At 48.0% G+C, this 417,984-nt stretch overlaps 2 protein-coding genes across 10 annotated transcripts; both read right to left on the bottom strand.

Annotated features, from left to right (window-relative positions):
* Positions 1-61,662: 61,662 nt before the first annotated feature.
* On the bottom strand, positions 61,663-200,561 carry dcun1d4 (DCN1, defective in cullin neddylation 1, domain containing 4 (S. cerevisiae)). 7 transcript variants are annotated; one of them, XM_072496746.1, is made up of 11 exons: positions 200,460-200,561; positions 179,299-179,369; positions 154,867-154,906; positions 137,040-137,157; positions 132,053-132,147; positions 121,743-121,813; positions 118,835-118,926; positions 117,033-117,141; positions 88,609-88,713; positions 87,449-87,551; positions 61,663-65,736 (listed from the first exon to the last, which is right to left on the bottom strand). In XM_072496746.1, the coding sequence occupies exons 1-11, from the start codon at positions 200,476-200,478 to the stop codon at positions 65,681-65,683; spliced, it is 879 nt and encodes a 292-aa protein (XP_072352847.1). In that variant the 5' UTR covers positions 200,479-200,561; the 3' UTR covers positions 61,663-65,680. The 7 variants fall into 7 exon arrangements, with proteins under 7 accessions (XP_072352847.1, XP_072352845.1, XP_072352846.1 ...); XM_072496744.1 differs by lacking the exon at positions 200,460-200,561 and adding an exon at positions 200,369-200,453; XM_072496745.1 differs by lacking the exon at positions 200,460-200,561 and adding an exon at positions 199,573-199,808.
* Positions 200,562-207,517: 6,956 nt separating this feature from the next.
* Positions 207,518-417,656, bottom strand: LOC140408893 (PGAP2-interacting protein-like). 3 transcript variants are annotated; one of them, XM_072496741.1, is made up of 16 exons: positions 417,495-417,656; positions 374,890-375,081; positions 346,248-346,368; positions 344,228-344,382; positions 334,598-334,805; positions 329,691-329,776; positions 317,658-317,912; positions 268,416-268,532; positions 261,303-261,382; positions 257,189-257,297; positions 255,090-255,225; positions 236,004-236,153; positions 232,401-232,545; positions 231,691-231,752; positions 220,929-221,084; positions 207,518-210,326 (listed from the first exon to the last, which is right to left on the bottom strand). In XM_072496741.1, the coding sequence occupies exons 1-16, from the start codon at positions 417,535-417,537 to the stop codon at positions 210,218-210,220; spliced, it is 2,124 nt and encodes a 707-aa protein (XP_072352842.1). In that variant the 5' UTR covers positions 417,538-417,656; the 3' UTR covers positions 207,518-210,217. The 3 variants fall into 3 exon arrangements, with proteins under 3 accessions (XP_072352842.1, XP_072352843.1, XP_072352844.1); XM_072496742.1 differs by having other exon boundaries at positions 257,189-257,294; XM_072496743.1 differs by lacking the exon at positions 236,004-236,153.
* Positions 417,657-417,984: the final 328 nt, after the last annotated feature.

The raw sequence follows: 417,984 nt of genomic DNA, 5'->3' as shown, positions 1-417,984 counted from the left end.
GGGGGGCTCATTCCTGGGCACTTACGCCTGGCACCCATCCTTGCACTGTGCCGGAGTTGCTCTGGGAGGTCCACTCACCAGATGCACACCTTCAGAGACCAGCCGTGATTCCTGCCATTCTGCGACACAACGCCATGGATGCATTGTCTGATGGTGTGGGGTAGTTTTGGCATTTGGGCCTGATAATCATATGTTAATTTATTAGAATGATGTTCCTGTCATGCTGACATAAACACAACTTTGTTGCCATTAGCACAGGGCTAAAGAGCTGGCTTTTAAAGCAGACCAAGGCAGGCCAGCAGCACGGTTCAATTCCCGTACCAGCCTCCCCGAACAGGTGCTGGAATGTGGCGACTCGGGGCTTTTCACAGTAACTTCATTTGAAGCCTACTTGTGACAATAAGCGATTTTCATTTCAGATTTGACTGGGAGAAGAAAATCCCAGCCTAATTTAAATTGTGTGCGTCTGCAGTCCCACATTACCAGAGGCTGCTTTCCGTTTTGATGGGGAGAGCTGACTAATCGTGATTTAACCTGAGGGTCACCACTGTTGCTAACTTTCCGGTTGGTTCAATTGCTCTGTTTTATTACCTTTGCTCTCGAGTCGCCAGGTATCTTTATGATACCGCCACGAGGTTCAAGTCCAAGTAATGATCAATAACTCAATACACCGATTAGTAAGATTCAAATCAAAGCACATTTATTATACACCGTAATCGCTACTCATGCACAAATTCTACGTCTAAGCTACTTCTACAACTAACAGGCCTATACTTAACTTCGGACTGGCCCACCGGGTCAGGGGAACAAATGGCTTCATTCTGGATCACAACGTCTTCACCTTCGACAACAAGTTCTTCAACCAGACGCACGGAACAGCCATGGGGACCAGATTCGCACCCCAATACGCCAACATCTTCATGCACAAGTTTGAACAGGACCTACTCACCGCACAGGACCTTCAACCGATGTTATACACCAGATACATCAATGACATTTTTTTCCTTTGGACCCACGGCGAAGAATCACTGAAACGACTACACGATGACATTAATAAGTTCCATCCAACCATCAGACTCACCATGGACTACTCTCCAAAATCAGTTGCATTCTTGGACACACTCGTCTCCATCAAGGACGGTCACCTCAGCACTTCGCTTTACCGCAAACCCACGGATAACCTCATGATGCTCCACTTCTCCAGCTTCCACCCTAAACACATTAAAGAAGCCATCCCCTATGGACAAGCGCTCCGTATACACAGGATCTGCTCAAGACGAGGAGGAGCGTAACAGACATCTGCAGACGTTGAAAGATGCCCTCGTACGAACGGGATATGGCACTCGACTCATCGATCGACAGTTCCAACGTGCCACAGCGAAAAACCGGACCGACCTCCTCAGAAGACAAACATGGGACACAACCGACAGAATACCCTTCGTCGTCCAGTACTTCCCCGGAGCGGAGAAACTACGTCATCTTCTTCACAGCCTTCAACACGTCATTGATGACGATGAACATCTTGCCAAGGTCATCCCCACACCCCCACTATTTGCCTTCAAACAACCGCGCAACCTCAAACGAACCATTGTGTGCAGCAAACTACCCAGTCTTCAGAACAGTGACCACGACACCACACAACCCTGTCATGGCAATCTCTGCAAGACGTGCCAGAACATCGACATGGATACCACGATTACACGTGAGAACACCATCCACCAGGTACGCAGTACATACTCGTGCGACTCGGCCAACGTTGTCTACCTCATACGCTGCAGGAAAGGATGTCCCGAAGCGTGGTACATTGGCGAGACCATGCAGACGCTGCGACAACGAATGAACGGACATCGCGCAACAATCACCAGGCAGGAATGTTCCCTTCCAGTCGGGGAACACTTCAGCAGTCAAGGGCATTCAGCCTCTGATCTCCGGGTAATCGTTCTCCAAGGCGGCCTTCAGGACCCGCGACAACGCAGAATCGCCGAGCAGAAACTTATAGCCAAGTTCTGCACACATGAGTGCGGCCTCAACCGGGACCTGGGATTCATGTCACATTACATTCATCCCTCACCATCTGGCCTGCGAAATCCTACCAACTGTCCTGGCTTGAGACAATTCACACCTCTTTAACCTGGGGTTACCCCATCTCTGGATCTGTAAAGATTTAATCACCTGCTAATGCTCGCATTCCTAGCATTGTTTGGCATCTTTGAATTTGTCTATATATGTGTTTCTGGAACAGACCTCTTCATTCACCTGAGGAAGGAGCAGCGCTCCGAAAGCTAGTGACATCGAAACAAACCTGTTGGACTTTAACCTGGTGTTGTAAGACTTCGTACTTTATAAAGTAATGCACCAAACACTTCATCCAAACCAGGATCCTTTTATTGTGTCTCGTGTGGTAAGATGGCAATCTGATGCAGAGCACGTTATCATGGAGTCTTGCTCCTCCTCTGGAACTTATAACTAGCACTGACTAATTACCTGTACATCTTATTATCCTCTCAATCTTCCCCCGATGGACTTCTGGTGACGGCCATAATAATAATCGCTTATTGTCTCAAGTAGGCTTCAATGAAGTTACTGTGAAAAGCCCCTAGTCGCCAGATTACGGCGCCTGTTCGGGGAGGCCGGTACGGGAATTGAACCCGCACTGCTAGTCTTGTTCTGCATTACAAGCCAGCTGTTTAGCCCACTGTGCTAAACCAGCCCCTGGTGTGAGTGGTCGCACATTTTGCAGCTCCAGCGGTTTTGTTGGTCCTTTTCCCTGATTAACGGGCGGATGTTTTAACAAAAAAAGGTGCAGGGGTGGTGGAGGAAGATTATAATCAGTGAGGGTTAAGATGTTAGCCGCCATGGGAGGGTGCTGCCAGGCTAGCTGAGCGTGCAAGTTCACGGGAGCACAGTGGAGGGTGAGCAGGCAATTAGTGTGTTAATGGGGGTTGGGATTGTTGTTTTGTTTGGGGGGGTCCTGCTGATAGGGATGGGGCTTTTGAAGTATGATAGGAGGGGGGTTGATGATAATGGACATCCCAGGGTGGGCCTGGAAGGTTGCGTGACCCGGGCTGGGGGGGATGGGGGGGGGGGGGGTGATGGGATGTGCCCCCACCAGGCTAATCACATGGAATGTGTGAGGGCTGAATGGGCCGGTCAAGAGATCCCGCGTGTTCGCGCATTTGAGGAGCTTAAATGCGGATGTGGCATTCTTTCAGGAAACACACCTGAAGATCGGGGATCAGACCAGGCTAAGGAAAGGGTGGGTGGGTCAGGTCTTTCACTCAGGATTAGATTTGAAGAAGCGGGGGGTGGCGGTCCTAATAAATAAGTGGGTAGCGTTTGAGGTGGGGAATATAGTAGCAGACTCAGGGGGAAGGTTCGTTATGGTGAGTGGGAAATTAGAGGGGATGCCGGTGGTCCTGGTGAACATTTATGCCCCAAATTGGGACAATGTCGAATTCATGAGGCGGGTGCTGGGGGAGATCCCAGATCTGGGCTCTCACCGGCTGATAATGGGGGGGGGATTTTAACACGGTTATTCAGCCAAAATTGGATCGGTCGAGTCCGAGGTCGGCGAGGGTATTGGCGGTGGTGAGGGAATTGAAAGGGTTTATGGAGCGTACGAGAGGAGTGGACCCGTGGAAGTTTGGAAGGCCGAGGGTGAAGGGATTTTCATTCTTCTCCCATGTACACAGGGTGTACTCCCGGATCGACTATTTTGTGATGGATAGGACTTTGTTGGTGGGGGTGGTCGGTTCGGAGTACTCAGCGATTGTGGTTTCGGACCACGTGCCGCATTGGGTGGACTTGCAGGTGGACCGGGGGTGGGTGGTGGGAGGGGGGGCAGCCACTGTATTGGAGGTCAGATGTGGGATTATTAGCGGATGAGGGGGTTTGTGAGTGGGTGAGGGCTACTATTCGGGGGCAAGTGGAGATGAATGACGGGGAGGTTACGGCCGCCACACTATGGGAGGTGCTGAAAACAGTGGTGAGGGAGGAGTTTATATCAATACGGGCGCATAGAGACAAGATGGACCGGGTGAAGATGAGGTTAGTGGACAAGATCCTGCAGTTTGATGGGAGGTATTCGGAGGCTGGGTTGTTGAGGGAGCGGCAGAAACCTCAGATGGAGCTTGGACTGATATCTACGGGTAAGGCGGTGGGGCAGCTGAGGAGGCCCAGGGGGCAGTCTGAGTATGGGGAAAAGGCGCGTAGGATGTTGCCAAACCAACAATTGAGGAAGCAGGAGGCGTCGAGGAAGATTGGAAAGGTGAAGGATAGGAGGGGTAAATCGGTCTTGGACCCAGTGGGGGTGAATGGGGTGTTTGTGGATTTTTGTAAGATATTGTATGAGTCGGAAACCTCGGCCGGGGTGGAGGGAATGAGGCGGCTCTTTGATGGGTTGGAATTCCCCAAGGTGGAGGAGGACCTGGTGGAGGGGCTGGGAATGCCCATTGGATTGGTGGAGGTGATGGAGGGCATGGGTGTGATGCAGGCAGGGAAGGCCTTACTGGTGCAATTTTCTAAAACTTTTTCGGGGGACCTGGGACCCCTGCTGGTAAGGGCATTGAATGATGCAAAGGAGAGGGAGGAGCTCCCCGCCCCCCACATTGTCGCTGGCCTCAATTTTCTTAATTTTAAAGAGAGATAAGGATCCGGAGCAGTGTGGGTCCTACCGGCCAATTTCATTGGTGAATGTGGATGCCAAGTTGCATAGGGGTGATAGGGGAAGACCAGACAAGAGTCGTAAAGCGGAGGCATCTGTTGGCCAATATTAGGTGTTTGTTGAACGTTATAATGATGCCCCCGGAGGGACGAAATGTGGAGCTGGCGGTCGCTATGGATGCAGAGAAGGCCTTTCATCGGGTGGAATGGGATTACCTGTGGGAGGTGCTGGGGCGGTTTGGGTTCGGGCAGGGGTTTGTGGACTGTGTCCCGTTGTTACCGGGCGCCGGCAGCGAGTGTGCGGAGTGAGTTTGGGGTATTTTAGGTTGCATTGTGGGATGAGGCAGGGATGCCCACTCTCCCCACTGCCTCTTGCCTTGGCGATAGAGCCACTGGCAATGGTGCTTAGAGTGTCAAGGAGTTGGCAGGGGATAGTACGGGGGTGGTGGAGCATAGAGTCTACCTGTATGCGGATGATCTATTGCTTTATATATCACATCCACTGGAAGGGATTGGCGGGATTATGGGCATACTGGAGGAATTTGGCCATTCACTGTGTACAAATTAAACATGGGGAAGAGTGAGGTTTTCCCAATCCAGGTGAGGGGGCAGGAGAGGAGGCTGTGTGAGTTGCTGTTTAAAGGTAGTGGGGCAAGTTTCAGGTTTCTGGGCATCCAGGTGGTGCGGGGTGGGAACAATTACACAAGTTAAATCAGGCCCGGTTGGTGGAGCAAATGAAAGGGTATTTTAGAAGGTGGGATGTGCTCCCATTTTTGTTGGCGGGATGGGTGCAATTGTTGAAGATGACAGTTCTCACACGGTTCTTATTTGTGTTCCAGAACTTCCCGATCTTTATTCCAAAGGCTTTTTTAGGAGGGTTAATGATTTGGGGGTTTGTGTGGGTGGGTAAAGTCCGACGAGTAAAGAAGGTGCTGCTAGAGCGCGGATGAGGGGGTGTGGAGGGGTGGGGGGTGGAGGGTGGGGGGGGAGCTGCCGGCCGGCTCAGCCAAACTTGATAAATTATTACTGGGCAGCAAATATAGCCATGGTAACAAAGTGGGTAGTGGGGTAGGGTTGGTATGGGAGTGGATGGAGGCATGGAGCCGAAGGACCCGAGCTTGGAGGCACTGTTGACGGTGCCGTTCTCGCTGGCCAAGTGCTCCACAGGTCCGATGGTGGCGGCGGCCCTGAGGGTGTGGGGACAGTGGTGGCAGCACCTGACGCTGGAGGAGGTCTCAGTTTGGGCACCAGACCCATTTGAGTATTGCCCTCTATAATTGTTTCTCCGGCACCCAAATGTATATCTACCACCCCAGTCTCCCCCCTCCCCCCCCCCCCCCCCCCCCCCCAAACAGATGTCTACTTATGTGTTGTAAATAATATTGCCAATTGTACAGAGTTGCTGCTGTTGAGCTGGTGCATAATACCCTACCAGTTACTTTATTTTATTTTTTATTTCTTTTTTATTATTTTTTTTGGTATGTTTGTGTGTGCCCTTCTCTTCTATATATGTGTACATAACGGTAAATATACTTTGTTCAAAAACCCAATAAAAAACATTTATATAAAAAAAGATAAAGAGGGCTTAGGAAAAGTTGTTTCCTTAGGCAGAAAACCAGAGGACAGTGATTTTAGGTGATAGCCAAAAAAATGGAGACGTGGTCTGGAATGCGCTGCCTGAGAGGGTGGTGGAGGCATTCTATCATGGCTTTCGAAAGGGAATTTGATAAGCACCCAAACAAAAATAAATTGCAGGACTTGGGGAAAGGGCAGTCGAGTGGGACTAGCTGAGTTTATCTTGCAGAAAGCCGGTATGGACGTGACTGGCCGAGTGGCATCAACATGGTACTGTAATCATTCTGTCATCTCAGTTTTAAAGTTAACAATCGATCTGGCAACAATTGCCATTTGCGGAAGAGTTTGCTGCTATCATCGTTCGCAAGCAGAAGCATTTCTGAATTTCACTCCTGCAAAATCTGGTTCTAATCTGTTGACTGTGCACTTTAAGGTTTGAACTTCTCCAACAATGATTTTAAACCAGCCACTTTCATGGGCAAATCCGACGATTTGAGAACTGACTTTGGTTTATGTGGCCACCATGGTTTGGCTTGTTGTCCTTCACTTGTGTTGTCTTCTGCCTCGTTGAGGTTCGACTGAAGTAGTCAGTATTTAGCTTTCCTTGAAATTATTTATTTAGAACTATTTACATCCAAGACCTCGTGGTAAGTACATTATTGTCTGGCCACACAAATGTTTTGCGACTTGTTCCCGTGGGGTCTCTTGGTCATCTGACCCTGATGTCACACTTACATCATCATTATCTAATTAATATAACTATTAACCCTATATTCTGCAGACTTTTATTTGTATTATTGCCAAGAAAAAATATATAATTTATTGATGAAGGACAACACTCAAAACAATAAATGAAGTAATAAGATCTTGTTGAAGAAGTTACAGGAGCAATCAATGTCAGCTGATAAATATCTGCCACCAATATGTACACAGGAAATGTCTGGGTGTTAAGCTGCTGTGGAGGATTGTTGCTATGATGCTAATTGGTCAGCAAGGACTTCTGTGCAAATTGTGTAGCAAACATAGAACTGCAAAGGAAAACGTGCATGGAATGTACTTCTGTGACCTTAATTTATGCATACTACTCAGTAACTGTGTTACATGTGATTTATGGGCTTCAGGAGTAATTCGCATTTCAAGATTATGAACAACTAAACCCTTGCCAGGCTTTTGTTGGTCACAATTCACACTCATTCCTAAAATGCTATAGAAATTATTTACAAAGGTTCCCATGGAAACAGTCTGTTCAACCCAACCAGTCAATATTGGTATTTGCCCTCTACATTTGCAGTAATCCTGAGTGAGGGTGAGCAAAAGAACATAAGAACTAGGAGCAGGAGTAGGCCATCTGGCCCCTCGAGCCTGCTCCGTCATTCAATAAGATCATGGCTGATCTTTTTGTGGACTCAGCTCCACTTACCTGCCCGCTCACCGTAGCCTTTTATTTCTTTACTGTATTATGGGCCGGGGTTTAGAGAACCCCAAAGTGTATCATGGAGGTCACCTGACCCACAACTTTTAATAGATTGTGGTATGGGGAGCACACGGCCCACTCTACAGATGTGGTACAGCAGAAATGGAAAAGTAATTTTTAAAGCAAAACAATGTTTAGTCTATGAACTCAAGTTAACCTTTTTGAAACATACAGTGAACATCTTAGCAACCATCAATTCAAATACAACCCCCAAAGAATACAACACTAAGTAATCCTTAATAACTTCCCAAACAACATCCAGAAGATAGAAGAAACACCTTCTCACAGAAGCACATCAGGTTTACATTCACTCCTGAAAACATTTATAATTCTGAATTCACCAAATGATCAAGAGATAGTCTTTTCATGGCAAAGAGATCAACAGTACACCTGCTCTGTCTGGCTTCAGCTCCAACACTGAAAACGAAACTAAAACACACCCTGCAGCAAACAGCCTAAAACAAAAGTAAAAAGCTGACAGACAGCCCAGCTCCACCCACTCTCTGACATCACTGTAGTAGTAAAAACCCATTTATAAACACCCATTTCTTAAAGGTACTCTCACATGACACCTCCCCCCCAAGAAAAAAAACCCATCAACTTCAAGATGGTTTCATTTTTCACCTTTTCACTATCCTTTAAGAAATGCACACAGTAAATATACTTTTTCATTTCAAAAAACAACACACGCAAACAGGTATAATAATATAGTCCATTTTTGTTCTTCTTCCTCCAACTGAAATCCTTCTCGATTGACAGTCTCTTTGAACAAGAAGGTCTCTGCACGATCCATCCATTTCTCTATGCCTTGGCATTTCTCTTTAAAGTCAGATACTTTAGTTCAATCTGATCACAGAGTCCCTTGTAATTCTCCAACACGTGATCATTGGTGAGCACAGCTTTCAGGCAGTGAAATGCCTGTTGAAAGTCCGCTGTCCACTGAAATTTTTGACGTGTCTTCCGCAAGTCCATCAGTGGAACAACTACGCTACAAAAAGTTTGCACAAATGGTCGATCAGATCCACTCATGCCAAGAAATCGCATTATTTCCCTTCATCTTGAGGGTATCGGAAACTCCTCAATAACTGTTGGTTTCACATCCCATGTGACCATTCGACCCTGCCCGATTGTATGGCCAAGGAAAGTGACTTGGGCTTTTCCAAATTCACTTTTGGCTAGGTTTATCACCAGACCCGCCTCCTGAAGTCGATCGAATAACTCCATCAGATGTTTTAAATGTTCTTTCCATGTCTGGCTGAAAATTATCAGCTCGTCGGTGTATACCGCACAATTGGGCAATCCTGAAACAATTTTGTTAGTTAACCGTTGAAATGTGGCCGGGGCGTTTTCATGCCAAATGGCATAACTTTGAATTGGTATATACCATCTTGAGTCACAAAAGCTGAAATCTCCTTCGCTCTTTCCGATAAAGGTACCTGCCAGTAACCTTTAAGTAAATCCAGTTTGGAAATAAAAGCTGATTGTCCCACTTTCTCAATGCAATCCTCCAAACGTGGGGTAGGATAAGAGTCCGTTCTTGTAACTGCATTAACCTTTCCATAGTCCACACACAACCATTGGGTACCGTCTGGTTTTGGTACCATCACTATGGGTGAGCTCCATTGGCTGCAACCCACTTCAATTATGCCATTTCTAAGCATACTCTCAATCTCTTTGTTAACTTGTGCCAATTTTAAAGGGTCAAGTCTGTGTGGATGTTGTTTGATTGGAGCAGCCTTTCCCACATCTACATCATGTATAGCCATTTTAGTACTCCCCAATTTATCTCCACAAACTTGCCCATGTGATATCAATAACTCTTTCAGGTCAGTCCGTTTTTCCTCTGGAAGGTAACTCAACAATTTATCCCAATTTTTAAGAACATCCTCGTTTTCCAATTTAATTTGACGTATGTCAAATTCCAGGTCATCTGGATTTGGTTCGTCACTTTGAGTTAGAATCATTAAAACCTCCTCCTTTTTCTCTCCTTCCCTTTCAAAATACCTGTTAAGCATATTCACATGACACACTCGGTGAGTCTTCCTTCTATCTGGTGTTTTTATCACACAATTCACCTCACTTAATTTACTTTCAATCTGATAAGGTCCACAAAACCTTGCTTTTAAAGGTTCACCTCCCACTGGTAACAACACTAAAACTTTATCCCCACTGGCAAAACTACGAACTTTGGATTTCTTGTCCGCTACCCGTTTCATCACATTTTGTGCAACTTTTAAATGTTGTCCAGCCAATTCACCTGCTCTATTTAATCATTCCCTAAAATTTGACACGTAATCCAATAATGTAAGTTCTGATTTCTCATTCACCAATTTTTCCTTAATCAATTTAAGTGGTCCTCTTACCTCATCACCAAAAATTAAGTTCAAAAGGACTGAATTTGGTTGACTCATTAGGTGCATCCTTAATTGCAAACAGTACGAATGGAATTCCTTAATCCCAATCCTCTGGATAATCTTGACAATAAGCCCTCACCATTGTCTTTAATGTCTGATGCCACCTTTCTAATGCTCCCTGCGATTCTGGACGATACGCAGTTGATTTAAATTGTTTTATTCCGATTGTATTTCTGTGGGTAGTCCATATCTAGTAAAGAATTTAAGTAACTCCTCCACAATCTTTTTAGCTGTAATATTACGTACTGGAATGGCCTCTGGAAACCTAGTAGACACATCCATTATCGTCAAAAGATATTGATTCCCACTTTTCGTTTTAGGAAGCGGTCCTACGCAATCAATTAGGACCCTTGTAAAAGGTTCCTCAAATGCTGGAATGGGTATTAAGGGCACTGGTTTTATCACTGCTTGAGGTTTCCCTATCACTTGACATGTGTGACATGATTGACAAAATTTTACAACATCTTTATGTAGTCCAGGCCAATAAAAATGGTTCTGGATTTTAGCTTGAGTTTTCCTTATTCCCAAATGACCTCCCACTGGTACCTCATGTGCAACTCGCAAAATCTCCTTTCTATACCAGCAGAGGGCAGTAGAGCGGAGCTGCTGATTGGCTGTTGCAAGGGAAATTTGCATACCTCCGTTGTGGTCACCCTAACTTGAAGGTGTTCCTGAGCTAGAGACCCTAGTTGTTCAGTAAAGACAAGCATCCAGCAGAGGGCAGTAGAGCGGAGCTGCTGATTGGCTGTTGCAAGGGAAATTTGCATACCTCCGTTGTGGTCACCCTAACTTGAAGGTGTGTCTGAGCTAGAGACCCTAGCTGTTCAAGTGAAGACAAGCATCCAGCAGAGGGCAGTAGAGCGGAGATGCTGATTGGCTGTTGCAAGGGAAATTTGCATGCCTCCGTTGTGGTCACCCTAACTTGAAGGTGTGTCTGAGCTAGAGACCCTAACTGTTCGAGTGAAGACAAGCATCCAGAAGAGGGCAGTAGAGTGGAGCTGCTGATTGGCTGTTGCAAGGGAAATTTGCATACCGCCGTTGTGGTCACCCTAACTTGAAGGTGTACCTGAGCTAGAGACCCTAGCTTTTCGAGTGAAGACAAGCATCCAGCAGAGGGCAGTAGAGCGGAGCTGCTGATTGGCTGTTGCAAGGGAAATTTGCATACCTCTGTTTTCACCCTAACTTGAAGGTGGTTTGTGGAGGAGCTGTTGTCAAGTGAGACTTAAACCCAATTTCGGCGGGAGAACAGCTGGTGAGTCAGTTGCAGCTGGAGCAGTGCGGAAGTGGTTGCTGGGAGGTAAGTCTGTCCTTTAAAAGCACTTATCTTTGCAGGGGCAGGCCAGTCGATTTCGGCGTGAGAACAGCTGGTGAGTCAGTTTCAGCGGGAGCAGTGCGGAAGTGGTTGCTGGGAGGTAAGTCTGTCCTTTAAAAGCACTTGTCTTTGCAGGGGCAGGCCAGTCGATTTCGGCGTGAGAACAGCTGGTGAGTCAGTTTCAGCGGGAGCAGTGCGGAAGTGGTTGCTGGGAGGTAAGTCTGTCCTTTAAAAGCACTTGTCTTTGCAGGGGCAGGCCAGTCGATTTCGGCGTGAGAACAGCTGGTGAGTCAGTTTCAGCGGGAGCAGTGCGGAAGTTGTTGCTGGGAGGTAAGTCTGTCCTTTAAAAGCACTTGTCTTTGCAGGGGCAGGCCAGTCGATTTCGGCGTGAGAACAGCTGGTGAGTCAGTTTCAGCGGGAGCAGTGCGGAAGTGGTTGCTGGGAGGTAAGTCTGTCCTTTAAAAGCACTTGTCTTTGCAGGGGCAGGCCAGTCGATTTCGGCGGGAGAACAGCTGGTGAGTCAGTTTCAGCGGGAGCAGTGCGGAAGTGGTTGCTGGGAGGTAAGTCTGTCCTTTAAAAGCACTTGTCTTTGCAGGGGCAGGCCAGTCGATTTCGGCGGGAGAACAGCTGGTGAGTCAGTTTCAGCGGGAGCAATGCGGAAGTGGTTGCTGGGAGGTAAGTCTGTCCTTTAAAAGCACTTGTCTTTGCAGGGGCAGGCCAGTCGATTTTGGCGTGAGAACAGCTGGTGAGTCAGTTTCAGCGGGAGCAGTGCGGAAGTGGCTGCTGGGAGGTAAGTCTGTCCTTTAAAAGCACTTGTCTTTGCAGGGGCAGGCCAGTCGATTTCGGCGGGAGAACAGCTGGTGAGTCAGTTTCAGCTGGAGCAGTGCGGAAGTGGTTGCTGGGAGGTAAGACTGTCCTTTAAAAGCACTTGTCTTTGCATGGGCAGGCCAGTCGATTTCGGCGGGAGAACAGCTGGTGAGTCAGTTTCAGCGGGAGCAGTGCGGAAGTGGTTGATGGGAGGTACGTCTGTCCTTTAAAAGCACTTGTCTTTGCAGGGGCAGGCCAGTCGATTTCGGCGGGAGAACAGCTGGTGAGTCAGTTTCAGCGGGAGCAGTGCGGAAGTGGTTGCTGGGAGGTAAGTCTGTCCTTTAAAAGCACTTGTCTTTGCATGGGCAGGCCAGTCGATTTCGGCGGGAGAACAGCTGGTGAGTCAGTTTCAGCGGGAGCAGTGCGGAAGTGGTTGCTGGGAGGCAAGTCTGTCCTTTAAAAGCACTTGTCTTTGCAGGGGCAGGCCAGTCGATTTCGGCGGGAGAACAGCTGGTGAGTCAGTTTCAGCGGGAGCAATGCGGAAGTGGTTGCTGGGAGGTAAGTCTGTCCTTTAAAAGCACTTGTCTTTGCAGGGGCAGGCCAGTCGACTTCGGCGTGAGAACAGCTGGTGAGTCAGTTTCAGCGGGAGCAGTGCGGAAGTGGCTGCTGGGAGGTAAATCTGTCCTTTAAAAGCACTTGTCTTTGCAGGGGCAGGCCAGTCGATTTCGGCGTGAGAACAGCTGGTGAGTCAGTTTCAGCGGGAGCAGTGCGGAAGTGGTTGCTGGGAGGTAAGTCTGTCCTTTAAAAGCACTTGTCTTTGCATGGGCAGGCCAGTCGATTTCGGCGGGAGAACAGCTGGTGAGTCAGTTTCAGCGGGAGCAGTGCGGAAGTGGTTGATGGGAGGTACGTCTGTCCTTTAAAAGCACTTGTCTTTGCAGGGACAGGCCAGTCGATTTTGGCGGGAGTGGAGCTGGCTGGTTAGTCAATTTCAGCAGGAGCTGAGAATTATTTATTTATTTATTTATTTATTTTAAATTAGTGTTTTAGGCGGAAACAGGAAGTCGACCCGCGGACGTCTGGGAAGACCCTCACCAATAAATTCTGGTGGAGAGGAAACCCGAGACACTACACGTGTAGTGTCTCCCACCCGCCCTCCTCCTCTAACCTAATAATAAAACCCATTGGTCTGAGGTAAGTACCATATTTTATTATATTATTATTATTTTTTTATAAAAAATTTAATTTAGTTGTTAGCCAGATCTTGGTAGAAAGTTAGTGGAATGGCAGGGAAGGGAGTGCAATGTTCCTCCTGCAGGATGTTTGAGGTGAGGGATGCAGTTAGTGTCCCTGCTGATTTTACCTGCAGGAAGTGCTGCCATCTCCAGCTCCTCCAAGACCGAGTTAGGGAACTGGAGCTGGAGTTGGAAGAACTTCGGATCATTCGGGAGGCAGAAGGGGTCATAGATAGCAGCTTCAGGGAATTAGTTACACCAAAGATTGGAGATAGGTGGGTAACTGTAAGAGGGACTGGGAAAAAGCAGTCAGTGCAGGGATCCCCTGCGATCGTTCCCCTGAGAAACAAGTATACCGCTTTGGATACTTGTGGGGGGGGCGACTTACCAGGGGTAAGCCATGGGGTACGGGCCTCTGGCACGGAGTCTGTCCCTGTTGCCCAGAAGGGAAGGGGGGAGAGGAGCAGAGCATTAGTAATTGGGGACTCTATAGTCAGGAGCACAGATAGGAGATTTTGTGGGAGCGTGAGAGACTCACGTTTGGTATGTTGCCTCCCAGGTGCAAGGGTACGTGATGTCTCGGATCGTGTTTTCCGGGTCCTTAGGGGGGAGGGGGAGCAGCCCCAAGTCGTAGTCCACATTGGCACTAACGACATAGGTAGGAAAGGGGCAGGCAGGCTTTCAGGGAGCTAGGATGGAAGCTCAGAACTAGAACAAATAGAGTTGTTATCTCTGGGTTGTTGCCCGTGCCACGTGATAGTGAGATGAGGAATAGGGAGAGAGAGCATTTAAACACGTGGCTACAGGGATGGTGCAGGCGGGAGGGATTCAGATTTCTGGATAACTGGGGCTCTTTCTAGGGCAGGTGGGACCTCTACAGACAGGATGGTCTACATCTGAACCTGAGGGGCACAAATATCCTGGGGGGGAGATTTGTTAGTGCTCTTTGGGGGGGTTTAAACTAATGCAGCAGGGGCATGGGAACCTGGATTGTAGTTTTAGGGTAAGGGAGAATGAGAGTATAGAGGTCAGGAGCACAGATTTGACGTCGCAGGAGGGGGCCAGTGTTCAGGTAGGTGGTTTGAAGTGTGTCTACCTCAATGCCAGGAGTGTACGAAACAAGGTATGGGAACTGGCAGCATGGGTTGGTACCTGGGACTTCGATGTTGTGGCCATTTCGGAGACATGGATAGAGCAGGGACAGGAATGGATGTTGCAGGTTCCGGGGTTTAGGTGTTTTAGTAAGCTCAGAGAAGGAGGCAAAAGAGGGGGAGGTGTGGCGCTGCTAGTCAAGAGCAGTATTACGGTGGCGGAGAGGATGCTAGATGGGGACTCTTCATCCGAGGTAGTATGGGCTGAAGTTAGAAACAGGAAAGGAGTGGTCACCCTGTTGGGAGTTTTTTATAGGCCTCCTAATAGTTCTAAGGATGTAGAGGAAAGGATGGCGAAGATGATTCTGGATAAGAGCGAAAGTAACAGGGTAGTTATTATGGGAGACTTTAACTTTCCAAATATTGACTGGAAAAGATATAGTTCGAGTACAATAGATGAGTCGTTTTTTGTACAGTGTGTGCAGGAGGGTTTCCTGAAACAATATGTTGACAGGCCAACAAGAGGCGAGGCCACGTTGGATTTGGTTTTGGGTAATGAACCAGGCCAGGTGTTGGATTTGGAGGTAGGAGAGCACTTTGGGGACAGTGACCACAATTCGGTGACGTTTACGTTAATGATGGAAAGGGATAAGTATACACCGCAGGGCAAGAGTTATAGCTGGGGGAAGGGCAATTATGATGCCATTAGACGATACTTGGGGGGTGATAAGGTGGAGAAGTAGGCTGCAAGTGTTGGGCACACTGGATAAGTGGGGCTTGTTCAAGGATCAGCTACTGCGTGTTCTTGATAAGTATGTACCGGTCAGACAGGGAGGAAGGCGTCGAGCGAGGGAACCGTGGTTTACCAAGGAAGTGGAATCTCTTGTTAAGAGGAAGAAGGAGGCCTATGTGAAGATGAGGTGTGAAGTTTCGGTTGGGGCGATGGATAGTTACAAGGTAGCGAGGAAGGATCTAAAGAGAGAGCTAAGACGAGCAAGGAGGGGACATGAGAAGTATTTGGCAGGAAGGATCAAGGAAAACCCAAAAGCTTTCTATAGGTATGTCAGGAATAAGCGAATGACTAGGGAAAGAGTAGGACCAGTCAAGGACAGGGATGGGAAATTGTGTGTGGAGTCTGAAGAGATAGGCGAGATACTAAATGAATATTTTTCGTCAGTATTCACTCAGGAAAAAGATAATGTTGTGGAGGAGAATGCTGAGCCCCAGGCTAATAGAATAGATGGCATTGAGGTACGTAGGGAAGAGGTGTTGGCAATTCTGGACAGGCTGAAAATAGATAAGTCCCCGGGACCTGATGGGATTTATCCTAGGATTCTCTGGGAGGCCAGGGACGAGATTGCTGGACCTTTGGCTTTGAATTTTATGTCATCATTGGCTACAGGAATAGTGCCAGAGGACTGGAGGACAGCAAATGTGGTCCCTTTGTTCAAAAAGGGGAGCAGAGACAACCCCGGCAACTATAGACCGGTGAGCCTCACGTCTGTAGTGGGTAAAGTCTTGGTGGGGATTATAAGAGACAAGATTTATAATCATCTAGATAGGAATAATATGATCAGGGATAGTCAGCATGGCTTTGTGAAGGGTAGGTCATGCCTCACAAACCTTATTGAGTTATTTGAGAAGGTGACTGAACAGGTAGACGAGGGTAGAGCAGTTGATGTGGTGTATATGGATTTCAGCAAAGCGTTTGATAAGGTTCCCCACGGTAGGCTATTGCAAAAAATACGGAGGCTGGGGATTGAGGGTGATTTAGAGATGTAGATCAGAAATTGGCTAGCTGAAAGAAGACAGAGGGTGGTGGTTGATGGGAAATGTTCAGAATGGAGTACAGTCACAAGTGGAGTACCACAAGGATCTGTTCTGGGGCCGTTGCTGTTTGTCATTTTTATCAATGACCTAGAGGAAGGCGCAGAAGGGTGGGTGAGTAAATTTGCAGACGATACTAAAGTCGGTGGTGTTGTTGATAGTGTGGAAGGATGTAGCAGGTTACAGAGGGATATAGATAAGCTGCAGAGCTGGGCTGAGAGGTGGCAAATGGAGTTTAATGTAGAGAAGTGTGAGGTGATTCACTTTGGAAGGAATAACAGGAATGCGGAATATTTGGCTAATGGTAAAGTTCTTGAAAGTGTGGATGAGCAGAGGGATCTAGGTGTCCATGTACATAGATCCCTGAAAGTTGCCACCCAGGTTGATAGGGTTGTGAAGAAGGCCTATGGAGTGTTGGCCTTTATTGGTAGAGGGATTGAGTTCCGGAGTCGGGAGGTCATGTTGCAGCTGTACAGAACTCTGGTACGGCCGCATTTGGAGTATTGCGTACAGTTCTGGTCACCGCATCATAGGAAGGACGTGGAGGTTTTGGAGCGGGTGCAGAGGAGATTTACCAGGATGTTGCCTGGTATGGAGGGAAAATCTTATGAGGAAAGGCTGATGGACTTGAGGTTGTTTTCGTTGGAGAGAAGAAGGTTAAGAGGAGACTTAATAGAGGCATACAAAATGATCAGGGGGTTGGATAGGGTGGACAGTGAGAGCCTTCTCCCGCGGATGGATATGGCTGGCACGAGGGGACATAACTTTAAACTGAGGGGTAATAGATATAGGACAGAGGTCAGAGGTAGGTTCTTTACGCAAAGAGTAGTGAGGCCGTGGAATGCCCTACCTGCTACAGTAGTGAACTCGCCAACATTGAGGGCATTTAAAAGTTTATTGGATAAACATATGGATGATAATGGCATAGTGTAGGTTAGATGGCTTTTGTTTTGGTGCAACATCGTGGGCCGAAGGGCCTGTACTGCGCTGTATTGTTCTATGTTCTATGTAAACCCGAAACACTTCTTCAGTGTTTCCCTCCCTACCCCCTCCTCTAACCAAAAAAAACCAACCGCTGTAAAGATCAAGAGGAAGGCTCGAGGTCAGGTAGAAGTAGAAAGAAGTTGAACCGTGATGCCACAGCCTGCATGTAAGGGATTGGCTGGTGACTGGTAAGTAGTATTTCTTTTTTTCCCTCAGGTGTTATCGTGCGGGGCGCAGAGGTTGCTGAGTGAAAGCTTGCTGAGAAGGGGAGTGAATAGCAGGTAAGCTCTTTCTTTCTTTTTCTTTTTTTTGTCTAGAGGGGATGGCAGGGAAGGTAGTGCAATGTTCCTCCTGCAGAATGTTTGCGGTGAGGCACGCTGACAGTGTCCCTGATGATTTCATCTGTGGGAAGTGCACCCATCTCCAGCTCCTCAGAAACCGCGTTAGGCAACTGGAGCTGGATGAACTTCGGATCATTCGGGAGGCAGAGGTGGTCATAGATAGAAGCTTCAGGGATGTAGTTACTCCGAAGAATAAAGATAGATGGGTGACAGTGAGAGGGGCTGGGAGGAAGCAGTCAGTACAGGGATCCCCTGTGGTCATTCCCCTTAGTAACAAGTATACTGCTTTGGATACTGTTGGGGGGAACGACTTACCAGGGGTAAGCCATGGGGTGCAGGTCTCTGGCACAGAGTCTGTCCATGTTGCTCAGAAGGGAAGGGGGGAGAGGAGTAGAGCATTAGTCATTGGAGACTCCATAGTTAGGGGGAAAGATAGGAGATTCTGTGGGAACGAGAGAGACTCGCGGTTGGTGTGTTGCCTCCCAGGTGCCAGGGTGCGTGATGTCTCGGATCGTGTTTTCGGGATCCTTCAGGGGGAGGGGGAGCAGCTCCAAGTCATGGTCCACATAGGTACCAACGACATAGGTAGGAATAGGGATGTAAGGCAGAAATTCAGGGAGCTAGGGTGGAAACTTAGATCTAGGACAAACAGAGTTATTATCTCTGGGTTGTTACCCGTGCCACGTGATAGCGAGACGAGGAATAGGGAAAGAGAGGAGTTGAACGCGTGGCTACAGGGATGGTGCAGGAGGGAGGGTTTCAGATTTCTGGATAATTGGGGCTCATTCTGGGGTCGGTGGGACCTCTACAAACGGGATGGTCTACACCTGGACCTGAGGGGTACCAATATCCTGGGGGGGAAATTTGCTAATGCTCTTCGGGAGGGTTTAAACTAGTTCAGCAGGGGCTTGAATTGTAGCTCCAGTATACAGGAGGTTGAGAGTAGTGAGGTCATGAGTAAGGTTTTAAAGTTGCAGGAGTGTACCGGCAGGCAGGAAGGTGGTTTAACGTGTGTCTTCTTCAATGCCAGGAGCATCCGGAATAAGGTGGGTGAACTTGTGGCATGGTTTGGTACCTGGGACTTCGATGTTGTGGCCATTTCGGAGACATGGATAGAGCAGGGACAGGAATAGTTGTTGCAGGTGCCAGGGTTTAGATATTTCAGTAAGCTCAGGGAAGGTGGTAAAAGAGGGGGGGGGGGTGGCATTGTTAGTCAAGGACAGTATTACGGTGGCAGAAAGGACGGTTGATGAGGAATCGTCGATTGAGGTAGTATGGGCTGAGGTTAGAAACAGGAAAGGAGAGGTCACCCTGTTAGGGGTTTTCTATAGGCCTCCGAAAAGTTCCAGAGATGTAGAGGAAAGGATTGCAAAGATGATTCTGGATAGGAGCGAAAGCAACAGGGTAGTTTTTACGGGGGACTTTAACTTTCCAAACATTGACTGGAAACGCTATAGTTCGAGTACTTTAGATGGGTCCGTTTTTGTCCAATGTGTGCAGGAGGGTTTCCTGACACAGTATGTAGATAGGCCAACGAGAGGCGAGGCTGTATTGGATTTGGTACTGGGTAATGAACCAGGACAGGTGTTAGATTTGGAGGTAGGTGAGCACTTTGGTGATAGTGACCACAATTCGTTTACTTTAGTGATGGAAAGGGATAGGTATATACCGCAGGGCAAGAGTTATATCTGGGGGAAAGGCAATTATGATGCGATGAGGCAAGACTTAGGATGGAGAGGAAAACTGCAGGGGATGGGCACAATGGAAATGTGGAGCTTGTTCAACGAACAGCTACTGCATGTCCTTGATAAGTATGTACCTGTCAGGCAGGGAGGAAGTGGTCGAGCAAGGGAACCGTGGTTTACTAAGGCAGTCGAAACACTTGTCACGAGGAAGAAGGAGGCTTATGTAAAGATGAGACATGAAGGTTCAGTTAGGGCGCTCGAGAGTTACAAGTTAGCTAGGAAGGACCTAAAGAGAGAGCTAAGAGCCAGGAGGGGACATGAGAAGTCTTTGGAAGGTAGGATCAAGGATAACCCTAAAGCTTTCTATAGATATGTCAGGAATAAAAGACATAAGAGTAGGGCCAGTCAAGGACAGTCGTGGGAAGTTGTGCTTGGAGTCCGAGGAGATAGGAGAGGTGCTAAATGAATATTTTTTGTCAGTATTCACACAGGAAAAAGACAACGTTGTCGAGGAGAATACTGAGATTCAGGCTACTAGCCTAGAAGGGCCTGAGGTTCATAAGGAGGAGGTGTTAACAATTCTGGAAAGGGTGAAAATAGATAAGTCCCCTGGGCCGGATGGGATTTATCCTAGGATTCTCTGGGAAGCTAGGGAAGAGATTGCTGAGCCTTTGGCTTTGATCTTTAAGTCATCTTATCTCTGGGTTGTTATCTCTGGGTATAGTGCCAGAAGGAATAGTGGAGGATAGCAAATGCTGTCCCCTTGTTCAAGAAGGGGAGTAGAGACAACCCCGGTAACTATAGACCAGTGAGCCTTACTTCTGTTGTGGGCAAAATCATGGAAAGGTTTATACGAGATAGGGCGTATAATCATCTGGAAAGGAATAATTTGATTAGACATAGTCAACACGGTTTCGTGAAGGGTAGGTCGTGCCTCACAAACCTTATTGAGTTCTTTGAGAAGGTGACCAAACAGGTGGATGAGGGTAAAGCAGTTGATGTGGTGCATATGGATTTCAGTAAAGCATTTGATAAGGTTCCCCACGGTAGGCTACTGCAGAAAATACGGAAGCATGGGATTCAGGGGGATTTAGCAGTTTGGATCAGAAATTGACTAGCTGGAAGAAGACAAAGGGTGGTGGTTGATGGGAAGTGTTCAGACTGGAGTCCAGTTACTAGTGGTGTACCACAAGGATCTGTTTTAGGGCCACTGCTGTTTGTCATTTTTATAAATGACCTGGAGGAGGGCGTAGAAGGATCGGTGAGTAAATTTGCAGATGATACTAAAGTCGGTGGAGTTGTGGACAGTGCGGAAGGATGTTACAAGTTACAGAGGGACATAGATAAGCTGCAGCGCTGGGCTGAGAGGTGGCAAATGTAGTTTAATGCAGAAAAGTGTGAGATGATTCATTTTGGAAGGAATAACAGGAGGACAGAGTACTGGGCTAATGGTAAGATTCTTGGCAGTGTGGATGAGCAGAGAGATCTCGGTGTCCATGTACATAGATCCCTGAAAGTTGCCACTCAGGTTGAGAGGGTTGTTAAGAAGGCGTATGGTGTGTTAGCTTTTATTGGTAGAGGGATTGAGTTTCGGAGCCATGAGATCATGTTGCAGCTGTACAAAACTCTGGTGCGGCCGCATTTGGAGTATTGCATGCAATTCTGGTCGCCGCATTATAGGAAGGATGTGGAAGCATTGGAAAGGGTGCAGAGGAGATTTACCAGAATGTTGCCTGGTATGGAGGGAAGATCTTATGAGGAAAGGCTGAGGGACTTGAGGCTGTTTTCGTTAGAGAGAAGAAGGTTAAGAGGTGACTTAATTGAGGCATACAAGATGATCAGAGGATTGGATAGGGTGGACAGTGAGAGCCTTTTTCCTCGGATGGTGATGTCTAGCACGAGGGGACATAGCTTTAAATTGAGGGGAGATAGATATAGGACAGATGTCAGAGGTAGGTTCTTTACTCAGAGAGTAGTAAGGGTGTGGAATGCCCTGCCTGCAACAGTAGTGGACTCGCCAACACTAAGGGTATTCAAATGGTCATTGGATAGACATATGGATGATAAGGGGATAGTGTAGATGGGCTTTAGAGTGGTTTCACAGGTCGGCGCAACATCGAGGGCCGAAGGGCCTGTACTGTGCTGTAATGTTCTATGTTCTATACCCTATCGGCAATACTACTTGATGAACCTCTCCCCACTTTTCATCCGCCTGCATATGTAAAGGTCTCCATTTTCTCATCAAGCCATTACTTTTACGGTAATAACACTCTGGTATACACTCAGATTCCTCTTCCGTGTATGCTTTCTGATACATCCGTTGTATTTCTACATCTTTCTGTTGTAACTCTGCCAATTTTCCTGAACTAAAAATATCTGCCTCATACTCCATCCGTTCTTTTCCAACCATCTGATCAAAAATCGTTTCTGATAATTGCACTTCACCTTTATCTTCACTCTCTGATTTCTTCTCTTGTCTTAACTTGTGCCTTTGCGACCTTGTTACTACACAATCTGGAAAAATCCCAGGATATTCGTCCTTCAACACTTCAGTTGTCTGATTTTCCACTGGCTTATCAACCACAGTAGGCATCACTCCCTCCTGTGATCCAGCTATATCATTACCCAAGATAAACTGTATTCCTGGACACGATAGTTTCTCTTTTACTCCTACTACCACTTCACCACTCTTCACTGGACTTTCCAACCTTACCTTATATAATTGAACACTACTCTTCTCACCCTGAATTCCACATATTACCACCTTTTCTGGCAACATTCTTCCCAAACTACATAACTCCTCATCTCTTACCATTAAGGATTGACTAGTTCCCGTATCTCTTAAAATTGTGACTTCTTTACCTGCTCCTCCTGATACACATGAGTAAACTTTACCCACAAGTAAATTCTTTAAAGAGATCTGGCACCTTCTTATCAATCACCTCTTGATCAGGCTGTACAATCTTTTGCACCTCCTTCGCTTCACTTGGGCTTTCCTTTACCACTCTAACAAACCCCACTGTCTTATCCTGTTTTGCCACATCAGCCTTCCCAGTGCTTTTCTATAACCACCAGCACTGTGACTTTACATGGCCTAGTTTATTACAGTGAAAACATTTGAAACTTTTCATTTCTCTTCCACCCTCCTGGATTTCTTTTTTAATCTGAGGTACACTCTCCTTATTATCTCCCATCAGATCACCTTTACCTTTACCACTTGAGTATTTCTCATTTCCCCAGTTTCTATTCCTCGCAGGCTGAAACTGATGTTGGAAACCAAGCTTTGATTTATGCTGCTGCTAATCTCGCAGTTTTAACCCTCCGTTCTTCCACATGAGTTCTCACTACATCAGGAATTGAATTTTTAAACTCCTCCAAAAGTACAATTTCTCTTAGAGCTTCATACGTTTGGTCTATTTTCAAAGCCCTTATCCACCTATCAAAATTACTCTGTTTGAGCCTTTCAAACTCCATGTATGTTTGACCAAATTCTTTCCTTAAATTTCTAAACCTTTGTCTGTAAGCTTCAGCCTCTAGTTCATATGCACCTAAGATGGATTTCTTCACCTCTCATACGTCCCAGATACATCCTCCGGTAGTGATGCAAACACTTCACTAGCTCTACCTACCTAGGCCAATTCAGCAGAGCCTAGTCTTGTTACCTTTGACCCCTTTGCCACTTGACCACTGTCAAGCTTGTGTGGTACCTGGTGTGCATGGGCACCCAACTTTAGAAGAACTCACGCACAGGCATCTTCACTACTCAAAATGAAGTTCGGTACCTGGAACATCAGGACCCTCATGGACAACATCAACAATGACAAACCAGAACAACATAGTGCTATTGTTGCCCGGGTGCTCAGGTGTTTTGCCATTGACATCACCACCTTAGACCTGACGGGGAGGGAAAAGCCAGCTCAAGGAACAAGATGGTGGTTACACCTTCTTCTGGAAAGTAAACCAGAAGATCGCTGCCTCCGCGAGATTGGCTTTTCCATTAAAATCAAACTAGTTGGCTGTCTCAGAGATTCCCCTTGTGGAATAACAAACGCCTTATTACCCTTCAGTTCACCCTCACCCAGAAACAGTGTACTACAGTTCTCATCGCGCACGCCCCAATACTGGAAGCTCCACATGAGTCCAAGGAGGAATTTTACACAAGCCTTGAACTATCCTTGGCCCAAATCCCAACCAGCGACAAGTTGGTCCTTCATGGCAACTTCAATGCAAGAGTTGGAAAGGACAAAGACCTCTGGGAAGGTGCAATCAGCAAAGGGGGGGGGGGGGGGGGGGGGGCGGTGTAAAATAATCCTACACCAACAGTACGCTGCTCCTGACAAAATGCCTAGAACACAACCTTGTCATAACCAACACCTTGTTCCATCACAGAGACAGGTACAAGGCCTCACTCCAAGCACTGGCACCTCCATCATTGTCCAAGTGAGGGACTGCAAGGATGTGCCTATCAGCCATGCCATGACAGAAACGGACGACTGCTGGATGGACCACCGTCTAACTCAAATGTGTGATCAACATCAATCTATCCCCGCAGCAGCGAGAACAGAAACAATGCCGCAGGAAAATCAATGTTGAGGCACTCAAAGACCCTGATAAGGGCTCCCTTTTCCGCCAGCACCTCACTGCCAACCTGATGACTACCAGTGACCCAGAGACGCATAGTCAGAGTGCCTGGTCTGCCCTCAAGGCCTACATAATCAGAGCTGCGGAGAGTTGCTTGGTGTCTTGACTTGGATACACCAAGACTGGTTCGATGAGAACGATCATGAGATCCAGGAGCTGAGAAGTCCAAAGTGCAAGGTTTTTCTGAACCTGAAAGAGCAATCTGCTAGAGAGCAAGAAAGCTGCTTTACACACGGCTGAAGGTTGAGGTCCAGCAAAAAAACCATGACCTAAAGAACAGATGGTAGGTGGAGAAAGCACATATCTGTAGCACAGTGGTTTGCACTGCTGCTTCACAGCGCCAGGGACCCCGGTTCAATCCCCGGTTTGGGTCACTGTCTGTGTGGAGTTTCCTCCGGGTGCTCCGGTTTCCTCCCACAAGTCCCGAAAGACGTGCTGTTAGGTAATTTGGACATTCTGAATTCTCCCTCTGATACCCGAACAGGCTCTGGAATGTGGTGACTAAGGGCTTTTCACAGTAACTTCATTGCAGTGTTAATGTAAGCCTACTTGTGACAATAAAGATTCTTATTATCCTGCATTGGTACAGTGTTTTATTCGAGAGAAGAACATGTTAGGGATATTCTGGTGCCTCTGGTGTTGCTTGAGATGGGGGAGGGTGTTATGGTGCATCCCTGAATGTCGCGCAAAAATCCAATCTTACCTTTTTTCTGGTGGTCTTCGCAATGGCAGTAATTAATTTGAAACTTTTGGCATGATAGGGAGATATTAGGAACTTGGGTCTCGAAATGGGGTCCAAGATGTAGCAGGCAATTTAGGGGTTAAAAAGACCGAGGGAGAAGACTGCTAGCAGCAGAGTTAGAGGGATACACCCACAGCCTGAATTATTTTGTCCCATTCAGTCTTAACCTCGTTAATGGGAATACACAGGATGCCCCCATTCAGCCAGGATGATCCACTCAAGATCCATTGTCATTCGGGACAACATTGTTTGACCAGCCAATAGCTCATCACATAATCAAATTACGTATTTGTCCATCAATGAAAGGTTAATTGCATATGAATGGCATAGCCCGGGGGCAGGATTCTCCGTCCGCCGACGCCTAAATTGGGAAAGACAATTAGGCGGAGAATCGATTCTGACACCGAAATCGTGGCAGGCGCTGGATTCACGACAAATCGCAATCCTCCAGGGCCTCGACAGCAGCGTCAATGCGTTCCACTCCGCACATACATTTGCCTATCATTAGCAGGCCTGACCCGATATTTTCTGACCGTGATTCTCTGCCTCCACTGGGGGGAATTCCTGACGGCGAGGTTCACTTTCGCTTTCAAAAATTGAGAATCAAGCGCCATGGCTGATGAGGGAGACAGAAGAGGTAGGACATGGAGAGACATGACCATGGGCTGTCGGTCCTGACACTGGCCTGATGAGGGGGGACCACGGGCCAAGGGGTAGAGGCGACCCCCCCACTGGAACTGTGGAGGCATTCAGGCACAGACCACCATTGTTATGGCCTGCAAGGCACCCCACTGACCACCCACCTTGGCCCCTGGTTCTGCATAATACCACTGGCCCTTTGGGTGCCCCCACCCCACACCCCAGCCCCCACCCCTGCACCCCAAACCTCCACCATACCACCCCCCCCCAACCAGCCATCACCTGCTGGCAGGACATCACGTGGTCCGCTCAAGGGCAAAGCCCACAGTAGCCCCTGCAAGGGAGTGCCAGGCAGGGGCCGGGGAGAATACTGCTGGCGTAGGCAGCATCAGCCAACGGTACCCTTCGCAGCAGGGATGGGCACCAATGCGGTCAGGGGTGCGGGAATTGAGGCGGGGGAAATGTGGGGGCAGAGTCCGCAGTGCCAATCAGGGCCACCATGTAGCCCATTGGACCTGGTTGGGCTTGAGGAGGGGTTTGCATCATGCTAACATGTCGGCCTCTCACCCCCTGCAGACAATGGATATTGGAATTCAACCAGGAATGGTGGCCTTCCTGCTGGTCGTCGCAGCCCTGGGTGATGCCCTGTGGCTGTACGAGCCGGAGGTGCTCGGGGAGGAGGAAGCTGCAGCAGTGGAGCCTGCCCCAAAGGAACAGGAGGCAGCCAATGAGGATGGAGAGCCAGCTGCCCAAAAAGTCGAGGAGGGTGATGAGGTGCAAAGGAGGCGCCACATGAGGCCGCGTGTGTACCAACAGTGCTTGTCATTCGGGGACCTACCGGACCGGGCATGCCATTGAAGACTCCGGCTGAGTAGGCGGACAGTGCAACATATCTGCCGGATCATGGCGTACCTGGCTCCGCCGGGGGGGGGGGGGGGCCATTGGCTCCCGGTGGCCGTCAATGTGATGATTGCCCAGAACGTTTTTGCCACGGGGTCCTTCCAGGCGCTGAATGGGAATCTCCCAGATCTCGGTGCACAGGAGCATCTGCGCCGACTCAGAGGCCCTATATGCACAGTTGGCACAATACATCCATTTCAATGTGGACTGAGTCCACCAGGATGCCAGGGCAGTGGGGTTTGCCACAATGACCAAGGTGCCCCGGGTTCAGGGGGAGATCGACGGGATGCAAGTCGCCCTATGAGCACTGCAGATGACAGAGCACTCTACACAAACCGAAAGGGGTTCCAACCTGCAGCTGGCGTGTATACCCGGACAACATGCACGACGCCTTCATCCTGGCACACTCGACGGTTTCTGGACCTCTTCGAGGCGCATCCCCAGCTGGGGGGGCTGGCTCCTGAGTGACAGGGTTATCCGCTGCGGCCGTGGCTGATAACGCCTATCCGAAGGCCACAGACCGATGCCGAGACCCGCTACAACGATGCCCATGCAATGTCAGGGCCGTGATCGAGCGGTGCTTCGGCCTCCTGAAGATGCGGTTCAGGTGGCTGGACCGTTCTGGAGGGGCCCTCCAGTATAGCGCTATGATGGTCACCCGCATCGTGGTGGCTGCTGTGTCCTCCACATCATCACGCAGCAGAGGGTGATGTGCTGGAGGAGGAGGATGCAAGGAAGGGCGAAGATGGACAGGACATGGGACCGGGGCAGGAATGGGAGGCCGCACAATGTGTGCACCAGGGCCAACATGCAAAAACACACAAACACACACACACCCCGGCCACACCCCTACTCCCCTGCCTGCAACCCGCTCCATGATTCATACCCACTGCACTATAGGGTCTGAGCCCCCCCCCCCCTCCATATGGCCTGCCCAGACCAGCCCACCCCTCGCACCTTTCTGACAGAGTGCCGAGGCAAGTTGTAACATTGTGCACAAGTATTTAATGTGAAAACATATATACAGATTTGTGCCCTCGCCCCTAAACTGCTCCGCGCCAACTTAACTGGTGTCTAATTTTCTGGCCTTTAGGGCCCTAACGCTATGTCTAGGTGGATCCCCAGATGATACATCAGATGTGGAGGCGGCCTGCTGTGATTCTCGCCCTGCGACCTTGGTCCCCTGTGATGCAGTCTTTGGGTCCAGTTGCTGCACGGGTTTCCCAGATGTCATGGTGCTGCCCTGTTCTGCCAGCTGGCCATGTGATGCACCAGGGAAAGGAGAGGTCAGGAGTCCGAGGCGCTGCGGTGCTCCGGCACCACCTTGCGGGAGTCACCGGCATGGGCCCCATTACCTCCTCCTCCCTCAGGGTGCCCAGGGGTGTGAGTGGAGCTAACCCCTGAGGTTCCTCCAGCGCCTGCCGCTGCCAGTCCTTAAGGCCTACACATGCCTTGGCCAGGAGCGGCATGCTCCTGGCCATGGAGCAAGGGAGTGGACCACCTCCATGTCCTACCTCCTCTCTCTCCCTCATCAGCCATGACGCCAGTTTCACGACTTTTAAAAACACGTGAACCGAATTCAGAATGTCGAACTCACCTGACAGCATGTCTTTCAGGACTTGTGGGAGGAAACCGGAGCACCCGGAGGAAACCCATGCAACCATTCTACCATCAATTCACTGCAAGACGATGAGAACGAGTGAACAGAGGCTTTATTCACCAAGAACTTGCCTGCCTGTGAGTTCAGTAACAATGAGCGGCGCCCGCAGGTGGCCAGGTCTATATACAGCCCCGGGGGGGGGGGGGGGGGGGGGGGGGGGGGGGAGCCAGAGGTGGAGCCCGCTGGGACTCCTGTACAATACATGGTGGTAGATGGTATTACCAGTTCCTGGCCATAGGCCACAGTACTAAACAGACAGTTTATACTATGGTGAATACATTCACCCCCTGTTAAAAAAATGAAGTCCAGCGGGGGTGAAGTGGGGTCATCATACGTTCAGTCTGCCTGGAGGCCAGATTTTTCTTTTGGACCTCCTCAGCTCTGGCGGTGCGGCGGATACGGGCGTTGCAGTTGATGACTCCGAGAGCGTGTTGTCTTGAGCTTCGGTCCGGTGTGTCGGCGTCGGTTGAGGGGAGGGGATAGGCAGGGGGGTGGTGGATGGTGGCAGTGTAGGCGACAGTGACAGAACAGGAGCCCCAGGGGGGGGCGCAAGGAGCGTGGGGAGGTGGCGGTAGGCGGCGGCGGGGGGGGGCGCGTTGCCCGGAGAACCAGTGGGCGCCAGGTCCCGTAGGGAGACCGTATCTTGCCATCCACCTTGGTGCACGACGTAGGCATATCAGGGGTTGGCGTGCAGCAGCTGGACCCTCTCGACCAGGGGGTGGGTCTTATGGCTCCTCCAAATGCTTCCGGAGAAGGACAGGTCCCGGAGTTGTCAGCCAGGATGGAAGCGAGACCCCGGAGACGGACCTCCTAGGGAAAACAAACACATGGTCGTGAGGGGTCTCATTCGTGGCTGTGCAGAGGAGTGATCTAATGGAGTGGAGCGCGTCGGTGAGGACCTCCTGCCAGCGGGGAATCAGGAGACTTCTAGACCGGAGGGCAAGACGAATGGCCTTCCATACCGAAACGTTCTCCCTCTCCACCTGCCCGTTTCTCTGCGGGTTGTAGCTCGTAGTCCTGCTCGAGGCGATGCCCTTACTGAGCAAGTACTGACGCAGCTCATCGCTCATGAAAGAGGTGCCCCGATCACTGTGGATGTACACAGGGAAACCGAACAGGGTGAAGATGCTGTGCAGTGCCTTTATAACAGTGGCCGAGGTCATGTCGGGACATGGGATAGTGAAGGGGAAGCGGGAGTACTCGTCAATGACGGTCAGGAAGTATATATTGTGGTTGGTGGAAAGGAGGGGCCCTTTGAAGTCAATACTGAGGCGCTCAAAGGGCCGGGAGGCCTTTACCAGGCGAGCCTTGTCTGGCCGATAGAAGTGCGGTTTGCACTCTGCACAGACGTAGCAGTCCCTGGTCATGGCCCTGACCTCCTCGGTGAAGTAGGGCAGATTGCGGGCCTTAATAAAGTGGGTAAGCCGGGTGACCCCCGGGTGACAGAGGTCATCGTGGATAGCCCGAAGTCGGTCATCTTGCGCGCTGGCACATGTGCCGCGGGACAGGGCATCTGAGGGCTCGTTGAGCTCCTCAGGACGATACTTGATATCGTAATTGTAGGTGGAGAGTTCGATCCTCCACCTCAAGATTTTGTCATTTTTAATTTTGCCCCGTTGTGCGTTGTCGAACATAAAGGCTACCGACCGTCGGTCGGTGACGAGGGTGAACCTCCTACTGGCTAGGTAGTGCCTCCAATGCCGCACAGCTTCCACGATGGCTTGAGCTTCCTTCTCGACAGAGGAGTGTCGGATCTCGGAGGCGTTGAGGGTTCGTGAAAAGAAGGCTACTGGCCTGCCCGCCTGGTTGAGGGTGGCGGCCAGGGTGACATCTGATGCATCGCGTGCATTGCGGCCTTAGTGATATCGGCCTTGATGCGGCTGAAGGCCGTGTGGGACTCAGTCGTCAGGGGGAATATCGTGGCTTTAATAAGTGGGTGGGCTTTGTCCGCATAGCTGGGGACCCACTGGGCATAGCAGGAGAATAGCCCCAGGCAGTGTTTGAGGCCCTTGAGGCTGTGGGGAAGGGTAAGTTCCATGAGGGGGCGCATACGGGCGGGGTCGGGCCCTAGGACTCCGTTTTCCACGACATAACCGAAGATAGCTATCCGGGTTCTGCTGAAAACGCACTTTTCCTTGTTATATGTGAGGTTGAGGGATTGGGCGGTTTGGAGGAACCTCTGAAGGTTGGCGTCGTGGTCCTGCTGATCATGGCCGCAGATGGTGACATTGTCCAAGTACGGGTATGTAGCCCGCAGCCCGTACTGGTCCACCATTCGGTCCATCGTCCTCTGGAAGACCGAGACCCCATTACAGACGCCGAAAGGAACCCTGAGGAAGTGGAAGAGTCGGCCGGCTGCTTCAAAAGCAGTGTAGTGGCGATCTTCCGAGCGGATCGGGAGCTGGTGGTAGGCTGACTTCAGTTCTACCGTGGAGAAAACCTGGTATCCCGGATCTGCACCGAATGGGATCCGGTGGCAAGGGAGATTGTCTGGGTCGCGGGGTAGATGTGGAGGGAGTAGCGCTTTACCGTGTCGGGTGGACGAAGCTCTCTGTGCTCCCGGAGTTGAAAAGTCAGGGGGTCTCGTGGCCGTTGACCTGGACAACCATCATTGAATTTTTCAGGTGCTTTGGGTGCGACTGGTCGAGGGTGACGGCGCTGAGCTGCGGGTATTCTGCGTGGTCGGAGGTATTGGAGTCACAGGATGGCGGCCCCCACGAGTCGCACGTGTTGGGTTGAGTTGAATATGGTGACCAAGATGGCTGCCCCCATCGGTCGCACGTGTCGGTTGGTTTTGAAGATGGCCGCCCCCATGAGTCGCACGTGTCAGGCTGTGTGAAAGATGGCGCCCCCGAGTTGCACGACGCGTCTGAAGGGGCGTTCCCGGCCGACACGCAGCCACATTGTGGGGTCTGTGGGCCTGTGAGTCCGTGGATCGGGCCTGGTAAGCTTTTGACTTCGGGCTTCGGATCGGGTCAGACAGACTCTGGCAAAATGTCCCTTTTTGCCGCAGTCGCTGCATGTTGCGGTGTGGGCTGGGCAATGCTGCCGGGGGTGTAGGCCCTGACCGCAGAAGTAGCAAGACGGTCCCCCGGGCTGAACGGGCAGCCGCGCGGCTCAGGCCTGGGACGTAGTCGGGTCTGGCGAAGGCCGCGTCGGTGGTGCCCACGAGAGGTTCGCTGGGTCTGCGGGGAACGCACTGAGGCTCTGGTAGGCCACCTCTAATTAGGTGGCTAGTTTTACCGTGTCCTGCAGGTCCGAGGCCCCGTTTTCCAGCAGTCGCTGCCTGACGTAGTTAGACCGGACCCCAGCCACGTAGGTGTCCCGGATCTGCAGCTTCATGTGCTCCACGGCCGTCACATCCTGGTAGTTGCAGTTTCTGGCGAGTAGAGTCAGGTTCTCCAGGTACTCGTCCAGCGATTCCCCGGCGCGTTGACGGCGGGTAGTGAGAACGTGCCGCGTGAACACCTCGTTTACGGGCTTCACGAAAAGCTCCTTCAGCGTCGCGACGTGTCGGCTTTCTCAATCATCACGGAGATTCAATGGCTCACCCGGGCGTGGAGAAGGCGCAGCTTGAGGGCGTCGGAGGGAGGCGTTACAGAGGAGTCGGGGTAGGCCTCGAAACAGCGGAGTCAGTGGGAGAAGATCTCCTTAGCTTCTGTTGCTCGTGCGTCGAGGTCGAGTTTATCAGGCTTTAGAGCGACTTCCATAGTGATGTCTTCGGTTAATAAATTGTTGTACCATCAATTCACTGCAGGATGATGAGAACGAGTGAACAGAGGCTTTATTAACCGAGAACTTGCCTGCCTGTGAGTTCAGTAACATTGAGTGCCGCCCACAGGTGGCCAGGTCTATATACAGCCCCTGGGGGGGGCGGAGCCAGAGGCGGAGCCCACCGGGGCTCCTGTACAATACATGGTGGTAGATCGTATTACTATTTCCTGGTCATAGACCACAGTACTATACAGACAGGGTAGATTGTATTACCATTTCCTGGCCATAGGCCACAGTACTAAACAGACAGTTTATACTATGGTGAATACATTCACCACACACGCAGACACAGGGAGAACGTGCAGACTCTGCCCAGACAGTGAACCAAGCCGGGAATCGAACCTGGGACCCTGGCACTGTGAAGCAACAGTACTAATCAACAACAGATTATCACACATACACACACATAGAATTTCTACAGTACAGAAGAAGGCCATTTGGCCCATTGAGTCTGCACTGACCATCCAAAAGAGCACCATACCTAGGCCCACAACCCTCCCTATCCCAGTAACCCCACCTAGCCCTTTGGACAATAAGGGACAATTTATCATGGCCAATCAACTTAAATCTGTGCATCTTGGACTGTGGGGGAAAAACAGAGCACACGGAGGAAACCCACACAGATACGGGGAGAACGTGCAAACTCCACACAGTCACCCAAGGTTGGGATATGAACCCGGCTCCCTGGTTCTGTGAAGCAGCAATGTGCCACCGTGCTGCCCTAAAGCCCAACTCTTTACCCTCTATGGACTTAACGAAGGCCAAGGCACTAAGTCAGATCATTGAAAGATTTAACGGAGTCGTCAGATATCACTTTCAAGGTGCAGGATAATGCAGATCACAATTCATTCCAGCTGTTGAGTTACCTCGAACTTTATCGAAGCCTCGACGATTTAGCTGCGTCGTTACCGAAAAGTCCTGGAAAAGGAAACCCTCGCCCCTTCATGGAGCCAGGTTCTGCCACACCTCACCGCCTCCAAGACCTTCTGGAGATCTTTAAAATTGTGGAAGCGAATGATTATAGACCTGGGACGTTGATTGTGTCCCTCGGCCTCTAAGACATGATACAGTGTGCCCTTTCCAACTTGAAATGCCCAGCCTTCACATTTAGCTGAAAGAAGCATGGCAGCCATCTCTCAAATAACCTAACAGGACCCTTACCCTCCACTAGTTCTGGCAGACCGACGACCAGGATATTCTTTCTCCAGTCTCAGTCTTCCAAATCTTCCAGCACTTTTCTCATGTCACGTAGCAGGATTGAATACGAGCTTCAGCTGAGAAAGCAACTGTGGTAGTACCAAGTATTGCGGTACCTAAGAGGCTGATGACCATTGGTTAGACCCAGGAGTTTACCATTGGCTGTTGTTACGTAGCCCCGCCCTGACAGGCGGAGTATAAGAACCGGTGCCGTCCCAGCAGCCTTCACTTTCTGTACCGAAGCTGCTGGGGAACAGTTCTAGCAGATTAAAGCCTTCAGTTATGAAATCACTTTGTCTTGAGTATAATTGATCGCGCATCAATTTAATCTACTAAACTTAAGCTGGAAGGATGGATCTCCGAATCAAACCGGAGTGCCTTCAACTCAGCCCCCACGCGGAGAACACGGCTGCAATATTTAAACACTGGCTGGCGTGCTTTAAAGGCTACCTCAAGACGGCCGGAGGCACCCCCTCAGGAGAACAGAAAATGCATCTCCTGCGCTCAAGGGTCAGCCCTGGGATCTACACCCTTATCGAGGAGGCGGAGAACTATGATGCCGCGATCGAACTGTTAGAAGGACATTATATCCGCCCTGTAAATCGGGTCTACGCACGTTACCTGCTTGCGACTAGACGGCAAAGCCCCGGGGAATCGTTGGAAGATTTCTACCGGCCGCTACTGGTGCTGGGCCGAAACTGTGGCTGCCCGCAAGTATCGGGGAGCGAGCACACGGAACCTTTAATCAGGGATGCTTTCATAGCAGGTATGAGCTCCTCAGATATCCGTCAAAGACTCCTAGAAAAGGGCACCCTGGGACTTAGAGAGGCACAGGCCCTGGCAGGGTCCATGGTCGTTGCCTACAAAAACGCGCAGTCCTATGCGCCCGACCAGGCGGCGGCCCCCTGGGCTGCGAGGCACCCCGCAGCGGCAGCCCCACAAACCTTCTCCCTGACCCCGCAGACCTGCGCTACGAGACGGCCCGCTAATGCCGCCGGGCCCCGTTGTTTCTTCTGTGGGCAGGCGAATCATCCCCGCCCACGCTGCCCGGCCGCACCGCCGCCTGCAAAGGGTGCGGCAAGAATGGCCACTTTGCGGGGGTCTGCCAGGCCCGCGCCGTGGCCGCGGTCTCCAGTGACTCCGGACTGCCGCAGCAATCCCCTCTTCAGGCCCAGACCGGCCAGCGCTCACCGCCACCCTCTATCCTAGGGTCACGTGCGACCCACGGGCGTGGCCATCTTGCCCCCCGGACACCACACTGGTCGGGTGGGCGCCACCATCTTGTCCATCGCCGCCGCCATCTTGTTCATCCCCGGACACCATGTGCGACCCATGGGTGACGCCATCTTGGCTGGGGCCCCAGGCCCCCAGCACGGCCGACTACACGCTGCCCGATCAGAACTCGCAATTGCTTCATCTGGCCTCGGTGACACTGGACCAAAGTCGACTCCGGACACTCGCAAAGCTACAACGACGGTCTTCATCAACGGCCACGAGACGTCTTGCCTGATTGACTCTGGGAGCACGGAAAGCTTTGTTCACCCCGACACGGTAAGGCGCTGTTCCCTTGTAACCCACCCTGTAAACCAAAGGATCTTCCTGGCCTCCGGGTCACACTCGGTGGAGATAAAGGGGTTCTGCCTAGCGAACCTCACTGTCCAAGGCAGGAAATTCAACAATTTCCGCCTGTATGTCCTGCCGCACCTCTGCGCGGCTACCATCCTGGGGCTGGACTTCCAATGCCATTTGCAAAGCCTGACCTTTAAATTCGGCGACCCTATACCTCCCCTTACTGTCTGCGGCCTCGCGACCCTTAAAGTCGACCCGCCTTCCCTGTTTGCGAACCTCACCCCGGATTGCAAACCCGTCGCCACCAGGAGCAGGCGGTACAGTGCCCAGGACCGGACCTTCATCAGGTCAGAGGTCCAAAGGCTGCTGGGGGAAGGGGTCATCGAAGCGAGCAACAGTCCCTGGAAATCTCAAGTAGTGGTGGTAAAGACCGGGGAGAAGCATAGGATGGTCATTGACTACATCCAGACCATCAACAGGTTTACGCAGCTGGACGCGTACCCTCTCGGGATATAGCTGACCTGGTAAACAGGGTCGCACAAGACAAGGTTTTCTCCACGGTGGATCTCAAGTCCGCCTACCACCAGCTACCCCTCCGTAATAGTGACCGCAAGTACACTGCCTTTGAAGCAGATAGGCGGCTCTATCAATTTTTAACAGTTCCCTTTGGTGTCACTAATGGGGTCTCGGTCTTCCAGCGAGAGATGGACCGAATGGTTGACCGGTATGGCTTTCGCGCAACGTTCCCGTATCTGGATAACGTTACCATCTGCGGCCATGACCAGCAGGACCACGACACCAACCTCGGCAAATTCCTCCAGACCGCGAAAATCCTTAACCTGACATACAATAAGGATAAATGCGTGTTTAGCACCGACCGTCTAGCCATCCTCGGCTACGTAGTGCGAAATGGAGTTATAGGCCCCGACCCTGAACGCATGCGCCCCCTTATGGAGTTCCCCCTCCCTCACTGCCCCAAGGCCCTAAAGCGCTGCCTCGGGTTTTTCAGCTATTACGCACAGTGGGTCCCTAACTAAGCCCGACCCTAATCCAGTCCACAACCTTCCCCCTGTCGACGTAGGCCCGCCAGGCCTTCAGCCGCATCAAAGCAGACATTGCTAAGGCCACGATGCGCACCATCGACGAGTCCCTCTCCTTCCAGGTCGAGAGCGATGCGTCCGACGTCGCCCTGGCAGCCACCCTCAACCAAGCGGGCAGGCCCGTGGCTTTCTTTTCCCGTACCCTCCATGCTTCCGAAATTCGCCATTCCTCGGTCGAAAAAGAGGCACAAGCCATAGTAGAAGCTGTGCGACATTGGAGGCATTACCTGGCCGGCAGGAGATTCACTCTCCTCACGGACCAACGGTCGGTTGCCTTCATGTTCGATAATGCACAGCGGGGCAAGATTAAAAACGACAAGATCTTGCGGTGGAGGATATAACTCTCCACCTTCAACTACGAGATCTTGTACCATCCGGGGAAGCTAAACGAGCCTCCTGATGCCCTGTCCCGCGGCACTTGTGCCACTGCACAAGTGGACCGCCTCCGAGCCCTCCACGAGGACCTCTGCCACCCAGGGGTCACTCGTTTCTTCCACTTCATCAAGACCCGCAACCTGCCCTACTCCATCGAGGAGGTCAGGACAGTCACCAGGGACTGCCAAATCGGCGCGGAGTGCAAACCACACTTCTACCGGCCAGAGAGGGCACACCTGATAAAGGCTTCCCGTCCCTTTGAACGCCTCAGCATGGACTTCAAAGGCCCCCTCCCCTCCACCGACCGCAACACGTATTTCCTGAACGTGATTGACGAGTACTCCCGGTTCCCATTCGCCATCCCCTGCCCAGACATGACCGCAACCGCCGTCATCAAGGCCCTCCAGGATATCTTTACACTGTTCGGTTTCCCCGCATATATACACAGTGACAGGGGGCCCTCCTTTATGAGCGTCCTTGAACTGCGTCAATTCCTGCTCAGCAAGGGCATCGCCTCGAGCAGGACGACCAATTAGAACCCCCGGGGAAACGGACAGGTGGAGAGGGAGAACGGAACGGTCTGGAAGACTGTTCTACTGGCCCTACGGTCTAGGAATCTCCCAGTCTCCCGATGGCAAGAAGTCCTCCCGGTGGCCCTCCACGCCATCCGGTCGCTGCTCTGTACAACCACAAATCAGACACCTCATGAACGTCTCCTTGTTTTCCCCAGGAAGTCCTCCTCCGGGACCTCACTCCCAACCTGGCTAGCGACACCCGGACCCATCCTGCTTCGGAAGCACGTGCGGGCGCACAAGTCGGACCCGTTGGTCGAGAGGGTCCACCTGCTGCACGCTAACCCCCAGTACGCCTACGTGGCATTCCCCGACGGCCGGCAAGATGCAGTCTCCCTTCGGGATCTGGCGCCCGCCGGAACCCCAAGCGCACCCGAACCATTACCCGCCCCCCCCCCCCCCCCCCACCCCCCACCCCCCCACAGCAGTGGGAGGTATCAGTACTCTCGCCGCTCCTGCCTAGGCCCGCCCACCCACCGACGCCCCCTACAGGTGCCCCCCCCGTGTCAACCGTTTGCCCCAACAGCACCGCCTAGGGGTGACGAAGCTGCCAGGGAGGCCAAAACCACGCTCCCGGAGTCGCAACCACCGGGACCCCCACCAGAATCACCACCGAAGCCCAGACGCTCCAGAAGGACGACCAGGCCACCCGATCGACTGCTTGCTTCGCTGTGACTTTAACTGTGAACGAACACTTTGTAAATATCCTCGACAGCACGGTACCTCCATACCTGATCATACCATGTTAAAGGCGACTGTTACCACTGGCCACCACCCCCGCCGGACTCTTTTTTAACAGGGAGTGAATGTGGTAGTACCAGGTATTGCAGTACCTAAGAGGCTGATGACCATTGGTTAGACCCAGGAGTTTACCGTTGGCTGTTGTTACGTAGCTCCGCCCTGCCAGGCGGAGTATAAGAAACGGTGCCGTCCCAGCAGCCTTCACTCTCTGTATCTGCTGGGGAATAAGTTCTAGTAGATTAAAGCCTTCAGTTATGAAATCACTTCGTCTTGAGTGTAATTGATCGCGCATCAGCAACACCTTCAACATTCAGGATTCTTTCCTCTGTATCATCAAGGCTCTTTTTAGTATTCGGCAGCACAGGCTCTTAAACACTCAAATTCTGCATCAACAAGCTAAGTCTACCACTCGGATATAACGCCTGCAGTCACCATTTTCTTTTTTTAAAAAATATATTTATTCAAATTTTTCAACAAGTTTTCAACAAAACCCCCCACCCAACAAAAAGAAAGAAACAAGAACACAACAATCAGACATTATACATTGGATTTCCCCCACATGCAATAACCCCCATATAACATTTAAAAACACAAATAGGGAAAAATCCCTCACCTTCACCCAAACGCCACCCCAAAAGAACCCCCCCCTCCCTCCACCCCCCCCCCCCCTTGGGCTGCTGCTGCTGCTGACCTCCTCCTAATGCTCCGCGATATAGTCTAGGGACAGTTGCCACCGCCTGAGGAACCCCTGCGCAGACCCTCGTAAGGCAAACTTTATCCTCTCCAGCTTGATGAACCCTGCCATGTCATTGATCCAAGCTTCCACACTAGGGGGCTTCGCATGTTTCCATAGTAGCAAAATCCTCCGTCGGGCTACCAGGGACGCAAAGGCCAGAATACCGGCCTCTTTCGCCTCCTGCACTCCCGGCTCGTCCGATACCCCAAATAAGGCCAATCCCAACTTGGCTTGACCCGGGCGTTCACCACCTGGGACATAGTCCTCGCAGAACCCCTCTGTAGCGCACAATGACTTACGAGAGAGACGAGAAGTGATGAAGTCGATTCAGGCTTTATTAAGCGAGACTTGTCCCCAGCAGTTCAGCAACAGAATGAAGCGGCGGGGAGAAGCTCGGGTTCTTATACTCCACCTTCAGGGCGGAGCAAGGAGTCAGCAGCCAACCAGGACCCGGGATCTGTCAGCCAATAGCATCACGGCTTCACAGTCCCACATGACCCCTAATACATACCACCACATTCACCCCTTGTTAAAAAGGAACCCGGCGGGGTGGTGGTTCGCATGGTGGTAGGGGTTTACAAGGCTGGCCCTGGAAGGAAAATTTCAGACATGTTACTACAGTTTTAGCCCTACACTGGGCTATCTACAAAGTTTGTGAAACTATTTACAATATTCGCAAGAGAATTTTTTTTTTTCCAATACAACAACATTCTTGGTGTCACGCCGATGCCACGAGTCGAGCGGGCGGTCTGGTCTTCCTCGTCGATCGCCTCAGCCCCGGTGGTGGTGCAGGTGCTTGTTCAGGCGTTGTCGTCTCCGGGAGCGTCTCGGTGTTTGTTCCTGTTTCACTCCTGGGCGGGCACGGGAGGAGGACCGATCCTCCCGGGAAGGGGGCGGTTGCGGGGTGCGCCGGTGGTATGGAGGGGATGATCGGTGTCAGGGGGGTGTGTGTGTTGCCGGCGGGCGCCAGGTCTCGCAGGGAGACCGTGTCCTGTCGGCCGTCGGGGTACGCCACGTAGGTGTACTGCGGGTTCGCGTGGAGAAGGTGAACCCTCTCGACCAACGGGTCCGATTTGTGCGCCCGCACATGTTTCCGGAGCAAGATGGGTCCTGGGGCCGCCAGCCAGGTCGGCAGCGACGTTCCGGAGGAGGACTGGGGAAGGCAAGGAGGCGCTCATGAGGCGTTTGGTTAGTGGTGGTACACAGCAGTGACCGGATGGAGTGGAGAGCATCCGGGAGGACCTCCTGCCACCGTGAAACTGGGAGATCCCTGGACCGTAGGGCCAGTAGGACGGTCTTCCAGACCGTGCCGTTCTCCCTCTCTACTTGCCCGTTCCTCCGGGGATTGTAGCTGGTCGTCCTGCTCGAGGCTATGCCCTTGCTGAGCAGGAACTGGCGCAGCTCGTCACTCATGAAGGAGGACCCCCTGTCGGTATGGATATACGCGGGGCAACCGAACAGTGTGAATATGGTGCCAAGGGCTTTAATGACTGTGGCCGCTGTCATGTCGGGGCAGGGGATGCGAAGGGGAAACGAGAGTACTCGTCCACCACGTTCAGGAAGTATGCGTTGCGGTCAGTGGAGGGGAGGGGCCCTTTGAAATCCAAACTGAGGCGTTCAAAGGGGCGGGAAGCCTTGATCAGGTGCGCTCTATCCGGCCTGAAAAAGTGCGGTTTGCACTCTGCGCAGATGTGGCAGTTCCTGGTGACTGTACGGACCTCCTCCACAGAGTAGGGGAGGTTGCGGGACTTTATGAAATGGTAGAATCGAGTGACCCCCGGGTGGCAGAGGTCCTCGTGGAGGGCTTGGAGACGGTTTATTTGTGCGTTGGCACATGTGCCGCGGGATAGGGCATCGGACGGCTCGTTCAGCTTTCTGGGACGGTACAAGATCTCATAGTTGAAGGTGGAGAGCTCGATCCTCCACCTTAAGATCTTGTCATTTTTAATTTTGCCCCGCTGTGCATTATCGAACATGAAGGCTACCGACCGTTGGTCGGTGAGGAGAGTGAATCTCCTGCCGGCCAGGTAATGTCTCCAATGTCGCACAGCTTCCACTATGGCTTGGGCTTCCTTTTCCACTGAGGAGTGGCGGATTTCTGAGGCATGGAGGGTCCGGGAGAAAAAGGCCACGGGTCTGCCCGCTTGGTTAAGGGTGGCCGCCAGAGCTACGTCGGATGCGTCGCTCTCGACCTGGAAGGGGAGGGACTCGTCGATGGCGCGCATCGTGGCCTTTGCGATATCCGCTTTGATGCGGCTGAAGGCCTGGCGAGCCTCTGTCGACAGGGGGAAGGTAGTGGTCTGTATTAGCGGGCGGGCCTTGTCTGCGTACTGGGGGACCCACTGGGCGTAATATGAAAAGAAACCCAGGCAGTGTTTCAGGGCTTTGGAGCAGTGGGGGAGGGGAAATTCCATAAGGGGGCGCATGCGTTCGGGGTCGGGGCCTATTATCCCATTGCGCACTACGTATCCCAGGATGGCCAACCGGTTTGTGCTAAAAACGCACTTTTCCTCGTTGTATGTGAGGTTCAGGGCGTTAGCGGTCTGGAGGAATTTTTGGAGGTTGGCGTCGTGGTCCTGCTGATCGTGGCCGCAGATGGTTACGTTGTCGAGATACGGGAACGTGGCCTGCAACCCGTGCTGGTCAACCATTCGGTCCATCTCCCGTTGGAAGACCGAGACCCCGTTTGTGACACCAAATGGGACCCTTAGGAAGTGGTATAGACGCCCGTCTGCCTCGAAGGCTGTGTACTTGCAGTCACCTGGGCGGATGGGGAGCTGGTGTAGGCGGACTTGAGGTCCACGGTGGAGAAAACCTTATACTGGGCAATCCGATTTACCATGTCGGATATGCGGGGGAGAGGGTACGCATCTAGCTGTGTGTACCTGTTGATGGTCTGGCTATAGTCTATGACCATCCTTTGCTTCTCCACGGTCTTTACTACTACCACCTGGGCTCTCCAGGGACTATTGCTGGCTTGGATTATGCCTTCCTTCAGCAACCGCTGGACTTCAGACCGAATAAATATCCGGTCCTGGGCGCTGTACCGTCTGCTCCTAGTGGCGACGGGTTTGCAATCCGGGGTGAGGTTTGCAAACAAGGATGGCGGTTCAACCTTGAGAGTTGCGAGGCCGCAGATAGTGAGTGGGGGTATTGGGCCGCTGAATTGAAATGTTAGGCTCTGCAGGTTACACTGGAAATCAGCAGCCAACCAGGACCCGGGATCTGTCAGCCAATAGCATCACGGCTTCACAGTCCCACATGACCCCTAATACATACCACCACACCCTCCAAAACCCATCCAGCGCCGAGCACGACCACAACATATGGATGTGATTTGCCGGGCTCCCCGAGCACCTCCCACATCTGCCCTCCACCCCAAAGAACCCACTCAACCTCGCCCCTGTCATATGCGCTCTGTGAGTAACTTTGAACTGTATTAGGCTGAGCCTGGCGCAAGAGGAGGAAGAATTAACCCTAATCAGGGCATCAGCCCACAGACCCTCATCTATCTCCTCCCCAAGCTCCTCCTCCCACTTGCCCTTTAACTCCTCCACCGAGGCCTCCTCCTCTTCCTGCAGCTCCTGATAAATCGCTGAAACCTTGCCTTCTCCAACCCATACACCCAAAATCACCCTGTCCTGAATCCCACGTGCCGGAAGCAGCGGGAATTCCCTCACCTGCTGCCTCACAAACGCCCTCACTTGCATGTACCTGAAAGCATTTCCCGGGGGTAGTCCAAACTTCTCCTCCAGCGCCCCTAGGCTCGCAAACGTCCCATCGATGAACAGGTCTCCCATTCTTCTAATCCCTGCCCAATGCCAGCTCCGAAACTCCCCATCCATTCTTCCCGGGGCGAACCGATGATTTTCCCGAATCGGGGACCAAACCGAGGCTCCCACCTCGCCCCTGTGTCACCTCCACTGCCCCCAGATCTTCAGCGTCACCGCCACCACCGGACTCGTGGTGTACCTTGTCGGCGAGAGCGGCAGCGGTGCCGTCACCAGCGCCCTCAGGCTCGTGCCCACACAGGACGCCATCTCTAGCCTCTTCCACATCGCCCCCTCTCCCTCCATTACCCACTTACGGATCATCACCACATTGGCTGCCCAATAATAGCCATACAAATTCGGCAGCGCCAGCCCCCCCCTGTCCCTGCTACGCTCCATAAACACTCTCTTCACCCTCGGGGTCTTATTCGCCCACACAAATCCCATGATGCTCCTGCTTACCCGTTTGAAAAAGGCCTTGGGGATCATAATGGGAAGGCACTGGAACACAAAGAGAAACCTCGGGAGGACCGTCATTTTAACCGACTGCACCCTACCCCCTAGTGAGAGTGGCAGCATATCCCATCTTTTAAAATCCTCCTCCATCTGCTCCACCAACCGCGTCAAATTGAGCTTGTGCAGGGCCTCCCAACTCCTAGCTACTTGGATCCCTAGGTACCGAAAGCTCCTTCTCGCCCTCTTCAACGCTAGCTCGTCTATCCCCCTTGCCTGGCCCCCTGGATGCACCACAAAGAGCTCACTCTTCCCTACGTTGAGTTTATACCCCGAACAGTCCCCAAACTCCCTAAGGATCTGCATGACCTCTGCCATCCCCTCCACTGGATCCACCACATACAACAACAGGTCATCGGCATACAACGACACCCGGTGTTCCTCTCCTCCCCCCCCGGACCAGTCCCCTCCATTTCCTGGACTCCCTCAGTGCCATGGCCAGCGGCTCAATTGCCAGTGCAAACAACAAGGCGGATAAGGGGCACCCCTGCCTCGTCCCCCGGTACAGCCGAAAGTACTCCGACCTCCGCCGGTTCGTAGCCACACTTGCCACTGGGGCTCTACATAGCAGCCTGACCCAACTGATGAACCCCTCCCCGAACCCAAACCTCCGCAACACTTCCCAAAGATACTACCACTCCACTCCACGGCCATAGCTGCCACTACCTCCGCTTCCCCCTCCACCGAGGGCATCATAATCACATTGAGGACGCTCCGCACATTTGTGTTTAGCTGCCTGCCCTTTACAAATCCCCTCTGGTCCTCATGAATCACCCCCGGGACACAGTCCTCAATTCTCGTAGCCAGCACCTTCGCCAGCAACTTAGCGTCAACATTGAGGAGCGAGATCGGTCTATACGACACACATTGCAATGGATCCTTGTCCCGCTTCAAGATCAAAGAAATCAGCGTCCTGGACATTGTCGGGGGCAAGGTCCCCCTTCCCTCACCTTATTAAAAGTCCTCACTAGCAACGGGCCCAGCAGGTCCACGTATTTCCTGTAGAATTCAACCGGGAACCCATCCGGCCCCGGGGCCTTCCCTGCCTGCATGCTCCCCAATCGTTTAACCAGCTCCTCCAGCCCAATCGGCACCCACAAACCAGCCACCTCCTCCTCCTCTACCCTCGGGAACCTCAGCTGATCTAGGAATCGTCGCATCCCCTCCTCCCCCGCTGGGAGCTCAGACCTGTACAGATCCCCATAGAAGTCCCTAAATACCTCGTTTATTCTCACCGCACTCTGCACCGTATTCCCCCGCTATCCTTAACTTCACCAATCTCCCTCGCTGCATCCCTCTTACGAAGCTGATGTGCCAGCATCCGACTTGCCTTCTCCCCATACTCATACGTCGCCCCCTGCGCTTTCCTCCACTGTGCCTCTGCTTTCCCTGTGGTCAACAGGTCGAACTCCGTCTGGAGGTTCCATCGCTCCCTAAGTAGCCCCTCCTTGGGGGCCTCTGCAAACATCCTGTCCACCCTTAAAATCTCCCCCACCAACCTCTCCCTCTCCCTCCCCTCTCTCTTCTCCCTGTGGGCCCTAATGGAGATTAGCTCTCCCCTGACCACCGCCTTCAATGCCTCCCAGACTACCCCCACCTGCACCGCCCCATTGTCGTTGGCCTCCAAATATCTTTCAATACACCCCCGCACCCGCCCGCAACCCCCCTCATCCGGCAACAGTCCCACATCGAGGCGCCACAGCGGGCGCTGGTCCCTCTCCTCCCCCAACTCCAGCTCCACCCAATGCGGGGCGTGGTCCGAGATGGCTATGGCCGAATATTCTGTTCCCTGCACTTTCGGGATTAGCGCCCTACTCAAAATGAAAAAATCTATCCGGGAGTAGGCTCTATGGTCGTGGGAAAAGATGGAAAATTCCCTGGCCAGCGGCCTGGCAAACCTCCATGGATCCACACCCCCCATCTGGTCCATAAACCCCCTGAGCACCTTGGCCGCAGCCGGCCTCTTACCCGTCCTGGACCTAGAACGGTCCAGTGCTGGGTCCAGCACCGTGTTGAAGTCCCCCCCCCCCCCCCCCCCCCCCCGCCCATTAGCAAGCTTCCTACCTCCATATCCGGAATCCGACCCAGCATGCTTTCATAAATCCGGCATCATTCCAATTTGGGGCATATACGTTCACCAGTACCACCCGCACCCCCTGCAACCTACCACTCACCATCACATATCGACCTCCATTATCCACTATCATATTCAGTGCCTCGAACGACACCCGCTTCCCCACCAGTATTGCCACCCCTCTGTTCTTCGCATCCAGCCCTGAATGAAAGACCTGCCCTCCCCATCCCGTTCTCAGCCTGACCTGATCTGCCACCTTCAGATGTGTCTCCTGGAGCATAACCACGTCTGCCTTCAGTCCCTTTAAGTGCGCGAACACCCAGGCCCTCTTGACCGGCCCGTTCAGGCCCCTCGCATTCCAAGTTATCAGCCGGATCGGGGGGCTACTCGCTCCCCGCCCCCCCCCCCCCCCCCCGCCGACTAGCCATCTCCTTTTATCGGCCAGCCACGTGCCGGCGCCTCCCGCACCCTCCAGTCCCCCAGGCGGCGGACCCCCGCCCCGACTTCCTCTCCTACTTCCAGCTCCCCTTTGGCCAATGCAGCAGTTCCCCCCCTCCTCCCTCCCCCCGCTAGATCTTCATCTAGCCATTTTGCTCCCCCCATGACACTCCCGTAAGTCAGCTGACTCCTGCTGACCCTGGCCTCTCCCGCCATTCCATCGACCCCCCCGTGTGAGAATCCCCCCACCCCTTGGCAGTCAGTGTGCGCTCCTCTCCAGCAGCGCCCTTCCGCCCCCCGGCCCCGCCACCATCCTTCCCTAACGCGGGAAAAAGTCCGCGCTTTCCTGAGCCAGCCCCGCCCCCTCTGCCGCGGCTCCTTTTTGCGGCCTTACCCCAACTGCCCATCCCCAGGCCTCCACCCCCCTCTTCCTCCGTGGGGCCCTGCCCCTCCAACACTGACGCCCGCACTCTCCCACAGCCCCCACATCAAATCCATTAACCCATCCCCACCCAGCACTCAAACAAAAAGAACATTCCCCAAACGCGGTAAACACAGTAAACATCCCCCACGACAAACCCACAATTTGAGTCCAACTTTTCAGTCTGTATAAAGTTCCATGCCTCATCGGGCGTTTCAAAATAGTCGTGCCGATCTTGGAACGTGACCCACAATCGCGCTGGCTGCAGCATCCCGAACTTCACCCCCTTCCGATGGAGCACCGCCGTAGCCCGATTGAAACCAGCCCTCTTCCTAGCCACCTCCGCACTCCAGTCCTGGTAAATTCGGATCTCCATGTTCTCCCACCTGCTGCTCCGCTCTTTTTTGGCCCATCTCAGGACACACTCTCTGTCCATAAAGCGGTGGAACCTCACCACTACAGTCCTTGGCGGCTCGTTGGCTTTGGGTCTCCTTGCCAGGACTCGATGAGCCCCATCCAGCTCCAGGGGCCTCGGGAAAGCTCCCGCGCCCATCAGCGAATTGAGCACCGTGCTTATATATGCCCCGGCATCGACCCCTCCACTCCTTCAGGGAGACCCAGAATCCGAAGATTCTTCCTCCTCGACCTATTCTTCACATCCTCTAATCTTTCCGCCCACCTCTTGTGCAGCGCCTCGTGCGCCTCCACCTTCACCGCCAGCCCCAAGATCTCGTCCTCGTTCTCCGAAGCTTTTTGCCGCACCTCCCGGATCGCCGCCCCTTGGGCCTTCTGGGTCTCCACAAGCTTCTCAATCGCCGCCTTCATTGGCGCCAGCATTTCTGTCCTCAGCTCCTCAAAGCAGCGTTTAAAGAAACTCCTGCCCCTGCGACCACTGCGTCCACGCTGCTTGGTCTCCACCCGCCGCCATCTTGCTTTTCCTCCCTCGTACTTTTTGCTGCACCAGGATCACTTTTGTAACCGCTCCACTCCTGGTCCAATCCATATAATGTTGGGGGACCCTGCTGTCACCTTCCCACACTGGAAGCCGTCGAACAATTGCCGTTGGGGCCCCTCTGAAGAGCCCAAAAGTCCGTTCCCAGTGGGAGCTGCTGAACGTGCGACCTACCTAGGCATAGCCGCAACTGGAAGTCCTCGCAGTCACCATTTTCCGCAGTAAGTCGAGAGACTGCTTGAGGACCAAGTCGCCATATTGAAAAGGCGGCTCCACCACTGTCGAATCCAAATGTGCCCTTTTATCGCCAGATTTCTTCGCGTTTTTCAGCATTTTCTCTTCAATATTTAACCAAAAAAGTCTTCCAGGGACATATCACCAAATATTAACTCCCAGATTAGGAGAATTTGTGTCAGGCAAACAGCATGAAAGATAAATTATAAAGTGAGTGGCACCAGAGCAGGTGAAAAAGCTGCTATTCCCGTGACTGCATCACTTGGTCCCCCGAGAACTGATTCATATGACTTTACAATTAAGTCATACTCGACTCAGAGGGACTTCCTAAGAAGAGTCTGTAGCGCACAAAGACTCCATGAGACGAAAAGAGTGAAGTCGATGAGGCTTTATTAAGCGTGTCTGTTCCCCAGCAGCCCGATAGTAAACTGGCCTGCGGGGGAAGGCACCGGCTTCTTATACTTCGCCTTCAGGGCGGAGTATGAGGTCAACGGCCAACCAGGACCCGGGATCTGTCAGCCAATGACATTAGGGCTTCCAGTCCCACATGACCCCCAATACATACTACCACAGAGTCCTCAGTGATTGCTCTCTGTTCCTATATCCTTTTCTTCAATCACCTATTCAATCTATTTTTGTATGTTTCCAAGTCTCTGCTTCATTCATTAAATCATATAGTGCATTCCACAGCCTCGCAACCGAGAGAAATATTTTTCCTGTTCTCTGTCCTAACTTTCTGAATATGGTCAGATATTTTAAATTGAATTTATCATCTAAACTCTTCAATCGCTGGAAATTTTCTGTTTCTTAAATTACGTTTCATAGCACCTACCATTGAGAAACATTTATCAAGGGACAGGTGGCTGCCTTGGTTCTGTGGTTGTATTCTTACCCGGGTCAGAAGATCATGGATTCAAGTCTCACCTTGGTGAGACCTGAGCACATGATCCAGATTGGCACTTCAGTTCAGCACTGAGAGAGAAAGGTGCCATCCTTCTTATGACTGACCTTTCAGGTGGCTGCAAAAGATCCCATGACCCGATACCAAGAGAGTTTCTTCCAATGTCCTGGCCAAAACTGTTCCTCAACCAACATCTAAAATAGATCACCCAGTCATTATCTCATTGATATTTGTTGGACCTTACTGCACACAAATTGGTGCTGCATTTCCAACAACAGCACCTCACCTCAATTTCTCAACGACTTGCAATTCTTAATAATTCTCTATTACAATTCTTTCTAAAATTGGCAAGATGTTTCCAGACTACAGCAGGTAATGGGCCACTACCCTACAGAACAACAATCATAGGGCAGCATGGTGGCGCAGTGAGTTAGCCCTGCAGCCTCACGGCGCCGAGGTCCCAGGTTCCATCCCGGCTCTGGGTCACTGTCCGTGTGGAGTTTGCACATTCTCCCCGTGTTTGCGTGGGTTTCGCCCCCACAACCCAAAGATGTGCAGGCTCGGTGGATTGGCCACGCTAAATTGCCCCTTAATTGGAAAAAATGAATTGGGCACTCTGATACGCAATCAATACGCTTGAGTCCACTTGGAGTCATATCGATTCAGCTTTAATCAGATTGAACTGTACTCAGCAGCGAAGTTACAGAAGTGAAGGCTGCTGGGACGGCATTGGTTCTTATACCCCGCCTCTCAGGGCGGGTATATGTACATTGCCCAATGGTAGACCCCGCGGTCTAGCCAATGGTTATTCCTCTCTCTGGCACCGCAATACCTGGTATTACCACACACACTAAATTTATTTTTTTTAAAAGAAGAAAAAAAAAGAACAACAATCATCACTGAACATACAAATGCTTTTGTGTAGCTGCGAGCTTAAACAGGTGTGCCTATAACTTTTTTTGAATAATCGTCCTTAGAGGCGGCAGGGTGGCACAGTGGTTAGCACTGCTGCCTCACAGCGGCAGGGACCCGGGTTCAATTCTGGCCTTGGGTCACTGTCTGCGTGGAGTTTGCATGTTCTCCCAGTGTTTGCGTGGGTTTCCTCCGGGTACTCCGGTTTCCTCCCACAGTCCAAGAATGTACAGGTTAGATGGATTGGCCATGCTAAATTGCCCCTTAGTGTCCAAGGATGTGCAGGTTAGCTCTTTCAGAGGGTCGGTGCGGACTCGATGCCCTTCTGCACTGCAGGAATTCTTTTTTTAAATAGAGTACCCAATTCTTTTCTTTTCCAATTAAGGGACAATTTAGTGTGTCCAATCTACCTACCCTTGCACATCTTTGGGTTGTGGGGGTGAGACCCACGCAGACACGAGGAGAATATCCACAAGGACAGTGACCCGGGACCGGGATCGAACCCGGGCCCTTGGTACCATGAGACAGTAGTGCTAACCGCTGTGCCACCGTGCCACGCTGCACTGTAGGAATTCTATGGTTCTGTAATTTCTTTTACTGATTTCCGATTCTTATCACCTTCAATAATGGTAGTTCCTACTACTGTCAATTTACAACTCAAGGTTAAGTTGGTTTCAATTCTCCCAAAAACCTGCAGTTCTCATAGCTGTCACTTTCTCCCATTTTCTGTAAAATGTGCTGTTATTATGCCCTATGCACACGTATGTCAATTCTTAACGCACTTTAAAGGATGCAGTGAGGTTGTCCTCCGTTATTTCCACCATATGCTTTGTGATGCTACTACCAAGCAGATCTTCCCCATCCCTCTCCTTTTAACCCTCGAAGAAAACTGTTCCCTTTGTGATACTCTGGTCGATGTTTCAATTACCCCTCATCACCTTCTCCCCTTCCCTTGGCACCTTTCCATGCATGTGCAGGATCTGCAACACAAGTGTTGCACCACACCACCCAGGGCCCTAAACATTCCTTCCAAGTAAAGGTATGACTCTTATTTCTTTCAATTCTGTAATATTGTACTCACTGCTCATGACATGGTCTTGATATTCATGAAACCTAATGAAGATTGGGTTGATCGCTTTCCAGAACACTTCGTTCAATCCTCAAACAGAATCCCAAATTCCCAGTGGCCAGTGATTTTAATTTTCTGCCTTACTCCCACTCTGACATTTGACTCCTGCGTTGTTCCACGTGTGAAACAGCTATGTTTTTGCAAACCTACTGCCTAATTCTTTTCGGTCTGGTTGTTCGAACGTAAATGGATGTTTGCAGTTTGTAAAAGAGGAATATGACTTCCGGTTGCGGCTATGCGGAGCTAAGTCGCACATTTGGCAGCTCCCGCAAAAACGGACCTTTGGGCTCTTTTCAGGGCCCCCAACGGCACTTTTTCTATGTCTCCCGGTGTGGGAAGGAGATTATAACAGCTCCCCGACAGTATATGGCTTTTACCAGGAGCGGGGCGACTAAAAAGGTGGTGGTGGACCCGAAGAAGGTGCGAGGGAAGAAGAACAAAATGGCGGCGGGCGGAGACCAGGCAGCGTGGATGCAGTGGGCGGCGGAGCAGCAAAAGCGGACCCGCTAGAGCCGATGAAGGCTTCTACTGATAAGCTGCTGGAGACACAGACGGCCCAGGGGGTGGCGATCCGCGAGGCTCAACAAAAGATCTCTGACAACGAGGACGAGATCTTAGGCCTGGCGGTAAAGGTGGAGGCGCACGAGGCGCTCCACAAGAAATGGCAGGAGTGGTTCGAGGAGATGGAGAATCTGTCGAGGCGGAAGAATCTGCGGATTCTGGGCCTCCCGGAGGGGCTGGAGGGGCCGGACGTAGGGGCCTATGTGGTCACCATGTTGAACTCGCTGATGGGAGCGGGGTCCTTCCAGGGGCCCCTGGAGCTGGAAAGGGCCCATAGAGTGCTGGCGAGGAGGCCCAAGGCTAACGAGCCTCCGTGGGCGGTGCTGGTGAGGTTCCATCGGTTTGTCGATCGGGAGTGTGCTCAGGTGGGCCAAGAAGGAGAGGAGCAGGTGGGAGAACGCGGAGGTTCGAATATACCAGGACTGGAGTGCGGAGGTGGCGAAGAGGAGGGCCGGGTACAATCGAGCGAAGGCCGTGCTGCACAAGAAGGGGGTGAAGTTTGGCATGTTGCAGCCGGCGCGACTGTGGGTCACCTACAAGGACCGGCACCATTATTTTGAGTCTCCGGAGGAGGCATGGGCCTTTGTTCAGACCGAGAAGTTGGACAGAGATTGAGGGTTGGGATGGGCGTTTTCGGACTGCGGTTGATATGTAATTTTTTTTTTTTGGAGGGGGTGGGGGGGGGGGGACCTTTGCTCCTGGTTTCTTTTTCTCTGTGTTTTCCTCTTTCGGGTCGGTGAGGGTGGTTGGGGCGGGTTGGGCACTGATTTGGTTGGGTTGGTCGGCGGGGGGGGGGCTCTTGGAGGGGGGTTGGTAAACTGAACAGGGGTGGTGGACGGCGGTGAGATGGGGGCCCCGCGGGGGGAGGGGGAAGCCCGAGTTGGGGGTGAGGAGACTGGGCCTGTAAAAGGAGCTGCGTCAGAGGTGGTGGGGCCGGGTAGGTGGAAAGCGCGGGCTTTTTCCCACGCTGAAGACTGGAGGGGGAGGGGCCAGGGCAGGGAAACGAGGGTTGTTTCCCACGCTTAGAATGGAAGGGGGGAGGGGGAGAGCCTATGGATGGGGAACGGGAGAGGAGTGTGTGTCACACAATGGGAGGAGTCGAAGGAGAGGCGGGAGTGGCCGGGGTCAGCAGGAGTCAGCTGACTTGCGGAAGTGCAATGCGGGGAGTAAATCAGCTAGGATGGGTCCTAGCCGGGGGTGGGTGGGTGGGGGGGGGGGGGGGGGGGGGGGCGGGGGGGGCGGGGGTGTCGAGACGGGGGTATGCCGCTGTGGGGAACGGGCCGGGTGTGGGTTGCGGGCGCGTGGCTGGCCGAGGAGGGGTCATGGCTAGTCGGCGGGGGAGGGGGGGGCGGGTAGCCCCCCTGATCCGGCTGATAACCTGGAATGTAAGGGGACTGAATGGCCCGGTTAAGCCGGCCCGCGTGTTTGCGCACCTGAAGGGGCTCAAGGTGGATGTGGTTATGCCCCAGGAGACACACCTGAAGGTGGCAGACCAGGTAAGATTGAGGAAAGGGTGGGTAGGTCAGGTGTTTCACTCGGGGCTGGATGCCAAAAATCGAGGGGTGACGATCTTGGTGGGAAAGAAGGTGTCATTCGAGGAGTCGAGCATTGTGCAGACAAAGGGCGGTAGGTACATAATGGTAAGTGGTAAGTTGCAGGGAGAGAGGGTGGTGCTGGTCAATGTGTATGCCCTGAACTGGACCGATGCGGGTTTTATGCGGCGCATGTTGGGTCGGATCCCGGACTTGGAAGTGGGGGGCCTGATAATGGGGGGAGACTTTAACACGGTGCTGGATCCGGCACTGGATCGCTCCAGGGTCTAGGACGGGTAGGAGGCCAGCGGCGGCTAGAGTGCTGAGAGGGTTTATGGACCAGATGGGAGGGATGGAACCTTGGAAATTTGCAAGGCCGGGGGGCTAGGGAATTTTCATTCTTCTCACATGTCCATAAGGCTTATTCCCGAATCGACTTTTTCATTTTGAGTAGGGCGCTGATAGCGAGAGTAGAGGATACTGAGTATTCGGCAATAGCCATTTCGGACCACGCCCCGCATTGGGGTGGACTTGGAGATGGGGGAGGAGAGGGACCAGCGCCCGCTGTGGCGCTTGGAGGTGGGGGCTGTTGGCGGACGAGGAGGTGAGCGAGCGGGTCGGAGGAAGTATAGAGAGGTACTTGGAGAGCAACGACAATGGGGAGGTCTGAGTGGGGGGTGGTATGGGAGGCGCTGAAGGCGGTGGTGAGGGGAGAGCTGATCTCCATTCGGGCCCACAAGGAGCGGAGGGAGGCGGGGGGGGGGGAGAGGGAGAGGCTGGTGGGGGAGATGGTGAGGGTGGACAGGAGGTATGCGGAGGTGCAGCCACCAGGCCGAATTCGACCTGGTGACCACCAGGAAGGCGGAGGTGCAGTGGAGGAAGACCCAGGGGGCGATTTACGAGTATGGAGAAAAGGCAAGCCGGATGCTGGCGCATCAGCTTCGGAAGCGGGACGCAGCTAGGGAGATCGGGGGAGTTAAGGACAGGGGAGGGAGCGTGGTGCGGAGTGGGGTTGGCATCAATGGGGTCTTCAGGGACTTTTACGAGGAATTGTACCGATCTGAGCCCCCACGGGAGGAGGGAGGGATGGGCCGCTTCCGGGACCAATTGAGGTTTCCAAAGGTGGAAGAGGGACTGGTGGCGGGGATTGGGGTCCCCGATTGAGCTGGAGGAGCTGACCAAAGGGATAGGGAGCATGCAGGTGGGGAAGGCACCAGGGCCGGACGGTTTCCCGGTCGAGTTCTATAAAAAATTTATGGACCTGTTGGGCCCGTTGCTAGTCAGGACCTTCAATGAGGCAAGGGAGGGGGGGGGCTTTGCCCCCGACGATGTCCTGGGCACTGATCTCCTTAGATCCTGAAACGGGACAAGGATCCCCTGCAGTGTGGGTCTTACAGACCGATTTTGTTGCTGAATATAGATGCCAAGGTGCTGGCGAAGGTCTTAGCCACGAGGATTGAGGATTGTGTGTCGCAGATCATCCATGAAGACCAGACGGGGTTTGTGAAGGGGAGGCAGTTGAACGCGAATGTGCGGAGGCTTTTGAACGTTATCATGATGCCGGCGAGGGAGGGGAGGCGGAGATAGTGGTGGCGATGGACGCTGAGAAAGCCTTTGATAGGGTAGAGTGGGGGGTACCTGTGGGAGGTGCTGAAGAGGTTTGGGTTTGGGGAGGAGTTTGTCAGGTGGGTTAGGCTGTTGTATGAGGTCCCGATGGCGAGTGTGGCCACAAACAGGAGGTCCGAATACTTTCAATTGCACCGAGGGATGAGGCAGGGAGTCCCCTGTCCCCCCTGCTCTTTGCTCTGGCGATTGAACCCCTGGCTATGGCACTGAGGGAGTCAGGGAACTGGAGGGGGGTTGGTGCGGGGTGGGGAGGAGCATAGGGTATCGCTCTATGCGGACGACCTGCTGCTGTATGTGGCGGACCTGGTGGGGGGGAATGCCGGAGATAATGAGGATTCTTAGGGAATTCGGGGACTTTTCGGGGTACAAGCTCAACATGGGGAAGAGTGAGCTGTTCGTGGTTCACCCAGGGGACCAGGAGAGGGGGATTGGCGAGCTCCCACTAAAAAGGGCGGAGAGGAGCTTCAGGTATTTGGGGGGTCCAGGTGGCCAGGAGCTGGGGGACCCTGCATAGGCTTAATTTTACAAGGCTGGTGGAGCAAATGGAGGAGGAGTTCAAGAGGTGGGACGCGTTGCCGCTGTCCTTGGTGGGTAGGGTGCAGTCAATCAAAATGACAGTGCTCCTAAGGTTTTTGTTCCTGTTCCAGTGCCTCCCCGTGTTTATCCCGAAGGCTTTTTTTAGGCGGGTTAACAGGAGCATAATGAGGTTTGTGTGGGCGCGAGGGACTCCAAGGGTGAGAAAGGTGTTCCTGGAGCGGACTAGAGATAGGGGGGGGATTGGCGCTGCCCAATCTCTGTGGGTACTACTGGGCCGCCAATGCGATGGTGGTGCGCAAGGGGGGGCTGCATGGAAGAGGCTGGAGACAGCGTCTTGTATGGGTACGAGTCTGGGGGCGCTGGCAACGGCGCCGCTGCCGCTCCCTCCAGGGAGGTATACCACTGGCCCCGGTGGCGGCGGGCTGCCCTCAAAATTTGGGGGCAGTGGAGGCGGCATAGGGGGGAGGTTGGGGTCTCGGAGTGGACCCCAATACAGGGGGAACCACCGGTTCGCCCCAGGGAGAACAGATGGAGGGTTTTCGGGGGTGGCACAGGGCAGGGATACGAAAGTTGGGTGACCTGTTTGTGGACGGGAAGTTCACGAGCCTGGGTGAGCTGGAGGAGAAATACTTACCAGGTGATGCAGGAGGAGGAGGGAGGCCTCGGTGGTGGAGGTGAAAGGTAAGTGGGAGGAGGAGTTGGGAGAGGAGATTAAGGAAGGGACGTGGGCAGGTGCCCTAGGGAGGGTGAACTCTTCCTCATCGTGCGCGAGGCTCAGCCTCATACAGTTTAAGGTGCTGCACAGGGCACACATGACCGGGACAAGGATGAGCCGGTTCTTTGGGGGTGAGGACAGGTGTGTGTTAGGTGCTCAGGGAGCCCAGCAAATCACACCCATATGTTCTGGGCATGCCCAGCTCTGGAGGAATTTTGGAAGGGCGTAGCGAGACGGTGTCGAGGGTTGTATGATCCAGGGTCAAACCGGGCTGGGGGCTCGCAATATTTGGGGTGGCAGAGGAGCCGGGAGTGCAGGAGGCGGGGTTCATTAAATTGGAGAGGGTGAAATTCGCCTTGAGAGTGTCGGTACAAGGGTTCTTTAGGCGGTGGCAACCGTTCTTAGACTTCCTGGCAGAACGATAGACATTGGGCAATGGCAGCAGCAACTCGGGGGGGGGGGGGGGGGGGGGCGGTGGTTTACTTTATTTTTGTTTTTGTTATTTACACTGAAGGGTCTGAGTGGGTGTATATACCTGTTGTGTTAAGTCGGGGGTGTTAATGTTAATTTATTATTTATGTACGGGGGGGGGGTATGGAGGGTTGCTTTTCTAGACTGTGTTTTGTACTTAACCCTGTTGGGTTCAGTTTTCATTTTGTTATTGATATTTTATGAAAACCTTAATTTAAAAAAAAATTATTTAAAAAAAAGTAAAAGTGGAATATAAATGACCACTTGAGGGCAGCATTTTGTATATTCTTTCACAGGATGGGTGCGTCACTAGCTAGGCCAGCATTTAATAATAATATAATAATTGTTTATTGTCACAAGTACACTTCAATGAAGTTCCTGTGAAAATCCCTAGTCGCCACATTCCGGCGCCTGTTCGGGGAGGCCAGTACGGGATTGAACCCGCGCTGCTGGCATTGTTCTGCATTACAAGCCAGCTGTTTAGCCCATTGTGCTAAACCAGCCCCTATTTATTACCTGTCCCTAATTGCCGAGAGGTGATGATCGGGAGTTGCCTTCTTGAACCTCTGCAGTCCATGGGGTGTAGATACACCCACCGTGCTGTTAGGAAGTTCCAGTATTTTGACCCAGTGATAGTGAAGCATCTTAATTTTTAATATTAGGTTACTAATGCTAACAAAAATATTGTTTAGTTACACCACTTGTCAGGAAATTCATATCTTCACAAACTTTTTTTCTTTTAAAAGTTGGAAGGACATTATGCGATTTAGATACTTGGATTTTTTTTACAAAATGGTCATAAAGTTCCCCTTTGGACTGGAAGCAAGCGTATGTTTTCAAAGAAATCATCAACATGGTACTTGATGGGGGAAAGAGTTGTTTGCCCGCTTGCACTGCAGTGATTTTAATTGATAGAAAATTGAAGGTTTAAAGGCAAAGGCGAGCGATTTCCTGGAAATCACTTGACTGAAGAGCTGAGTTTTGAACTTGGCTTTTTGAATTCAGTTGAGAATGAACTGTGAAAGTAAAAAGCTGCCCAGCTCGCATTCTCCTTGACTGGCCTGAAATAAAGTGGTTATCAGTATTTGTTTTTTTAAAATCTTCTAATTCTCCACATTTTCATTATACAAACAACAAAAGAAACAACCACAAAAACGGCCCCCGTCAATATAGTCTGATACATTGACTTGTACATTCCAAAAATAAGTTAAAAAACAGAAAAACAAACCAAACTCCTCCCCCTTGTGTTCAATGGCAACAAGTTCCTGAAAGTGTATGATAGACAAATCCCATGAATTGGAGAATGTCTCCTCCGCCCCCTCCTTAGCTCAAATTTCACCTCCTCCAGGGTCAAGAATTCCAGCAGGTTCCCCCCGCCATACTGAGGTATAGGGCGGAGAAGCTGACCGCCACCCGAGGAGGACTCCTCTTCGAGCAATCAGCGAGGTGAAGGCTAAAACATCTACCCCGCACCCGCCTGCAGCTCGGGCCGTTCTGACACCCCAGAAATGACCTCTGGGGGACCCAGTTCCAAATCCACATGAACACCCCGAGATGATGTTAAATACCTCCTCCAATACCTTTCTAGCTTCGGGCAGGACCAAAACATATGGACATGGTTTGCGGGGCCCCCTCCCACACTGCTCGCAGGCGTCCTCCACCCCCTCAAACAGCCAGCTCATCTTTGCCTTTGTCAGATGCGCCCTATACAAGGAAAGTAGAAAAGAGCTCAAGCAAAGAGTTAGGGGGGGGGCAAAAAGGGGTCACGAAATGTCCTTTGCAGAGAGGATTAAGGAGAATCCCAAGCATTTCATCCGTATATTAGGAACAAGAGGGTAGCGACAGAAAGAGTTGGTCCACTCAGGACAAAGGAGGGAAATTATATGTCGAACCAAAGGAAGGTGAGATCCTTAATGAGTCTGTTGCATCGCTATTCACATAGGGAGAGAGAGACACTTTGATTGGTGGTGTCTCAGAGGGATGTGTAAACACTTTAGAACAAGTCGTTATTATGAGGCAGGAAATGTTAGGTGTGTTCAAAAGCATTAATTCCCAGGGCCAGATGGCATCTATCCCAGATTACTGAGGGAGATAAGAGATGAAATCGTTGGGCCTCTAACAGAAATCTTTATTTCCTCATTGGCCACAGGTGAGGTCCCAGAGGATTAGAGGATAGCCAATGTTGTCCCGTTATTTAAGAAGGGTAGCAAGGATAACCTGGGTAATTATAGGCCAGTGAGCCTTAAGTCAGTGACAGTGAAATTGTTGGAAAAGATTCTCAGAGATAGGATCTATGCACATTTGGAAGTGAATGGTCGTTTTAGCAACAGGCAGCATAGTTTTGTACGAGGGAGGTCATGTCTCACTAATTTAATTGTGTTTTTTGAAGAGGTGACAAAAATGACTGACGAGGGAAGGGCTGTGGATGTTGTCTACATCGACTTTAGTAAAGCATTCAACAAGGTCCCTCATGGCATGCAAAAGATTAAATTACATGGAGTCAGGGGTGAACTAGCTAGATGGATTCAGAACTGGATTGGCCATAGAAGACAGAGTAGCAGTGGAAGGGTGTTCCGCACGAATCAATACAGAGGCCTCTGCTGTTTGTAATGTATATAAATGACTTGGAAGAAAACATAGCGGGTCTGATTAGCAAGTTTGCGAATTATACTAAGATTGCAGGAGTTGCGGATCGTGATCAAGATTGTCAGAGAATACAGCAGGATATAGATTGGTGCAAAATTGGCAGAGAAATGGCAGATGGAATTCAACCTGGACAAATGCAAGGTGATGCATTTTGGTAGATCCAATTCGGGTGGGAGCTATAAAATAAATGGCAGAACCATCAGCATAGACACACAGAAATCTGAGCGTGCAGGTCCACAGATCCTTAAAAGTGGCAGCACAGGTGGAAATGGTGGTAAAGAAAGCAAATGCTTGCCTTCATCGGACGGGGTATCGAGTACAAAAGATCGCAAATTATGTTAAAGTTATATAGAACATTGGTTAGGCTACATTTGGAATACTGTGTCCAATTCTGGTCACCACAGTACCAGAAGGACGTGGAGGCTTTGGAGAGAGCACAGAAAAGGTTTACCAGGATGTTGCCTGGTAGGGAGGGTATTAGCTATGAGGAGAGATTGAATAAACTGGATTGTTCTCCCTAAAAACATGGAGACTGAGGGGCGACCTGATAGAAGTTTCTAAAATTATGAGGGGATTAGTTAGGGTGAACAGTTGGAAGCTTTTTCCCAGGGCGGAAATGACAATTACAAGAGGGCACAAGTTCAAGGTGAGGGGGGATAGGTTCAGTGGAGATAAGTTTTTTTACACCTTGGTGGTGGCCTGGAATGTACTGCCAAGTGAGGTGGCTGAGGCAGATACGTTAGAGACCTTTAAGACTTATCTGGATAGACACATGAATGGGGTATAGAAGGATACAGGCAGTTGGTCTAGATAGGACACGTGATCAGCACAGGCTTGGAGGGCCGAAGGGCCTGTTCTTGTGCTATTTTGCTCTTTGTATACATGACCTTCAGCTGTATCAGTTCCAGCCTCGTGCATGAGGTTGACGTATTCACCCTTCGTAGCACCTCACACCAAAGACCGTCTTCCATTACCTCCCCAACACTTCTTCCCACATAGCCTTAATCCCTTCCATGACAACCCTATCCTCCACCTAAATCTTCCCGTAAATCGCAGACACCACTCCCTTCTCCAACCCCCCTGCCGTTAGTACCTCCTCCAACAAGGGGGCCGGTGCTATCGTGATTCTCAGAAACTCCTTCCCTACAAAATCTCAGAGTTGCAGGTACCTCAACCCTTCCTCTGGCGTCAATCCGTACTTCTCTCCCAACTCCTCCAACCTCGCAAATGTCCCTCCCAGGAACAGACCTTTTATTACCTTGAACTCCCTCTCCTCCCATCTCCGAAACCTCCCGTCTAACCTATGATTCCCCCTAATCGGCATTTCCCCTGGCCCACCACCCAACTTAAAGTGCTGCCTCAGATGCATCCAAATCTTAAGCGTTGCCACCACCTCACCTATTGAGGTGAACTAGTTGCTATGCTGCAACAAAGCCTCCTTCAGCTTCTCTTCTTGCTCCCCACACCTCGGCCGATGTCTTCAACACCGCCACATTCACCAGGGCAATCGCCTCCCCCCCCAATACCTTCATTGCTGCCATCATTTCTTTCCTCATCATCTCCATGTGTTTGGCAAACTGCTTCTAAAAATCCCCGGCTATCTCCTCGGTGACCTTCTCCACTGTGACGAGCATGGCCCCACCCAGCGACCCAGACTCCCGCCATCCTTCCTGCTGCCGGGCTGACCCACTCGCTCGACGGCGAACCTTCGCTTACATAGAATCATCATAGAATCCCTACAGTGCAAACTCCACACAAGGCCCAAGGCCAGAATTGAACCCAGGTTCCAAGAGCTGTGAGGCAGCAGTGCTGACCACCGTGCTGCCCCCTTCTTCCAGACAGCTTTTTTCTGCTTTTGCGACATCCCCCTCCTTCCTCGTGTCTTCTTGCGCCTGTTCATCCCAAACCTGCTTGAGACTGGGCATTGAATTCTGAAAAACAGCCTCGAGCAGGAACTACCAAACGTGCGACTTCCACCTACATGCTGCCACCGGAAGTTGGTTATCAGTATTCAGATTGGAATCCACATCTCAGTGGAACTTGTCTGTCTGAGAAATGGGAGGCTGAGGCTAGGATTGATCCAACAATATTTTGCTCCATGCCAAAGCTCTGTTGGCAAGAACCTCCAGACAACTACTGGGACTAGCAATTGTTCACGAGGGAGCTCCAGATGGAGAGCATTGCAGCGCTCCACACTTTATCCTTATTTTAAATATAGAGTCTGTTCTTCAATCATCCAGCTTTGCAGAGGTGCTTTCTGTTTGTGTGTGTATATAAGGACGCATGTACACGTGCTGGGGTATTTACAAAGAGATAGGTAGTTACAGTTTCAGATTACAATTTGTGTTAACCGTTCTTGCAACTTCTTGTCAAAAACAAGTTTTGTTTTATAATAAATCAATCATCCCGAGTTTATCAAAAGAAACCCGTTTAAAGTTTCTCATTCTGGGTCTAATGGTAGTGAAGGTAGATAAATGCCCATTTCGTGATTGAATTAAAATCTTAACTAATGGTGCGACCTGCGGAGTAGGGCTAGCACCCCCCACCCAAACACAAAAACTCTGGTTGTAACACTTCAGTCAATTAGTTTAGACCCTTTCCTTCACAAGAGATGGGCAGAATCTTACCATAAAATGGCAACGTGTCACTTCTGGTAAGAGAAATGATGTGAATCCCACCAATTTCTCATGGAATTTTGAGCCTCTTAAATGTTTTCCCCCCTCCACGTGAATTTGATGGCCTCTCATGGATTTGCTTGCCCCCAGGGAGACTTGATCACTGGGGAGCTGCATTTAAACCACCTCCCCAGCACATTTCTCCTGGCCATTCCCAACCCTCCCACTCCTTGCTCTAGAGTGGATGACCTCACACGTCTGCATCCTCACAGGGCACCTCAAAGAAGCAACCGCCCCCCCCCCCCATCATGATTTATAATGGAGTAAGTGATGACAGACTTCACCATGAGGCTTTGCATGGAGGTTCATGTCAGTATATCGTGTATGATGTAAACTCTTGTATGAGCATTGGGGTTCAATGCTTGGGACTCCATCTAATTGATTCAATGCTTAGGACTCCAGCAGTGAACTTTAGCGCTGCATTTTACACTGGCACAATTGACTTTGTCAAGAAGGGTGAAATAGCATATCAAGCAAATGATTGCCTCTTGTGATCGATGAAGCACAGCTGATTACAGTGAAACATGCAATTAGCTGGGCAAGCACACGGCCGGGGGCACCTTCAATCTCCCACTTCACAGCCCTACATACTTATTCCGAAGACAAACTTCCTAGAATTGATATTCACCCGACCGTAACACCTTGGTCCTCATGTTCTGCCTGTGTGTGGTTTTACTCAGTACAGTTGTGCTTCCCTAAATGAGAATCTTCACTTGTCATGAGCCAGGGATGCAACCCATTCGAGAACCCCCACTCTGCCCTTGCAGTCTGGTTTCTTGTGGGACCTCACCCAGGAACCTCCGTATTCACCTCGTCCCACCCACGTTTCAGCTTGCACACAGGGTGGGCACTTCCTCAGTGGTGATTTGGCCACAAGCCTGGCAAGGAGGACACCGGAAACGATGCCTGTGTGCCAGCTTTCAGACCCTCTTAAAGCAAGTGGCGCCCCGAAGTGAATGGAAGATAAGGCCTCCTTGCAAACACTCCCCCCCCCCCCCCCGAGATTAGGTGACTGAACCCCCCAGCCCCGAGCTGAACTTATGTCCCCCCCCCCCATTTCCTCTCTGGTGCACCCTGAGCAGTGAAGAGCCTGGAGAACCATGGCTGCCAGAGCGCTCACCTCCGATACCCCACTTGGAAGAGTCAGTCAGGTTTATGCTTTTGTAGACCTGTTAGAAATGACGGCAGTATGACGCCACGCCAGTGCCTGCCTGGTGAATATTCACTAATGTCATGTTAACGTATCAAAATGAGGTTCCCGGGCTCCTGCAGCACAATTTGCACTACTCCACCAGAAAGGGGAGGGGGAGGTGAAAATTCCAAAACCTGATCATGCCGGAGTGTTTTTCGATTTGCTCCAGATTTTGAGCCCGCACCAAGTTTTTTACGGGCGGTGAGTGCAGGCTCAAAATCTCCCTGGTCATTTTAAACAGGGTTTGTGGTTGGTGTTAGTGTTGGTGTTGGCATGTATGAAATTAAAAACTAAAATGAAAAAAATTAAAACATTTTTCATTTAGCCATTATTTAATAACACTAAGGCAATACAGATACTGTGCTCTAACAAAATGAAAAACCAGCTTAACATTTGAAACAAATGCACCCAGCTAACAAGTCATTTTTACAACTGAAGTAAGGAAGACTTTATAATTACAAAACATTCAAGAATGGGAGCACCACTTATTTGAAAAGCTGTTGCGCACTTATATTGTGAACCAGACAGCAGAGACAACTTTTTGTATTTGATTATTCTGAACTAGTTGCCACTCATTCATCATGCCAAAGAACTGAATCCCAAAAGATATACCTACAGCAGAAAAAAACCTGCTGAAACAGAATCATCGAGAGCCAAAAAAGAAAAAAATATTTTTGTGGTGCTGCCTAAAATTTTTTTTTTTTTTTTAAATCAAAAACAAAAATCGCAAAGCAGTAACTGGTTTTCAAATTTTTTATGTCTAATAGCTTAGTCATCATTTGAAAATTACTGCCCTTTAAAACAAAACAGATGCATCAATCTAGAAGTGTGTCTTTGGGAGCCAAAGAGCATGTTCTGGTCTATTCTGGGTGTGCAGAAGATTTACTACAGATGATATTCTATTAAACTGTAAGCGAAAACTATATTTATCTACACAATAATGTAGACATTACTCAAATAATTATTAAGCAGTTACATTTAATTTCTGAATAAATTATGTCAAGTATCAGGCAATTTATAATTGTGCAGATTACTGAAATAGGGACACTGACACTGTAGGAAACCATTCATCTGTGAAGACTTAGTTCATGGGTTCTTCTCATTTATAAAATTAATGAATCTTCCTTTGCACATACCCATGAAGTGAGAGTTTACACAGGGTTTACTGCACCTAATAATAATTGTTATTAGTGTCACAAGTAGACTTACATTAACACTGCAATGAAGTTACTGTGAAAATCCCCATGTTGCCACATTCCGGCACCTGTTCAGGTACATTGAGGGAGAATTCAGAATGTCCAATTCACCTAACAAGCACGTCTTTCAGGAGGAAACCAGAGCGCCCGGAGGAAACCCATGCAGGCACATGCAGACTCTGCACAGACAGTGACCCAAGCGGGAATCGAACCCAGGTCCCTGGTGCAGTGAAGCAACAGTTCTAACCACTGTGCTACCACACCTGGATAGATATAAACATAATATCCAATTTGGCTAACTGATTTTAAAAAAAGCTTTTGAATGTTTTGGACTGAAGGGCATTTTGGTTAAAAATAAAATGAACAAAATACCATGATGTAATGATATGGTTCCTGGAGGACATTAGCTGTAAGGGGCTTCCAAGTCTGTAATGGATGAAAATGGATAAAACACAAGCTATCCAATATCCTTGACAAAAAGTGCTACAGAGGCAGGGTATTATCTTTTAACACAGGTACTCATCATTGTGCAAACATTTCAACAGGCAACTTCAAGCTATAAAATGAAAAAATGTCACCTCAATTTGCCAAAGCATATTATAAAGTCAGGTTAAATCAAAGTACAAAACGTAACTGCAGCATAAGCGAACAGGAAACCTTCCATATATAAATGTATACACCACTCCAATGTTCATTCCAACAATTCATTTTTGTCTAAATAATGCTACTTTCTGGCATTTCTAACAGGAACAGCAGAGAATAGATGCAAAATAAGTTAATTAAGTAAATTTTAAAGGAAAAGTCTTGATTAGCTAATTGGGCCCATTCAAGCAGATTTTTGGGCCCATACAGGCAGATTTTAGAATGAGCTTATGGGATTGATTTTAGTTACCCTTCAGCATACTCTACACCAGTTCATTGACAAATTAAAATGTGACAATAACTCCATGAAGTTCCGTCACATTATAAGCAACATTAAACAGATTGTGAATTATTGTTTGAAAATCTAGTTCAGTAAAATGAACATTGACAATGGAGTTGGGTGTTATACACCATCTAAAGTACAAAAACATATGCAAAATTAATCTTTACTGTGGTTGGAAAAGAGGGAGGTAAAGGCAAAATCTTTAATTCTCCACCCTATATAATCAGGTGCTTAAAACTGATTTAGAAATGAAAAGCTTTGTGGAAATGCAAAGGACAGAACTTGTGTGCTTATGAATTTACTAGTGACCTTACATACAGATAGAAATGTAACAGTTTTACCAACTTTTTAAAATTAAAGTGATGAAACTTCATTTTCCATTATGCGCTTTTGGGAGCGAACAAACAGAAGTGACAATTATGCATGAGACTGGCTTCCATTAAAGACCGTATTTCAATAAGCATGATTCCGTCAGTTTCAAACACACAAAAGAACACAATAAAAAAACAAAGACTGGAAAGATTTTTCATGACAGCTATGAAAAACTGTCTTCACATGATTTTGAAATCATCACCATGTTCAATCAGATTAGCAAGAGCTGACTTGCAAGTGTATTAAAAGCTCAGCAATATAATGCACTGCCTGTATTGCAGACTTTTAAAATAATGGAAGGTAGTTAACAATATTATCATGTTTATAAGGCCAGACTGAAAATAAATGTACTGCAACACTAAAATGGCCCTACCTATAAATTGTGTTCTAGCAAGATACCATTTCTAAGTGTTAACATGGAAAGTTTATTTTGGAACTGTTGCTCCTTATACATATTAACCTCAAATAATACTTGCTTTATTGGTCTAATTGCTTTCCAATATCGTTAAAGATATTTTATGTTGATAGTAACCTTAAGTTAAATAATTTTCTACCCCTCCTATACTGTGCTACATTTCACTAAAAGTTCTCATCACTTCCCAGATCAATGGAAAATTGTAAATTATGTTAATAAAAACCAGATACTGTGGCATATAATAAACTCTATTGGTATGGGAAAGATCCAATTTAAGAAGTGACCATATTTTATTACTTGTCTGTGTACAGGTAGGCAATAACTGTGGTCTTTGGCAGAAGTTGTCCAAGGCAACAGAAAATGCAACACTTGAAAATCCACTTGCTTAGATGTACAGACTTTCACTTGCTGACATGATCAAAAGGTAGCTTTAATGCATTGTCATATTATGATACAGGTTACATTGATCTCAATCCAACGTCTAAATCAAAGTCAAACCAGCAGTTACATTAGTGCTGTTGACCTGTAACACCAGATTTTAAAAAAAGTCTGATTCAGCACTTATCAGTAAGTGGTACTAAGGGGAGAACAAAATCATACACATGATTCGAAACACATACCTGAATACTAGTTGGTCTGTACACTTGACATTCAAATATTCTAACAACTTTAAAACGTGCAAACTTGGTAACATTATCAAGCTATGTGCCCACTGAAAGGGCAACTTAATGTTTGCAACTAGTTACACAAAGCAAAACACAAAAAAATAGCAGCCTAGCTCATTAGCCAGGAAGTACAAGGCAAAATTAGGGTTAAACAACCCAAATGGTGCATTTGTCATTTCAACAGATCACAGCTAGGTGCAGTGAATCAAACCAATGTTGTACCATGGCCCAACATTTAGACTTTCAAAAAAAAAAAAACTAATTTTGAGTTTAATCAGTTAAGTTGTACAGAACAGTTCTACTTGCATACATACATTGGATAATATTAAGAAATCTTTTCAACAAATATTCATCTAAGACTTTTAACCATTTAATACAATTTTCATTGAAATTCACAATCCCTCTGGCAAACAGAGCTTTCTGCATGAAACAGTTTACAACACAGAATTCACAATGTCAACAGCAAGATATCACATTGTGGTCTGTGGTACCATAATTGTCTCCTATTGAAAAATGCAAAGCAGGCTCAGAAGAAAGTTTGATACCAGATTTAGGTGTTTGTAGCACAGTGCTTGTAGATATTTAATGCTTTCTGCAACTCAAATTTGTTTTTTGGGGGGGGGGGGGGGGGGGGGGAAAGAGTTGGGGAGGGGGAGAGGGGGCACCAAAACAAATACGCATTCCAAATCTGTTTTCCTAGGTCTTTGTATGGCTAATGTTGAATATGGATGTTGGGCTGTTGTTTCAGAACAAAAGTGCTAGGACATCTGTCGGTCTTTAAACCATTCCACAAATTCATCCAATAAGACTGGCCCTGAAAGAAAGCAATTAGATTAGAATTTATTGTAACCAGTACTTCAGAACAATGTTGATTGCAACACACTAAATTCATATTGTGCAGCTTTAAAACACCTGCAATCTTCTTTATCTTTGGTGAACTTTCACAAACGGTTTTATAAACATCTGACAAGGTAAACAGCAAACTTATATACAGCACTGGTTTGAACCCATCTGGAATATAGCCTACAATTCTGGTCACTACGTTTACATGGGGTTTGGGCATCCTGAGGGCAACTAAACAGATTGCAGGATGTAGGCAACAGAGCTTCAGGGAGTGATTACAAAGGATTCTCAGGGGCTGGCAAATTGGACCTCAAGTAGTGTTTTCTAGTCTTTTGTGTTCGTAGATTTTTATTTTTTGAAACAGTTTTTGACATAGTGCATCTACCCAAATTGTGGGATTAGAGAACTGTAAAAAAACCTGGTTTATTTATAGTAATAATCTTTATTGTCACAAGTAGGCTTACATTAGCACTGCAATGAAGTTACTGTGAAAATCCTCTAGTCGCCACATTCCAGCGCCTGTTCGGGTACACGGGAGGGAGAATTCAGAATGTCCAATTCACCTAACAAGCATGACTTTCGAGACTTGTGGGAGGAAACCAGAGCACCCGGAGGAAACCCACGCAGACACAGGGAGAACGTGCAGACTCCGCACAGACAGAGACCCAAGCCGGGAATCGAACCTGGGACCCTGGCTCTGTGAAGCAACAGTGCTAACCACTGTGCTACTGTACCGCCCAATTTGGGCTGCAAATCATTCAGTCAGCTTGCAATGCTTATTAGATGCTACGGCCTTCCAACAATAGATTCCCTGTAGAGTAACCATTTGTTTAGAAATTCAAAACTCTCAAAAAAGATAGCAAATGAAGATGAAGCCCTTCTCTCATATTTATTCAAGTTCACGCGGAATAAATACTAAAACAGAAAATGCTGGTAAAAGCTCAGCAGGTTAGGCAGTATCTATGTTGAGAGAAACAGTTAACATTTCAGGTCTGTGACCTTTAATCAGAACTGGGAAAAGTTAGAGATGCGATAGGTTTTCAGCAGCGTGGGTGGGACAAAGACAAAGCAAAATCTGTGTTAGGGCGTCGGGAGAAATTGTACAACAAAAAAAGGTTAGCCCTCTCGGGCCAAAAGGAATGATGAATGGGGCAGGGAAAAAAAAGAAACAAAAGATGTGCCTAAATCAGCAGTGCTGTTAACTGAAAGAAAAAAATCTGAAAACAAATGGGGCAGCCTATGGTCTGAAATTGTTGAACTCAATGTTGAGTCCAGAGGCTGTAAAGTGCCTAATGGAAAGATACCACGCTGTTCCTGAAGTTTCCACTGAGCCTCACTGTAACAGTGTAGTAGACCGAGGATACGTGAAGGGCGGCTCGCGAGTAATGAGACGGCTGTTGAATGTAGCGATGAATCCGTCGCGGAGAAGGCGTGGAGTGGTGGGGGTTGCCGTTGCCGAATCTACTTCATTATTATTGGGCGGCAAAGGTGGATACGGTGCGGCGATGGTGGGAAGGAGAGGGGGGTAGAGTGCGTTAGGATGGAGGAGGAATCTTGTAAGTGGTCCAGTTTGAGGGCTATGGTGACGGCAGCTTTGCCAATAGCTCCGAGTAGGTATTCAGGGAGTCCGATGGTGCAATCCACGGTGTAGATATCACCTGAGGTGGCATTTTAGGGTGGAAGGGATGTCGGTGTTAACGCCGCTGTGCGAGAATCATGGGCTTGAGCCGGGAAGGGGGGGGGGGGGGGGGAGAGAATGGATAGTGTATACAGGTGGTGGAGGGAAGTGGGGCTGGTCAAGGCGTGGATCCAATATTTGGAGGAAGGGTTCGCCAGCCTGGAAGAACTAAGGGAGAGGGTAGTGCTGCCAAGGGGGAGCGAGTTCAGGTATCTGCAGGTTACGGACTTTGCACAAAAGTTCTGGAGGGAGTTCCCTAGGTTGCCGGGATACACCCTGCTGGAGTGACTGCTGCTTCCGGATGTGGAAGGGGAGGGAAGAATTGGGGATATATACAAGTGGCTGGGGGAGCAGGGAGGCGAGCGGTAAGGAGAAACGGGAAAGGGAATTGGGACGGGAGATCAATTGGGGAGTATGGAGTGAGGCACTGCGTCGGGTAAACGGGACCTTCTCCAGTGCAAGGATGAGCCTGCACAGTTTAAGATGGTGCACAGGGTGCATACGAGTCGGGCGAGAATGAGAGGGTTCTTCCAGGGGGTAGCAGATGAGTCTGAGAGGTGTGGGCGGGGGGCAGCGAATCACACGCACATGTTTTGGGGTTGCGAAAAATTGGGAAGATTCTAGGCGGGTGTTTGCGCAGTCTGAGCCAGCAAAGTGGTGGAGATGGAGGACCCGGACCCATTGGTGGCGATATTTGGGGTTTCAGAGAAGCCGGAGCTCATGGAGTGGAGGAAGGCTGATGTCGTGGCCTTTGCCTCTCTGATTGCACGGCAGCGAATTTTACTGGAGAGGGGTCGGCATCGGCACCGGTGGTTGGATGACCTATACGACTACCTGTTGTCGGAGAAGATAAAGTATGAGTTAAGGGACTCTGCAGAGGGGTTTGAGAAAAGGTGGGGGTTGTTTGTGACCATGTTTGAGGAGCTGTTCGTCGCAGAGGGTAGAAGAAGAGGATGAAAAAGGGGGAAAAAAATTGCTGGGAAGTATGTTTCCCGGGGTGTTTATTTGTTGTAACCTGTTTCGATATATGTTTGTAATGAAATACATTTTTTTTTTTTAAAAAAAGGAAGGCAAGGGTCGAGTTGCAGAGGGAGGAGCCGAGTCCTAGGTTTTGGAGTTTAGATAGGAGCTTGACTGGGATTATGGTGTTGAAGTCGGAGCTGTAGTCAAGGAATAGGAATCTAATGTAGGTGTCCTTGTTGTCGAGATGCTCCAGGGATGAGTGTAGGGCCAGGGAGATAGCATCTGCTGTGGACTGGTTGTGGCAGGAGGCGAATTGCAGTGAATCAAGGGGCAATCTGGAAGGTTGGAGTTGATGTGTTTCATGACTAACCTCTTGAAGCACTTCATAATAATAGATGCAAGGGCCAACGGTCAGTAGTCATTGAGGCACGTTGCCTGTTTCTTCTTTGGCACCGGTATGAAGTGGTCTTCTTGAAGCAGATGGGAACCTCGGAATACAGTAGGGAGGTTAAAGGTTGGTCCGTGCAGGATCTGAGTGCACGACCAGGGACTCCGTCAGGACCCGTTGCTTTCCGTGGGTTCACTTTCGAGAAGGCCGATCTAACTTCTGAGACTGTGACGGTAGAAATGGGTGTGTCCGAGGCTATTGGGGCAGGTGACATTGATTTGTTGGCCTCCTGCTCAAAACAAGCATAGAAAGCATTGAGTTTATCAGGGAGGGGTGCTCTGTTACTGGAGATTCTATTCAGCTTTGCCTTGTAGCCCGTTATATTGTTTAAGCCTTGCCAGAACCGATGAGAGCTTTTGTCGTTCGTCTGGGACTCTAGCTGAGTCTTGTGTTTTCTCTCGGTGACCCTGCTGGCTTTGCAGAGACTGAACTTCTACACCTGAATTGTCACAGCACATTAAAACCACGCCAAAAATCTTTTGAGGTTGTCGGCATTCTGGAGTAGTGTGTCGGAGGAGTATCCAGTGCTGAGTAAAACATGCATTCTGTTGCTAATGCCCTTCATGACGACCTATATGTGCGAGAGATTTTCCATTCTCATAAAGATGGCACAAAGGAACCGGCTGAAGTCTGCACCTGACATGTACATTGCACTCTCCTGTGAACCCGATTGGAGTGAGATCGTGAGGACCAAGCACTCGCATATTAAAGGCAAGTGAAAGTGGCCTCTGTCACGAACGTCAGCCAGTGTGGGGAGTGGGGAGAGGGAGAGCTGCCGGATACGATGGTACAGATATCTATTTCTCAAATTCCGAGGGGTGTGTGCCCTTGTGGACTTGAGGACCAGACGGGGTTCATGAAGGGACAGCAGCTCTCTGGTAATATTGGAAGGCTATTGACTGTGGTTATGACACCCTCAGGGGGGGCGGGTGCCTGAGGGGATTGTATTGATGGATGCGGAGAAGGCCTTTGACTGGGTAGGGTGGAATGGTGGATTGGATTTGGATTTGTCACGTGCACTGGGGTACAATGAAAAGTATTGGTCTGCGTACAGTCCAGACAGATCATTCCATACATTAAAAAACATAGGACATACGATAGATACACATGTAAATACATAGACACAGACATCGGGCGAAGCATACAGAATGTAGTACTACTCATGTAGAGAAGATGTGTGAAGAGATCAGATCTCAGATCAGTCCATAAGAGGGTCGTTTAAGAGTCTGGTAACAGCGGGGAAGAAGCTGTTTTTGAACCTGTTAGCGTGTTCTCAGACTTTTGTATCTCCTGTCCGATGGAAGAGGTTGGAAGAGAGAATAACCCAGGTGGGAGGGGTTTTTGATTATGCTGCCAGCTTTCCCCAGGCAGCGAGAGGTGTAGACAGAGTCAATGGATGGGTCGTGGGTCCTGAAGTATAAAATATGGGTGTTTACCCGGAGAGGTGATTTCCAGACATGTTAAGTCCTGTATACTACTTGAAACACCAGGTAGATTTCCCCATTCATGATGCCGAATTGTTAAACAAATATGGTATTCATCACTATATAATCTACTATCCATACTCTTTTCAGATCAAAGGACTTGAAGTTAGTTGGTTGATATATTTTAATCGACATCTCAAGTGCCACGTGTAATAAGTTAATGATCTCTCGAGGTCATAACAGACGTTAAATTAACACCCTATCTGTCCACTCAGGTGGATGTAATAAAAAAATCCATAGCACTATTTTAAAGAAGATCAGAGGAGTTCTTACTTGTGATCTGACCAATATTTCTCTCAACCCACATCTCGGAACCAGATGCTCTGGTTACCATCATATTACTGTTGTGGAACTTGCCATGTGTAAATTGGCTGCCTTGTTTTCTACAACAGTAATAACCCAACATACTTCATTGTTTATAAAGTGCCCTGATGTCATGAAGTCTCATCAGTTCCACCAAAGAGCTGTTGATGCAGCAGGCATGTGGTCTGAATAAGGAACAGCCTAAACAGACGCTCGGTCTTTCACAATCATTCCTGATATTGTTCAAATGTTCTGCTTGGTATTTAAAGATTGTCTGTCAATTCCACCAACCATCCATCACTTGCTATTAAAAAGACAATTGTAGTAGTTGATGGTATAGCTCCCATGTGCCACATAATTCCGCAAAGAAAAATACAAAATGTCATAGGTTGTATCAAAGTCTAAAGAGTGAACAGCTAGACTGTGCGGCGATGACCAGCTAAGTCGCACGTTTCGGCAGCTCCCGGTGGAACGGACTTTTGGGCTCTTGATAGGAGCCCCAACGGCAATTTTAACGGCTAAAAACACTGTGCGGTAAACCAGAAGGGAATCCCCCCTGGACACGGATGGAAAAAGGAGAGGAAAGTGGCCGGATTGCGGTGGATCCTCTAGAGCAGCGGCCAGGAAGGCAAGCACAAAGCAAGATGGCGTCGGAAGGTGGCAGTTTAATATGGGGCCCTGACCAACAAGAGTTCCTGCGGCGCTGCGTGGAAGAACTTAAAAAGGAGATGAAGAAGGAGCTGTTGGCCCCGATATTACAGGCGATTGAAGGGCTAAAGGAGGAGCAAAAGACCCAGGAGCAGGAGCTTCGGGTCGTGAAGGCAAAGGCTGCTGAGAATGAGGACGAAATACAGGGCCTGGTGGTGAAGACAGAGATGCACGAGGCACAACACAAAAGGTGTGTGGAAAGGCTGGAGGTGCTGGAGAATAATGCGAGGAGGAAGAATTTAAGGATTCTTGGTCTTCCCGAAGGTGCAGGCGGGGCGGACATCGGGGCATATGTGAGCACGATGCTTCACTCGTTAATGGGATCGGAGGCCCCGACGGGCCCGTTGGAGGTGGAGGGAGCTTATCGGGTTATGGCGCGAAGACCGAGGGCTGGAGAAATTCCTCGAGCCATAGTGGTGAGATTTCTCCGATATAAGGACAGAGAGATGGTCCTCAGATGGGCAAAGAAAACCCGGAGCAGTAGGTGGGAGAACGCGGTGATCCGCGTATATCAAGATTGGAGTGCGGAGGTGGCGAGAATGAGGGCAAGCTTTAATCGGGCCAAGGCGGTGCTGCACAAAAGGAAGGTTAAATTTGGAATGCTGCAGCCGGCAAGACTGTGGGTCACACATCAAGGGAAACACCACTACTTTGAAACGGCAGAAGAGGCGTGGACATTTATTGTCGAGGAGAAACTGAAATAAGCGGGCTAGAAAAAGAACGTTTGGGACAAAGTGGTGGGGTGATTACGTGGGGTGAAGGGAGGGGAAATGGGGGAAGAGATGATTTCCCAAGTTGTTAATCCTGCGACCCTGTAACTTTTCTCTCTTCCCCATGTCATGGGGGAGGGAGGATGGGGAGCTGGGGGCGCTGGCCATTGGGGGCGGGGCCAAATGGGAAGCGCGGGCTTTGTTCCCGCGCTATGGTAATCATGGCGGGAACAGGGAAGCAGGAAGGAGGGGGCCTCGCACAGTGGGGGCCAAGGTCACGGGGGGGAAGCCGAGGTCGGCCAGAGTTTGCTGACTTCTGGGAGAAACATGGGGGGTGCAATTACGCTAGAAAGGGATCTAGCGGGGGGGGTTGGGGTTAACTGGGTTGCTGCTGCTGGGGAGAAGGGGGAGCTGGTATGGGGTGGGGTGGTCGGGGCGGGAGGGCACCGTTGGGGGGAGATATGGCTACGTGGGAACCGGGAGAGGAGGTGGATTGAAAAAGGAGATGGCTAGTCGACAAGGGGGGGGTTAAAGAGCCCCCCAACCCGGCTGATCACGTGGAATGTGAGAGGGCTGAACGGGCCGGTTAAGAGGGCACGGGTACGCGCACACCTAAAGAAACTTAAGGCAGATGTGGTTATGCTGCAGGAGACGCATCTGAAACTGATAGACCAGGTCAGACTTCGCAAAGGATGGGTGGGGCAGGTGTTTCATTCGGGGCTAGACGCAAAAAACAGGGGGGTGGCTATATTAGTGGGGAAGCAGGTAATGTTTGAAGCAAAGACCATAGTGGCGGATAGTGGGGGCAGATACGTGATGGTGAGTGGCAGATTGCAAGGGGAGGCGGTGGTTTTAGTGAACGTATATGCCCCGAACTGGGATGATGCCAATTTTGAGGCCTATGTTGGGAGGCATCCCGGACCTAGAGGCGGGAAAGTTGGTAATGGGTGGAGATTTTAATACGGTGCTGGACCCAGGGCTGGACAGATCGAGGTCCAGGACCGGAAGGTGGCCGGCTGCAGCTAGGGTGTTCAAGGACTTTATGGAGCAGATGGGAGGAGTAGACCCCTGGAGATTTAGTAGACCTAGGAGTAAGGAGTTTTCGTTTTTCTCCTATGTCCACAAGTCTATTCACGGATAGACTTTTTTGTTTTGGGAAAGGCACTGATCCCGAAGGTGACGGGGACGGAGTACACGGCTATAGCTATTTCGGACTACGCTCCACATTGGGTGGACCTGGAGATAGGGGAGGAAAAAGAACAGCACCCACCCTGGAGAATGGGCATGGGATTATTGGCAGATGAGGGGGGTGTTTAAGAGTGAGGGGGTGTATTGAAAGGTACTTGGAACTCAATGACAATGGGAGGTTCAGGTGGGAGTGGGCTGGGAGGCGTTGAAGGCTGTGGTTAGAGGGGAGCTGATATCTATCAGGGCATATAAAGAAAAGCAGGAGGGTAGGGAAAGGGAGCGGTTGTTGAAAGAACTTTTGAGGGTGGACAGACAATATGCGGAGGCACCGGAAGAGGGACTGTACAGGGAAAGGCGAAGGCTACATGTAGAATTTGACTTGTTGACTACGGGTAATGCAGAGGCACAATGGAGGAAGGCACAGGGTGTACAGTACGAATATGGGGAGAAGGCGAGCAGGTTGCTGGACCACCAACTGAGGAAAAGGGGAGCAGCGAGGGAGATGGGGGGGGGTGAGAGATGAGGAGGGAGAGATGGAGCGGGGAGCGGAGAGAGTGAATGGAGTGTTCGAGGCATTTTATGAAAGATTATATGAAGCTCAGCCCCCGGAAGGGAAGGAGAGAATGATGTGCTTTCTAGATCAGCTGGAATTTCCTAAGGTGGAGGAGCAGGAGAGGGCGGGACTGGGAGCACAGATTGCGATGGAGGAAGTAGTGAAAGGGATTGGAAGCATGCAGGCGGGGAAGGCCCCGGGACCAGACGGATTCCCAGTGGAATTCTATAGGAAATATATGAACTTGCTGGCCCCGCTACTGATGAGAACCTTTAATGAGGCTAGGGAAAGGGGGCAGCTGCCCCCGACTATGTCAGAGGCAACGATATCGCTCCTCCTAAAGAAGGAAAAAGAAGGTGGTTCATGAGGACCAAACTGGGTTTGTGAAGGGGAGACAGCTGAACACAAATATACGGAGGCTGCTAGGGGTAATTCCCACCAGAGGGGGAAGCGGAGATAGTGGTGGCGATGGATGCCGAGAAAGCACTTGATAGAGTGGAGTGGGATTATTTGTGGGAGGTGCTGAGGAGATTTGGCTTTGGAGATGGGTATATCAGATGGGTACAGTTGCTGTATAGGGCCCCGATGGCGAGCGTGGTCACGAATGGATGGGGGTCTGATTATTTTCGGCTCCATAGAGGGACAAGGCAGGGATGTCCTCTGTCCCCGTTATTGTTTGCACTGGCGATTGAGCCCCTGGCCATAGCATTGAGGGGTTCCAGGAAGTGGAGGGGAGTACTCAGGGGAGGAGAAGAACACCGGGTATCTCTGTATGCGGATGATTTGTTGTTGTATGTGGCGGACCCGGCGGAGGGGATGCCAGAGATAATGTGGATACTTGGGGAGTTTGGGGATTTTTCAGGGTATAAATTGAACATGGGGAAAAGTGAGTTGTTCGTGGTGCATCCAGAGGAGCAGAGCAGGGAAATAGAGGATTTACCGTTGAGGAAGGTAACAAGGGGCTTCCGGTACTTGGGGATCCAGATAGCCAAGAATTGGGGTACATTACACAGGCTTAATTTAACACGGTTGGTGGAACAGATGAAAGAGGACTTTAAGAGATGGGACATGGTGTCCCTGTCACTGGCAGGTAGGGTGCAGGCGGTTAAAGTGGTGGTCCTCCCGAGATTCCTTTTCGTGTTTCAGTGCCTCCCGGTGGTGGTCACGAAGGCTTTTTTCAAGAGAATCGAGAAGAGTATTATGAGTTGTGTGGGGGCCGGGAAGACCCCGAGAGTGAGGAGGGGATTTTTGCAGCGTAGTAGGGGCAGGGGGGGGTTGGCACTACCGAGCCTAAACGACTATTACTGGGCCGCCAATGTTTCAATGGTGTGTAAGTTGATGGGAGAAGGGGAGGGAGCGGCGTGGAAGAGATTGGAGAGGGCGTCCTGCAGGGGGACTAGCCTACAAGCAATGGTGACGGCACCGTTGCCGTTCTCATCGAAGAAATACACCACAAGCCCGGTGGTGGTGGCTACATTGAAAATTTGGGGGCAATGGAGACGGCATCGGGGAAAGACGGGAGCCTCGGTGCGGTCCCCGATAAGAAATAACCATAGGTTTGTTCCAAGGAGAATGGATGGGGGATTTGGAGCATGGCAAAGAGCTGGGGTAGTACAATTGAGAGATCTGTTCGTAGATGGGACGTTTGCGAATCTGGGTGCGCTGACGGAAAAATATGGGTTGCCCCAAGGGAATGCATTTCAGTATATGCAACTGAGGGCTTTCGCGAGGCAACAGGTGAGGGAATTCCCGCAGCTCCCAACGCAGGAGGTGCAGGATAGAGTGATCTCAGAGACATGGGTGGGGGATGGTAAGGTGTTGGACATATATAGGGAAATGAAGGACGAGGGGGAGATCAAGGTAGATGAGCTGAAAGGGAAATGGGAAGAAGAGCTGGGGGAGGAGATTGAGGAGGGGCTGTGGGCTGACGCCCTACGTAGGGTAAACTCATCGTCCTCGTGTGCCAGGCTAAGCCTGATACAATTCAAGGTTCCACACGGCGCATATGACTGGAGCACGGCTCAGTAAATTTTTTGGGGTAGAGGATAGGTGTGGGAGATGCTTGAGAAGCCCAGCGAATCACACCCACATGTTCTGGTCATGCCCGGCACTACAGGGGTTCTGGGTGGGGGTGGCAAGGGTGCTTTCGAAGGTGGTGGGGGTCCGGGTCGAACCAAGCTGGGGGTTGGCTATATTTGGGGTTGCAGAAGAGCCGGGAGTGCAGGAGGCGAGAGAGGCTGATGTTTTGGCCTTTGCGTCCCTAGTAGCCCGGCGCAGGATATTGTTAATGTGGAAGGAAGCCAAACCCCCGGGTGTGGAGACCTGGATAAACGACATGGCAGGGTTTATAAAGTTAGAACGGATCAAGTTCGTATTAAGGGGTTCGGCTCAAGGGTTCACCAGGCGGTGGCAACCGTTTGTTGACTACCTCACAGAAAGATAAGGGAATGGAAAAGAAGAAGACAACAGCAGCAACCCAGGGGGGAGGGGGAGGGGAGGGGGAACCGGACGGACTCTCAGGGATGTCATTGTATATGTATAGACACTTGTTATAGGTAATGTATATTGGATTGTTGGATTGTATCTTTGGAGAGTAACTATTTTTGACAAGGCAGTTGCCACTTGGTTTTTTTTGTTTTGTTTATATATTTATTTATTTGTTTAAAATCGGCCACGGTTATTTATATTGCTTTGTTGTTGCTCAAAAGAAAAACTATGTACTGTTATGTTTGGCCACAAAATTTTGAATAAAATATATTTTTAAAAAAGAGAGAACAGCTACTGTCATAGCACAGCAACTTATGTTTTATTTTCAATAAGAGATATACTGTGTGCTTCAGTGACTGTAATTCTCTACTTAGTAAGCATATTACTTGTGGACAAGATGGAATCATAGAATGCTTACAGCACATAGAAGGCGGTTTGGCCCATCATGTCCATGTCAGTTGTCTACAAGAGTAACTCAGCTGGTACTAGGGCTTCGCCCTCATAAGGTGCTGACCCAATTCCCTTTTGAAAGCCACAACTGAATTTGGCCCCACCAAACATCAGGAGGTGCACTTCAGATCCTCACAACTCAAATAATAAAATGATTCTCATGTCATTGTAGTTTCTTTCGTTATTCACTTTATATCACAGTCCTCTGGTTCTTGGCCTTTCTGCTTCATCTAGATGCCTCGTGATTTGGATCATCGCTATCAAATTTTCTCCCAACCATCTCGTCCCCAAGAAGAAACCCAGCTTCTCCAATCTAGCGACAAATCTGAAATTCTTCATAGGTGAAATGATTCTTCCTATCCCCTCTCTAAACCCTTCATGTCTTTCCTGAGGTGTGGTGCCCAGAACTGGACACAATACTGAAGAGGGCAGGTGAGCCAATATTTCCTGAAGCTTCATAACTTTTGTACTTCATACCTTTTATTTATGAAGCTCAGTTTGCCTTTTTTTAAGTGACTTTCTGACACTGCCCTTCAACATTTGTGCACATATGCTCCACGCCTCTGTTCCTGCACCCTGGAGTTTATACCGCCTCTCCTCATTCTTCCTACCAAATGTATCCTTCTACTTAAGCAGAGAATTGGGATGGAGAATGACTTGCTTCCACCCTGGTTTGATAGGTTCCAGGGTGACTGATAAGGTTCCAGGGTGACTGATAAGTCTGTAGACTTTTCCATATGGGGCAGGTGTGCTTGACAGATGGGATTGGGCGTTTGTGTGCTCCCTCGCTCTCCCTGTGCTTGAACAAAGAAAGAACAAAGAAAATTACAGCACAGGAACAGGCCCTTTGGCCCTCCCAGCCTGCGGCGATTCAGATCCTTTATCTAAACCAGTCTTCTATTTTCCAAGGATCTACTTCCCTCTGTTCCACGCCCGTTCATATACCTGTCTAGATGCATCTTAAATGATGCTATCATGCCCACCTCTACCACCTCCGCTGGCAAAGCGTTCCAGGCACCCACCACCCTCTGCGTAAAACACTTTCCGTGCACATCTCCCTTCAACTTTCCCCCTCTCACCTTGAAATCGTGACCCCTTGTAATTGACACCCCCACTCTTGGAAAAAGCTTGTTGCTATCCACCCTGTCCATACCTCTCAGAATTTTGTAGACCTCAATCAGGTCCCCCCTCAACCTCCGTCTTTCCAACAAAAACAATCCTAATCTACTCAACCTTTCTTCACAGCTAGCACTCTCCATACCAGGCAACATCCTGATGAACCTCCTCTGCACCCTCTCTAAAGCATCCACATCCTTCTGGTAATGTGGCGACCAGAACTGCACGCAGTATTCCAAATGTGGCTGAACCAAAGTCCTATACAACTGTAACAAGACCTGCCGACTCTTGTACTCAATACCCCTTCCAATGAAGGCAAGCAGGCTGTATGCCTTCTTGACCACTCTATCGACCTGCGTTGCCACCTTCAGGGTACAATGGACCTGAACTCCCAGATCTCTCTGTACATCAATTTTCCCCAGGACTCTTCCATTGACCGTATAGTCCGCTCTCTTGAATTAGATCTTCCAAAATGCATCACCTCGCATTTGCTTGGATTGAACTCCATCTGCCATTTCTCTGCCCAACTCTCCAATCCATCTATATTTTGCTGTATTCTCGGACAGTCCTTCTCGCTATCTGCAACTCCACCAATATTAGTGTCATCTGCAAACTTGCTAATCAGACCACCTATACCTTCGTCCAGATCATTTATGTATAATCACAAACAACAGTGGTCCGAGCACGGATCCCTGTGGAACACCACTAGTCACCTTTCTACATTTTGAGACACTCCCTTCCACCACTACTCTCTGTCTCCTGTTGCCCAGCCACTTCTTTATTCATCTAGCTAGTACACCCTGAACCCCATACGACTTCACTTTTTCCATCAACCGGCCATGGGAAACGTTATCAAACGCCTTACTGAATTCCATGTATATGACATCTACAGCCCTTCCTTCATCAATTAACTTTGTCACTTCCTCAAAGAATTCTATTAGGTTTGTAAGACATGACCTTCCCTGCACAAAACCATGCTGCCCATCATTTCTTCCAAATGTGAATAGATCCTATCCCTCAGTATCTTCTCCAACAGTTTGCCTACCACTGACATCAAGCTCACAGGTCTATAATTCCCTGGATTATCCCTGCTACCCTTCTTAAACAAAGGGACAACATTAGCTATTCTCCAGTCCTCCGGGACCTCACCCGTGCTCAACGATGCTGCAAAAATATCTGTTAAGGCCCCAGCTATTTCGTCCCTCGCTTCCCTCAGTAACCTGGGATAGAGCACATCCGGACCTGGGGACTTGTCCACCTTAATGCCTTTTAGAATACCCCAAACTTCCCCTTTCCTTATGCCGACTTGACCTAGAGTATTTAAACATCCATCCCTAGCCTCAACATCCGTCATGTCCCTTTCCTTGGTGAATACTGATGCAAAGTACTCATTAAGAATCTCGCCCATTTCCTCTTGACTCCACGCATAAATTCCCTCTTTTGTCTTTGAGTGGGCCAATCCTTTCTCTAGTTACCCTCTTGCTCCTTATATACGAATAAAAGGCTTTCGTATTTTCCTTAACCCTGTTAGCCAAAGATATTTCATGACCCCTTTTAGCCCTCTTTATTGCGCGTTTGAGATTTGTCCTACTTTCCCGATATTCCTCCAAAGCTTCATCAGTTTTAAGTCGCCTAGATCTTATGTATGCTTCCTTTTTCATCTTAGCTAGTCTCACAATTCCACCCGTCATCCATGGTTCCCTAATCTTGCCATTTCTATCCCTCATTTTCACAGGGACATGTCTGTCCTGCACTCTAATCAACCTTTCCTTAAAAGACTCCCACATTTCAAATGTGGATTTACCCTTAAACAGCTGCTCCCAATCCACATTCCCTAGCTCCTGCCGAATTTTGTTATACTTGGCCTTTCCCCAATTTAGCACTCTTCCTTTAGGACCACTCTCGTCTTTGTCCATGAGTATTCTAAAACTTACGGAATTGTGATCGCTATTCCCAAAGTAATCACCGACTGAAACTTCAACCACCTGGCCGGGATCATTCCCCAATACCATGTCCAGCATGGCCCCTTCCAGAGTTGGACTATTTACAAAATGCTCTAAAAAACTCTCCTGGATGCTCCTTACAAATTCTGCTCCATCTACGGCTCCAATACTACGCAAGTCCCATTCGATGTTGGGGAGGTTATAATCTCCCATCACAACCACCCTATTGCTCCTACATTTTTCTATAATCTGTCTACATATTTGTACCTCTACTTCACGCTCGCTTTTGGGAGGCCTGTAGTAAAGTCCCAACAATGTTACTGCAAACTTCCTATTTCTTAGCTCGTCCCATATTGCCTCAGTGCTCGAATCCTCCATCGTGCCCTCCTTAATTACAGCTGTGATATCATCTCTGACCAGTAATCCAACTCCTCCACCCCTTTTACCTCCCTCTCTATCCCTCCTGAGGCATCTATAACCTGGGATGTTTAGTTGCCAGTCTTGCCCTTCCCTCAACCAAGTCTCAGTAATACCAATAACATCATTTTCCCAGGTACTAATCCAAGTCCTAAGTTCATCTGCCTTACCCGCTACACTTCTCGCATTGAAACAAATGCACCTCAGACCACATATACCGTTGCGTTCACCATCTCTTCCCTGTCTACTCTTCCCCTTAGTCACATTGAGCTTATTATCTGGTACCTTACTGGCTTTAGTTGCTGCCTCTTTACTGACCTCTAACATCCTCATCTGGGTTCCCACCCCCCTGCCACATTAGTTTAAAACCTCCCCAACATTGTCAGCAAAAGCACCCCCCAGGACATTGGTTCCAGTCCTGCCCAGGTGTAGACCATCCGATTTGTAATGGTCCCATTGCCCCCAGAACCGGTTCCAATGTCCCAAAAATCTGAACCCCTCCCTCCTGCACCATCTCTCAAGCCACATATCCATTCTGACTATTCTTGAATTTCTACTCTGACTGTCTTGTGGCATTGGTAGCAATCCTGAGATTAGTACCTTTGAGGTCCGACTTTTTAAACTTATCTCCTAACTTCTGATTGTAGGACCTCATCCCGTTTTTTACCTATATCGTTGGTGCCTATATGCACGACAACTGGCTGTTCACCCTCCCCCTTCAGTATGTCCTGCAGCCGATCTGAGACATCCCTGACCCGGGAGGCAACATACCATTCGGGAATCTCGTTTTCGACCACAGAAACGCCTGTCTACTCCCCTTACAATTGAATCCCGTGACTATAGCCCTGCCAGTCTTTTTCCCGCCCTTCTGTGCAGCAGAGCCAGCCACGGTGCCATGAGCCTGGCTACTACTGCCTTCTCCTGGTGAGTCATCTCCCCCAACAGTATCCAAAACGGTATACCTGTTTTGGAGGGAGATGACCGCAGGGGACACCTGCAGTGCCTTCCTGCTCTTTCTCGGTCTTCCAACTTGTTTGATGCTTTCCCAAAGAAACCCTCTCAAAGCAGGCTCCAGGGGCCTAATGGCCTTCTTCTGCTCTTATTTTGTATGTTTGTTCTCCGTTTTGGAGTGCCTGGATTGTGACTGACTATGAATCGGGGGGTAGGTTTGATCTCTTCAGGGATATTTTGCAGGCATCCAAAAAGCGTCTGAAAACAATCTGTTCACCAGTACCCGATTTCCTATTACTCAGTCAATTTTGAATCCATGTTGCCACTGTCCCTTTTATAGAAACACGCAGGAGTAGGCCCTTCAGGCCTTCGAGCCTGTTCCGCTATTCAATATGACCATGGCTGTCCCTTGATCCCAATGCCATATTCTTGATTTCGCCCATGCCCTTTGAGGCCATTAAAATCTAAAACATTATCTATCTCTTGAAAACATTGTGACTTGGCCTCCACAGTCTTTTGTGATAGAGAATTCCACAGGTTCACTACCCATTGAGTGAAGACATCTTTCCTCATCTCAGTCCGAAATGGTCTACCTCAACCAGAGAAACCATCCTCCCTGCACCTGGTCTGTCCAGCCGTGAGAATTTTATACATTTCAATCATATCTCCTCTCATTTTTCTAAACAGACACAGCCAAACCAATCTCTCCTGCCAAGCCCAGTATCAGCCTCGTGAATCTCCTCTGCATTCCCTCTTTGGCAAGTATATGCTTTCTTAGATAGGGAGATCAAAACTGCACGCAATGCTCCAGGTATGGTCTCATCAAGGCCCTGTATAACTGCAGTAAGACATCCCTACTTCTGAACTCAAATCTTCATGTAATGAAGGCCAACATGCCATTTGCCTTTATTTCATGAGCTTCAACTCTGCTAGATAGTCGATTATGCAGAACTTTGCAAATTACTTTTGTAAGCATCCCACAACACTGCATTACTCTAATAAAACCTCTCAGATATTTCATCAAAAGAATCAATCAACACAATTTGGCGATAACAAATCCAAGCTATCTTTAATTCACGAATCCACCTTTGTCCAAGTGACTGTTAATTTTGTCCCAGATTATTATTTCTAAAAGCTTTCCCATCACCAAAGGTAAACCAACTCACCTGCAGTTATTGTATTTATCCTTGCACCCTTTTTTGAATAGGATGTAACATTTGCAATTCTCCAACCCTTTGGCACCACTCCTGCATTTGAAGAGGATCAGAAAATTATGGCCAGTGCCGTCATAATTTCCTCCCTTACTTCCATCAGTGTCCTCAAATGAGAACTATCCGGTTGCTTGTAATATCAGCCGGACATCTGTCATGCTCACACTTGTTTTCCTTTACTGTACTCTGTTACCCAGGGAGTTTGGCTTTGTTCGCCCTACCTTTCCCCTTCATGGAAATGTACCCAGACAGTATCCAAATAATCTCCTTTTTAAAAGGTAGCCTATTGTTCAGTTAATATTTTACCTGGCAATTTTTCATTCCAATTTTCCTGGGACAGAATCTATTTGCATCCTATGAAATTAGCCTTCCACAAATAAAGCATTTTCAATCTGGATTGGCCTTTGTCCTTTTCCATGGTCTCATAAAGTTTAGGTTAACAATGTCCCCTATTGACATTTGATCCACTTGACACACCTCATTCCTCAGACCTTGATCCAACAATGTTGTGTTCCTCTATGGGCCAGAAACATCGATCAAGAAACTTTTTCGGAACACAAAAACACTTCCGCCTTGCTGCCTTTTACATGATTACTATCCCGGTCTATATTAAGATAATTGAAGGCCGAGGACTTCCGGTGACGGCGGGCGGGAGACGGCCGCACAATGGAGGGCTCCCGGTCGGTAACGGCATTTTCGGGGCTTTAAGCCCGGTCCCAGGGTCCGCGGAGGCGGCAGAAGAAGGCACAGTGAAGACACAGGAGGGAAAAAGGAACAAAGAAAAATGTCGAGGGTGAGCAAGAAAATGGCCGGAAAAAAAACAGCTGGAGGTCTGTCGGGGAGTGGAAAACTCACCGCGGGGTCACCAGGAAAAATGGAGGCTGGAGCACCAGGGAAGGCCGCACTGCTTACGGCTGAAGAAATACCTACGGTGATGGCTGCGGAGTTTGAAAAGCAGTTGGCGCAGATTGCGAAATGCATGGAGACGGTGAGGAAGGAGATGAGGGAGGTTTTGAGTGTGCTGGTGGAGGAGGCGGTTTCCCCGGTGAGGACGGAGGTGGCGAGCGCAGTGGCGGAGGTGGGAGAGCAAGGGGAGGCGCTGAAGGAAGTGGAGGAGACGTTATTGCAGCACGGTGATCAACTTGCCTCGATGGGGAAAGAGATGCGGAAGGTGATGGATACTAACAAGGATCTGCGAGGAAAAATGGAAGACCTGGAAAACAGATCCAGGCGGCAGAATTTGAGGATTGTGCGGCTGCTCGAAGGAGTTGAAGGACCGAAGCCGACTGAGTACTTTGCCGCGATGCTGGCAAATTATTGGGGGAGGGGGAGGATCCCTCCCGATAGGAACTGGATCGGGCTCATCAGTCATGGAGGCCTATACCAAAGGCGAGTGAGCCGCCAAGGGCAGTGACTCTGTGCTTCCGTAGGTACAGGGTGAAGGAGAAGGTCCTGAGCTGGGCCAAGCAGAAGCGGGTGGTGCAGTGGGCTGGAGCACGTGTATACCAGGACTTTACGGTGGAGCTGGCAAGGAGGCGGGCTGCCTTCAACCGGGTGAAGAGGGCACTGTACATTAGCAAGGTGCGGTGCGGCATTGTATATCCAGCGAAGCTGAGGGTGACTTACAAGCTCAGGGACTTTTATTTTGGAACGGCGGAAGCAGCGGAGGAGTTTGCGAAAGCAGAAGGACTGTGGCAGAACTGACAAATTGAGGAATGGCCATGTGCCGATGTAACCTCATGACTGTATTTTCTTCTTTTTTGTATCACTGCGCGCAGGTGTAGAGATTAAAGGAGCCAATGTGGTATATATTTGGACAAGGGAAGGGACGGGACTTTCACTCGAAATGAGAGTTCTTTGGGGTGTAGGTGGATATGCGGGGTTTGTGTGCCAAAAGGGGATCTTTGGCCTTTCCTAGGGCCGGGCAAGTGGGAAAGGGACCCGGGCGGGGGCCTCCACGCTGGCCGGTTTAAACCGGCCAGTGAACAGGTGTGAGGTGGGGGGAGGGGCTGCGGCCATCGGAGCCTGGCAGAACAGGGTCCGAGTGGTCTAGCCAGGGTGGAAAGTACCGAGGTTGGGAGGAGGAGTTTTACAAGAGGCAGTGGACAGGAGGAGCTGGAGACCTGCGGTGGTGTGGGGGGGGGGGGGGGGGGGGGGGGGGGGGGGGGGGGAGAGAGAGAGAGAGAGAGAGAGAGAGAGAGAGAGAGAGAGAGAGAGAGGAGAGAGAGCTGTGTAAAATTAAGGGTGAAGGAATCAGTGATTCCTTTTTGCCATTTGTTTATGTAAACATGCGGGTTGAGGTTTGGGAGTTGGTGGGTAGATGGGATCGTTGTTATTATGGGGACTGACATATCTTGCTGATTATTGTTTATTGTTGATGGATGTAAATGTGGGAGAAAACGTGAAAAAGGAGAATTAAAAAAATCAAATTAAAAAAAAAAAGATAATTGAAGGATGCATTATCTATACTTTATAGTTTTTATACTCATCTTTAATTTCCCTACAACTTTTCTCCTAGTGTCTTTTCCACTAATTGGTGGCCTATAATCTAACCAAACAGATTCTGTCCTTGACCTTCCTCTCTCATCCACTGTCTCCAGCATTGGAATGTTCTCCTAAAATCATCAAAAGTGCCACCATCCACCTTTCTTTCCATTTCTATCTTTTTTGTATACCTTACATCCAGGAATACTTGGTACCGTGTTCTATTCTATTTTCTATCATCATGGCATCATGTTCCCACCTGGAGGTTTTCTGCACCTGTAGCTCACTAACTTTATTTACTGTGTTTTGACAAGTGCACCTACAAATTTGGAGCCACAATTGACAGCTGACTAAGCAGTACAAAAGCTTTAATTTTGAGTGTTGAGAACTCTTTATATAATTTTAAGATCATAAGACATAGGAGCGGAAGTAAGGCCATTCGGCCCATCGAGTCCACACCATCATTCAATCATGGCTGATTTCAACTCCATTTACCCGCGCTCTCTCCATAGCCCTTAATTCCTCGAGAAATCAAGAATATATCAACTTCTGTCTTAAAGACACTCAACGTCCCACCTCCTCCGCCCTCTGTGGCAATGAATTCCACAGACCCACCACTCTCTGGCTGAAGAAATTTCTCCTCATCTCTGTTCTAAAGTGACTCCCTTTTATTCTAAGGCTGTGCCCCCGGGTCCTAGTCTCCCCTGCTAATGGAAACAACTTCCCTACGTCCATCCTATCTAAGCCATTCATTATCTTGTAAGTTTCTATTAGATCTCCCCTCAACCTCCTAAACTCCAATGAATATAATCCCAGGATCCTCAGACGTTCATCGTATGTTAGGCCTACCATTCCTGGGATCATCCGTGTGAATCTCCGCTGGACCCGCTCCAGTGCCAGTATGTCCTTCCTGAGGTGTGGAGCCCAAAATTGCTCACAGTATTCTAAATGGGGCCTAACTAATGCTTTATAAAGCTTCAGAAGCACATCCCTGCTTTTATATTCCAAGCCTCTTGAGATAAATGACAACATTGCATTTGCTTTCTTAATTACGGACTCAACCTGCAAGTTTACCTTTAGAGAATCCTGGACTAGGACTCCCAAGTCCCTTTGCACTTCAGCATGATGAATTTTGTCACCGTTTAGAAAATAGTCCATGCCTCTATTCTTTTTTCCAAAGTGCAAGACCTCACACTTGCCCACGTTGAATTTCATCAGCCATTTCTTGGACCACTCTCCTAAACTGTCTAAATCTTTCTGCAGCCTCCCCACCTCCTCCATACTACCCAGATCCTCAGTTACCCAAAGGTTTATCTCTTGAATTTCCCAGTGGGCGGCATGGTGGCTCAGTGGTTAACACTGCTGCTTCCCAGCGCCGAGGACCTGGGTTCGATCCCTGCCCCGGGTCACTGTCTCACAGCCCCCACGCAATGTAAAAAATATGTGCAGGGTAGATGGATTGGCCACGCTAGGTTGCCCCTTAAATTGGGAAATTTAAAAAAAATACAAAATTAAAGGCTAGAGTAACATCAGCCTTTAAAAAAAAAAAAAAATTCCCCAGAAGGGTAAGGAGTTTTAGTTCAGATGGGCAGCATGGAAGCTTGTAAGGCTGAAGGGCCTGTTCCTGCGCTGTAATTTTCTTTGTTCTTTTAAATAGGTGAAATGGTATTGAAATACCTACAGTACAAGTATTATTGTATAACAATTATCAATACATCTCTCTCTCAATGTCTGGAAGATTTTCAGAAGTGTCTGACGTTCTGTGGAAGGTTCTCATAAGAGAAACATAAATCAGGAATAGAACCCCACTAGAGTTTGGAATGAACTAGGTCGTTATGGCGATCATTCCATCTGGTGTGTGGCATGGATTAATTGCCAAATGGTATTCAAAGCCAATTTCAAGCGCTCAATTTAGTAAAACAGCATAGAGTGCTCATCTGCGAAGACAACCTCTCCAGTACTCATCACTGGAATAAAAACAAACGGCTGGCAGGATAGAGAAAATAGTTGAAACTAGTGGTAGACCATTATGCGTTCATGCTAGTTAAAATAACAACACTGAGATGTAAAAGAAAGCAAGAGCATTTTCAGGTAGTGAGTTTTCTGTCTCTTTCCAGGTTGATACGAAATGTTCCAAGTTAAAAAACACATAATAAAACAGGACTTCCTAACTATTCCATCAGGACGATAGTGTATTCCAACTCCAAGATAGTACTAGCTCCAGGGCACTTATTATCTTTAATTATCTCTTTTAGAATTGAAGTTTTATATTGCTTTATTTCGAGATAAAGCTTTGGTGAACTACACGATGTGGTGTGGAATGCTGGTTTCCACCTGCAATCCAATCATATCACATTCTCGATCTCCATTTTACTACTATGAGGAGAGGCAAAGAAATTGGCTTGGTGCTTCCTGGGGGAAAGGGAACGTGTTAGGAAAAGTCATCACTGATTACTCTGTACACCTGCCAGCATCTGATGTCAGAACATCTTTTTTCAGCTGTTTGTCATTTCCTCAACCATGGATGCGAAAGGGGAAAAGACAAGGAGAAAACAAGGACAGTTAAAGAGATCCAAGTAATTTACTTACAAGCCCCATCTTCATCATAGTTGCTAAGATCAAGGTTAATTGTTCTGCTAAATTCGAGCACATTGCACCACTGGTCCTTGTTGATCACTTTATACTTTGATTGCTATGTGGAACATAACATTTAAAGATGCCATAGCATTATTTCACATGTCTTTATGATGCAGAAAAACAAACTGATTCTACTTTGCTAATATTGTGGCAAAATAAACAAGCTAGCATATTTTTCACCGTTCATATTTTCTAATAGCACCTAAATTAAGTGGTGTACTTCAGTGGAAGTGCAACAAGAAGATGCCATGGTGTTACAAAATGAACTGAAAACAGTTTTTGAGGTTTAAGCCAGGAATTCTAAAGCTATATAAAACCCATCATTGTGGGTGGTCCAAATGATTTTAAACATGGAATTGCTTGACATTGGCATGCAACATTACGGAGACATCAGCACAAATCATTGTGTTTTGATGTAGGAATATTACTCCAGTAGAAACGGGTGACTGATCACAGATGTGCCCAAGGTGACAGTTTTAGCCACATTACATTTAGTAGAAACGGCCTTAGTATACTTACATAATATACATATGAAGCACATTTCCCTGTATATTTAACATGTAAATTGAGAAATGAAGGAAATAAAATAATCACAATCAAAAACACTCATGCTCTCCCTGCTTTACTTCATTATTTTACCAACAAATGCACAAAAATGATAAGCATGCATATGCAGTAGGAATATCAGTATTAATGTCACATACCTAATGACAGTCTCTATAACTCATTTTTATTTACTCATCAGAAATACAATTAACCACATCTTGATTCCCAGTTGTGGCTAGTGGCCAACATATTGGGCAATGTTGACGTAGAAATACCACTTAAATGCATTTGCGAAATACATGGGGGAAGAAAAAGTAGAGGCGATATGGTAAGAAAGAAGCAGAGTTTTGATACTATGCAGTCAAATCTCTTGGTAAATGCTCAAAGTGGCTGGTCTCAAACAAAAAGGTCAGCCATTTGAGCAAGTTTACTGGGGTTGTTAGCAATTGCAATCTTCAGGAGAGGAGAATACGGAGGAAGGGTGAAATTTTATACATTTAATTTAATAACTTAACAATAATAGTGGCATAATTATTTACAACTCAAAGAAGTTCACATTTTAATACCTCAAGGAACTGATGGAAGGATGGAAAGAGTGGCCAGGTTTTTCCTAGAAGTAGTCCAAGCATGCATTTAGCAGTGCTAATCTCCAAACTGCGCTGGTCCTTTTCCTGTTGAGGGAAAATATAAACAGGAAGAAATATAAAGAAGTGCAGAAGAGTGCAAGTCAATCAGTCATTTAATTTTTAAAAAGGTGTCTGGCAATATTTAAGCACTGCCATATTAATGGGCTGTTTTAATACTTGCATTATTATATATGCACATTGTACTTGTTTAAAGTGCAGGTTTTGTGGCACAATATAATTTCTCTCTAAATGTTGCCCCAAAGTTAACTCATTTAGCTCCCAGACTTAGACCCATTCCTTAGGAGCAGGCAACATCATAGGCTGCCTTTGTAGTGCACTTCAATTATATCAACGGTCAATTATGCATTGGTGCTATCTGAATGAATTCCTCCCCCCAGTTTTAAAACTGTAGCCATCCAAGATTACCATCTGCAAAGGACCTTGGGAATTATGGCCAACCCAGGGCTCAGACAGATACAGAGCTTATGTGTATCTGAAACATAGGTAACCAGGCCTGACGAAACCCCCATTTCAATGGCCCATTTTCCCAGGACAATAGAACTCAAATCAAGCAACCGGTACAGCCACAGACTGATCGGCACCACACCCCTTACTCAGAAAACACAACTGCCAAGGTCAATGACCTCTAAGGACCCGCCCAGCTACCGAGGCATCCGCCCTTTATTGGCCGAAATCGAAGAGTGATCAGAACCCTGTCGAACTATTGGGTCCAAGGTTAAGGGCCGCCCCACCAGAGTCGCCAATAATGTTGCCCATTTCCATCCCAACAGCGTCGCCAATGCTGTTGCTAATATTAATGATAATGTTGGTGAACCACAAGCTTTCCCTTATATCGATCAAATGACCACACAACCAGTTAGTTAGTTCTAAAGATGGTTTATTTACATACACAAGAGTTACCTCGACATGCAAACACAATATCTACTACGAGTAAAACTACACCTATCAGCTACAATAACCTATACTTAACTTCAGGGTGACCGGCACTGTGCAAATGGATAAGGCCTTTCAGCCTGCGAACGGCACTTGCTTGCAGTCTTTTGGGCAGTACATTACTCTGCGTACATCACAGGCCTCAACCCAGTAACGATCTTGACCGAGCACACCCCCACGCAACTATTACTAGACGGTAGATTAAAGGACGGTTCAGTCAGCCAAATCAGAGCAGCTCGCTGGACACTACTGTTACAAGGCAGGGGCATTACGGTAAAACGCACCAAGACCCACACATTTCTGGCCAATAATCTCCAATAAGCAGGGACGCCCACTAGAAGAGATCTCTTTAAAATTGCCCGGCCACCTAGGTTCACAAACAGCAGAACTCGTAGCAATAGCCTATGTAGTTCAGCACCCCGACTCTTTTCCAACCCCCGCAGACATACACTCGGACAGCCTGTATGTGTGCAATTTAACAAAATTCCTGCCCCTGTGGGAATCTCGAGGTTTTGTTTCAGCCGATGGAAAACCGACTACCCTCTGCCCCGTTGTTAAAGCACATTCTCAAGACAGCCTCACATCGCACATGCGGTATTATTAAAGTAAGAAGCCATTATCGCTCATCCCCAACCGGTAATGTAAAGGCAGACGCCTTAGCCAAAGCAGGATCACGCCATGGTCACTTCTGGCAGCCACCAGAAAGCGAACCGATACACTCAGTCCAGGTTTCCCAGACCAATATCCCAAGCCCAAAAAGCAGACAACACCCGCAAACAGGTTTTAGACGGCAACTTCCCAGCCCCCTATGATAAATGGAAGGACGCACTGACTGCACAGGACGGCATAGTTTTAAAAAACAGAATTTATATGGTCCCCACACAGGACAGAAACCAGCTCATTTACCAACTTCATGACGGGCACGGACATCAGGGGATAGACAGTACCATTGCCCATTTAAGACCCTTGTGTTGGTGGCCCATTGTAACCCATTAAGTTGAGAATTGCCTTATCTGTGCACAGAACAATCCTGAACGTTATAGATTGGAGAGTTGGGCGGAGAAATAGCAGATGGAGTTCAATCCGGGCAAATGCAAGGTGATGCATTTTGGAAGATCCAATTCAAGAGCGAACTATACGGTAAATGAAAAAGCCCTGGGGAAAATTGATGTACAGAGAGATCTGGGTGTTCAGGTCCATTGTACCCTTAACGTGGCTGTGCAGATCGATAAGAGTGGTCAAGAAGGCATACGGCATGCTTTCCTTCATCGGAAGGGGTATTGAGTACAAGAGTTAGCAGGTCATGTTACAGTTGTATAACTTTGGTTCGGCCACATTTGGAACACTGCGCACAGTTCTGGTCACATTACCAGAAGGATGTGGATGCTTTGGAGAAGGTGCAGAGGAGGTTCACCAGGTTGTTGCCTGGTATGGAGGGCGCTAGCTATGAAGAGAGGTTGAGTAGATTAGGATTATTTTCATTAGAAAGACGGAGGTTGAGGGGGACACCTCATCGAGGCCTATGAAATCATAAGAGGTATAGACAGGGTGGATAGCAAGAAGCTTTTTCCCCCAGAGTGGGGGACTCAAATACTAGGGGTCACGAGTTCAAGGTGAGAGGGGAAAAGTTTAAGGGAGATATGCGTGGAAAGTTCTTTAAGCAGTGGGTGGTGGGTGCCTGGAACGCATTGCCGGCGGAGGTGGTAGAAGCGGGCACGATAGCGTCATTTAAGATGTATCTAGACAGATACATGAATGGGCAGAGAGATACAGATCCTTAGACAATAGGCGACAGTTTTAGATAGAGGATCTGGATCGGCGCAGGGCCGAAGGGCCTGTTCCGGTGCTGTAATTTCTCTTTGTTCTTTGTTCCTCAAAGAAAGGACAATTATGTCACATCCGGCCTGTTAATGGCCCTTGAACAAATTTGCAACTTGACTACATTGGCCCCCTTCTAGAAATGGTTTCAAGTACATGCTCGTTGTAATTGACACCTTTACTAAATAGAAACATTTCCCTCACGGACAAACACAGCAAAGGCCACCGCTAAGATTTTGACCCAACAGATATTCACACGCTGGGGTCACCCCCGCAGCATTGAGTCAGACCAAGGTCCCACTTCACCGGCAGAGTCATGCAAAATGTTTTAACAATTTTTGGGATCAGGCAGAAATTCCATATAGCATATCACCCGCAATCCAGTGGCATTGTTGAGAGAATGAATCGAACTTTAAAAGCGACCATTAGGAAGATGGTGCAACAGAACAATACCATGTGGGATACGGTCCTCCCATTTGCTCTCATGTTTATTCAGATCACCGTTTCCAGTTCAACAGGTTTCACCCCCCACACTCATGACCGGACGGCCCATGAAGGGTATTGAATATTTATTAGGCCTTGATCTGGCAAGCCCTACAGTAACCGCCCTCACCCATGAAAAAGCAGTCCAACAGTTTAGAGATAACATTAAAGCGGCACAACTCGCTACAGCTGTCCGATTAGGCACTAGAAGGAAGCAGAGTAAAGCCTGCTTTGACAAAACCATCCACCACGTGGTGTACACAGTCGGTCAGCAAGTAATGGTTTCAGTTTACAACCCCAGTTCTTTCCTCTCCCCCAAATTTGCAGGACCTACTCCATTTCCGACAAAGTGAGCCCCTCCGTGTACAAGATAATGTACCCCAACGGTAAAACTGGTTGGTTCCACATCAACCAACTCAAAGTCTACGGATCACAATGTAGCCACTCCGACCACATCTCTCTGGCGATAGGAGACGATTACACCCTGCCCATCGACAACCTAGTCCAACCCCTACGCCAACCCTACCCCAGTCATGCCAGCATTTATCCCTTGTCCACACCCACAGACCCTAACTTGTCTCCACTCATAGGTACAGACTTTCACCTTGAACTTGACTCCGATGACAGCGAGCGCCTCTCGGATTTGATTACTATTCCTGAACACTGGCGCGATTTCTCTGCCCCCAGTCACCCCAGCCCCTGGAACCACAATTTAGATATCTTTGACCCCTATATGCCCTCCCCCAGTCTCGGCCACAGCCCGACTACATTAACTTGCCCTCCACTGCCACCGCCCCTACGCCTCACGACAAACAAGCCACTCTTTGGCACCGCAACAACTCTTGCAGACTAGAAAGGCATGACGATTCGGACCATCCGACGGCCTACGCAGCCATGGCACAGAAACGGCAGACACGAGTCTGGCAACCAGGAGATGGTGATGATTCAGATATGGAGTCTCGTTTCGGTAATGCTTTTACAACACTGTTTGGTACAGAACCCTGAGGTGTCCAGATGATGAGAAAGAGACACCACCTAAGTATTAAGGTGTCCAAGTTCTGATGGAGCCTGCCCACCTTTTTCCTACGACATGGTTTTAATTCATGTCGCCTGAAGTGGGTAATAACCTGTCCACACCAATGAGTTGAGTCAAGTCCATTTATTGGCAAAAGCTTTTGGGAGAAGAGCCAGCACTCCGCAGTGCTCGCAGTCACCTTCTCGATTTCACAGTGGCAGTTCCCCTTTATTATACATGTTCCTCATTAGCTTGAAGGGGTTACATACATGATCAATTAGGTCCCCTAGCAACAATTAGCTTCCAATTACATTCCTCTGAAAACATTTGATAACTGATGTCCACAACTCCTTGTTTTCAGTTACAAGAATAGCAGGTATCTCAACAGTAAAGTTTGTTGCACTTTTGTATCAGAACTTTGCAGAATTTTTCAATCACATTATTGCAAGCTGCATCAGATCTTTGCAGAATCCCAATTACATTATTGCAAGCATAATTAAAACAGAGAGACCCTTAATTTTAACTTCTCCATGTACAATTTTTATCTTAACACGCCCGACACAAATTTACTCTTCTGATTCGAGGGTACGATGCTCTATGACAGTTAAAGGCACAAGTTGTCGGAAAACAGATCACTGTTCTCCCAGTCTTTGTGCCCAGTTTCCACATGACTACAAACTCTTACCGTCCACTCAGATAACCCAGGTAGGGAGTAACGGCACTAATCCCCGCCCTACCTGAGGACCCCAAATGCATCCAGTCAGTTAAGCTCGGGTAGTGGAGTAACGCCACTGACCCCCGCCCTACCCGGGGATTCCACCCATTCTTATCCTGCAGTGGCCCACATGTACCTCATGTTCCCACCACTTCATACACTCTGGAATGTTCTCTACACTGTCTTTGGCAGGCCTTAGTTTCACCTTCTCTGCTCTCCCTTTGGTTGTGGTTTAAAGAATGCATTTTGCCACGTTCCGTATGCTCACCCCTTCTTTCCTTTACCTTCCGCGACCCCCTGGTCGCTCCCCACCTGCTATTTACGGATGACACAATTGGGTGCTATATAGGCTGCTACACACGAACTACCTCTGAACCTTGGGCCGAAACTCTATAAAACTGGCCACCCTGAAATTCGGCTGCTTGAGATAAGCCTCAAGCTCCCGTGGTTGTGATTTAAGAAAAGACTGGTCGAAGAAACTGTCATCCCATTCCCCGCATCGACCACAAGCTGCAAGAGTCTCTGTACATAATTTTTTAAAAAAAATTTTTTTTTTTTTTTTGCTTTTCTTGTCTCTCCAAAATGGTATTTCGGAAAAAAAATCAGGGAGTCACACATGGTGACAATCATAACTGGTAATTGGAGTAAGGAGAGAAAGGCTAATAAAATGAGATATCAACCAAAGATAATAACAGATGCTATGCTTGCACCCCCAGGATTACACGGAAAACAGAAAACACAGGATGAAGCAAGGACTGCTGACATCGCTGGACTTCTGCAACTGCGCGCACAACGGGCTCATGTTACAAACCCCACACCAGCCCCGAACACTACCACCCAACAAACCACCACCAGCCCGGACACTACATCACACATAAAGACAGACATCGAAACCCCCACTTGGTGTGAAAATATTGCCAAATGGAACCCCCTTTCATACACAGTCGAGGCCCTTCTAGTAATTGCAATAATCTGCAGTGTCATTCAGACACTTCGACTCCGTAAATGGTGAGAAAAAGTCTCCCGCTCCCCGATATATAGTCCGAGCCCCCTTTGGAATTCAACAAAATTAAATTCATGTACCAATTGCTGCTAAGAATAAACCATGTACCTCTTTAACTTTATTAGGATTAAGTAGAAATGTGATGCTGCTGTTTTAAATTTTGTACTGTACATAAGTTCTTCGATATTCACCAGCAGCATGAGAGTAGCTTAGATAGTGTTAGCTAGAGGTCAACTGTGCGGATAAATTAAATGTTTTATAGTGACCTAAATTATAGTAACAGTCAGAGATGAATTAATTTATGAATGTATTAACGGAATATTAGGTAAATGTCCCAAACCATAAGATAGAGTAGTACCTTGCCTTGACTAAGGGTGACCGGTCCACCAAGGATGAACAGAGATCGATAGTGTGATCCACCACGCTTCACGTTCAGGATCAAGAGGACAGGATGTAGCCATCTAAGATGGCCACCTGCAAAGGACCATGGGAATTATGGCCAACCCAGAACTCAGATAGATACAGAGCCTATGTGTATCTGAAACACAGGTAACCAGGCCTGATTGAATCCCCCGCTCGTTTGCATTTCAATGGCCCATTTTCCCAGGACAATAGAACTCCAATCAAGCAACCGGTACAGCCACAGACTGATCGGCACCACCCCCTTACTCAGAAAGCACAACTGCCAAGGTCAATGACCGATAAGGACCCACCCAGCGAACGAGGCACCCGCGCCTTTATTGGCCGAAATCGAAGACAATGATCAGAGCCCTGTCGAACTATTGGGTCCAAGGTTAAGGACTGCCCCAAAGAGCCCAAAATCCCAGAGGGATAAAAGAGGACACAGCCATGTGTTCTGTCTCTTTTGGATCCGGCCTGTGCCAAACCAATTGTAGCAGGAACAGCCAGCCAAGTACAAGACCAATGATCGCTACCTGACGGTTGAGCCCAGCAGACAGAGCCACTTTCTTCGAACCAGCCAAGTGAAATCCAGATAAAGGCCTTATCCATTTGCACAGTGCCGGTCGCCCTGAAGTTAAGTATAGGTTATTGTAGCTGATAGGTGTAATTTAACTTGGACTAGATATTGTGTTTGCATGTCAAGGTAACTCTTGTGTATGTAAATAAACCACCTTTTGAACTAACTAACTGGTTGTGTGGTAATTTGATCGATATAAGGGAAGGCCTGTGGTTCACCAACATTATCATTAATATTAGCAACAGTATTGGCAACGTTGTTGGGATCGAAAAGGGCAACAAAACCTACTAACAAGATACAATACATGGACATTTTTAAAATTAGCAATGAAATTTAGTCTGAAATAATGTATTTTATGTCTAAAGATGATTTGAAAGAGGCGCTGAAATACATTGTGGTAAAATGGCCAACAGCCTGAATTTTAGGCCCGATACAGAATTGGACATTTTAAATTAAGAATTGGACATTTTAAATCAAACGACAGTCAGAACTGCAGACAGGTCTGATGGGAATTCGAACAGCCAAGCTCGAATGCGCTGGGACAGAAACAGACAGCCGGAGCAATCTGGGCCTGCCCTGTAAAGAAGACATCGGAAGATAAATCGGTCCCACTCAAATGAATTGATTATTGTGGATTGCCCACATTAAGATAGACTTTCTGGCACCTAGATTTCCCGCCACTATCAAAAATGGGATACGGTTACGTACGGACAATGCGACTGAAGATGGACCCCTGGGATTAGGTTCCTTGGTGTCCTGCAGACTTCCAATCAGCAACCTCATTGACTGTTGCGACCCCTATTGGTTTAGGGCCTGAGAAGCTTCTGGTTGGGGGCGAAGAGGGGTTTAGGGAAGAGGCATCCAGAGACCCTCCCCAGCGAAGATGATGCAGAAGACAGAAGGAAGCAGCTTGCAAGACCCATCTTCGCAGACAAATGCCCTGAGATGACCGAGACTCAGAGGATTGGACCTGCAGCTTGATCCAGCTCATTGGTAGTATTAAGAATCTTAAGTAAAGGAATAACTGTTTCATTGTGTTTGAAAATAAACTTGGGTTCAATTGTGAACTTGTGACTGTCCTTTGTTCATCTCGCAAATAAGGGTACCTGGGTAAAATGTTTTAATAATAAACTGGTCGAAGTGTCTGAATTTCACAGACAACATCCTATGCATTGCAGAGGAAACCAGCACATAGCCGTAGAGGAGGCTCAGTGTGCCAGCGGTGAATTTATTAAGTTGTTTCTTATCAAGCCACTAATAATTTGTCACACTCTGTTGATAAGAGAATAATTCGTCAGTTGAAACTTTCCAGTGAAATTTTACATTTGGAATACCCAAGATCTTTTATTGGCAGGTATTATTTCCAAAAATGGTCACCGTATGTACAGCAAGGATAAGTCAAATATTCCAGGATAAGATGTATCCCCCGCAGTATTCCTTTATTAAAATCACTAATCTGGGATTGTGCCCAATTCTGGAACTGTGGCAGCAGCATGTGAAGTCAACTCTAGTTTAATTTCTGTTTCCTGGGTTTCAAACTTCATTGCTATCCTGGGGTCCCTTTTGGTTGAGGAAGGGATCTCCTGATCCTGGCAGCCTTGGCTGCTGGAGGGTCAGATTGCCTAGGAGATCCCAATTAAATAGTGAGGAGGTAGGTAGAGCTTAATGTCCTTCAGCACTCCCTCATGTGCTGCAGTTACTAATGTTTGAAGCACCGAAGGAGTGGTTAGCAGCTCATGTATCCGATATACTGCTAGAGTGAGGTGTGATCCTCTCATTTCAGCTTTACTTTATCCCATTCTCCCCAGCTGCTGAGTAGTCACCTACTCTTAGTTGGGTGTTGAGTACTTTGTTCATAATTCACATCCAATGCTTGCAACTCAACAAAAGCTACCCTCTTGTACGGTCAGTGTATCAGTGGTGGGCAACCTGTGGCTGCTGTATGTGACCCATACAGGCTCTGAGCGAGGCCCATTGAGTCTTGCCCACGGTGTAGATGGGCAGAGGAAACGTGCCACCACTGAGTTCATTCCAGGTCCGTGATCGTGTTGCTATGAGGATCCCGCCAGGATGTGCTACTAAGAGGTTCCTGCCAGGATTGCCCTCTTACTGATGACGCCAGGATCGCGATGCTGCAGTTCCTGCGATTAGCACACTGGGCTAAATAGCTGGCTTTTAAAGCAGACCAAGGCAGGCCAGCAGCACGGTTCAATTCCCGTACCAGCCTCCCCAACAGGCGCCGGAATGTGGCGACTAGGGGCTTTTCACAGTAACTTCATTGAAGCCTACTTGTGACAATAAGCGATTTTCATTTTTCATTTCATTTCAAAATGTCCAGCGCATTCAGAGTACGCAAGCGCAGGGAGACAGTGTTCAGTGCCAGAGCACGTGGGGGAGGTTGTGCTTCTTGCTACTGATTTTGTTAGCTGTAATCTACTTTGCTCCTGACTAATGGTTCGATTTTTGTTGAAGTGGCATGGTGAGGAAGGAGAATCAAGAGTAAAATCAAGAAATGCAGAGGACGAACTAGCCAAAAAGAGAAAAAGAATCAGCGATGAGTGCAGAATGGTAGAAGAGAGCTGGTTATTTTGTTACTCAACAGCAATAGAGACCACTGTGCTTAATTTGCAATGAGGTAATAGCAGTTAAAAAAAAATACAATGTAAACAGGCATTATGAAACATACCGTCCCTCTTACAGGACAAAATTTCCAGTAGGTTCTGCCTAACATGCTAGATAGCTTTCAAATCTGAAGGAAACGATGAAAGCACAGAGACAGGTATTTAGACAAGTATTAAATGAGAATGATGCAGTGACTTATGGCTAGCTTTCCCCAATGCTTGGTTACTTGCAAAAAATGAAAAGCCATCTCAGATGGCGAATTAGTGAAAGATTGCATAATTGATTCTGCAGATGTTTTATTTGCTGGATTTAAAAACCAAGAGGAAATTATTAAACGTGTTAAATGTCTGCAACTCAGCAGGCACTGTGAGTCGCAGAGTGCAAGAAATTGCTGATCTGGCAGAACGGCTTTTCAGATCTGTACGTTCAAGTGAGGCTGAACTGTTGAATTGATAATCGCTTATGAGAAGCGATTGCACATTGCCTAGTCCTAATCGAAGAAAATTTGTGGAGGAGACAAATCCTACCAGAAGTTACATTAATAATGTAAGTGCAAGCGCAAATATTACATTTGCTTTTGCCATTTGAAGTTGTATTAATACATGAATATTTATTTAAGCATCTTCTGTAACTGGTTATCAAATATTTGGCATGTATCAAATGTATTTAATCTTATTCATAGGATTGTGGATAATGTAAGTGCTGTATTTAACTCATGCAACCCACAGACATGATGGAGGGCCACTCACGCGGCCCATTCACTAGTCTAGATTGTCCATAACTGGTGTAAATGGACTTGGTGCATTGAATAATATCTGCAGTTCATAACAAGTGTGCCCATGGTTTCAAGGTGCAGTTTGTATTTATTATAATGCAAGTTATTTGGGAATGACAATAAGTTTCCGCTTTCTGCAGATAAGAGTTTTTGAAATGCCCATTTGTAGAGGTTTACTGTATTAAAAAACCCACAGAATGCACATTTATAGGGAAATGTTACCCGACAAGAATTTCAAAACTGTAAAGGAGCATTTAAAACTAGCGTATGAAAAAACAAAGTGGCAATTATCTTTTTCAAAGACTGCTGCAGTGGGCAAATGATAAAGCTATCTTTTTTCCTGAGCTTTCTTCCGGTGCCACAGTAACTGGTATTATGAATGGTGAGTTGCAGTGGGCAAATACCCACCATTGAAAATAAAAAGCACTGCTCTGGACTTCCGGTGGTGGTATGCAGAGGGAAGATGGCTCCTGCCAGGCTACTGCATTTTTAGCCCTTTTCATTCCGTTTCTGGGGGTACTTTTGTTTAAATTCCCACCTGATCAAGGGTATAAGGTGCCTACATAAGGGAAATGTCCAAAGGGCCAGGGCAAAGAAAGTAGAAAGAAATCAGTTGACGGAGGAGACTTCTCAGGGCTCGTCAGTGAAGAAAATGGCGGAGGCCAGTGCTGCTGTTGCGACTCCTTCCATCCAATAACGGCCAAGATGCTTACCGGCATCTTGGCGGCTGAATTTGAGAAGCAAGGGCAGTCGATAGAAGAAACCTTGGCTCCCATTCGGTCGGCATTGGAGAAGGCCCAACGAGTTGGCGTCAGCACATGGCACGGCGATAAAGCGAGTGGAGGCGACTCTTACAAATGGGAAGGCCACACCACCGGGATGTATAAAGACTTTGGCGCTAGGTGGCAAGGTGGTGCAGTGGTTAGCACTGCTGCCTCACAGTGCCGAGGACCTGGGTTCGATCCCGGCCCCGGGTAACTGTCTATATGGAATTTGCACGTTCTCCCAGTGTCTGCGTGGGTCTCACCCCCATAACCCAAAGATGTGCAGGGTAGGTGGATTAGCCAAGCTAAATTGCCCCTTAATTAGAAAAAAATTGGGTGCTTATAAAATAATAAAATAAAGACGTTGGCGTGCAGCTGGCAAGGAAACAGGCGGGGTAAATAAAGCCAAGGCCGCCCTGTATAAGAGTGGAGCTCGATTTGGGGTGGTGTACGCGGCGCAGCTCAGAGTGACTTTGAGTCAATAGACTTTTTTTGCTGGACCGGAGGATGTGGAGACTTTCGTAAAAAAAAAAACATGGGCTGGGTGAGAGTTTATTGAGGTTTATGTGAGGTATGTGGATGTTGGGGGTGGGTATGTGGTTGTGGGGAGTTGTTAGGATTTCTTGTACATGTTTGCATTTCTTTGTTCTTGGGTAGGATGGCGGTTTTGAAGGTTTTATTTGGGTGGGGGGGGGGGGCTCAATGTTATGGGGCGTTTTATTCTGTGATATAATTATGGGAAATGTCTGGTTCCCTGTAGGAGTACCTTGTAATGGGTTTTGCTCTACTTCGAGTGGTTTTTTTTTTAAATAGTCATTATTTTTCTTCACTCTGGGCAGGGACCGCCTCGCTAGCTAAAGTGTTAACTAGCTAACGGGAGTGGAGCAGTTGGGGTAGCTGCAGCTCATTATTGTAGTTTAAATTTGGATAATGAGCTTAGTGTTTTTGTTTTTGTGGAGTTAGTAGAAGTAGAATTTAGGGTTTTTTGTTTGCCACACTTGTGTGTATGCACATTTGTTTGGGGGCGAGGAGGTGGGGGTGCAGTCTGCTGACGATGGCTACAGATCTTTTTGTTTTGTCTTGCTGGTGGAATTGGTGGCCATCTTGGGTAGGCCTGGTTCCTGTACTCTCGAAGCAGTTGCTGGATGATCTATTTTGGTGGAAATGGCTGACTCTGGATCGAGGCTGAGTGGGAGGCCCCCAATTCGGTTGGTCACCTGAAACGCAAGGGGGTTGAATGGTCCAGTGAAAAGGTGGAGGCTCGGCGTGGACCCCATTACGGGGGAACCACCGGTTCGCCCCAGGAAGAACAGGTGGAGGGTTTTCGGGGTGGCACAGGGCAGGGATACGAAAGTTGGGGGACCTGTTTGTGGACGGGAAGTTCGCGAGCTTGGGTGAGCTGGAGGAGAAATACGGGCTCCCCCCGGGGAACACCTTCAGGTACTTACAGGTAAGGGCGTTTGCCAGACGGCAGGTGATGGAATTCCCACAGCTACTGCCACACACAGTACAGGACAGGATGCTCTCGGGGGGGGGGGGGGGGGGAAGAGAGAAAGAGTGGGGAAGATCTCGGAAACTTACCAGGTGATGCAGGAGGAGGAGGCGGCCTCGGTGGTGGAGTTGAAAGGTAAGTGGGAGGAGGAGTTGGGAGAGGAGATTAAGGAAGGGACGTGGGCAGATGCCCTAGGGAGGGTGAACTCTTCCTCTTCATGCGCGGGGCTCAGCCTCATACAGTTTAAGGTGCTGCACAGGGCACACCTGACCGGGACAAGGATGAGCAGGTTCTTTGGGGGTGAGGACAGGTGTGTTAGGTGCTCAGGGAGTCCAGCAAATCACACCCATATGTTCTGGGCATGCCCAGCGCTGGAGGAATTTTGGAAGGGCGTAGCGAGGACGGCGTCGAGGAAGGTAGGATCCAGGGTCAAACCGGGCTGGGGGCTCGCAATATTTGGGGTGGCAGAGGAGCCGGGAGTGCAGGAGGCGAAAGAGGCCGGAATTCTGGCCTTTGCGTCCCTGGTAGCCCGGCGAAGGATTCTCCTTCAGTGGAAAGATACGAGGCCCCCAAGCGTGGAATCCTGGATCAGCGATATGGCAGGGTTCATTAAATTGGAGAGGGTGAAATTCGCCTTGAGAGGGTCGGTACAAGGGTTCTTTAGGCGGTGGCAACCGTTGTTAGACTTTCTGGCAGAGCGATAGACATTGGGCAATGGCAGCAGCAGCTCAGGGGTGGGGGGGGGGGGGGGGTTTACTTTATTTGTGTTTATGTTATTTACACTGGAAGGGTCTGAGGGGGTGTATACACCTGTTGTCTTAAGTCGGGGTGTTAATGTTAATTTATTATTTAGGTACGGGGGTAAAGAGGGGTTTGGGGGGTTGCTTTTTTAGATTGTGTTTTGTACTTAACCCTGTTGGGTTCTTTTTTCTTTCTCATTTTGTTATTGATATTTTATGAAAACCTTTATAAAAATTATTTAAAAAAAAAGAAAAGGTTGAGGCTGCAGTTTGGTTTCCATCCCAAAGAACAAAGAACGAAGACAAGTACAGCACAGGAACAGGCCCTTCGGCCCTCCAAGCCCGTGCCGACCATGCTGCCCGACTAAACTACAATCTACACTTCCTGGGTCCGTATCCCTCTATTCCCATCCTATTCATGTATTTGTCAAGATGCCCCTTAAATGTCACTATCGTCCCTGCTTCCACCACCTCCTTCGGCATCGAGTTCCAGGCACCCACTACCCTGTGTATATTAAAAAAAAAAAAAAAAAAAAAAAAAAAAAAAAAAAAAAAAAAAAAAAAACTTGCCTTGCACATCTACTCTAAACCTTGCCCCTCGCACCTTAAACCTATGCCCCCGAGTAATTGACCCCTCTACCCTGGCAAAAAGCCTCTGACTATCCACTCTGTCTATGCCCCTCATAAGTTTGTAGACCTCTATCAGGTCGCCCCTCAACCTCCATCGTTCCAGTGAGAACAAACCGAGTTTATTCAACCGCTCCTTTGAGCTAATGCCCTCCATACCAGGCAACATTCTGGTAAATCTCGTCTGCACCCTCTCTAAAGCCTCCACATCCTTCTGGTAGTGTGGCGACCAGAATTGAACACTATACTCCAAGTGTGGCCTAACTAAGGTTCTATACAGCTGCAACATGACTTGCCAATTCTTATACTCAATGCCCCGGCCAATGAAGGCAAGCATGCCGTATGCCTTCTTGACTACCTTCTCCATCTGTGTTGCCCCTTTCAGTGACCTGTGGACCTGTACACCGAGATCTCTCTGACTTTCAATACTCTGGAGGGTTCTACCATTCACTGTATATTTCGTACCTGCATTAGACCTTCCAAAATGCATTACCTCACATTTGTCCGGATTAAACTCCATCTGCCATCTCTCCGCCCAAGTCTCCAAATAATCTAAATCCTGCTGTATCCCTCTGACAGTCCTCATCGCTATCTGCAATTCCACCAACCTTTGTGTCGTCTGCAAACTTACTAATCAGACCAGTTACATTTTCCTCCAAATCATTTATATATACTACAAACAGCAACGGTCCCAGCACTGATCCCTGTGGAACACCACTGGTCACAGCCCTCCAATTAGAAAAGCATCCTTCCATTGCTACTCTCTGCCTTCTAATGACCAAGCCAGTTCTGTATCCACCTTGCCAGCTCACCCTTGATCCCATGTGACTTCACCTTTTGTACTAGTCTACCATGAGGGACCTTGTCAAAGGCCTTACTGAAGTCCATACAGACAACATCCACTGCCCTACCTGCATCATTCATCTTAGTGACCTCTTCGAAAAACTCCATCAAGTTAGTGAGAAAAGACCTCCCCTTCACAAAACCATGCTGCCTCTCACTAATACGTCCATTTGCTTCCAAATGGGAGTAGATCCTGTCTCGAAGAATTCTCTCCAGTAATTTCCCTACCACGGACGTAAGGCTCACCGGCCTGTAGTTCCCTGGATTATCCTTGCTACCCTTCTTAAACAGAGGAACAACATTGGCTATTCACCAGTCCTCCGGGACATCACCTGAAGACAGTGAGGATCCAAAGATTTCTGGCAAGGCTCAGAAATTTCCTCTCTAGCTTCCTTCAGTATTCTGGGGTAGATCCCATCAAGCCCTGGGGACTTATCTACCGTAATATTTTTCAAGACGCCCAACACCTCGTTTTTTTGGATCACAATGTGACCCAGGCTATCTACACACCCTTCTCCAGGCTCCACCAATTCCTTCTCTTTGGTGAATACTAATGCAAAGTATTCATTTAGTACCTCGCCCATTTCCTCTGGCTCCGCACATAGATTTCCTTGCCTATCCTTCAGTGGGCCAACCCTTTCCCTGGCTATCCTCTTGCTTTTTATGTACGTGTAAAAAGCCTAGGGATTTTCCTTAACCCTATTTGCCAATGGCTTTTCGTGACCCCTTCTAGCCCTCCTGACTCCTTGCTTAAGTTCCTTCCTACTTTCCTTATATTCCACACAGGCTTCGTCTGTTCCCAGCCTTTTAGCCCTGACAAATGCCTCCTTTTTCTTTTTGACGAGGCCTACAATATCTCTCGTTATCCAAGGTTCCTGAAAATTGCCGTATTTATCCTTCTTCCTCACAGGAACATGCCGGTCCTGAATTCCTTTCAACTGACACTTGAAAGCCTCCCACATGTCAGATGTTGATTTATTCTCAAACATCTGTCTCCAAACTAGGTTCTTCAGTTCCCGCCTAATATTGTTATAATTAGCCGTCCCCCAATTTTGCACATTCACCCTAGGACCACTCTTATCCTTGTCCACCAGCACTTTAAAACTTACTGAATTGTGGTCACTGTTACCGAAATGCTCCCCTACTGAAACTTCTACCACTTGGCCGGGCTCATTCCCCAATACCAGGTCCAGTACAGCCCCTTCCCTAGTTGGACTGTCTACATATTGTTTTAAGAAGCCCTCCTGGATGCTCCTTACAAACTCTGCCCCGTCTAAGCCCCTGGCACTAAGTGAGTCCCAGTCAATATTGGGGAAGTTGAAGTCTCCCATCACAACAACCCTGTTGTTTTTACTCTTTTCCAAAATCTGTCTACCTATCTGCTCCTCTATCTCCCGCTGGCTGTTGGGAGGCCTGTAGTAAACCCCCAACATTGTGACTGCACCCTTCTTATTCCTGATCTCTACCCATATAGCCTCACTGCCCTCTGAGGTGTCCTCCCGTAGTACAGCTGTGATATTCTCCCTAACCAGTAGCGCAACTCCGCCACCCCTTTCACATCCCCCTCTATCCCGCCTGAAACATCTAAATCCTGGAACGTTTAGCTGCCAATCCATGGCATCAACATCATAGTTCCAAGTACTAATCCAAGCTCTAAGTTCATCTGCCTTACCCGTAATACTTCTTGCATTAAAACGTATGAACTTCAGGCCACCAGACCCCCTAGGTTCAGCAACTTCACCCTGTCTGCTCTGCCTCAGAGCCATACTGGCCCTATTCCCTAGTTCTCCCTCAATGCTCTCACCTTCTGACCTATTGCTCCTGTGCCCACCCCCCCTGCCATCCTAGTTTAAACCCTCCCGTCTAAAGTTAATGCGGCTTTCCAAACATTCTGTAGGGATCTCTATAGATGAACCTCTGGTGGAGGCTTTGGCCATGGAGGAGTTTTTGGATGGGTTATCCTTCCCATTGGTGGAGATGGAGAGCCAGGAGGAGTTGAAATCCCTATTGGGCCCTGAGGAAATTATGGAATTCACTGGGTTACCTCCTGCAGGATGTTTGAGGTGAGGGATGCAGTTAGTGTCCCTGCTGATTTTACCTGCAGTAAGTGCTGCCATCTCCAGCTCCTCCAAGACCGAGTTAGGGAACTGGAGCTGGAGTTGGAAGAACTTCGGATCATTCGGGAGGCAGAAGGGGTCATAGATAGCAGCTTCAGGGAATTAGTTACACCAAAGATTGGAGATAGGTGGATAACTGTAAGAGGGACTGGGAAAAAGCAGTCAGTGCAGGGATCCCCCGCGGTCGTTCCCCTGAGAAACAAGTATACCGCTTTGGATACTTGTGGGGGGGGGGGGGGGGGGGGGGGGGGGGGGAAGACTTACCAGGGGTAAGCCATGGGGTACGGGCCTCTGGCACGGAGTCTGTCCCTGTTGCTCAGAAGGGAAGGGGGGAGAGGAGCAGAGCATTAGTAATTGGGGACTCTATAGTCAGGGGCACAGATAGGAGATTTTGTGGGAGCGAGAGAGACTCACGTTTGGTATGTTGCCTCCCAGGTGCAAGGGTACGTGATGTCTCGGATCGTGTTTTCCGGGTCCTTAGGGGGGAGGGGGAGCAGCCCCAAGTCGTGGTCCACATTGGCACTAACGACATAGGTAGGAAAGGGGACAAGGATGTCAGGCAGGCTTTCAGGGAGCTAGGATGGAAGCTCAGAACTAGAACAAACAGTTGTTATCTCTGGGTTGTTGCCCGTGCCACGTGATAGTGAGATGAGGAATAGGGAGAGAGAGCATTTAAACACGTGGCTCCAGGGATGGTGCAGGCGGGAGGGATTCAGATTTTTGGATAACTGGGGCTCTTTCTGGGGAAGGTGGGACCTCTACAGACAGGATGGTCTACACCTGAACCTGAGGGGCACAAATATCCTGGGGGGGAGATTTGTTAGTGCTCTTTGGGGGGGGTTAAACTAATGCAGCAGGGGCATGGGAACCTGGATTGTAGTTTTAGGGTAAGGGAGAATGAGAGTATAGAGGTCAGGAGCACAGATTTGACGTCGCAGGAGGGGGCCAGTGTTCAGGGAGGTGGTTTGAAGTGTGTCGACTTCAATGCCAGGAGTATACGAAACAAGGTAGGGGAACTGGCAGCATGGGTTGGTACCTGGGACTTTGATGTTGTGGCCATTTCGGAGACATGGATAGAGCAGGGACAGGAATGGATGTTGCAGGTTCCGGGGTTTAGGTGTTTTAGTAAGCTCAGAGAAGGAGGCAAAAGAGGGGGAGGTGTGGTGCTGCTAGTCAAGAGCAGTATTACGGTGGCGGAGAGGATGCTAGATGGGGACTCTTCTTCCGAGGTAGTATGGGCTGAAGTTAGAAACAGGAAAGGAGAGGTCACCCTGTTGGGAGTTTTTTTATAGGCCTCCTAATAGTTCTAGGGATGTAGAGGAAAGGATGGCGAAGATGATTCTGGATATGAGCGAAAGTAACAGGGTAGTTATTATGGGAGACTTTAACTTTCCAAATATTGACTGGAAAAGATATAGTTTGAGTACAATAGATGGGTCGTTTTTTGTACAGTGTGTGCAGGAGGGTTTCCTGAAACAATATGTCGACAGGCCAACAAGAGGCGAGGCCACGTTGGATTTGGTTTTGGGTAATGAACCAGGCCAGGTGTTGGATTTGGAGGTAGGAGAGCACTTTGGGGACAGTGACCACAATTCGGTGACGTTTACGTTAATGATGGAAAGGGATAAGTATACACCGCAGGGCAAGAGTTATAGCTGGGGGAAGGGCAATTATGATGCCATTAGACGTGACTTGGGGGGGAATAAGGTGGAGAAGTAGGCTGCAAGTGTTGGGCACACTGGATAAGTGGGGCTTGTTCAAGGATCAGCTACTGCATGTTCTTGACAAGTATGTACCGGTCAGACAGGGAGGAAGGCGTAGAGCGAGGGAACCGTGGTTTACCAAGGAAGTGGAATCTCTTGTTAAGAGGAAGAAGGAGGCCTATGTGAAGATGAAGTGTGAAGTTTCAGTTGGGGCGATGGATAGTTACAATGTAGCGAGGAAGGATCTAAAGAGAGAGCTAAGACGAGCAAGGAGGGGACATGAGAAATATTTGGCAGGAAGGATCAAGGAAAACCCAAAAGCTTTCTATAGGTATGTCAGGAATAAGCGAATGACTAGGGAAAGAGTAGGACCAGTCAAGGACAGGGATGGGAAATTGTGTGTGGAGTCTGAAGAGATAGGAGAGATACTAAATGAATATTTTTTGTCAGTATTCACTCAGGAAAAAGATAATGTTGTGGAGGAGAATGCTGAGCCCCAGGCTAATAGAATAGATGGCATTGAGGTACGTAGGGAAGAGGTGTTGGCAATTCTGGACAGGCTGAAAATAGATAAGTCCCCGGGACTTGATGGGATTTATCCTAGGATTCTCTGGGAGGCCAGGGAAGAGATTGCTGGACCTTTGGCTTTGATTTTTATGTCATCATTGGCTACAGGAATAGTGCCAGAGGACTGGAGGACAGCAAATGTGGTCCCTTTGTTCAAAAAGGGGAGCAGAGACAACCCCGGCAACTATAGACCGGTGAGCCTCACGTCTGTCGTGGGTAAAGTCATGGAGGGGATTATAAGAGACAAGATTTATAATCATCTAGATAGGAATAATATGACCAGGGATAGTCAGCATGGCTTTGTGAAGGGTAGGTCATGCCTCACAAACCTATTGAGTTCTTTGAGAAGGTGACTGAACAGGTAGACGAGGTTAGAGCAGTTGATGTGGTGTATATGGATTTCAGCAAAGCGTTTGATAAGGTTCCCCACGGTAGGCTATTGCAAAAAATACGGAGGCTGGGGATTGAGGGTGATTTAGAGATGTGGATCAGAAATTGGCTAGCTGAAAGAAGACAGAGGGTGATGGTTGATGGGAAATGTTCAGAATGGAGTACAGTCACAAGTGGAGTACCACAAGGATCTGTTCTGGGGCCGTTGCTGTTTGTCATTTTTATCAATGACCTAGAGGAAGGCGCAGAAGGGTGGGTGAGTAAATTTGCAGACGATACTAAAGTCGGTGGTGTTGTCGATAGTGTGGAAGGATGTAGCAGGTTACAGAGGGATATAGATAAGCTGCAGAGCTGGGCTGAGAGGTGGCAAATGGAGTTTAATGTAGAGAAGGGTGAGGTGATTCACTTTGGAAGGAATAACAGGAATGCGGAATATTTGGCTAATGGTAAAGTTCTTGAAAGTGTGGATGAGCAGAGGGATCTAGGTGTCCATGTACATAGATCCCTGAAAGTTGCCACCCAGGTTGATAGGGTTGTGAAGAAGGCCTATGGAGTGTTGGCCTTTATTGGTAGAGGGATTGAGTTCCGGAGTCGGGAGGTCATGTTGCAGCTGTACAGAACTCTGGTACGGCCGCATTTGGAGTATTGCGTACCGTTCTGGTCACCGCATTATAGGAAGGACGTGGAGGCTTTGGAGCGGGTGCAGAGGAGATTTACCAGGATGTTGCCTGGTATGGAGGGAAAATCTTATGAGGAAAGGCTGATGGACTTGAGGTTGTTTTCGTTGGAGAGAAGAAGGTTAAGAGGAGACTTAATAGAGGCATACAAAATGATCAGGGGGTTGGATAGGGTGGACAGTGAGAGCCTTCTCCCGCGGATGGATATGGCTGGCACGAGGGGACATAACTTTAAACTGAGGGGTAATAGATATAGGACAGAGGTCAGAGGTAGGTTCTTTACGCAAAGAGTAGTGAGGCCGTGGAATGCCCTACCTGCTACAGTAGTGAACTCGCCAACATTGAGGGCATTTAAAAGTTTATTGGATAAACATATGGATGAGAATGGCATAGTGTAGGTTAGATGGCTTTTGTTTCGGTGCAACATCGTGGGCCGAAGGGCCTGTACTGCGCTGTATCGTTCTATGTTCTATGTTCTAATGCAAACGGGTAAAGCTCTCGGCCCTGATGGATTCTCCGATTTTTACAAGACGTTTGCAGGTCAGTTGATCCTGTTAATACTGAACATGTTCAATGACTCCTTGCCCTGGGGTTCATTGACCATCACACTAGCACAGGCTTCTTATTTCTCTGATCCTGAAGTACAAGGATCCTATGGAATGTGGGTCATTTCGACCCATTTTGCTTTTGAATGCAGACGTTAAATTCTCAAAGATGCTTGCACTGTGGTTGGAGCTCTGCCTTTCACAGGTGATCGCGGAAGACCAGACAGGCTTCGTTAAGGTTCGGCAATTGTCAGCCAATATACGTCGGCCTCTCTTGTGCCCTAACCAGAGGGGATTGTGTCCACGGACAACAAAAAAGTGTTCGATAGAGTGGAGTGGGGAACATATGCACATGTTCTCTTTGTGATCCTTGGGAGTGTTAGTTTTGGGCAAAAGTTCATTTCTTGGATTTGTTTGCTGTCTAGGTTAGAGACTGTTAAGAGCCTGCACTAATGCTTTGAGGTTGGCATATTTTCCATTGAATAGAGGTCCGAGACAGTCCACTGTCTCCACTACTTTTTGCTTTAGCAATTGAACCACTGGCCATAGCATTAAGATCAACTATAATGGAAGGGGATATATCAGGGAGGGACCATAGGGTGTCTTTCCACGCAGATGATCTGTTTCTTTATATCATGGACCCAGTTGCCACTATGGATGAGATAACAAAGCTACACAGGAGTTTTGGCTCCTTCTCTGGGTACAAGTTGAAATTGGTGCTTTAGTGACTGCCTCGAACCCGGTGGTGTCCACCCGGAGAATCTGGAAGTAGTTCAGATAGCATTTTAAATTTAGCTCCATGTCATTGTTGGCCCCTATCTGCAGTAATCATTTCTTGGTGCCAGCGAGCTTGGACTCGACATTTAGGACATGGGAGGGGCAGGGTCTGGAGTGGTTTGGGGACTTGTTCATGGAGGGGCAGCACGTAGCATTGTGGATAGCACAATTGCTTCACAGCTCCAGGGTCCCAGGTTCGATTCCGGCTTGGGTCACTGTCTGTGCGGAGTCTGCACATCCTCCCAGTGTGTGTGTGGGTTTCCTCCGGGTGCTCCGGTTTCCTCCCACAGTCCAAAGATATGCAGGTTAGGTGGATTGGCCATGATAAATTGGCCTTAGTGTTGGGTGGGGTTACTGGGTTATGGGGATAGGGTGGAGGTGTTGACCTTGGGTAGGGTGCTCTTTCCAAGAGCCAGTGCAGACTCGATGGGCCGAATGGCCTCCTTCTACACTGTAAATTCTATGAGGGAAGGTTTGGCAGTTTTGAGGAGCTATCGGAAAAATTTCAACTCCCTGGGGCCAATTTGTTTAGATACCTCTGGATTCGTGATTTTTTTTTTTTTTTTTTTTTTTGCAGACTATTCCTTTTCCCCCCTGGCACCACTGCCCTTCCTGGTTTGGGGGGGGGATTTCAGTTATTTATGGTCATATCATAACAGCAGAGCCGGCTCCGTTGGATGAGGTGAAGAGAAAATGGGAAGGTGAATTGCGTCCTACTGTGAATGAGATGTGGCGGGAGTCTCTTCGTAGGGCCAACTCCACATCAACCTGCGCTCAGTTTAGTTGATCCAGTTCAAGGTGGTGCATATGGCTCATCTGTCCAAGGGAGTGGATGACAGGTGTGAGCGGTGTTCTCGAGGGCCAGCTAATCATACACACACATTCTGGTCGTGTCCCAAGTTGTTAAGCTTTTGTGTCTCTTTCTTAACACCATGTCAGAAATTCTTAATGTCGAACTGGAGCCTTGTCCGTTGGTGCTCATTTTCGGAGTCTTGGACTCGCTGGTGGTGCAGACGGGGTGAAGGCGGATGCCCTCGCCTTTGCCTCCTTAATAGCCCGGAAGGGAGTTCTGCTTGGGTGGAGGTCTCTTACTCCGCTCAGTGCCTGGTTGGGCGACCTCATGGAGTTTCTATATTTGGAGACGGTCAAATACACCGTTTGGGGATGGGTAGAAGGGTTCTACCTAGGAGCAGCCATTCATTTCCTTTTTTAACGAGTTAGTCATGGTCGGTGGTTACCGGATGTTTTTAGTTTAATGTGGGGGAGAGATAGGATTGAATGGGTTCTTGATTGTGCTCTTTTAACACTGTAACTTGCAACATCTGTTTTGTATTACATGCTGAGGGAGGGTGGAGCTCCCGAGGGGAAGCAAATTTTGATATTTACAAGTAAGGGACGTTGTACAGAAGCGTGGAAAGGGTTTCCCAGGCTGCCAAGGTTTGCCCTATTAAAGTATGCTTCCGGATGTGGAAGCATCTATATCGGGGACATGTATGGGTGACTGGGGGGGGGGGAATGCAGGTGGTGAGGATCAAGGAGAAATGAGAGGAAGAGCTGGGGGTGAAGGAGATAGGTTGGGGAGTGAAGAACTGCTTAGGGTGAATTGGACCTCCTCGTATGCGAGGAGGATCTTGATACAGTTTAAGGTGGTACATGGTGCAAATGACTCTGATTGCACGGTGGAGAATTTTACTAGATGGCAGTCGGCAACGCTGCCGGTGATGGCTGCCTGGCTAGGGGATCTATACAATTTTCTCCGGTTGGAGAAAATCAAGTATGAACTGAGGGGTTCAGCGGAGGGCTTTGAGGCACAGTGGGGACTGTTTGTGGCCACGTTGGAGGAGCTGTTCGTAACGGGGGGAGGGAGGGGAGGCACGGGCTGAAAAAGGGGAAACATTTGTACAGACTGTAAAATTGTAAATTGGGGAGTGTGTTCCTGGATTATTTATGTTTTGTAACTGTTTGAATAAGTTTGGAATAAAATTTTTAAAAATTTAAAACTCGGTTTCTCTCCCCACAGGTGCTGCCAGACCTGCTGAGTTCATTCCGGCTTTTTTTGTTTTTAATTCGACCTTTGAAAATGCTGTGTTGCCTAAATTTGCCTTGGTCAATTTACTTGTCCTTTAGAAATGGGGATGCTAATACCTCTAGTCATTCTATTTTAATGGCAATGTTAAAAATACAAACCATATCAGTTTCTTCTGGGCGTATTTGGTTTATACTATAGGATTTATTGAGCCTTACCACCAAAAATCTGGTAAAAAATGATTTACTCGCTGTAATATTTTGGACTTCTCAAGTAGTTTGATGGTCAGTTTAACTATTGCCAAGAAATGTTGGTCATGGTCTCAACAGCAGTAAATAGATCAAGCATAGCACTGAAACGGCACAGCCTGTCAACAATGTTCCTCTGATTCTCAAAGGTATACTTATTGTCTCAGGTGCTGGTCTGTAATAAACATCAGAATTCTGGGATTAAGCAGATTTAACTCCACTCTACAGTTTTACAAATTGTCTGCATCACCTACTTAAATAGGATGCAATGTTAGGATACCAGATCCCAACATTTGTTAAGGCGCCAAACAAGAATCCCGAACAATTTATTTCAATTTGCAAAACTGTGAAGAAAGGATACTGCACCCCAGGAGTTTTGACTCTGACCAATAGTTAACTTTTATGTTAGAACAAACTTTAATTTAAACACAAAATTAACCACATTAACGTCAAAGAAATAGCATTACAATTAAAAGTTAAGCAGTTCTTAAATAGAAGCAAAACCATGAACTATCTACACCTGCCACTAATTCCAATTGACCAACCCTATACTGTTCAAATGCCACTTAAAAATAAAGTTCACAAAACAGGTTATTTGCTTTTGGAGAGGGTTCCTTTCAAGAGCAGGTTCACGGCACTTCTGCTCAACCCAACAGTATTAGGCAAAACTGCTATTCAAACTTAAATTCCTATAACAGACTGCAAAACTACCAAGAGACCAGATCCTCCCATTAATCCCACTAAGTATCCCACTAAGTTCCATGACCTGCTTAGCTAGGACTAAACACTACTTCCCCCCGCCCCCACAAATAAATTATCTACATTCCAGGGAATCTCCAGAAATTAAAATACAATTCCATTAGTCCTTTATTCGTAACCAAGTGGTTAAAATCAATAATTACCTCACCCTTTTATGACTCCTTAATTACAGCTTTAGCAGACACAGTCTGGGTAACTTAACCCAGGTTATTTAATAATATCAATGCAACAAATATATACCTTAACCCAGGCATTTAAAAACATTACTGGAATATATATCAAGTAGAATATTTAACAATTTCTACATTCATCACAGCAGTCAATAACATTTGCAAACGGTAGGTACAAGTTGAGATCAGAGGTTCCCGCTTCAAGAAGACCACCATCATACCGGTAAGAAGAACCAGGCAACGTGCCTCAACGACTACCATCCAGTGGCTTTGACATCTATCATTCTGAAGTGCTTCGAGAGGTTGGCCATGAGACACATCAACTCCATGCTCCCAGAATTCCTTGATCACTGCAATTCGCATACTGCTGCAACAGGTCCACAGCAGACGCCATCACCCTGGCCCTACACTCAACCCTGGAGCATCTCGACAACAAGGACTCCTACATCAGACTCCTATTTATTGACTTCAGCTCCACCTTCAATACCATAATCCCAGCCAAGCTCATATCAAAACTCCAAACCTCGGACTTGGCTCCTCCCTCTGCAACTGGATACTCGACTTCCTGACCCATAGACCACAATCAGTAAGGATAAACAACACCTCCCCCACGATAGTCCTCAATACCGGGACACCTCAAGGCTGCGAACTTAGCCCTCTACTATACTCCCTATACACATACAAGGCGGTGTGGCAAGACTTGGCTCCAACTCCATCTGCAGGTTTGCTGATGACATGACCATAATGGGTCGGATCTCGAACAACAATGAGTCGGAGTACAGGAAGGAGATAGAGAACCTAGTGACAAATATCTCCCACAACATCAGCAAAACTAAGGAGCTGGTCATTGACTTCAGGACGCAAAGTATCGTACATGCCCCTATCTACATCAATGGTGGAGATGGTTGACAGGTTCAAATTCCTAGGTGTGCACATCACCAATGATCTGTCCTGGTCCACCCATGTCGATGCTACGACCAAGAAAGCACAACAGTGCCGATACTTCTCAGGAAACTAAGGAAATCCGGCATGTCCACATTGACTCTTACCAATTTTTACAGATGCACCATAGAAAGCAATTGCTCGGCCCAAGACCATAAGAAACTGCAGAGTCGTGAACACAGCTCAGTCCACAACGTGAAACTGCCTCCCATCCATTGACTCAGTCTACACCTCCCGCTGCCTTGGGAAAGCGGGCAGCATAATCAAAGACCCCTCCCACCTGGGTAATTCACTCTTCCAACCTCTTCCATCAGGCACGAGATACAAAAGTCTGAGAACACGCATTAACAGGTTCAAAAGCAGTTTCTTCTCCCCTGTTACCAGACTCCTGAATGAGCCTCTTATGGACTGAACTGATCTCTCCAATCATCTTCTCTCCTTAGTACTACACTGCATATGCTTCACCCGGTGTCTGTGTCTCTGTATTTACACTGTGTATCTATCGTATGTCCTATTTTTTTTTCATGTATGGAATGATGTCTGGACTGTATGCAGAACAATACTTTTCACGGTATCTCGGTACACGTGACAATAAACGCAAATCCTATCCAATCTTATGTCATATTACTGAAGTTTACATGATCAGACCTCCAGGATTACACTAAACCAGAATTGGCAACCCTGTCCCGGAAAGGTCAGAAATAACATGGGATCAGTTATTACACTGCACGAGTATCAACATTAAGCATTGGGGAGGGGGAAATGGGAGGGCAAGATCTTTAGGCAATTTAGAGACGTTTGCAGCAGTAATAATTGTGGATTAAGCTAAACGAAGATGAGACAAATTTGTGGTTAAATGGGGCTGTAGTTTTCAGGACGCTGAGATCACACTATTGATTTTAACAGGTGGGGGCTTAGTTACAACAATTAGCTATGCAACCATTTTGGCCAGGGAAAGGACAGATCAGAACAAGAAGTGTCAGATAATGAGGGAGTGCATAACCAGCAGCTGAAGTGACTGATGCAATAATTTCTTCAGACTTTTACGCTGTACATCAGGTTCTGCAATCTTGATGTCTTATTACAACAGTGAATATCTCAGCAAAGTTCTGGGCCAGTTTCTTTTAAAAAATGAGTTTGTCTAAATTTACCCATGTTTTTGGAGTCATTTCCCCCCACTCATTAGTGTTTAAAAGAACGGTGAGACAAAAATAAATCAGCAAAAAAAAAAAAAAATTTATGTTTATATAACAAAACTGACCAACACCCTGAAATAACTGATCAATTCAAAAAATATGGACTGAATTTGTCTGTTCGCCAACTCAATTGCTTTGAGAAATAAATTTATTTTTCTGACAGCAAAGTCTAAGCTGTCACTTTCAATAAAGAGAGTGGAAAGATAACAAGAAAGACCAGAGTTAAACAACAAAAACACTCAGGAGTGGGTTTGGCAAAGAGAAACAGGGAAAGAAATTTTCCTCATTTTGAGAAATTCTGCTGCTGAGAATTCCTGCCAATATTTCCTCTTGGTGTACCTAGCCTATACTCTCCTCTTATAGTTCAGCAAGTATGAAAATAAGAGGGCAGCACGGTGGCGCAGTGGGTTAGCCCTGCTGCCTCATGACGTCGAGGTACCAGGTTCGATCCCGGCTCTGGGTCACTGTCTGTGTGGAGTTTGCACATTCTCCCCGTGTTTGCATGGGTTTCGCCCCCACAACCCAAAGATATGCAGGCTAGGTGGATTGGCCATGCTAAATTGCCCCTTAATTGGAAAAAATGGATTGGGTACTCTAAAAAAAATTTTTTTAAGTATGAAAATAAGCTGCACAAATCGCTGATGTGAATTTATATTCTAGCATAATGATGCGGAACTCAGTCTGCTCACGTACTCTATCACAAATTGTAGAGAGTACAAAGTTCTCAATTCTAAATTTTTAATCTGTTATTGTGTTTTTATCTCTGGATTAGTTAGCTTCTTACCCTAGAAGAAACCTTGCTGGAAGCAATGGTCTTTTGTTGAAAACACAATTATTTATATTGTATTTACAAAGGTTAAGACAGGCCCAGACATTGCTAGAACTACTCTCCAATATACTTCACACTCATCATCCTACAGTGACTGACATCACTGGGATATAGCTGCTTACGCACATGCTCAGTAGCTATTATTAGAGTTAACCCTTAATTCGACATCTCCCCATCACCACTTCCCATAAACTGATATCCTCATGCATATTTACAGTGTGGATCCAACTATAACTTAAGTTGCGGGGAGGGGGGAAACTTTTATTCTACATTTAATGTATTAAATAGGTACAGGAACTTCAGAACTACTGAAATTAAAATAAAATGATTGTCATTTTAAATGCATCACTCATATCTTAAAACTATTTGAATGCACATTTCAGATGGGGAAGGCAGTTTTAGTGGCTTGGTAAGGCATTCAAATAAACAAAGTACATATAGCTCTTTTATTTTTCGGAGACAACAGAGTAGGCTATTTTCTTTTTGAAAAACAGAAATGTCTGTTAGTCATGGCCGATGGCAAAAGCTTTGGCACTTCGGTTGGCTTTACATTTTAAAGTTTTTTTTATATACAAGAGAATCACTTACCCGTGCAAAATCAAAGGCGTATCTGTATACAAGTTTAAAATTTGTGGGCTCATTCAACAATGATCTCAAGTAATCTAGTGAATTTCTCAGTTTCTCTGTTGTGTCACATCTAAAATTGAAAATATAAATAAAATTGAAAAATAATCTTCTACTTTAATTGGAACTTCGAAAACCATATTAAATTTCCAGATCAAACGACTAACGTATTTATGTTTGGTGAGCGATGAAGGGTGGCACAATGGCCTAGTGGTTAGCACTTCTGGCTCACAGCACCAAGGACCTGGGTTCAATTCCAAACTCGGGTGACTGTGTGGAGTTTGCACGTTCTCTCTGTACTGCGTGGGTTTCCTCCGGGTGCTCCAGTTTCCCCTCAGTCCAAAGATGTGCGGTTTAGGTGGATTAGCCATGCTAAATTGCCCCCAACTGTCCAAAAGTGAGGTGGGGCTACAGGTATAGGTTGGGGGATTGAGCCGAGGTAAGGTGCTCTTTCGGAGGTTTGGTGCAGACTCGATGGGTAAAATGGCCTTCTTCTGCACTGTAAGGAGTCTATGAATCTATGATGTGGTGGAAAGGGCAAGGTGATTCAGGATGACATCGTGCCACTGACATCCTCCCCACCCCGCCAAGAGGTGGGGTAGGGAGAGGGGAAGATGCCAAGATTGAGTCGGGGCAAGAGGAAGGACCATTTCTGCTGGTTGGGACATTCAAAACTATTGGGCACTTCTTATTTAAGCCATACTAAAAGAGTGAACTTAGGAAACTCTCCTACGTGCGGTGGCAGTACGTTTTCAACGCTCTCCCACCAATGGCAATCAATTGCGAATTTTAAATTGGAGATTCAGAGATTTTAGTTAACTAAAGATATTAAAGGATATTGGGCAAAGGTTGGTAAATAGGAATTAAGTTGCAGGTCAGTCATGAACTCACTGAATGGCAGAACAGGCCCAAGGAGCTAAATAGCCAGCTCCTATGTTTGGAGAATGTTTACAAACATTGTGCTGACTTTTCATAAGGGATTTAATGGCTAGAGAATTTAACTCTTCTCAGTTTAGGCAGCCAATATTGGTAACAAGTGCTCTTAGGTCAAGTATCCAGGTTCAAAGAATAGTTTGCTCAATTTCAGCAACATGCTTCAGCTGCAGACGGGCACTGTCTTTCCCTCATTTCCCACACAGCCATCCTTTAGTTTCGGAATGAGGTTGCCAATTACAGCTGGATTAGGGCTAATTTTGTGTTGTAAGCCAATCAATACCCACTAGAAATTGAATGAGATGCTGCCCAAACATATCTCGGATTTGACCCTTCCAACTCGAGAATCTAGCAATGTAGCAAACATGATAAATTTAAACAGTCTTATTTGTGTTACATTTTTTTATTTTTAAAAGAATATAGTGCCCAATTCTTTTTTTTCCCCAATAAAGGGGTAATTTAGCATGGCCAATCCAACTACCCTGCACATCTTTGGGTTGTGGGGGTGAGGCCCACGCAGTCATGGGGAGAATGCAAACTCCACACGCACAGTGACCCAGGACTGGCATCGAACCCGGGTCCTCAGCACAGTGAGGCAGCAGTGCTAAACACTGTGCCACCCTTTAATTTTTTTCTTAATGCAGCAACTCAACATGAAAAGATACTCCAAAGAGGTGCAGTTGAATTTTATGCAATCTTAAAATTTAACCACATGTATAGCCATTAAAGCATTAAACACTTATCAATCTTAACCAATGACATAAAGCATAACCTTAAAGTTAACTGGCAACTATGTAAAAATAAAAGTAAATTAATCCAGAAGCATTTCATACTGTAATAAGGTCATTCCCTTCAACCATTCTTGTAGAGTGAAATAACCCATACTCTGGGCATCCAGCTTCCAGGCTAGCACCAACATCACCACCTAAAATAAGTACAAGAGATCAATAGTGGTGTAAGAGTACAGATTCTTGTTTTAAAATGGCTGCTCTGCAATCAGAATCCCAAGAATTATTTAATAACTTTATTATTTAAATGAAGTTTGGTATCCACTTCAGGTATCAGATATTACAATAACTATGAGATCATTTACATGCAGTAGCATAGCCCAAGTCATTAGCTGAAGAGAAAATATATCCCTTTAAGGTATTTTGCAATCAATCCTTCTATTCCTTTCATTTATCACCATACAATGAACAAGCATTTTCTGAATTAATGGTTTTATAAATGCAGAAAGTTCTGAACTTCCAACAAGAGCACTTCTAATAGTGTTGCATTCTAATTGAATCCACTTTCAAAAAGATGGAAAAATCTAAGTATCATGTTGATTGAGATTTGAGTGCTATCTATTAGTTGGGGAATTTGTAGACACTTTAGTATAGTATTAGAGAAAATAAAAGGACAATGTCAATCCACTGTGTTCTGATAATAGTTCTGCGTTGGTCTCACCCGCACAACCCAACGATGTGCAGGGTAGTTGGATTGGCCAAGCTAAATTGCCCCTTAATTTTTGCAGGAATATTTTAATCTAAAAGGTCAGGAGCTGTTATCTTGGTATACGTTTCTCAGGATGAAGGAATGTGTCCAGGAAAAAGACCAATTAAAATTTCACTAGCAAGAGAAATTCTAAAAATCAATACTTTTTTAAAAAATAAACATTTTATTGATTTTTTTTTGGCATTGTAACAGCAGCAATATAAACAACGTAGAACATAGAACAATACAGCGCAGTACAGGCCCTTCGGCCCACGATGTTGCACCGAAACAAAAGCCATCTAACCTACACTATAGAACATAGAACAATACAGCGCAGTACAGGCCCTATGTACATGAGAATATAAACACAGTGCAAATACCACCTCCCTCCCCAACATGTCCCACCATTAATTAACCTTCTAATCTACACAAACCTACCCCTCACCCCTCCTCTGCTGACGATTAATTTTCCACGAAGAAGTCGATGAGTGGTTGCCACCTCCAGGCGAACCCTAACAGTGACCCTCTCAAGGCTAAATTGATTTTCTCCGAACAGAGAATGCTAGCCATGTCCGATAGCCAGGTCTCCGACTTCGGGGGCTTTGAGTCCCTCCAAGCTAATAGTATCCGTCTCCGGGCTACCAGGGAAGCAAAGGCCAGAACGTCTGCCTCTTTCTCCTCCTGGATTCCCGGATCTTGCGACACCCTGAAAATTGCCACCTCTGGACTCATTGTCACCATCGTTTTTAATACCTTGGACATGACGTCCGCAAACCCCTGCCAAAATCCCCTAAGCTTTGGACATGCCCAGAACATGTGGACATGGTTCGCTGGTCCTCCCGCACATTTTGCACACCTGTCTTCCACCCCAAAGAATCTGCTCATCCGGGCCACTGTCATGTGAGCCCAGTGAACAACCTTGAATTGAATCAGGCTGAGCCTGGCAGAGGTTGCGGTCCCGTTGACCCTACTCAACACGTCCGCCCAAAGGCCCTCCTCTATCTCTCCCCCCCCAGGTCCTCCTCCCACATTTGCTTCAGCTCATCAGTCTGCATCTCCTCTGACCCCATAAGTTCCTTGTAAATGTCAGAGACGCTCCCCTCTCCTACCCATCCTCTGGAAACTACCCTGTCCTGAATCCCCCTTAGCGGCAGGGGTGGGAAGGTTGATACCTGTCTACGCAGAAAGTCCCGCACCTGCAGATATCTAAATTTGTTCCCCTTCACCAATGCAAACTTCTCCTCCACAAAGACAAACATAATAACTATCTGCTACTATATATAGGGACTGTTTTAATTGCTACAATATTTGTGCCAGGTATATTTCGGGTGTATCCACCTAAAGATGCAGCTTTCCTGCAGACGATTTATCCTAATTTGAACAATTGATCGGCAAGGACACCTTTTGTTAGCCGCACCGGAAGACAATGGTGTAGTAGTAATGGCATTGGCTGAATAATCCAGAAGCCCAGAATGATGCTCTTGGAACGGATTAAAATCCTACCATGGCAGCAAATTTAATTAACAAAATCTGGAATTGAAAGCCAGTCTAAGTAATGATGACCATGAAACTATCAACCATTGTCATAAAAACCCATCTGGTTCAGTAATGTCCTTCACAGAATAATACAGTACAGAAGAGGCCCTTTGACCCATTGAGTCTGCATCGATGCATGAAAAACACCTCACCAGCCTGCCTAATCGGAACGTCATACCATTCATTGAATACTTCCTTGTCACATTACTCCTTCCTTTCCTTCAGGGAAGGAAATGTGCCGTCCGTACATGGTCTGGTCTACATGTGACTCCAGGCCCACAGCAATGTGGCTGGCTCTTAACTATCCTCTTAAATAGCCCAGCAAGCCACTCAGTTCAAGGGCACCTGGAATGGGCAACAAATGCTGGTCTTGCCAGCAATGCCCACACTGCATGAAATAACAAATTAATTTTATAGCCAGTCAGGAGAAACAAGACCCATGTCCAGATCACAGTGGAGACATTTTCACTTTCGCAGAGCAGATTTGTAACTATTTGCATGAACTGTTTTGCCTTCGAGACAGGTACAGTATCAGTCGTACATCTAATGCCATAGATTGTGGCCATCGGAAGTTCCCGTTTTGCCTAAAGTGCTGAAAAGTGATTGCGAAAACACAGTTCCATCCATCTCCTGAGATCACAAAGATGGAAAGTGCTAAAATATACACACATACATGCAAGTATGCCCACAAAAATAATTTTAGATGCCCCCCCCCCCTCAAGCACTTACATTTTCAGGTTCAACTCCAATGTCTTCACAGAATTTCTCCATGTCTTCAGGGCCTATAACATCATCACTACCTGCAACATAGCAAAGTACTTAGATATTTTGATGAGCAAAATACTGCAATGCTGGAATCTGAAACAAGAAGAGGATGTTGGAAAAACTCAGCAGGTCTGGCAGCAACTGCAAAGAGAGAAAGCAGAGTTAATGTTTCAAGTTCTTTTGGCTCGTCATCAGAACTGAAGGGAGGGAATGTGTTAGATATTGAAGTGTAGTTGTGGGAGATTGCAACAAAAATTAGCAAATTTAAAAACAAAAAGACAGATAGCCTGGTGTGGGAGAGGGAGGCAGGGTTTGCATCGAGACAATACCTGTATGGGATATTTTTATTTAAAAAAAAAAAGGTGTTTAAGATGGAGGAGAAAGCTCACAATCTAAAGCTGTCAAACTCAACATAGAGTCCTGAGGGTTGCAACATACCCAATTGGAAGATGAGTTGCTGCTTCTCCAGCTTGCACGGGACATCACTGGAGCATTGCAACAAGCCAAGGATGGACATGTGGACCATTTGGATTTAGTAACAAAAGGACAAAGAATGTTATCGAAGACTAGTGTTAGACGAGTGATTGCTGGGCCAAAATTACACTTGGCTATATACATGACATTTTTCAGAAACTTACTATTTTTACAAGGCCAGGAGTTTTTGACTTAAACAAATAGGTGCATTGCAGATGCATATGTTGTGAGCGTGTCCAGTGTGTTACGATATCATTAAACATGTGATTTGGTCACAGTGTCCGTCTCGAAGTCTGTTAGATATTGAGAGGAACTTGTAAAGTGAAAAAGCTTTTGCAACAAAATACAGCAGAGACCATGATGATGAACAAAATAAGGTAGTTCCCAATTACATACTGGGATAAAAACATAAGAAATAGGAGGAGTAGGCCATTATTCTGAACTTCATTATTCTAAACTTCATGAGAATTGGCCCAACCTACTCAGCCTTTCCTCATAAGGTAACCCTTTCATCCCAGGAACCAGCCAAGTAAATCTTCTCTGAACTGCCTCCATTGCAAATATGTCTCCCCTTAAGGTGACCAAAACTGTACAGAGTACTCTCGGTATGGTCTCACCAATACCCTGTATAGCTGTAGCAATAATTTTCTATTTTTATACTCCATCCCCATTGCAAAAGGCCAATATAAATAATAATCGCTTATTGTCACATTCCATTTGCCTTCCTGAATTCTGACTTTGTGATTCATGTACAAGGATACCCAGGTTCCTCTGTACTGCAGCATTCTGCAGTTAATCTCCAATTAAATATTACTGATTTTCTATTCTTCTAACCAGAAATGGACAACCCACAAAATACTTCATCTGCCAAATTTCTGCCCACTCACGTAACCTATTTAATTTCCTTTGCAGACTCTTTGTAGCCTCCTCATAACTTGCTTTTTCACATTCTTCATATCGTCAGCAAATATGGTTACAATGTAGTTGGTTCCTTCATCCAAGTCATTAATATCGATCATAAATAATTCAGGCCCCAGCATTGATCTCTGTGGCATTCAACTAGTTAGTTTACCAAAAACATTGGTACATTCTTAGGTCATACATTGAGACAGATGTTTGTATGGATTGATGGACGAAAATAATCAGTCGAAATTACTATGCTCACAAAATCTTACGTTCAAATCTTGCGTTCAAGGATTGCTGTTACCATCCATCTGCATGGTAATTTAATCCCATGCCAGTGACTAATATAGCTTCCACCCAGTGTCGGAAGGCTTGTGCAAAGTCTAAAGCGGGAAAACCTGATCTAGGGAGTGCTGATGATAGCGGTTTAACCGACCACACAGCACAAGCATGCCTAACAGATATGCCAAATGCTCTAATTGCCAAAAGAATGGTCATATTGCATTGCTTGCTGAGCAAAGGCCAAAGCAGGAGAGAGAGAGAACTGATGAGTTGTAAAGGAACATAGCAACAGTACAAGGGTAAAATCCACAATCTTGGGTCAATTCAAAGCCATCAAGCAAAGGAGATATGGGTGTACAGCAGCAATCACTCAGCTGTCAGATTTTTGTTCAAGTGGCAACAAATCAACAGCACATCAACACGTGCACTGATATGGTGACAGATTGTTCGGTTGTAAGTTGTTCGTCCTTCTGAGGCAAAGACGATAATGCTGATCATCTGGAGTTTTTAGTAGGGTCGTCCGGTGGGTATATAAGTGACTACCCAGGCAAAACTGTGCCTAGAAGGTTCTGCTGCAAATGGGGCAGGATACAACGGATGATTGCATTTTGGATGTGGGTGGAGATTTCCTCACTTGCTTTAGAAGGAGGCCGCACCAGTTTTTATTTGATTGTCAGGTGCAATGATTCTGGGCGAACTTCTCTCAACTCAAGAGTCCGAAGCGATTTTGTCAAGGGCAAGGCAGCTGTCGTCAAATGTCCGACGGCTGTTGAATATGGTGCTTTCTTCGGCAGAAGGAAGGGAGCTGAAGGTGGTGGTGGCATCAGATGTGAAGAAGGCGTTTGAGTGGAGTTACCGGTTTGTGGTGCTGGAGAAGTTTGGGATTGGGCCGAAGTTTGTGGCATGGGTGAAATTGTTATACAACCATGTGTACGGACGAATGATATGAAATCGGGGTACTTTTCACTATTTTGGGGAACGAGGCAGGGATGCCCCATGTCCCCCTTCTGTTTGCGTTGGTGATCGAGCCCTTGGCCATTGCTCTGGGGGGTTCAGACTTATGGAAGAGGATAGTGATGAGGGGGTGGAACATTAGATGTCTCAGAATCTACGGTGCAGAAGAGGCCATTCGGCCCATCGAGTCTACACTGGCCCTTGGAAAGAGCACCCTACTTAAACCCACACTTCCACCCTATCCTCATAACCCCATCTAACCTTTTCGGACACGAAGGGCAATTTAGCCAATCCATCTAATCTGCACATCTTTGGACTGGGAGGAAACCAGAGCTCCCGGAGGAAACCCACGCAGACACGGGGAGAGCGTGCAGACTCCGCACAGACAGTGACCCAAGCTGGGAATCGAAACTGGGACCCTGGAACTGTGAAGCACAGTGCTAATCACCGTGGTACCATGCCGCCTTTACGCAAACGATCTGCTGTTGTACATCTCGGACGCAAGCTCGTTGGGGAGTGATAAAATGGGGTTGCTGCGGAAACTTGAGGCTTTTTCGGGGTACAAGTTAAATTTAGGGAAAAGCAAATATTTTGTGCCATCTTCTCCAGGCTCAGGGGCGGGAGTGGGAGGGTTGAAATTCTGGGTAGCGGCAACTCATTTTAGGTAGTTGGGGGTGCAAGTGGCGGGGTACTGGGCACGTCTTCGCAAGCTTAATTTCACAAGGCTAGTGGGGAGAGTGAGGAAGGACTTGGGATAGTCTCCCCTTGTTGCTGGCAGGCCGGGTGCAGGCAGCAAAAATTCTTGTTTCTGTTCCAGTGCCTACCGGTCTTTTTGGCAAAGTCATTCTTTAGCGGGGTGGACAGGTTGGTCTCATTGTTTGTATGGGCAGGGAAGGTGGCCAGCATAAGGAAAGCAGCGCTCCATAGGGGGCGGCAGTCTGGAGGGTTGGCCCTTCCAAAATTGTTATCCTATTATTGGGCGGCGAATGCGGAGAAGGTGCGGGGCTAGAGTAGAGAGACGGAGACTTTATGGGTGGAGATGGGGGCTGGTTCTTGCAAAGGGCCAGGGTTGCGGGCGCTGGCAACAGGCTCCAGGGAAGTACTCAGGCAGTCCTGTGGTGGTCGTCACGCTGAAGATTTGGAGGCAATTCCGACATCACTAAGTTGAGGGCAGGCTCGAGGATGATGCCGACAAGAGGGGGCCATGGGTTTGAGCCAGGGTGGATGAATGTGAGGTTCTGAGGATGGGAGGAGAGAGGGGTGAAAGAGATGAAGGGTCTGTTTTCGGGGGTGGGGTTCGCAAGCTAGGAGGAGTTGGGGGTGAAGTTTGGGCTCCAGCGTGAGGAGGGCTTCAAGTACATGCAGATGTGGAACTTCGCAAGAAAGATCTTCCCGAGCTTTCCAGCAGCACCATCCTGCTCGAGGTGGCGCTGTCAGTGGTTAGGGTGGGGTGGGGGTGGGTCATTTCAACGATTTACGGTAAGATCGTGGAGGAGAATAAAGTGTCCATGGAAGGATTAAGGCCAAGTGGGAGGAAGAGTTGCCGATGGTGTTAGGAGAAGGATTATGGTGCAAAGTGCTGTGAAGGGTCAATGCCTCAATTAAAAATGGTGTACAGGGTACACTTAACAAAGGTGATGATGAGCTGGCTGTTTGAGGGGGCGGAGGATAGCTGTGAGCGGTGTGGGAAGGGCCCAGCCAATCATGTCCATATGTTCTGGTCCTACCCGAAGTTGGACACATTTTGGGGGTCGTTTGGGAGTACAATGTCCGAGGTTCTGCTCGCGGATTTGGAGTCGGGTCCCATGGAGGTCATATTTGGGGTGTCAGACCTGCCAGGTTTAGGGCCAAATGTCTTAGCCTTTACCTCGTTGATCGCTCGTAGGCGGGTCCTGTTGTGGTGGAGGTCAGCTTCTCCCACCGTGCCTTAGTGTGGCGGGGGATCTAATGGAGTTCCTGTATTTGGAGAAGGTGAAATTTGTTCGGAGGGGCAGGTAAGGGAATCCACAAGCGATGGGGTTTGTTTGTCTTATACTTTGGGGAGCTGGTTACCATCAAGGGAGGAGGGGGACATAGTTTGGTGTGGCATTGGGGCTGTGTTTATTTGTTGTTAAAATGTTGACTATTTGAATAAAAATATATATTTTTAAAGTCCTCAGCGAAGCTTTCAGAGTGTTCTTGCAGCACTTCCTTTGGCTGCCATGAAAGCACACTTCCTAGAAGTTTTACTTTGATAACAGAGTGTCAGGCATTCTGGCTTCCTGACCAGCTCAGATCCTACCATCCGATCTTCAGCTCTGAAGCAGCTCAAGTGAAACTGGTTGAGCTTCTTGGCATGATGCTGATACACAGTCCAAATCTCCAATGCTTAGAGCAGGATGAACAGGACTATTGCTCTAGTTTCGTGGGCAGACTTGCTCCACTTCATTCCCTGTCTGATGTTAAAGTCTGCTGAAGGCTACATTGGCAATACATACATGTGACTCTTCATCAATATAGCCATGATGTGGAGATGCCAGCGTTGGACTGAGGTGGGCACAGAAAGGAGTCTTACAACACCAGGTTAAAGTCCAACAGGTTTGTTTCGAATCAATAGCTTTCAGAGTGCAGCTCCTTCCTCGGGTGAATCACCTGGAGGAAGGAGCTACGCTCCGAAAGCTAGTGATTCAAAACAAACATGTTGGACTTTAACCTGGTGTTGTAAGACTTCTTACTGTTCATCAATATAGCCAGATTAAGAGAGTGTGCTGCCGTGATAAATGAACCTATCCATTGCTGACAGTCTCTGGTCATGAATCGAAAGAATAGACTCAAGATGGGGCTTTACTGGAGCAGTCTGGTGCATTATTTCAGTTTTCTTTATGATCATATGGTTGAAGTTGTTGCATGCATCAGAGAACACTACGCTGCATGTCCAGCTCTGAACCAGCAGCTAGTGCACAGTCATCAGCAAAAGAGTTCATCACAATGTTTGCCCTTGGAGATCTTGGTCTTTGCCAGAGGTGACTTGAGATTTAGCAGCCTCCCATTGATGCAATATCTAATTTTAATGCCAAAATCACCATGAAAGACATCAGGCAACATGGCAGAGAACAAAATGGTGACGAGGATTGGAGCAAGCACACAACCTTATTTAACTCCATTACTGACTGGGAATGAGTCAGAAGACTCATCATCATCCAGGTAATGGACACGCATGTTGTCATGGAACTGTTGAATCAGGGGCAGAGACACACAAGAGAGCCAATTCAGTGACTTACCGAAAGCACAGTTCAATTGAAAGCTTAATCTGGAGAGGTGTTAGAAACTTGTGGACAGATGAGTGGAATGTCGAGTGGAATGTCGAATACAAGGACAGATGCCTCATGTTACCCATTGTTATAGCAAGATATATGTCAACAAACCAATGCTAATGGGTAAGGATTGGTTTTGCAAAGGCTGGAAGCATGCTTTTCAAGTTAAGACAGACAAGAAGCTACGGAGTCATAGAATTCCTACAGTGCAGAAGGAGGCCATTCAGCCCACTGAGACTGCACACCGACCCTTTAAAAGAGCATCCTACCTGAGCCCACTCCCCCACCCGATCCCCGTAACCCTACCTATCCGTTGGACACAAAGGTGCATTTTAGCATGGCCAATCTATCTAACCTGCACATCTTTGGACTGTGGGAGGAAACCAGAGCACTTGGAGGAAACACACACAGACACGGGGAGAACGTACAATCTTCATACAGACAGTCACCCAAGGTCGGAATCGAACCCGGGTTCCTGATGCTGTGAGACAGCAGTGCTAACCACTGTGTCACCGTGCAGCCTGTGAATAGCTGTAGCAACATTTTTGAAGACACACGACGGTAACATTGGAGTAAAAGTGCACGAATCAGGCCCGATGCTAAACGAGTATATTGCCTGCTCTCATAGCCCAGGTTGAGGCGGAACAAGTAGCTGAAGAAAAAGGGTGTACTAATAAAAACAGATCACACAATTGGGGTTGCCCACGTTTTGTGCCCAAGTCAGAAGAAAAGTACATACAAAGTCATAATCAACCAAACAGCCAATGACGACCACTGGCCTCCAAAGATGTGTACACAAAGTTACCAGAATTTACAAAATTTGGACAAAAATTGTGATCGAGCAATCCCAATTGTGTGATCCGTTTTCACTAGTACACCATTTCCCTTTAACTTCTTAAACACAATCATGAAGTTATAATCCTAAATGAAGCTGTCAAATGAGACCAGGTTGGGTGATCGTTATGTAGAAAACTGTTCAGACCAAAGCATGACCCCAAATTTCCAGTGGCCAACCACTTAAGATTCTCTATCCTGCTCTTACACATCTGTCCCCAGCCTAAAGCAATGTTCCAATCAAGTTCATCTTCAGGCAGCAGAAAGCACAGTCAGCTTTTTGCTGTTCAAAAAGCACGCTGGGTTTGAAGGCAAAAAATCAACAGTGACGTCAAAGGAAAGCGGTAAGCTGATTGATGGGTGAGTAACCGATATTAGGGACTGAGTAACTGATATTAGGGACTGTGTTTAAATTGCGGAAACTAAAATAACTGAAAAAGATAATAGCTAGGGAACCAAGTTTGGAGGATGAAAACGGAAGCAGGAAATCAAAAAAGCTGATTGGGTGAGTATATTTATATATTCTACAATAACAAGGAGCAGTGAAGAAGGGCCCTAGTTAATATTAGTTCATACTTGTTAATATTATTTTATATTAAAAGGATAAATTTAATTTAAAGAGCAAGACATGTCAGCAGAGCTCCAAACCATGATCTGCTCTTTCTGCTCCATGTAAGCAACCAGGAACACTTCCAGTTCTCAGGACCGTGTGTGCAGGAAGTGTCTCCAGCTGCAGCACCTGGAAGCACGAGTTTCAGAGCTGGAGCAGCAGCTGGGAACACTGTGGAGCACCCGTGAGGCAGAGTGTATCGTGGATAGCACATATAGAGAGGTGTCGCACTGCACGCTCAGACTCCACAGGCAAGAAGGAAATGGGTGACCATCAGGCAAAGCAAGAGAGCTAAGCAGGGAGTGCAGGAATTTCCTGTTGCCATTCCCTGCAAAACTTAGATACCGCTTTGGATACTGTTGAGTTGAATGACCTCTCAGGGGAAAGCCAAACACCCAAACTCGTGACACTTACAGGCTTCCCAATCCTCTGGCTTCCCACTAATGTTCGCCACTTTGTATGCTTTTGCTTTTATGGTTTCCCCGACTTCACTCGTCCGCCATGGATACCTCGTCCTCCCCGTAGCCGGTTCCCTCCTCCACTGCTATTCCACTGTCTTCCCTGCTGGTCTCCCCTTCCAATCAACTCTGGACAGCACCTCCATCATGTCTTTGCAATTACTTTTATTCAATTATAATACTGTTATATCGGATTCCAACTTCTTTCTTTCAAACTGCAGGGTAAATTCTATCATATTGTGCTCACTGCCCCCTCAGGGTTCGTTCATCTCAAATTCCCTAATCAAGCCTGACTCATTACACATCACCAAATCCAGAATTGCCTGTTCCCTAGTGAGCTCTACTACAAGCTTCTCCAAAAAACTATCACACATTCCATAAATTCCTTTTCTTGGGATCCGCTACCAACCTGATTTTCCCAGTCCCCCTGCATATAATATAATAATCGCTTATTGCCCCAGGTAGGCTGCAATGAAGTTACTGTGAAAGGCCCTTGGTTGCCACATTCCGCCACCTATTCGGGGAGGCCGGTACGGGAATTGAACCCGCGCTGCTGGCCTTGTTCTGCATTAGAAGCCAGCTGTTTAGCCCACTGTGCTAAACCAGCCCAGCATATTGAAGTCCCTCATGATTATTGTAATATTGCCTTTCTTATAGACCTTTTCCATCCCCCGATTTATTTTCTGCCCCACATTGACTACTGCGCGGGGACTTGTACATAACTCCCATCAGGGTCTTTTTTCCTTTGCGATTCCTCAACTTTACCCTCACAGATTCTATATCGCTTCTTTCTATCAATTTAATTTAATTCCTTCCTAACAATGCAACCCTGCCCATCCGCCTGTCCTTTTGATCAAACACGTATCCTTGGATATTTAGATCCCAGCCCTGATCCCCTTGCAGCCACGTCTCTGTGATACCACATTGTACCAGCCAGTTTCAATGTGCATAATAAGCTCATTTACCTTGTTTCGTATGCTGCGCGGATTTAGATAAAACACCCTCAGTCCTACATTGACCGCACCCCTTCTCATATTTGTCCCCTTTCTTGCTCTAAATCGGTGATCTCTAACACCGAGATGGACAAGGGCAGCAGATACATGGGAATATCATCACCTGCAAGTTCCCTTCCAAGCCACACACCATCCTGAGTTCCCCTTCAAGCCGCACACCATCCTGACTTCCCTTCCAAGCCACACACCATCCTGACTTGGAACTATAATCGTACCTCCTTCATTGTTGCGGAGTCAAAATGCTGGAACTCCCTCTTAACAATATTATGGGTGTACCTACGCCACACGGGCTGCAGAGATCCACTACCATCTTCTCAATCCCATGAAATAATTTTGAAAAACACACCAAGGAACTTTTAGGGCAGTGGTTCTCAAACGTTTTTGGTTGAAGGATCCTCTCCAAATGGATCAGCATTCACAAACTCCAATCTATATCATAGTAAGAAGTCTGACAACACCAGGTTAAAGTCTAACAGGTGTGTTTCGAATCACTAGCTTTTGGAGCACAGCTCCTTCATCATAATACTGTTCAATACTCCCAATGGAAAATTGCTGCATGAAAATGCCTTTTTTAAAAAAAAAATTAGTTTAGCAATTTCACCGATATGAAAGTGATGAACAGTAGTGATAAAGCATAAATGTGACTTCAGTAATATTCTAGTGCATGCCAACTGGGCTGCTTTTAACATGGTTAAATATTGCTTGTTAATTACAAACCCAAGCAATTCGCAGATCACATAAAATACAAATAGCTCTTGGCCAAATCAGTAGTAATGGGTCACACCATAGTTAAATGTTTAACGGGCTCAAAGCAGAACATATTTCAATTTTAAAAACAATAGCTTCCTTCACACCAATTCTATTTGAGTAGCACTCTTAGGAATCTTTAGACATTTGTGCAAAAGCAGCCCAGTTTCTCAATGTTATTTAACTAAGCAAGGAACTGACATTACTGCAACATGGTAGAAGGTTCAATAAAGAAAAAACGGACAGCTTTTTTCACAAATACAAGAATCAGACCAATAGAGATTAGCAAAACATCATTCAGCATTATAATTGCACTTGCTCACTGCTCAAGTCGAAATGAAATGCACCCTAGTATCACAGCAGTAATTGGCCTCCAACCTCCTCACCCTTCCCACAAAAACATGAGACTCACCAGTAAAAATCATAGCAGCCAAGGCACCCATGACGGTGAAGGCAGCAGGATATTTGAGAGCTTTGAGAGTGGACATCTCGTCAGTTATTAGTGTGGGACTAACACCAACTACCATTAATTTATAAAATCCTTCCCTTACCCACATGTGTTTTCTCTCTCACCTGCTAGAAATTATTTATTGGAAATCCTGGAAAGTCTCCAGGGACCTTCAGGAATCCATGAACTCCAATTTGAGAAGCATCATCTTAGGGGTATGTCCATGAGCTAGTATTGAAGTTGAGCATTTAAACACACCTGCATATTCATAGAACCATTCTAAGCATCGCTTGGTGGAGAACCCTTCCTCTTCAGGCTTCATCCTATTTGAGTCTTGCTTCTTGTACATGGTTCTGTAGAAAAGACAATATGAAAGATTGGACTAAATATATTGCTAAAACAAGAGACATGCCATCAACGATTTCGGTCTTGCACTCATCAATACAAAAGCAAGAATGTCAAATTTCAAAGGCAGCAACAATTCATACTGTATGAGAAACAGGTGCAGATTAGATAGCGTTGACTCAGACTGGTTACTGCATTGCCATGGAGAATGTCCCCCAAGCTTTTGTTTAAATCAAAAAGGCGCAATATCGGGACATGTTCCTTTCACCTGCATATCTATATGTAGCTTCTAGCAAGATAAAGGGAGCCACACCGCGAGCCAGATAATCTTAAATGTGTTGTTAGTGTGAAAATGCAATGTAAACAGTTTATATTATCTGATACTACTTACCTGACTTTCCACAGTAACCATAACATTTGGAATTATATGCCTTTAAATTTGATAGGTTTTCAGAGCATGAATCATGCTTCACTACCAAGGACAAAGCTATCTGTCGAAGACTCAGGAACCATTATCCAACTAGGATAATACCTCTGCAATAGAGAGAGTCAATAGATACTAAACTCCAAAAAAAAATGGCCCCAGAAGCACCATCCTAAGGGAAACGTAATACAAAAATGAGGAAAAGCCATTTGGCCTAACATTTCAACAACCAATGTTTGCCCATTGTGCTATCCAATTTATTTACTTGACAGAATTTAAATTTGATCATGTAGTGGTCTTCAGGCCCTACATAAACTTTAACCTTTGTCTGGTCAATTTCCTAATTAACTCTAGACTATACTACCTTTATTGACTCTCTACAAATCATCCAAAAGTCCGTTGCAACATATTCCTATGGCACGGTCCCCGTTTATCACTATTATTCCAGCATCCACACCATGAACCCCACTTCTTCTGACACTAACTATTTTTTGTGCCTCTTCCCACCAATCTTCAGTGGTAGACCTTTCAGCTGCCTTGGTCCCACACTGTAAACGTTTGTCCTAAACTGCTCCAAGAAGATATCCCTCAAAATCATCAAACGCATCCTGAAAACATACCTCTTCAACCATGCCTTGTTATACCATATCTGCTGGAATTCCTCACGTTGTTTTTCACACCTCTGAAGCATATTCACATATTTCTATGATTCTTTATTGTAGCAATATACAAGGAGTTGCGGCTCTTATTCTTCTTTGTGTTAGAGACCACATGAGAAGTGCTGAAGAGGTAATCTTGATAACGTTGCTGCAGTGAATTGTGTAGATAGTACATACTGTCACCAATGTACCGATGTTAGTGGGAGTGCCCAGTAGCAGGGGCACCAATCCAATGAACTGCTCCATCCTGGACGCTTCCAAGCTTCTTCTTCTTGATCATTGTTGCAGTTGTACCTATATAGGGGAGAGGCAAGTCTTGCATCACACTCCTGACTTGTGCCTTGCAGATGGTTGAAAAGCTTTGAAGGGTCAGATAGCCAATTATAAAAAGGTAGCAAATGCATCTTTAAATTTATAATTTTGTTGAAGTTTACTAAACCAACCTAAGCCAGCGGAAGTTATATAGAAGTCCAATGTAAAATGGAAATGTCTAAAAGTACTAGATTGTTATACTTATCATCAGTGCAATGTATTCAGAGCTGAAGCAAGTGATAAAGACAAGAAGGTAAATGCAAGTGGAAAACCTAATATTTTGTTTCTGTAGATTAAGCACTGTAGTCCTTAACCCTTTGGAACGGAGGCACCAAGTGGCATCCCCATTGCATATCATTCACTCATTCTTCAGCTTGGATCAATCAAGTCATTCACTCTTCAATCAGTATTCATAAGTCTGTAGAAAAATATGAAAGCAAATGTTCTTGGTCATATGAAATCCTACAATCTGCCTTGTCAAACAGTGAATAAAGGATTGCACCATAGGGCATCAAGAACTACATCTTGATGTTGTGAAACTGCTGGCTGAAATTGAATGCCTGCACAGGTTTGTACGCAAGAATTAAGTCCTGCTTTATAAACAAAACATTCTGATGGGAATTTCTAGGTACTTGACCATCGTACCCAAAGGTAGCCCATAAAGTAATGAGGACTCAAACGGCAAGTGCATGTACAAAATGCAAATATGAAACTTTTCAGTCAGACTGTAGAAAGCCGCAAGGGCTTGTCCTAAGTATTCAATGCTGGTTTACAACGCACACCTGTTGAAGTGATCCTTCATTCAAAATTGGTCTGTAATGACCATTATCCAAATCAAAGAACACTCAAAACCACAATGTATAGGATATAATTAACTTTAAAATAAAAAAAAGAACTGAAGTATCTTGAATGGATGACAAGTTATTAGCTGGAAGTCCAGACTTCAGCTTTCAGTTGGTTCTGTTAATGGCACAAAAGCAAGAGATGACCAAAATGGATGATTTATTTCCTCAAGCTTTGATGGTGTTTTCAGACAAGACTCGGGTAAATTTGATGGTGGTGCCAAAGGCAGTATCTTCAGCATAAGCCCTCATCATCAATTGTTCCAAATAAAAACAAGCAATGACACATAGGAGGAACAAAAATATTTAACAGGAAAATAATTGTTAGAGCCAACAAGCCTGTCCATTTGATAGAAGTTGACTCACCGAGTTATCACTCAATCATTTCCTGGAAATGCATCCAACTTCCTGGAATGTATTTACACATCTGCTTCAACATCTTCCCTGGCACCTTATGCTATAGCCCTATTAATATTTATGTTAAAAAGCTCCAACCAAGTTCCACAATGTTTGATAGATCCTTTCTTGTTTGAATAAAAAGTGAATCTTTTGAAATGTTTAGGACTAATGAAAGAGAATAAAATTACCACAATCTAGCAAAAGGATAAATGAGCGTTCAATGTGTTCTACCGATGACCAGTGAAAATAATTTTCCATCCCAGAATATGCAAAATACAGAGTTGCTTTTCCACAAAGAAAAATCAGTACACAATTGACTGTTACCAATCAGGACAATTTAAAACAGAATAATTTCCATTAAGTAAGGCTTTCTTTAAGAGAAAATTTAAATTGCAATTAAAAAAAAAAAGACTTCTGTAGTCCATAAAGGAGAAGTTAGTATACTTCTGCTTTAGTTTAAGGCGAGGCATTCTTATGCTTTAACCCAGTCTTCCACTTCTTCATTTGAGTAGCAAATGCATGTTCTCTTTTGAGGAAAAAAGAAACACTCAAAGCATAATAACTGATTATTCAGATACGTCTTGCATTGTTTGCTTCTATACTTCAATACATTCTTGAATTGTAATATAGGATCAATCACCCCACGAGACTGTAACATGAAGAAATGTGTCTTCTGGGGTTAACTGGGTGCTCACATCACCCTGATGTAATTGAAGCAACCTATTTAGCTTCAATTCTTTCCACTTGCCTCTACTGTCCAGTTTATTTGTTGGCAGACGCAATTCTTTGCTTTATATGTTTCAGAGTGGAAAAACATTTAACTGCCATCTCTCCATGATTTATGACAAAGCAGGGAAATTATTTTCATGCAACTGGAAAGATTTGAATTAGAGCAAGATTGTAAGATATTGTATCTCGATCAGAATCAACCAATAAAGCTAATATGACTAATTTAAATTTATAGGACCGAGTGACAAAATTTAAGGAGCATGAGGGAAAGATATTTTCTGAGTGACTTTCCTCCCACCCCCACCAATAATTATCAATTTTTGAGAAGACTCATGGGCGAAATTCTCCCAAAAAATGACAGAGGGCTGGATTTTACGGCCGCGCTCGCCGCAAGATCGCCCCGGACAGGACGGGGACCACCTAAAGGTTCGTTGACCTCGGGTGGGAATTTCTGGTCACCAGGCAGGCACGCCCCAAGTGCCATTTTGGGCAGGAATCACAGGGTGATTGCCACTGGGCGTATGGGCACGATCCAGATCGCAATGCACCCACCAAATTGTTTTTTGGAGCTGGGGAGATTCTCGCTTGAAAAATACATCACTTTTTCTGGAGTGGGGAACTAAAGACGCCGGCAAGACCAGCTCCTGAGAGATGCCCAGATCTCAAACTTAAGTTGAAGGTGCCCCACAACCTCCATCCATGGACATCATGATGCCCCACAGGCAGCACCCCCTACCCTCAACCCCTGGAAGGGCAGCCTTCACCCCCCACCCCATCCCATACACTAAATGTCTGCGTCACCACACTGTCACACCATACAGGCATACCCAGCCTCACCCCATCCAACCTCGTCTGCATTAGAGCATTGCCAATTTCCCTCCCAAGTGAGTATTCCCTGCTAAGGAATCGCTGGGGGTTCTCCCCACCCTATCGGCACCCGCCGTCCCGGCCTTCAGCCACACCGATGCAACCACTTCTGGTCTCTCCCTTACCCTACATAACCCCTCTTCATGTCTCCCCCATTTATTTCCGCCCATTTAAAACCTCCCCCACCGATGGCTTTCATGGCCATGGTCCTCTCAAGTCCCACTACTTGCCTACACTGCCAGCATGGCATGTTGGCACTGCCCCGCCCTGTCCCCAACCACCCGGGGCACCAATGGCCTCCAAGCCCCCTGGCCTGGTTTTCGCACCTCGTCTCCATCGATGGAGGCCGGCCTCATGCTGCACCGGTGAATCCCGGGAGCCGAGAAACTCCCGGGCTGCACATGTTTAAATGAATTTTAAGACTCACTTAAATATGCTGATCTGGATAACTCCCACCAGATTGCGCCAGGCACCACAGGTCTGGAGCACAGTGATCGGTTCAGTGTCCGCCGTGAACCAATTTATCTCTCATTATTCATCGGGATTAGCGGGATTGGCGCCGGGCGCAACATGAACAGAGAATTGCGGTCTAAAGGTTTGACAACTATTTTATACAGATTTGTTGGGGTCATTAAGCTTTCATTCTTTCCACAAAAGTAAAAACATACCCATCATGCCTGCTTTTTTTAGCCGTCAGATCATCTGCTACTGTAGGTCTCCTCTTTTTCCTGGGTGGCATTCCCTTGCTACAGCAGTCGGAGGGGCAACTGCAAGACCGAAGATTTCCTGCACAATAGAAATTATGAATACAAATAGCCATCATGCATTCATACATACCCATATTTAAAGAATTTGATACCACCAAGAGTAACAATTTACACAGGGAATAATTTACCCAATTAGTTAATTTCAAAAAAGTGATTCTTCCATACATATGCTTCACAACATTGCAAGGTAGAAGGTTGAACACTCAAGATGGAATGTAATTTCAGGCCTTTTTCGGTGAGATAACAGCATGTATTAAATAGTTAAATTTTCTTATGGCATCAGTTTGAATTAATGGCAACTTACAGCAAGGTGCAATTGCAAAAGGAGGAAACACTTTGCATTCATTAGTGTATTTCACAACCTCAGGACATCTCAAAGTGCTTTACAACTGTTATTACGTAGTTTTGAGTTGAAGTCACCGTTGTGATGCAGGGAATCACAGCAGCCAAATTGCACAAGGTCCCAGAAACAGCAGTGAAATCAGAGAATGATATGGCACTGGAGGCCATTTGGCCATCTTGCCTGTGCTGGAAATACACAAATGGATAATCTGTTTTAGTGACATTGGTTGACGGATAAATAATGACTTGAGAGTTGGACTCTGCTTTTTTTTGGACCTTTTGCAGCCACCCGAGAGGACAATCAGAATCCCAGTTTAACACCTCAACTAAAATAAAACCACACTCCCGTACGTAGTGTTGGGTGGGGTTACTGGGTTATGGGGATAGGGTGGAGGTGTGGGCTTGGGTAGGGTGCTCTTTCCAAGAGCCGGTGCAGACTCGACGGGCCGAATGGCCTCCTTCTGCACTGTAAATTCTATGACAGCATCAATTTGTCAGACTAGATATGTGCTTAAGTCTCCGGACTGAGATTTGAACCCGCAACCTTCTGTTTCAGGTATGGACATTGAATTTAAAACAGTGATTAAAATATTATTAGGCAAGGGTAAATAGAGTTGATGCACAGCTCAGTCCTGATCTAACTGATTGAAAAACAGGCTTTAATAGGGAAATGGCCTACTCCTCTTTCTTCGTAATTGTACAGAGCAACAAATTAATTTTCAAACATCAAACTTCTTGCACAAGTAGATGCAACTCTTGCACACACTTGGGGATGGACTTTCTGCGTCTGTGCTTACCAGCACATGATTTTCTACCCACTTTCCTGAACAAGTGTAAAATTGCATTTGGAAATGAATGTTCTCACCGTCTACTTTCAAATAGAACTTTTCTTAGGATTCATTCTTAGGTTTTGCTGGCAAGGCCACAGTTATTCCTCAAGTCTAGTGGCCCTGGTGGTGTACCTTCTCCATGACTGTGGTAATGGTGCTAGGTAGGGAATTGCAGAATTTTGATTCAACAATCGTGTCCTTGTAACTGGAAGGAGCGCTTGGAAGTTATGGGGATTCCATGATGTACTTATACCTCCAGATATCTGTTTCTGCATCTCTGAGAATTGCACCCTTCATTTCCTTTTGCATCTACTCGTTATTCTTATCAAAATGTACCGCTGCATTAATTTTAATTGCCATGCACCAGCATATGTCATCTTGAAGTTTATCAATCTCACAATACTTCCAGGTTTTGTGTCACCTACAAATTTTGAAATTGTGCCCTACAAGTCTAGGTTATTAGTCCTTCCAGCCCTTGCGGAGCCCCACTGTACATCTTCCTCCAATACGAAAAACAATTGTTCACCATTGCAGGGTGATGTTTCCCACTCATCCAACTTCATATCGATGCTGCCGATTTTATTTAATAAATTTCATTTATTATGTGGCACTTTATCGGACACCTTTCCGAAGTCCATATTCATGAATCAACCACATTACCCTCATCAAAAGATTCAATCAAATTAGTGATACATGATTTCCTTTGTAAATCCATGCTGGAACTCCTTATTTCATCTACACTTGTCTAAGTGACTTAATTTTGCCCTGGATTATTATTTCTTAATTTTTTTCCACCACGGAGGTTAAACTGACTGGCCTGTAATTGCTGTGTTTATCATTACACCCTTTTTTGAACAAGCAAATAAAACTTGCAATTCTCCAGCTCTTTGCCACCAACCCTATACCCAAGGACCGGAAGATAATGATCAATGCCGCCATAATTTCATCATCTTTAGATGCACCCAATCCAGCTATCAACTTTAAGTACAATCAGCCTTTCTAATACATCTAATCTGCTTTATCAACATTTAGCCCATCCAGTGTCTCAACTACCTCTTCTTTCACTGACTTCAGAAACATCACGTTCCTTGAAAAGGCAAATTTAAAGTGCTCATTTAATGCCTCAGCCAGGCCTGTGCCTGTGTGCAGTGACCCCCCTTTTGGTCCCCAATCAGCCCCACCCCTCTTTTTGCCACTCCTTTTACTATTTATTTGCCTACAGCAGATCTTTGGATTCCCTTGATGTTAGCTGCCAGTTTCTTCTCAAATTTTCTCATTTCCTTTCTCACTTTCCCTCTGAACATTCTACATTCCGCCTAGTTGCCACTTGTATGGTCAAGCGGACATATGTCATGTTCACCATTTTTTGTTTCATCCTACTTTGTCTTTTTTCTTAGCCAGGGGGCTTTGTCTTTGGTTTTCCTACCTTGTCCCTTTGTAAGACCATTATTCCCGCTATCTCCGCTTTAATAGCCATCCATTACAGTTTTACCTGCAATCTTACCTGGGACAGGTCTGCTCTCAAACCTCCAAAATTAGCCTTTCCCTTGAAAAATATTTTTACTCCGGACTGCTCCTTGTCCTTTTTCGTAACTAACTTAGACCTCATGATACTTTGGTCAATGAGTCTTAAATATTCTCCGACGGGCACTTGTTCCACTTGACCCAGCTCATTTTTTAGAAGCAGATCCAGCAATGCCTGCTTCCACAATGGGCTGAACTTCAGAAACTTTTCATCCCCACTCTGCACTTTATCCTAATACAAGCGGAGGTGGTAATGACGCCCCTCATTATTACTGCTTTATATTTTTTTGCATCCCTCTTTACTTTCCCTGTAAATTTACTCCTCTATCTTTCCCCACTAGTTGGTTGCCGAGAGAATAAATTTTTGACAAGGTACCTCATGGTAGACTGGGACAAAAGGTGAAGTCACATGGGATCAGTGGAGAGCTGGCAAGTTGGATACAGAACTCGCTTAGGCACAGAAGACAGAGGGTAGCAGTAGAAGGGTGCTTTTCTGAAATGGAAGGCTGTGACTAGCGGCGTTCCACAGGGATCAGATCTGGGGCCTTTGTTGTTCGTGGTGTATACAAATGATTTGGAAGAAAATGTAGCTGGTCTGATTAGTAAGTTTGCAGACAACACAAAAATTGGAGAGTTGCAGATAGTGAAAAGGACTGTCAGAAGATATAGCAGGATGTAAACTGGTTGGAGTCTCGGGCAGAGAAATGGCAGATGGAGTTTAGACCATAAGACATAGGAGCAGAATTAGGCCACTTGGCCCATCGAGTCTGCTCTGCCATTCAATCATGGCTGATATTTTCTCATCCCCATTCTCCTGCCTTCTCCCCATAACCCCTGATCCCCTTATTAATCAAGAACCTATCTATCTCTGTCTTAAAGACACTCAGTGAATTGGCCTCCACAGCCTTCTGCGGCAAAATGCTCAACAGATTCACCACCCTCTGGCTGAAGAAATTCCTCCTCATCTCTGTTTTAATCTGGGCAAATGCAAGGTAATGCACTTTGGAAGGTCCAACGCATGTAGGAATTACCCAATAAATGGTAGAACTCTTGCGAGTACTGACAGGCAGAGGTCTGGGCATGCATGTCCACCAATCACGAAAAGTGGCAACACATGTGGATAAGGTGGTCAAGAAGCATACGGCATGCTGGCCTTCATTGGTTGGGGCATTGAATATTAAAATTGTCAATGTTGCAGCTGTACAGGACCTTAGATAGGCCTCATTTGGAATATTGTGTACAATTCTGATCGCCAAACTACCAGAAGGATGTGGATGCTTTGGAGAGGGTACAGAAGCCATTTACTACGATGTTGCCTGGTATGGAGGGCATTAACTATGAGAGGTTAGATAAGCACGGTCTGTTTTCACGGTCTGGAATGACGGAGGTTGAAAGGTGACCCAATAGAGGTCTCCAAGATGATGAGTGGAATGGACAGAGTGGATAGTCAGGTGCTCTTTCCAAGGGTAGGAGAGTCAAGTACTAGGGGACATAGGTTTAAAGTGCGTGGGGAAAAGTTTAGAACAGATGTGCGAGGCAAGTTTTGTTTTTAATAGAACGTGGTAAATCTATGGGACGCGCTGTCTGGGGAGGTGGTGTGAGCAGGTACGATAGTGGCATTTAAGGGACGAGACAAATATATGAATAGGGTGGGAATGGAAGTATACGGACTCCGGAAGTGCAAACGTATTTAGTTTAGGCAGGTACCATGGTCAGCGCAGGCTTGGAGGGCCGAAGGGCTGTATTGTTCTTTTATCTCTAACCAAATGATATGGCTGTGTATCCTTCTCCGTGATTGAAGTCAGAGGGTTCAGTGTTGGGAGTCAAAACAAGTATGGTAATTTGTTGTAGTACATCCTGTAAATCAAACATTTACAACCAGTGTGCCAGTGGTACAGCGGCAGGATAGAGTGCAGTGATGGGAGATCCAATCAAGTGGACTCAAGAGGATTATGGAAACAGGAGCAGGCCATTTTGAACTGTCATTCAATGAGGTTCTAACTCCTATATTCCCATCTTTCCCCTTCCCCAATATCTTTAATAGATATTTATTGTCCAATCTCAGATTTAAAATTAATTAATTTAGCATCAACTGCTGTTTGTGGAACAGAGTTCCAAATTTCAAGCACACTTTGCACATCAAAGTGTTTCCTTACTACTTTTAAAAAGTCTGGTTCTAAACTTTCTTGACTGTGCACCTAGGTTGCACAACTATCACTATATCTGTTGCTGTTAATATTTTGAAAAGGGGTAATCACCCCTTAACTTTCTAAATTCCAGGAATACAACCCAGACATTCTCCGACCCCCCGCTGGGTCGGAGAATCACCGGGGGCGGCGTGAATCCCGCCCCTGCCGGTTGCCGGAGTCTCCGGCACCGGATATTCGGCGGGGGCGGGAATCGCGCCAGTTGGCGGGTCCCCCTGCTCGATTCTCCGGCCCGGATGGGCCGAAGTCCCGCCGATAAATTGCCTGTCCCGCCGGCGTAAATTAAATCACCTACCTTACCGGCGGAACAAGGCGGCACGGGCGGGCTCCGGGGTCCTGGGGGGGCGCGCGGGGCGATCAGGCCCCGGGGGGTGCCCCCACGGTGGCCTGGCCCGCGATCGGGGCCCACCGATCCGCGGGCGGGCCTGTGTCTTGGGGGCACTCTTTCCCTTCCGCCTCCGCCATGGTCTCCACCATGGCGGAGGTGGAAGAGACTCCCTCCACTGCGCATGCGTGGGAAACTGTCAGCGGCCGCTGACGCTCCCGCGCATGCGACGCCTGGAGATGTCATTTCCGCACCAGCTGACAGGGCAACAAAGGCCGTTTCCACCAGCTGGCGGGGCGGAAATTCCTCCGGCGTCGGCCTAGCCCCTCAATGTTGGGGCTCGGCCCCCAAAGATGCGGAGCATTCCGCACCTTTGGGGCGGCGCGATGCCCGTCTGATTGGCGCCGTTTTGGGCGCCAGTCGGCGGACATCGCGCCGTTTCCGGAGAATTTCGCCCCAGGTTTGTAACCTCTCTTTATATTTTAACTTTTGGAGTCCACGTTGCACTCCCTCTAAGGACAATCTATCCTTCCTAAGCTGTGGTACCTACCTTTGTGTCATTTTACGGTGAGCAGACTCATCTCATTGAAGTTCGGGTCCCTAAATCTAGATATGTAATAATTATTTCACATTGAACTCAATCACATTATGATCACCATTTGACAATGTTCATGTACCATCAGACAGTTAACTAAATCTGGCTCAATGATAAATCTGCCTACTTGTTGGCTCCAGGATATATTGCTGCAGGAAGCTAGTGAACACATGAGACAGTCAAACTTCGGACAGATGTTGGGCTGCTTGTCCCAATCTATATGTTAAGTTAAAATTCCCCATTGAAATTTCTTTGCCTTTACTTGACTCTTATCTAATCTTTGCGTATCCATCATCCAGGAGGTCCATGAACAATTATGATAACAGTCTTAAACTCCTTTTCCCCATTTTTTATATCTATCCATGACGTTTCCAATGCTTGCATTAACTCTCATTTATGGCCTTTCTCATTTTAGAAGTGATCTTTATCCATAATCACCAAGGCTATTTCTCACATTTTTCCTTTCTTTCCCCCAAATTATATCCTAGTATAATTGACTCCCAGTCCAAACCATTTTGCAGCGATGTCTCTGTGATGGTTATCATGTCTTGCCTTCAAAGTTTAAATTGCACCTACAATGGATTCAATTTTTTCCTTACTGCCAGGAAGAATAGTGATGTGAAAATATCAGGTAAACCCAATATATTGGAATGTTTTCTGCTGGTTATATATTTTTAATTAACTATTGGAAAATATAAGCTACTTAAAGGCAGGGACATTTTAGTTGTGAGAATGGAACTAATACTTTTATGTTGATGAGCTTAGCAACACTGCAAACAGATGTTTACCCAAGGCAAAGATTTGAATAGGGTGTTCGAGGTGCAAAGGAGGAAACAAGGTGTGAACTTTGCATTTACATTCTAAAAGTTAGACTCACAAAATAATGATAAGTAAGTCTGACTTCTGAAGAAATTGGTTCAGATAAGTTAAGATTTAAAGAGAAAAATTGTATATCAGAAGCATTCAATCGTTGTGAGGGGAGCTGTTTTGAGACCTCGGCCAACAGCAGGAATAGCTGTTTTAACTCCAAGAAAGCTGTGCCTGTGAAGAAAGCCTACCTTGAAAACAAGTTGTTTTGTTCTCCCTCCGAAGCATCACCCAAAGAAAGGTAACTGCCTGATGTGGTAACTGATACAGGACGTTTGGCGAGAAGGTAGAGAAATACAAGTGTTTGGAACTGGGTAAAGTTAGTGATACGGTGTAGTCATTGTTTCAGTTCAGCATACTTCTAGTTGACTTTATTGTTGTTTATTTTATTGTTTAATAAACATTTTATTATTTTTTAAAATGATCACAAAACCACTGGGACACCAGGTGGGATTCTCCTTTTGGGAGACTAGTTTTACGATCCCTTGCGGCCGTAAAGTGGGATGCAATTCAGCATTCCAGACCATGCAAATATATGCAGGGAATACGGTTTTCGGGCCATCATCTTGAGTGGTCGGCCCGTGGCCGGTCACCGCTCAGCCCCCTCCCCCTCCATTGGCCCAGCCAACCCCCCCCCCCAACTCAGACAACAGGCCCCCCCCCCAGCTCCAAGTACGGGGATGACCCGACGACCCCCCACCACCAAGGGACCCCTGTAATAGGGTTGACCAGCCCCCAGGGACCCTGCAATAGGGGGACCCCCACAAGGACATGCTGCTTAAAAGGAAGCCCCTCCACATACCAGAAACCCCCTCAGAAAAGGGACGCCCGTCAGGGAGCTATAGAGTAGTCCAGACAGGGACAGTGGAAAGCATCATAGCTGTAATACTTACCTTTCAGCTCCAGGTGTCCATTCCTCAAAGGAGAGCAGCTGTGCCTGCGTCTGGTTCCCACTTATCCACTATCTGCAAGCCATTAATAGCTTTCCAATAGCGGTCTGTGATTGACAGCTTGTAAAAAAACATCTGCAGCTTTAAGCTATTCATATCCTTTCATGCTTCAGTGGTCTAAGTGGAAAAACCCCAATGTTTGTAAACATTGACCACATCAAAGAGGGGGATCTGCAGTGAAACCACAGACTTGAGTGATTGGAATGCACTTATATCCCCCTTGGCCCACTGTGAAGTCCACCATGTACGTCAGTTTCACAATTGCTGATCTGCGCCCGATTTCCGGCCGCAGGGACTGGAGGATCACGCGAGGCCTTAGGGTGCCAAGCCCGCTAAATTCTTACAAATGGGTCATTAAGACCTATTTGCATTTACTTACATCCCCTGCAAGCACACATCGTGGACCTCGTTGTCGTCAGCCAGCAAAGGGGGGGGGGGGGGGGGCATCGCGGCCGGGCGCCGATTCAGATTTCCCCCATGACGCTCGATCTCCGTCCCATCGAGGCATCCTGGGACGGAGAGCTCTGTCCATCATTCTTGAGATTTCAACTCTTTCCTCAAAAAATTGCAATATACAGTTGAGGGCAGTTGAGTAACCCAACGTTTACCATCAGCCATGCCCTTAACATTTACACACCAAGGGCACGATCATCATGCGTAACGAGGCCGGTGAATAGCAGGAGGTGCCAAAAACGAAATCCGCGCTGGGCGGCAAACAGTTTTCGATGCAACCAGCCCATTCCCGTAGGCGAAATCGGGATCTTGCCGTTGTTTGGCGAGAAACCAATTATCACCACTTAAGTCCCATTTCCATACAAGCAACGTGAGTGTACCCCATATCCAACGGCCTCCCATCACTCAGCGGCGTCCCCAGCAAGTGGTCACGCTGGAGTAGATTAGTGCTCCTTTTGAAAAACGTGTACCTGGCGGAAGGGCTTCTGTGGGGAGCCGAGGAGGTGAGTACCAATCTTTGCTCACAGGCAAAGAGCCCGGTTGTGTTGGGCTTGCCATCCCAGTGCTCGGCAGGGGGCGGAAAACCCTCCGCAGGGGTGAGCTGCCATGGGGGGGGGGGGGGGGGGGGGGGTCGCACCATCATTCCAGCCCCTGGATACCAACCCCAATCCTTGTCCTGCCCATCTGCCCCACCGATTACTGAGGACTCTGGCTGCGGGCCGAAGGCTGATAGGGAATTGACAATAGTGGGTAAGTGAGCACTTGACAAATGCCAAGTGGATTCCTTTGGTAGGTGGGCATGTAGCATGTGGGAGTCATTGCCGAGCATTCCAATCGCACCTTGATGACTGGACACTGTCTGGACACTGCGGGAGGCAGCACCATACAAGCAGCAGCCAACATCCGAACAACCAGGGGATGTCCACAGACGGAGGATGGGTGAGGGCCACAGGAGGTGGGGTTGCCTGGAGAGATGGGTAAAGGGTCCGGGGATCAGCCCGAATTGCGGAAGAAAGTGACAGAGGCATCATAATGGTTGTGCAAGAAGTTGTTTAATGTGCTGGACAATACCCCATTCCTGATAATGCTGCCCCCCCCCAATCCCCCCCTCCCCTACCTACACCCCCCAACCCCTCCCCCGGTAACCTCAGGTGATCGTCCACGTGCTTGGCCCTCCTAGCTCTATCACAACGTCTTGGTGTTTCCCCAGGATGCACATCTGAGGTGGAGGCAGCCAGCATGTCCCGTGGCCCTCAATGCCCCTGGCGGGTGTCCTCTGGAGCCAGGGACCCCAACTTACTTGTCGGTGGCACATGCACAGCCTTGCCGCCCTGCCCCGTGTGCTGCCTGCGAGACGCGGCCTCATCAGAGGGGTGGAAGTTGGGGGGGGGGGGGCGGTGACCACCGCTGCAACTCCATGGCACGGGTCCAACCTGGCACCCAGGCCCCCTCCTCCTGATCGGTGCCCATAGGCCCCTGGTGTTCACCTTGGTAATGAGGGGCAGCTGGTTTGAGCCCCGGCTGCCCCTGCAACATCTGGCTCTGCCAAACGTGGAGGTTCCCCATGGTCCGCACCATGGTGTCAACACACTCAGCGATGCTCCTCCATGAGTGGCACATGCTCTGCAGTGCCTCAGCCATGCCCACCTGCGACTGGGATGAGCCATTCCCATCTGAGAGTGAGACATGTCCCGCAGAACCTCATCAAGGTAGCCTGGTACAGGGTGACATCCCCCAGTGAGTCAGACATTCTGTCGAGACCCTCAGCCATGGCTGCCACCAACTGCGCGACGCCTTGGACACCTTCACATGATGCCAACGTCGTGCACCAGGCTTTCGAGTGCGTTCGCCACCCTAGCAGTGTTGGCCTTGGTGCCATTCATTGCCGGCGCCATCTCCTGCTCCCTTGCCTCTGGGACTCCTCCAAGTGGCTATGAAGTTGCTGGAGTGACGCTGACATTTCATCTGAATGTCCCGGCCACTCCCTATCGTCTCCATAAGCTCTGGGTAACCCACTTCCAGAGATTCAGTATCAGGCTGGGATCCAGATGGATCCTGGGACCCATCAGCACTCCGACTGCGGTCTCGCCTGGGGGGTTCTTGCCTCCACCTGATGTACACCATCAGCAGTGTGGTGCTCACCAGATTGTGTCCCAGGAGACTGACCGCTAACATGTCCCACCAAGATCTGTGTATCTGTGCTGGTGGAGGGTGGGGAATGACGGCTGTGCCGCAACCACAACGGCACCCTCGAAGCTCTCCTCCAAGGCATTCTCCTCAGAGTCAGGAGGGGGGCCAGCCAGGATGGGCTGTCGCCATTGGCTGGAGGACCTGCAGGAGAATGGACATGTGGTCAGTGGGAGGGATGGGTCAGTCAGTAAGGCAATACTACTCACGTTTGACAGGTCGCCCGGGTGGAGCCCGTCTATTATGGGAGAGCTTTTCCTGAGGAGACACAGAGAGAGCATCGTTAGCCACATGCGTGGTTCAGTGGTGGGAGACAGGGTGTGAAGGCAGGGTTGGGGGTCACTTGGGAGACTTGGGAGTGGGTGGATGCTCCCTTGGGGGGGGGAGGGGGGTGGTGTCTAATCACACGTGTTGCCCGGTGTAGGTTGTTGACCTTCCTGCACTGCGGCCAGTTCTCTTGGACACACTGTTGGAACTAATGGCTGCCACCATCTCATCCCAAGCAGAACTGGCTGACTTGTGGCTCACCCTCCGGGTTCCCTAGGGGAACAGGACATCCCTCCTGGCCTCCACTGCGTCCAGGAGCCTCTCTAGGTCAGCGTCCCTGAATCTTGGGGCCGGTCTCCTCGCCGCCATTATTGCGAGCTGGCTGGGATTGTCTGAGCAAGTGCAGTTTAAGTGCTGCTCAACCTTGTTCACAGAAGGGCTGGTGAGCACGATCCCGGCGAATCAGCTGGCGAGGCATTATTTGCGGCGAGAAGCCCGCGAGTCCTCTTTAAGTGGATCAATTAACGTTGAATTGAGTTCCCGGTTTCGCTGGATCGAGCACCTGGAAACACGCGGCAATTCCCGCTCGCTACAACACTTGGAAATACTTCCGGAGAATCGCGTCCCAAGTGTTTGCATAGTGTGCTTATTTGGGCCACACACCCTAACCTAATCTTCTCCTCTAATGTTCTATTTACATGTTTATTATTTCACCCTCCTGGTTTAGTTACCGTAAATATCTTAGCTTTCCATTTACAAGTAAAGACTAAAGCATAATTTGACTGTTTCTCTCTTTTGTTTGTTTCTTTCCTACCATTTAATAATAATCTTTATTATTGTCACAAGTAGGCTTACATTAACACTGCAATGAAGTTACTGTGAAAAGCCTCTCTACCTGAATCCGCCACATCATTTATCAGTTTAAAGTTCTCGTGCCCAACCTACTTTTGTTTTTACTATGATCCTGGCCCCAGCCTGGTTCAGATGTAACCTGTCCCAATGGTAGTTTCTTTCTGTTCCAGTATGGTGACAATGTTCTACAAAATGGAACACATCTTTCCCACACCATAACTTCAGGTCCTTTCTCCTTCAAAAAAAAACACTCTAGTTTCTGGCACTTTCCACACAGAACCTCTTGGATACCCTTTTGTATGTTCTTGTTCTCAACATGAATCACAACGACTGAACCCTCTCCCTTCATTATCCTTTCAACCTAATTCACATTGGTATGAGGTAGGAAACACACTGTTGCACTCTCGGTCCCACTTAGAAAGTTGGATATATAAATATAAGCGTATATGAATAGTTGTTTGATAGTACAGAACTTCGAGAATTGCTGAAAAAAGACATTCTGACAAAGCTTTTCGTCTTGCACTCATCAGAACAATCACAAGAATACCAATGTCAGGGGAAACAACAACTTTATACTGTATAAGAGTGCTGATTGATTGGTAATTGGGTGATGCCATGGAGAATGCATCAGCTCATGGTGACTGACAGTTAACGGTCAAGCATTGTTGAAAATCTAAACTAGGCAGCTAGACTTTGATTGGTCACGGTATTGCCCTGAAGAATGAACAGTGAATGGCTGTCATTTATTCTGTTTAGCTGAGAAACTGAACTCGGTTTCTCTCGCCACACGAGAAGGTTGGTGTTCTGGTGAGTCATATACTTAAGCCACTGGAGGGGCGTTTAAACTAAATAGTGTGGGCATGGGATTAAGTGTGGGAAGGCATGGCCAATTAAAGAGAGAACACAAGGCAAGAGAGAAAGGTAGTAAAAGGAGACAGATAATCAGAGCACTGTAGGAAGGGAAAGTGTACACAAAGAGTGCACCAGCAGTAGAGATTGCAAATGGTAAAACGACAGAATTGAAGGCTCTGTATCTGAATGTGCAATGCATTCAGAAAAACAAAATTATTCCTATTCGAGCTGTTAATTCATATGTATGATCTGATAGCCATTATATATACATGGTAAGAAGATGGAAAAGGCTGGGATCTGAATATTTAAGGGAACATGACAAGAAGCGTAACTCAAGTAATTAAGGAAGCAAGGGTACAATACAGTAAGAAGTCTTACAACACCAGGTTAAAGTCTAACAAGTTTGTTTCAAATTGTTGGGCTTTAACCTGGTGTTGTAAGACTTCTTACTGTGCTCACCCCAGTCCAATGCCGGCATCTCCACATCATGGGTACAATAGAGAGAGATAACCTTAGTTATCAAAGATCAAAATGGAAGAATCAGTTTGGGTAGAGATGAGAAATACTAAAGGCAAAAAAAAAAAAATCACTTGTGGGAGTGGTTTATAGACCCTCTAACAGTAACCACACTGTAGGATGGTGTATCCAGGAAGAATTACTAGGTGCTTGAGAGAAAGGTTATTTTAATCTACATACAAATTGAGCGAATCAGATTGGCAAAGGTAGCCTGGAAGAGGAGTTCATAGAACATTTTCAGGACAATGTTTTAAAGCAGCACATGCTGGAGCCAACCAAAGAGCAGGCTATTCTGGATCTGTAGATGTGGAACGAGACAGGATTAATTACTGACCTCATAGCAAAGATGAACCTAGGTAGCAGTGATCATAACCTGTGTGAATTTCATATTCAGTTTGAGGGAGAAGGATGTGTCTAAGCCTCGTGCTTTGAGCTTAAATAAGGGCAATTATGGAGGTATGAAACCAGGGCTGGCGAAAGAGAACTGGGAAACTAGGTTAAGGGATAAGTCAACATAGATGGAGTAGCAAACATTTAAGGAGATATTTTGTGACAATCAACAAAGATGCATTTCAGTGCTATGATCCCAGTTGATGTAGCAGGATGGGAAGATTCAAGATTGGAACCCTGGCTCATAACTTTTACTTTTTAAAAAAAAATAAAACGTGTAGGAACAGAGTCAAGGGACCACTAATTAGTTTTAGCAACAAGAAAAAAATATATATATTAAACATGAAATGGTGGATTGTTACACAATACATTTTTACTCCCACCATAGTTTAACAATTACACACGGATTTGAAGATTAACACAGATTATAAAATACACCTTAAGCTACAACGGTCTCATTACCACATAAAGTAAGACACACTTCTCTCTCGGAACCCAAGTGAATGTCTGTGGATTTTGCCTCAAATCCCCCCCAGATGATTCTTAGACCACGAACCACCTTGTCTCACTGAACTCTGGCTTCCAACAGAGTTATTTTAAATTCCGCTGTCAAAAGTTACACTTTCAATCTTCTTTTAATTTATGCTCTCCCCTCTGCTGCTTCTATCAAGATTTCGCTTTCAGGTTTTACAGCTCTCCCTTCAGGTATCCTTTGTCTTAAAGGCTTTTACACAAACTGTGAGGTCCAGCTACCAATTTCCACATTTATTTCAAATAATGTCCCCCAAACTGCAGTAATTTCTCACAAACGTTAGCACTACTGCAGATACCTTTCTGGTCTGTTCTGGTTCCCAGTTTCCTCTGTTCCGTTAACTCAAGACTTCTTGGAAACTTCTCTAGTTTCCTTAACTAGCTGGATTCTCCCGCCCCGCCTGCCGCAAGAACGCCACGGGCGAGACACCGACATTGGAAAGATCCATTGGCCTCAAGCGGGCTTTCCCGATCGCTGGGCGAACGCAGCAGGAGAATCCAGCCCTAGGTTTCTGACATCTATTTTCTGAACTATCGCTCCATTACGATATATCGGGGCACTTAGAAAATCTCAGTGCAATTAAGCAGAGTCATCATGTTTTTGCGCAAGGGAAATAAGTGTTTAACTAATTTATTAGAGTTCTTTGAAGAAGTGCCAAACAACGTGGACAATGGGGAACTTGTGCATGTGCTGTTCTTGCATCTCTAGAAGGTATTTGACAAGATATCACACCAAACGTTACTAGACAAAATAAGAGCCCTTAGCATGGACAGAGGATTGATCAGCTAACCGAAAACAGTAGGCATCAATGGGTCATTTTCAGTTTGGCAAGATATAATGAACAGAGTGCCACAGGGGATCAATGCTGTGGCCTCAAAACTATTTTGACGACTTGATGGCATCAAATGTGTAATTGAGAAATTTGATAACACATGGATAGGTAGGAAAGTAAGTTGTGAAGAGGATGTAAGGAGTCGGCAAATAAACATAGATAAAGCAAGTGGGAAAAAATTTGGCAGATGAAGTATAATATGGGAAAATGTAAACTTTAATACTTTATCAGGCAAAATTTAAAAAAACAGCATATTATCTAAATGGAGAGAGAATGCAGAACTCAAAGGTACAGAGGAATCCGGGTGTCCTGGTACATGAGTTAGGATAGGTTAGTATGCAGGTACATCAGCGATTAGGAAGGCAAATAGAATGCTGTCGTTTATGGCAAAGGAAATGGAATATGAAAGGATGTTTTGCTATACTGTATACAATACGGTGTACAGTTCTAGTCTCCTTATTTAAGAAAGAAAATAATTACATTAGAAACTGTTCAGACAAGGTTCATTCAAATTATTCTAGAGATGAGGGGGGTTACCCTATCAGAAAACGGTGGACAGATTCAAGATAGGTTGCATGGGTTACTCTTATTATTGGAGGATCTGAAAAAGGGGGAGCTACAATAATACACTTACACTTACAACTTTAAGCCTAAAAGCGTGAAGACTGAAGGATAGTGACTATGAATGGAAAATTAACTGAAAGATTGAATGGGTAACACACAAGTCAGGGGGCGGAAGAATGGGGTAGGGAAGTACTGAGTGAGGTGACCCGAAGAATCAAAATTCAGATCTGATTGCTGTTTCTAATTTACATCAATGTCTTATATTCAAAAACTCAATGCAAAGTGATCAGATTTACAGCTGTAACCAAACTTGAAGGGGGGAAATCAAAGAGACAGAACTTACAGAATGTGCTGAACGACATACCAAACAATGGCAAGTAACATTTAGTGCAGGCAGAAGTAAAGTACATAGGAAGGAAAAATGTACTCCATAAATGCTAGAGATAAGAATGAGGTTGAAAGACTCAGGGGTCTTAACACTCAATTAGGTAAAACATTTAGACAGCAATTGACAAAGCCATTAGAATTTTGTATCCTTCTATTCCCTTCTTCCTCATGCGATTGCCTCCCCATAAAACATTTATGCCATAACTATTTTGTGGTTGTTCCATTTTTGCCACACTTCAGGTAGAAAATTTATCCTGAATTCCTGATCACATTAATTAATAGTTAAATTTATGATCTCTAGTTTTGGATTCCCCGAGTGAAAACATTTTCTCTATGTCTACCCAATGAAGTCATTCCATAACCTTAAAGATCTCAAGTCGGTCACCCTCAGTGTTGTTCTAGAAACAATTCCCAGCCTGTTCATCCTTTTCCAGTGTTCTCAGATCTACCAACTTGGTGAATTTTTTCCCACCTTCTCCAGTGCCCCATGTCCCTGTTATAGCAAGGAGACAAGAACTGTTGTTGTTTTCCAAGTGGTCTTACCAAGGGTCGATGCAAGTTCAACAACTTCTTTAATATAATCACTCTGGAAATGAACATCAGTGCTTGTAAACTAGCCCGATTTACCTGTATCATCATTTTTAGAAATGTGTGCACTCTTACCCCTAGATCCCTTTGGTCCTGCAGTCAACTTAAAACTCATTATCCACACAGAATGTTGCTTTCCATACTTCTTTCTACCAAAATACATCAATTCAAAACTATCTATACTGAAATTAACTTGCCAATTGCATGCCCATTCTGAAAGTTTATTAACGTTGTCTTGTATTTTGCCACATTCCTCCTCAACGTTAGATCCCAAATTTAGCATCATCCACAAATTTAGAAATAGAAATTAAATTTCCATGTCTAAATATTTGAAGTAAATTGCGAACAGTGGTCCTAGCACCAATTTCTGTGGAACAACGTCTTGAACATTTTGTCAAAAGGGTAGCTACTTTTAATTGCTACTCTTGGTATTCTACTTGCAGCCCAATTAAAGCTGATCCAATACTTGCCCACTGATCCCACACGCTCAAGGTTGCATTTTATTTACTTGTTTTTCTTTGTGATGTTCAACATCAACTAAGTGGGGGCACAGTAGCTAACAATCAGCAGAAGATGGTGGTGTCCTGGAATCTCCATTGACATCGGACATCATTTTTGATTCATTCTGTGGGTTGTCGGCATTGCTGGCTAGCATTTATTGCTCATCCCTCGCTGCCTGGCACCGTTCACATGCCGCCGTGGGGACATAGCCTCAAAATCGGAGAATCCAGCCCATGGTGTCCGATGTCAATGCCCAGGAACACACTTATCTTATCAAGTATAATAATAATAATTTTAATTGTCACAAGTAGGCTTACATTAACAATGCAATGAAGTTACTGTGAAAAGCCCCTAGTTGCCACATTCCGGTCCTGTTCGGGTACGGAGGGAGTATTCAGAATGTCTAAATTACCTAACAGCACGTCCCACAAGTCCCAAAAGACATGCTGTCAGCTAATTTGGACATTCAGAATTCTCCCTCTGTATACCCGAACAGGCACCGGAATTATCAATGTATTCATGATCACTCTCTGGTGGGTTCATCATATCAATGAAACAAAATGTCCCCTCATTCCTCTTTGAAAATTAAACATTAATGGAAGTTTTAATTGCACATTCCATTAGCCAAAAAAAAGTACCCCAAGGCAATCACATACATGCACTAATTTTCCTTTATTTAGATGGCATCCAGGACCTACATTCAAATTGTATGTTACTTTCCAGCATTCAAAGATAAGATTTTCGCAAACTGCATTTCATCGATCATGGCAAGACAGAGGTCACGGTAACTATACAAATATCTCCATGTGTGCGCAGCAATGTGCATGTCTCACAAATTTTCAAAAGCAGTTATCATTGGAGTTAATAAAAACAGAAAATGCTGGGAAAACCCAGCAGGTCTGGCAGCATCTGTGGAGAGGGAATCAAAAATTAACATCGAGTCAGTATGACTTCTTGAGCTTGGAATTTTCCCAGAAGTTCCTGTTTTTATTTCAGATTTCCAGTATCCACAGTATTTTGCTTTTATCATTGGAGTTATCCCATTCAAAGATAGTGATTCATAGCTGTCAAGCTACCTAAGCAAGTTCAAACATCTGTCTGGATGCAGGAAAACTATATTTTCACAGTGACTATCCCATTGGCTTACAGAAAAGATCACATACATACCCGATTGCTGGTCGTCTTGGCCAACGTCCTCTGTCAAATTCTGCAATAAAGGGAAAAGAAAAGCAAGTTATGGAAATCTTCTCAGATTTATAGCAATGCATCTTGGAATACAATCCACCATGCACACAACACAATTTAATCTTAACTTTAAAGCAGAGGTTCCAAAACCTAATTTTGCTGAGGAACTCCTCAGCCTTTGGAGATTCCGGACTCTGAAATCAGTAAATTGCTGGCTTATCTCAGGGTAAATGGAACACCTCAATTTGAAAAAAAATATTTTTAAATTGTGAAATGGCAGCAATTCAGGCAAGAATCTGGAAAGATAGCAAAGATCAACATCTGCTTCAAATAATTAGAATTCAAACATCCTATGCAGTGCGAAGATAGCTCCAGAATACAACTCTAGCGGCTATGCAAACTGCAGTGGTGGCACTTCTTTAGATCAGCCCATCACCCATTACCACCCTACTCTCCTAATTGAGATCCTCTACGTTATAACAACCAGGAACTAATCTAATTGTAATACAAATTATTTTCTAAATTTTAAATTATATTACACGGATTATAAAGTTCATGAAAGAGGAGTTCCTTTAAGGGGGGATTTCCATATCCCCGCGGCGTGTTTCTGTGAGATTTCCCATTGAATCCACTAAACGTCGCCAGGAAACCCATAGCAGGGGTTCGGCATCTGCAGGACTGGAAAATTCCGCTGGCAAAACAACTGGAAAATCCCCCCAAAAGTGCTTATTTTTAAAAGTTTCCTGAATAAACGAGCAATCTTGACAAACCGTTCACTTGAATGCTCCATGCTCAAGATGCACACAGATCCATGAAGGTGCTCTCCTCCACATTTGTAGTTACAATGTATTAAATGCTGCAATAATCATTGTTAGTTTTTTTTTTTAAGTGTGCACTGATGGGCACTTAATGTGACCAAGAAGCCTTTTCAAAATTACCATGCATTTGGTTGACTGATCAATACCCTAGAAATTATTTTAGGCCGATTTAGAGCCCATCAATTTGAGCCAACTGCAACTGCTGCAGAACAGGAAGGGAGCAAGAGTTGGCTGGTAATGATCCTCAAGATTTCTATGGAGCCAGAAGGAGCGGCAGTGCACATGCTGGTTTCATACAAGGCAAGTTAAAAATGTATCTTTTTGTTGGCAGTCCCTTTCAGGACCACTGGTTAAGCTGTAATAAGATGAAGAAAACCTGAGTACACTAGAATCAGAGAGGGCTCCTTAAATGTAGGTTGGGTCCCTCATTAGTATACACAATGTGCTCAACGCTTGTTTAATGCAACCTGTGACAACTGAATACCATCCATGACAATACAATACTAGACATATTTTAGGGACTCAAAGCACTAAACACAAGTTCCACGAAATTAGATGTTTGACCCCAGTTTCATGCCAAAAACACATGATTTCTGTGGTAGTGTTATAGAAGGAAGGGGTGTTCATAAGATATACTTCAAAATGGTTTCAAATTTTCAATTTTCTGTATGTTAAAGTTGAGGCATCTTTTTGAATCTTTTGTGGAGGGACTAATTTAATGTCACATTCCTGGTAACACAGTGCTCCCTCAGTTCTGCACAGAAACATCAGCCTTGATTGTGCGCTCAAATGGAGGAATGATTTGTAAAGATTAATGTAGTTAATAATTCATTAATTCCATAGTAATTAATACCATACCGTGTAGCCACATAAACATGAATGGTGTACAATCTTAATAAAGTAACAGCTGGATGAAGAATTTCCTCTGAAAGTCTGTCAGGAGGTCTAGTTAGCGAAGTATCAAATAGACCAGTGTTCTTCAAACTCGGGGGTGCGACCCGCGGGCGGGTGTCGGGAGGGTCGCGGAGCCGTCTTTCGTGGCGCTCCCGATCGCGCAAATCCCCGCGCAGCAGCCGGCTTTTAATAACGCCGGCTGTAAGCGGCCTTTAAAATGGCCGGGAACATGTAAATAAAATTCGGCCGATTTGCGCGTCGCACGATCATCGGCGCACATGCACAAAACTATGCTCATGCGCGCCGATGATCAGGCGGGCATGCGCAGTGCAGCCGCTTTTTTTTTTTTTTTTAAACGGTCGCAGCTTTCTGTTTTACAAGTTTGGGTTTTTAAAAATTCATTTTATTTGTTTAATTTTTTTTTTCATTTATTTTATTCTTTTTTTTTTACAAGTTCGGGGAGGTTTTATTTAATAAAATTTTACGGGGAAAAATGCAGAACTTTAGACAGATGGAGACTCCATACTTTCCGACACTGGAAGGCTTCACCTTCATCCAACAGGTTCCATTGGAGGAGCATGTACGAGGGCCAAAGGGACCCAAAACCATTTCCTCCATTTTTATCAGCAGCAAACAAGGTAAGAGAAAATGGTGGGTCGCGCAAGTCGGCCGGCCTGGGTCGCGAAGGTCAGCCGGCTGGTAAAAATGGGTCCCCGGAACAAAAGTTTGAAGAACACTGAAATAGACTACACCTGGAGACCTTGGCTAAAACTCATTTTCCTAGGTAATAATTTTCATGGATCTTAAGTTTTGGCAATTGTTTAATTTGTCTAATCATGGCTAGGTGTCAAGCTTGTCTTAGTGATGGTGCTCTCACCCGATGAGGCGTAATTCTACAACCCTGTGACTCAGGCAATATAAAATTTTAAAGTTAATTAGCAACTTGTTGGAAAAAATTTCACATATACACTGAGCAACTTAAATTTACAATTTCTCAGCGTACCCAATACAATTACTCTAGTCTTCTATACTCTGCCATGGTTACATTACAAGACACTGGAGCCCTGGCCCTAAGCCTACTGGGAAATATGGCTAAGTTAAAAGAGACACTATAGCCTGATGGGTATTCATAAAGGCACCAGCAAATCCTGATGGTTAAAAAGGCTAACTCTGCACAAGCATAAGCAGCATAAAACAGTGGGAGTCTGCAGTTAAGAACAGGATGTGCAGTCAGGGAGTGAGCACAGGATTGGACAGCAGCTGTTGCTAGGCCTTGGACAGGTAGTGATCAAACACAGACCTCGGTGTGCCGTGTTCCTGAAAAGAAATATGACCAGGGTGAGTCACTACTCTTTAAACATTTGTGACCAGAAAAGATTTTGATGATTAGTGCTGCCCTCTGAGCACATGACTAGAAGAACGAGGTCAGCAAGATTCGCATAAGGAGAGACAAAGAGATTGTATCAGCGGAACATGAATGATGGGCAATCTTAATAAAGTAGTAGCTGGATGAAAAGTAAATTTCCTCCAAAAGTCTGCAGAACATCACAGAAGAAAGAAGCCTCGAACCTCCAGCTTGCAGATGGGTTCCGATTCCCACGTGTGCCTGGCCAAATTAAATTGGGCAGTGACATCATCCACAAGTCCACTATTAGCAAGTATTAACAGTTTAACCTATGCTTGAAATTTGTAGTGGTAACAAAGGAAGGTAGAATCGATGTGTTTTCGATGCAGTGCATGATAGAACCTCTTTTGATTTAGTTATAAGCATTGGGGTATTATATTGTTTTCAGTAAAGAAGTGATTTGATTCAAAGTTAAAGTTGCGTCAAATCAATTGACTGGATCAAGGTTCTTGGTCAACAACACGGTCACTTTTCTTGTTAGTTTTCTTCCAAACTGCAGTATATGCCACAGATCAAGAAAAAAAAATGCATATTCATTCAAGCACTTAGCTGCAAATCATATTGATAGAAAATCTGAGACACGGCAAAATTCGAGCTCCTGCAACACAAACGTCAAACATAGAACGATGCAGCGCAGTACAGGCCCTTCGGCCCACGATGTTGCACCGAAACAAAAGCCATCTAACCTATACTATGCCATTATCATCCATATGCTTATCCAATAAACTTTTAAATGCCCTCAATGTTGGTGAGTTCACTACTGTTGCAGGTAGGGCATTCCACGGCCTCGCCACTATTTGCGTAAAGAACCTACCTCTGACCTCTGTCTTATATCTATTACCCCTCAGTTTAAAGCTATGTCCCCTCGTGCCAACCATTTCCATCCGCAGGAGAAGGCTCTCACTGTCCACCCTATCTAACCCCCTGCTCATTTTGTATGCCTCTATTAAGTCTCCTCTTAACCTTCTTCTCTCCAACGAAAACAACCTCAAGTCCATCAGCCTTTCCTCATAAGATTTTCCCTCCATACCAGGCAACATCCTGGTAAATCTCCTCTGCACCCGCTCCAAAGCCTCCACGTCCTTCCTATAATGCGGTGACCAGAACTGTACGCAATACTCCAAATGCGGCCGAACCAGAGTTCTGTACAGCTGCAACATGACCTCCTGACTCTGGAACTCAATCCCTCTACCAATAAAGGCCAACACTCCATAGGCCTTCTTCACAACCCTATCAACCTGGGTGGCAACTTTCTCTTCCTCTTAACAAGAGATTCCACTTCTTTGGTAAACCACGGTTCCCTCGCTCTACGCCTTCCTCCCTGCCTGACCGGTACGTACTTATCAAGAACACGCAGTAGCTGATCCTTGAACAAGCTCCACTTATCCAGTGTGCCCAACACTTGCAGCCTACTTCTCCAACCTATCCCCCCCCCCCCCAAAGTCACGTCTAATGGCATCATAATTGCCCTTCCCTCAGCTATAACTCTTGCCCTGCGGTGTATATTTATCCCTTTCCATCACTAACGTAAACGTCACCGAATTGTGGTCACTGTCCCCAAAGTGCTCTCCTACCTCCAAATCCAACACCTGGCCTGGTTCATTACCCAAAACCAAATCCAACGTGGCCTCGCCTCTTGTTGGCCTGTCAACATATTGTGTCAGGAAACCCTCCTGCACACACTGTACAAAAAACGACCCATCTAATGTACTCGAACTATATCTTTTCCAATCAATATTTGGAAAATTAAAGTCTCCCATAATAACTACCCTGTTACTTTCGCTCTTATCCAGGATCATCCTCGCCATCCTTTCCTCTACATCCCTAGAACTATTTGGAGGCCTATAGAAAACTCCCAACAGGGTGACCTCTCCTTTCCTGTTTCTAACCTCAGCCCATACTACCTCGGAAGAAGAGTCCCCATCTAGCATCCTCTCCGCCACCGCAATACTGCTCTTGACTAGCAGCGCCACACCTTGAACTCTGAAAGATTTAAGATGAGACAAGAAGATTGATTGCCAGCTCACCAAGCCGGACAGAATTTTGAAAGACTAAATCTTGATCAGCTAATCCAAAGCAGATGGCTCTGATAGCCAATTATGCAGGAATGGACAGTCAAGTGTAGTAATTAAAATTAGGTGTTAGCAGATTGGTTGACTCACAGAGAGAGAAAACCAATATTGGGCAGATAATTACAATGGAGAATAAATGGTTTCATGGTCTTGGAGAGGTGGCCGTGTAGTGGTTATGTCACTAGACTAACAATGCTCTGGAGACATGGGCTCAAATACCACCCAACAGCTGGTGGGATTTGAATTTAATTAATAAATCTGGAATATAAAGGGTTGTTAAAATCCATCTAGTTCACGAATAACCTTCAAGGAAAGAAATCTGCCTTCCTTACCCAGTCTGGCCTATATGCAATTCCAAATCCACAGCAATGCGGCTGACTCTTAACTGCCCTCTGAAATGACCTAACAAGTAAGTTACCCAAACAGGTGCCGGAATGTGACGACTAGGGGCTTTTCACAGTAGCTTCACTGCAGTGTTAATGTAATGTTACTTGTGACAATATAGGCAATTAGGGATGGGCAGCAATTGCTGGCTTTATCAGCGACGCCTGCATTCCATGAAAGAATAAGTTAAAAACAGGATACACAGCATAGAAACAAGCTCTTATGCTCCACTCGAGATGCTTCCATCATTTTTCATCTTGCTCTCCCAGCATACTGCAAATTGTATCCGGATTTGATTTAGCTAAAAGTAATCTGCAACGATGCTTTGAAAGAAGTTATAATTTCTAACGGCCTCACTACCGATCTGCTGAAATTCTCAGACCAGACAGGTTTCCTCTGAAATTCAGACATATACTGTGCATGTGCCAGTTTAAGAATTTTCAAAACATATGGCTGCATACAGCATTGGTCAAAGACTGTTCTGAGCTTCCCTTTTGAAAGGATATATCATCAAGTCATCTTGACAAATTGGAAGTAAAATCCAACAATAACGGTAATATTATTGGACGAGCAATCTAGAGGCCAAAACTAATGCTCCAAAGACATGATCCCAACATGACAGCTGGAGGAATTTGAATTAAATACATCTGGAATAAGTCTTCCGGTGGTGGCTATGCTATGCGCAGTCCCACATGCAGTGGCTCATGTTAGGGCGCTTTGTTTTTGTTCCTTTTTGCACAGTTTATAGGTGATGTTGGGGATGAAATTTGAGTAGCTCGATGGGATAAGGTCCCCAGATTAAAGTAATGCCCAACAAATATAATACAAGGCAGCAGTCGGGCAAAGAATCACCATCTGACTCAGAAGGCCCTCGCGCCTCGTTGGGGGAGAAAATGGCGGAGGCCCCTGCTGTGGCTTTGGCCTCTCGGTGGACGGCCGAGATGCTGGCAAGTTTCTTAGAAGAGGAATTAAAAACGTAGCAGCAGGCGGTCTCGGAGGACCTTGATAAGGCAATAGATGGGGCTCTAGCCCCCATCCGTGTGGCCTTGGAGAAGACAGATCGAAAAGGTAAAGAAGCAAGGTGCAGTGATACAAGGGTGGAGGTGGCACACTCGGACCAGAATGACCGGATTGTTTCCCTGAAGGCGGAGGTGGCGTGGAGACCCAGGGGAACCAGATGGTCCATAGCCGTAAACTCTGTGGGGGTTGCACCGGCTCCTCCATAAAGGTCCATAGTGACACCCCATTGGCCAACTAGCACGAGGGAACCCTCGTTCTTTTCGCCTGGGGACAGCATAATCTGTGCGGGGTCCAGAGGCGTATACCATACAGGAGACCACCGCTTGCACGCGAAGCGACGAGGTAGAATCACCGCGGCATTGGGAATCGATGTGTTCTCTGCTACAGGCTGAATGTTCATATTGGAGTCGGATTTGAATGAGTCCAGGTCTGGAATCTCCGCATCTTGGATCTTGACAGTTGCCAGTGCCAGAGGTAACAGCGTCAGTTGCGGCAGCAGAACACGTGGGACTGGAGTGTCCAGAATCTGGCCCTGCACTTTGGGAACGCGGCTATGGAGGTGGTGCACGTGTCAGTTGGACTCCCGGCCTTGTGCCCACATTTGTAGGATACATCGGCTGGCGTGATCCCTGTTGTGGCATGCGGCGCGTTCCATTAGCAGAACAAGAAACATGACAATCGAGTCTCCAAGATCCCTTGTTTGAATATTTGGACAGCTTGTTCGGCAAATTCATTTAAGGCCGGGTGGTACGGGCGTATGTAGCGAATCCCGTTGGTGATCACGAAGAGACAAATACCGTGCTTGTGAAGGCCGCCCTGTTGTTCAAGACCAACACCTTAGGGATGCATTGCGTGAGAATCTAGCGCAATCATTCAATGGTAGCTCCTTAGCGGTGCATACCTGCAATTGGTGTACCTCCATCCACCTGGGGTGAAGTGGGCATCCACAACGATGGGAAACACCACCCCCGGGAAAGGACCCACAAAGTCAACATGCAGACGGGACCAGGGCCGACCCAGCCATTCCCATGGATGAAGTGATGCTGCCTGGAGCAACTTCTTATGCTCTTGTCGAGGCACACAACGCTGGCCCAACCACTCAATATCCGCATCAAACCGGGCCACCAAACGTAGCTGCGGGCCAGCATTTTCATCTTTTGACACCTTTGGGTGTCCTTTGTGGAAGTCCTGCAGGAGAGGGCCGCGCCCGCATTCTGGAACCACCACACGTGTTCCCTACAGGAAACGCTGTCCGCGATGCTTATTCCTGGATTTTGGAAGTATAGGCCTTCAAATCGTCTGGCAAAACCCAGTGCTGGGCTCCATACTGAATGACATGGCACACGCAGGATTATGGAGGGGCCGCCTGGGTCCAACCTGGGATGAGAGATGTGAGTGGCAAGGAATCCATGAAATGGAGGGTGACGACGACTTGTCGGCCACTGCTGACATCAGCGGCCTGGTGCGGAAGGGGAGGCAGCTTTTTGAAATGCATCCACGTGGAGAATCTTCGCCTCTGAATGTTGTTCCAGCGTGTACTCATATGAAGTGGGGGTGGGGAGATGAACAGGCCCAATACGGGATTATGGTCTGCGAATAACGTAAACATATGCACGATGCAGGGGCAGCACGGTGGTGCAGTGATTAACACTGCTGCCTCACGCCACTGAGGACCCGGGTTTGATCCCAGCCTCTTGAGTTTGCACATTCTCCCATGTCTGCGTGGGTTTCACCCCCACAACCCAAAGATGTGCAAGGTAGGTGGATTTGCCACGCTAAATTGCCCCTTCATTGGGAAAAAAAGAATTGTGTACTCTAAATGGATTAAAAAAAAAAGGCGTATGCTCGTTGACTAACTGGTGAAATTTCTTTACCCCAAAAGGCGATGACCAAACTCTCCTTCTCGATCTATGCACAGTTTCTCTCCGCATCAGCGAGCGTCCTGGATGCGAATATGATGGAGCACGCCGAACTGTTGTCCATACGGTGGGAGAGGAGGCCCCAACTCCGTGAGGTGATGTGTCGCACATCAGAATGAGCTGTTGGATGGGTCAACAACTTGGTAGGCCGAAAGGTGCCATTTCAAGTCAGAGAAAGTCGTGGCCTGGCCTATTCCCATGGTCGGCCCTTCTTCAAGTCGGTGGAAGGGGGCTAACAGGGTAGCCTGGTTCGGGATACACTTCCCTGAATAGTTCACGGAGCCCAAGCAGGAATGGAGTTCCGTTGGCCCTATGGCACAGGGGCCTGTCAGATGGCCCGCACCTCGTCTTCATCAGGGCGTGCGCAATGGCAGACCACGCGGTAACCCAGATATATGACCTCGGCTGCGTTGAACACGCATTTCTCCTATTGAAGGTGGATGCTGGCTCCCTCGAAACGCCGCAGGACTTTGGCCTGGTTCTGTAAATGCTCCTGGTCGGAGGAGCCCGTCATCAGGACATCGTCCAGGTATACTGCCACTCGGGGCAAATCCCACAGGATGTTCTCCTTTACTCTCTAGAAGATTGCCGAAAGGCAACCGGGCATATTTGTATAATCCTTGGTGCCTATTTATAGTCACGAAGCGTTGCGAGCCAGGGCCCAAGACCAGCTGGAGGTATGTGTGGCTCATCTCCATCTTCGTAAAGGTTTAACCAACGGATTTTGCATATAAATCCTAACGCGAGCGACTCAGTAATGGTCCAGACGAGAGACACGGTTCACGGTCATCTTGTAATCGCCGCACAGGCGTACGGGGCCATCAGGCGTCTCACGGGTACGACCAGGGTTGTTCCAATCGGGCATCCGGTCGATGCGGGCACATGCAGTGGCAGACCTGCTGCAATCCAGATGGAGGTGCCACAGCCACTAGCATCCCAGCAAACTCAGCCCTGTAGCCATCTAAAATGGCCGCCAACAAAGAATGATGGGAAATGTGGTCAGGCCTGGGACGCAGACAAGCTGCAACTCGTATATTTGCAAATGCCAGTCCAGGCAGACAGGAATTCACACCTGCAAATGGGCCATTAGAAGGCGATTAAAGAAAAAAGCTCTTGCTCGAAGCCCTCCCACGATTGGCCAGAGTGCCCACCCCAAAAGTGATGTAGCAGCCCCTGATTGGATGTGATCAATCAGAGGGTGGAGCCCTGAGGAATTGATTGACAGTGACCCAGAAACTGCCCACAAAAGGGGCGGGGAAAAATCAAGCTGTGCAAGGCAGTGCGGCCATGATTTTTGTCTCAGTTGGACCGGTTCTACATCTGACCCCCGCCCGACCGCAGCACCGCCTGTCTCGGCGGCCTACTGCTGCCAGCCCATACAAGACATCCGATTGGGGGCAGCAGCGCGGTGATTCTCCGGGCAACTGTAGCGGTGGCCAGTGTCCCTCCAATCATGGCTCCATCATTGGGGGCCATTTCTTTGGGTTGCGGCAAAGCCGAAAGTCGGTGGGTTGGGCAGCCTGGATTCAGGACCGTCCGCTGCAGATCCAGGTGGGTTCCGGCTATACGTTTTTGTTGTTGTGGTGGTATGTATTAGGGGTAATACGGTACACCATGTGTCGACAGGATATTGGTGGAGGGATGCCAGGTCCTGATAGGATCTGCCACCTACTGGACTCCACCCAGAAATGCCAGTATAAGAACCCAGTTTTTCCCTCCATTTCCCTCAGCAGCTGCATTCTGTAACCACGCTGCTGGGGATAAAGTTTTGCTTAATAAAGCCTTCAATTGACATTACCTCAACCTGCCTCGCGTCACATTGACGGTGCTACAGTTGTGTTGCCCTGTCGTGGATTCCACAGACCAACGGTCTCTTGGGGTTTAATTCAACTTGGCGTCAAACTTACATGATTTATTCAGTTTGCACAAACGGGCCAAGTAGTTAGTCGATTCACCCTGGGCGGCTGTATAAAACCAGAACTGGCGAATAATTGGATGGGGTTAAAGCGGCCCCCTACAAGAGCTAAGATGGCAAAAGACCGCGTACCCAGCACATCCGGGTGGGTCAAACTTTTTATGATACTGTAGGTTGGTCCACCAAAAGCCATGAGTAGTATTATTGTTTGCCATTCATCTCCAATTATTGCATTTGTCCAAAACAAATACTGCATGCGTTCAATGTACTGCCCCCAATCAGTACATTTATTGGGGGCAATCTGTATCGGCATCATACGGCCCTGAAGTGTTCCGGTTACACAGCACTTGGCGCAGACGGCAACTCCACTTACCCTCGTTGCCATTGTAGAATCTACACAGAGCGAATACATGTGGAATGGTAGGCTGGATGCCATAATACTGGTTTATTCTCTAAATACAATAATTCTCCATTCCTGAAGGGATCTCCCTCTTTAACCTGCACCCAAGTCGGGGTTTTTATACTATGATGGCTCCCCTCGTTAAAGGGGAATACCGCCCCGATACTGGGGAAGTTTGTATTCCGTGGAGATCACGGGGAACTGGATGGCCCACAGCCCATGACCTCTGTGGGGGCTGTAGCAGTGTCCTTTTCAACTGCTAAAATATTGGCGGACCCAGGCGGGAGGTATGCAATCTTCAGTGGGTCGTTGGCAGGCACACCAGATTGACTTCTTTATTGTGGGTATGTCTCTCCTTCCTGGGGTGAAAGAGTACTTAATGGGCTATCGTTATCTCAGATCACGCTCTGCATTTTGTGGCAGTTATCGGCCAACCTACAGCAATCATTAAACATCGTTCTGTCCCCATTCCAATGCCTGAGCCAGAGGTGATTATTTCAATGGATGCTGAAAAGGTGTTTGATAGGGTTGAGCGGGTGGTACCCATTTGAAATTCTTGGAAGATTTGGCTTTGGGCCAAAATTTATACAATGGATTCAGCTTTTGAACAGGGCCCCCGCTGCAAGTGTGCATACGAATGCAGAGTTCAGCTGGTTTCCAATTGAACAGGGGTAACAAGGCAGGTTTATCCATCGTCTCCACTTTTGTTTGCCTTGGCAAGCTAGCCATTACGTCGAGATCAGGTGGGGGGGGGGGGGGGGGGGGGCGGCGCTGGAGGGAGAATGGAATGTCTTTATATGCAAATGATCTGCTTCTGTATATCACGGACCCACACTCCAATGCAGGGGAGATAATGAAGTTACTTAGACGTTTTGGCTCCTTCTCAGGGTACAAGCTGAATCTGGACAAAAGTGAATACTTTCCGGTGAATCCCCCTGGGAGGGGAGCTGATCTGGAGAAATTGTTGTTTTTGCCTGGCCAGGACTTGGGGATCCGGGTGGCCTACGATTGGGCCTCACTCCACAAATTCTTTGCTAGTCTGGTGAATGGAGTTCAGGCCGATTTGAAAAGGTGGAACATCCTCCCTCTGACCTTGGCAGGCAGGGTGCAAATTGTGAAGATGAACATCAAGAGGTTTCTGTTTTTATTTCAGCATCTTTCTCCCCAAATCTTTTTTGGTACGGTCAATAAAATGGTATCCTTCCCGATTTGGGCAGGCAAGACCCCAAGGATTCGTAGGATGTGGCTTGGGACTACCTAATTTCTTATTTTGTTATTGGGCTGCAAATATTGAAAAGATGCAGGGATGGCTTATAGATCCAGATTCTGTATGGGGACAGATGGAGGCAGGCTCGTGCAGAGGCTAGATTACGAGGGCCCTGGTCACACCCTCCTCCATTTTCCTCTGCAAAATTTACCTTCAGTTCGGTAGTGGTAGCCACTTTGAGGATTTGGAGGCAGTTTGGCAGCATTTCAAGCTGGGTTCCAGGTCAATATTGGCCCCTATTTGCAGGAGCCATTGGTATGTGCCGTCTGGCTTGGACTTGTCATTCAGGGCTTGTGGGAGGGAGGGGCTGTGGAGGTGTGGGGAAATGTTGATTGAAGGGAGGTTAGTCGGTATAGAGGAGTTATTGGAGAAGTTCCACTCCCGAGAATTAATGTATTTGGGTACTTGCGGTTTATGATTTTTTTTGCTCAGAAGATTCCTTCATTTCCCCTGGCACTGTTGCCCTCGCTTTTGGACAGGGTCCCGTCTCTGGCCGAGCTGGGTGAGGAGAGGATTTCAGATATCTATGGCCGGATCCTGTTGCCAGAACAGGCTTTGTTGGAGTCAGTAAAAAGAAAGTATGAGGGTGAACTGGGTCTGGTTTTTGACGAGGGTGTGGGTGTGGTGAGGCTCTTCATAGGGTCAACTCTACCTCCTCTTGTGCTAGGCTCAGCCTGATCCAGTTCAAAGTTATGCAAAGGGGGCACATTCAGATGAATGGTTTCTTCTCGGAGGTGGAGGATAGGTGTGAAAGTTGTGCTAGGGGACCGGCAATTCATACACACATGTTCTGGTCTTATCTGAGGAACTCTTTGCCGCAGAAGGTTGTGGAGGCCAAATCACGGAGTGTCTTTAAGACAGAGATAGATAGATTCTTGATTAATAAGGAGATCAGGGATTATGGGGAGAAGGCAGGAGAATGGGGATGAGACAAATATCAGCCATGATTGAATGGCGGAGCAGACTCGATGGGCCGAGTGGCCTAAGTCTGCTCCTATGTCTTATGATCTTGCCCTAAATTTGAAAGCTACTGTGTCTCCTTTTCAGCACCATGTTGGGGATTCTGGGAGTCAGAGCCATGCCCGTTGATGGCTATTTCTGTGTATCGGACTCGCCGGAGTTGCAGATTGGGGGGGGGGGGATGTCCTTGCCTTCACCTCGTTAATAGCCTGGAGGCGAATTCTGCTCGGGTGGAGGTCCCTGGTACCGCCCAGAACCAGATTGCTAAATTTATTGATGACACAAAAATAGGTAGGAGAGTAAATTGTGAAGCGGATGTAAAGAGGCTACAAAGAGAATGAGTGGCAAATCTCTGTCAAATGGAGTATACTGTAGGCAAATGAGAAATTGTCCATTTTGGCAGGAAGAATAAAACAGAAGCTCATTATCTAAATGGTGAGAAGTTACAAAGCTTTGAGGTGCAGAGGGATCTAGATGCCCTCGTGCATGAATCACAAATGGCTAGTATAAAAGGTACTGCAAGTAATTAAGAAAGTTAGAAGAATGTTATTATTTAATTGTATGGGGAACCGATTACAAAAGATTACAGTATGCTTCAGTTGCACAGGGGATTGCTGAGACCACATCTGGAGTACTGTGTACAGTTTTGGTCTCTTTATTTAAGGAAAGATGTAAATGTACTAGAAGCAGGTTTACTAAACTAATACGAGGAATGGGTGGGCTGTCTTATGAGGCAAGGTTGGAGAGGTTAAGTCTGTATCCAATAGAGTTCATAAGAGCAAGAGGTGACTTGATCGAAACCTTTATGATCCCGAGGAGTATTGGCACGGTAGATACAGAATGTGCGTTTCTTTTTGTGGGAGGATCTAGAACTAGAATCATAGAATCCCCGCAGTGCAGAAGGAAATCATTCAGCTCATTGAGCCTGACCGACCCTCCGAACGAACACCCTACCAAAGCCCATCCCCCACCCTATCCTTGTAACCCCATATAACCTTTTGGACATGAGGAAATTTAGCATGACCAATCCACCTAACCTGCACATCTCTGGACTGTGGGAGGAAACCAAAGCACCCGTAGGAAACCCATGCATACACGGGGAGAACTTACAAGCTCCACACAGACAGACAGTCATCCGAGGCTGGAGTTGAAACCGGGTCCCTGGCACTGTGAGGTGGCAGTGCTAACCATTGTGCCACCATAGGGGTCATTGTTTAAAAATAAGGGGCCACTCATTTAAGACCGAGATGTTTTCTCTCAGAGGTTCGTAAGTCTCTAGAACTCTCTTCCTTAAAAGACACTGGAAGCAGAGTCTTTGTCTATTTTTAAGGCATAGCTGGATAGATTCTTGATTAACAAGGGGTTAAAAGATTATCGGGGGTAGCAGGAATGTGGGGTTGAAGTTACATTCAGATCACCCATGATCTTATTGATTGGCAAAGCAGGCTCAAGGGGCCAACGCTTGCTCCCAATTCTTTTGTTTGTATGTAAGGCAGCATTCGACCAAGTGCGCCATCAAAGAGGTCTAGGAAAGTTGAAGTCAATGGGTATCAGCGGAAAAATTCTCCACTGGCAGCAGTTTACCTACAACAAAGGAAAATGGTTGTGGTTGTTGGGATCCAAGCATCTCAATCCCAGAATATTACTTCGACAGTACTTCAAGAGCATCCTAGGCCCAACCATTTATAGCTGCTTCATCAATGACCTTCCCTCCACCACAAGGTCAGAAATGGGGATGTTCACTGATGATTGCACAATGTTCAGCATCAATTGTGACTCCTCAGATACTGAAACAATTGTGCTTGCATGCGGCAAGGCTTGGACAACATTCAGGCTTGGGCCTGAATTGTCGCTTAACAGCCAGGCAATTACCATCTCCCACAAGAGAGACCCCAACCATTTCTTCCTGACATTATAAATCACCAAATCCCCCACCATCAACATTGAGGAACACCACTGACCAGAAATGTAGCCAGCTCAGCCAGTGGCTACAAGAGCAGGTCAGAAGTTGGAAATTCTGCACTGATTAACTCAATTCCTGACTGCCCAAACAAAGCCTGTCCATCACCTACAAGGCACTGGTTAAGAGTGTAATGGAATACTCAAACATCAAGCTCAATATAGTCAGGACAAAAAACAGCCTGAAGAATTACCAATTCATTCACCACCTTAAACATCGACTCCCTTCACCAGTGGTACAAAATGCAGCAGTATATACTATCCACGAGATGCAATGCAGCAGCTTGCCACAGGTCCTTCAATAGCAGCTTACTTAGCTGCAAGCTCCACCATCCTGAATAACAAGGACGGAAAATGCACGGAAATTTCACCACCTGTAAGTAACAAACCACCCTGACTTGGAAATACATCACCGTTCCATCACTGTTGCTGGATCAGAGTCCTGGAAGTTGTTCTTGAACAGCACTGGTATATATCTACACCACAAGAACAGCACTGGTGTGTATCTACACCACAAGAACAACACTGGTGTGTATCTACACCACAAGAACAGCACTGGTATGTATCTACACCACAAGAACAACACTGGTATGTATCTACACCACAAGAACAGCACTGGTATGTATCTACACCACAAGAACAGCACTGGTATGTATCTACACCACAAGAACAGCACTGGTGTGTATCTACACCACAAGAACAACACGGGTGTGTATCTACACCACAAGAACAGCACTGGTGTGTATCTACACCACAAGAACAGCACTGGTATGTATCTACACCACAAGAACAACACTGGTGTGTATCTACACCACAAGAATAGCACTGGTGTGTATCTACACCACAAGAACAGCACTGGTATGTATCTACACCACAAGAACAACACTGGTATGTATCTACACCACAAGAACAACACTGGTATGTATCTACACCACAAGAACAACACTGGTATGTATCTACACCACAAGAACAGCACTGGTGTGTATCTACACCACAAGAACTGCAACAGTTCAAGGCAGCAGCTCACAACCACCTAGCCTCGCCAGTGCCCATAATCCATGAATGAGATGAGTAAGTGACTCTGGAGTGTGGATTATAAAGTGAGATGGCTCTTTCATTTCACTGCATCAACTCAAAATGAATAAAGGGGAGTGAAAACAAGTCTGATTCCATGGATACTGGATTAGTAAAGTCATCCAGGTAGACAACACTGGGAGTCCAGAAGCTCAAGTCACCTTTACCTTCATGGTTAAAAGTAATTGAGGGTGGTATTTTCAGACAGAGGATTGGTCAAAACCTGCAGAACGCACATTTACCAAATAAAAACATTCACCAAGATGAGAAATCTTCCCTCTGGAGCCGTGTACCTTTATATCTAAGTGAAAAAGGCAAAAAGTATTTTGTCCTTCCCTGTAGCATGCTTCACCCCCAAAATATAAAACATCCACCAGTTTATGATTGGGGGAAGAAAGGAAAGCAATTTAAATATAATTCTTGTCATGTGAGAGTACCTTTAAGAAATGGGTGTTTATTACTGCAGTGATGTCAGAGAGTGGGTGGAGCTGGGCTGTGTCAGCTTTTTACTTTTGTTTTAGGCTGTTTACTGCAGGGTGTGTTTTAGTTTAGTTTTTCAGAGCTGGATAGCTGCAGTCACAGCTAGAAGGGGTATTAGTCTCTCTCTCTCTCTGTAATCTAAAGACTGTAAATCGATCCTTTGGTGATTTAAAACTAGTAACTGCTCTCAGTAGTGACTTTAATCTGATGTGCTTCTGTTTAAAGTTTTTTTTAAAAGTCTTATGCACGTTAAAAGGATTATTTAGTGTTGTGTTCTTTGGGGGTTGTATTTGAATTAATGGTTCACTGTATGTTTTAAAAAGGTTAACTGGAGTTCATAGAATAAACATGGGGCAGCACGGTAGCATTGTGGATAGCACAATTGCTTCACAGCTCCAGGGTCCCAGGTTCGATTCCGGCTTGGGTCACTGTCTGTACGGAGTCTGCACATCCTCCCCGTGTGTGCGTGGGTTTCCTCCGGATGCTCCGGTTTCCTCCCACAGTCCAAAGATGTGCAAGTTAGGTGGATTGGCCATGATAAATTGCCCTTCGTGTCCAAAATTGCCCTTAGTGTTGGGTGAGGTTACTGGGTTATGGGGATAGGGTGGAGGTGTTGACCTTGGGTAGGGTGCTCTTTCCAAGAGCTGGTGCAGACTTGATGGGCCGAATGGCCTCCTTCCGCACTGTAAATTCTATGATAATCTATGATGTTTTGCTTTAAAAAATACTTTTCCGTTTCTGCTGTACCACACCTGTAGAGTGGGCTGTGTGCCCCCCATACCACAATCTATTAAAAGTTGTGGGTCAGGTGAACTCCATGATACACTTTGGGGTTCTCTAAACCCCGGCCCATAACATCCTAAAGGAACATGGGAAACAGGGAAGATGTCATTCAGCAACACAAGTATATTCCATTATTCAATCAGATCAGGGCTGCTCTACACCTCAAGTCTATTTAGTTACCTTTGTTTGAACTTAGGTCAAAATAACAGAAAAGCTGAATTGTTTTAAAAATGGGAAACGTCATGTTGATGTTCAAAGAGACTGGGTATGCTTGTACAAGGAATGCAAAAAGTTATCATACAGGTACAGTGAGCATTTAGGAAGGAGGCAAACTGCATTTCGGCCTTTATTTGCAAGGGGATTGGAGTACATAAACAAAGAATTCTTGCAGGAATTGTACAGGATTTGGTGAGACCACATCTGAAGTACTGCATGTAGTTTTGATCTCTACATTTAAGATATAATTGCACTGGAGATGGTACAGCGTTAACTACTTTGTTCCCCAAGATGAAAGGGCTGTCCTATGATGGGAGGATGAGTAAATTGGGGCTATGTTCTCTGGAGTTCAAAAGAATGAGGGGCGATCTCATTGAATCATAGAATTTACAGTGCAGAAGGAGGCCATTCGGTCCTTCGAGTCTGCACCAGCCCTTGGAAAGAGCACCCTAAGCCCACGCCTCCAACCAATCATCGTAACCCAGTAACCCCACCTAACCTTCTGGACACTAAGGGCAATTTAGCATAGCCAATCCACCTAACCCACACTCTTTGGACTGTGGGAGGAAACTGGTGCACCCAAGAAAACCCACGCAGATACGGGGAGAAAGTGTAAACTCCACAACAGTCATCTGAGGCCGGAATTGAACCCGGGTCCCTGGAGCTGTGATGCGGCAGTGCTAACCACTGTGCCACCGTGTCTGAAGGACTTGATGGGGTAAATGCTGAGATTCTTCTTTCCATTGGTCGGGTCAGGGTACTGTCTCAGGATAAAGATTTAGGACTGAAATGAGGAGAAGTTACTTCAACCAAAGAGTTGTGAATCTTTAGAATTCTCCATCCCAGAAACTTTGGATATTGCAGCTTTAAATACCTTTAAAGCTGGTACAGACTGATTTTTGGTCTCTCAGGGAATCAAGGTATATGGGGAATGGGCAGCAAAGTGGTTTTGAGGCCCAAGATCAGCCTTGGAATTATTGAATGGCATAGCAGGCTCATCCTGCTCCTGTTTCATGTGTTCTTGCTCCCTATCCCTGGATACTCATGTCTAACAAAATGTTATTAATCAGAGTCTCATAACCTCAATTGACCCAGCAACCGTTGCCTGTTGGAAACAGTTCCAGATTTTCACTTCACTGTGTTTGAAAACATGCTTTCCAAATTCATTCCTAAGATGACCTCATTCTAATATTCAGATTTGGTCTCTTGTTCTGGACTTGCTGAGAGTTTCAGTCTCTCTGCATTTCCGTTAGTGAATCTCAATGAAATGAAATGAATGAAAATCGCTTATTGTCACAAGTAGGCTTCAAATGAAGTTACTGTGAAAAGCCCCTAGTCGCCACATTCCGGCGCCTGTTCGGTGAGGCTGGTACGGGAATTGAACCGTGCTGCTGGCCTGCCTTGGTCTGCTTTAAAAGCCAGCGATTTAGCCCAGTGTGCTAAACCAGACTGCAGAACAGCATGAGTGAGTCAGAGGGGCAAATGAATTATCCAATTTACTTTCTACAGGAATTATCCAAGTTTAATCTGTGCAATTTGCTTCAGTAATGGTTGTGGTGCTCTTTGTCTTTGCAATCCTACAAGAAGCAACAAAGAAACAGTACAATCTGTGGACAAGCTCACACAATTCATTCTGATAGAAAGAGAATGAAAAATTTAACTAAAGTATTAGTACAGGTTGAAAATCCCTTATCCGAAATGCTTGGGGCCAAGTGTGTATTGGATTTTGGAATTTTTCAGATTTTGTAATATACTGTGCATATGCAGCGTGCGTTGGGAACTGCGCATCGCCCAGGAGTCTTGTGGGATTTCCCCCTCGAGGCATCACGTCTATGTTCGGAAAAAAGTGCAGATTTTGGAATACCTTGGTTTTTGGAATTTCGGATAAGGGATGCTTAACCTGTACTAGGATGTTAGCAAGCACCTCAAACATGTGCAGTATAAATTTATTAATTCCCCGCTGGGTCACTGTCTGTGCGGAGTCTGCACGTTCTCCCCATGTCTGTGTGGGTTTCCTCCGGGTGCTCCGGTTTCCACCCACAGTCCAAAGACGTGCAGGTTAGGTGGACTGGCCATGATAAATTGCCCTTCGTGACCAAAAAGGTTAGGAGGGGTTATTGGGTTACGGGGATAGGGTGGAAGTGAGGGCTTAAGTGGGTCGGTGCAGACCCGGTGGGCCAAATGGCCTCCTTCTGCACTGTATCTAAGTTCTATGCTCTAAGTGTACAAATGACATTTCAAAATAAATAAAAATGAGAGGCTTTACATGTGTTCTGGATTTTTCCTTATGGGTGCAGTTTCATTTTGTTCTTGATTGGAGGCAGGTGGGTTTTGGGTACATGGGGCCGAGTTACAAAGGATGGGGTAGGGAGGAGGACCCGGGCAGGGGTCATCACGCCAGCAAACGTAGGCTGGCTAATGAATGGGAGTGTGGTGGAGGAAGGGGCCGCGGTTGTTGGAGCCTGCTCAGGCAGGCTTCGATGTACCTGGGGAGTGTGCATGGTGGGGGTGGGGGGGGGGGTTTGATACGGAGTGTGGCATTTACAAAAGGAAGTGGATGGGAGAGATTCTGGGAGGGGGAAGGGGTTGATGGTAACAAAAGGACGTGGCAGGTCCGGCCGGATGGGCGCTGAAGAGAGCAAGTGTTTTTGCACTTTTGAAGAATTTAAAAGCCGATGTGGTGATGCTGCAGGAGATCCATCCGAGGGTGAAGGATCAGGTGAGGCTTAGGAGGGCGTGGGTGAGCCAGGTGTTTCATTCGGAGTTTGATAATAGGGTTCAGGGGAGGGGAGGAAATGACGATTTTGGTGGGTAGCGGGTGAGGTTTCAGATGGAGAAGGTGGTGATGGAATCAGGGAGCGAGAGAGAGGGAGAGAGAACGGGAACATTAGTTTTTCTCCCAGGTACACAAGGTGTTTTCTAGGTTTTACTTTTTTGTGCTGGGAAATGTGCTGTCGGCTGGAGTTGAGAGAGCAGAGTATTCGGCAATTGTAATCTCAGAACACTCCTCATTGGATGGACGTAGTGTTGGAGAAGGGGGCAGCCCTAGAAGTCGGGGTGGAGGATGGATGTGTGGTTGTTGGCGGATTGGAACTTCTGTGATAAGGTAAGGAAAGTGATGGAGGAGTATATGGGGTTTAATTGCAGAGGAGGTCTCGCTGTCTGTGCTTTTGAAGGCTCTGAAGACGGTGGTGAGGAGGGGAGGTAATCTCGTTTAAGGCCAAGGTGGATAGGGAGTAGACGGAGGAACGCCAACGACTGGTAGTAGAGAATTTGGAGGCAGATGCGAGGTATGTGGGGGACCTGGGGCTTCTGACAAATAGGAGTGAGTTGCAGGCGAGGTTTGATCTATTCAGAATCAGAGAACACAGTGCAGAAGAGACCCTTCAGCCCATCGAATCTGCACTGACGCACAAAAGGCCCTGACCTGCTGACCTAATCGCACTTGCCAGCACTTGGCCCATAGCCTGGAATGTTATGGTATGCCAAGAACTCATCCAGGTACTATTTAAAGGATGAGGCATCCCGTCTCTACTACCCTACCAGGCAGTGCATTCCAGACTGTCACCACTCTCAGGGTAAAAAGGTTTTTCCTCAAATCCCCCCTAAACCTCCCACCCCTCACTTTGAACGTGTCCCCTCGTAACTGACCACCCTGTCCATTTCCCACAATCTTGTACACCTCAATTAGGTCACCCCTCAGTCTTCTCTGCTCCAGAGAAAACAACCCATCCAAGTTCACTTTATAACTTAAATGTTCAAGCCCAGGCAACATTTAACTCTCCACAGGGAGAGCAATGCGTCAGTTGTGAAGGGCGAGGGGGGCTGTCTAGGAGTATGGGGAGAAGGCAGGGTGTATGTTGGCAGGTCGGCTTTGTAGGGTGGCCGTGGTGAGGGAGATAGTTCGAGCGCGGGACAAAACGAGGGAGTTGATGGTGGCTCCGGAACAGATTAATAAAGGCGTTTGAGGAGTTTTATGGGGACTTGTACAAATTGGAGCCACCAGGATTGGCAGGAGATGAGGGAGTTACTGGGTGGAATGAGTGCCCGAGGTTGGGTGAGGTGGAGAAAGCAGGGTTGGAGGAGTCGATGGAGGTGGAGGAGGCAATTGGGAGGATGCAGGCAGGGAAGATGGCAGGGCCAGATGGGTTCCCGGTCAAATAAGGTTTAAGGACAGGCTGGCGCCGTTGATGGTGGGAATGTTCGAAAATGTGATGGACAGGGGTGTCTTGCCGCAAACAATGGGCCAGGCCTCCATCTTGTTGTTGCTTAAGAAGGATAAGTATCCGGTGGGGTCTGGGTCATACCGGCCCATATCTCTGCTAATGTAGACGCCCAAGATATTGGCAAACGTGCTGGGGTGCTAAGGCGTGTCTTTCGAAGGTGACTGGGGAGGATCAGATGTGGTTTGTAAAAGGCAGACAGTTATCCTTGAACACGAGGAGGTTGTTGAATGTGGTCCTTTCTCTGGCAGAGGGAAGGGAGACAGATGGTGGTGGTGTTAGATGCGGAGAAGGCATTTGATCGGACGGAGTGCAGTTATTTGATGGCGCGTTGGAGAAATTTGGGATTGGGCCAACGTTTGTTGCGTGGGTACAGCTGTTGTATAAAGAGCCGATGGCGAGCATGCATGCAAATGTTATGAATTCAGGGCACTCTGCGTTGCACTGGAGTACGAGACAGGGACTTTATGGTCTCCTCTCCAGGAGTAGGGGGGGCTGCCATTTCACAGCGTCCCACTTTAGGTATTTGGGGGTGCAGGTGGCCCATGACTGGGTAGGTCTCCGGAAGTTCAATTTCACTAGCTTGGTGGGAGTGCGAAGGCCAACTTGTTGAGGTGGGACAATCTCCCTCTGACGTGGCGGGTCGGGTACAGACAGTAAACATGGACTTGTTTCTGGGAGTGTGATTTGCAAGCCTGAGGAGCTGGGCGAGAGGTACGGGTGGACGCGAAGCAAAGGTTTCAGGTATATGTAGTTAAGGGACTTTGGGAGGAACCCAACCATTCTGATAGCGCCTGCCTCCTCGTTGCTGGAGGCGGTGCTGTCAGCTTTGGGTGGGGGGCTCATCTCGGCGATTTACAGGAAGATTCTGGAGGAGGGACTGTGGTGTGAGGTGCTGTGGAGGATAAATGCCTCAGTTTCGTGTTCGAGGCTGGAGATGATACAGCTGAAGTTAGTGTACAGGGCGCACCGTACAAAGTCTAGGATGAGCCGGCTGTTTGAAGGGGTGGAGGATGTGTGAGAGCGATGTGGGATGGGCCCTTGAACCATGTGTATGTATGTTTTGGTCCTGTCTGAAGCTGGAACGGTTTTGGAGGACAGTGTTCAGCACCATTTTGGGGGTTCTACATGTGGATGTGGAGCCCGGTCCCCAAGAAGCCACATTCTGGGCATCAGACTGGCCAGAGCTGCAGGTTGATGGCGGGGGGAGATATTGTAGGGTAAAAATTAGCGTATAGGAGAAAGCTAGTTAGAAATATAAAGATAGATAGTAAGAATTTTTAGAGATACTTCAATAAAAGTCAATAAAGTGAGCATTGATCCTATCGAAAGTGAGTCTGGGGAATTAATAATGGAAAACCAGGAGATGACAGGTTAATTAAACAAGTATTTTACATCGGTCTTTACTAAAGAGGATGCAAGTAACACCCCAGTAATAGCTTAAACCAGAAATTGGAGGGAGAGAGGGATTCAGGAGAATTACAATCACCAGGGAAGTAGTACTTAGCAAACAGTTGGAGCTGCAGGCTGACAAATCCCCAGACCATGATAGACTTCATCCTCGGGTCTTAAAAGAAGTGACACACGAGATAGGATGCCTTGGTTTTAATATTCCAGAATTCCCTATATTCGGGAAGGGTGCCATTAGATGGGAAAAATAGCAAATGGGGTGGGAGATAGAAAGCAGGAAACTACAGGCCTGTTAGCTTAACATCAGTCATAGGAAAAATGTTGGAAGCTATTAAAAGATGTTACGGCAGGGCAGTTAGAAAAAAATCAACGCAGAGTTAACATAGTTTTGTGAAAGGAAAATCATGTTTAATCATTTTAATGGATTTTTTCTTTTAAAAGGAGTCACATGTGCTGTGGATAATGGGGAACCAACCAGTGGATGTATGGTATTTAGATTTCCAGAAGGCATTTGACAAGGTTTTGCATCAAAGGTTATGGAAAATTAGCTCATGGTGTAGGGGGCAACATGTTGGCATGGGATAGAAGATTGGCTGGCAACAGGAAAGAGGCTAGCCATAAATAGGTATTTTCCTGGTTGACAAGTTGTAATAAGTGGCGTGCGAAAAGAATCAGTGGTGGGCCCTAAACATTTTACAATTTATATATGACTTGGATGAACGGTTCAAAGTTATGATTGCTAAATTTGCCGATGATACAAAGATAGGAAAGATAGTTGTGAAGACGTAAGAGGCTACAAAGGGGGCATAAATAGGTTAAGAGAGTGGGAAAAGATCTGGCATATGGATTATAATGTGGGCAGATGAGAAATTGTCCATTTTGGCAGGAAGAATAAATAAAACATATTATGCAAATAGTGAGAAATTGCAGAGCTCCAGATTCAATGGGATTTTCATTGTGAATCCTCATACGTGAATCATAAAAGGCTAGTCTGTTTTACAAGCAACTCAAACCAGTCATTTGTCAATCTTTAAATCATTACACTAAACCCATGCTTTTGAAGATACACAATCAGAGCAGAATGACTCTACAACGTTGTCGTCATCATTTGTACTTAAGCTGGTCTTTCTGAAGCTGGATTTATCCAACCGGTGAAGAACTCTTTTGCACCCAATTACTCTGCATTGCTGAGTATTAATAAAAAAATTAAGTTACCAGTTTGTTTAAGGTGTGGTAAATCTTGTGAATATTAGCCAGTGTAGACAGGTGAGAAGTTAGTGGAAAATCTAGGAAAAAGGGAAAAAAGATTCAAGTTAACATTGAAAGGCAAGTGATAAATTAACATTGTAAATAGCAGTGCCAAAGTTCCACTACATTCTTTCACCTTTTTTAATGAAAAACATAATACTTAAATCCACTGTGGCTATTAACAAATGTGCGTGAAAACTTCTCTCCATCTATTATTCCTAATAATTCAAAATAATTGTTGAAAAACAAATCAATTTATCCAAATCCAGCAGTTTCAATAAAATAACAAAGAAGACTAACTAATAAACTATTCAGAATCAACACAAGCAAAATACGTGGATGCTGGAGTCTGAAACAAGAACAGGGAAGCTGGAAAATCTTAGCAGGTCTGTTAGCATCTATCAGCAAAGAAACAATTAATATTTCGACTCATGGACCATTTGTCAGAAATGAAATGAAAATCACTTGTCACAAGTAGGCTTCAAACGAAGTTACTGTGAAAAGCCCCTAGTCGCCACATTCCGGCACCTGTTCGGGGAGGCTGGTACGGGAATTGAACCGTGCTGCTGGCCTGCCTTGGTCTGCTTTCAAAGCCAGCGATTTAGCCCTGTGCTAAACAGCCCCTTGGAAGGAGGAAGAATATGTCAGAGCAAAAGTAACTACAACAAAAAGTAGCAATCTTAAGAACAAATGACAGATGACCTGGTGTGGGAGGATAAGGGATGTTTTGCACTGAAGCAATACATGCATGGAATATTTTTTTTTTTTTAAAAAGAGAAAGGCGAGGGTGGTTTAAGATGGAGGTGAAAGGTAAAATCTAAAGTTGCTGAACTCAATGTCGTGTCCTGAGGGCTGCAACGTGTCCAACCAGAAGATGAGATGCTGCTCCTCCAGCTTGCGTCGGGCTTCACTGGAGCTTTGCAGCAGGCCAAGGATGGACATGTGAGAATGAGAGGAAGATGTATAGTTAAAAATTGTTTGGTCTTTAAGGCTACAATTTTTTGTTGTGGGTTCTTTTGCTCTAACATTCTCCCTCCTTTCAAATTTCATGATTTGAAATGTTAACTCTGTTTCTATTCAAAATAAAAAATGGACATGTTACATTAAGTTAAATAACACAAATGACTGTTAAATGAATTATCTTTTAGAACTGTGTTACAAAAATACGCTGATCTTCTTCATTTCCATTATTCTCTGATAAACTCCAACTCTCTTCAGAAAACAATCCAGTTAGAATGGTTTGATTCCATTAAAGAACAATTCACTCACACAAACTAGCTTCAATTAAAAAGTGGCCTTATGTCCATTGTCACTGCTTTTTTAATCTAGAAAATACACTAGCCAATTTTCACACAGCAAGATTCAACAAACATCAATGTGATATAAATAAGATAATAATGTTTTTCCATGCTGTTGGATGAGGGATAAAGATTGACAAGGATATCAAGAATTCCCTGTTCCTCTTTAAAATAGTGCCATGAGATCGTTGATATCAAACGTAGAGCACAGACCCGGCCTTGGTTGAACATTTCATAGGAGGGAAAGCATCTGATACCGCAACGCTCCCTCAATACTAAAATGAGTATCACTCTTAGTTCTAGACTGAAGTATCTGGAGTTAGACTTGAACCCACATCCTTCGGACTTAGGGGAAGCATGCTACCACTCAGCTATAGCTGACGCCATAAGTGGAAGATACAAGAATGTACCAAACCCTGCTGTACACCAGTTTCCACACAACAAAAACTGGCAGTAGCATTACTGCAAATCTCTTGCATTGTATAAAGAAAGATTGTGTTTATTTGTACAACACTCAGGGTAGCACTTCCTGCATATGCACTGATGCAGTGTCAATGTGTCAGAAACTGACTGTTTAAAGTGAGAGGAGCTTTTAAGTGCAGCTATTTCTGTCACTGAATTACGCAATTTTTGTTTGCAAATGCTGTTTTAGATCAGTCTCCCATACCAGAAAATCAGTTAATGGAAAACAATTGCAACTACTCAAGAGCGCAACCATTTTACAATCCAGTTTCTTGCTGTGGCAAATATAATAATTATTTTAGCAATATTTAAAACAAAATTAAGGTGAAACAAATAAAAATTCATCGGCCATTGCGTTGTTTGAGATCATGACCCTGGGATTTAAATGGCTCCATTAACTACCAACTACCTGGACGGCTGTGTAGGAACTCCATCCACTCCTTGAACAAGTTAATATGTTGGAAAGATATCAGTTTCACAACTGACTTGCCTTGAGGAGGCTGCAATAAAATAATTCAGACATATTTAGAATTAAAATATTTCACTGAGGGGAGGCAATGGCGTAGTAGTACTATCGCTGGACTAGTAATCCAGAGACCAGAGTCATGCTCTGGGGACCTGGGTTCGAATCCCGCGTTGGGAGATGGTGAAATTTGAATTCAATAAAAATCTGGAATTAAAAGTCTAAAAGATGACCACAAAATATTGTTGGTTGACATAAATGCCCTCAGGGATGGCCCAGCCAGCGATGCCAACCTCCCATGAACAAATTAAAAAAACATGCTCCTGCATCAACCAGAAGAGTATCGGGAACATTGTGCATGCTTTGCACAGCGCGAGTTTGCAAGTGTTTGGTGACTTTTCATTCTGTGCCAGGACTTGCGGGATTTTTAACAAAATGCTATGAATAAATTTTTTAAATCTCCCAGTCTTTCTTCACTCCACCCATGCTTAAGCGTCATCTTAGAATTTAGCACCTCTGAATCTCACATATGCTCTTCCAGCATAATAAAAACTTTACAACCTATTGGAATGAGATGGTTCCAGTGCTTCAATTTCCTCAAACTGACTTCATTTACTGAACATCTCTCAAGGAGCATTCCCATCAATGCCTTATGAACTCAGTCCTGCTACAGCAGTTCATATTCAAATTCGTTACACAAGTTTTCAAATAAAATATCACTAAAGCTAATGAAAAACTGAGAAAAGCATGGAATTTCAATTTGAGCTAATTTTGAAGGAAGAAATAAGCATTCAGAATTACATATTTGGAGTTTATCATTGATTAAATAAAGAAATATGAAAATTTGTGGTGGAGGAATGTCAAAGTTTTTGACAAGGTCCCACATAGAAGACTGATCAAGAAGGTAAGAGCCTGTGCGATCTAGGGAAATTTGGCAAATTGTTTCCAGAATTGGTTTAGTGGCAGGAGGTCGAAGGTTGTTTTTGTGACTGGAAGCCCGTGTCCAGTGGGACCTCAGGGACCGGTGCTGGTCCCCTGCTGTTTATAGTGTACATTAATTATCTGGACAGGAACATGGGAGGTGTAACAGGTGGACAGGCAAATATAGCAGAAAAAGTGCCAACGAAAGGACATCTTGCGAGCCCGGAGCAGAAACGTGACAGAGGTATGTTGGGGCATGCCGTGGTTCATCACTTTACTGACTCTGTAGAAGAAAAGGGCTCTCGGAGCATGAAAGAAGAAAAAAGGAAAGCATTATAACCCAGAAACCACCGTTACAGAAGGAGGACGCTGAGCTCGGAAAAGAAGAACAACCATTGCAGAAGGAGAGCACTGAGCTCAGAACTCAGAGAAGAAGAACAACCAATGCGAAAAGAGACCCGGAGCTCAGAGAAAAAGGTATCCTTATCGAGTGACTGAAGCCTGGCCAGCTCCCTCACCTGTGCAGGTAATACCTAGATATCAACAGTGAGTTTGAGTCATCTCTGAACTATATTCTCAGAAATCAAGATTAATGTACAGTTTTTAAAAAATATAAATTTAGAGTACCCAATTAATTTTTTTCCAATTAAGGGGCAATTTAGCATGGCCAATCCACCTACCCTGCACATCTTTGGGTTGTGGGGGCGAAACCCACGCAAACATGGGGAGAATGTGCCAACTCCACACGGACAGTGACCCAGAGCCAGGGTCAAAGCTGGGACCTCGGCGCCTTGAGGCAGCAGTTCTAACCACTGCACCACCATGCTGCCCTTTGAATAATGTAAAGTTGTATTAAATTCAGGTGGCTTTGTTGCGTCTACCTCAGGCAATCAAGTAGGGTCTTGGTCACCCGAAATATGATCAGTAAGTTTGCATGAAAACCGATGTGCTAAATAGCACGGAGGAAAGCCTTAAATTAAAGGACAATACAGATGGGCTGGTCACATTGGAGACAGTGGCAAATGGAATTTAACCTTGAAAAGTGAGAGGTGCTACATTTGGGAGGGCCAAGGCAAAGGAATACACAATGAACTGTTAGACGCTTGGAAGTATAGGGGGCAGAGCCACCTTGAGGTATATACCTTGAGGGTCCAAAGATCCATGAAGGCAGCAAGACAGGTAGATAAAGTGGTTAAGAAGGCATTTGAGATACCTGCCGTTATTAGTTGATGATATGGAGATGCCGGCGTTGGACTGGGGTGAGCACAGTAAGAAGTTTTACAACACCAGGTTAAAGTCCAACAGGTTTGTTTCAAATCACTAGGTTTCGGAGCACTGCTACTTCCTCACCTGAACAGATCCAGAGTTGGGCGAAAGGCGCGAGAGGGTACAAGTGGAAAGGACATTCCATCTGCTTGTACCAAAACATTGGGGCACACCTGGCCAAGCGTCTGGCTGAATACAACAGTGCCAAAGCCACCCTGTACAAAAGCATGCTCTACCCTGCCAAGCAATTTGTTATGCACCAGGCGACGGAATACTACTTCGGCACCCTGGAGAAAAAGCCAACAAGATTGTCCAAAAGAATAATCTAGTCAAACAGGGATAGAAGACAATGGCCAGGGGAGTGTGGGGTACACTACATAGACCTGTGGTTGGAGGAAGTGAAGGGCCCAATGACCCCCCATGGAAGCTGGATGCTGATAAGGAATTCTGTATCAAAATATTCTACGCCATCGACTATTATGTATCCTGCAACCAGAACAGGGAGGTCTCACCCACCATGGTCGGGGAGGCACTGAAGGCGTGATCAGGGGAAAAATCATAGCCTAGGGACAGGAAGGAAAGGGCTGTCAAACAGCCCTAACCGGAAGTGGATCGGCAGTACTCCACGGCCCCAACCGTGGAATTGCTGGTGGAATTGAAAACGGTTGCCTGCTCTCCACACGGAAAGCAGTCCACCAGCTCCGCCAGGCACGGGGTCCTTTTACGAACATGGAGACAAGGCCAGCTGCATGCTGGTTCACCAGTTGAGAAAACAGGCAGCCGGAAAGAGATAGTGCAAGTTAGGGACAGAAGCGGTAGGGTGGTAGCGACCTGAACAAGGTCAACAAGGCCTAAACTGGTTCCGAAGGACATGGAACCAGTTTAGGTGCCACTTCAACTTGGCGAAATGCCCATTGGGGCCCCCATCTGCAACAATCAGAGGTTTACACCAGCGAGGATATATGCCGCATTTGGGACGTGGAGGGAGGACAGAGACACTGACAGTAGAAGACATGTATGTGGACGACAGACTGGCGACCCTAGGGGAACTCAAAGGCTTCCAAACTCCCAAAAGAAAATGAGCTTAGGTACCCGCAGCTGCAGGATTTTCTCCACAAGGAGACAAAAAAGCTCCTCCAGAGACCTGGACACACATTTCTGGACACAGTGCTAGCCTGGTTAGGAGATGACAAGTGTGCCGACATCTACAGACGGCTTCTCGAAAATGTCAGGACCCCACTGGATGAGATCAGACGGAAATGGGGGGAGGTAATGGGCATGGCGATAGGGGGAGGACTCTGGATCGAGGCACGGCACAGAGTCATTGCCACCCCCTCCTGCACCGCTAAGCACGATGCAGCTCAAGGTAGTACACAGAGCGTACCTTAGCAAGACACATATGAGCGGGTTCTTCCCAGAGGTGGAGGATACATGCAACGGTGTCAGTGGGGTCCAGTCAACCGCACCCACATGTTCTGGTCCTGCCCCAGGCGTGGAGTTCTGAACAGCTTCTTCGAGGCTATGTCCAGGGTGGTGGGGGTTGAGATAGTAATCTTTATTAGTGCCACAAGTAAGCTTACATTAACACTGCAATGAAGTTACTGTGAAAATCCCCCAGTCGTCACACAACGGCGCCTGTTTGGATACACAGAGGGATAGTTCAGAATGCCCAATTCACCTAACAAGCACATCTTTCAGGACTTGTGGGAGGAAACCAGAGCACCCGGATGGAGTCGTGCCCATTCTGTGGCGGTCTTCGGGGTGTCAGAACACCCAGAGCTCTGGATAGGGAGGGGGGCAGTCGCCCTGGCCTTTGCCTCACAGATCACCAGGCGGAGACTTCTGCGAGGTTGGAAGTTGGCAGCGCCACCCAGGGCCACGGAATGGCTCTCAAATCTGACCAAATTCCTGAGGTTGGAAAAGGCAGTGAACCAGACAAACAAACCAACCCACCAGAGGAGAGAATGGATAAAGCTGGGTGCAACTCCTTCGCCTAAGCGGTAGGAGCCCCAGTAAGAACCCATATAAATACTGGAAAAATTTTACACTACCGCAAAAATGTAAAATAGTATTGATACCACAGTTCTGGTGACAGCGAGGGGCTCATGTGTTGTCATATCTATTTTGTTACTTAACATTACCATTTTTGCTGTATTGTCATTTATAGTCAAAACTCTGTTTTTCTAATTTCAAATGCCAATAAAAATATTAAAGAATGGGAAGGCATTTGATGGCAGACATAGACACGATGAGCTCAGGGCACTTGCTAGAAGGTGGTGGCCAGAAAGAGTTAACTTACAAGGTAAGCAATTTTCTCTGGTCTCATATGCTATCCGAAGTAACATTCGAGCCAACACTAGAAGTAGTGGTTGGCACAAAGAAATCAACCCTTTCATACCCAGCTTTAGCAGTGGAAATGTGTTGGGTTTAATGAAAGGTGAAAAAAGAAAAGTGAAAGTTGCAAACATCAAAAAGACAGACTGTAGCTGTTGGTTAGATTTAATCATGAAGTCTGCAAAGAATTGTTAAAATGTTAATTGTGATGAAAATGCAATGATTCAAACACTATTACAAAAGCACTAGAAGAGGACTTAATGCTTTACGGAGGAAGTTGATGCAGATACAATGGAATAATCAGCAAAAATGAGAGGTCACATACCAAGCAGGAATTATGGGGAAGAAGACAAGGTATTTGGTTTAATGCAATAGAAAATATAGTACAATGGGAAGGGGAGAACTAGAAAACTAAATAATGGTTTAGACATTTACAACACCATTTAGGAGATTCCAAGGGCAGTCAGTAGCATAGTGGGATTCCTGTCAGACTAGTAATCCAGAGGCCCAGGCTAATATGCTGGGGACATGGGTTTGAATCACCATGGCAAGTGGTGGAATTTAAATTCAATTCATAAATCTGGAATATAAAGCTAGTCTCAGTAACGGTGACCATGAAACAATCATCGTATATTATAAAATCCCACCTGAACTAATGTCCTTTAGGGTGGGAAATCTGCCATCCTCACCTGGTCTGGTTTAAATGTGACTCCAGGTCCACAGCAATGCAGCTGACGCTTAATCTGCCCTCTGAAATAACCTCACAAGGCCACTCAGTTCAAAAGCAAGTAGGGATGGATAACACAAAACTGGCCTTGCCAGCAATGCCCAAACCCCATGCAAAAAAACCTGACCGTTATTTCACCATAACGTGTTTGGAGATTAGTGCTGCAAAAGTACATGGTAGACAGTGGAACAGCCATATTGTTGATCATAGAAATTGCGAGATGAAAACAGACCATGGTCCATCCAGTTCACAGTCTGCCATCTTGGTAGTCACTTGGGCTGGGGTGAGTGGGGTCTGGCGGGCATTCACAACGAGAGGCCAGTATCACCATCATGAAGCCACCAATGCAATTTATGAATCCCAGGAAGAGAGGTACGATGGGAAGAGGAGGGTGGGCAGGAGAAGTCAGTGTACTTGTATGGCCTAGGCCAATTCAGCAGAGCCTAGTCTTGTTACCTTTGACCCCTTTGCCACTGTCAAGCTTGTGTGGTACCTGGTGTGCATGGGCACCCAACTTTAGAAGAACTCACGCACAGGCATCTTCACTACTCAAAATGAAGTTTGGTACCTGGAACATCAGGACCCTCATGGACAACATCAACAATGACAAACCAGAACAACATAGTGCTATTGTTGCCCGGGTGCTCAGGTGTTTTGCCATTGACATCACCACCTTAGACCTGACGGGGAGGGAAAAGCCAGCTCAAGGAACAAGATGGTGGTTACACCTTCTTCTGGAAAGTAAACCAGAAGATCGCTGCCTCCGCGAGATTGGCTTTTCCATTAAAATCAAACTAGTTGGCTGTCTCAGAGATTCCCCTTGTGGAATAACAAAGCCTTATTACCCTTCAGTTCACCCTCACCCAGAAACAGTGTACTACAGTTCTCATCGCGCACGCCCCAATACTGGAAGCTTATGGGCGGCACAGTAAAATTGTTAGCATTGTTGCTTCACAGCCCAGGGACCCGGTTTTGATTCCCGGCTTGGGTCATTGTCTCTGCGGAGTCTGCACGTTGTCCACGTGTCTACGGGTGTTTCCTCCGGGTGCTCCGGTTTCCTCCCACAAGTCCTGAAAGACATGCTTATAAGGTGAATTGGACATTCCGGATTTTCCCTCTGTGTATCCGAACAGGTTCCGGAATGTGGCCACTAAGGGATTTTCACAGTAGCTTCATTGCAGTGTTAATGTAAGCCTACTTGTGACATTAATAAAGATCATTTACTATTACACATGAGTCCATGGAGGAATTTTACACAAGCCTTGGCCCAAATCCCAACCAGCGACAAGATGGTCCTTCATGGCAACTTCAATGCAAGAGTTGGAAAGGACAAAGACCTCTGGGAAGGTGCAATCAGCAAGGGGGGGGGGGTAAGAAAATCCTACACCAACAGTACGCTGCTCCTGACAAAATGCCTAGAACACAACCTTGTCATAACCAACACCTTGTTCCATCACAGAGACAAGTACAAGGCCTCACTCCAAGCACTGGCACCTCCATCATTGTCCAAGTGAGGGACTGCAAGGATGTGCCTATCAGCCATGCCATGACAGAAACGGACGACTGCTGGATGGACCACCGTCTAACTCAAATGTGTGATCAACATCAATCTATCCCCGCAGCAGCGAGAACAGAAACAATGCCGCAGGAAAATCAATGTTGAGGCACTCAAAGACCCTGATAAGGGCTCCCTTTTCCGCCAGCACCTCACTGCCAACCTGATGACTACCAGTGACCCAGAGACGCATAGTCAGAGTGCCTGGTCTGCCCTCAAGGCCTACATAATCAGAGCTGCGGAGAGTTGCTTGGTGTCTTGACTTGGATACACCAAGACTGGTTCGATGAGAACGATCATGAGATCCAGGAGCTGCTAAGCCGCAAGTGCAATTTTTTCTGAACCTGTAAAAGCAAGCCAAGTTGAGAGCAAAAAAGTTGCTCTACAGAAGGTTCAGCAAAAAACACACAATCTGCAGAACAGATGGTGGATGGAGAAAGTGCAGGAGATCCACCAGCTAGTTAACAACCATGACACATAAAGCTTCTTTAGCACAGACATGACGACCTACAGCCCAAGCACCCAAGGCCCCACCCCACAGCTAGCCAAGAACAAACGGAGAAGGGCATATCAAGAACGGAGCAGTTAGCGCCCGCTGGAAGACCACTTCGAAGACCTCCTTAACAAACACGAGTGGCCTGCAGCATGCAATCCACCAGCATCTCAGCAAAACCCCAACCAGGTACGAAGTTGAAAAGGGCATCTGACGACTAAAGAACAAGGCATCAAGAGCAGATGGAATCCTTGGCGAAGCTCTAAAACATGGTAGAGAAGTATGATTGGCGCAAACACATGGTCTCAGTTCCCTAAAGTAATAAGAGAACATGCCAGGGGATCTCAAAAAAGCTGTAAACATGACCATTTTCAAGGTGGTGACAAATCTGATTGGTGTAATTACAAAGGAATTTCCCTGCTGTCGCCCACCGGGAAAGTCATCACAAGAGTCCTCCTCAATCACCTTCTCCCTTTGGCTGAAGAGCTCCTCCCAGAGTCGCAATGTGGATTCTGCCCACCAAGGGGCACAATGGACATGATCGGCACCATGCAGCAACTACAAGAGAAATGCAGGGAACAGCACCAAACCTTGTTGGCCTTCTTTGACCTCACAAAGGCCTTTGACACTCATCTGTGAGGGATTATGGAGGGTCCTGCTCAGTTTCAGCTGTCCCAAAAATTTGTCACCGTCCTCTGCCTGCTCCATGATGACAAGCAAGCCATGATCCTGACCAATGGGTCCACCATAGACTCAATTCACTTTCAGACTGGGGTCAAGCAAGGCTGTGTCATTGCGCCAATGCTCTCCGCGATCTTCCTTGCTGCAATGCTCCAACTCACCCTCAGCAAGCTTCCCGCTGGAGTGGAGCTAAACTGCAGAACAAATGGAAATCTGTTCAACCTCCGCCACATGCAGGTCAGATCCAAGGTCATCCATGCTCTGTCACTGAACTATAGCATGCAAATGATGCTTGCGTCGACACACACTCGGAGGCGGAGCTCCAGGCCATCGTCAACATTTTCACCAAGGCATACAGGGGCATAGGCCTTCAACTTATTACAATCTCAAACCAGACCCCAAGAGTTGCTAGGATACCGGACCAAAACACCAATGCTTTATTTTAATTTTGCAAGACTGTGAAGCAAAGGATATGTTGCTCCAGGAGCGATTGTACAAATAAATAAGGATATGGTACATTAAAACAAACATTATTACGAACACAGTATTAAAATCTTTAACATGACACCAGAAAATAGCTTACAATTACCCCTTAAACAATATTACTCAACACAGTGAATACAATACCCTTAACTGCTATCTTTATTCCCACTTCAACAACAAAATAAACCATCTCAGCTCTCAACACACCTTAAATACCAATCGCACAGAGGAAATATTTGCTTCAGAGTATTCTTGAGAAAGAGATCTCTTCACACTGCTTTACAGAACAGATTCGACTCCGGCCTGAACCCCTGTAGAAAATCTAGCTGAATATCTTCAAAATCTGTTTTCAACTGGCTTGTTTCAGTCTTCCTTGCCCTCAGACAAGTGTGCATTGCTTTTAAATACAGTTAATCTCTTTCAAAACTTAGTGAGAGCAGAACTGTTTCAGTGTGCACACCTTCCGCCAGATCAGAACTGAAACTGAAAAATGCTTCCACAAAAAACCTGTTGCCTTAGCTCCACCCAGCAATTACATCATTTCACAAGCTGAAAACTAATAAACTCCCCAGCGAGATCCCTTAATCAAATCAAAACTGCATTTGCCCATGGTTTTATGATGGTTAATTGCACCTCAGCCACCCAAAAGCTTTGTTGTCTTTCAAAACAAGATCCATTTAAAAACACGAACCCAGGCTTTTAACTCTGACTTCACCAATACTTATAATAATACAATATATCTAAAATCCTACATTCATCAGACACTAAACATCTATAAGACAAAGGTCCTCTCCCAACCTGCTTCCACCACACAGTACGATTCCCCATTTATCAACATCTATGACGAGGCCTTGGTCATTGACCATACCTCGGGAGACTTGTGAACGAAGGCAGATATCGACGTTGAGGTGCAACATCACCTTCAATGTGCTAGCGCAGTCTTTGCTTGCCTGAGGAAGAGAGTGTTTGAAGAGCAGGATCTCACCCGGCAGCAAGCTCATGGTCTAAAGAGCAGTAGTGATACCAGCCCTCCTATCTTGCTCAGAGATGTGAACCATGTATAGCGGGCAACTCAAAATCCTGGAGAAGTACCACCAGCACTACCTCCACAAGATCCGGCAAATCCATTGACAGGATAGGCACATCAAAGGCAATGTTCTCGCTCAATCCAACATCCCTAGCATCGAAGCATTGACCTTACTCAATCAGCTCCATTGGGTGGGCCACATAATCCGCATTTTTGACATGAGACTCCTGAAACAAGTGCTGTGCTTGGAGCTTCAACATGGCAAGCAAGCCCCAGGAAAGCAGAGTAAATGCTTCAAGAACACTCTCAAAGCCTCCTGGAAAATATGCACCATCCTCACTGGCACCTGGGATTTCCTGACCCAAGACCATCTGAAGTGGAAGAAAAGCATCAGAGAAGGATTGAACACCCAGAGTTTCATCACCGAGTCGAACTGAAGCCAAGCATCAGCAGTGAAAGAAGCATGTGTCAATCTGGGCACCCCACCCTCCGGCCCCTCCAAAGACAGTCTGATCCACCTGTGACAGAGGACTATGGTCGTATATTGGACACCTCAGTCACCCGAGAACTCATTTTAGTGTGCAAGCAAGTTATCCTCGAAGAATGGAATTGTTGACTAATCATAACAATTAATCCATATGGGGCTCAAACAACAACAAAAAAATTATGCCAGGATTAGGTCAGAACTTTAAATTTTTCCAATAAAGTGATAATTTAGCATGGCCTAAACCCTACCCGGCACATCTTTGGGGTGTGGGGGAGGGTCCCACACAGACACGGAGAGAATGTGCAAACTCCATATGGACAGTGTCCTGGGGCTGGGATTGCACCCGGGTCCTCGGCGTTGTGAGTCAGCAGTGCTAACCATTGCGCCACAGTGCCCCCAGGTCAGAATTTTTAAGTTAATGGGTAATTAAAATTACCACCAGCTGGACTTCCGATGGTGGCCATGGTGTGACCGGTTGCACACAGGGTGGCTCCTGGGTATAGGTGTTGGTTTTGGAACTCTCTGCTCATTTAATGAATGATTTGTTTGGTGACAAATTGAGAGTGGGGAGAGTGGTGGGTTTCCGACTCCCCCTCCGTGGGAAATGACGACAGGGTGCCAGACCTGGCAGAAGTCGGTGAAAGTCATAGCTCAGGAGTTGGAAGCGCCTCGTGGCACAGCAGTATTGGGAAAGATGGCCGCCATCGATAGCCACATTGCAGATGGAGCAGTTTATGAGTTTCATTCAAGATGGATTTCGACAACAGCGAAAGGAGATGCAGGGAGATTGGTCGAGAGCGATTGAGGATGCAGTATCACCTCTTCACGAGTCTTTGGATCAAGTGGAGAAGTGTCTGGAGGCACGGGGTGTGATGATAAAAGTGGAGAAGACGATCTCAGACCAGAGTAATTGAATCGATTCTCTGGAGGCAGAGATGTCCATGCAGGGGGAAATGTGCAAACTGCTACGGAGAGGGTAAACGACCAGATCAGTCCATGGGGCAGAATTTGTGCATAGTGGGTCTGCCGGAGGGAGTGGGAGTGGAGTGTGATGAAGATGTGCGAGACGTTGATGGAGGAGAAGGTATTTCAGAGGGCCCCCGAAGTGGATCGGGCCTTACTGGTCCTCTAGCCAGAAGCCGAGGGTGGGGACCTGCTCCAGGCTGTAATTGTGCGAATGCACGAATTTCAAGATAAAGAAAAGATTCTGAGGTGGACCAAGGTAACTGCAGCTCAGAGGGGAATGGGGTCCAGATATATCAGGATATTGAGGTTGACCAGCCCAAGCAGCAGGTGGAATTTAACAGGGCCAAAGAGCCATTTACTGGAGCAACGTTCAGTTTGGGGTGTTGTACCCTGCCAAGGTGTGGGTAACGTTTAAGGGCAAGGAACATTATTTTCAGATGCCAGAAGAGGCAAATGACTTTTTGTATGCGTCACAAGTTTTCAGGTGTATATTTTATTGCATTTGAAATATGTTATTGATTTCTGTTTGTATGTGTGATGTTGATTATGGGTATTTCCTTGTGCTGATGGGTTGTTGGTTTATCCTACCTTGGTAGGTGTGCAGGGCGGTGGGGAGCGCGATGGTTTGATGGGGTGGGTGGGTGGAGTACGTAGGGTGGGAGAGGTGAGCGGATGGGTGTTGGAGGTCAGGTCCTTTGTTTGGGTCTCCAGGTAGAAGTCACCATGCTAACAAGATATGCTCGTAAATGGCAGCAGTGTGAGGGTAGGGGATGCAGTGGGTAGTCAGTGTGGGGGGGGAGGAGGAATTGGGTTAGTGGCACAGCTGTTTTTCAAGTTGGACTCAAGGGAAGATGATGGGGCAACCATTTTATGTGGGCTCAAATGGGCTGGAGAACAGATCGTTGAGTGGACCTTAGATTATGGGGTGATGGCGGACCTTAGTAGGGGGGTTCGAAAGCCCCCAGTGAGAGTGGTAACCTGAAATGTCCAAGGGCTAAACAGGCCAGTTAATAGGTCAAGGGTATTTATGCATTTAAAAAGTCTAAAGGCAGATGCGGTTTTCCTGCAAGAAACGCACTTACGGATAAAGGACCAGATGTGGTTGGGAGGGGGTGGGTTCAGCAAACGTTCCACACCACTCAGTGTTTGACTCGAAGTCAAGGGAGGTCGCGACCCGGTTTAGTAAAAAAGTGGCATTTGTAGTGTTGAGAGAGGCACGAGACCCGTGGAGTAGGTTTGTAATGGTAATTGGGGTGCTGGCGGGGACGCCGGTGATTCTGGGGAGGGGAGGGCGGATTTTAAATGTGTGCTGAACCCCAGGGTGGACAGATTGAGGCTTGAATCGATGGTTAGGACAGGGATGGCAAAGGAGAGAGGGTTTTTTATGGAATAGATGGGGGGTGGGATATGACTCACGGAGGCTTCGGCACCACGGGGAGAGGGAGTACTGCTTCTCCCAAGTTAGAGTATACTCCCGAATAGACTTCTTTGTGATGGGAAAGGTGGTGCTGGCAGGGATGGTGGGAGCAGAGTATGCAGGCATAGTCATTTCAGACCACGCACCGCACTATGTGGATGTAAGGGTTGAGGCCGGGCAGGCACAGAGACTGGGGTGGAGATTCGATTCAGGGTCACTGGCAGATAAAGAGTATTGCGATAAAGTGCGATTGGCCAGAAAGATCTTTGTGGAACTTAATCAGAACGGGAAGGTCTCTGCGGCCACATTCTGAGAGGCATTGAAGGCGGTGGTCCAGTGCAGGTGATTCTGTTTAAGGCCCATAGGGATACGTTAGAGAGGGAGGAGAAGTGGAGAATGCTGGAGGGTATTTTGGTGGTGGACCGCAGATATTCGGCGACCAGTGTAGCCACCTGGGTTGGCCAATTCCTGACGTAAAATGGAGAACAGCAAAGGCTGAAGGGAAATTCAGCCAACACAGGCAAAAACTAGCAGGTGCAAGTTTACTGTGTTATAGACTCTGCAAAAGCCCAGACAGCATCGATACCAGCAACCATCGGCATAATAATGTAGCAGCCATCTACATATTAATGAGCGATCCCCGGGAACAATCGAAACATTCTAAGGTAAACAAAGCCAAGCCAGACTCCTCGGCGCCAGCAGGAGCCAACACAAAAGAGGTTAACGGACACCTAAAGACCGCCCATCGATCAGGGAACCGCTCCAGTATTGGAGAAATCGAACCAAGCGATTGGGACGAAGTCCAATCACTTGAAACCAGGTACGGGGTCCGCCCCGAAAGGCAGGAAGCCCCTAGGGACTATAAAGTAAAGCCCCCAAGTTCAAATCGTCCTTCTTGACAGGGTCACTCAACAACCCCCGAGAGTGACCTGTCCAGCTGCCTCAAAGAACGTAAGTCTTAAGTCAACGCTCGCTATGAGATAGGCGCTCCTAGCTACCAGTCCATACCAACTTTTGAATCCCGCAGACTCAGAACCCGAATGAAAGGCCATTTGTTCCCCTGACCTGGTGGGCCAGTCCGAAGCTAAGTATAGGCCTGTTAGTTGTAGAAATAGCCTAGAAAGTAGAATTTTTGCATGAGTAGCGATTTACTGTGTATAATAAATGTGGTTTGATTTGAATCTTGCTAATTGGTGTATTGAGTTATTGATCATTACTTAAACTTGAACCTCATGGCGGTATCATAAAGATACCTGGCGACTCTAGAGCAAAGGTTATAAAACAGAGCCAATTGAACCAACCAAAAGTTAGCAACACCACATCCAGGGGGCTTTTGGCGCCGGCACCAGAACGAATTAATGCAGCTCTTTGAGACCTTTTATTTGGGATATAGCTCTTGAGCCGGGAGGGGGGGCAGCAGATGTGTGTGTTCCCAGAGGTGGGGAGGAGAAGCGGCAAGCATTGTAGGAGCCACTGGGGTTGCAGGAGAGGGGTGGGGTGGGGTCGATACAGTCGGGGAAGGCGCCTGGGACTGGATGGCTTCCCTGTCAAATTTTATTAAATGTTCTTGGGGGAATTGGCCCCACACCTCCCGAGTACGTTCAATGAGGCACTGGAGAGGGGGGAATTGCCGGGTACATTGGCACAGGACTCTATTTGTTTGATTCCAAAGAAAGAGAAGGAGCCACTGGAATGAGAATCAAACAGACCCATTTCATTGTTAAATATGGACGTGAAGATACTGGCCAAGTTGTTGGCAAGGCAATTGGAGGGTGTGTGCCAGTGGTATCAGAAGATAAGATGGGGCTTGTGAAGGGCCGGCAGCTGTCAAGCAACATTAGGAGGTTACTGAATGTGGTCATGACCCCGTCAGGTAGTAGGGTGCCAGAGGTGAGTGTCAAATGAGGTGGAGATGGTCTTTGACAAGAGTTGAGTGGCGATATTTGTTTGAGACCTTGAGGAGGTTTGGGTTGAGGTTTGTGGGTGAGTGTGAATGAATAGATGGATTCTAAGTACTTTAGGTTACAAAGGGAAATGAGGCAAGGATGCCCTTTGTCACCATTATTGATGCATTGGCAATACAGCCTTTGGCGATTGCACTCCAGGTATCAGAGGACTAGCTGGGATTGTGAGGGGGGTAAGGATAGGGTGTCGTTGTATCCAGATGACCTATTGCAGTGGTTAGCACTGTTGCTTCACAGCACCAGGGTCCCAGGTTCGATTCCCATTTGGGTCACTGTCTGTACGGAATCTGCACATCTCTCCCTGGGTTTCCTCCGGGTTCGTCCCACAAGTTCCAAAAGATGTGCTTGATAGGTGAATTGGACATTCGGAATTCTCCCTCCCTGTGGCGACTAGGGGATTTTCACAGTAACTTCATTGCAGTGTTAATGTAAGCCTACTTGTGACAATAATAAAAGGAAGTTACTGAACGTGGTCATGACCCCGTCATGTGATTGCTGCCTCACGGCACCGAGGTCCCAGGTTCGATCCCGGCTCTGGGTCACTGTCCGTGTGGAGTTTGCACATTTCCCCCTGTTTGCGTGGGTCTCGCCCCCACAACCCAAAGATGTGCAGGGTGCTAAATTGCCCCTTAAAATTGGAAAACATGAATTGGGCACGCATTATTTATTTTATTTTTTTTAAATAAAATAAAATGGTAGATTATTAGATTATATGTGGAGACCTGCTGGAGAGCATGGAAAGAATTATGAACTAGTTAGAAAAATTTGGGGCCTTCTCTGGGTACAAGTTGAATGTGGGAAAGAGTGAGGTCTTCCAGTTAAATGACTTGGGGAGAGTATGAATCTGGGGGTGTTGCATTTAGGGTTGCTACGGTTAGGTTCCTGTATCTGGGGATTCAGGTTGCATATGATTGGGTAACTGCACAGGTGGAACTTAACGGGAGTGGTGGAAGGGGTTAAGGGGAATTTGAGGAGATGGGACGCCTTGCCATTTGGCAGGATGGGTGCCAGACATTATGATGAACATGTTGCCTAGGTTCTTGTTTATCCTCCAGTCTCTCTCCCTAAAGCTTTTATTCAGAGGGTGGACGGATTGATCTCAGAGTTTGTGTGGGTGGGCAAGACAGCAAGGGACAGTAGGGTCCTTTTACAGAGGAAGAGGCGAGTGGGGAGGTTAGTGCTCCCAAACCTGCTGCACTATTACTGGGCATCTAATGTGGAGAAGGTGACACAATGGTGCGCGGTCGGGTGGTGGGGCGGAATGGATGCTGGAGGAGGAAGACTGCTTTAAGGGGTCGGGTTTAAGGGCTGTGAGAATGGTCCCGCTCCCTTTTGCCCCAGGGAAATACACTAACAGCCCGGTGGCGGTGTCATCGATAAAATCTCAAATCAGTTGGGGCAGGTGTCAGAAATGGCCCCGCTGCGCAGGAATCATAGATTTGTGCCCAGACGGATGGATGCAATATACGAGAGGTGGCTGAGGGCAGGGGTATGGCGAGTGAGGGGTCTATTTCTAGGAGAATGGTTTGTAGATTTGGCAGAAGTCAGGAGAAGTTTGAGTTACCAAAAGGGAGCATTTTAGGTGCTTATTTCAGGATGATGCGTGGAAGGAGCTGCCTGCGTTCCCGAGGATACTGCTTTATGCATCACTGGAAAAGCTGTTACTTCCAGATGAGTGGGGGGAAATATGCGAAACTGGAGGGCTTTTGGGAAATTTTGTATAACCTAACCTTGTTTGAGTTTGGAATAAAATATATTTATTCAAAAATTACCATCAACTTCCATTACAAAATAAAGCACCAATGAAATAACAACAATTCTACTCGGGACCTATCCTCCAACAAATTTCAAAAGTCCTACATCATTTCATTGTACTCATGTTGATACAACAATTGAAACAACTTTGGCAGAGATAGTACAAGGAAACAACTTTTTAAAAAGATAATATATTTGGAAAAAGAATCAGTTAACTTTTAATACTGTAGTAAGAAGAAAGCTTCAAAGAATCCACACAGAGTAGCGCATTTCCTATAGTTTCATGACTTAAAAGTAGTTACCTTGCTATGGAAACAGTGACAGAAATAAGGATGATAAATCACAGAAGCGTCACTGCTGTGCAAAAAAACAAATACCTTTCAGTGAATTGGTCTGCTTTCAGTCTTCAGTTTACCAACCAACTGCTCAAGCTTTACTCTTGAGTTCAGGAAATCATTAAGATCTCTTAACTGGCTTACTGCATTATAATTCACCGAGTTCACCATTATTTCATAAATGAACTGTAAAACAATAGATTATTTAATTCAGGGTACCTTATCCAGAATTTCAAAAATGAATCATGTTATTGTTACATCATTGTAATCCTCAAAAGGAAATTTTTAACCCTGTGTTAAAAGCAAAACAATGATGCTACATTTATCTTGTCAGATTACATTTTTTTAAATAATAAAGCACTAATTTATGTCAAATCAAGCTACTAATCCGGGTAGAGTTATTTTTTCTTCTACTTAGGCCTTGTACAGTCACATCTAAAAAATGCCTTGTACAGTCACATCTAAAAAATGGAAATTTAAGTCACTACTATCAGGTTGGACGTAGGAACTGTCTTAAAATATATGAGTAATACTGCAGAACATGCTGAGAGTACACTCGGTTCCATCTTACTGCCCTGTCTAACCTGCACTTCCTATCTCAAAGTTTCACACTCCATATCTATTATACACATTGTTGTAAATACATACGAAAGTCAGTACACACAAAAAGAAACAAGTTTCCCACCCTGTCCAGTCTAGGTAACAGATCAAACACGGAGGCCTAAATGTGACATCATAACGTTTTTGGGACTGGAAAGAGTATTCTCATAGGTTACTTGTCTCATATGCATAAGATGTTATGTCTCAATTGTTTTAAATTTTCAAAACTTTACATTCGAACTTCTTGAACACTGATGATCGGAGGACCTTGCAATGTTTCCTTCAATTTACTTTCTATTCACCAAATCCCTCAAAAAACAATTTGTTTTTAACTAAAATACAGAACTCATCTATTTGCATTGAGTCAGAAGTTGATTCATCTTCATAAAATTCTGAACAGTAAGAAGTCTTACAGCACCAGATTAAAGTCCCAACAGGTTTGTTTTGAATCACTAGCTTTCGGAGCACTGCTCCTTCCTCGGGTGAATGATTCATCTGAGGAAGGCGCAGTGCTCCGAATGATTCACCTGAGGAAGGAGTAGTGCTCCGAAAAGCTAGTGATTCGAAACAAACCTGTTGGACTTTAACCTGGTGTTGAATGAGTTCTTACTGTGCTCACCCCAGTCCAACGCCGGCATCTCCACATCATAAAATTCTGAGGCATTGAAAAGAAATAAAGAATTACAATTATATTCATTGCTACTGTAGTGATTAAGTATCAGGACTCCAATTTAGCACAAAAGATTGTACTGTATTCTTACAGTACAGACAAACATGCAACCTAGCTCAAACAATTAGTGAATGTTCAACTTTGCTCCTAGTGAAAGCTGGTTGAGCCAACCAAGTCAAATCCAACAAGGCTGCACAACACCAATAAGAATCATTTTCAATCAGGGTGGGTCCAACTGAATTGATATTGCTCTTTTAAACCACATGACAAATTTCTACAAATAAACGGAACTAGAACATTTGTTGTCAGATGTTAATCGCAGAAGAAATCAACTGACCTGACCGCAGAATTATCACCATATCTTGCATAGCCAAGCCAGTGGGTGAATATGCCAATGGCGGACAGTGTAATTTAAAATAAGTCGCATTCAAAAAAAAAGCAAATATGTCTTTAAAGTACAAGCAATTTGCGAAGAAAAATATAGATTGATTTTAATGACTGACACGGTGGCTGACCAAAGATGACGACGGCCCGGAGAGAGCAGAGTATTGAGGGCCAGTCTACCAATCAGAGTTGGGAAGGAGCTGTGCTCCTGACTGAGCTTTCAAAACACTTCCCCAGGTTACAGCGCGCAAGGAGGTCTGGGGATTGCAGTTCCCTTGTGACGGCACCAGCCACGTCATCGCAGAACGTGTCGTCACAGAACTACAATTCCCAGAACACATCACGAACGTCGCGCATGCGCGCTGACGTATACCTCCTCTTTCCCCGCCCGCCTGCCCCTGACATCCTGAAATAAATGCAACCCAGTCAGCTTCTCAGCAGAGTTAACAAGGTTTTCCGCACTGGGTGGGGAGGGGAGGGGAGGCACACTCATCGCCGCAAAGCAAACCAATGCCGCCACCTTGGCTAAATGTATCACCGCAATTAATCACTGTACCATTCCTCACCTTCAACCGACAGCCCACCAGCAAGGAGATAACAAAACACAATCTGTCCAGGGGCTTTTCTAAGGGAGACACGGGAGAAACTGCGTCACCTCTTTTCTGCCAGGCACGAAACATCTCGATTCAATAGAAACTGGGAAAAGAGAATACCCAGCACCGAATGTAAACAAAAACAAATGAGCTTACGTGCCCGTTCACTAGCTGACATTGGGAAGGCAGAGCCGTGTGTGTGCACCATCAGGACAGCATTGGCCGGTACCGAGCCTTAGATACTTACTGACTGCATCCGCGTGCATTTTCAATGCGGGGATGGTTCAGAACGCGTTGGACAACCGCTCCGCTAGTGCCGGTAGCCAGCCAGTAACAACGGAAGTCCCGCCTCCGCCCCGTGCCCATTGGCTATCCAGCCCGTCCGCCGTACGCAATTCCCAAGACGGCGTCCGATTGGCTGCCGCTGAAAGGGCGGCCTGATGGTCAGAGCGCGGCTCCTCCCTCACACGGGGGCGGTTGCGCGCGCGAGGGAACGCTCATGCCTCAATTCAGCCTCGATTGCCGGGCCTTGCGGTGTGCGCTTTTGAAGCAAAGCGGCTCGCACTCTTCATTTCTGATATATGGGTGGTGTCGGCTTGTTATTTTTACCCCCGGCTATCTTTTACTATTTTTCTAATGAAGCTGCCACCTCGTCGTTGCAGTAAATAATAGGAATGGGCTCCTATCCGAGCAACAGTTAGAATGTAGGTCAAGGGGCCTGTTGTACTGGGGGGAACTAGTTTATCTGGATTGTGCAGTTGAGGTCATGGCTATGGTTACACTTTTCAATAAATCTGAATTTGGATTTACTCCAACTCAGCAATGATTTGTCGAGTTCCATTGATGGGACCATTAATCACTCTAGTTCAAAAAAAAAGTGAGGTATTTTGATTCTTGGATTTAGATTTATTGTCACTTGTTCTGTGTACAGACCAAGCAGATTGTTCCATACATGGGAAACAAAGGACATATGACGAATACACAATGTAAATACATTACACATGGACATCGGGTGAAGCATACGGAGTATAGTGCAACAACAGTAGAGAAGATATGTGGAGAGATCAGTTCAGTCCATAAGAGGATCATTCAGGAGTCTGGTAACAGCTGGAAAGAAGCTGTTTTTGAACCTTAGACTGTGCTCTCAGACGTTTGTATCTTCTGCCCGATGGAAGCGGTTGGATGAGAGAATAACCCGAATGTTAGGGGTCTTTGATTGTGCTGCCTGCTTTCCCAAGGCAGCGGGAGGTGTAGACAGAATTATAGAATCCCTACTGTGCAGAAAGAGGCCATTTGGCCCATCGAGTCTGCACTGACCCTCTGAAAGACCAGCCCAACCGAAGACCTATCCCCCACCCTATCCTTGTAACCCCACCTAAGGACAATTTAGCATATTCAATCCACCTAACCTGCACATCTTTGGACTATGGGAGGAAACCAATGCAGACACGGGGAAAATGTGCAACCACCACACAGTTGCCCGAGGTTGGAATCAAAGCTGGGTCCCTGCTGTGTGAGGCAGCAGTGGTAGCCACCGTGCCGCTCCAATGTCAATGGATGGCAGGCGGTTTCGCGTGATGGACTGGGCTGTGTTCACGACTCTCTATTTCCTATAGTCTTGGGCTGAGCAGTTGCCGTACCAGGCTGGGATGCAGCCAAATAGGATGCTTTCTACGGTGCATCTGTAAAAATTGGTAAGAGTAAATGTGGACATGCTAAATTTTCTTTGTTTCCTGAGGAAGTATAGGTCTGTTGTGCTTTCTTAGTCATAGCTTCGACGTGGGTGGACTGGGACAAATTGTTAGTGGTGTGTATACCTAGGAATTTGAAGCTGACAACCATCTCCATCTTGGCACCATTGATGCAGACAGGGGTGTGTACGACACTGCACTTCCTGAAGTCGATGGCCAGCTCCTTAGATTTTCTGACATTGAGATAAATATTGTTGTCATTGCACCTTGCCACTAGGTTCTCTATCTCCCTCCTGTACTCTGAATCATCGTTGTTTGAGATCTGACCCACTACGGGTGTGTCATCAGCTAACTTGGAGATGGCGTTGGAGCTGAATTTTGCCACACAGTCGTGTGTGTATAAGGAGTACAGTGGGGGGGCTACGTACGCAGCCTTGCAGGGCCCTGGTATTGAGGACTCGTGGAGGAGGTGTCGTTGTTTACCCTTACTGATTGTTGGTCTATGGGTCAGGAAGTTGATCCAGTTGCAGAGGGAGAAGCGAGTCCTAGGTTTTGGAGTTTGGATATGAGCTTGGCTCGGATTATGGTGTTGAAGGCGGAGTTGTAGTCAATGAATAGGTGTCTGATGTAGGAGTCCTTGTTGTTGAGATGCTCCAGGGATGAGTGAAGGGCCAGGAAGATAGTGTCTGCTGTGGACCGATTGTAGCGGTATGCAAATTGCAGTGGATCAAGGCATTCTAGAAGCATGGAGTTGGTGCGTCTCATGGCCAAACTCTCGAAGCACTTTATAATGATAGGTGTCAAGGCCACCGGATGGTAGTCGTTGAGGCACGTTGCCTGGTTCTTCCTTGGCACTGGTATGATAATGTCTTCTTGAAGGAGATGAGAACCTCGGAGCGGAGTAGGGAGAGGTTGAAGATGCCTGCGAACACACCCGTCAGTTGGTCCGCGCAGGATCTGAGTGGACGACCAGGAACTCCGTCACAACCCATTGCTTTCCATGGATTCACTTTCAAGAAGGTTGCTCTGACTTCTGGTGCTGTGGTGGTAGGTTTGGGTGTGTCGAGGCTGTTCGGGCCATTGACAACGGTGTGTTGGTTTACTGCTCGAAACGGACATATAATGATTGAGTTCATCGGGGAGGGGTGCTCTGTTGTCAGAGATTGAACCCGACTTTGCTTTGTAGCCCATTATATTGTTTAAGGCTTGCCACGACTGACAAAAGTCTGTGTCATTAATCTGTGACTTTAGCTTAGTCAAGTATTGTCTTTTGGCTTCCCTGGTGGCTTTGCGGAGGTCGTACCTAGATTTCTTGTAGAGGTCAGGGTCGCCTGTCTTGGAACTCCTCAATCCTGGACTTCAATAGGGAGTGGATCTCCCGGATAAAGCATGGTTTCCAGTTGGAAAACGCACGTGCTACCTTCTTTGTCACACAATCAGCGATACACTTACTGATGAAGTCTGTGACGGTGGTGGCATACTCACCTAGGTTTCCTTCTGAGTTCTTGAATATGGACCAGTCCACTGACTCCAAGCAGTCGCATAGGAGATCTTCCGTTGCCTCGAACCAGCATTGCATGACCTTCTTAACCGGATTCTCCCATTTAAGTTTCCGCTTGTATGTCGGGAGAAGGAGCACCGTCTTCTGGTCAGATTTTCTGTTCTTTTAAAATATACATGGGTTTAATTTGCTCAGATCGATTTTCAAACTAGCTCATGATTGCCACTCAGCCTTGTTTAACACCCCAATATGTTTATAAGATTAGAAGGGAGATTAGTGGGCAAGCACGGTGGCGCAGTGGGTTAGCCCTGCTGCTTCACGGCACCGAGGTCCCAGGTTCGATCCCGGCTCTGGGTCACTGACCGTGTGGAATTTGCACATTCTCCCGTGTTTGCATGGGTTTCGCCCCCACAACCCAAAGATGTGCAGGGTAGGTGGATTGAAAACGCTAAATTGCTCCTTAATTGGAAAAAATGAATTGGGTACTCTAACTGTATTTTTTTTAAAAGAAGGGAGATTAGGGGAAAAGAATTCGCCCGGAGGGTGGTAAAGGTCTGGAATTCTCTGCCTGAAAGGGTAGTAGAGGCAAAAACCCTCAACACATTTAAAGGGTGGCTGGATATGCACCTCAAAGGTGTAATCTGCATGGCTACAGACCAAATGCTGGAAAGTGGGTTAGGCTGAGTGGCTTGTTTTATTTAATTGGCACAGACAAGGGGCGCAATTCTCCCTCGGGAGACTAAGTGCCGACGCCGGAGTGAAAACCGGAATGTTTCACTCCGGCGTCGGCGGCCGTTCCCAGCCCCCTATTCTCCCGCCCCCGGGGGGCTAGGAACGGCGCTGCGTAATTTACGCGCGGCGTGTAAAAACGGCGCCGCGTAAATGACGTCATGCGCGGTTGCCAGCCCCGCAAGAAGATTTTGGATGGATCTTGCGGGGCAGCGGAAGAAGGTCCTCCTTCAGAGAGGCCGGCCCACCGATCGCAGGCCAGACCCCTTTTGAGTCCGTCCGTTCCCCCCCCCCCCCAGCGTTCCCACCGGCAGCGACCAGGTGTGGACGGAGCCGGTGGGAACCCGTCGTATTGGGCAGGCCGCTCAACCCATCCGGGCTGGAGAATCGCCCCTCGCCCGTTACAAACAGCGAGCGACGATTCTCCGAGCGGCCAGCTGTGAATCTCGCCGCGCCGGTTTTGGGGGGGGAGAATCGCGTGCGGATGCCGGGACGGCGTGGTGAGACTCGCGTGGTGCCCCGGCGATTCTCCCACCCGTCGTGAGGGGGGGGGAATTCCGCCCAAGATGTGCTGTTAACCTTTTATGACTCTGTGTAACTATATATGCATGTAGCATGATAAAGTATCTAATTATTTTGCCTAATGAGCTGCACATTAATTTAAACTGAAATTGTTAAGTCAGTTTCCATTTAGAAATATAATATGGGCTGTTTCTTTGTACCCTCCTGTACTAAGCACCCTCATCATTTTTTAAGATTACTGCAATATGTTTAATATTTAACATTGCAAACGTTTTCATTCCAGTGTTATACCCAAAACTGTAAGCACTTAATCAAACTTATGTTATGCATATTGTATTCCTTCAGTAGCATGATGCATTTGATCTAGCCCTGGTGACTTCCACTTTAAGTACAGCCAGCCATTCTAATATTTCCTCTTTATGAGCTTTTAGCCCATCCAGTGTCTCAACTACCACCTTTCACTGGCTGGCAGCATTTTCTTTGATAAAGACAGATATACTGTACACATTTGTCCTTTAATTCTTTCATGAGTTGTGAGTGTCAATAGCAAGGCCAGCATTTGTTGCTTATCCCTAATTGTCCTTGAGAAGGTGATGCCGAACCATAGGTACACCCACAGTACTGGTAGGAAGGGAGTTGCATGTTATTGACATGGCATCAGTGAAGGAGCGATGATATAGTTACAAGTCAGGACTTTGGTTCTACCAGGGCCACTCAGCTCCTGGATTTATTACAGCCTTGGTTCAAACTTGGACAAAAGAGCTGAACAAAAGAGGTGAGGTGAGAGTGACTGCCCTTGACACCAAGACAGCATTTGACCAAATTTGGCATCAAGGAGCTCTAGCAAAACTGGAATCAAAGGGAACCAGGGGGAAAACTCTGCTGGTTGGAGGCGTACCTGGCACAAAAAGGAAAATGGCTGTGGTTGTTGGAGGTCAAGCATCTCAATTACAGGACATTGCAGCAGAGAAGTGTCCTCGGCTCAAGGATCGTCAGCTGCTTCGTCATTCCTTTCATCATATTCGTGACTCCTCAGATATTGAAGCAGTCCATATCCAAATGCAGCAATATCTGGACAATATCCAGGCTTGTGCTGACAAAACGCAAGTAACATTCCCACCAAACAAGTGCCAGGCAATGACCATCTCCAACAAGAGAGAATTTAACCATCACCCTTTGACATTCAATGGCATTAACATTGCTGAATCCCCCACTATCAACATCCTGGGGGTTCTTCTTTTTCGGTAATCACTCACTACCGAGTATGATTGTCCACCGAAGAAACTCCGTGTAAGGGTTAAGGCGACTAGGGACTTTTCACAATAACTTCATTGAAGCCTACTTGTGACAATAAGTGATTATTATTATTATGGGTTCTGTGAGTCCTTGCGTGGCTGATGAGCCCGATCCTAGAGCTACATCTTCGACTGCACACTTGGCTGGTGTTTCCAGGTGGTGGGATTAGTCTTTGGATTCGATCGCTGGTATTCCTTTCTCAGGCTCCTTTTCCGGCCCTTCTTTTGCCGTCGGGTGTTCTCAAAGAATTGTGTCCCTTCAATCACAAGGTTTCTCCAAGTAGGTCTCTTCTGAACAACAGTCTCCCAGGCATTGACGTCTATGTTGCATTTCTGGAGATAAGCCTTCAGGATGTCTTTGATGCTCCTCTTGTTTGGGAGCCTTCCTTGAGCTGGGCAAAGAAATTTGCTTTGGTAGTCGGGACTCTGCCATCCTAAGCACATGGTCGGCTAAGCGGAGTTGGGTTCGGATGATCATAGTCTCCTTGCTGGTGCTCTTGGCTTCAAGGACGCTGATGTTAGTACTCCCAGCTAATGTAGAGTATCAGTCTTGGACAGCGTTGATGATACTTCTCCACAGACCTGAGGTGGCGTCTGTATGTAGTCCATGTTTCTGAGCAGTATAGAAGGATGACTGCCTCAGCACAGATGTCATGGTCAGACCATTGACCAGAAACTGAACTGGAATAGACATATAAATACTGTAGTTACAAAAGCAGGTCAAAAGCTAAAAAGTCTTGAGCAGGGGGACTCATCTCCTGACTCGATGCCTGTCCATCCTCTACAAGGCACAAGTCAGGAGTGTGATGGAATACTTTCCACTTGCCTGAATGAGTGCAGCTCCAACAACACTCAAGAAGCTTGACATCATCCAGGACAAAGCAGTTGGCTTCATTGACACCCCATCTACAAACATTCACCCCTCCGCCACAGCGCACAGTGGCAGCAGTGTGTACCACCTACAACATGCGCTGTAGGAACTCACCAAGGCTCCTTGGACAACACCTACCAAACCCAAAATTGCTGCCAACTAGATGGAGAAGGATATCAGACTCATGGGGACCTCAATTCCTGCTAGTTCCCTTCCAAGCTATTCACAATCCTGACTTGGAAATATATTACCGTCCTTTACTTGCTGAGTCAAAACCCTCAAATTTCTTCCCTAACAGTACCGTGGATGCACCGACACCACAGTTCAGAAAGGCAACTCACTATGATCTTCTCAGGACAATTTAGAATGGACAGTAAATGCTGGCTTAGCCAGCGACATCCACATCCCGGAAAGAAAACAAATTAAAATGGGGGGAATTGTATGCAAAATTGATATAATAACTTGAGATAAAATCAGGGACAGAAAATACAAGAAAGATTAAATTGAAAATTGTGGAATGAACTTTCATAAAGATAGCCAGCTAACTGTTCCATTATCTGACTGTCTGTGACCAATAATGCTGCTTAATTTTTAAAGACAAAAACAATATGCAGTTTTGTAAAAGAAAGAAGTAGATTATGTATTTTGGAACATAGAGCAAATGTATATGTTTCAATGGAACGCATGTTGGTAACATAAAATTCAAATAGTTTTATTAAAGGACATAACAGATTTTTAGAAATTCAGTACACAGTGTAATACATTTCGTACCCCTCTTAGACTACCAACATTAATCCAATTCCCTGCTTTTCCCCATTAACTTTTAATATTTTTCTTTATTCAATAGTCTCTTAAATGTCACAATTGACTTTGTTTCAGTTGCCACTTACATGAATGGATCCCATATTTTAATATCACACTGCTTTAAAAAAATAAACATTTGATCTTGTTTGATTCTGGTGCTAACTGACTCTACACCCCTTATTACCAGTTCACTGGTCAATGGAACACATTTTTCACTATTTGCCTTCAAAGTTTGGAACATCTTCTACTCCAGTGAATTCTTACTTCCTTTACTGAAACTGAGCCATCCCTTCAGTGGCATAATGCCTCATGAAACTCCAATGCACCTTTTTTGTGGTTTGCAAATGAGGTTTGCTTCAGCTGTGACTAAGTAATCTCTTGTATTCTTTGAATACAATGTTTCTTTGAATAAAACTACCAATCCCTTGGGGCCCTTTTTCTACCTACAGTCATGCTTTTTAAAGGCCAGTGTGTCCACTGATTAGATCTCCATTTTTCTATCATTCAAATGAATATTAAATTTCTTCCGTTATTTTCTCAAATTTACTACTTTTAGTTATAACAGAATTCCATACTTGTTTGAAAAGAACTAGTTTATGATTATGTTAAGCATAACATGCAGAAAAAATCTTTTCCTACAATCTGTTTTGCTGTTAGAAGTGAAATAATTGTTTCATTCGCAGTAATGGACCTCACATTCTGACAGATGTTTGCTATTTATAAAACCTCCTAATCTAATTTTATTTGGGTATTAACTCAGACATAATACCCCTTTACTACCAATTCAGTGATCAATGACACTATGCTTTTTCATTTGAATTTTACAAATGTTTTTTTTATAAATATCCCATCCAATCTTTGAGAGCCTAAACAAAGTGCAACATAGGTGCTATGTTGTAGTGAGAGGTTTCTCCAATGAAGTAAAGAAACCATCAGCAATACATCATAAATAAAACTTGAGGTAAATCCATCAGAGTTGAAGTAGGGCTATTTTAGGGTTTTGGGAAGAAAAGATAAGTCTTTAAAAAAATATTATTACATTTATTTTCTTCTGTATTCCTGGATTATTTGCATAACATCCTTAACCAAAAGGTCAGACACACAACCTATTCCTAACCTAACTGTTTTAAACTAGTTATTGAATCTGGAATAGCATTGTCAGATGTCTGGAAATAAGATTGTCTGCTCAATGGCAGTAACTTCCTTGGAATGGCAGTAACTTCCTTGGAATGGCAGTAACTTCCTTGGAATGGCAATTAGCAGTGGATTGCCACTCTGTGGCGGCTTCCCTGTGCCTAAAATGAAAAGCGCCTCACTTTCTTGATTCGGGCCGGGTAGAACTGAAGAAGCGAAGTGTGTCCCCGGTTCCAGCGGCGAAGTGCAAAAGGAGCAGAGTGAAGGAGGACACGCCCACCTTTTACAACATAAATTGCTGTAAAGCAGGGGAGTTTACTGGCCCATTGAACAGGAGATGGTAAGTTCTACGGTAAGTGAATGAGATGTGGGGGTCAGGGATGTTGCAGGTGTGGACAGTGGGGTCTGGGGAGGGGGGTGTTCGTTCAGACAGTGGGGGCTCGGGCCGGTCAGGTCGGTAGGGGTCAGGTTGAAAGGGTGGGGATAAGGGAATTCCATGCTAGTGGGTGGGAATGTCATGCGGGGTGGGTTGGTCCCTTGGTGATGCGGGGGGTGTACCGTGCTTGGCTCAGTCTGGGTGTTTTAAAATAGTACTCGGAAGTTAGTGGTGCTTTTTTAAAATCTAAATTTTTCAGAGTAACTATTAGTGTAAAACTGAAAGAACCATCTCCAGTATTTATCATTTTCTTTCCCCTTCAGCTACAGGAGACAGGCTTGCTCAATGAACAGTAGGTATCACTGGCCTACTTCTGCTCCTATTTCATATGTTTGTATTAAGCAAGTTGAAGTAATTTTTTTCCAGGCCAGCCCAAATCCTGCCTTTCCCCAATGTATTCACTTCCACCCAGATTGTAAGGGTGGCACGATCAGGAGCAGGTACTCTTGATGTAGTGATAATTAATATTTCTGGATTAGTTTCAATATTATTCATAATTAACTAAGATTCATTTCGGCAATAACTTTGCATTATATAAAGCATTTATTTCAGATGAAATATGAATATTAGGTTAGAATGAATTTTGCTTTTAGTAAGATGAATAGACTGCCAAAAAAAATTAACCATGTAAATTAGTACCAAAAAGTTGGTTGAGTATCTCATTAGGATCAAGTTTTACGGTTATAAGAATAAATATCAAGTTGAATATGGAACATAGTTTTTAAATTATTGGGATCCTAAGAAAGTCCTGTCAAGAAACAGAAACAGTGAAAACCCAATATAGATTGTAAGGTGATCTATGTTTTGTGAAGTTTTGCTCAATTTTGTAATAGATGGGGCAGAGTCTATGATAAAACTGAATAACCTTTTTTGGTTACGTGCTTTTTATGATCTTGCCATCAAACAATACCATCTTTAATCAACAGTAATACAACTATCCTTAAATGCAGGAATACTCCAGATGTGTTCCAAATAGGATGTCTATGTATAACATCAGCATGTTATTATTAGTGCAATCACATCTATATTAACAATTTTTCTTTTTTATTATACTGAAGGAAGTACTTTGGTGTGTTCATGTGGAAGTGGTGAATGTGTTCACTGTTGTGTCCAATCATAAATGATCCAAATCTAGGAATCAATAATAGTATTAATTTAATACAGTGTCTCAGAAAACAATAATAATCTTTATTAGTGTCTCAAGTAGGCTTACATTAACACTACAATGAAGTTACTGTGAAAATCCCCTATTCGCCGCACTCGGGCGCCTGTTCGGGTATACTGAGGGAGAATTCAGAATGTCCAAATCACCTAACAAGCACGTCTTTCAAGAAACATTGCAGAAAGGACATCCTAAATTCTTGCACAGTAAATTTGAAGTGCAACCACTGACTGACATGGCAAGCGACTTGCACACAGAAAAGTCTCAAAAGCAGCAAAGACATAAATTACCAGCTAATATGTTTGTTTTATTTTATATTTTTGTTTATGAATGCTACTTCTGATGAATTGCATACCTGTACACTCAGATCCCACTGCTCCTCAACCCACTTAAACACTTTACTACCAAGGATTAAGTTGCCTCCATTATCTTCGATTTAAATATACCAATCTACACTTCATACTGAAGTTCATTAGCTCATTTGTCAATTAGACCTTTCTGCAAATGTATTGCTGTCGTCTTGTATTTCGTCATAGTCCTCTGCATTAACGAGTCCTCCACAAATCTTAAAACTTGTTCCAATTCCCAAGTCTGAATCAATTATGTAAATTGTGAACAACAATGGGTCCAGATCAATTCACCATTTTCCACCTTTTTCCAGACATGGCAGGCAGCAAGCAGTTTCAGGCAAAACAAGGTAGGCAGCAAGGAAGCTTCAGGTTCCAGGCAAGGTGGGCAACAAAACAGTTTCAAGCTCCAGGTAGGTAGCAAGGCAGGTTTAGGCTCAATAATACAACATACTTCCACAGGCCTCACTTCAATTTTTCTCTGTCGACCAGATTCTAGACCCTTACATGGTCACAACCGATGAAATGCACCCATCTACTAGCCTGAACCCCACTGCCTTGGGGTGGCCGCTTCTTGTAACATAAAATCCAGGAAACTCTCCGCCTCCCTGATGCCTGCCATAACTTGAACTGCCCCTCATGCTTAATGCCTCAGCTCAAGCAGCTGGAGACACTGGACTGGTTACAACACAGGGGGAGGTCATTGGCCCGTCGTGTCTGTGCCGGCTCTGCAATAGTAAATCGGAGTTCTGCTCTACTGCCTTTTTCCTGTAGCCCTTCACATTTCTTTCTCCAGATAATTAATTACCCTTTTAAAAATCACAGTTGAATTTGCCTCCACCTCTCTGTTGTACATCAGTTGTGCGTTCCAGGTTCTAGCGACATGCTGCATAAATAAGCTTTTATTTATGTCATCTTTGCTTCTTTTGCTATTCACCTCAAATCAATGTTAGCTGGTTCTCAGCACTTCCACCAGCGTGAACAGTTTCTCCCTATTTACTCTGTCAAAACCCCGCATGATTTTAAATACCTCTATTAAATCTCTCAACCATCTCTTTGGAGATCAGCCCCAGATTTTCTAATCTACCTACCTAACGGGAGTCCTTCATGCCTGGAACCATTCTTGTACATTTTTTCTGCAGCCCCTCTAAAGCTTTTATATCCTTCTTAAAGTGTGGTGCCCAGAGTTAGACACAGTACTCCAGTTGAGGCTTAACCAAAATGTTTACAAAGGTTGACCTTAATTCCTTGCTTAACTTGCCCTGCCACCTTGAACAATTTTTCTCCCAGAATCCTGTCTCATCCATCGACTCCACAAACCAAGATCCTCTGTCTTCTAAGACATAATATGTATGGTTTTAAATAAGTTTCTGTAGAGCCTTTTCAGAGGCAGTAATCTTGTTTTTGTAAGGAGCCCAGACCTATTAGAAATTGAATGAGCCACACATGAGGTTTCTAAACTAAGTCGATCTATATTTGTTTATAAAAGCAAATTATTGCGAATGCTAGAATCTGAAACAAAAACAGAAAATACTCGAAAATCGCAGGCCTGACAGCATCTGTGGAGAGAGAAGGGAGCTAGCGTTTCGAATCTGGATGCCCCTTTGTCAAAGATTTGTTTATGTTTGGCGGAGGGAGGACTTTTAAATATCAACAAAGTAAAAAAAGTAACAAAAAGAGCAACAGTAAATTATGAATGAAAACTAGCACAAAATATAAAATGGATAGAGAAAGCTTCTATAAGCTTATAAAAAGGAAGAGTAGCTAAAGTGAATGTTGATCCCTTGGAGGATGAGACTGGGGAGTTAATAGTGGGGAATACAGAAATAGTGGAGACGCTGAATCGATATTTTGCCTCAGTTTTCACAGTGAAGTACACTAGTACCATCCCAATAGTAACAGGTAATGCAGAAGCCCTCGGCCCCAACTATTTACAATATATATTAATGACTTAGAAGCTGATTTAGCACAGTGGGCTAAATAGCTGGTTTGTAATGCAGAACAATGCCAGCAGCGCGGGTTCAATTCCCATACCGGTCTCCCCAAACAGGCGCCGGAATGTGGCGACTAGGGGCTTTTCACAGTAACTACATTGAAGCCTACTCGTGACAATAAACAATTATTATTATTATTAGGGATGGAAGGTACTATAGCCAGATTTGCAGATGACACTAAATAGGTGGCATAGTAAGTTGCACTGGGGAAATAAGACATTTACAAATGGATGTAGATAGGTGAGGTGAGTGGGCCAAAATGTTGCAGATGGAGTTTAACGTGGATAAGTGTGAGGTAATCCACTTTGGTTGGAAAGATGGAAAGGCAATTTACTATCTAAATGGAGAGAAACTTCAAAGTGCTTCACTGGAGAGAGATCTGGGTGGCCTTGTACAGGAAATTAGTATGCAGGTATAACAGGTAAAAAGAAGGTAAATTGAATTTTGGCCTTTATTGCCAAAGGAATAGAGTATAAAAGTAGAGTAGTGCTGCTGCAACTGTACAAGGCACTGGTAAGACCACGCCTGGAGTACTGTGTACAGTTTTGGTCCCCTTATTTAAGGAGGGATGTAGTTGCATTCGAGGCAGTTCAGAGGAGGTTCATGAGATTAGTTTCGGCCTGTACTCTCTCGAGTTTAGAATAATGCCCCTCTTGAGGGGAAATCTCGAATGAGAAGTCATTTTAGGATAATGGGTAGCAGATTTAAAACAGATGAGAAGAAATTACTTCTCTCAAAAGAGAATCTGTGGAATTCACTACCCCAAAATGTGCTGGATGCCAGGACATTGAGTAAATTTAAGGAGGAGATTGACAGATTTTTAATCGTGATAAAGGGTTATGGAGAACTGGCAGGAAAGTGGAGTTGAGGCCGAGAGAAGATCAGCCATGATCGTATTGAATGGCAGAGCGGATGCAAGGGGTTGAATTGCATACTCTTGCTCCTAGTTCTTATGTTAATGCAGTTTTTATACCAAATCACTAATTTTAATTATGAAATGGTGGAGTTAGCATGTTTCCACAGTGCACATCCACCCTGTGCTATGTCATACACGAGGCCCTCATTGAAATTCTAAAGTCTGATTATGTAAATTTAGGCCTAACTACACTTTAACCACAACCAGCAAGGATGGCAAGTACAGCTGGACTTGCCAGAGAATCCCAGCAGTGAGGAACAGCAGACCCAGAACAGGTTGGATATTTTTATTTTTCAAAGACGTCCTTCGTGGAATAGAAGGTGGGCTATGAGCAGGAATTTTCTCCTGGATTCAACAAACCGTAAATGCCTCCTGGCCCAAGTTTTCTGTGTATCGCCAACTGCCTATCAATTTGATTGTGTTGATGCTGGCATATTGAGGGAGTCTGACCATATTTATTTAAATGGGGCCTGGAAATTAAAATTGACCAGGCTTCACATTAGCAATTCCGTTTGACACTTGACCCGTCAGCCTATGCTCCGTGCTTTCCCCGAGTTAATTTAGGAAATTGATGAGTGAAACAATTTTAATGAGTTTTCAAACATCACATTTATGATCCTTCTTACGTAAATCTTGTAATTGTTAAGGCTGAAAATAAAATCTAAAGTTTCACTGGCAGAACACAAGGGATACAAAATACATGTGTCCAGTGTATTTATTGATCACAGAAATAATTTAGCCAAGTCTATTAAAAGTTAGTGAGATGACTGAGCAAGGGAAACAAGCAAAAAAATCTAATCCTAAAACATTCCAATGGAGAAAACAAACTGCCTTATTGTGGTAGTCACCACTGATGTATATATTAGGTGATTTGTGGTAAGGCCCTGTACTACAGGTACGGGGGTAGTTCCCTGCCTGCTGGCTCCGCCCAGTAGGTGGAGTATAAATATGTGTGCTCCCCATACAGCAGCCATTTCGCCAGCTGCTGTAGGAGGCCACACATCTTAGTGTAATAAAGCCTCAGTTGCATTCAACTCTCGTCTTTGTGTTATTGATCGTGCATCAATTTATTACACTAAAGTTTTTCAGAAGATGGACCTCTGCATCAAGCCGGGTCGCCTGCAGCTGGACCTGCAATCGGGCAACGCCAAAAAGGACTTTGAACACTGGCTAGCCTGTTTCGAAGCTTACATCAGGTCTGCACCAGACCCAATTCCAGAAGCTCAGAAGATTCAGATCCTCTACACGCGATTGAGCTCTAGCGTCTTTCCTCTTATCCAGGACGCGCCGAACTACGACAAAGCCATGGCGCTACTGAAAGAAAACTACACTCAGCGGACTAACATGCTTTACGCCAGACACATCCTCTCCACGCGCAGTCAACTCCCTGGTGAGTCAGTAGAAAACTTCTGGCGTGCTCTAATTCCCCTAGTCGGAGACTGACTGTCAGGCCGTCACGGCCACGGAACACTCAAACTTGCTTATGAGGGACGCTTTTGTTACGGGAATAGGGTCAGATTACATCCGCCAACGTCTTTTAGAAGGGGCCACGCTCGACCTCGCGGCAACCAAAAAGCTTGCGCTCTCGCTGACGGTCGCCTCGCGCAACATCCAGGCCTACACCCCCGGCCGCACGGCCCACCCCTTCTACGCATTGTGGACTCCGCAGACGGCCGCCCCATCTGGGCCCCTCAGCAAACTCCACGCCTGTGCCGCACGGCAGCCAACCAACCCCAGGGGCTTCAAATGTTACTTCTGCCCGGCCTGGAGCGCCCTTTGTAAGGCCTGTGGCAAGAAAGGGCACTTTGCGGCGGTGTGCCAGGCCCGTTCAGTCGCCGCTATTGTTCCGACCCCCCCCCCCCCCCCCCCCCCCCCGTACAGCCAGTGGGCGCCGCCATCTTCCCCTCCGGACCACGCACGGCCAGTGGGCGCCGCCATCTTCCACTCCTCGGACCACGTTCAACCCGTGGGCGCCGCCATCTTGTTCAACCCCCACCGCGTACGGCCCGTGGGCGCCGCCATCTTGTCCTCCCCAGGAACATCAAGTGCCGCCATCTTGTCTCCCCCACAGCACGCGTGCGGCTCGTGGGCGCTGGCATCTTACCAGGACCCGGGCACCCCATTGTCTGCCGCCATCGACGATCAGCTGCTTCTCGCCTCGGTCACAATTGACCAGTCTCGCCCACGCAACCTAGCAACTGCCTCTACAAACGTGAAAATCGATGAGCACGAGATCTCCTGCCTGCTGGACTCTGGGAGCACTGAGAGCTTCATTCCTCCCGGTACGGTACGGCTGCGCTCCCTTGCGGTACACCCCGCCAATCAGAGAATCTCCATGACCTCCGGGTCCCACTCCGTGGCGATCCGGGGATACTGCATAGCCACTCTCACTGTCCAGTGCGTGGGGTTTACCGGCTTCCGCCTCTACATCCTCCCCAACCTCTGCGCTGCCTTGCTACTCGGCCTGGACTTCCAGTGCAACCTCCAGAGCCCAATATTGAAATTCGGCGGGCCCCTACCACCCCTTAATGTGTGCGGTCTCGCGACCCTAAAGGTCGACCCACCTTCCCTATTTGCAAACTTAACCCCAGATTGCAAATCCGTCGCCACCAGGAGCAGACGGTACAGTGCCCAGGACAGGACCTTCATCAGGTCCCAAGTCCAGCGACTGCTTCGGGAAGGCATCACCGAGGCCAGCAACAGCCCCTGGAGAGCCCAAGTGGTAGTGGTGAAAACTGGGGAGAAGCACAGAATGGTCGTGGACTACAGCCAGACCATCAATAGGTACACGCAGCTCGACGCATACCCCCTCCCACTCATATTTGATATGGTCAATCACATTGCACAGAACCGGGTCTTCTCAACTGCGGACCTTAAATCCTCCTACCACCAGCTCCCCATCCGTAAGGCGGACCGCCCATACACTGCCTTCGAGGCAGATGGCCACCTTTACCACTTTCTCAGGGTTCCTTTCGGCGTCACCAACGGGGTCTCGGTTTTCCAACGGGAAATGGACCGAATGGTACGGGCTGCGGGCCACTTTCCCGTACCTTGACAATGTCACCATCTGCGGCCACGATCAGCAGGACCATGACGCCAAACGTGCCAAATTTCTCCGCACCGCCACTCTCCTCAACCTCACTTACAACAAGGAGAAGTGTGTGTTCAGCACAAACCGCTTAGCCATCTTCGGCTATGTGGTCCAGAACGGAGTTCTGGGGCCCAATCCTGACCCCAGGCGCCCCCTCATAGAACTCCCTCTCTCCCACTGCCCCAAGGCCCTCAAACGTTGCCTGGGGTTCTTTTCTTACTACGCCCAGTGGGTCCCAAATTATGCGGACAAGGCCCGCCCACTCATCCAATCCACTCTTTTTCCCCTAACGGCCGAGGCTCATCAGGCCTTCAACCGTATTAAGGCCGACATCGCCAAAGCCGCGATGCACGCAGTCGACGAGATGCTCCCCTTCTAAGTCGAGAGAAATGCATCAGACGTCGCTCTGGCAGCCACCCTCAACCACGCAGGCAGGCCTGTGGCATTCTTTTCACAAACCCTTCATGTCTCCGAAATTCGGCACTCCTCCATCGAAAAAGAGGCCAAAGCCATCGTTGAAGTTGTGCGGCATTGGAGGCATTACCTGGCTGGCAGGAGATTCACTCTCCTCACTGACCAGAGTCGGTAGCTTTCATGTTTAACAACACACAACGGGGCAAGATCAAAAACGATAAAATCTTGAGGTGGAGGCTCGAGCTCTCCACCTACAACTATGAGATTTTGTATCACCCCGGTAAGCTCAACGAGCCCCCCGATGCCCTATCCCGAGGTACATGTGCCAGGGCACAGGTGGACTGACTCTGGACTCTGCACGACAACCTTTGTCACCCGGGAGTCACACATTTGTACCACTTCATCAAGGCCCGCAATCTGCCCTACTCCGTCGAGGACGTCTGGGCAATCACCAGAGACTGCCAGGTCTGTGCAGAGTGCAAACCGCACTTCTACCAGCCAGACCGTGCGCGCCTGGTGAAGGCATCCTGCCCCTTTGAATGCCTCAGCATGGAGTTCAAAGGGCCCCTCCCCTCCACCGACCGTAACACGTACTTCCTCAGTGGTCGATGAGTACTCCAGATTCCCCTTCGCCATCCCATGCCCTGATATGACGTCTGCCACCGTCATCAAAGCCTTCAACACCATCTTCGCTCTGTTCGGCTTCCCCGCCTACATCCACAGCGACAGGGGATCCTCATTCATGAGCGATGAGGTGCGTCAGTTCGAGCAGGACGACCAGCTATAACCCCCGGGGAAACGGGCAGGTGGAGAGGGAGAATGGGACGGTCTGGAGGGCCATCCAGCTGGCCCTACGGTCCAGAAATCTCCCGGTCTCCCGCTGGCAGCGGGTCCTCCCCGACGCACTGCACTTCATTCGGTCGCTCCTATGCACTGCGACTAATGACACACCCCATGAACGTCTCTTTGCCTTCCCCAGGAAGTCCACCTCCGGGGTGTCGCTCCCGACTTGGCTTGCAGCTCCAGGACCCGTACTCCTCCGTAAGCACGTATGACTCCACAAGGCGGACCCGTTGGTTGAAAGGGTACAGCTACTCCACGCCAACCCGCAGTACGCCTACGTAGCGTACCCCGACGGCTGCCAAGATACTGTCTCCCTCAGGGACCTGGCACCAGCTGGTTCCACACACACACACACCCCTCCGACCCAGCGCCACCCTCCCCTTCCCCGGGGCAGCCCCCGCCCCAGGACAATCCGTCCTCCCCCTGCCCACGCCCGAGGATGACGAGGATTTCGGCATGCTCCCGGAGTCACCGAGGACCAGACCGACACCGGAATCGCCGCCACCACTGCGGCACTCCCAACGCCAGATCAAGGCTCCGGACCGACTGAACCTGTAACTTGATTGGGACTCCATTTTTTTCTCTGTAGTTAAAACATGTACTTGTATATAGTTCTCCACCACCCCCGCCGGACTCAATTTTAACAGGGGGTGAATGTGGCAGTCAACACTGATGTATATATTAGGTGATTTGTGGTAAAGCCCTGTACTACAGGTACGGGGGTAGTTCCCTGCCTGCTGGCTCAGCCCGTAGGCAGAGTATAAATATGTGTGCTCCCCATACAGCAGCCATTTCGCCAGCTGCCGTAGGAGGCCACACGTCTTAGTGTAATAAAGCCTCCGTTGCATTCAACTCTCTTTGTGTAATTGATCGTGCATCACATATTTAGAAAAAAGATTTCCCATTGTACAGATGGATGTTTTAAAAAATGTTTTTGGAGAATATTATGTTATTCTGTAAAGTGTGTGGGTAATGATTTAATTAAGTTGGGGGAAGGTTAACGGAGACAGCTTGTCTGGGAGAATTAGATGAAAAGGAATAAAGGTGCCAAATACATGCATTTGTATTGAAGCCAGGGTCAAGTGAATTTAAAAGTCAATAAGTAGTTTAAAGTTTAGCCTTAGGAGATAGGGGCTTACTTTTTCAGCTGTCAAATTTAATGGGGATTGAGGCTTTTGCAACTTGCAACAGGTTCATAAGTAAGCAAGGGAAGGCTATTCAATTTTACTTGACCCAAAAGGAGAGGCAATAGGAAAAACATGAAAGATTTTGAATTTTGGAAAAGTTAAGTTCAATGGGGCACTGAGGACAATGGAATCGAAGATGAAAGGGGAAAAAGGATATTTATAGAAAGATGTTGAGCTGATTTGGGCTGGCTGTGTGGGGGAAAAACTCCTGGGAACAGCTCTGTGCGAAATTTGAAACAGCCATCCAGTGAAGCCAGAAAAGTCTTGGGTTTCAGAAAGCAGTCTTGTTTCTCAGTATTCTTGGATTTCCACAACAGAGCAGAAGACAATGAAAAGCTGTATGGTACAGCTGTACTAAAGTAACAGCAGATTTGCTTTGGATAATATTACTGGATTTAAACATCAATAAGGGACTGTTGCCTGGAAGGCAGTTACTTGTGGGTCTGGTGAAGTGCGTTTCTTTCGGGGTACATTTTGTAAGATTTTAACTGTGTAATTGTAATCTTGCATTTTGTTCATACATCTTTTACTATTTAAAATCCCCAAAGTGTTACTGTAATTCTTTGCTGATATCGGTAGTTTTCTTCTCGTTTTCAGAATACAAAAAAAAGCTTGTGGTCCATAAACCAAGTTGCCCCCTGGGATTTGGTTTGCTCAACAACTAACATCTGCTGTGGTCATAATGACTGGCTATGAAAATTAATCGGAGCAAGTATTCAATATTAGGTATTACTACACAGATATTAAGGTACCAGTTTTCCTGCCCTTATTGGACTGGAACAGTGCACCCAAAGCATACTAATCTTCCACAACCTAGAAGCATTTATCGCGGTGAATTTATCATGAGACATGTAATTTTTAAATAAACTTAAACCTCATTCATGATTTCATGATAGAACTCTCAAATCTCATTATTTTTTTCACATGATGCATTTGGCCTGGCACCCCTCTAGAACATAGAAAAGTACAGCCCAGGAACAGGCCCTTCTGCCCTCCAAGCCTGTGCCGATCATGATGCCCTAACTAAAAAAAAAACCTTCTGCCCTTGCTCGGTCTGTATCTCTCTATTTCCTCCCTATTCATGAACCCATCCAGATGCCTCTTAAATGACTACCACATCCTCTGGCAGCACGTTCCAGGCACCTACCACTCTCTGCGTGAAAAACTTCCCCACACATCTCCCTTAAACTTTCCCCCTCTCACCTTGAACCTGTGCCCCATTGTAACTTCTCTCCCCCCCCCCCCCCCCCCTTGGAAAAAGCCTCTGATTATCCATCCTGTGTATGCCTCTCATAATTTTGTAGACCTCTATCAGGTCTCCCCTCAGTCTCCGTCTTTCCAGTAAAAACAATCCTAGTTTATTCAACTTCTCCTCATAGCCAACACCCTCAAGACTAGGCAACATCCTGGTGAACCTTCTTTACACTCTCTCCAAAGTTTCCATGTCCTTCTGATAGTTTGGTGACCAGAACTGCACGCAGTACTCCAAGTGCGGCCTAACCAAGGTTTATATAGCTGCAAAATGATTTCCCAACTCCTGTACTCAATAACCCAGCTGATAGGCAACCTGGCGAAATCTCTCCTCACCACGCTCCCTCGTTCATTCCTGTTCCATCTCTTACCCTACTGGGGAATTTAAACAAATAAAATTAAGCACATGGAGGGAGGGCAACTGGCTGAATGAAGATCCAATTATATTACACAATCAAATATTCCTCTTCTTTCTCTGCAAACCTCTCCCAATGTGCTAACCACAATGCAATATTCCCTGCTACTAACCTGGGGTTAAAGTGAATTTCTTCAGGCACATTTGTAGGATCAGTTTCAATTTCATCATTGTCTTCATAATGATTTTGATCATCAGGAATCCGAAACTTCGCCAACTGGACTTCTGTATCACTCAGACCACCATGAGAAATGCGGGCGTAGCCCAACCTAAGGTAACGGTAAATATTTTCTAGTGAGTTAATCAGGAATATTTGTGCATTGTTGCACAGGTATCTTGACAGACAAATTAAGTTAAAATAACAAGTGTAGTAGGGACTTTTTCTTAAAAAGAAGTTAATACCCAGTGTGTGCTGCTTTAGCTGGATGATAGTTAGGATGATAGACAGGGGCAGCACGGTAGCCTTGTGGATAGCACAATTGCTTCACAGCTCCAGGGTCCCAGGTTCGATTCCAGCTTGGGTCACTGTCTGTGCGGAGTCTGCACATCCTCCCCGTGTGTGCGTGGGTTTCCTCCGGGTGCTCCGGTTTCCTCCCACAGTCCAAAGATGTGCAGGTTAGGTGGATTGGCCATGATAAATTGCCCTTAGTGTCCAAAATTGCCCTTAGTGTTGGGTGGGGTTACTGGGTTATGGGGATAGGGTGGAGGTGTTAACCTTGGGTAGGGTGCTCTTTCCAAGAGCCGGTGCAGACTCGATGGGCCGAATGGCCTCCTTCTGCACTGTAAATTCTATGATATCTATGATAGTGTAATTGAATGCTTTAATTAGCCTCAAGTCAGGGAAAAATCTCCCATCTTTTGGCTAAAAAAATAACGCATAAACTTGGATACACTGGTGGCAGATTCAGATCATGGATCTGATCTTGGGCTCAGATTGGACTTTTCTGGAGCAGGCTGGTCAGCTATCACCAGAAAGTAAGCTAACAACTAATTTACCACTCTAAAGACATCACTAAGTTATATATATCTTGGATGCCAGGACAGGCAACAGGCATCCAGTCAACCCACACCTATCAGAAGTCAACTAGCCACCCATTCATCAGCTTATGTTTCGATATTCTACCAGTCTCTAAATGTCACTTGTTTTCCAGCAGCCAGAATAAGGGGAAAGAGCTCCAGTTCTCCAAATTATGGGAGCAAGGCAGTAGAATCATTAAGGGAGCCAAGACAGAGAGAAACTTGGCAGGAGTAGACTAAGGTAAACTGAGAATGAGTGCATGTACTGAATGCAGTTGCAGGCACTGGCCACTGTGTGTCATTGTGGAGCAACCCGAAGCTTGAGCTTTTAGTGATTAGCCATGCTGGAATAGTTAAAGCGCAGTGTAGGAGTTTCTGCAGTTCATGATGGCCCAGCAGAAATACAGTTCAAAGAATTTTTAACAATGCAGATCTCAAAATCAATGAGTCGGAGAAACAATTGGAGATATTTCATGCTCAGACTGGGGGAAAAAGTATTTTGATTTGATTTATTATTGTCACATGTATTAGTATACAGTGAAAAGTATTGTTTCTTGCATGCTGTACAAACAATGCATACCGTACATAGGGGAGGAAGGAGAGACTGCAGAATGTAATGTTACAGTCATAACTAGGGTGTAGAGTAAAGATCAACTTATTACCATGTAGGTCCATTCAAAAGTCTGATGGCAGCAGGGAAGAAGGTGTTCTTGAATCGGCTGGTACGTGACCTCAAACTTTTGTATATTTTTCCTGACGGAAGAAGGTGGAAGAGATAATGTCCGGGGTGCATGGGCCCTTGCTGGCAGCCTTTCTAAGGTCAACCCACGGAAAGCCACTGGCCCGGACGGGCACTTAGGTCTTGCGCGGAAGAAGGTGGAAGAGATAATGTCCAGGGTGCATGCTGCCCATGCTGGCAGCCTTTATAAGACAGCTGGAGTTGTAGACAGAGTCGATGGATGGGAGGCTGATTTGCGTGATGGATTGGGCTACATTTACGACCTTTTGTGGTTTTCTGTGGTCTTGGGCAGAGCAGGATCTATACCAAGCTGTGATACAACCAGAAAGAATGCTTTCTATGGTGCATCTGTAAAAATTGGTGAGAGTCGTAGCTGACATGCCAAATTTCCTTAGTCTTCTGAGAAAGTAGAGTCGTTGGTGGTCTTTCTTAACTATAGTGTCAGCATGGGGGGACCAGGACAGGCTGTTGGTGATCTGGACACCTAAAAACTTGAAGCTCTCGACCCTTTCTATTTTTTCCCATTGATGTAGACAGGGGGTTGTTCTCCACTAGCTTCCTGAAGTCGATGACAATCTCCTTCGTTTTGTTGACATTGAGGGAGAGAATATTGTCGTTGCACCAGTTCACCAGATTCTCTATCTCATTCCTGTACTCTGTCTCATCAGTGTTTAAAATCCGACCCACTACGGTGGTGTCATCAGCAAATTTGAAAATTGAGTTGGAAGAGAATTTGGCCACACAGTCATAGGTGTATAAGGAGTACCGTAGGAGTCTGAGGACACAACCTTGTGGGGCACCGGTGTTGAGGATGATTGTGTAGGAGGTGTGGTTGCCTATCCTTACTGATTGTGGCCTGTGGGTTAGGAAGTTCAGGATCCAGTCACAGAGGGAGGAGCCGAGGCCCAGGCTACGGAGTTTGGAGATGATTTTCGTAGGAAAAATGGTGTTGAAGGCTGAACTGTAGTCAATAGATAGGAGTCTGACATAGGTGTCTTTGTTATCTAGATGTTCCAGGGATGAGTGCAGGGCCAGGGAGATGTGGACCTGTGGCACCGGTAGACGAACTGTAATGGATCAAGGCAATCCGGGAGGCTGGAGTTGATTTGTGCCATGACTAACCTTTCGAAGCACTTCATAATGATGGATGCCAAAGCCACTGGACGATAGTCATTGAGGCACGCTGCTTGACTTTTCTTTGGTACAGGGATTATGGTTGTCTTCTTGAAGCATATAGGGACCTCAGATTGTTGTAAAGAGACGTTGATTTCTGCGAATACCCCTGCCAACTGATCCGCGCAAGACCTAAGTGCCCATCCGGGCCAGTGGCTTTCAGTGGGTTGACCTTCGAGAAGGCTGCTCTGACATCTGCAATGGTGATCTCTGATACAAGTTCATCCGAAGCTTCTGGGTGGAGGGCGTGCTCTCGTTGACCTCTTGCTCAAAGTGGGCATAGAATGCGTTGAGCTCATCAGGGAGGGGTGCGTTAGAGCCGGCGATTTTACATGCCTTAATCTTGTAGCCCGTTATGTCTTGCAGACCTTGCCATAGTTGACAGGAGTCCTCGTGACTAGTCTGGGACTCGGTACTGTCCGGTACTGTCTTTTGACATCTTTGATGGATCTCCTTAGATCATAGGGGCTGGTTTAGCACAGGGCTAAATAGCTGGCTTTTAAGGCAGGCCAGCAGCGCGGGTTCAATTCCCTTACCAGCCTCCCCGAACAGGCGCCGAAATGTGGCGACTAGGGGCTTTTCACAGTAACTTCATTTGAAGCCTACTTGTGACAATAAGAGATTTTCATTTCATTTTTTCATTTTCATATCTGGCTTTCTTGTGTAGGTCAGGGTCGCCTGACTTGAACGCCTCAGACCTAGACTTTAACAAACTGAATATCCCTGTTCATCCAGGGTTTCCTGTTGGGAAACACATGGATTTGTGGACTGTAAGATAGAAAAGAATAGGATGACAGCTGAGGAAGAGATATGTTGACCATCTTCTGGGAAAGAAGAAAATCTCCTGGATGAAATGCAACAAACTCTTTCGTTTCCAATTGGTTTATTATTATAGATGTGGAAAAAGGGAAAGAAGGGAGGGAAACACTACAGTAGAGAGGCAGCAAGGGTTTAAAAAAGTAAATAATAACTTTAGGGGATTCATCTTTAGATTGACACCAGAAGCCACTCCTTCTATGTTGTGTGATTCTAAGTTACGAAGGTAACTGATAAAGTTGGTATAATTAAGATGTCATCTGCATAGAGGAGAATTTTGTGTTCCATACCCCATGAATGTAGAGATTAGTTCATAATGGTTCTATGCATAGGGAAATCAGAAAGGGGGGATAAGTGGTATCCTTGACTGCATGGCTACTTGTTGAAGAGTGGAGAGATCATAGCCACTCACGCATACAAAGACAAACAGTTGTAGTAGAAAATATGCCTACCATTTGATTTGCTCAAGCAAGACCATAGGAAGCTGCACTCTTTACATCATTTAATTCATAATGGCTCTTCTGTTCCCCCACCACCACACTACTCACTAATGCAGCAAATTAAAAAGAAAATAATTGAAATTGATTTGCTGTTGAAGTCTCCTGATCTACCTTCATGTAATAACCCACGCGGACAACCCAACTGATCTCCACAGGGCTTGTTGAATACGAGCTCCCTCATGGAATACAAGATCCCCCGCTGAGGGGTGGAGGTCTAACAGCGTGGCTCGTTAAAACCCACTGATAAAAGCCTGCCAGGAAGGAAACCAGCATCTTCGGATGGTCCTGGCTGGGGCCAGATGTATTCCCCACTGCTATGTGGCTTTGCTTTGGCTTGTCGAATAAACCTTACTGTTTGTATCCTTCTCGGAACTCCTGTGATTGTAATATTGGCGACGAGGAAAAACTGAACTACAGGCGGCAATTCTGGATGTCCAGACCACGGCTGAATCTCGCTGCAGAGAACAGTCAGGACTGATTAAAAATGCCGCTCCTCAGGAGGCTCAATGTTTTTGACACAAGTATATCAGACTGGCCCAGTACGCTGAGCGAATGAGTACATTTTTATGGAAAATGCCATTATAGAGGATGACCGGCAGAAAGTAATACACCGGACTGCCTGTAGGGCCCTACCTTTAGCATCATCAAAAGCCTGACTGACCCTGCAGCACCAGATTCCAAAACATTTGATGAACTGGTGGTACTTGTGGCGGACCACTATAACCCTGAATGATTGGTAATTGTCCAAAGGTACAATACTGCCAGATAAGCCCTGAAGGAGTCAGTCACAGAATTTTTGTTGCGCCTTCGCAAGCCGGCCGAGCAGTGCGATTATGGGCCATCCCTTCTGAAGATGCCTTGGGAGTAGAATCAAAAACATACATCCCGACGTAAGTTGCTGGCTGAACCATCTTCGGACTTGAAAAGGGCCATAGAGATATCACTCGTGTAAAAACACGGAGAAGGGAGTGCAAGAGCTCCAGGGCTCGCTAGAGATGGAGGTGAGTGTTGGACACCCTCCATTCAGGCGATCAATGCCCCCTAAGAGTAGGGTCTCTGGGACCCAGCCACTGCCCGAGCACCGTCAGGGCCAGACCAGTTGGCTGAGGGCCTTGACAGCCTGGCGAAAGGTCTCCCCTGAACCCCAGGAGGAGGACTCCCACAGTGGTGCTGCACCTGTGGTCAGAGGTACCGTGAGGACCAGGGACACCAAAGCCGCAAACAAGCGAGTCACCCTAGTCGGGAGACACGCCCAGCTAGATCCAGGACATTACATGTGGTGCAGCCCGACAATCAGGCAGCTAAACTGTACTGCTGAACCAAGAATAGCCCCCAGCAAAGTCACCATCCAGGTTGAAATGGATATTGACAATGGGGCTGCTGACTCGGTCATAGGACAGCAGAAGTATGAAAAAATCTGGACAGGAATCCAATGCCTGGACCTGAGGGCCACTGAGGTGCATTTGGCAGGAATGTTGGCCATTGCGGTGTGGTAACCTAACAGGGCCTAGTTTTGAGGCTGATTTAAAACTGGGTATCCTAAATTAAAGAACTGGACACCTTAAATTAAACTGCAGCGCACTCCAGCGGACTGCCTACTGGGAATTCGGATTTGGCCAAGTTCGAATATACAAACTCAGGCAGGCTGTCTGGACCTGCCCAGTCAATCGCCCATCAAGAGATCATCGCACCCTATTGATATGCACCGGTCTATCGTCTGTAGTCCAAATTGAGCCAGACTCCTGGGCGTCCAGAGTTCCCGCCATTACCTTATTTGGTAAGGCGGTATCTGAAGACCACACCATCGGAGATGGACACCTGGGGCCGGTTCAGGTGTCCTATCAACAGATCATCAACCGGACTATTGGGTGCTCACACCCCCTCACAAGGCCTCATTGGCAGAAAGTCAGAGGGAATGGCAAAAGGGCGTGAAGGGAGTGGGGATAAAAAATAGGCACCCAAGGCACATCAGCAGCGAAGACTCGACATTGGAGGTGACCTTGACCATCCGAAGACCAACCAGGAAGGAAGGAAGAAGCTGCCAGTGAGACCCACCTTTGTGATGACGGACCAGAGGGACTCGAGAATCAGACCCACAGTTCAATCCAGCCATCTTTGCGGTAGTATAACCAAATTTTGGGTATTTCTGATATCTTATATTTTGGAGTATCGTCTGCCTCTGTGAGACGTCAGAGGGTCATGGTAAGCATCCTCCAAGGGCTTCCATGGGTGGCAGTTTACTTGGATGATGTCCTGATCACTAGAGCTACCGAAAGGAGCACCTGAACAACTTAGAAGTCCTCCGCCGGTTCTCTGAGGCAGGCGTACGCCTTAAAAGGGGCAAGTGAGTTTTTGACACCAAAGTGGTCACATACCTAGGATACCGGGTTGGCAAGGACAGCTTGCACTCGATATTGGAGAAGGTATGGGCCATCAAACAGGCTCCCAAGCCTGAGAATGACTATGATCATCCCTCAGACTCTCACATTATTACAGCAAATTCATCCCGAACTTGGCAACCATCCTAACACCGCTACATGCACTCCTTAAAAACACCAAACCTGGACATGGAGAGCGCTACAAGAGGCATTTGGCAAGGTGAAGCAAAACCGTCGTCCTCCATGGCTTCTGATGCACTACAACCCTTCCAGGCCACTTTTGATCACATGAGATGCCTCCCTATATGGCATTGGGGCAGTTATGTCCCACCGGATGGATGACAGGACAGAGAGGCCAATAGCCTACACTTTGAGGCCTAGGGCCGATGCATAGCTTACATATGGTCAGATGAAGAAGGAAGGGCTGGCCGTCACCTTTGCAGCCAAGAAGTTTCACTAATGCGTTTATGGGCGACACTTTACGCTCATAACAGACCAAAAGCTGTTGTTTGGCCTGTTCAAGGTGGACAGGGCAATTCCGCCAATAGCATTGGGTTCTACTATTGGTGGCATTTGATATGTATTCAAGTATCGACCGGGCGCGCAAACTGTGAACACGGATGCTTTGAACCGACTCCCATTGCCGACGCACCCCCTGTCTCCACCAGTGGCAGACGATGTCATATTGGCCTTAGATTTTATGGACACCTTGCCAGTCACAGACTCAGATTCGTGAGCGGATGCAAAAGGACCCAACCTTAATGAATTTACACCATATCGTCCTGCAGTGAAGATGCCTGAGGAGCTGCGGGTTTTCAGGACTAAGCAACAAGAGTTTAGTGTGAAGGATGGCATTCTCCTTTGAGGAGCCTGGGGTCTAGTCTCGAGAAAAGGCAGAAAGACTCTATTGCAGGACCTGCGCAATGGACACCCAGGAGTGTCTGACCCTGAGACATCCTCGATGAAGATGCTTGCCAGGAGCTACGTATGATGGCCAGGACTTTATGCATCAATGCACCCGTGTGTCAGGAGCATCAAAAGCTCCCATCAGCAGCACCCCTTCACCCTGGGGTGGCCAGGCTGATCCTAGGTACGGCTGCATGCTGACTTCGCCGGACCTTTTCGAGGCTCGATGTTCCTGCTAATAGTGGATACCCACTCAAAATGGTTGGACATCTATCAAATGCCATCCACCACTTCAAGGGCTACCATCAAGAAGTTGTGCCTTTTGTTCAGTATTGGTGGGAAAGTGGAGAGGAGACAGGATCTCCAGAAACAATACCACAGCAGATGGATGCAGGACAGATGCTATCGGCCAGGGGACATCGTATATGACTGGAACTTCAGAGATGGTACCCGGCGGACACCAGGCACCATAGTGAAAAGGACTGGATCGGGGCCGTACATGGTGAAAACACGGGAGCGGATAGTGTGAAAGCACATGGACCACCTTAAATGCAGGGAGCCCATACCAGGACCGACCCCGCTGATTGAGTCAGCCCTCCATTCCTCCTGCTCATCACCATAGGCCAAGGGGCAACAGTCCCCAGAGGCCAGGACACAGAGATGCACAAGGTGGATGTCTCAGGGTCAGACATGGAGACACAAGCATCCATAGTCACTGACGACAGTTCGATCATGGAGAAGCAGCGCTCCCAAATTCGTTACATGACCACCCCCCAACCCAGCCCCACAACCGCTGGAAGTGCAACCAGGGGCGAAGCAAAGAAGGAGGCCTCCTCCACCCTCTACAACAGAGGTGCTTGCGGACTTCATTGGGGGAGGGGGGGGGGGAGATATAATAATCCCCATGAGACCCACGGGGACGACCCGATTGATCTCCCCATGGGGCTCGCAGAATATGAGATCCCCCGCTGAGGCGCAGAGGTCTGGTTAACAACGGGGCTGGTTAAAACCCACCGATAAAGCTGACCAGGAAGGAAACTGTTATCTTCGGATGGTCCTGGCTGGGACTCTATGTACTCCCTGTCACTGTGCGGCTTTGCTTTGGCTTGTTGAATAAACCATACTGTTTGAATCCTTCTCGGCACTCCTGCAATTGTAATACTCCACCAGCCACTTGCATGGATCTAACACACACTTTTATTTGGATAGGAAGTAGATTTGGAATTTCCTTGAGCTTCTCCTAATCCATCATTGTAATTTAATTGGAAATATGGTGGGGGGTAAGAAAACTATTCCTTTTTTTTAAATTTGGAATACCCAATTATTTTTTTCCAATTAAGGGACAGTTTAACATTGCCAATCCACCTACTCTGCACATCTTTGGGTTGTGGGGGTGAGACCCACGCAGACACGGGGAGAATGTGCAAACTCCTCACCACAGTGACCCGAGGCCGGGATTACACCCGGATCCTCGGCACCGTGAGGCAGTAGTGCTAACCACTGCACTTCCGTGCCACCCTCAAAGAAAGCTATTCCTGTTGCACTTCTGCCAAAGTTAGAAAGCAAAGCAGGCGTCTCTCTGAGTAACTTACAGACCCAATAGGAATAAATGTGAACAGTGTGCCGATTTTACTATTTGTTCCCTTCTTTGCAATTTCACAGACACTTCATGCAAATAGAACTTGTGATGGAGCAAAACATTACTTTGGGAAAGTATGGGGAAAATACTTCAACAGTATCCTTACATGTACAGCAAACAAACTTTGTTATCACAGAATTCTAACTCATTGCTAACATAAATAATTTATGTCTTAAACATTTGTTAAAATAAATTCTGAATGAAGCTTTAATCCATTTTCATGAAATGTTTTAGTCCTGGTTTTGAAACGTTCAAGGTTGTATTTTGCCATTTTGTTGTTGGTCACTGCACATTTCTCCTACATGGAAATGCAGCTGCAAACAGATTGTAAGACTGACACACATGACATATGCAACAGACACACTGTTCTCCGGGTAGATTGTTGGACAAAGATTTTTTTTAAATTATGCCTACAACTAACAAATACTTAATAATAAAGCTAGCAACTACAGGCCAGTCAGTTTCACTTCAGTGGTAGGGAAACTTCTGGAAATTATAGTCTGGGGACAGAATCAATAGTCACTTAGACAAGTGCAGGATAATTAAGAAAAGCCAGCATGGATTCATCAAGGGAAAATCATGTTTGACTAATTTGCTGGAGTTTTTGAGGAGGTAACAGAGAAAGTTGATGGGGGCAATGCTGTTGATGTGATGTATGGAATAAAAGGGAAAGTTGGCGCTTGGTAGGAACTTAGCTGACAATAAACAGCCATTTGGTTGTTTTTCAAATTGGAGGGAGGTTTGTTCTGGAGTTCCCCAGGGTCAATGTTAAAATCCTTGTCAACTGTGATGAGGATAATCTTGAATTTGAAAAGGACATAGACATGTTGGTGGAATGAACAGATAAGTGGCAGGTGAAGTTCAATGCAGAGAAGTGTGAGGTCATTAATTTTGGAAGGAACAAGAAGGAGAGAAAGTATAAAATAAAATGAGAAATTCTAAAGGAGGTGCAGGATTAGAGGGACCTCTGTGTATCTGTACATAAGTAATTGAAGGTGGCAGGGCAGGTTAAGAGAGCAGTTAATAAAGCATAGAGTATCTTAGGCTTTATTAATAGGGCATTAAGTGCGAGAGTAAGGAAGCCATGTTGAACTTGTATAAAATACTAGTTAGGTCTCAGCTGGAGCACTGCATCCAGTTTTGGGCGCCATACTTGAGGAAGAATGTGAAAGCAGTGGAGACCTTATAGAGGAGATTCACATGGATAATTCTAGGGATAAAGAACTCAAACCATGAGGATAGATTGGAGAGGTTAGGATTGTTTTCCTTGGAGAAAATAAGGCTGAGAGGAGACTTGATAGAGGTATTCAAGATCTTGAGAGGTCGGGACAGAGCAAATCGTGAGAAACTGTTCCGACTTGACAGCATGAAGAACTAGAGGGCACAGAAGTGATGCAAGGAAAAAACTTTCACCCAAAGGGTGTTTGGAGTCTGGAACAAACTTCCAGAGAGGGTGATGGAGACAAATTCGATCAAGGTATTCAATTGCTAACTGAAAAGAAAGAATGTGCAAGGTTAGGGGGATAAGGCAGGAGAGTGAGACTGGGTAAAATGCTCTTTGAGATCCAAGTGCAGACTCAATGGGCCATATGGGTTCCTGCCATTTGTGAAGATTCTGTGAGATTACAGATTCATGAGCAAAGTGCTTATTCTTCATTCTTATCAAAAAACATGTCACAACATTGAGGCCAAAATATTGCAACTAACCTTATTAGTCCACGGTACATGATGTATTCACACCATCTATTTGGATCAGTGTGATCTATATCCTAAAAGAAATAGAGTAAACATGGAAAATGTCTTTGGAAAGGTGTTTGACATAATGAAGCTAGAAACAGTTCATTTTATTTTACCCTGGTTTTGTTCAAAGTTCTGTTAATTTTAATAAACTGTTTACTGGCTCTTTGGCCACTGAGTAGTGGCTCCATTTTCACCACAATCTACTGATTCACAATCTCATCAAATGCACTTTTTAGATGTCTCTGATGTCTTGCAAGAATTTAATTCTATACTATACACAAGGGTGAGAGTTGCTGAATACAAAAAAGTCTGACATGTTTATTACCATCAAGACTGTAAACTAATGCATGTGTATAAAATCAGCAAAGCAACCTCAGCATTTCAGCATAGTTAATGCATGTAATACCAGATGAAGTCTATGCTAACAATCCTTGCTGGATTATGTATGTGCGAAGCAATGACCATGGCAGCACTTTGCAAACTATTTTCCAATCCATTTTAAGTTACCACCACCTTTTCAAGGGCAATTGGGGATGACAACAAATGCTGGCCTTGCCAGGAATGTCCACATCCCATGAAAGAAGTGGAGACTTCAGTGTCACGATTAAAATTAAAACGTTAGTACATAATATTAAGAGTAATTTTTACACCGTTCACTTTCATGGATGTGCACTTACCTTTAAATTTCCAATTTTTCTAATCTGTATATAGTCTCTGGAGCCAGGTGCAGAAGTAATGTAACCCAGAAATACCAGAGGCTGTGGGATTTCCTTCAGTAAGTTGGAAATGTACTGTGCCTGCAACTTCCTGTCTAAATCATCCCTGACAAAAGCAAATAAGTTGAGGAAATCTTGTAATACAATAACAATTGAAATGTTGAAATCTGCAAAATTACTAGTTTTTGAAGTCTTTATAGATAAACAATAGTTAGTGATCCTGCTGTTCTACTACAAAGTGCATGTTTGCATCAAAGGTGAGTACAAGGTTAGGATTGGCTGTGATGGCCCCATGACTGAATCATTTGCTGACATCCATCGTTTAGTCTCAAATATAAGAGCATAAGAAAGAGGAATAGAAGTAGGTCATTTGGCCTCTTAAGCCTGCTCCATCATTTAATAAGATCATGGCTGATCCAATTATGGCCTTAACTCCATTTTCCTGCCTGTTCCCCGTAACCCTTGACACCCTAGTCAATCAAAAATCTGACTAACTCAGCCTTGAATCTATTCAGTGACCCAGTTTCTACTGTGCACTGCAGAAGAGAATTCCAAAACACTAACAACCCTCAGAGAGTAAATTCTTTTTCATCTCCGTCTTAAATGGCTGGATTCTCCGCTGTCGAGATTCTCCCTTTCGCTGGTAGCCTGGGGGTTTCCCGACGGCGTGGGAAATCTGGTGCGGCAGGATAATCCCCCCGCCAGTTATTTTAAAACTGTGCTGCCAAATCTAGATTTTCCCCCATGAAAGGAAACATCCTCTTAGTATCTACCCATTTCAGCCCCCTTAGAATCTTGTTTCCAAAAAAATCACCTCCCATTCTTCTAAACTCCAATGGGTATAGGCCCAACTTGTTCAAATTTTCCTCCGAAGACGAACTCCTCATCCCAGGAATCAGACGAGTGAACCTTCTCTGAGCTGCTTCCAAAGAAAGTATATCCCTCCTTAAGTAAGGTAACTTTTACACAGTACTCTACATATGGTTTCACCAATGACCTGTACAGTTGTAAAAAGACTTCCCTACTATATACTCCATCTCAGTCACAATAAAGGGCAGTATTCCAATTGCCTTCTTAATCTTACTTTACCTGCAATCTGATATTTTGTGATACATGTCCAAGGACACCAGGCCCCTCTGCACTGTGGCATTCGGTAATCTCTCTCCACTTAAATGATGTACTACTTTTCTATTCTTCTTGCCATAGTGGATAACCTCTCGTTTTTCCACATTATACTCCACCTGCCAAATTTCTGCCCACTTACTTAACCTATCTATATCTTTTTGCAGGCTCTTTGTATCATCCTCCTAATTTGCTTTCTTACATACCTTCATATCATCAGAAAATGGCTACAATAACGTCAGTCCCTTCATCCAAGTCAATAATACAAATCTTAAATAATTGAGCTCTCATCGCTGATCCCTGTGGCACTCTGCTGCCTCATTTTCCATCCTGAAAATGACCTTTTCATTCAAACTCTTTGTTTCCTGTAGTTGGCCGGTCCTGCTAATACATATCCCCAATACCACAAAGTATTATCTTCTGTAGTAACCTTTTACGTTGCACCTTATCGACTGTCTTTTGGAAATCTAGATACACTACATTTATTGGTTTCCCCTTTATCCACACTGCTTGTTACTTCCATTAGAACTCTAATAAATTTATCAAACACGATGTTCCTTTCTCAAAACCATGTTGATAGTTTTGTGATTTTCTAAATGTCCTGCTACTACCGCTTAATAATGGATTCGTGCATTTTCCCACTGATGGCCATTAAACTAACTGGCCTGTAAATTCCTGCTTTCTGTCACCCTCATTCTTGAACAGAGGTTTAAAATCGCCTAGAATCTATGGAATTTTAGACGATTACAACTTATGCATCCAATATCTCTGCTGCCACTTTTTTTTTCAACCCTCAAATGGGGCCATCAGGTTCAGTGAATTTGGCAATCTTAAGTTCCATTAATTTTCCCAACATTTTTTCCCTACTGATGGTGTTTATTTTAAGTTCCTCCTTCCCTTTTGCTTCTTGATTTTCTTCTATTCTTGGGATACTTTTTGTTTTCATAGAATTTACAGTGCAGAAGGTGGCCATTCGGCCCATTGAGTCTGCACTGGCTCTTGGAAAGAGCACCCCACTTAAGCCCACACCTCCACACTATCCCAGTAATCCACCTAACCTTTTGGACACAAAGGGGCAATGTAGCATGGCCAATCCACCTAACCTGAACATCTTTGGATATGGGAGGAAACCGGAGCACCCGGAGGAAACCCACGCAGACACAGGTGGAAAGTGCAAACTCCATACAGACAGTCACCCGAGGCCGGAATTGAACCCGGGACCCTGGAGCTGTGTCTTCTACTATGAAGATGGATACAAAATACTTGTTCAAAGTCCCTGCCATTTCCATGTTTCCCCTTATTAATTCCCGTCTCACCCTCAAAACAACCTATGCTCATTTTAGCTAGTATTTTTCTTTTTATATTTTATATTTGTAGACTTTTGCTGTCTGTTTTTATATTAATTGCTATTTTTCTCTCCGACTCAAACTTCTTCATCTTTATTTTTTTAAATCATCCATTGCTGGTTTATAAAACTTTCCCAATCTTCTGGCTTACCATGAATCTTCACAGCACTGTATGTCTTTTTTTTCAATTTGATACCACCCTTCACTTGGTTAGATAGCCACGAATAGTGACTTCTGGTAGAGTCTTTCTTCCTCAATGGAATACATCTTTTTTGAGGATTATGAAATAACTCTTTATATGTCTGCCACTGTTTTTCTATTTAACCTATTTACCCAATCCATTTTAGCCAAATCTGCTTTCATACCCTTGTAATTACCTTTATTTAAGTTTTCAACACTAGTTATGGACCCAAATTCCTCATTCTCAAACTGAATGTGAAATTCCATCAGGTTATGATCGTTTTTGTCTGCAGGATTCTTTACTATGAGATATTTAATTAATCCTGTCTCATTACACATTATCATGGCCAAAATAGTCTGTTGCCTGCTAGGTCCTGGAATATATTGTTCGTCGAAACTGTCCTGAATGTACTCTATGAACTCATTCTCCGTGCCTTTGCCAATTTGATTTCACAATCAATGTGGAAGATTAACATCAGCTACGATTACTGCAATATCTTTCTTGCAAGTCCCCATCATTTCTTGATGCACACTCTGTCCGACTGTGCTGTTACAGATAGGAGGCCTAGGTACTATTCCCACCAGTGACTTCTTTCCTTTGCTTTTTCCTATCTCCACTCCACGTCTGAGCCAAGATCATTTCTCATTATTGTTCTGATATGACCAGAGCTACCACACCTTTTCTTTTCCCCGTCCACTGGAATGTCAAACATAATTGAATATTCAGATCCCAGCCTTGGTCACCTTGAAACCATTTATCTGTAATTGCCATTATATGATACTCATTTCTATTTGTGCTATCTCTTCATCCATTTTTTCCAAATTCAAATGAGCCTATAGCAATGCTGTTATGTACAGAAAGATATAAAGGGAGGCGAACATTTAAATTGTTAAATCAATGAGAACATTCACTTACTCCTCATTGCCAAAATGAGCAACAACTAAGTCCACGAGATTTCCTGAAATGTTCACAGTCATTGAAATGGCAGGAGCAAGCTCTCCTTGTGGGGATGGAAGAAGATGATGCATGGATCGAACTATAGGGTACCGCGACAAAATCATTGTCCTAAACACCAAAAATACATAAGATTTCAGGTTAGGTAGGCAGTTGTACATTCATTTTAATAAGAACTTTTATTATAATTTGAGTCGATGTTTTAACTGAACGGGAAGATCCCAGAATGGAACCCTGGTCAAAAAAACATATCTTACTTTTTAAAAGTAAAATATGGACAAACAATGTCACGGGAGTGCTAATTAGTTTTGACAACAAGACAAAAATAATTATTAAACATGAAAAAATTGGATTATAATACAATACTCTTTTACTCACCCCTTTGTTTGACAATTACACACCGGTTATAGGATTAACACGGATACAAAGTACACCTTAATGTACATTGGTCTCATTAACACAAAGTCCCTTTTAGGCACGCAAGATGGCTGTGGGCACTCTCCACTCAACCCCAAGTGGCTGTCTCCTCAAAATCACCCTCGATGATTGACACATGAGAGTTGCCAAATTCCACTCCCAAAAACACACAAAGAACAAAGAAAGGTACAGCACAGGAACAGGTCCTTCGGCCCTCCAAGCCTGTGCCGACCATGCTGCCCATCTAAACTAAAATCTTCTGCACTTCCGGGGTCCGTATCCCTCTATTCCCATCCTATTCATGTATTTGTCAAGATGTCCCGTAAACGTCACTATCGTCCCTGCTTCCACCACCTCCTCCGGCAGCAAGCTCCAGGCACCCACTACCCTCTGTGTAAAAACACTTGCCTCATACATCTCTAAACCTTGCCATACTCATAAACTGCCCCCTTCGCTTTCCTGAGCTGCGCCTCCGCCTTTCCCGTGGACAGTAGGTCAAACTCCGCCTGTAATTTCTGGCGCTCGTTCAACAGCTCCCCCTCTGGGGCCTCCGCGTACCTCCTATCTACCCTGAATATCTCTCCCACCAGTCTCTCCCTCTCCGCCCTCTCCTCTCTATGGGACCTAATGGAGATTAACTCTCCCTAATGACCGCCTTCAGAGCCTCCCAAACCACTGCCATCGTCACCTCTCCTGTGTCATTCGCTCCCCATAATTCTCAATACTCCTCCTTATCCGCCCGCACACCTCTTCGTCCGCCTGCAGCCCCACATCAGTCGCCAGAGAGGGCGCTGACCCCGTTCCGCCCCCAGACGCAGGTCCACCCAGTGCAGGGCATGGTCCGAGACCGCAATGGCCAAGTATTCTACCCCCTCCACCCTCGGGATTAACGCAAATAGACTTCATGGACATGGGAGAAAAAGGAAAACTCCTTCGACCTTGGCCGTGTAAACCTCCAGGCGTCCACTCCCCCCATCTGGCCCATGAACTCCCACAAGGCCCTGGCCGCCGCCGGCCTCTTTCCCGTTCTGGACTTGGAACGATCCAAGCTCGGATCCAAGACTGTATTAAAGTCCCCTCCCATAATCAGGTGACTTGTCTCCAAGTCTGGGATCCTACCCAACACACGCCTCATTAAGTCCACATCGTCCCAGTTCGGGGCATATACATTCACTAACACCACCCGGGCCCCCAGCAGCTTGCCACTCACCATTATATACCTGCCCCCCTTATCCGCCACGATGCTCCCCGCCTCAAATGCCACTCGTTTACTGACCAAAATAGCCACTCCTCTGGTCTTTGAGTCTAACCCAGAGTGAAACACCTGTCCCACCCACTCTTTCCTTAGCCTCGATGGTCCGGGAGCTTTAAGTGCATCTCTTGCAACATGGCCACGTCCGCCATCAACCCCTTCAAATGCGAGAACACGCAGGACCGCTTGACCGGCCTATTCAGACCCCTCACGTTCCACGTGATCAGCCTGGTCGGGGGGGGAGGGGGGGGGGGTAACCACCCCCCATTCTGCGACTAGCCATCTCCCTTTTTCGGCCAACCGCGTGCTCCCGCCTCCCTCCTCCAGCTCTCCCCCCGGCGGCCCCCTCGCCCGACTCTCCATCCATACCCCTCACCTGGCTCCCCTTCAGTCAGCAAAGCAGCACCCCATCCCGCCCCCCCATACAACAGTCCCTTAGTTCAGGTCCAGCTTCTCCTGCCTGATGAACGACCACGCCTCGTTTGGGGTATCAAAATAGTGATGCCTGTCCTGGTATGTTACCCACAGTCTCGCAGGGTGCAGCAGCCCAAACTTCACCCCTTTACCGTGGAGGACCACCTTCACTCGGTTAAAACCTGCACGCCTCCTCGCCAGCTCAGCTCCCAGGTCCTGGTAAATTCGGATCTCGCCATTCTCCCACTTACTGCTCCGCTCTTTCTTCGGCCACCGCAGGACTCGCTCCCGGTCTGCCAAGCGCTGAAACCGTATCGCCATCGCCCTCGGTGGCTCATTTACCCTCGGATTTCTGGCGAGAACCCTGTGGGCCCCATCCAGCTCCAAAGGCCGCGGGAAGGTCCCCGCGCCCATCAGCGTCCCCAACATTGTGGCCACGTACATGCTCGCGTCCACCCCCTCCGCTCCTTCAGGAAGGCCCAGGATCCGCAGATTGTGGCTCCGAGATCTGCACTCAAGGTCATCCAGACTCTCCTGCCATCTCTTATGGAGCGCCTCATGCGCCTCCCCTTTCACCGCCAGGCCCAGGACCTCGTCCTCGTTCTCCGCCACCTTCCTCCTCACCTCCTTGATCTCCTTATCCTGCACCTTCTGGGTCACCACAATTCTCTCCATGGAGGCCAGCATCTCCGTTTTCAGCTCCATGAAGCAGTTTTTAAGGAACTCCTGCTGTTCTCTGGCCCATTGGGCCCACACCTCCCGATCCTCTCCGGCCGCCATTTTGTCCTCCCGGACCTTCTTGACCTTCTTCCCCAGGGTCTGCCGGCTCCACTCCTGGTCCTCTCCATCCACCAGCGGGGGGGGGGGGGGGGGGGGTCTCTCCCACGTCTGTTCCCATGCCGGTCCCTCCTGTTAACTGCCACCACCGCTCCTTTTAGCGGCCCGAAACACCGATCCCGGCGGGAGCTGCCGTTTGCGTGATCTAGCAGGTCATGGCCGCTACCGGAAGTCTTCTGCACCCTCTCTAAAGCCTCCACATCCTTCTGGTAGTGTGGCGACCAGAATTGAACAATATACTCCAAGTGTGGCCTAGCCAAGGTTCTATACAGCTGCAACATTACTTGCCAATTTTTATACTCAACGCCCCAGCCAATGTAGACAAGCATGCCGTATACCTTCTTGACTACTTTCTCCACCTGTGTTGCCCCTTTCAGTGGCCTGTGGACCTGTACACCTAGATCTCTCTGACTGTCAATACTCTTGAGGGTTCTACCATTCACTGTATATTCCCTACCTTCCAAAATGCATTACCTCACATTTGTCCGGATTACACTCCATCTGCCATCTCTCCACCCAAGTCTCCAAATGATCTAAATCCTACTGTATCCTCTGACAGTCCTCATCGCTATCCGCAATTCCACCAACCTTTGTGTCGTCTGCAAACTTACTAATCAGACCAGTTACAATTTCCTCCAAATCATTTATATATACTACGAACAGCAAAGGTCCCAGCACTGATCCCTGCGGAACACCACTTGTCACAGCTCTCCAATCAGAAAAACAACCTTCCATTGCTACTCTCTGCCTTCTATGACCTACCCAGTTCTCTATCCAGTAGATCAGGAGAGACAGTAAGGAGAAATCCCCCTCCAGTGTATGGAGAATTGGACCAGAAGTGGCCGTGTGAGACGACAAAGTCCTAAGGGAGACGCAAGCAGAGCTGGTAACACGGGACAGCATGGCGGAGGGCAAGGGAAGTGGGGGGAACGGCACGGTGGTCGACGGAGCAGCTGGTGACATTTTTCGAGGATTGCTTCGCCAAGCTGTAGGAGGACACGCTGGACCCGATTAAGGCTTCGATTGATCAAGTGGTTCAAAATCAGGAAACCCACGGGAGAGCGATTCAGGAGGTCGAACAAAGGTTGTCCAAGCATGAGGAGTATATAACCGTGCTGGAAAGCAAGGTGGGGATGATGAATGGCCGCCAGAAAAGAATGCAGGAGAAGCTGGAGGACCTGGAGAATAGGTCCAGGAGGCAGAACCTCAGAATTGTTGGGCCTCCCTGAAGGCAGTGAGGGATCGGATACGAGGGCCTATGTGACGGACATGTTGGAGAAGTTGATGGGGGCTGGGGCGTTCCCTCTGCCCCTGGAATTGGACAGAACGCAAAGAGCTCTCACGAGGAAGCCCAGAGCGAACGAACCGCCGAGGGCCATGGTGGTACGTTTTCACCGTTTTATGGACAAGGAACACATTTTGCGGTGGGCCAAGAAAGAACGGAGCAGCAAGTGGGAGAACTGAGTTGTGCATTTATCAGGACCTGGGAGCGGATTTGGCCAAGAGTTCAATCGGGCAAAAACTACCCTCTTTAAGAAGGGGTGAAGTTCGGGATGCTGTACCCAGCCCGCCTGTGGGTCACACATGAGGAACAGGACTTCTACTTTGAAACGCCCGACGAAGTCTGGACCTTTATTAAAGAAATGAAGCTGGAGGCGAATTAAAAGACACTTAATTCTTGGAGAAGTACTGTGGCAGCGATTTGTGGTGCTGGATTGTAAAAATGTAAGTAGCTCTATGTGAAATAATAGGCTGTGTGGATGGTTAAAGGTTGATCTGTCTTGCAGGGACCTTGTTAGAGGGGGGATGGGCTTTGAATTTAGTTCTGTTTTTTGGGTGACGATTTTTCTAAAGTGATTGTTTCTTCCCTGGTTTTTTTTCCTGTTGTTTGTTTACTGGGGAATGTGATGCTTTTAAAATGTTTATTCATGTGTGGGGAGAGAGGAGAGTACAATCGGGAAACAGACTGGTGCCAGGGGCGGGAGCTATCGAGTCAGCATGGGTCAGCTGACTCTCGGAAGGGCAGTGGGGGGTGGACGGGTTAAGCTGGAGCTTCTCTTGGGGGATTGGGTTTTTAGTGCTGTTGCTAGGGGGGGTGGGAGGGGGGCAGCTGCTTTGCTGGCAGGAGAGGAACTGTTACGAGAGGACAAATGGGAGGTCGGGAACGGCGACAGCCCGAGTGGGGACTCGAGGAAGTGGAGGGCGCGAGCTAGAGGCTGGCCTAAAAAGGGTGATGGCTAGTCGGCGGGCGGTGGGGGGAGGGGGTTTGAAAGCCACTCGCCACCCGTCCAGGCTGATCACATGGAACATGGGAGGACTGAATGGGCCGGTCAAGAGGGCTTGCGTGTTTGCGCATTTGAGGGAACTGAAGGCGGACGTGGCAATGCTACAAGGGACACACCTAAAGGTTACAGACCAGACGAGATTGAGGAAGGGATGTTAGCCAAGTGTTCCACTCAGCACTGGACTCAAAGACCAGGGGGGTAGCGACCTTGATCAGCAAACGAGTGGCATTCGAGGCAGGGAGAATTATGTCAGACAAGGGGGGTAGGTACATAATGGTGAATGGGAAGCTGGAGGGGGTGCGAGTGGTACTTGTGAACATATATGCTCCGAATTGGGACGACGTGGAATTTATGAGGCGGGTGTTAGGTAAGATCCCAGACTTAGAATCACATAACCTGATCATGGGAGGGGACTTCAACACAGTCATTGATCCGGAATTGGACCAATCAAAATCTAGTACATGGAGGAGTCCGGCTGAGGCAAAGGAATTGAAGGGTTTTATGGAACAGATGGGGGGTGTAGACCCATGGAGGTTTGCACAGCCGAGGACAAAGGAGTTTTCCTTTTTTTTACATGTCCACAAGGTATATTCTTGCATCGGCTTTTTTGTTCTGCGCAGCGCGCTAATACCGAAGGTGGTGGATACTGAGTACTCAGCAATTGTAGTGTCAGATCATGCCCCGCACTGGGTGGATCTACGGGTTAGTGTGGAGAGAGGGCAGCGCCCGCCGTGGAGACTGGATGTGGGGTTGCTAGCGGACGAGGCGGTCTGTGGTCGGGTTAACAAGTCCACCCAGAACTACCTGGAAACAAACGATACGGGGAAGGTCACTGCAGCGACCGTCTGGGAAGCTTTGAAGGCAGTTGTCAGAGGGGAATTAATCTCGATACGGGCCCACGGAGAAAAGGTGGAAGGGGCTGAGAGGGATAGATTAGTGGAGGAGATACTCCAGGTGGACAGGAGGTACTCAGAGGCCCCGGATGCGGGGCTATTGAGGGAGCGGCGGAGGTTACAGGTGGAGTTTGGACTGTTGACCACAGGGAAAGCAGTGGAACAGTTGAGGAAGGCAAGGGGGACGGTCTATGAGTATGGGGAAAAGGCAAGCAGAATGTTGGCGCACCAGCTCAGGAAAAGAGAGGCGACCAGGGAGATAGGGAGAGTAAGGAGTAGAGACGGTAATACTGTCCTTGACCCAGTGGGGGTGAACGAGGTGTTTAAGGACTTTTATAGTAAATTATATGAGTCAGAACCCCCAGCTGGGGTGGAGGGGATGAGGCAATTTCTGGATAAGTTGAGGTTCCCGAGGCTGGAGGAGGACCTGGTGGAGGGGCTGGGAGCCTCAATTGAGATTGAGGACATAATCAAGGGGCTGGAGGGCATGCAGTCGGGCAAGGCCCCGGGGCATAATGGCTACCCGGTGGAATTCTATAAGAAGTTTTCAGAGATATTGAGCCCACTGCTGGTGAGGACATTTAACAAAGCAAGAGAGAAGGGAGTCCTCTCCCCAACAATGTCGCAGGTCTCGATTTCATTGATCTTGAAAGGGGAGAAGGATCTGGAGCAATGCGGGTCATACAGGCTGATTTCTCTACTGAATGTACCGCCTTGGCCTTGTTGAAACCTGCCCGCCATTTTGCCAATCCGGAAGTTATTTCCCTCCCAGTCGCAGCTACGCTTCTCCCTGGCCCACCGCAGAATTTTCTCTTTCTCCACAAATTTATGGAGTCTCACAATCACCGCTCGTGGCGGCTCCCCAGCTCTAGGCTTTTGCCTCCGAGACCTATGTGCTCGATCCACTTCAGGTGCCTTATCCAGCACCCCAGTCCCGCCAGCATCCTCGAAACGTACCTCGTGGCACTCATACCTTCCACTCCTTCAGGCAGGCCCACTATTCGCAGGTTCTGCCTCCTCGAGCATTCTCCTGCTCCTCCACCTTTGCCCTCAGCATTTTACAAAGGTCTCCTAGGAGCCCCACTTCCGCCTCCAGAGCCACCACTCGATCGCTGTGGTCTGAGATCTCTCCTTCAATCTCCCGAATCTGTGACCCTTGCTCCTCCAAACACCTCTCCATCTGCTCCAAAGTACTATTCAGGGTTGCCACAGCTTCTGCAATGGCCTTTGCATGATCCTCATGCATTTCTTTCCTCTGTTTATGGAATTCCTCCTTGATAAAAGTAATCAGTTCCGGTATCTGGGGCCTTACAGCTTGCCCCTCCCCCGCCCGCATGCTGGAAGAGACTGTCTGTGAAGCACAAGACTGTTTCAACTTTCCAGCCAAACCTCTCACTGTTTTCTACCGGGTCCAGTGATCAGAAGACATACCATTCCAGGGGTAAACTACTCCTCTAACATTCACCTACCCCTTTTCATCAAAATTCCACCCGGATCTGGGTAAAAAGAGCCCTTTTCTGTGACTCTGAACAGGAACAGCTCTTTATGTGACCAATCACTCCATAGTCTCAAGCGGAAGTCCCCACACCTTTAGGATTTAATTGTGACTGCTGTGCAAACTGCTCAAAATTGCTTTAACTCTTGATTCCCAGACTATTAAAATTGCATTAGGCATTTGTTTTACCTTTGAAGGCTGCTGTCCCATTTTAAATCTCATTACTGCAATTGTCTCTTTAACTCAGAATCCTTGGTTTACTCTTCCTTGAATTCTCTGTTCACTTAATTCCAAACATCTTGGACACCTCTTCATTTCTCGAGTTTCACTTACTAGCTGCTCTTCAGATCTCTGCACTTGTTTTCTTAACCAGTACTCCATGGTATGGCTTTTCTTCTGGCAAAGCTGAGAGAGATGTTCCCTCTCCAGCCTTCTAAACAACTACTTTTAGCAGAGCTGTGAGAGGTGCCATCTCTCTCGTTATATAACTTCAACTGCCCACATATTATGCTGAAACTAAAACTTAAATGTTTCTCTACCTTACAAGACCCCAGTTGCTAGCAACACCCCATACCTCTGCTGGCCTATTTATTTTCTCTTCACACTGTAGCCCTCTCTAAGCACAATAGAAACACAGATGGAACTTAACCAACCCCTATATATACAAGCACCTTTGTCCAGCATGAATCTAACTATAGGGTTCACCCTTTAAAGCACCCAAACATTAAAGTAAACACCCTTGAAACTATACCTTATTTCAAGTGTTTGCCAATAAAAATATAAATCCCTTAAACTACCTTTGTTTTCCTAACACATTGTTAACCTTAGAATTATTATTATTTGAACTTGATGCAAATGTTGCCATTGCACCGGATATAAGAATCACAGCATTGGGCAGTTTCAAGAACGCTAACATCTTTGAAAATTGCAATGGAAAGAAACCAATTCAGATTGCAGAAATGTGAAATAAGCAAGACAATGCTGGAAAAGTATAGTAAACCTCTCAGTATTGTGTGAACCACATGAGGTGGGCTAAAAATGGGCTCCCCTGGGTTACTACTCCAGGGCTGGTCGTAATAGGATTTAGTTGTGAATTTAATGAGGATGTGCTCTGCCAGTACTGCAGGAGTCCTCTCTGTTCACTTTCAGATTATAAACAATTAATCAGACATGTTTTCTGAATTTAAATTAAAACACAAGATTGGTTTATTGACCCTACTTCCCAAATTCAAAAAGAGATAAGTCTCCCCCCCCTCTCCCCCCCCCCCAATCCATATGTCACACACATTCCCTGGACCCACACACACTCCCTAGGCTCCACACACGCACTAGTATAGATGGTTGGGTGGAATGCAAGTTGTATATTCTGCTGGCTAGCAGTACCTCAGTGTTTTCATAAGTTTACAGTTTACTGAGCATTTTTATAAACTCCAGCCAGGATAGGAGAATTGAAGACTCTGAAATTTAAAAAAACACATCCTCGTAACAGTATTACAAAAGATAGTGATTCAAGCGTGATTCTTGGCTATGAACCCTTTCTCAGAGCTGGAAAAGAAAAGTATTGTAACCTTCAGGATTGCTTAAAACAGGGGACAGAGAGAACAACAGATAAAGACCAAAATTGAGGGATGCTAATTGCTATGATAAAGAGACAGCCAATAATACATCTGAGAAAAGGTCCAGGAAAGAGAAAAGGTGAGTAAAACAGCTTCAAAACATAAAATGAAAAATGAGGAGTGTGAAGGAAGAAGCTGGCAGGAAAATCCAGAAGTCAGAGTTCCCATGCATGTTGTTAAAATTATGACATCACCGAAAAGTCCTGTGTCTGGAAGTGAGCTGCGGCAGAACGAGGTAGGTCATCCTCCCCAACAAGGCAGGTTGGGGAGAGGAGTGGAGACTTCAGGGCTTGGTGAATTGGGGAGACAGGAGAGGAGGCTTCAGGGATTCCAGGAAGAGAAATCAGACACTGGCGGTGGTACGCTGGAGGCCTCGTGGGGGAAATGAGAATGGTTGGTCCAATCATAGAGTTGTAAATAATTTGTATCTATCTGGCTTGTTCTACCTTTTCACAATTGTAGAACTTCTATTAAATCACCCTGTAATCTCAGCTGCCAATGGTATGGGAAATGTTGAAGGCAGTAGTGAGGGGTGAGGTTATTTTATTTAAAGCGCAGGTGGATAGGGAGGTGAGGGAGGAATGGCAGTGGGTGATAGAGGAGATTTGGGAAGTAGATGGGAGGTGTAAGGAGGATCGGGATCCAAGTCTTTTGGTGAGGAGAAAGGAGTTACAGGCGAGGTACGACTTTCTGTCTACGGGGAAGGCGGGTTGGCAGCTGAGAAGGGCAAAGGGGGATCGTTTATGAGCATGGGGAGAAGGCATGCAAGTAGTGGCGAGGGAGATAGTGCGGGTCAGAGATGGGACGGGTGAGCTGGTGGTGGTGCCAGAACAGGTGAATGAGGTTTTTGAAGAGTTTTATAGAGACCTGTATAGGTCAGAGCCGTCGGAAGATGCGTCGGATATGAGGGAGTGTTTGAGGCGGTTGGAGTTCCCAGAGGAGGAGAGGGCGGAATTGGAGGTTGCTTAAAAAGGATAAGGATCCAGTGGAGTGTGGGTCATATGGGCCCATACCTCTGTTGAAGGTGGATGCCAAGATACTGACGAACGTGTTGACGTTGAGGTTAGAGGAATGCCTTCTGAAGGTGATTGAGGAGGATCAGACGGGGTTCGTTAAGAGTAGGCAGTTGTCGTTGAATGTGCAGCAATTGCTGAATGTGGTGCTTTCTCCGGCAGAAGGAAGGGAGTTGGAGATGGTGGTGGCATTCGATGCAGAGAAGGCATTTGATCAGGTGGCGTGGAGCTACCTATTTGAAGTTTTGGACTGGGTCTAAGTTTGTGGCATGGGTGAATTTGTTGTATAAGGATCCAATGGCGTGTGTGCGAATGAATGATTTGAATGCAGGGTACATTCCGCTGCATTATGGAACGAGGCAGGGATGCCCCATGACCCCCCTTCTGTTTGCGTCGCTGGCGATAGAGCCTTTGGTCATTGTGCTGAGCTGCTCAGATTTATGGAAGGAGATAATGAGGGGGGCGGAGGGGTGGGTGTGTGGTGGAGTGCAGGGTGTCTCTATACGCGGATGATCTGCTGTTAAATATTTCGGACCCAAGCTCTTCGGTGGGGGACATAATGGGTCTGCTTAAGGGGTTTGAGGCGTTTTCGGGATACAAGTTGAATTTGGAGAAGAGCAAGTATTTTATGGTGTCTTCCAGGGGTGGGGGTTGGAGTGGGGGGAAGTTGCGATTGCCATTTCGGGTGGCAACAACCCATTTCAGGTATTTGGGGGTGAAGGTGGCCTGGGATTGGATGTGACTTCGTAAGCTGAACTTTGAGTCTGGTTGGGAGGGTGAAAGCAAATTTATTGAGGTGGGACAGTCTTCCCTGTCGCCGGCAGGTCAGGTGCAGGCAGTTAAGATGAACATTTTGCCGTGGTTTCTATTCTTATTTCAGTGGGACTGTGTTGTGAGGTGCTGTGGAGGGTGACTACCTCAGCCTCATGTCCGAGGCTGGGGTTGATACAATGGTGCGTCTTTGACGCTGTTTGAGGGGTAGAGGATGCACAAAGTTGGAGACATTTTGGGGATAGTTTTTCAGCACCATGTCAGTGATCCTGCATGTGTGTTTGGAGCCGGGTCGCTGGAGGGCCATATTCGGGGTGTCTGACCTAGAGTTGCAGGGAGCAGGAGCAATGTTTTATCCTTCAGCTCGTTGATCGCACGCAGACGGGTTCTGTTGGAGTGGAGGTCAACTTCTCCACCCTGTGCCTCGGCGTGGCTGGGGGATCTAATGGAGTTCTTTAATCTTGAGTTGTGAAATTTGCCCTAAGGGGGGCAAGTGAGGGGTTCCACAAGAGATGTTTGTTTATTTTGCATTTCGGAGCTAGTCACTGTTAACTGTTGCGGGGGGGGGTGCAGGGTTTATTGTATTTGGGTGTAATATTTTTGTTTTGTTTTGTAAAATGTTAAAATGCTAAAAATTTGAATAAAAATACTTTTCACAAAAAGAAAACTGCTGCACCTTTTCTCTGTCTTCCTTTGTATTAGTATTTCCTCATCCCAGACAGTGAATTTGCTCAGTTTTATCTTTATTGCCGCAATATTCTTCCTAAAGTGTAGGGTTCAAAAATGCACATAATACTCCAACTGTGATCTTACTGCAACTTTCTATAAATTCATCATTATATTTTAAGTTTTATGTTCTGTACGTCTTTCCATAAAACCCAGGATTCCATCAGTTTTTAATGCCTTACCAACTTTCGCTACTGATTTTAATCTCATTAACCTGAACTTTCAAATCCTTCTGTTCCTCCATATCACCCAGCCTTACTTTGTTCGAAGTATAGTTGTTACTTTTTTTAAAACCACAATGTACAATCAATAATAAATGGCTTGGAGACTGAGGTTGAGAGGCACCAAGAGAAACAGGGGGTGCAATTTAATGGATAGGTTTCTAAGTGTGGTAGTGAGCATTAACTGCTGCGAGCTTCCCGACGAGCCGTCACCGGTATCAAACATAAATTGGACCACTTAACAAGGCCCCACGAGCTGATTCGCCAGGATCATGTCCACCAGCTCTGTGTTAACATGGGAGAGCAGCATTTAAACCGCACCTGCAGAGCAAACCCCACACAGCTCGTAGCCATGCTACCGAGGAGACCAGCCCCACGATTCGGGGATGCTGACCTGGTCAGATTGTTGGACGCAGTCGAGATCAGACGGGCTGCCCTGTTCCCCCGAGGGGCTCAGAGCATCATCCACAGGGCAGCCAGTGCTGCCTGGAAGTGGCAATGCCATCAGCTCAGGTAGCGTCAACAGGAGGACCGACACCCAGTGCAGTAAGATCAAAGACCTCCATCGGGCCGCACGGGTGGGTTGGCACAGGCCCCTGACCCCCCCCCCCCCAATGAGCATGAGCCTGGAACCCCCCCCCCCACCCAGCACCATGCCGTGGCCCGGGCCACTCATGTCCAGCAGTGCCGCCCACACTGCCCCCCAATTCCACCCAACCCTGCGATGAATGTGTGTATGGCTCACAGTGCCCACTCTGTGTTCCCGCAGGAGGAAAAACAAAGAACAAAGAAAACTACAGAACAGGAACAGGCCCTTCGGCCGTCCAAGCCTGCGCCACCCATGCTGCCTGTCTAACCTAAAACCTTTTACACTTCTAGGGCCGGTATCCCTCTATTCCCATGCTATTCATGGATTTGTCAAGACGCATCTGAAACATCACTATCGTACCTACTTCCATTACCTCTTCCGGCAGCGAGTTCCAGGCACCCACTACCCACTGTGTAAAAAAAACATCCCTCACACATCTCCTCTAAATTTTGTCCCTCGCATCTTAAATCTATGTTCCCTATTAATTGACTCTTCCACCCTGGGAAAATGCTTCTGACTATTCACTCTGTCCATCCCCCTCATAATTTAGTAGACTTCTATCAGGTTGCCCCTCGTCGTTCCAGTGACTTAATTCAACCGCTCCTCAGAGTTAATGCCCTCCATGCCAGGCAACATCCTGGTAAATCCTGTACCCTCTCTAAAGCCTCCACGTCCTTCTGGTAGTGTGGCGACCAGAATTGAACACTATACTCCTGTGGCCTAACTAAAGTTCTATAAAGCTGCAACATGACTTGCCAATTTTTATACTCAATGCCCCGGTTGATGAAGGCAAGCATGCCTTCTTGACTACCTTCTCCACCTGTGTTGCCACTTTCAGTGACCTGTGGACCTGTACACCCAGGTCCCTCTGCCTGTCAATACTCTTAAGGGTTCTACCATTCACTGTATATTGCCCACCGGTTGGCCAACAACAGACGGGAGAGGGCCCAGACAGGCGGAGGGGCACCGGACATCAGAGTCCTCACCCCCTACTAGGAATGGGCCCTGGGGGTCGCGAGGGTGGCCAAGGATAGATCTGTCACCGACATAGAGGTTGGTGTACGGCGCAGAGGTGAGAATACACTGGGCCCCACTCAGATGACCTGTCACATCACATGAGTTGTTAATGCCATACAAAGTGACCCATCCCTCCCACTGACCACATGTTCATTCTCCTGCAGGATCTCCATTCGATAGTGTAGGTCCATCCGTGTAGGCCCCTCCCCCCGCCTCCCATGAGAACACCTCCGAGGGGACCACCATATTCGCGGCGCCACTGCTAGCCCCACTCTCCACCAGCACAGATACAAACATCTTGGTGGGGGATAGGAGTGGACAGGCTTCTGGGGCATATTCTGGTGAGCACCACACAGTTACTGATGCACATTAGGTGGAGGCAGGAACGCCCAGGCGAGCCAGCAGTGGGAGGTCTGCTGGATCCCAGGACCCAGCTAGTTCCCAGTCAGATGCTGAGCCTCTGGACCAGTTTACCCGGAGCTGATGCAGTTGATAGGGTGCGACTGTGAGATTCAGAGGAGGATGTCAGCTACACTCCAGGATTGGAGAAGTCCCAGAGGCGACGGGAGCAGGAGATGGTGCCGGCAATGCTTGGCACCGAGGCCAACACTGCTAGGGTGGCGGCCGCAGTGGAGAGCCTTGTGCATAACGTCAGCAGCATGAGTGGTGGTATCAAAACCATAGCTCAGTCAGTGATGGCCATAGCTGCGTGCTTCAACACCATGTCCCAGTGGTTGGGGATGTGTCCTAGTCCCGGGAGGTCACACCCCCTTACAGAACCCCTCCCCCACCCTTACCAGGACCCCCCCCCCCCCCCTCACCCCCCAACCTCCCAGAGGCCCCTACTTACCCACCTCCAGACTCGTTTCATGGGCATGGCTCCCCTCGGGCCCTTGGTTGGCAGTGACATCTGGGGGCACTCGGCAGGTACCCACATTCCAGGGAGATGGCCAGAGGGCCACCCTATCCTGGCACTGACTGCACAGCCTGAGAGACCTAGCGGCTGACATTCCACCTTGTCCACATTTCTGTGAACCAGTACAGAACAGCCCGGCTGAGGACTCCTTGGGGAGGCCGGTAGATGCCGGGAGGCCAATAGATCCAGGTAAGTAGGCCTTAGTGTGTGTAAGACGTACTTAAGAGAGCGCAGCTTGTTCACATCCATTGTGGGCGGGATCCTGATCTCAACGTCCTCGCAAGTTCTGGGTGAATCCCGCAAGGCGTACTGGCTGCCGGGAGAGACGGGCTGATTACAGCGTGTATGTGTGGTCGGTGTGTGGTGGTCTCCACTGAATTTTCAGTGTCTTGGGAATTTGAAGCCTGAAACTTCATTCGTCAGCAACTATCCCACGTTTTGTTCTATTCCTATTTAGATGCACTCTACTTTCCACCTTCCCTGGATTGGGGAAAGCAGTGCTCCACATTCAGGTAGGTTACTTACCTTGGGAATTGAATTCATTTTATTTTAAGGCTACATGGTTTGTTGCACAATCCTAAGTGAAAATGCTTCCTCTGGGACTATGAATATAATTTTGTGCGATTTGAAATCCTCAGTAGAAAATTCAAATTGTATCTGACTTGTCGCACATTAAACTCAAAGATGTCAAGCTGGCTTTTAGGGAACCTTGGTGCGTTGTTGCTATAGATCAGATGCGCTGATAATATTTGCTGTTCTGGGCCAAGGTCCATGAACTGGTGTTGTTCTGGATGAAGTAAAGGACTGGTGAGTACCCCGCCTCCCATGAGAACACCTCGGAGGGGAGCTCGGAAAACACCACTCTATTTGCAGCACAGCTGTCTTCCCCATCCTCCACCAGTGCAGAGACACACACCTTGGTGGGCGACAGTAATGGTCAGGCTTCTGGGGCACATTCTGGTGAGCACCACACAGTTGCTGATACACATCAGGTGGAGGCAGTAATGCCCAGGCGAGACAGCAGTTGGAGGTTTGCTTGATCCCAGGACTAAGTGGGTCCCAGTCAGACGCTGAGCCTCTGGACCAGGTTTACCTGGAACTGATGCAGACGCTAGGGTGCAGGCGAGATTCAACGGGGGATGTCAGCAAGACTGCAGCAAGTCCATATCCGATTGGAGGAGTCCCAGAGGCTACGAGCACAGGAGTTGGCGCCGACAATGCGTGGCACTGAGGTCAACACTGTGAAGGTAGCAGTGGGGAGTCTGGTGCACGACATTGGCAGCACGTGGAGGTGTCCAATGCGTAGATCAGTCAGTGACAGCCATGGCTGAGTGCCTCGACAGCATGTCCCAGTCGCTGGGGAACGTGACCCAGTACCAGGTGGACCTTGATGAGGTGCTGCGGGCAATGTCCCAGTCTCAGCAGGGCATTGCCGAGGCCCTCCAGAGCACGTCCTGGTCACTAGGGGAGGTCTCCCAGTCTCATGGACATGTAGGTCCTGGATGACTCTTCCACCCCTGCCTCCCCGACCACCACATTCAAAGCGGGTTATCATCACCCTTTGCCCTCAACAGTGACCCGCTGACAGTGCCGACACACTCCCATCACCCTGGTGTGCAATTATACAGACCCTGTCAGGTTGGGACAGGGTTGGTGGTGGGGGGGGGGGGTGAGAGACTGACAATCAGCAGTCCCCCATCCCGGGACCATTCATTCCCCCATTGCTCCCCCCACTCCCAATTTCCCCATTGCTCCCCCTCCCCCCATTGCACCCCTTTCCCCATTGCTCACCCTTCCCCCATTGCTCACTCCCCCACATTCCCCCATTACACCCTTCCTCCCCCCCGCCCCCTTCCCCTGCCATCTGACACACCCTGACCATGAACCCCCGTCCACAGCAGGCCCCTCCTCACTGGACCCCACACACTGTACCCCAGACACCCGCATGTAACGTTACCTGGACAGGTCACTGGTCCCCTCCCGGTGCACATGGCCACCCTCTGGTTGCTGAAATGTCTCCAGTGCTGGGGCCCAGCCCCTGGGTTCACATGTTGGCTGCTTGGTGCATGATGTTGCTTCCTGTAGTGTTCAGGCACAGTGTCCAGGTGTCACGGTCCAATTTTGATTCTAGGGAATAACTCCCACATGCTACATAGTGCGCCTACCCACGAGGATCCACTTGGGAGGTGTGAAGTGCCCACTTAACTATGATTTCCAGTTCCCAATTAGCAATAGCTTGACTGTGCGGCCAAAGGCCTCTGCGATCAGTGGGATTTATGGGTGGTCGTAGGAGCTGGCAGGCTGGGGCTTGGTTTGCCCCAGGAATGGTAACACATGATCCAGGGGTGGCATGGCGGACCCCCAGGCACTGAGCAACCCCTCCCCCATCCCCTACCCCATCAAACCGAGTCCATGGGCGGCCACCCCCCCCATTCTGCAAATCCCCCACCCTTGGCGGTCCACCCCGGCCGAAGCTGGCCCCCCGGGGGCTCATCCTCCGAGCACCAGGGCAGCAAGCTTGTGCCCCTGGGCCCAATGCTCGGGAGCGAAGATGGCTACTCACCTCCTCAGGTTCCCGCAGCAACTCTTCCACCAGCTTAATGTTTTTAAAAAGATGTACTAATTGGCACCCACGTGACAACTTGCTGGGGAGGCAGTTAAATCATGGGAGGCCATTAGATAGGGGGTAGCTCCTGTTAATTGCATGGAGATTGGCCTTAAGTGATGATTATTGGTTTCTCGCCGTGCTATGGCAGGATCCTGATTTCTGCAATGGGGTCGGGCCAGTTAGATCACAAACAGATCGGCGCCAGGCACAGTTCTCAATTTTGGCCTCTCCTGCGATGTGACAGCCTTGTCACATTCTCATTTGAGTGCAACGCGGCTTGTGCCCTCTGTGCTTTATCACTTTTTTTGTTTTTGTGGTAGCTGGTTAATTTTCACTATTGGAAAATAGTTTCGGAAACACGCGTACAATGAGCAATGGGGTGGCTGGAAAATTAAATTTGGAACTGATTAAGTAGCAATTTAATTATTTTTGATAATTCTGAAGTTTATAGTAGCAAATTCTAGGAGCCAGCTTGACATGGGCATAGTTATGTGCACACTTTGACAGATCATTGTATTGCTTGTCTTTACTGACATGGAGCACTTATATTCATTCAAAATCTAATAAATGTTAAAAAGTTTCCCTACTTCTGCTGGGGATTATAATGAATCCTGTCTGTAATGTGCAACATAGTCTGCTGAATATAATTATAGTTAGGGGGAATAATGACCCAGAATTTGCCTTGTTTGTTAAGATTTTTATTTATTTCTGTTTAGCTGAAAAATGTTTGCACTGTAAATAGCTGGAAGTGAGAATTGATAACTAGACCACTGGGGAATTTGAGATCTTGATGAATGATGGAGTCAACACATCCATCTCCTCAATCAATTAAATGTAAGGCGGGAGAAGGTAACAAAAAAAGAACGGGGAGAGAAATGGGGTGAATGTGTGTTCAATTAAATACAAAATGAGAAATAAACAGAGGGGAAAATTATTGAATTAGGAGAGGAACAAGGGATAAAAGGAAAAATAAATAAATTAATTAAAATGTTACATTTTAAAAATCTTGGGGAACAATTTACTACCTGCTGAAATAAGTTTCCAAAGTTTTAATTGTCTGCTTTCAGGGCCTCAGAGGTTGAGTAACATAACAGGAATATAAATAATTAAATACCAGCCCTAACATTCTTGTCAGGTATTATTTGTTTTCAGCGCGCAAATGAAGTAATTCTTGAAACTCTTGGTGTTGATGGTGGCAAGATCCCATGTTTGTAAGGTTCTAACTGTCCCGCAATTTGTGCTGACTTGCAATTCATTGCATATTCCTCCTTCATCACAAATTGTTGGGTCATTTTTTTTTACATACTTCTAATAGCATGCAGATTTAACTCACATTATTTTACCAACAAATTACAATTATTGTAATTGCCTTTTAATCTCCGCAGAAAAAGTGGTAAATTCTATTCAACTCAGTATGACTTTTCACAGCTAAATTGAAAATATTGCATCATTTGCTAAATTTAACAGTAATCCACCTTTTGCCTGTCAAAATAAGCACCATTTTGGGGCAGCTCGGTGGCGCAGTGGGTTAGCCCTGTTGTCTCATGGCGCCGAGATCCCAGGTTCGATCCCGGCTCTGGGTCACTGTCCATGTGGAGTTTGCACATTCTCCCCGTGTTTGCAATCCACCTACCCATAACCCAAAGATGTGCAGGGTAGGTGGATTGGCCACGCTAAATTACCCCTTAATTGGAAAAAATGAATTGGGTACTCTAAATTTATTTTTTTTAAATAAGCACCGTTTTGACTGTAATGGTCATTGGCGATAATAAAAGTCTGGGAAAATTCAGCAGTAATTCGAAATATTACCAAATCAAAATCTGAAAAATAAGTAAAATACCACTACCAGTGGTACTAGATGAAAATCTATCCACTGTAACAGAAGCCTGGGATCACTCAATCATTTACCTCAGTGTGAGATTATAAATTCAGATGCTAACTAGCAAATTGCGTATGGAGTTGTCATTGTAGACTTACCCCCAGGTGTGATCTTTCGTGCTTGGACCAAAATCCGTGTAAAGACCTAATTTCTCTCCCAGCCACATGGTGAGATCGTTATTTCCCAGGTATGGCTTAGAGGCATCACTTTCCAAAATCGTGATTAAATCAGCACCTATCAATAGCAAAGTGCAGTCATCAGGGTTACAGGCTCTACTGTTTAAAACCGACAAATGGAACAACCTTGTAGGCAAAAAGGTACTAAAGTCTTCCTTAATTGACTTCAAGGCAACCAAGTCTTCAAGTCAATGAATTTGGTTTCATTAAAAGCCCATGTATAACTCTGTAACTCACTCATCAGATGTTGATATCACATGTTGTTAACACCATTTAAAGGTAGCCTCTTAAAACATGGCAGGCCACCTTTGCAGAAGATGACTGGTGGTGAGAGTAAGGGAATGTTGAAAGTATCCTTCTCAGGACATGGGCTGCAATGCTGAAAAAAAAGTTCAATTACCTCACAAGTTAAGCCTCCTAACTCACTGGGTGGAATTTAATGCCCCCCCCCGGTAGGAAGAGAGGCTCTGTAGAGCATGTCACTTTCTTGACTCCCTCCAATCAAGTCCAGGGCAAGGAAGGTAAAGGACTGCCTTCCCACCCTTAGGCCAATTAAGACCTTCAAGCATCCAATTAAGGACCAAACAGACCTTATTCTGTCATTACTACTACGCACCTATGGCAAGTGCTGCCTTGCAGGAAGAGTCCCCCTTCTGTCCCTCTGACTCCCCCAGCCCCTTTTCCAGACACTGCCTGACTGGCTAACTGGCCTCAACACACACCTGTTCCTCAGGGCCTCCATGCCTGCTCCTTGTCCTGGGCCTTTTGCAGTGCCAGCAGTGGCCACTGCTCCTGGTGATGTTGCTGGATTTGAAGAGTTGTCAGCCTCTGATTGGCTGACAGCTCCTTGAGGTGGGATCCTCCTCCTTGAAGGCCTTGGGAATACCGATGGCAGGCAGGTAAGTGCTTGATTGGAATTTAATCCCATCGGATCTCTTCAGGAATGGCCATGGAGGGGTTACCACTGGCTCTCTGGCCATGGGCAGTGCCACTGTTGCAGCCATTAAATTCAGCCCATTATCGCTCATTGTTCTCTGCTTGGCTCTACACTGCCCGTAGCCCAGTAATCAAAACCCTCTCCTCAACCATTCCCATCAGTCTCCTCTAATTCCTGCACCACACCACATCCTTCTATTACAGCACTCTGCTGCTACTGTCCTTACTCTCCTCACACTTCTGTAATTTTTCACATACCGGCACACTATTCTAGCCTGATACATATCCTAAAAACATCGGACTACTCTACCAGTGACACACTCCCTGCTTTCTTGCAAGATAACAAGGAATGGGAGACCACAGAGGATGGACACTGTTCATGAATGTGCGGACACCACTGGAGGAACAATTTACAGGTGTGGGAAAATTAGGAGTGTAACATCTGTAAAGGCTGGAATGAAGTCCTGTTGGGTTCCCTCCATACAGGTTTGATACACAGACAAACCTGTTTTAGTAGATCTCAAGTTGAGTGGCAATAAGGACAGAGCACAGAATTATAAAGAAACAACCCAATCAACCACGTAAACACATGCAGGTTTTTATGCTCCATTCAAGCCTCCTCCCATCTTTCCCAACTAATTCTATCAGTTTAATCATGCATTCTCTTCTTCCTCATATCCTTATCTTGGTTCCCCTTAAATGCTCCTATACTATTGGTAGCGAGTTCCACATTCTCATCATTCTCTGAATAAAGACGTTTCTTTTGAATTCCCTGACTGATTTTGTGGTTGACTATTTTATCATAGAATCATAACATTTACAGTGAAGAAGGAAACCTGGCCAGTAGTGGGGGTGAACCAATTAGTGGCAATTAACTGGCCATTTGGCATCAGTTTGGAGATGCCGCCGGGATCTTATCTGGGTGGGCAAAGCCTGGCAGTTAGGTGCCTGGAGACAGACTCTTGGCTGCAAAGCGAGGCCCAGCTTTGGTCTCAACTTCAAAAATATCTTCAAACATCGGATTTCCCTCTGTGTTTGTGTGTGTGAAATTATTTAGTGATTTGCTTCTGAAACAAAACACAAACCTGTCTGTTCAATAAGCTCAGCAGATCTTTCTAAACTTGGCCAGCCTTGATTGTCATATGCGAATCTGTACGACCATATCATGACGGAAATGTCTTTCTTTACAGGCTGCTTAAAACAGGTAGAGGCAATGGGGAAGAAAATTAATTAAAAACACGGAAATAAAATACATCGCAGCATGTAACTCAAACTCTGAAGCTTCAAAATATTCTTCCGAAAAGAAAATTGGCTTATATGTTCAGTATCAACCGTGAACTGTTTGTGTTTGTGTAGGTGGTCCCTTTTTTTAAATGTGAAAAAGCCCATTGAAATTCAAATTAAATCAATGTATCATATTTTGTTTAATGAAATTATTCTACAAGGATAGTTTGGAAAGCAACCATATGTTTTAAATTCTTGTCTTTGGTTTCTGACATAAAGAGTTAATCGAATGCATCCTGAGTCACTTTGGCTATGGCTTCACCATATTATCCTACGCCAGTTCAGGAGCGAGATTCTCCACTCCCGCGCCGGTTGGGAGAATCGCCTGGGCCGCCAGAGTTTTCCGGGACGCCGGTCCGACGCCCTCCCGCGATTCTCCCAAGCGGCGGGAACGGCCCCGTCGAGTTCCACGGGCCGCAGGCCGGAGAATCGGCGGAGACACCTAAAATGGCAATTCTCCGGCAACCCCGCTATCCTCAGGCCCGGGTGGGCTGAGCGGCCAGGCCAAAACGGCGGGTTCCCCCCGGCGCCGTCCACACCTGGTCGCTGCCGTCGGCAACAGCGCGGGAACGCTGGGGGGGGGGGGGGGGGCGGCCTGCGGGGGGGGGGGATCCTGCACCGGGGGGGTACCTCAAATGTGGCATGGCCCATGATCGGTGCCCACAGATCGTCGGGCCGTCCTCTATGGAGGAGGACCTCCTACCTTCCGCGGCCCTGCAAGATCCGTCCGCCATCTTCTTGTGGGGCGGACTCAGAGAGGACGGCAACCACGCATGCGCGGGTTGGTGCCGGCCGTGGCGCATGCGCGGGTGATGCCAGTTATGCGGCGCCGGCCGTGTCATCTATGCGGCGCTGCCTTTACGCGGCGACAAGGCCTGGCGCGTGTAGATGACGCGGCCCCGATCCTAGCCCATTGTCGGGGCCTGAATCGATCGGGATCGGGGCCGTTTCGCGCCGTTGTGAACCTCGACGGCGTTCACGATGGCGTGGGCACTTCGGCGGGGGAGTGGAGAATCCCGCCCCAGATGTGTCACTTTTGGTTTCATAATCGTCCCTCCACAAATCATCTTCCTCTCCATCCACTGAACTGGATATTACTCAACGATCTGAATGTTTGGTTGTTGGGCATATTGAAATTCTTGGGCATTTCATCCATATTATCGATGTGACACAGTGAATATTTGTGTTTTTGTTGCTGTCTGATGAAGAATTGCTGGAAACTGGTCATTTTGACATCAAGCTCTTTTGTTGTCTCTGAGCAATCTTGATCTTCTGCCAAAACACCAGACATATTTGTTCCATAGAGCGGTTACACCAACTATTTGTTGCTCTGAAATTTTACAGGAATCGGTTTGAATTTCCCGACTTAAGTGCACATTACGTTACATTTCTAGTGACAATCTAGCCATTCTGACACTTTTCGAAGACCCATTCCAATACATGCTTCTCAAGATCAGGCCAGTGACTGATCCCCGATCTCTTGGTGCATCTGGTCTTGGACAGCTTCTTCACAGCAAATTCTTCTTCCGTCCAGTCTTGCACCAATTTTTCACCAACACCAAATTTCCTTGCTGCAACACAGCTTTTTGACAAGTTAGCAAATGTTACGACTTTTGGCTTGAAACCAACTGATTTCTGTTCATCAGTTGCCATGCATAGTCTGTGTGGGGGGGGGGGGCTCCTTCACTGGCCCCCTGGATCCATTTGAGGGCCCGACTCAAGTTATAACCTTCCCCCCCCCCATTCAATTCATATACCTGTTTGAGCATTGGGGGAAGCTAGACGTTCCACACTGTTACTATGCTGTGGCAACACAAATGATACTCCACAAACTGGATGCTGTTGTCAAGTCAAAAATACATTCTGCCTATCACACAAATGAGTAATGTGGTATGGGACTTTCAGTGCCAATGTGATGCCAGGTGTGCAGGCCATATGTTCCAACAACTGGAATATTGTATCTAACAGCACGTCCCTTTGGCTGTTCGCAACAGGCAAAGTGCAGACCATACCCAACCAGCCCATGCTTGCAAAACTCAAAACTGTGCAACATTAGCTGTGATTCTGAAATTGGACAGCACTTGCTAAACAATCCTGATTGTGCTAAGAATTATACTAAAAAACAATTTAAGATTATCAATCGGGCTCGCAGTGCAGCTCACTTATGCATGCTAGAAGCTACATATTGTCATGGATTTGCCTAGCAACAGCAGAGGAACAAAGGTATAATTGGCTGGACGATCATAAGCCAGAGGGGCAGTTAACACTAGTAGTCTCAGAAAACAGACAAGTCAGTTTCCAGCCACCAAGCCTGAAGGCCACAGCTAACAGTCTTGAAGTCTTAAAGAGTCAAGGCAGTGCAGAAAACCTTTGAAAAGGCAGTTTAAATGCCTTTGCTGGATCAGGAAGATATTTCCCAGACTTGAGTGTCATCCCTCTGTTGTATGGTAACCAAAGCTTGTTATTTAATCTGGATGTTGCTTGGGGCACAAGGGAAGTCTTACGGAGTTCAGGTATCGCAGATATATTTTGAAATAAGGGGTACGTTCTATATAAACTGCATGTGCTTAGTAATTCATATACCATAATTGTCTGAGAGTAGTCGTCCTGTTCGTGTGTATTTGTCTTTTCTTTATTTTAATAAATAGTCTTTAACAATTGCTACACAACAACTGGGCTGTTTATTCTTAATGGGGTTTCACTTGCCTCCTCACACCAAAACAAAACAAAACTGTACACCCCCTCGAACTGGCGTTCCTAGTTTGGATACTGTTGAATCCGCGGTGGGGAGAACTCATAGACGGAAGTAGAAATTACAGAACAAAGTTTATTTTGATATACTTACAATACTCCTCCACTCCCCTAAGGGTCTCCTTCCCTGACCTGCAGCTAGGCCAGGGGTTTTAATACAACTGGGGCTCTCCTTGTAAAAGGGAAACCCCACCCCGTTGAAGGAGAAGGCCTGGTGTCTTAAAGGGGAAATTCATATTCCGGGGAGGTCATTGGAAATTGTATAGTCCTGATCCCGGGACCTCCATTGAGGTTATAACAGATACCCTCGCAGATAACAGCAGATAAAAGTCCTATCCTTTGCAGACAGAAGGTGCATGTCCACACATTGTACCTAAACAAAAGCTTGGGGGACAGCCATTCCCAGGATCATCCCCAAGGCAATGTCTTGACCAGAGTCGACCTGCCTAAATTGAATTTGAATAATGGTTTGGAAGTTAACTGTTCCCTGGTGCATTGTCCATGGGAATTTTTTTATCAATCAGCCCACTTACCAACCAATTTGCACTCTCTTCTCCTACAGTATATATTTATGTTCCCGTTATTATTCGTGTTCTTGCAAACTGCCCTGATGAGTGAAAGACAAAAAGCTTTGACAGCATTTCTCTTCTTTCAGCAATATTCAAGTTCTGTACTACCAAACAGCAATGTGGAACTTGCTACTACAGGGATTGGCAAATACTATTTGTGCATTTAAGGGATGGTCAGATAGGTTTATAGGTGTAGGAATCCTTCTGCTACACCTATGGCAGGTAGTAAGAGCAGGAATGTTTCCTGGTCAGCATTAACCTTGTGCTCACTGCAGTGCAACAGCCTCCCCACATTAAGATTCCACGCGCATTTTCCTCAGCTTCGAGTGACTACCAGAAAGAGACGTTTATGAGGGAGGAGGGATTTGAGTGTTATGCTGATAAAATGCTAACATGGACTAGTTGAGCTGAATTGCCTATTTCTGTGCTGTACATTTTGTGTAATTCTATTAAGTATAACCACAAATGGGGTCATTTCCATAAGCAGTTTTGGTTTTCGAGATCACTTGCTTGATCTTGCAAAAGTTCTGAAGTGATACACAGTACATTCTTAACCTTTGTAGGATACTAGGAAACTGTAGACCAGGATACTCACCTGATTGAGTAATTTCTCCTGATACAATTTAAATCGATGTCCTAATCCTAACAGGCCCAAACCGACAAATAGCCAAAGCACTAAATAGTGTACAGTTTGAAAGAAAAAAATAGTTTCAGATTAACAATGGGAGTTTTAATTTGAACAGTGTGTAATAAAAGCAAAATACTGTAAACTTCACAAAGTCTCTTTGAAAGTGACTGAAATAGACAACATTCAGACATTAAAGTTGTTAATTTAGTATCATTTTGAATTTTTACAATAAATTATATAACAGGATTTCTGGAAACACAAAAAGGTTATATAATGTTATTAAGTTTTACAACACCAGGTTAAAGTCCAACAGATTTATTTGGAATCACTAGCTTTCGGAGCACCGCTCCTTCATCACTCACCTGAGGAAGGAGCTGCGTTCCGAAAGCTAGTGATTCCAAATAAACCTCTTGGACTTTAACCTGGTGTTGTAAGACTTCATACTGTGCCCAGTCCAGTCCAACGACGGCATCTCCACATCATAATTTTATGATGCATCAATTTTCCAATCTTATCCAGGGATAGATGGTATTTATCCCAGAGTGTTGGAAGATAACAGAGAAAAGATCTGTAAATAACTGACATTTATTATGAGGGAAACATAGTTCATTGGGAGGTAACAAAAGATTGAACACAGGCCATGCAATGGCCATATTCAAAACAGGTGACAAAATAGATACAGGCAACAACTGACCAATTAGTCTTACTTCAATTCCAAGGACTCAATTATCAGGAGCAAATGTGATAATCATCTGTAAAATAATAACAACTTCACAACTGCATGAATCGGGCACCCTGCCTCACCAACTTTCCTGACTTGTTTGAGCAAGTGACAACTCAAGTAGACTGTGCTAAGACCTTTGACAGTGTTGCTCGACTTCCATAGGGTTTTGATAAAGTTCCACACGAAAGATGACTAAATTAACAATTGTGAAGATTCAGGGGCGTGGATAAGAAATTGGTTGAGGGGTAGGAAACATGTACGTACTGAAGGAATTCCGTCAGTGTGGAGGATGTACTGAGTGGGGTGGCTCAGAGTTCAGTGTTTGGAAAATTATCTAATTTTCTGGATTCAGAAACTCAGTGCAAATACATAAAATTTGCAGATGATACAGGGCTGCCGCCAATCAGTTTGGCTGGCAGTACCCTGAGGCATGACTGCACCCCGAGGATGGGGTGGAAGTTCCACCTCAGCCAATTAATGTTCCTTGGAGCATCAACTGGCTGTGGGGCAGCCAACATTGGCAGCATTGCATTTCCCGCAGACTCTTTGGATGGTGTGGCTGAAAACCCTGCCATCCATTAAATTCTGTTGCCTGTGTAATATTAGTTCTCATAATATAGGAAAGATATTTGGAATTTGGCTTTATATAGGGCACAATGTAAATACATTTTAATAATAATCTTTATTAGTGTCACAAGTAGACTTACATTAACACTGCAATGAAGTTATTGTGAAAAGCCCCTAGTCGCCACACTCCAGCGCCTGTTTGGGTACACTGAGGGAGAATTCAGAATGTCCAATTCACCCAACAAGCACATCTTTCGGGACTTGTAGGAAGAAACCGGAGAACCCATGCAAACACGTGGAGAACGTACAGATTCCACACAGACAGTGACCCAAGCCAAGAATCAAACCTGGGAATCTGGCGCTGTGAAGCAACAGTGCTAACCACTATGCTACCGTGCCACCCATATGATTAAGAGGAAATATTTGAAAGGCTGGTTGTGGTTGATACTGACCAGGACCGGATTTTTAGTTATTTGTTCATGGGATGATCATTGCTGGCTGGGTCAGCATATATTGCCCTTCAGAAGGTGGTAGTGAGCTGCCTTCGGTACGCTGTAGTTCATGTGGTGTAGGTACAGCACAGTGCTTTAGAGAGGGACTTCCAGGATTTTGACCCAGCGACAGTGAAGGTATGGCGACATATTTCCAAGTCACGATGGTCAGTGACTTGGAAGGGAACTTCTAGGTGGTGTTGTTCCCATGTGTCTGCTGCTCTTATCCATCCAGATGGTCGCGGTTGTGGGTTTGTAAGGTAGTGTCTAAGGACTTTTTGAGAGTTCCTGCAGTGCATCTTGTTGATGGTACACACGGCTGTCATTGTGCGTCAGTGGTGGAGAGAGTGAATGTTTGTGGCTGGGATGCCAATCAAGTGGGCTGCTTTGTCCTTGATGATCTCAAGATTCATCCAGGCATCTTGACTTGTTGGAGCTACACTCATTCCATCAAACTCCAGACTTATATCTTGTAGATAGTGGGCACGCTTTAGGGAGTCAGGAGGTGAGTTACTCGCTGCAGGATTCCTAGCTTCTGACCTACTCTTGTAGCCACAGTATTAATATGGCTGGTCTAGTTCAGTTTCTGGTCATTGGTCACTCCCAGGATGTTGATAGTAAGGGATTCAGCGATGGTAATGCCACCTCATGTCAAGGGAGGATAGTTTGATTTTCTCTTGTTGGAGATGGTCATTGTCTGGCACTTGTGTGGCATGAAAGTTACTTTCCACTTGTCAGCCCAAACGTGGACATTGCCCAGGTCTTGCTGTATTTGGACGTAGAATATTTCAACATCTGAGGAGTCATGAATGGTGCTGAACATCGTGCCATCATCTGCAAACATTCCAATTTCTGAACATATTATGAAAGGAAGGTCATTGATGAGGCAACTGAATACGGTTGGGCCTATGAGACTACCCTGAGGAATTCCAACAGTGATGTCTTGGAACTGAGAAGATTGACTTCCAACAACCACAATCTTCCTTAGTGCTAGGTATGAGTACAACCTGCACAGAGTTTTCCCCTGGAGTCCCATTGACTCCAGTTTTGCTAGGATTATTTGATCCCACACTTGATCAAATGCAGCTCTTTTATCCATTTTTAAACCAAGACTGTAATGATGGCTCTGGCAGAACCCAAACTGAGCGTCAGTGATCAGATCATTGGTAAGTAAGTCCCGCTTGATAGCACTGTTGATGACCCCTTCCATTACTTTACTGATGATCAGGAGTAAACTGTGAGGTGGTAATTGGCTGGGCTGGTTTGTCCTGTTTTTGTCTAAGAACATACTTGGGCAACTTTTCACCTTGCTGTGTTAATTACCGTGTTGTGGCTGGATTGGAATAGCTTGGGTAGGGGCATGGAAAGTTCTAAAAGACAGGTGTTCAGTACTATTTCTGGAATACTGTCAAGGTCCATAGCCTTTGCAACTCTGGGGGATGCTGAGAGAAGTAGGTGAGGAAATTGCAAAGGTACTGGCTATAAATGTGGAGTGGTGCCAGATGACTGGAGAATTGCAGTTGTTTCACCCTTGTTCAAAATAGGTGTAAGGATAAACCCAGCAACTACAAACCAAGCAGTTTAACCTCAGTTGTTTTGAAAGCTTTTAGAAGTAATAATCTGGACAAAATTAACAGTCACTTGGCAAGTATAGATTAATTAAAGAAAGTCAGCGTGCATTTGCTGAAGGAAAATTGAGTTTCACTAACTTAATTAAATTTTTGATGAGATAACAGAAAAGGCTAATGAGGGTAATATGGATGATGTGATGTACAAGAACTTCCAAAAGGAATTTGATAAAGTGACACAAAAAGGTTTGCTAGCAAGGTCAAATCCCAAAGAATAAAGAATGTTGGATACCATGGAATAAAAGGGAAAGTTGCAGCAGGGATAAAACTAAATTGGCTGAATGGCAGTGGTAGTGGTGTATGATTAGTTTTTGGATGAGTGGGGAGGTGGTGGCATAGTGGCATTGGCACTGGACTAGTAATCCAGAGAACCAGGATACTGCTCTAAGGACTCGAGTTCAAATCCAACCACCGCCGAATTCAATTCTAAAAATCTGGAATTAGAAGTCCAATGATGACCATGACGTTAACGATAGACTTCAAGAGGACGTGGACAGGCTGGTGGAATTTGCAGATGAAATTTAAAGTGGAAGTGTGAAATAATTCATTTTGGTACAAAGGAAAAGGGAGAGGCAATATAAAATACAGGATAAAGGGGGTATAGGAACAAATCGTACAGGCACAAATTGTAGAAGGTGCCAGAGCAGGTTTAGAAAATGGCTAAAAAGACACACAGGACCCGTGGCTTTATAAATAGAGGCATAGGGTGCCAAAGCAAGGGAGTTATGAGTAATCTCTATAAAAGTCTAGATTGGCCTCAACTGGAGTAATATGTCCAGAATAATATGCCCAATTCTGGGCACCACACATTAATAAACTTGCAGGTTGAGTCCGTAATTAAGAAAGCAAATGCAATGTTGTCATTCATCTCAAGAGGCTTGGAATATAAAAGCAGGGATGTACTTCTGAAGCTTTATAAAGCATTAGTTAGGCCCCATTTAGAATACTGTGAGCAATTTTGGGCCCCACACCTCAGGAAGGACATACTGGCACTGGAGCGGGTTCAGCGGAGATTCACACGGATGATCCCAGGAATGGTAGGCCTAACATACGATGAACGTCTGAGGATCCTGGGATTATATTCATTGGAGTTTAGGAGGTTGAGGGGAGATCTAATAGAAACTTACAAGATAATGAATGGCTTAGATAGGGTGGATGTAGGGAAGTTGTTTCCATTAGCAGGGGAGACTAGGACCCGGGGGCACAGCCTTAGAATAAAAGGGAGTCACTTTAGAACAGAGATGAGGAGAAATTTCTTCAGCCAGAGAGTGGTGGGTCTGTGGAATTCATTGCCACAGAGGGCGGTGGAGGCCGGGACGTTGAGTGTCTTTAAGACAGAAGTTGATAAATTCTTGATTTCTCGAGGAATTAAGGGCTATGGAGAGAGAGCAGGTAAATGGAGTTGAAATCAGCCATGATTGAATGGCGGAGTGGACTCGATGGGCCGAATGGCCTTACTTCCGCTCCTATGTCTTATGGTCTTATGGTCTTATAAGTATGTGAAGGTTTTACAGAGGGTGCAGAAAAGATTTACAAGATTGGCTCCAAGGGTGACAGACTTCAGTTACATGGATAGATTAGAGAATTTGGGTTTGTTCTCTTTAGAGGAGAGAAGGTTGAGAGGAGGTTTGATAGAGATGTTCACATTCATGAGGGGCATAGGTCAGGTAAATTGAAAGAAACTTGGGAGAAAGGTGAAGAACTGGAGGACAACGATTTAAAGTGAACGGCAAAAATACCAATGACAAGAAAAAGAAAACCTTACTTACACGGTGAGTGATTAAGATTTGGAAATGCACTGCCTGTGAGTGTGGTGGAGGTAGATTCAATCATAACTTTCACAAGGGAATTAATAAACACCTGAAGAGAAACCATTTGCAGAGCTAAGGGAAAAGGTGAGGGGGGTGGTATTAGCTGAGTTCCTCAAGAGAGCGGGATGGGCATGAGAGGTCGAATGGCCTCCCGCTATGCTGTAATCATTCGATGATTCTATGTTTAAAATTATGATAGCAATGAATATGGCAATGACACCAGACTATCTCTAGTAGTTGTGGGATCTAGATGAGGGGCCATAATTATAGGATTAAACATAAGCAAGTTAAAAGAAGGCAGGAGAGATTTCATTACGCAGAGTAATGTGGGTTCATAATTCACTTTTTGGATTAGTAGCTGAGACAGAAACTCTGTCAGCATTCAAGATCAGGGGCGTCATTCTCGCCGGGGGCTGCCGTGAATCCTGCCCCCGCCGGTTGCCGAAGTCTCCGGCACCGGAGATTCGGCGGGGGCGGGAATCGCGCCGCGCCGGTTGGCGGGCCCCCCCGCTCGGCCCGGACGGGCCGAAGTCCCGCCGATAAATTGCCTGTCCCGCCGGCGTAAATTAAAGTACCTATTTACCGGCGGGACAAGGCGGCGCGGGCGGGCGCGGGGGCGATCTGACCCCAGGGGGTGCCCCCACGGTGGCCTGGCCCGCGATCGGGGCCCACCGATCCGCGGACGGGCCTGTGCCGTGGGGGCACTCTTTCCCTTCCGCCTCTGCCACGGTCTCCACCATGGCGGAGGCGGAAGAGACTCCCTCCACTGCGCATGCGCGGGAAACTGTCAGCGGCCGCTGACGCTCCCGCGCATGCGCCGCCCGGAGATGTCATTTCCGCGCCAGCTGGCGGGGCAACAAAGGCCGTTTCCGCCAGCTGACGGGGCGGAAATTCCTTTGGCGCTGGCCTAGCCCCTCAATGTTGGGGCTCGGCCCCCAAAGATGCGGAGCATTCCCCACCTTTAAGGCGGCGCGATGCCCGTCTGATTGGCGCCGTTTTGGGCGCCAGTCGGCGGACATCGCGCCGTTTCGGGAGAATTTCGCCCCAGATTGGATAGGTGGATGGAGAAAAAGGGGTTGAAGAGATTTGGGAACAGGGTGAGTAATCTTACATAAAATTACTTTCTTATATAAAGGGTGAACACCAACACATTCTGGTTCGGCCAAATGGCCCGTTTCCATGTTCTAAGTGAGTCATGAAATTGTTTGTCTTTGAACAGCAGATTGTTAAAGTACTAGGATGTAGACCCCGCTCATGCAGATGTACAAAGCAGCTCTTTCCTGAGCAGCTAGTGGTCCCTCCTCCCACTATGGCGATAATGAGCTTTAGCTGAGACAGCCAGATTGGTGAGGATGAGGTAAGAAGGTTTATCGCTCATTGCTACTCTCGTCACATACAGCATATCCAGGTTGACAGATTTGTCTTTTAGAACTTGGACAGTTCGGTCAATAGCAGTGCTCCCAAACACTGGGAGGCCCCAATGCATCTTTGGGAAACCCCCACATTCAACACCTCAGAGTTCAGAAGTTATGGGCCCCAGTTACAACAATTCAATCGATATTTCAGTTGTACGTTTTACAAAACTTATTGGAAACTATATTTGAAAATTATATTATAAATTTTATGTTAAAGACGGAGTTACACATAACAGATAACTAGAGGAATATTGCTTTCATATTTCTAAAATACAAACCCTGTTTATGTGGATTTTCTCAAGTCAATTCAATTCAAAAACAGAATTTTAGGTCTGCAGTTACATCTATGTTGAGGGTATGTGAAAGAGAATGTATAGCCACAAAGTATAAGCTAAATAAAAGTGCAATTATATTTTGTCAGTGTAACTGAATTTTGCCACTTACATAGTTTGACATACTTCGCCAAGAGTTTGAAAAGAGTCACATTGCTAGTTTCTGATGAGAACGATTTAGATTGTCGGCCATAGAATAATCCCAATCCAATCAAGTGCATGAGGACACCTGAAAAAGAAGGGCAAAGTACAACTTGTGGAGTTGGTTCACAAACTTTGTCACTCTATTAAATGGCGTTTTTAAAACAAAATCTGTAGACAAAATGGCAGGGACTTTCATTAATAAATCTGCAACATTTCTGTTCATTAGGGTTAAAATTAAGTTTTTGTAATAGTTTAGTTTACAGCTTTTCCAAAATGTTTTAAAAGTATTTTTATTCAACAGATTTTCACCATTTCGTCATACAAAACAACAATCCCAACAATACAAAAACAATCCCCACCAAACACACATAACCCCCCAACCCCCCCTCCCCATCAATCAATGGTAACCAACTCCAGAAAGCGCATGCTGGCAAACCCAAATAATTGTGGAACCCCTCCTTTGCCCCCAACCCCCACACCTCAGCTCGAACTTCACCTTCTCCAGGGTCAAAACCTCCAGCAGGTCCCCCCGCCACACCGAGGCACAGGGTGGAGAAGCTGATCTCCACTCCAACAAGACCCGCCTACAAGCAATCAGTGAGGCGAAGACTAAGACATCTGACCCCGCTCCCGCCTACAACTTGGGCCGGTCCAACACCCTGAATATGGCTTCTAGGGGACCGGGCTCCATATGCACATGCAAGACCGCGGTGTTTGTACTGAACACCATTCTCCAAAACCTTCCCGGCTTTGGGCAGGAACAAAACATATGAACATGGTTCGTGGGGGCCTCCTCCCACATCGCTCACAGACATCCTCCACCCCCTCGAACAGCCGGCTCATCCTTGATTTTGTGAGGTGCACCCTACACACTACCTTCAGCTGTATCAGCCCCAACCTCGCACACGAGATCGAGGCATTTACCCTCCGCAGCACCTCATACCATAGTCCTTCTTCCAGCGCACCCCCAGCTCCTCGTCCCACTTCTCCTTAATCCCCTCCATGGACACCCTATCCCCCTCCAGGATTGTCCTGTAGATCGCCGAAACAACCTCCTCTCCAACACCCCCTGATGACAGCACCACATCCAGCAATGAGGAGGCCGGTGCATCGGGAAGGTCGGGAAAACCTTTCTTGCAAAGTCGTGAACCTGCATATACCCAAGCCCTTCCCCCTGCACCAACCCATACTTCTTTCCCAACTCCTCTAGGCTTGTGAATCACCCCCAAGTAACATATCCTTTATTTTCCTAATCACCCTCTCATTCCATCCCCGAAATCTCGCATCAATCCTCCCCAGCTCAAACCCATGATTCCCCCTGATCGACATCCCTCCTGACCCGGCTCCCAGTGTAAAGTGTTACCTAAACTGCCTGCAAATCTTCAACGTGGCCCCCACCACCGGACTCACCAAGTACTTTCCTCGGACCATCGGGAGCGGCGCCATTGCCAGTGCCCACAACCCCAACAAGAGCCCGCCTCCATCTTTACCCACAGAGCCCTCCCCCATCCTTGCCCTAGCACTGCACCTTTACTGTATTGCCACTCAATGATAATAAAGCAAGTTTGGGAGGCCTAACCCTCCCGCCTGATGTCACCTCTGCAAAACCACCCTCCTAATCCTGGCTCTCCCCCCTCTAAATGAACGAGGAGATCAACATGTCCACCCCGCTGAAGAAGGACTTGGGTAAAATGACCAGCAGACACTGAAATAAAAACCAGAATCGCGGCAAAACATCCATTTTATCAGCCTGCACCCGGCCCAATGACAGAGGGAGATTGTCCCACCTCAACAAATCGGCCTTCATCCTCCCTACCAAGCTAGTGAAATTATACTCCCGGAGCCCTCCCCATCTCAGGCCTCCTGAACCCTCAAATACCAAATACCTAAAGTGGGTTTCCGCCAAGCGGAATGGCGGACTCCCCACTCCCACTCCTACTGGCGGGAGACCAGAAAATACGCACTCTTTCCTAAATTCAATTTGTACCCCGAGAACGCCCCGCATCTCTGAAGCAGCTCCATTATACTCCCCACTGAATTGCTTGGTTCTGAAATATACAGCAGCAGATCATCGGTGGATAGGGACATCCTATGTTCCACCACCCCCCTCACTATCCCCTTCCACAGCCCCAAGCTCCTTAGCGCAATGGCCAATGGCTCTATAACCAATACAAAGAATAAGAGGAACATAGGGCACACCTGTCTTGTACCAGTGCTGTGCAAAATACCCCAAATTCATGCTGTTAGTGCAAACACTTGCCATCGGTTCCTTATACTACAACCGCACCCACGCCACAAACCTCGGTCCAATTCCAAACCTCTCCAATACCACCATCAAATAACCCCATTCTACAAGATCAAACGTCTTCTCTGCATCCCTTCCCTCCGCCGGAGACAGGACCATATTCAACAACCTCCTCAAGTTCGAGAACAACTGCCTTCCCTTCATGAACCCTGTCTGATCCTCCCCAATCACCTTCCGGAGACATCCTTCCAACCTTGACGCCAACACCTTTGCCAATATCTTGACATTTGCATTCAGCAGAGATATGGGCCCATATGACCCACACTCCACCACTTCCTTGTCCTTCTTTAGCAGCAACGAGATAGAAGCTTGCCACATTGTTCGCGAAAGGACATCCCTACCTATCGCATCCTCAAACATGCCCACCATCAACGGCGCCAGCTTGTCCTTAAATTTCTTAGAAAATTCAACTGGGAACCCATCAGGCTTCACTGCCTTCCCTGCCTGCATCCTCCCAATTGTCTCCTTTACCTCCTGCTCTCACACTGACTCCTCCAGCCCTGCCCTGTCCTCCTCTCCCAGCCTCGGATACGCCAACTCATCCAAAAACATCCTCATCCCCCGCTCCTCCCTTCGTGGCTCCGACCTGTACAGGTCCCTATAACATCCTCAAATACTTTATTAATCTTCTCATGAGGCCACCATCAGCTTCCCCGTCCTATCCCGTACCTGAACTCAAATACTTTATTAACAGCTCCAGGCCACCACCAGTTTCACTGTCCTATTCCGTATCCGAACTACCTCCCTCGTTGCCATCTCACTCCCAAGCTGGCCGGTCAGCATACGCCCTGCCTTCTTCCCATACTAGTAGATAGCCCTTCTCAACTGGCACACCGTTTTCCCTGCGGACAATTGGTCAAACCTCGCCTGCAACTCCTTCCTCTTGGCCAGGAGACCCGGATCCTGGTCCTCCACATACCTCCCATCCACCTCCAAAATCTCCTCTATCAGTTTATGGCGTTCCTCCCTCTCCTCCTTATCCACCTTAGCCTTGAACGAGATCACCTCCCCCCTCACTACCATTTTCAGAGCCTACCAAACTACCGACTGCCAGGCCTCTAACGTGCAATTAAACCCCATATATTCCTCAATCCCCTCCCGACCTTATCACAAAAGCTCTGATCCGCTGCCAATCTCGCGTCCATTCTCCACCCCGGCCTCTGGGCAATCCCCTTCTCCAAAACCACATCCATCCATTGCGGAGCATGATCCAAAATCGTGATTGCTGAATACTTCAACCTCCTAACCCCAGCCAATATGCACCTTGCCCACCATGAAAAAGTCAATCTTCGAATACACCTTGTGAACTGGGGAGGAAAACGAATACTCCCGATCCCTCAGGTGTAAGAACCTCCAGGGGTCCACTCCTCCCATCTCCCTCCAGAGCCCAGCCAGCGCCTTCACTCTACACCCCCCCCCCCACCCTCTTCACAAATGCCGCATCATCCCACTCGCAGTAATATACGCTCGCCAGTGCCATCAACCTCCCCTCTAGTGCCCCCGTCACTATCACGTACCTGCCCCCTGATCCACACCACCTTCTCCATCTGAAACCGCACCCTCTTGCCCACCAACACCTCTACCCTCCAAGCCCAGCTATCAAACCCCAAGTGAAAGACCTGACTCGCACAACCCTTCCTGTGCCTCACCTGATCCTTCACCCTCAGACGGGTCTCCTGCAGCATCACCACGTCAGTCTTTAACCTTTTCAAATGTGTATAAATCCTCGATCTCTTCACCAGTCCCCCTAACCCCCTCACGTTCCACGTCACTATTCTGACCGGGAGTCTCTCCCCCCAATCATAACCCTGGGCCCTGCCCCTCAGGCCTGACCGCCCCATACCGTCGAACCCCTCCCTCCCAGAATCCACTTCCTCTTGCAAACACCTATCCCAGTATCAATCCCCTCCCCCACCTTTCACACCTCCCAGGCCCATTGAAACCCATTCGACCAGGTTCCAACGAACGGGACCTGGTCTCCATGTCCTCCACCGTGACTGTGAGCCCATTTTTGCCTCCGCCACCCTCCGCTGCTCCTCACGCATCGAGGTGAACTAGTCACTGTGCTGCGACAGAGCCTACTCCACCCCCTTCAACTTCTATCTTTGCTCCCTTAAGACCACAAGACATAGGAGCAAAATTAGGCCACTCGGCCCATCGAGTTAGCTCCGCCATTCAATCATGGCTGATATTCTTCTCAGCCCCATTCTCCTGCCTTCTCCCCATAACCCCTGATCCCCTTATTAATCAAGAACCTATCCATCTCGGTCTTAAAGACACTCAGTGATTTGGTCTCCACAGCCTTCCGCGGCAAAGAGTTCCATACATTCACCACCCTCTGGCTGAAGATAATCCTCCTCATCTCAGTTTTAAAGGATCGTCCCTTTAGTCTGAGGTGGTGTCGGCTGGTTCTAGTTTTTCCTCCAAGTGGAAACATCCTCTCCACATCCACTCTATCCAGGCCTCGCAGTATCCTGTAAGTTTCAATAAGATCCCCCCTCATCTAAACGGCAACGGGTACAGACCCATAGTCCTCAACTGTTCCTCATATGACAAGCTTTTCATTCCAGGGATCATTCTTGTGAACCTCCTCTGGACCCTTTCCAAGGCCAGCACATCCCTCCTTAGATACAAGGCCTAAAGCTGCTCACAATACTCCAAATGGGGTCTGACCAGAGCCTTATACAGCCGCAGAAGAACCTCCCTGCTCTTGTATTCTAGCCCTCTCAAGGTGAATGCTAACATTGCATTTGCCTTCCTAACTGCCGACTGAACCTGCACGTTAACCTTAGGAGAATCCCGTACCTCGTCCAATGTATTCGACACTGCCGTCTTCACCGGAGCAATCGCCTCCTCCACCCATTCCTTGATCTCCCTCCGCAGCACCGCCATGTGCTTGGCGAACTGCCTCTCAAATTCTCCGGCCAGAGAATTTCATCACCTCGGTCAGAGTTTCCACTGTGAGGGGAGCGGACCCACCCAGCGATCCAGCCTCCACCATCTTTCTTTTTGCCAAACTCACCCGTTCACCCGATGATGGACTTTTGCTCGCCCCCTTCTTTCCAGTGTCCTTCTTCTGGGTCTTCGACATCTCCCACCTTCCTTATAACTTCTTGCACCAGCTCATTCAAAAACTGCCCCTGAAACTGGGCATTAAAGTCCACAAACCAGAACCTCAAGCAGGAGACACCCAACGTGCAATCTCCACCTACATGCCATCACCGGCAAATGTTTTCCAAATAATTTCAAACAGATAATCAATAATGATTCGGGAAATAAAAGTTACAATGGAGTATAAATTGATCAGTTACGATGCCACGGTACCATCAATTCTCATGTGGCTTCAGGGCCTATGGCAAAACTATCAAACAATAACTGAGAGCCAGATGTCTTTCTGACACAGAAGGGTATATGGCAGGAATAAGTTAATGAGAAAGCAGAATAAGTTAACTAAATAGATAGGCTGAGATCTTCTGAGCAGCAGAAATGATTGCCAGATTGTTGCTGTGCTCAAAAACGCCCCCATTTCTTCCAAGACCTTCCGATCCTGGCTGTCACAGGAATACACAGCGCAGTGCCCCTCGTGGAACTCTGTCAGAGCCAGGTAGACTGGGGCAAGACAGAACATGCCCCCTTTTTGACGATACCAGCTGCCATTTGGTAAATTTAAAGGTCCAGTCTGAATGTAAGTGAACGGGTGGGTGAATGAATGGGTAGATGGGTAGCGTGGGTGAGATTGGTAAGAGAGTAGGTGAATAGGTGGAAGCGCAAGTCAGTAGGGTGCTTGAAGTGGTAGGTGGGTGAGATGGTTAAAGTGGATGAGGTATGTAGGTGGGTGAATGGGTAGTCAGATTGAGAGGTGGTCAGATCTGGATGGAAGTGGTTGGTAGGGTGGTCGGCAAGGAGTAGTCATATGGGGTGGGGGGTGATAGGCAGGTCTGGTCCTCCCGGGGGTCCAGTTGGGTCAGGTCCAGAAGGTAGTTGGGTATGTGGTTGGGTAGTCAGATAGTTAGTCGGATGGTCATGGGGTAGTAGGGGAATAATGGGGTTGTCAGGTGAGTTGTTAGGGAGTAGTCAGATTGTGGTGGGGTGGGATGTGGTCGGGGGGGGGTGGTCAGTTGTTTAGCTACCCAGGTGTTAGACTAGGTTTTAATCTGTCTAGTATTTCTGGGTAACCATCCAGGTAAGTACCGCTGGAATACCCAAACGCTCTGGCCTGAATTTTCACACAAAGAAGCTCTTTTTATTTGTGAAAATGGCAATGGAGGCCTGGATCTGGAAGGTCCGTCCCTGAATCCAGCCTCACAATTGTTGTGGTGGGAAAGGGGAAGAGGTTCTAAATGGCACATCTGTGGTTCACAGAGACAATTAAACTTGTTAAAATGTAGGTACCTTCAGGCTGATCTGACAGGCTGCTCGTGGGATATCAAAAATAAGGGGCAGGATTCTCCCCTACCCAGCGGGACGGAGTGGCGTTAGCCACTCCGGTGTCGGGCCACGGAATTCCGCACCTTTAGGGGCCAAGCCCTCACCTTTAGGGGCTTGGCTCGCGCCAGAGTGGTTGCCATCCCGCCGGCTGGCGTGGGAGGCCTTTGGCGCCATGCCAGCCGGGGCAGAAGGGACTCCGCCGGCCGGCAGAAGTCTGCACATGCGCGGGAGCGTCAGCGGCTGCTGACGTCATCCCTGCACATGCGCGGGGGGGCCCACCTCCGCGTCGGCCATCGCGGTGACCTACACGGATCGGTGGGCCCCGATCGCGGACCAGGCCACCGTGGGAGCACCCTCCGGAGCCAGATCGTCCCGTTCCCCCCCCCCACCCCCAGGACCCTGGAGCCCGCTCGCGCCGCCTGGTCCCGCTGGGAAGGGAGGTGGTTCAATTCACACCGGCAAGGAGTCTTTTGAGAGAGGTATGGTGCCCTTTGTGATCATAAAAATTAGAAATGAATGTGCAATAAAAGTGAATGAACTCATTAGCACTCTCAAGCTCAATGAAACTGTCAAAGTGTTTTAAATCACCTGCTGTTTAAATATTTTAAACTGTCTGGAACAAATTATCGGAACAGTGGGGCATGACTGATTTCACAATTTATCATTATCACACTGGGATGTCTGCCTATTCAGTTTGATTGATAGTTTCAAGTGCTTATATAGTCTTTGAAATGTGAATACAAATGCATGTTGTAAGGGATTCAATATTTGAGGAAGTGAATTCATCAGTAGACACTTAAGAACTTTATTTAATCACAGCATGGGTCCTGAAGCCTGACCCTGGTGGATACTGGGTGATTCAACGTGGAGACAATGAGGGAAAAGAATGGGGGGTGGGGAGAATGGGCTGGTATAAGGATGGCACTTAGGGGATATGAAGGACCTTGGGGTGGGTGGAGGGACATAGTTTGGCATGGAGGGTAGGGGGTTCATGGGGGATGGTAGGAGGCGTGGGTTGGTATAGAGGGTATGAGGGGCCATGGGCGGGAGGCATATGTTGGCACGGATAGCACTTGGGGAGTGTTTGGGTGGATTAACAGGTATCAAAACTAACAACCCACCCACCCCTGCCCTCACCCCCACCCTCCAACCCACCTGTCACTCCAAGCCTGCCTTTTTTTAACCTTCCCCTCCTAACCCCTCCTCACCCCCAACACCCTAACACCCACCTCATAAAGTCCACATCATCCCGATTTGGGGCATATTCATTCACCAGGACCACAGGTGACCCCGCCAGCTTCCCACTCGCCATCATATATCTGCCCCCAGGGTCGGCTACAATACTGCCAACTTCGAAGGCAACTTTCTTGTTGACCAGCGCCGCCACCCACTCATCTTCATGTCTATCCCCAAGTGGAACACCTGCCTCACCCATCCCTTCCTCAGCCTCGTCTGATCTCCCAGCTTCAGGTGCGTCTCCTGAAGGAATACACACCAGCCTGTGAGCTCCTCAAGTGTGCGAAAACGCGCAACCGTTTAAGTGGCCCATTCAACCTACGCATCTTCCATGTAACAAGCTGGGTCAAGGGGCTCCCCGCCCCTTTCCCTGCCAATCAGCCATATCCCTTCATTAGCCAGCAGCCCCCCCCCCCCACCACCACCACCACCCCTACTCCCTGCCCCCACCAGTCCGCGACTTGCACTTTTCCAGGCCTGCCCCAAGATGGCCACCGCCATCCTTCCTTAACCAACCGCACCACACCAACCAGACCCATGTCAGCGCCCCCCCCCAACCAACTGCACCACACCAACCAGCCCCATGTCAGCATCCCCCCCCAACCAACCGCACCACACCAACCAGACCCACATCAGCCCCCCCCCCAATCAACCGCACCACACCAACCAGATCCACATCAGCCCCCCCCCAATCAACCGCACCACACCAACCAGACCCACGTCAGCCCCCCCCCCAATCAACCGCACCACACCAACCAGACCCGCGTCAGCATCCCCCCCCAATCAACCGCACCACACCAACCAGCCCCATGTCAGCCCCCCCCCCAATCAACCGCACCACACCAACCAGACCCACGTCAGCGCCCCCCCCCCAATCAACCGCACCACACCAACCAGACCCACGTCAGCCCCCCCCCAATCAACCGCACCACACCAACCAGACCCGCATCAGCATCCCCCCCCAATCAACCGCACCACACCAACCAGCCCCATGTCAGCCCCCCCCAATCAACCGCACCACACCAACCAGACCCACGTCAGCGCCCCCCCCCCAATCAACCGCACCACACCAACCAGACCCATGTCAGCCCCCCCCCCAATCAACCGCACCACACCAACCAGCCCCATGTCAGCCCCCCCCCAATCAACTGCACCACACCAACCAGACCCATGTCAGCCCCCCCCCAATCAATCGCACCACACCAACCAGCCCCATGTCAGCCCCCCCCCAATCAACCGCACCACACCAACCAGCCCCATGTCAGCCCCCCCCCAATCAACCGCACCACATCAACCAGCCCCACGTCAGCCCCCCCCCCAATCAACCGCACCACACCAACCAGACCCACGTCAGCCCCCCCCCAATCAACCCCACCACACCAACCAGCCCCATGTCAGCCCCCCCCCAATCAACCGCACCACCAACCAGCCCCATGTCAGCGCCCCCCCCAACCAACCGCACCACAACAACCAGACCCACATCAGCCCCCCCCCCAATCAACTGCACAACACCAACCAGCCCCATGTCAGCGCCCCCCCCAATCAACCGCAACACACCAACCAGCCCCATGTCAGCGCCCCCCCCCAATCAACCGCACCACACCAACCAGACCCATGTCAGCCCCCCCCCAATCAACCGCACCACACCAACCAGCCCCACGCCAGCCCCCCCCCCCAATCAACCGCAACACACCAACCAGACCCATGTCAGCCCCCCCCCAATCAACCGCACCACACCAACCAGCCCCATGTCAGCCCCCCCCAAAATCAACTGCACCACACCAACCAGCCCCATGTCAGCCCCCCCCCCCAATCAACCGCACCACACCAACCAGACCCACGTCAGCGCCCCCCCCAATCAACCGCACCACACCAACCAGCCCCACGTCAGCCCCCCCCCAATCAACTGCACCACACCAACCAGACCCATGTCAGCCCCCCCCCAACCAACTGCACCACACCAACCAGCCCCATGTCAGCGCCCCCCCCCAATCAACCGCACCACACCAACCAGACCCACGTCAGCCCCCCCCCAACCAACCGCACCACACCAACCAGACCCACGTCAGCCCCCCCCCAACCAACCGCACCACACCAACCAGCCCCATGTCAGCCCCCCCCAATCAACCGCACCACACCAACCAGCCCCACGCCAGCGCCCCCCCCAATCAACCGCACCACACCAACCAGCCCCACGTCAGCCCCCCCCCCAATCAACCGCACCACACCAACCAGACCCATGTCAGCCCCCCCCAATCAACCGCACCACACCAACCAGCCCCATGTCAGCCCCCCCCCCAATCAACTGCACCACACCAACCAGCCCCATGTCAGCCCCCCCCCAATCAACCGCACCACACCAACCAGCCCCACGTCAGCCCCCCCCAATCAACCGCACCACACCAACTAGACCCATGTCAGCCCCCCCCCAACCAACCGCACCACACCAACCAGACCCACGTCAGCGCCCCCCCCCCAATCAACCGCACCACACCAACCAGCCCCATGTCAGCGCCCCCCCAATCAACCGCACCACACCAACCAGACCCATGTCAGCGCCCCCCCCCCAATCAACCGTACCACACCAACCAGCCCCACGTCAGCCCCCCCCCCAATCAACCGCACCACACCAACCAGACCCATGTCAGCGCCCCCCCCCAATCAACTGCACCACACCAACCAGCCCCATGTCAGCCCCCCCCCCAATCAACCGCACCACACCAACCAGACCCACGTCAGCCCCCCCCCCCAATCAACCGCACCACACCAACCAGACCCACGTCAGCCCCCCCCCAATCAACCGCACCACACCAACCAGACCCATGTCAGCCCCCCCCCCCAATCAACTGCACCACACCAACCAGACCCATGTCAGCCCCCCCCCCCCAATAAACCGCACCACACCAGCCAGACCCATGTCAGCATCCCCCCCACCCCCCATACCTCACTTCCTCATAACCAAACAAAAAAAACAACCCAATCCCCCCTCCCTCCTCCTGGCAACCCCACATTTCACTTCTGTTAACTAACCCGACCAGTTGGCATAGTGGCCCTTGCCCAGGGCCTCTGGCTACACCTCATCCCCCAAATCCACCCCTCAACCCCCATCCCACCAAACAACATACGAGGAAAAACAAAAGGCACTCACCTTCACTGCTCCGCCCATTGTAACCTTTGCCAATCCACCCTCCCTGCGCGCCCACATTTTATACAAAGCACCAGTCCAATGTTCAATGTCCTCAGACTCCTCCCAGTCATCATCTCTCATAAAGTCCTTCGCCTCCTGTGGCGAGTCAAAATAAAACTCTTGCTTCTGGTGCATAACCTACAAACGAGCAGGGTACAGAAGCCCAGACATCGCCCCCTGCTTGATCCGGTTGTACCTGGCCCTCCAACTGGCCAACTTGGCTCCCAGGTCCTCACAGATATGCAGCTCACCCTCTTCCCATGTGCACTTCTTAGTCTGCCTAACCCACCTCATAATCTTCTCGTCAAGGAAACATATCAGCCTCACTACCATTGCCCTCGGCAGCTCCCCCATCTGTGGCCTCCTCCTCAAAGCCCTGTGCACTTGATCCACCTGAGAAGATGGTCAAAGACCCCCTCCCTCATCAGCCTTTCCAGCATGTTCACCATGACTTTGCTGCCTTCACACCTTCAATGCCTTCAGGCATCCCCACGATCAGAAGAATTTGCCTCCTGGGGCGGTTCTCAAGATCCTCCAGCTTCTCTCTCAGCCTTTTCTGATTGCTCATCATCATCCCCATCTCCGCTTCCAGCGAGGTCAACCGATACTCGTGCTCCCCCACCGTACTCCACCTTTTGCATTGCCAAGCCCTGCGTCTCCTGCCTCTGCTGCACGTGGTCAATCGCCGCCCGTGGCAGCTCCATCACCGTAGCCAGGTTTGCCAAGGCCTCCTTCCTCTGCTGCTGGGATTTGCTGTTGAGGAATTACACCAGCAGCGCCGCCCCTACTTTCCGTCATCTCCTCCTGTGTTGCAGCACAAATACTCTCTTGCTCAAGCTGCTGACTCTTTCTCGTTGCACCCCTCGTCCGATGAGCCATAAAGCAGTCCCACCAGAGGAGTTTACCATCCCTCAGTGCTCATGCAGCTTCTGCTATCCAACACCACACGATTCTGGTGGGGAAGGACGAAAAAAAACACCTCGAGCAGAAGCAGCCAAATGTGCGACCACTCACTCCATGGTCGCCACCGCAAGTCCAGCGGTACATTGTTCACTGATGTGTTGAGCTCCCCCATCAATATAGAGGGGGATTTTTGTGAAACCTGCTGTTAGTTGTTTAATTGTCCACCACCATTCATGTCAGTTTGTAGCAGGACTGCAGAGCTTAGATCTGATCTGTTGGTTGTGGGATCACATAGCTCTGTCTACCGCATGCTGCTTCAGCTGTTTGGTATGCAAGTTGTCTTGTATGTAAGCTTCACCAGGTTGACAGCTCAGTTTTAGGTATGCCTCATGCTGCTCCTGGTATGCCTTTCTGCATTCTTATTTGAACCAGGTTGATTCCCCGGCTTGATGATAATGGTAGAGTGTGGAACATGCTAGACCATGAGCTTGTAGACTGCGGTTGAATATAGTTCTGCTGCCTCTGATAGCCCACACTGCCTCATGCATGCCCGGATTTGAGTTGCTAGATCTGTTAAAAATCTATTCCATTTAGCATGGTGGTGGTGCCACGCAACATGATGGAGGGTATCCTCAATGTGAAGATAATTATATCTCCACATGGAATGTGCGATGGTCAGTCCTATGAATGCTGTCATGGATAAATGCATCTGTGACACGTAGATTGTTGAAGACAAGGTCAAGTAGGTTTTTCACTCTTGTTGGATCCCTCACACCTACCAAAGACCCAGTCTAGCAGCTATGCTGTATAAGGTTGGGCTAGCCCAGTCAGCCGTAATACTACCAAGTCATTCTTGGTGATGGACATTGAAGTCTCCCAGCCAGGGTGCATTCTGTACCCTTGCCACCCTTCGTGCTTCCTCCAAGTGGTGTTCAATATGGAGGAGTACTGATTCATCAGCTGAGCCCATGTTTGATCTGTTGCCTTGCGAATCCATGGTGTTCAAAGTCAATGTGGAGGTTTCCTGGGGCAACTTCCTCCCGTCTGTGTATACCACTGTGCCTTCTGATGGGCCTGCCAAGCTGATGGGACAGACAGTGGTATCTGGGACATTGTTTATAAGGTATGATTTGGTGAGTATGATTATGTCAAGCGAGTCTGTGGGACAGCTCTTCCTATTTTGGCACAAACACCCAGATGTTAGTGAGGTTGGCTTTGCCGGTTGACAGGGCCCATTTGGTTTAATTCCTTTTTGTAGGTTTGATGCAACTAAGTGGCATGTTAGGTTATTTTGGAGTCAATCAACTACATTGCCATGGGTCTGGAAGGACAGCATATTTCCTTCTGCACATTGTAGTAAAAACTAATCTGATTCACCAATCAACAAGAGTGTTTCATGGTCACCATTAGACTGGCTTTGTAAAAGACCAGATTTATTAATTGAATTTAAATATGGTGGGATTTGAACCTGTGTTCTTCATTAGCCTCTAGGTTGCCAGTCCAGTGACATTGCCACTACACCACTGCCTCCCCTGCACTAAAAGTGCTGGAAAAATCAACAAACAAGAAGTCTAGCAGCAATTGTGGAGAGAGGAATGGAGTTGCTGTTTCAGGTCAGGTTAATGATCCCATGTCAGAACTGAGAGACTTAGAGATAAAACAGGTTTTAAGCAAGGGAGGGATTGAGGTGAAGAAAGGTGCAAAGGTCTTTGATAGGGTGAAAGGCAGAAAAGATGAATTGACACAGGGAATGATGGTCCGAGACAAACAATGACCACTGTCTTTTGCTTGTACCACCATCGCCTCGCATAGCATCCCACTCGAGCGCTGATCAGCATAGTCTCAACTGACATGAGTATTAATATCCAGAGCCCTCTCATGCATTCTGAAAGGTTTTTTAAAATAAATTTAGAGTACCCAATTGTTTTTTACCAATTGGGGGGCAATTCATCTATCGTGAGCATTTTTTGGGTTGTGGGGGTGAGACCCACACAGACACGGGGAGAATGTGCAAACTCCACACGGACAGTGACCCGGGGCCGGTGAAACCTAAGGGGCTGGATTCTCCGTTTGGGAGACTAAGGGCGGGATTCTCCAGACTCTGATGGCGAAATCGTGTTTGGTGATTGGCCGGAGAATCCTCGTTTGCGCCAAAATCTTTTTTCCGATGTGCTGCACCCTCCAAAACGGTGTACTCGAAAAGTATGCCGCACGCCGCCGGGACTGCCTCAGGACGTCACCTGAGGCCCTCCCCCGATGCTCCGCCCCCGATGGGCCAAGTTCCCGACGGCATGGGTCACTCATGCTATTTTTTGGGGGGCACCCGACGTGGTGTCTGCGGACTGAGTCCAGCGCCTCCACAGTCAGGGGTGAGCCAATCCGCGGGCAGAGGGGGGGGCTTTGGCAGGGGCGACTGGTGGGGGGGAGAACCGGGAGCTTTGCGCTGCACGCCTGCTATAACCCCACCAGAAGATCGGTGGAGGTTTTGCGCCATTTTTTCGGGCGTAAAACGCCATCGTTCCCACGCCGGCGTCAGTACTTAGTCTCAAAATGGGAGAATCTAGCCCTAAATGTTGACGCCAGCGGAGCATGTGTGGACTTTCACAACCAAAAAATCGGCGCAAAACCCTCACCATTTCCTGCACCAGTGAGGGGCTAGAACCGGCGCCAAGTGAAACTCCCGTGCATGGCGGCAAAAACAGCCGGATAATGGCCATGTCCCGGGCTGTGCATGCGTGCTGCTGACGACCTGCAGTGGTCGCGCCATAAAACATAGTGCCGGCCTTGCGCGAACCCAACCCTGCCAACTACGACCCACAGCCCACCCTCTGGCCACCCCCCACCAGACCCCCAGCCCTAGCAGAAGCACCCCCAGGCCAGCGGCACGGATCCCAGCTGAGTGTGGCGGCGCTCGACACTGTCCGAACCGGCACACCGGATTCCCACGCACTCGGGACTATGTATGGCCCGCGCTGTCGGGAACATGACCCATCGAGGGCGGAGCATCGAGGGTGGGCCAGCCGATAACCGCCAAAAGCGTTGAAATTGCGCACGGCACACGTCACGGTGACACCGGCTTGGAGGGGCGGAGCATAGCGGACGCCATCAAACTGGCAGCGGCCCCGATTCCGGAATCGGACTCTATTCTCCGCCCGATCGCCGATCACGATTTCGGCGTCGGGTGATGGATAATCCAGCCTAAGGTTTTTTTCCCTTGGCTGGACAACCAGATGTCATTGCCTCAAGGTAAGGCATACACCGTTTAGGACTGAGATGAGAGGAGAAATGTTTTCATTTAGAGGGATCCTCTCCTCCAGAGGGCTGTGAATGCACAGTTGTTAAGGATATTTAAGACAGAAATGGATATATTTTGCGGCACTAAGGAAATATAGGTATACATGGCAGAGCAGGAAAGTGGAGTTGATTCAGAACAGCAGACATGATTTTAATAAATAGTGGTGCAAGTTCATTGAGCCAGATGGTCTGTTCCCATTTCATATATTTTTATTTTCGAAACCTCAGAGCTCAAGAACAAACATGTTGCCTCAACCCCCATGTGCAATCGTGTTAAAGATCTACTAAATCATTAATCTCACAAGAACTGTACAATGAAAATGTACAGTAACTTAACATTTGAATGAAAGGGTGTCGTGATAACATTCGTGCAAATGTATATTTATGGCTGCAATAGCCTTATAAAATACATGCAAATGTAATTTCTTAAGGAACGCAGTGCAACATATAAATTAATAGACTATGGATGGGGGGCGGCACGGTGGTACAGTAGTTGGCATTGCTGCCTAATGGCGCCGAGGACCCGGGTTAGATCCCGGCCCCGGGTCACTGTCCGTGTGGAGTTTGCGCATTCTCCCCGTGTCTGCATGGGTCTCACCCCCACAACCCAAAGATGTGCAAGGTAGGTGGATTGGCCACGCTAAATTGCCCCTTGATTGGAAGAAAAATGAATTGGATACTCTAAAAAAATGTTTTAAAGATTATGGGCACAATTCTCCAGCCTCAAGTGTAACGAGGCCGGTGAACAGCGGGAGAGGCCAAAGACAAGATCCACACCGTGTGCCAAACTGTTTGCGATGCCACTGGCCCGCTCTTTTAGGCAAATTTGGGATCTTGCCGTAGCGAAGCGAGAAACCAATTATCACCACTTTAAGCCCCATTTCCATACAATTACCGAGGGTGACCCCATATCCAATGGCCTCCTGTCATTCAGCAGCCTCCCCAGCAAGTGCTCACGCTGGTGCCGATTAGCACTCCTCTTTAAAAACGTGAACCTCTGACGACAGGGGGACTGGAGAAGGGGGTAGTGTTAGCGGTTTACGGAGCTATTTTGGAAGAGGAGAAGGCATCACTGGAAGGGATCAAAGCAAAGTGGGAGGAAGAGTTGGAAGAGGATATGGAGGAAGGGTTCTGGTGTGAGGTGCTCTGGAGAGTGAATGCCTCCACCTCGTGCACGAATTGGGGCTGATACAGCTGAAGGTGGTATACAGAGCACACCTCGCGAGGATGAGCCGATTCTTTGAAGGGGTAGAAGGTGTGTGTGAACGTTGCGGGAGGGGCCCCCGCTAATCACGTTCATATGTTTTGATCCTGTCCAAAGCTAGAGGATTACTGGAAGGAGATTTTTAGGGTAATTTCTAAAGTGGTGCACGTGAAACTGGACCCGGGCCTCCGGGAGGCCATATTCAGGGTATCGGACCAGCCAGGGTTGGAAACGGTTGCGGAGGTAGATGTTGTAGCCTTCGCCTCCCTCGTTGATCGCCCGAAGGCGGATCCTGATCGGTTGGAGAGCAACCTTTCCACCCTGTGCCCTGGTGTGGCGGGGGGGACTTGTTGGAATTCTTGACTCTTGAGAAGGTTAAGTTTGAACTGAGGGGAAGGATGGGGGGTTTTGTGAGGGTCACGAAGAATCCAGCATGAGTTTTAAGGATACAAAGAAATAACATTTATTTACAATAACACATATATTCAACAACAGCAGCAACTTCGCTTGCTGCTCACTCCTTCCTGGCTGGTTCCAAACTGGCCAGCTTTATTTATATAGGGAGTCTGCTAATGATTTCTCCGCCCCTCTCATTGGGGAATCTCATACTCCCACAGGATTGTGGGATTGTCATTAGTCCCCAGCAAATGGTAAGCAGGCAGGTTATAACATCCTGTAGCCACCTAAGTTGGCCAACTCCCGATTTAAAATGGCGAACAGCAAAGGCTGATGGGAAAGTCAGCCAACATAGACAGAAACCGGCAGGTGCAGGTTTGCTGTGTATTTACCTCTGCAAAGGCCAGACAACATCGATACCAACGACCATCAGCATAACAATGTAGCAGCCATCTGCATACTGATGAGCAATCCCCAGGAACAAGAAGTAACATTTTGGACACACAAAGCAAAGCCAGACTCCTCGGCGCCAGCAGCAGCCAACACAAAGGAGGTGAACAAACACCTCAAGACCGCCCATCGATCAGGGAACTGCTCCAGTATTGGAGAAATCGAACCAAGTGATTGGGACAAAGTCCAATCACTTGTGACCAGGTACAGGGTCCGCCCCGAAAGGCGGTAAGTCCCTGGGGACTATAAGAGTTAAGCCCCAAGTTCAAATCGCTCTCTTCACCTCTTCGTCCTGCCCAGGTCACCCAGCAACACGAACCAACATTGACCATGACCGGTGCAGTGACCGCCGAACGAAGTAAGTCTTAATTCAACGCTTGCTACGAGATAGGCGCTCCTAGCTACCAATCCGTACCAACTTCGAATCCCGGAGACTCAGAACCCGAACGAAAGGCCATTTGTTACCCTGACCTGGTGGGCCAGTCCGAAGTTAAGTATAGGCCTGTTAGTTGCAGAAGTAGCTTAAACGTAGAATTTGTGCATGAGTAGCGATTACTGTGTATAATAAATGTGCTTTGATTTCAAACTTACTAATCGGTGTATTGGGTTATTGATCATTACTCGGACTTGAACCTCGTGGCGGTATCATAAAGATACCTGGCGACTCGAGAGCAAAGGTAATAAAACAGAGCAATTGAACCAAGGAGAAAGTTAGCAACATTATTTGGCAACATCCTGACGGGACCCGATCCAGAAGTGGCAAAACCACTCCGGGAGAACCCAGTATTTGAATTAGAGATCCAATTGGGAACAGAAAACCACAAGCGTTCAAGCAGTTCTGATGAATACTCATAATTCGGAAGTGTGTGTATGCATGCGTAACTAACAGGGCGATAAGGTAAAACTGATAAGATTTTTTTATTGCGACAAGACTGTCGGGAGTTTGTATATCGGAAAGTAGCGAAAGCCGTACCCGTATTTACAGCACCGCCTTAATACCCCTGTCCCAAATTTGAAGAGCAGCATTCGGATAGGAAAGATGGCAATGCAGGCAATGCAATGCTTCATGAACCCAGAGGAATTTGCGGTCGCAGCGACCAGCAGCAGTAGAGTGGGACAGTGTCCCATTTGGGAGGAAGAGATCAGGAAATATCTCAAAGGGAAAGGATGGCCCCTTTGGAATGAATTCTGTGACAATGAGGAAACATGCCCCGGGAGTATAGGACATACTTGGTGGGAGAACCTGAGCGAGATCCACATAAAGAGCTTAGGGAAAGCTCGCAAGCCGATGGCAATCATGTCCCGCATGGCACAATTGCGAGGCACAGAGGAGGTCGTTAGGATACTCCGGAAAGAAGTAGAGGGCATACATCGAATGAGTAAGGTCGATGTAAGCGAGGTAGAAAGAGAGAACTTCGAATTGAGGAGGAAATTGGCAGCAAAAGATGGAGAGGTGGAGGATGCCAAAAGGGCTTACCAGTCTTGTCTGGCGCACTTAAGCAGCTTCCAGTCTCAATATGAAAAGGCCTATCAGGACACGCAACGTGCAGTCCTGGTACGTGAAGAAACCGAGAAGCAGGTAGAAGCATTGAAGAGACAGTGCAGCGACCTAAAGGCAGCGTTAAGAGCACTCCATGCTGCCACCACAGAGCAAAAACAAAGCACGCTAGATCACGCAAAGTGCCGGAAGCAGATTGCAGAGCTGCAATCGCTGCTTTCAGTCCAAAAAAGATTCCAGGAAACATTTGGAGCAAAATTAGATGAGGAAGACGGCCCTGATTGGGAAGAATTAAATGAGACAGCGCAGAGATATGTTCAGGGAGCATGTGCGCAGGGAAAGCCACAAAAGAGGAAAGCGCCCCAACCCCCCACAGAGCAGATAGTTCAGGCTCCAATGAGCCCAGTCACCACCCACCGCACAGCCACATCGGACGATGCGGAATTTCTATACTCCACCCCCTTAACAGTGACCCAATTACAGGACGCGTGCGAGAAAATCACACCGTTCCTCCCCACCTCAGACCCCCACCATTTCTTTGCCACAGTAAAGCATCAGGCGACCATGTACGGCCTGGATGAGCGAGAGCATGTAAAGTTCACAGTTTTAAGTTTAGATCCTTCAGTAGCAGCAGCCCTTCCCGACCCGCAGAATGTAGGAGGAGGCATACCGCGATCCTGGATGCGATCGGGTATAACGGGGTGACCCCGTAGATGGCCTCAACAAATGCAGGCAAACGAAAGCTGAGCACCCCACAGCTTTTGCTGGATGCCTGTGGATCCACTTTGCAGCAGTCTTTGGAGACTTAGACTGTGCCCATTTGTCCCCAGACAACATGGCTTAATGGACCCGCACCCAAGTGTAAGGCAGAGAAGCCATAGTCAAAAATCAAAAAGGGCGACAGTACAAGGTACAGTGACTGAGGGGAGCTCAGTGAATAGGCGCAGGAATACTAAAAGGAATAAAACGGGAAGTGAAAACATTAATGGTAAGCGACGTGGCAGGTTGTTACATGAAGATATGGGTTCAACGACAAGGAAAATTAGGAGAAAGGTTAAGAAAAAATATAACTTAGGAGAGGTTACTGATCGAGGTGTTAAGATTCAGAACAGAGGTAAAAAAGCCAACATAAGTGTACTTTACCTGAAAGCTCGCAGTATTCGGAATAAGGTAAATGAGTTGATGGCGCAAATCATCGTGAATGACTATGATTTAGTGGCCATTACTGAAACATGATTAAAGGATGGTCACAACTGGGAGTTAAATATCCGAGGGTATCAAACTATTCGGAAGGACAGAGTGGATGGTAAGGGAGGTGGTGTAGCTCTGTTATTTAAGGATGACATCCGGGCAACAGTAAGGGATGACATCGGTGCTATGGAGGATAAGGTTGAATCCATTTGGGTGGAAATCAGGAATAGTAAGGCGAAAAAGTCACTGATAGGAGTAGTCTATAGGCCACCAAATAGTAACATTATGGTGGGGCAGGCAATAAACAAAGAAATAACTGATGCATGTAGAAATGGTACAGCAGTTATCATGGGGGATTTTAATCTATATGTCGAATGGTTGAACCAGGTCGGTCAAGGCAGCCTTGAGGAGGGGTTTATAGAATGTATCCGCAAGAGTTTCCTAGAACAGTATGTAATGGAACCTACGAGGGAACAAGCGGTCCTAGATCTGGTCCTGTGTAATGAGACAGGATTGATTCAGGATCTCATAGTTAGGGATCCTCTCAGAAGGAGCGATCACAATATGGTGGAATTTAAAATACAGATGGAGAGTGAGAAGGTAAAATCAAGCACTAGTGTTTTGTGCTTCAACAAAGGAGATGACAATGGGATGAGAGAAGAACTAGCTAAGGTAGACTGGGAGCAAAGACTTTATGGTGAAACAGCTGAGGAACAGTGGAGAACCTTCCAAGCTATTTTTCACAGTGCTCAGCAAAGGTTTATACCAACAAAAAGGAAGGACGGTAGAAAGAGGGAAAATCGACCGTGGATATCTAAGGAAATTAGGGAGAGTATCAAATTGAAGGGAAAAGCATACAAAGTAGCAAAGATTAGTGGGAGACTAGAGGACTGGGAAATCTTCATGGGGCAACAAAAAGCTACTAAAAAAGCTATAAAGAAGAGTAAGATAGATTATGAGAGTAAATTTGCTCAGAATATAAATACAGATAGTAAAAGTTTCTACAAATATAGAAAACAAAAAAGAGTGGCGAAGGTAAATATTGGTCCTTTAGAGGATGAGAATTGAGATTTAATCATGGGAGATGAGGAAATGGCTGAGGAACTGAACAGGTTTTTTGGGTCGGTCTTCACAGTGGAAGACACAAATAACATGCCAGTGACTGATGGAAATGAGGCTATGACAGGTGAGGATCTTGAGAGGATTGTTATTACCAAGGAGGTAGTGATGGGCAAGCTAATGGGGCTAAAGGTAGACAAGTTTCCTGGCCCTGATGGAATGCATCCCAGAGTGCTAAAAGAGATGGCTAGGGAAATTGCAAATGCACTAGTGATAATTTATCAAAATTCACTAGACTCTGGGGTGGCCCCGGCGGATTGGAAATTAGCAAACGTGACACCACTATTTAAAAAAGGAGGTAGGCAGAAAGCGGGTAATTATAGGCCAGTGAGCTTAACTTCGGTAGTAGGGAAGATGCTGGAATCTATCATCAAGGAAGAAATAGCGAGGCATCTGGATGGAAATTGTCCCATTGGGCAGACGCAGCATGGGTTCATAAAGGGCAGGTCGCGCCTAACTAATTTAGTGGAATTTTTTGAGGACATTACCAGTGCGGTAGATAATGGGGAGCCAATGGATGTGGTATATCTGGATTTCCAGAAAGCCTTTGACAAGGTGCCACACAAAAGGTTGCTGCATAAGATAAAGATGCATGGAATTAAGGGGAAAGTAGTAGCATGGATAGAGGATTGGTTAATTAATAGAAAGCAAAGAGTGGGGATTAATGGGTGTTTCTCTGGTTAGCAATCAGTAGCTAGTGGTGTCCCTCAGGGATCAGTGTTGGGCCCACAACTGTTCACAATTTACATAGATGATTTGGAGTTGGGGACCAAGGGCAATGTGTCCAAGTTTGCAGACGACACTAAGATAGGTGGTAAAGCAAAAAGTGCAGAGGATACTGGAAGTCTGCAGAGGGATTTGGATAGGCTAAGTGAATGGGCTAGGGTCTGGCAGATGGAATACAATGTTGACAAATGTGAGGTTATCCATTTTGGTAGGAATAGCAGCAAAAGGGATTATTATTTAAATTATAAAATATTAAAACACGCTGCTGTGCAGAGAGACCTGGGTGTGCTAGTGCATGAGTCGCAAAAAGTTGGTTTACAGGTGCAACAAGGTGATTAAGAAGGCAAATGGAATTTTGTCCTTCTTTGCTAGAGGGATGGAGTTTAAGACTAGGGAGGTTATGCTGCAATTGTATCAGGTGTTAGTGAGGCCACACCTGGAGTATTGTGTTCAATTTTGGTCTCCTTACTTGAGAAATGACGTACTGGCACTGGAGCGTGTGCAGAGGAGATTCACTCGGTTAATCTCAGAGCTGAAGGGGTTGGATTATGAGGAGAGGTTGAGTAGACTGGGACTGTACTCGGTGGAATTTAGAAGGATGAGGGGGGATCTTATAGAAACATATAAAATTATGAAGGGAATAGATAGGATAGATGCGGGCAGTTTGTTTCCACTCATAGATTATCATAGAATTTCATAGAATTTACAGTGCAGAAGGAGGCCATTCGGCCCATCGAGTCTGCACCGGCTCTTGGAAAGAGCATCCGACCCAAGGTCAACACCTCCACCCTATCCCCATAACCCAGTAACCCCACCCAACACTAAGGGTAATTTTGGACACTAAGGGCAATTTATCATAGCCAATCCACCTAACCTGCACATCTTTGGACTGTGGGAGGAAACCGGAGCACCCGGAGGAAACCCACGCACACACGGGGAGCATGTGCAGACTCCGCACAGACAGTGATCCAAGCCGGAATCAAACCTAGGACCCTGGAGCTGTGAAGCAATTGTGCTATCCACAATGCTACCGTGCTGCCCCACTGGTGGGTGAAAGCAGAACTAGGGGGCATAGCCTCAAAATAAGGGGAAGTAGATTTAGGACTGAGTTTAGGAGGAACTTCTTCACCCAAAGGGTTGTGAATCAATGGAATTCCTTGCCCAGTGAAGCAGTAGAGGCTCCTTCATTAAATGTTTTTAAGATAAAGATAGATAGTTTTTTGAAGAATAAAGGGATTAAGAGTTATGGTGTTCGGGCCGGAAAGTGGAGCTGAGTCCACAAAAGATCAGCCATGATCTCATTGAATGGTGGAGCAGGCTCGAGGGGCCAGATGGCCTACTCCTGCTTCTAGTTCTTATGTTCTTATCTCCCATGCCACAGAAACAGGACAGAAAGCTTGCGCGAGTTATGATCCCTCAGAGGAGGCCCATAACGAAAAATGAATGGTAAAAAGATTGTCCCGCGCCTGGGAGCAATCTGTAAAAAGCAAACCCGCAGTTAAAATTCCCGAAGAAAAGCAGGCCAACGCAGATATACAGGCAGTTACAGCACACCAGAACCCCGCATGGGTGAATGAAGGAAAGAACAGCCCCCCACCAAAGTCACAGGAGTGTTACAACTGTGGACAGTTGGGACACTTCGCAAGAGAGTGCAATGCCCCTAGAAAGCCACAGAGAGCCCAGCAGACGGGCACTCTGAGTAAGAAGAAGACAGAGCCCATACATAGTGTTAGTGCCCGTTGAGATCAGACGGACCTGACCGGAACGGACTGACGGTGTACGGGCTCCCCCAGTTGGGTCTGCGACACCCTTTGGGATAGGTCCGGACGACCAGTAGTTGCAGCGAAATTTCGGGGACAGCCCATCAAATTTCTCTGGGACACAGGAGGGTCCCGCACCACAATAAATTCCTCCACCTTGTTTCAAAAAGACACGTGGCCCACTACAGCCACTATCACCCTCAGCGGCTTTACAGGTCATTCACAGCAGGGACACATCACAGCCCCTGTGCCCATTCAAATCATCGCCAAGCACCCCCGTAGTTTTAGTTGACCTGCCCCACACAGCAGAACACATTCTGGGAATCGATTTTATGAATTCCCACAATCTTTCATTTGATCCAGTCAACCAGTGTGTCTGGAAAATGGCGAAGTCTGCAAGAGCCCCCGCAACGCTCAACATAGGAGAATACGCGAACAAAATTAGCGCAGTAGGCGAATTTTGGTTCAACCCGACCACGCTTAGCACGGACAAGCAGGTTAGGGCAGTTCTGCAAAAGAACAGGGCAGCATTCGCGACCCACAAGCACGACTGTGGCCGGATGACTGGCTCCGTGCAAATAACAGGACCTGACCCTAAACCCCCAAAACAATATGGATTTCCCCAAGAGGCAGAGGGAGAAATCTCCAAGGTAATAGAAAGCTTATTAGAGCAGGGCGTACTTAGATCAGTAGCCTCCACTAATAATGCCCCGATTTGGCCAGTGAGAAAGCCCGATGGATCATGGCGACTGACCATCGATTACCGGGAACTCAACAAAGTCACCGCCGCAGCAGCCCCCACAGTAGCAACAAGTCCCGAGACCATGCTCAAGCAGGGACTCAATTCCCGATTCTTTACGGTTTTGGATGTCAGTAATGGATTCTGGTCCATTCCATTGGCAAAGGCGTGCCAGTACAAATTTGCCTTCACTTCTAAAAATCAGCAATACACGTCGACATGCCTGCCACAAGGATTCCACAACTCCCCCTCCATTTTCTACTGACAGCTGGCAAATGGTTTAGCCAAATTCTCTCGTCCCGAATGTCTCGTCCAGTACGTAGACGACCTACTACTGCAGACAGACACCAAGGAAGAGCACATTGCGCTTCTGTCCGAACTCCTGGAACTCTTACACTTGTAAAGTCAACCCCATAAAGGCCCAGATTTTGGAAGATAAGGTGATATATTTGGGAACAATTATCACACATGGTAAACGCGAGATCGAGCATAAAAGGATTGACTCGATTGCAGAAGGCTCCCCAGAACGTTTCAGCCCTCCGGTTGTTTTTAGGACTGGTTGGCTACTGCCGAGACCACATCGACAGTTTCGCCAGCAAGGCAGCATCCCTCTCAGACCTCCTAAAGAAAGGGGCCCCCTGGGAATGGCTTCCGCAGCATACGGATGCTGTGGCTGCGTTGAAGCAATCACTCATAGCAGCCCCCGCATTACAAGTTCCAGACCCGCTTTCCCTTTACGCTATAGAGGTAGCAACCACAGACCGTACCCTTTCAGCCGTGCTCCTCCAGGAATGGCACGAACAGTTAAGGCCCGTAGCCTACGCCTCCAGACTTTTAGATGCTGTGGAGCAGGGATTTTCAGCCTGTGAGAGGCACCTGCTCGCAGTATTTTGGGCAGTTCAGTATTTTTCGTATATTACCGGACTGAACCCCATCACAATTCTCACCGAACACACCCCCACCCAACTTTTACTGGACGGACGACTCAAGGACGGTACAGTAAGCCAGATTAGAGCAGCTAGATGGACCCTTCTCTTGCAGGGACGGGACATCACTGTGAAACGGACAAAGACGCACACCTTTTTAGCCGACACCTTACAGTACCCCGGAACCCCCCATGAATGTGAAATTATATCTCCACACCCTTTATTGCTAAAACACCTCCCAGAAAGATAGGTAGTTCAACCCAGAGCCCCCAGCACACAGATACGTGCAAGCCCATAAAGATCTATGTGGATGGATCTTCCACAGTATTGGATGGGAAGCGCATAACAGGTTGCGGTATTTATGTCGAGGACGCGCAGGGACGCTCCCTAGAGGAAATATCATTAAAACTTCCAGGCCACTTAGGCGCGCAGGCAGCAGAGCTCGCGGCCATCGCATATATGGTGGAACACCCAGATTCCTTCCCCAGCCCAGCAGACATATACTCGGACAGCCTCTATGTCTGCAACAGCCTCACGGAATTCCTGCCCCTGTGGAAAGCAAGAGGATTTGTTTCCGCAGATGGAAAACCCCGTCCCTCAGCCCCTTTGCTCCGTCACATTTTAGAGAGAGCACAGAACAGGACTTTTGGGATAGTCAAAGTTCGAAGTCACCATTGTTCCTCCCCCCCTGGAAATGTGAAAGCCGACGCACTGGCTAAAGCAGGTTCCAGACACGGATATTTTTGGATACCCCCCGAAAGCGCACCAGTGAATGCAGTTCAGGTCTCGCAGACAAAGATCGAGGATCTCGTGGGGGCCCAGAAGCAGGACAGCAACCTCAAGGAGATTGTAAAAGGAAAATATCCAGCTCCCTATGAGAGGTTTAAAAATGCTCTGACCACACATGACGGTGTGGTGTTAAAAGACACCCTTTATGTGGTTCCTGAACAGGACAGGAATCAACTGATTTGTTTGTTCCATGACGGTCATGGACATCAGGGAATCGATCCCACTACAGCCCACCTCAAGCAGCTTTGTTGGTGGCTGAATTTAAAGAACGATGTAAATCACTACATTGAGAATTGTCTTATCTGCGCCCAGAATAATCCGGACCGATATGCCAAAAAGTCTTAGCTTAGCCACACTAACCTCCAGATTGATTTTATAGGATAATTGCCCCCTTGCAGGAATGGTTATAAATATGTACTCGTGGTGATAAGACACGTTTATGAAATGGGTGGAAGCATTCCCAGCCAGAACACTGCAAAAACCACAGCCAAGATTTTGACCCACCACATCTTGACAAGATGGGGACTGCCCGCAGCATTGAATCCGACCAAGGTTCCCATTTTACGGGAGGTGTCATGCAGAACGTCCTCACGATATTTGGCATCACCCAAAAATTCCACATAGCATACCACCCACGGTTGAGTGGTATCGTGGAGCGCATGAATCGGACCCTAAAATCCACCCTCAGAAAAATGGACCAGCAAAACAACACCACTTGAGACTCAGTCCTCCCTTTTGCGCTGATGTTTTTGCGTAATACAACTTCAACTTCCACAGGTTACACCCCACACACCCTCATGACCGGACACCCCATGAAAGGCACAGAATTTTTATTAAGTTTAGACTTAACCAGCCCCGAGGTGATGGCCCTCACACACGAGAAAGCAGTAGAGCAATTAGTGAATAATGTTAAAACGGCTCAGCTAGCAGCCACAGTGAAATTGGGCACAAGGAAGAAACAGAGCAAGGCCTGTTTCAACAAGACAGTGCATGCGACTGAGTACAGTGTGGGACAGCAAGTCATGCTCTCCGTATACAACCCCAGCACATTCCTGTCACCAAAGTACTCAGGTCCGTACTCCGTTGCGGACAAAGTAAGCCCTTCCGTCTACAAGATAAAGTATCCCAACGGAAAGACTGCGTGGTTCCATATCGACCAGCTGAAGGCATATGGAACACAGTCTAACCACTCACACCACGTCATGCTCGGTGCAGCACACCACACCCCGCCCACAGCCAACGTAACCCTACCCTCCCCTAACACGTCCAGCCCAGCGACGGACTCGACCTCGACTCCACCCCCGAAATATACACTCCACCCCGGAACGCCCACAGACTGCAGCAGCAGAGACAGCGACTGTGACGCGGACGACAGCCACAGCACGCCTCCCTACTATCCCCATGCAACAGGGCCCTCACCCAGCCAATCTGACCACGATTCAAGTGATCTCTTCATGATCACTTTCCTAAACAAACCCCACCACCGACCACCGACCTACACTGACGACCCCGATTCCGTCCCCACACCACCGATTGGCACACAGACAATTCGTTCAGACTCGTCGGGAATGACGAGAGCGATCCGAAATCATACCAAGCAGCCCTTTCAGCCCTGATACATTCAAGAGTTTGGCATCCGGGAGAAGATGACGACCTTGAGTCTGACTCCCAAAACGAGAACCTCTTTGCGACCCTGTTCGCAACCGATAATTGAGGTGTCCAGATGATGTTTTAAAAGGAACCGCTTGGGGGAAAACGGTGTCCTTTCTGATGGAACCTGCAGCATGTTTTATGTTGTTTGTAGTGTTTTGTTAAATGTTATATGTCAGACCGGAAAATCTTTTCCACGGCCCCACGCCCTTTCCGCAGAAACCTCTGAGGACTTGCCCACGGAGACTTGTTAAGGTCCCAGACGCCAGTTCAGTGGAACTCGTCCGTCGACAGATACCACACGCCCGTTCAGAACTGCCCTTCTGGTTCGAGGGAAGAACCACTACGGCAACCCCCCCACGATGACTACATTTCTTGCCCGTTCTTGTCGGTTGCTCAGGAAGTGGAGAAACGACTTGTGACCCGCCCTGCCTGGGAACCCCCACTCTTCTCAGCTACGCTCGGGTAGGGGAGACACGGCATTGGTAGCCGTTCTACCCGGGGACTCCATCCAACTCTTACCCGTCGCGGCCCATACGCACCTCATTTTGGAAATTTTAGATCAAAAAGTTTTGTTTTGTTTCAGGTAACCTTTAGGTTGCCAACCACATGCTATTTACATCCTGAAACATTTGGATGGTAGATCGCACAATCTGCGAGACGGCTTGCACTGGTTCATTATTTGAAAGGTGTGTCTTGTCCTAAAATTTGTTTTTTGGAGAAAAAAAAATGAGGGAGTCACATTAAGTGACCAATTGTAAAGGGAGTAATTGGCACTAAAGGACAGACAGACTATTGTACGAGATGTTAAACCAAGATAGTTACAGACACTATGCTTGTTTCCACAGAACTCCAGAAGCTCCAGGACCGGAGAAGAGAAGAGACGTGAAAGAAGACGCACCATGAGGACATCCTCCGGATTGTGCATCGTGATATTGGACATTTGGTTGCGTGTGAACGCGAACCCCATGGCCTCAAGCCCCCCAGCCATTAATGATTCCCCACTTCCCCACAGTACCCAGAGCCCAGTCACCAGCGACACCGCACCATCTTGGTGTGACAGGTTTATAACCTGGTATTCCCTCTCCTACATCATAGAATCCTTGTTGGTAGTGGTGATACTCTGATACTCTGCTGCATCGTGCAGACTATGCATCTGAGAAAATGGAGAAGGAGAGCCTACCACGCTCGCACCCCGGTATATAGGATCAGATCCCCTATTTTCGGATAGGACCATACCCCCGACCCCCGTGATCTATAATAAAGAGCATTCATTTGCGTTTTTGTTGTAAATAAAGAAATGTTCAGAATTGTTCACGAGCAATTGTACGATCCTGAGCTTGACTGCCAAGCCAGGAAAACTGTGTATAAACTGCTTTGATTTTGTTTGTATGGTTGAGGAAGTTAGAGTGATGAAATGTTTAAGTGAGTGTAGTGTATTAAGGATAGTTAAGCGGTTCCCATTTTTTTGTTTTGTAATGCATGTCCCTGTTTGACATAGCGCCCCATAGAATTGTCAGTTAAAAATTTTTTTGCATAGTTATGGTCAGTGTAGAGGCCATGAAAGAAGTGCTCACCAGGTCAGGGAATGGAAAGCAACGTAGTTATGTGATCCTTCACGCTTCGCGTTAGGATCACAAGGAGGGTAGGTAGCCACCTAAATTGGCCAACTCCCGATTTAAAATGGCGAACGGCAAAGGCTGATGGGAAAGTCAGCCAACATAGACAGAAACCAGCAGCTGCAGGTTTGCTGTGTATTTACCTCTGCAAAGGCCAGACAACATCGATACCAGCGACCATCAGCATAACAATGTAGCAGCCATCTGCATACTGATGAGCAATCCCCGGGAACAATAAGTAACATTTTGGACACACAAAGCAAAGCCAGACTCCTCGGCGCCAGCAGGAGCCAACACAAAGGAGGTGAACGAGCACCTCAAGACCGCCCATCGATCAGGGAACCGCTCCAGTATTGGAGAAATCGAACCAAGCGATTGGGACAAAGTCCAATCACTTGGGACTAGGTACAGGGTCCACCCCGAAAGGCGGTAAGCCCCTGGGGACTATAAGAGTTAAGCCCCAAGTTCAAATTGCTCTCTTCACCTCTTCGTCCTGCCCGGGTCACCCAGCAACACGAACCAACATTGACCGTGACCGGTGCAGTGACCGCCGAACAAAGTAAGTCTTAATTCAACGCTTGCTACGAGATAGGTGCTCCGCGCTACCAGTCCGAACCAACTTCGAATCCCGCAGACTCAGAACCCGAACGAAAGGCCATTTGTTCCCCTGACCTGGTGGGCCAGTCCGAAGTTAAGTATAGACCAGTTAGTTGTAGAAGTAGCTTAGACGTAGAATTTGTGCATGAGTAGCGATTACTGTGTATAATAAATGTGCTTTGATTTGAATCTTACTAATCGGTGTATTGGGTTATTGATCATTACTCGGTCTTGAACCTCGTGGCGGTATCATAAAGATACCTGGCGACCCGAGAGCAAAGGTAATAAAACAGAGCAATTGAACCAAGGAGAAAGTTAGCAACAATCCCTCCCCCCCAAAGTCCAAGGAATCCACCGAAGACCCTGACGAAGGAGGACGTTGGATTTGTTTTGCCGCAGGCCGGACACCATTTGCATGAGGCGCTGGATCGAGCGGCGTGTAACGAGACGGAGACCGGCGCTTCCGTGATGAACGGCGTAACGGTTGTACATCCACGGCCTGTGGGCCCGAGGAGTCCCCATCTGATGCATCCTCTGTCTCCATCACGGAGTCAGAGTCTGCTGCCTCCGTCATCTCGGCGTCTCTATCTCCACGCGGTTCTGTAACGACCTGCTTAGGCTTTGAGTGAGGCACCAGAGGAAGATTGTGAGGACTACTTTCCATTGTGACTGGTCTCTGTGGCTGTAGAAATGAGCTCCGGGGGCGGGGAATCTTTGGAAGGGATAGTCTTCTGGACCGAACGTGGTATACATGTTTGCGGTTTGCGCTGGAGACGACCCTGGGCTTGCACCTGGTAAGAGATAGGGCCCGTTTGGCGAAAGATTACGCCAGGGACCCAAGGCACCAACAGCAAAATTCCGAACGAACACGGTGTCACCGGGCGCAAACTGCCGAATCGGCCGATGCCGAGAAAAACCATGTCCCTGCCGTTCTTGTGTGCGGCCTACTTTTGAGCCAATGTCCGGGAGAACCATGCTAAGGCGGGTGCGAAGTCTCCGGCCCATTAGGAGTTCTGCGGGAGCTACCCCGGTCACCGCATGGGGGGGGGGGGGGGGGGGGGGGGTCCTATACGAAAACAAAACGCGAGCCAGTCTCGTGTCCATTGACCCGGAAGACTGCTTCTTTAGGCCTCGTTTGAATGTCTGCACTGCGCGCTCCGCCAACCCATTTGAAGCCGGGTGGTAAGGGGCATTGCGGATATGGCGTATGCCGTTCATCTTCGTGAACCTCGCAAACTCCTCACTTGTGAACGGAGTGCCGTTGTCTGTGACCAGCACCTCGGGGAGGCCATGCGTACTGAAAGACAAACGCATCTTCTCGATTGTTGCGCAGGACGTTGTGCCTACCATCTTATGCACCTCTAGTCTTTTAGACTGGGCATCGATTAATAGAAGGAACATGGATCCTTGAAAAGGGCCGGCGAAATCCGCATGCAAGCGTGCCCAAGGCCGCCCTGGCCATTCCCAGTGATGTAGGGGTGCGACCGGCGGAAGCGTTTGATGCTCCTGGCAAATGGAGCAGTTTTGGGCCACCTTCTCAATGTCGGTGTCGAGGCCTGGCCACCAGACATAACTCCGGGCCAACATTTTCATTTTGGTCACACCTGGATGCCCATTGTGCAAGTCCCTTAGTATCAGCTCCTGGCCTTTTTCCGGGACAATCACACGCGTCCCCCACAAGAGGATGCCGTCTTCCACGCTGAATTATGACAGCTTGGAGGAAAATGTCCGCAACTCGCCTGGGAGCTGTCTATGCTGCCCACCATACAGGACTATGTGCTGAACCTTTGACAGGACTGGCTCCGTCTGGGTCCACTCACGGATCTGTGATCCATCTCGATCTGCGCGTACTTTTTTCCGCTGCAGTCAATGTGCGGAGGCGAAAGCTATCGGCCGCTCCGCCCCGTTCTCCATCTTGTGGGACAGGACGGCCCCAATACCATACGGGGATGCATCACATGTGACAAGCAAAGGTTTTCCAGCATCATAGTGGTTTAGTAACTCAGACGATTATTGTTTTACCCGCCGGAAAGTGGTTTCTTGCGGCTGACCACAAACCCACGTGTGATTTCTCTTTAGCAGAAGGTGCAATGGAGCCAGATTGGGGAGGAACTTCCCGTAATAGTTTACGAGGTCGAGAAAAGAACAAAGATGCGAAGCGTCAGTCGGGGTGGGGTCCTGTTGAATCGCACGCACCTTCTCTGCGATGGGGTGCAAACCTTCGCGGTCCACCCGATAACCCAGGTAGACTACTTCCTTCGCCTGAAAGACGCACTTTGTGCGACGTAAACAGACTCCAGCCTCCGAAAAGCATCTAAGGACAACCTCCAGATTTTCCAAATGTTCCTGCTCCGACGTCCCTGTGATCAAAACGTCATCTAAGTAGACAGCGACACGCGTTAAACCTCTCAAAATGCCCTCCATAACGCGTTGAAAAATAGCGCAGGCAGAGGATACTCCAACGGGCAAATGTGTATATTCATACATGCCCCGGTGTGTATTAATCGTTACATATGGTCGGGAGGCAGGGTACAGCTCCAACTGTAGATAGGTGTGACTCATATCTAATTTTGTGAACGAGGGTCCGCCTGCAAACTTTGCGTAGAGATCCTCTATGCAAGGCATTAGATATCGGACGAGTCGGGAAGCCATATTCACTGTAAGTTTATAGTCGCCGCAATAGCGAACTGTGTCATCTGGCTTCATTACAGGTACAATTGGTGCTGCCCAGTCAGCAAAACGGACAGGTCTGATAATACCCAAAGTCTCCAAACGAGTGAGCTCCCCTTCTACCTTCTCAAGCAAGGCATAAGGCACCGGGCGTGCCCGGAAATAGCGCGGCGTGGCTCCTGGTTCGACTTGGATACGGGCTACGGCTCCTTTTATTTTCCCCAAACCGGGCTGGAATACATCTGGGTATATCCGAGCACCTCAGTAAACCATCCAGAAACTGTTTGGAGGATGTGCTGTCACTGCAACAGCAAATGGCGCAACCAGTCCCGACTCAACAGGTTGGGCCCATAGCCGCGCACCATGATAAGTGCGAAACGCCTCTCCTGGCGTCCATAAACAACAGGGGTCATCGTAGTTCCTGCAATGTCCAATGGTTCCCCCGTGTAGGTGGCCAACCTGGCCTGTGTGTCGGTTAATGTAAGGGTCTGTATACCCTGCTTGATGCGGTCGAATATCCTCTGGGCGATCACGGAGACCGCTGCGCTAGTGTCCAACTCCATCTCAAGCGGGTGACCATTGACCCATACTGTCACCTTAACGGGGGCCACACGGGGAGCTGCCACACAATGCAGTTGCAGGCAGTTGTCCTCTGTCTCCACGTCCTCAGGAGTAGTCGCCGCAGGTTCATCCACATGGAAGTTATGGCCCCTGGGCTGGTCCCAGTTTCGGTCGGAACGGCGGCGCCTCTGGGGCCCCCAGGACCGGCGTCCGCAACGGGGTCGGCGCCTACAAGTCTCACACGGACATGGCTCCTCATCCATTGGTTCTGGAGAAGGTTCCCTTCAGGGAAGAATGTCCGACGGCCACTGGCGTCGATCTGGACGTCGCCTCGCCCAAGGTACCGCAGGAGTGCGGGGGACATTTTCGGACGGAAGGGGTTGCGCCCCAAGGCATGCACCTCCATTCCCTGTAGCTCCTGCACTCCTCGTTCTGCGCTCTCTCGGGACAATACTATTTGAATGGCCTGTTGAAAAGTCAATGTTGGCTCAGCTAACAACTTTCTCTGGGTGGCCACATTGTTAATACCGCATACCAAACGGTCGCATAATATTTCTGACAAGGTCTCACCATCGTCACACTACTCCGCAATCCTGCGCAGCCTGGATAGAAAGTCGGCAAGGGATTCTCCAGGGGTCCTATCAGCGGTATTAAACCGGTAACATTGGACTATCGTGGACGGGGTTGGGTTAAAATGTTGCCCCGCTAAGTTCACAAGTTCATCAAACGTTTTGGTGTCCGGCGCAGCTGGGTACGTAAGGCTCCTAATCACCCTAAACGTATGCGGGCCGCAGGCGATGGGCACTATAACCACCTGGCACTCGTTTTCGGTGATGTTGTTTGCCCGGAAATAGTAACGCACCCGTTGCGCGTACTGGGTCCAGCTTTCCAGCGCAGCATCAAAAACATCCAAACGTCCGTACAGAGGCATGGTATAATAGAAAACAACTTCCAACCTGTATCCAACAAAAATCCAGGGAGGTGGCTTCAGTAGTGTAGACAGCTATTCACTTTAACCCTCATCGCCAGTTTTGTGAGGGCCACGAAGAACCCAGCACGAGTTTTAAGGATACAAAGAAATAACATTTATTTACAATAACATATATATACAACAGCAGCAGCAACTTTGCTTGCTGCTCACTCCTTCCTGGCTGGTCCAAACTGGCCAGCTTTATTTATTAAGGGAGTCTACTAATGATTTCTCCGCCCCCCTCATTGGGGAATCTCATACTCCTACAGGATTGTGGGATTGTCATTAGTCCCCAGCCAATGGTAAGCAGGCAGGTTATAACAGAAGGGTTCTACAATTCATGGGCATTATTCATTATGCACTTTCAAGAACTGGATAACAACGAACATTAGTTGGGGCGGGTTGGGGGGAGGGGGGGCTGTTAATGGCGACTATGGGTGATTCCTGATTCCTTTTTGTCATTTATTTGTGTGAACATCATAGATTATCACAGCATTTACAGTGCAGAAGGAGGCCATTCGGTCCATCGAGTCCGCACCAGCTCTTGGAAAGAGCACCCCACCCAAAGTCAGCACCTCCACCATAACCCCATGACCCAGTAACCCCACCCAACACTAAGGACAATTTTGGACACTAAGGGCAATTTATCATGGCCAATCCACCTAACCTGCACATCTTTGGACTGTGGGAGGAAACCGGAGCACCCGGAGGAAACCCACGCACACACAGGGAGGATGTGCAGACTCCGCACAGACAGTGACCCAAGCCGGAATCGAACCTGGGACCCTGGAGCTGTGAAACAATTGTGCTATCCACAATGCTACCGTGCTGCCCCAAACATGCGTGCTAATGTTTGGGGTTTGGTGGGAGGATGGGATCGTTGTTATTGATATGGGGATTGACATATTTGTTACTGATTATTGCTTATTGTTGGTGGGTGTAAATTTGGGAGAAAATGTGAAAAAGGAGAATAAAAAATATTTTAAAAAAAACAAAAGGTGAACCTGACGAAAGAGCTTCAGTGGGGAGCCGAGGAGATGAGTAGCCATCTTTGCTCGCAGGCAAAGAGCCCGGTGGGGGACCCTCTGCAGGTGTGGGTCGCCATGAGGGGGTGGGGGAGGGGGGGGGGGAGAGGTGCCGAGGGGGCAACCGGGGGGGGGGAAATCATTCGTGGCACTACCATGCCAAACCCTGGATCGTGTGTACCCATTCCAGTCGAGCCCTTGTCCCTGCCCATCTGCCCCACCGATCACCCATAACCCTCACCAACTGCTGAGGCATATGGCCGTGCGGCTGAGGACTACCGCTAATAGGGAATTGGCAATCGTGGGTAAGTGAGCACTTGACACATGCCAAGTGGATTCCCATGCGTGGACGGGCCATGTCGCATGTGGGAGTCATTGCCTAGCATCCCAATCACACCTTGATGCCTGGACACTGTGCCTGAACACTGCTGGAGGGAACGGTGCAGACGCAACATCCGAACACCCAGATATGGGGCACAGCTCCAAGGACATGTCCACAGCCGGAGGCTAGGTGAGTGCCACAGGGGGTGGGGTTGCCTGAAGAGATGGGCAAAGGGTCCGGGAATGAGCCAGCACTGCGGAGGAAAGTGACAGAAGCATCATAATGGCTATTCAAAAAGGTGTTTAATGTGCTGTACAATACTCCACTACCAATGGTGCCGCCCCCCAACTCCCCCCCCCGCCCCCAACCCCCGCTCCCTACCCCCACTCCCTACCCCCTCCCCCCTATCCCAGTGCTCGCAGTGATCCTCAACGTACTTGGCTCTCCTAGCTCTACCACTATGTCGAGGTGTTTCCCCAGGATGCACATCAGAGGTGGAGGTAGCCAGCTGCTCACCATGTCCCTTTGATGCCCCTGGCGATGTCCCCTAGGGGCTCTGGGGCCGGAGGGACCCGGCTCACTTGTTGGTGGCACATGCCGCCCTGTCCCGTGTGCAGACCTCGAGACGCAACCTCATCAGAGGGGGGATCTGGTGCCCACCTATGCCACTACATGGGATGGGTCTGGCCTGGTACCTAGCGGCCCCTCCTCCTGATCGGCACCCATAGGGCCCTGGGGTTCACCTTGGAACGGAAGAGCAGCTGGTCCGAGCACAGCTGCGCCTGCATCATCTGGCTCTGCCAGACCTGGCGGATCGCCATAGTTCGCACCATGGTGTCAATGCCCTCAGCGATGCTACTCAATGATATTTTCTGCAGTACCTCGGCCATGCCCATCTGAGAGTGGGACTGTAGTAGGCTATATTAGGGGTATCGCGGTACCTAGGTGGGATGTACCTTATACTGTAGTATGAGTGGTGGAACCTGCCTGCTGGTTCCGCCCAGCAGGCGGAGCATAAGAGTCTGTTTTTCACCCACAGCAGTCATTCTGTACTGGAGCTGCTGGGGTAACTACTTGTTCATTAAAGCTTTCAATTGGACTTCAATCTCGCTTCAGTAGTGATTGATCGTGCATCAGGGACATGTCCCGCAGATCCTCATCAAGGCCGCCCTGGTGCTGGGTGACATCCCAAAACGAGGCGGTCATTCTGCCGAGACCCTCAGTCCTGGCCATCACCAACTGCGCAACGCCTTGGACACCTCATGGTGTCGGCGTCATGCACCAGATTCTCCACTAGTCACTACCTGAGCAGTGTTGGCCTCGGTGCCACTCATTGCCGGCGACATCTCCTGAGCCCGTAGCCTCTGGGACTCCTCCAAGCTTCTATGGATCTGCTGGTGCGACGCTGACATCTCCCTCTTAACAGCCTGGGGGGGTCAGCTCTGGGTAACCCACTTCCACAAGCTCAGGATCAGGATGGGACCCAGCTGGGTCCAGGGATCCAGAAGCCCTCAGACTGCTGTCTCCTCTAGGGGTTCCTGCCTCCACCTGATGTACATCAGCAGCTGTGTGGTACTCACCAGATTGTGCCCCAGAAGCCAGTCCACTAACATTTCCCACCGAGGTGCGTGTATCTGCGCTGGTGGGGGGGGGATGGGGATGATAGCTATGCCGCGGCCACATTGGCATCCTCGGAGCTCTCCTCTCAAGTGTTCTCCTCAGAGTCAGGAGGAGCCACCCGGGATGGGCCGGCGCCGTCAGCTGGAGGACCTAAGGGAGAATGGACATGTGGTTAGTGGGAGGGATGGGTCAGTCAGTAAGGCAATAACAACTCACGTTTGACAGGCCCTCCGGGTGGAGCCAGTGGTTCCTCACCTCTGCGGCGTCCACCAGCCTCTGCGTTGGTGACTGCTCTGTCCTCAGCCACACCGGTCACCCCCAGGGCCCGTTTCTCGAAGGTGGTGAGGATTCTTATATCTGGCACCCCTCTGCCGCTATGGGCCCTCTCCCGCTGATTGTGGGAGAGCTTTCCCTGCGGCGAGACAGAGGGGGCATCGTTAGCCACATTCGTGGTTCAGTGGTGGTAGAGAGGGTGCGAAAGCGGGGTTGGGGGGAGGGAAGGCTGGGGGTCACTTGGAGTATTAGGGGGTGGATGCTCCTATGGGGGCGGATGGGTCTACTCATTCGTGCTGCCCAGTGTAGGTCGTTGACCTTCTTCCTGCACAGTGGCCTGTCCTCCTGGTCACACTGTTGGAACGTATGGCTGCCGCCACCTCATCCCAGGCAGCACTGGCTGCCTTGTGGCTGAGTCTTCTGGACCCTCAGGGGAACAAAACATCCTTCCTGGCCTCCACTAGGTGCAGGAGTCTCCCCAGGTCAGTGTCCCCGAATCTCGAGACTGGTCTCCTCGGCGCCATTATTGCGAGCTGGCTGGGTTTGGCTGAGCAAGTGCTGCTTAAGTGCTGCTCAACTTTGTTAGCGCCGGGCTGGTGAGCGCCGACGCGACAAATCAGCTGGCGAGCCGTTATTTGCAGGGAGAAGCCCGTGAGGCCTTGTTAAATGGACCAAATAACGTTGAAGTGCGCTGCCGGCCCTGCTAGGCCGAGCGCCGGGAAGCTCATAGCAATTCCTGCTCACTATCACGCTGAGAAATCTTTCGCAGAATCGCGTTCTATGTATTTCTGGAGGGTTTTCCCAAATTCGCAATATTTAACTTCAGCAGTGAATCAGTGGAATTAGGAGAGAAAATGCACAAGTGACCATTTTCAGAAATGTACACGCTGCTGAGGTAATGACAAGGAAGGCGTTCCATGGAAACTCGGCGTCAGTCACTTTACTGAGAGGTCATACAATGCAGTGGATTAGAATGCGGGGCGGGATTCTCCCCTACCCGGAGGGGCGGGGCGGGGGGGTCCCGGCGTAATGGAGTGGCGTGAACCACTCCGGCGTCGGGCCACCCCAAAGGTGCAGATTTCTCTGCACATTTAGGGGCCAAGCCCTCACCTTGAGGGGCTAGGCCCGCGCCAGAGTGGTTGGCGCAACGCCAGCCGGTGGGAAGGGCCTTTGGCGCCACGCCAGCCGGGGCCGAAAGGACTTGGCCGATCGGCGGAGGTCCGCGCATGCGCGGGAGTGTCAGCGGCTGCTGATGTCATCCCGTGCATGTGCAGGGGGGGCAGTCACTTCCGCATCGACCATGGTGAAGACTGTGGCCGAGGCGGAAGGAAAAGAGTGCCCCCACGGCACAGGCCCGGCCGCGGATCGGTGGGCCCCGATCGCGGGCCAGGTCACTGTGGGGGCACCCCCCGGGGCCAGATCGCCCCGCGCCACCCCCCCAGGACCCCGGAGCCCGCCCGCGCCGCCAGTCCCGCCAGGAAGGTAGGTGGTTTGATTCACGTCGGCGGGTCTGGCATGACAGCAGAGGGACTTCGGCCCATCACGGGCCGGAGAATCTCCCGGGGGGGCCCGCCGACCGGCATGATTCCCGCCCCCACCGAATTTTCGGTGCCGGAGAATTCGACGGCCGGCGGGGGCGGGATTCACACCGCCCCCCGGCGATTCTCCAACCCGGCGGGGGTCGGAGAATCCCGGTCTTTTAAAACGTCTTTTACACGTTTTAAACCTTCCGCTTCAGTGGGGTTTTGGAGTTGTCAATTTTCAACGTAGAGATCTCACACAGATGATAACAACCCCAAAATAAACTTCCCAGATTCACCAGGGATAACTGCCAGGAAGACCTATTGAGAAAAGTAGGCTAATTTAAACAAGTATAAAATTAGCACAGAAACTCAGGAATGTAGAACAGCTGTTTTGAAAGTTTATGCTAGAGTTCCTAACCTATGGAGTTCTCCTCTGCTGTTTGTAAGGTGTAGTACCCCCAATAACGACACAAGAGTGTAGAATGGTAAATGAAGGCTTTAATAAGCAGAGAACTAGTCAGTGACCGAGACGTGTGCTTACTGAGTGCCGCCTTCAGGGCATCACCTTATATACGGCTCCCTGGTGGGTGGAGCTGGAGGCGGAGTCCCTAAGGGTTCCGAACCCAGTCTTAAAGGGGCATCACCTACATGGTGTTAAGGGTACAGTAACTATTCATCACATTCACCCCGTTTAAAAAAAACGCAAAGTCCGTCGGGAGTGAAGTGAAATCACATGTCTAGTCTTTTCGGCGGCCGGATCATCCTCGTCGACCTTCTCAGCTTAGGCGGTGGTGCGGCGGACATGGACGTCTTTGGTGAGAGTTCATCCGGGAGCACGGAGGTCGGAGCTTTGGTCCTGGTCGGGGTAGGAGGTCGGGGGGCAGGGGGAATAGCTGGGCGAATAGCTGGGACTGGGGGTAGCAGTGCCGGCGCCAGCGGGGTGTGTGGGGGGGGGTGTCAGTGTCTACCGACGGGGCGGGGGTCCCTGGGGGGGCATCAGTGGGGGAACCAGCGGGTGCCAGGTCCTGCGCGAGGGGGGGGCGTCAGTAGTGGGGGAACCAGCAGGTGCCATATTCCGGAGGTAAACCGTGTCTTGCCTGCCGTCGGGGTGCTCGACGTAGGCGTATCGGGGGTTCGCATGGAGTAGTCGGACCCTCTCTACCAGGGAGTCTGTTTTATGGCTCCTCGCGTGCCTCCAGAGAAGAACAGGCCCCGGAGTCATCAGCCAAGGTGGAATCGAGACCCCGGAGGTGGACTTCCTGGGGAAGACAAACAAGCGGTTGTGAGGGGTCTCATTCATGGCCGTGCAGAGGAGCGACCTGATGCAGTGGAGGGCATCGGGTAGGACCTCCTGCCAGCGGGTGGTTGGGAGACTTCTCGACCATAGGGCCAGAAGGACAACCTTCCAAACTGTCGCGTTCTCCCTCTCCACCTGCCCGTTTCCCCGCAGTTATAACTGGTCGTTCTGCTCGAGGCGATGCCCTTGCTGAGCAGATATTGATGCAGCTCATCGCTCATGAACGATGTACCCCGGTCGCTGTGAATATAAGCGGGGAAACCAAACAGGGTGAAGATGCTCTGCAGTGCCTTTATCACTGTGGCCGAGGTCATGTCGGGGCAGGGAACGGTGAATGGGAGGCGGGAGAACTCGTCGATGAGGGTTAGGTAGTAGGTATTGCGGTTGGTGGATGGGAGGGGCCCTTTGAAGTCCACACTTAGTCGCTCAAAGGGCCCCAAGGCCTTTACAAGGCGAGCCTTGTCCGGCCGGTAGATGTGCGGTTTGCACTCCGCACAGATGTGGCAAGCCCTGGTCATGGCCTTGACCTCCTTGGTGGAGTAAGGTAGGTTGCGGGACTTGATAAAGTGGGCGAGCCGGGTAACCCCCGGGTGACAGAGGTCATCATGGATAGCCCGCAGGCAATCCTCCTGCGCGTTGGTGCACGTGCTGCGGGACAGGGCATCTGGGGCCCCGTTGAGCTCCCCAGGATGATACTTGATATTGGACGTGTAGATGGAGAGTTCAATCCTCCACCTCAAGATTTTATCATTTTTAATTTTGCCCCGTTGTGCGTTATCAAACATGAAGGCTACCGACCGTTGGTCGGTAACGAGGGTGAACCTCCTACCAGCTAGGTATTGCCTCCAGTGCCACACAGCCTCCACAATGGCCTGTGCCTCCTTTTTGACTGCAGAGTGCCGAATCTCGGAGGCGGTGAGTGTCCAGGAGAAGAATGCTCCTGGCCTGCCTGCCCGGTTGAGGGTAGCAGCCAGGGCGATGTCTGACGCATCGCTCTCTACCTGGAAAGGAATGGTTTCGTCCACCGCGTGCATAGCGGTCTTGATGATGTCGGCCTTGATGCGACTGAAGGCTGACCGGGCCTCAGCCGTCAGGGGAAATGTCGTGGTCTTTATGAGTGGGCGGGCTTCGTCCGCATATCTGGGGACCCACTGGGCATAATAGTAGAAACGCCCCAAGCACCGTTTGAGGGCCTTGAGGCTACGGGGAAGGGGAAGTTCCTTAAAGGGGCGCATGCAGTCGGGGTCGGGACCTAGGACCCCGTTTTCCACGACGTAGCTAAGGATGGCTAGTCGGGTTGTGTGGAAAACGCATTTTTCCTTGTTGTAAGACCATAAGACATAGGAGTGGAAGTAAGGCCATTTGGCCCATCGAGTCCACTCCACCATTCAATCATGGCTGATTTCAACTCCATTTACCCGCTCTCTCTCCATAGCCCTTAATTCCTCGAGAAATCAAGAATTTATCAACTTCTGTCTTAAAGACACTCAACGTCCCGGCCTCCACCGCCCTCTGTGGCAATGAATTCCACAGACCCACCACTCTCTGGCTGAAGAAATTTCTCCTCATCTCTGTTCTAAAGTGACTCCCTTTTATTCTAAGGCTGTGCCCCCGGGTCCTAGTCTCCCCTGCTAATGGAAACAACTTCCCTACATCCACCCTATCTAAGCCATTCATTATCTTGTAAGTTTCTATTAGATCTCCCCTCAACCTCCTAAACTCCAATGAATATAATCCCAGGATCCTCAGACGTTCATCGTATGTTAGGCCTACCATTCCTGGGATCATCCGTGTGAATCTCCGCTGGACCCGCTCCAGTGCCAGTATGTCCTTCCTGAGGTGTGGGGCCCAAAATTGCTCACAGTATTCTAAATGGGGCCTAACTAATGCTTTATAAAGCTTCAGAAGTACATCCCTGCTTTTATATTCCAAGCCTCTTGAGATGAATGACAACATTGCATTTGCTTTCTTAATTACGGACTCAACCTGCAAGTTTACCTTTAGAGAATCCTGGACTAGGACTCCCAAGTCCCTTTGCACTTCAGCATTATGAATTTTGTCACCGTTTAGAAAATAGTCCACGCCTCTATTCTTTTTTCCAAAGTGCAAGACCTCGCACTTGCCCACGTTGAATTTCATCAGCCATTTCTTGGACCACTCTCCTAAACTGTCTAAATCTTTCTGAAGCCTCCCCACCTCCTCCATACTACCTGCCCCTCCACCTATCTTCGTATCATCGGCAAACTTAGCCAGAATGCCCTCAGTCCCGTCATCTAGATCGTTAATATATAAAGAGAACAGCTGTGGCCCCAACACTGAACACTGCGGGACACCACTCGTCACCGGTTGCCATTCCAAAAAAGAACCTTTTATCCCAACTCTCTGCCTTCTGCCTGACAGCCAATCGTCAATCCATGTTAGTACCTTGCCTCGAATACTATGGGCCCTTATTTTACTCAGCAGTCTCCCGTGAGGCACCTTATCAAAGGCCTTTTGGAAGTCAAGATAGATAACATCCATTGGCTCTCCTTGGTCTAACCTATTTGTTATCTCTTCAAAGAACTCTTAACAGGTTTGTCAGGCACGACCTCCCCTTACTAAATCCATGCTGACTTGTCCTAATCCGACCCTGCACTTCCAAGAATTTAGAAATCTCATCCTTAACAATGGATTCTAGAATCTTGCCAACAACCGAGGTTAGGCTAATTGGCCTATAATTTTCCATCTTTTTCCTTGTTCCCTTCTTGAACAGGGGGGTTACAACAGCGATTTTCCAATCCTCTGGTACTTTCCCTGACTCCAGTGACTGTTGAAACATCATCACCAACGCCTCCACTATTTCTTCAGCTATCTCCTTTAGAACTCTAGGATGTAGCCCATCTGGGCCCGGAGATTTATCAATTTTTAGACCTCTTAGTTTCTCTAGCACTTTCTCCTTTGTGATGGCTACCATATTCAACTCTGTCCCCTGACTCTCCGGAATTGTTGGGATATTACTCATGTCTTCTACTGTGAAGACTGACGCAAAGTACTTATTCAGTTCCTCAGCTATTTCCTTGTCTCCCATCACAAAATTACCAGCGTCATTTTGGAGCGGCCCTATGTCAACTTTTGCCTCCCGTTTGTTTTTAATGTATTTAAAGAAACTTTTACTATCATTCCTAATGTTACTGGCTAGCCTACCTTCAAATTTCATCCTCTCTTTCCTTATCTCTCTCTTTGTTATCCTCTGTTTGTTTTTGTAGCCTTCCCAATCTTCTGACCTCCCACTACTCTTTGCCACATTATAGGCTTTCTCTTTTGCTTTGATGCATTCCCTAACTTCCTTTGTCAGCCATGGCTGCCTAACCCCCCTCTGATAACCTTTCTTTTCTTTGGGATGAACCTCTGTACTGTGTCCTCAATTACTCCCAGAAACTCCTGCCATTGCTGTTCTACTGTCTTTCCCACTAGGCTCTGCTCCCAGTCGATTTTCGTCAGTTCCTCCCTCATGCCCCTGTAGTTACCTTTATTTATCTGTAACACCTTTACATCTGATTCTACCTTCTTTCTTTCAAATTGGAGATTGAATTCGACCATATTATGATCACTGCCTCCTAAGTGCTCCCTTACTTTAAGGTCTTTAATCAAATCTGGCTCATTACATAACACCAAGTCCAGAATGGCCTGTTCCCTCGTGGGCTCCATCACAAGCTGTTCCAAAAAGCCCTCCTGTAAACATTCAATGAAGTCCCTTTCCTTCGGTCCACTGGCAGTATTATTTACCCAGTCCACCTGCATATTAAAGTCCCCCATGATCACTGTGACCTTGCCTTTCTGACATGCACTTTCTATTTTGTGGTGCATCTTGTGCCCCTGGTCCTGACCACTGTTAGGAGGCCTGCACATAACTCCCATTATGGTTTTTTTGCCTTTGTGGTTCCTCAACTCTATCCACACAGACTCCACATCATCTGACCCTATGTCATTTAGTGCTATTGATTTAATTTCATTCCTAATTAACAAGGCAACCCCGCCCACTCTGCCCACCTCTCTGTCTTTTCGATAGGTTGTGAATCCCTGGATGTTTAAATGCCAGTCCTGAACCCCCTGCAACCATGTCTCTGTGATGCCTACCACATCATACCTGCCAGTCACAATCTGGGCCACAAGCTCATCTACCTTGTTCCGTACACTGCGCGCATTTAAATATAGCACCTTTAATTCTCTATTGACCGTCCCTTTTTTTTTTCTTAGTGTGGTGACCTTGGTTTACTGAGCCTTTCCATACACTGTGTCATATTTTGTGGGATGGGGACTATTGTAACCTCTCCTGAGTTCTGTATTTTCGTGCTTTTTTGTATTCCTAAGCAGCTACGCTTCCCACTGATCACTTCACCTCTTGGTTCCTTGACTTTCCCTTCCCCCCCAATCTTTAGTTTAAAGTCCTATTGACCACCCTATTTACTCTTTTCGCCAGAACACTGGTCCCAGCTCAGTTCAGGTGGAGACCATCCCAACGGTATAGGTCCCCCCTGTCCCAAAACTGATGCCAGTGTCCCATGAAAAGGAACCCCTCATTCCCACACCACTCTTTCAGCCACGTGTTAACTTCCCTTATTCTTGCCTCCCGATGCCAATTTGCACGTGGCTCGGGCAGTAATCCGGAGATTATGACCCTTGAGGACCTGTTTTTTAATTTGAATCCTAGCTCTTTATAATCTCTAAACAGGTCCTCTTTCCTAGACTTGCCTATGTTGTTGGTACCGACATGGACCACAACAACTGGATCCTCCCCCTCCCTCTCCAGTATCCTTTCAAGCCGGTCAGAGATGTCCCGCACCCTAGCACCGGGCAGGCAACATACCATGCGGGACTCTTTATCCTGCTCACAAAGGATACTATCTATCCCCCTGATAATAGAATCCCCTACAACTACAACTTGCCTATTTACTCCCTCCCCTTGAATGGCCTGCTGAACCATGGTGCCTTGGTCAGCTGACTCATCCTTCCTGCAACCCTGTTCGCCATCCACACAGGGAGCAAGTGCCTCATACCTGTTGGACAGAGTCAAGGGCTGAGGCTCCTGAGTTCCTGACTGCTGGTTCCCTTTACCTGCCTGACTTGCAGTCACACCCTGCTGTCCCTGGCCACTGGCAGGATTTAAACTACTTACTCTGACAGGTGTGACTGCCTCCTGAAACATAGTGTCCAGGTAAGTCTCCCCCTCCCGGATGTGCCTCAGTGTTTGAAGCTCAGACTCCAGCTCATCAACTCTGAGCCGGAGCTCTTCGAGCAGCCAACACTTACTGCAGATGTGGTCGCTGCAGCTCGCAATGGGATCTGCCAGCTCCCACATCAAGCAGCTCAAGCACATCACCTGACCAGCCATCACTAATTAATTAATTAGTTTAATTTAAGTTTATGGTGGGGCCAGCTTCGGCCAATCAGACACTACCCTGCACTTTTAACTGAAAAACAGCACAATTAGATTAACCACTTACCTTTCCTGGTTACCTTACTGCACCAAACTAGCAAATTCTCAGTCTGTATCTCTCTCACTCCGGCTGTGTCTCCTTGACCTGCGCAATGCTAATAATATAATATAATAATGCTAATAATAATATAATATGGCACTTACCTCACAACAATGGGTCTTATTATTAGGTTAGAGGAGGAGGGCGGGTGGGAGACACTACACGTGTAGTGTCTCGGGTTTCCTCTCCACCAGAATTTATTGGTTGGGGGGGGTGGGGGGTCTTCCCAGAAGTCCGCGGGTCGAAAAAAATAAAACAGAAAAGAAGTGGGTTTTTTTTAAAGGAGAAACTTACCTCCCAGAAATCACTTGCGCACCGCTCCCGCTGAAATCGACTGGCCTGCTCCTGTGAAGGTAAGTGTTTTTAAAGGAGAAACTTACCTCCCAGAAATCACTTGCGCACCGCTCCCGCTGAAACCTGTAGGTCAGGTTGAGGGCCCGGGCGGTCTGGAGGAACTTTTCGAGGTTCGCGTCATGGTCCTGCTGATCATGGCCGCAGATAGTGACATTGTCCAAGTACGGGTATGTAGCCCGCAAGCCCTACTGGTCCACCATTTGGTCCATCGCCCTCTGGAAGACGGAGACCCCATTTGTGATGCCGAAGGGGACCCTGAGGAAGTGGAAGAGCCGGCCGGCTGCTTCAAAAGCAGTATAGGGGTGGTTCTTCGGTCGGATAGGGAGCTGGTAGTAGGCGGATTTGAGGTCGACAATGGAGAACACACGATATTGAGCGATCTGATTGACCATCTCTGCTATGCGGGGAAGGGGGTACGCATCGAGCTGCGTGAAGTAGTTTATGGTCTGGCTGTAGTCCACGACCATCCGTTTCTTTTCCCCGGACCGTACTACCTACCACCACTTGTGCTCTCGAGGGGCTGTTGCTAGCCTCGATGACCCCCTCTCCCAGTAAACGCTGGACCTCAGACTTGATAAAAGTCATATCTTGGGCAGTGTACCGCCGGCTCCTGGTGGCGACGGGCTTACAGTCGGGGTGAGGTTCGCGAATAGTGAGGGGGGTGTAACTTTCAGTGTTGCAAAGCTGCATACCGTGAGGGGGGCAAGGGTCCGCCGAACTTCAGGGAGGGTCAGGCTTCGGTGGCTGCACTGGAAATCCAGACCGAGCAGCAGGGGGGGCGCAGAGGTGAGGGAGGATATAGAGCTTGAAGCGAGCGTATTCGGCGCCCTGCATCGCGAGATCCGCAATACAATACCCCTTGATTTGGACCGAGTGGAACCCGGGGGCGAGGGCTATGGTTTGGGAAGCGGGATAGGTGCGCAAGAAGCAGCGCCTTATCATTTCTGGGTGGATAAAGTTCTCCGTACTCCCGGAGTCAAAGAGGCAGGGAGTGTCACGCCCGTTGATCTGGACCTGCATCATGGAATTCTGCAGGTGCTGTGGCCGCGATTGGTCGAGGGTGGTCGCTCCCAGTTGCGGGTAGTCCGAGTCCTCAGCCGAGTCGGATTCACAAAATGGCCACCGCCGTCGGTCACACGTGTCGGGTCTAGAAGATGGCGGCCGCCAAGATGGCCGCTCCCATGGCTTGCACGAGGCCGATGACGTGTCAGAAAGGGGCGTGTCTGGCCAGTGCGCAGCCGCCTTGCGGAGCCTGCAGGCCTGTGAGCTTGATTTTCAGGCCTGGTGATCTTTTTGTTTCTGGGCCTTGGGCCTGGCCAGGCAGACCCTCGCGAAATGCCCCTTCTTCCCACAGTCGCTGCAGATGGCAGAGCGGGCTGGGCAACGTGGATGTGGGTGCTGGCCCTGCCCACAGAAATAGCACGGTGTGCCCCCAGTCTGGGCGGGTCGCCGCGCGGCGCAGGCCCGTAGCATGGTCGAGTCTGGGGAAGTCCGAGGGGGGCTCGCAGGGTCCGCGGGGTACTTGCCTTGGTTGTGGCAGGCCACTTCCAGTGAGGTGGCGAGCGTTACCGTGTCCTAAAGGTCTTTTGCTCCATTTTCGAGGAATCGCTGCCTGATATAGGTGGAACGGATGCCGGACACGAACGCGTCTCGGATGTGCAGGTTCATGTGGACTTCCGCCGTTACGTCCTGATGATTACAGTTCCTGGCGAGCGCGGTAAGCTTTTCCACGTACTCGTCTAGCGTTTCCCCTGAGCGCTGCCGGCAGGTAGAGAGCAGGTGCCGTGCAAGTACCTCGTTTATGGGTTTGACAAAACACTTTCGCAGGATCTCGATTGCCTCGTCGTAAGTGGTCACTTTCTCGATCATGGCGGAGATTCTATGGCTCACCCGGACGTGGAGTAGGCGCAGCTTGTGAGGCCCTAGGACGGGAGTTTCCGAGGATTCCAGGTAGGCTTCGAAGCAGCGGAGCCAGTACTTAAAAATTTCTTTGGCCTCCGGTGTCCGTGCTTCCAGGTTGAGCTTTTCAGGTTGGAGACCGGCGTCCATCCTAACGTAATCTGCTTATTAAATTGTAGTACCCGCAATAACGACACGAGAGTGGGGAATGGTAAATGAAGGCTTTAATAAGCAGAGAACTCGTCAGTGACCGAGACGTGTGCTTACTGAGTGCCACCTACAGGGCATCACCTTATATACGGCTCCCTGATGGGCGGAGCCAGAGGCGGAGTCCCCCAGGGTTCCAAACCCAGTCTAAAGGGGCCTACATGGTGTTAAAGGTACAGTAACCATTCATCACATAAGGTATTTGTGATACTTGTGTGACTGACTTAGTGATGCAAATCCTCAGAATAAACCTGGGCAATTTTCAACACTAAATTATCAATCTCATTTAATAAGAATAGGGATGGATTAATTCATACTGGCACAGGAAGCAGTGCTGCTCTGAAATCTGCGGGCATTATGGGAACAGAACAGATAACACTGCTTTCACACTAATTATTGTCATTTCAAGCCCAAAATGCAAATTATATATTGTTACCTCCAATGGTAACCTCCACCTTGGTACACACCAAAATGTAGATATTTTAAAATGCGTGAATCAGTGTTTGCCTTGGTCCAGAGTGAACAACAGTATTTTGGCATTGACTGTAAATGGGCAGCATTCTAACTTAAACAGCACTAAATCTGTGAACAAATTGTTAAAAAAACAATTACACTCTCCACTGAAACTAGAGATGAAATGAAAATGAAAATCGCTTATTGTCACAAGTAGGCTTCAAATGAAGTTACTGTGAAAAGCCCCTAGTCGCCACATTCCGGCACCTGTTTGGGGAGGCTGGTACGGGAATTGAGCCGTGCTGCTGGCCTGCCTTGGTCTGCTTTAAAAGCCAGCTATTTAGCCCAGTGTGCTAAACCAGGTTATTAATTTTAAAATTTGATATTAAAATAGGAAAAATATACAGCTTTGAGGCTTTTCTTCATTTTGTTTTCAGATTTACATGTATGTTTCTCCTTGCCTAATGGTGAGTGTAATCCATATTTTATTTTAAACCACATACCTAAAACTACCATTGTTTGTTCTCTAGTAATGGCACCTCCAGGAACAAAGTTATAAGCTGTACACCACACAGTGCCAAGCATCTCCAGCACGTATACCAACATGGCCATGCTCAAGGCCTTCCCTGGATATCCTGAACTGATCAGGCGGTTAATCAAGTGAGGCCAAAGTGACATGGTATAAATGGCCAAGACAGTTCCTGCAGTAAATGCTCCTTCCCTCCGAAGGTAGAAGATACCAATTGCTGATGCCACTCCTGTAATAACAATAAAGAAACAATTAATATAATAGAAATTTGCTTGATATCCCCATTCTAAGCAAGCGCAAGAAACTCTTAACATTAGAAACATTAAAATCAAATGGCTGTTCCGGCTGATTTGACACACATTTTTCAAACTTGCACACCTGTGATAATCACTCGCAGCCAAACACCCCACTAGACAACCAATATGCAGGTGAAGCTTTTGAATTATTTCAGTTCTTACAAAATTTGTGGAAGCATTACAGATTGCTTGGGGGTGCTGTGGTTGAGTTGTTGAATTTGCAGGGAGGAGGAGGAGGACGAGGGCTCTCACAAAAGACCTTACCCATCACATGTTTAGGGAAAACCTATCTACCACCACCTCAGCCAGAAGCAATAACTGAGCCACCTGAGATTCACCAAAGATGTGGTCACAGAACTGTGCCGCCTCCTTCAATAAGGCCTGCAGCCTGGCTCCAGGAAGAGGACAGCATTGCCAGTGGTCATCAAGATTACCTTGGCTCTAAACTTCTACATGGCCTGATCTTTGCAGATGGAAGGAGATGACATAGTCAAGATATCCCAGTTCACTATTCATAGCTACAGCAGAGAAGTGATGGAGTCCCTGTATGCAAGAAGGGGTCACTGCTTTATTGCAAAGCAGAAAGGAGGATGAGCAGATACATGGTGTTGCCATGGTAGCAGGATTCCTCATGGCGCAGAGAGCCATTGACTGGATGCATATAACTCTGCTGGCCCAATATGTGAACATAGAGATAGAAACTGCAATGGGTTTCATTCCATTTTATGGTTTGTCATCAGCTGTCCCTCGATTCAAGAATGGTAACTACTCAGGGTCACACGTTTCTGCCATAGAACAAAGAACAAAGAAATGTACAGCACAGGAACAGGCCCTTCGGCCCTCCAAGCCCGTGCCGACCATGCTGCCCGACTAAACTACAATCTTCTACACTTCCTGGGTCCGCATCCTTCTATTCCCATCCTATTCATGTATTTGTCAAGATGCCCCTTAAATGTCCCTATCGTCCCTGCTTCCACCACCTCCTCCGGTAGCGAGTTCCAGGCTCCCACTACCCTCTGTGTAAAAAACTTGCCTCGTACATCTACTCTAAACCTTGCCCCTCTCACCTTAAACCTATGCCCCCTAGTAATTGACCACTCTACCCTGGGGAAAAGCCTCTGACTATCCACTCTGTCTATGCCCCTCATAATTTTGTATACCTCTATCAGGTCTCCCCTCAACCTCCTTCGTTCCAGTGAGAACAAACCGAGTTTATTCAACCGCTCCTCATAGCTAATGCCCTCCATACCAGGCAACATTCTGGTAAATCTCTTCTGCACCCTCTCTAAAGCCGCCACATCCTTCTGGTAGTGTGGCGACCAGAATTGAACACTATACTCCAAGTGTGGCCTAACTAAGGTTCTATACAGCTGCAACATAACTTGCCAATTCTTATACTCAATGCCCCGGCCAATGAAGGCAAGCATGCCGTATGCCTTCTTGACTACCTTCTCCACCTGTGTTGCCCCTTTCAATGACCTGTGGACCTGTACTCCTAGATCTCTTTGACTTTCAATACTCTTGAGGGTTCCACCATTCACTGTATATTCCCTACCTGCATTAGACCTTCCAAAATGCATTACCTCACATTTGTCCGGATTAAACTCCATCTGCCATCTCTCCGCCCAAGTCTCCAGACAATCTAAATCCTGCTGTATCCTCCGACAGTCCTCATCGCTATCCGCAATTCCACCAACCTTTGTGTCGTCTGCAAACTTACTAATCAGACCAGTTACATTTTCCTCCAAATCATTTATATATACTACAAAAAGCAAAGGTCCCAGCACTGATCCCTGTGGAACACCACTGGTCACAGCCCTCCAATTAGAAAAGCATCCCTCCATTGCTACTCTCTGCCTTCTATGGCCTAGCCAGTTCTGTATCCACCTTGCCAGCTCACCCCTGATCCCGTGTGACTTCACCTTTTGTACTAGTCTACCATGAGGGACCTTGTCAAAGGCCTTACTGAAGTCCATATAGACAACATCCACTGCCCTACCTGCGTCAATCATCTTAGTGACCTCCTCGGAAAACTCTATCAAGTTAGTGAGACACGACCTCCCCTTCACAAAACCGTGCTGCCTCTCACTAATACGTCCATTTGCTTCCAAATGGGAGTAGATCCTGTCTCGAAGAATTCTCTCCAGTAATTTCCCTACCACTGAAGTAAGGCTCACCGGCCTGTAGTTCCCGGGATTATCCTTGCTACCCTTCTTAAACAGAGGAACAACATTGGCTATTCTCCAGTCCACCGGGACATCCCCTGAAGACAGCGAGGATCCAAAGATTTCTGTCAAGGCCTCAGCAATTTCCTCTCCAGCCTCCTTCAGTATTCTGGGGTCGATCCCATCAGGCCCTGGGGACTTATCTACCTTAATATTTTTTAAGACACCCAACACCTCGTCTTTTTGGATCACAATGTGACCCAGGCTGTCTACACCCCCTTCTCCAGACTCAACATCTACCAATTCCTTCTCTTTGGTGAATACTGATGCAAAGTATTCATTTAGTTCCTCGCCCATTTCCTCTGGCTCCACACATAGATTCCCTTGCCTATCCTTCAGTGGGCCAACCCTTTCCCTGGCTACCCTCTTGCTTTTTATGTATGTGTAAAAAGCCTTGGGATTTTCCTTAACCCTATTTGCCAATGACTTTTCGTGACCCCTTCTAGCCCTCCTGACTCCTTGCTTAAGTTCCTTCCTACTTTCCTTATATTCCACGCAGGCTTCGTCTGTTCCCAGCCTTTTAGCCCTGACAAATGCCTCCTTTTTCTTTTTGACGAGGCCTACAATATCACTCGTCATCCAAGGTTCCCGAAAATTGCCGTATTTATCCTTCTTCCTCACAGGAACATGCCGGTCCTGTATTCCTTTCAACTGCCACTTGAAAGCCTCCCACATGTCAGATGTTGATTTGCCCTCAAACATCCGCCCCCAATCTATGTTCTTCAGTTCCCGCCTAATATTGTTATAATTAGCCTTCCCCCAATTTAGCACATTCATCCTCGGACCACTCTTATCCTTGTCCACCAGTACTTTAAAACTTACTGAATTGTGGTCGCTGTTACCGAAATGCTCCCCTACTGAAACATCTACCATCTGGCCGGGCTCATTCCCCAATGCCAGGTCCAGTACCGCCCCTTCCCTAGTTGGACTGTCTACATATTGTTTTAAGAAGCCCTCCTGGATGCTCCTTACAAACTCCGCCCCGTCTAAGCCCCTGGCACTAAGTGAGTCCCAGTCAATATTGGGGAAGTTGAAGTCTCTTTCACCACAACCCTGTTGTTTTTACTCTTTTCCAAAATCTGTCTACCTATCTGCTCCTCCATGGGTCTTCATATGACTAAACAGGCCGATCCCCAACCCACAGATCTTTGAGCACATTGGTAGGGAGTCTCATGAGGTCGTGTTATCCAGGTTGCAGGATTTGCATCCTTTCTTGTATGCCGAATTGAAAAGGCGGTCAATTCTATTTATGTGTTGTTAGTGTGTGTGTAATTATGCACAAACCATCATGTTAGTGAATTCCCACTATTTGAGCAGCAGCCAGAATGGTGTTATCCTGAGGCAGTTTGCTATTCCCAAAGAGTTCAGGTCACCACAAAGAACAGAGGGTGGCTGCTCGGGGACAAGGGATACCCCCTCGACACATGGCTGATGAGCCGCTTTGCCACAACCCATGCAAGGACAAGTGGTATGTGTAATGAAAGGAAGGATTCAATGAAGGGAGATCAAAATATGTTACTCCACAGAACTGGGACATTGGTCATTCTGCACCACTGATTTTTCATGAGTACCTGATTTTAATTCCACTCTCCTTATCAATCCCCAAACCCTTTAATCTGTTGATTTTTCAAGCTACTAATTGTCTTTGCAAATAATTTATGGACTGCTTCAACAATGGTTCAACATAGAAAAAACTAGGAGCAAGAGGAGACCATTTAGCTCTTTGAGCCTGCTCCACCATTCATTATGATCATGGCTGATCTTCCAAATGAGAGCCTGTTCCTGCTTCTCCCCCCATATCTTTTGATCCCATTTGCTCCAAGTGTTGTATCTAACTCCTTCTTTGTTTTGGCCTATTCCACAGGCCGACCACGCTCTGGGTGAAGACATTTCTCCTTGTCTCTGCCCTAAATGGTCTATACCATATCCTCAGACTATGACTCCTGGTTCTGGACACCCCATCATCGAGAACATCCTCCTGCATCTACCCTGTCTAGTCCTGCTAGAATTTTAAAGGTTTCGATGAGATCCCCCCTCGTTCTTCTGAGCTCCAGCGAATACAATCCTAACCGTCTCAATCTCTCCTTATACATCAGCCCCACCATCCCAGGAATCAGTCTGGTAAATCTTCATTGCACACCCTCTATAGCAAGAACATCCTTCCTCAGATAAGGAGACCAAAACTGCAAACAACATTCCAGGTGTGGTCTCACCAAGGCCCTGTACAAATGCAGCAAGACATCCCTGTTCCTGTGCTCGAATCCTCCCGTTATGAAAGCCAACATACCATTTGCCTTCTTAACGTCTGCTGCACTTGCATACTTACCTTCAGCGACTGGTGAACAAGGACACCCAGGTCTCATTGTACATTTCCCCGCTCAATTTATAGCTATTCAGATCAAAATTTGCCTTCCTGATTTTGCTACCAATGTGGATAACCTCACATTTATTCACTTTATACTGTGTCTGCCATTCATTTGCCCATTCCATCATTCAGCTTGTCTAAATCACACTGAAGTATCCCTGCATCCTTCTGACAGCTCACCGCCCCCCCCCAAACAGCTTTGTGTCATCTGCAAATTTGGATATATTGCATTGAGTTCCCTCATCTAAATCATTAAAAATATATTGTGAATAGCTGGGGTCCCAGTACCAGACCCATTAGTCACTTCCAACCATTTGGAAAAAGACCCGTTTATTCCAACTCTTCTATTCCTATCTGCCAACCAGTTTCTATCCATCTCGATACACTACCCCTAAACCCATGCGCTTTAATTTTACATGCTAATCTCTTAACTGGCATTTTGTCGAAAGCCTTCTGAAAGTCCAAATAAACCACATCTATTGACTCTCAGTCATCAATGCTACTGGTTATACATCCTCGAAAACTTCCAGTAGATTAGTCAAGTATGATTTCCCTTTCGTAAATCCACCCTGACTATCTGATTCTGCCACTGTTTACCAGTGCTCTGCTATTACATTTTATAAAATGGACTCTAGCATTTTCCCCACTACTGACAGCAGGGTGACTGGTCTACAATACCCTATTTTCTCTCCAGCTCCCTTTTTAAATAGTGGGGTTACATTAGCTACCCTCCAATCTTGAGGAACTGTTGCAGAGTCTATAGAATCTGGAAAGATGACCAGCAATGCACCCACTATTTCTAGGACCACTTCCTCAAGTACTCTGCAATGTAGATTATCCGACTCTGGGGATTTATCGGCCTTCAATCCCATCAATTTCCTTACTAATACTGATTTCTTTCTTTCAGTTCTTCCCTCTCACTAAACCCTGTGTTCCCCAATATTTCTGGTATATTATTTATGCCCTCCTTTGTGAAAACAGAACCACTGTTTGTATTTAATTGGTCAGCCATTTTTTTGTTCTCCATCATAAATTCCTCTGTTTCTGGAGTGTCACGGGGGCGCAGTGAGTTAGCACTGCAGCTTCACGGCGCCGAGGACCCAGATTCAATCCTTGTCCTGGATTACTGTCCGTGTGCAGTTTTCACATTCTCCCCGTGGCTGCGTGGGTCTCACCCCACAACCAAAAGATGTGCAGGGTAGGTGGATTGACCATGCTAAATTGCCCTTTAATTGGAAAAAAATGAAATGGGTACTCTATATTTATTTCAAAAAATAAAAAATAAAATAAATAAATTCCCCTGTTTCTGACTGTAAGGGACCTACATTTGTCTTCACCAATCTTTCTCTTCACATACCTATAGAAACTTTTACAGTCAGCTTTTATGTTCTCCGCAAGCTTACTCTCATACTCTCTTTTCCCCGTCTTAATCAATCTCTTGGTCCTCTTTCGCTGAATTCTAAACTTCTCCCAATCCTCAGATCTGAGGCTGGATTCTCCGCTTGGAAGACTAAGTGCTGACTTTCACAATGGAAAAATCGGTGTGAAGCCCTCAACGATTCTGGTACCGGTGAGGGGCTATCACCGGCGCGGCTGAAACTCCCGCGGATGACGCCAAACATGGCTGGAAAAGGGCCGGGTCCCGGGCCGCTCATGCGCACGGCTGACGACCTTCACCGGTCGTGCCGTACAACATGGCGCCGACATATGCAAACCCAACCTACCAACTGCGACCCCACAGCCCACTCCCTGGCCACCCCCCACCAGCCCCCCCTCCCGAGCAGAAGCCCCCCAGACCAGCGGCACGGATCCCGGCCGGGTGTGGCGACGCTGGACACAGTCCGCAGCCGGCATGCCGGGTTCCCATACGGTCAGGACCACACATGGCCCGCGCCGTCGGGAACACAGCCCATCGGGGGCGGAGCATAGCGGGTGGACCGTGCAAAGTCTCTGAGGTTGCGGACGTATACTGTGTGCCCTCGTCTTAAACTTTTAGTCTGAGTCCATTTGCTTCAGTGCCGCTGCTGAAAGTCTTGACTCCTTTCTATTTTCCCATTACTATCAGGGAATGCTAGGCGCAGGCAGGTTCTGAGCCTTCACCCCATCAACAGTTCAGCTGGTGTCACTCCAGTCATAATATGAGTCTGGTCCGGTAGCTGCACAAAAAGCACCTAAGCCTCGTCTCCACGGATCCCGTGGCCTGATTTCTCTTACTTCTCGTGACAGTCTGCACTGCTCGGTCAGCCATTTGAGGAAGGGTGGTATGGGGCTGTCACCCCATTTGTCTTCATGAAGCATGCAAACTCCTCACTAGTGAATGGGGTACCATTGTCCATGACTAATACCCCTGGGATGTCATGGGTACTGATAGTTTCTCGACGGTGGCCTTTAAAGTGGTGGACGATAGTCAATGGACGTCCAGCCACTTAGAATACGCGTCCTCTATCAGCAAAACATTGAGCCTTGAAATGGTCCGGCAAATTCTGCATGTAGGCGTATCCAAAGTAGGCCCAGCCATTCCCATGGGTGGAGGGGTACCGCTGGCAGGAACTTATAATGCTGAGCCAGTCGCTCAATCTCGCCATCCGGGTCTGGCCACCATAAGTAGCTGCTGGCTAACATTTTCATCTTTTACGCCTCCAAGTGTCCATTGTGTAGATCTTACAATATGGCCTGATCACAATGTGAACACCCCACAGGAGGACATGGTCCTCTATACTGAGGTCTTACTGCTTGGTCTCAAAAGCCTGCAGCTCTTTAGGCAGTTTCCTTTGCAGGCCTCTGTGTAAGATGGAATGGAGTACTGTTTACCAAGACTGGGGCTTTCTGTGTCCAATCGTGTATTTGTGCGGCGATCTGCGTGCTCGGGCGATACTCAAACTGTACTAATATGTCGCTAACAATAGGGCCCATATCTGTATACGGGCAGATGCTATTGGTAGAATCACCGTGTCCTCTTTGTACAATCCAAGCAATGGCTTGTGGTCTGCAATGATGGTAAACCGATGCCACAAGTACCAAGAGGCGTTTTGAGAGGTCTTATTGGGTCAACAGCCCTGATGACGATAATCGTCACTTCACCTTGCCGAAGTATTCTTAATGCGATGCTCTCCACGTCCATCTTTGTTATTTCTTCAGGAGCGCACGTAGTGGCGCAAGGACAATCACTAGGTTATGGATAAATTTCCCATAATATTTCACAAGTCCTAAGGGTGACCGCAATTCGGTCGCGTTCTCAGGCATGGAATCTTGTTTGGTTGCTCCCACCTTTTCCACTACTGGATGCACGCCGTCTCAGTCGACACGATACCCTAAATACATGACTTCTTTGGCATAGAAAACACATTTTACTCTCTTAAGGTGGACACCTGTGTCGGAAAACCGGTGGAGGGCTTCCTCAAAATTGTTCAGATGCTCCTTTCCGGTGGCTCCAGTGACCAGGACGTCGTCCAAGTAAACAGCCACTCATGGTTAACCTTGGAGGATGTTCTCCATGACTCTCTGGAAAATAGCGCAAGCTGATGACATTCCAAATGGCAATTTATATATTCGTAGAGGCATCTGTGGATATTAGTGGACATGAATTTTCTGGACTCGTGTCTAGCTCTAATTGCTGATACACGAAACTCATATCGAGTTTAGAAAAAGAGTGTCCTCCAGCCAACTTTGTGGAGAGGTCCTATACTCACAGCACTGGATATCTATCCAAATGAGAAGCCTTGTTTACTGTTAGCTTGTAATCCCCGCACAGGTGGATAGATTTGTCTGGTTTCAGTACTGGGACTACAGGCGCTGCCCAATCTGAAAATTGTACCGGATGAATGATTCCTAGGCTTTCCAAGCAGTGGAGTTTATCCTCTAACTTTGTCAGTAAGGCATAGGGAACTGGGCTAGCCCTGAAGTACTTTGGTTGTGCCTCAGGGTCCATGTGTATCTTGGCCATGGCACCTTTGATTGTACCCAGGCCCTCCTTGAAAACTACTGGGTACTTCCCCAGGACTTCGTATAACCCCCCAGCCCCATCCTGAAAATCAGCTACCAGTCTTTGTAACCAATCACAATCCAACAGACTCAGGCCGGGACCCTGTGCTATTAGCAAAGACAACCTGACCATCTGCTGACCGTAGGCATCTGGGGTCATTGTTGTACCCGCGATGGCTAGTGGTTCCCCCGTGTATGCCGCCGATGTCGCCTCAGTATCCCTTAGGCTCAAATGCTGGATTCCCATCCTGATTTTTTCGAATGTCTGCCATCCTATCACTGAGACTGCAGCCCCCAAGCCCAGCTTCATTTCTAGTGTGCAACCATTCACCTGGGCTGTGATTCTAATGGGAGCGACCCACGGTGTGATGAATTTACAGTGCAGAAGGAGGCTATTTGGCCCATTGAGTCTGCACCAGCCCTTGGAAAGAGCACCCTACCCAAGCCCACGCCTCCACGCTATCCCCATAACCCAGGAACGCCACCTAACCTTTTTGGATACTACGGGCATGACCAATCCACCTAACCTGCACATCTTTGGACTGTGTGAGGAAGCCGGAGCACTCGGAGGAAACCCATGCAGACATGGGGAGAACGTGCAGACTCCCCACAGACAGTGACCCAAGCCGGGAATCGAACCTGGGACCCTGAAGCTGTAAAGCAACTGTGTTAACCACTGTGCTACCGTGCTGCCCGCATGCACTCGTCCTCGTTGGGCTGCTCTAGATGGAGGGTCCTGGCTCTAGGCAGGTGCCTCCCTCAATCAGGGTGACACGCTTGTTGGCTGACTCGGCGTTGGCAGTCCCTGTACTTTCTCCGGCCACAGGTGCTGCACCTGTGTGAATCTTCCTCCAGTGCTTCTGGGGATATGCCTCACCTGGCAGCAACTGCCCTTGGCCAATGGGCCTGGCCCCGACGGTGATTGGGAAAGAGCGGGGTCCCAGAGGTCCTGCTCCGAGGGGGCGCCGTATCTCTGAATGGCGGGTGTCCTACGCTATTCACCTCCATCACCGATGTACCCTGGAGCTCCTGGAATTCCTTCTCCATGCTCTTCCGTGAGAGGGCGATCTCTATAGCCCTTTTTATGTCCAACGACGGTTCGGCAATTTCCGCTGGGTCAACATGTTGTTTACGCCGCATACAAGGCGGTCTCGTAGCATCTTGGCTAGGGATGTCCTGTAGTCGCAGTGTTCCGTCAGCTTGCGTAATCGTGCCGGAAATAGTAACAGACTCCCCCGAGGTTCTCTCGGCCAGATTAAATTGACATCTTTGGACAATGATCGACAGCTTGGGGTCATAGTGGTTTGTCACAAGTGCCATCAATTCTTCAAACGTCTGGGGCCACAGGGTAGGTTAGCCTCTTTATAACGCTGAAAGTGGGAGCCCCACAGGCGGTCAGAAGAATCACCTGCTGGCGATCTCCCCCAGTAATGGCATTTGCACTAAAGAAATTGCACATCCGCTCCACATACTGAGCCCAGTCTTCCATACTCACATCAAAAGCATCGAGTCTACTGAAGAGCAGCATTTTTGAAACAGTGCGAACCTTGCTCCTTTGTGTTAATAAGCTGCCATAGTCTGAGTGGCCAGGCAGCACCATCTATAGGTCTTTTTTATCCTCATCGCCAATATTGTAGTCAATGTGAAGTCCCAACAAACTAAGTCAAAAGTAATTGATTTTCTACTCACAGCTAGGAAACACAGTAACTAAGCAACAATCCACGTCTCAGCCGGGACCATCCTGAGATGCCGGCTCCTTCCTGTGCCAGCTTTTATCTCGGGGAATTAAAGAGCCTCGCTGTTGGGCCTCTGCCACTCAGTGGGGTAGCTCGTACTCCATGGGCCCAATGGGAGATCAATTGGATTGTCCCCGTGGGTCTTGTTGGGGTTATAACACAACGGCTGAAATTTAACAGGAAAAAAGTCCCACTTTAGGCTCGTTTAGCGGGGCATTTCACAATACTGCAGCGCCACTATCAAACTGGTGTCAGTGAAGAACACCCCATCAAGGACGCACTGAACTTCATTTCCTGCACTCATGAGCTCAGCTTGTCAGTACAGGAAGACATCGGGGCCAAGGTGCCTGGGTGGCAGCGGGAGTGCCAGAGTACAATCCTGCCCAGAGCCTGACCATCTGGACGCCCCTGATCTGAGAGATCCCCCTCCCCCAAGGTGCCATTACATCTGGGCCCCTCTGTAACCTCCTTAATAATAGATTTCAGCATTTTGGCTTTGACAGATGCTGAATTAACTGGCCTAGTTTTCCACTTTCCGTCGCCTTCCTTTTATGAATGGAGGCATTAGATTCGCTATTTTCCAATCTGAAAGGACCTTTACTTGGAAGTGTTCTACAGCTGCTCCAGAGGGTTATGAATGCTCCAACGGTAAATAAATTTAAGGCTAAGATAGACAGATTTTTTGTCTCTAAGGGACTTAAGGGACATGAGGAGTGCTTGGAAAAATGTAGTTGAAGGGCAAGATCAGCCATGACCATACTGATTGGCGGAGCAGGATCGATGGGCTGAGTGGTCTACTCTTGCTCCTATTTCTTAGGTTCTTATGTGATCTCATCAAAACATATAAAATCCTGATAGAACATGACAAGGTGAATGTTGAGAGGATGTTTCCCGTTGTGGGAGAGAACAGAAGTAGGGAACATAGCTTAAAATAAGGAGATGAGCAGAAATATTTTCTCTGAGGGTAGAGGGTGTGGAACTCTTCTCCAAAGAGTGGTAGAGGCAGGGTTATTGAATATTTTTAAGATGGAGGTAGATAGATTCTTGACTAACAAGGGAGTCAAAGGGTAGAGGCAGGAAAGCGGCATTGAGGCTACAATCAGGTCAGCCATGATTTTATTGAATAGGTGGAGCAGGCTCGAGGGGCCCAATGCTTGCCTTCTCCTGCTCTAATTCGTATGGTCATATGTTTGTATTTACTGGGTCTTCAGATGATCGGAGACAGCCAGGGTCCCTTATATTGATAATTTATTGACTATCCCATATGAAGAATGTCAACCTTGGTACTATGGGTCTGCATACCACATGAGTCTTCAGCAGAGGAAGAGACTAAGACGAGAGAGAAAATCCACGTTTCTCTAATTCAAAAATTCTCTAACGGTGCAGACACTGTGAATCCCATACCTATTAGCCAAAAGGCAACGCTGTTAACAATGGAAGGCCAAAATGATAGTATCACACCGAGAGCCAGAGCAATCAAAATCACACCTCTGAAAGAAGGAAGAAAGTTCTTTTTATTAAATTGCACAATTTGGAAACAACAGTTTGTAGCCACACCCTTAACTTTACAATGTTTGAATCCAACTTCAAAACCCCCTGTTTCAAGCAAGATTTCCAATTTCTGGTGAGAGGGAATAGAATGAAAACGTAAAAGAGAGAAAGATAGAGAGAGAAAAAGAGAGAAAGAAAGGAAGGAGAGAGAAAGATGGACCGAAAAAGAGAGATAAAGAAAGAAATAGAAAGAAAAAGAAAAGTGGTAAGTTATAAACAGAAGTGGCACATGGGATTGGGACTACTGTTTATAGGGAGGTCAATGGACATTATCGGTTGGACTGATCAGCTTATTTTTGTGTCCATTATCTGGTAAAGTGGAAGCTCATTGTTGATTGCTGTAGTTTGCCAGCTGCTTGTAAATCCCAGCTTCTGGGAGAGTGAACATGTTATTAAAATAGTATATTTAGAAGAGAAAATGTAACTCTTGTGCTCCTTTTCAAATATTGGTGATTGAAAATGTGATTGTCACACATCAGATCCAAGTTTTTTTTATCAAACAATGTGCTCTCTAGAAAAGGGGTGAGGGGTGACCCAATACGGGTCTTTAAAATTATAATGAGGTTTGATAGAATGGACATAGAGAAGATGTTTCCACTTGTGGAGAACCAAAATTTAGGGGCCATAAAAATAAAAGTCACTAATCAATCCAATAAAGAATTCAGAAGAAATGTCTTTACCCAGGGAGTGGTGCGAATGTGGCACTTGCTAGGACATATAGTAGCTGAGGTGAATAGCATTAACACATTTAAGGAAAAGCTGGACACATACAGGAGGGACAAAGGAATAGAAATGTATGCTGATAGGGTTTGATGAAGTAAGTTGGGAGGTAGCTCATGTGGGACATAAACACCAACAGAGACCAGTCGAGGCAAAGGGCCCAACTGGGATGTAAATTTTCTAAACAGATGGAGATGAAGGGATGGAGAAAGGGAGAGAGGGAGGTTGTTATAGGTGAATGGATGGCGTGAGTAATGAGGGAGGGATGGATGGAGTGAGGGAGGGGTGAATGGAATGAGGGATAGAGTGAGTGATAGATGGACAGAAGCAGCAATACCATCTCCTGAGTCTGGGCTGGATTCAAGCCCATGTCCCAGAGGAAAAAAGAGAACTCACCATTTGTATTTAATGTCCTCGTACCTATTGCAATCAAATGAATTAGCATATTTAAAATGTATAGTGAAATTTCTAAACAAACACTGTGACCAATATTGCGGCAACCATTAAGCTAGACTTTTCTTTCTTCCAATTCACAGGCCCTTTACAATTGAATTTTATTATGAGGTCTGGAAGATATTCAACAGACCCAGATAGTCGGAATGACTGAAGGAAGTTGCCGGTGGATGTTGTGAGAACCAAGGAAAGGGCAATGGAAAAGAGAAACTTGGAAACTTGGGTATTTGAAGAGCATGATGGACATAACTTTCAAACACATAAGTTTGCAAAATGGATACAATTCAAGGAATTAACTTAATTTAAAAATAGTATTAAGAATTGTATTGCCATTAAATCCTGAACAGAATCAGAATCTCAAATAAATCTGTGGTCCAGTCAGGTTAAAACGTTGCATACATAGGTCTTAATAAGCGATCTTAACATCTCTACAAAGCCACAAAGCTGAATTCTGCAAACAATTTGAAATTTGTTCAGAAGAACAAGACATTTCTAAAATGTTGCCATGTTGGTGGCATCATTAGAATATCAGTGAATAGAAAAGCAAAACATTACATCAAACATCCCCTTCCCAGTGACAGCAGCCAGGCTGTCTGAACAAGATATTAAAATTGGCAACAAAACAGGCAAAATGTATTTATCGGGCAGCACGGTGGCACAGTGGTTAGCACTGCTGCCTCACTTCACCGAGGTCCCAGGTTCGATCCCGGCTCTGGGTCACTGTCCGTGTGGAGTTTGCACATTCTCCCCGTGTTTGTGTGGGTTTCGCCCCGACAATTCAAAGATGTGCAGGCTAAATTGCCCCTTAATTGGGAAAAATGAATTGGGCACTCTAAATTGGAAAATTATTCCGGAAGAATGAAGAGCCAAAGACCTTTTTTTGGGCAGAGTATACATGAAGGAGTAATATAATATATAGGGGTACAAAACGAGAATATTTTGGAAAAGCGCATTTAGTTAACGGGGAAAAGAAATGAAGAAGTCCCTTCATCAGAGTAGATCACACGCAAAATGTTAACTTATCTGTTAGTGCAATACCAGAAATGAGAACCTAGAAATTCGATGGTGGCATGCCCGTTTTTCAGCTTCTAAACAAGCACCATGCCTCCAGAATGGCAGGCAGCAAGTGCACATTCACTATGAGTTGGAAGTATTCGCTTACCATATTGGTTCAGGCAAGAAAATAGACAACCTGAGCCCAGCTAGGAGCCCCTTTACCCAGTCTGGCCTACACGTCTCTCCAGATTCACAGTAACGTGGTTGACTCTCAACTTCTCTCTGCAATGGCCCAGCAAGATAATCAGTTCAAGGGAAATTAGGGATTGGTAACAAATGCTGGCCGTGCCAGCAATGCCCACATCCCATGTAAGAACAAAGGAAAATATTTAATTGAGGACCACTAATGGTGACACAGCTGCAAGACCTCCTTTCCAACAAGATGCCTGGGAGTGCCCATTAAGTGTCCACAATCTTCTGGTTCAAAGATCAAGAAGCTCACTGCCAAATTTTTGGTGTGCCTCACACATATCCACTCAGGAGCAGGGACCATAAACAAACAGGTCAAGAATCACACAATGCAAAAGGGCAACATGGTAACACAGTGGTTAGCACTGTTGCTTCACAGTTCCAGGGACACGGGTTCAGTTCCCGGCTTGGGTCACTGTCTGTGCGAAATCTGCACATTCTCCCTGTGGGTTTCCTCCGGGTGCTCTGGTTTCTTCCCACAAGTCCTGAAAGACGTGCTTGTTAGGTGAATTAGACATTCTGAATTCTCCCTCTGTGTACCCGAACTGGCGCCGGAATGTGGAGACTAGGGGATTTTCACCGTAAATTGCAGTGTTAATGTAAGCCTACTTGTGACACTAATAAAGTTTTTTATTAATATAGATGTTTGAGCCACTGAACGTTTCAGGGGTCAAGGTCAATAATTACCTGAAATAGTAAAGGTGAGGAATGGCAGTGCATCATTTATGTCAAAGGACCTGCTATTCTGAAGCTTTATCAATAGAATTTGTCCTTGCAGGCTGTAGTAGTGAGTCCCTTTAAGGGGCGGAGTTTCAGAGGGTCATGTGACCCATTCAGCCAATTGGGCCAAAGAGCGCGAATCATGGGGCTCACCATGAGCTCTCTCAGGCGTCTAGAAACTGGAATTGATGTCATCAGTAGCATCATTAACACTCTCTGTACATAATTATTCTGTTAATAATTACTCTATGATTACTCTGCTTGGTGATCACCACTCTTTCCAAGATACTACATTTGGCGATGAGGATCAATGGAGTGCTTTTCTTTAGCCACAGAGAACAGCAGAGCAGACTTTGTTGGAAGCACATCTATTCAGCAGTCAGTAAGTTATCATAATGCTTCTATTCGGAAAGCTTAAGTCATTTGACCCTAATTTAGAGGACTGAGTTCAATACGCTGAACTTTAAAAAAATTAATTTACGAGATGTGGGCATCGCTGTTAGGCCAGCATTTATTGCCCATCCCTAGTTTCCCTTCAGAAGGTAGGGGTGAGATGCCTTCCTGAACCCTGCAGTCTTATAGATGCCCACTGTGCTGTTAGGGAGGGAATTCCAGGATGTTGCTCTAGCGACAGTGAAGGAACAGCGATATATTTCCAAGCCAGGGTAGGTGAGTGACTTGGAGGAGAACCTCCAGGTAGTGGGGTTCCCAGGTGTCTGCTGTTCGTCGTTCTCGATGGTAGTGGTCGTGGGTTTGGAAGGTGCTGTCTAAGGAACCTAGGTGAGTTGCTGCAGTGCATCTTGTAGATGGTACACACGGCTGCCACTGTTCATCGGTGGTGAAAGGTTTGAATGTTTGTGGAAGGGGGAGCAATCAAGCGGACTGCTTTGTCCTGGATGGTGTCGAACTTCTTGAGTGCTGTTGGAGTAGTGTTCCTGTGGGGACTGGAGAAGTGGTCTGCACTGATGCACCTTTACAAGATGGAAGTGAAACTGAATCTGCCCCTGCTGTTGAGACACCTCTTGCTGAGCTGCGGCGTTCCAAAAGGGAGAGGAAATCCCCTTTTAGGCTGACTTTCTAATGGACTGCACAAGAATTCCTTTATGGTGTTGTAATGTAAATAGTTTCATTTTACTTGGTATGTGTTAATAGGAGACCTAAAGGGGAAGGGTTGTAGCAGCGAGACCCTTTACCGGGTGGGTTTGGGGGTCATGTGACCCGTTCAGCCAATGGGCCGAAGAGCACAAATCCAGGGGTTGAGCGCGGGGCTTTCACGGGCAGTCTAGAAACTAGAGTCAAAGTCATCAGTAGCATCATTACCATTCTCTGTACTTAGTTATTCCGTGAAAAAATAGTTCTATAGTTACTCTGCTTGGAGGTCCTTCCAAAACACTACAAAGGCAAAATTATTGCATTGATTATTTGAACTGACAACAGAATATAATGCTGCATTTCCATGGAACATATGGGCTGGAATTCTCCGCCCGTTCGCGTCAGTGAGATTCTCCGATCCTGTTGCAGTGAATGAAGTTTTGGTTGAGCGCCAAATTCTCCATTCTTGCTGGCAACGGTGACGGGGCGAACTAAGATCGGAGAATCCCCCGACCCAAGATGTTACTTACCCATACGGATTAGGATCTGGTCCAGTATTTGGGTGACCACTCACAGCCCATCGAGAGACAAGTGAAACTTCTCCAAATATCCAGTGTGTGAGAAACTGCAAACTACCAAATGCTGCCCCACTCACAATCCAACTGCGTTGAGCATCAGATTCATTCTTTTCTTCTGTACGTTTCATTTCCTCTTTTTCCTGTGGTACCGTCTGAAAATCTGACACAAATCACAATAGAAGGGTTAGCTCCCTTTTCTTTCCACAGATGCTGTCAGACCTGCTATGATAATAATAATCTTTATTATTGCCACAAGTAGGCTTACATTAACATTGCAATGAAGTTACTGTGAAATGCCCCTAGTCGCCACACTCCAGCGCCTGTTCGGGTACACTGAGGGAGAATTCAGAATATCCAAATTACCGAACAGCATGTCTTTCGGGACTTGTATATTTGATTTGATTTGATTTATTATTGTCACATGTATTAGTATACCGTGAAAAGTATTGTTTCTTGCATGCTGTACAAACAATGCGTACCGTACATAGGGAAGGAAGGAGAGACTACAGAATATAATGTTACAGTCATTGCTAGCCATAGTGTAGAGAAAAGATCAACCTAATATGAGGTAGGTCCATTCAAAAGTCTGATGGCAGCAGGGAAGAAGCTGTGACCTCTAACTTTGGTATCTTTTTCCTGACGGAAGGAGGTGGAAGGGAGAATGTCCGGGGTGTGTGGGGTCCTTAATTATGCTGGCTGCCTTTCCGAGGCAGCGGGAATTGTAAATAGAGTCAGTGGATGGGAGACTGGTTTGCATAATGGATTGGGTTATATTCATGACTTTTTGTAGTTTCCTGCGGTCTTGGGCAGAGCAGGATCCATACCAAGCTGTGATACAACCAGAAAGAATGCTTTCTATGGTAATAGGGGCTTTTCACAGTAACTTCATTGCAGTGTTAATGTACTTGTGACAATAAAGATTATTATTATTATTACTTTTGGGAGGAAACCGGAGCACCTGGAGGAAACACACGCAGACAAGGGGAGAATGTGCAGACTCTGAACAGACAGTTACCCAAGCCGGGAATCAAACCTGGGATCCTGGTGCTGTGAAGCAACAGTGCTAACCACTGTGCTACCGTGCCGCTCAGATTGTCCTAACTATTATATCAATAATCTTGGGTGGGTTACTCGATTACATTTCAAATGCCTTTAAAACAACTTTATCACTCAATCTATTTCACAAAAAGCATGCTAAAAATGTCTGTATGAACCTGCACTACCCACTATACCTTTAGATGGCACTGTTATAAGCCATTTATAGTTGTTATGCAACATTAGGTTCCAGAAACAATAACATCTACTGTAAATTGATACAGTGACACAGTGCGTATTTCCACACAATAGCATGTAGGTGACTTTCCAGCATTAAATTAATTCAACTCTAGTAAACAAAGAGGAGCAGCTTCATAAAATAAAATGTGGTAAATTAATTTGCACGCATCATTTATTTATTAATGCACGTGAACTCTCCGCAACCCATACCCTTATTATTAAACATTTATATGATTCAGGGCTAATAAAAACTGGTTTCCAAGAACTCAACTTCAATCTGGCAGATTGGTACAGTGAATGTAACTGATCTTGCTGTATCTTGTGTGGCATCACAATTGTTGTAAAATTTTGCATCATCCAAGAGTCAAAATTGCAATATTTAATGAAACAAGAAAGCATCTTCCTTTCATTGTTGCCTCAACATTTCCCCATCTTTTTAAAACATTGTTCTTGTGATGCATATTTCTTAGAGTGTTCGAGTTCTAGAGGGGGGTTTAGGGGATTATCCATTCCCCAAAGTATGCTGTTTGTGTCTGTACTTTCTCAAAACCATTACTCTTTATTTACAGCAAGTATTTTCACATTTAGATCTCTACATGAAGTTCCTGTTCAAACAATAATGGCTGACTGGCATTACAAATTTGGTCAGCAATCTGGATTCTTTGTCCTGGGGCAACTGCCAAAATCCACTGCTCACATCCAATTTGGTAAATAAAGTACTCTTGGCTAGTTTGGCAAAGCTCTCTTCCAATGAAGACATCAGGTGGATCTCACACTTCCCTAATTTGTTCAGCTGAGTTAAGTCCATAAAGATTCTTGCAGAACCGTTTGGCTTTGGGGACATAAGACCATAAGACATAGGAGCAAAATTAGGTCACTCGGCCCATCGAGTCTGCTCCGCCATTCAATCATGGCTGATATTTTCTCATCCCCATTCTCCAGCCTTCTCCCCATAACCCCTGATCCCCTTATTAATCAAGAACCTATCTTTTGTGAGGGCCACGAAGAATCCAGCACGAGTTGAAAGATAGAAAGAAATAACATTTATTTACAATAACATATACATACACAACAGCAGCAGCAACTCCCTTACTGCTCACTCCTCTCTAGCTGGTTCCACACTCGCCAGCTTTATTTATGCAGGGAATCTGCTAATGATTTCTCCGCCCCCCCCCCCCCTCATTGGGGAAGCTCATACTCCCAAAGGATTGTGCGATTGCCATTAGTCCCCAGCCAGTGGTAAGCAGGCAGGTTATAACATCCCTCCCACCCAAAGTCCAAGGAATCCACCAAATACCCTGGCAAAAGAGGGCGTCGGACTCATTTTGCTGCAGGCCGGACACCATTTGCACGAGGCGCTGGATCGGGCGGCGTGTAACGAGACGGAGAACGGCGCTTCCGTGATGAACGGCGTAACGGTTGTACATCCACGGCCTGTGGGCCTGAGGACTCCCCCTCTGAGGCGTCCTGTGTCTCCATCTCGAAGTCGGAGTCCTCTGCCTCCGTCATCTCGGCGTCTCTGTCTCCATGCGGTTCTGCAACGACCTGCGCAGGCTTTGAGTCCGGTACGAGAGAAAGATTGTGAGGAATACTCTCCACAGTGTCTGGTCTCTGTGGCTGTAGGAATGAACTCCGGGGGCAGGGAATCTTTGGAAGAGATGGTCTTCTGGACCGAATGTGGTCTACATGCTTGCAATGGAGACGATCCTGGGCTTGCACCTGGTAAGAGATAGGGCCCATTCGGCGAAAGATAACGCCAGGGACCCACTGGGCACCACCAGCAAAATTTTGAATGAACACTGGGTCACCGGGCGCAAACTGCCGAATTGGCCGATGCCGAGAAAAACCATGTCCCTGCCGTTCTTAAGTGCGGCGTACTTTTCCGCCAATGTCCGGGAAAACCATGCTAAGGCGGGTGCGAAGTCTCTGGCCCATTAGGAGTTCCGCAGGAGCTACCCCAGTCACCGCATGTGGAGTGGTCCTGTATGAAAACAAAAAATGAGCCAGTCTCGTGTCCATCGACCCGGAAGACTGTTTCTTTAGGCCTCATTTGAATGTCTGCACTGCGCGCTCCGCCAACCCATTGGAAGCCGGATGGTATGGAGCGGTGCGGATATGGCATATGCCGTTCATCTTCATGAACCTCGCAAACTCCTCACTTGTGAACGGAGTGCCGTTATCCGTGACCAGCACCTCGGGAGGCCATGCGTACTGAAACAAAAACGCATCTTCTCGATTGTTGCGCAGGACGTTGTGCCTAGCATCTTATGCACCTCTAACCATTTAGACTGGGCATCGATTAATAGAAGGAACATGGATCCTTAAAAAGGGTCGGCGAAATCCACATGCAAACGCGCCCAAGGCCGCCCTGGCCATTCCCAGTGATGTAGGGGCGCGGCCGGCGGAAGCTTCTGATGCTCCTGGCAAATGGAGCAGTTTTGGGCCACCTTCTCAACGTCGGTGTCGAGGCCTGGCCACCAGACATAACTCCGGCTAACATTTTCATTTTGGTCACACCCGGATAACCATTGTGCAAGTCCCTTAGTATCAGCTCCTGTCCTTTTTCCGGGACAATCACACGCATCCCCCACAAGACAATACCGTCTTCCACGCTAAATTCTGACAGCTTGGAGGAAAATGCCCTCAACTCGCCTGGGAGCTGTCTATGCTGCCCACCATACAGGACTATGTGCCGAACCTTTGACAGGTTGGATCCGTCTGGGTCCACTCACGGATCTGTGATGCCATGACAGGCAAGGTGTCCATAAAATTTAGTGTTGCAACCACCTCACCGGTCGTGGCGGTCGACATGGGGTCGGTCGATAAAGGCAATCGGCTCAGTGCATCGGCATTTGCTATCTGGGTTCCTGGTTTGTGCTCCAGAGAAAACTCGTAGGCCGCGAGCAACAAAGCCCAGTGCTGGATCCGTGCGGAAGCAATGGCCGGTATTGGCTTAGCCTCTCGGAAAAGTCCCAGCAGAGGCTTATGATCAGTCACAATAGTGAAGTAGCGGCCATACACACGGTGGAAGCGTTTCACCGCAAAGACCACCACCAGGTCCTCCTTCTCGATCTGCGCGTACTTCTTTTCCGCTGCAGTCAATGTGCGGGAGACGAAAGCTATCGGTCGCTCGGCCCCGTTCTCCATCTTGTGGGACAGGACGGCCCCAATACCATACGGGGATGCATCACACGTGGTGAGCAAAGGCTTTCCAGGATCATAGTGGGTTAGTAATTCAGACGATGACAATTGTTGTTTTACCTGCCGGAAAGCGGTTTCTTGCGGCTGGCCCCAAACCCAGGTGTGATCCTTCTTTAGCAGAAGGTGCAACGGGGCCAGTGTAGTTGCCAGATTGGGGAGGAACCTCCCATAATAGTTTACAAGGCTGAGAAAAGAACGAAGATGCGAAGTGTCGGTCGGGGCGGGGGCCTGTTGAATTGCGCGCACCTTCTCTGCGATGGGGTGCAAACCTTCGTGGTCCACCCGATAACCCAGGTAGACGACTTCCTTTGCCTGAAAGACGCACTTTGTGCGACGTAAACGGACTCCAGCCTCTGAAAAGCATCTAAGGACAACCTCCAAATTTTCCAAATGTTCCTGCTCCGACGTCCCTGTAATCAAAACGTCATCTAAGTAGACAGCAACTCGCGGTAAACCTCTCAAGATGCCCCCCATGATGCGTTGAAAAATAGCGCAGGCAGAGGATACCCCAAAGGGCAACCGTGTATATTCATACAGGCCCCGGTGTGTATTAATAGTTACATATGGCCGGGAGGCAGGGTCCAGCTCCAACTGTAGGTAGGTGTGACTCGTATCTAATTTTGTGAACGAGGGTCCGCCAGCAAGCTTCGCGTAGAGATCCTCTATGCGAGGCATTGGATATCGGTCGAGCCGGGAAGCGGTATTCACTGTAAGTTAATAGTCGCCGCACAAGCGTACTGTGGCATCTGGCTTCATTACAGGTACAATTAGTGCTGCCCAGTCAGCGAAACGGATGGGTCTGATCATACCCAAGGTCTCCAAACGAGTGAGCTCCCCTTCTACCTTCTCGAGCAAGGTGTAAGGCACCGGGCGCGCCCGGAAATAGCGCGGCGTGGCTCCTGGTTCGACCTGGATATGGGCTACGGCCCCTTTTATTTTCCCCAAACCGGGCTGGAATACATCTGGGTATCGTCCTAGCACCTCAGTCAACGCTCCAGAACCTGTTTGGAGGATGTGCTGACATTGCAACCGCAAATGGCGCCAGTCGCGACCCAACAGCTGGGCCCGTGGCCGCGCACCACGATAAGTGGGAAACACCCCCCCTGGTGTCCATAAACAACAGGGGTCATCGTAGTTCCTGCAATGTCCAATGGTTCCCCCGTATAGGTGGCCAACCTGGCCTGTGTGTCGGTTAATGTAAGGGTCTGTATACCTTGCTTGATGCGGTCGAATGTCCTCTGGGCGATCACGGAGACCGCTGCGCCAGTGTCCAACTCCATCTCAAGCGGGTGACCATTGACCCGTACTGTCACCTTAATGGAGGCCACACGGCGAGCTGCCACACAATGAATCTGCAGGCAGTCGTCCTCCGTCTCCAAGCCCTCGGGAGTAGTCGCCACAGGTTCATCCAAATGGAAGGTACGGCCCCTGGGCTGGCCCCAGTTTCTGTCGGAACGACGGCGCCTCTGGCGCCCCCAGGACCTGCGACCGTGACGGGGTCGGCGGCCACAAGTCCGACACGGACATGGCTCCTCATCCTTCGGGGAAGAACGTCTGACGGCCACTGGCGTCGATCCGGACGTCGCCTCGCCCAAGGTACCGCAGGGATACGGGGAGACACTTTTGGATGGAAGGGGTTGCGCCCCAAGGCGTGCACCTCCATTCCCTGTAGCTCCTGCACTCCCCGTTCTGTGCTCTCTCAGGACAATACTATTTGAATGGCCTGTTGAAAAGTCAATGTTGGCTCAGCTAACAACTTTCTCTGGGTGGCCGCATTGTTAATTCCGCAGCTTTATTTATGCAGGGAATCTGCTAATGATTTCTCCACCCCCCCTCATTGAGGAAGCTCATACTCCCAAAGGATTGTGGGATTGCCATAGTCCCCAGCCAGTGGTAAGCAGGCAGGTTATAACACTATCTATCTCTGTCTTTAAGGCACTCAGTGATTTGGCCTCCAGAGCCTTCTGCGGCAGAGTTCCACAGATTCACCACCCTCTGGCTGAAAAAATTCCTCCTCATCTCTGTTTTAAAGGATCGTTCCTTTAGTCTGAGATGATGTCCTCTGGTTCTAGTTTTTCCTCCAAGTGGAAACATCCTCTCCACATCCACTCTATCCAGGCCTCGCAGTATCCTGTAAGTTTCAATATGACCCCCCTCATCCTTCTAAACTCCAACGAGTACAGACCCAGTGTCCTCAACCGTTCCTCATACGACAAGTTCATCAATCCAGGAAACATGAGCCTAGGCCTCTGGATCACTAGTCCTGCAATATTACAACTGTGCCACCATCTCACCCTAATGACATAACCATTCCTGAATGCTATTTTGTTGGCATGATGGCCAGCGGGCAGGCGCGACACTGTGACGCAGTGATTAGCACTGCTGCCTCACGACGCCGAGGCCGAGGCCCCGGCTCACTGTCCGTGTGGAGTTTACACATTCTCCCCGTGTCTGCGTGGGTCTCACCCCCACAACCCAAAGATCGCAGGGTAGGTGGATTGGCCACGCTAAATTGCCCCTTAATTGGATTTTAAAACATTTAAAAAATGACGCCCAGTGAGCCCGCTGCTGCATCTTTTCAATTTCACCCTTGACTTTGTCCAAGAACCTTTCCAGAGGAAAATCTGCTTCGCATCAGCTCCTTTGTGCCGAAAACAATTTTGGAGATTCATTTTCAAATGTACTGCTGCTGTTCTCAACAGCAACTTCACCCACTTCATCGGTTACTTTTAGTTTCAGTCTTTCTGAGTAGAGGGCACTCTAGATTTTGAATGACAGAGGGAGGTTCGAGGATTTCTTGGTCTTTATATTTTAGCTTTGCCAAGAGTTGGTCTTCGACTTTTAAAGTTGTCCCACAAGTACCATGTCATTTTATAGGTGAAGGTTGCAATGTAATTTGCTGGAGCCATTTGACCTCATCTGGTAAAACCCCTGCTTCTGTGTCGTTTAAACTCTGTGGGGTGTCCATCCACTCTGCGTTTAATACTCCAATACTTGTTTCTGTTTCAGTTACCTCCCCCGCAGGAAGGTTAATTCCTTTGCCTGTGGTTCTTTCACTCTCTTGGGCTGAATAATATAGGGAGGCAAATGGCTTGCCGCCCTGCCTGGAAGCAAAGTTGGCATGGAGCCAGTATTTTCCACGCTGACCTGTCAACCAGGGACTGTTAGAGCTGGGACCTCCTCTCACCAAGGGGTGGAAGTCGACTGTCTGCTTGCAACCTTTTTTAAAGTCAGTCAGTTTGGTTCGTGAGCAACTTTTATTCTAGTTGGGGGGGGACGGCGGAGGGGCACAACATTCCCCCACTCGCCTTGTAAAATCCATCCCAACCTTTCAGGTCTACTCAGTCTTCCCACCATTACCTGTTTTTATTCCAGCATCCACAGTATTTTGCTTTTGGCCACATTGGAATTTACCTTTTAAATGAGCAAATAATTCTAAACACATTTACCCACCCTGTTCTCATATCCCTTCCGCATTTTTCCTTTATCCATCTAATCTGATCTTCAGTACACAGATTCTTCCCCAATCACTAGCCCTTGGAGTGAATTCCACAGCCTCACAACTCTCTGCGTGAGGAAGTTTACCCTGCTTGCTATTCGAAGGGTACAATCTAACGGAAAAGTTTCAAAGTGTCACTTGTGGCGAGTTTTTGCTGGGTTTCCCGCTGGATCAGCCGGTAAGTTCCCCACTGCATCTAACAACCTTAGGGCATGATTTAATAGACATGATGCGCTTAAGCGAGAGCTCAATGAGGCTGTTAAATCATGAGAGAGGCCAAAAAATGGATCCACCCCAGGCACCGATCAGTCTGCGATCTATCCTGCCACTCCCGCGAAATCAGGAACTCGCCGTAGCCTGGCAAGAAACCAATCTCACCACTTAAGGCCAATCTCCACACAATTAACAGGAGCGACCCACTATCTAACGGCTCACTCACACCCAGCGTCTGCACCTGGTGTGCCTGGGGGTGGGGGAAAAGAGGCAACCAGGACCTCCATGCCCGGGGAGCTGGGGCAAGGGAATGGAGCTCAGTGGAAGAAAGTGCCAGAGACGCATTATTTCTTGATGCAAATTTTATAAAAATGCTGTACACTTGTGTCCCCAACTACCCCAATCACCCATTGGTGCTGCCCCACCTTCTCCACCCTCCCCCATCCCACCCCCATCATCGCACCCTCCCCCACTTATCCCCAACCCCCCTCTGACTGAGTGGGCGCCCAAAGCTAAGTATAGGCTTTAGCAGTAGTGATAGTTTAGTCTGTAGTATTTGTGCATGAGTATATTTAACTGTGTGTGTAAATAAATAAGCATTTGACTTTGAACTAACTAACTGGTGTATCGAGTCTTTGATTAGTATTCGGTTTGAACCTTGTGGTGGAATCGAAAGATACCTGGCGACTCTAGAGCAAAACGTAATTAGAATCAAGGAAGGCGACCATATTGACCACCATATTCAGAGCCAAATAAAGAGAAACACAATCAGCAACATGTGGCTCCGCCATGTTGCACCGGGGGCCAGCGCAAAACGGCCGGCACGCACACACGTGGACCCACAGCTGAAGGTGCAGAGCCCCGTATCGGCAGCAAGAGCTGCACGGCGCACGCCGGGACCCTGCTAGCCCCCTGAACTCCGGAGGATCACTCCGGATTTTTTGAAAAAGGTTGGTGATTTGCGCCCGTTTTCCGGCGGGCGTGGAGACACAGCCCCATTTTCGAAGAATCCCGGCCTTAGTCTCCTAAGCGGAGAATCCAGGCCCCAATTGTGTCCTTTCCTAATTTTAATTAACTCTATATTGTTCTAAAGTTAAAACACCCAACATTTTAGATGTATGACCACTGTTTCCTGTCTTGTAAAAAAATACCCAAGTCATAGCTGAATGCTAAATAAAATTACCAAATGATTACTACCGGGTCAAAAGACCAGGCAAACTAAATGTATTTTGAAAAATACACTTATCACATCTTTTTAAATCTCGACAGTCTATGAGACGGCAATAATAAATTATAAGGTGTGCTCAGCCAACAATTTCTACATGAATTAGCTGGAAGAACATTATAACTTCCTTGAATATTACAAGACTGCATAGCTTGACTGTCTTATTTACCTGAATGTATTCTGTCCAAAGTCACAATGGCACCCAGGGACAGTGTTAAAATGTTGAATGTGTTGCATGACCATATTGGGTTCAGGGAGGTACACCAGATCCTTAGTACAAGTAGCAGAAAATGACCCAAAATGAAACCCCAGGTTCTGCAGAGCCTGCAGACATGAAATTGAATCAAATGTTAGTATCTGTTTACCCTTTATGATAAGACAGTTTAGCAAAGTTTAGCAAAAGAGTCACTTTTGAGAAACTGCATATTTGTCAAACTAATTATTTTACATTCTGGTTTCAATGATTTCTCCTTTATACAATTTTATTTTATCAACAAAATCTTACTTCATCTTGACATTCGTTAGCTTGTCCCTTTTCACTACTTTCCTCTTCCTTTAGCCAAGAGTATTTTGACATGGGCCACAGTTATTCCTTGCTCTGATATCAATAGTATTGCAAATCATCTGACAGAAGTTATTAAAGGAACAATACATCATGGGAAATAAGGAGATGACAAAGACATTGAGCAAATATTTCATGGGATACATTAGCACAGATACAAATGCAGAGAGTAGGGATAAATAGGGCATGTTCATGATGGCACATGGATCAGTGCTGGACCCTCAGGAGATTTACAATCGATATTAATGACTTAGAAGGGACAGAAAGTAACGTATCTAAACTAGCCGATCAAACAATGCTAGGGGGGATTGGAACTGTGAGGGCACAAAGAGGCTGCAAGGAAATATAGACAGGTTAGATGAGTGGGCAACAAAGTGACAGATGGAGCATAATGAGGAATTGTGTGGTTACTCACTTTGGTCATAGGAATAGAAAAGCAGAATATTTTTAAAAAGTCATGAAACTTATAAATGTTGACACTCAGAGAGACTCGGGTGTACTCAGACAAGGAACACAAAGGTTAGCATGCAGGTGCAGCACAAAATTAGGATGGCAAATGGAATTTTGGCCTTACTGCAAGGGAATTGGAGTAAAATAATTAAGAAATCTTGCTACAATTGTACAGGGGTTTGGTGAGACCATATCTGTAATACAGTGTGCAGTTTGGGTCTCCATATTTAAGGAAGGTTATACCTGCATTGGAGGCAGTATAACAAAGGTTCACGAGGTTGGCCCATGAGAGGAGAGGGTTGGCTTATGATGAGAGGTTGAGTCATTTAAGTGTATATTCCCTGGATTTCGGAAGAATGAGAGGTGATCTCATTGAAACATTCAAGATTATGAAGGGACCTGACAGGGTAGATACTGAGAGGTCATTCCCCTGGCTGAGACATTTAGTACAAGGGTGTACAATGTAGGAATAAAGGCCAATCATTTAGGACTAAGATGAGTGGAAACTTCTTCACTTACAGAGTTCTGAATCTTTGGAATTCTCAAACCCAGAGGGGTATGGATGCACCACCATTGAGCATATTTTTGGCTGAGATAGACAGATTCTTCATCTCTCAGGGCATCAAGAGGTTTGGAGAGGGAGGTGGACAGGCAGCCCAAGATCAGCCATGATCATAATGAATGGGAGAGCAGGTTTGACGGGCTATACGATTTTCTTTTGCTTCTATTTCTTACGTTCTCAAAAAATGAACCACATCACCCCTGTAAGCCATTTTACACAGCAACCTCGCTGGGAATTACCTACAATGAGAAACTAAATTCAATCATATCTTCTGGACAAATAACATCAGTATTGGCAGAGCTACTTGCTAAAGAGACTGTTCGGATATCCTCACAGATTGTAAAGACTTCACATCTGAATGTTACCAACCACCCGTATTTGAAAAATTATAAATGGCCACATATATAAAAATGCAATAGCTTGTGTTGTTAATTTACCTTGGACATGTGATAATCTAAACAAGTTTCTGACGACATATGTCAAGTTTGCAACTGCAAGATCATTAAATAAACTTTTTGGATTTGCTGCTGTATTTTTTGTTTAAATTCTAGTTTGTCCACACCAGAAGGTACAAAAGATACAAAATTGTACAATAGGCAAAAATAAGATAGATACCGTTGCTGATTGCTTCCTGACCACCAAGTGACAGCTTGAACAAGCAGGGCTGAAGATACACCAAAAGCCAGCAACAGCAGCCGGCTGACAGGATCAGAGGCCTGATACGAAGCAATGCTCCCTGTAACATAAATATAACATATTACAACACAAAATCTTTATTTTTGAAATAGATCCCACTATACACTGGTTCTAGAAAGTGTGTGGTGGGTCTATAGGTATGGAAGTGCCATTGCTTGGCATACTGACCATGAGATGCCTGGAAGGATGGGTTGAAGGGTAGAGCTTAGCATAGGGGGCTTGAGGGAACACAGGGGGTGGGGTAGAAGGGCAGAACTTGGCATAGGGGACATTTGGGGACATGGGTTGTATGGGGAGTATAACCTGCATGGGGACATGAGGGGGATCTTTTGAATTGATCCTTTCGCTAGGATTCACAACACCTCTGAGGGACTATGAACCATGACTCTTTAAAAACATGAAAATTACCTCCATGAAAATTACAGAAGAGTAAGAGATATCTACCTCCAAAATGAAGCCAGCCCAGAAATGCTGGGTGCAGCATTCTGACAGGAAGCAGTCCTCATCCTTTAAACACACTCCCAAAAAAAATCAAACGGCCCAGGTTTGGGGTTAGGAATCTCAAAATCGAGATCCGGCCGCCAATTTTAAAGGGCTCCCGAGCCAACCCAACTTGGTGAAAATCCAGGCCAACACCCCCGGGAAATGCCTTTAGATATATGTAGGTGAGGGCTTTTGTGAGGCGACAGGTGAGGGAATTCCCGTTGCTCCCGGCACAAGAAGTTCAAGATAGGGTGATCTCGGGTGTATGGGTCGGGGAGGGCAAAGTGACGGAAATACACCAGGAGTTGAAAGAGGGGGAAGCGCTGGTAGAAGAGTTGAAGGGTAAATGGGAGGAGGAGCTGGGGGAGGAGATCGAGGAAGGTCTGTGGGCTGATGCCCAAGGTAGGGTTAATTCCTCCTCCTCGTGTGCCAGGCTCAGCCTGATACAATTTAAGGTGGTCCACAGAGCGCACTTGACGGGGGCGAGGTTGAGTAGGTTCTTTGGGGTAGAGGACAGATGTGGAAGGTGCTCAGGGAGCCCGGCGAACCATGTCCATATGTTTTGGTCATGCCCGGCACTGGAGGGGTTCTGGAGAGGAGTGGCGGGAGCAATATCTCAGGGGGTGAAAGTCCGGGTCAAGCCAAGCTGGGGGCTAGCAATATTTGGAGTAGTGGACGAACCGGGAGTGCAGGAGGCGAAAGAGGCTGGCATTCTGGCCTTTGCGTCCCTAGTAGCCCGGCGAAGGATCTTGCTAATGTGGAAGGAGGCGAAGCCCCCCATGCAGGAGGCCTGGATAAATGATATGGCTTGGTTCATAAAGTTGGAGAGGATTAAGTTCGCCTTGAGAGGGTCTGCGCAGGGGTTCTACAGGCGGTGGCAACCGTTCCTAGACTATCTCGCGGAGCGTTAGAGGAAGGTCGGTCAGCAGCAGCAGCAACCTTGGTGGGGGGGTGGAGGGGGCGTCCTGGGAGGGGGGGGGACTGCCTGGGAGAGTGGATGAGCAAGAGATAACATGAAGGGTTGGGGAAACTGGCACGTACGGATGAGGGCCAGTGTACAAAGCTGTGTAAATATATCATTTTGCCATGTATATATCTTGCTCTGCGCAATTTCTCTTTTTTTTTTGTTACGGGGGGGGGGGGGGGGGGGTATTGTTTGTAAGGGAGAAAAATTGTGTTAAAAAACTTTAATAAATATATTTTTAAAAAAGAAAATCCAGGCCAACATTTCAGGTTAATGACCTTTCATCAGAGCTGGAAAAAGTTGGAGATGCAATAAGATGTAATAAGTGGTGGGTCAAGATAAAAAGATGGGTACCCACTTGATCCTAGCTATGCCTGCTTTTTAATGGGATGTAAAGAACATTCATTGTTTCAATTCTACTTGGGCCCCCTTCCTCAACTCTTTATCGAGTACAGCGATTACTGTATTGGTGCGTGTCCTGCTCTCGCCCTGAATTACAAAATTTCATTAACTTTGGGCGCGATTCTCTGGGAAGATTTCTAAGTGTGGTAGTGAGCGGGAATTGCCAGGAGCTTCCCGGTGCTCAGCCCAGCAAGGCCTGCAATACAATTCAACGTTAATTGGTCAACTTAACAAGGTTTCATGGGTTTCTCGCCACAAATGAAGGATCGCCAGCTGATTCACCGGTACCGCGCTCGCCAGAACCTCGCTAACAAGGTCGAGCAGCACTTAGACTGCACTTGTTCAGCCAACCCCAGCCAGCTCGCAATAATGGCGCTGACCTGGGGAGGCTGCAAGATGCTGTGGAGGCCAGAAGGGATGTCCTGTTCCCCCGAAAGTCCAGGAGGGTCAGCCATAGGCCCGCCTTGGACAAGGTGGCGGAGGCAGTGAACTCAGGGAGTGTGACCAGGAGAGCTGGCGTCCAGTGCAGGGAGAAAGTCAATTACATACACCGGGCAGCACGAGTGAGTAGACACTATTGCCAGCCCCCACCCCCACCCCACCCCCCACCCCTGAAAACTTTCTGCCCCCATGGGAGCATCCACACCCTAATTCTCCATGCAACCCCCAACCCTCCCTGCAGCCCCTCCCCTTGCAATTCCCTCATACCCTTCCTCCACCCCTCCCCCTTCAACCCTCCCTTTACACACCCCCTCCCACCACTGTGAACCATACGTGTGGCTCATGATGTCCTCTCTGTGTCTCCTCAGGAAATGATCTCCCACAATCGCTGGGAGAGCGTCCAGATTGGCAGAGGGGTGCCAGACATCAGAATCGTACCACCTTCAAGGAGGAGACTGGTGCGGCCAAGGACAGGGCAGTCACCAACGTGGGGGCTGGCAGACGCCACAGAGGTGAGGAATCACGGGGCTCCACCTAAGGGTACCTGTCAAACATGAGTTGTTATTGCCTCTGTTATGGGCCAGGGTTTAGAGAATCCCAAAGTGTGTCATGGAGTACACCTGACCCACAACTTTTAATAGATTGTGTTATGGGGAGCACACAGCTCACTCTACAGGTATGGTACAGCAGAAAATGGACCAGTGTTTTTTAAAAACAAAGCAATGTTTATTCTATGAACTCAAGTTAACCTTTTTAAACAAACAGTGAATATCTTAGCAACCATTAACTCAAAGATAACCCCCAAAGAATACAACACTAAGTAATCATTTGAGCTGTCCTCTTAACATCCAAAAGACTGAACAAACCTTCAAACAGGAGCACATTAGGTGTACATTCAATACTGAGACCTTTTACAATTCTGAGTTCACAAAATGATTCATAGTCTTTGGATGGCAGAGATCAACAGCAGTGCAGCTCACAGAAAACCACAGACACACCCAAAGCTATTTCTCAAACTGAAACTAAAATGCAGAAGTAGAGCTCAGCATCACCCACACTCTGACATCACTCCAATAACATGAGCAGCTCCATTTCTTAAAGGTACATTTCTTAAACACCCATTTCGTAAAGGGTAATCTTACATGACACCTCTCCCCCAAGAAAAAAAAAACCATCAACTTCAAGATGGTTTCATTTTCCACCTTTTCACCATCCTTTAAGAAATGCACACAGCAAATATACGTTATTGTTTCAAAAAAACAACACACGCAAACAGGTACAATAATATAGTCCATTTTTGTTCTCCTTCCTCCAACTGAAATTGCTTCCGTTCATCACATTCGTGACAAAGCATCAGCTATCACGTATTCTCGTCCTTACACATGTACTATTTTTAAATGAAATGGCTGTAACAGTAAACTTCAGCGAAACAGCCTTGCATTGTTATTCCCGAATCGCTCCAAAAATGTCAACGGATTATGATCAGTGTATATAACGGCGTCAGACGGATTGCTGGTTACATAAATGTGAAAATGTTGCAAAGCCAGCACCAAACACAAAGTCTCCTTCTCAATCGTGGAATACTTTTTCTGATGAGAATTCAATTTCTTTTTAAAATAACCAATGGGCCACTCTAGCCCTTCGTCGTCGTCCTGTAGAAGCACCGCACCTATGCCCACATCACTTGCATCAACAGCCACTTTGAATGGTATAATTTGGGATGACTAACACAGGAGCAGTGGTTAACACAGCCTTCAGGCCGTCAAATGCCTGTTGACACTCTGCTGTCCACTGGAATTGGTTACGCTTCTTGAGCAAGTCCGTCAGTGGAGCGAACGCACTGCTAAAATTGGGTACAAATCTCCGGTAAAATCCACTCATACCAAGAAATCGCATTATTTCCCGTTGTGTCGAGGGTATCGGAAACTCCCCAATAATTTTTGTTTTCACATCCCATGGGACCATTCGACCCTGTCCGATTATATGGCCAAGCAAAGTGACTTGGGCCTTTCCAAATTCACTTTTAGCTAGGTTTATCACCAAACCCACCTCCTGAAGTTGATCGAATAACTCCATCAGATGTTTTAAATGGTCTTTCCAAGTCTGGCTGAAAATTACCAGATCGTCGATATATACCGCACAATTGGGTAATCCTGAAACAACTTTGTTAGTTAACCGTTGAAATGTGGCTTGGACGTTGTTCATGCCAAATGGCATAACTTTGAATTGGTATATACCATCTGGAGTCACAAAAGCTGACATCTCCTTCGCCCTTTCGGATAAAGGTACCTGCCAGTAACCTTTAAGTAATCCACTTTGGAAATAAAAACTGATTGTCTCACTTTCTCAATGCAATCTTCCAAACGTGGGATAGGATAAGAGTCCGTTTTTGTAACTGCATTAACCTTTCTATAGTCCACACGCAACCGTTGGGTACTGTCTGGTTTTGGTATCATCACTATGGGTGAGCTCCATTGACTGCAACCCACTTCAATTGTGCCATTATTAAGCATACTCTCAGTCTCTTTGTTAACCTGTGCCAATTTTAAAGGGTTAAGTCTGTATGGATGTTGTTTGATTGGAACAGCATTTCCCACATCTACATCATGTATAGCCATTTTAGTACTTCCAAATTTATCTCCACAAACTTGCTCATGTGATATCAACATAACTCAACAATTTATCCCAATTTTTAAGAACATCCTCATTTTCCAATTTAATTTGAGGTATGTCAAATTCACAGTCATCTGGATTTGGTGTTTTTAACCACATAATTCACCTCACTTAATTTCCTTTCAATCTGATAAGGTCCACAAAACATTGCTTTAAAAGGTTCACCTACCACTAGTAACAATACTAAAACTTTATCTCCACTGGCAAAACTACGAACTTTGGATTTCTTGTCTGTTACCCTTTTCATCACATTTTGTGCAACTTTTAAATGTTGTCTAGCCAATTTATCTGCTCTATTTAATCGTTCCCTAAAATTTGACACGTAATCCAATAATGTAATTTCCGAATTCTCACTCACCAATTTTTCCTTAATCAATTTAAGTGGTCCTCTTACCTCATGACCAAAAATTAGTTCAAAAGGACTAAATTTGGTTGACTCATTAGGAGCATCCCTAATTGCAAACAGTACGAATGGAATTCCTTTATCCTAACCCTCTGGATAATCTTGACAATAAGCCCTCAACATTGTCTTTAATGTCTGATGCCACCTTTCTAACGCTCCCTGCGATTCTGAATGGATTCTGAGTAGATTTAAATTGTTTTATTCCTAAGCTATCCATTACTTCTTTGAATAACCTGGAGGTAAAATTTGATCGTTGATCCGATTGTATTTCTGTGGGTAGTCCATATCTAGTAAAGAATTTCAGTAACTCCTCCACAATCTTTTTAGCTGTAATATTACGTACTGGAATGGCCTCTGGAAACCTAGTAGACACATCCATTATAGTCAAAAGATATTGATTCCCACTTTTTGTTTTAGGAAGCGGTCCTATGCAATCAATTAGGACCCTTGTAAAAGGTTCATCAAATGCTGGAATGGGTATTAAGGGCACTGGTTTTATCACTGCTTGAGGTTTCCCTATCACTTGACATGTGTGACATGATTGACAAAATTTAACTACATCTTTATGTAGTCCAGGCCAATAAAAATGTTTTTGTATTTTAGCTTGAGTTTTCCTTATTCCCAAATGACCTGCCACTGTTACCTCATGTGCAACTCGCAACACCTCCTTTCGATACCCTACCGGCAATACTACTTGATGAACTTCTGCCACTTTTCATCTGCCTGCATATGTAAAGGTCTCCATTTTCTCATCAAGACATCACTTTTACGGTAATAACACTCTGGTATACACCCAGATTCCTGTTCCGTATACACTTTCTGATACATCTGTTTTATTTCTACATCTTCCAGTTGTAACTCCGCCAATTTTCCTGAACTAAAAATATCCACCTCATCCTCCACCTGTTCTTGTTCTTTTTCAACCATCTGACCACAAATCGTTTCTGACAATTGCACTTCAACGTCATCTTCACTCTTTGGTTTCTCCTCTTGTCTTAACCTGTGACTTTGCAACCTTGTTACTACACAATCTGGAAAAATCCCAGGATATTCGTCCTTCAACACTTCAGTTGTCTGATTTTCCACTGGCTTATCAACCACAGTAGGCATCACTCCCACTTGCGAACCAGCTATATCATTACCCAAGATAAACTGTATTCCTGGACAAGATAGTTTCTCTATTACTCCTATTACCACTTCACCACTCTTCACTGGACTTTCCAACCTTACCTTATATAATGGAACACTACTCCTCTCACCCTGAATTCCACATATTACCACCTTTTCTGGCAACATTCTTCCCAAACTACATAACTCCTCATCCCTTACCATTAAGGATTGACTAGCTCCCGTATCTCTTAAAATTGTGACTTCTTTACCTACTCCTTCAGATACACATGAGTAAACTTCACCACACAAGTAAATTCTTTAAAGAGATCTGGCACCTTTTTATCAATCACCTCTTGATCAGGCTGTACAGTCCTTTGCACCTCCTTCGCTTCACAAGGGCTTTCCTTTACTACTTTAACAAACCCCACTATCTTATCCTGTTTTACCACATCAGCCTTCCCAGTGCTTTTCTTCAACCACCAACACTGTGACTTTACATGGCCTACTTTATTACAGTGAAAACATTTGAAACTTTTCAGTTCTTTTCCACCCTCCTGGATTTCTTTTTAAATCTGAGGTACACTCTCCTTATTATCTCCCATCAGATCACCTTTACTTTTACCACTTGAGTATTTCTCATGTCCCCAGTTTCTATCCCTCAGGCTGAAACTGATGTTGGAAACCAAGATTTGATTTATGAACTAATTCATAATCATCTGCCATTTCTGCTGCTAATCTCGCAGTTTTAACCCTCTGCTCTTCCACATGAATTCTCACTACATAAGGAATTGAATTTTTAAACTCCTCCAAAAGTATAATTTCTCTGAGAGCTTCATACGTTTGGTCTATTTTCAAAGCCCTTATCCACCTATCAAAATTACTCTGTTTGATTCTTTCAAACTCCATCTATGTTTGACCAAATTCTTTCCTTAAATTTCTAAACCTTTGTCTGTCAGCTTCAGGCACTAGTTCATATGCATCCAAGATGGGTTTTTTCACCTCCTCATACGTTCCAGATACCTCCTCCGGTAGTGATGCAAACACTTCACTAGCTCTACCTACCAGCTTTGTTTGAATCAGTAATACCCACATGTCCTGTGGTCATTTCATTTGTTTAGATACCTTCTCAAATGAAATTAAAAAGGCTTCTACCTCCTCGTCAAACCTTGGCAATGCTTGGACATATTTAAATAGATTCCCACCAAGCCTTCGACTTTGACGCTCTTTGAGGCTCTTTCTCACTATCCTCATCACTATCATCCAACTGTACGTTTCCCTTTACGTCTGCCAATTTTAACTGACTGTTATGTTTCATAGCCATTTTCTGAAGTTCAAACTCTCACTCTTTTTCTTTTTCTCTCATTGCATATTCAAGCTGCTTTAATTCTTTTTCATGTTCAGGTTGCTTAATCTGCAACTGAATTTTTGCCATTTCCAATGAATCAGACTGTATCTCAGGCAACTTTAAATGCTTAGCCACCGCCATAATTACCTCATCTTTTCGCATTTTGTCAGGTAATGTTAACTGCAATGTTTTTTGCCAAATCTAACAGTCTGCTTTTAGTCTCTGTCCGTAAGGTACAGCGTGTGACCGTCTCCACCCCCAAAAACGTCTGAGCCTCAGAAAAAGCCATTGTTCACAACACACTCCCCACTTAAACTAGAATACCACACCTGAAAAGCAACCACAATATGCTCACCCCTCACTATCTTTAAGTTCACTAAGCCAATCCAATAGATAGACTTTTATCCCGGATGAGCCTCCAATTGTTATGGTCCAGGGTTTAGAGAATCCCAGAGTGTATCATGGAGTTCACCTGACCCACAACTTTTAATAGATTGTGGTATGGGGAGCACACAGCTCACTCTACAGGTATGGTACAGCAGAAAATGGAGCAGTGGTTTTTAAAAACAAAGCAATGTTTATTCTATGAACTCAAGTTAACCTTTTTAAACAAACAGTGATTATCTCAGCAACCAGTAACTCAAAGATAACCCCCAAAGAATACAACACTAAGTAATCATCTGAGCCGTCCTTTTAACATCCAAAAGACTTAACAAACCTTCAAACAGGAGCACATTAGGTGTACATTCAATACTGAGACCGTTTACAATTCTGAGTTCACCAAATGATCCATAGTCTTTGGATGGCAGAGATCAACAGCAGTGCAGCTCACAGAAAACCACCGACACACCCAAAGCTTTTTCTCAAATTGAAACTAAAAAGCCGAAGTAGAGCTCCGCTCCACCCACACTCTGTCATCACTCCAGTAACATGAGCAGCTCCATTTCTTAAAGGTAAATATCTTAAACACCCATTTCTTAAAGGGTACTGTCACATGACACCTCCCACTGACCACTCCCGCAGGTGCTCCAGCCAAATGAATGGCCCAACCCAGCAGACCACCTCGTAGGAGAGCTCCGAGAATGCCACCCTGCTGGCTGTCAGACAGCTGTCATCCCCACCCTCCATCAGTGCAGATACAGGCACCTGGGTGGGAAATGTTAGTGGACTGGCTTCTGGGGCACAATCTGGTGAGCGCCACACTGCTGCTGATGTATATCAGGTGGAGGCAGGAACCCCCAGGTGAAAAAGCAGTCGGAGATCAGCTGGATCCCAGGACTGATGCTGGGCCTGTGGAAAAGGCTTTCCCGGAGCTGATGGAGATGTTACGGAACGGCCCGGACATTCAGAGGGAATGTCAGCAACACTCAAGCAAATCCATAGCCACTTGGAGAAGTACCAGAGGCTACGGGCGCTGGAGGTGGCATTGAGGCCAACACTGCTTGGGTGGTGACCACAGTGGACAGCCTGGTGCATGGTGTCGGCACCTTTAGTGAAGATGATCAAGGTGTCATGCAGTCGGTGACGGCCATGGCTGAGGGTCTCGACAGAATGTCCGCCTCACTGGGCGATGTCACCCAGTACCAGGCTGACCTGGATGAGGTCCTGCGGGACATGTCCCGCTCTCAGATCAGAATGTCCGAGACGCTGCAGAGCATGGCCCAATCACTGAGGAGCACCGCTGAGGGCGTCAACGCAATGGTGCAGACCATGGGGAACTGTTCATTGCATAAATACCAAATCTAGAGTAGAATGTTCCTGATGCACTATCAATTACCACAAAGACAAGAGTAGTGGAATAATCGAGGCTTTATTGAGCAAAGATGTTGTGCCTCCTGTAGCTGGAACCAGAATGGCTGCAGCACCGGCGAGCACACACATTTATACGCCGCCTACTGGGCGGAGCCAGCAGGCAGGGATTTACCCATGTACCTCTACTGTACGGGCAGTGCCGTAATACATGTAATACAACTAGTGGTGACTACCACATTCACCCCTGTTAAAAATGAGTCCGGCGGGGGGGGGGGGGGGGGGGGGGGGTGGAAAAAAGAATTACAAGTTCAGTCTGTCGGGGGCCTTGACCCTCCTCTGCGATCCCTCAGTCCTGGTGGTGATGTGGCCGCCGACTTGGTCACCTGTGACTCCGGGATCGTGTTGTCCTCGTCTTCGTCACCCCTGAGTGGAACCAATGGGAGGTGGATCCTCCTGGCGCGGGGGGCTGTGGTGAGGTTCGCTGGGGGGAGGGGGAGTGGTGCAGGGGTGAATGAGGCAACCGGTGGGGGGGTGGGGGGTGTCAAGTCGGGGGCCGTGGGTGGGGAACCAGCGGGTGCCAGGTCCTGGAGGGAGACTGTGTCCGGGCGCCTGTCGGGCTGTGCCACGTAGGCGTGTTCGCGTGTAGCAGGTGGACCCTTTCGACCAAAGGGTCCGACTTATGGATCCGCACATGCTTGTGAAGGAGGATGGGTCCAGGAACTGTCAGCCATGTTGCGTGCGAGACCCCGGAGGTGGACTTCCTGGGGAAGGCAAAGAGACGTTCATGAGGAGTCTCGTAAGTCGCGGTGCAGAGGAGCGACCGGATGGAGTGGAGCGCGTTGGGGAGGACCTCCTGCTAGCAGGAGACCGGGAGATTTTTAGACCGCAGGGCCAGCAGGACGGCCTTCCAGACCGTCCCATTCTCCCACTCCATCTGTCTGTTTCCCCGGGGGTTATAGCTGGTCATCCTGCTCAAGGCAATGCCCTTGCTGAGCAGGAACTGACGCAGCTCATCGCTCATGAAAGAGGATCCCTGATCACTGTGGACGTAGGTGGGGAAACCGAACAGTGTGAAGATGCTGTGGAGGGCCTGGATGACGGTGGACGGTGATGGCAGAAGTCATATCGGGGCAGGGGATGGCGAATGGGAACCGGGAGTACTCGTCAATCACGTTCAGGAAATACGTGTTGCGGTCGGTGGAGGAGAGGGGGCCTTTGAAGTCCATGCTGAGGCGTTCAAAGGGACGGGAAGCCTCTATCAGGTGCGCTTTCTCTGGCCGGTAGAAGTGCGGTTTGCACTCCGCGCAGATTTGGCAGTCCCTGGTGGCTGTCCTGACCTCCTCGATGGAGTAAGGCAGGTTGTGGGTCTTGACAAAATGGAAAAAGCGAGTGACCCCCGGGTGGCAGAGGTCCTCGTGGAAGGCTCGGAGGCGGTCCACTTGTGCGGTGGCACATGTGCCGCGGGACAGGGCATCAGGAGGCTCGTTTAGCTTCCCCGGACGGTACAAGATCGCGTAGTTGTAGGTGGAGAGTTCTATCCTCCACCGCAAGATCTTGTCGTTTTTAATCTTGCCCCGCTGTGCATTTTCAAACATGAAAGCCACCGACCGTTGGTCAGTGTGGAGGATGAATCTCCTGCCGGCCAGGTAGTGCCTCCAATGTCGCACAGCTTCTACTATGGCCTGGGCCTCCTTTTCGATTGAGGAGTGGCGGATTTTGGAAGCATGGAGGGTGCGGGAGCAGAAGGCCACGGGTCTGCCGCTTGGTTGAGGGTGGCCGCCAGAGCTACGTCGGACGCATCGCTCTCGACCTGGAAGGGGAGGGACTCGTCGATGGCGGGCATCGTGGCCTTTGCAATGTCTGCTTTGATGCGGCTGAAGGCCTGGTGGGCCTCCATCAACAGGGGAAAAACTGTGGATTGGATCAGGGGACGGGCTTTGTCCGCATAGTTGGGGACCCAGTGGGCGTAGTAGCTGAAAAACCCTAGGCAGCGTTTCAGGGCCTTGGAGCAGTGAGGAAGGGGGAACTCCATAAGGGGGCGCATGCGCTCAGGGTCTGGGCCTATAACTCCATTTCACACTACGTAGCCGAGACTGGCTAGACGGTCGGTGCAAAACACGCATTTATCCTTCTGTATGTTAGGTTAAGGATTTTAGCGGTCTGGAGAACTTTTCGGAGGTTGGTGTCGTGGTCCTGCTGGTCGTGGCCACAGATGGTGAGATTATCGAGATATGGGAATGTTGCCCGTAAACCGTATCGGTCAACCATTCGGTCCATCTCACGCTGGAAGACCAAGACCCCATTGGTGACACCGAAGGGAACCTTTAAGAAGTGATAGAGCCGCCCGTCTGCCTCGAAGGCAGTGTATTTGCGGTCACTGGTGTGGATGGGGAGCTGGTGGTAGGCGGACTTGAGATCCACCGTGGAGAAGACCTTATAATGCGCGATCCTGTTTACCAGGTCGGATATGCGGGGGAGAGGGTATGCGTCCAGCTGCGTAAACCTGTTGATGGTCTGACTGCAGTCAATGACCATCCTATGCTTATTCCCAGTCTTTACCACCACTACTTGAGCTCTCCAGGGGCTGTTACTGGCTTCAATGACCCCTTCCTTCAGTAGCCTTTGGACCTCTGACCTAATAAAGATCAGGTCCTGGGCACTGTAGGGCCTGTTCCTGGTGGCAACGGGTTTGCAATCCGGGGTGAGGTTCGCAAACTGGGAAGGCGGGTTGACCTTAAGGGTCGCGAGGCCGCAGACAGTAAGGGGGGGTCTAGGGCCGCCGAATTGGAAGGTCAGGCTTTGAAGGTTACACTGGAAGTCTAAACCCAGGAGTGTAGCCGCGCAGAGGTGGGGAAGAACGTAGAGATGGAAATTTTTGAATTCCCTTCCCTGGACTGTGAGGTTTGCTACACAAAACCCCTTTATCTCCACTGAGTGTGACCCGGAGGCCAGTGAGATTTTACCGTGTCGGGGTGTATGAAGCTCTCCGTGCTCCCAGAGTCAACTAGGCAGGACGTCTCGTGCCCGTTGATGAAAACTGTCGTCGTAGCGGTTGAGAGTGTTCAAGGCCGTGACTGATCCAGAGTCACCGAGGCCAATCGCAACAGTTGAGAGTTCTCTTCTGGCAGTGTGTGGTCAGCCGAGCTGGGGTCCTGGGGGTTCATCCAAGATGGGGTCTCCCATTGGTCGCACATGGCTGGGGGTGCACAAAATGGCAGCGCCCATCCCTCCAACCTGGCGTCCGCGGAACAAGATGGCGGCGCCCGGGGTCCGCACGTGGCCCTGGGATATGGAGGTGGCGGCGACCGCTGGCCGCACGGGGCCCGTGGAGAAGTTTGTGGTTCCGATCCGCATTCGCCGCTGGAGACCGCGGCCACCGCTCGGGCCTGGCATACCCCCACAAAATGGCCCTTTTTGCCACATCCCTTGCAGGTGGATGCGTGGGCCGGTCAGCGCTGGCGGGGGTGCTTGGCCTGCCTGCAAAAGTAGCAGCGGGGCCCCTCGGGGTTGCCAGACCGCCTTGCAATGCAGGCCTGTGGGGGAATGGGGGAAGTCTCGGGGTCGGCCGCACGGGGGGCTTCCACGCTGCTCAGTGGGCTGCCGCGCGGTCGGGAACGTAGGCGCGGGTGTTCCTGGAGGCTACATCCAGGGGGCCTGCAAGGGCCCGTGCCTCCCTGAGACCCAGGGTGTCCTTTTCTAACAGGCGCTGGCGGATTTGTGACGATAGCATACCTGCCACAAAAGCATTCCGGACTAAGAGTTCCGTGTGTTCGCTCGCAGAAACTTGCTCGCAGCCGCAGCTTCTGCCCAACACCAGGAGTGCACGGTAGAATTCCTCCAGCGATTCCCCAGGGGTTTGTCGCCTTGTTGCGAGCAGGTGCCGGGCTTAGACCTGGTTTACCGGGCGAATATAGTGTCCTTTTAGCAGCTCTATTGCTGCATCAAAGTCTTCCGCTTCCTCGATGAGGGTGTAAATCTCCGGGCTCACCCTTGAGTGCAGGACGTGCAGTTTCTGCTCACCCGTGGGTGCGTTTTCGTCCATCTCGAAATACCCTTTAAAGCACGCCAGCCAGTGCTTAAAGATTTCTGCTAAGTTCGCCGCATGGGGGCTAAGTTGCAGACACTCCGGCTTGATTCGGAGCTCCATCCTTTCTTCTTAAAAAAACTAGCTTATTAAATTGATGCACGATCAATGACCACTAAAGCGAGGTTGTAGTTCAACTGAAGTGCTGAATTTGGTGCTTTTTGAGTGCTATAGTAAGAGTTTGGTGACCGAGGGAGTTAGGTGAGGAGGGAATAAGGTGCTCCTTTCATTTTGTTTCCGACATTTCCGCAAAGAGTGCGAAGAGAGCCAGGAGTTTACAAAAAGTGTAGCTGACTGGGAGCAGAGTCGGAGGGCGGAGATCTAGTTAGTTCACAGGTCAGCTATATTCTTTAAGGTAAGAGGGGATGGAGGCTAGGCCAGTTGCATGCTCCTCCTGTAGGATGTGGGTGGTGAGGGATACCACCGGTGTCCCCGCTGACTATACCTGCGGGAAGTGCACCCAACTTCAGCTCCTCAAAGACCGTGTTAGGGAACTGGAGCTGAAGCTGGATGAACTTCGGATCATCCGGTAGGCAGAGGGGGTGATTGAGAAGAGTTACAAGGAGGTAACCACACCCAAGGTACAGGACATGAATAGCTGGGTTACAGTCAGGGGGAATAAAACAAACAGGCAGACAGTGCAGGGATCCCTCGTGGCCGTTCCCCTTCAAAACAAGTATACCGTTTTGGATGCTGTTGGGGGGGATGACCTACCGGGGGAAGGCCCTAGCGGTCAGGTCTCTGGCACTGAGTCTGGCTCTGGGGCTCAGAAGGGAAGGGGGGAGAATAGAAAAGCAATAGTTGTAGGAGATTCAATGGTTAGGGGAATAGATAGGAGATTCTGTGGTCGCGAGCGAGACTCCCGGAAGGTATGTTGCCTCCCGGGTGCCAGGGCCAGGGATGTCTCGGATCGTGTCTTCAGGATCCTTAAGGGGGAGGGGGAGCAGCCAGAAGTCGTGGTGCACATTGGTACCAACGACATAGGTAGGAAAAGGGGTGTGGAGGTAATAAACAAGTTTAGGGAGTTAGGCTGGAAGTTAAAAGCCAGGACAGACAGAGTTGTCATCTCTGGTTTGTTGCCGGTGCCACGTGATAGCGAGGCTAGGAATAGGGAGAGAGTGCAGTTGAACACGTGGCTGCAGGAATGGTGTAGGAGGGAGGGCTTCAGGTATTTGGATAATTGGAGCGCATTCTAGGGAAGGTGGGACCTGTACAAGCAGGACGGGTTGCATCTGAACCAGAGGGGCACCAATATCCTGGGAGGGAGGTTTTCTAGTACTCTTCGGGAGGGTTTAAACTAATTTGGCAGGGGAATGGGAACCGGATTTGTAGTCCAGCAACTAAGGTAGCCGATATTCAGGACGCCAAAGCATGTAGTGAGGCAGTGGGGAAGGGAACACTGACAAGGGAGAGTACTTGCAGGCACGGAGATGGGTTGAAGTGTGTATACTTCAACGCAAGAAGCATCAGGAATAAGGTGGGTGAACTTAAGGCATGGATCGGTACTTGGGACTACGATGTGGTGGCCATCACGGAAACTTGGATAGAAGAGGGGCAGAAATGGTTGTTGGAGGTCCCTGGTTATAGATGTTTCAATAAGATGAGGGAGGGTGGTAAAAGAGGTGGGGGGGTGGCATTATTAATTAGAGATAGTATAACAACTGCAGAAAGGCAGTTCGAGGAGTATCACCCTATTGAGGTAGTATGGGTTGAAGTCAGAAATAGGAAAGGAGCAGTCACCTTGTTAGGAGTTTTCAATAGGCCCCCCAATAGTAGCAGAGATGTGGAGGAACAGATTGGGAAACAGATTTTGGTAAGGTGCAGAAGTCATAGGGTAGTAGTCATGGGCGACTTTAACTTCCCAAATATTGAGTGGAAACTCTTTAGATCAAATAGTTTGGATGGGGTGGTGTTTGTGCAGTGTGTCCAGGAAGCTTTTCTAACACAGTATGTAGATTGTCCGACCAGAGGAGGGGCAATATTGGATTTAGTACTGGGTAATGAACCAGGGCAAGTGATAGATTTGTTAGTGGGGGAGCATTTTGGAGATAGTGACCACAATTCTGTGACTTTCACTTTAGTAATGGAGAGGGATAGGTACGTGCAACAGGGCAAGGTTTACAATTGAGGGAAGGGTAAATACGATGTTGTCAGACAAGAATTGAAGTGCATAAGTTGGGAACATAGGCTGGCAGGGAAGGACACAAGTGAAATGTGGAACTTGTTCAAGGAGCAGGTGCTACGTGTCCTTGATATGTATGTCCCTGTCAGGCAGGGAAGAGATCGTCGAGTGAGGGAACCATGGTTGACAAGAGAGGTTGAATGTCTTGTTAAGAGGAAAAAGGAGACTTATGTAAGGCTGAGGAAACAAGGTTCAGACAGGGCATTGGAGGGATACAAGATAGCCAGGAGGGAACTGAAGAAAGGGATTAGGAGAGCTAAGAGAGGGCATGAACAATCTTTGGCGGGTAGGATCAAGGAAAACCCCAAGGCCTTTTACACATATGTGAGAAATATGAGAATGACTAGAGCGAGGGTAGGTCCGATCAAGGACAGTAGCGGGAGATTGTGTATTGAGTCTGAAGAGATAGGAGAGGTCTTGAACGAGTACTTTTCTTCTGTATTTACAAATGAGAGGGGCGATATTGTTGGAGAGGACAGTGTGAAACAGATTGGTAAGCTCGAGGAAATACTTGTTCGGAAGGAAGATGTGTTGGGCATTTTGAAAAACTTGAGGATAGACAAGTCCCCCGGGCCTGACGGGATATATCCAAGGATTCTATGGGAAGCAAGAGATGAAATTGCAGAGCCGTTGGCAATGATCTTTTCGTCCTCACTGTCAACAGGGGTGGTACCAGGGGATTGGAGAGTGGCGAATGTCGTGCCCCTGTTCAAAAAAGGAACTAGGGATAACCCTGGGAATTACAGGCCAGTTAGTCTTACTTCGGTGGTAGGCAAAGTAATGGAAAGGGTACTGAAGGATAGGATTTCTGAGCATCTGGAAAGACACTGCTTGATTAGGGATAGTCAGCACGGATTTGTGAGGGGTAGGTCTTGCCTTACAAGTCTTATTGAATTCTTTGAGGAGGTGACCAAGCATGTGGATAAAGGTAAAGCAGTGGATGTAGTGTACATGGATTTTAGTAAGGCATTTGATAAAGTTCCCCATGGTAGGCGTATGCAGAAAGTAAGGAGGCATGGGATAGTGGGAAATTTGGCCAGTTGGATAACGAACTGGCTAACCGATAGAAGTCAGAGAGTGGTGGTGGATGGTAAATATTCAGCCTGGATCCCAGTTACCAGTGGCGTACCGCAGGGATCAGTTCTGGGTCCTCTGCTGTTTGTGATTTTCATTAATGACTTGGATGAGGGAGTTGAAGGGTGGGTCAGTAAATTTGCAGACGATACGAAGATTGGTGGAGTTGTGGATAGTGAGGAGGGCTGTTGTCGGCTGCAAAGAGACATAGATAGGATGCAGAGCTGGGCTGAGAAGTGGCAGATGGAGTTTAACCCTGAAAAGTGTGAGGTTGTCCATTTTGGAAGGACAAATATGAATGCGGAATACAGGGTTAACGGTAGAGTTCTTGGCAATGTGGAGGAGCAGAGAGATCTTGGGGTCTATGTTCATACATCTTTGAAAGTTGCCACTCAAGTGGATAGAGGGGTTTGAATTTACAGAGGGATTGAATTTAAGAGCCGTGAGGTGATGATGCAGCTGTACAAAACTTTGGTAAGGCCACATTTGGAGTACTGTGTACAGTTCTGGTCGCCTCATTTTAGGAAGGATGTGGAAGCTTTGGAAAAGGTGCAAAGAAGATTTACCAGGATGTTGCCTGGAATGGAGAGTAGGTCTTACGAGGAAAGGTTGAGGGTGCTAGGCCTTTTCTCATTAGAACGGAGAAGGATGAGGGGCGACTTGATAGAGGTTTATAAGATGATCAGGGGAATAGATAGAGTCGACAGTCAGAGACTTTTTCCCCGGGTGGAACAAACCATTACAATGGGACATAAATTTAAGGTGAAAGGTGGAAGATATAGGAGGGATATCAGAGGTAGGTTCTTTACCCAGAGAGTAGTGGGGGCATAGAATGCCCTGCCTGTGGAAGTAGTTGAGTCGGAAACATTAGGGACCTTCAAGCAGCTATTGGGTAGGTACATGGATTACGGTAAAATGATATAGTGTAGATTTATTTGTTCTTAAGGGCAGCACGGTAGCATTGAGGATAGCACAATGCTTCACAGCTCCAGGGTCCCAGGTTCGATTCCGGCTTGGGTCACTGTCTGTGCGGAGTCTGCACGTCCTCCCCGTGACTGCGTGGGTTTCCTCCGGGTGCTCCGGTTTCCTCCCACAGTCCAAAGATGTGCAGGTTAGGTGAATTGGCCAATGATAAATTGCCCTTAATGTCCAAAATTGCCCTTGGTGTTGGGTGGAGGTGTTGAGTTTGGGTAGGGTGCTCTTTCCAGGAGCCGGTGCAGACTCAAAGGGCCGAATGGCCTCCTTCTGCACTGTAAATTCAATGATAATCTATGACTAATCTAGGACAAAGGTTCGGCACAACATCGTGGGCCGAAGGACCTGTTCTGTGCTCTATTTTCTATGTTCTATGAAGGCTTTAATAAGCTGGATGTTTCCCCCAGCAGCTCAGGTACAGAATGAGGGCTGTTGGGGCGGCACGGGTTCTTATACCCCGCCTATCAGGGCGGGGCTATCATACACTCTGACCAATAGAAAGCATACAGTTTCCACCAATGGTGCTTTAGCCTATCAGGTACCGTAATACCTATAATACCGCACTCCTTATTGTACATAAGGTTAAGGAGTTTGGCGGTCTGGAGGAATTTTTGGAGGTTAGCGTCGTGGTCCTGCTGATCGTAGCCGCAGATGCTGACGTTATCTAGGTACGGGAAGGTGGCCCGCAGTCCGTACCGGTCAACCATTCGGTCCATCTCACGTTGGAAGACCGAGACCCCATTAGTGAAACCAAGGGGAACCCTAAGAAAGTGATAGAGGTGGCCATCTGCTTCGAACGCAGTGTATTGGCGGTCCTCTGGGCGGATGGGGAGCTGGTGGTAGGTGGACTTCAGGTCCACTGTTGAAAAGACCCGATTCTGCGCAATCTGATTGACCAAGTCAGAAAAGCGTGGGAGAGGGTACGCGTCGAGCTGCGTGTACCGATTGATGGTCTGACTGTAGTCAATGACCATCCTGTGCTTCTCCCCAGTCTTTACCACTACCACTTGAGCTCTCCAGGGGCTGTTGCTGGCCTCAATGACCCCTTCCCGCAGAAGCCGTTGGGCCTCCGACCTGATGAAGGTCCTGTCCTGGGCACTGTACCGTCTGCTCCTGGTGGCGACGGGTTTGCAATCCGGGGTGAGGTTCACAAACAAGGAAGGTGGATCGACCTCAAATGTCGTGAGGCTGCATACGGTGAGGGGGGGTTAGGGTTCTGCCAAATTTTAAGGTCAAGCTTTGGAGGTGGCACTTGAAGTCCAGGCCGAGTAACAGGGCAGCGCAGAGGTGGGGGAGGACGTAGAGCTGGAAGTTGCTAAACTCTATGCCTTGGACGGTGAGGGTCGCGATGCAGTATCCCCGGATTTCCACGGAATGGGATCTGGAGGCCAGTGAGATTTTCTGGGTAACGGGATGTACCGCGAGAGAGCAGCGCCTTACCGTCATGGGGTGGATGAAGCTCTCTGTGCTCCCGGAGTCAAAAAGGCAGGTCGTTTTGTGCCCATTGATTTTCACCGTCGTTGTTGCAGTCACGAGGTTGCGGGGCCATTACTGATCCAAGGTAATCGAGGCGAGCTGCGGCAGATGCTGGGAGATCCCGGGTTGGTAAGCGGTGGTGGAGGTAGCGACAGGCGATGAACGGCCAGACGAGCAGGGGTCCTGAGGCACCCTCCAAAATGGCGGTTAAGATGGCGGCGCCCATGGCGGGCGGCATCAAGGATGGCGGCACCCAAGGGCCGCACGTGGCCTGCGGTGAAGAAGATGGCGGCGCCCACGGGCCGCACGTGGCTTGCGAGGAGAAAATGGCGGCGTCCCTGGGTATAACGTGGGGGGGTGCAGGAACGCCAGGCCTGGAAACAGCGGCGACCGACCGGGCCTGACGAAAAGAGACAAAGTGTCCCTTCTTTCCACATCCGTTGCAGGTCGTGCTCCGCGCCGGGCAGCGCTGCCGGGGGTGTTTGTTCTGCCCGCAAAAATAGCACTTGGCCCCCCAGGGTTGGCTGGCTGCCGTGCGGCACTGGCTTGCGGTGAGCTGGAGTCGGCAGCTGGTGGGGCCCACGATGCCCACGAGGGTGCCGCGTGGCCGGGGACGTACGACTGGATGTTACGGGAGACCACTTCTAAAGAGTTTGCGAGCTGCCTAGTTCCCGCATGATCAAGCGTACCCCCTTCCAGTAGGCGCTGGCGGACGTACGCAGACCTCATGCCCGTAACAAAGGCGTCTCGGATTAAAGGTTCTGTGTGCTGGACTGCCGAAACTGCCTGGCAGTCACAGTTTCTCCCCAGGATATGCAGGGCACACCAGAAATCATCCAGAGACTCACCGGGGAGTTGCTGTCTCGTGGACAGGAGGTGCCTGGCGTTTAGTTGGTTGACTGGCCGAACATAATGTCCCTTCAGGAGCTCCATTGCTTCGGAGTAAGTGGGCGCATCCCGGATGAGCGGAAAATGTCAGGGCTCACCCGTGAATAAAGAACTTGGAGCTTCTGCGCATCCAAGGGTTCCTCAGCGGATGTTCAGAGGTAGCTTTCGAAGCAGGCTAGCCAGTGGTCAAAAGCGGACGTAGCATTGGCTGCTTGAGGGCTTAGCTGCAGGCGATCAGGTTTGACGCGAAGATTCATTGTTTTAAAAATCTTTGCTCAATAAATTGATGCACTATCAATTACCACAAGACGAGAGTAGTGGAATAATCGAGGCTTTATTGAGCAAAGATGTTGTGCCTCCTGTAGCTGCCACCAGAATGGCTGCAGCACCGGCGAGCACACACATTTATACGCCACCTACTGGGCGGAGCCAGCAGGCAGGGAATTACCTATGTACCTCTATTATATGTGTCTTACCGTAATACATATAATACTGCTAGTGACTATCACAGTTCCCTAGTTGGTTCCTCGACATATTGGTCTAAAAACAATCCGTTCCACGCTCCAGGAGTTCACCGGCCAGAGTATTGTTGCTAATTTGGTTTGCCCAATCTATATGTAAGTCAGCCATGATTACTGTAACACCCTTGTTAACCATTCTCTAACTTACCACCACTGATTTGGAGGCCTGTAGAAACTCCTGGTAATTTTTTCCGCCTCTTGTTGCTTCTTAGCTCCACCCAGACTGACCCTACATCTAGATTTTATGAGCCAACATCCTCCCTCACTATTGCACTTATTTCATTTTTAGCCCACACTGCAGAGGGAAGAAAGAGGGGAGAGAAACTGGACCCCGACAAGACTGCATGAAAATCTCACAATCAAGAGAGTCAAAGGGATATCACTCCGTTTACTGTAAGGCAATACATAAATACTCCAGATGCAGTGGGTTGAGATCCAAGTGGGGCATCGGCACCTCGCCGGTGATGGGCTTGGGACCGTGGTTGAATCGAAGAACAGACTTCTTCTTGAGGCTTTTTCCTCTGGGCTGCTGCCATCCTGCACGGTCTGGCAAAGTGGGGTGGACAGAGTGATATGAGTGTGCTGGACTGGTATTTAAATATGGCGCCGGGACTTTCGAAACCACTAGCTGACGGCAGGCAGCTGCCGGACCACCAGCTGGTTTGGTGGGGAGCTCACCTGTGCATAATTAATGAGGTTCCAGGCACAGAATCTGGCACAGGATCTCACCATTATGGCCAATGGGAAAGGCATCACCGGAGCAGTCCACCACCGCACTTAGTCTCAAATTCCGCCCAATATTTCTATAGAATACTTCACTCGGGGAAGTCAGGTAAGGACTTTCTGTCTGGTATTTCTGGTTCTGGTGTTGCATCAAATCTTTTGCCGTTCATCAAAAGAATGTGGGCATAAGAGGGGTGCCAGTGCCAAGCGGTGGAAACACTCAGCTCAAAGCTCCCACTACGTGGATGACATTACAATCCTCTGGCCTGATCTGCTGTCGGTTACATCTGTGATCTGCTCAAACTGGCCTCAGGAGCCAATATAAATTGTGTCAAGAGTGATGTCATATTCTTCAGGAACTGTATAGAACTTTGGTGAGGCCACAGCTGGAGTACTGTGTGCAATTCTGGTCGCTACATGAGAGGAAGAATGTGATTGCAGTGGAGGGGATGCAGAGAAGATTCACCAGAATGTTGCCTGGGATGAAATATTTAAGTTATAAAGAGGGGTTGAATAGGCTTGGGTTGTTTTCTCTGGAGTAGAGAAGACTGAGGGGTGACCTGATTGAGGTGTTACAAGATTATGAGAGACATGGGCAGGGTGGCTAGGGGGCAGCTGTTCACCTTAGTTGAAGGGTCAGTTACAAGGGGCACAAGTTCAAAGTGAGGGGTTGGAGGTTCATGGCGTATTTGAGGAAAAACCTTTTTACCCAGAGGGTGGTGACGGTCTGGAATGCACTGCCTGGGAGAGTGGGATTCCTAGCATCCATTAAAAAATACCTGGATGAGTACTTGGCACGTCATAACATTCAAGGCTATGGGCCAAGTGCTGGCAAGTGGGATTAGATGGGCAGGTCAGGGCCTTTCATGTGTCGGTGCAGACTCGATGCGTCTAAGGGCCTCTTCTGCACTGTAGTATTCTGTGATTCTGTGAACCTGGATAACTAATCCTTTGTACCCTTCACTGTCAGGTTAGACCACATGAAGATATTGGGGCATGTGCCAAAAACTGGATAAAGCAGATAGCCAAATCCAAATGGAAACTGAGCATGTGGGAGTAGCACTGCCTCTCCTTTCTGGGTGGGAACCTAGTCATGAATAGAAAGATGTTGTGATACCAGGAAAAGATCTCCCGACTTGCAGACAGGACTCTGATTGGATGCGGAAAAGATCATGTAGCAGCAGCCCAGGAAGAGAATGTAGAGGACGTAGCTTGATCAGAAAGAGAACGAGAGAACAAACAAGGAATGTCACTAGAAGTAGAAGCCCCAATGATCAGGAAATTTTAGTAGCTGTCAATAAATTGGAAGATAAGCTGATAAGAGGCCAAGCAAAAAGAACTGGTAAGTTGGAAAGAGTTTGGGGCATATACTGAAATTGCAGATAGGGGATAGACAGCCTTGTCATTCAGCTGGATATATATCAAAGGTGCCCCCTGACGGCAAATACAATGTTAAAACTAGGCTGGTAGCTCAGGGTTTTGAGGAAAGATTTGGGGATCAAGATGTCAGGGTGAACTCCTCTACTGCAGGGAAAGTAAGCTTGAAGATTCTTTTGACTATTTTTGGCAACATACTCCCAGGAGTGTAGATCATAAGATCGATAGATGTAAAGGCAACATTTTTGTTAGGTGTGTAGTATTTTTGAAACAGGGTTGATCTTGTTGAAAATGGGCTGCTTCCAGTTAAAAGCAGACCCTGCAATGTTCTATTGGTATGGCAAGGGGGAACTGGCAGGAATCTTTATCTTGCATGTGGATGGTTTTCTGTGGGGCCGTTCTGTAGAACTAGAACAATGGGTGATCAATAAAACTGAGAGTTCAAGGTTGGAAGTCAGGCTTCAGGGGCTTTTAAGTACATTGATTTAAACATTAAGAAAAAACAGTCAGGAGTGACATTGAACTAACAATCCTATCTAGAAAATGTTGGTCACATCCCAATAAATCGGTCAGATCTGCACAAATAAAGGAACCAGCGCCCAATCAATTGAGAAATTTGATGTCATAGTTGAACTGGTTATGCAATCAGATTAGACCTGATGCCAGTAAGACGTGCTGGGGCTGAATACTAGGCTGGATTCTCCAACACCCGCCACCAACAGCGGAGTTCCCGATGCGGCGGAGAATCTCATGTCGGAAAAAAACGGGATCAGTGCCGATGCTCCGGTCCCATGCTGGCGGCGGCATTGAGGTTCTCGCCCCATGCCAGTGGGAGAATGCAAATGGGTGGTTTGTCCCCCATCTGCGTCCAATGAACATGCTGGACACCGGATTCTCCACACCTCCGTGATGCTGCGGCCCTCTGGGCTGGGATTCACCTGGGCATGGATTTGTGCAAATATTTGCCAGCATGGCCCTGGCACGGTGGGCCAAGGGCTAAATATTTAAGGTAGGTCCCCCAAAGTCTATCAGAGGGCCCCCACCACCCACAACAAAAATTGACAGCTCCTGGCCACATCAAAAGTAGTTAAGTACTTTCTGCTGAGAAAGAGGAAGTGAAAGAATTTAACTCCTAGATGTTTATAAATATTGAGGTTAGGTACAAAGCAGGGTACTTGAGATGAAAACGTTTAGTTTGAGAAATAAAAAAGAAAGTAGGCACTTGGATAAGAAATTGACTGCTAGACTGGAAATAGTGGGCGCGATCTAATGGAAAGGTTTCTAAATGTGGCAGGCTTTGCTGGGAGTTTCCCATTGCCTCTGTCAGCGAGTTCCTCACCACTACCTAAACACATTCAGTTACTTTTTTTGACCCTGGGGAGTTTCTCCCTGATCAAGCCCACACTTGGAATGATTTTCTTTTTTTTTTAAATTTAGAGTACCTGATTGTTTTTTTTCCAATTGAGAGGCAATTTAGGGTGGCCAATCCACCTAACCTGAACATCTTTAGGTTGTGGGGGTGAAACCCATGCAGACAGGGGAGAATGTGCAAACTCCACACGGACAGTGAGCCAGGGCCGGGATCGAACTCGGGTCCTCAGCACCATAGGCAGCAGTGCTAACCACTGTGCCACACTGCCGCCCAGGATGATTTTCATCACTGGGGAGCTGAACTCTCTGGCCAGACTGGCTCCTCAGAGATTGGGCCACCATTTTGAAAGAATGCCCCGATCTCTAAGTAAGCGTGTGGGACCCTCCCACCCATGGGTAATGTCACCTCCACACACATGGGCATTACCCCACATGCCCCAAGTGATGACACCTCACAATGGGTTGCTGAGAGGCTTTTCAGGCCTTCTCACGCCCCCTTTCGGGTATCCCACCCCTCACCCCCCCAACCATCAAGAGGCCTCTTCATTCCTGCCCTGCACCCCCCTAACCTTCATACCCCCTTCCTCCACCCTCCTTTCATTGGAATGATCCTCTCCTGCCCTGACCCTTGGCAGGGCCAGCCTGGCACCCAGGTATCGTTACCCTGGCAGTGCTCCTGCCAGCTTTACAGTGCCACCTGGGCATCTTTTCAGTGCCACGGTGGCAGTGCCAAGCTGCCCACGTGCCGGGGGCTGCACTATTCTGTCCCTGACCACACTGGGGCCTCCAATGGCCTGGAAGACACCTCATGTCCCGTTCCGCCTGAACCACATTTGTGTGGCCAGTAATGAATGGCGCCTGACTGTGGACTCCCTGGGGAGGCCGTTAGATGCTGGGAGGCCGGGAGATCCCGAGTGAGTACACCTGAGGGCGGCACGGTCGCACAGTGGTTAGCACTGTTGCTTCACAGCGCCAGAGACCCGGGACCGATTCCTGGCTTGGGTCACTGTCTGTGCGGAGTCTGCACGTCCTCCCTGTGTCTGCGCGGGTTTCCCCAGGTGCTCCGGTTTCCTCCCACAAGTCATATGCTTGTTAGGTGAATGTGACATTCTGGATTCTCCCTCTGTGTACCTGAACAGGCGCCGAAGTGTGGCGACTAGGGGATTGTCACAGTAACTTCATTGCAGTGTTAATGTAAGCCTACTTGTGACACTAATAAAGATTATTAATATTGTAGCCATCTGGGATAGCCACTTCCCGATTACAAAATGGATACTTTGCAAAGATTGCAGGGAAAATGGACAATACTGAGAAAACAAGCGGGTTCAGAGCTTGTCTGCATATTGGAGCCGCAGCTCCCAGACAAGACCAAAACTGTAGGTCCATTAGCATACTAATGGCCCATCTCCGGGAACAAAAGAGTAACCTTTGAGTAACCGATACTAAGGCAGACACCCCGGTGCCAGAGGAGACCAGAACAAAACAGGCCAACGGCCACCTAGGAAAGGCCCAGGCATCAGGGCACCCACCCCTCTATTGGAGGAAATCGAAAGGAACGATCAAGAAACGGCCCAATTGATTGGGGCCAAGTTCAAGGCCCGCCCAAAAGAGCGCGAAGCCCCTTTGGGTATAAGGAGCCCCCAAGAGAGAATCGCTCTCTTGGACCCGGCTCTCTCAGCGGAGAGACCTGTCCACCAGCTACACCAGAACAAGTAAGTCCAAGGTCAACGCACGCTACCAGACAGACAACCTTAGCTGTTCCCCTTCACCACTTCGACCCCAGCAGCCTCAGAACCGAACAACGGCCATTGTTCCTCTGACTGAGTGGGCGCCCGAAGCTAAGTATAGGCTTCAGCAGTAGTGATAGTTTAGTCTGTAGTGTTTGTGCATGAGTAGATTTAACTGTGTGTGTAAATAAATAAGCATTTGACTTTGAACTAACTAACTGGTGTATCGAGTCTTTGATCAGTATTCGGCTTGAACCTTGTGGCAGTATCGAGAGATACCTGGTGACTCTAGAGCAAAACGTAATTAGAATTAAGGAAGGCGACCATATTGACCGCCGTATTCAGAGCCAAATAAAGAGAGAAACATTCAGCAACATTTACTGGCGACCTCTGACGGGACTCGACCTAGAAGTGGCCTAGTCACTCCGAGAGAACCCAAATTTGAATTGGAATCCAATTGGAAACAGAAAAACCACAAGTGTGAGGACAGTACTGATCAAGCCTCTGAGATTCGGAAGTGTGTTAATGCATGCGTACTAACAGGGATATAAGGTAAACCTGAGAGATTTTGTTGCATAAAACTGTCGGGAGTTTTGTAGGCTGGAAATTAGCGTAAGCCGTACCCGTGTTTACATCACCACTTTATCACCCCCTGTTCCAAATTCAGTAGAGAACCCAGATAGAGAAAATGACAATGAAGGCAATGGAACGCCTTATGAACCCCCAAGAGTTTGAGGTCGCAGCGACCAGTAGAACCTATCTATCCCTTCTTAAAGACACTCAGTGACTTGGTCTCATTGTCTTCTGCAGCAAAGAGTTCCACAGATTCACCATTCTCTGACTAAAGAAATTCCTCCTTATCTCATTTTTAAAGGATCGTCCCTTCAGTCTGAGGTTGTGCCCTCGGGTTCTAGTGTTTCCTACTAGTGGAAATATACTCTCCACATCCACTCTATCCAGGCCTCTCAGTATCTTGTAAGTTTCAGTAAGATCCCCCCCTCATTCCTCTAAACTCCTAGTACAGACCCAGAGTCCTCAACTACTCCTCATATGACAAGTTCTTCATTCCAGGAATCATTCTTGTGAACCGCCTCTGGACTCTTTCCAAAGCCAGCATATCCTTCCTTAGAAAGGGGATCCAAAACTGCTCACAATACTCCAAATGGGGTCTGACCAGAGCCTTGTACAGCCTCAGAAGTACATCCCTGCTCTTGTATTCTAGCCCTCTCGCCATGAATGCTAGTATTGCTTCATTTGCAATACTAATCCTGCACGTTAACCTAAAGAGAATCTTGAACAAGGTCTCCCAAGTCCCTTTGTGCTTCTGATTTTCTAAGCCTTTTCCCATTTATAAAATAGTCTAAATCTCCATTCTTCCTACCAAAGTGCATAACCTCACACTTTTCCACAATGTATTTCAGCTGCCACTTCTTTGCCCACTCTCCTAGCCTGTCCAAATCCTTCTGCAGCCCCCCTGCTTCCTCAATACTACCTGTCCCTCTGAATGTACCCACCTAATGAGCATGCACAAATACTATGATTCATCTTGGCTGGGGTACAGTATAGAGATAAGCATCCTATTTTGTTTTCTTAATGAAAGTCTAAAGCATGGCATTATTGTGAGCATTTGACCTTCATAGAATTTACAGTGCAGAAGGAGGCCATTCGGCCCATCGAGTTTGCACCGGCTCTTGGAAAGAGCACCCTACCCAAGCCCACACCGCCACCCTATCCCCATAACCCAGTAGCCCCACCTAACACTAAGGGCAATTTGGACACTAAGGGCAATTTAGCATGGCCAATCCACCTAACCTGCACATCTTTGGACTGTGGGAGGAAACCGGAGCACCCGGAGGAAGCCCACACACACGGGGAGAACGTGCAGACTCCGCAGACAGCGACCCAAGCCGGGAATCGAACCTGGGACCCTGGAGCTGTGAAGCATTTGTGCTATCCACAATGCTACCGTGCTGCCCTAAATCCTGATCCATTACACCTTTAAAATTGAACGGTTTTACATGAATTTTTTTATTAACCAAAAGGGAACATATTTACGCCCTTGTCCAATTATTTTTGAAAGATTCAATAGTTATTTCACTGCTGGGATTTACTTTGTACTTTGCATATGGCTATCAAGCTATAAAAGATTGGGCTCAGCTTCAATACCCCAATGCATCCACAATCAAATAACCTGCCAATGCTTGCAGCCTCGGCTCACACATGGAGAATGGATATTGAAGTGAGGCGTCCAAAGGCTTAAGAGGTGTAGAAAGAATTGGGGATAAACCAGGCCTTGATTTTGTACTGATTTTGAACCTCATGATACCCTTCATACAAGCTATGACACGACGCAGATCAGTGTTGATTGTTGCATGGCCCATCAGACAGTGCATCATCACTGATGTTTTTGTGTTTGTGCACATATAGTACTACTGGGATTTGTTACATTACCAGCCTGCTCTGCGATTAAATATATATGGGTGGATTCACGTCTGCCTCAGGTATTACTCGCAGAAGAGCAGGTGCAGCTACCAGTATAAATGAGAGGTTACATGTTTACAAGTTATCGAAAAACAAAGAACTCACTTACCTAGACTAATTAGCCTGAGAAGAGCAAGGACATATTTGTTGTTAACCAAATTCCAGATTGGGGTGATGTTCAATATTAAGGGAGAGATATAAGCAGCAGCAAAGATTTCATAGCCGGTGAGTCCCAAAGTCTGAAGTGGAAAGTACCAAAGCATTGGTGCCAAGCTTTGGTATAGGGAGCAGGAAATGTAACCTGAAATTAATTAGAAAAATATTAGAAACATAAAAATTGGGATTGCAAATCAAGTTGAAAGAGAAAGGTAATTAGTTTGATTTAACCCTTCAGTCAAAGCTTAAAATTTGCTGGGAAACATCAGGATTGTAAAGTACATTGGATGTGGTTTAATGTTTACCTTATCACAAGTACATTTCTGTTACCTATTACCAGCACTCACAATGAGTGGAATGTAATGTCTCCCCCAACACCGGTGGTGGCCATGGAGTGAGTCGTCGCACACAGGGCAGCTCCAGCTCAAAGGCGTTGATCTGAGCTCTTTTTACCCGAAAGCAGGGGAATTTTGACAGGAAAGTGAAGCTGTAGGTGTGGAGGAGAAGTTCCTCTCGGGAGTGGCATGTCTGCTGGTTATCAGACCCGGCAGAAGAAGGTTAAAGACCTGGCCAAGGAATTGGAAGAGACCTGTGGCGCAGAAACAATTGGAAAGATAATAATAATAAGAAGAATCGCTTATTGTCACAAGTAGGCTTCAATGAAGTTGCTGTGAAAAGTGGAGGGAGCATCGGTTTGGGCCCCGATTTACAATAATCATCGGTTTGTACCGGGTAGGCTGGACGGTGGGTTCCGGAGATGGCAAAGGGCAGGAATTAGAAGGATGGGGGATTTATTAATAGACGGGAGCTTCCCCAGCTTGAAAGCCTTGGAGGATAAATTTGAATTGCCAGCAGGGAACGGGTTTAGGTATTTGCAGGTGTGAGACTTCCTGAGAAAACAGGTGCCAGCCTTTCCGCTGCTGCCGCCAAGGGGGATACAGGATAGAGTAGTCTCCAGTACCTGGGTGGGGGAGGGGAAGGTTTCAGATATTTACCAGGAGCTTTCGGAGGCGGAGGAGCTCCAGTGGAGGAGCTTGAGGGTAAGTGGGAGGACAAGCTAGGGGGCGAGATAGAGGCGGGTCTATGGGCGGATGCCTAAGCAGGGTTAATACCTCATCATGTGCCAGGCTTAGCTTGATACAATTTAAGGTAGTCCACCGGGCACACATGACAGCGGCCCGGATGAGTAAGTTTTTCGGGGTGGAGGATAGGTGTGTGAAGTGCATGGGAAGCCCAGCAAATCATGTCCACATGTTGTGGTCATGCCCGAAGCTTAAAGGGTTTTGGCAGGATTTTGCTAAGGCAATGTCCACGGTACTAAAAACACGGGTGGTGCCGAGACCGGAGGTCGCGATCTTTGGAGTGTCGGAAGAGCCGGGAGTCCAGGGGGCAAAAGAGGCGGACATCTTGGCCTTTGCCTCCCTGGTAGCCCGGAGACAGATCTTGTTAATGTGGAGGGACTCAAAGCCCCGAGTGTAGAGGCCTGGTTAGTGGGGGACGGGGTGGCGGATTGTTGTTTTATGGTTGGGGTGTGTGAAGATTGGGATGGGGTGGAAATCTTTATTATATCATGATTATGTCATTGTTATTGTTATTATTATAAAAACTTGCAAATACCCTAATAAAAATATATTTTTTTTAAAAATAAGTTAATGTGAAAAGCCCCTAGTCGCCACATTCCGGCGCCTGTTCAGGGAGCCCGGTACGGGAATTGTTCTGCATTACAAGCCAGCTGTTTAGCCCACTGTGCTAAACTGGCGGAGGGGGAAGGGTTGGCGCATGCTGGAAAGCCCCATATGGAGCAGTTGATGGCATTCATCAGAGTGAAGTTCCGTCAGCAACGAAAGGAGGTACAGGAAGATCGATCGAAGGCCATTGAAGAAATGGTAGACTTCCGGTGGCGATCGCGAACGGAGCGGCCGCAGCAAAGACGCTCCCGCACAGCCACAAAATCACGGCTTTTTTGGGGGCGGTTTCCCGGGGAATTTTCACACAAAAAAAAAATTCCTTAGGCCCCGCGAATTCAGCCCTGTCCAGGCACCAAAGCTCCGATCCACGGAGCTGGAGAGGGAGAGAAAAAAAAAGAGAGACTGGGCCCGGTGAGCTGCATGTGGAGGAGGAGTGGGGATCGCTCAGAAACCGCCTGAAAGTCGGAGCACGGAGAGGATCACAAGAACAAAATAAGAATTTTTTAATTCAAACTTCCTTGTTCCTCTCCTGCAAATTTTTTTTTAAAAAGAAAAACTTTTTAAAGGGGAAAAAAAAACTTTCAAAAAAAAAATCCCTATTTATTTTTAAAAATCGTTTTTAAAAGGAAGGTGATGCACGATCAATTACACTCAAGATGAAGTGATTTCATAACTGAAGGCTTTAATCGACTAGAACTGTTCCCCAGCAGCTTCGGTACAGAAAGTGAAGGCTGCTGGGACGGCACCAGTTCTTATACTCCACCTGTCAGGGCGGAGCTACATATCAACAGCCAATGGTAAACTCCTAGGTTTAACCAATGGTCATCAGCCTCTTAGGTACAGCAATACCTGATAATACCACATTCACCCCCTGTTAAAAAAGAGTCCGGCGGGTGTGGTGGCCAGTGGTAACAGTCGCCTTTAACATGGTATGATCAGATATGGAGGTACCGTGATACCTCCTTACAGAGCTGTCGAGAATATTTACAAAGTGTTCGTTCACGGTTAAAGTCACAACGAAGCAATCAGTCGATCGGGTGGCCTGGTCGTCCTTCTGGATCGTCTGGGCTTCGGTGGTGATTCTGGTGGGGGTCCAGGTGGTTGCGACTCCAGGAGAGTGGTTTCGGCCTCCCTGGGAGTTTCGTCACCCCGAGGCGGCGCTGTTGGGGCAAACGGTTGACACGGGGGGGGGCCCTGTAGGGGATGTCGGTGGGTGGGCGGGCCTAGGCAGGAGCGGCGGGAGTACTGACCCTCAAGTGAGGTGCTGTGGGGGTGGGGGGTGGGGGTGGGGGTAATGGTTCGGGTGCGCGTGGGGTTCCGGCAGGCGCCAGGTCCCGGAGGGAGACTGTATCTTGCCGGCCGTCAGGGAACGCCATGTAGGCGTACTGGGGGTTAGCGTGCAGCAGGTGGACCCTCTCGACCAACGGGTCCGACTTGTGCGCCCGCACGTGCTTCCGAAGCAGGATGGGTCTGGGTGTCGCTAGCCAGGTTGGGAGCGAGGTCCCGGAGGACTTCCTGGGGAAAACAAGGAGACGTTCATATGATTGGTAGTTGTACAGAGCAGCGACCGGATGGCGTGGAGGGCAACCAGGAGGACTTCTTGCCAGCGGGAACTGGGAGATTCCTGGACCGTAGGGCCAGTAGACAGTCTTCAGGACCGTTCCGTTCTCCCTCTCCACCTGTCCGTTTCCCCGGGGGTTTTAACTGGTCGTCCTGCTTGAGGCAATGCCCCTGCTGAGCAGGAATTGACACAGTTCGTCGCTCATAAAGGTATCACTGTGTATGTACGCGGGGAAACCGAACAGTGTAAAGGTACCCTGGAGGGCCTTGATGATGGTGGTTGCGGTCATGTCTGGGCAGGGGATGGCGAATGGGAACCGGGAGTACTCGTCAATCACGTTCAGGAAATACGTGTTGCGGTCGGTGGAGGGGAGGGGGCCTTTGAAATCCATGCTGAGGCGTTCAAAGGGACGGGAAGCCTTTATCAGGTGCACCCTCTCTGGCCGGTAGAAGTGAGGTTTGCACTCCGCGCAGATTTGGCAGTCCCTGGTGACTGACCTGACCTCCTCGATGGAGTAGGGCAGGTTGCGGGTCTTGATGAAGTGGAAAAAACGAGTGACCCCCAGGTGGCAGAGGTCCTCGTGGAGGGCTCGGAGGCGGTCCACTTGTGCAGTGGCACAAGTGCCGCGGGACAGGGCATCAGGAGGCTCGTTTAGCTTCCCCGGACGGTACAAGATGTCGTAGTTGAAGGTGGAGAGTTCGATCATCCACCGCAAGATCTTGTCATTTTTAATCTTGCCCCGCTGTGCATTATCGAACATGAAAGCAACCGACCGTTGGTCCGTGAGGAGAGTGAATCTCCTGCCAGCCAGGTAATGCCTCCAATGTCTTACAGCATCAACTATGGCTTGTGCCTCTTTTTCGACCGAGGAGTGGCGAATTTCGGAAGCATGGAGGGTCCGGGAGAAGAAGGCCACTATAAGGGGGGTATAGGGCCGCCAAATTTAAAGGTCAGGCTTTGCAAATGGCATTGGAAGTCCAGCCCCAGGAGGGTAGCCGCGCAGAGGTGCAGCAGGACATAAAGGCGGAAATTGTTGAATCTCCTGCCTTGGACAGTGAGGTTCGCTAGGCAGAACCCCTTTATCTCCACCGAGTGTGACCCGGAGGCCAGGGAGATCCTTTGGTTTACAGGGTGGGTAACAAGTGAACAGCGCCTTACCGTGTCGGGGTGAACAAAGCTTTCCGTGCTCCCAGAGTCAATCAGGCAAGACGTCTCGTGGCCGTTGATGAAGACCGTCGTTGTTGCTGTTGCGAGTGTCCGAGGTCGACTTTGGTCCAGTGTCACCGAGGCCAGATGAAGCAGTTGCGAGTTTTAATTGGGCAGCGTGTAGTCGGCCGTGCTGGGGGCCTGGGGCCCCAGCCAAGATGGCGTCGCCCATGGGTCGCTCATGATGGCCGGGGATGGACAAGATGGCGGCGGGGATGGACAAAATGGCGGCGCCCACCCATCCAGCGTGGTGTCCGGGGGACAAGATGGCCACGCCCGTGGGTCGCACGCGGCCCTAGGATAGGGGGTGGCGGTGAGCGCTGGCCGGTCGGGGCCTGAAGGGGGGGTTGCCGCGGCGGTCCGGAGTCGCTGGAGACCGCGGCCACGGTGCGGGGCTGGCTGACCCCCACAAAGTGGCCCTTCTTGCCGCACCCTTTGCAGGTGGCGGTGCGGGCCGGGCAGCGCTGGCAGGGATGATTCGCCTGCCCGCAGAAGAAACAGCGGGGCCCGGCGGAGTTAGCGGGCCGTCTCGCAGCGCAGGCCTGCAGAGTCAGGGGGAAGGTCTGTGGGGCTGCCGCTGCGGAGTGCCACGCAGTCCAGGGGGCCGCCGTGAGGTCGGGCGCATAGGACTGCGCGTTTTGGGAGGCTACGCGCTGGCAGGGTCCGTGCCTCTCTAGGTCCCAGGGTGTCCTGTTCTAGGAGTCTTTGGCGGATCTCTGAGGAGCTCATACCTGCTACGAAGGCATCCCTGATTAAAAGTTCCGTGTGCTCGCTCTCCGAAACTTGCGGGCAGCCACAGTTTCGGCCCAGCACCAGTAGCGCCCGGTAGAAATCCTCCAACGATTCCCCGGGGCTTTGCCGTCTAGTTGCAAGCAGGTGACGTGCGTAGACCTGATTTACAGGGCGGATATAATGTCCTTTTAACAGTTCGATCGCGGCATCGAAGTCCTCCGCCTCCTCGATAAGAGTGTAAGATCCCAGGGCTGACCCTTGAGTGCAGGAGATGCATTTTCTGTTCTCCTGAGGGGGTGCCTCCGGCCGTCTCGAGGTAGCCTTTAAAGCCAGCCAGTGTTTAAAAATCGCAGCCGAGTTCTCCGCGTGGGGACTGAGTTGTAGACACTCCGGCTTGATTCGGAGATCCATTCTTCCAGCTTAAGTCTAGTCGATTAAGCTACGTCAGACACGTCGCTCTCGACTTGGAAGGGGAGGGACTCGTCGATTGCGTGCATCGTGGCCTTTGCGATATCCGCTTTGATGCGGCTGAAGGCCTGGCGGGCCTCTGACGACAGGGGAAAAACCGTGGACTGGATTAGTGGACGGGCCTTGTCCGCGTAGTTGGGGACCCACTGGGTGTAATAAGAGAAGAAGCCCAGGCAGCGTTTCAGGGCCTTGGAGCAGTGGGAGAGGGGGAACTCCATGAGGGGGCGCATGCGTTCGGGGTCTGGGCCTATCACTCCATTTTGCACTACGTAGCCAAGAATGGCTAGACGGTCGGTGCTAAACACTCATTTCTCCCTGTTGTATGTGAGATTCAGGGCGTTCGCTGTCTGGAGGAATTTGCGGAGGTTGGCGTCGTGGTCCTGCTGGTCGTGGCCGCAGATGGTGACATTGTCGAGGTACGGGAACGTGGCCCGCAAACCATACCGATCAACCATTCGGTCCATCTCCCATTGGAAGACCGAGACCCCGTTAGTGACGCCGAATGAAACCCTTAAAAAATGATAAGAGCTGCCCATCTGCTTCGAAAGCAGTGTATTTTGGTCGCTCGGGCGGATGGGCGGTGGTAGGCGGACTTGAGGTCCACCGTGGAAAAGACCTTGTACTGTCCAATCCGGTTGACCATTTCGGATATGTGGGGGAGATAGTACCCATCCAGCTGCGCGTACCTATTGATGGTTTGACTATAGTCTCCGACCATCCTCTGCTTCTCCCCAGTCTTTACAACTACCACCTGGGCTCTCCAGGGACTATTGCTGGCCTGAATTATGCCTTCCTTCAGCAGCCGCTGGACTTCTGACCGGATAAAAGATCGGTCCTGGGCGCTGTAACGTCTGCTCCTAGTGGTGACTGGTTTGCAATCCGGGGTGAGGTTCGCGAACAGGGAAGGCGGATCGACCTTGTGGGTCGCGAGGCTGCAGATAATGAGTGGGGGTATAGGGCCGCCGAATGTAAAAGTTAAACTCTGGAGATTACACTGAAAATCCAATCCCAGGAGTGTGGCAGCGCAGAGGTGGGGAAGGACGTAAAGCCGGTAGTTCTTGAACTCCCTCCCCTGCAACATGAGGTTCGCGATGTAGAACCCTTTTATCTCTACCGAATGGGACCCTGCCGCCATTAAATGTTTTTGATTACTCGGGTGGATCGGAAGGGAGCAGTGTCTTACCGTATCGGGATGTATAAAGCTCTCCGTGCTCCCAAAGTCGATCAGGCAGGGCATCTCGTACCCGTTTATGAATATAGTCGTTGATGCTGTTTGGAGCGTTCGGGACCGCGACTGGTCCAGGGTCACGGAAGCCAGTCGTAGTTGCTGCATCGGGGCGTTTTCTTCAGGCCCCGTGTGGCCGTCCATCCCGGGGTCCTTAGTCGTCAGCCAAGATGGCGGCATCCACGGGTCGCACATGGTCTGGGGTGGACAAGATGGTACTGCCCATGGATCGCACGTTGCCGGGGAGCACAAAATGGCGGCGCCCATCCATCCCGCTGGGAGTCCGGGACCCAAGATGGCGGCGCCCGTTGGCCGCACATGGATCGCTGGGGGGGGTTGAGTTTGGGGTTCTCCCCCGGAGGTTGCGGCTACCCCCACGGGCCTGGCACACTGCTACAAAATGCCCCTTTTTGCCGCACCCTTTACAGAGGGCCGAGCGGGCCGGGCAGCGCATTCAGGGGTGTTTCCCCTGCCCGCAAAATTAGCAGCGGGGACCCCCGGGTCATCTGCCGCTCTGGCAGCGCAGGCCTGCGGGGGGGGGGGGGGGGGGGGGGGGGGCGGGGGGTCCCGGGGGTTCGGTCGCGGCAGGGGTCCACGGTGCCCAAGGGGCTGCCGCGCGGTCGGGGGCGTAGGCGCGGACGTTCTGTGACACCACATCAAACGAGGCCGCGAGGGCCCGTGCCTCTTTGAGGCCTAGTGTGTCTCTTTCCAGCAATCGCTGGCGAATTTGGGATGAAAGCATACCTGCCACGAACGCATCTTGGACCAGCAGCTCTGTGTGTTCATTAGCCGCCACCGATGGGTAGTTGCAGTTTGCACTTTCTCCCCAGTATCAGCAGCGCATTGTAGAATTCGTCCAGCGATTCCCCGGGGATTTGCCATCTCGTCGCGAGCTGGTGACGTGCGTAGACCTGGTTGACGGGCCGAACGTAGATTCCTATCAGCATGGCGATCGCAGTCGGAAAATCGTCTGCATCCTCTGTGAGCGTGTAGATTTCAGGGCTCACCCTGGCATGCAGGACCTGGATTTTCTGTTCTTCTGTAGGTATGCCGGGGGCCGTTCGGAGGTATCCCTGAAAACACGCTAACCAATGTTTAGAAGTGACCGCTGAGTTTGCCGCGTGGGGGCTGATTCGCAGGCACTCTAGAATGATTCGGAGCTCCATGTCCTTAAAAGTTTGGGTAATAAATTGTAGCACAATCAATCACTCACAAGACGAGATGAGAAGGAGTCGAACGATGGCTTTATTATGCAGTCTTGTTCCCCAGCAGCACAGTTACAGAATGCGGCTGGTGGGAGAACCCGGGCTCTTATACTCCGACTTACTGGGTGGAGCCAGCAGGCGGCTGGTCCAATCGGGATCCAGTGTCTATCCACCAATATCCTCTCGGCATCACAGGGTACCTTAATACCCCTAATGCATACCACCACACCGAGCAGCTGAGCAGGAACAGGACGCTGCGACCATCTCCCCCACCCCGCACAGGGGGAGGAATGGAGAAGTGTGCTGAAAACGGAAATAAACGCCATAAAGGAGGAGATAAAAACGGAGATAAACGCCATGAGGGAGGCACTCAGGACGGAGCTCCACACAATGATGAAGGAGATGCTGGCGGAGACAACAGAAAAAATGCAGCGAACCATCAACGGCCCGGAAAGGAAGGTGGAGGTGCAGGAGAAAACTATTCAGGAGTTGGAGAGGGCCGCCTCAGACCAGAGCGACAGGATGGTAACTCAGGAAACCGAGGTGAAAAGGCTGATAACGACCCAGGGGAGCCTAAGAGGGAAAGTGGAGGACCAGGAAAATAGGTCCAGACGGCAGAATGTTAAAATAGTGGGTATGCCAGAGGGGATGGAGGGCAGAGATCCAACAGGCTACATCACCCAAATGCTGGGCAAGCTAGTGGGAAGGGAGAAGTTTCCAAACCCCCCAGAAATCGACAGGTCGCTCCGACCCAGGCCCAAAGCCGGGGAGCAGCCCAGAGCGATTATCGTGAAGCTGCACAGGTTCCAAGACAGGGAAAAAATCCTAAAGTGGGCCCAGCAGACGAAAGCGAGCATGTGGGAAGGGAAGACCATAAGGGTGTACCAGGACATTGGGGAGGACCTGGCCAAAAGAAGGGCTGAATTCAACAGGGCCAAATCAGCACTCTACAAAAGTAATGTGAAATTTGGGATGCTATTCCCAGCCAAACCCTGGGTAACATTTGAGGAGAAGGAGCTATTTTTTAACACCCCAGCGGCAGCGGAGGAGTTCGTTAGAGCGAACAAACTGGGGGAGGGACAGCCACAACGGCCATCATGAAAGCGACGGGGTTGTAAAAGAAAGGAAGAATCGCAGAGGGCAGACCGCAAACAGAGACAATAAGATCACGGACTGTACACACGTGTTTGGTGCACTGTGCGGGACTGTGCTGACTCGTTCCCGGGCTCGTTCCACCTCTCAATGCAATGGGGGGAGCGAAGCAAGGTGAATGAGGGTGAAAAAGGTGGACAGGAGGGCGAGACTAGGGCTAGCAAAAGGAAGGTAAAACAGGACCAGAACAGGGCAAGTGCTGGGAGGGGCGCCACCGTGCTAGCGAGGAGGGCCAACACGGGAGGGCAGGAAGAAAGGAGGGCCGCGGCGCGCTTCTCAGGGGAGAGGGAGCGCCTGGCACAAAGAGAAGGGGGGGCAGGGCAGAAGGGGGTAAGAACACAGGGGGGTGACAGAGGAACAGGGACTAAGGGGGGGGGGGAGTCGGGGGGAGAGCGCAGAACAAAAGAGAAGCAAAGGGAAGGGTGAGGTAGATAAGCAGCACGAACACAGGCCTCGGCAGGCATGGAGCAGGGCGAGGAACCAAGACGGTGCCACAAACAGCCACTCGGGAGGGCTTCAGGACGAAGGGGGACCATGGAGTGCAGGGGCGCAGCCACGTGGCGTACACACAGCTGGCGGCCATGGTGGGTGCCCCCTGGACAAAAGGAAACCCCGGAGCCCTGGGACCCGACCTCATGGTGAGAGCGGTGACCGCAGCCATTTTGGACGGCCCCCTAACGAAGGGAAACCCCGGAGGGCAGGGGCGCATCCACCAGGTAAGTGTGGGTGATCCCGCAGGACCGGGGACTCAGAAACCCCCCACCAGGATTGTTACCTGGAACGTAAGGGGACTCAACGGCCCGGTCAAAAGATCCAGAGTCTTCACCCACCTAAGAAGCCTGAAAGCAGACATAATCTACCTACAAGAGACGCACCTGAGGGAGAAGGACCGACGGCTGGTAAGGAAGGGCTGGGTGGGACAGACATACCACTCATGCTACGGGATGAGGGCTAGGGGAGTAGCAATATCAATTAGTAAGAGGACGAGGTTTACGGAAACCAAGACAGTTACGGACCCAGGGGGACGGTACATCATGGTCAGCGGTGTCCTGGAAGGGGCACCGGTCGTACTGGTAAATGTGTACGCACCCAACTGGGACGACACAAAATTCATAAAGTAGACCATGGCAGAAATCCCCAACCTTGACACACACCGACTGATCATGGGGGGGCGACTTCAACTGTGTACAGGACCCACTCGCCGACCGATCAAACCCCAGAGCAGGGAAAAGACTGGCATGGCTAGGGCACTAGGGACATTTATGGAGCAGATGGGGGCGGTGGACCCATGGAGGTTCCTGCACCCGGGAGAGAAGGAATTTTCATACTTCTCACAAGGACACAAGGTATACACTCGTATAGACTTCTTTGCAGTGGGGAAATCGGTGCTTCCAGGGATCACGGTAACGGAGTACTCCGCGATTGTTATCTCTGACCACGCTCCACACTATATGGATGTGAGGTTGGAGACAGGCCGTGCCCAGCGCTCCACATGGAGGTTGGACACGGACCTCCTGGCCGACAAGGCCTTCTGCCAAAAAATATCGCGGGCCATAGGCGACTACGTCAGTAACAACCAAAACGGGGAGGTCTCAGCCTCCACGTTCTGGGAGGCACTGAAGGCCATGATTAGAGGAGAGATCATAGCCTATAAGGCAAGCAGAGATAGGGAAGAGAGGGTGGCCAGGCAACAACTGGTGGACTCCATCCTGGAAGTCGACAGAAAATACTCCGAGGCCCCGACCATAGGGCTGCTGGAGGAGAGGAAAAAGCTGCAAATGGACTTTAACTTGCTATCCACTAGGAAAGCAGTGTACCAACTCCGCCAGAACACGGGGGACCTTCTACGAACACGGGGACAAGGCTGGCCGCCTATTGGCTCACCAGCTAAGAAAGCAGGCAGCCACAAGGGAAATAGCGCAGGTAAAGGATAGCAGAGGGAGACTGGTAACAGTACCAAAGGAGGTCAATCGGGCATTTGAGACCTTCTACCGGGGACTGTACACCTCCGAGCCCCCCAACGGGGATGAAACTGTTCCTAGATGGACTGGAACTACCAGTTGTGGGGGAAGACAGACGGGCGGAGCTGCAAGCACCAATAGACCTGGGAGAAATCATGGAGAGCATCAGCTCCATGCAGGCGAGGAAGGCACCGGGACCCGATGGGTTCCCGGCGGACCTCTACAAAAAATGTGCACCAGTCCTGGCCCCACACTTAAGGGACATGTTCACAGACTCACTGGCAAGGGGCACCATGCCCCCAACGCTAGCACAGGCCACAATTTCACTGATACCCAAAAAAGATAAAGACCTGACGGAATGTGGATCATACAGGCCCATTTCACTCCTGAACGTGGATGCGAAAATACTCGCAAAGGTCCTGGCCAAAAGGTGGAGGGCTGTGTACCAGAGGTGGTCGCAGAGGACCAAACGGGCTTTGTCAAGGGTAGGCAGCTCACAGCGAACATCAGGCGGCTGCTGAATGTGATAATGTCCCCCTCTGGGGAGAGAACACCAGAGGTGATCGTCTCCCTGGACGCAGAAAAGGCCTTCGACAGAGTCGAATGGAAATACCTCCTCGAGGTACTGGAACGGTTTGGGCTAGGAGCAGGATTCATCGCCTGGGTGAGGCTCCTGTACAACGCTCCCAAAGCGAGTGTCTGAACTAACACCACCAGCTCTAAATACTTCCAGCTGCAGAGAGGAACAAGGCAGGGCTGCCCCCTGTCCCCACTCTTGTTCGCGCTAGTGATCGAACCTCTGGCGATAGCCCTGCGGGACGCGGAAAGCTGGAAGGGAATCCGGAGAGGAGACAGAGAGCACAGAGTCTCACTCTATGCAGATGACCTGCTCCTCTATGTCTCGAAGCCACAGGAGGGACTGAAGGCAATACTGCAAATACTGAAAGAGTTTGGAACCTTCTCGGGCAACAAACTTAACTGGGGCAAAAGCGAGGCATTCCCAGTGAACCCAAACGGGGGAGGGAGAGAGCTGGAGCGGCTCCCGTTCAAAACAGCCCAGAACAGACTCCGCTACCTGGGGATCCAAAGAACCAGAGACTGGACACAGATCCACAAGTGGAACCTGACCAGCCTGGTGGAGGAAGTAAGAAGAGACCTTCAATGGTGGGGCTCACTCCCACTCTCCCTGGCGGGGAGAGTGCAGACGATCAAAATGAACGTACTGCCAAGGTTCCTCTTCCTGTTTAGATCCATCCCGATCTTCATCCACAAGGCCTTTTTCCAAAACTTAGACAGTCTAATCATGGCGTTTGTGTGGGGGGGGGTAAGAACCCGAGAATCCCAAAACAGACACTGCAAAGAAGGAAAATCAAAGGGGGCTTGGCCTTACCAAGCATACAATACTACCACTGGGCAGCAACGGCAGAAAAAGTGAGGTGATGGGTACAAGAACCTGACACAGATTGGGTACAAATGGAGGAGACATCCTGTAAAGGAACGACCCTCCGGGCCCTGGCTAGATGAGTTACCAAAAGACTGCGCAACCAGGGGGGGCGGTATCGTTGGCTTGTCTGAAGGTGTGGAAGGCATGAATTCCACGAGATACATCTCAAGGATGCAGGCGGGGCTGATGGCGGAAGGCTGATCAAGACCCCGGAGGTGGACAGGGCACACAGGTCCCTAAGGCAGAAGCCGAGAGCAGGTGAGCCGCCACGAGCGGTGATTGTGAAACTCCATAAGTTTGTGGATAAGGGCCAGGGAGAAGCAGAACTGCGAATGGGAGGGGAACAGGGTCCTAATCTATCAGCATATTGGAGCCGAGCTAGCAAAAAAGCGTGCCGGGTTCAACAGGGCCAAAGCAGTTCCTTACTGAAGGCAAATTAGGTTTGCTGTACTTGGTGAAACTGTGGGTGACTTTCGAAGACCGGGTGTATTATTTTGAAACCCCAGAGAAGGCCAATGACTTTATTACAGACCATAAACTGGGGGAGAACTGAACATTGATGGGAGAAGGAGGAGTTGGGACAATGGAGTTCAGAAGATGCGGACAATGTGGGGGCTGGAGGGTGTGTTTTTTTCTTCTCGGATGGAGTAATCGTGTTGTTGTGATTGTTTGTTAAGGGGCAATACGTTTGTAAGGGGACAATTGCGCTCTCTCCCCCCACCACATGTGGTGGTTCTTTTTTACCAGAGGTGACCTGTGGGTTTGGATGTGTCTTTGTTAGTGTGGGGAGGTCCACAGGGAGCCGTTTGCAAAAACCAAGGAGGAAGGGTATGGGGAGTGGTGGAGGTGTAGATAGGAGAACCCTTCGGACAGGAGCTGCTACGCTGGCAAGTAATGCTGGTGAACAGAAGTGAGGTGGGGGGTGGGGGGGCGGTGACCGCGAGGGTTGGGCAGGTGAGGGGGGGGAGGGTTTGGGAAAAAGCGGAGGGGGACACAATGTAGCGGTGTTGGAGTAGGACATGGATCGAAAATGGGGCCATCTTGAACGGGCCTGGGTTAGAGCAAAATTAAGGGGGACAGAACCGGAGGGGGAGGATGGCAGACAGTAGAGGGGAATGGAGATGCAAGCCTCCAGTAAGGTACTTGACAGGGAATGTACAGGGGCTGAACGGGCCGGTGAAGAGGTCTCGGGTCTTTGTGAACTTGAGGAGCTTGAAGGCGGGGGTAGTCTTTCTGCAGGAGACGCATCTCCGGGTTAAGGATCAGGTTAGTTTGAGAAAGGGATGGGTGGGTCAAGTATTTCATCGGGGTTCTATTCAAAGTCGCAGGGGGTAGCCATCCTACTGAGCAAAAAGGTGGGGTTTGTAGGGGCCAAGGAAGTGCGGGATCCAGGGAAAGATGCGTGATATTGAGTGGGGTGCTGGAGGAGACGCCGGTGGTGCTAGTGAATGTTTATGTAACAAATTGGGACAACGTGGGGTTGCTGGGAGCGATTCCATACCTGGGCATGCATTAGTAGATCATAGGGAGTGGTTTTAATTGCATACTGGAACCGAGCGTGGATAGGTCGACCCCAAGTAAATGGGAAGGTTGAGGAAGGGGAAGGAGCTGGGACAGTTTATGGAATGGATGGGAAAGGTTGTTCAGTGGAGGTTTAGGAACCCGGGGAGAGGGAGTACTTCTTCTTCTTGCATGTGTGTGGTGTTCTTTGTGTTGCTAATTTGAGGATGGTTAGCGTAATGTTCACAAAGACCACAAATAGCTTTAAATTGAACAAAGCTATAAATTTATTAACACTTCTTAATTGGATTCAACACTTACTCCTATATAATAGTTAACAATAAACATATAATCTGCACTCATCTACACTATTACCTTACCTACGATCTGCTCTCACTCACACTATCTTTCCTTCAGTCTGTTCTCTAGCTTTCTCCTCAATCTCTCACCCACAAGGCTTAGCATCAATGCCTTATACAGTTGTACATCTAGCTCCCTGGTTGATTTAGACATTACATTAACCCTTGCAGTTCTTACATTTATGATGTCACAACGTGTATAAGGTATACTCCAGAATTGATTTTTTTTGTGGTGAGCCGAGAGGTGTTGGTGGGGGCGGAGTATTCAGGAATTATAATTTCTGACCATGCACCGCATTGGCTGGTGATTGAACTTGGCTCGAGGCAGGAACAGGGACCGGAGTGGAGGCTAGACTCAGGGCTTTTAGCGGACAAGGGGTTCTCTGATAAGGTGCGGTCGGTGATTAGGGACAATGTGGAGCTGAACCCAGAAAGGGGAGGTATTGGCGGCCACATTTTGGGAGGCTGGGCAGCACAGTGGCACAGTGGTAGCACTGCTGCCTCACGGCACCGAGGTCCCAGGTTCGATCCCGGCTCTGAGTCCACTGTCCATGTGGAGTTTGTACATTCTCCCCGTGTTTGCGTGGGTTTCGCCCCCACATCCCAAAGATGTGCAGGTTAGGTGGATTGGCCACGCTAAATTGCCCCTTAATTGGAAAAATGAATTGCGTACTCTAAATTTTTTTTTTAATTTGGGAGGCTGAAGGCGGTGGTTCGGGGGTAGATTAACTCGTTCAAGGCACACACAGATAGAAGGAGGGAGGAGTATGAACAGTCATTCGACGAGATAGTCGAGGTGGACAGGAAATATTCAAGGGCCCCCACCAAGAAGGGACTGGCGAAGAGAAAGAAGTTGCAGGGACAGTTCGACAGGCTGATGACGGGGAAGGCAGTGGGGCAGCTAGGGAAGACGAGGGGGGTGCAATATGAATATGGAGAGAAGGCAAGCCGCATGCTAGCCTATCAGCTATAGAGGCAGGTCACGTCTGTCGTGTTGGGTGTTCTGGTCTACAAACAGGTCAACACGGCTGGAGATGGTGTAACTCTATTTTATTAACAACTCAACTGTAATAACATATTGTAACTTTGGGTACGTGCATTACCAGCTTATCTGTGGACTCTGTCCTATCACTATCTAGGTGAGGCACTCAGCACATGGTGAATGTCTGAGAGGCAGGCTGTGAGCTCTGTGCTCTGAACTGGCTGCTGCGAGAAAGGGGGTGATCTCTGGTGTCCCCTGTCTTTATAGTGCGGGCTGGGCTACAGTGCCACATGGTACTTTATCAAAAAATAGAATCGGTTTCCAATGGCAGGGGAATAAGTAACCAAAGGACAGCAATTCCAGAGGTAACATGAAAAATAAGTTAAGCAGCAAGTTGTAATTATCTGCTGTCTGAAACAGTGATTGTAGTTTATTCAATAATATCTTTCAAAATGTAATTAAATAAAAATACGAAAGGGTTAATTGCTAGGCTCTGGGGGAAAATAACAGGAGTGGGATGAAGTGGCATAGTTCTGACACAGGTGCGATGGGGTGAATGTGCAGTATTGTTCTGTTTCACAACCATTTAGGGTTAAGGAAAATCCCAAGGCTTTTTACACGTACATAAAAAGCAAGAGGGTAGCCAGGGAAAGGGTTGGCCCACTGAAGGATAGGTAAGGGAATCTATGTGTGGAGCCAGAGGAAATGGGCGAGGTACTAAATGAATACTTTGCATCAGTATTCACCAAAGAGAAGGAATTGGTGGTTGTAGAATCTGGAGAAGGGTGTGTAGATAGCGTAGAGAATATACAGTGAATGGTAGAACCCTCAAGAGTATTGGTCACTGAAAGAGGCAACACAGGTGGAGAAGGTAGTCAAGAAGGCATACGGCATGCTTGCCTTCATTGGCCGGGGCATTGAGTATAAGAATTGGCAAGTCATGTTGCAGCTGTATATAGAACCTTAGGTCACACTTGGGAGTATAGTGTTCAATTCTGGTCGTCACACTACCAGAAGGATGTGGAGGCTTTAGAGAGGGTGCAGAAGAGATTTACCAGGATGTTGCCTGGTACGGAGGAGGGCATTAGCTACGAGGAGCAGTTGAATAAACTCGGTTTGTTCTCAATGGAAGGACGGAGGTTGAGGGGCGACCTGATAGATGTCTACAAAATTATGAGGGACATAGACAGAGTGGATAGTCAGAGGCTTTTCCCCAGGGTAGAGGGGTCAATTACTAGGGGGCATAGGTTTAAGTTGCGAGGGGCAAGTTTTAGAGGAGATGTACGACACAAGTTTTTTACTCAGAGGGTAGTGGGTGCCTGGAACTCGCTGCCGGAGGAGGTGGTGGAAGCAGGGACGATAGTGATGTTTAAGGGGCATCTTGACAAATACATGAATAGGATGGGAATAGAGGGATATGGACCCAGGAAGTGTAGAAGATTGTAGTTTAGTCGGGCAGCATGGTCGGCACGGGCTTGGAGGGCCGAAGGGCCTGTTCCTGTGCTGTACTTTTCTTTGTTCTTTGTTCTTTGTGTGCTCTCACTGGTGATTGGCTGCGATGTTGTTTATGCTGGTTGGTCCTACTGTATGTCCATCAGTGTGTCAGTGTGTGTGTGATTGCACCATGATATGCTGATGTATATCATGACAACGTCTAGGGAGATCCTGAGAGTACGGACAGGGAAGGGGAGGTAATGACGGAGCTGAGGAGGATAAATGAGGCATTCAGGGACTACTATGAGAAGTTGTACAGGGCCGATCCGGGTGGTGAAGAAGGGGATATGGGACGGTGTTTTGGGCAGGCTGGAATTCCCATGGCTGGATGAGGAGAGGGGGCAGGTGCTGGAGGAATCCTTAGGGCTGAGAGAGGTGATGGATAGCATAAAAGGGGTGAAGTCGGGATGTCTGAGAGTTCCTCCTCTGAGCTGCTCGGTTGTGTGGTTTCCAGGGGGCGCATAGATGGTCCGGGCTGCTCTTCTGATTACCCTGCACGGGAAGGGAGATTGCATTAGTGCATCACGGGGGTAAATGATGTGAAATGTTTACTCACGTGAGGTTTGAGGAATGACTGTTTGTCCTTAGGATTCTCACTTTTGCTCACTGCCCCCACTTAGCCATCAGCGCCTGCTCTTCCCCGGCCAACTCTAGGGCTCTTTATTCATGGGGGCGTGAGGGGTTTGCACCATTCTTCTCACCCAAACTGACACTTTGCCATTTTCTGGTAAGATTCCGCCCATCGATTGTTCCTTTTAGTATATTTTAAGCTTTCACCCTTCTTGGGAACAACTCCACGTGATAAGTGTTAATAAGCACATGCTAGGGACCTCCACACCTGACCCCAGAAGACTATCCAAGGTCAAAGGGAGGTCCCTCATTAACACATGGCCACTGAATACCCTTGTTACTACAAACACACCTTGAGCATCTACCATGCCTTTGGCAGGAGGTGGGTGCATGGAGCAGGTGTAGGAATAGAGAGGGCGGAGGAAATGGAGCCCTGACAGCTGCTCAAAGTGCTGCCAACACCAGTGGGCAGAAATGGTTGATATCAAAAATACAGAAGATGACTATAATTTATTGGTGGAGCACAAGTTGAATCCTTATCCTGAACACTCAGGCAGGTCCCACTGGAGCAGAATTAGAGACAGTAACTGGGCAGCACGGTGGCGCAGTGGGTTAGCACTGCTGCCTTACGATGTCAAGGTCCCAGGTTCGATCCCGGCTCTGGGTCACTGTCCATGTGGAGTTTGCACATTCTCCCCGTGTTTGCATGGGTTTCGCCCCCACAAAATGTGCAGGCTAGGTGGATTGGCCACACTAAATTGCCCCTTAATTGGAAAAAATGAATTGGGTACTCTAAATTAAAAAATAAAGAGACAGTAAGTAACCTGGGAATTCCAACCAACCAGAATAGCTCTCAAATGCCAGTGGCATCCAAGTTTGGTGAGGAAAAAAGTTCCACTTTAAACAGGCCCTCTCCCAGCTACTCAAATACCATCAGCATGTCTGACTCTCGGCCTAATTCCACTTCATTCCAGGCATACAGCCTATGGATTTATTCTTGTTGATTGGTATGACTCATCACCAATTAAGGGGCAATTTAGCGTGGCCAATCCACCTACCTTGCACATCTTTGGGTTTTGGGGGTGAGACCCACGCAGATGCGGGGAGAATGTGCAAACTCCACGCGGAGAGTGACCCGGGGGCCGGGATCAAACCGGGTCCTCGATGCCATGAGGCAGCAGTGCTAACCACTGTGACACCGTGCTGCCCCTGGTATGACTCATCATGAAGCAATCAATGCTCAACATCAGCTCATAACACGCTCTCATAGATTCCTTCCCTAAGTTTTCTTTATGACCTATTCCTTTTTTGCGAACGGTTTGTTTTCTTACAATTTCCTGCACCCTCCCCAACTGCCCCTTTTGATGTGTGTTGAGTAAAATTCCACAGTTCTAAAAGTGATTTCAGACTTTCGAGCAAGAGCAGACAAAAAGACAGAAACCCGTCGGCATAAAATCACGTTGCATTTCCCCATCGGTGGGTTGGTCTCCTGCTAGCTGGAGATGTGAATGGCATTTGCATTCATTTGCATCTGATGAATACTCATGGCAACAGCTGGCCACTGGTGTCCTTCATTTTTTGAAAATATTTAAATTCCATTTTTAACATTTTAACGTTTTAAATATACAACACATCAAAGTAAAACAACAACCCCCCCACCTCCATCCTCCTGTAACTCAAAACAAACGCCCTCCCATCCCCACCCCACCCCCCACCCCCCCTTAGCAGCTGACAGTAGCCAACTCATTAAAGTGTAATATAAAGAGATTCCATCTCTTGTGGAACCCCTCACTCACCCCCCCCCCTCAAATTGAACTTCACCTTCTCCAAGTACAGGGACTCCATTAAGTCCCCCACCTATACTGAGGCACAGGGCAGAAAAGCTGACCTCCACCCCAACGGGACAAGCCGCAAGCAACCAGCGAGGTGAAGGCGAAAACATCTGCCCCCGCTCCCGTCTGCAGCTCCAGCAAGTCCATCGCCCCAAATATGCCCTCCAGGGGACTGGGCTACAAATCCACATGCAGGATTGCCAACATGGTGCTGGAAAACGACCTACAGAATTTCAACAGCTTCGGGCAGGACCAAAACATATGTACAAGATTAGCCGAACCCCTCCCACACCATTCACAAGTGTCCTCCACCCCTACATACAACCGGCTCATCCACAACTTCGCCAGCTGCGCCTGTGCACCACCTTTAGCTGTATCGACCCCAGCCTTGCAGACGAGGTTGAGGCGTTCACCCTCCGGAGCACCTCACACCACAGATCCTCCTCCAGTGCAATCCCCAGCTCCTCCTCCCACTTAGCCTTAACCCCCTCCAGAGACACCATGTCCTCCTCCAAAATCCTCCCATAGATCGCCGAGATGACGCCCCCCACCCCCCAGCGCCATCACCGACAACACCCTCTCCAACAATGAGGAGGGAGGTACCACTAGAAAAGTCGGGGAAATCTTCTTCGCAAAATCCCGCACCTGCATTTATCTTAAGGCCACCCCGCGGAATCCCAAACTACTCTGTCAACTCCTCCAAACTCACGAATCGCCCTTCTTGAAATAAGTCCTTCATTTCCATCACATCCCGCTCGGGCCACCGGTGGCCCGTCATGCTTCCAATCTTACATCACACCAGTGTGAAATTAGAAAACCCAAACGCCAAAACGTGGCATGCATAAGGTGAGAAATTTTGAGGTGAGTGCAACAAAGCGTTTCTGCCATGGTGCTGCACTGCTCCTGATGTGCTGAATAGCACTCTGCCACGGAAGACCAGTTCCTGCCCTCCATCTCCATGCCGCAATGGTCTTCTTAGACAGTGGCTGAGATAGATCCGTACTACACCTGGGGTTGGGGAGTACAGGGGTCTCCTTACCCCTGGTACCACCACACCAATGCCTTTCTGGACAGCACTCTGCTGCAGGACTCATGCAACCATCGCAAGAAAGGTCTGAAGTTTGACCAGGTTGTGGGGTGTGAGGTGAGGCCAGATAGGGTGGCCTGGTATAGACAAAGGGGGCAAAGTGGAAGATGGGCCGTGCAAGCAGGGGGCGGGCAAGGGCTCATGATGGCAGGCAGATAGGTAACGAGGTGGATGAAGAAGATCAATGGAAGGCTGGGGTAGCACGGTGGCGCAGTGGGTTAGCACTGCGGCCTTATGGCGCCAAGGTCCCACGTTTGATCCCAGCTCTGGGTTACTGTCCATGTGGAGTTTGCATATTCTCCCCGTGTTTTTGTGGGTTTTGCCCCCACAACCTAAAGATGTGCAGGTGAGGTAGATTGGCCACATTAAATTGCCCCTTAATTGGAAAAAATGAATTGGGCATTCTAATTTTTTTTTTTAATCAATGGAAGGCCAAGGGGAGGGAAACTGGACCCCAACAAAGCTGCGTGAAAAGCCTACAAACAGGGGGCTAAAGGCATAGCTCATCGTTTACTAAAAGTGGATGCATGCAAACTGCAGATGTGGTGGGTAGAGGTCTAAGTGGGAAAAGGTCACCTCACAGTTGGTGGGTTGGGGGGAGGGTGGTTGAATCAAGGAACAGATTTCTTCCTGAGGCTGCTAGCCTTTTTCCTCTGGGTTGCTGACATCCTGCATAGTCTGAAATGAAATGAAAATCACTTATTGTCACAAGTAGGCTTCAAATGAAGTTACTGTGAAAAGCCCCTAGTCGCCACATTCCGGCGCTTGTTCGGGGAGGCTGGTACGGGAATTGAACCGTGCTGCTGGCCTGCCTTGGTCTGCTTTAAAAGCCAGCTCTTTAGCCCTGTGCTAAACCAGCCCCTTAATCAGCCCCTGGTGAAGGCAGGTGGGCTACAGAGTTTGATAAGTGTACTGGACTGGCATTTAAACATGGTGCCTGAACCTTCGAACACGTCAACTAAGGACAGCTGGGCGAATCAGCTGCTGGTCCACCAAGAGAGTCGGAGGGGATCTCTTCTGTGCATAATTAATGCGGTTCCAAGTGTGGAATCTGACACGGAATCCCACCATTCTGGCCACCAGGAAAGGTGTTACCGCAGCCCCCACTAATGCACGTTGTCTCAAAAATGCACAATTCTGTCCTATGATTTCATTTAAGGCCTCCCCATTACTTCTGTAGGCTTGTAATCTACTGTTTTGTTATTTGTGCCAACATTAGCTTTTTATATATATTTTATGGCTTCTCTACAATATCTTGACATTAAAAGTCACAAGTTTACTGTCATCCTGTTAAATTTTATTTTCATAAATCATTAACTGCTTCTGATAAGCGCCTTCTACATATCTGTGGTCATAAAAAAAATCCAGTAAATTTTAATCCTAGTTACACATGCCAATGTTTTACTTGTTTCCCGTTAGGTCCCTGATCATTATTTCATTTAAATAACATCCTTCAATTTATATGAAGATTTTCATTTATACAGAGCTATCACTCCTCTTAGAAATATCCAAAAGCACCTCAAAAATAATAATTTACGTGTGGATAAACATGGTAGCCATTTTGTATACAGAAGTGAGATGAATAAATAGGTAATGGTCAAGACAGTATGAGTTTACTGCTCTTCAAACAGCAACATGAACATTAAAAAAAAACACCTGAAACTCAGGTACAAATAGAAATGACTTTTGCTTAACAATCCTTCTGGAGAGCAGCACATCCTGTAATACAGCAAACTCTCCATATGGCGCTAAAATATGAGGAAGCCACTTAACTGCTGATTGAACCCATTGCTTTCTGACACAGACGGCAAACTCAACTTAATATTAATTCATATTAATTTTGAAGGACCAATTTTCCAGCATCAGATGTGGGCATGATGCATCACTTGCTGAGGTAAATGTTCGTAATTTGCATGCGCTTCACAGGATGTATTACCCATTGGAATTGTGCACCAGGGTGTGATTTCCTAATATCTACTCCTAACCTATTTCTAAGGAAAACATGTTTGAGTCTATAAAACATTCCTCATTATTTTTAGTTTAAAATCCCTTCCTCGAGGTTATTCAATTAGACAGTCATGTTAATTACTGTACTTTACAATATATAAAAAATACTCTCTGCCATATGGACTTATCTGCAAGAGTTTAGTGTAAATGTAACTGCAAACTGAGTTACTGATTAATGTTCTCTAAAGAACACTTTACTTGTGAAAAATAAATGATTGACAGACTTAAGGTTTGGCTGAAAGTTCAAGTTTGTCTGGAGTTATAAATGTTAATGCCTTTTCCTGTGCTGTGCAACCGAAGGAAGCAATTAAACATTTTTAAATGGAACTACTTATCATTAGCGATAAAACTATGTGGGCAGCCCGGTAGCACAGTAGTTAGCAGTTGCTTCACAGCTCCAGGGTCCCATGTTCGATTCCCGGCTTGGGTCACTGTCTGAGCGGAGTCTGCACTTCCTCCCCGTGTCTGCGTGGGTTTCCTCCGGGTGCTCCGGTTTCCTCCCACAGTCCAAAGATGTGCAGTTTAGGTGGATTGGCCATGCTAAATTGCCCTTCAAGTTCAAAAGATGGAATGGGGTTATGGGAATAGGGTGGAGGTGTGGGCTTAAGTGGGGTTCTCTTTCCAAGGGCCGGTGCAGACACGATGGGCCGAACGGCCTCCTTCTGCACAGTAAATTCTATGATTCTAGACAAATATGTGGCTTTCTCCCCATGTCTGCGTGGGTCTCACCCCCACAACCCAAGGATGTGCAGGGTAGGTAGATTGGCCACGCTAAATTGCATCTTAATTGGAAAGAAAATAATTGAGTACTCTAAATTTATTTTAAAAATTAACCCTTTGGGCTGGATTTTCAGGCAGGAACGGAGTGGGGGCAGAGTTCATGCTGGTTTCCCGTCTGTGTTCCCTTAGTCAGCGAACGTAATCAGGACGGGGAACCGATCTGATGTGAAAATGAATCCAATTAAGATAGTTAAAGAGCTTATAGAAGCACATGTTGAGATTTTGGTGGGGTGTAATGCTGGGCTAGGGGCAGACCAGGTGCATGAAGGAGGCAACACGGGATAGCCAGTCAAGGCCATCCCTGAGGTTTCTGGCGCAGCAGAAGGGAGCATGGCTCAGAGTGACATTCAGTCACTGGCACACAGGTGGTATTGGGGGTGCACAAGAGTGTTAGGTGCACAGTCGGGGGTGAGGAAGGGGTGGTCCTCATTCTCCTGGCATTACAGGATCATAAGAGGGTGTCAGGCTTCTAGACACAATTGACAGGCTACCTGACCATAGGACAACAGTAACCCCCCCCCCAGCATTTACCCTGTCAAAGCCCCTCAGAACTTCCAGTGGCGGCTAGACGCTGCCGCATATGTAGAGGGTATGTTTCAGAAATTGCTGGGAAACGAGGTGTTCCCGCGCCCGCCGGTGGTGGACAGGGCACACAGAGTGCAGGTGAGGCAGCTGCGACAAGCGGATCCCCCACAAGCGATGGTAGTCCGCTTTCACAGGTACCTGGACAAGGAGCGGGTGCTGCAATGGGCAAAGAGCACACAAAGCTGTATTTGGGACAATACCACCCTGCGTGTTTACCAAGATTTGAGCGTGGAGGAGGCTACAGGCAGGTGAAGGAGATACTGTATAAAAACAAGGTGATATTCGGGCTGCTTTTTCTGGCGCGACTGTGGGTTACGTATAACGGTCAGCCCACTATCTCGAGGAACTCGAAGAGGCGATGGACTTGGTTAAGAAGCAAGGGCTGGCCCTGAGCTGAGGACGTTTGGACTCATGTTAGAGCTTTTAAGTATATGTGGTGCCCCTCCCGTTTTGGGATGTATCTTCTTTTTTTTTTGCGTGCTTTTTGCGTGGTGTACCTGAACGTTTCCTGTTTGGGCTCTTTGCTTAGTTGGAGTTTGGCTGGGAGGGAATTAATAAAGAAAACAGTTAAAGCAGTTGGGTTAAAATGGATGCTTCAGCGGAGCTTTGTGCAATATTTTTCTGTGTCTGTATAGAAGGACTGAGAGTGCCTGTCATTTCTTATCTCTTTTTTTCTTGTTTAACTTGAATTGTGCTGTTGTGGGGGTTGTTTATGACTTGTATGGAGTGTTTGCTTAAGTAGGGCTGATCTGGGGAAGTGATATGGATGGGTCGGGGGAGGGGTGACTGGGAACAATGGGTGGGAGACGTGCTGGCGCCGATGCTGGGAGCCCAGGCTAGCTGAGTGCAGCTAGTCAACGGGAGCCGAGGTGGGGGGTGTCCATATAGTTAGATTAGGGCAGGGGTTAGGTGATAGGAGGGTGTTGCTAGGGGGGTAGGGGGTGAGTCGTTCTGCTGATGGGGATGGAAACTGGGCATGGTAACAGTGAGGAGGTCATGGATGGAGCCGGTCAGGAGGCGGGCCAGAGGAAGTGCGACACATGGCTGGCGGGCTGGCCAAGGAAAGGGGATGGCTGATCAGCAAACGGGAGGGGGGGGAGGGGGGGCAAAGTGCCCCCCAACCAGGCTGATCAACTGGAATGTTCGAGGGTTAAACGGGCCAGTGAAGAGGGCGCGTGTGTTTGTGCATCTGCGGGTTCTGAAGGCGGACATAGTCTTGCTGCAGGAGACACACCTGAAAGTGGCAGACCAGGTTAGGTTAAGGAAGGGCTGAGTCAGTCAGGTCTTTCATTCGAGGCTTGATTCTAAGACAAGAGGGGTTGCGATCCTGATTAATAAAAGGGTACAATTTGAGGCGGAGGGCACAGTTGTGGATGGGGGCGGCAGATTTGTTATGGTAGGGGTAAGCTCGAAGGGGTGAGAGTAGTCCTGGTCAGTGTGTATGCCCCAAATTGGGACGATGTGGATTTTATTAGGAGGATGCTGGGGAAGATCCCCGACTTGGATTTGTGTAGGTTGATCATGGGCGGGGACTTTAACACAGTCCAGGACCCGAGCCTGGACCGGTCATGTTCAAAAACGGGCAGGTTGCCAGCGATGGCAAAGGAACTGAGAGGGTTCATGGAGCAAATGTGGGGAGCAGATCCGTGGAGATTTAGCCGGCCGACGGGGAGGGAGTTCTCGTACTTCTCCCACGTCCACAAGGTGTATTCCCGAATTGACTACTTTGTTGTGAGTAGGGACCTGCTGGCCGGAATGGTAGGGGCAGAATATTCGGCAATTGCCATATCGGACCATGCTCCGCACTGGGAAGACCTGCAGTTTTGTAAGGACAGCTTTCAGTGCCCACCATGGAGGCTGGAGGTTGGACTACTCATGGACGAGGCGGTGTTTGAGAGGCTGAGTAAATGCATGCAGAATTACCTGCAGGTGAAGGATACTGGAGAAGTCTCGGCAGCGGTGCTCTGGGAGGCACTGAAGGCAGTGGTGAGAGGGGAGCTGATTTCAATCCGGACGGACAGGGACAGGATAGGGCAGAGACGGACTGACTGATTAAGGAAATTCTACGGATGGACAGGAGTTTCGCGGAACCCCAAGGCCAGAGTTACTCAGGAAACGACAGAGGCTGCAGGCCGAATTTGGGGTGCTGACTACAGGCAAGGCTGTAGAGCTGCTTAGAAAGGTAAAAGGCGCGATTTATGAGCATGGGGAGAAGGCCAGTATAATGCTTGCACAGCAACTGAGGAAGAGGGAAGCGGCTAGGGAGATAGGGAGGGTACTGGATGGGGAAGGTAATCTAGTGGGTGACCCGGCAGGGCTGAACAAAGTCTTTCGGGACTTTTATAGGAAGCTGTACACTTCGGAACCACCCGGGGGACCGGGGGGGATGAGGCAATTCTTGGACGGACTGACCTTCCCAAGAGTGGGGAGGGGGTTGGTGGACAGACTGGGGGCCCTGGTCAGGATCGAAGCGGTGTTGGGGGGCCTGAAGGACATGCAGTCGGGTAAAGCCCCGGGGCTGGACGGGTATCCGGAGGAGTTTTACAAAAATTTGCCGGGATAGTGGGACCGGTGCTGGTCAGGGCCTTTAACGAGGCAAGAGAGGGAGTTTACCCCAGACGATGTCGCAGGCCACCATCTCGCTCATTCTGAAACGGGAAAGGACCCGGGGGCCTGTGGGTCATACAGGCCGATCTCGTTGGTCAACATAGACACCAATTTACTGGCCAAGATTTTGGCGATCAGAATTGAGGACTGGGTACCGGATGTAATTGTGGAGGACAAACCGGGTTTGTAAAGGGGAGGAAGCTGGTGGCCAACATAAGAAGGCTGCTCAATGTGATTATAATGCCCCCGGAGAGTAGAGAGGTAGAGATAGTGGTAGCCATGGAAGCTGAAAAGGCTTTTGACTGGGTCGAGTGGGATTATCTGTGGGAGGGACTAGGACGGTTTGGGTTCGGGGCAGGCTTCATCGACTGGGTTAGGCTATTGTATCAGGCCCCGGAGGCGAGTGTAAGGACGAACAGGACTACTTTCTCCCCACTGCTGTTTGCGCTGGCCATAGAGCCGCTGGCAATTGTACTGAGAGCTTCTAGGGGCTGGAAAGGGCTGGTCCGGGGGGGAGTGGAACATAGAGTCTCGTTATACGCAGATGATCTGCTGTCATATGTATCGGACCCAATGGTGGGGATGGACGGTATCATGGCAACCCTGAGGGAATGTGGCCGGTTCTCCGGATACAAACTGAACATGGCTAAGAACGAGTTGTTTGTAATTCAGGCGAGGGGGCAGGAGAGTAGGCTGAAGGGGTTGGCGTTCAGGCTGGTGGGGGAGAGTTTCCGATATTTGGGGATTCAGGTGGCACGGGACGGGGGCAAGTTGCATAAGCTCAACCTGTCCCGACTGGTGGAACGAGTGAGGGAGGAGGTCCGGAGGTGGGATACGCTCCCGCTGTCATTGGCGGGGAGGGTGCAGACTGTTAAGATGACGATTCTCCCGCGGTTCTTGTTTGTTTTTCAGTGTCTCTCCATCTTTATCCCGCGGTCCTTCTTTCAGAGACTGAATAAAATTATTCTGGGATTTGTATGGGTGGGGAAGTCCCCGCGGGTGAAGAGGGTGATGCTTGAAAGGAACAGAGGAGAAGGGGGGCTGGCGTTGCCGAACTTCGGCAACTATTACTGGGCGGCAAACATAGCGATGATAGGGAAATGGATGGTGGGTGCGGGGTCGGTTTGGGAGGGGATGGAGGCTGCTTTGTGCAGGGGCACTAGCTTAGCAGCCCAGGTCACGGCGCCTCTGCCGCTTTCGCTGGCACGGTACTCCACCAGCCCGATAGTGGTGGCGGCTTTTCGGATCTGGGGCCAGTGGAGGGGGCATGTAGGGGAGGTAAGAGCATCGGTGTGGACCCCAATCTGCGGCAACCACCGATTTGCCTCGGGGAACATGGACGGGGGGTATCGACTGTGGAGGAGGGCGGGGATTGTGAGGATGGGGGATCTGTTCTTGGAAGGGAGCTTTCCGAGCATGAGGGCGCTGGAGGAGAAGTTTGGCTGACGCGAGGGAATGACTTTAGATACTTGCTGGTGAGAGATTTTGTACACAGACTGGTGCCGTCCTTCCTACGTCTCCCGCCGAAGGGGAGGTAGGACAGGGTAGTTTCTAGGGGAGAGGTGGGAGAGGGTAGAGTTTCAGACGTCTACAAGGAGCTAATGAGAGCTGAGGATACGCAGACCGAGGACCTGAAGATTAAGTGGGAGGAGGAGCTCAGGGGGGAGCTGGAGGACGGTATTTGGGCAGAAGCCCTGAGCAGAGTAAACGCGACCGCAACATGCGCCCGGCTCAGTCTGATAGTTTAGGGTCGTGCACCGTTGGCCCACCTAACTTTGGCCCGGATGAGCAGATTCTTCGGGCTGGAGGACAAGTGTGCTAGATGCTCCGGAGGGCCGGCTAACCATGTACACATGTTCTGGTCTAAACTCGGGGGGTATTGGCAGGGATTCGTAGATTTCATGTCCCGGGTGTTGAAAACTGGGGTGGTAATGAGCCCGGAGGTGGCAATCTTTGGAGTTTCGGAGGACCCGGGAGTCCAGGAAGATAGGGAGGCCGATGTTCTGGCCTTTGCTTCCCTGGTAGCCCGGCGACGAATACGGTTAGCATGGAGGGACTCAAAGCCCCCGAGAGCTGAGGTATGGCTATCGGAAATGGTGAGCTTTCTTGGCCTAGAGAAAGTCAAGTTCGCCTTGAAAGGTTCGCTACTCGGGTTCGCCCGAAGGTGGCAGCCATTTATTGACTTCTTCGCAGAGGAGCAAGCGTCTGCAGGGGGAGGAGGGGGGCTAGGGTAGAGTAGAGTAGGGGGATATTGAGGCAGGTCCGTGCGTGAACAGAGCCGTGGTTTGCATTATGTTTCATGTGTAATTTGTATCTTGACTTCTTTTTTTGTTTGTGTTGTACAATGTCATTTTTTCTACATGCCTATAATACCTCAATAAAATTGTTTATTAAAAAAAAAAGCCCCCTCAGAATCAGTTTCAATAAGATCACCTCTCATTCTTCTAACTCTGCCTCCAAGCTCGGCCTGGCTGCTTCCCTCAAGAGGTGAGCTGCAGTGGAGTGTAGATATAGCAGTCGCAGCTCACAGGTGACTTAGGGTGGGCAACACGGCTGCTATTTGGACTTCATACTCATTTTGGGAATATGTATTAATTCAAGGACACTTTCATTTTATTCCAGTGCTGATTTTGGATATTGAAGTCTCTGTTACTTTGCATAAACAGTGTATGAAAAGATATGTCAGAAAGCATTTTGAGCAACTGAGGGTGACCAAATGACCTGATTATGCATTCTCATCGCACTGAACTTCTAACTGCAGTTCTTGCATGTTACACAGTGTGACACGCTTAACACTGATGAGATGTTAAACCGAGGTCCCATCTGCCTCCTTGGGAGGATGTAAAAGATCCTACGGTACGAGCTGAAGAAGGCTGGTGTCCTGATCAAGAAGACTGGTGTCCTGGCCAATATTTATCCCTCAATCAACACATAAAAGCAACTGATCTGATCCTTATCACATTGCTTATTCGAGCTTGCTGTGCGCTTTGTCACATTTCCTACATTACAATAGTGACTACATTATAAAAAATAGTACTTCATTGGTTGTAAAGCTCTTTGGCCATAAAAAGCGTTGTGTAAATGCAAATGTTTAATTTGCAAAATATATTTCCCTAAATTAAACCACTCTTTGATTTTAAATAAAGTCAGTACTGCTTGGTTGCAAAGGACTATGGCAGTCAACAATGAGTTTATTGTCATCCTACTCATAGCCCACAACAGTCTGTCTCCCCATGAATTTATCTCAGCCTTTCTTTTTCTCATGGACCATGGTGTTGAGCACCAAGAATTTTAATGAATACGAATGATCTTGTTGTGGCCTCTTGACCAGACAGCTTAGCAGAAACACAAAAGCCAACTCCATCAATAACATGGTAAGGAAGACAGCATCAATTATTTATTTTAGCGATTGCAAATTCCTGAAGCCAAGCAATAACTTTCACATTTCATCATAGATTATCATAGAATTTACAGTGCAGAAGGAGGCCAATTGGCCCATTGAGTCTGCACCGGCTCTTGGAAAGAGCACTTTACCCAAGGTCAACATCTCCACCCCATCCCCATAACCCAGTAACCCCACCCAACACTAAGGGCAATTTTGGACACGAAGGGCAATTTAGCATGGCCAATCCACCTAACCTGCACATCTTTGGACTGTGGGAGGAAACCGGAGCACCCGGAGGAAACCCACGCACACACGGGGAGGATGTGCAGACTCCGCGCAGACAATGAACCAAGCCGGGAATCGAACCTGGGACCCTGGAGCTGTGAAGCAATTGTGCTATTCACAATGCTACCGTGCTTTCCTGAGTGTATGGTGGTTAGTCTCCAGCAGGGACACTGCTCGGTAATGTTCAGCATTGTTTGTGTCTCTCTCCACAAGTGCAAAAGGGCACTGAGGCCCCATTAGTGTAGGTTGGCTGCACAGGGACCCTGGACTGTCCTAAACCTGTTTAATAAGGGCCACTCTCAGCATGGTAATTCAAAACCTACCCGGACCACAGATGGGATTTATCACAATAAGCTTTTTAATGACTTGCTGTGTTTCACATTCCTTGATCCAAAGGATGTTTTTTGGCAGATCTTACTCAGGGAGGTTGCTCCAGGAAGGAGGGACAATAGATCAGTGTTCACATCGTTCCCCCTCTCAATACCCAGGCAGCCCAGGGGAAGCTAATGATCCTACCAGAGGAAGTTAAAGGACTCCGAAAGAGTGCAATCCCAGCCCCCACAGAACCATCAGTCTCAACATTGAGCAGCCATAGGGCATGCTCTCCAAATCTTACAAGTTAATGTAGTCGGCCACAAAACAAAACCTCATTGGATGTCTTGCCACTCAACAGTATCAATATACCTTCAATAAACATCTGTATTCAATTCAGTGAATTATTTAACACGTTACCCAACAATAACAGAATTGGCACCATTTTACTCAGGTGTAGGGACAATTGCTCACGTCAAATATCAGATTTCCAAGCAACCAACAGGAACTCGACAAAAGTGTAAACAGCAAGGTGACGGTGAAAGGAGCAAGTGTGAAATTTGTGAAAATGTAACCAGTTTTGTGAGGAATCTCTGAATAACTTTAACAATTTGCATTTCTATAGGGTCCCTTAACATAATAATAACAATCTTTATTGTCACAAGTAGGCTTACATTAACAAGGAAGTTCCTGAGAAAAGCCCCTAGTTGCCACATTCAGGCGCCTGCTCGGGTAGACAGAGGGAGAATTCAGAATGTCCAAATTACCTAACAGCACGTCTTTCGGGACTTGTGGGAGGAAACCGAAGGAAACCCACGCAGACACGGGGAGAACGTGCGGACTCCACACAGACAGTGACCCAAGGTGGGAATTGAACCTGGGGCCCTAGAGCTGTGAAGCAATTGTACTACCCATTGTGCTACCATGCTACCCTTATATTGGGAGAAATTATGCGTTTCAGAGACTAAGGGTGCGATCTTTTATCTACTATGTAAGTACTGTGTACGTTCCCTTGGCCGCAGAAAAATACTTTTCACTGTACTTCGGTACATGTGATAATAAATATCCATCAATCAATCAATCAATCGATCTACCCAAATGGTGACAGAGTCCCACACCATGTGACTAGCCGGGTATTTGCCGGGGAGGATGGGGAGATGTGGGGTGTTGGCGGTGTAGGGGTGTATGTGTTGGAGGATGGCACGGGGCAGGGCTACCAGGATGAGTGAATGTTCCACTTGGGACCATCCTCACGAGGCGGCTTGGAACGGGGCCAGAAGTTGCGGTGGGACTCTCCGTTTCTGAGACTAAGTGTTGACGCCAATGCAGAATCCATGGACTTTCACGGCAGTAAAACTGGCATCACAACTGGACCGATACTGCTACAATCGATTCCAATGAGAAATGGTGCCAGATTCGCCGGATTCACGATTGACACTCAGCAGGCTGACAAGCTGCCGCCCCATATACACACTTCACTCCCCACACACACCATCCCAGCCAACGAGATGAAAGTAAGACACGCAGCCCCACGTTTCGTGGACACAGAGCTTGAGATATCCCAGTCACCGTGGAGGAGCGGCGGGCCACCCTGTACCCCGGCCCAGGAAGGAGGCTCCTAGCCTCCGCCGATCGTCATGCCTGGGCGCAAGTGGGCAGCATACTCCAGACTGGCCAGCAGTGCAGAAAAAACTGCATGACCTCCTCAGGGCGACCAGGGTGAGTAGGCAGCACTGTGCCCCTGGCACCAACCCCCGTCCCACACACCCGGATACCAACCCCCCCCCACCCCCCGCAACCCATAGGGCGGGCGAACCCCACCCTGCACCACATTCCGGTAACCATACCGACAGCCATGGCCGGATGCCCAGGCCACTGAGGCCACCAGCCACATGCCTCCTGGGCTGCATGCGTTGGACTGTCTAACACTGTCATCTTCTATTTCTCTCTCCCCCCCCCCCCCCCCAGGAGAAGGCCGCGCACAACTGTTGGGAGCGGGAGAAGACAGGAGGGGGACCACTGGACCTGCGGCCGCTAACCATGGCAGAGCAGAGAGCCTTGGATGTGGTCAGCGGTCCAGAGGAACGGGAGGTCGTCGAGGTGGAGCTCGGTCACGGGTCAGGAAGTGAGACCCCGCTTAGTTGTGGTTCCCCATGACACATGTGCCAACCCCCCAAACACCATCCCCACACCACGCTCACCCCCACACCACCCCCTCACCCTACACCACCCGCAACCTCACCCTCTCACCTCCCCACCCTCACCCTTACACCACCCTCACACCACCACCCCTACCCACATGCCCTTCTCCCCCCCACCTCCCCTCACCGCACACCCACCCCATCCCACCACCACCCCACCCCCCCCCCCCCCCCCCCCCCCCTCCGGGGGGACACATGACCTAATCATGTGTCTTCTCTTGTGTCTTACAGGATCTGCTGGAGATGGGGCTGGTCTATCTGGGTTCCCCAACCCTAGCCAGTGCCCCAGCCGGACCCCCCAGTGAGCCGAGCAACGATAGGAGCAGCTTGGACACCAGCCCTCCACCCGAGACTCAGGAGACCCTGGAGCTCAGGTGGGAGGATGACAGTGATTTTCCGTCATAGCTATCTCTGATGTCTCTGAACGAACACAGGACACCCTGAAGGGGGAGGGTGAACAGCCAGAGGTCGTAGTGCACATAGGCACTAATGACTTAGGCAGAAGGAGTGATGAGGTCCTGCAGAAGGATTTCAGGCAGTTAGGCAGTAAGCTAAGAAACAGGAACTCTAGGGTTGTAATCTCAGGATTACTCCCTGTGCCACGTGCCAGTGAGGCTAGAAATAGGAGGATAATGCAGCTAAACACGTGGCTAAACCGGTGGTGTAGGAGGGAGGATTTCAGATTTCTGGACCATTGGGAGCTCTTCCGAGGCAGGTGTGACCTGTACAAGGACAGGTTGCATCTAAACTCGAGGCGAACCAATATCCTGGCTGGGAGGTTTGCTAGTGTCACTCGGGAGGATTTAAACTAATATAGCAGGGGGGTGGGAACCAAAGCGTTAGCTGAAAAGGTGTCATAACTGAAGGGGAAATAGAGAACAAAAATAACAGAACATCACTCTCAGGCAGAGCAAAAAAGGCGACCAGTGTGAGAAGGGAGGTGGTCAATGCAGGACTGAGGGTATTGCACCTTAATGCGCACAGTATACGGAACAAGGTAAATCAGCTTGTTGCGCACATTGAAATTGGCCGGTACGATGTTGTGGGCATCACAGAGACGTGGCTGCAAGGGGATCAGGGCTGGGATCTAAATATCCACGGATATGTGTCTTATCGAAAGGACAGGCAGATGTTATTAAAGAATGAAGTTAAATCGATAGCAAGGAGCAATATAGAATCAGAAGGCATAGAATCTCTATGGGTATAGTTGAGGAATCGCAAAGGTAAAACGACCCTGATGGGAGTTATGTACAGGCCCCCTAGCAGTAGTCAGGATCTGGGACAGAAAATAAATCAAGAGATAGAAAAGGCATGTAAAAAAGGCAATGTCACAATAATCATGGGCGACTTCAATATGCACATGGACTGGGAAAATCAGGTTGGTAGTGGATCCCAAGAAAAGGAATTTGTGGAATGTTTAAGAGATGGCTTTTTGGAGCAGCTTGTGGTAGAGCCCACTAGGGAACAGGCAATTCTGGATTTGGTGATGTGTAATGAGGCAGACTTGATTAGGGATCTTAAGGTGAAGGAACCCTTCGGGAGCAGTGACCACAATATGAGAGAATTTACCCTGCAGTTTGGGAGGGAGAAGCTGGAGTCAGATGTAACGGTATTACAATTAAATAAGGGTAACTACAAAGGCATGAGAGAGGAGCTGGCCAGAGTTGATTGGAAAAGGAGACTAGCAGGGAAGACAGTGGGACAGCAATGGCAGGGGTTTTCGGGGGTTATTCGGGAGGCACAGCAGAAATTCATCCCAAGGAGGAGGAAACATGTTAAGGGCAGGGCAAGGCATCCATGGTTGAGGAGGGAAGTCAAGGACAGCATAAAAGAAAAAGAAAAAGCATTCAAAGTGGCAAGGATTAGTGGGAAGCCAGAGGATTGGGAATCATTTAAAAGCAGGCAGAGGACAACTAAAAAAGCAATAAGGGGAGAGAAGATGAAATGTGAGTGCAAGTTAGCTAGTAATATAAAAGAAGATAGGAAGAGTTTCTTTCAATATATAAAAGATAAGAGAGGCAAAAATAGACATTGGACCACTGGAAAACGTGGCTGGAGAAGTAATAATAGGAAACAAAGAAACGGCATACAAACTGAATAGTTACTTTGCATCAGTCTTCACGGTGGAAGACACCAGTGGGATGGCAGAGCTCCAGGAGAATCGGGGGGCAAAGGTGAGTGCAGTGGCCATCACTAAGGAGAAGGTTCTGGGGAAACTGAAAGGTCTGAAGGTGGATAAGTCATCTGGACCAGATGGACTGCACCACGGGGTCCTAAAAGAGATAGCTGACGAAATTGTGGAGGCATTGGTGGTGAACTTTCAGGAATCACTGGAGGCAGGAAGGATCCTCGAGGACTGGAAAGTGGCTAATGTAACATCACTGTTTAAGAAGGGAGGGAGGCAAAAGATGGGAAATTGTAGGCCGGTTAGCCTGACTTCGGTCATTGGCAAGATTTTTGAGTCTCTTATTAAAGATGAGATCGCGAAGTACTTGGAAGTGCATGGTAAAATAGGACTGAGTCAGCAAGGCTTTGTCAAAGGGAGGTCATGTCTGACAACTCTGTTAGCGTTCTTTGAGAAGGTAACAAGGAAGTTAGACAAAGGAGAACCAGTGGACGTCATTTATTTAGATTTCCAGAAGGCACTTGACAAGGTGCCGCATAGGAGACTGTAAAATTTGTGGGCAGCATGGTAGCATAGTGGTTAGCACAATTGCTTCACAGCTCCAGGGTCCCAGGTTCGATTCCCGGCTTGGGTCACTGTCTGTGCGGAGTCTGCACGTTCTCCCCGTGTGTGCGTGCGTTTCCTCCAGGTGCTCCGGTTTCCTCCCACAGTCCAAAGACGTGCAGGTTAGATGGATTGGCCATGCTAAATTGCCCTCAAGTGTCCAAAATTGCCCTTAGTGTTGGGTGGGTTTACTGGGTTATGGGGATAGGGTGGAGGTGTGGGCTTGGCTAGGGTGCTCTTTCAAAGAGCCGGTGCAGACTTGATGGGCCGAATAGCCTCCTTCTGCACTGTAAATTCTATGAATGAAAGTTAAGAGCCCATGGTGTTAAGGGTAAGATCCTGGCATGGATAGAGGATTGGCTGGCTGGCCGAAGGCAGAGAGTGGGGATAAAGGGGTCTTTTTCAGGATGGCAGCTGCTGACCAGTGGTGTGCCTCAGGGGTCGGTGCTGGGACCACAACTTTTCACAATATACATTAATGATCTGGAAGAAGGCACTGTTGCTCAGTTTGCAGATGATACAAAGATCAGTAGAGGTACAGGTAGTATTGAGGAAGCAAGGGGGCTGCAGAAGGATTTGGACAAGCTGGGAGAGTGGGCAGTGAAGTGGCAAATGAAATACAATGTGGAAAAGTGTGACGTTATGCACTTTGGAAGGAGGAATTTAGGCATAGACTATTTTCTAAATGGGGAAATGCTGAGGAAATCAGAAGCACAAAGGGACTTGGGAGTCCTTGTTCACGATACTCTTAAGGTTAACGTGCAGGTTCAGTCGGCAGTTAGGAAGGCAAATGCAATGTTGGCATTCATGTTGAGAGGGCTAGAATACAAGACCGGGGATGTACTTCTGAGGCTGTATAAGGCTCTGGTCAGACCCCATTTGGAGTATTGTGAGCAGTTTTGGGCCCCGTATCTAAGGAAGGATGTGCTGGCCAACAACCTCCACCATCCCAGAGACACTCACCTCGATTGGGCACGTTAGTGAAGAGAATCCTGGGACAGTCTCTGGTGCGCACCACATAGCTCCTCCGGTAAGGCAGGTGGAGGTAGGAACACCCGAGGGGGCGGACGGTCGGAGGGCAGGCCGGCCCCAGGGACTAGCTGCCGCACAGACGGGTTTCAGGCTTCTGGAACGGACAGTCCCATCAATCTACATGAGGGGTTGTCGGCGAGCATCCAGCCCCTGCAGGTGCAGCTGGAAGAGTCCAACCGCGTGCAGGAGCAAGAGGTGGTGCCAACAATGTGTGCCACCCACACCAACACCGCACGGGTGGCAACCACGGTGAATGCATTGGGGTGACGGTTTTGGCTATGGATCAGCACATCCCGGTCCTGGGGCATTCTGTGCAGGCGCTGGCCGAAGCCAGGGCAGGGTTGCCATCACACAGGCAGCCACGTGCCAGAGACACCTGGATATCGCAGCGGCGCTCCGGAGGGTGGTCCAGTCACCCAGCCTGAGAAAACAACCTCTTGGCGTGGGATTTTCAGGTCGCACCCGCCCCAAGATCGGAAATTCCCACCCAAAGCCAATGGACCTTTACATAACCCATCAAATTTTCTGTTCTGCACGTGACGATTTCTGCTACGGGTGAGACTGGAAATGTTCCCATCAGTGTCTACTCTGTCGAGCCCCTTCAGAATCTTAAATGTTTGAATGAAATCATGTCTGGCCCTAGGTGGTGCAAGGCGGCAGGCAGATCTTGCATCAAATCAACATTAGAGGCTGTTTGAAATTGCGATTTGCTCACTCTGCACACTTCCAGCACACACACAGCATGCCTGTGTACACGACCTGTTGGTCAGGTTGTGACATGCCGGCTGCACCAGAGGTGGCTGAAAGCATTCCATCGGGTCGCCATTGTTTCACTATTCAAACACTAAAACCTATTTGACAAAGAAAAAGAAAAAATTGTAAGGATAAAAGACAAAAAGCTATAAATACTGAAAATCTGAAATAGAAACAGAAAAGGTTGCAAATTCTCAGCAGGTCAGGCAGCATCTCTGGAATGTAAAAGGATTTCCTGTTGATTCCCTTAGTTCCTATTTCTTCTATTTTGCCTTTATCATTTTAGTCCATGGATCGTTAATGAAGATGTATCTTCAAGTCGAGTAGCGGAAGTAAGGAACTCAAAGTGTCAAAGTAGTACACTGTGTTATAAAATTTTGTATTTTGGGCAGAAGAACTCAGACTTTATGGCACTCAAGGGATTGGACGGTTTTGTTTTGATTGGTTGGCTGGTAGCCGATGGATTGGCCAGGGACAGAATTCTGTCGGCAACCAACAACGATTGGTTCCTGTCAGGTAGGATTTTCAGAGAGAATCCAGGAAAAGCCACACAGAGAACAGCTCTCTCTCTCTCTGCTCTTTTGCCTATTGTCTGAAGGCAGAAGTTTCTAGACCGTGAAAGAAGCGCTCTCTCTCTCTCTGGCTGACTGCCGGCTATTTCTGTGAGTCTACAATGAAAATAACAAGCTGAAAGGCACATCCATGGTACACAGAGCTCACTTAACCAGAACCCGAATGAGCAGGTTCTTCCCAGAAGTGGAGGACAAATGTGAATGGTGCCAGGGAGGCCGGGCCAACCATGCCCACATGTTCTGGTCATGCCCCAGACTTGTTGGGTTCTGGACAGCCTTCTTTGAGACGATATCCAAGGTTTGGGGATGAGGGTAGAGCGATGCCGAGAGTGGCAGTCTTCGGGGTATCAGAACAGCCAGAACTCTTTATGGGGAGTAGGGCTGACACCATTGCTTTTGTTTCCCTAATCGTCCGCCGGAGAATCCTGCTCAGCTGGCAATTGACAACATCACCCAAAACTGCAGGCTGACTGTCCGACGTGCCGGAATTTCTCCAAATGGTGAAAATCAAATTCACCATCTGGGGGTCGGAAGAGGGCTTCCATAAGATGTAGAGACCATTCACCAACCTATTCCAAGACCTGTTAGCAGCCAGCAGCCAATAATCCAGGGGGTGGGGATCCACAGAAGAACCACCGACACAAACAGGTAAGAGAGGAAAGGGAGTAGGGGATGGGGGTGGGGGGGTAGAAGGAGGGAGGAAGGGAACAGAGAGTCACAGAACCCAACCATACCCCAAACAGGGCTGTGGGTGGGGGTCACATCCGCTCCGGACCAAATGCTTATGAACAGAAACAATCAAGTATAAGCAACTTAACACGAACCAACAAACATAGCACTACGCTACACCAATAGGTTCAGGTTTGATGGACCAACAAAGAAAGTCACACAGACAGCAAGAAGGGGAGTGGGACTTGGGGGGGGGGGGGAGGAAAGTTGGGATTAAAAGGCCAAGTCAAAACTGGGCACTTGTAAAAAGTGTGAATTTTAACCTATGTATAGTTTCTGTGTATGTTCATTTTCACCTTTGTTTTGTAAAAGAAGAAAAACCCAAATAAAAACATTTAAAAAAAAGAAAAGATAACATCCATCTGAAAGCCTAGACTGAAGAAGAAAATAACTGCAGTACATCAGTCTGAAACAGACTTTTATCCTTTTACTTTCATCATTATTTTTCACCCCTCTTTCCCCTCTGTGTTTATTTATCCGTGTGTGTGTATATATATATAGAGAGAGAGGGTGGGGCAACTTAAAAGGGGGGGGGGAGTTAGAGATTAGATAGTAGTTAAGCACTTGCATTTTTGCCTATTGAAGTATTGTTACTGTTAATAATAAAAAGTGAATTGTGTTTAAATTTACAAACCTGGTGACTGTAGTTATTGGGCAGCCAAAGACCTTGGCTTTTTTTAAATAACAGTTTATTTCAGGCATGTTGTGACTCCGAGTCAAGTGGGGCTAGAATTGACCGTGCACTGGCCCAGGATTCATAACAGGAACAAGAAACAATTGTTATGGGCCAGAGTTTAGAAAACTCCAAAGTATATTATGGAGTTCACCTGACCTATAACTGTTTGTTGAATGTGGCTAGGATGAGCACAAGAGCCTTCCTTTCAGGTGTTATTCAACAGACTTCTTAGGCATTTTTAATCAAAAAAACAAGCTTTATTCTAAGAATTTAGTTCACATTTGTATAAACACACACAGCAAGAATTGTTATCAATTATAAACATAAAGACACAGCTACAGTAATCTATGTATAACCCTTAATGAATTCCCCCTTAACTGTTCCAATTCAATAACAAAATCTAAGTAAAACCAGAAACCCCTTTTCAAAGGCGTGGCCCAGCACACGGCATTCTCACTGGTATAAAACTGTTGTTATTGATACTCTGTTCCCCTTTTCAAACAGCAGATTTGGATTCCTTCCAGAAAGCAATTATCTCTTTTAAGTTACCAAGGAGTCTGGAACAGCTTTTAAAAGGAAGATAGAGAAAGACACTTCTTTCATCCTGTGCAGTAAAACTCATAGAGCCACAGCCCAGCTCCACCCACACAATAACATATCTGAAGCCATGTGATAAGACAAAACCTTTCTTGGAGGGACACTCACATGACACAATTAATGTTTCAAGTATGTGAACTTTCATCAGAACTGAAAAATATTACAGATGGAACAGGTTTTTAACAGGAACTTAGGCAAAAAAAGGCAATGGTAGTGGGTTGTGAGGGTGGGAAGCCCTTCAATAGATTGGAAGGCAGGAGTGATTTCAATGACGATACAAATTTCAAGAATCATTGAAATATTAAAATTATTCTTAGCTATATGTTTTCTTGGTAACGCAATATCTTCATATCAACATTTTTTGAATTGATAAAAAAATTTAAAAGTAGTTTTAATTCATTTGTGGAACCTAGCTCTGCTGTGAAGATGATAGCAGGCCTATTTTAACCTATTTCACAGTTACTTCCTTTTCAGCAACATCCAATTCAGAGGGTAACTGATGTCCGATTGTAGTAACGTTTAGGTCAGACAAAGTGAGGATGGCAGATTTCCTCTCTAAAGGATTTCACAACAATCCAACTGCTTCCTGGCTACTGAGATTGCCTGATTTTTAACTGCCTGATTTTTAAAACTAACTTCAAATTCTCAAACTGCCATGCTGGGAATTAAACCCACAGAGTTTTGATTAATAATCGAGGTCTCTGGATTACTGGTCTTGTAACAGAACCATTCTTCTTGAGTTATTTACCTGAAGGCAGTACCTTGGTGATTATTCACTGCACCACAGTCAAGCGCCATCAATTTTTATACTACAGGTAGGAAGCGGAGGGAGGTCCTGAGTCTACCTCTCCCTGAATGGGGGTCATATCCATGCTGTTAGTGTTAATCAGATCTACACACTGTGGTGATATGCCCATGGGCTATATCATAGTTGGAAGGTGTGCGACCTCCAACCAGCAGGTTTGATTGATTTATTGATTTGATTTATTGTCACATGAACCAAGGTACAGTGAAAAGTATTTTTCTGCAGCCGAGGGAACGTACACAGTACGTACATAGTAGATAAAGAGAATAATCAACAGAGAACATTGACAAATGGTACATCAACAAACAGTGATTGGTTACAGTGCAGAACAAGGGGCCAAACAAAGCAAATACATGAGCAAGAGCAGCATAGGGCATCTTGAATAGTGTTCTTACAGGGAACAGATCAGTCTGAGGGGAGTCGTTGAGGAGTCTTGTAGCTGTGGGGAAGAAGCTGTTCCTGTGTCTGGATGTGCGGGTCTTCAGGCTTCGGCAACTTCTGCCTGATGGAAGGGTCTGGAAGAAGGCAATGCCTGGGTGGGAGGGGTCTCTGACAATGCTGTCTGCCTTCCTGAGGCAGCGGGAGGTGCATACAGAATCAATGTGGGGGTGGCAAGCTTGTGTGATACATTGGGCTGAGTTCACTACACTCTGCAGTTTCTTGCAATTTTGGACTGAGCTACTGCCATACCAGGCTGTGATGCAGCCGAATGGGATGCTCTCTATTGCACATCTGTAGAAGTTTGTGAGAGTCGATGCAGCCATGCCAAATTTCTTTAGCTTCGTAGGAAGTAGAGACGTTGTTGGGCTTTCTTGACTGTTGCATCAACGTGAGTGGACCAGGACAGACTGTTGGTGATGGTGACCCCCAGGAACTTAAAGCTATCGACCATCTACACTTCGGAGCCATTGATGCAGACAGGAGTGTGTGTCGTGCTACACTTCCTGAAATCGATGATCAGTTCCTTGGTCTTTCCAACATTTAGAGAGGTTGTTTTCGGTACACCATGCAACCAAATGATTTATCTCCCTCCTGTAGTCTGATTCGGCGTTGTTTGAGATACGACCCACCACAGTCGTATCATCCGCAAACTTATAGATTGAGTTGGAATTAAATCTTGCCACAGTCATGTCTGTATAGAGTACAGTAGAGGACTGAGCACACATCCTTGCAGGGCCCTGGTGTTGAGGACTATTGTGGAGGAGGTGCTGTTGCCTATCCTGACGGATTGCAGTCTGTTGGTGAGGACGTCAAGGATTAAGCTGCACAGGGAGGGGTCAAGTCCAATATTGCAGAGTTTGGTTATTAGTCTTGTCGGGATAATCGTGTTGAAGGCGGATTCTGGTTTGGACAAGTCGCAGTGTTTGGTGGATTCCTTCGTGAAGTACAAAGGACCAAACACAACACACACTACTAGCCAACTGAGCTAACCAGACTCCCAGCATAACCATTACATATGCATAATTTATTTTAGCAAGCTCCACATTATTAAATACCTAACAAAGCACCATAACATACATTTAGTTTTGAATATGACCAAAAATAAAAATCTTTGCAAATATATTGCTCAGTCATATCTGAATCAAGAAAAAAAGTGTTTTTTCATGACCCTGTACTATTAAATAATAATTGACTTCACTTCTGAAGAAAGATCAATATAAAACGCATGTTTTTTTAAAGACTTTTGTTAATTTGAACAGATTCTTTCAGTATTAGTTAAGATAAATATTGGCAGTAATAATGACTGCAAAAGGAAAATGTTTTAAATTGCTCCACCTTCAGTACTCCCAACAAACCAATCATAAAATTAATAATGCATATGATTTCCAAGACTGTTTAAACTCTGTCCCGGATTATGTTTTCGTAAAGTATTAAATGCAGCTGAATTATCTTTTTTCAAATGATTGTTTTTGATAACCTAACATAAATATTTAGCATCGGACCGGCGTGTTTTAATTCTCGGATCGCTGACTGATCTTCAGTGAATTACATGTAATCACTTAAGAAATAAAGGTTGAAAAAAAGGCAATAAACTTACCCAAGGAAACTTCCAAGAGTAGGTCCCTGTGTAAGGCGGGCATCTTTCCACACTGCAGCACGCAGTGAGAGAAGAGCGGGTGTATTTTGCGAATTGAGTGAGGTGTTGGAGGAGGAGAGCTTTGCTGCTTGCCGCTCTGGTAATAGAGGCGCCTGAGGGCAGGGCGCGGAGTCACACCTGTCGGGATGCGCTCGCGCGGGGCGGGGCGAGGTGGCCTCCACCTCCCGGGGATGGAGCAATATTGCTGCAAAGCAAGAGGCAAAGGTCTCCTTGCATGGAGCTTGGTTCATCTTCACTTTGACATCAATGACCTTGTTTCCATTTGCAGCCCAAGTGTCTTCCCTCTGCCAGGTGTCACTCAACTGTTCCCGTTGTCCTGATGTTTTGTTGTTTGCACCTAGAACTGTGGGCAGAGTTCAACAGAAGCAAATTTGAAAACTCCGAACGTGTTGCGCACAGCGTTTAAGAGTAGGGGTTCAGGAAATGCCCT

The sequence above is a fragment of the Scyliorhinus torazame genome, chromosome 3, assembly GCF_047496885.1.
Source record: "Scyliorhinus torazame isolate Kashiwa2021f chromosome 3, sScyTor2.1, whole genome shotgun sequence".
NCBI classification, from domain to species: domain Eukaryota; kingdom Metazoa; phylum Chordata; class Chondrichthyes; order Carcharhiniformes; family Scyliorhinidae; genus Scyliorhinus; species Scyliorhinus torazame.
The sequence above is the reverse complement of the archived record's forward strand: the minus strand, read 5'-3'. Positions and strand labels throughout refer to the sequence as shown.

Bases quoted from the DNA above. Each gene is read 5' to 3' on its own strand.
- dcun1d4 (XM_072496744.1), bottom strand. From the start codon at position 200,420: ATGGTGCACACACACGGCTCTGCCTTCCCAATGTCAGCTAGTGAACGG. The intron at 118,927-121,742 runs GTAAGTGCTTGA...TACTTATTTTAG, and splicing joins TTGGAGTTGAACCTGAAAAT to GTGGTGATGTTGGTGCTAGC. The intron at 87,552-88,608 runs GTATTAAAATGT...TGTTCCACATAG, and splicing joins CCTTCCATCAGTTCCTTGAG to CAATCAAAGTATAAAGTGAT.
- LOC140408893 (XM_072496741.1), bottom strand. From the start codon at position 417,537: ATGCCCGCCTTACACAGGGACCTACTCTTGGAAGTTTCCTTGG. The intron at 344,383-346,247 runs GTATCTATCTTA...TCATGTCTGCAG, and splicing joins TCAGGAAGCAATCAGCAACG to GCTCTGCAGAACCTGGGGTT. The intron at 329,777-334,597 runs GTAAGTAACATC...TCCTTCTTTCAG, and splicing joins CCAGATCCTAATCCGTATGG to AGGTGTGATTTTGATTGCTC.